Below are 576,716 nucleotides of genomic sequence, written 5' to 3' on the forward strand. Positions count from 1 at the left end.
CTTTGCGATGCTGCATCGATTTTAAAAAGTAGTTCCTCCGCTACTTTTGGCGATTTCAGGTGTAACTTGCATAGACATCTGTGCATGAAGCCACACAGATGTCTTCCAAGTTGCACTGACATGCAGCTTTAAAATCATGCGATTTCAGATGAAGTTGTTGGATTTCAAAGCCGCATTCAATGTAAACGAGGGGTTAGATCTGCCATCAGATAGGTCGTGTGGTGATTAGATATCATTTGTTGAGGTATGTCCTCATATTAGGCTCCATTCACACCTTGGCGTTTGCGATTGCAGGCAGGATTACATTGTATTTGGGGTGCCATTAGAGAATAACGGCGCCCAAAAGCACGTCATATGGCCTGCTGCGATTTGGAATCGCAATTCTGCCCATGATCTCAAATCACAAGATGTGAACAGGGCCTCAGAGCTATGCAAGGCTTCATTCTCACCTGGGTGTTTGAGGACAGAATCGCGGTGATTCCCAAAACGCTTTGCAAAAATTACAAATCGCACAACGCTTGTTTGGGTGGCATTCATTTTCAATGGCACCTAAACATGGGTGCGATTTTGCCACGATAAATAACGGCAAAATCGCAACGTGCAAAGCTTAGTCAAAAAGTAGTTGGAGCTTCTTTTGGGTGACAGCGTTGCAGTTTGCTGGGATTGCAGCGCGATTTATCGTGGCAAAATCGCACCTGTGTTTAGATGCCATTGATAATAATGGCACCTAAACAAGCGTGCGATTTGTCATTTTTGCACAGCATTTTGGGAATCGCAGTGATTCTGCGCTCAAGCGCCCGGGTGAGAATGAAGCCTTACATAGCTTTGAGGCCCTGTTCACATTTTGGGATTGTGGGCAGAATTGCGATTCTGCATGTGATCCCAAATTATGGCAGGACATATGACTTGCTTTTGGGCGCCGTTGTTCTTTAATGACACCCCATATGCGATTCTGCTGCAAACATTGTACAACAAAATGCGAGTTTTAAAATGCCCATCACCCAAAAGGGAGCATGGGCCTTTTTTAGGACAGCAAATGAAGTAAATGGGCTGACTTATGTGCAACGCTTGAAATAATGTGCACATCACACCAAATTAACACACCTGCTCCCTTGTAACACTAACGAATCACATGACACCGGGGGGGATGGAAAATGGCTAATTGGGCACAATTTGGACATTTTCACATAGGGGTGTACTCACTTTTGTTGCTAAAAAAGCTGAGGGTAAAGGTGATGGACTTGGCCAAGCATGTCTCCAGACCTAAACCCTATTGAACATCTGTGGGGCATCCTCAAATGGAAGGTGGAGGAGTGCAAGGTCTCTAAGGGCTCTTTCACACGCTCCGATTTTTTTATATGACACTTTTTTTTTTTTTTTTCACGGACACGGATGACACTTGTGTCATCCGGTCCGTATGTCCGCATATCACCCCATCTGTTTGCGGATGATATACGGACATAATGTATGTTTATGGGATTGCGGGTGTCAGCGGATGACACCGCTGACATCCGATTTTGCATCCGTTTCCGTTTTGTAAACGGAAGAAAAATAGGGTTCTGTTCCGTTCCAAAAAATGGAACAGAACTGAAAGGACGCAAATCGGATGTCAGCGGATGGTCATCTGCTGACATCCGCAATCCCATTGACATGCATTTTGTCCGCTTTTCATCCGCAAAAAAATGTGATGAAATACGGACATACGGAGCGGCCGTGTGAAAGAGCCCTAACATCCACCAGCTCTGTGATGTCGTCATGGAGGAGTGGAAGAGGACTCCAGTGGCAACCTGTGAAGCTCTGGTGAACTCCATGCCCAAGAGTGTTAAGGCAGTGCTGGAAAATAATGGTGGCCACACAAAATATTGACACTTTGGACATTTTTACTTAGGGGTGTACAAAAATATCACTATTATAAACAACCATTTTTACTAAATGAAATCGATTCATTCAGTGTTTACTATTGTGATTATCTGTGATTGGCCCTATCTGTACCTTGTGATCACTGTGACCAATCACAAAGATCAACACAATAGTAGATCGGACACCGACTGACATTTTTGACACTTATGGGGGGGACCAGTGACATTACTACAGTAATCAGTGCTAAAAATATGTACTGTTACTGTAATAATGACATTAGCAGGGAAGGCGTTAACACCAGGGGCGATCAAAGGATAAATGTGTCCCTAGGGGGTGCTTTCTAACTGTTGGGTGGATGGGCTTGCTGCATGAACACAGAGACCTGTGTTGCTAAATAAGAGGAACACAGGATCCCTGTGTTCATAACTGATAGAACAGCGGTCTGCCATGTTTACAACGGCAAACCACCATTCTGCCTCCACAGGAAGTGATCGTGGGTGCCCGGCGGCAATTGCGGCCGCTGGACCCGCTGATCAGCTTCCTGTTTGGCAAATGGGCGCACATGCGCCCCTGCTAGTGGTCCCGCAAAGCGACCTACAGCTACGTCGTTTCACGAGACAGAGCCGACCTGCCACCGTAAAACTATGGCGGCTGGTCGGCAAGTGGTTAAAATAGACAAATTAACATCAGAAATGTGAAATACGGTGCAATAAACATCCGGCACCCGCATAAGTGAAAAAAGGTGCCTCTGTGAATCATTTATGAAACAATGTGATAAATTATCAAAGCAAATTATGTAACCAAAAAACATTCACTAAGACCCCTTTCACACTGGGGCGATCCGACTTCCCGGGGCGACCTCACAGGTCGCGGCGCGCTGCTCGCACCGCGACCTCGGAGCGGCCGACACGGACTTCATAACATTGAAGTCAATGCAGGTCGCCCCAAAGAAGCTCCGGACCCTTTTTCTAAGTTGGAGCGACTTGTGTCGCTCCTATTAGAACGGGTCCACAGCTTCTCTATGCCAGGCGATCTGTCAGGCGACCAGGTCGCCTGACAGGTCGCCCCAGTGTGAACGGGGGCTTAGACCCCTTTCACACTGAGGCGCTTTTCAGGCATTTTTGTACTAAAAAAAATGTCTGTAAAATCTCCCGAAAACCAATTTCCATTAATATCAGTGAATGCTTTCACACTGGGGTGATGCGCTGGTGGGGCGGTGAAAAAACTCCTGCAAGCAGCATCTTTGGAGCGCTAAAGAGCCTCAAAAGGACCCCTCTCCATTGAAATGAATGGGAAGCGCCTGAAAAATGCACAAAAAGAGCTTCAAAAGCGCCTAAAAGTGGTTCTTCTGAGTCACGTGGCCTTCAAAAAAGCACATCGCTAAAGCCTCAAAAGCACTCGAAAAGTGCCTCAAAAGCGCCCAGCATTTTATTGGCAGTTTTCAAACGCCTCAGTGTGAAAGCAGCCTAATTGATTTTAATGGAAATTGGCTTTGGTGAGCTTTTCAGTTGCTTTTTTTAGCACGAAAATGCCTGAAAAGCGACTCAGTGTGAAACGGGTCTAAAAAATTCACCTCAAATTTATTACTATTGGACACTTTATAATAATTTTTAAGTGAATGTTTTTTGGTTACATGATTTGTTTTGATAATTTATCACATGGTTTCATATATGATTAACAGAGGCACCTTTTTCACTTATGTGGGTGCCGTGCGGATGTTTATTGCACCTGATTTCACATTTCTGATGGTAATGTATCTATTTTAAGTAACATTTTTTGGTTGAATTATTACTACAGTTTGAGTATATATTTTGTCACCCAATAGCGCACTTGAATATTTTAAAACATCTGGGGTGCCAAGGTTCGCCATCACTGCGCTATGCACACTAGCATTTTTCATAAGCTGAAAAGAACGCTGGATTAAAAATACATGTTTGTGCCAGATTCTAGTAGCATTTTAGTAGAGGCTTTAACCACATTACCACTGCTCACTGTGCTGCTATTGCAGCAAAGTGGCTCGTTAAGGTCTGGCGACGTAGACCTACGTCACCAGACTCTTCCTTCTCTCGGCGGCGCGCTCCCGCTGTATTCAGACACAGCGGGAGTCGGGCCAGGGGAGGAGCAGCGGTGATCACCGCCGTTCTTCCCCGATCGCCGGGGATCGAGTGAGGAAATCCACCCACTTGTGTAAACAAAGCGGGCGGATCTCCTAAGTGACAGACAGTGACAGATTACAGGATTCAGCATAGCTGAACCTGCGATCTGTACCTGTGTCACACAATCCCCTCCCCCCACACACGTCAGTAAGCATGAGGCATACATTTAACCCCTTGATCACCACTAAAGTTAACCCCTTCCCTGCCAGTGTCATTATTACAGTAACAGTGCATATTTATAGCACTGATTACTGTAGTAATGTCACTGGTACCCCCAAAAGTGTCAAAAATGTCAGTTAGGGGTCCGATCTGTCCGCCGCAATGTCGCAGTCCCGCAAAACAAATCGCAGATCGCCGCCATTACTAGTAAAAAAAAATAAACAATAAAAATAACAAATCTTTCCCTTAGTTAGTAAACACAATAACGTTTGCGCAAACCAATCAAGGACATAAATTTAATTTGGGTACAGCGTCGCATGACCGCACAATTGTCCGTTAAAGTAACACAGTGCCGAATCGCAAAATATAGCCTGGTCAGGAATGGGGTAAAATCTTCCCGTCTTAAAGCGTTTAAAAATAAGCTCATTGAGAATATTTTTGTCAAAGACATGTAGCTAAATACATTTTGGCCTAAATATATGACAAAAATTGAATATATTGGATATTTTTTAACTGTCAAAGTAGAAAATGTCAATTTTTTCGCAAAATTTTTGCTCTTTTTTTATTAATATCGCAAAAAATTAAAAGTGCAGAGGTGATCAAATACCAGCAAAAGAAAGCTCTGTTTATGGGGGAAAAAAAGGACGTAAATTTAGTTTTGGGTACAGGGTTGCATGACCGCGCAATTGTCAGTTAAAGTCGCGCAGTGCCAAGTTGCAAAAAGTGGTTAAGGAGCATTTCCGTTTGTGCAGTATATGAAGAAAGAAAAAGCTGTTAGGGAGCATTTTAGCAGCATTTTGAAGTACAGTGCCTTGCGAAAGTATTTGGCCCCCTTGAACTTTGCAACCTTTTGCCACATTTCAGGTTTCAAACATAAAGATATAAAACTGTAATTTTTTGTGAAGAATCAACAACAAGTGGGACACAATCATGAAATGTATTGAAATTTATTGGATATTTCAAACTTTGTTAACAACTAAAAAACTGAAAAATTGGGCGTGCAAAATTATTCAGCCCCTTTACTTTCAGTGCAGCAAACTCTCTCCAGAAGTTCAGTGAGGATCTCTGAATGATCCAATGTTGACCTAAATGACTAATGATGATAAATAGAATCCATCTGTGTTTAATCAAGTCTCAGTATAAATGCACCTACACTGTGATAGTCTCAGAGGTCCGTTTAAAGCGCAGAGAGCATCATGAAGAACAAGGAACACACCAGGCAGGTCCGAGATACTGTTGTGGAGAAGTTTAAAGCCGGATTTGGATACAAAAAGATTTCCCAAGCTTTAAACATCCCAAGGAGAACTGTGCAAGCGATAATATTGAAATGGAAGGAGTATCAGACCTCTGCAAATCTACGAAGACCTGGCCGTCCCTCTAAACTTTCAGCTCATACAAGGAGAAGACTGATCAGAGATGCAGCCAAGAGGCCCATGATCACTCTGGATGAACAGCAGAGATCTACAGCTGGGGTGGGAGACTCTGTCCATAGGACAACAATCAGTCGTATACTGCACAAATCTGGCCTTTATGGAAGAGTGGCAAGAAGAAAGCCATTTCTTAAAGATATCCATAAAAAGTGTCATTTAAAGTTTGCCACAAGCCACCTGGGAGGCACACCAAACATGTGGAAGAAGGTGCTCTGGTCAGATGAAACCAAAATTGAACTTTTTGGCAACAATGCAAAACGTTATGTTTGGCGTAAAAGCAACACAGCTCATCACCCTGAACACACCATCCCCACTGTCAAACATGGTGGTGGCAGCATCATGGTTTGGGCTGCTTTTCTTCAGCAGGGACAGGGAAGATGGTTAAAATTGATGGAAAGATGGATGGAGCCAAATACAGGACCATTCTGGAAGGAAACCTGATGGAGTCTGCAAAAGACCTGAGACTGGAAATGAGATTTGTCTTCCAACAAGACAATGATCAAAAACATAAAACAAAATCTACAATGGAATGGTTCACAAATAAACATATCCAGGTGTTAGAATAGCCAAGTCAAAGTCCAGACCTGAATCCAATCGAGAATCTGTGGAAAGAACTGAAAACTGCTGTTCACAAACGCTCTCCATCCAACCTCACTGAGCTCGAGCTGTTTTGCAAGGAGGAATGGGCAAAAATTTCAGTCTCTCGATGTGCAAAACTGATAGAGACCTACCCCAAGCGACTTACAGCCGTAATCGCAGCAAAAGGTGGCGCTACAAAGTATTAACTTAAGGGGGCTGAATAATTTTGCATGCCCAATTTTTCAGTTATTTATTTGTTTAAAAAGTTTGAAATATCCAATAAATTTCATTCCACTTTATGATTGTGTTCCACTTGTTGTTGATTCTTCACAAAAAATTACAGTTGTATATCTTTATGTTTGAAGCCTGAAATGTGGCAAAAGGTCGCAAAGTTCAAGGGGGCCGAATACTTTCGCAAGGCACTGTAGTTGGGCGCATTTAGTAGCATTTAGCTTTTTTTTTCTGCTACTCGACGTTGAAGCCCTAAAAATCCGAATAGCCTGAAGTAGTGTGGATGGACACATAGGATAACACTATTTCGCTTCTAGAAGTAGAAAAAAAATGCTAATAGCTTTTCGGAGCTTGAACAAAACGCTAGTGTGCAATGAGCCTTCTGCACATGGGCGTAAGAAAAAATGCTGCAAATATGCAGACAGGAGTTGGCAGAAGAAAATGCCTTTTAATGGTAATTTTTATTTGCATACATACACACGTATTGCGTTTAGATGCGTATGAAAGTAAACTCATTCTTTTGGCTAAATGTATCTGAATAGACATAGTATCGAGACATGTCAACGATTCCCCAAAAAATTATAACAAAATTAAAGAATTCATTCATTCGGATTTATTGTGAATAGCTGGTTTTTAAAGGGTAACTCCACTTTCGTGGGGGGAAAAAAAAGAAAAAAAAGAAAAAATAATATAGCGTATAAAATTGTGACACAAATCATATTGTAATTGAATGTTATTAAAAATGACCTTTCCAATCTGCAGCTGTTGCAATTTTCTGAAAATGCAATGCAATATGGCCACCTGGAGCTGTTCTGTACACAGAATGTATACTGGCCACACCCCAGAAACATAATTTCCTGCTTGTGTGATTGGCTCACCAATTTTCCCAGAAGTCTGCCTAAGATACAAGTCCGATTTCTGGCATCCCCTGCAACAAACATGTCATTTTTGGTGAGATACTCCCAATGGGAACACATCTAAAGGGATGCAGGCCCATTAGAGCTCTGCAACTGCACAGCTGATTGATAATTATGAAACCACTCCCAATAGACCCACTAAGCACAGAGGAACAAACAGTGATTTCTTCAGAATAATAAAAGGTAGGAAATTGCTACAAAGGTTGTTATAATCCTCGCAATGTACAGAGATCACCCAGAGGGGAATGTTTTTTCCTCAACAAAAGTGAAGTTACACATTAAGGAGCGGAGGCCGCCTTGTGGTGGCATGTTGTAATGATTGTATGTTCACCTCCTCCATGTACAATGAAGGATGAATAGCCCCGAATCATACCTGAGTATATGTGGGGGGACAAAGCATCAGGTAGAAGAGGACAGTGCTGAAGCCGGCCAGAGTGGGGAGTATAGTAAGTGATACCCCAAGAAGTAACAAGCGTTTAACCCTTGTAGGGAGGTCCCCTGCACCATTTTTACAATCCCAGCTTTAAAGTGCTTCTAAAAGCTCAACATGTTTCTACCCTAACCACTTCCCACCATCCTGCTGCATATATGCAGCCTCTTGTTGGGTTAGTTTTAAGGGCAAGTGGCTGCATATATGCGGCCCTAGGTGCCGGTTATGTGACCACTATGGCTGCCAATCACAGCGGTCACATGAACAGGAATGCCCACCTCCGCCTCCCGGCATTTGGACCAACATAAAGGTGATGGTGATGGGGGGGAAGGGGTTAAAGTGAATGTAAACCCTCTCATTTACTCAGGTGAAGTAACTGACTATAGGTGATACGCAGGTGATACAAATTCTACATAAGTTGTACCTGTTTACGTGCAGCAGGCCCGGGACAAGGGGTGGGCAGGAGGGACAGCTGCCCTGGGCACTGTGGCATCATGTGAGGTTTGGGGGCACCACATGGAAATAGGGGAGAGGGGATTTGTGTTGGAAGGGGGAATTTAAGGCCCGTACACACGTGCAGATTGTCGGCCGAAAAGATTCAGCCGACGACCGATCGGCCGATTTTCGGCTTGTTAGTATGATGCTTCCGACAGCCGACAGCGCACTTTCAGCCGAAAAGAATCTGTCGTGCAAGCATTAAAATTTTTGTATGCCGACACCAAAGCGGCCGATTGTTCGCCAGTCAATACAGAATTCGGCCGACAGACAGCAGATTTGCAAGACTGGGCATGCTCAGAAAAGAAAAAACACAGGGAAAGTTAACCATTACATGACATCACTTCTGCAGTCGGCTGTAGTCGGCGGACAAAATTCTTGTGCAGTCTTTTGCACTTTTCAACAGACACGACAGCCCGGGGACAAAAGACGGCCGATCGTTCGGCCGACGATCTGCACGTGTGTACGGGGCATTAGGGGTGAGGCAGGAGGTAAGAATTTTTCTAGGAGGGAAAATTTGGGGAGGTATGCTATGAGTGGTGATTTGGAGACATTTGTGTTGAGAGGGGAGATGGGGGAAGATTTGTGCTAGGAGGGGGGGTTTGTTTTTTTTTGCTAGAAAAGGTAATATGGTGGTGGTGGTGGGGAAGGGCTTTGTGCTAGGGGGGGGGGAATTATTTTTGGGAGGGGGATTTGTGCTAGTAGGAATGCTTGGGGGGCATTTGTGGTAGGAGGGGAAAATTGGGGGGTTTGTGCTAGAATGGGGGAGGGCAATTTGAGCTGGAAGGGGGGATTTTGAAATGTGGGAGGGTGAGGATTTGTGCTCGGAGGGAAAATTTGAGGAGCAGAGGATTTGTGTTTAGGAGGGGGAATTTATTTTTTTGAGGGGGGTGGGGGATTGTGCTTTTTTTTTGGGGGGGGGGATATAGGGATTTTTTTTGCTGACACATAGTACTCTCACATCTGGGGGGGAAAATTGGCATGTTCGCTCTGGGCTCTGGATAATCTTGTCCCAGCACTGACCTGCAGTTTCCTCTTCTCTTGAGCCATTCAAAGTGCAGAATGTATAAAGCTTGTCTGAGCTATCAGAAAAAAGGGGACAGAGAGCTGAAATTACACATTGCAGAGCTGATTGGAGGGAAGGGACACACCTCCCTTTACACAGCACACAGTAAAGCTGTCAATCAACTGGGGGTCCCTCCCCTGTCACCTTTTTTCTCTTGGTGTCAGGAAAACTTGTAAGAAAGGGACTCATGCTGATTGCAGAGGAACAAGGCAGCAGAGAGAAATTACACTTAACGCTCTTAATTGAGACAAGTACACACACACTATAGAGGGATATGCTTGGTTTATATTCCATGTCTGAGGTTTAGAACGACTTTAATGCATTCGCTCCCTGACACATTCAGTACGCATATACATGGCCCTGTGTAAACGACTTACTGTGCTGAGAGCACTCTCTGTGCACGGTAGCTGGCATGAAACCGTAAGCTCCCGATGTATACTAGCTTTGCTATCATGTGACAGCCAATCACAGCTGTCACATGACCCGACAGCCTGCCTCCCAGCAACTGAAACCTCTTAACCACTTAAGCCCCGGAAGATTTTACCCCCTTCCTGACCAGGGCCTATTTTGCGAATCGGCACTGTGCGACTTTAACGGACAATTGCGCGGTCGTGCGACGCTGTACCCAAATGAAATTGGCGTCCTTTTTTTCCCACACAGAGCTTTTTTTTTGGTGGTATTTGATCACCTGTGTGATTTTTTTGATCATGCGCTATAAACAAAAAAGAGCGTCAATTTTGCAAAAATAACAATATTTTTCACATTTTTTATATGAAATTCCCCCCAAAAAAATTTAAAAATCAAAATGTTTTCACATTTTTGGCCAATTTGTTTTCTGATACATATATTTGGTAAAAAAAATCACAATAAGCGTATTTTGATTACTTTGCGCAAAAGTTATTGCGTTTACTAACTAAGGGAAAGATTTCTGTAATTTTTGGTGTTTTTTTTTTTTTTTTAACGAGTAATGGCTGCGATCTGCGATATTTTTTTTTTTTTTGCGGGACTGCGACATTCAGGCAGACAGATCGGACCCTAGACTGACATTTTTGACACTTTTGGGGTTACCAGTGACATTACTGCAGTAATCTGTGCTATATATATATGCACTGTTACTGTAAAAATGACACTGGCAGGGAAGGGGTTAACTTTATTGGAAAGGCAGGGGTTAGATGTGTCCCTAGGGGCGTGTTTCTTACTGTAAAGGGGCGTGGCTTTTCATGTAACCACAGAGACATACGATCCTAAATAGCAGGATCATATGATCTCTGCAGTTACACCAGGGAGAATGACAGGCGGCTTTGTTTACATTAGCCGCCTGCCTTTCTCCCTCTGTAACGGATGATTGCGAGTGACCGGCGGACATCCGAGCCACCGGTCACTCGTGCTGAAGTGTCCGAGAACAAGGGGGGCGGGAGCGCGCCTCTGGCAGTGTGCGCTCGCCCCCTATTGGCTCGCGGGCGAGTGACGTATATATACGTCACTTTGCCCAGGAGGGGCTGACCGCCGACAGTCGGCAAGCGGTTAAAGAGCTGTGAGGCACCAGTGCTAAAGGGTTATGGTAAAAAAAAATGTCCCAGTAATTCTATCACTCCCTCACCCCCACGCTTATACGTACCTGAGCCTGATATCACCAAAGTGCTTGTTTACAATTATGATTGGGGGGAGGTAAAAATGTGCTGTTGACATTGCATATTGCATTCTCACCACCTGCTACTAGCTTGTGAAAAGCAATATGACCGAGGATCACTTTTCAGAGTTGTGGCAGTGACAGCCGCATGTGCAAATGCAAAAAGGGTCCCAGTCAAAAAACTGGTTGGTGGGGTAGTCCTTCACCGACTCACCCCAAAAGGGGGGTGTGGGGAACCTATGGGAGTAGAACCATCAAAAACAAAATGGAATGGGAGTAACCATTCACGAGATAAGGCGATACCCAGGCGGTGTGAAGGGTAAAAAGAAATACTTTATTCAAAAATTGAAAATGAATAACATATTGTCACACATATCTGCAAACAAAAATCACAAGACATAACATTAACATGATTAAAAGAACATCCCAATGACAGTGCAGGTGAATGAATACAGTGGATCTGTCACTCACAGCCGCATGTGCAAACCTAGCTTGATTGTTTCTGTGATTCATATGAAAATTGTGTTTTTCATTCCAGGCTCCTCTGAATTAAAGCACAAAACAGAAAGTCAATTATTATCAGGTTGTTTTTTTTATTGTTTGTTTTACATCAACTGAAGTCAACTACTAAGAACAATACAGGAAAACCATTTCAACTATAGTGGAGTATACAATATAGGAAAATTGGGCGAGCAATCGTCCAATTTTCCTCATTGTTTCACAGCCAATCGGAACTGATGAAAAAAATTTGTACGAAAATTCTCATACAATAAAGGCTTTTTTTTTTTGTTTATTTTTTCTGATCATGCGTAGTCTTTCGTTTCTGATTTTTCTCGTACGAAAATTGTACAAAAACAGGACACATTAAGCGAAAATAATTTGTTCTGTTCCCCTATGAGAACAATTGTGGAGATTGTGTCTTCAGAAATTTTCGTTCAGAAGATCGGAATTGCCTGTAGAAAGTTTTGTACACACTATCCGAAAATCGTATGAAAGTTCTTTGGATGAAAATTCTCGCCTGATTTTCTTATAGTGTGTACGAGCCTTTTGGTCACTTGCCCACAAAGCATCTAATCCCAGTGCGTCCAATCTCAGCACTTTAGTGTGCCCAGGAGGCATAGATGGATGCAGCGTTCAGCCCTGTTGCCTGCAGCCTGTCCAAGTCTATGGCAGGCTGAAATATACTGCGGCTGGACAGGGCTGACTGCTGTATGGAGTGTTAGTGCCGGTTCACACTGATGCGCTTGCGATTGTAATGCGAATTTGCGGTGCGAGTTTACCTTGCGTTTTTCCATAGTACAGCGCGATTGCAATGCGAATCGCATTGCGTATAATCATGTTAATTAGCTCAGGTGCGATTTTTGCTCCAGCCAATCCAAATGAAATGGGTGTTAACTTCCGGTGGACTTCCTGGTCTTTATGAGGAGAGTACACCGTGGAGTGTGAGCTGTGGTTTTGTTTGGAGATTACGTTGTGGAGAGTGTGCTGTATTTTGGTGTATTGCCACTATGTTTCATTTGCCTTTGGTCATGGCAGCAGTTGCCATATATATGGCCTGGAACGGACAAGCCTGATCAGCTCCTCATTGTCGATCCCAACACGTTTGGGTGCCATGTTTGTTGATGAAGATGTTTGTGGATGTCACATGCAGGCTCGGGACAGGAAATAGGGGGGTGTAGCTGTCGGGACAAACTATACACATATTCGCACATATCTGAACTGTACATGCGAGTTCAGAGCGATTTACATTGATGTCTATGGAGACTAAATTCGCAACGCAGCACTGTAAACTCGCACAAGACCCTTTTTTTCATCGCATCACATTCGCATCTAGATCGCAACGCATAGATGTGAACGACCGTCACGAATGCAATGTATTTTTAAGTGCATGCGATTGGAGACTTTTTAGAACGCAACGCATTCGCAGTACAAGCGCATCAGTGTGAACCGGCACTTACTCATGTTTAGGGCCCTATACCCTAATACCTCCATTCTAGGCAAAATCCCTGGACTTGAGTAACACTCTGTACAGCGCTCAGCCAGGTCCAGCCCCAATATTTTGGCCTATTTTGTTTTATTATTCTTTTTATTTACTTTAGAAACATTTGGAATGTAACACTGACATACTTGTTTTCCTGGAGAAAATGCTGATTCAGGTTCCCTTTAAGGCACTTTTCCACTGCAAGTACCGGCTCGGCTCTACTCGGCCCTGCTTGGCCCGGTTTGCTTTTCCACTGCTGGTATCGCATGGTACGGTGTTGGAACGGTACGGTACGGTATGGTTTGCTTTTCCACTAAAGTAGTACTAAAGTTAAGTGGGTGGGATAGCAACGGGATGGGTGGGATTCTCTGACCAATCAGTGGCTAGTATTGACTGCATGTAAAGGATTGTGGGATATGGTACCAGGTATGGTATCTCTTGGAATCACAATCGAGGTGGTACTGTTTTTGAGAGCCGTACCGTTCGGTTCCATGCAGTGGAAAAGCGCCGCCGTACCGTACCGAACCGTTCCTACACCATACCATGTGGTACCAGCAGTGGAAAAGCACAAAAGCGAGCCAAACTGTTCGGTTCCATGCAGTGGAAAAGCGCCATTAGAGTTGTCCACATGACTATATGCCTAGGCACTTGATTATCCATGTGATTTCAAGTTAAAAAAAAAAGAAAAAAAAAAATGTATATATCTCATTCTCTCCTCTTGTGACTAGATGCCTAATCTATCATAGAATGACTATCATCATAGCTTTATATTAATATTGAGCATTAGTTCACTTGCCAGCCAGTCCATACTTTTTTCTGCTATTGAACAGAGTGAGGAGGGATTAGAACCTCTGCCCGATTTTATTGTTGTTTGTGTCCTAGCTGGGGAGAATCACCCACACATTTCACCAAGGTGAGGAAATGTTTGTCGTCCTGGAAAAGGGGACATTTCACATAGAGCTGCACGATTCTGGATAAAATGAGAATCACTGTTTTTTTTTGCTTAGAATAAAGATCACGATTCATGGCGTAACATCATCTTTTACATTATACAAAAAAATTGGGCTAACTTTAAGGTTTAGTTTTTTTAAAATTCATTAAAGTGTATTTTTTCCCAAAAAACTGCGTTGGAAAGACTTTGGCGCAAATACAGTGTGACATAAAAGATTGCAACGATTGCCATTTTATTCTCTAGGGTCTCTGCTAAAAAAATATATATAATGTTTGGGGGTTCTACGTAAATTTCCAGCAAAAAATACTGATTTTAACTTGTAAGCAACAAGTGTCAGAAAAAGGCTTAAGCCCCGTACACACGCACCGATTGTTGGCCGTAAATTTTCGGCCAACGTCCGATCGGCCGATTGTCGGCTTGTTAGTATGATGCTTCCGACAACCGACTGCGACTTTTCGGCCGAACAAAATCTGGTGTGCATGCTATAAAATTTTTGTTGGCCGTCACCAGAACGGCCGATTGTTCGTCAGTCAGTACAGATTTCAGCCGACAAAAGTCAGATGAGCAAGACTGGGCATGCTCAGAGAAGAAAAAACACACGGAAAGTAAACCAGCACATGACATCACTTCTGCAGTTGGTTGTTGTTGGCCGACAAAATTTGTGTGCAGTCTAGAGCACATTTCAACCAACACAACAACACTGGACAAAAGACGGCCGATCGTTCGGCCGACAATCAGTGCGTGTATACGAGGCATTAGTCTTTAAGAAGTTAAACTGCCCTCATTTACAGACGGTGTTCTACCGAAAACTCCAACTTGCCGAATTCTCCAACAACATTTTTTCCGGTGAGTGTACACCAGAAATAATTGGAGATTTCGACCACTTGGTGTTTTCACACAACACCGGCAGCCTATACGCTCCGGTAGATGCTATAATTAGTGCAGAATGTTAGTATGCCCGCTAATAACCAAAAACATGGCCGCCTCTAACTAGACTAACATTCTGCACTAATTATAGCATTTACCGGAGCATAAAGGTTGCCGTTGTTGTGTGAAAACACCAAGTGGTTGAAATCTCCAATTATTCCTGGTGTACATTCATTCGGCAAGTTGGAGTTTTCGGCAGGACAACGGAAGTTCATCCCTTTGATCTAAGAGAAGGAAATGATACATTGAGCCCCCGTTCACACTAAGGCGACCTGTGAGGCGACTTGGTCACCTCACAGGTCGCCGTAGGTCGCCTCCCATAGGGAAGCTGCGGACCCGTTCTAATAGGAGCGACACAAGTCGCTCCGACTTAGAAAAAGGGTCCGGAGCTTCTTTGGGGCCACCAGGAGGCGACCGCCATAGACTTCAATGTTGTGAAGTCCATGGCGGCCTCTCCGAGGTCGCGGCGCGCTGCTCGCACCGCAACCTCGGAGGTCTCGGTGCGAAGTAGCGTTGCCCCTATGTGAACGGGGGCTTAAAAGCATTGTGTTTATAGTTATCTCCCAGCCTTAACAATGTTGATAAACATTTGCCGGAGGCCCTTTTTTTTTTCTTTTTCATTTTTGACCTATCTGTGAGTGAGCAGAGAACAGAGCTTTGTAAGAATCAAGGAATTGCCGTTTTAGGATTGGGGGGGGTTTAACGATTAATCATGAAGCTCTAATTTCACATTTGGGGCGTCTGCACCAGTGACAGTTCAGCACCAAGGACAGGAAGAGTGGTGAAAACACCCCAATGGTAGCACGGACAGTAATTCAAACCTGACAGAGGTTCTAAACTTTCTCCACTCTATATACATTTGGAATAAACCTTTTTGCTGGATTTCCAACTAATTGTGGTTCTTGTAGAATCTATTTTTTCTTCAAAGTGCATGTGCAAGCAAAGACTTTACTTTTCTAGTTTTGGATTGCTAGCTGGAGATCTGTTTTAAGATTTAACCTAACTTCCTATCTTGGTGACAACTGTTTAACCAGGCAGAAAGTTAGGGAAAATCTGCAGCTTTTCTGTTTACTTTCCCTACTCTACAAAAAAAGCCCTTTTATTTCTGCCATTGTTGCTTTCAGAGAGTTCCCCTCACTTAGGCTGACCATACATTATACAATTTTCTGTACAATTTTCTTGAAATATACCTTCAAGTATGAAGTACAGAGGCCTGCCTAAGTGCTATTTATCTCTGACCTCCATATTATGTGGTTTGTGGTAAATCTAACAGAAAATTGTACAAGAAAATTGAACATATATGGCCAGCCTTACTGTCTGGTAAATCGTTGCCAGCTGGGAAAATAGTAAAGAGAAATCTTTCTAACAGAACCTCAGATAGTAGAAAAAGACTAACGGGGGCTCTAATCCTGTCCCATTCTATCTAAAATGAAGAAAATAAGTTTTGGCTGGACACACACTTTAATAGGAAGATCAGCAATCGGTTAGTTGTGATCTACAGATCAATCACAGCTATATGATGGTTAAAATGCGACCCCCCCACTATGCCACCCGCTCCTGAGCCCATCATGCCACTAGCTCTTAACCCCAGCTGCCAAATCCTAAAGTGACAATGTGAATACAGAGCCAAGAGAAGTCCTAGACCAGGGATCCTCAAACTACGGCCCTCCAGCTGTTGGGGAACTACACGTCCCATGAGGCATTGTAAAACTCTGACATTCACAGACATGACTAGGCATGATGGGTATTGTAGTTCTTCAACAACTGGAGGGACATAGTTTGAAGAACCCTGTCCTAGACTCTTCCTCGTCTTCAATGTGTCATATGACACAGCTGAGGAAGGACCTGGAAGGACTTCCCTCGGTCTGCTGCATCTGAGTGAATTTTTACACAGGACGGGGGAATTTGTGTTGTGTTACTAACCCTTGCACTCTGTTTTACTAGCTACTGACCTCTCAACTCTGTTTTAATTACTGTTGACATCTGAACTCCATGCTACTTACTCCCGACCCCTGCACTCTGCATTACCTACTACAAATGCATTCCCTGTGCGTTACTCCTGACCCCTGCACTATTTGTTGCATACTACTGACCTCTACATTCTGTGTTACTTACTTCTGACACCTAAGCTCTGCTTTATATACTACTGATCTCTGAACTGTAAAGTGCTTATGCCTGACCCCTGTACTCAATGTTACTACTTGCCTCTGAACTCTGTTACTTACTACTGACCCCTGCATTCTACATTATTTACTACTGACCTCGGAACTTTATGTTACTTACTTCTGAACTCTGCTTTACTTAGGCTCCGTTCACATGTCAGCATATGGATCGCTGGCAGAACCGCCGCGGTTCCGCCCGCGACCCGGAGATTATTGCAAATCGCGGGACGCCTGTGCGTTGCCCGTTGATTTGCAATAGCCCCCCAAGCGCTGAGCGATGTTGCCGCGATTTCCGCCTGCCGAATCGCGGTAACATAGCGCAAAAAAATTGCTGGACGCAATACGCTCCAAAGAAGCTCTTGTACTTTTTTGGGCGTAATGCGTCCCGCGATTTTTTTTTTGCGCGATGTTACCGCGATTCGGCAGGCTGAAATCGCGGCAACATCGCTCAGCGTTTGGGGGGCTATTGCAAATCAACGGGCAACGCACAGGAGTCCCGCGGCGGTTCTGCCCGCGATCCATACGCTGACATGTGAACGGAGCCTTACTCCTGAACCTTGCCATACTTACTTCTGACCTCGGGAACTTTACGTTACTTACTTCTGAACTCTGCTTTACTTACTCCTGAACCTTGCCATACTTACTACTGGCCTTTGAACGCGGCTTTATTTACTACCAAACCCTGCACTCTGCTCAATTTACTACTGACCTCTGAGCTCTGCCTTACTTACTACTGGTCCCTGCACTCTGCTCTATTTACTGACTTTTGTATTGTGTTACTTACCTTACCAACCTCTGCACTCTGAATTATTTACTCCTGACCTCCACGCTTTGTATTACATACTTTTGACCTCTAGATTCTGTGTTACTTTCTCCTGAGTCATGCACTCTGTGTTACCAAATACTAGGGCTGTTGAAAATAATCGTTGCATCGATGCATCGCGATGCGGCCACCCGCGATTCTGCATCGATGCGGACCCCCCCGAATAATCGGTTTCTGTCTCCTCCTCCTCCCTCTCTCTTCTGTCTCCTCCCCCTCCCTCTTCTGTCATTGCTGGATAAGACACATGTAGGCGTCCACTTCCTGCCTAGCTCTCCTGCGCAACAGCTCTGCTTACTTCCGTTAATCGTGATGCATCGCGGAATCCAATCGTATCGAATAGTGACCCTAATAATCATATTCGAATCGAATCGTAAGGTAAGTGAAGATGCGCAGCCCTACCAAATACTGACCTCTGAACTCTGCCTTACTACTGACCCCTGCACTCTGCTTTACCTACTACTGACCTTTGTATTGTGTTACTTGTTACCAACCTCTGTACTCTACATTACCTACTCCTGACCTCCACACTTTGCATTACATGCCATTGACCTCTAAATTCTGTGTTACCTTCTCGTGCCTCATGCACTCTGTGGTACCCACTACTGACCTTTGAACTCTTCAAACCTGCCTTCTTTTTAACGGGGCCTTGGTTAAGTACAGTGCACCCTGGTGATCTTTGATTTCTTGGAGGTTGTTCAGGTAGATCTCCACCATTCCAGGACTGCCTACTCCAGTTTTTTTGTTCTAAGGTATGATAAGCGGTGTGGCAGGATATACTGTTAAAAAGGTTTTCCCATTTTAAAAAGAGATATTCTGAGATGCTTTAAAAAAAAAAAAAACACACACAAAACTAGCCATAGTTCAATGAAACTGCATAACAAATTTACTGGAGAAGATAAGCCCTTCGCTTTCTAAGTCAAGCTATTTCCTTCTGACATATGGCAGTGTTAAACATCACAACAAAGGCTTTGTTTGGTTCAAGAACAATAATTCAGACCAAAAGTAAAGTGCAATCTAGAAAGAAATGCTCACATAAGGTCACAGCATTTTTTGATGGACTTCCAAATATTTGCTTTAATGTGTTACATATAAACCTAGCTTTCTGGCTGTTTCGGATATACGTGGGTTTTTCTTCTGAGGGAAGGGATAGAAGAACAGTTTTTCTGTGGGGGAAGAGGGTTTCGAAGAAGGAAACTCGTGGTGACCCCAGGATATAGGGATTGGGTGTTGAAGGGAGGATTTCCTGTATGGACTATTGACAGGCGTGTTGTCCTTTGCCAGTCCACTAGTTTCCGTTTCTCCTGTAACATCTCCTGAGTCTTTGTTTGGATGATGCTCAGAGCTCAGAAATCTCTTAAACAAAAAACTTTTATCAATGTGTTTCTTGTGTGCAGCTGTCCTTTCACCAAGATTGTAATGACAATCAATCTGCACCATGCGGTGGATGTTCAGGTGAGCGTGCCACGTGCCATTCTTGTCCTTCACGTAGTTGTCATCCAACAGTTCTAGGGCCACCTCTTTCACATGGATCTGCTCTTTAAATGCCTTTGGATGCTGAACTCTCTTATTCACAGGAACTGTGTCCATAGTAGTATCTTTTGGAATGAATTCATTTTTACCTGGAAATAAAGAAAATCTGTTATTATAGAAATCTGATTATTAACAATTATTTCAAAATCCAAAGCAATGATAAAACCTAAAGTGTATGTAAAAGCAAAAACAATTTCTCTAGTTTTGGATAGGGTGGGGAAGGATTTGAACCCCTATCAGGTTTTTCCTGTTATCTGAGGCCCTGTTGGAGATATTCTGTCACACTTCCTGTCTTGCTGAAACCAAAACAGGAACTGAGGGCAAATCTGCAACAGAGGCATTGCTGTTGGAGGAGTTGGGACACTTCTACACTATATAAAACCAAGAAAAGAATTTTAACTGGACATACAATTTATTACAGTTAAACCTTGGATTGCGAGCATAATTCGTTCTGGAAGCATGCTTGTAATCCAAAGCACTCTTATACCAAAGCGAATTTCCCCATAAGAAATAATGGAAACTCAGATGATTCGTTCCACAAGTCCTTCAGTTTATAGTCTATATACAAATATTATAGCAATGTGATAGGTTGTGTAACCATAAAATGTCCATCCACAATATGCAGCCTTCCCAAGGGGATTAGAAGCAAAATCTAGCAGAGCTAAAGAATATAAGAGAGATGAGAGGCGCCTCTAAGTGTAGCAATATGGTTACATTTAATGAAGGTTCAACATTTAGCAACTCACATAGTTGATGATTAAAATAGGCACACCTAAGTATGCAGGCATCCGGGGTAAATCTGTCCACAGTCATAGACCATCTTCTGAACCACCGACTCTCACCACTGTCAGTCTGCAATCGTGACCGGGAAGAATAGCCTGCAGTAGAGTGATCTGAAAGTGAGGCTTTGAATCACTCGTGGAGTGCAGCGGGGAAGGGATGATGAAGATGGCAGTGCAGGGGATGATCTATGTGGACAGCTTTACCCCAGATGCCTGCATACTTAGATGTGCCTGTTTTAATCATCAACCATGTGAGTTGTTAAATATTGAACCTTCATTAAATGTAACCATATTGCTACACTTTAGAGGCTCCTCTCTTCTTTTTTATACATGACGCTACTTGTATATCAAGACATCGCTTGTATATCAAGTCAAAATTTATTTTAAAAATGTGCTTGTCTTGCAAAGCGCTCTCAAACCAAGTTACTCTCAAACCAAGGTTTTACTGTATAACCAATTAACAGCTTTACCTAAATTCCTAATGATATAAATATTTGCTTTTTAGAAGGTAACCTTTAAAAATCACTTCCAAGACTGCAATATGTATATAAACGTTGCGGTTTTGGAAGGCAGTTCACCGGGGCTATGGCTGCAGCTATCAGCCGTTACACTAGCCATTAATATTGTTTTTTGCAGCCGGTGATTCTTTTTCTGATAAAAGTGATCCAAGTGGCTGATTAGCCGCTGGATAGCTTTTAGAGGCAGCAGGAGGGGTCGTCCATTTGTGTTTCTCTGGCTTATCATTCTCACTGGCAAGCCCGGGAAGCAATTTGTCTCTCCTCACCTCTATGATCTAGGAGCCCGGAAGCAACTTCATGACGTCACTTCAGTTTAGTGCAGATGTAAACCATTTTTTTTTTTGCAAAGCATTAAATTAATGTCTTCTAGACCCCAGATGTCTTCCTAAAGAGGGCCTGTCATGCTTTATTGTTATCCCAAGAGATGTTTACATTTCTTGTGATAGCAATAAAAATGATCAAAAATAAAAAATGTATTGGGACAGTGTAAAAATAATTTTTTTAAAATAAATAATAAAAAAATATATAAAGCGCCCTTTCCCCCCATGCTCGCGCACAGAGATGAACCCATACCTAGGTCGTGCATGCATATGGTGTTGTACAGTGTTTGTACCAAACATGGGAGATATCGCTGTGAACGTAATAGAGATAGCAATAATTCTAGTGCTAGACCTCCTCTGTAAGTGATTTTCTGCTAGAAGCTTGTAGCTCTAAAACACACAACAAGCCAAATCCCATTCATTTCAATGGCTCCTTGTGACGGAACTGACCCACACTGTGCTTGCATGCTTCCATCAGTATACCGCTTACTCCAGTCTTGAACATAGATATCAGATATTAAAGCCAGACTACATACAAGACTAGACGACAAATAGCTTGTATGAGATCTGGAAATGTTTTTTGAACAAACTCACACAGAATATATACCACACAGGAGGACATCCCCCTCCTGCTCATAATATTTAAACAATACAAACTGCACACAGAAACATAATTAACCTGAGCTAATTAACTAGCAATATGAACAAAAACAATAGGTGAATGGGAATCCACACCTAGACAATGCTTTGAATAATCAGGATCTTTCTCCAGGTCAGACTGCCGGCATCAAGCTCATAAAGTGCAAAACACAATATTTCAAGTATAAACACATCCCCACTATAGACAATAGGTGAGTTAATTAGCCCAATTAACAATACAGTGATCTCCCCCCTCTAGCAACTACTAGCTGACAATGATATAATTAACATTCTAATTAACTCAGCACTTAAACCAGCCTGGGTGACCCGACTTCCGGCAACAAGGCTAAAACAAAGTACATTACACATTATCCTAAGTGTAAACACATCCCCTCCTCAGACTAGTAGGCAACAGACAATAGCAGGAGACCTACTTACAATAAACACATTATGGAGGGGGACCCCAGTGGTCTGAGCTGATTACATTAACATCTACAGTCATAGCTGGTTTGAGGCATACAGGCCCCCAATATGGATATGGAACCTCTTATTCCCAGAGTCTGTGTGTCTTTGGGAGCTATGGACTTGAATCCAAAGTAAAATTACCACTCCAAGGCTCCCTCCCAGCATACATCTCACAAAGAGTAGTGTTCCCTTAAAAGCCAGGGCCCTTTGTCAGTAGGCAAGAGGCTAGCCTGTAGTCCCCTCCAAAAGCCTCTGTCCCGGGTGAGTCTATCACACCCCTGTTCACATTTGAGCGTCTGTCCCCTGAAGCAAAACGCCTGTCACTCAAAAAACATGTGCTTCTTTTTAGACAGAAAATAACAAGCGTTTTTTCCCTATAGAGTTCAATAGAAAAACGCCTGAAAATGCGAGACTTTAGCATTTTATGACCATTTTGTCGTGTGTTTTCTGCTCAAACAGCAGCTCTACACTCCTAATTTCCACCCCCTCGTGCTTTCTATTGGCTAAACAAAAATGCCTAAAGCTGTAAAACGCTTCTAAGACACTTGTAATTACACTTCCAAAAACGTTTCAAAATCTCTAATACACACGCCTAAAAGTTTCTCTGCTCAGGTGTGACCGGAGCCTTATAGCCTGTACACATGGTCAGAAAATCTTACAAAATATACCACTTTGGAAGCGATCGTACGATAATCTGATCATTAGTACACAGCTTTCGAGAGCTGATCAAGAAAATTCATCCAATGTTATCCGATGGGACAAGCACAAAATCTTTTCTCGTACGATACCAGATCATATGATTTTAGTTTTATCAGTGCAGTTGTGCTTCGAAAATACAATACAATGCAATAGATCACGTCCGGATTTTTATTCTGTTGTACGAGAGTTTTTTGTCATTTTAGAAAACTCTTCATTTTCGATATAAGGCTAGCATGCAAAAAAAAATCTCATCATGTGTACCAGGCATAAGTGATCACATTCCATTTGTTCTCGGCTGCACACGAGCTGGGGGGGAGAGAAGCAGCAGCACACTGAGATTCTGGGGTGGGGGTGTCAGGACTAGTCTTATCTTTGGAGGAGAGCAGGCTGAGTTTCCAGCATAGCTAGACTATAGAACGGACCATAGTGTGCTCTCCTGCTTAGTGTGATCAGTGTAATAGGAAAGTAAAGGGACTGGCAAAAACATCAGGAATTTCACAGGGAGCAATACAACAGAGTACAGGATACTTTATCATACAAGTACATAGTATAGCAGACACATATCATGAATATGAAATGTTGGGGTAACTTACTCTTGAAAGAAGAACATGTAAGGATGGAGAGCTATAGAAAGTGTAATATCCTCAGGAACGTAATCCTTGTAATAACATTGGTATCAGTAACCTTTTGTACAAAGCATTGGGACTGCTTGTGCTAAAGAGCTGGCACTTTACCTATCATATATTTAGTGAATTATTATAAAACTCCAGGTCTAGGTTGTTTTGTTTCATAAACAATTACTCAATTAAGGTAGGCAAATGTCAAGAAACGAGAAGAACAATCTATTGTGTACACTGACAAAACAATGATAAAAAAGTAGAATGACATTTCGGAACAAGGACATAGTGAGGGTTAACAGTGTATTTACCAAGGCTCCTTGGCACCTTCAGATTTAGATGAAGTAACCTTGTACATGTGGCAGGAAGTTCTGCATTTTGGAAGGAATCCAGTATCTGGATTAAAGATAATTTATTTACCTTCTATCTCAGCTGTCCCACATATCTACACTATTTATCCTTCGGGAACAATGGACAGGCTGCCGGTGTTGTACAGGTCCACATCTTTTTAACAGGGAACTTTGTAAAACAATTAAGCATACCCTTCTCTGATAACAAGCAAGAAACTTGCTTCTGTAATTGCTAGTTGCCTGGCCAGTTTTCCGAATCAGTACTTAATTTGGGTCTACAATTATTGAGGTACTAAACCATAGACAACCAGAAAATGTACATTTTTTTAGGGAGGTTAAAATGGCAGCCCCCATATTTCTCTCAGTATATATAATAATTTGTCTGCAGCCTCACCTGCTGGTTGGGAACAATGCAGGCCATCCATAGGGGACATTTGGAACAAATAGAAAATCAGAAATTTTGTGCGTTTTGTGATCCAATGGTGCCACCGTTGATTTCGAAATTGGACCAACCAAGCCATCAATTTCACCTCATGTTAATACAGAAAATATTTTTATGGCCAGGAATTTTTTTCGATTATATTTTTTTGCACGACTCTCCCTTCCCAGAAATTTGTTGTTTTTTCCCCAAAAATTTCCAACGCGCCAGATTACTCAGATTCGAGGGTCGCACAAATATTGGCCATTGCTGAATCCCACTAATAGTGTGAAATTTGTAAGAAAATTCTTAGTTACGATTTTTGTAAGAAAATTATTTTGGAATTCGACCCATGTATGGCCAGCTTTAGTACTGCAGTCTGGTCATGCTGCAGTCGCACACCTGGCAAAATTCAGGAGAGCCTAAATGCACTGCAGAACATTCAGTCAGGGCCTGGTGGGTTTTTCTGTCTGTCTTGCAACTTCATGCCTTTACATTACTATTCTTTATTAACCTGGTGTTTCCCTGCTTTTGCCGGTCGCCTATTCCGAACTCCTATCTATGTTCCTATAGAAAGATATCGAAAAGAGTCAGCAACCCTGAAAGGTACAATCCAATCTCTTTTAGTCATAGGGCCTGCATAGGCTGGAACGCCTCAACACGCTTATTTCTGGAATTTTTACCCCTTCATCATACTTTGAATAAAGAAGATTGAATTTTACCTTTCCAGGTTGCAAGCTCGTTTTGATTACTTTATATGTAAGTGGCTTGCAGAGGCTTAGAGCGGGGCACTGGCATTGGACTTTACTTCATCTAACAAGTTATACAAGATGGTAGCGCTGTTGGTTTTGCTATTGTCTATATTCCTGCCTTATTATTTTGTACTGTTTTAATTATACCTGTTCTGTTAGCTGTCACTCTTCGGGTTCAATGTGGATCCATGGTATCCCATGATAGTATATGCTTCCTTTAAAATTATTTCCAAATGGACTTTGTGACAGACCCAACTGGGACAGGGGCTTTTAGAGGGGACTGCAGGATAGCCTCTTGCCTTGTGATTATGGGCCTTAGCTTTTGAGGGAGCTACAAGAATTCAGGAAGATGTCCTGTTATATAATGCGCAATGACATTACCACATTTAACAGTCAAGGAAGTCATAATGGTCTCTGCCAATTGAAACTCAGCGAGAAGATGTATGTGAAAAGAAAGCTTAAGGCTAATGAGGTTTGGACAGCCCTAGGGTTTCTTGAATAGTGTTGAACAGTCTGGGTGGACACTGGAACCTAGGTTTGTTTAGGTGACTAGTTTTTAATTAGATTACTGTTTAATTAGCTTACTGTTTGTTAGCTGTTCATTAAATGTACTGGCATTACTGTTTACAGTTTGCATTGTTTAGGATAATGTGATCAAGCTCTTACCTGATCTTGTGTGGTATAAATTCTGTGAGAATTTACAATAAAGTCAGTTCCAGTTTGCACCTAAGCTAGTGTTGTCTAGTTCTTGGGTGCAATGCTCTGCAACCTGGTTCTTGGTTCCAGCGTGGAGGAAGCTGTATCTTGGCCGAAGCACCCAAGCGGGGTGCTAGGTGATCCATCACAGATTTTATAAACAAATCAGCGAACCAAGCCAACAACTCATTCATATTACCAAATAGTACTACATTTATTTAAGTTCTCTGGAAGCAGGACCATTGTTATTATGATACCTCCCTGTACAGATGAAGTTTTCACTTCATGTTCTGACCCTTTTGTGCCTTTTAACATAAAGAAGAATTTTAACAATGAAGACACTGGGGTTGATTTACTAAAACTGAAGAGTGCAAAATCTGGTGCATTTCTGTATAGAAATCAATCGGCTTCCTGTTTTTTTTGGTCAAAGCTTAATTGAACAAGCTGAAGTTAGAAGTTAGAAGCTGATTGGCTACAATGCACAGCTGCCCCAGATTTTGCACTCTCCAGTTTTAGTAAATCAAACCCACTGTCTCAGTGTCCACAAAAACAATAGCAGCTGCACTTTTCAGGGATAGAGCTTTGTGCTGGGATGGGGGAACAGTTCAATGCTACTTAGGTGTTGGGAATTTTCTCTATGTTAGCTTATGAGTCCGTGCACACATAGACATTTACACGTGTATTAGAAGAGGAGCGTTTAAAAAATGAAAAAAAAGCACCAAAGGTGCATTCAGGAGAGGAGCTGAAAAAATTCTTTATGCACTGGAAAAGCATCTAAATGCACAGAAACACTAGACGCATCTAGTGTTTTAGGGTTAATGTATTTTATTGGGCAGAATAAATTATTAATTTGGCCAGCATAAACGCTGAACGAGCCTAAATGTTTGTGCACTATGCTGCTTTTACCATGTGTTTTAAGCAGCTTTTCCATGCCAGGAGTTCTGACGTTCAGATGGGCTTAGAGGCCCTGTGTGTATGAGACCTTAAAGCGGAGTTCCCCCCTGAAAAACATTTTTTAGCTAAAAATACCCCCGGGACAGTCAGGGCTAGTGCATTTCAGCAACAATAGCCTCTGAACTGTCCCCTGTTTCACTTACCTTTTTAGAAGAAATACTTACCTTAAAAATGTCTTGTCCAGCGCTGCCATCTCAGGTGTGGGCAGCTGAAGCCGGAGCGTCCTCTTCGGTGTCCTCTTCGGTGACATTGGAGTCCCAGAATGCCCTGCACTGGCCCTGCTCATCACTTCGGGGCAGGCGCGTCATCCCTGCACAGCTTCTGGGCATGCCCAGAAGCTGTTTAGCAGGGAATGATGCACCTGCACTGGAAGTGACGAGCAGGGCCGGTGCAGGCACATTGACTCCTGGGAGCGATGACGGTCATCTCCCAGGAGTCAATGCAAGCAGGAAGAGACGGCGCGGGCCGCGGCCACAGAGGGAGGAAGAGGAAGGAAGGTAGGTATATTTTCTTTAAAAACAAGGTAAGTAAATCAAAACAAAAATTTGAATTATCCAATTCTTTTTCAGGAAAAAAAAGAAAGCGGATGGTGCAAAGTTGTTTTCGAGGCCGGAACTCCGCTTTAAAATAGTGAGAAAGGAGCAATATACTCCTAGTTATAGATTATCTCGGTAGATAAGAACTCATGACTGAACTATTCTGAATTAAAACTGACCGTCACATAAATGGATTGTAAAGGCAGAAGGTTTTTTTTTTATCTTAATGCATTCTAATGCATTAAGATAAAAAAACCTTCTGTGTGCAGTAGCCCCCTCATACTTACCTGAGCCCATCTCTATCCAGTGATTTTGTAGGCGTGTCTAAGCTACCTGGGACTCCCCTCCTCACTGACTGAGACAGCAGCGCGGTGAGAATAGCTCCCACTGCTGTCAATCAAAATCAGTCAGACAATCAGGAAAGAGAGGGGGCGGGGGCCAGGTTTTGAGTTTTGACTTGGCTCTGGTACCCCCAATAGCAAGCATCTTGCTGTGGGGGCTCTCGACAAGAGGGAGGGGCCAGGAGCACAGAAGAGGGACCCGAGAAGAGGCTGTTCTGTGCAAAACCAACTGCACAGAGGAGGTAAGTATACATGAGACCCGAGAAGAGGCTGCTCTGTGCAAAACCAACTGCACAGAGGAGGGAAATATACATGTTTTAAAAAAAAAAAAATAAATAATTTATTTGGAGTCCAAAATTCTTATGATAAGGGAATTCTAGTTTTCCAGTCTAGTAACTGTGTTGTTTGCCAAAAGGGCTGGTGTGTGTGAGACAACTCAAACCTTGATGTAAATTCTTCTAAGGTGTACAAGTTCAACTACATTTGAATAAACCAACAAAGTCCATTGTAGACAATAGCAAGTCTCTGGTTTGCCACAGTTATTTCAAGTGGTACCAATATATAAATAAAAAAATAAAAAAAATGATTCTGGGCTTAGGTACAGACATACTGATTGATGTGCTTAACCACTTCAACGCTGTTTTTTTTTTTCATTCTTCATTTCTGTTATAAAATTTTGCAAATAAATAATCCACAAACTATGGTATAGATCTGAAAATGGATCAATCCTGATGTACTGATGGCCTCTTGGATAATGGATCCTGATGGATCTCATTTCTTGAGGCCCAAAAATGCCAGATCAGTACAAATATCCCCCAAAATGACCCCTTTTTGGAAAGCAGGCAAGTTTTTTGAAGTTGTAATTTTTGGTCACAATTGTTTGGAAAATGAAGAAATTAAAAAATATATATTTTTTAGAATTTTTTTACATACAGTCACCAGTGAATTACAGGGTCATCATATATCCGGTGTGGCAGTCATCAGGAACACTGGTGTTTTTTTTTCCTATTAATTTATTTCACAGTTTTTTTTTTTACATACAGTGACCAGTACAGTGTTATTATAGTTACAGTACTACTCTGGGGAGGTATTCACGTTTTTTTTTTTTTTTTGCACGCACACTGTGGTTGCTTATAACTTTGAATTTTACAGTTATAAGCAACCATTTTTTCTGAATAAAAATGACTCATTCAATGTTTACTATTACGATTAGTTGTGATTGGCCATGGTTAATCACATGATACAGATGGGCTGTGATTGGCCCTGTCTGTACCATATGATGACTGTGACCAATAACAGAGCTCATCACAATAGTACATAATGAAAGGCATAAATAAAAGCCTTTTATTGTGAACAACTGTCATGTGATCTGCAATGATTGGCTACAATGGTCACATGGTACCGGCAGTGGGTTGGTACAGTGGCCTGTCATCGGCCGTGCCTGTGTGGTGCATGCGAAGCGTGATCCTGGGATGTAGAATGACATTCTCCCAGTACCATCTTTAACAAGGTGTTAAAGAAACCCCATCACTAGCTTAATAAATGCAGGTAAAAGCACAAGAACATTTTAAATGCTTACTTGCAATGTTTTCCCTAGAAAGAGTAAATTCCCTAGCAAAACGATAGTTCTCCTTCCTTCTTGCACATCATAGTTCTCTCTTCTGGGAGTTTCTAATTACTGTTTGTGCTGGCCCAGCTCCTCTCACCCTCACCTCCCTGGATAATCTTTAGGAATTAGGAGTGAAGGGAAATTCTATAGCGTGTCAAAGCTCTGAGGATGTTCAGATTACATCCAAGATGGCAGTGCAACAGAAGCACCAGCAGCCGTCTCACGACTTTTGGATGAGGATCGAAATTGTTCTAGTTCAAGCTATGGTCAGGCTGGTTGTACTAGAGTTGATCCATTGATCGACTTCAGTACAATCAATCTGTAGCTTTTTGTTTTTTTTCATGCGATCACTGCCAGCGTCTGTAGCTTCTGGGAGTGATCATTGTATCCTGAAACCTACTGCTGTCAAAATAGACAGACTGACTGTGTTGACATGTTTCTATCTTACCAACAAGTCACTGTGCTAACTTCCCTTCCTAAATTTTTTAAAATTGTACTTGATGCATTTGATTAGTGGTACCACAAATCATATTTCTGAACACAGAGAACAGTAAGTATTCACACAAAGATCAGTTGTTAATTATTTCAGAGGTTTTTTTCATGCACTTATCCATAATACCTTCTCCTAGCCAGCAAATCAAGATAAGGAGGTATTTATCTTTGCATTCCTGAATCAATATTGATTCCATTAATGTCTGTAAAGTTTATCTCTGGAATCAAATGTGGGGGCAGCTTGAGAACTGACCATTGACAAAGTCTTTTAACAGCAATTCTATCAGGAGGGAAAAAATGTCACATCTCTAAATGATAAAAGAAGAACTGAAGCAAGCACTAAACTTGTCTGAGAATATAACTTCAAAGCAAATTCTGAGAAAATAAAATTCTATAAAAAAACACTGACCGCCATTCAATAAAGCATTTGCGACACTCTTCGGGCAGTATCGGCACATTAGAAAGTCCCGCACCTAATTCTTGAAAGCCTTGGGAAGTCCTGTTAACACAGACTTCATATGTGATACATTCAGGTAGTTCTTATTTGCACCACGTTCACCAATGTGTCGGTAGGGTTGCAACAATTTCAAAAAGAATTACCGCCAGTTCGTAGAGAGGAAAACTGGAGGTAGTTAAAACCAACTCTAAGCTACCGTACAGAGATAGGCCAGAGAGCTCAGAGTGAGGCTGAAGTGTAGTAAAGAGCAAGGCGTGTTTATATGCACCACTGCTCACACACACATATCACCACCACACTCACACCTGTTACTGGTTTCTAGGGTGCCGTCAGGAGTACAGCATGATTGGTTGCTAGTATCCAGTGATGCTATGCAGCTGACAGCATCCTAGAAACCAACATCGATATGTGGCTTATAGTGTCCCAGCAACCCTGTGTAGCTGACAGCGTGCTAACAACCAAGGCCATTGCGTGACCCAGGGGCTAGACATGACCTGACAATGGAGTACCAGGTATGGATACTGTGGCCTTAGTGCCAACCCTGACATGCCTTCCTATGGCAAATTGATGTACATGTTCTGTAAGGTACACAAATCTGTTGCTAGTTACCACATTTGTTGGACTAACTATTGAAAGTTTTGTTATGAATGTCTATAAGGTTCTTTAAGAATTCCAATGTTCCCATGACTCTGAGTCCGGCTATAGACGAACCGTTTATGGACAGGCTGAAGGTTCCAAGTTGATCGATCAATCATCTTGGGTATAACCAGCCTGCCTGGTCTTACATGTCATTATCGCTAGCGGCGAGTATAGCTATTAGCAATAATAACTGTCTTTTCCCAGTCCAAACGTCTACCCCTGCCGGGAGAATACAGTAACTTGGTGGGAGGGATTCCCCTGTCAACACTGTCTGCAGGAAAGAAATTTGCACCATGATGGCCTGCTTAAGTCTCCTGTATTTTTATGGCCCCCCAGACGGCTACCTCTTCAAAGGCAGTGGACGTGGTTTACACATGCTGCACCCACGAATCAAGTGAATGGTGCTGTGCCACAACCAACAATACACATGGTTACAGTATGATACTGTTGGTTTTTAGTGGTTAAAATAGGCAGTGAGATGTATTTGTGTAATTATTTCAAATGATTAGCATTTAAAAAGTCACCCATTGTTCTCTGTGTGCTTTGTGTTGTACTCTCTAAGAAGTAATCATGGGATTAGCTAATAAAAGGCCAAGTATAGACAAAACATTCACCAAAAATATGGAGAGAATGGGCTATTTCACACGGAGCGGACCGCATTGCAATCCGCTCCGGCACTTTTTTTTTTTTTTTTTCACGGAGCGGATGACATTTGTGTCATCCGCTCCGTATGTCCACATATCATCCCATCCGTTTGCGGATGATATACGGACATAATGTAAGTCTATGGGCATTGCGGATGTCAGCGGATGACACCGCTGACATACGATTTTCCTTCCTTTCCGTTTTTTGAAAGGAGGAAAAATAGGGTTCTGTTCCGTTCCAAAAAACGGAACAGAACTGAAAGGAAGAAAATCGGATGTCAGCGGATGGTATTCCGCTGACATCCGCAATGCCATTGACTTACATTATGTCCGTAAATCATCCGCAAAAAAATAGGATGATTTGCGGACATACGGAGCGCCCGTGTGAAAGGGCCCAATGCCACACACCATGTTCGGTTTAAAACGTAATTCTTCCATGTGGAAAAATCCAATGATCACCCCATATGGCATCCTCAATCTTTGATGCATTTCACCCTAAAAAGGTTTATTTGTTGGACTGCTGCTTTCTGTGAGGAATCAGTAGTCTCTCTGCACTGGTCCAACACCCCCCCAAGTGAGTAACAACTAGAGCTCTGCAATTAGCAGGAAACGTGTTTTGCTGATTCTAGAGCTATGATTCAATGAGGGTGTATTAGACCACTGCAGAGATATCACTGCTTCCTCACAGATAACTGCAATCTCTCTGCTGCATGCTGCTTGGGGAAAGATGTTGGGATTGGCACTGGGAAGCAGTTATACTACTTAGTACTTACAACCGTAGGATGTTTAAAGCAGAACAAAACCCTCCTATCGTTTTCAGCAAAGGAAGCTGCCATCTTAGCCTCTGTTCGATCTGAAAGCTGAGCTGCTCTTGTTTGCACCCTCCCCCCCTCTACTACTCTACTTTTTGGGGGGGAGCTGGTACCTGGTTTTGACAGGTACCCGCATTACACTTCTGGATAAGATCGCCAATCGGTGATCAATGTGCATTTCCCCCCCTCCCCCCCCCACTACCTTATGGGACACACACAGGTCCCAGAAGACAGTGGGACCATTTTGAAAGCGCAGCGTGACTCACGTATGAAGGCTTCACTGCCATTTTCCGTTACTGACAATGGCGGTGCCTGAACCCAAAGCCGACATCGCGGGATCCTTGAACAGGTAAGTGTCCTTATATAAAAAGTCAGCAGCTACATTTTTTTTCCCCCAGACTGGAGCTCCTGTCATGATCAGTAATGATATTTCATGGTTTGACAGTTTGGTTGAGAGCACAAACAAATGGGACAGTTACATTCCCGCATGTGCCAGAATGTAACTGTTTTTTTAAACTGTTAAATCGTGATGGGTTTAGTTGCACTTTAAGCTTTTTTTTTTTAATTCAATTAGGTTTTAAAACATAATAACACATCAACAAACATTTCAGTAGATTATATAGTCTTTACCTTTTGTGCTATACTGATGTAATGTGAAAATAAGTGTATAAACCGTGCTATATAATAAAGGGATCTAAAATTAATAAAGCCTTAGATTATAGGTTTTATAGTAATTCATTGTTAACCGGAAAAAATCAGCCTCACGCTGGGTGCACAGTTTATAATTCTGACTCCATTTGTTTATATAAGATAATACAAGCCACACCTGAGAGATTAGGATATATTTCAAATACACAGAAATTGTGACCTAGATTAGACTTTGAATTATACTTAAACACAAATGTGTGAGCTGGATTGCAAGTTGCATTTAATTCTTTGCCAAAACAAACCGGCAAACACCTCTAGTTCAGATAATTGAATTGAGTAAAAGCTAAAAAAAAAAAAATACTCTATTCTTACCTTTCCGATGGCCTGTATCTGGAAACCATGTTGCTTTACTGATCTTCGGATGCTGCAAGTGTTCCACCCTTCCAGGTGTAAACTGCTATACCACTATTTTGCAATAGAACCCGATCACTCCCCTGCATTGTCATTAAGAATGGGACCCATGTCAGAATATTATTGTATTGGTGAAATAGTAATTTCCTTTTGATTTAATGGCTCACTCGTAGAGTATCACTACATTTCAATGAGCAAACCGTTGCAATTGATTTCACGTATATTGTACTAGTTCATACAGCTCCAGGTAGGTGCACACTTGCCTGCATCAAAAGCATTAAAAGCTTGGTGCACATCCAAGTTGTTGCGGTTCAGTAGTATTATCTAAAAAGGATGTAGTTAATGGCACGTCCAGCATAAATTGCATGAATCCTCTGTTACAGTAATCATTGTACAAATAGGAATGCTAACAGACCTTTCGTGCCTCTCGCAAAACAGTCCCAAAACTGGCCTTAGATAGAATTTTGAAAATTAGTAAAAGGCTTAGGAAAATTTTTACGAAAATTAGAATTTTCAAAATTAGGTAAAGTCTTAGAAAAATTTGTATGAAAATTTAAATTTAGAAAAATAGGAAAAGTCTTAAGAAAATTTGTTCGAAAATTCTCTGAACATCCATTTGTGATTCAAAAGATTTCAATTGCTTTTAACAATGGACTTTATTGAACAAAAACCACATAGACTGTTAGAAATGAGTTTGCTTGAGAAAACTTTTCCATCCTGCTCCTTTGAATGTTCCCATCACTGTGGTCGAAAACGAGCGTCCATTTGACCCACTAATTTAAATTCTACCCAACTAAGACCAGCTTTAGTAATACAGTGATGGAGACTGAAGGCTAATTGCTACTCTATAACTAAATGCTCTTTAGTGTGAAATGTGCAAGCAGTACATCAGCATTTCAATTTGTACCATTTTTGATGCAATTTACGCAGGTTGTACTGCCATCCACATTCTTTTTAGATATTATGACATCATATTTCACTTCTAGATGACTCTAGGGGGTGCAATATCAGTCTTTGGTGCTGGAAAACTAAGGATTGTTTGGAAGGGCTGCTTTTCAAAAACTACAAAAATGTTTAGAAGTTGAAAATATTTTTTTAAAGCGGAGTTCCACCCAAAAGTGGAACTTCCTCTTTAAGTGTTCCTGACCCCCTGACATGCCATATTTGGCATGTCATTTTTTTTTTTTGCCTTTTTATTTTGACAGGTCCCTCTTCCACTTCCTCTCGGGCCTCCTAGGCGGCTCGAGCGGAAGTTATCCTATCTCCCTCCCTCCCTGCAACCTCCCCGTGGCGCCTACATTACAAGCGCGGGCACCCAGCTTTGCTGCTTGGATAATTAATGGGCTGCAACTAATGAGGTCATCTTTGTGCTCTCCTCACTTGTAAGCAAGTTCACGAGGGAGGATGACAGGGAGGTGATATTAGCCCCCCCCCCCCACACACTTTTGCCTACTAAGCAGCTGGGGTTGATTTTATATAGACAAACAGGCTGTTCACTTTGCAAGGGGATATTCCCTTAGTTTAGTGAATTACGTGAAGCTCTTCTGATCATGTGCAAATAAATAGACATCTTTGTTTCTTTTTCCTTGCACATGATTCTTTGCAAAGTGAGTTTTAACCACAATTACCAAGCTAAAGGGAAAATTCTCTTGCAAACATTCTCGGAAAATCTTGCAACTGTGGAAAATCAAGCTGCTGGTGATATTACATTATTAAGAAAGTCCCACTGTTCTATGTGCCAGGTCATCCGAATGATGACTCATTGGCTTAGTGCCAGCTGTAAAAGAAAGTGCAAACAGTAAAGAGCATGTACTGGTCCAAGGTATAATTGTTCTGATTATAAAATCCTAATGCCAGTTGAAGGTAGCACGCCTTGAGACATAAAGTATATAGAAACCCCAAAACAACAATTTTAGATATTGCAGCATACTAGACCTTAACCGCTTGCTGACCAACCCATAGCAGATTTACTGCTACATGGCGGCCGCGCTGTGCAGAATCACGTATATATGTGATTCTGCACTTTCAGGTTTTAGCCGCAAATGCGCGCCGCCGGTGGCTTGCTCCCACTGTGATCTTACATAGCGGGAGCTGATCAGTGGATCCTATGGACTCAATGTCAGCCGACACCCGCTGATCGTTCAGGACACTGACAGAATGCCAGTCTGCCTATGTACAGTAAACAAGGCAGATTGTTATCCTGTCAGTACAGACGACATGGATTCTGTGTTTCTGTAAAGCAGAAACCCCAATCCAAGCCTTCCACTAGTAAAAGCTCCTCCCCCACTACACTGAATCACTAACTAGGCACACAGTTAACCCTTTGATTGCCCCTGATGTTAACCCCTTCCCTGCCAGTGTCATTAGTACAGTGAGAGTGCATATTTTTAGCACTGGTCACTGTAATAATGTTACTCGCTAGTCCCCAAAAAAGTGTCAAAAGTGTCAAAAATGTCAGTTAAGTGTCCGATTGGTTCTTCGCAAGATCGCAGTCTCGCTATAAGTTGCTGATCGGTGCCATTACTAGTATGTATATATATATATATATATATATATATATATATATATATATATATATTCTATAGTTTGTAGGCACTAATGGTGAAAGAAGGTGCTGTATAAATTTGTGTATGTGCTGGGATTCACTACCAATGCTTTTTAAAAATTATACAATGTATCTATATATGGATATGTGCAGTAATGTGCCAAATAGGCAACCTACACATACCTATATGAGATGGTTTGATGTGTACTCAAAGCTGAGTGTCATTAGCAATCTGTGAAACGTGAATAATAAATATATATATCCAACAATAAATTATAAATAAAATCATCTAGTTAATAAAGTCCAAATAAAGTGAATACAATTCATGTGCATACTAAAACTATTCCCAATGGATAGAAAAAAGGGCTATGTGCATACAAGATCAGTCCAATTCAGAAAACATGACAGAAAAAATGTCTAAGGCTCGGTTCACACTGATGCGATGCGGGAAGGCTGCGAACTCGCAGCCTGTTCCCGCATCGCACACGCACCCCCGGCAGTTCACACTGCCATATGCGATCCGCTGGGGGTGTCAATGTAATCTTAACGACACCCCCAGTTTGATCGCATATCGCAGTGCGATCGTGCAGTTCGCACAGGATCGGATCGCACAAGTGTGAACCGCTGTGCGATCCGATCCTGATGCGGCAGCAAAAATGCCTCCTGTGCGTGTTTGCTGCGGGTGCGATGCGAATTTAGCCATACAAACTGTATGGCTAAACTCGCACCGCACAGCTGATCGCATGTAATGTCGGAGCAGTGTGCTCCGACATTACATGCGAACCCCGCACACGCAGTAGTGTGAACCGGGGCTAAAAGTCCAATAGTGTGGTGAAGGTGAGTGGCTGGCAGAACATCTGCATCTTTGTGAATGAGAAATGGAAACCTTTTCACCCCGTGGGTAAATGGATAATCTATATGCTCACCAAAAAGATTCAGGCCAACAGGACCTATATCGCTTATACAATGGATGGATGCTCCGTCCACACTTGCACCCTATTATCATGCCGCAGTTCAATTGCATATATATGAGGAACACAGAAATTGTATAATAGTGTAATTCCGTTTTTTATTTTCATATGAATCAATAAATAATTGTGCTTACATCTATGAATGCACTGATGAGAACCTCCACAATAGATATAGAAACCGCATCCCCCTCCTTCCTCAGCTGACTTGTCACCCTGCCAAAAAGTGTTGCTGTGGTTGCGTCTAGTGTGCGTTCCACAGGAACCAGATGTGACGTCGCTGGATAGACCCGAGAGTGTCAGCCTACAAACCACAATGCATTTCACAGATTTGCGTCTTTTGGCGCCTTTATTATATTTTACAGTAAAACCTTGGTTTACGAGTAACACGGTTTACAAGCCTTTTGAAAGATGAGCAACGTTTTTTTTTTTTTTAATGTTGCCTTGGTTTGTGAGCTCTGTCTTGATATACAAGCAATATCCGAGCAGTAGTTAATGTAAAAAAAAAATGACTTTCACAATGTTAAAGTGTTTGTTAACCCACACTGCTAAATTGCTATAATCCTCTTTGTTTCCCAATGCTAGCTGCTACTGTCGCTGTGTTTTATAAAAAAAAATTCTGGCTTTACCTGATTTCAGAGCGCCGATCAGCCATCAGGTGACCCGCTGCCTCTCTCCGCCTGACAGCTGCAGCGGGAGGGGCTGAGATTCCCCCCCTGACGTCAGTCAGGAGGGGAGGAGGAGAGAGCCAGCTGGTCACGTGACGGCCGAGCAGCGCTCTGAAATCTGGTAAAGCTAACATTTTTTTAATAAAACACAGCGACAGGAGCCGCTAGTATTGGGAAACAAAGAGGATTATATAAGATAATAAAAGGTTTTTCAGCAATAGAAGGGGAGGGGATGGGCAACTGACACAGGGGCAGAAAGCAGGGAGGGGAGGGGGGAGGAGGAAAGAGGGAGGACAGGAGGGCTGTGGATGAAGGAGACACGTACACTGACCACAGTGCCAGGGCTCAACAGCCATGATACACAGTGGTCAGTGTACAGAGGGGAGGGCAGAAACTGCCAGGATCAGCCAGGTATTTTAGACGATATGGTGGGGGGGACAAATTATACAGTACACTTTATACAGTATTTTGTATGGCCTTAATCATTTTTATATGAATAATTGGTTGTAGAACGAATCATCTAAGTTTCCATAATTTCGTATGAAGAAATTCGCTTAGATATAAGATTGCTTTGGATTATAAGCATGTTTCCGGAACTAATTCTGCTCGCAATCCAAGGTATAACTGTATGCTTATTGGGATTTTTTTTACCAAAAATATGTAGCAGAATACATATTGGCCTAAATTGATGAAGAAAATACATTTTTTTACATTTTTTATTTGATATGTTTTATAGCAGAATGTAAAAAATATTGTTTTATTTTTCAAAATTGTCGGTGGTTCTTTGTTTCTAGCAAAAAAAATAAAAAACCCACATGTGATCAAATACCACCAAAAGAAAGCTCTATTTGTGGAGAAAAAAAGGACATACATTTTATTTGGGTTCAGCGTTGCACAACGACACAATTGTCAGTTAAAGTAACACAGTGCTGTATTCCAAAAAATGGCATGGTCAGGAAGGGAGGTAAACTGGTTTAACCACGTCAGCTCCGTAAGGTTTACCCCCTTCATGACCAGGCCATTTTTGTGATACAGCACTGCGTTATTTTACTTGACAATTGCGCGGTCGTGCGACTCTGTACCCAAATAAAATTGATGTCCTTTTTTTCCATAAATAGAACTTTCTTTTGGTGGTATTTGATTACCTCTGCGGTATGTTTTTTTGTTTTTTTTTGCACTATAAACAAAAAACGACCAACAATTTAAAAAAAAAAACAACAACAATATTTCTTACTTTAATTACTACTATAAAGCATATCCAATAAAAAAAAAAAATGTAAAAAAAAAATCGAGTTTCTTCATCAGTTTAGGCCAATATGTATTCTGCTACTTATTTTTGGTAAAAAAAAAAATTCCCATTAAGTGTATATTCATTTGTATATTAATTGGTTTGCGCAAATGTTATAGCGTCTATAAACTATGGGAAAGATTTATGGAATTTAAATTTTTCAAATGTTTTACTAATAATGGCAGCGATCATCGCAATGTCGCAGCAGGACTGCTACATTGTGGCAGACAAATCGGACACTGACACTTTTTGGGGACCAGTGACACTATTACAGTGATCAGTGCTAAATATATGCACTGTCACTGTACTAATGACACTGGCAGGGAAGGGGTTAACAGCAGGGACGCTAAATGTGTGCCTAGGGAGTGCTTGCTAACTGTGTGGGGGTGCTTTTACTGTGGGAAGGCAGAGTTTCATGTTTCTGCTTTGTAGGAACACAAGATCAATGCCTTCCCTTGTCACAGAACGGCGACCTGCCTTGTTTACATAGGCCTGTGTCCCGAACAATCACCGGGTGCTACCGGGGACCCACTGATTGGCTCCCGCTGTGTCTAATCACAGTGGGAGCGGGTCGCTGGCAGCACGTGTGCGCGCCCCTTACCCGGAAAAGTAGAATCGTATACAGGTACGTGATTCTGTGCACAGGAGTATGTGCAATTGGGGCGGCAAAAAGTAAAACATGTGGCTTTATTTTCTTTATTTGCAGGCTTTTTCTTTCTGTATTTTACATGGTGATCCTGTCAGTAATAAATTTCATGTCCTAAAGTGACAATGCCCATCCACCGTACTGTATCTGTGGAGAAGCAGTGTTAAATCGGTGGTATCCCGCTTTTTGACACTTTTACCTAGAGGTAAGCCTATAATAAGGCTTACCTGTAGGTACAATTAATATCTCCTAAACCGGCACGGAAAACTGAAGGTCCCCCTGGAGCAGCTGCATGCACTGCAAATTTTGTTGTGCCCATTAGAGTGACCCATAAAATAAAATATGCCCATTAGAGTGCCCCCTAACATAAAATGTGCCCATCAGAGTGCCCTCTAACATAAAATATGCCCATCAGAGTGCCTCCTAACATAAAATGTACCCATCAGAGTGCCCCCTAACATAAAATGTTAAGGGTCACGCTGATGGGCAAATTTTATGTTAAGGGTCACGCTGATGGGCAAATTTTATGCTACGGGTCACCCCGATGGGCACATTTTATGTTAAGGGGCACTCTAATGGGCATATTTTATGTTAAGAGCAACGCGGATGGACACGTTTTGTTTTGCCCATCTTTCTGAGTCATAGCACAGACTTCAGATTCAGACCTCGGCCCAAAGAAAATTTTAGCGACCGGACCTCCTTGAATTTTAATTCATTACCCCTGCTATATGTTATTAATTATAATCACTCTGGGTCAGGACTACAAGCACCACCTCTACTCTTTTCCATAACCTATAGGGGAGAGATTATGTAGTACTCACAATGTAACTGATAACAGTCAGCACAGGTAGATCGCACAGGAAGTTTTTTTTTTTTTTTGCACTTACTAAACAGAAAGAATACAACATGTTCAATGGTATATTTAACAGACCAAAGGGGACCAAATAAAGAAGGTAAAGTGGTAGGAAAGACAAACACTATTCTTAAAATCATCCCACCAACCCTCCTCTTACCTCTCCTGCATACTCTGTATAAAAAGATCTGTGTGCTTACTTTTTTAATCTGGTCTGGTCATGTGATTCAGCAGCTGCAGTTCCCCTGTGTAAGGGAGCGATCAATAACGGCTATGAATTCCCAGAGATGTGACGTCTCCCATAGGCTCCTATGGCTCATCCATGATCAGCGCTCTCTCCTCTCCCCTGCAGCAGCTGCTCACTGAAACGGGAGTCAGAGCTGCTGGATCCTGTGACCAGATTAAAAAAAAAGGAAAGTACATACATCTTTTTTTGTACAGGGTATGCAGGACAGGTCGGAGGATGGGGAGAGGGAACATTTTACTGAATAGTTGTAGTTAGTATTATCTTCCACTTTAATTGGTACGGTTTATATACAATTTAGGCAGGATTTAGGTGAAGGGGGATTCAACTACATTAGCTGGAAAATATAGATTATGTTAATCAGATTTTTTTTTTACTTTTTGCTTGGTATAGGAAAAGTTCAATTAAGTTAAAGCTTTTAATGTTAGAATGTTGTTCTAACTTCTAAAGGCCCGTACACACGTACCGATCGTCGGCATACAAACGTCGGTGGACGAAGGATCTGCCGATTGTACGCGTGTTAGTATGGTGCCTCCGACAGATGTCTGCGCACAATCCGCGGACAAAAGTCTTTCTTGCAAACATGAAAATATTTGTATGCCGACACCAGAACGGACGATTGTTCGCCTGTCAGTACGCAATTCTGCCGACACACAGCTACAAATCCCAACACGCATGATCAAACCAAATGAGTTCCCGGAAGAATTTTCTCTAGTAAACTCAACATTTTATTCAGAAAGAACTTTCGGCTCGCGGAAGTCCAAGAAATAGGTGAAATGCGGAGCACATGCTCATCTTGATAAATGTGAGAAGAAGGAAGATGCTGCTCATAATGCCATACTTTTCTAATAAAAAGGCATGTGTTCTGTTATGATGAAGATAATGTTTGTATATTCTATCTGTAATATCAAATTTTATAATTAAATAATTTGAACTCTTCACCATTATTTTTGTATTTTCACACCAAAGATCTAACTATTGATATGACCCTTTATTCTTGTATGAATTAATGTCTAAAACATATTTTTCAGGTTATGTACAATATTAAACATGTTAACAAATTCAGATAGGCCATTTTTTATTTTCATTTTCTTTATTTTTTGGATCTCAGCAAAAAAAAAACAAAGAAAACATCAATACTTTCCGTATAATAAACTAAACATAAAAAAGGTCCATTTGGACAAAATTAAACTAGAAACTGGCAAGCAGGGGTAAAATAAATAATAGGGGGTTACACAAATTAAAGTTGGTGATAGCTATAATCAGGCTGCCATGAGGGCAGGTTTGGATCCTGCTGGCCATATTGCCACTGGCCATGTGGCATTTGGCGAGGTGGTGGGTGTTGTGGAGGTGGAGGTGGAGGTGGAGGTGGAGGGCACGGGTGCTCCTGGCATGCATGGCTGTGCTCATTAAGTATGCCGTTTTCAGCGTTTTGCAGCACATCCAGAATAATTTTTCTGGCATACTGACACTGCCTGGGGTCCACCTTATCCAGGATTTTGGCAGTCATATTCCCGAAGGACTCATTGGCCTCCGGTTTCCGACGTAGGGCTATGGTGGCCTCCTGGATAAACTCGTCGGTGATGTCATCCACGTGCTTCCTCTTTTGCCTCCGTTTGGCAGGAGGAGGTGGTGGTGGAAATAGTTCCGCAGGCTCCTCAGGCTCCACAGGCTCCCCAGGCTCCTGGCTGCAACCTGGCTCCTCCTCAGTGACACTTCCCTGTTGATGAAATGAACAATTGATTAGAATGTTATAGTGTATATAAAAAGTCATGTTTGTTATATTATTGTGAACAAATAGCAGACTTTACATACAGTGGCGTATCTAGGGTCTCCAGTGCCCTTGTTGAGGAGCTGTATTTGGCAACAACCCCCCCCCCCCAAGATCAATGGAAAACTGTAACCCACCCCCCCCAAAAAAAATTAAAGGGCATTAAAAGTTTCTAATTTGCCCCTTGTTTGCCCAGTGTAGAGCTCTCTAGTGGGCAATCATTGTCTCAGGTGTGAAAAAGAAAGAGAGGGTTGAGAGATAGAGAGAGGGAGAGAAAGAGGGGGTGTGAGAGAGAGAGGAGGGGGTTGCAGAGAGAGAGGGGCCTGAACTTGCAGAGGACTTGATGTAGGGCATTGAGGGTGAAGCAGTGCAGGGAAACATGAATAAGGGAGCCACCTGCCTTGCTGACCCAGAGTGAGAGACCAGAGACATGGAAGCAAGGATGGATGGATCATTTGCAGGAGCTGTTAGTTTTGTATTAAAAAAGGTTGAGCCAGAGGAATGCTGAGGCTACAGCAGTGTTTGTTAGGACCAGAGGTGTGCTGGGGATGCAGCAGTGTTTGTAAGACCGGAGGTGTGCTGGGGATGCAGTGAGAGGCAGTCTCAGTCTCCTGGTCTTTTGGCTCAGCTGCTCTCAATGTTTTACACCTGCATGAAGCAGCTCTCAATGTTTTACACCTGCATGAATCCGCCTGCAAACTGGGGGTTCTGGGGTGTGCAGGCTGAGTGGATTGTTCAAATAAACAATAAAACAATGCCAATGTTTTTGTGACCCACCCCCCTTGGCCTGCGCCCCTGGCGGTTGCCTGTCATGCCAACCCCTTGCTATGCCCGTTTACATAAAGGGTCAATTATGGTTTAGCTTATAATTTTGTTACATGATTACATTTTAGCAGACAATATATTGTGAAATGCCATACCTGAGTAAAACTCTCCTCCAGGAAATCCTCATCCTGGCTTGGATCAACCGACACTGAGCCCTCTGCCGATGTAGAAGGCAGTGTTGAAATTGACGGCCTGGATTCCATGGTGTCTGCCAGGAACCGCATGTTATCATAATACCACAGCCGTGGTACATATACATTCCGTGCCCCTGCTCCAGACTGGGTGGACTCCTCTATTTTTTTTAACTCCCGCCTGTAGGCAGTGCGAATACTGTTTATTTTTTTGCGGATATAATTAAAATTTGCCCCAGGACAGACGGGCTTGTAGAAGGCCACCAAATGTTCCATGGCCTGTTTTCTGAGTTTTCGATTTTTATAATCCGCCGACTTCACTTGCCACAAACAAGGCAGTTGCCTGAATTCATCAATGAAACTTATTAAAAAGTTGTGGGTGGTGAAATTGTCCACCATATTGCAGGACAGTATATGCCTGCAAGACACAAAACAACACAAAACATATTAAAAGAGCATGTATTTTGGCACATAATAAAGATATTCCTAATAAAAGCTGTATAGGGCCCAAAACACACACTTTCTATTAAAAGAGTCGTACCTTTGTTTGTGGGGAAAAGTCGTGATTCGCCGCTCGATCGTGCTCCAACTCTCGATATGTCCGCTAGCGAATCGTCGGCCGAACGATCTGGCGTCCTTTAAATACAGCGCAGGCGTCAACTCCTCCTCCAGTGGCGGGCTTGTGCAGGGGTGTGTACGTGCCGAAGATCAGGCCTACATGCGACACTCACACCTGAGGCAGTGGAATAATCATTGTTAAATTAGGAACCATGTCTCAACAATCTGGGAGCTCAATTAGTGGGGGCCGAAGTGATTGGGCCACCCGAAAATCAAGGGCTACACCCATGTCAAAGGCAGAAATGGTGGAGATGGTCTCCATTTTAGAAAAAACGGATTACGATGGAAAGTTGGCAAATTACGAGCGGCCCAATGCCAGGAAAGATGGCATCATGGACAAGGTGGTGGCCTGTTTGGTCAGAAAATTCGGTGTCGAGCGATCGAAAGATCAGATTAGGAAACGATGGTCTGACCTCAAACACCGTGAGCAGGATCAGCTTTCCCAAATCCATCGGATTTTGAAAAAAAGTAAGTTTTATTTTTTCTTTATTTTTTTAATCATGCAATATGTTTTTTATAATTTGGTGTATGTTGTATTAACATGTCTAGATTATAATGTCTATGTAAAAAGTTAGATTACTCATTTTAGTTGTCATGTCGTGATTTGATCGATCTATTGTTGATGTTTTAGTATATGACATTAAAAGTCAGGAAGCCATAGTGAAAAATATATGTATTGTGTTGCAACGAACGTTCTTTCCTGCACGAATCTTCTCAGCAAACATTCCTATTAATCACAGATTATTATTCAAACCTTTAAATAGGAGAAAAACGTAAACTCCGTGCCAAACAGTGGGAAAGGAGGAGGAGAGGTTTGGCAGCTCCATCTGCAGTGGAGGAAGAAGAGGAGGACATGGGCACAGAAGGTGGCACAGATTCCACTAAAGGTAATTGGTTCCTATGCACTGTCAAACATTAATGTACCATATTTTTCGTAGATAACCATGTACATGTCTTCATATTTGTTACTAAAAGAGCTATCAAGCAGGGCACCATGTCCTAACAAATGTACCTCTGGTGACTTTTATGATATGGCCAATGTTTTGTATTATGTAGATGAAGACATTATTCCAGAAATAATACTGGTGGAGCCAACAAGTGACCAGACATCAGAGCAACATGAAGGTTGGTAGGCACAGATTTTTGTGTAGTGGTATCATAGAAATATGTGTATTTGCAATGATTGTTTAACCTTATATTCTTGTATTCCCTTACAAATTTACATTGCAGATGTTGCATCATGCCAGGATGTGGCATCCCCAGCCAGGTCAGAAGCCCGATCTCCTGGCAACGTGCCAAGCAGCATGGAAGCCAGTTCAGAAACTGTGGAGGAACCAGGACCAAGTGTCCAAGAGCCAATTGTGTGCCCACGTAGGTTTTTTCAGAATGATTTTTATCAGTGTTATTTTTAGCCTCCAATTTACAACACTAGTTCCCTATGGGAGCCTCTTTATTTGAATGGAAGTGGCACCGTAAGTCGGATCAGGATGCTCTGACTTGCGGGGCCACTTGCGTTGTGAAGATTTTTGAGGGGGAACTACACCCAAAAATTTAACAACCCACCGTGGGTGTCCCCCCAAGTTCACAACCAGGCCTTTTGTGTGTGGTATTGAGTTTGAGGGTATGCCCACAACAAAAAGACAGCGTGGGTTACCCCCAAAACCCCTACCAGACCCTTATACAAGCATGCAGCTTGTCAGGCCAGGAAAGAGAACGAGCAAGCGGACCAAACACCCCCTGGACCACAGCAGGACACATGCCCTCAACATGGGGGGGTTTTGTTGCTTTGGGCCAGGGGGCCTCTGCACCGCACACCCAAAAGCACCTTACTCCCATGTAGAGGAGGACAAGAGCCTCATCCCCACAACCCTGTCTGGTGGTTTTGGGGGGTCATGCGGCCAGGGGGTTCCTAGGACTTTGGAAGCAACCTTTAACAAAGGGTGGCCCCCAGATCCCAGACCCCAATCACTATGTGAATGGGTATGGGGTACATAGTACCCCTACACATTAACCACATAAATGGAAGTGTATGTGAATAACGACAGGAGACGTTTATGAAATGTTCTTAAATATCTTCATCCGGTCTTCTCCACTCTGCTCTTTGGATCTTCTCCTCTCCACTCTTCTGCTGTCCAATCTTCTGCTCTTATGTTGTCTGCTCTTTTGCCCTAGGCTCTTCTTCTTCCTCCTGTCCTCCTCCAATGCTGTTGCCGTGCATTCTGCCCGTCTCTGGTCTCTGCATCTTAATATATATACATTACAACCATGCCCTCACAATGACGTCATCATGCGTTCACACCCCTAATGAATATATAGTAAGCTCAGGAGACCGGCAGAATCATCAGCAACAGCATCGGAGGAGGACAGGAGGAAGAAGAAGAGCCTAGGGCAAAAGAGCATAAGAACAGGGTAGGTATTAACTCGAGAGGAATTTAAGATTACCTGGACACCAAATGTTTCTCTATTATTATGACCTCATGTAGGTGATTCACATTGACTCATTTTTTTTTAATTTTTACAGACCATGTTTTACATAGTTGCACATTAGCCAAATTGACCCGTGAGGCTCTCCAATGCTGCGCAGACCTGGAACAAATAAAGGAGACTGCAACGGCATTACAAATCAAAATGCGCAATTTTGTGGACATGATTGGCAAATTTTAAGCCACAATTTTACTAGGTTTTTAATGTTTGTATTGGGATGTTCCTGATGTTACAATTTTTTTAGAATGTTTTAGGGCATTTTAATTACACTCAGATGTTAAAGAGTGTACCCAAGTTTGGGAAAAGCACTTTACAACACCCTAACCCTAACCCTAACCCTAACCCTAACCCTAACCCTAACCCTGTGAATGTTTGATACTAAAACGTTTTTACATTCAACAATGTGTGTTCAATTCTTTATTAGACTTTCGTTGGGGGGTCGAGGTCTAAAGCTGTGTAAAGAAGCACTAAATGTATGATGGCTGTCCTATTCCCATATTTACATGTTAATGAAAGCATTTTGGACACTGCCATATGCGAGTTGCTGGAGGTGTCAATGAAATGTTAAAGATACCCCCAGTTTTAACGCATATCACAGTGCGATCTGACATTTCACACAGGATCGGATCACACAAGTTTGAACGATTGTGCGATCCTATCCTGATGCGGCTGAATAAATGCATCATGTGCGACTTTTGTGCGAGTGCAGTGCGAATTGAGCCATACAAACTGTATAGCTGATTTTCGCATGAACATCTGATCGCATGTAATAAAGGAGCAGTGCGCTACGATATTACATGCCATCAGATGTGCAGTGTGAATTGAGACATACACTTTGTATGGCTACATTCGCACTGAACACGCATACAAGTCGCACATGACCCTTTATTTCTGATGTATCTGGATTGGATCGCACAGTGCTTAACACTTGTGGAATACAATCCTGTGGAAAAAGTAAGTGGCGGGTCACCCTTATGCAATGCTGGAAGGCTGCAAAGTCGCAGACTTCCCGCATCGCATAAGTGTGACTCAACACTCAAGGTACTAGCAGTCCTAGGATTCAATATGGCATTGATATTGCCAGTAGCAATCAGTGTAGGGAGATCAGTGTAATCTATAGTGTATTGCTTGTTCGTTGCTCTAGTTCACTTTCCATTACCTATATATATAACACTTTGAGATGAACAATGATCAAGTTTCACATAACACTGACATATCCTAACATTGGTGGGCAGTGAGAAGGATGTCATAAATGAACACAACATAACAGGTGTAGGTACTTTGTTAATACCCTAATGTATTATATGAAATATATAGTATGGGCAACTTCTGGACAATGAACACCAATGTAAGGTGACATTAGATGAACCTTGGGTGTGACCTAGTTCTCAATGTGACAGGGTTTGTGTACATTTTGTGGGGTGCAGAAGGCCCTTGTATTTACACCACTGGCTAAAAAATAACACATGGCCATCATCACTTTGGATCAGCTGGTGAGAGACTACAGTCAAGAAACACACTGATGAATGTATTAACCCTTCCAAAGTCACACATATATAACACATGATTAACCCAAATAATTGTGTTTGGCATATGTGCCCAAATGATTATAATCCACAATACAGAATCATTGCAATTTTTGTTTAATGTGTTGAAAAATAATATATCTCTGCCATTTATCTTGTGTGTCCAATCTTTAACAAGATTAATGGGTGTGTGACAGTGATTGCTGCCAGGACACAGCTCCTCTCCCCACGAAATAGTCCAGATATTCCTGGCGGATCTGACGGGCCCTGTGTGATGCCAATGCTGACCGTCCAACTTCCATTGACGTCATGGACTCCACTTGGTTAGAAGGTTGGGCCTCTCCACTTGTACCTGGCATAGCAGGGTCAGTATCCAGTTGCTGCAAGACATAATTTTGTGCATTCCTGCGTAGGAAGTTGTGCAAAATGCAGCAACACAAGACCACATTATCCACTTTGTACAGTGCCAGGTTTATGGACGTCAGGAATATCCGGAACCGGTTGGCCATTATCCCGAAGGCATTCTCCACAACTCTGCGAGCTCTGGACAACCGGTAGTTGTAAATCCTTTGGTCTGGGGTGAGGTTCCTCTGAGGGTAGGGCTTCATGAGATGCTCCCCAAGCGCAAAAGCCTCATCTGCGATAAACACAAAGCTCATACCCTCAACAGTTTGCTCCCTGGATGGCAGGTTCAGAGTGCCGTTCTTTAGACGACGAGCGAACTCCGTCTGATCAATAACTCCCCCATCCGAATTGCGGCCATTTTTGCCAATATCCAAAAAAATAAACTCATAGTTTGCATTAACTATGGCTAGCATGACTATACTAAAAAAACCTTTATAATTATAATAAAATGTGCCGGAATTCGGAGGGGGGACAATGCGGACGTGCTTCCCATCAATAGCACCCCCACAATTGGGAAAATTCCACTTCTCCAGAAATTGATCAGAAATCTCCAGCCATTGCTCTGCGTTTGAAGGAAACTGTGGGGAAAAAAAAAAAAAATAAAATTAGTGCTTGAGCACATCACATTATTAATTACACACACAGTTGTCTGTTAAATGCTTATGCAACTTGCTAAAAAAATATACAACAGGAAGGCAAAGGTTTGGATATGGGGATGTAACATCTACATACATTTATTTTCAACCTCCTATTGTTCTTATATTGTAAAGGGCCATACACACTAGAAGATTCTCTGAAGACTTTTTCGTGCAGATTTAACTTTTCTATGTAGTGCAAGGGCCTACCAGATTGCATAGGATTTGAAAGTGTTTGTTGGACCTCATATTATTTGGTTTTGGTAAATCGGAAGGATAAATTGTTCTGACAATCTTCTAGTGTGTATGGCCCATTATACTCACCAGCTAGAGCTGAGATTTACAAACTACGGCCCTCCAGCTGTTGCAGAACTACACATCCCATGAGGCCTTGTAATTCTCTCACATTCACAGACATGACTAGGCATGATGGAAATTGAAGTTCGTGAACAACTGGTGGGCCATAGTTTGAAGACCTCTGAACTTGAGCTTTGGTATATGCTGACTTTGAGATTTAGCATGTGGGTGGGGGGATGGGTAAGTAAAACTGGGCATTTATACATCAATTAGGGCTTGTGGTCAGTGAAGGTTTTAACATCATTACATAAACATACAGAATCATAGGTGGGAATGGATGGACTGATGTATTTTAGATAAATCATTAACTAGGTACTAAAACATTGGCCAAGGAATAATTGTTTGAGGGAAAGCAATAAAATGACCCAAATTCAAAAATACTGTTAACAGGCAATGCGTTTAGGGACACATAGGAGAGAATGGTGGGGTGGTTAGTGGGTAATTTTACAAATGGTTAAAGATAATCTACATCTTTACTACTATGTGCATGCGGACAGAGGGTAGTTTACAAATAATGGCCTGTGTCAATTGCTGTACATCCAAAAACATCATAATTCGGGTGAAACTAGTAATACATGTAATGTAATGTAAAAAATCAAACATACCTTGATATAGTCCTTCTGCAAGACCTTGATGATGGCAGAGCAGGTCTCAGGGATGATGATACCAAGAGCTTGGGGGGAGATGCCTGTGGTGAACTTCAGATCCTGCAGGCTTCTCCCTGTTGCAAGATACCTCAACGTCGCAATTAACCTTTGCTCAGGAGTAATTGCAAGCCGCATACAAGTATCCTGCTTCAGAATATAGGGGGACACCAGGGCAAGAAGACGGTAAAAGATGGGATCCGTCATCCTCAAATAATTCCTGAAGTCATCAGGATTATTTTCCTGGAGCTCCCTCAGCAAGGACATATGAGAAAATTGATCACGGTTAAGCAACCAATTTTTCGTCCAGGAGGTCCGCTTCTTCTTCCTATTGCTCGTACGTCGTCTCAGAGCCAAAACTCCAACACTAACGACAGCAACGGACGAATTCACGGTCGCCATAATAAATTCTCGAACGATGTCTCGGAAAATAGCGAAATGTCGTCAACCAAACAAATGCTACCGAAATCAGCGCGAGATGCCCAGAAGGGTCACGGCCAAACACTCACTTCCTCTTTTGTAGCGGCGAACGTGCGTGGAACGTAGTGACGTCATTTTCTGTCGGAAGACAAATGTCCTGGGCAAGTTTGGAGCACTTTTCAACAGACAAACAACAAACACACCAGCCGCGAACATTTGTAGGACGTTCCGTCGGCCGACGATCGGTACGTGTGTACGGGGCTTAAAGGCCCGTACACACGTACCGATCGTCGGCATACAAACGTCGGTGGACGAAGGATCTGCCGATTGTACGCGTGTTAGTATGGTGCCTCCGACAGATGTCTGCGCACAATCCGCGGACAAAAGTCTTTCTTGCAAACATGAAAATATTTGTATGCCGACACCAGAACGGACGATTGTTCGCCTGTCAGTACGCAATTCTGCCGACACACAGCTACAAATCCCAACACGCATGATCAAACCAAATGAGTTCCCGGAAGAATTTTCTCTAGTAAACTCAACATTTTATTCAGAAAGAACTTTCGGCTCGCGGAAGTCCAAGAAATAGGTGAAATGCGGAGCACATGCTCATCTTGATAAATGTGAGAAGAAGGAAGATGCTGCTCATAATGCCATACTTTTCTAATAAAAAGGCATGTGTTCTGTTATGATGAAGATAATGTTTGTATATTCTATCTGTAATATCAAATTTTATAATTAAATAATTTGAACTCTTCACCATTATTTTTGTATTTTCACACCAAAGATCTAACTATTGATATGACCCTTTATTCTTGTATGAATTAATGTCTAAAACATATTTTTCAGGTTATGTACAATATTAAACATGTTAACAAATTCAGATAGGCCATTTTTTATTTTCATTTTCTTTATTTTTTGGATCTCAGCAAAAAAAAAACAAAGAAAACATCAATACTTTCCGTATAATAAACTAAACATAAAAAAGGTCCATTTGGACAAAATTAAACTAGAAACTGGCAAGCAGGGGTAAAATAAATAATAGGGGGTTACACAAATTAAAGTTGGTGATAGCTATAATCAGGCTGCCATGAGGGCAGGTTTGGATCCTGCTGGCCATATTGCCACTGGCCATGTGGCATTTGGCGAGGTGGTGGGTGTTGTGGAGGTGGAGGTGGAGGTGGAGGTGGAGGGCACGGGTGCTCCTGGCATGCATGGCTGTGCTCATTAAGTATGCCGTTTTCAGCGTTTTGCAGCACATCCAGAATAATTTTTCTGGCATACTGACACTGCCTGGGGTCCACCTTATCCAGGATTTTGGCAGTCATATTCCCGAAGGACTCATTGGCCTCCGGTTTCCGACGTAGGGCTATGGTGGCCTCCTGGATAAACTCGTCGGTGATGTCATCCACGTGCTTCCTCTTTTGCCTCCGTTTGGCAGGAGGAGGTGGTGGTGGAAATAGTTCCGCAGGCTCCTCAGGCTCCACAGGCTCCCCAGGCTCCTGGCTGCAACCTGGCTCCTCCTCAGTGACACTTCCCTGTTGATGAAATGAACAATTGATTAGAATGTTATAGTGTATATAAAAAGTCATGTTTGTTATATTATTGTGAACAAATAGCAGACTTTACATACAGTGGCGTATCTAGGGTCTCCAGTGCCCTTGTTGAGGAGCTGTATTTGGCAACAACCCCCCCCCCCCAAGATCAATGGAAAACTGTAACCCACCCCCCCCAAAAAAAATTAAAGGGCATTAAAAGTTTCTAATTTGCCCCTTGTTTGCCCAGTGTAGAGCTCTCTAGTGGGCAATCATTGTCTCAGGTGTGAAAAAGAAAGAGAGGGTTGAGAGATAGAGAGAGGGAGAGAAAGAGGGGGTGTGAGAGAGAGAGGAGGGGGTTGCAGAGAGAGAGGGGCCTGAACTTGCAGAGGACTTGATGTAGGGCATTGAGGGTGAAGCAGTGCAGGGAAACATGAATAAGGGAGCCACCTGCCTTGCTGACCCAGAGTGAGAGACCAGAGACATGGAAGCAAGGATGGATGGATCATTTGCAGGAGCTGTTAGTTTTGTATTAAAAAAGGTTGAGCCAGAGGAATGCTGAGGCTACAGCAGTGTTTGTTAGGACCAGAGGTGTGCTGGGGATGCAGCAGTGTTTGTAAGACCGGAGGTGTGCTGGGGATGCAGTGAGAGGCAGTCTCAGTCTCCTGGTCTTTTGGCTCAGCTGCTCTCAATGTTTTACACCTGCATGAAGCAGCTCTCAATGTTTTACACCTGCATGAATCCGCCTGCAAACTGGGGGTTCTGGGGTGTGCAGGCTGAGTGGATTGTTCAAATAAACAATAAAACAATGCCAATGTTTTTGTGACCCACCCCCCTTGGCCTGCGCCCCTGGCGGTTGCCTGTCATGCCAACCCCTTGCTATGCCCGTTTACATAAAGGGTCAATTATGGTTTAGCTTATAATTTTGTTACATGATTACATTTTAGCAGACAATATATTGTGAAATGCCATACCTGAGTAAAACTCTCCTCCAGGAAATCCTCATCCTGGCTTGGATCAACCGACACTGAGCCCTCTGCCGATGTAGAAGGCAGTGTTGAAATTGACGGCCTGGATTCCATGGTGTCTGCCAGGAACCGCATGTTATCATAATACCACAGCCGTGGTACATATACATTCCGTGCCCCTGCTCCAGACTGGGTGGACTCCTCTATTTTTTTTAACTCCCGCCTGTAGGCAGTGCGAATACTGTTTATTTTTTTGCGGATATAATTAAAATTTGCCCCAGGACAGACGGGCTTGTAGAAGGCCACCAAATGTTCCATGGCCTGTTTTCTGAGTTTTCGATTTTTATAATCCGCCGACTTCACTTGCCACAAACAAGGCAGTTGCCTGAATTCATCAATGAAACTTATTAAAAAGTTGTGGGTGGTGAAATTGTCCACCATATTGCAGGACAGTATATGCCTGCAAGACACAAAACAACACAAAACATATTAAAAGAGCATGTATTTTGGCACATAATAAAGATATTCCTAATAAAAGCTGTATAGGGCCCAAAACACACACTTTCTATTAAAAGAGTCGTACCTTTGTTTGTGGGGAAAAGTCGTGATTCGCCGCTCGATCGTGCTCCAACTCTCGATATGTCCGCTAGCGAATCGTCGGCCGAACGATCTGGCGTCCTTTAAATACAGCGCAGGCGTCAACTCCTCCTCCAGTGGCGGGCTTGTGCAGGGGTGTGTACGTGCCGAAGATCAGGCCTACATGCGACACTCACACCTGAGGCAGTGGAATAATCATTGTTAAATTAGGAACCATGTCTCAACAATCTGGGAGCTCAATTAGTGGGGGCCGAAGTGATTGGGCCACCCGAAAATCAAGGGCTACACCCATGTCAAAGGCAGAAATGGTGGAGATGGTCTCCATTTTAGAAAAAACGGATTACGATGGAAAGTTGGCAAATTACGAGCGGCCCAATGCCAGGAAAGATGGCATCATGGACAAGGTGGTGGCCTGTTTGGTCAGAAAATTCGGTGTCGAGCGATCGAAAGATCAGATTAGGAAACGATGGTCTGACCTCAAACACCGTGAGCAGGATCAGCTTTCCCAAATCCATCGGATTTTGAAAAAAAGTAAGTTTTATTTTTTCTTTATTTTTTTAATCATGCAATATGTTTTTTATAATTTGGTGTATGTTGTATTAACATGTCTAGATTATAATGTCTATGTAAAAAGTTAGATTACTCATTTTAGTTGTCATGTCGTGATTTGATCGATCTATTGTTGATGTTTTAGTATATGACATTAAAAGTCAGGAAGCCATAGTGAAAAATATATGTATTGTGTTGCAACGAACGTTCTTTCCTGCACGAATCTTCTCAGCAAACATTCCTATTAATCACAGATTATTATTCAAACCTTTAAATAGGAGAAAAACGTAAACTCCGTGCCAAACAGTGGGAAAGGAGGAGGAGAGGTTTGGCAGCTCCATCTGCAGTGGAGGAAGAAGAGGAGGACATGGGCACAGAAGGTGGCACAGATTCCACTAAAGGTAATTGGTTCCTATGCACTGTCAAACATTAATGTACCATATTTTTCGTAGATAACCATGTACATGTCTTCATATTTGTTACTAAAAGAGCTATCAAGCAGGGCACCATGTCCTAACAAATGTACCTCTGGTGACTTTTATGATATGGCCAATGTTTTGTATTATGTAGATGAAGACATTATTCCAGAAATAATACTGGTGGAGCCAACAAGTGACCAGACATCAGAGCAACATGAAGGTTGGTAGGCACAGATTTTTGTGTAGTGGTATCATAGAAATATGTGTATTTGCAATGATTGTTTAACCTTATATTCTTGTATTCCCTTACAAATTTACATTGCAGATGTTGCATCATGCCAGGATGTGGCATCCCCAGCCAGGTCAGAAGCCCGATCTCCTGGCAACGTGCCAAGCAGCATGGAAGCCAGTTCAGAAACTGTGGAGGAACCAGGACCAAGTGTCCAAGAGCCAATTGTGTGCCCACGTAGGTTTTTTCAGAATGATTTTTATCAGTGTTATTTTTAGCCTCCAATTTACAACACTAGTTCCCTATGGGAGCCTCTTTATTTGAATGGAAGTGGCACCGTAAGTCGGATCAGGATGCTCTGACTTGCGGGGCCACTTGCGTTGTGAAGATTTTTGAGGGGGAACTACACCCAAAAATTTAACAACCCACCGTGGGTGTCCCCCCAAGTTCACAACCAGGCCTTTTGTGTGTGGTATTGAGTTTGAGGGTATGCCCACAACAAAAAGACAGCGTGGGTTACCCCCAAAACCCCTACCAGACCCTTATACAAGCATGCAGCTTGTCAGGCCAGGAAAGAGAACGAGCAAGCGGACCAAACACCCCCTGGACCACAGCAGGACACATGCCCTCAACATGGGGGGGTTTTGTTGCTTTGGGCCAGGGGGCCTCTGCACCGCACACCCAAAAGCACCTTACTCCCATGTAGAGGAGGACAAGAGCCTCATCCCCACAACCCTGTCTGGTGGTTTTGGGGGGTCATGCGGCCAGGGGGTTCCTAGGACTTTGGAAGCAACCTTTAACAAAGGGTGGCCCCCAGATCCCAGACCCCAATCACTATGTGAATGGGTATGGGGTACATAGTACCCCTACACATTAACCACATAAATGGAAGTGTATGTGAATAACGACAGGAGACGTTTATGAAATGTTCTTAAATATCTTCATCCGGTCTTCTCCACTCTGCTCTTTGGATCTTCTCCTCTCCACTCTTCTGCTGTCCAATCTTCTGCTCTTATGTTGTCTGCTCTTTTGCCCTAGGCTCTTCTTCTTCCTCCTGTCCTCCTCCAATGCTGTTGCCGTGCATTCTGCCCGTCTCTGGTCTCTGCATCTTAATATATATACATTACAACCATGCCCTCACAATGACGTCATCATGCGTTCACACCCCTAATGAATATATAGTAAGCTCAGGAGACCGGCAGAATCATCAGCAACAGCATCGGAGGAGGACAGGAGGAAGAAGAAGAGCCTAGGGCAAAAGAGCATAAGAACAGGGTAGGTATTAACTCGAGAGGAATTTAAGATTACCTGGACACCAAATGTTTCTCTATTATTATGACCTCATGTAGGTGATTCACATTGACTCATTTTTTTTTAATTTTTACAGACCATGTTTTACATAGTTGCACATTAGCCAAATTGACCCGTGAGGCTCTCCAATGCTGCGCAGACCTGGAACAAATAAAGGAGACTGCAACGGCATTACAAATCAAAATGCGCAATTTTGTGGACATGATTGGCAAATTTTAAGCCACAATTTTACTAGGTTTTTAATGTTTGTATTGGGATGTTCCTGATGTTACAATTTTTTTAGAATGTTTTAGGGCATTTTAATTACACTCAGATGTTAAAGAGTGTACCCAAGTTTGGGAAAAGCACTTTACAACACCCTAACCCTAACCCTAACCCTAACCCTAACCCTAACCCTAACCCTGTGAATGTTTGATACTAAAACGTTTTTACATTCAACAATGTGTGTTCAATTCTTTATTAGACTTTCGTTGGGGGGTCGAGGTCTAAAGCTGTGTAAAGAAGCACTAAATGTATGATGGCTGTCCTATTCCCATATTTACATGTTAATGAAAGCATTTTGGACACTGCCATATGCGAGTTGCTGGAGGTGTCAATGAAATGTTAAAGATACCCCCAGTTTTAACGCATATCACAGTGCGATCTGACATTTCACACAGGATCGGATCACACAAGTTTGAACGATTGTGCGATCCTATCCTGATGCGGCTGAATAAATGCATCATGTGCGACTTTTGTGCGAGTGCAGTGCGAATTGAGCCATACAAACTGTATAGCTGATTTTCGCATGAACATCTGATCGCATGTAATAAAGGAGCAGTGCGCTACGATATTACATGCCATCAGATGTGCAGTGTGAATTGAGACATACACTTTGTATGGCTACATTCGCACTGAACACGCATACAAGTCGCACATGACCCTTTATTTCTGATGTATCTGGATTGGATCGCACAGTGCTTAACACTTGTGGAATACAATCCTGTGGAAAAAGTAAGTGGCGGGTCACCCTTATGCAATGCTGGAAGGCTGCAAAGTCGCAGACTTCCCGCATCGCATAAGTGTGACTCAACACTCAAGGTACTAGCAGTCCTAGGATTCAATATGGCATTGATATTGCCAGTAGCAATCAGTGTAGGGAGATCAGTGTAATCTATAGTGTATTGCTTGTTCGTTGCTCTAGTTCACTTTCCATTACCTATATATATAACACTTTGAGATGAACAATGATCAAGTTTCACATAACACTGACATATCCTAACATTGGTGGGCAGTGAGAAGGATGTCATAAATGAACACAACATAACAGGTGTAGGTACTTTGTTAATACCCTAATGTATTATATGAAATATATAGTATGGGCAACTTCTGGACAATGAACACCAATGTAAGGTGACATTAGATGAACCTTGGGTGTGACCTAGTTCTCAATGTGACAGGGTTTGTGTACATTTTGTGGGGTGCAGAAGGCCCTTGTATTTACACCACTGGCTAAAAAATAACACATGGCCATCATCACTTTGGATCAGCTGGTGAGAGACTACAGTCAAGAAACACACTGATGAATGTATTAACCCTTCCAAAGTCACACATATATAACACATGATTAACCCAAATAATTGTGTTTGGCATATGTGCCCAAATGATTATAATCCACAATACAGAATCATTGCAATTTTTGTTTAATGTGTTGAAAAATAATATATCTCTGCCATTTATCTTGTGTGTCCAATCTTTAACAAGATTAATGGGTGTGTGACAGTGATTGCTGCCAGGACACAGCTCCTCTCCCCACGAAATAGTCCAGATATTCCTGGCGGATCTGACGGGCCCTGTGTGATGCCAATGCTGACCGTCCAACTTCCATTGACGTCATGGACTCCACTTGGTTAGAAGGTTGGGCCTCTCCACTTGTACCTGGCATAGCAGGGTCAGTATCCAGTTGCTGCAAGACATAATTTTGTGCATTCCTGCGTAGGAAGTTGTGCAAAATGCAGCAACACAAGACCACATTATCCACTTTGTACAGTGCCAGGTTTATGGACGTCAGGAATATCCGGAACCGGTTGGCCATTATCCCGAAGGCATTCTCCACAACTCTGCGAGCTCTGGACAACCGGTAGTTGTAAATCCTTTGGTCTGGGGTGAGGTTCCTCTGAGGGTAGGGCTTCATGAGATGCTCCCCAAGCGCAAAAGCCTCATCTGCGATAAACACAAAGCTCATACCCTCAACAGTTTGCTCCCTGGATGGCAGGTTCAGAGTGCCGTTCTTTAGACGACGAGCGAACTCCGTCTGATCAATAACTCCCCCATCCGAATTGCGGCCATTTTTGCCAATATCCAAAAAAATAAACTCATAGTTTGCATTAACTATGGCTAGCATGACTATACTAAAAAAACCTTTATAATTATAATAAAATGTGCCGGAATTCGGAGGGGGGACAATGCGGACGTGCTTCCCATCAATAGCACCCCCACAATTGGGAAAATTCCACTTCTCCAGAAATTGATCAGAAATCTCCAGCCATTGCTCTGCGTTTGAAGGAAACTGTGGGAAAAAAAAAAAAAAATAAAATTAGTGCTTGAGCACATCACATTATTAATTACACACACAGTTGTCTGTTAAATGCTTATGCAACTTGCTAAAAAAATATACAACAGGAAGGCAAAGGTTTGGATATGGGGATGTAACATCTACATACATTTATTTTCAACCTCCTATTGTTCTTATATTGTAAAGGGCCATACACACTAGAAGATTCTCTGAAGACTTTTTCGTGCAGATTTAACTTTTCTATGTAGTGCAAGGGCCTACCAGATTGCATAGGATTTGAAAGTGTTTGTTGGACCTCATATTATTTGGTTTTGGTAAATCGGAAGGATAAATTGTTCTGACAATCTTCTAGTGTGTATGGCCCATTATACTCACCAGCTAGAGCTGAGATTTACAAACTACGGCCCTCCAGCTGTTGCAGAACTACACATCCCATGAGGCCTTGTAATTCTCTCACATTCACAGACATGACTAGGCATGATGGAAATTGAAGTTCGTGAACAACTGGTGGGCCATAGTTTGAAGACCTCTGAACTTGAGCTTTGGTATATGCTGACTTTGAGATTTAGCATGTGGGTGGGGGGATGGGTAAGTAAAACTGGGCATTTATACATCAATTAGGGCTTGTGGTCAGTGAAGGTTTTAACATCATTACATAAACATACAGAATCATAGGTGGGAATGGATGGACTGATGTATTTTAGATAAATCATTAACTAGGTACTAAAACATTGGCCAAGGAATAATTGTTTGAGGGAAAGCAATAAAATGACCCAAATTCAAAAATACTGTTAACAGGCAATGCGTTTAGGGACACATAGGAGAGAATGGTGGGGTGGTTAGTGGGTAATTTTACAAATGGTTAAAGATAATCTACATCTTTACTACTATGTGCATGCGGACAGAGGGTAGTTTACAAATAATGGCCTGTGTCAATTGCTGTACATCCAAAAACATCATAATTCGGGTGAAACTAGTAATACATGTAATGTAATGTAAAAAATCAAACATACCTTGATATAGTCCTTCTGCAAGACCTTGATGATGGCAGAGCAGGTCTCAGGGATGATGATACCAAGAGCTTGGGGGGAGATGCCTGTGGTGAACTTCAGATCCTGCAGGCTTCTCCCTGTTGCAAGATACCTCAACGTCGCAATTAACCTTTGCTCAGGAGTAATTGCAAGCCGCATACAAGTATCCTGCTTCAGAATATAGGGGGACACCAGGGCAAGAAGACGGTAAAAGATGGGATCCGTCATCCTCAAATAATTCCTGAAGTCATCAGGATTATTTTCCTGGAGCTCCCTCAGCAAGGACATATGAGAAAATTGATCACGGTTAAGCAACCAATTTTTCGTCCAGGAGGTCCGCTTCTTCTTCCTATTGCTCGTACGTCGTCTCAGAGCCAAAACTCCAACACTAACGACAGCAACGGACGAATTCACGGTCGCCATAATAAATTCTCGAACGATGTCTCGGAAAATAGCGAAATGTCGTCAACCAAACAAATGCTACCGAAATCAGCGCGAGATGCCCAGAAGGGTCACGGCCAAACACTCACTTCCTCTTTTGTAGCGGCGAACGTGCGTGGAACGTAGTGACGTCATTTTCTGTCGGAAGACAAATGTCCTGGGCAAGTTTGGAGCACTTTTCAACAGACAAACAACAAACACACCAGCCGCGAACATTTGTAGGACGTTCCGTCGGCCGACGATCGGTACGTGTGTACGGGGCTTTAATGTGTCCTTATCAGATAGGAGGAGCTCCTAAACTTCTTTGATAAAAGCTGTAAGTAGATTGGGAGTCTGACAGCAATCTTGCAAGAAGAATTAGCAGACTATCCTGGTTGGACTATTGTTTGGTATATACATTCTGTCATCTATAGCCCTAACACTGATTTTCCATTTGTTCTTCTCCCATGTATGTGTAGCACTGTCCCCATAGGGCTTGCTGTATGGTAACTTGTTGGGCCTCCTCTGATTACCAGCACACAGTCACTTAAGCCTCGTACACACGCACAGATTGTTGGCCGACAGATCGGCCGTCTTTTGTCCAGTGTTGTTTGTTGGTTGAAATGTGCTCTAGACTTGCACTTGACTTTTGTTGGCCAACAAAAACCAACTTCAGAAGTGATGTCATGTGATGGTTGACTTTCCGTGTGTTTTTTCTTCTCTGAGCATGCCCAGTCTTGCTCATCTGATTTTTGTCTGCCAAAATCTGTACTGACTGAGGAACAATCGGCTGTTCTGTTGTTGGCCAACAAAAATTTTATAGCATGCACACCAGATTTTTTTCGGCTGAAAATTCGCAGTTGGTTGTCGGAAGCATCATACTAACAAGCCTACAATCGGCCGATCGGACGTTGGCCGACAATTTACAGCCAACAATCTGTGCGTGTGTACGGGGCTTTAGGGCAGTGGTCCTCAACACCGTTCCTCGGGGCCCTCTACCAGGCCAGATTTTAAGTATTACCTTGGGGATATGCAGACTAAAATACTGCAATCACTGAGCAGCAAATTATATCACCTGTGATGTAATTTAGTTATCTTGCAAACCTGGCCTGTTAGTGTGCCCCAAGGACCGGAGTTGAGGACCACTGACTAAAGCCCCGTACACACACGCAGATCGTCGTCATACAAACGTCGGCGGACGAAAGATCTGCCGATTGTATGCGTGTTAGTATGGTGCCTCCGACAGATGTCTGCACACAATCCGCGGACAAGAGTCTTTCTTGCAAACATGAAAATTTTTGTCTGCAGACACCAGAACGGACGATTGTTCGCCTGTCAGTACAGAAATCAGCCGACAGACCGCAGATTTGCAAGACTGGGCATGCTCAGAAAATAAAAAACACAGTGAAAGTTAACCATTACATGACATCACTTCTGCAGTCAGCTGAAGTCTGCGGACAAAATTCTTGTGCTGTCCTTGTGCTGTCTTTGCACTTTTCAACAGACACCGACATCCCGGGGAGAAAAGACGAACATTTGTATGACGACGATCTGCGTGTGTGTATGGGGCTTTAGGGAACAGTTCACGCATCCCTCCTTACTCCTAATGGCTCATCACACAATAAACAGTCCAGGGGTATTGGTTTTTAGTGTTTATTTTGGAACTTGGATGGGAGAAGGAAATAGTGGCATACTCCAACTGTAACTATTCACAATGGATAAGGACAACTCTCACTTGGCCTCACCAAGCCCATCCACCCCACATTTAACCCTTTGATCTCCCCTGGGTGATCCACTTCCCTACCAGTGTCAATATTACAGTAACAGTGCTTAGTTTTAGCACTGATTACTGTAGAAATGTCACTGGTCCCCCCAAAAGTGTCAGAAATGTCTGTCCACCGCAATGTCTCAGTCCTGCTAAAAATTGCTGATCGCTGCCATTACTAGTAAAAAAAAAATTAAATTAATAAAAATTACATAAATCTTTCCCCCAGTTTGTAGACGCGATAACTTTTGCACAAACCAATCAAAACACGCTTATTGGGATTTATTTGTACCAAAAATATGTAGCAGAATACAAATTGGCCTAAAATTATGAAAACATTTGACTTTTACATCTTTTTATTGGGAATGTTATATAGCAGAAAGTGAAAAACATTGGTTTTTTTTTTCAGAATAGTTTTTTTGTTTATAGCGCAAAAAATAAAAATCGCAGAGGTGATCAAATACCACCAAAGGAACATCTATTTGTGGGAAAAATAGAGGTAATTGTAGCCGTATTAGTGCACTTGCGACAGAGACAATTGAGTACTGTCCGTGATACTTTTTTTATTTGCACTAACAAACACTTGCACTAACATACAATTTATCAGGACAAGCTTTCGGGGTATGTCCCCTTCATCAAGATCCAAGCAGTAATCACTGCTTGGATGAGCACATGCTTACTTGAGTACTGCTTGGATCTTGATGAAGGGGACATACCCTGAAAGCTTGTCCTGAAAAATTGTATGTTAGTGCAAATAAAAAAAGTGTCTGGGAAAAATAGGATATCAATTTTATTTGGGTACAGCGTGGCACGACCGTGCAATTGTCCGTTAAAGTAACGCAGTGCCGAATTCGCAAAAAATGGCCTGGTCAGTAAGGGGGAAAATCTTCCGGTCCAGAAGTGGTTAATTGAACAAGCTGAAGGTAAAACCTGATTGGCTACTATGCACAGCTGCACCAGATTGTGCACTCTCCAGTTTTAGTAAATCAACCCCATAGACTTCATTTTTTGTGATGGAATTTTCACCAGAGCTTAGCGAATGAGGTGACTGACTTCTATTATCCAATCATGTGCAAGCAAACATGCTGTTTATTTTCCTTGCGTGTGATTGGGTAATCTTTGCAATGTGAAATTTTACTAAATTCACTAAGCTCTGGGACAAATTCCCTTGCAAAGTGAACAGCCTATTTGCATCTAATAAATCAACTATAGCTCCCAACTGTCCCTGATTTAAGGGACTGTCCCTGATTTGGAAAAAAAGTCCATCTGTCCCTCTTTCCTCTTTATTTGTCCCTCATTTCGGTCTGATCTATATAGCTGTATATAAAATAAACAATTTATTTTTTAAAAAGTGTTTCCCAGTGCTAAACCTTTCATCCAATTGCCAAATGGTTGCATTTGTAAATGCCAAAAGTCAGTATAAAGCAATAATATTGGAAAAAAAAATCACTTGTGGGTTTAACTACGGTAATCTTTTTTTTTTTTTTTTTTTTTTTAATAATGCTCCTTTAATGGGGCGTGGCAGGGGGTGTGTCCCATGCCTACATACTTTTGATAATAGGTGTCCCTCATTCCCATCTCAAAAAGTTGGGAGGTATGAATCAAACCTAATGTCTGTTCATTGTGAAATGACGGGGAAAAGTTCTGCAAGCACCAAGATGGCTGCCAGTAGCATGCCCAGCTGCATCTCTGATAACACCCATACTCATAAACTTGAATTAATTTTTTTGTCAATGAAGTTCATAAAATTGAATTGAAAGTTCTACTTCTCAAACAAAACATCTGCTAATGTCTCCTTGTTACTTCAGCAGGACAAAGCAATAACAATTTCATTATATTTACTACCAAAGTGATAGTAATTAGTAGGGAAGAGAACAAATGATGGCAGTAAAAATAAAATGTAAAGGTGGAGATGTTGCCCATAGCAACTAACCGCCTCCCAACTACTTTTTCTAGTGCAGTATATAGAATAAACGAAGCAATGGAAAGTTTAAAAAATGACAAACGAGTTACAATTATATAAAGCGATAAATGAAAAGCTATAAAACAACAGCTGGAAGTTTGACACTTTGTAATGCATTTAAAGTCACAAGCTTATCACACGGGTCTGACAGGATCTGCAGGTCCTTTTCAGCTGTACTTCTGTATTGTTGCCTATTATTTTGGAGCATACAGACATTCTGAAGTTCAGTAGTTGAAAACTCTTCTGATATTATTTTAAATCCTAGCTTATGGAGCAGTCTAATTATGCCGACATCTAGTAAGCCACATTGTAGCTGTACTGAATGGAAAATATCTACAATTCAGGCATTTTTAGTTGGGATGGTAAACCTTAGTTTGCATGTTAAAATTTAACCAACGGTGCTCATTCACTGTTTGCCAGCTCTTTGAAGGAGGACTCATTCTGGGTTAAATCCAAAAGTACCAATATCCCACTTCTATCAGTCCAAGGCTATCACACACACTCACCAGCTGTGCATACATAGGCATATTTCTAAAATTTAAAGGCTGTGAAATTAGCATTTTTAGACAGATGTGTTTTTTCCACAATAAATGTTCATTTTATGAAGGTATTTACAAAAGATAATTCCGTATGGATTTGTGATGTGAGATAGTTACCTGTAAATTGCATTTTTTCTTTTTTTATTATTTTGTATAATGGACAGACGTTGAATTGTTTTATAAATGCCATATTTAGACAGCAATACAAATGTGATCCATGTGGATAAAAAATTGTAGAACTCCTCAGTCTTTTGTGCGGCCTTCGGGGCCCCTGCAGATACTAATCTGTGATAGCAAAGATTTCAATGTAATACAAATCCAGTCTATAACTGTCTCCTGAATCATGTCCCAAGTCTTCAACAAGTCCTATAGATAGTGTGTTCTCAGTCTCTGAAAGTCTCCTGCAGCATTTCCAAAGTCTATGACCATCTCGAATACACCAATCAGCCATAACAATTATGACCACTGACCTAATATTGAGTATGGCCCCCTTTTGCTTAAACAGCCCTGACCCACTGAGGCATGGACACCAAAGTAACATCCACATGAATGGCAGGACCTGAGGTATCGCAGCAGAACATTGCCCAAAGCATCATACTGCCTCTGCCCACTTGCCTTCTTATACTGCATCCTGGTGCCATCTCTTCCACAGGTAAGTGACACACCTGGCCATCCACATGATGTAAAAGAAAACGTCATTCATCAGACCAGGCCACCTTCTTCTATTGCTCCGTAGTTCAGTTCATGTGACCATTGTAGAAGCTTTGGCTGTGGACACGGGTCACCATGGGCTTCACAGCCCCATACACAACAAACTGTGATGCCCATTTTTTTCACTTGCTGCCTAAATTATCCCAACAGTTTTCAGATGCCTTTGTGATGAGATATTCCCTTTACCTGTCAGTTGTCACAATGTTATGGCTGATCGGTGTATTATGTCAATGATCTCTAAAAACGGGCGGCACAGTGGTGTAGTGGTTAGCACCTTCGCCTAGCAGCAAGAGGGTCACTGGTTCGAGTCCCAACCACAACACTACCTGCCTGGAGTTTGCATGTTCTCCCTGTGTCTGCGTGGGTTTCCTCCGGGTACTCCGGTTTCCTACCACACTTCAAAGACATGCTGGTAGGTTAATTGGATCCTGTATAAAAATTGGCCCTACTATGTATGTATGGATGTGAGTTAGGGACCTTAGATTGTATCCTGCCTTGAGGGCAGGGACTGATGTGAATGTGTAAAGCGCTGCGTAAATTGACAGCGCTATATACGTACCTGAAATAATAATAATCACCTCTTGTTTTATAACCACAGTCTCTGAAAATCTCTTGTATCATACTCATAATCTTTGATCTTTATCCTGTTGTGCTTCTACTGTTTCTGACACTGAATTTTTTTGTGCAGCCCTTTTGGGGATGTCAGGGGCCACACTTGTGTCCCCTCATATCAAGATAGTCTACCACCACTGATCTAGATTAACTTATGATTGACACTTGCATACCATACAGAGTAAAAGATACAAGTGAAGGGGCAGGTGTGTAGATCCTTAACAGCTGCTGCTTTTCTGACATGCTTAAATCTAACATCATCAGCAAAATACACTTCTGTGAACTTCAAAATAAAAAGTTTGAAGGTGAAATTATACACCTTTTTTTGGCTAACTTAACTCATAAAAATGCAAGCTTTTGGGATCCCTTCTTCAGGCTTTCTAAACGACAAGCTTTCTGCATTAATTGTTGGCTAACACAATACAATACTCTGCTACTGAACTTCAGAAAGAGAGTGTTTCATTCTACGTACCTGCTTTGAACACAATTATGTGCGTCTGTAACTTTTGCTTTTGTGTTATGCCGTAGTATTGTTCCTCAAGACGACTGATATCCATTTTGCTCAGCTTCCTGGTGCCGTCAGCAGGATCCTTGTAAGTGTGAGTCACAGATAAAATCTCGCTCATATATTTATACGCCTTTAGCATTTGTTCCCACAGAGGGAACTGCTGCATGCAGCCGCAGCACCCAGACATCTCCATCTATGTCTTGTAACAAAGCACAGTTAAGTTCAAAATCAGCCACCAATTAAGTTTTGAAAGCTGAACTGCAGTCTATAGCTACTGCCAGAACACTGGGACACACCAGCTCTGTTATCCCGGTAACTAGTAATTTGCTGCAAATATTTCAGGTTGGCCTGGTTGTCTTAGTTCAAAGTAAATGATAAGTCCAGCGTACACAGATTATTGACTCAAGGTAGAACAGAAATTGTAGCCAAGGGAAAGTAATGGGATTTACAGCAGCCAATAGGGAGGAACCCTTCACTAAATCTACATAAAGGAGAATACCTTGGAACATATATATTCCTCCAAATAAAGTGTGTTTTCATAAAATGTCCTTGGGCCTGGTGGTTTTGCCATCTGTAAAATAAAAGGAAATTAAAAATAAATGTCACAATTACACAATGAGGGAATAGACATTTAACACAAGTGCACAAATCAGAATTTTTTTAACCACTTAAGCCCCGGAAGATTTTACCCCCTTCCTGACCAGGGCCTATTTTGCGACTCGGCACTGCGTGACTTTAACGGACAATTGCACGGTCGTGCGACGCTGTACCTAAACGAATTTGGCGTCCTTTTTTTCCCACAAACAGAGCTTTCTTTTGGTGGTATTTGATCACCTGTGTGATTTTTTGATCATGCGCTATAAACAAAAAAAGAGCGTCAATGTTGCAAAAATAACAATATTTTTCAAATTTTTTTATATGAAATTCCCCCCCAAAAAAATGTAAAAATCAAAATTTTTTTAACATTCTAGGCCAATTTTTTTTTTTTACCATATGTATGGTAAAAAAAATCGCAAAAAGCGTATTTTGATTGGTTTGCACAAAGGTTATTGCATTTACTAACAAAGGGAAAGATTTTTGTCATTTTTTTTTTTTTTTTTTTTAACGAGTAATGACGGCGATCTGCAATTTTTTTTTTTGCGGGACTTCGACATTGTAGCGGACAGATCGGACCCTTGATTGACATTTTTTACACTTTTGGGGTTACCAGTGACATTACTACAGTAATCAGTGCTATATATATGCACTGTTACTGTAAAAATGACACTGGCAGTGAAGGAGTTAACTGTATTGGAGAGGGAGGGGTTAAGCATGTCCTAGGGGTGTGCTTCTAACTGTGATTGGCTGTGGCTGTGTGTGTAAGAACAATGATCAACGGTCCTACATAGTAGAACCGTTTGCTCATCATTCTTACACAGGGAGAACTGACAGGCGGCTTTGTTTACACTAGCCGCCTGCCTTTCTCCCGCTGTCACGGACGATCGCGAGTACCCAGCGGACATCGGGTCCGCCGGGCACACGCGCGGGGGGGGGTCCGTGACCGAGCGGAAGTGCGCCTCCCGCGGCGCGCACTCACTCCCCACACCCTTACAGGCTAGCGACGTAGATCTACGTCGCTCTGCCTGTGAGGGGCTGACTGCCGACGTAAATAGTCACGCGGCAGTCGGCAAGTGGTTAAAGAAACACTCCACCCAGGACAAATTGTGCCTCTAATGGTACAGTCCCAATGATGGACATCCTTTCCATAGAAATGAAAAGGGAATCTATTGTACATACAAGAGCATTTTTGTGCAGTTGTGTGTGTGGAAGCAGAATGAAGATCTACAAGGCGTTGGGACAGGTAAGTGTAGGATTGGTACTAAAAAGGAATTTATACTTTGAAGTGACTGCTAAAAGTGCATGCTGTGGAACACTGCACTAGAGATGTGCATGACGGAAACATTTGTTTAGTTTCGGATTCATTAGTTATGATAATCATTTTGTTTAATCATATTTGTTATGTTATAATGATCCGTTTTTGGAATTTGTTTCGTATATTCGGAGTTCGTTTTGTACATTTTGTATTAGTTTCATATATTTGGATTTGTTTTCGTAAATTCAGATCCTTTTTTTTATTAATTGTTCCCAATCGGAAGTTATTTAAAAAGATTGGCTATGTTCATTTTAATGTGTTACGTCTAGAGGAAAACAGATTTCGTCTCCAAATACGGAAAGGTTTCTTCACCGTAAGAGCTGTGAAAATGTGGAATAAACTCCCTCCAGAGGTGGTTCTGGCTAGCTCACTAGATTGCTTTAAAAAAGGCCTGGATTCTTTCCTGGGTATACATAATATATATGGGTACTAATATTTATAGGTAAAGTTGATCCAGTGAATATCCGATTGCTTCTTGGGGGATCAGGAAGGAATTTTTTCCCCTGCTGTAGCAAATTGGATCATGCTTTGCTGGGGTTTTTTTCGCCTTCCTCTTGATCAACTGCGGGTATAGGATTGTGTATATGGGATTGTATAGTTGGGTTTTCTTTACTGTTTTTTTTTTTTGTTTTTTTATTGGTTGAGCCAGATGGACTTGTTTTTTCTTTCAACCTGACCAACTATGTAACTATGTGTTCATTCATTGTTTTGAGAAATTACTTATGCACGCTTTTTTTGGGTGGGATGGAGCTAGATCCATCAGAATCTCTGAATCCTAACATAGCAAATGGATCAAAATTAATTTCAGATTCATTTGTTATGTTATGATTCAGGGATTCTGATGGATCCACCTTCATCCAACCCAAACACAGTAGGTAAGAATCATCATCCTTTTTTTCTTTATACCTTACTGTATTTATTGCAATACATTTACATTTAATATGTAGTGCATTATTTATAATAATGAAAAATGTTAATGCAACATAAAAATGAAATAGATCCGAATCAATTTGGATCATTCATTATGTCTTTACATTTTTTGGATGCTTCAGACATTAACAAAAGTTTCAAATGTAACAAATGAATACAATTAAATGTCGTTGTTGCATTATAACTGATTTCGGATTTGTTGAAATTTGTTTTTATTGTAATTCAAGGATTTGGATACATCCGAAGAACAAAAAATGTGTTATTCATTATGCTATTACATTTTTCGGATGCTTCAAACATTACTAAAAGGTCCCAATGAAAGGAATGAATACAGTTAAATGTTGTTGTTTCAATATAACTTATTTTGAATTTGTTGAGATTTGTTATTATTGTAATTCAAAGAGTCGGATACCTCTGAATCTCCGAATAATGGAAATTTAGTCCAAGTTTTGATTTATAATGAAACAAATTGCACATTTGTTACCTTCACATGAAATGAAATATCCAACTGATGTCACATCAAAAATTAACATTTTCAGGAGCCTTGGACCGCTAATTCCTCTATGTGCCCATTGGTTCCCCCACTGGTTCTTACATTACTACTGTGTCCTGTATTGTCTTACAGGTTGGGGGGAGGAACAGCTAAGTGTGGCTAAGGACCAGCAATCTGACAATCCCAGAAGTGTCGGTTTCTGAAGAGTCATCAGTCGGAAACTTGTCATCATTAGAGCAGAAACTTTTGCCAAGGGAAATACAATGGCTGCTGATACTGACTTTTAAAAATGCTAAATGCCTGGAAGTGAGACCTAACAACTTTCTTTCTCGCTGAACTTGAAGATGCATGCAGCCCTTGAAGTCAGAGCAAATTCCAAAATCTTTATTTGTATATTTGCTTAAAAAATATTAGGTACTGGATCAGCATGACAGCCAGATAGCTAGAATTACAGAATAAGAACTCTGCAAAGGCAGCTTCTCTTAGTCTCTTTCCTTGTAATCAAGCCTCAGAAATCCCCAAACTGAACATAAGCCAACAATATCCAGTGATCATAACCAGCAGCACATATATATTACAACTGATGAAATCATATTTTCCATAAAGCCCAGTTGAGCCCATAATTCACATAGGTAAGCTACTGTACATTACACATAGGTAAGCTACTGTACATTAATGTTACAAATATGTTTCATACATTAAATGTCACAGAGAGATTAATTATAATGCAGCTGTAATTATGAAGAAATATATAATGTAACACAGGGGGCGGGGGGGGGGGTATTAGTCATCCTAAAGTTGGGCTCTGTGTTGAAGTGCAGGCACAGCTCCACTACATCCCACAAGTCAGTGGCATTGGTACTTTTCAGTGTGAAGGCCCATAGCCCACTGGCATATGCCTACTGTGGAAAAAGGTGTATGAGTGCGCTTGATAGTATATATAATCAAAATCATCAAAAATTTGATCGAAATTGAAAAGTGATGCTCAAAAAACCATCAAAGATTATAAATTATTTAAAAATAAAATAAAAGAATAAAATATAAAGATAAATACATAAAATTCACAACAAAAGTGCACTGTGTGTGTGAAAACATGCATACAATATTCAAGTCCCAAGAGTCCATAAACGTGTACATGAAACTTCTTGATGATAAAGTGCAAATGAGAAAGTGCAATAATGGTTCACAGACTCGTGTCCTCCACAACACCACTTGAAAAGTGGGAATGGTGATGGTACCCTTACCAGCTAACAAGATAGCATACACTTTATAACTTGCAAGGGCTAGTGTAGTGCAGCAAGAAGTCTTCCCACAACCGAATCTTTCACCTCGTAAGATAGTGAGGATGAAACTCTTACCAGATGTAAATGATTACAGGTCAGGTATGGGAAATATTGCCAGCAACCACCGGTATCTCTGATATCCAAGTTGTCTCCCTCTGAACAGTCCAACTGAAGCTCCGTATCAGTATGGATAAAAACTTCCTCTATGGGTCACTCCCGGTGTATCTCATTCACAGTGATAGTCCCCACATAAGAAAGTCAGGAGCAGGCAATAGTGCATTATCTCAATGATAAGTTTAATGCAAAAAAGGTAGAACACTTACATGAACAGACGATAAGATGGGCGAGTAAATGGTTACAGATGATCGCGGCCGCTCTGCAGCGCGGACCGCGAGAAGTGACAGCGCGGCTTCTCCACCCGACGCGTTTCCCCTAAGAAGGCGTCCACTGAGTGAGTTTCATGTACACATGTTTATGGACTCTTGGGACTTGAATATTGTATGCGTGTTTTCACACACACAGTGCACTTTTGTTGTGAATTTTATGTATTTATCTTTATATTTTATTCTTTTATTTTATTTTTAAATAATTTATAACCTTTGTTGGTTTTTTGAGCATCACTTTTCAAATTCGATCACATTTTTGATGATTTTGATTATATATACTATCAAGCGCACTCATACACCTTTTTCCCATACACTCACTCCACTCAGGTTGGAGTTTCAGTTGCTGCTGATAGGACACTCACCAGTTTGCGCACCTTCATTTTTTTCTAATTATATGCCTACTTTGCCCAATAGTAAAACAAGCCCTGTGTAGGCTGTTACTGTTAAAGGGCTGTTACTACAAAAGGACTCAAGGAAAAAGGCAGTACACTACTTACTCTTTTCAAAGGCAGCCACGTAGCTCATGACTCACCCTTGGCCACTTACTGCTCCCAATAAAACACCAGGCTTTCTATTTTATTAGCATGTGTTATTGTCCTTGGGTTAGGGCTCAATAAACAAAAGTCATAAGAAAGAAATACACAAAGAAGAAGAGGGAGAGGATTAGAATTGGGTTCCTCTGCATTAAACTTCTGGTTGTATGACCCTTAATGGTCTTGCATTGTAATTTTAACAATTTTTGTAGTAAAATCTGTATAATTTCTATATCATGTCAAGTGTCCTTCTAGATAGCAGTAAAGTTCGACAACATTTTTGGAAATATGGGTTTATGACTGGGCTTTCAGTCAATCAGTTGTAAATAAGTTGTATGAATTTTTGAGTAAGTTATATCTTTATGAGTACATTAACAACTTCAATATTCTCATGTTCTGTCACAGCGTGAGGAAAGGAGAGCCAGTAACCGGCAAGTTTGACAGGGCACATTTACACTGATGATCAGTGCAGCCCCATTAGTGCAGCTTATCAGTGCCCATCAGTGCCGCCTAATCAGTACCCATCAGTACCACCTCATCTGTCCTGATCAGTGCAGCCTCACCAGTGCCCATCAATTCAGCCTCACCAGTTCCAATTAGTGCAGCATCATCATTGCCCATAAGTGTAGCTTCATCAGTGCAGCCTAACCAGTGCCAAATAGTGCAGCCTCATCAGTGCCCATAAGTGTAGCTTCACCAGTGCACATCAGTGAAGAAAGAAAGAAACATTCTTTATTTGCAATTATTTCATAACAGAAACTAAGAAAAACGTTTGTTTTTTTTTTTTAATTTTTGAACTTTGGTCGTTTGTTTAGCAAAAAATAAAAATGGTAATTAAATACCAAAAAAAAAAAGCTCTATCTGTCTAAAAAATAAATAAATAACATGTCATATGGGTACAGTGTTGCATGCCCATAGTTGCATAGTTTGTGAGCTTGAAAAAAGACATCAGTCCATCCAGTTCAACCTATGAACTATGTACTCAAAACTTCATACAATTTATTTACAACTGATTGACTGAAAGTCCAGTCATGACCATGAAATTGCCAAAATGCAACAGCACTGAAAGCTGAAAATTGGCCAGGGCAAGAAGGGGGTAAAAGTGCCCGGTATTGAAGTGGTTAAACGTCCAGTCATCTCCCTCCTTTTTTTTTTTTTTTACACGTTATATACATTTTGGAAGTGGTACCTACCTGAATATCAGCCTCTATCCTAATTACTCTATCATTTGGAGCAAATTACACACTTACTTACTAGGGAATTCTTTTAATGAGCATACTCTCAATACAGTAACAGGCCTTGATCTTGTTTCCGTAGATCGTGTGCCCTTTCCCCTATTGTAAGATACTCTTATAGGACCCCTTGCAAGTACCAACGCTTTGTTTGTACAAGCGATTTGCCTGTTACACAACTGCAGGTAATATAACTGGAGTGTTCTAATAGAGTACTATACTTAATTCTGTTCAATTCCCAGTTCCAAAAACACTAGTGTGTAACCTAGTTATTAGGCTAAGGCACTTTAACTGTTCTTCAAGTTTAATTGCCACTTCTAGGATCACATGGAGCAAAGAGATATTGTGCAAACACATTAAAACTCAGATTTAAAAAACATTTAGCAAGTAATATCACCTTGAGATGCCTGCTATTACAATGTAGCTTTAGTTTATACTCTATTTAATAGCAATGGGTTCACCCAAAGGGCTAGTTCTCATAGGTAATAATTGCAGGTGTTTGGTAAGCAATTAAAAACTTCCCAAAGGCTCTGTTTAATGTTATATATGAAAGTGGATGTGTTAGATTGTGTTTGAGGCCCCTTTCACACAGGCTTTCTGATCAGGTCCGCATGTCAGTTTTTTAGACGGACCTGATCGGATGCTCCATGCACCCCTATGGAGCAGCGGATGTCAGCGGACACATCGCTGTCCGCGAAATTCAGACGGATGCAAACCCTATATTCCATCTATCTGGAGGATCGGATCCGATAGGATCAGATGAAAATGGAAAGGCGGTCCGTTTTCATCCAATCTCCCATACAGGAGAGCAGGGCTCTTACAGGTGTGCCCCTGCAAAGTAAGCGGAGGCAGAGCTGTCATCCGCCTGCTCAGCGGGGATCAATCCGAGCAAAACGGAGTCCCCTGAGCGGAAAGCCTGTGTGAAAGGACCCTGAGACAAGCGTTTGCTTCACGTGCTGTGATAGGATTTGGAGACTGCAGGTAATGTTGAGCAGGTGTTGATACCTGTGGCAACAAATACTCTAAAGCCCCGTACACATAAGAAAATCGGAAGTAAAATTTCGTCCTACGAACGATCTGACGATTTTTGGATTGTTAGTATGGTTCTTTCGACAGCCAATTAAGAATTTTCGGATGACAAAAACTGGATGTGCAGGCTATACATTTTTTATCGTACATACAGTAAACACAACGTCGGATTTTCGTTTAATTAGTACAGATTTAGTCTGAAAAAAATCGTAAGAGCAAGACTGGAAACTAAAGAACACGTACAAAACAATTCAACACATGACATCACTTCTGAAGTTGAATTCTGTCGTATGAGAATTTTCTTATGAAAGAAAAAAACAGCCGAAAATTTGTCCGATCATCTGATCGCGTGTACGAGGCTTAACCACTTGCCGACCGCCGCACGACTATCTACGTCGGCGGTCAGCCCCTCACAGGCAAAGTGACGTAGGGCTACGTCACTAGCTTGTGAGGGTCTAGGGAGCGAGCGCACGCCGCCGGAGGCGCGCTCCCGCTCCCTCGTGGTCACGGACCCCCCCGCGCGTGTGACCAGCGGACCCGATGTCCGCCGGCCACTCTGCGATAGGCGGGGGAGAGGGAGAAAGTCAGGCAGCTTGTGTAAACAAGCTGCCTGTCATTCTCCCCTCTGTATGAGAGATGATCATATGGATCTACTATGTAGATCCGTTGATCACTCTGCATACAGCTGAAGCCACAGCCAATCACAGTTAGAATCAAGCCCCTAGGGACACACACAGCCCCTCCCTCTCAAATAAAGTTAACCCCTTCACTACCAGTGTATTTTTACAGTAACAGTGCATATGTATAGCACTGATTACTGTAGAAATGTCACTGGTAACCCCAAAAGTGTCAAAAATGTCAGTCAAGGGTCCGATCTGTCCGCCGCAATGTCGCAGTACCGCAAAAAAAAATCGCAGATCGCCGCCATTACGCGTTAAAAAAAAAAAAAAAATGACAAAAATCTTTCCCTTAGTTAGTAAACGCAATAACTTTTGCGCAAACCAATCAAAATACGCTTTTTGCGATTTTTTTTTACCAAACATATGTAGCTTAAAACAAATTGGCCGAAAATGTTAAAAAATTTTGATTTTTACATTTTTTTTGGGGGGAATTTCATATAAAAAAAAAGGAAAAATATTGCTATTTTTGCAAAATTTACGCTCTTTTTTTGTTTATAGCGCGTGATCAAAAAATCGCACAGGTGATCAAATACCGCCAAAAGAAAGCTCTGTTTGTGGGAAAAAAAGGACGCCAAATTCGTTTAGGTACAGCGTCGAACGACCGCGCAATTGTCCATTAAAGCAGTGGTTCTCAAATCCGGTCCTCGGGACCCACCAACAGGCCAGGTTTGCAAGATAACTAAATTACATCACAGGTGATCTCATTTGCTTCTCAGTGATTGCAGTATTCTAGTCTGCATCCCCCAAGGTAATACTTAAAATCTGGCCTGTTAGTGGGTCCCGAGGACCGGATTTGAGAACCACTGCATTAAAGTCACGCAGTGCCGAATCGCAAAATACCCCCTGGTCGTTTAGCAGCCAAATCCTCCGGGGCTTAAGTGGTTAAAGAGGAAGTAAACCCTCCTCTACAACTTGTACCTATAGGCAAGCCTATGATAAGGCTTACCTATAGGTACTGTAAATATCTCCTAAACATGTACCGTTTAGGAGATATTTACCTTACATGTCGCCAGTGACGTCACTGGCGCATGCGCTCTGAAGGAACGGCCGATCGCGCCGTTCCTTCAGAGCCCCGTGCCGTGACTGCCGGCTCCCGCGCGCGTGCGCGGGAGTGACGTCACCGCGGCTCCGGCCAATCAGATGGCCGGATGCCGCGATCCCGGAAGACGGGCGACTAGACATGTCGCCCGTCATAGAGGTGTGTGAGCGGCACGGCGGGGGCTCGTTCTGAGGTAAGTATTGCATAATGAGCTAATATGCGATGCATACTAGCTCATTATGTCTTTCTTTTGCAGGGTGTAAAAAAAAAAAAAAAAATTTATACGAGTTTACAACCTCTGTCCATCAGAGATCTCCCGAAAGCTGAAAGGTCCCCCAAACTCGAGCAGCTTACCAACCACTGGAAATGGATAACAGAATATAAAGACAGGGGGTAGTGCTTCAAAGTATACCTGGGGACTATAGATGGAGGGGTATACTTTGAAGCGCTACCTCTTTTCGGTTTATGTTAATGCCTGTGGACATTTCTCGTCGCCTGTACCAGAAGTCAGTAAATCTTCCTAAATTCCATACAGGCATTTGGGAAAGCATCTGATGCTGTGTTGGTATGACTGAAGGAATGGTTTTAACACCTACCCCAAATCGGGCATTTGGTTAGTTCTGATAACTACCCTAATACTAGTTGTCCCTAGTAACTATTCTAATCAAGCCATAAAAAAACTCTGCACAATTAGTTTTGTACAATAACGATTGTATTTATTAATGAAGCACATTCATCACTAAGGCTGCATACAGAATAGCCTGCATACATTAAACTCAATCTGTATTCCAAATGTCATATAGTGACACTTCATTCGTGACAGGGCCACAAACATAAAGAAGTGGCCCCATGGGATTGCGGCCCCTGTCACTACTTATTAAAACTAATAAAAAAGCTTATCTAGCTGTTGCCAAGATCTTTTGGTCAGTTTCTTGGCTCTTTTTTGTCTGTGTTCAGGCAGATTCCAAGCTATGTAGCTGTCACTAGGTGGATCAGCTTGTTCCCCATCAATCTCGGATTTTCTAGGGATGTCTGGGGGGACAACTTGCACCAAGTTTGGACTCTCTCTCACCTACCTTTAAAGTGTTACTAAACCTACAACAGTAAAATCAGTCTGATAAAGAGATACCGTTCAAGGCGAGTTATCCCTGATGTACCTTGTCTTGCACAGAGAAGGGGTGCTGGCTCAGCATGCATAAGATGAGAAAATGAAGAAGTTTGGACAGCCGGACTCCAATGCAACTAACATTTATTGGAATTAATAAAATCCACACAGCATCATAGAGGTACAAGAACAAGAAAAACTAATGCGTTTCGCACCTTCACTAGATCTTAATCATAGCTACAGTACACATAACAGAACCCAAGGTGTATATATATATATATATATATATATATATATATATATACAGAACAAAATTATAAACACAACACTTTTGTTTTTGCCCCCATTTTTCATGAGCTGAACTCAAAGATCTAAGAGTTTTTCTATGTGCACAAAAGGCCTATTTCTCTCAAATATTGTTCACAAATCTGTCTAAATCTGTGTTAGGCCCCTTTCACACGGGCGATGCGCTTGGTGGATTCCGTTTTGCTCAGCGGGGATCGATCCGCCGACCCCCGCTGAGCAGGCGGATGACAGCTCCGTCTCCGCCTACTTTGCACAGATGAAGCTGTCCGATCCCCGCTCTCCTCTATGGGAGATTGGATGAAAATGGACCGCCTGTCCGTTTTCATCCGATCCGATCCTCCAGATGGATGGAAAATAGGGTTTCCATCCGTCTGGATTTCTCGGACAGGATCGGATCGGATAGCAGTGGGTGTCAGCTGAGATGTCTCCGCTGACATCCACTGCTCCATAGGGCTGCATGGAGCATCTGATCTGGTCCCCCGAAAAAACTGAAAGGCAGACCGGATCGGAAAGCCTGTGTGAAAGGGGCCTAAGTGAGCACTTCTCCTTTACTGAGATAATCCATCCAAATTCTTTGGTTATGCAAACTGATTGTTGCAGCAGCTGTCCGGGTGGCTGGTCTCAGACAATCTTGGAGGTGAAGATGCTGGATGTGGCGGTCCTGGGCTGGTGTGAGGGAAAGTTTGTTGGAGCGCTTCTGCTGGGAGATGGGTCCCCAATGCAGAGGTCTTGATGGGAGAAAAGCAACCAGACCAATGACCAGACTTCTGGGGTGCACGGATGCACCACGCCAACACCAAGGGCAGCTCTAACAGGCAGAAGCGAAGTCCTGCTGGCAGGCAAGAAAGAAAATAGTGAGTGTGGCAGATGTAACTTTATTGCAGTTATTAAAGTAACTTTAAGAGTCATTGACTCTTTACAGAGATCGGGGTCGCGCCGTGTCCCAGCAACACGGCGCGGTCACGATCGCCGCTCGGCGCATCCCCGGGGGCACACGAGAGAGGCTGTTCTGGTGCGCCATCATATGACGGTGTCCCAGAACAATAGCTACACCGCTCCTGTGTCATTTGACGGCGGGCGGGTAGTAAGTGGTTAAGCAAAACAAGCAGTTCTAGTAACTATACCTGTATTGGCCAAACCAAGCATTTTTCTATGGTTTTAAAATAATGTTTTTTTATGGATTTGTCATAAATGTATATTTTTTTTATCTACATTGTTGTCACTGTCCTTTTCTGGTACCAGTAAAGTCCGGTAGGTTTCTATTGATTTTTTGGCTATTTATATTTATAGTTTGTATTTACTAAAGTAATTACATTTTCCATATTCTGTGTACTGTTTGAGACCAGATATTGTGAATCCAAGGTCCTGGGTTTAGTAAAACCTTAAAGAGGTTGTAAACTCGTTTAAAACATTTTTTTTTTTTTTACAACCTGCAAGAGAAAGACATAATGAGCTAGTATGCATCGCATACTAGCTCATTATGAAATACTTACCTTAGAACGAGCCCCCGCCGTGCCGCTCTCTTACCTGTATGACGGGCGACATGACATGTCGCCCGTCTTCCGGGATCGCGGCATCCGGTCATCTGATTGGCCGGAGCCGACGGTCACGGCACGGGGCTCTGAAGGAACGGCACGATCAGCCGTTCCTTCAGAGCACATGCGCCAGTGACGTCACTGGCTGCATTAAAGGTAAATATCTCCTAAACGGTGCAAGTTTAGGAGATATTTACAGTACCTATAGGTAAGCCTTATCATAGGCTTACCTATAGGTACAACTTCCTGAGGAGGGTTTACTTCCTCTTTAAGTTCACCTTTCTGGACATGTTAGATGTTCCACTTGTGGAACATGTAACATGTTCCAGGTCTTGCAGCCCCCCCCCCCCCCTGCTCCCCACCCCAATGTGACAGCGGGTGGGATATCTTTTCCTGCTGTCACAATTAAAAAACAGCATGACTCCATCCACACGGCCATGTCTTTCATTCACAGATTCTTGGTAATAAATAGACTACAACTACTTTCAAACACGGCGGCTGACAGCTTATAGTTCTGAATGGACTGTGAGGGTACTGATGAGTGCTCTCTTAGTTCACTCAGCTTGTTAACCCTTATCGGAAGTATGGACTAAAAGCTGCAGGGCTTGTCTGCAGAAGCCGGACATTGCATCCCTGATCCACTGATCATGGGTGCAATGCTTTTCAGTCTCCTGCAGGAAAAAAAATAAATGCATGTTTTTTTTTTTTTGTAAAAATATGTGTATTTATTATTTTTTCTTAAAAGGTGAATTTATCCTTTTAATGTCTGTCTCCTGAGGTAACTTTTAGCAATTGGATCTCTTCAGAAAGGAAGTAAAAAAAAGCTTGCATTGAGAAACACAGCCCAATACTCGGTTGTCATCATCCTGTATGGACTCCCATCATTCAAGGATCACGAAAAGCATAAAAACAGAAACGTTCGTATGAGTGAACATTTGGTCCCGGAATTCAGACGGGCCACTTCTGGGTTTGGGAATGCATGGGGACATCACGAACGTCTGCTCCGCCCTACTTGTTTCGTCACAACTGACGTCTTCCGGAGCTTTTTTTATTTATCTACCCCCTTTTTTATATCAGTAAGTTTATTGTTACTTGTTTGAAGGGGGGCTTATGGAGTCTGCAATCCCATGTCACTGCACAGTATCATGGTGCGTTGAGCTGCTGTGTGGTGACAAAAGTACCATCCACTGCATTGCAGAAAGATGCAGACATGCTGCATTTTGCTTAACTGCAACACACCACACATTACACTAGTGTTGTGGGATGAATGAGGCATACAGAAAACAATTGTTTTCTACGTGCCCCTGCAGAAAAACACAGGTCATTGCACATAGTGTGAATAGGCCCTAAATGTGGTGTCATTATACACAATGCCCTTGCCATGACTGTAAACACTGAACTGGTAACGGCCAGTCAAGGGTTGCATGCTTACGCCTGCCACTGGCTGTGGCCACCAGAGGTAGGTGATTGTATGTACTATTTGACCTACAATAGGAGTAGCTATAGTATACTATTTAAATACCGTATATGATTATTAGTTATAAGCTCTCTATAACAACAAACACAGTAGTTGTGCTAACTGTTTCACATTCCTTTATTAGAGGTATTTATATAGCACTTTAAATGTATATAGCATTTCACATATTGTACATTCACATCAGTCCCTGCCCTTAGGGAGCTTACAATCGAAATGCCCTGCCTGCCATGTATACAAACACACACTAGAGCCAATTTAGACAGGAACCAATTAATCCACCAGCATGTCTTTGGAGTGTGGGAGTAAACTGAAGTACTCGGAGGAAACCCACAAGCAAAGAGAGAACATTCAAACTCCATCCAGGCGGTGTTGTGGTTGGGATTTGAGCTAATGACCCTACTGTTGCAAAGAAGAGTGCTAAGTTACTGTGCTGTCCATTAAAAAATAATCAGTTCAACGCGGTGCAGTGTGACTTTTGAAAAGGTACAGGTCAAAGGCATAACTAGAACTTTCAGGGTCCTGGTGGAAGAAACCATGAAGGGCCCCCCTGACCCTTTCTATCAATCCCCCGGGGTCCTTTCCTTTGGTATGGATTTGAGTGCCATAGACTGGAATTTTAAACCACCAGAATCGCAAGCAAGTTGCAAGATACTGAAGGAAATTGCAAGCAAGTCACACGACTTTGTGGTCACAGCAGTGTGTACCTAGCCTTATAGCCCCATAACCGTCTTCCCCCCCCCCCCCACAGTGGCGGAAGATCAGGGGTCAGCTGCAAATACGACCTTTGCGACCCTAGTAGTTCCACCACTGGTGCAGCTGCTTCTTTTGGTGCAGTATAATGTTTTTGGGTCCATAGACTTTATTGGGAGCGCATGAAAAACACATACATGCAGGTTTAACACATTGTTGGGGCATTTTGGCAGGGTTTTTTGCTCAGTCTCCTCAAAAAAAAGTGTGCAGCATAAAAACACATCAATACGCATGTAAAAACACGCTTCAAGAATGAACTGAAAAACACTAGATTATGCGGCAGCAATAAATATTCATTATATTGACAAATGAAAACAGCTTCTTGTATTAAATCAACATGCTGCTAGTTTAAAAGACTAGGATTCTGCCTGCAGGCTACTAGACCGGAGATACTGGCTTCTTTATTCTGTAATGTTGTATCCACCCTTGAATTACATGATTAAATTCTTGATTTCCTGAGAGGACTCGTTCAGTCCACCCATGCAATTCATTGTTAGCTAGAATTATGGTAAATAAAGAAAGTGACATTAAACTCTGGTTTTAGGCTCAGTTCACATGTGAACCGCCCTGTGCCACATTCCTGTTCAATTCACATGAGATTTAGTGCAGTGCGATTTGAGCCCAATCATTTTGAATGCGCTCAAATAGCTCCAAAGACATGCATGCAGCAATTTTGGAACCACACTGCAACCGTATCACATGGTCTTTTTGTTCTGCATACACATTTTTGCATGCACTTCGGTGCTTTTTGATGTGTTTCTGATGCGTTCCAGTGTGTTTTCTTTATTTCAATTGTGGACAATTGAGGACATGTGCATTCCGCTGTGTTTTTGATACATTAGGGCTTGTTTCCATCAGATGCAGTCCAGTGCCTTTTTATTCTGCATTAAAAACGCATGGACAATGGTTAACATGGATTCCAATGGCCCTAATTCACACCAGTGCAGTGTTTTCCAGGGCAGTCAACAAAAAGGAGAACATGTTGCTTATGTTTCTGTATGGAGCATGGCAAAACGCATCAACAATGCACTGGAACGCACAAACGGATCAAAAATGCACTGGAACACACATTTGGAACACAGAATTTGTGGCAGTAACTGGCCCTAAAAAAAAAAAAAGTATTCAAGCGTGTATTCCTGACTCTTGACTTTTTTTTGGGTGCTGTGACCCAACTTCCTATTATAGGATGGCTATGTTCATTCTCCATGGTCCCACTGTGTGTGGCAAAATAGTCACCTCTTCTTTGACTTGCCTATGAGATGGAATAACCAGTAAGAGGGGTTGTTTGGGACTTTAAATGAGGCGCCTGATGCTAGGCCAAGCGCCTCCATCCCTATTATGAATAAGAGAAGAGGGAATTTGAGACTTTAAATGAGGCGAGATGAAATAAAAACATATTTATTGTTACAATGACATAATGAGATGGAATAAGGACTATGGTCTATGGGATTTGTACTGGGCATAGAGTAGTGCACATGACTGCAACTAACGAGCACAAGAGGTTCAAGAGCTTGCAGAGGTAATTACAAGGAGGCAGAGTAACACAGTAAGAAATTAATTTGTGAAAAAGGGATTACAGGAATTACAGGATAGGTGGATGATTAATAGGTACCCCCCCCCCCCCGCACTCCACCCCTATTCATAGATCCTGTTTCATTCACAGAAGCTGTAGTACAATAGTCTGTGGTCTATGGCGGAGCTGGATGGAAAGAGCGGGCATAGTCTGGCTCTGTTGATGATAGCCTTAACAGCCCCTTAGTTGTAATAACCTCTGCTGCATCAGAAGTTTATGGCAGAGACTGGCGGTGGCTCCATTCACACTTGCCATTTTGATATCGCTGCAAAATCGCTGCAATTCTGCCTACGATCTGCCATGAATCTTTGAAAATTGCATCTCATGAAGCTTGTCTCCCAAAAGAAGCTCCTGCTCCTTATAGGGGGACAAACTTCATGTGATGCAATTTGGGGCAGTTAATGCACAATAAATCGCACAAAAATCACGGCAAAACAGCACCGCTTCGCCTTACTGCTGGCTAGAAGAAGGTTGCTGTCCAAGTAGTGGTGTATTCTTATCCCCCTCGTTATTGCAGACAGTAGGAGCTTTGTAAATGTCCTGGGGGAGGTGGAAAGACTGAAGGGGAGGCACCAAAACTGATAGTGGAAGGGTCCTTTAACACAGGCGGTCCACTACGCTGATCCCCGCTGAGCAGGCAGATGACAGGTCTGCACAGTGAGCAGAAACGGATAGAGTCCTGCTCTCCCCTATGGAGAAATTGGGTGAAAACGGACCGCCTCTATTTTCACCCAATTTCCCCATAGTGGAGAGCAGGACTCTGACTCTCCGCAGGACTGCAATATTGCGACAAACAGTCGGGGCACTAACTGACACTTTTGACACTTTTTGGGGACCAGTGACACTAAAACAGTCATCAGTGCTAAAAATATGCACTGTTACTGTACCAATGACACTGCCTGGGAAGGTGGTTAAACATCAGAGGTGATCAAAGGGTTAACTGTGTGACTAGCCACTGTTTTCTAACAGTGTGGGAGGTACTTTTACTAGGGGAAGGCATTAATCCATGTTCCTGTTTTGAAGGAAAACAGGATCAATACCTTCCGTACTAACAGAATGACAATCTGCCTTGTTTACATAGTTTTCTTCGACATGCCTGCACCACCAGAATGGGGCTCCAACCATATAGCTTATTTAGAGCCTGTACAGGAAGGACTTCCACCCAGGAGAGGCTGAACCTGGCTGGGGCGACAAGCGGTAAGGGATTTCACATGACTCCAGTCCTGATCAGGTTAGTACAAAAAGGGGAATGCTGTGAGGCGGGTCTGTCTTAGATTTAAAGTTAACCAGTCCTATCAAGTGTTGGGGGCAGAAACCATAACCCGTTGTATGCACCAGGAAATGAATATGCAGAAAACGATTGTTAAAATCTATAAGTGCTTTTTTTTTTTTACCAATTCTTTTTCATTTTTACTGGGTTTTCGAAATTCGACCTGCAAAAATTCAGAGGTTCAATTAATCTTTTCTTGTGGTAGCACACTTTAAGTAGTTAAATAATCAATATTTCTTGAGATCTATACATCAGATCAAAATGAGGGACAATTGAGAAAAGAGGGACAGTGGGATCTCATTTCAAAAGAGGGATGGTCCCTCTTTATAATGGACCAATTGGTAGCTATGCATTGTTTTTCCCCCTGAAAGGTGAGGCTGGGGCGATTTTCCTCCTGCTGACCACCAATCCGGGGCATTCTTCCTCATGCTGACCATTGATGATGGGGGGGATACCTCTTTCCACAGATAAGGTAATGGGGAATTTTGTACCCCCCCCCCCCCCGCCCCGACCTATGACATTGGGCATTGGCACAGTGGCCATCAAGTGACCACCAACTTTGGGACATTTTCTTGCACTGTATACACTATTGACCATTACATAGTCATGACTGCTGTAATGTAAAATATGCTGTAGATTACAATACTTCTGTTTTGTAGACGCAATAACTTTTGCCCAAACCAAACAATATACACTATTGGGATTTTTTTTTACCAAAGATATGTAGCAGAATACATATTGGCCTAAAATGATGAAAAAATCTGAGTTTTACATTTTTTTTATTGAGAATGTTTTATAGCATAAAGTAAAAACATTTTTTTTTTTTTCAAAAATGTCGCTCCTGTTCAGAGTTTTCACTGTCTCGATAGTTGTTGGTTGCTATATATTCAGCTGCTATAATTAAGCTGTTCTTTAAAGGTAGATAAAATGTTAGCTGTCTATACAATGTATAGAAAAGCATGTGTATTGTTCTGAGGTTTATGTGTGCCTGTAAGATTGCCTATTGTGGCACAGTAATTAGGGATTGTTTTGTGGCAGATATGTGCAGTGTATACTTTGAGTAAGTTTTAATTCTGTTTAACCAAGAATCATGCTGATATTTAAAGCAATGCCAACTTTTCACCCCCACGCTGTGCACACACCCTATTTTTTGTGCCAAAATGTCCTTCTTCCTTAAAGTCTAGTTGATAGGTATGTGATGGTAAATCTAAAGAAAGACAAAATGCTTTAAGATGGATCGGTACAGGGCTAAAAACTATAGTGGGCGATTTCACTGTGAGATATACCTGTATGTAAAATATTACTTTTGGTGAACTGACAATTTCTATATATAGGTTGTGTCTCTAATCAATCACTTAATAGAATATCTGGGGTTATTATGCTGATCCCAACTCATTACTAAGGGAACGTTTACACCATGTGTGTTAAACTACACTGATCTGCATAGAGTAACGCAGGCTCAAGCCAATGGCTCATAGTGAACAATTGTTTTCTAGGTCCCCTGTTCACACTACACGGCTGCATTGGGGTGGGTTGCAGTGCATTGCGTATGCTGCAATATGGCGCGAAATGACACTTCATTCAACTTTTTATACTGCAGCATGTTGCAGCAATGCATGGAGTTGAATAAAGGATAATTTTGCGACATTCAATAACAAAAGAAAAAAGTAAACTGTGTGATATGTTGTAGGAATCACACAGTCCCTCACTCTCCCTACACAACAAGCATTTTAGTGTGCAAGCTGGTATGAATGTAGGGCTAGTTTACTCTATTTTACCCTCTGAAGAGTGAGAGGTGGTGAGGAGGCAGTGTATAGCCTCCTCACTACCTGCTTTAACTCCTTAAACCCTGCACTAGCATGCTGCAACCATGCATTGCTTGTGGTTGCGGGGAGCTGCCATTCAGTTGAAAGGGTCATGTTCAGCAGGTGGTACTTCCCACTGAAAGCGATATCAGGGATCATTGTTTCCACAACATATGTACTCCCCCCTCCGCTGTCTTTGCAGTATGTTTGCAAGGCAGTAAAGACATTGCTCAGCCACACATTTTTACTGCCCCCCCCCCCCAAACATAAGTGTAAACGAGGCCTTAGCCACTTACCTGGCACAAGTTCACCTGGAACCTGGAACTCTCTTTTCCAAAGTTTCCCAGGTAATTGAGGTTGGATCTGTCCCCGGGGAAGGCTAGCAGTGTTCTACACAGCAATAAGTCGTGGTGACTTTACGATAAAGTTTGCCGAAAATCAGAATAAATGTACAAACCGGTATTAACAGTTTTCACGTGCATGCCAGATTGGCTAGACTTCAGTACACAAGGTACCTGTTCTAACAGCCAGAGAAAAGTTCCAGCAAGCATAACATGAAAAATAACTAGCTGTCTCCTGCAGGCCTGCTGGAACTAATTCTAAGTACACATGAAATGCTGAAGATGGGACAAGGTACAGCACAGGGCCTGCTACACCCTTCCAGAGTACAATGCGATCGTATCCAGCCTGCCAGCTCACTGAAAACCGATAAAAGCCCAAACTGCACAAAATAATCCCCTAAGATTAAATTTGAAATAGTCTATCAACAACCATAATATAAAACAAATGGAAGCTCATGGGCCAAAGCTGCTTTAATGTCTTGTGATTTTTTGGCAGCAATGCATTGTTGACGGGAAGTAACAACACACTGATTTTTTTTCTCTTTTATACTTTGATCTCATCATAATTAGAAGATAAAGATGTCAGGTGTGACAGGATTTGGGTTTTCATGCTATCACTTACTGTAAATGGGCACATTTATGGCTCATTCACACAGGTGCAGAAAACTGTACAGCATAGGTGTCCAACCTTTTGGCTTCTCTGGGCCACATTGAGTGTAGAGAAATTTTCTCGGGCCGCAATATAAAATATATACTATAGTTAAGGTAAATAAGTAATAAAACGCTGCTGTGCCCTTCTCGAGCTGCCGCGCCCCCCCCCCCCCCCCCCAGCACTAATTTAACACAACTAGTGGATGATTCCCTCCGAGGCTGCCTCTGCCTACAGTTAGTTGGAAGCCCCTGACTCAACTTCCTTCCTCCCCAGCAAAAACAAAATTTTCAGAGGGCAGTGGGCCGCATTGCCTGCGGTTCTAGGCCGCATGAGGCCCCCGGGCCGCAGGTTGGACATGCCTGCTGTACAGCTTAACCACTTGACCTCCGGAAGATTTACTCCCCTTCATGACCAGGCCATTTTTTGCGATACAGCACTGCCTTACTTTACCTGACAATTACGTCGTCATGCAACGTTGTACCTAAATAAAATTTATGTCATTTTTTACCACAAATATAGCTTTCTTTTGGTGGTATTTGATCATCATTTTTTTGCGCTTTAACCACATGCTGACTGCCAGCAGTACAAGTCAGCTCTGTCCCGCGAAACGGCGTAACTGTACGCCAATCAGGGGGAGCCAATCAGCGGTTCGGGCAGCCGCGATTGCCGAGGGGCACCAGCGATTGCTCCCCGTGGAGACAGAACGGCAGTCTTCCATTGAAAACACGGCAGACCTATTTAGGAACACAGGTCTCTGTGTTCATTCAGCAAGCCCATCTCCCACACAGTTAGAGAGCACCCTCTAGGGACACATTTAACCCTTTGATCGCCCCTGGTGTTAACCCCTTATTTTTAGTACTGATTACTGTAGTAATTGTCCCCCCAAAAGTGTCAAAAATGTCAGTTAGGTGTCCGATCTGTCTGCCGCAATGTCGCAGGCCCCTTAAAAATCGTTGATCACCGCCATTACTAGTAAAAAATAAATAAATTAAAAGTTTGTAGACGCAATAACTTTTGGCCAAACCAAACAATATACACTATTGGGATTTTTTTTTACCAAAGATATGTAGCAGAATACATATTGGCCTGAAATGAGCAAAAAATTTGAGTTTTATATTTTTATTTATTTATTATAGCACAAAAAATAAAAATCTCACAGGTGATCAAATACCACCAAAAGAAAGCTCTTCTACTAAAAATGACATCAATTTTCATTTGGGTACAGCCCTGCACGACCGCGCAATTGTCAGTTAAAATAACGCAGTGCCATATCACAAAAATGGCCTGGTCATTAAGGGGGAAAATCTTCTGGTCCAGAAGTGGTTAAACAAAAAAAGACAGACAATTTAAAAAAACAAACAATATTTTTTTCTTTCTGCTATAAAACATAGCCAATAAAAAAATTAAAAAAAATCTAATTTCTTATAGTTTCATAGTAGGTAAGGTTGAATGAAGACAATATTCCATCCAGTTCAACCTGTGTAGGTGTATGCATGTCAATAATCATTTTCTATATCCCTGTATGTTGTGTTCACTAAGATGCCCATCCAAGAGTCTTTTAAAAATATCAATACTCAAAACGTTGACACCACCAATCGTGGAAGAGAGTTCCACTCCCTTATCACCCTGACAGTGAAAAAACCCTACTCAGCTTAATGTTAAACTGCTTCTCCAGGCAGAATAAATGTAGTGCTTGTAGTCTTTCCTCGTAATTGAGGTCTTCATAAATTTACGCTAATATGTATTCTGCTAAGTTTTTGGTAAAAAAAAATCCCAATAAGCGTACAGGGCAGCCGAAAAGTATTCACAGTGCTTCACTTTTCCGCATTTTGTAATGTTACAGCCTTATTCCAAAATGGATTAAATTCATTATTTTCCTCAAAATTCTACAAACAATACCCCATAATGACAACATTAAGAAGTTTGTTTGAAATCTTTGGAAATGTATTAAAAATTAAAAAAGGAAAAAAATCATATGTTCATAAGTATTCACAGCCTTTTCTCAATACTTTGTTAAGGTGCTTTTTGCACCAACTGCAACCCTTAAGTCTTTGGGAGTATGCACACCTATTTTTGGGCAGTTTCTCCCATTCTTTTTTGCAGGACCTCTCAAACTCCATCAGATTGAATGGGGAACGTCGGTGCACAGCCATTTTCAGATCTCTCCAGAGATGTTAAATTGAGTTCAAGTCTGGGCTCTGGCTGGGCCACTCAAGGACATTCACATTCACAGAGTTGTCCCGTAGCCAAGCCTTTGTTATCTTGGCTGTGTGCTTAGGGTCATTGTCCTGGTGGAAGATGAACCTTCACCCCAGCCTGAGGCCCACAGCGGTCCGGAGCAGGTTTTTGTCAAAGATCTCTCTGTACATTGCTGCGTTCATCTGTCCCTTGATCCCGACTAGTCTCCCAGTTCCTGCCACTAAAAAACAGGTTTCACTGTAGGGATGGTATTGGCCAGGTGATGAGCGGTGCCTGGTTTCCTCCAGACATGACCCATACAATTCAGGTCAAATGCAATGTAATTGGTACTTGTTCATATTTTTATATGTATCTTTCTTCTAAATGAATGTAATATTAGTTTATTTTTCTACTTCTATTTTTACAATTGTAGAATAAAAATACTTTCTTACTATATTGGTCCATCTTTAACCACTCTACTACCGCTCACGGTAATAGTACTGCGGCAGAGTGGCTCGTTCCCGTCCAGTCACGTAGTATTAACGTGACTGGACTCCTCCCCTTCTGGGCGGCGCTTGCGCGCCGCCGGAGGCTCGCTCCCGCTGTTTTCATTCACAGCGGGAGTCGGGCCAGGGGAGGAGCAGCGGCGATCGCCGCTGCTCTTACCCGATCGTCGGGGATCGAGTCTGGAGATCCGCCCGCTGTGTGTAAACACAGCGGGCGGATCTCCATAGTGACAGGGAGTGACAGATCGGACTGTTCAGCATAGCTGGACATCCGATCTGTCCATGAATCACATAGTCACCTCCCCCCCTACACGTCAGTAAGCACCAGGCATACATTAACCCCTCCCTCTCCAATAAAATTAACCCCTTCCCTGCCAGTGTCATTTTTACAGTAACAGTGCATATATATAGCACTGATTACTGCAGTAATGTCACTGGTACCCCCAAAAGTGTCAAAAATGTCAGTCAGGGGTCCGGTCTGTCCGCCGCAATGTCGCAGTCCCGCAAAAAAAATCGCAGATCGCCGCCATTACGCGTTAAAAAAAAAACACCAAAAATGACAGAAATCTTTCCCTTTGTTAGTAAACGCAATAACTTTTGCGCAAACCAATCAAAATACGCTTATTGCGATTTTTTTTACCAAACATATGTAGCATAAAACAAATTGGCCAAAAACTTTTAAAAAAATTGGTTTTTACATCTTTTTTGGGGGGAATTTCATATAAAAAAATGTGAAAAATATTGTTATTTTTTCAAAATAAACGCTCTTTTTTTGTTTATAGCGCAAAAAGTAAAAATCGCACAGGTGATCAAATACCACCAAAAGAAAGCTCTGTTTGTGGGAGAAAAAGGACGTAAATTTCGTTTGGGTACGGCGTCGCACGACCGCGCAATTGTCAGTTGAAGTCGCACAGCGTCGAATCGCAAAAAGTGGCCTGGACGGAAGACAGCAAAATCCTCCGGTTGTAAAGTGGTTAAAGTCCATGAGGGATGTTTATGCAGTTTTCTGCTCACAATTGTGTTCTCTAATTATTTTTGGACTAGACTGACCTCTCTTGTCAACACACACCAATACCTCATATATAATAGTTTCCTTACTGATACTGTTCCTGGATTGTCAGCCCTTTTGCGGGTCTCTTAAAGCTAGTGTATGAAAAGCTAACTAATGGACACGTGCTATTAAGCATCTCCAGATCCATGTATTATGCACAACATAAACTGAGCCTTTGCTGCTCATACCTTGACTGGTAAAAAACTTTATGAATTTCCTACCTTGTTCAGGCATCAGGTTGCCAGGGATAGTGAAGACACTCTAACACAGTGTGTTACAACTCTCCCTTTGCAAGGATTCTCTACTGACATTGTCAAGCTTTTCCTTGCAGGACCAGTCAATTGGCCAATTTAAATCTCCTCAAACAATTGCTAAAAGGAATATGCAGCTGAGGAATATTTTTGGGCAGGTTTTTTGTACCTCCTTTCGTAGGCTGCTAGGATGCCTAAAATGGCAGAGGTACCTGCAATGCAAGTGTTTTAGCACTTCCGAAGGAGTGCATTGCCTTTTTTCCTATGATGTTTAAGCTAAAAGATCATTCTTTAAGAGGGGTGCAATTTGAACAGAAGGACAGAGCAGCAGAATGTCTTAGGGGTCAGCACCTTGCAGTCCTGGGTTGCTCAAGTTCAAACCCCAACCAGGACACTTCTAGCTGCACTGCAGAATTTCAGATTAAGGCACTTATGGGAAAGAGGTTTTCCAGCATAATGAGTCCCCTGTTTTGTTGATGTTGCCTTTATCAGCTTAGCCGTATACATGGAGTTGTCATTGGAGGATGCTGTGTCCTTTAGGGGCATACTCAGTCAGGATGATGGGGTGTGTCCTTGGAGGGGGGGGGGGGGGGGGTAGCATCTTCTGGTGATAGCCTTGTGTTGGGCTTGTCCCTAAGGGGTATATCTGTCTGCAGTTGCAGCCTGGGAGCCTGTCTTACACTTGCCTCTCTTCCAATGCAATGGAAATTGGGATGAGGAATAGTCTATCCTAAATAATAATTCTGACAAGTGGGATAATTTGGTCTGCATTGCAAGAGTTTGTTCTGCCCCCTTCAGGGGCTAGCTTTATCTTGATGGCAAATAGCTGGAGATGATTCTACATGTAGAACATTCTTGTCTGCATTGCAAGAGATTATACAATCCCCTTAAAGGGCTAGCTTCATTTGATAGCAAAAAGCTGGGAATAATTCTACAAGTGGGACAATCTTGTCTGCATTGCAAGATTCTAGCAGTCCCCTTAAAGGGCTAGCTTAATTTGATAGCAATTAGCTGGGAATAATTCTACAAGTGCGACAATCTTGTCTGCATTGTGGGAGTCTAAACAGCCCCATTCAAGGGCCAGCTTCATTTGACAGCTAAGATCTGTGTTTAGTCTGGCCTCCTTCCCTCAGACTACATGTCTGCTGAATGAAAGAGGACTGGAGTTCAAGAGTCAGTGTCTAACTCCAAAAAGGTTTGCTCCTGCAGTTCTGACCTGGAGTCCAGAAAGAATTGGAGCGAGCGTCCTCAACCAATTAGTCAGCAAAGAGCTCCACTTCTGGGGGAGAGGTTGCTTACTGGCTATTTTCATATTTGTGCCACCCATACATATCTTATGGGTACCTGGTTGCTCCTCTTCTGATGGGAAGATACAGCTTAGGTCTCGGACGCTTGGACCTTCAGGGCAAGCACTTCAGGCCATGTTAGTCAACCTTCAAGCCTCTGACTGCCAGGAGGAATCCTTTGCTCCAGCAGCAATAAATGAGTTCTGCTAGTCAACGTGGTTCTTAACGTCTCTAGGGACAGCAATTCCAATTCCAGCAGATGTGATTTTAAGAGGAGTACTATTGTTGTTCAGAGGGATGCCTATTTCCAACTCCCAGAGCTGTCTTCTTACATACCTCTGTTTCCACATGAATAAGGACATCATGCAGCATATATTTCTGCTGGTTGGATTCTCGATCCATTCCTCCTCTATACAGGAATTCCTGTCAAGTATACGAAGGGAGTGCTCAGAACCCTACAAGAGATTGGCTGGCTAGCCTTTCAAAAGGGTTTTGTAACTCCTATGCCCATCCTTGTGTATGTTGTGCTTGTGAGCGTAAACTTGTGAGAGCTTAATCCATTACGGTTCAGGATACATCGTTATTGCCACTAGAGCATACTGGTGGTAGGATGCTGGGTATTCTGGACTCTCCTCTCTTCACTTGTCAGCGTCTCAATACTTGATGATCAGGACCATGATCTCTCCCATCCCTATATTGAGGTGTGCTCAATGGAAAAGGCCTTCTGTCCTGAGAGGGTTTTTTTTTTTCCCTCCAATGTTGATCAAACACCCAGCAATTCATGTCTTGCAGATGAAGCTGTAGGTGCTGGCACAGTAAAAAATCTTCTGATAAGTTATTGCTAGTGGAACTCCCCTGTCAGGAAGTTATTTTGCCAGTAGAACTCCCCATTTTGGAAGCTAGTTTGAACGCTCTGGTTTTGTGGCCAGCTCTTTCATGCTACCTTTGCCTTTTTTTACCTGACAGCAGAGTTTTTAGTCTCCAGTGAGGCTGAACAACTTCACAGTTGTGTTCTACATCTGGGGGCAGGTCAGTCCACTGAGAAGAGGTAGAGATGACTGTGATCTGGGTGGAGTAGAATCTTCCTTATCTCTTTTAAATCTATATTGAATTTCTGGGAAGAATCCATATTTTGTGGCCCAATCAGACAATAAGTGGTTTCTACATATAGGTCCCTCCAAGTGGATTTTATCTCTGGACAAGATTTCAGAGTTAGATCTGGTACCATCTCCAATACTGTTACAAGCTAGAAAGCTTTTCCTTAGGGGCCTGGGCCATGCCTTGGGTGCAGATGCTTTATCAGATCAGGAAAAGTCTCACAAACCATATGTTTTCCAGTTCGATCCATATACAGTTTTATGGGGGGTCTGTTGCCTAGATCGTGGCAATTTTTGCAGTAATTCCCTATTGGTCAAACATGCCTTGGTTCCTGCCTTTGATACCGTGGTATTGGATTGAAGTCCTTTTTCTTGCATTAGATCTTCTCTCGTAAAGAGCAATATTCCACCTTTGTTCATCTCTTCCACTTTCTCATCCTGGCAGGAAGAGACTAATCAGGCTTGGCAGTTGTTTCTCTAAGCTAATATCTATGAATCCTACAAAAGGCTTTGAATAGAGCTTGTTCAGTTTGGACTGCTTTGTTTTCTTTGCTTCAGTCCTCTGGTCAAAAGAATTCCGGACTTTAACTGATCCTAAAGCTCTTAGTAGGTAGATCTCTGCAGTCCCAAGAAATGGGCAATTTTGGGACTTTAAGTGACACACTGGCGAGCACTGCTCAGTGTCTCCATCCTTGTATATAGTCAATTGAAAAGCAAGGGGGATAAATGAAGGTGTGTGGAAAACAGCCGGTCCCTAGTTTGAAATACTTATGTACCTTCATTTATCCCCCTTGCTTTTCAATCGATCTCTGCAGTCCCTGTCATATCCAATGTCTCCCGGGTAGACTATCGCTTACCCATCCAATACTTTGATGGGGGGCTGCATCTGAGACTCGAAAGAGAACCAAGATGCTCTAGGTAGGGTTTACTTCTTGCTCTGGACTTCCTTGCCAGCTCCAGATGAAAACTTTTTGCAGTCCAGGCTGTAAAGTTTGGACGAAGGAAGTTTGCCAAGATCACAGCTTTAGGCTAGGAAGAATCCTTTGGTGACTTACAGCTCCAGATGGGATCCCCTCCAGTCCAGTTGGAGTAAGGACTGCGACTACATCCTCAGCAGTAAGCTTGGCAAGAATCAGGGTTCTTAAGGCCCCATGGTAGCTTGCTGCTCCAGATGGAATCTTTCAGTTCAGTTTTGAGTAAAGTCTGTCGTGAAGGCAGCCTTTCTGTGGGTACCTTTTCTCAGTCAGGAGATTTGCCGGGATCTGGACCTTGTGCCGAGAGGGATCCTTGTGGCTTTCTGCCCAGTACGGGTAGTGTTTATATCCATACTGGGCGGCAATCTGAGGTGGCTTCTGCATTCTTTGAGAACAAAGGATTTGTTCCCCCCATATGCAGGACCACCAAGAATAACTGATTCTGAGCCAAGGATACTGGGATTTTTCGAGTATGCTCTCAAGCTACTGTTTTTCCTCAGAGTTTTAGGACATATTTGTCACTCTCTCTAGCAGAATCAGCAGGATGGAGATTTCATATAGAATTTTTGCTGGATGTGAAATTCCAGCTAGCCATTAGGCTTATAAAGCTTAGGGCTTGGTTCCTATGGAAGCAGTCACCACACACTCATCCAGGAATGTGTAGGCTTCATGAGCTCCCTGTGAAAGGGCGCCAGGAACAGTTGGAGGGTGACATATCTTCCATTAAAGTTGTTCTGGCTTTTTGTGGTGTGTAGCTAACTTCCTTATGCTGCCAATAGGTTTGTTGACTATGATTGAAACCCCACTTTTCCAACATTTCACCTTGTTTTTTGGGCTAGTTTGTTCCCAAACATATGCTGCCATAGAAGTCTGTCAGGAAACTGGAAAATTTACTATCAAATACTGACCTTAATTTTCCTTTCCTGATGGACTGCACGGCAGCAGTAGTTCCCTCCCAGAGTCATGAGTAGGCTAGTAATGACACGAGGCCGCTGGCTCAGCCTGAACATTTTTGTGAGTGGGATCCTATGAGGTAGGAGCGAGGGCTTTTTATTTATTTATTTATTTTTTATTGGGTGTACGTGATTGGGTATTCTTTGCAAAGTGAAGCTTTACCTCATTTACTAACCTGTGGAGCAACTGCGTGGTCTATGAGCCTTTAGTAAATCAACCCCTTAGTGCTTTTAATTGAGACAAGTACACACTATAGAGGGATATGCTTTGTTCATATTTTATGTCTGAGGTTTACAACCACTTTACGTTTTGTGGGTGGACAGTTCAATCAGCAAAGGATATTTCACTGCTTATTTTGCAGACAGCCTGGCGATAGAAATGTCAGTCTACCGATGATACACTCTTCCATTCACTAGCAAGCAATGCTAAAGAGGGAAGTCAACTTGAAGGCCACAGATAACAGTCATCATTTGGGCTCCTTTCAGCTTCACAAAAAAAACAAAAAGCAAAACTATAAAGTAGTTTAAGCACTTTCGTTTTACAAAAAAAATGGCATAAACAGGAATATCTATTTAAGGCAACCTATGCTGAGGCAGATACATGGGCTGCCATTGCTGCTTGTAATAATAGACACTTACTTTGCAGAGATTTCCTTAAATTACCTGTTGGGTTTTGGAACAGAAAATAAAGGAAAATCTCCCCAGTAGAACATAGACACATAGCCCCGGTTCCCACTGCCACCACGTGCCATGCGACTTGAGAGTTCAAAGTCGCATGACAAGTCGCGCCCCAATAACGGTAATGGAACCGTTCTAATCGGTGTGACCGTTCTGACTTAGAAAAACGGTTCCTGCACTACTTTTGGTGTGACTTTAACACGACTTGCATTGACTTCTGTTAAAGAAGTCGCATGCAAGCCACGATGAAGTCACGCAGGGATGTCGGATTCAAAGTTGTGTGACTTTGAAGCCGTGGCAGTGTGTACAAGGGCTTAGTGAGTTCAGGGCTTCATTCACACCTGAGCGTAAAAAATTAAAGTGGTTGTAAATCTTTTGATTTTTTTTTTTTTTTTTTTACGAACATGTCATACTTACATAGTCAGGTTGAAAAAAAACCCAAGTAAATCTAGTTTAACCAATATAATAAAAAAAATAAAAAAAACAAAAATCCCATACCCACCTACCAGATGAAGGCGAAAACCCCAGCAAAGCATGATTCAGTTTGCTACAGCAGGGGAAAGCATCCTTCCTGATCCCCCAAGAGGCAATCGGATATTCCGTGGATCAACCTATAAATGTTAGTACCCATTTATAATATGTACATTAACCACTTAAGGACCAGGCCTATTTCTGACACTTGTTGTTTACAAGTTAAAATCAGTATTTTTTGCTAGAAAATTACTTAGACCCCCCCAAACATTATATATATATATATATATATATATATATATATATATATATATATATATATATTTTTTTTTTTAGCAGAGACCCCAGTGAATAAAATGAACATTGTTGCAATATGTATTTGCGCAGCTGTCTTACAAACGCAATTATTTTGGAAAAAATACACTTTTTTGAATTAAAAATAAGAAAACAGTAAAGTTAGCCCAATTTTTTTTCTATAATGTGAAAGATAATGTTAATGTAAACAGATACCCAACATGTCAGGCTTCAAAATTGCACACGCATGTGGAATGGTGACAAACATTGGTACTTAAAAAATCTCCATAGGCGATGCTTTAAATTTTTTTACAGGTCACCAGTTTAGAGTTACAGAGGAGGTCTATGGCTATAATTATAATATATAGCTCTTGCTCTAACGATCGTGTGTGGTTTGAACACTGTTTACATATGTAGGCGCGACTTGTGTATGCGTTTGCTTATGCACGCAAGCACAATGGGACGAGGCGCTATAAATTTTTTATTTTACTTATTTATTTTACTTTTTATTTATTTTTTTACACTGTCCCCTTAAAAAAAAATTTTTTTTGATCACTTTTATTCCTATTACAATGAATGTAAACATCCCTTGTAATAGAAGTAAGCAGAACAGGTCCTCTTTAATTTGAGATCTGGGGTTAAAAAGATCTCAGATCTCACATCTACACTAAAAAGCAAAAAAATGTTTTTTTTCATCATGAAAAAAAATGGGCCCTTTAAGGCCGTTGGGAGGAAGTGACGTATGACGTCGCTCCGGTCCTCCAAGGCCATAGAGTCGAGTGGGGGCCAGCTTGCCCTCACTTGACTTCCTGCCTAGGAGGGGAAAGGACCGGTGTAACGTGAGAATTACCTACCCCGTGAGAAAAACCTACCCCTCGTCACTTCCGGCCAGGAACAGCTGAGCAGCGCAGCAGTGCGCATGCTCACAGCCCCGGATACCTAATGGAAGAGCTGAGGATCAGACTAGTGCGCATGCGCACTAGTCTGAAATGATCTCGGTGTCCGTTAAAAAAACCTACCGACGCGACGGTGACATAAAATAGCTGTGCTGCACTATGAGTAATCTCCGCTCCTGTCCCGGTCACTTCCCTGATCTTGGCTAGTAAATATAAAAGTGGCTGGCGGCTCCGTGATTTATCTTTTCATACAGCCGCCGCCGCTTTTATATTTAGTAGCCGAGAGCAGGGAAGTGACCGGGACAGGAGCGGAGATGACTCATAGTGCAGCACAGCTGTTTTAATGTAACTGCTCGCGTTACACACACTGCCGTGAACCGGAAGTGACGGGGGTAGGTTTTTCTCACGGGTAGGTAATTCTCACGGAACACCGGATCATTTTCCCCTGCTGCCAATGGCTCTGGTAAGCGCGGAAAATGACCGGGAAGCTGTGGGAGGAGTGTGTGTGTGGGGAGGGGGGGGGATGTTTGGGGTGTCCCAGCGGTGGATTCAAAAGAGTGAAAGAGGACCGCCGGCCCTGTAAAAAAAATAACAAGGTTATTGCAGCTATCTTTTGCATTTGCGCGCTATTCTTTTTTAATATACATGTCTTTTGGTTCATAGCTGCAGAAGCTTTGGAAATACATGGGTATGCTCCCCCAAATTTTTTGCCTGTTTATTATGTATTCGGTCTGACCAGACTATCGAGGTTGAGCAGCCTTCCCTACCCCCCACATACACCTGTACTCAATCAGTGTCCACCATCAAGTGGATATAGGAGGAGTCCCCTGTAGTGCATTTGCACATTTTTCCCAGCAAGGAGTGTTATCTCCAAGGGTTAGAAGGGCTGGATTCATCTCTTTTTCATGGATAGTGTAGGACCCACTGATAATGGGGTACTTTGACGCAGTAGTGGGCTTGAGCACGATATGGCCATATGGTGGGACCAAACCCCCATTTTTATTTATGGACTCTCTTCAGATTTGGTAGTAATTTCTTTTGCATTTGCGCGCTATTCTTTTTTAATATACATGTCTTTTGGTTCATAGCTGCAGCAGCTTTGGAAATACATGGGTATGCTCCCCCAAATTTTTTGCCTGTTTATTATGTATTCGGTCTGACCAGACTATCGAGGTTGAGCAGCCTTCCCCACCCCCCACATACACCTGTACTCAATCAGTGTCCACCATCAAGTGGATATAGGAGGAGTCCCCTGTAGTGCATTTGCACATTTTTCCCAGCAAGGAGTGTTATCTCCAAGGGTTAGAAGGGCTGGATTCATCTCTTTTTCATGGATAGTGTAGGACCCACTGATAATGGGGTACTTTGACGCAGTAGTGGGCTTGAGCACGATATGGCCATATGGTGGGACCAAACCCCCATTTTTATTTATGGACTCTCTTCAGATTTGGTAGTAATTTCTTTTGCATTTGCGCGCTATTCTTTTTTAATATACATGTCTTTTGGTTCATAGCTGCAGCAGCTTTGGAAATACATGGGTATGCTCCCCCAAATTTTTTGCCTGTTTATTATGTATTCGGTCTGACCAGACTATCGAGGTTGAGCAGCCTTCCCCACCCCCCACATACACCTGTACTCAATCAGTGTCCACCATCAAGTGGATATAGGAGGAGTCCCCTGTAGTGCATTTGCACATTTTTCCCAGCAAGGAGTGTTATCTCCAAGGGTTAGAAGGGCTGGATTCATCTCTTTTTCATGGATAGTGTAGGACCCACTGATAATGGGGTACTTTGACGCAGTAGTGGGCTTGAGCACGATATGGCCATATGGTGGGACCAAACCCCCATTTTTATTTATGGACTCTCTTCAGATTTGGTAGTAATTTCTTTTGCATTTGCGCGCTATTCTTTTTTAATATACATGTCTTTTGGTTCATAGCTGCAGCAGCTTTGGAAATACATGGGTATGCTCCCCCAAATTTTTTGCCTGTTTATTATGTATTCGGTCTGACCAGACTATCGAGGTTGAGCAGCCTTCCCCACCCCCCACATACACCTGTACTCAATCAGTGTCCCCCATCAAGTGGATATAGGAGGAGTCCCCTGTAGTGCATTTGCACATTTTTCCCAGCAAGGAGTGTTATCTCCAAGGGTTAGAAGGGCTGGATTCATCTCTTTTTCATGGATAGTGTAGGACCCACTGATAATGGGGTACTTTGACGCAGTAGTGGGCTTGAGCACGATATGGCCATATGGTGGGACCAAACCCCCATTTTTATTTATGGACTCTCTTCAGATTTGGTAGTAATTTCTTTTGCATTTGCGCGCTATTCTTTTTTAATCTGCTGCCATAACCCCGGTATTTAACATCAACTTAGCGAATGCCGTGGGTGGTCCGTAAGTGGTTAAGGCTCGGTTCGAATCGGTGCGATACAGGAAACCTGTGAACCCCCTGAATAGTTTTTATATCGCAGTGTGACCTGTCAATTCCAACAGGAATCAGATTGCATAGGTGTAACCACCCATGTGGTCCGTTTCTGGTAAGGACCAAAAAAAGGGTCCTTCGCAAGTTTGATCTGAATGCGATGCAAATTCAGCCATACAATCTGTATGCCTGAATTTGCATCGCACAGACATCACATGCAATGTTTGACATCGCTACAGTGTGAATCGTCCCTTAGGAAAGAATCCAGGCCTTTTTTAAAGCAATATACTGAGCTGGGCAGAACCACCTCTGGAGGGAGTCTATTCCACATTTTCACAGCTCTTACTGTGGAGAAACCTTTCCTGTATTTGGAGATGAAATCTCTTTTCCTCCAGACGTAAAGAACGTCCCCTTGTCCTCTGTGATGACCTGATGACCTTAAAATAAATAACTCAACACCATATTTGCACCCCTTATGTATTTTTACATGTTAATCATATGATCATATCCCCCCTTAATCTCCTCTTCTCAAGAGAGAATAAATTCAGCTCCTCTAATCTTTCCTCATAGCTGAGCTCCTCCATGCTCCTTATCAGTTTGGTTGCCCTTCTCTGCACTTTCTCCAGATCCCCGATATCCTTTTCTGAGAACTGGTGCCTAAAACTGAACTGCATATTCCAGATGAGGTCTTAGTAGTTTTATTATTAACACCCTATCAAAAATAAATAAATAAAAAATAAATAATAATAAGACTATATATGAAATATTAACCCAAACCCTAAACCCTAATCCTAACCCCTACCCCTAATTCTAACCATAAACTAACCTTAACTCTAACCCCTTACCCTAGCAAAAAATAATAATAAATAAAGAAATAAAAGCTGATGGAAAAGCTAAAAAAGCCGAAAACCCTAGCAACAAATGATGCAACAGATATTAGTTTTCTCTATTGGCTAATAAAAAAAAAAAAACGCCAAAGCTCAAAAACATTGTATAACATTGCGCAAAAACAGGCATAAAAATGTGCCAAAATCTTGTCAAAAAAACGCTTAAAGACGCTACGCTCAGGTGTGAATGAAGCCTAAAAGAAAATGACTCTCGCCCTGTGTGTGGGGCATACTGACACAATTGAGTTGTCTAATAGTTTTTTAAATTCTTGTTTAACTTTTTTTATTTGCACTAACATCCGAATTTTCAGGATAAGCTTTCGGGGTGTTCCCCCTTCCTCAGTACTCTTTAAGCACTGCTTGGACCCTGAAGGGGGTAAACCTATAAGCTCTGGATGTTAGTGTAAATAAATATAAAAAGGATCACAGACAGAACTCAATAGTTTTTGTTGCAAGTGCACTAATACGGCTGCAATCCCTAAGGGCATGCTGGAAATTCTAGTTCTACAAGTCCTGCAGAGCCCCTCCTGCTACAGCTTCAGATCTGGAACTCTGTCTCTAATCCGGGGAATCACATTACAGTGACAAGAGGATCAGGAAGGAAGCTGTCAGTGCACTACAGGAAGTAAGGAGAGAGACATGCAGTGTTTGCTGAGAATCAGAGTGCTGTATGAATAAAGCATGTCACAAATCGCCCTTTGCTTCCTGTAATCCTTTAACTAGAACCCACTGGAGCTGCTTCTGGTTACTGATTTATGTCAGGACCTCGGTGGACGCTCACAGACATAGGGCTGCAGCCAGCGTGATCCTCTCCCATGGCCTCTGCTGCATATTACCTGGGCTTTGACTTCAGCACTCAGCAGGTAATATGCATTCTTCATGTAATGATCATCTCTGATAATCTGCAGAGAAAATAAGACAAATATATTATAGAGTCTTCATCGGTTACAGTAACATTAAATGCAGGTTAAATTATCAGGAAAGTATAAATAAACGTTATGCTTTCCAAATCAAGTCCTCCTGCATTTAAATGTACATGCGTTTAGACATTGTAATAGTAATTAGTGCCGGTTCACACATATGTGATGCGTGAACCCTGCGAATCCACTGCGGGTTCCCGCATCGCACTCGAATCGCAGGCAGTTCACACTGCCATATGCGAATTGCTGGAGGTGTCAATACAAAGTTAACGACACATCCAGATAAGTTTGCATGTAACAGTGTGAACTGTCAGTCCAGACAGGAATCAGATCGCATAGGTGTGAACATGCGATCCGATTCTGGTGCGGACCAAAAAAAGGGTCATGTGCGACTTTGGTTTGAATGCAATGCAAATTCAGCCATGCAATCTGTAAGGCTGAATTTGCAACGCACAGACATCGCATGTGATTTGCAGAGCAGTGCGCTGCGAATCACATGCAATGCCTGACATCGCATATGTGTGAACCGGCACTTAATCTGTCCCTGGACACACAGAATTTTATTTTCTCTAAACGTAGCTGAACAAACCTAGATGCAGGTAAATGCACAGTGTGATTTATATCCTTTAAATCATTATACACATCCAGAAATGTCCTATAAATGCACATAAATCAATGTATGTCATAGCCAACAGAGGAGCACAGTGACTTAGTGGTTTGTACTTCTGCTTTGCAGTACTGCGGTCCTTGGTATGAACTTAAAGCTTTCATCAACAGTCCCTGTTCGTCCTTGGCGCCGGTGTCTTGTCAGATACCGCCAGCACAGCAGATCTGAGCAGTCAGCTGCAGTGATGTCAGTCCGTCGGATGCACTATCCGACGGGAGGTATTATCCGACACGACACCGGCATCTTCTTCTGGGTACCATTCTTCACCCTTCTTCATTAGCCAGCGTGGGACGAAGTCACTTCTGCGCATGCGCTGGAGTCACTTATAATGGCTCACAGGGACCGTGCCAGTGATATAAGCTGAGCTGCGTATGAGCAGCTCAGTGTACATGCTGGAAAGTCAGCAAGCAGAGAGGTAGGTGTATTTTTTTTATTGCAGAAGAGACATTGCTTGTCTTTTCTGCAATAAAGAACCTGCCTGGTCACAGTTTGTGACAGTGGAACTTTAGTGGCACTTTAGGCTCCAGACACTACCTGCATGCAGTTTGCATGTTCTTTATAAGTTTCCTCCCACACAAAAAAGACATGTTGGTAAGTAATTGCCTATATTGGCCCTAGTATGTGTATGCGGGTCTAAAAATCCCAACTGCAGCTTGCTCTGTTAGACCTTGTTATGCATTTGACTTTAGTTCACATTTCAGGCATTAAACCACAGAAAAGTAGGGTTAGAAGGGCACCAATGATGGCAACACAGTCATAATAGTAGTGATTAGATGGGGGTCTCCTTAGCTGGCCACAGATGGTTCTCTGCTGGTCCCTGATTTGAACCATCCATGGGCAGGCTGATTGTACCCAAGTCGATTCACTGATCAACTTGAGTACAACCAGCATGTTGGATTTCCAGCATACAATTATTGCCAGCAGCTATAGCCACTAGCAATAATCAATGTGTTCTCCCTGCACCCGTGGTTGCAGAAAAGATAATCCCATAATCTATGGCTTGCCTAAGTAACAATATTTTATAAGGTAGGAGGAGACCTTAAATCACAATATTTTGCAGAGCCTTAAGGCCTCCTTCATATGGGCATTCTTAAGGCTCCATTCACACCTGGGCGTTTTTGTTTCAGGCGTTTTTATGGGCGTTTTTGCAGGCGTTTTACAACGCTCAGATGTGAACAGGGGCCATTTAAATGAATGGGGTTTTACTTGTTGGGCGTTTTGGAAACGTTTCTTTTGAGCGTTTTTGGAGCTGAAAATGCCCAGGTGTGAATGGAGCCTAAAGTAGTTGTAAAGGCACAAGGTTTCTGTGTGCAGCAGCCTTCCCTAATACTTACCTAAGTCCCCTCTCAATCCAGTGATGTCCACCAAAGCCTTGTGCACTCCTGATTGGCTTTTGGCAGATTCACTGCTGTCAATCACAACCAGTGAGCCAATTGTTAGAGAAATTAAGAATGTTTTTATAATCATTTATGTAGAAGACTGAAAGGGTCACACCCTGTGACTCCATTTTTCTACCTATAGCTTAACCATTTGGCTCACAACCTAAATGGTTTTAACTGTTTCATACTATGAATAGTAATAATGTTAAGTTTCTATTGTTTAGCCTAAAGCCTGTAAGGCCCCGTTCACACTGGGGCGACGCTACTTGCCGGGGCGACCTCATAGGTCGCGGCGCGCTGCTCGCACCGCGACCTCGGAGCGGCTGGCACTGACTTCATAACATTGAAGTCTATGCAGGTCGCTCCGGGTCGCCCCAAAGAAGCTCCGGACCCTTTTTCTAAGTCGGAGCGACTTGTGTCGCTCCTATTAGAACGGGTCCGCAGCTTCTCTATGGAAGGCGACCTACGGCGACCTGTCAGGCGACCAGGTCGCCTGACAGGTCGCCCCAGTGTGAACGGGGGCTAAGACTATACCCACATCCCCTTTGAGGAAATGATACAATAAAGCATATTAAGGCCTACCAATCATCGTCCAAGGGGAAGGGTTAAGTCAGAATGTTCTAAATGTATATAAGATATAGAAAATCTTGGAAAGATAGACAAGTCTCAGATAGGAGCCTACTAGGCTAGCTACTGTGTATGGAGCCCTATTCCACAGGTCACAGAAAGCTAGAACCAGTGGGTGAATATCTGTCAATCTCCTGTACTTGTCTCCTTGTATGAGAATAAATCTTTTTAACTTGTAATAGAGTGTGGTCAAAGGTGAATTTCCCTCACACCAATCAGGAGAAGGAGGGGGTAGGACAGAGCCAAGGCTCAGTGTGTAAATGGACACACAAAGCCGCGGTTCAGGATTGTGCCTGTTTGGTTACTCCCACAGCAAGCAGCTTGCTGTGGGGACACCCAAGCAGGCACACTCCTGAGCCGCGGCTCTGTGTGTCCATTCACACACTGAGCTGCTTGCTGTTAGGGCAGGAGGGAGGAGCCAGGAGCGCCAGCATGGGACTCGAGAAAAGGCAGATCCAGGGTGCTCTGTGCAAACACACTGCACAGAGCAGATAAGTATAACACATTTGTTCAAAAAAGGAGTGAGAGAGAACCAAAGTTCCCGTCCAACCCACTCAGCGCTTAGGTGTCATGCAATGCTCAATAAAATAGACACTGAACACCTAACAACTCTGCAAGGTGTTAAATCACATAAAGCCAATATCAGCAGGAAGCAGCTGCTATATCTTACCAATATCTAAAACAAGGTGCGTACAAGAGCAAAACCCACATAAGCACTAGCAGCGCTAAGTAACCTATCTACAAAAAGGTCAGCGGATATATAGCTATATACATTAGCAAGTGGATCCTTATGGACCAATGTTGTTAAAGTCCATAAAAAGTTTTTTTGGGGTGGGAGTCCTGCAGAAAACAAGGTGTATGGAAGACTTAGTGTTCAGATGTAAATGGTAAGAACCAGTGCTGTATAACACAGAATCTTCCTTGCTGTTCCCACAGCAACCACCAAAATCCTTCACCACACCGCTGTGCTCCCCCCTATAGTGTGCACACGTACCCTTAGCACTTGGGTAAAGCGCTTTATCCAACCAGAGATCCTCCAGTTTAAAATGGCGATCCTCCTTGGGATTCAACTCCAACTGATAGAGCAATGGTCAGCACCTCCTCCTCTCCTCTCACATGCAAAGAGAACGACAGGGACCCATAGCGTAATATGCACACACTAAACTTTTATTTATAATTAAAATCACACTCACATGGGATGAAACATAATCAGGCAGAAGTACATGTCCAAGGCAATATCCCGGTCTACCCGCCGTCAACGTTGTCCCCACTGAGCCGCACGATATGGGTGATCCTGCCAGCGATATCCCAAATACGTCCGGACTCTGATGGCGTGACCCGGGGACTCCTAGGATATTCTAAATGTACCAAACTAGACCGCGTGCTCACGCCCTGACGCGTTTCATCTGCACGGACTTCTACTGAGGGCGCCCTCAGTAGAAGTCCGTGCAGATGAAACGCGTCAGGGCGTGAGCACGCGGTCTAGTTTGGTACATTTAGAATATCCTAGGAGTCCCCGGGTCACGCCATCAGAGTCCGGACGTATTTGGGATATCGCTGGCAGGATCACCCATATCGTGCGGCTCAGTGGGGACAACGTTGACGGCGGGTAGACCGGGATATTGCCTTGGACATGTACTTCTGCCTGATTATGTTTCATCCCATGTGAGTGTGATTTTAATTATAAATAAAAGTTTAGTGTGTGCATATTACGCTATGGGTCCCTGTCGTTCTCTTTGCATGTGAGAGGAGAGGAGGAGGTGCTGACCATTGCTCTATCAGTTGGAGTTGAATCCCAAGGAGGATCGCCATTTTAAACTGGAGGATCTCTGGTTGGATAAAGCGCTTTACCCAAGTGCTAAGGGTACGTGTGCACACTATAGGGGGGAGCACAGCGGTGTGGTGAAGGATTTTGGTGGTTGCTGTGGGAACAGCAAGGAAGATTCTGTGTTATACAGCACTGGTTCTTACCATTTACATCTGAACACTAAGTCTTCCATACACCTTGTTTTCTGCAGGACTCCCACCCCAAAAAAACTTTTTATGGACTTTAACAACATTGGTCCATAAGGATCCACTTGCTAATGTATATAGCTATATATCCGCTGACCTTTTTGTAGATAGGTTACTTAGCGCTGCTAGTGCTTATGTGGGTTTTGCTCTTGTACGCACCTTGTTTTAGATAACACATTTGTTATTTAAAAAAAAAAAAAAAACAAGCAAACAAGACTTTAATATCGCTTTAGGCATGCACCCATATAAGGGGCAGTGTTTGCCCACACAGGATACACAGGTGTTCCGTGTATCTGTGTGCGCGCAATCCCAATCATGACAATTGGCACACAGTGGCTGCACAGACACAGCCACTGCTCCCATTTGACATCCATGTGACATCCCAGAATGCAGACCATGTGAGCTTAGGGACACACACCTACATGGATGTCAAACTGGAAGCAGCAGCTGTGTCTGTGCAGCCGCTGAGTGCCAATTGCTTTGAATGGGGCTGCCTGTATGCCGATCCACAGAACACCTGTGCATTCTGTGTGGCAAACACTGCCCTTTCATTGGGTGTAAGCTTAAGTACACCCATGTGAATGAGGCGTTACGTGTAGGAACGCATGTTAGTTATAGTTTTAATTTACTACTACACAATACAGGACTTTAAAGGCATCATTGATAACATGAAATTATAATAATAAAAAAAGTTAGTCTATTTAATACAATAACATGTTATTATAACCACTTGACCTCCGGAAGATTTACCCCCTTCATAACCAGGCCATTGTTTGCAATACGGCACTGCGTTACTTTAACTGACAATGGCGCAAATATTTTTAACTCTGTGCTATAGAAATCTATCCAATAAAAAATATTTAAAAAAATATCTAAATTTCTTTATAAATTAGGGCCAATATGTACTCTGCTACATATTTTTGGGAAAAAAACCCAGTAGGTGTAAATTGATTGGTTTGCACAAAAGTTATAGCGTCTACAAACTATAGGATGTATACTGATTTTTTTTTTTTTTTTTTAATGCTAGTAATGGTGGGGAAGCACTGTGAATACTTTCCAGATGCACTGTAGATATTGGGATTTAATAAACTAAACAAAAGAGCTATAAGCCCCCGTTCACACTGGGGCGACCTGTCAGGCGACCTGGTTGCCTGACAGGTCGACGTAGGTCGCCTCCCATACAGAAGCTATGGACCCGTGCTAATAGGAGCGACACAAGTCGCTCCGACTTAGAAAAAGGGTCCGGAGCTTCTTTGGGGCGACCCGGAGCGACCTGCATAGACTTCAATGTTATGAAGTCGGTGCCGGCCGCTCCGGGGTCGCGGTGCGAGCAGCGCGCCGCGACCTCTGTGGTTGCCTGGGGAAGTCGGATCGCCCCAGTGTGAACGGGGGCTTATAGGCTCTTTACCAGCGCTTATTATCACTGTACCATATAGTTATGACTTACGGTATGACTAGTTTAAATATTTACATTTTCGTTGTGTATACTTAGATTATTTAAAGTGCCCCTATGCTTTGCCTATGCAAGGCTTTCCTTAGTTCTCCTAGTACTGTGTTCAGCTGCAGGAACAAAGAAAGTCGTCCTGTGTAAGCTCTACTCAGAGCTTACACAGAGCTGAGGACTGGTCACCAAGCACCAGCGATGTCACAAGGAATGAGTCACTTGATCTTCTAAGGCTCCGTTTCCACTGCCGCGGCTACGAAGTCGTGCTACTTCTAGCGCGACTTCGTAGCGAAAGTAAACTGTGGCTTTCAGTGCGACTTGTCCCTCATTATAGAGGGAAGTCGCACTGAAGCTTGCTGTGCGAATTGACATGTGTCAAGTCGCACAGCAAGTCGCACTAGTGGAAACCGGCACTAAACCTGGTATTTCTTTAACTAAAAGCAGTGGAAGGAGCAAAGGGAAGGGGAGTCTGTACTGCTGGCAAAGAATTTATTAATATATCTAAAGCCAAAACATTTTATTGTCTTTATATATCTATTTAGTGGTTGTTAAAAAAACTGTCTTTTTTTTCTGCCATTATTATGTACTGCTATATATTTCCATATTTCCAATTACTTTACGACTTGTACACACAACAGACAATATCCTCTGACACAGTTGTCACTGGAGGAAATGTCCATAGAGGAAGATATCTCCCCTATTCCTGTTCACAGAACAACTAATTTTGGATTATCCTTCATTTTTCAGTCTCGGGGACAATGGTTACAGAATGTGAATCTCCCTAACAGGGATACAGACAGCAATAAAACCCTGACAGATGTTTGAAGATAAGTAAACTTATTAGGCCCATTTATAAAACTAGGAGCTTTTAGAAATTGACTTGCATGAAACTATTTCTGAGTCATGCCCGCTGAGCTGTGAGTTGGCACTGCCGCTGAGATAAGAGGTGGAGGGGTCCACAATTATGTGCAGGTGCTGAACGTTTATAAAACTACATACACAGATCTAATATAGCAAAAAAAATTAAAATAAAAATTCATACACAGATAAAATGGGATTGATTGACTAAAACTGATGCAGCTGTGCATGATAGCCAGTCAGCTTCTAACGTCAGCTTGTTCAGATAAGCTTTGAAAAGAAAAATCTAGAAGCTGATTGGTTTCTATGCAGAGCTGCATCAGATTTTGCATTCTCCGGTTTTAGTAAATCAACCCCAGTGTGTGTGACATCATACTTGTGAGTCGCAAATGCTGGTGGAGAAGGGTGTTGTTTGGTAGCAGAACAGTCTGGCGGAGGATGAGGTTAGATGGAGGTCTCTTCCTGATTGGGGCAAGTGGGGTCACTGCCAGCAATAATGCAAGACCCCTGCAGACGAGGGAGGCCTGCTGAAGCCCACAGCGGGGTCATAGTGGGCAAATTGAGAATCTGAACTGGCCAGCAAGGACCCAGGGAAATGAGCCTGGTAGCAGCCAGATACACTAGACATTTTAACAAAATTGTGGGGGTTGGTAGGTGTCACCCTGGTGAATTGTGTCACTGGGATTGTCTACACAAAGTACTCTTGGCTCCCACTTATCAACCATTCCAGTGACCCTAGCCTTTCCCCTTGCTGCCACCACCTACAGGTAACACTGTTCGTATTAATGTATTGGTGGTTAGGTGGGAGAAAGTGGCACTGAAATGGTGTGCAGACTCTGCAGATTTATCATGTAAGCCCATCCTACTTTTAGCACAATTAGTGACATTAAGAATTCAGCACAACATGCTTTATGTGCCACAATTAGCTCTGTCCCTTACCCCATCCCCAATTTTAAAAATCCACTTTTCCCAAGTATGTTTATTTTGCACAGCAGTGCAGAACGCAACAGCCCATGGAAGCCAATCAGATTTTATGTTTCCTATTTCAGAACAATAAAAGATTACTTCTGATTGTTTGTTAAGGGGTTCTACTCTTTACACATTGCTCTTTGTCTTTAATAAACAACGTTGTGTGTAGTTAATCATGGACTATAGTGTTTCTGTTTTCTAATTCACAGTTAAAGGTTATTGCTGTTAATGAAGGATTCCAAGTTGTCTATGAGGACAATGTCCACTTTGATAAAGATCTACCTGAATTTGGGTAAGTGAAACTTAAGCCTATAGTACACATGATGAGATCAGACCAATGATTGTGTTTTTTTTTCTTTTTACATGCTAGTCCCTAGAAAAATGAAGAGGTTACTTAAGTACGACAGAATAAAAATTCGGAAATTATGTATTTTCAGATGAAATCTTACATAGTAGGTGAGGTTAAATAAAGACAATAGTCCATCCAGTTCAACCTGTGTAGGTGTGTGTGGCTGTAATCATCTCACATAGCCCTGAATGTTTTGATCCTTGAGATGTATGGCTAAGAGTCTTTTGAAAGCCACCATACTACCCGCAGAAACCACCTCTTGTGGTAGAGAATTCCACAATCTTGTAGCCCTAACAGTAAAGAACCCCCACGTTGCCTGAGGTTAAAACACTTCTCCTCTAATTGCATTGTATGCCCTCGAGTCCTCATGCAATCCCTTCGACTGAACAGCTTATTTTCTAAGCTGAGATCCCCATTGAGATATTTCAAAATTGCTATCATGTCCCCCCTCAGGCGTCTCTTCTCCAGGGAGAATAAATCAAGCGATTGCAGACGCTCTTCATAATTAAGGTCCTCCAATCCCCTAAATCTCTACTGATTAAACAAAAATCATGCGATCTGTTATCGTATGAGAAAAATCTTCGTGTTTGTCCCTTCGGAAAAATTTCAGACGAAAGTTGTGTACTAACGATCAGATTATCATACGATCACTTCGATTTTGTGTGTACAGGCCTTTATGGTGTTAGGAAAACCTTAGGAAAATATTTTTCTTTGAAGGATAAATCTCTTCCTTGGGAAATATACAGAAACAGATGTGGGATAAACTCTTGGAGATGTAGCCATGCTGGGCTCCTTGACAGGCCAGACTCAGTCACTCACCCATAAGCCATGAAAGATGGGCATAACCAAAGTAGAGTGGGAGGGAAACCACTTTATTTATTTTGTGGAAATGAAGACCTTGCCACCGAATATATAAACTGTAATAATAGAGTGAGAAGTGAGTATTCCAATCATAAAAGTTACTCTGGAGTCTACTGTTACTGCAATCTGATCACAACCCTTACCTGCTGTACTTGCTTTGGCTGTAGATCCATGGACACCTAGTCAAATCCCTGAGATCCAATCAGAGGGGCACAAAACACAGCCAGTCTTGCAGTAATTATCTATTTAATAATACAGCTCATCCCCCACAGTTACAACCTTTTGTACCACTTGCGTCACCCTATTAGATTGTAAATTCTTCTGAGCAGGGCCCTTTTAACGCTCTTGTATTTTATTGTATTGTAACTGTACTGTCTCCCTTTTATATTGTAAAGTGCTGTGTAAACTGCTGGCGCTATATAAATCCTGTATAATGATAATAATAATTGGGCTTATATCGATAAAGCTTCATGCACACTGGGCATTTAGCCCTGGGTGCACTTCAGCTGCAGCTAAGCTCATTGGCCCTAAACAGCCAGTGTGCTTGAGGCCTAAGCCTGAATGGACATTCTTTGCTTCCCAGGTCCATTGGCAACATGCAGGAATTATACTGAAAAAATGAAATAAGGTCTTGCATGTAATGATGCATCTACATTTCACAGAAATGAAACATTTATTAATAACTTCATACTAGCCAACTGTCCCAGTTTTGCTTAAATAGTCCCTCTTTATAAATCTGGTCCCTTGCGGTCTATGTCCCATGCTGTCTCCTGAAACTGTCACATTGGTTGTGCTCTCAACCAAACTGTCAAACCATCCAATGGCTGGTGTCATAATCACGTGCAGCATCATGACAGTTGTAGATTAAGATGGCCGCTTCCTTGGCTGAAAACGATAGGAGGGTTTACTTCCGCTTTAAGGTCACAAGTAGAACATGCAGTATTGGTAGGGCATGTTTGAAAAACACTGATTTAGTGGCAATAGTTCTGGCTGATTATATTTGGATTGGTGTGGTAGTCTAACCAGCTTAGGCTACCAGATTAGGCTACATAAAGACATATTAATATTATTACTATACAGGAGTGCCAACACTGTGCACAGTGCTTTACAAAATAAAGGGAAATGGTACAGTTACAAAACAACTCCATACAAGGTTAGGAGGGCCCTATTTGTGGCAGTCTTTTATATACATTTGAGCCTTGCCCAAGGCTAGGTCATGTAAGCACAAATGACCATTTACAGACCATTAGACTGAAGCTAATTAGTTATGTATGGGTGGTTGAAGGAAGTGGTGGGCCTGGGCCTCCCAGCAAAGCACACTTACCTTCCTTGTGCTCTTCAGCTGCTCTTTTCAGCCACTGGGTGTGAAGGAAAGTCCTATTTAAGCTATAAACCACTGGAGTAGTGGTTTACACAAGGCTATAGATTTCCTGAGTGGTGCGGCAGATGGGCCCAGCGATACACGCAAAGTGAATCCCATGCTCCTCCATACTTGGAATTACCAGATATTTTCCTAAGTCACCCTGCATTAGCCTCAGAGAAGCGAAGGAAAGTATATGCTGGAAAGGAGTGTGGGGTTAAAGCGGATCTCCAGGTTTCATTAAAGTTGAAACACGGTAGTGTAGGGGAGATTTACTAAAACTGGTGCAGCTCTGCGTAGAAACCAATCGGCTTCCAAGTTTATTTCCTTTTGTCAAAGCTTAAAGTGATTGTAAAGTCTCATTAAAAAAAATAAATCATGTTATACTTACCTGCTCTGTGCAGTTGGCTTTGCACAGAGTGGCCCGGATCCTTCGATCCTTTGCTTCCCAGGTCCCTCTTCCGTGCTCCTGGCCCCTCCCTCCTGTTGAGTGCCCCCACAGCAAGCAGCTTGCTATGGGGGCACCCAAGCGTAATCACAGTTCCCTGTGTCCATTCAGACATGGAGCCGCGACCTGGCACCTCCCCTCTCTCTCTCCTGATTGACCGACTGACTTTGATTGAGAGCAACAGCAGCCAATCGTGCCACGCTGTTGTCATAGCCAATGAGGAGTAAGTATTGGGGGGGGGGGGGGCTGAGAGGGGGTTGCTGCACACAGAAGGTTTTTTTTTAATCTTAATGCATAGAATGTATTAGGATTAAACAAACCTTCTGCCTTTACAATTCCTTTAATTGAACTAGCTGAAGTTAGGATCTGATTGGTTACTATACACAGCTGCACCAGATTCTGATTGCTCCAGTTTCAGTAAATTCCTCCTTTGTGTGCATCAGCTTTGTTCAGACAAACTATATAAAGTTACATTAAACCTGGAGGTCAGCTTTAAAGCAAACCTGTTTAAGATGATGCACTGGAAGGTTGAGAGAATGCTGAATCTTGCTGTGCGTTGTGTTATTCAGCTGATTAGTGCCAATAAAATAGTGACTTAGGTTGAGTATTTTTTCCATAACCCAGAGAACATTTCATCATATCTATTAGGCTTTAATACTTGATCTACTGATAGAGAAAAGATTTAGAGCAGATGGAGTTTAGCGTATCAAGTTTCCTGCAGAGATGAAAGTAATTGATGTGTCAGCTGTAGAAACAGTTACGTTAAAGCAATCCTAAACCACAGATGGGTGAGTTGCATTATATCTCATTGATCTATAGTAGAGTGCCAAATATTTTACTCCCTGCGAGAACTGCAAACCTAATGTACACCCTGCCCCAATGATAGCACCCATTAAGATAGTACAGACCGCCTGTCAGAATTCTCCACCTGACAGTTTAACGTTATGAGTCATCCTTGTTCTGATTATCAGGGAAACAGAGAGATAATTCTCCACACATTGCAAGAAGCTCACATTTTGTAAAACCTATATGTCTTATAAAAATGTGCTTACCATTAAAGTCATGACCTAAAGATCCAGTGAGGTGGGGATTCTTCAGGAATCTTTCCCTTCTGCTCTGCATGTTGCTGCTGTCTTTAGGCTAGAAGTTTCCCCACTCAGCTCAGGGAAACACCAAATTCTAACAGCAGGGAGAGGAGGATAACACCAGTGGACATCACACCCTGGTTATATATTCCATCTTTATACACATAATCTATCCTCGTTACCCTTCACCAAAAAAATAAAATGGAAGATTTAGGCAGAGGTCTGCACTAGTAGGTGGATACTTCAATATTATTTAAAGCCTCTCTTCCCTGTTTCTTTCCTGCTATAGTGATATCAGAAGTAGGGAGGCTGCATTAAAAAAAGATGTATGGTCAAAACTTTTTTTGGCCATACTTCTCTTGTGCTCTTGTGGATCACAGGAGAGCAATTACTTGTGCTTTCCTGTGACCCGGAATCAGCTTCTGTTGGCAGACAGCACAGAGCCACTTCCGGCACTAGAAGGATCCCGACCATATTGTCAGAATCAACCAGCTGCCTGATTGACACTGGATCTCAGTGCATGGCTGAGAGCCAAAGCTAGCTGCACCCACCCTTTCTCCAGTGCTTCAGTGAGTGCTGGAGGGGCAGAGCAGAGAGTGGTGACTGACAGTCACTGCTCTCAGGTCCAAGAAGGATGACAACGCTGAGTAATCAGTGGTCACATCACAGCAATGCTGCAACAGAGAGGTGAGTATGTATGTTCATTTTTTTTAGTAACCCCAAACTTCTCCTTTAAGCCCCTGGTTTCTGTATTAGACTCTAAAATGCTTTTAATGCACTTACTGACTTCTAAAAGCACTATACTTTATCTGAGGCAGCAGAAAATTGGACATATATCCCACTGTCATATGAACGTCTCTATTATTCTTTTAATGTGAATGGACAGTCTTACTGGCCAAAAGAAAAGGTTGATATTTGCATATAACTTCACCTGCCAAGAGGAAAAGTTGAGATTTGCATATAACTTTAGCTACCTATATACCTGGATCTACTTCTGTTTAAAATTAGTGGCTTTACGTACCTCCTTTTTTTTTTTTTTTGAAAAACCATTAAGTGAATAAAAAACATGCAAGTGAAACACGCACTAAAAAGTGCACTTAAGGGTGTGCTTTTTTGTCCGACCCCCAAAGGGGTAGAACCTCTACCCGTAAGCCGTGGGGTGCAAGGCTCCTGACAGGGACAAAGGGTTTACAATGGTCTACCTAGCCAGAAGGCCTGGCAGACCCCGTTCTTCTTTGCTGGCTATCCAATACTTGGTCAAGGGGCTCTCCCGAAGAGAGACCTCCCCAATGGCAGGGGAGGAAGGAACCTGAGGGCCACACATCCTCCCCCTAGACGTCAGGGCAAGCCCAAGGACTCATACCCTTCATTCAGTGAAAAACGAACACAAGAGTGACAAATGGTGGGAGAAAAATATAAAGGTGGCCATGCAATAGTACGCTGAGTACCTCTGATTATTCACAACATACTGGACATAGTTTAGCAGGCCATATACTGATTGAATTTCAGCTGGTTTTTCATGAACCAGTTGAAATTCACTTTGTGATTGGCCCTGTCAGAATCTTCCCACCCGACATCCTTTCACTGAATAATTGAAGGAGCAGGCGCAAAATTGTCGACAGAAGTGTGACTGCATCCAATCAGATACAGTTGCTGTTCAGGTATTCTGGCAGTTTCTGGTGCTGGCTGTTAGAATACAATAGCAGTATTTCAGATCTATCTGTCTGCTGTATGGTGTGGAGGAATATGTTAGAAAAATTTATTAGTGTATGACCATCTTTAGAAGTACCCATGATTGTGACCGAGTGTTATAATTCTCAGTGGGAAGCAGCCGAATCTGCAGCAGATTTGTCAAAGTAAGGTGATTATTAAATATGACCGATGTAGAATGTCTGTGGGGTTCCTAACTGCTTTTAAAAAATTGAGGACAATGGGATCAGTTGTATGAAAGGTGAATACTCACCAATACAGCCATCCTACAGCTGCACTGATCATTCTGCCTCAACGACGGATACCTAAATGGATAAGAAATGGGCTGGAGAAATGGAGAGGGGATACCAAAGTGTGCTTACTTTTGACAAAAAGTCTAAAACAAGCCTTTTCCGCAGTGTTTCTACTCTTAGTTACTGGGTAATAATGGAGATAATAGCACTGTGAAAAATCTATGTGTTTATGCATTATTTCAGGACGCGAGGTGGAGTGCACGTCCACTGTGACAAGCTGACCGTAACTTCACCCGTGTTAATGTGGGTTAAGGTAAAAAATTCTTACTGATTTAATTATTCATTGACCTCTGACTTCTGTACGTGTTTTTTTTTTTACAAGTATGAGCTAGCATATTGTACCTGCTTTTCATCAAAAAAAGACAAGGCTTTGGACTCTGTACAGTCAGTAGATGTATGAAATGTTCCCCAATCCTGGATACTTCATAACTACAAAATGATCAGTTGAGAAAGTTCACTGAGAAAAGTTAAGGCTAGTGGTCATACACTCATATTCAGATTTCCCATATTCAGCTAATGGACTGAAGGGGCAAAAATGAATAGATTCCTCCATCCACACTTATTTTATTCAGACAGACGCAATTTTTAAAGAAACGTTTGTTAAGCCAGGTGGTACCAACAGGGGCACCCACAAGTCTTGTATGGCTAAGGTAAAGCGAAACTAAACCCATCGATTTAACGGTTTAAAAAAGTTACATTCCCAGCAGAGGCGTAACTAGAACCTTCAGGGCCCTGATGCAAGAAACCATGAAGGGCCCCCCAGACCCCTGGCCGGGGCCCTTACCTTCAAGCCCAGGGCTATTCCAACTAATCCTGGGGCTCTTTACACTTGTTGCATGGCCTTTTATTACGGTCCCGCAGCAGGATTCTTTCACAAGTTCTGCAGTGGGCCCCCTTCCTGCAATCTTGGGGCCTCCCCACAGTGGTGCAATGCCAGGGTCCGGTTGCAAGTGTGACCTTTGCGATCCTGGAAGTTCACCCACTGGTTTGCTACCGGGCCCCCTGGAGCATGGGGCCCGGTAGCGATTGCAACCCCTGCAACCCCTGTAGTTACGCCCCTGATTCCCAGCATGCTGGATGGGAATGCTAACTGTAACATTTGCTTGTGCTCTCCAAACTGTCAATCTATCAAATGGCTGGTGTTAAATTAAAAGATTTATAATAATCCCTCTAAATTGAAAGGGAAAATACTCTGTAGCTCCAACAACCATAATAGCTACTGGTTTGAAAAAGTTTGTGCTAGAAGGATAGGAAAAACCTCAATACTTAAAGTACAAGTCCACATTTGCCGAGATCAGAACTATCCTTCCGGATTGCTATGTGGGAGGGGTCTGCCTGCTGTAATCACATTATCAATGTCATCACTCAGAGGCGTAACTAGAACCTTCAGGGCCCCGGTGCAAGAAACCATGAAGGGCCCCCCAGACCCCTGGTCGGGGCCCTTACCTTCAAGCCTGAGACTCTTCCCACTGATTCTGGGGCCCTTTACTCTTGTTGCAGGGCCCTTTATTACGGTCCCGCAGCGGGACCCTTTCACAAGTTCTGCAGTGGGCCCCCTTCCTGCCATCTTGGGGGCCTCCCCATAGTAGTGGAATGCCAGGGCCCGGTTGCAAGTGTGACCTTTGCGATCCTGGAAGTTCACCCACTGGTGTCAGTAGTTTTTATTTTTTTGGTATTTTAATTGTATTCTTTTTTTTACAATGTCACTGACTATGACTCTGTCCAGTCAGAAAAGGAAGGAGCTGGTAAATTACATATTTACCGACCCTTCCTGGTTCTCTATTGTGACAAATCCCCTGCAGCAGCCGGCAGGAGAGGGAAGGGAGCACAGTGGAGGTACCAGGGGAGCACACAGGGGCCCAGAGACAGCAGAACACAAATGAACTGGATAGGAGGAGTGGCGGGGGGCAGCATACAGAGGAAACAATCTCCTCCATTTTCCTCCTGCAGCTACAGGAGGAAAAAGGAGGAGAGTGATTTCTCTACATGCTGCCCCCGCCACCCCTCCTATCCAGGTGTACAGAGGAGCTGCACAGGCCCCCTGGAGCATAGGGCCCGGTTGCAATTGCAACCCCTGCAACCCCTGTAGTTACGCCCCTGTCATCACTGTATAGAATACTCCCAGCTAGCCATATTTTGCCAGTTTTTGAAAACCATAGCTGGCCGCAGATTACTTTATGACAGTCATTTTTTATTCAACACTAGGAGCTTAATTCACTAAGGAATATTGCATGTGATATTTGGATTAGGTGACTAATTTGATCCAAATTTCCCATGCGATTTTTAAAATCTCAATTCAATATCAGTTCATGTGGTATTTACTGCAAAAAATAAGAAATGTACAGTAAATACCAAATAAGTAGATCCAAAATTCAGTTCATTAAAAAAAAAAAAAAAAAAAAAATGAATACATTTGTAATTAAGTCATGGTCCAACCACATTCTATTTAATGAAAATAATAGCTGGTTTTCAAGGAGCCAGCACCTGGCATCCTAACAGCCAGTGATTCATCCCTACTGTCAGCTGTGGATTCCCAGCTGATGGCAGAATGTAAACAAAGCAGTCCAGACAATTAAATAAAGAACGAAAAAAACATGCGGGGGTTCCCCACAAGCCATACTAGACCAGACCAAGGTATGGTTTGAATTTTAAGGGGGCACAAAAAATTAAAAAAAATTGTTTGAGCCCCCCCCCAAATCCATACCAGACCCTTATCCGAACATGCAGCCCTGCTAGCACCCCCCCCCCCTAACCATACCAGGACGCATGCACGCAACATTTGAGGGGGTACTCCTAACCCCCCTGGCAAAGCACCTTGTCCCCATGTTGATGAGGACAGGGGCCCTTTTTCCCACAACCCTGGCTCTGTGGTTGTGGAGATCTGCAGGAGGGAGGGGCTTATCGAATCTGGAAGCCCCTTTAACAGTAACTTAACATAGTACCCCTACCCACTCATAAAACATTTTCAAGTAAAAAAAAGAAAAACAGTTTTTGATAAGTTCTTTATTTTAAAAATGTAACAAAATGTCCCCCTCATCTACGTCAATCATGATGTCTGCCAACCTGCGTGGGAAAAAAAAAAAAAAAAAAACCGCCTGCTGAGACCTGACCAATCCAATTGCTTGTTTCATGTTGAATATCTCCAGTGTACCCCGTCACTGCAGTAAACAAAGGGGTGGAGTCAACTGGTGAGGTCATTGACCAAATATGGACATTTTTGGTCAGTGCAAAGAAGATTGCATAGTTTAAAACTAAAAATCCTCACCATTTAATGAAATAGGCATTCAATAATTTAGGAATGTTTATAAAGAATTAACAATGTTTTAAGAAAATACCGCATGCACTATTTTCTCGCTGTTTTTGGTGTGGTATTTTAGTTTTAGTGAATTGTACCCTATATTACTGAAAAGCCACCAATTTATATGTTACATTACATTTGAGAAAAGTGGAATAACCCTCTAAAACAAATTGTTCTGTTATGTTTTTGGGGTTAGCCAATTTATGGAATTCTTATGGTTTTTTTTTATCAGGCTTTAGATTGTATCTTGGAGAGAATGAAATCTTCTGGGTTTGACTTCTCCAAAGTGAAAGCTTTGTCAGGAACAGGCCAGGTAAGTGCTGAAACCTGAAATGAACGTTCGGTGTTTGTGGCCACACAGTATACAAGACTGGAGTAGTTATGTTTTTGGACACTCGACAGGGATCCTTCAACTACGGCCCTCCAGCTGTTGCAGAACTACAGATCCCAATGAGGCATTGTAAAACTCTGACATTCACAGACATGACTAGGCATGATGGGAATTGTAGTTCCTGAACAACTGGAGGGCCATAGTTTGAAGACCCTTGCTCTAGAATGTATTGTTCTTTAAAACTAGGAAAGCAATTTATTCATGAAAATCATATTTACTGTTAGAAATTCATTCATTTGAGAAAACGTTTCCATCCTGCTCCTTCTAATTATCTCTTCACTGTGGTGAACACCAATTTGACTCCACTTTTAATTAGTAAATTGAACAGACATCCTTAATCTAATATTTTTTTAATGAAATTCCACTAGTGTATGGCATGCTTAAAAGAGAAGTATAGGAATATTTTTATTTTTTTTTAATCCTACTTACCTGCATCTGTTCCCCGCCAGTCAGTCCCCGGCTCTCTGTTGTGCCCCCTCTGCGCTCACTGGAGTACTGGGCTGTGGAGGGGGCAGGAGGCTGAGCCAGGTTCCGGTCAGTGGTGGGATTCAAAAATTTTAGTAACCAGTTCCTACTTTCCCAGCAGAATGACCAGCGTGCCCCCTTTAAATGCACAGAGACCAGCGTGCCCCCTTTCAATGCACAGTGACCAGCGTGCCCCCCTTTCAATGCAGAGAGACCAGCATGCCCCCTTTCAATGCACATTGCCCCCAATGATTGCAGAGTGCCAGCCACAGCATTGTCCTCAATGATTGCAGAGTGCCAGCCACAGCATTTCCCCTAATGATTGCAGAGTGCCAGCCACAGCATTGCCCCCAATGATTGCAGAGTGCCAGCCACAGCATTGCCCCCAATGATTGCAGAGTGCCAGCCACAGCATTGCCCCCAATGATTGCAGAGTGCCAGCCACAGCATTGCCCTCAATGATTGCAGAGTGCCAGCCACAGCATTGCCCTTAATGATTGCAGAGTGCCAGCCACAGCATTGCCCCCAATGATTGCAGAGTGCCAGAACACAGCATTGCCCCCAATGATTGCAGAGTGCCAGCCACAGCATTGCCCCTAATGATTGCAGAGTGCCAGCGACAGCATTGCCCCCAATGACTGCAGAGTGCCAGCCACAGCATTGCCCCCAATGATTGCAGAGTGCCAGCCACAGCATTGCCCCTAACGATTGCAGAGTGCCAGCCACAGCATTGCCCCCAACGATTGCAGAGTGCCAGCCACACATTGCCCCCAATGATTGCAGAGTACCAGCCACAGCATTGCCCCCAATGATTGCAGAGTGCCAGCCACAACATAGCCCTCAATGACTGCAGAGTGCCAGCCACAGCATTGCCCTCAATGACTGCAGAGTGCCAGCCACAGCATTGCCCTCAATGACTGCAGAGTGCCAGAAGACAGCATTGCCCCCAATGATTGCAGAGTGCCAGAACACAGCATTGCCCCCAATGATTGCAGAGTGCCAGAACACAGCATTGCCCTCAATGATTGCAGAGTGCCAGAACACAGCATTGCCCCCAATGATTGCAGAGCGCCAGCCACAGCATTGCCCCCAATGATTGCAGAGTGCCAGCCACACATTGCCCCCAATGATTGCAGAGTGCCCACCACAGCATTGCCCCCAATGATTGCAGAGTGCCCACCACAGCATTGCAGAGTGTCAGCCACAGCATTGCCCCCAATGATTGCAGAGTGCCAGCCACACATTGCCCCCAATGATTGCAGAGTGCCAGCCACACATTGCCCCCAATGATTGCAGAGTGCCAGCCACACATTGCCCCCAATGATTGCAGAGTGCCAGCCACACATTGCCCCCAATGATTGCAGAGTGCCAGCCACACATTGCCCTCAATGATTGCAGAGTGCCAGCGATCCCCCCGCACTTACCTCTCTCGCAGCTTCTCTTCAGTCCCCGGCTCCCCGCGTCTCCGAGTCTTCAGTCCTCCCGCGGCGCCTCCTCCTCGTCCAATGGCACGGTGTTTGGACCCACTCCCTGATTGGCCAGGAGGAGGATCCGTGTGACAATAGCGAATTCTCATTCGCTATTGTCACAGAATGGGCGGGTTGGGGCGCACTGCTCTGCTCCTTGGCTGCCACGTTTGCGTCTGCGCGGTCCGAGCGCGGGACATTCAATTGTACTGCGCTCGGACGCGCAGAATCCCACCACTGGTTCCGGTCCATCCATGTGGGACTGGCTCTGTGACGTCAGCCGGCTTCAGCCCGCTGTCTGCTGAAAACAGGTCACAGGAGTACAGAACGAACTTCATGTCTGTGATCCACAGGAGTAGTACAGCCAAATGAGGTTTGGCCATACTTCTCCTTTAAAGTGAAAGTTCACCTTTTCACAAAGGATTAGCTGTCACTGCCCACGTAGTATGTAAAAGACACAAATTAATGCAGCTCTGTAATCATTAAAACATCATTAAATGCATTAAAGTGTATGTAAATCCCATTAAAGAAATTTGACATCTGTAGTGTTTAATTTCTCTCTCTTCAAAGCCCTAAGTCCCTTGTCTTTCTCCTGCTCCGTTCTTCTGTTATCAGCATGATAACTTCTGACAAGGTCTCCATCAACTGAGATAAAACCAGGCTGAGTTTTGTGTTGTGGTGGGTGGTATAAATAGATTAGCAGAGAGCTGGTCTATTTGCAGCATAGCGCTTCATGTTTCTGCTTATGTGGAGAGGGGGTGTGTGCCTTTCCTCCAATCAGCTGTCTCACAGTAAATGGCAAGAATCCACACCCACAGGTGAATCAGGAAGAGAAACTTCTAAACAGTATAGAAAGCTGAAGACAGCACATATACAAGTAAAACTTATGTAGGGAGATTTGTTTCATCTCTGTGTATCATCTGTGGCTGTTCACTTCACCAGGTATAGGAGAGGGTTTACATCCACTTTAAATGTATTTCTTTTAAATACAAACAGCGTATGTAACTGAACTTACTTGGTATCCACCTCTTGCTGTCCCTGAGCAGCAAAGTTTAGAGTAGGAGAAACAGAATATGGAGCCAGTTATGTCTTGATATGAGTATGCTGATAGGAGAAAACAGAGTGCATACTTGCCAACTGTCCCTTTTTTCCTGGGACAGTCCCTGCAAATAGGAGCCTGTCCCAGGTAATTTATATTGTCCCTGGAAGCGCCTGTTAATAGGGCTGCCTGTAAATGTTACGCAGAAGTAGTGCAGCTAAATGGGAGACTTATTCCAATTCTGCTATTGTGGCCTTAAATTTGAAATTCCCTTTTTAATTTCCTGTAATTCTCTCTATATTGGAGTAGATTTTATAATCTGATAAGTAGGTGAGATTAATTATGCAGGGTGGGCGGAGCTTCATGGAAGTGGGTATGGTAATTGATAGCTGTGCTGCAAAGTGTCCCTGGAAATTTTTTTTAAATGTTGGCAACTATGAGAGTAACGGAGAGCTCATGAGCTGCTCCTCCTTTACTATCCAATTACAAGCTGGAAGTAAGTTCATTCAAAGGAAGTGGACTGAAAGTCTGGCAATTTATTACCTTGGAAGACTGAGAGCATCTTGTGGTGTAAAAGAAGTACTGCAGGACTACTACAGACTAAATAACGAAAATTTACTATCAAATACTTACCGTAATTTTCCTTTCCTGATGGACTCCATGGCAGCATTCGTTTTGGGTAGCCCTCACTCCTACCCCAAAGTTTCCCACTCCCAAAAATTTCTAGGCTAAGCCAGCAGCCTCATTCCGTTACTAGCCTACTCATGACTCTGGGAGGGAACTCCTGCTGCCACGGAGTCCATCAGGATAGGAAAATTACGGTAAGTATTTGATAATAAATTTTCCGTTTTCCTGACAGACTTCCATGGAAGCATAAATTTGGGATCTAACTAGCCCAAAAAACAAGGTGGGATGTCGGAAAAGTAAGGTTTCTATCAAACCAACAAACTCTATGGATAAATATTAACAGCATAAGGAAGTTAGCTACACCCCACAATGAGCTACAACAGCTTTAATGGAAGACATGTCACCCTCCAACAATTCCTGGTACCCTTTCACAGAGAGCCCACGAACCCTACCTTCTCCTGGATGAGTGTGTGGTGACTGCTTCCATAGGAACCAAGCCCTAAGCTTTATAAGCCTAATGGCTAGCTGGAATGACCCATCCAGCAAACATTCTGGATGACACCTTCGTCCTGCGGATTCTGTTAGAGAGAGTGACAAAAATGTCCTAAAACTCTGAGCAGTAGCTTAACCACTTGCCGACCGCCGCACGACTATTTACTGCGGCGGTCAGCCCCTCACAGGCAGAGCGACGTAGGGCTACGTTGCTAGCCTGTGAGGGTCTAGGGAGCGAGTGCGCGCCACCGGAGGCGCGCTCCCGCGTGGTCACGGACCCCCCCGCGCGTGTGATCACTCGCGATCGTCGGGTGGAGAGGGAGAAAGGCAGGCGGCTAGTGTAAACAAGCCGCCTGTCATTCTGCCCTGTGTAGGAATGGTGATCATATGGTTCTACTATGTAGGACCGTTGATCACTGTTCCTACACCTCAAGCCACAGCCAATCACAGTTAGAATCACGCCCCTAGGGACACACATAACCCCTCCCTCTCAAAAAAAGTTAACCCCTTCACTGCCAGTGTAATTTTACAGTAACAGTGCATATGTATAGCACTGATTACTGTAGAAATGTCACTGGTAACCCCAAAAGTGTCAAAAATGTCAGTCAAGGGTCCGATCTGTCCGCCGCAATGTCGCAGTCCCGCAAAAAAAAAAATCGCAGATCGCCGCCATTACGCGTTAAAAAAAAAAACAACAAAAATGACAAAAATCTTTCCCTTTCTTAGTAAACGCAATAACTTTTTTTTTTTTTTACCAAACATATGGTAAAAAAAAATTGGCCCAAAATGTTAAAAAATTTAGATTTTTAATTTTTTATTTTGGGGAATTTCATATAAAAGAATGTGAAAAATATTGTTATTTTTGCAAAATTGATGCTGTTTTTTTGTTTATAGCGCAAAAAGTAAAAATCGCACAGGTGATCAAATACCACCAAAAGAAAGCTCTGTTTGTGGGAAAAAAAGGACGTCAAATTCGTTTAGGTACAGCGCCGCTGGACCGCGCAATTGTCCGTTAAAGTCACGCAGTGCCGAATCGCAAAATTGGCCCTGGTCAGGAAGGGGGTAAAATCTTACGGGTCTTAAGTGGTTAAGAGCATGCTCGAAAAATCCCAATATCCATGGCATGGAACCAGTTATTCCTGGTGGTCCTGCATATGGGAGGAACAATCCTTTGTTCTCATAGAATGCCAAATCCTCAAATTGCCGCACAGTATGTATATAAACACTACTGGTACTGGGCAGAAAGCCACAGGGATACCTCTCAGCACAAGGCCCAGATCCCGGCAAGCCTCCTGCCTGAGAAAAAGAACCAGTGAAAAGGCTGCCTTCATGAATGAGACTTTACTCAAAACTGAACTGAAAGATTTCACTTGGAGCAGCAAGCTGTGAAGGGGACTTAGGAGCCCTGATTCTGGCCAAGCTTCCTGCTGAGTATGTAGCCCTAGAGAGGTGGACATCATGGTGCAATCCTTACTCCAACTGGACTGGAGGGGATCCCATCTGGAACCAAGGATCCTTCCTAGCTTTCAGTTCAGTTTTCAGATAGCAGTGTGAACTGTGAATTTGGACAGGAATTTGATCGCATGGGTGTAAACAGCCATGCGATTCGATTCTAGTGTGGACAAAAAAAAGGTCCTATACGAGTTTGCTCTGAAAGTGATGGAAATTCAGCCATGATGTTTGTATGGCTGAATTTGCATTGCACAGACATCGCATGTGATCTGTACAGCATTGTAGTGCGAATCACATGCAATGTCTGGCATCGCACCAGTGTGAACCGAGCCTTGATAAAAATTCTACAATGCACACCACAGCATCTTCATGTGTTTTCTTTTTTGTTGTTATCTGTTTCTTTTGTGACTTGTCATGCGGTTTGGGACTGCAAAATCGCATGACAAGTCGCTCTCCATTATTTCCAATGAGTACCATTCATATCTGTGCGACTTTAAGTCGCACCGACTTCAAAGTAGTCCCTGCATTACTTTGGCGTGATTTTAATGCATTTTGAGGTCCAAAGACATTCAAGCCCAGTCAAACTCGCATCAAAATTGTGTCAAAATCGCGGCAACAAAGTCGCTGCAAAATAGGGGTAAAATCGTGCGACTTTGAAGTCGCACAAGTGTGAAAGGGGCCTTACACAAGTGGAGTTACTCCCTAGCAGCCCGCATGGCATATGGTCCGTTTTGCTGACCTCAAGCCAAACATACTCACGTATCCTGGACCTCGTCCACAGAGCAATCGATGCATTCCCAGGGTGACCTGGATGCCAGGAACAGCAGAGCACACAATCATGCTGGGCACACTTTGGAGGTTAGTAGGGCATCCGCCCTGGTGCAATTGCTCACCATTGGCAGAGCTTCTGATATTACAGGTGTCAATCTGCGCATGTGTGCCTATCACCACCCTGCTGTTAGCTGGGCATTTGGTGACTACTGGAGTCATCCTGAAACTACTGGACACCACAGGACACTCTCAATAGTCCGAAAATCTGATCTCAAGGCTTCTTCTGAGTAGGTGACTCAAAAATTACTGAAGCCTTTGCATCATCATGACAGCCAGGTACCACCAATTTAAAATAAAAAGGTCTGCAATGGCCTAATTTTTCTGGGCAATGCAGGTTTTCTTTAAGTGCAATTTGAAAGAGAAGTGTGGGAAAAACTTTTTTTGGCTATACTTCTCTTGTGGGTCACAGGGTGCACCTGTGCTCTTCTGTGACCCAGAATCATCCGAAAGCTGGTCACTGATGGACTGTGCCAGCAGCTACCGCCCCCCCCCCCCTTCCCCACAGCCCGCCACTTCAGAGAGAGCTTTAGGGAGAGAACACAGATCAGTGACTGACAGTACCATCAGAGCTGACCGAAAACTGAGTGATCAGCGGTCATGTGATCGCTCAGTTCTTGGGGTTAGAGTGGATGTGGGACAGCATAAGGGCTCTTTCACACGGCCGTTCGTTTTTTTTTTTTCGCTCCGGTGCTTTTTTTTTTTTTTTTTTACACGGAGCGGATGACACTTGTTTTCATCGGCTCCGTATGTCCGCATATCATCCCATCCTTTTTCGGATGATATACGGACATAATGAATGTCTATGGGCATTGCGGATGTCAGCGGTAGGGATGATCGAACGGTTCGGGTCGACCATCGGTTCGACCCGAACATTGCATGTTCGATATTCGGCCGAATACCGAACTTTTTGCGGCAAAAGTTCGGTATTCGGCCACCAGAACCGCCCAAAATGCACTGGGACAGGAACTGGGCTTTAAAAGCCCGTGATTGGCCCAGAAACGTCTGCAAAAGCCAATGAGGGGGCAGGAGTCTCCTAGGAACGTGATTGGAGTGACTACGGGGACCAGAGGCCAATCAGGAGTGAATACGCCCCACACTATATAAGATGGCCCCGCCTAACCCCTAGCACAGTTATCCAGAGCCTGTTGAAGAGAGTTGAAGCAGTTCTGTCTGACTCCTGCTTGCTACACTACATTTCCTATATATCGAGTGGTTCTAAAGCTCCATATAGCAGAATTGTATTTAGCTTACAGCCAGTGTAGTTAGATACAGCGATTGTGCTGGTTCTTAGAGTTAAAAAAAAAAAAAAAAAAAAAAAAAAAACTTAAGGGACAGTGTCAGTCTTCTGCTGTATGGAGCTTTCTATTTAGTGGAAAGGGATATCTAGTGTAGTTAGGGAACTTTGTACTACATTAGTTAGATTTGAAAATTTAGTTTCTGTAGGGAAAGTGTGAGGGTTCTGTTTAGTGAGCACGTGGCACAGTGCTGCTGTATCACAGCAGGTATACGTGCTTGCTAGGCAGCAAAATACAGTGACAACTTAACGCCTGTTGTTCAAAGCGTTAGGTGCACTGTACAAAAGCCTTTGCAACTGTGCGTGACACGGAACTGCTGTGCTGTATCCAGCGACAACTGTGGGTCGCATAGCAGTGTGCGTTTTTCACCGCACACAGTTGCCAACGCATCAGTGACAACCTAACGCCTGTTGTTCAAAGCGTTAGGTCCACTGTGCAAAAGGCTTTGCTACTGTGCGTGAACCGCAACTGCTGTGCTGTATCCAGCGACAACTGTGGGTCGCATAGCAGTGTGCGTTTTTCACCGCACACAGTTGCCAACGCATCAGTGACAACCTAACGCCTGTTGTTCAAAGCGTTAGGTCCACTGTGCAAAAGGCTTTGCTACTGTGCGTGAACCGCAACTGCTGTGCTGTATCCAGCGACAACTGTGGGTCGCATAGCAGTGTGCGTTTTTCACCGCACACAGTTGCCAACGCATCAGTGACAACTTAACGCCTGTTGTTCAAAGCGTTAGGTGCACTGTACAAAAGCCTTTGCAACTGTGCGTGACACGCAACTGCTGTGCTGTATCCAGCGACAACTGTGGGTCGCATAGCAGTGTGCGTTTTTCACCGCACACAGTTGCCAACGCATCAGTGACAACCTAACGCCTGTTGTTCAAAGCGTTAGGTCCACTGTGCAAAAGGCTTTGCTACTGTGCGTGAACCGCAACTGCTGTGCTGTATCCAGCGACAACTGTGGGTCGCATAGCAGTGTGCGTTTTTCACCGCACACAGTTGCCAACGCATCAGTGACAAATATGCCTGGTAGACCAAGAAAAGGCATACGTGGCCCTGCTGCGGAAAGGGGCACAGCTTCTAGGGTGTCTAGAGGCAGGGGTGGACGTGGTGGTCAGTCCTCAGCCAGGCCACCATTTGGATTGTTCTCCGGCAGTGGCCAAGCTATACGTCCACAGTATGTACAGGAGGTGGTGGACTATATGAACAAACCCTCATCATCGGCATCATCTGCAACTACAGTGACCCAGGCAGAGAAAAGTGGTCAGTCTTCTGCAGTTGTCAGAACAAATACAGATGAGTCCATGTCCACCTCATGTCCTCCCTTAGACCCAATTTCAGACATGGCAGAGGAGTCAGCTGAGCTGTTTGACCACAGTGTCGGCCATCTACTCCAGCCTGATGCTCAGTCCTTTATGGAGTCTGATGTTGGGTCTGAGTTTGAGGAGGAGGCAGAGCAAACAAGAGGGGAGAGCAGACGGCCCGCTCCATCTAAGGCCGCACCTGTTGTCTCCCAGGCCAGGCCTGATGCTCAGTCTTTGATAGAATCAGATGTTGGGTCTGAGGTTGAGGAGGAGGCAGAGCAAACAAGAGGGGAGAGCAGACGGCCCGCTCCATCTAAGGCCGCACCTGTTGTCTCCCAGGCCAGGCCTGATGCTCAGTCTTTGATGGAGTCAGATGTTGGGTCTGAGGTTGAGGAGGAGGCAGAGCAAGCAAGAGGGGAGAGCAGACGGCCTACTCCATCTAAGGCCGCACCTGTTGTCTCCCGGGCCACTATACACACCTCATCTTGCTGGGCCTTTTTTGAGACATCCCATGCAGATAAAACAGTTGCGATCTGCAAGATTTGTAAGAAGGGTATAAAACGTGGCAAAAATGTCAACCACCTGGGTACAAGCTGCCTAAACAGGCATTTGACAACCCACCACTCGGCCCGTTGGCAGGAGCATTTAAAGAACCCACAAAAGGGCCAAAGATTGGTCAGTCGGCCTCCTAGTTCTCCTCGCGCTCCTCCTCATGCTCCATCTGCTCCACCTGCTCCACCTGCACATCAGTCTGTTCCTGGCCCTGCTATAGTCACTCGTCACCTGTTGGCAGCCTCCACTGGCAGGGATGATGATATAGCAGGCAGTGTCGCATCTACCTCCAGCACACCACCAGCTGTATCATCTAGATGCCAAATTTCGATTCCACACATGCTGGAACGAAAAAAAATGTATACTCCCCGCCACCCACATGCCCAGCGTCTAAACAGTAGTTTGGCTAAACTACTGGCTCTGCAACTATTACCATTTAACCTGGTAGAGTCTGCTCCCTTCCGTGACTTCGCAAAATGTGCAGTTCCACAGTGGCAGGTGCCAAGTCGGCATTACTTTTCCCGTAAGGCCCTGCCATCCCTATACCAACATGTGGAAGGCAATGTAGTGTCATCCCTGGCCAAGTCAGTCAGCCGTAAGATACACTTGACGGCTGACACTTGGTCAAGCAAACATGGGCAGGGACGGTACATTTCTGTCACTGCTCACTGGGTGACACTGCTTGCCAGTGGAAGGGATTGTAGCCAGGGCTCGGTGCTGCAGCCAGTGTTGCCCCCACGTCTGCAAACAGCTGGTGGTGTCGCTGATCCGGGTAGATCGATCACTTCTACCCCCTCCTGCTCCTCCTCCTCTACCTCCTCCATGCCCTCCTCTGCAGAATGGTCCTTTGAATATGATGAGATACCACGTAAACGTTCAAAGGGCTATTCTATGTCTCAGGCCAAAAGGTGTCACGCAGTGCTGCAGCTTGTGTGTCTAGGGGACAGGCAGCACACTGCCCCTCAGATTCTTGGGGCTCTGCAGGCACAGGCCCAGAGGTGGTTGACACCACGCCAGCTGCAGCCAGGGATGGTGGTTACTGATAATGGGTCAAACCTCCTGGCCGCCCTTCGTCAGGGAAAGTTAACCCATGTGCCATGCCTGGCGCATGTCCTGAATCTCGTGGTACAGCGGTTTTTGAACTCGTACCCGGGAATGCAGGATGTGCTAAGGATGGCAAGAAGGGTGTGCAGTCACTTCAGGCGGTCGTACAGTGCCACTGCACGTTTGGCCGAAGTGCAGCGCGAGTTTCACCTGCCGGTACACCGCCTCATCTGTGACATGCCCACCCGCTGGAACTCCACCTTGGCTATGCTGCAGCGCCTGTACACGCAGCAGAGGGCCCTCAATGAATACCTATGCGAGTACGGCACCAGCACTGGCTCTGCGCGCCTGGGCTTCTTTTCACCACGGCAGTGGCTTTTGATTAAGGATGCATGCGCTGTCCTCTCGCCATTTGAGGAGGCCACAAGGATGGTCAGCCGGGACAGCGCATGCATCAGTGACACCCTACCGGTACTGTTTTTGTTGGAGCACACTCTGCGTGGCATTATGGACAGGGCACTGGAGGCAGAGCAGCAGGAGGAAGAGGAGGACTTCCTTGCCTCTCAAGGCCCCCTTTATCCTGAGAATCCTGACCCCATTATGCCTAGCTCCCAGAGGCCCGAGCAGGATCCAGGGGTGGAAGAGGAGGAGGAGGAGGACGATTCTGCGGGAACTTTTGCAGGGTTTGAGGAGGAGGAGGAGGAAGACATGCGGCAATCTGCAAGGCCTAGTTTGACTCCCTCGGGACACTTTGGAGTAGTACGTGGCTGGGAGGAGGAGGAGCCCGTTGAAGATAATGTCGTTATGAGTGACCCCGAGGAGTCAGCTTCTCAGGCCTTCGCTAATTTGCGACGCATGGGAAACATCATGCTCCAGAGCCTGCGAAAGGACCCCAGAATCAAGGCCATTAAAGAGACTAACCACTATTGGTTGGCCACCCTACTTGACCCCCGGTACAAGTGTAAAGTCTCGGAGCTTTTCCCATCCACCCATAGAGTCCACAGGATCAAATCCCTTGAGGACAGTCTCAAGAGGAATCTGGTGAACATGTTCCCCGACTCCCGTAGGGTGCAGGGGCGGGGACAACCTACCATGGATTCTACTGGTGGTCACGAGAGGAGCGTTGGAGAAGGCGTGCGGTTGACGGATGCCTTTCGGTCTTTTTTTAGTCCTCACCGCCCAGGCCTCTCAGCTGCCACATCGCATCGACAGCGTCTGCATCACATGGTGGACGATTACGTGAGGGCACAAAGTGACACAGAGGGCTTTTCATGTGACGAATCCGATCCACTGGCATACTGGGTCTTAAGATTAGACCACTGGCCAGAACTGGCCCAGTATGCCATGGAGTTGTTGGCCTGCCCTGCTTCCAGTGTCCTATCGGAACGGACATTCAGCGCAGCAGGAGGATTCGTCACAGACCATCGAACTAGACTCTCCACCGACTCAGTCGACCGTTTGACATTCATTAAGATGAATCAGTCGTGGATATCAAGCTTTGATGCACCTGATGCAGACCTTGTAGACTAGGCTATCGTTGTGATGTGGCAGTTGAGCCTCAGTTTAAGCCTGGACCATGGTGCCACCCTCAAACCCTCCTCTCATTCTCTTTACGTTCACAGAACCTCATTTTGGTTATGACAAAAACGACAATGTTTGCGCACCTGTTCCACAGGTGCACACCTTTACAATTTTTGGGCCTCCTTCAACACCAGCTCTTTGGGGTTAAGGTGGGGAGGCTATGCTAAAACAAAAACGACAATGTTTGCGCACCTGTTCCACAGGTGCACACCTTTACAATTTTTGGGCCTCCTTCAACACCAGCTCTTTGGGGTTAAGGTGGGGAGGCTATGCTAAAACAAAAACGACAATGTTTGCGCACCTGTTCCACAGGTGCACACCTTTACAATTTTTGGGCCTCCTTCAACACCAGCTCTTTGGGGTTAAGGTGGGGAGGCTATGCTAAACAAAAACTACCATGTTTGAGAACCTGTTCCACAGGTGCACACCTTTACAATTTTTGGGCCTCCTTCAACACCAGCTCTTTGGGGTTAAGGTGGGGAGGCTATGCTAACACAAAAACGACAATGTTTGCGCACCTGTTCCACAGGTGCACACCTTTACAATTTTTGGGCCTCCTTCAACACCAGCTCTTTGGGGTTAAGGTGGGGAGGCTATGCTAAACAAAAACTACCATGTTTGCGAACCTGTTCCACAGGTGCACACCTTTACAATTTTTGGGCCTCCTTCAACACCAGCTCTTTGGGGTTAAGGTGGGGAGGCTATGCTAAAACAAAAACGACAATGTTTGCGCACCTGTTCCACAGGTGCACACCTTTACAATTTTTGGGCCTCCTTCAACACCAGCTCTTTGGGGTTAAGGTGGGGAGGCTATGCTAAACAAAAACTACCATGTTTGAGAACCTGTTCCACAGGTGCACACCTTTACAATTTTTGGGCCTCCTTCAACACCAGCTCTTTGGGGTTAAGGTGGGGAGGCTATGCTAAAACAAAAACGACAATGTTTGCGCACCTGTTCCACAGGTGCACACCTTTACAATTTTTGGGCCTCCTTCAACACCAGCTCTTTGGGGTTAAGGTGGGGAGGCTATGCTAAACAAAAACTACCATGTTTGCGAACCTGTTCCACAGGTGCACACCTTTACAATTTTTGGGCCTCCTTCAAAGCCAGCTCTTTGGGGTTATGGTGGGGAGGCTCCGCCAACACCAAAACTACCATGTTTGCGCACCTGTTCCACAGGTGCACACCTTCATAATTTTTACGCCTTCTTCAACACCAGCTCTTTGGGCTTACAGTGGTATGGCTCCGCCAACACCCAAACAACAATTTTTGCGCACCTGTCACACAGATGCATATCATTGTAATTTTTTTCCTTACAAAGGCAATTATTGCTTTCATTACCAGCACTTTCATAGGGATATGGTGTCAAGGCATCGTCCGCACCACCAAATGCCCAATTTTTAAGCATCCTTTACTTCTATTCAAAGTCAAGAGACAACACTATTCATCCAAAACATCTCTAATCTTGTTCACTCTGCACTACCTTGTGGCCCCTACCCCTAACCCTCAATGTATCCGTGCATATATGTCTGTTTCTTGTGAGATTTCAAGTTAAAGTGCACCAAACACCATTTTACATGAAATAAAGTGCAATTACATACATCTTTGGACTTCTTGAAACATTTGGTAATAAAAGCCCCATTGTGGAAATACACCCGTTAATTATATGCACATTTAAAGAGACAGCACCTTTTTCCAAAAAAACCTCTAATCTTGTTCCCAGTGCACTGCATTATGTCCCCATCATACACATTGGCTGAGCCGTTGATTAGGAGCAAAAGAAAGGTGCGGTTAAGCAAAAAAGTCATTTTTGAAGGTTTGGTATGCTGTAATTCTGGTTCTGGACATGCTACAGAGCTGAAACTTCACAGGTACAACTTTTAGACCCCCCAGACACTAAATCCAAAGAAATCTCTTTTTTTTTTTTTTTTTTAATTTTTTCAATAATTGGCTATCTATCAAAAACGACAATTTTTAAGAACTTTTTTTTGTGTGATTAATAGTCCCTGGGGCATGACCCAGAACCCTAGGCACTTTTTAGGGGCATTTATTGGGTTTTAGGGCTTAAAAATGGTGTTTTTTGATTACAGAAGTTCGGGTCCCATTGATTTCAATGGGGTTCTGAAATCCGAACCGAACTTTCGTGAAGTTCGGGTGTTCTGGTCGAACCGAACTTTTCAAAAGTTCGATCATCCCTAGTCAGCGGATGACAGCGCTGACATCCGATTTTGCTTCCTTTCCGTTTTTTAAATGGAACAAAAATAGGGTTCTGTTCTGAACTGAAAGGACGAAAATCGGATGTCAGCGGATGGTCATCCGCTGACATCCGCAATCCCATAGACATTCAACATGTCCGTAAATCACCTGCAAACGGATGGGGTGATATACGGACATACGGAACGTCCATGTGAAAGAGCCCTAAGTTTAGGTTCACATATGTACGGCTGCGGAGATCGCATGTAATTCGTAGCACACTGCTCCTTCATTACATGCGATCTCCTGTGCGGATGCAAATTCAGCCATACACTTTGTATGGCTGAAATTCGCACTGCACCCGCACCAAAGACGCACAGGAGGCATTTTTTCAGCCGCATCAGGATCGGATCACACAGTGGTTCACACTAGTGCGATCCGATCCTGTGCGAACTGTCAGATCGCACTGCGATATGCGATCAAACTGGGGGTGTCGTTAACATTTAATTGACACCCCCTGCGTATCTCATATGGCAGTGTGAACTGCCTCTTGTGCGGATTCGATGCGGGAACAGGCTGCGAATTCGCAGCCTTCCCGCATCGCACAAGTGTGAACCGGCAGGTGAGTATGTTTGTTTGTTTTTTTTATTCCTAAACTTCTACTTTAAACAAAATCTGTCTCTAAATTTGATCTGAGCTCAGCCAAGTTATTTACAAGCACAATAGTCACAGCAATTGTTTATAATGTTACCCAGTAGATGTATTTTATTGTTTACCAGTAAGTAATTGAATGCCAGATCTCTAATACATATTTCATCATTTGCAAAGCCCTGTAGATAATGCATCAATGTCATTACAATATGACAGACTATACATCAATTCTCAACAGTTTATGTATTTATTCACTTCTCGGAATGCTATGGTCAATGATTGCTCTTGTTTTCTATTCATGTTACAGCAACATGGCAGCGTGTATTGGAAGGAAGGCTCCAGAGCCATTTTAAACAGCTTACTACCTGAACGTCCTTTGCACACTTCACTGCAGGTCAGTATACAAGATCTATAGCTGCAGGTAAGGAAGGTGTACTGGAAACTTTTGTACCTGCAATATAAACTGCTTATACATGGGGTGAGTTTTGGCAGGTTCCTGATAAACAGTGGGTGGCCCTGTGCAGCCACCTCCAACCTGACATCCCTTGATTTGGAAATCGAAGGAACTGGGTGGAAAATTGTCGGCTGAACAGCGCCTGCATCCATTCAAGGTATTTTGTTAGCGGTCGGGACTGGCTGTCAAAAAAGAATAGCTACAATGAGAGATTCATCCATCTGTGCTATGTAGCAAAAATAAAGGAATATGTAAATAATCAGTAAATAAAGGAATTAATACATAATAAAGGAATCAGTTTAATTTTTTCCCTCTATTGAGCCTGCTGGTTGAATAGAAAAACCTATGTGTATGGCCAGCTTAACCAATTGCTAGAAGCAACACAAACCTTTTCCTTTCCTTTCTTTAAATGTAAGCAGTGCACTCAGTCCGTCCGTCCGTTAAATGTAAGCAGTGCACTCAGTCCGTCCGTCCGTTAAATATAAGCAGTGCACTCAGTCCGTCCGTTAAATATAAGCAGTGCACTCAGTCCGTCTGTTAAATTTAAGCAGTGCAGAGCTTTCCTGCAGGTTTGCTCCACTTCTATCATATCCTGCGGGTTTGAAGAACTTTCTGAAAGTGCACCAAAACTCCTCAATGCAGGAAAACCGCAGCACATCAGTGTGAAAGCAGCCTTATAGGGGGATCAGAACACTAAATGTTCATTTACACTTGCAGTTTTGGCGTTGGTAAAACCCTATAGCTGTGTTTTTATCACCCTTGCACCAACTATACCTCTTTTAATGCAGTGGCCAGGGTTACCACCTCATCCCTTTGAACCAGGACACATATTAATTACACAGGTTCTGTGGCTGATTAAGGTGGTAAATAAACTCACTTAGTGCTTTAAATGCATTATACTAGGTTCAGAACCTGTGTAATTAATATGTGTCCTGGATTAAAGGGATGAGGTGGCAACCCTAGTGTACACATGACAAGAGGGGAGAGGTCAGGTTACGTGGCCACGCCCGCTAAAGAAGAGGGAATTACGAAACGCGTCCGGGGCATGACCATGTGACCTCAGCAAGGAGACGCCGGATTGTTTGGTATCACCCTGAAATCACCGCCTGACAGCTGGTGAGAGATACCGGATGACCGGTGATCTGGATACGGTTTATGTCATGCAATATCATTTCTTTTACTATGTGAGTGTGCATTTGAAGTGTGCAGTGTATTAATAAATGTATATACAGGATCACGCTATGTGTGGCTTTATATGTTATACATATGAGCACTGATCTATAGACTGGAGGAGGAGACACGTCATCTGAGGTTTCAATCCGAGTCTCAGGCTTATCAATAGTCAGATCACTCTGTGGGTGGCTGCTCATTATCATATAGGAAAGTTAACCCTATGTTGGAGGTGGAGAAGTGGCATCCGAAGTTTCTTTCCAAAGCCCTTATATATCACCTTCTGGTGAGTCTGTTTGCTGAAGGGGAGAGGAAATCACGAGGTGTGGTGGAAGTATTATTAGAAATAATAAGAAAATCTCCAACTAATATAACGGAGTCACATACATTCACGTGGTGGACTATTTTATTGCCTTATTTTTCATCTGACACAGGGTGATTAGCGCTACTAGTGTTGTTGTAGATTGTGGACATTTTTAATGGACTACATTATTTCACTACATGTTGGAAGATATTAAAGCCTTGTTTTAAAAAAACAAAAACCAAACAAACATGCTATACCTACCTGCTCTGTGCTATGGTTTTGCACAGAGCAGCCTGGATCCTCCTCTTCTTGGGTCCCACCCCAGCGCTCCTGGCTCCTCCTCCCTGCTGGGTGCAGTTTGCTGTGGGGGCACCCAAGTAGGCACACTCCTTAGCCACAGCTCCTTGTCCATTCACACACTGAGCTGCGGCTTGGCCCCACCCCCTCCATATCCTGATTGGATCACTGGCTGTGATTGACAACAGAAGGAGCCAATGACTTCCACTGCTGCCAAAAGCCAATCAGGAATGCAAGTCCCTGGAGAGGCAAGGCACTCAGGGAGATCGCTGGTTCAAGAGGGGGCTCAGCTAAGTATTGGGGGGGGGGGGGGCTGCTGCACACAGAAGGTTTTTACCTTCATGCATAGAATGCATGAAGATAAATAAACCTTGTGCCTTTACAACCACTTTCAAAGAAAGCATTGGTCACAGCATACACTTTTATTTCAAAGAATCAGAATATCGTTTCATGTAGCGAGCACTGCCTGTCTGCTGGCCATATCTATCCACATCTTACAGCAACATGGCAGTGTGTATTGGAAAGAATGCTCCAGAGCCTCCTTGCAGCTTCTCCTCTGCAGTTTACTTCAATTCTTAAGGACTACGTGTCCAATGGTACCTTGCTGCCTGCAAGCAGTGATTCCTGTAGTGACTCCACCTCCTGAAACTCCTCCTCTCAGCACCTCTGTAGATCAGAAGGCAGGCTCTGTGAAATGAGTGACAGGGCATAGTGTATACGTATCACAGAATTTGTGTACGTAAATATGTGAGGATCTTCACAAAGTACGTTTGTACACTCCAAGATCATTCAGATTTTATAAGAGTAGGCTAGAAATAGTTAAAATACAATGTGGAAATGAATATATAATTTTACATTTTTCACCATAGATATGCTTTTGGAGTTCTTCAGCTGGGGCTGGTACAGCTGGTATTGGGTGAGTGGGACAGTCCCTCCAGCTGTTGTGTGCTAGATGTGTCAGATCTTTGGGCAAAAGTAGGAGCTGTGATTGTAAGGAAAGGCTAGGCATGGTAGTATTTAAATCACATTCTAATGCTGCTATGAAAAGTAATGAAATAAAATGTGGGTTTTGGAGGTTTTTGATAAAAAGCAGCCTTATTTTTACCCTATACCCCGTGTTTATATTAGACTGAAGTTCTTATAGCGATTAAAAGGCTTCCTAAAAATATAAAAAATACATCTAAGTGAAATGCCATCCACTTATCCAGTTACAAATTACTGCAAATAATCAGCTTATTGGCATGTGTTCATTGACAGTTGTATCTTTCTTCGCAGTCTTGTTTCTCTATCTGTGACAGCCCTGTCTGGATGGACTCCAGTACAAGTGCAGAGTGTCACCAGCTTGAAAAGTCTCTTGGCGGGCCCCAGGAACTGGCTAACATTACTGGCTCGAGAGCATATGAGGTAAGTGAGGTGTAGTAATCCATACTTTCTGGAAGTACCCCAACTGATATTTGGAGGGAGTGAATGTCTTGCTTCTCTGTTCCCAATTCATATTATTGCAGAAAGCACTGAGGAGGGGCAAGGACAGCTGTTCAGCTTGTTTTATACAAAGGGCAAGGGAACAGATTGCATAAGGGGAGTAGATAAATAAAAGGCAGTTGCATAAGCGTATATTTAGCTAATGTTATTGCAGCTTAAAGTAGCAGACACCTACAGCCATTAGGATGCCAAACTCCCTTGTTATGGTAAAGTGTATTTCCCCTTTTTTAGTCTGTTGGAATACAGAATTGAATTTTGTGCAAAAACTACAGTACATCAGTGTTTAGTAGAGATATATTCGTCAGCCAGTAGGTGGCAGTCTTTAAAAGTTTGTAGCTTCATCTATGGTTGCACTCTGTCTTTTTCTCTGTAATAATGTTCCTATTTCCTGTCTGCAGTTAAGCAGTAGATAAACCACATGTGGACTGTGCACTGTCTGTTCTGTAGGGCTATATATAGAATTTCTAATGAAGTCAAATTGTCCTCATTCACATACCATTACACAAAAAAATTAACAATTGCAGTTTACCTTTTTTAAATCCTTTATTCTGAACCATCTAGCAAGGGAAAATCGGAGGTAGCTGAGGTAGCTTCATTTGTTTGAGAGGGCTGGACAGCTATGTTAACCATAATTAATCCTATACTGTGCCAGCAGAATTGTAACTAGATTTGAACAATGTCTGTTCTAATAAAGGGTTCAAGGTGTAGCGGCTGAGCTTCTTGCATTGCATGTTAATGAGGACAGACCTGAAACAGGCTCACTAACATTATTCAAAAAACCTTGCAGTCAGCCATGACACCCCAACCCCCCCCCCCTCCCCCCGGAAAACATCTAACCGGTAAGAAATATTTACAATTCTTTTAGGCATGCTGTGTGAATGGGAACACATAACATATATGTAGTGGGGGGGTTTAGGTTTGACTGCAAAAGTGGAAATACACTTTAGGCCTTGTTCAAATGGGTGTACTTAAGCTTATGCCTATGTGTGAGGGCTGTGTTATCTGCATGGGGATACATAGGTGTCCTATATATCCCTATTTGACCGCCATGTAGGTGCGAATTTGTGCAGATGTCAAATTGGGAGCAGCAGATGTGTCTTTGCAGCCACTGAGCCCCAATTGACCTAAATCAGGCTGCCTGCATGTGGTTGTACAGAACACCTGTGCATCCCTGTGTGGGCAAACACGACTCTCACACGGGATAAACCTAAAGTGTTACTAAACCCACAACAGTAAAATCACAATGCATATGCAGCAAAGCATGCTTGTTATACTCAATGTGGAATCTAAGGGGTTAATCCTCTGCATTGTGTAAGAAGGTGGTGTGATCCTGTCTCCTCTGATCCTCCTCTTCTTTATCCGACTCCATCCCATCTACTGATAGAACAGAGCATTAGGGGTCATGCTGCACATGCTCAGTTTGGTGTGTATTGCTAGAGAGGGTGCATGTGATCAACACAGAGCCAATAAGCACTGTCCAGTCAGAGGTTCAGGGGAAAATGAAAACTCCTCCTACAAGCTCTAACCAGACACTGATAAAAGTCACAAGACTGCTCTAACTGCTGATGAGAAAAGGTATTTAACAGTTTATATTTACTAAAATAATTGCATTTCCATGTTCTGTGTACTGTGGGAGACCAGATATAGTGAATGCAGGATTTGGGTTTAGTAACCCTTTAAGTATGCCCATGTAATCGAGGCCTTAAAGTAGATGTAAACCTAATTATTAAAAGTTTTGCATAAGCTTCAACATGCTTAACATCCTAATGGAATTACAAAAACCATCTCCATTTTCTTTAATCTGTCAGCTTTCATTAAAATAATATCTGGCGATTCTGCCATGAGATTCTTGCTCAGACACTTCTTGTTATGGGGTTATATTGCCCTTTCTATGCCTCCCACTTGTGTTCCTGCATTGTCACCTTGCCACCCAGACTTCTAATGGAGACTGCAAGTGTCTATTACAAGACACAGACATGGCCCGCTGTTATCACTATCAAAAAAACTGTCCCTGAAAAATTCCGTGCAGCCATCATTGGAGTACAAGAATGTAGACAGGAAGTGATTGCAAAGCGTGCCAAACGATTGTAGAAGATTAGCAGCACTGAGATACAACAAATGATGAAAAAAAGGGGTTAAGCTTTATAGTAGACAAAATGACAATAGCTTATAAAATAAGCTATGCTTTAACAAACTAAGTGTCATCATCATCCACTTTAAAGAACAAAATATTAACTGCCACGTGTATAAACTGGTTTTGATAAGTTTTTTAGTGTAAAATAATGAAAAACGCATCCCTTTAAATCCTATGGAACTCTAAACACTGGTCAGTTGCTTTTCAGTTTCATTTTTAAAAGTCCTGCTTGCTGCATTTTTGGTGTGCTTTTCAAAACTGCACTAAAATAAATCAAAATGTGTCAAGAATGCATCAAAAACGCTCCGTGGTTGTGTTTTTGGCACGTTCTTTAAATCGCATGTCCATGTTTCACAGGTGCATGCTGGGAGTCAGGCAGCCAGAAAAAGCACTGGAAACGCATCAAAAACGCATATCCGTTTTTGACGCGTTCTTTCAACAGAGCAATGCAAAAGCAGCCTTACCAGGAATAACATACATATATATATATATATATATATATATATATATATATATATATATATATATATATATTCATTCAAAGAAAGAGGAAAATGACTGATCCTGTGCTAAAGTTGTAGTGTGAGTTATGAACACAACTCAAAATAGCAGTAGTCTAAAATTAAGCAGAACATCTAAAATTTGCAGAACAATACATTGAAGTTGGTTCAGTTTAGTTTTATGACTGTAAAACAAATCAAAGTCTGCCACCTAGTGGATAGACAAGAAACGAGAAAGTTATCTAGGAATTTCACAGATTTTCTGGACAAATGCACAGCGACTCTGCCCACTATGATAAAATAAATAAGCTTCTTGTTTTATGATTGGGATGGAAGCAAGACATGTTGACACCTTCTTTTCTAAAAATACTGTATTGGACTTTGCCGCTGTATATATGTCTTATTAACTGGCTTGTATTTTTTTTTTGCTATGTTCCAGCGTTTTACAGGAAATCAGATTGCCAAGATTTACAAACAGAAACCAGAAGCTTACTATAAAACTGAGGTTAGCCAACTTTTATTTGTATCCTGTAGTATAAACTTAAAGCTGAGCTTCAGTCAGAGAAATGTCCATCGAAATAAATTCCTCAATAGTCACAAAAGATATAAATCGACTTTGTGCGCACCAAATGCCTTAGTGAACCCAGATTCTACTTTTTATTACAAGAAGCAGTGACATCATCACTGTGCTGCGCATAGTCTGTGTAAAAGAGCAGGGATGTGGGAGGGACCCAGCAGGCTCCACCCACAACAGGCTCCCTGCATGAAACTACAGGAGGGGTGGCTAGAAGACCAGTCACCCTGCACAAGGAGAGAGAGGAGTAATGAGTAGTCTTTACTATGGCAAACCCTTGCACAGAAGCAAAGCAAGGTTTCCTGCAGGATTACTGCACAGCTCAAGAGAAGAAATACACAAAAAACAGTTAGGTAAGAATTCACATGTCTCTTGTTGAGTTGACCAATCATAAAGAAAAGTTATAACAGGTGAGAAAACGGAAACAAGATTTGTTTAGTCTGGAGTTCACTTCAACCCCTGCCCCCCCCCCCCACCAGCATACCAACACCCGGGGAACGGGAAGTATCAGCGATCATGTGAATACTGTTATTGGCTACCACATTGGTCACATGATTGGAAGCTGGTCCTACCAACTACCAATTGTTAGTGACAACCAAAAAGCTGCCTTTGACAGCTCAGCTCAGATCTTTGTACTGGGAGCCCACCCCTTTGCTACTGCACATATGCATTACATGAGCGGCAACAGTCAAACAATGTAACACATTTGTTCAGAAACACATTATACCCTAAACCTATAAGACTCCATTCACATTTGCATGCTTGTAGTGCAGTTACCCACTTCAGCTCCCAAAGGTTTACCCCCCTTATCTTTATAACCAGGCCATTTTTTGCGATATGGCACTGCGTTAATTTAACTGACAATTGCGCGGCCATGCAACGCTGTACCCAAATTAAATGTTCTTCCTTTTTTTCCCCACAAATAGAGTTTTTTTCTTTTGGTGGTATTTGATCACCTCTGTGCTTTTCTTTTTAATTTACTGCGCTATAAACCATAAAGACCGACAATTAAAAAAAAAAAAAAAAAAACAATATTTTTTTTACTTTTTACTATAAAACTATCCAATAAAAAAATGTAAAAATCTGATTTCTTCATAAATTTAGGCCAATATGTATTCTGCTACATATTTCTGGTAAAAAAATAAAATTCCCAATGAGTGTATATTGATTGGTTTGCGCAAAAGTTATAGCGTCTACAAACTATGGAAAATATTTTTGGAATTTTTATTTATTTATTTTTTACTAGTAATGGCGGCGATCTGCGACTTATAGCGGGATTGCAACATTGCTGCGGACAAATCGGACACGAAGTGACACTTTTTTGGGGAACCAGTGACACCAATACAGTGATCAGTGCTAAAAATATGCACTGTCACTGTACTAATGACACTGGCAGGGAAGGGGTTAAGTTCAGGGGGCGATTAAAGGGTTAAATGTGTGATGTGCTTTTACTGTGAGAAGGCATCACTACTTTCCCTTCTCACAGAACAGCAATCTACCTTGTTTACATAGGCAGACTGTCGTTCTTCTTCTCTCGGGAACGATCGGTGGGGCCCGCTGATTGGTTCCCGCTGTGTCCAGAACAGTGCAGATACAGGTACGTGATTCTGCACAGGAGAGCCTCGTTGCCACTGTATTTAGGCAGTATATGGTCGGCAAAGACACCTGCATTAAAGAACACCAGCATTAATTATTATTATTATTACTATTATACAGAATTTATATAGCGCCAACAGTTTACGCAGCACTTTACAATATAAAAGGGAGACACTACAGTTTCAATACAATAAAATACAAGAGGGTTAAGAGGGCCCCACTCAGAAGATCACATAATCTAATAGGGTGGGGCAAGTGGTACAAAAAGGATGTATTTGTGGGGGATGAGATGATCGAAGTGATAAAAGATTAGATGGAGGCGTGATAGGCTTCACTGAAGAAATTTGTTTTCAGGGATTGCCTGAAGGCAGCCTGAGTAGGAGATAGGTGGACAGCTTGAGGTAGAGAGTTATGGAGGATGGGAGAAGCTCTGGGAAGTCCTAGAGATGAGTATGGGAGAGATAAGGGAGCAGGAGGTCCTTGGAGGAGCGGAGAGCACGGTTTGGGTGATATTTGGAGACAAGATTGATGTAGCTTGGGGCAGAGTTGTAAATGACTTTGTGTGTTATTGTTAGTGTTATGAATTTAATTTGCTGGGTGATTGGAAACGAGTAGGGATTGGCGGAGAGGGGTGGCTAACACTGAGCGGTTGGTAAGGTGGATGAGTCTGGCAGCAGCATCTATGATAGACTGAAGAGGGGATAGCTATGGAGATGTAGGCCTATGAGGAGGGAGTTGCAATAGTCAAGGTGAGAGATAACAAGGGAGTGAATGCATTTATGGAGGCTGTAATTTCTGTATTTCGGAAAATTCTTCTTGTCTTAAAGCAGAACTTCACCCAAAAGGGAAAGTTCCGCTTGTTTGTTTCATCCCCCACCACTCTTCTAACACATTTGACACTTATTTTTTTCTTGGGGGAGATGCAGATACCTAGTTTTGATGGGTACCTGCTCCCACATCTGCATGGATTGCCTAGGCGATCCGTGCTGAATTACATCCCCTTCCTTTTGCCCACAGCCTTCTGAGGCACATTGCAAGGTCCAAGAAGACTGCAGGGCCATTCATAAAGCGTAGCATGGCTCATGCATGCACAGTGGGAAGCTTCACAGCTGGGTTCACCCAATTAAGATGCCAGCACCAGGACCCAAACCCCAGGAAAGAACCAGCTCGGGTGAAGACAGTGCTAGACCCCTGGACAGGGAAGTGTCCTCATATTAAAAGTCAGCAGCTACAGTATTTGTAGCTGCTGACTTTTAATTTTTCGGGGAGAGACTGGAGCTCCTCTTTAAGCTGGGCATACAGTGCCTTGAAAAAGTATTTATAACCAGTTAGTGTTGCAAATTTTGTCATGTTATAACCAAAAATGTAAATGTATTTTATTGGGGTTTTACCTGAATAAGCCAATACATTGTGTAAAATAATTGTGAAACGTAAGGAAAATTATGTATGGTTTTCACATTTGTTTTACAAATAAATATCGGAAAAGTGTGGCGTGCATTTGTATTCAGCTCCCTTTACTCTGATACCCTAAATTAAAATCTAAAAGTCCACCTGTGTGTAATTTATTCTCAGCAGTGGCGGGTGGTGCTCAAAAATTTTTTTTTGGGGGGGGGGGGGGGGGGGGCGCAAACAGAAAAATGTAATAGGCATTGCTTTGCGGCAAAAAACGCTGTAAAAAATTGCGTGACTTTGAGGTTGCAAAAGTGTGAAAGGGGCCTTCAGTAAATAAGGTATAGTGTGCCCCCTTTCAATGCAGAGTGACCAGCGTGCCCCCTTTCAATGCAGAGAGACCAGCGTGCCCCCTTTCAATGCAGAGAGACCAGTGTTCCCTCTTTCAATGCAGAGAGACCAGCGGGCCCCCTTTCAATGCACAGTGATCAGCGTTCCCCCTTTCAATGCACAGTGATCAGCGTGCCCCCTTTCAATGCACAGTAACCAGCGTGCCCCTTTTCAATGCACAGTGACCAGTGTGCCCCCTTCAATGCAGTGACCAGCATGCCCCCTTTCAATGCAGTGACCAGCGTACATGCCCCCTTCAATGCAGTGACCAGCATACATGCCCCCTTTCAATGCAGTGACCAGCATACATGCCCCCTTTCAATGCAGTGACCAGCATACATGCCCCCTTTCAATGCAGTGACCAGCATACATGCCCCCTTTCAATGCAGTGACCAGCGTACATGCCCCCTTCAATGCAGTGACCAGCATACATTCCCCCTTTCAATGCAGTGACCAGCATACATTCCCCCTTTCAATGCAGTGACCAGCATACATGCCCCCTTTCAATGCAGTGAACAGCGTACCTGCCCCCTTCAATGCAGTGACCAGCATACATTCCCCCAATGCAGAGATCAGCGTGCGTGCCCCCTTCAATGCAGTGACCAGCGTACATTCCCCCAATGCAGAGATCAGCGTGCGTGCCCCCTTACTTACCTGGAGCAGCAGCGGCGGTGGGCGGCTTCTCATCAGTGTCCCAGCGTCAGCTTCTCCTCAGTCCCGGCGGCGCGTCTCTGAGTCCTCCCGCTCCCGACTTCTCCTTGGCCAATGGCATGGGGTTTGCCTTGCGGCCAATCAGGAAGCGTGTATCGGACTGATTGGCCAGGAGGAGGATCGGTGTGACAATAGCGAATTTTCATTCGCTATTGTCACACAATGGGTGGGCTTGGGGCGCACTGCTCTGCGCCCCGGCTCCACCCTTTGCATCACCCTATTAAAAGGTGATTGAAAAAAAAAAACATTAAGCTCCATGCATCCGGCGCCCCTGCATGCAGATTAGGGGGTTGGACGCATGGATGGGGGGGGGGGAGCGGCGCCCCTGCGCCCTCATTACACTGGCCGCCACTGATTCTAAGTATAAATACAGCTTTTCTGTGAAGCCCTCAGAGGTTTGTTGGAGAACCTTAGTGAACAAACAGTGTCATGAAGGCCAAGGAGCACACTAGACACATCAGGGATAAAGTTGTGGAGAAATTATAAGCAGAGTTAGGTTTTAAAAAATATCCCAAGCTTTGAACATCTCACGGAGCACTGTTCAATCCATCTTCCAAAAATGGAAAGAGTATGGCAGAACTGTAAACCTACCAAGACATGGCGGTCTACCTAAACTGACAGGTCGGGCCAGGAGAGCATTAATCAGAGAAGCAGCCAAGAGGCCCATGGTAACTCTGGAGGAGATGTAGAGATCCACAGCTCAGGTGAGAGAATTTGTGCTCAGGACAACTATTAGTCGTACACTCCACAAATCTGGCTTTTATGGAACAGTGGCAAGAAGAAAGCCATTGTTGAAATAAAGCCATAAGAAGTCTCGTTTGCGGGACGCCATATGGGGGACAACGCACACGTGGAAGAAGGTGCTCTGGTGAGATGAGACCAAAATTGAACTTTTTGGCCTGAAAGCAAAATACTGTGTGGTACTGTGAAACATGGTGGTGGCAGCATCATGCTCCCAAAATCAACACTGACTGTGGAAACTTCACATTGGACTTCATGCAACTTGCATTCTGTGCCTCGCCACTCTTCCTCTAGACTCTGGGACCTTGATTTCCAAATGAAATGCACAATTTTCCACTGTCCATGATGATTTGGGAAGCCATGTCACCTCAGCAGTGCCACAGGCTGATCGCCTCCATGCTACACCGCATTGATGCAGTGTAAAGCCCCAACCAAGTATTGAGTGCATTCTATACATGGAAATACTTTTTAGTAAGCCAACCTTTCTGTATTAAAAATTCTTTTTTTTTCTATTGCTCTTATGTAATATTCCAATTTTCTGAGACACCGAATTTTGGGTTTTCACTAGGTGTAAGCCATAATCATTAAAATTAAAAGAAAGAAATGCTTGAAATATTTTTCTGTGTGTAACGCATCTATATACAATAGGAGTTCCACTTTTTAAATAAATTAAATTACTAAAATAAATTAACTTTTTGATGATATTCTCATTTTATGAGATGCACCTGTACATATTACTGTTCAATAGGTGTATAAGAGGGGCCTGTTCATAAGTATGCTGTGAATGGCACTGGTGGCAGGTAGCAATAGGGGAACACAGGTCATTTTTCAAGCATCTCTAGCATTGCAGGACCGGTCTATAGAGGTCTATAAGATCTTCTGAACAGGGTCACAAGCGGTAAACATTTAATAGGCAGCAACGATCATCTACAAGTAAGTATATATCGAAGTGGGGGTGGATATGAACCTTTTGATTGGGGAAGGGGGGACTAGGTAGGCAGGGTAAGTGTACAATATAAAAAAAAAAAAAAAACAACTTACCCTTTGAAATACCAGTTTGAATCTAGTTTGCTGCTTCAAGAAACCCCCTTCCCCTTCTTTTCTTCTATTTTTTCCTCTAACATAGTACATGATTCTTACTTCATTGGTTATTAATTTTATATTATGATAATAAATAAAACCTTTCTTTTTTTGCAGAGAATATCTCTGGTCAGCAGTTTTGCAGCATCGCTATTTATTGGGGATTACGCTCCTATCGATTACAGTGACGGTAAATGACTTTTCTTTCTAATATGGCCAGAAGTATTTTTTAAATTGGGTTTGGTAAGATTTATGAATGCAGGAGATGATATATGTTTAGGACAAACAAAGAAAATTTTTTAAGGCTGGGCTAAACTCAAGAAAAATTAGCTGTGAGTGTGTGTGTGTGTGTGTGTGTGTGTGTGTGTGGGGGGGGGGGGGGGGTGGTGTTTCGCTGTGCACGGCTTCATTTCTTCTCCTCTCTCTTCCTCTTCACAAAGGGACTTCGGCAGCTGCAGAAGCCATTGGCTCCTGCTCCTGTCAATCAAATACAGTGAGGAGGAAGTGGGGAGGGTCCAAACACAAACGGCTCAGGAGCCAGCACGTGCTGTGTGCCCCCATAGCAAGTGGCTTGCTATGGGGGCACACAAAGAAGAGGAGTCAAGATTGCTGGCGGAGGGTGAGATTAGAGGGGGATCGGGGCCTCTCTATGCAAAACCATTACACAGAGCAGGTGAAAATACTTTGTTTATTATTTTAATTAAAAAAAACGTACCTTTAGTATAGTATATGTAAAAATAAACCTATGCGCTACCAAAAGAGAAAAGGGGAACGGAAAAAAAGGAGGAGATGAAGATATATAAATGGAGCACCAGAGGTCCGCAGCCAATTTTTTTGTGTTGTCACCACATACAGTACAATGTAAATATAGGAATAAAATCAGCGCAAAACCACTCTAAAAATGGTGAACCATAAACAAGATAATAAATATCAAACTTCACAGATGTGCTGAATGTGCATCAATATATAAATATAAAACAAAAGAGATTCGTAATCTCACGAAAATGACTGAAAAAGATGAATAATAATACATGAATAAAAAAAAAATCTTATAAAAAATATGCCCTATGAAGGGTAAACCACCAACCAAAACAGTGGTTTACCCTTCATAGGGCATATTTTTTTATAAGATTTTTTCTTTCTTCTTTTTTACAATAATTGTTTCAGTTGGAGCCTTTGATCAGTTCTCCATCCATAGAACTTGTGCAATTGCTCATTTCTGCACATTTTTATATTTTTTTCTAATCATTTTAGATCTGCTTCAGCACGGGTTACTCACTTTATTGTATACTCAGCTAATTCTGATCACCTTATAGATCACTTGAACATTTTATTACGTTCCTGCTTAATCCACATTTCTGCACATGTCACTTTACTTTCACCATTTGAAGAAGATTTTTATATATTGATTATCCAGTCAGTTTTACTATTTATTTGTATTATTATTCATCTTTTTCAGTCATTTTTGTGAGATTACGAATCTCTTGTGTTTTATATTTATATATTGATGCACATTCAGCACATCTGTGAAGTTTGATATGTATTATCTCGTTTATGGTTCACCATTTTTAGAGTGGTTTTGCGCTGATTTTATTCCTATATTTAGTATAGTATAGACATATGTATTGTTACAAGCTGATTACAAGTTTTCTTATGTTGGAGCGTTTTATGATGTCAAGAGACCACCGAGACTCCTCCACTGGAAAAATGTGACACTAAATGATATCCTTATTCTCCAAAAAAATCCATACACATCCACTACATAAAACCCCTAGATGGCTACTAAATGGCCCTGTAAATGATTTTTCAATAAATGATTTTTTAACTATGTTTTCTTGCCTCCTTGTAACATCTTCTATGGGCTCCTCAACCACACATGCTGCTCCAAATATTTACCATATTGTCAGGATCCACCCAGCTGCCTAATTGACTGGCTCTACCTCTCACTGCTCAGATGATAGCTAGAGCCAACTGCCCTTACCCCCCCCCCCCCCCAGGCCCCTCCAATAAGGCCCCTTTCACACAGGCTTTCCGATCAGGTCCACCTGTCAGTTTTTCAGGTGGACCTGATCAGACGCTTCATGCACCTCTATAGAGCAGTGGATGTCAGTGTTGACATGTCCGCTGACACCCGCTGCTATCCAATCTGATCCTCTCCATGAAATACAGATGGATAGTAACTCTATTTTCCATCCGTCTGGAGGATCCGATGGAAAACGGACAGGCGGCCCGTTTTTCATCCGATCTCCCATTGAGAGCGAGGCTCTTACAGGTCAGTCTCTGCACAGTGAGCGGAGATGGACCTGTCATCTGCCTGTTCAGCTGGGATCGGCGGATCGATTCCCCTGCTTAGCAAAACGATGGAAAGCCCATGTGAAAGGTTCCTTAGGGCTCTTTCACACGGGCGTTCCGTATGTCCGTTTTTCATCCCATCCGTTTGCGGATGAAAAACGGACATAATGTATCTCTATGTAAATACGGATGTCATCGGATGATCATCCTCTGACATCCGTTTTTTGTCAGTTCAGTTCAGTTCAGTTCAGTTTTTTTGAACGGAGGAGAACCCTATTTTTTCTTCCTTTGAAAAAACGGAACGGAAGCAAAAACGGATGTCAGTGGTGTCATCCACAGACATCCGTATTTACATAGACATGCATTATGTCAGTTTTTCATCCGCAAACGGATGGGATGAAAAACGGACATACGGACCGGATGACACAAGTGTCATCCGTGCCCGTTACAAAAAAAAAAAAAGGACCTGATCGGGCAAAAAAAAAAAGGAACGCCCGTGTGAAAGAGCCTTAAGGGCTCTTTCACACGGGCGGTCCGATCAGATCCGCCTGTCAGTTTTTTAGCGGATCTGATCGGATCCTCCATGCAGCTCTATGGGGCAGCGGGTGTCAGCGGAGGTCACCTCCGCTGACACCCGCTGCCATCCGCATCCGATCCTGTGCTGAAATCTGGACGGATGGAAACCCTATTTTTCCATCCGTTCAGTAATCGGAGCGGAGCGGATCTGATGAGAGCGGACAAGCGGTCCGCTCTCCTCCGATCCCCCATAGAGGGCAGCGGGTGCTGAGACACCTCCCTCTCCGCTCTGCAAGCGGAGACGGAGCTGTCATCCGCCCGGCTCAGCGGGGATCGCGGATCGATCCCCGCTGGGCAACACGGATCCGCCTGCGGAGGCGGACCGTGTGAAAGAAGCCTAAGAGTGGTGACTGACAGTTGGACAGTTCTCGGGCTCGATGTGGGACAGCTGCAGCACAGTGGTGAAAATACACTATATTGCAAAAAATATTGGGATACCCCTCCAAATCATTAGATTCAGGTGTTCCAATCACTTCCATGGCAACGGGTGTATAAAATCAAGCACATAGGCATGCAGACTGCTTCTACAACCATTTGTGAAATAATAGGTTGCTCTCAGGACCTCTGTGAATTTAAGTGTGGTATTGTGATAGGTTGCCTACCTGTACAATATTATTATACTATACAAATATTCCACAGTCAACTGTTAGTGGTATTACAACAAAGTGGAAGCAACTGGGAACAACAGCAGCTCAGCCATGAAGTGGTAGGCCACGTAAAATGATAGAGCGGGGCTCAGCACATACAGGGCGTGCAGAAGTCGCCGATTGTCTGCAGAGTCAATAGCTACAGATCTCCAAACTTCATGTGGCCTTCAGATTAGCACAACAACAAAGCATAGAGAGCTTCATGGAATCGGTTTCCTTGGCTTAGCAGCTGCATCCAAGCCTTACATCACCAAGTGCAATGCAAAGCGCCAGATGCAGTGGTGTAAAGAACGCCACCACTGGTCTATAGAGCAGTGGAGGCATGTTCTTTGGAGTGACGATGCACGCTTTCCTGTCTGGCAATCCGATAGACGTGTCTGGGTTTGGCGGTTTCCAGGAGAATGGTACTTGCCTGAATGCATTGTGCCAAGTGTAAGGTTTGGTGAAGGGGGATTATGTTGTGGGGTTGTTTTTCAGGGATTGGGCTTGGTCCCTTAGTTTCAGTAAAGGGGATGAATTAGAGCCGAGACTGCAAGCCAGGCCTTCTCATCCAACATCAGTGCCTGACCTCACAAATGCGCTACAATCCTAAACCTTGTGGACAGCCTTCCCAGAAGAGTTGAAGCTGTTATAGCTGCAAAGGGTGGACCAACTCAATATTGAACCCTACGGACGAAGACTGGGATGCCATTATTGTTCATTTGCGTGCAAAGGCGGGTGTCCCAATACTCTTGGCAATATAGTGTATGTGTTTCTTCCTTTGGTAAATCCAAACTTCTCCTTTAAGAATACATAGTTGAATATAATTTTTATTTTTTTTAAACCAGAGTTTATTATCACTGTAAGTTATATTTACCCTCTAATTCTACTACTCTCTTAATACGGTAAATTTGCCTCTGTTTTTTTTTTTTAGGCTCTGGAATGAATTTATTAGACATTTATGACAAGACGTGGCATGAGAAGTGTCTTGAAGCCTGTGCGCCCGGCCTCAGAGAGAAGCTAGGACCAGTTGTTCCATCAAGCACTGTACTGGTGGGTTTTCACCTTCTTCCCTAGGCCCAGATTAAAGTATATGTGTATACTGTATATATTTTAAAACAACCCTTTCCGTTTACAGTAGAAATGAAAGGCAAAATGTTTGTGTGTGTATTTATACTGTGTGTGCTTATGTATGTATATATACACACACACACACACACACACTATATTACCAAAAGCATTGGGATGCCTGCCTTAACACGCACATGAACTTTAATGGCATCCCAGTCTTAGTCCATAGGGTTCAATATTGAGTTGGCCCACCAACTCCAGTTATAACAGCTTCAACTTTTCTGGGAAAGCTGTCCACAAGGTTTAGGGATGTGTCTTTAGGAATGTTTGACCATTCTTCCAGAAGCGCATTTGTGAGGTTAGGCATTGATGTAGGCAAGAAGGCCTGGCTTGCAGTCTCTGCTCTAATTTATCCCAAAGGTGTTCTATCAGGTTGATGTCAGGGCTCTGTGCAGAGCAGTCAAGTTCCTTCACCCCAAACTCTCTCATTCATGTCTTTATGGACTTTGCTTTGTGCACTGGTCCAAATCCTTTGGTGGAGGGGGGATTATGGCGCAGTGTTTTTCAGGGGTTGGGCTTGGCCCCTTAGTTCCAGTGAAGGGAACTCCTAAAGTGTCAGTATACCAAAACATTTTGGACAATTTCATGCTCCCAACTTTGTGGGAACAGTATGGGGATGACCCCTTCCTGTTCCAGCATGACTGTGCACCAGTGCACAAAGCAAGGTCCATAAAGCCAATTTGATTCAGTGTGCGGCGTATGGTCTAAACACTGACAGGCTGACCCTTCCCTCCTTCCTGTTCCAACATGACTGCGCACCAGTGTACATACAAGGTCTATAAAGGATGGATGAGCGAGTTTGGGGTGGAGGAACTTGACCGGCCTACAGAGAGTGCTGACGTCAACCTGATAGAACACCTATGAGATGAATTAGAGCTGAGACTGCGAGCCAGGCCTTCTTGTCCACATCAGTGCCTGACCTCATAAATGCGCTTCTGGAAGAATTGCCAAATATTCCTACAGACACACTCCTAAACCTTGTGGACAGCCTTCCCAGAAGAGTTGAAGCTGTTATAGCTGCAAAGGGTGGGCCAACTCAATATTGAACCTACGGACTAAGACTGGGATGCAATTAAAGTTGATGTGTATGTGTAAAGGCAGCTGTCCCAATACGTTTGGTAATATAGTGTGTGTGTGTATATATATATATATATATATATATATATATATATATATATATATACCTTCACATTTTTTGTAAGTATTTTATTATATCTATTCATGTGACAACACTGAAGAAATGACACTTTGCTACAATGTAATGTAGTGAGTGTACAGCTTGTATATCAGTGTAAACATGCTGTGCCCTCAAAATGACTCAACACACAGCCATTAATGTCTAAACCGCTGGCAGCAAAAGTGAGTACACCCCTAAGTGAAAATGTCCAAATTGGGCTCAGTTAGCCATTTTCCCTCCCCGGTGTCATGTGACTCACTTGTGTTACAAGATCTCAGGTGTGAATGAGGAGCAGGTGTGTTACATTTGGTTTTATCGCTCTCACTCACTCATACTGGTCACTGGAAGTTCAACATGGCACCTCATGGCAAGGAACTCTCTGAGGATCTGAAGGATCTGAAAAAAAGAATTGTTGCTCTACATAAAGATGGCCTAGGCTAAAAGAAGATTGCCAAGACCCTGAAACTGAGCTTCAGCATGGTGGCTAAGACCATACAGCGGTTTAACAGGACAGATTCCACTCAGAACAGGCCTCGCCATGGTCGACCAAAGAAGTTAAGTGCACGTGCTCAGCGTCATATCCAGAGGTTGTCTTTGGGAAAAAGAGGTATGAGTGCTGCCAGCATTGCTGCAGAGGTTGAAGGGGGGGGGGTCAGCCTGTCAGTGCTCAGACCATACGCTGCACACTGCATCAGATTGGTCTGCATGGCTGTCATCCAAAAAGGAAGCCTCTTCCAAACATGATGCACAAGAAAGCCCACATACAGTTTGCTGATGACAAGCAGACTAAGAACATGAATTACTGGAACAATGTCCTGTGGTCTGATGAGACCAAGACAAACTTATTTGGTTCAGATGGTGTCAAGCGTAAGGGGTGGCAACCAGGCAAGGAGTACAAAGACAAGTGTGTGTTGCATACAGTCAAGCATTGTGGTGGGGGTGTCATGGTCTGGGGCTGCATGAGAGCTACAGTTCATTGAGGGAACCATGAATGCCAACATGTACTGTGACATACTGAAGCAGAGCATGATCTCCTCCTTTCAGAGTCTGGGCCACAGAGCAGTATTCCAACATGATAACGACCCAAAACACACCTCCAAGATGACCACTGTCTTGCTAAAGAAGCTGAGGTTAAAGCTTGTCAAGATATGAAAATATATGAAGAGCATATCGTATGTCTCCAGACCTAAACCCTATTGAGCATCTGAGGGGCATCCTCAAATGGAAGGTGGAGGAGCGCAAGGTCTCTTACATCCACCAGCTCTGTGATGTCGTCATGGAGGAGTGAAGAGGACTCCAGTGGCTACCTGTGAAGCTCTGGTGAACTCCATGCCCAAGAGGATTAAGGCAGGGCTGGAGAAAAATGGTGGCCACACAAAATATTGAAACTTTGGGCCCAATTAGGACATTGTCATATAGTGGTGTACTCACTTTTGTTGCCAGCGGTTTAGACATTAATGGCTGTGTGTTGAGTTATTTTGAGGGGGACAGCAAATTTACACTATTGTACAAGCTGTACACTCGCTACTTTACTTTGTAGCAAACTGTCATTTCTTCAGTGTTGTCACATGAAAAAATATAATAAAATATTTACAAAAATGTGAGGGGTGGGGTTAAGATATATATATATATATATATATATATATTTGGCATTATAAATACCTTTTTTTATTTCTTTTTTTTTAGTATGTGACCACATTACTTCTGTTCTCAGCTGCGTAAGGGGTTTGGAGAGGTGGAGGTGGAGAAACAACATTACACTAATCTTCCCAGTGAAAGGGTGTGTATCAGCACAAGTCTGATCATTGGAGGACAGGCAGGCTGGGACATAAATAAACCATTATGTGTATTTAAAGTGCAGCCAAATACAATCTAAGCTTAAACTTGCTCCCACCCAGCTGGAATCCCTATGCTAACTACCCTGTAAAGGAAAGATGTGTATACTAAAGGCACTCTGGTCCGGTCACATGATCTCCCCAGTGGCCAGCTTCAGTGTAGAGGAGAGATCACAGACAACAGCTGCAAAGCATGGCCGATAATGTCACCTAGATGCTTACTATGGTGCATACATTGTTTGCAGCCCCTCCTCTACACTGAAGCCACTGATGGAAGCCAATCTTGTGACAAGACCAGAATGTGTCCTCAGAATAGGTAAGTACACATCTTTCCTTAACAGGGTAGTTAATATAGGGCTTAGAATAGGGATGGGAGCAAGTTTAAAGGGTAACTCCACTTTCGTGGGGGGGGAAAAAAAGCAAATAAAAAATAATTAGCATATACAATTGCGACACAAGTCATTTTGTAATTGAATGTTATTAAAAATGACCTTTCCTTTTCAATCTGCAGTCGCTGTAATTTTCTGAAAATTCAATGCGATATGGCTACCTGGAGCTGTTCTGTACACGGAATGTGTACTGACCACACCCTAGAAACATAATTTCCTGCTTGTGTGATTGGCTCACTGATTTTTCCAGAAGTCTGCACTAAAATACTAAAAAAGTCAGATTTCAGGCATCCCCTGCAACAAAAATGTCATTTTTGGTGAGCTAGTCCTAATAGGAACACTTCTAAAGGGATGCAGACCCAGCAGTTTTTCTCATTAGTGCCCTGCAGCTGCACAGCTGATTGATAATTATGAGACCACTCCCATTAGACCCATTTAGCACAAACGCACAGAGGAACAAACAGTAATTTCTTCAAAATAACAAAATGTAGGAATCTACAACAAAGTTTGTTAAATACCCTGCAATGTACAGAGATCACCCAGAGGGAAGTGTTTTTTCCTCAACAAAAGAGGAGTTACGCTTTAAGCTTAGATAGTATTTGACTGGACTTCTACTTTAATAATAAAACAGGCAAACCGCAATTGTCTTTATTATTTTTATTAAAGCGGAGTTCCAGCCTTTTCACTCACCTGTCCCACGGTCCAGCTATGCGAAGCCTCGATCCTCTTCCCTCTGGTCTCGGCGGCAACGGCATCACTGGTGTTGGCACCCGGCTGTGACAGTTCGCGGCTTCACAGCCGGGTACCCACTGGGCATGCGCGAGTTGCGCTGCGCATCTTGATTGGCCGGCAATCTTCTGGGACCTCTGACATGTCCCAGAAGATTGCAGGGAGGGAGGGGGAGAGGAGAACTTCCGTTCAGGGCGCCGTGGCGCTCCGAGCGGAAGTGGGAGCGGGTACCTTTCAATACTAGGTACCTGCCCCCCCCCCAAGAAAAAATGACATGTCACATGTGGCATGTCAGGGGGTTATTACTACCTAAAACGGAAGTTCCACTTTTGGGTGGAACTCCGCTTTAACCACTTTACCACCGGAGGATTTTGCTGTCTTACGTCCAGGCCACTTTTTGCGAATTCGGCAGTGTGCGAATTTAACTGACAATTGCGCGGTCATGCAACGCCCTACTCAAACGAAATTTACGTCATTTTTTTCCCACAAACAGAGCTTTCTTTTGGTGGTATTTGATCACCTGTGCGATTTTTACTTTTTGCGCTATAAACAAAAAAAGAGCGAAAATTTGAAAAAAATAACAATATTTTTCACATTTTTTTATATGAAATTCCCCCCCCAAAAATGTAAAAATCAAATTTTTTTATCATTTTTGGCCAATTTGTTTTCTGCTACATATTTTTTGTAAAAAAATCGCAATAAGCGTATTTTGATTGGTTTGCGCAAAAGTTATTGCGTTTACTAACTAAGGGAAAGATTTCTGTCATTTTTGGTGTTTTTTTTTTAACGAGTAATGGCGGCGATCTGCGATTTTTTTTCTTGCGGGACTGTGACATTGCGGCAGACAGATCGGACCCTTGACTGACATTTTTGACACTTTTGAGGGTTCCAGTGACATTACTACAGTAATCAGTGCTATAAATATGCACTGTTACTGTAAAAATGACACTGGCAGGGAAGGGGTTAATTTTATCGGAGAGGGAGGGGTTAATGTATGCCTGGTGCTTACTGACATGTGTGGGGGGAGGTGACTGAGTGACACAAGGACAGATCCCAGGTTCAGCTATGCTGAGCCCTGCAATATGACCCTGCCTGTCACTTAGGAGATCCGCCCGCTTTGTTTACACAAGCTGGTGGATCTCCAGACTCGATTCCCCGACGATCGGGGAAGAGCAGTGGCGATCGCCGCTGCTCCTCCCCTGGCCTGACTACCGCTGTGACTGAATACAGCGGGAGCGAGCCTCCGGCGGCGCGCACGCGCCGCCCACAAGGGGAGGAGTCCAGCGATGTAGGTCTACGTCGCTGGACGATAATGAGCCACATTGCTGCAGTAGCAGCAATGTGAGTGGTCGTTATGTGGTTAAGTTATGGAGAGTGGACAGTCATTTTTCTGGATGATCCATCTTCTGTTTGAATCCTAAAGTGGAAAAAAAGCCTAACACTGACTATTCTTAAAAAATATTCCCTCCCCCATCCTCCCACCTGTCCTGACTACCTTGTGTAAAAAAAGATCTGTATACCTACCTTTTTCTAACATGGCCTGGTCACGTAATCCTGCAGCTCCAGCTCACCTGAGTGGTGACAGTGTCACTTCAAAGGCTTTAAACAAATAAAATATAAAAAGGAGCCATGATGTCCTTTTTGTTCTTGTTTTAAAAATAAACAAAATATATCTACTGTATGTACAGTGCATCTGGAAAGTATTTACAGCGCTTCACTTTTTCTACATTTTGTTATTTTACAGCCTTATTCCGAATTGGATTAAACTCATTATTTTCCTCAAAATTCTACAAACAATACCCCATAATGACAGCGTGAAAAAAGTTTGTTTGAAATCTTTGTAAATGTATTAAAAATAAAAACCAAAAAAATCCCATGTACATACAGTAAGTATTCACAGCCTTTGCTCAATACTTTGGTAAAGCACCTTTGGCACCAATTACAGCCTCAAGTCTTTTTGAGTATGATGCTACAAGCTTGGCACACCTATTTTTGGGCAGTTTCTCCCATTCTTCTATGCAGGACCTCTCAATCTCCATCAGCTGAAAATGGCAGTTCGCAGCCATTTTCAGATCTCTCCAGAGATGTTCAATTGGGTTCAAGTCTTGGCTCTGGCTGGGCCACTCAAGGACATACATCACAGAGTTGTCCCATAGCCACCCCTTCCTTATCTTGGCTGTGCTTAGGGTCGTTGTCCTGTTGGAAGACAAACTTTTTTTTCTATCAAGGATGTCTCTGTACATTGCTGCATTCATCTTTCCCTGAATGCTGACTAGTCTCCCAGTTCCTGCTGCTGAATAACATCCCCACAGCATGATGCTGCCACCACCATGCTTCACTGCAGCGATGGTATTGGCCAGGTGATGAGCGGTGCCTGGTTTCCTCCAGACATGACACTTGCCATTCAGGCCAAAGAGTTCAATCTTGGTTTCATCAGACCAGAGAATTTTGTTTCTCATGGTTTGAGAGTCCTTCAGATGCCTTTTGGCAAACTCCAGTCAGTCTGTCATGTGCCTTTTACTGAGGAGTGGCTTCCGTCTGGCGAATCTACCATACAGGGCTGATAGGTGGAGTATTGCAGAGACAGTTTTTCTTCTGTAAGGTTCTTCTCTCTCCACCAAGAAACACTGGAGCTCTGTCAGAGTGACCATTGGGCTCTTGGGCACCTCCCTGACTAAGGCCCTTCTTCCCCGATTGCTTGGTTTTGCCTGGGCAAGAGTCCTGGTGGTTTTAAACTTCTTCCACTTACAGGTGATGGAGGCCACTGTGCCTATTGGGATCTTCAATGCTGCAGAAATGTTTCTGCACCCTTCCCCAGATATATTCCTCGATACAATCCTGTCTCAGAGGTCTACAGACAATTCCTTGGACTTCATGGCTTGGTTTGTGCTCTGACATGCACTGGTAACTGTGGGACCTTATATAGACAGGTGTGTGCCTTTCCATATCATGTCCAATTAACTGAATTTACCACAGGTGGTCCAATGAAGTTGTAGAAACATCTCAAGGATGATCAGTGGAAACAGGATGCACCTGAGCTCAATTCTGAGTGTCATGGCAAAGGCTGTGAATACTTATGTACATTTTTTTCATTTTTTATTTTTAATAAATTTGCAGATTTCAAATAAACTTTACGTTTGTTTTTATGGGATATTGTTTGTAGAGTTTTGAGGTAAATAATGAACTTACCGTAATCCATTTTGGAATAAGGCTGTAACATAACGAAATGTGCAAAAAAGTGAAGCGCTGTTAATGCTTTCTGGATGCACTGTAGGTATATGTATATCTATATACTGTATGTACATATATGTATTTTTTTCCTTCCCATAGTAAATTAAAATATGCATACTGTACATACATTTTACAGAAATAAGCTGTAAGTGGAGATACAGCTGTGAGATACTTTTCTAAACTGTATCGGCATGGCTGACCCATAAAAATGTAAAAATAAACCTATTCCCGATTTTGCATTTTCTGTTCTCTAACACAGTGGTTCTCAAATCCGGTCCTCGGGACCCACTAACAGGCCAGATTTTTAAGTATTACCTTGGGGGATGCAGACTAGAATACTGCAATCACTGAGAAGCAAATGAGATCACCTGTGATGTAATTTAGTTATCTTGCAAACCTGGCCTGTTGGTGGGTCCCGAGGACCGGATTTGAGAACCACTGCTCTAACAGGGGTTTTTGAACGTTTGCACTCAAGCACCAAGTGCTCTCCGCCCTAACAAAGCTAACTAAGTTAACTAAGCTTCCTGTGTCATTATAATGGTATGGGAAACAGTCAGAAGTGCCGTGTGCAACATTAACAGGGCCAATAGACCTGTTTCAGATCTATCTGCCCCACTTGCGCCAAATTCTATTTTAGAGTGAAATAGAATTTAGCACAGGTCTGCCCCTGACTAAGACGGAATGCAGCAGAAAAACTACAGCAGATTTTTGCTACCTGGGATCTTGTCATATAGGATGCAAGCTGTAGCAGACAGCTCACATCCCTACCTCTGCTCATGCAGTGATTACTCTGCACAAGTAGCAATATTCCTCCCCACCCTCCCACCCTGAGCCTAGCAGGGGGTCAGGGGTGGCAGAGAGATCGGAGCATGCAGCTCCAGCTCTCATGTTCTCTATACTGTATCTGTCAGAACCTCAGAACAGAGAACTTATTGTGCCCCAGCAGCATCTGTTGCATTTTTATTTTGTACAAGCAGTGCTTTAAGTGGGCCGGTATGCACCAGTACACTGGCACGGGGCCCTCAATTGCCCCCCCCAGAATATTTCCCACTCCAGAGCCAGATCAGTCACCACCAGTGAGTCCCCCTGCTCTGGAGTCCCAGCCCAGGCCAGGGGGGAGTGCTCTGTGGGGACCCTGATGTGGGGTGGGGGGCGACAAAATTTATAGGCTATAATAGAGTACCGCCACCTCTTTTGGGCCACTTAAAGCACTGTGTACAAGAGTGGTGGAGCTTGTGCTGGCACATCTCAATGTTTTTTCCCCCACGTTATCAGAGGAAAAGCATGCCTAATGATAACCTGTGGACATGTGGAACTGAATAAAATTTTGTTGACAATGGGTAAAAAAAGAACTTCTCAAAACAATTGTAATTGGAGTATGAGCATCTCTCCTGCCAGCCCCCAGCACCACGGCCTTAAAATAATTTAATTTGTAAGAGTAGCCCTTAAATGACTAACCAACAGACTTAGTAGACAGGTGCCTCCACCAAGCCCCTACATTTATACTGGTTCCCAGCCTCACCCCACCCCACAGGTCTACAGAGAGCATAGCCATGGTCCCCTGAGTCTTATCTTGGCCTGTCCTTCCTCTGTAGAGCCAATATGCACATTCTCTGACATTCTCCCTCTGTCAAGCATACGGATGTGCCTGATGCCATATCAACAGTGGGAGGTTCACCAGGTTCCTACCCCCTGAGAACTGCCTTTAGATCTTGCTGCTATACCCAGTATGCCTGAGGGTGTGTTTCTAATGTCACTAATCCTAATCTGCCAATAGGAGAACTCAGGGCCATGTCGGAGGGACATGCAGGGTTTTGGCCACTCCCCTTAGCAAAGATGGCTGCCATGGAAAGTGATGGCACTGTGTCCTGTGTAACACAGTGGCCAAGGAGGGAGTTTAATGAAGCTAAGCCTGTGATTTATCAAGCTCAGCACTTCATAGGTACATAAATCAATACATGAAATCTATCTCTTTATTACAAAAATCCAAAAACTTTTGAATACACAAAAATATACAAAAAAATATTATACCCTCAATGATCAATAACCAAAACCTGCACCATAGTCATATAAAACAGACAATGATGTATCACAATTTAAAAACCATTTGTTTTACAGAGGTGCACTGATGGACACTCTGGACTCAGTGCTGCCCTCACCATGCTTCCATAATTATTGCCTCACTTGGCCTCATTGGCAAAATACCTCTGGGTGGGATGGAATTTAGAGACTAAAGCCCCGTACACACGAGTAGAAATTCGGCCGTGAATTTTCGTCCGACGACCGATCTGCCGATTTGCGGCTTGTTAGTTTGGTGCTTCCGACAACTGACTCCGACTTTTCGGCCCAAAAAATCCTGGTGTGCAGGCTATATAATTTTTGTCGACCGTCAAAACACGTCCGATTTTCGTCTCATTAGTACAGATTTCGATGGGGAAAAATCTTATGAGCAAGACTAGGCTTGCTCAGAGATGAAAGAACACAAAGAAAGCAATCCAACACATGACATCACTTCTGAAGTAGAATTCTGTCGTGCGGGAAAATTCGTGTGCAGTCTAGAGCACATTCCAACCAACAGACACCATTCTGGACAAAAGACGGACGACCGGTCGGCGGAAGCTTAAAGGCTTAAAGCTGGCAAACTCCTAGCCTTTCATTCTTGTGTACCTGACCAGAGTAAACAATTCGCCTTCATGAAAACAGCTGTTTTACCTAAATTGTTATCAAAATTAAAAATATACTGTATGTCAAAATATGTCACAATAATGTTTGGTGCATTTTTCTTTACCCCCAGGGGACGGTTTCTACATATTTCATCCAGCGATTCGGATTTAATTGTGATTGTTGTGTAGTTGCATTCACTGGGGATAATCCAGGTGAGGATATGTTTAAAATGTGCCAGCTCATAATACTTAATCATTGGCAGATCTCCAGGGATACAGTTCCTTTGTAGTAATAAGGGAGAGTGTAAAATTACCATACCTTACCATCTTTGGAGATATGTAGTTATAAATTATTGTGCCCTTGAATATATTAGCTGACAGTATCTGATAATTTTACACAGGTGGAGAAAATCCATCACCCAGAAGAGACTTGAATATTTAGGTCAAAATTTAGGCCTGATAGCTCCTAAAAAATTTCAAACATACTTGTATTCAGTTTTTAGAGCTATTGGCCTGTAAAAAATGTAATTTAGGTACCAGTTAAAGTTAAACTCCAAGAAACAGTAAAATACACAGTTAAAACTCATATAAGGCAATATTTGTATTTCTGTCCATCCAGTCCTGAGAGTTATGCCTCGTACACACGCAACGATTGCTGGCCGTGAATTTTCGGCTAACGTCCGATCGGCCGATTTTCGGCTTGTTAGTATGATGCTTTCGACAACCGACTGCGACTTTTCGGCCGAATAAAATCTGGTGTGCATGCTATAAAATTTTTGTTGGCCGTCACCACAACGGCCGATTTTTCGTCAGTCAGTACAGATTTCGGCAGACAAAAATCTGATGAGCAAGACTGGGCATGCTTAGAGAAGAAAAAACACAGGGAAAGTAAACCAGCACATGACATCACTTCTGAAGTTGGTTTTTGTTGGCCAACAAAAGTCCAGTGCAAGTCTAGAGCACATTTCAACCAACACAACAACACTGGACAAAAGACGGCCGATTGGTCGGCCGATAATTGTTGCGTGTGTACGAGGCATAACACAGTTTTGCCACAGTATGCAGTCAGTTTGGTGACCAGACTTTTCTTGATTTAAAAGGAGCTGTCAAGGTGACCAGACCATTAAACTTGTGAAAGAAACATTTTTTTTTTTTTAGTTTTAATGTTCAGATAGCATTAGGCTGTGCCAAAGGAGAGTGATATAGATTGATGGAAAGACAGACCGAGTATCTGGAAAATGAAGAGAAGATACTTATTGTACGTAATAAGGTCACCCATATGTCCCACCTCAATAAAACAACAAATTCATTACTTTGTTGATTTTACTGGCCTCTTTTTATTAGATTGTTGTTAGATGTGTTTTTAGAGATGTGACCTTTATCTGTAATCAATACAGTTATAGATCGTATTACTTGTCCAAAAAGTGTTGTCTAATCCAACAGAAATATCAGAAAAGGGACCAATTATACAAGTTGGTACAAAAACAAAAAATAAACAAAAAAAAACTCTACTATTGAGTGTTACGGGGATCAAGAATAATATTATGATGTGTTTGTATTCCGCTATGGATTTAGGCTCGGTTCACATTGGTGCGATGCGGGAAACCCTGCGAATCCACTGCGGGTTCCCGCATTGCACCCGAATCGCAGGCAGTTCACACTGCCTTATGCGAACCGCTGGTAGTGTCACTACAAAGTTAATGACACCCCCAGATCGGTTCGCATGTCGCAGTGCAAACTGTCAATTCGGACAGGAATCGGATTGCATAAATGTGAACACCTATGCGATCCGATTCTGGTACAGACCGAAAAAAGGGTCCTGCACAAGTTTGGTCCGAATGCGATGCAAATTCAGCCATACAATTTGTATGGCTGAATTTGCATCGCACAGACATTGTATGTAATTTGCACAGCAGTGCGCTCCGAATCACATGCTATGTCTTCTAACGCACCAATGTGAACCGAGCCTTAAACCAGCAAATCATTTTTTTTTCTTCGTACTAAAGTAAGTTCGTTACTACAACAATAACAGAATCGGCCCGGGCCACTAAAAATAAAAATCAGCCCCCCACTCCAGAACACTCTGGTCAGTGCTCTCAGCCATGGGCTGAGAGCGCTGATCCAGAGCCAGTTTGCAGACCTTTTTCGGTCATGCCCCTTCGGCATAAGTCGGTCGAATGGCTGGCTTCCGTCGGACTGACTGCAGTTCACATGGGCCAAATGTCGTCCAGTTTCTATTAAACTGGCCGATGCCACCTGACATTCAGCCCATGTGTACTAGGCTTTATGCTGCTTCCTGTGACTGCAGAATGACACTGCTGCACTGCTCCTGAATTCAGAGCGAAGTTGCCCCTCACATAGGCCATGTACACTACAGTGGGAGAAAAACACATAGCAGGGGCATTGCTATCAGCCTTGGCCCTACTGATTCTTAATCCTATATAGTGCCAGTCAGCAGCTGACCACACCTTGTCCTGTCTACTGCTTCCTGGATTGGCAGAGATGACTCTGATGCTAAATATTTCCCACTGTGACCTGCAGTGTCTGGGAGGGGAAGTATGTAAGGCACAAATAAAGGAGGGTTTGGCTGACTCAAGAGGTGTAAAGGATTTTTCTTTTTAACGTAGAAGGCACTTCATATTACATAGTAACTGCATTTGAGAGCTATGTAGACCAGTGTTTCTCAACCTTTTTTCAGTCAAGGCACCCATTAAAATTATAAACAATCTCAAGGCACCCTTTAAAATTATTGACTGTCTTGAGGCACCCCATTCAAAAATGTAAAAAACAATTCTAATAGTTTTACATAATGCAGCAACATTTACAGCTAGGATGGCCACGTTAGCGGTGATTTATTCTTTCGAAGCTAATAACTTTTGCACACTGGTACTGACTTTTATTCATATGTTTCTCTTTTCCTTTAATTATCTCAGCTAATGCGATCCCAGTGCTGAGGGAGAGGAGCATTGGAATGGTCAAATCAGAATGCTGTGGAGGCGACAGGCATCATCCTTATCAACTGATGATGTCATTGGTTGTTAGGATGCCAGTGTCTAGAAAGTTGTAATGGTGCATAATGAAAACCCGTGGCTTTGTGTAATTAAGAGGCAGGCTTCATCCACCTGCTGGCTTGTGTACAATTTTTTTTTTCAAATTTTAGGCATTTTGCCAAGGCATCCCTGAAAAAACCTCAAGGTACCCGGGGGTGCCTGGGCACACTGGTTGAAAAAAGCTGATGTAGACTATCACACGGGAGCCTTTAGATATGCTTTGTTAGGTAAATTGTAGAGATGGTGTGAGAGAGGATTCTAGGAAAATATCCCCCCGGACAATATCCCCCGGACAACATCCCCCCTGGACAACATCCCCCCCGGACAATATCCCCCGGGACAATATCCCCCCAGACAATATCCTCCCTGGACAATATCCCCCCTCTAACCCTAACCCTACGTCCCGGGGGATAGAGAGAGTTACATAACAAGAAAGAGGGCCAGTTATTTTAAGATTTTGAAGTTTTATTGCTCCGTCTCACAGGGAGAGAGGGTTAGGGTTAGGTCTCCAGTAGCAACCAGACTTTCAGACTTCATTGCTTTAAATCTGTGCCAGGATTCTCAGAGAGTAGCACTCAGTTCCCATCCAGCAGACATCCATTGAGCAAAAGAAGGGCCATGACTCTTTGAGGGCAGCAACTGCTTCCCCTCTGGCAGACATCCATCAGGCTTTTCTACAACAAAGTGCACTCTCCTTGTCCAGGCAGAGCTGCTTAGCAAAACCTGTGTTAGGCCCATAGGGCTCAGGCCTATATGACACAAACTGTGAACACGTCCCCCCAGGTCGATGCCTGGGGAAGAGAGAGCTCACCAGGCCACTCTCTGAGCTTTTATAACCTCTCCCAGCATGCCCCACTGTAGAAAGACTAGGAGCCAGAAGGGACATAAAGGCTCAATAGCAATATATTGCTGATCCCCATAACTATAGCCCTAGGCATCAGTGACACCTATTGATGATAGTAGGGTACTGCAACAACACTGAAACATAGGAGAGAGACTGAATGAACAGCTAACATTTGTCCCAGGCTAGATATTATCCAGGAGAAATAAATTTTGACACCTACATAATCTAAAATCAACAGTGATTTAGTGAAGATCTAGCTAAGATGTTGGAGAAATACAGCTGAATTTAAGGGTTAGTTCACCTTTTGAAAAAAAAAAAAAACCCAGAAAGGTAAATTAACTCACAATACCCTCCCCAGCCCCCCACTGCAGTTGGCTCCTTGGATGAATATCTTTCACTGCCCATGCTAGCTTATGTAGCAGTCCAGGCATTTGAAAAAACACACTCTTCTGCATCCTTTTTTCTTCCAGAACACTATCCTGGAACAAAGAGTGCTGAGAGAGGCCTCTTTACCATTGCAAGCATTATCATGCTACACAGCCTCTGGATTGCGTACTGCATTTTTTAAGTGTTGGAACCAATACACCCATGCTTGGCACGGGTGGCAGAAAATAATTATGGAAGGAGCTAAGTGCAGAGGGGACCTGGGGTGTGGGGAGGTTGTTGTAAGTTAGTTCTCCTAAATAAATGTGTTTTTGTTGCTGTTTTTCCCCATTAGATAGATATCCCATAGTAGCATTAAAGTAGCATGTTTTGGTCCAACACATTGAGTACAAAAAAAAAAAGAATTCCCCAGTAATCTATTTGTTATAGTTCTCACCCCAGCGGTAGTATACTCCGCTTTTTGATTTTTACCTATAGGTAAGCCTATAATAAGGCTTACCTGTAGGTAAAATTAATATCTCCTAAACCTGCACGGTTTAGGAGATATTCGCCCTGCATGCAGCTGCTGACACCAGCGGCGCCTGCGCTCTGAAGGTCCGGCGTATTTTGGCAGACCTTCAGAGCTCCTTGCCAGAAAGTGAACTCCCGCACGCATGCATGGGAGTGACGTCATTGCGGCCCTGGCCACTCACAGCACTGGAGACTGGAGCCGCCAAACTTGGAAGAGACGTTGAGGGAACATGTCAGATCCCTCAGCGATGTCCAGGCAACTGTGTGGGGGCTTTGTTCTAAACACATTATGCCATTGTCCTGCAGGGTTTTTTTTTTTTTTTTACACAGGGGATACAACCGCTTTAAAAGTATAGTAGTTGTGAACATACAATGGTAAAAGACCTTTTTTTTTTTTATATATTTGTAACTAAGCAGATACCGTAACTGCTTTTGTTTAGTTTCAGAAATTATCTTTCTTACCTTTTTACAAGGTTGTAAAGTTTTGTCATGTGACCATGCATCTCTTCTTCCTGATAGTGGGAACGGGGTTACAGGACACTGTGCAGACTCACAGATTGCCTGTTTTCCATAGTCTATTCAGCCTGAGGCAAGATGCAGGCTGTGCTTGAGCAGGGGCGTGTTCAAGAGGCAAACTGGGATTAGGAGGCGGTATGTAGCAGAAGCAGGCTGTGATTGGTCAGGGGGTAGGGGTTGTGGTGGCTGAACAAACTACCCAATGCAGGCATGCTGTGTGTGCACAGTGTCCTGTACCTCTGAATGGCCATCCAAAGATGAAAATCGACTATGCAAGCAGAAGCAGATCAGCTTCTGTGCTTTGTGTGGTCAGAAGGTTTAGAAGAAGAAAGAAAGGTGACTGCCAGGATCAACCAGGTGCTTGGGAGAAGCACATGAAAATGAAGCAGACTAGGATTTATAAAACACACATATGTGAACACACATAGAAAAAAATATAGTTAAGGTAACATACACTTTACCAGTTGGAAGTGCTGTTTTCAGCCGGTCTGTGAGCTTGGAGAGGAGGAGAGGAGGGAGGAGAAGGGGAGTTCCTCGCCATCCTAGGCTATGGGGCTGTGTGTTTCTATTGATGCAGGGGAGTAGGGAGACACAAATCTAGTCCCTGCATACAAAGGTGACTCTAGAGGATGATGCAAGAGAATGGAGCCAGCCTGAAACAGAAAACCTGGAACAATGGTCATGGTACCACCTTAAAGCGGTTGTATACTCTAATGAAAAAAAAAAAACCCTGCAAGACAAAGGCATAATGAGCTAGTATGAATCGCATACTAGCTCATTATGAATTACTTACGTTAGAACGAAGCCCCGACACGGACCCCCGGACACCACTGTGGGAGCGGACATGATCCCACGCCATCTCTTCCGGGTTCCGTGGCTCCAGGGCTGTGATTGGCCGGAGCCACGATGACGTCACAATTTCTGGAAATTCTCGGCAAGGAACTCTGAAGGTCGGCCGGACCTTCAGAGCGCATGCGCCGCACCTGTCAGCGGCTGCATGCAGTGGTAATATCTCCTAATCCGTGCAGGTTTAGGAGATATTAATTGTACCTACAGGTAAGCCTCATTATAGGCTTACCTCTAGTTAAAAGTCAAAAAAAGCGGTATACTACCGCTTTAAACTGGAGCATAGGCAAGGATTAAAAGATAAATAATCTGTTTACTCAGTAAGTGATTAAATCAGCTGCTGAAAGTACAACTGTAACCATGTACAGTACCTTGCACTTAATTGGATCTCATGTGTTTGTTACAAATTTTGGGAAGGAAAGGTTGCCTTAAAAACTTATAGAATCTTTTGAATGTTTACATTGTAACATTGTAACAGTTTTATGTCATCAAATCTGATAAAATGTGTCTGGATAAATTTAACAAAGTTATTATTATTATTATTTTGTTTTTTTACCCAGCATCTCTGGCTGGAATGAGACTAGAAGAAGGTGACATAGCAGTAAGTATTTTTGCAGGTAATAAAAGATGTGTAGAGTCTGCCTGTTACACTTCATAAATTCACTTATAAATTCCATACACCTAGCAGTAAGCTGCGCTAAGCAGGTCCTGGAGCATAAGCTAGATAGGAATTGTAGATCAATATGTTTTTTTCTTCCTATTGTTTATTCTCGTAATATCTTTTATTTTGATTTTATATGTATTTTTTTTCATCTCCAGAGACATTAGCAATCCTTAAAAACAAAGTTGCTGTATTGGAACTAAGATTTTATGGCTTAGCATTGTTATGATTTATACCTTATTATTTTTTTTTATAGGTGAAGTGTTGTTGGTTCCACACTATATTTTGCTTAATTCGAAGCATGTCTACTTTAAAGAACAAGTTCATGTTTGATATAAAGTGTTTCATTCTACCCACTGGGCCCCTAAACTAAATCAAGCCTCGACTGCCCTCTCAGGTGCTTACTTACCTCTTCCCAGTTGTGTGAGCCTTCTCTGGTGGAAAAAGCCTTTTACCCAAAATCAAGGGTCTTCAAACTATGGCGCTCCAGTTGTTCAGGAACTACATTTCCCATCATGCCTTGTCATGTCTGTGATTGTCAGAGTTTTACAATGCCTCATGGGATGTGTAGTTCTGCAACATCTGGAGGGCTGTAGTTTGAAGATCCCTGCCCAAAATCTTGTCTGCTACGGTACTTACCTGCACAGTAACCCCCCATTAGATTCTAATAGGGTCATACTCCAGCAGTACAAAAAACAAGAAAAAGAGCAAGCGCGCTGGCATAGGTTAGATGGGATGGTGGCTGTACCTATAAAAGATACAAAAGATACATGGCATCAGAGGTAATGAGGGGGGAAAAAATATTGGACTGATAGCTGGCAGTGATAATAAATAAAAGTACATAAAAGTCCAAGTCCAATAAATAAATTAATATGTCAATATATGATGATGATGGTTGCTGCTTTTAGGGCTAGCTCCGAAAACACAGTGAAGCCGGTGCTGTGGATACATATAAAAAAGAGAAAAACAGAGCGCCTCTAAGTGCAGCATTTATTATAAGCATAAATTACAAGTAAGTAGAAACTCACTAGATAGATGTATATGAAGGCTTGTAAGCTCCGGTGGTGTCTCAAGAGATGGTAGTAGTCACAGGGGTCCTGGAGAGTGGAATACCTATCCTGGTCGGATGGACGGGTGGACGCTGTGCTGGGGATCCTCCGTCTTCCGGGTTCCGGGTAGGAATGAACACCAAGGACCACGCTGGAACGCAGCGCATGCTGCGTGACGTCACCGGAGACTGTAGATGACACGCCACGTTTCAGAGCTCGCGCACGGCTCTCAATGGGCATGCGCGCTCTTTTTTCAAGTGTAGGATCGTAGATCTGTTTTTCTCTTTTTTATACTCCAGCAGTACAGGAGTGGCCCCATTTTTTCCCCATCGGGAACAAGTAAGTAAGCTCCTAGCAAGTAGGTGTGTCTGAGGTTTAATATCAACTATATCACCCAAGCACGCACTCCGATAGGGATGACAGGCGTGCCGCTCTCCTCAGGCTGGGAGCTCCAAACATAAGTACATGAAAAAGAAAGGAGGCACAAACACCTAGTGCATTACCCTTGGACACCTTTAAAAAGTTTATTAAAATGTCAAAAAACATACTCACAAACATGAAGAGTAATAATCGCATATAGAGAATCCACCACATGTGGAATTGGGCATGTCTCTGTGTTTGGACCTCTGACGCATTTCGGGAGTCACACTACCTTCTTCAGAGCCTTACATTAGGTTGGGGGTTAAGGAGAAGAGGGGATGGAGGGTTTTTGTTTAAAAAAAATCATAATTTTTGGTCACAACATAGACAACATAGCATTGACAGAGGATCCAGTTTGCTGCTGAGAAACTTCAGATTAAAAATAACTTAGACTTAAAGCAGTAGTAAAGTCCCACAATGAAAAAATAAATTTTGGCCCCTGGGGCAGTTTAAAGAGTGACTCCACTGTTGTTGAGAAAAAAAACATTCCCCTCTGGGTGATTGATGTACATTGCAATGATGTTAACAAGCTTTGTGGAAGATTCCTACCTTTTGTTGTTCTGAAGAAATAGCTGGTTGTTTATCTGTGTCCATATGCTGTTTGTTTTGCTGAATCTGTTTGGGAGTGTTTTTTTTTATAATCAGTTGGCTGCTGCACCTGCAGGGTTCTAATGAGGAAAGTGGTAGGGTCTGTATCCCTTTAGACATGATTTCCCTTTCAGAGTATCTCACCAAAAATGACATGTTGCATAGGATACTGTCATGGTCTTACCTTCTTGCTGTTCTCCTTCGTTTGACATGTGCTGGCGGCCATCTTGGTTTCTGGGTTTCTTGTAGCCTCCCACCCTGCGGCTCCTCCTTCCCACTGGGAGGAGCTGGATGCCCAGCTCATATATATAGGAGGTCTGTGGCTTCAGTTCCCTGCTTGGTCCTCCTGTGTTCACATGCTACTAAGACTGCTGCTACTTCTGGTTCCTGTTCCTGGCTTCGTCTGACTACCCTGTTGGTTCCTGATCCTGGCTTCGTCTGACTACCCTGTTGGTTCCTGATCCTGGCTTCGTCTGACTACCCTGCTGGTTCCTGACCCCTGGCTTCGCAAAGACTCTGCATCGGTTTCGCCATCAGTTTGGACTTTTGCTTTATAGCTTGTTTTTCAATAAAGCTGTCTTATTTTCACTTATCTGTTGTTGTACGTCTGGTTCATGGTTCCGTGACATTAGGACCAAGCCATGAATTCTGACGGTACAGGGCCATCCTCGCTACCCACGCTGGTTGCCAGACTTGATCAGCAGGATCACCTGTTGGGTCGGTTCGCCGTGGCGTTGCAAACCCTGCTTGAACGCACGGTACCACAGGCCACGAATTCTGACGGTACAGGGCCATCCTCACTACCCACGCTGGTTGCCAGACTTGATCAGCAGGATCACCTGTTGGGTCAGTTCGCCGTGGCGTTGCAAACCCTGCTTGAACGCACGGTTCATTTCGCTCCCGTTGCCGATGGGTCGGTTGTCGCTCCTGGGTCCGCTCCTACTGCCGCTCCGGTTGTTGCGCCAGAGTCTACCCCGACACCTGTTGTTGCGCCCGCGGTGTTTCGGGGTATGTCCGGTTCTGCCCCCCTTCCACAGCGCTTTGGGGGAGAGCCAACTCAGTGCCGAGGTTTCCTTAACCAGGTGGGCATTTATTTCGAGTTGCTGCCACTTGCCTTTCCTACTGAGAGATCAAAGGTGGGCTTCTTAATCTCGCTGCTCTCGGACAAGGCCTTGGCCTGGGCCAGCCCTTTATGGGAGAACAACAATCCGGTGGTTGCCGAGTTTTCCGGTTTTGTTGCTTCTCTTCGGAAGGTATTCGATGTGCCGGCTCGTGCTGCCTCTGCTGCGAAGCTCCTTATGTCCATCAGACAGGGTTCACGATCCGTAGCTGAATACGCCATTGAGTTTCGTACCCTGGCAGCAGAGGTGGGCTGGAATAATGAGGCTCTGGTCGCTGCTTTCTCTCATGGTCTCTCGGATGCCTTGAAGGATGAGGTTGCAGCTAAGGACCTACCAGTGGAGCTCGAGTCTCTTATTTCTTTCCTGATTTTGATTGACACCAGACTCAGGGAGAGACCTTCCTTTAAGGAGAGTCTGCGGAGGCCTCCTAACAGATTGGCGCCTACCTTTGTTGTCCCACCCGTGCCTCCCTCTCCTCCCACGCCTCCTGGGGATGACTTGTCTGGGGGTGAACCCATGCAGCTGGGGTTTGCTCGCCTGTCCGAGGGGGAGAGGGTACTCCGGAGACGCGAGGGCCGATGCATGTACTGTGGTCTCGGTGGGCATTTTCGGTTGGCATGTCCGAACCGTCCAGGGGAACGCTCGCACCTGAGATCCTGTCGGGGGCAGATCTTGGGTGGAGTCTCCTCGTCCCCGGTTTCCCGTGTTGACAAACCACTGATCACTGTTGTCCTTTCCTGGGTCGGGGGCTCGGTGACGACCCAGGCGTTGGTGGACTCTGGTGCTGGTGGTTTGTTCATTGATAGTGTGTTCGCTGCCGCCAATTCCATTCCTCTGCAGGCTCGAGGTTCTCCTCTGGCTCTTGAGGCGATAGACGGCAGACCCCTTCTGCCGCCACACGTGACTCATGAGACCCTTCCAGTGGGGTTAGCCATTGGTGCCGTCCACAGAGAGTCGGTCTGCTTCCAGGTTATTTCGTCTCCACACTACTCGGTGGTCTTGGGGTACCCCTGGCTCCAGAAGCATAATCCGATTTTCGATTGGAGATCGGCCGAGATCCTCTCGTGGTCACCGCAGTGTGGGACTAGTTGCATCCATGGGCCTGTCAAGTTGCTGTGTACTTCCTCGGACTCTCTGTTGCCCCCTGAATACGAGGAGTACCGGGATGTATTCGATAAGGTGCGCGCGGTTGCCCTACCTCCGCACCGCCCATACGATTGTGCCATCGAGTTACAATCTGGTGCCATTCCTCCTCGTGGCAAAGTCTATCCACTGTCGGTAGCGGAGAATGAGGCCATGGAGGAGTATGTGAGGGAGGCGCTTTCACGTGGACACATTCGCAAATCCTCGTCCCCGGCAGGGGCTGGATTTTTCTTTGTGAAAAAGAAGGGCGGTGAGTTGAGGCCTTGCATCGATTACAGGGGTCTCAATCGCATCACGATCAAGAACGCTTACCCGATACCCTTGATTTCCGAGCTGTTCGATCGCCTTAAAGGGGCCACGGTCTTTACCAAACTCGACCTGAGGGCGGCATATAACCTCGTAAGGATCAAGGCGGGCGATGAGTGGAAGACCGCGTTTAACACCAGGACCGGTCATTATGAATCCTTGGTTATGCCTTTGGGCTGTGCAATGCGCCCGCAGTCTTTCAGGAATTCATCAACGATGTTTTCCGTGACCTGTTGCAGCAGTGTGTGGTGGTCTACCTGGATGACATCTTGGTATATTCTGAGTCCATGGAGACCCACATTCTGGATGTCAAACGAGTGTTGCAACGGTTACGAGAGAACAAGCTGTTCGGTAAGCTTGAGAAATGCGAATTTCACCGATCCCAGGTAACCTTCTTAGGTTACATCATTTCCGCTGAGGGGTTCTCCATGGATCCTGAGAAGGTTTCGGCTGTCTTACAGTGGCCCCAGCCCAGTGGTCTTCGCTCCCTGCAGCGCTTTTTGGGCTTCGCCAATTATTATCGGAAGTTCATCAGGGACTTTTCCATGCTAGCCAAGCCTCTCACGGATCTGACCAGGAAGGGCAGTAATTCCCAGGTCTGGCCGCCCGAGGCCATCCGAGCTTTTGAGGCTCTAAAGTCCGCCTTTGTGTCGGCTCCGATTCTGTCGCATCCCAACCCTGGGTTGCCCTTTGTCCTCGAGGTGGACGCGTCTGAGACGGGAGTAGGCGCCCTTCTGTCTCAGCGTAGAACACCAGAGGGTCCTCTGCTTCCTTGTGGGTTTTACTCCCGGAAACTGTCTTCCGCGGAGTGCAACTACCAGATTGGTGACAGGGAGTTATTGGCCATCGTGCAGGCTCTTAAAGAATGGAGGCACTTGCTCGAGGGTTCGGTGGTTCCGGTCCTCATCCTGACGGACCACAAGAATCTGACCTACCTCTCTGAGGCCAAGAGATTGACACCACGTCAGGCCAGATGGGCTCTGTTCTTGTCACGTTTTAATTACGTGGTCTCCTACCTACCCGGTTCCAAGAACATCAGGGCTGATGCCTTATCACGGCAGTACTCCGACCTGTCCAGGGAGGAGTCGATTCCGACTTCGGTCATACCTCCGAATCAGATCCTGGCTGCCATTCGCACCAGCCTGACCTCTCCCCTGGGTGAGCAGATTTTGGCGGCTCAATCTGGTGCTCCCTCTGGGAGACCCAACGGCAGATGTTTTGTGCCTGAGGAGTTGCGCACTCGGTTGTTGCGAACCTACCATAACTCCAAGACCGCGGGGCATCCTGGAAAGAATCAGCTGTCCTGGGCTGTTTCACGTCTGTTCTGGTGGCCTTCCCTACGTTCCGACATCGCCGCATATGTAGCGGCATGCTCCGTTTGTGCCCAGAGTAAGTCCCCTCGGCACCTTCCGTTGGGCCTTCTGCAACCCTTAGCCACCGGGGAGCGCCCATGGTCTCACCTGGGGATGGATTTCATTGTGGACCTCCCTGCATCCCGAGGCCATACGGTCATTCTCATGATTGTGGATCGGTTTTCCAAAATGTGTCACTGTGTTCCTCTCAAGAAGTTACCCTCTGCACAGGAGTTGGCCACGATTTTTGCCAGGGAGGTCTTCCGGTTGCACGGTTTGCCCAAGGAGATTGTGTCGGATCGGGGGAGTCAGTTTGTGTCCAGGTTCTGGCGCGCCTTTTGCTCCCAGTTGGGGATTCATCTCTCCTTCTCCTCGGCCTACCACCCTCAGTCCAATGGGGCCGCAGAACGATCCAATCAGGCCTTGGAGCAATTCCTTCGTTGCTATGTCTCCGATCACCAAGACAATTGGGTTGACCTTCTGCCTTGGGCTGAGTTTGCCAGGAACACGGCGGTGAACTCTTCCTCTGGGACGTCTCCCTTCATGGCCAACTATGGGTTCCAACCTGCCGTGTTACCGGAGGTATTCTCTCCACAGGATATTCCGGCTGTGGAGGAACACCTTTCCGTCCTACGTGCTTCTTGGGTACAGATCCAGAAGTCCCTTGAGGTCTCTGCGCAGCGCCAGAGACTCCAGGCTGATCGCAGACGAGCGCCTGCTCCTTCCTACCAGGCCGGAGACCGTGTATGGTTGTCCACCCGCAACCTCAACCTTCGAGTGCCCACTCCCAAGCTGGCGCCTCGCTTTGTTGGTCCCTTCCGAGTGCTTCGCAGGGTAAACCCGGTAGCCTATGCCCTTGCGCTTCCTCCTGGCATGCGGATCTCCAACGTGTTTCATGTCTCCCTGTTGAAGCCTCTGGTGTGTAATCGTTTCACTTCCTCGGTTCCTCGGCCTCGTCCGGTCCGAGTGGGCAATCGTGAGGAGTATGAGGTGAGCAATATCCTGGACTCACGCCTGGTCCGCGGTCGGGTGCAGTTTTTGGTTCATTGGCGTGGTTATGGTCCAGAGGAGCGTTCCTGGGTTCCCTCCGCAGATGTCCATGCTCCTGCCTTGCTCCGAGCCTTCCACGCACGCTTCCCTCAGAAACCGTTCTTTACTCCGCGGAGGAGGGGCCCTTGAGGGGGAGGTACTGTCATGGTCTTACCTTCTTGCTGTTCTCCTTCGTTTGACATGTGCTGGCGGCCATCTTGGTTTCTGGGTTTCTTGTAGCCTCCCACCCTGCGGCTCCTCCTTCCCACTGGGAGGAGCTGGATGCCCAGCTCATATATATAGGAGGTCTGTGGCTTCAGTTCCCTGCTTGGTCCTCCTGTGTTCACATGCTACTAAGACTGCTGCTACTTCTGGTTCCTGTTCCTGGCTTCGTCTGACTACCCTGTTGGTTCCTGATCCTGGCTTCGTCTGACTACCCTGCTGGTTCCTGACCCCTGGCTTCGCAAAGACTCTGCATCGGTTTCGCCATCAGTTTGGACTTTTGCTTTATAGCTTGTTTTTCAATAAAGCTGTCTTATTTTCACTTATCTGTTGTTGTACGTCTGGTTCATGGTTCCGTGACAGATACCAAAAATCTTCCTTGTATATTAATCTGTAAGCCAATCACACAAGCAGGAAATTACATGTTAAGGGGGTGTTCTGTGTACAGAACACCTCCAGGTTGCCATAGTATTGCATTTTACAGAAAATGACAGCACTGTGGACTGAAAAGGAAAGGTAATTTTTATTAACATTCAATTACAATATGACTTGAGTTGCAAATGCATTCACTATATAATTTTTTTTTTTTAATATTGGTTGATTTTTTTTTCCATGAAAGTGGAATTACCCTTTAAATCATAATGTATACTGCATGCTAGCACATTATTGTAGGGGGTCAGCCCCTTGAATGACTGAACTCCATTACACTGTACTTCTATTGAGAAATTCCCACAGACTGTCATGCATCTTTCAGCCACAAGATGTCACTGTTGTTGCTTTAAGTGAAAAGGATCTTTCTGGAAAGGAGGAGGGAGCAGGAAGTTCCTGGGACGGTGTGGTGTTCGTCTCTCTATGGCTGTGCTGAGCTGAGAAAAGGGACTGCATGCTGTGGCCTTGAGAGGGCATATAGACTGTATAATCCAGGGACAGAGCAATAGGATCTTGCCAGAGGAGACAGAGCTGAACTGTGGTACTACGGACTGCAGCTGAGAACCAGAGAAAGAGAGGAGAGAACATCCCAGAGCACCTCAAGCAAGTTACAGAGCAAGGGGCCAGACTGCAGTGACCTCCAAGTGACAGAACAAGATAAACAACCTGCAAAGAAACCCAGACCAGTGCATAAGAGACTGCAGCTACAGACAGCAAGGGACAGATCCAGAGACCTTACTGCATCCACCATCACGGAGACTGAGATAAAGCAGCTGTACCTACAGAACTGTGAGTGTGCACCGGTGCTAACCTGTGGCAGGGCATAGAGCAGGTTTCTGTAGACAGAGCGTTGCAGCAATGTGTCCCGGTTAGCGGGAATCAGATAGGATCATATAACAGAGTAGCCTGTATTTCTGTGTGTGCGTTGGCGGGAGCGCCATTTTATGTATCACATTGCAGTTAACTTTGCCGTAAACCTATGTAATCTGTTATTACTGTTAACATCATTCTCCGGCCATTATACTCTGTTGGTTAATAAAGCCGGTTTCTGCTTCAGCCTCATTGTCTGCTGTACCGTACTTGAATTCTGCATTGCGGTCCCCTACTCCTCTGACCGCTACAAGTGGCGCTGCGAGCAGGGTACGGTTACAGAGATGGAGGCGGCTGAAGGAAATGTGCATGATGCTAATGTGAGTACCTCAGGCAATGGTGGAACCCCTGCAAGGGCCCTCCCTATGGGCATGCTGTTTAACTTGCTGCCAAAATTTGATGGCAAGAACATGTCACTGTCAGACTGGGTGACAAGATTACAGAGCGCTGCAAGAATTTACAATGTCAGCCCAGAGTTACAGGTAGAAATTGCTTTGGCTGCCCTGGAGGGTGAGGCCCGAAAGAATGTGTTTCTACAATCAGAAGCCACACGCAGCACCTTGCAAGAGATTGTGCGATTTCTGGAAGAAATATACGGTGAAACAGCTAGTGCGGGCCACCTCCGGGCGAAATTCTTCTACCGGGTTCAGCAAGAAAATGAAGGGGTCTCACAATATGCGATGGCTCTACAAGAAGTATTGGCTGAGGTACAGAAAAAGGAGGCAGACGGAGTATCTGGCATGGGATCTGCCGACCGAATATTGTGGGAACAGTTTATTCTGGGACTCTTCAGCTCTCCCCTGAGACAGGTTCTGCGGGAGCGAGTCAGGGTGGACCCTACTCTGAACTTTCGGCAAATATTGGCAGAGGCTGTGGCACGCAGTAAAGAAGAAAGTTATGCCTCCAGAGTGATACGGACCCAGACCGCCACACCCTTTGGGGTTGTGGGGAAGGAAGAGGTCCTAGTTAAAGTGGTACAAGACCTGCAAAGCTCCCTGAGTGCTATGCATGAAAAATTGACACAAATGGAAAAGCGAATGGAGTCGAGCTATTCCCCTGGGCCTGCCTATCCGGCCCAACAACCGCCCTATCAGATTGCCCCACTGGTTCCTACACCACAGCATCCTTACCCGAGTTCACCGTCACACCAAGTTCCCCAATATCTTCCAACAAGGCCAGCCAGAGCGCCTCCCGCACGCAGGCGGAGAGACTATCGTCCAGGGACACAGTGCTGGCGGTGCGGAGAAGAAGGACACTTCGCCAGAGAGTGTCAGAGTGATCTATCTAGACGCTCAGAGCCGGCGTTAAACTACCGGCCCCCGCAGTAGTGGGGAGTACTGCGGGGGAGGTGGAGAGTCGAGACACCCAGCACAGCTCTGAACACCTGGTCGCAGGGTGCCCCGTCATACAAGCTGAATTTGAAGGAATCCTAGTCAACTGCTTAGTAGATACCGGATCACAGGTGACGACCATGCCTGAGTCATACTTCAATCGTTACTTCCAAGCACTGGCTAAGCCAGAACGAGAGACATTGGTCCGAGTTACAGCTGCGAACCATCAGCAAATTCCGGTCACGGGAGTCGTGTGGATGAACGTACGGCTGTGTGGACAGGAAGTGGGAAGAAAAGGCATTCTGCTGGTCCCCGAGACGTTCAAGGAGGATGTACCGGTGATAATGGGCATGAATATTCTACGAGAGTTGGATCAGATCATGTTCACTAAACGGGGACATGGCTATTGGAAGCAAGCCACCCCACACAAACCCACGCAAAAAGCTTTCCAACGGTTGATCCTGTTCTGTGGGACACAGAAGAGTGTCCCAGTACACCAGTCCGTGGGAACTACCCGAGTGCTACCCAAGGCATTAGGAAGAACCAATGAAGAATGGGGCCGAATACAGGATGAAGATGTCGGACTGCGGCAGATGAAAGGTTGGGTGTCCCAGCGAAGAAAACCTGACAGAGAAGAAAGGACTGAGCTTGATGCCGAGATCAAGTCCATTCTACACCAATGGGATAGACTGGAAGTTCATGGAGCTGTTTTGTACCGCAAGTGGCAGCAGCCCACTGATATAGAGGCAAGGTGGCAGGTAGTAATACCCAGGAGCATGACACGAGAGGTAGCCAAGGAGGCTCATGAATTTGGAGCTCACTTTGGGCCAGTTAAGACCTTTCAGTGGCTGCAACGCTATGTATATTGTCCACGACTGGAGGCCACGGTTGAGGAAGTCTGCCGGCAATGTCGAATGTGTGAATCACCAAAAGCACCGAACAGAGGGCACCCATGCAGCCCATACAGACCAAAGAACCTCTGGAAGTATTGATGATAGATTATCTTCTCGTGGGACAATCCGCCAGAGGTCCACAATACTGTCTGGTCATGATTGACCACTTCTCTAAATTTGCAGTGGTCACCCCAACTCGAGACCAGACGGCTGAGTCTGCAGCTCAGGCCATCTGTCAAGATTTCATCCGAGTCTACGGATGTCCGAAGCGGATCCATTCAGATCAAGGAGCGTGCTTTCAAGGGAAAGTGATGGAGGAGCTACATCGACTGTATGGCATTGAAAAATCCAGGACAACTCCATATCACCCCCAAGGGAATGGGGCCTGCGAGCGCTTCAACCGGACCCTGCTTCAGATGTTGAGGACATTAGAGGAAGACAAAAGGATGCACTGGCCAGACTACCTCCATGAATTTAGTCTGGGCTTACAATAATCAGGTTCACAACACAACCGGGTATACTCCGTACATGCTATTGTTCGGCAGAGCTGGCCGGGAAATTGTTGAACTGAATTTAGAACAACCACAGGACTTAATAGAACGATCGACCACCTCATGGGTGAAAGAACACCGTCAGCGGCTCCAGACCATCCGCCGGTTAGCAGGCCAGTGTTTGCAAGAGAGAACTCATACTGACCGTCCTCCCCTCCAGGAGGTTCCGCTGCAACCAGGAGACCGGGTACTGGTGCTGGAGAAACGTCCCAGAGGCAAGTTGAGTGAGCGTTGGGAGGTACAACCTTACAAAGTGATCAGGAGAGTGTACCCCAATGGCCCGGTCTACGAAGTACAGGTGGAAAATGAGGAGTTTGCCTCAAGGATCCTACATAGGAATATGCTACGGCCATGTCGGTCTGAAGATCCCAAACCTGCTGAAGAGACAACACTTCCTGTCCCGTCCTCAGAACTCATTATCTCCAATGAAAACAATGATGAAGACTGGTGGATTGTTCCTGACACTTCTGAAGGTCCCCAGGCCACAGGGGATGAAGCTTATGCTACAGAACCACCACCGGCTCGCAATGAGGAGGAACCCAGGTTGGCAGCTCCCAATGAGAAAAGTCAGTCCCTTACAGATAGTCAAGACCTTCGGAGATCCAATAGGTCTACTGCAGGGGTTCCACCAAACAGGTACAATGCTGATCAGTTCGTTTGGTCCACCTGTATGTGTTGTGGACAATGTTGTGCTGCTGTTAGAGATTGTAATAATCACTTTCTTCCCCATGGACTATATAGGATGGCCGAGGACAACCATCGTTAAGTGGGGAGGCATGTAGGGGGTCAGCCCCTTGAATGACTGAACTCCATTACACTGTACTTCTATTGAGAAATTCCCACAGACTGTCATGCATCTTTCAGCCACAAGATTTCACTGTTGTTGCTTTAAGTGAAAAGGATCTTTCTGGAAAGGAGGAGGGAGCAGGAAGTTCCTGGGACGGTGTGGTGTTCGTCTCTCTATGGCTGTGCTGAGCTGAGAAAAGGGACTGCATGCTGTGGCCTTGAGAGGGCATATAGACTGTATAATCCAGGGACAGAGCAATAGGATCTTGCCAGAGGAGACAGAGCTGAACTGTGGTACTACGGACTGCAGCTGAGAACCAGAGAAAGAGAGGAGAGAACATCCCAGAGCACCTCAAGCAAGTTACAGAGCAAGGGGCCAGACTACAGTGACCTCCAAGTGACAGAACAAGATAAACAACCTGCAAAGAAACCCAGACCAGTGCATAAGAGACTTCAGCTACAGACAGCAAGGGACAGATCCAGAGACCTTACTGCATCCACCATCACGGAGACTGAGATAAAGCAGCTGTACCTACAGAACTGTGAGTGTGCACCGGTGCTAACCTGTGACAGGGCATAGAGCAGGTTTCTGTAGACAGAGCGTTGCAGCAACGTGTCCCGGTTAGTGGGAATCAGATAGGATCATATAACAGAGTAGCCTGTATTTCTGTGTGTGCGTTGGCGGGAGCGCCATTTTATGTATCACATTGCAGTTAACTTTGCCGTAAACCTATGTAATCTGTTATTACTGTTAACATCATTCTCCGGCCATTATACTCTGTTGGTTAATAAAGCCGGTTTCTGCTTCAGCCTCATTGTCTGCTGTACCGTACTTGAATTCTGCATTGCGGTCCCCTACTCCTCTGACCGCTACATTATGACAGAGTTATAATAACCCCTTCCCACTGCCGCCTCCCTGTCCCTTAGGAGGTTCTAAATCCTGGGAGGCAGAGGCAGGCATTTAGATCTTGTGCTGTGATTGGCTGTCACAGCGGTCACATGCTCAGTAAGCTCCCGATCGCAAGTATGCATTGGGGGCATTCCGCTACCTGCAGGTTTCTGTGCTTTCAGTGCGTTATTGTGTTTACATAGGGCTGCATATACAGTATCTCACAAAAGTGAGTACACCCCTCACATTTTTGTAAATATTTTATTATATCTTTTCATGTGACAACACTGAAGAAATTACACTTTGCTACAATGTAAAGTAGTGTACAGCTTTTATAACAGTGTAAATTTGCTGTCCCCTCCAAATAACTCAACACACTGCCTTTAATGTCCAAACCACTGGCAACAAAAGTGAGTGCACCCCTAAGTGAAAATGTTTAAATTGGGCCCAAAGTGTCAATATTTTGTGTGGCCACCATTATGTTTCAGCACTGCCTTAACCCTCTTGGCCATGGAATTCACCAGAGTTTCACAGGTTGCCATTGGAGTCTTCTTCCACTCCTCCATGATTACATCACGGAGCTGGTGGATGTTAGAGAACTTGCGCTCCTCCACTTTTGTTTGAGGAATCCCCGCAGATGCTCAATAGGGTTTAGGTCTGGAGACATGCTTGGCCAGTCCATCACCTTTACCCTCAGCTTCTATAGCTAGGCAGTGGTCATCTTGGAGGGGTGTTTGGGGTCGTTATCCTGTTGGAATACTGCCCTGCAGCCCAGTCTCTGAAGGGAGGGGATCATGCTCTTCTTCAGTATGTCACAGTACATTTTGGCATTCATGATTCCCTCAATGAACTGTAGCTCCCCAGTGCCGGCAGCACTCATGCAGCCCCAGGCCATGACACTCCCACCACAATGCTTGACTGTAGGCAAGACACACTTGTCTTTGTACTCCTCACCTGGTCGTTGCAACACATGCTTGACACCATCTGAACCAAATAATTTACCTTGGTCTCATCAGACAACAGGACATGGTTCCAGTAGTCCATGTTCTTAGTCTGCTTGTCTTCAACAAACTGTTTGCAGACTTCCTTGTGCATCATTATTAGAAGAGGCTTCCTTCTGGGACGACAGCCATGTAGACCAATCTGATGCAGTATGCAGCTTATGGGCTGAGCATGACAGGCTGACCCCCCACCCTTTCAACCTCTGCAGCAATGCTGGCAGCACTCATACATCTATTTCCTAAAGACAACCTCTGGATATGATGCTGAGCATGTGCACTCAACTTCTTTGGTTTACCTTGGTGAGGCCTGTTTTGAGTGGAACCTGTCCTGTTAGTTTCAGGGTCTTGGCAATCTTCTTATAGCCTAGGCTATATTTTTTTAGAGCAACAATTCTTTTTTTTAGATCCTCAGAAAGTTCTTTGCCATGAGGTGCCATGTTGAGCGTCCAGGGACCAGTATAAGGGAGTGAGAGCGATAACACGAGATTTAAGACACCTGTTCACTATTCACACCTGAGACCTTGTAACACTAACGAGTCACATGACACCAGGGTGGGAAAATTGCTAATTGTGCCCAATTTGGACATTTCCACTGAGAGGTATACTCACTTTTGTTGCCAGCAGTTTAGAAATGAATGGCTGTGTGTTGAGTTATTTTGAGGGGACAGCAAATTTACACTGTTATACAAGCTGTACACTCACTACTTTGCATTGTAGCAAAGTGTCATTTCTTCAGTGTTGTCACATGAAAAGATATAATACAATATTTACAAAAATGTGAGGGTCTACTCGCTTTTGTGAGATACTGTATGCGGCCGCTCGGTGTTAAAGCCCACCCACCCAGTAGCCACATATATAGGAACGGCCAGCAAGAAGTGTTCCCTACTGTCAGCACTTCCATCTTTACCTGGTCTTCCTTCTGGGTATATTTACAACTTTTCCCTACAGGTGTTTTTTTTTATTTTTTTAATTACTTCTAAAGCTGCAATATGTAACAGGAAAGGGCGGCTGATGTATTAAGCGGACTTTGCAGTCTGCAGTTCTGCTTATTAAAGGATCCATAGTTTTTGCATAATAGCAGAAAAAATAAAGGTCACATCTCTAATAATACGCCTAATCATAATCTAATAAAAGGAGGCCTGTAAAATAATAGGCCTTTTACACAGTAATGAATTTGTTGTCTTGTTGAAGCGGGACATAGGGATGACCTCGTTGTTGGAACTGGCACAGCACTTATCTCCTTCAGCCTCCGCACAACTTTGTTTATTGTTGTTTGCAAAGCGCTTCCAGTAACAGTTTATTATAGAAGTAATAGGTTTATGGGCAAAGGTTATGTCTGTTAGTTTTAATGACCTTTATTAAGACTTTATTACATTCAAATGGGGTTATTGAAGGGAAAGAATAAATAATGCATTCCATTATAATCCATTAGTGTAAGTACTGTGTATTACATAACTAAAGCTCGCTATACAGTATGTGAATTTCATCCATTTCATTGGTCCCAATGAACCAGCTGAAACTTTTTTTTAGTAGGTGAACCTATCAGGTGGCTCCTGCCCTATATATAATAATTATTAAAAAAGAATAGCGCACACATGCAAAAGAAATTACCAAATTTGAAGACAATCCATAAATAAAAATGGGGATTTGGTCCCACCATATGGCCATATAGTGCTCAAGCCCACCACTACGTCAAAGTACCCCATTATCAGTGGGTCCTACACTATCCATGAAAAAGAGAGGAATCCAGCCTTTTTAACCCTTGGAGACAACATTCCTTGCTGGGAAAGCAACCCACCCCACACACACCTGTACTCAATCAGTGTCCACTATCAAGTGGATATAGGAGGTGTCCCCTGTAGTGCATTTGCACATCTTTCCCAGCAAGGAGTGTTGTCTCCAAGGGTTAGAAAGGCTGGATTCATCTCTATATGGCCATATGGTGGGACCAAATCCCCATTTTTATTTATGGATTGTCTTCAAATTTGGTAATTTCTTTTGCATGTGTGCGCTATTCTTTTTTAATATACATGTCTTTTGGTTCACAGCTGCACCAGCTTTAGAAATACATGGGTATGCTCCCCCAAATTTTTTGCTTGTTTACTATATATAATAATTGATAGGACAGAAGATTTTTGGCCTAACAATGGCTACATCCGGTCAGTTGCAGTCACTGTTTAGGCATTTTGACAGCCAGGGGGGCCAGCTGCCAAAATTCAGCAGCTGCTTTAAGAGATTTTGTCCATCCTTGCTGTAAAGCATGGATGGAGGACTCTATTACATTTTCTTTTCAGGGCTGAATGACAAAAATCTTCAGTGTATGGTCAGTTTATGTTCCTGGTAGTTCTCTCATAAATAAAGGGTCTCCAAAGAAAAAAGTACCCCCCCCCCCTTGGAAACCTCCATAGAGTGACAAACAGTAGAAAATTGTGTTCAGTTGTCAAACTCAACATAGTTGTTTCCAGTCTAGATACATTTATACCACTCTTTAGGCTCCTTCATCCTCATTTTAATCAATTTGAAAACTTATTTTTGCCATCCTGATGGGTATATGTGTATAAGAGCATACAATCTATCTTTTCTGATGTGAGCACTGTATGGTCAGGTATGGATACATGACATTCTACATGGAGGCTTTATTACAGTTCTTCCTTTCTATGTCCCTCATACTTCAATATCTCTCATTATATTAGTATATTTCTCTTGGTCTAAGCTATTTGCTGTGGATGTGTAAAAAGTACAGGTGGATTATATAATAGGAAGACAATAAGGCCTGCATCACACTGGCAATTCTTAATAGTCCATACTTCCATCGCACGCGTCATCTCATCACATGCCTGACGAAGGGGTCCTGCTCGACTCTGAATTGTTGCACTCTGTTGCTTGTGATTTGATCATACTTTAATAAAAAAAAATTTTGACTGAAGATCAGTGGCTTAACCTTAAACTGCGTAAATGGTTCTATATTGTCAGAGCGTTAAGGATGTGGAATTCTTTTCCACAAGCAGTTGTATCAGCAGGGAGCATTGAGATGAAGCACCCTACAAGGTAGGTGCTAGGGAAAGTATAGTGGGCCTTGGCTGCCTAACAGCAGGGCCATGATTTTCAACTGGGCTGTCATGTCTCCCAGGTGTTGCTATTGAGACTGGGGAGTCTCCCCACTGGCTCCACGAAAAGGGTTCTCATTGGGCAGTGGAGGAAACCCAATCAGTGGCACATCCAGGCCTGTATCTACCCCAGAAAGGAAGATTCTGCCACACAGGATTCTGGGAGTGGGTATAAGTTTGAGGGGAGCACATGACACAGCGTCTTTGGCGGGAAGCAGAGTCCCAGGAGGGAGAGTACGGCTGTCTCTCCTCTTGTCAGAAGGATCGGGTGTCTCGGGTGGCTTGCCTGAGGATACACAGAGAGAGAGCTGAGCTTAGCTGCAGAGAGGATCTGGTGTGCCGAGGACCAGCGGAGTTGAGGGGGGCCCAGTTTTAGGAAAGCATTCCAAGTTCGTGAGTACTGTAACTACCCCTGGGGGTTTGCCTAGCTGACAGAGGGGACCACTCCGGTGAAGGTCCAAGGGATCCAGGAGCTAGCTAGCTGTAAAGTGGGTGCCTAGTGAGAGGACCCTGAAGTGTCAGAGGGGGGTGCCTAGTAAGAGGACCCTGAGGTATAGAGGTTGTGCCTAGTGAGAGAACCCTGAAAGTGTAAAGGTGGCGCCAGCAGTTGGGCCCTGAAGAGTTGAGCGTGCAGTGTGCAGTGAGTTGCAGCAGCACAAGCAGTTACAAGGAGCTACCTCAGTCAGTGAAGGGTTGGAGGGAGCTGTTCACAGGACTTTTGAGCTAAACATAGTGTCAAGAGTCAAGTCTCATTACAGTCCAGGATCTTGTGAGTTAACCAGAGTGTTAAAGCAAAGTTCTAGCACAGTCCAGCAAAACAGCATTTTTCAAGTGCCAATAAGCTTTGGTCGGCATTCAGCTGGCGTCAAGACAGCGCTGAAAGGCATTTTTCTACAGAGTGTCCCAGTTTACTTAGTTGAGCCAGAGGAGTATCCCACTCATTCCCTTCTCCCATCCCCATTATAAAATTAACAAAACAAACCAAAGATGCTGGACTGGCCCATTCCTCCTTGCAAAACAGCTTGAGCTCAGTGAGGTTGGATGGAGAGCGTTTGTGAACAGCAGTTTTCAGTTATTTCCACAGATTCTCGATTGGATTCAGGTCTGGACTTATTTGTGAACCATTCCATTGTAGATTTTGCTTTATGTTTTGGATCATTGTCTTGTTGGAAGACAAATCTCCGTCCCAGTCTCAGGTCTTTTGCAGACTCCATCAGGTTTTCTTCCAGAATGGTCCTGTATTTGGCTCCATCCATCTTCCCATCAATTTTAACCATCTTCCCTGTCCCTGCTGAAGAAAAGCAGGCCCAAACCATGATGCTGCCACCACCATGTTTGACAGTGGGGATGGTGTGTTCAGGGTGATGAGCTGCGTTGCTTTTACGCCAAACATAACGTTTTGCATTGTTGCCAAAAAGTTCGATTTTGATTTCATCTGACCAGAGCACCTTCTTCCACATGTTTGGTGTGTCTCCCAGGTGGCTTGTGGCAAACATTAAACTACACTTTTTATGGATATCTTTAAGAAATGGCTTTCTTCTTGCCACTCTTCCATAAAGGCCAGATTTGTGCAGTATACGACTGATTGTTGTCCTATGGACAGAGTCTCCCACCTCAGCTGTAGATCTCTGCAGTTCATCCAGAGTGATCATAAGCCTCTTGGCTGCATCTCTGATCAGTCTTCTCCTTGTATGGGCTGAAAGTTTAGACGACCAGGTCTTCGGAGATTTGCCGTGGTCTGATACTTCTTCCATTTCAATATTATGGCTTGCACAGTGCTCCTTGGGATGTTTAAAGCTTGGGAAATCTTTTTGTATCCAAATCCCCTCTTCTCCACAACAGTATCTCAGACCTGCCTGGTGTGTTCCTTGTTCTTCATGATGCTCTCTGCGCTTTAAACGGACCTCTGAGACTATCACAGTGCAGGTGCATTTATACGGAGACTTGATTACACACAGGTGGATTCTATTTATCATCATTAGTCATTTAGGTCAACATTGGATCATTCAGAGATCCTCACTGAACTTCTGGAGAGAGTTTGCTGTACTGAAAGTAAAGGGGCTGAATAATTTTTTATTTGTTAACAAAGTTTGAAATATCCAATAAATTTCTTTCCACTTCATGATTGTGTCCCACTTGTTGTTGATTCTTCACAAAAAATTACAGTTTTACATCTTTATGTTTGAAGCCTGAAATGTGGCAAAAGATCGCAAAGTTCAAGGGGGCCGAATACTTTCGCAAGGCACTGTATATGTATATGTGTGTGTATATATATATATATATATATATATATATATATATATATATATATATATATATATATATCCCTCTCTCTCCATCTCTCTCCTTCTCCCTCCCTCTCTCTCTCTCCCTCTCTCTCTCCCCCTCTCTCTCTCCCCCTCCCTCTCTCCCTCCCTCCCTTCCTCCCTCCCTCCCTTCCTTAGTAAATGTGGCAAAAATTCACTTTGTAAAGAATACCCAATCCGGTGCAAGGAGAATAAAAATTATATATTTTCACTTGCACATGACTTGGATGATAGAAATCAGCAGAGCTTTACCACATTTACTAAGCTCTGGGGAAAATGAATGCAGCACTTGTAAAGTGCACAGTCTATTTGCCTCATTTGTATTTCTATCTCAACAAACCAGATTCTTATCCTAATACAGGTCAGCCTTGGCACAAGTGACACTCTGTTTCTTTGGATTCAAGAGCCCACCCCTGCCCTGGAGGGACACATATTCTGCAACCCAGTACAGCGTGAGGATTATATGGCTTTACTATGGTAAGTACACACCGCCTATGCTGGTTAATTTGCCATGTCCCAGTAATGTCATAGTGTCATGATTTCTGCACTAAAGAGCTTGTAAAGGGCCATACACACTATAAAATTTTCTGAAGACTTTTTCCTTCAGATTTACCTTTTCTATGTAGTGCAAGGGACTGCCAGATTGCATACAAATTGAAAGTGTTTAGGTTTGACCTCATATTATCTGGTTTTGGTAAATCTAAAGGAAAAAGTCTTCAGAAAATCTAATAGTGTGTATGGCCCATTAGTCTGAAATTGGTTCATGTCTTTTTCACTGATTCTATAAAGCTTCCACCAACTCTAAAAAAGATTTTACCATAAAGAATTATGTTTATTTTATGTTAATCAGAAAGTATGCCATACAAGATGAGTACCAGTATACAGGTCACAAGAAAGCAGCAGTTTGTGATATTTATTGGAATTTATGAGGTCTGCTTGCTTATTCTTTTTACTGTGTGGTACAAAAAGTTCTTACAACCATTACAAATTTAAATTTGACACTACCTTAGATCTACTTTAACCACTTGCCTACTGTGCACTTAAACCCCCTTCCCATCCAGGCCAATTTTCAGCTTTCAGCGCTGTCACACTTAGAATGACAATTGCGCGGTCATGCTACACTGTACCCATATGAAATTTTTGTCATTTTTTTCACACAAATAGAGCTTTCTTTTGGTGGTATGTAATCATCTCTGGGTTTTTATTTTTTACAAAAAAAAAGAATAAAGACAGAAAATTTTGAAAAAAAAAAAAAGTTTTTCCTTTTTTCTGCGAGTAAATTTTGAAAATAAATTTTTCTCCTTCACTGATGTGCGCTGATGAGGCGGCACTGATGGGCACTGATAGGCTGCACTGATGGGCACTGATGAGGTGGCACTTATGGGCACTGATGAGGTGGCACTTATGGGCACTGATGAGGAGGTACTAATATGCCGCACTGATGAGCACTGATAGGCGGCACTGATAAGCGGCACTGATGAGCACTGATAGGCGGCACTGATGAGCACTGATAGGCGGCACTGCTGGGCACTGAGAGGTGGCACTGCTGGGCACTGAGAGGCGGCACTGACGGGCGGCACTGATGGGCACTGATTGGCGGCACTGATGGGCACTGGCGGATGACACTGATGGACACTGACGGGTGGCACTGATGAGCACTGATGGGCGGCACTGATGGGCAGCACCATCAGTGCCCACACTCAGTGCCCATAGTGCTGCCAGTCAGTGCTCATCAGTGCCTAGATGAGCAGGCACTGATGGGCACTGACTGGCAGCACTATGGGCACTGATTGTGGGCACTGATGGCGGGCACTGTGGGCACTGATGGGGGGCAATTTGTGTATGTTTTTTACCTTTAGTAATCAGGGCACTGGTGATCGGTGCCCTGATTACATTCCTGTGTGTCCCCGGCGGCTGACGGCTCTCCTCCTTCCTCACACTGCAGGCTCTGTGTGAGGAAGGAGCGCTGGCGATGAGAGATGATCTCATATGTTTACATATGAGATCATCTCTCATTGGACGGTCCGATCACGTGGTGAATGGCCGCTGTGATTGGCCATTCACCACGATCTGTGATTTTCCCCGATGCGCGCTCGCGGGAGCGCGCAGGGAGCGTGTTACTGGGAGGCCGTATAAAGACGGCCTCCCGAAAATGTGAGTCCGCGCTGCAGCCGTATATAGGCTGTAGCGCGGATGGGAACAAGTTAACCACTTGACCTCCGGAAGATTTTACCCCCATGACCAGAGCATTTCTTTGCTGTTCGTCACTGCGCTACCTAAACTGGCAATTGTGCAGTCATGCAACACTGTACACAAATTAAATGTATGTAATTTTTTTTTCACACAACACAAATAGAGCTTTCTTTTGGTGGTATTTGATCACCACTGGATTTTTTTATTTTTTGTGATATAAATGAAAAAAAAAGGAAAATTTTGAAAAAAAAAAAAACAATATTTTTTATTTTCTGCTATAAAACATGTCACGTAAAAAAAATTAATTTATTCATGAATTTAGGCCAAAATGTATTCTGTTACTTGCCTTTGGTAAAAAAAAAAAAAAAAAAATCTCAATAAATGTGTATTGTTTGCTTTGTGTGACAGTTATAGCTTTTGGTCGAGATCCTGGAAGTTTTTTTTTTACTTATTTATTTATTTGTATTAGTAATGGCAGTGATCAGCGACATATAGTGGGACTGTGATAGTACGGCGGGCAATCTGACACTAGCTGATGCTGGCTGGGGGGTACACTAACTTACTAACTGACATCAATTGTGACACTAATAAAGTGATCAGCGCTAATACTATACACTGTCACTGTACTAATAACACTGGCTGGGAAGGGATTAACATCTAGGGGCAATCAAGGGGTTAAATATGTTCCTAACTATGTATAATGTGTGTGTTATATACTGCTTTTACTAAGCAATCTTGCTGTTGTTTTTTTCTCTGCTTTACAGGGAATAAAAAACAGCAAGTTCAAATGTCACTGTTCAGGGCTTTGTGTTGTTTACAACACAGAGCTCCCTTTCCCTGAATGACGAAACAATCAGCGGGTGCCGGTGGTCAATCATTGGGCAGTACCCGCCTATCAGTTTGTGCTGTAACTAATCACAGCATAGGAAGGGCGGCAGGCACGTAAGCGTACACGTATCAGATACGTGATCCAGCGCAGCAAGCCTGATTTGCCTGCCGTACTTCTAAATGAGGCGGTCGGCAAACGGTTAAACACATATTGATATGTCCAGTTATGTATATTAAAGAGGAACTGAACTCTGGAAGCTTAAAAAAGGCATGAAACGCAAGGCACTAGTGACGAGTATTGCCTGTGGTCTTCCTGCGGCAGAGCTTTCCACGTTACTGACCTACCATGTCTTGTTTCGCACCGTGTCTATACCATCTTGGTAGAGGCAGGATTTTGCTTCTTCATGTCAGACCCTCCAGCAGGAAGAACAGTGAGCAGCACAGTAATAACATCACAACATCTCACTTCTGTTGGGATTAGCAGAGGTAGCAGTGCCTTAGTTCTCAAACTGCAGAAATCTTGCTATGAGGTTCAGGCACAGGAGTGCCTAGGCACACTTGCATACCAAAAAGTGCTCTATGATTTTTTTGAGAAGGAATTCCATACAAAAGGTAAATCTTTCAGGATACTGCTTTTGGTGGGTGCAATGAATATTTCTAAATTCCTATATACAATAACACATTTTTACTTTTTAAATTCAGGTTCATTTTTTTATAAATTACAATTAGATTTTATTATTAAAATGGGAAACTAGTTTGCGTTTTTTGTTATTTAACATAACTCAATGAGAGTCATCTAACCCTTGTGTCGCTTTCTCTTCATATACCATGAGAGAAAGGCTATTAATGTATTTTGGATAACACCGCTTTGTTTTTAAAGTGGCTGTAAAGCTTTGTTTTTTTTTTTGTTTTTTTAATACACATAACAAACATGCCTATACTTTCCTGCTCTGTGCAATGGTTTTGCACAGAGCAGCCCCAATCCTTTTCTTCTGGGGTCCCCTGCCAGCGCTCCATGCCCCTCCTCTTCATCGGATGCTCCCAGGGAAAGCTGCTCCCGAGTTCCACTGTGGCGTCCGTTGACACAGAGAGCGCCCCCTGCTCGCATGTCACCGGACTTGATTGACAGCAGCAGCAGCCAATCGCTCCTGCTGCTATAAATCTGTCCAATGAGAAGAGAGACAGCAGGGGGAGCCGCTGCGCTCCTGCACATTGCTGGATCAGATCAGGCTCAGCTAAGGAAAAGGGGGGGTCTGGGGGGGCAGCTGCAGCAGAGAACGTTTTTCACCTTAATGCATTAAGGTGAAAAACCTGAAGGCTTTAGGACCACTTTAATCCTTTCGTATTTGTATGCCATATACACATCTATATTTTTGTAGCCCGTTTCATCTATCTATCTATCTATCTATCTATCTATCTATCTATCTATCTATCTATCTATCTATCTATCTATCTATCTATCTATCTATCTATCTATCTATCTATCTATCTATCTATCCCTTGTTCTTCTTCTATGTCCTAAACTTTAATAAACATAATAAAAAAACATGGAGATAAAGTATTAATATTGATGCTGACCAAGCCATGCACCTGTGTTGTATACAAACTGCTCAAAAAATTAAAGGGACACTTTGAAAACACATCAGACCTCAATGGGGAAAAATCTCATGCTGGATATCTATACTGATATGGACTGAGTAATGTGTTAGGAATGAAAGGATGCCACATTGTTTGATGGAAATGAAAATGATCAACCTACAGAGGGCTGAATTCAAAGACACCCCAAAAAGTAAAGTGGAAAAATGATGCAGCAGGATATTAAGTTTTGCTAAAATTTCATTGCACCAACTCAAAATGGTACTCAGTAGTTTGTATGGCCCCCACGTGCTTGTATGCATGCCTGGCAGTGTGGGGGCATACTCCTAATGAGATGACGGATGGTGTCCTGGGGTATTTCCTCCCAAATCTGGACGAGAGCATCACTGAGCTCCTGAACAGACTGAGGTGCAACCTGGGGGGTGTGGGATGGACCGAAACATAATGTCCCAGAGGTGTTCTATTGGATTTAGGTCAGGCAAGCGTGGGGGCCATTCAGTGGTATCAATCCCTTCATCCTCCATAAACTGGCTGCCTAGCCTCGCCACAAGAGACTGGGTATTGTCATGCCCCAGGAGGAACCCAGGACCCACTGCACCAGCGTAGGGTCTGACAATGGGTCCAAGGATTTCATCCCGATACCTAATGGCAGTCAGGGTGCCATTGTCTAGCCTGTAGAGGTCTGCACATCCCTCCATGGATATGCCTCTCCAGACCAATACTGACCCACCACCAAACTGGTCATGCTGAAAGATGTTACAGGCAGCATAATATACTCTATATTAAAAAAGAATAGCGCGCAAATGCAAAAGAAATTACTACCAAATCTGAAGAGAGTCCATAAATAAAAATGGGGGTTTGGTCCCACCATATGGCCATATCGTGCTCAAGCCCACTACTGCGTCAAAGTACCCCATTATCAGTGGGTCCTACACTATCCATGAAAAAGAGATGAATCCAGCCTTTCTAACCCTTGGAGATAATACTCCTTGCTGGGAGAGATGTGCAAATGCACTACAGGGGACTCCTCCTATATCCACTTGATGGTGGACACTGATTGAGTACAGGTGTGTGTGGGGGGTGGGGAGGGCTGCTCAACCTCGATAGTCTGGTCAGACCGAATACATATTAAACAGGCAAAAAATTTGGGGGCGCATACCCATGTATTTCCAAAGCTGCTGCAGCTATGAACCAAAAGACATGTATATTAAAAAAGAATAGCGCGCAAATCCAAAAGAAATTACTACCAAATCTGAAGAGAGTCCATAAATAAAAATGGGGGTTTGGTCCCACCATATGGCCATATAGTGCTCAAGCCCACTACTGCGTCAAAGTACCCCATTATCAGTGGGTCCTACACTATCCATGAAAAAGAGATGAATCCAGCCTTTCTAACCCTTAATATAATATACTCCATGGCTTCTCCAGACCCTTTCATGTCTGTTACATGTGCTCAGGGTGGACCTGCTCTCATCTGTGAAAAGCACAGGGCGTCAGTGGTGGACCTGCCAATTCTTGTGTTCAATGGCAAATGCTAATTGAGCTCCACAGTGCGGGGCAGTAAGCACGAAGCACACTAGAGGGTGTTGGGCCCTCAGACCACCCTCATGAAGTCTGTTTCTAAATGTTTGGTCAGAGACATTCACACCAGTGGCCTGCTGGAGGTCATTTTGTAGGGCTCTGGCAGTGCTCATCCTTTTTTCTCCTTGCACAAAGGAGCAACTATTGGTCCTGCTGATGGGATAAGGACCTTCTACGACCCTGTCCAGCTCTTTAGAGTAACTGTCTGTCTCCTGGAATCTCCTCCATGATCTTGAGACTGGGAGACACAGCAAATCTTCTGGCAATGGAAGGTATTGATGTGCCATCCTGGAGGAGTTGGACTGCCTTTGTAACCACTATAGGGTCCAGGTATCGCTTAATGCTACCAGTAGTAACACTGACCTTAGCTAAATGCAAAACTAATGACAACCAGTTAGAAAAGATTAGTAGGGAAAAAAAATGTCAGTGGCCTCCACCTGTAAAACCTATTCATCCAATTATAATCCGATCGGACAAGCACATAAATTATTCTGGTACGATACCAAATTGTACGAATTTTCATTTAATCAGTACAGTTGTCGTCCAATTTTCGGATTGTATGTACAGGCCGTTAGACATAACAGATCACAAATGAGTATATGGCACTGTAGCCTGAGTACTAAGGGCCACGGTTCAAAAATCAAGTACTGGTAAGAGCTGCATTTAATGTACAGCAAGCAGAAGATTCTGCCTGCCACATACCCCAGGTTTTCTCAGATTTTTCAGACAACCTCTGTGGTCATAGATTAGTTTCTTATACGGGAACATTTTAATAATGTATGCTTTCCATTGTTGTAAGTTAGGCACGGCAGCGTGGATCCACACCTCAGCTATCAGCTTCTTGGCAGTAAACTACCTAATGCAAAAAGGTATTACTCTAAAGGTTTATTCTAAAGGCTCAGGAGCACTCAACAGGCATAGCCAAAAGTCTAGTTGTACTGGGGAACCCATGACGTCATGCAAAAAGGTTATTTGCTTCCAGTAAGCCTGTAAGCCTGACCGGAGCAGGAAGAAAAAGAAGCCAGGGGCGCCTTAACACTTAGGGCATAATAGGTTATAGTAGAGCTGCACAATTCTAGATAAAACGAGAATCACAATGTTTTTGCTTAGAATAAAGATCACAATTCTCTCGAGATTCTCAGCGTAACAAATCTTTCATTTTTTCTTTTAAATTCATTAAAGTGTATTTTTTCTCAAAAAATTGAATTTGAAAGACCCCTGCACTAATAGTGTGATATAAAATATTGCAACAACTGACATTTTATTCTAAAGAGTCTCTGCTAAAAAAAAAAAAAAAAAATATATATATATATATATATATATATATATATATATATATATATATATATACATACATACAGGGAATACTGCCCTGCGGCCCAGTCTCTGAAGGGAGGGGATCATGCTCTGCTTCAGTATGTCACAGTACATGTTGGCATTCATGGTTCCCTCAATGAACTGTAGCTCCCCAGTGCCGGCAGCACTGCACTCATGCAGTCCCCGACCATGACACTCCCACCACCATGCTTGACTGTAGGCAAGACACACTTGTCTTTGTACTCCTCACCTGGTTGACGCCACACACGCTTGACACTATCTGAACCAAAAACATTTATCTTGGTCTCATCAGACCACGGGACATGGTTCCAGTAATCCTTGTCCTTAGTCTGCTTGTCTTCAGTAAACTGTTTGCGGGCTTTCTTGTGCATTATCTTTAGAAGAGGCTTCCTTCTGGGACAACAGCAATGCAGACCAATTTGATGCAGTGTGCGGCATATGGTCTGAGCACTGACAGGCTGACCCCCCCACCCCTTCAACCTCTGCAGCAATGCTGGCAGCGCTCATATGTCTATTTCCCAAAGACAACCTCTGGATATGACACTGAGCACGTGCACTCAACTTCTTTGGTCGACCATGGCAAGGCCTGTTCTGAGTGGAACCTGTCCTGTTAAACCTCTGTATGGTCTTGGCCACTGTGCTGCAGCTCAGTTTCAGGGTCTTGGCAATCTTCTTATAGCCTAAGCCGTTGTTATGTAGAGCAACAATTATTTTTTTCATATCCTCAGAGAGTTCTTTGCCATGAGGTGCCATGTTCAACTTCCAGTAACCAGTATGGGGGAGTGAGAGCGATAAAACCAAATTTAACACACCTGCTCCCCATTCACACCTGAGACCTTGTAACACTAAGGAGTCACATTACACCGGGGAGGGAAAATGGCTAATTGGGCCCAATTTGGAAATTTTCATTTAGGGGTGTACTCACTTCTGTTGCCAGGGGTTTAGACATTAATGGCTGTGTGTTCCTTTTTTTGAGGGGACAGCAAATTTACACTGTTATAGAAGTTGTATACTCACTACTTTACATTGTAGCAAAGTGCAATTTCTTCAGTGTTGTCACATGAAAAGATATAATAAAATATTTACAGTGAGGGGTGTACTCACTTATGTGAGATACTGTATATAATGTTTGGGGGTTCTAAGATCTGGGTAGGATCACCTCAATGTAGAAGAAAACAAGCAGCAGGGCGCTGAGGTCAGTATCAAATAAAAATCACTTTATTAAAATAAACAGCACACTTACATTTAACCACTTCTGGACTGGAAGGTTTTGCTAAAAATGTCAGTTAGGGGTCCGATCTGTCCGCCACAATGACGCAGTCCCACTAAAAAATCACTAATTGCTGCCATTACTAGTAAAAAAAAATAAAAAATGACATACAGTAAGTCTTTCCCCTAGTTTGTAGACACAATAACTTTTGACAAACCAATCAAAATACGCTTATTGGGATTTTTTTCTACCAAAAATATGTAGCGGAATACAAATTGGCCTAAGAGGATGAAAAAATTTAATTTTTAGTTTGGGGGGGGGGGGGGGGGCGAGTGTTATATAGCAGAATGTGAAAAATATTGTTTTTTTTTTCTGAATTGTTGCTCTTTTTTTTGTTTATAGCGCAAAAAATAAAAATCGCACAGGTGATCAAATACCGCCAAAAGAAAGCTCTATTTGTGGGGTAAAAAAAGGACATCAATTTTATTAGGGTACAGCGTCGCACGGCGCATTTATCATTTAAAGTAACGCAGTGCCAAATCACAAAAATGGGCTGGTCATTAAGGGGGCAAAACCTTCCGGGGCTTAGGTGGTAAAATGTAAAGTCAGAAGGTTTTTTATATTATTGCATTCTATGCATTAAGATAAAAAGCCTTCTGTGTGCAGCAGCTTCCCCAGCACCCCCTAATACATACCTGAACCTCATCTCAATCCATCGATGTCCACGAGTCCCCCAGCCATCTGGGACTCTCCCTCCTGATTGGCAGAGACACAGCCACGGCGCCATTGGCCCCCCGTGGCTGTCAATCAAAGTTAGTCAGTCAATCAGGAGAAAGAGGACAGGCCGAACTGCAGCTCTGTGTCTGAATGGATACATAGAGTGGCAGCTCGGCTCGGGTACCCCCATAGTAAGCTGCTTGCTGTGGGGGCACTCAACAGGAAGGAGGGGCCAGGAGCAGCGAAGAGGGATCCGAGAAGAGGAGGATCCAGGCTGCCCTGTGCAAAACCAACTGCATAGAGGAGGTAAGTATGGCATGTACGTGATTTTTTTTTTTTTTAAAACGAGACTTTACAATTACTTTAAGACATTTCATTAGCATATTAATAAGGGGAAAAAGAACCAGGGAAGGCAAAATATAAGGTGATTAAACATTAACTTTAATGTATGAGCATAGCTTTAAAATAAACTTTACAACAATAACTCAAAATGCGTACTCAATAAAAATAGACTATAATTTCCTTTTAAAGCAGTGACAGTTTAATACCATGTCTTGACGGTGTGTATTATGTGCTGTATATTGGATAACGGGCAGATGCATATCACCATGTGGCTGCTATTATTCTAATTAATAAACTATTGATTACTATGCAGAAGCATCAATATAGTTAGTTATCTGGCGATTAACCCACTTGAAAAGCAGCGTGTCCTTTTCTCATTTTAATTCAAATTAAATGATGGGGATAATGCTTATGATACATTTTACAGCAGTTGTATATCCTTGTACTTATTTTTCTTGTCTTTTTTCTTTAGACTTTATTCTTATTTAATAGGATAAGGCAATCTGTAACGTGCAATAATCTTGCCTTGTTTACTATCAATATTAATAATATTACCGTTGATGGGTAAAATCGTATTAATTTATTTGAGTGTCCTCACTTTATAGGTCATCATTGACCATTACATTTGCTGCATTTAAAGCGGACCTCCAGGCATTCACAGTTGTCATATATATATTGAAACTGTTTAACCTGCTAAAAGTTTTATAATCTCTTCATTCAGTCTTGTAATATGACACCACTGTCATTTTTATTTACTATTTTTTTAACGCGTTACTAAACCCAAAAGCAAACATTTACTATGCTGCAGCTTACAAATTTATGTAAAACTGTCATCCCAAAAGGAAAAAAGAAATGTAGCTATAACTGCTTGTGTAACTGCAGTGTGAGCTGGAGCATGGCTTCAATCTGTTAGTGTATCTAAATCTGCTAGTACATCAAACACTCCCTTCCCCCCAGACTGACAATGCTGCTGTCCAAAGGTGCCCATATGCTCCTTCATCCAGAGTGGGGGTACTCTAATACAGGAGGTGTGTTACTGGCCAAATCACCAGCTGAAAACAGAGAAAAAAAGGCTTTAAAAACCAAAACAAATGCAGCCACCACATCTAATGATTGGTAAGCTGCAATATTTTACATTTTTGGCTTTGGGTTTAATACCGCTTTAAGTTCATAGGTTTTAAACTCATGTAAATGTATAACCCCAATACATAACTAAGGATTCTCTGAGTGCCATTGGGTTAGCTAAAGAGACAGCGTAACAGTTATCTACTTTCAGGCATCTTTTTTACCTTAAATATCAGATGGAGTCACTTTTTTAGGTACACCTTGCTAGTACCGGGTTGGGACCCCTTTCGCTATCAGAACTGCCTTAATTCTTCGTGGCATAGATTCAACAAAGTGTTGGAAACATTCCTCAGATATTTTGGTCCATATTGGTATGATAGCATCACGCAGTTGCTGCAGATTTAATGATGAGAATGCCTTGTTCCACCACATCCCAAAAGTGCTCTATTGGATGAGATCTGGTGAATGTGGAGGCCATTGGAGTACAGTGACCTCATTGTCATGTTCAAGAAAGCAGTGGTGAGATGATTTGAGCTTTGTGACATGGCGCATTATCCTGCTGGAAGGAGCCATCAGAAGATGGGTACACTGTAGTCATAAAGGGATGGACATGGTCAGCAACAATTCAGAGGTAGGCTGTAGCATTTAAACAATGCTCAATTGGTACTAAGGGACCCAAAGTGTGCCGAGAAAATATCCCCACACCATTACACCACCAGCCTAAACCGTTGATACAAGGCAGGATAGATCCATGTTTTTATGTTGTTTACACCACATTCTGACCCTACCATCTGAATATTGCAGCTGAAATCGAGACTCATCAAACCAGGAAAAGTTTTTCCAATCTTTTATTGTCCAGTTTTAGTGAGCTTGTGCGAATTGTAGCTCCACTTTCCTTTTCATAGCTGAAAGGAGTGGCATCTGGTGTAGTCTATGTTTAACCGGTTGCCGACCGCCGCACGACTATATACTGCGGCGGTCAGCCCCGGCCAGGCAGAGTGACGTATCGGTACGTCACTCGCCTGTCACTGACTTGCGAGCCTATAGCGAGCGGGCGCGCGCCCGCCGAGGCGCGCGCCCGCCGCGGCTCGTTCACAGGCAAGTCAGTGCGTGTGACCGGCGGACTCGATGTCCGCCGGCCACACTACGATCGCTCCTGTGAAGGGAGAAAGACAGAGCAGCTTGTGTAAACAAGCTGCCTGTCAGTTCTCCCTGTGTAAAAGTAAAGATCTGACCGTTCTACTATGTAGAACGGTTGATCTTTGCTTTTACACCAATAGCAATGTCCCTACACAGTAGAAAGCACGCCCCTAGGACACACTTAACCCCTCCCTTCCCAATAAAGTTAACCCCTTCCCTGCCAGTGTCATTTTTGCAGTAACAGTGCATATGTATAGCACTGATTACTGCAGTAATGTCACTGGTAACCCCAAAAGTGTCAAAAATGTCAGTCAAGGGTCCGATCTGTCCGCCGCAATGTCGCAGTACCGAAAAAAAAATCGCAGATCGCCGCCATTACGCGTTAAAAAAAAAACACCAAAAATGACAAAAATCTTTCTCTTTGTTAGTAAACGCGATAACTTTTGCGCAAACCAATCAAAATACGCTTTTTGCGATTTTTTTTACCAAACATAGGTAGCATAAAACAAATTGGCCGAAAAATGTTAAAAAATTTTGATTTTTACTTTTTTTTTTGGGGAATTTCATATAAAAAAATGTGAAAAATATTGTTATTTTTGCAAAATTTACGCTCTTTTTTTGTTTATAGCGCGTGATCAAAAAATCGCACAGGTGATCAAATACCACCAAAAGAAAGCTCTGTTTGTGGGAAAAAAAGGACGTCAAATTCGTTTAGGTACAGCGTCGCACGACCGCGCAATTGTCCGTTAAAGTCACGCAGTAAAAAATCGCAAAAAAACCCCTGGTCCTTTAGCAGCCAAATCCTCCGGGGCTTAAGTGGTTAAAGGTGATGGTGCGCTTTTCTTAAATGTGAAAAATCATATATTGAACAATATATAACAAAAATGGGAAAAAAAAAAAACCCAATCGAAATCACAGTGATGGGTGAGTAGGTGTAAAATGAACAAACAAAATTATCAAATAACACTCAATGTGACTATACAAATAAACATTAAAATAAAAGTCCATTGAATAATGTGATCCAAAATGTGAAAAATGGTGAAGAGAATCCAATTAAAAATCAAGGTGATGATGTAGTGTTCCCTCCACCGGGTGAAATGCCTCCTTACCTGGCGGAAAGAAGGTAAGTGCCTGATAATGATATTCTAATATGGAAAAACCAGTGTTCTAATTCCACCTGCACACGTGCAAGGTCACCCAGGTGATAAATAAATACAAGCCTCTTACCAGATGTAAGAGACAATCAAGCCTCTAAATATTCTGATCATGAGGATGCTTCCTTAACACCATGGATGGATGAAATCATTCACACTTTCTTCCCTCTGTATAAGCCAGCGTGTGTCTCCTATTCTTTTGGGGTGATAGACTCCCGCGATGTTCCAAAGTACATGAAAGAATGGATGGGACTAATAGTGCATTACCTTTTATATGCAATTTATTGATATACAGATTTGCACTTACAGTTGGGTTGAATGTTCAGGCAGAAAATCATATAATGACAGGCTGAGGATCTCTAGGTGCATCGGGTCCGGCTGCAGCACGGACCGCCGATGACGCAATGACGGCACGCCTCCCTCCTGACGCGTTTCCTCCAATAGGGCTTCAACTTGAGCGGCGCTCGGGACATTCTCTGCAGACACCGGAAGAGGAGGACAACACCAACCTGTATAAATTGGCGGAAATGACGGCGCGCGCCTATCTCCCATCTCAAGTTGAAGCCCTATTGGAGGAAACGCGTCAGGAGGGAGGCGTGCCGTCATTGCGTCATCGGCGGTCCGTGCTGCAGCCGGACCCGATGCACCTAGAGATCCTCAGCCTGTCATTATATGATTTTCTGCCTGAACATTCAACCCAACTGTAAGTGCAAATCTGTATATCAATAAATTGCATATAAAAGGTAATGCACTATTAGTCCCATCCATTCTTTCATGTACTTTGGAACATCGCGGGGAGTCTATCACCCCAAAAGAATAGGAGACACACGCTGGCTTATACAGAGGGAAGAAAGTGTGAATGATTTCATCCATCCATGGTGTTAAGGAAGCATCCTCATGATCAGAATATTTAGAGGCTTGATTGTCTCTTACATCTGGTAAGAGGCTTGTATTTATTTATCACCTGGGTGACCTTGCACGTGTGCAGGTGGAATTAGAACACTGGTTTTTCCATATTAGAATATCATTATCAGGCACTTACCTTCTTTCCGCCAGGTAAGGAGGCATTTCACCCGGTGGAGGGAACACTACATCATCACCTTGATTTTTAATTGGATTCTCTTCACCATTTTTCACATTTTGGATCACATTATTCAATGGACTTTTATTTTAATGTTTATTTGTATAGTCACATTGAGTGTTATTTGATAATTTTGTTTGTTCATTTTACACCTACTCACCCATCACTGTGATTTCGATTGGGTTTTTTTTTTTTCCCATTTTTGTTATATATTGTTCAATATATGATTTTTCACATTTAAGAAAAGCGCACCATCACCTTTAAACATATACACGTCCTATCATCTGGTTGCAGCCTTTCACCTAATCAGCGCACCCCTTTCTTTTCAATATCTGGTGTAGTCTGCTGCTGCTGTAGCCCATCTGCTTTATGGTTTGATGTGCTATGCATTCAGATATGGTATTCTGCATACCTTGGTTGTAGCGAGTCGTTATTTGAGTTACTGTTGCCTTTCTATCATCTTGAACCAGTCTGCCCATTCTCCTCTGACATCAACAAGGCATTTTCGTCCACACAACTGGATATCTTCTCTTTTTCAGACCATTCTCTGTAAACCCTAGAAATGGTTGTGTGTGAAAATCCCAGTAGATTAGCATTTTTTGAAATACTCAGCCATGCGACGTTCAAAGTCACCTAAATCCCCTTTCATGTGGTTGGCTGATTACCAATTTGTGTTACCAAGCAATTGAACAGGTTTACCTAATAAAGAGGCTGGTGTGTGTATATGTATGTGTGTATATACTGTGTATGTGTGTGTATACCTATGTGTGTATATACTGTGTATGTGTGTGTGTATACCTATGTGTGTATATACTGTGTATGTGTGTGTGTATACCTATGTCTGTATATACTGTGTATGTGTGTGTATACCTATGTGTGTATATACTGTGTATGTGTGTGTATACCTATGTGTGTATATACTGTGTATGTGTGTGTATATATATATATATATATATATATATATATATACAGGGCTTTTTTTCTGCCGGAACACACCGGAACGGCGTTCCGGAACCTTTGGCAGCAAGCCCTGTTCTCTTCCACTTGTCATGAAACACTGAAGCTGGTAGAGGACTCACTTCCTCCACCAGCTTCTGTATGGTAGTGACAGTGCTGCATCCAGGGCACATGAATAGGGATGTGACTGTCCCGGGTCTGGGCGCTGCAAATGTAACATTTTTTTTTTGTCTTTGGGGCTTGGGGAGGCAGCGGCTTCTTACTCCGCCCGCCGCCTGTCCCCACTGTGTAGCACGGAGTCAGGGTTCACTGAAGTGCTGTGAAACTCCTCCTCCAGCTCTCTGCTACATTCCTTATAGGTGGAGAGGAGCAGAGCTGCAGGAAACGTCACTAGCTTTTAAAAAAAAGCCCAGGCAGAGCTAACAGAGCGGTCAGCGGTGCCGGCTGCATTCTGAGAGAGGTGAGAGAGCTGTGGGGGAGGACGAGAATATGTCAAAAGGTGAGAGAGCTCTTTGTGTGGGTGTGGGTGTGAGGGAGGGGATTATTGTAACCAGGTGAAAAATCCTTTTGTGTGTGTGGGGGGGGGGGGGATGATATGTGAACAGGTGAGAGCTGGGGGGGGATTTGTTAACAGGTGAGAGCTGGAGGGGGGGGGATTTGTGAACAGGTGAGAGCTGGGGGGAGGGGATGATTTGTGAACAGGTGAGAGCTGGGGGGAGGGGAGGATTTGTGAACAGGTGAGAGAGCTGGGGGGAGGGGAGGATTTGTGAACAGGTGAGAGAGCTGAGGGGGAGGGGAGGATTTGTGAACAGGTAAGAGAGCTGGGGGGAGGGGAGGATTTGTGAACAGGTGAGAGAGCTGAGGGGGAGGGGAGGATTTGTGAACAGGTGAGAGAGCTGGGGGGAGGGGGGGATTTGTGAACAGGTGAGAAAGCTGAGGGGGAGGGGAGGATTTGTGAACAGGTGAGAGAGCTGGGGGGAGGGGGGGATTTGTGAACAGGTGAGAGAGCTGAGGGGGAGGGGAGGATTTGTGAACAGGTGAGAGAGCTGAGGGGGAGGGGAGGATTTGTGAACAGGTTAGAGAGCTGCGGGGAGGGGATGATTTGTGAACAGGTGAGAGAGCTGAGGGGGAGGGGAGGATTTGTGAACAGGTGAGAGAGCTGAGGGGGAGGGGAGGATTTGTGAACAGGTTAGAGAGCTGAGGGGGAGGGGATGATTTGTGAACAGGTGAGAGCTGGGGGGGGGGATGATTTGTGAACAGGTGAGAGAGCTGGGGGGAGGGGAGGATTTGTGAACAGGTGAGAGCTGGGGTCATGATTATAGAATGTATAGCACAGTATACAGGGGTAGTGGTTAGGAGTGTGTATCATACAGTGTACCTTACATGCGCCTGATCATAGCCTTGATGATGTGCTGTTTGGTACATACTGTACCTTTTAATGTTCTGTACTGTACATGTTTATGGCTGCTGCACCCTGTATGATATGCACTCCTCAGCACTGCACAATACATACTCCTGAGCCCTGTACTCTGTGTGCTTCTCTTTTCTGAACCTTGCGCCTTCTGTGATACGCAGTTCTAAGCCTCGATCACACCCACTTTTGGCAACTATATAATTTTTACCTCTGAGGAAGGCGTGACTGGGGGTGGGGCTGTGGGCGGAGTTGGGGTGGAGTTGTGGGCGGGGAAGGTGAGTTACAGCACCTATTCTCTGAGAAAAAAAGCCCTGTGTATATATATATATATATATATATATATATGTTCATAAAATGTATATACAGCATAACCTTTAAACGTACGTGAGCCAATGTAAGAAATGAGTCCACATGCAGCGTTGTATATATAATCTTTGTTTTATCAATAAACACAATGCAGGGTGCACCCATGACACAGAGCAGGAGCTTATTTACCTTCAGATTCTCTCTCACATTGTGGGGAATAGTACCCAAATTATGATGCTGACAATAGTTTACTGTCTACTTGGTTTGGTCCATCCATTCATGACTTTTTTTATTTTTTTTATTGCAAATGTCTTTCTTACCCAAATATTTCCTACCCAAATTCCAATAAAACCATTGTGAAATAAATTTTGTAGGGAACAGTTTGTACACAGCAGGAAGGAGGGGATATGTCTCTGCTCTACTCTGAAGACCCTGTACACACTGGCATTAAGAGCAGGAGTTTGGGCACATTTTTATCTCTCCTCAAACTCCTAGTAAAGCAGTCTGAAAATAATACAATGGACACCACACAGTGCTGTTCACATTATCAAAACATGAAGCTTTTGCATCATGCAGCATTGAAGCTTCATGTGGAGTTTGGAAGGGGTTGAAGCATCTCAACTCCTTCTATTCAAGTTTATGGTAACACACCATAAACGCACCGGCATGAGTTTGCAGTGAGCTGGTGCATTTGCAGCGCCTTGTGCACAGCAACCAAGAAAAAACCCTAGGCGTCTGGGTTGCATTTTTAACTCACCTTTAACGCACGTTAACTACTTGCCTACTGGGCACCTAAACCCCCTTTCTGCCCAGGCCTATTTGCAGCTTTCAGTGCTGTCGGACTTTGAATGACAATTGCGTGGTCATGCAATGCTGTACCCAAATTACATTTTTATCATTTTTTTTTCACACAAATAGAGCTTTCTTTTGATGGTATTTAATCACTACTGGGGTTTTTATTTTTTGCTGAACAAACAAAAAAATAAACGAAAATTTTGAAATAAAATAAAATAGTTTGTATAGTTTGTTATACAATTTTGCAAACTGGTAATTTTTCACCTTTGATGTGCACTGATGAGGCGGCACTGATGGGCACTGATAGGCTGCACTGATAAGGTGGCACTGGTGGGTGGCACTGATGGGTGGCACCGATGGGAACTGATAGGTGGCAACGATGGGAACTGATAGGTGGCACTCATGGGCACTGATAGGTGGCACTCATGGGCACTGGCAGGTCACACTAATTGGCAGCACTGATAGGCACTGATAGATGGCACTGGTGGGCATTGATAGGTGGCACTGGTGGGCTCTAATGAGCACTGGTAGGTGGCACTGACCTGCACTGGTAGGTGGCACTGGTGGCCACAGATGAGGCGGCAGTTGCTCTCCCTCTTCGGGACAGATGTCTCTCTGACAGCAGCCAGTGATCGACTTTTTTTTTCTCCTCACGCTTTCAGCGTGAGGAGAAAAAAAAACATTACCAGCTCTGTTTATATCAGGTGATCAGCTATCATTCTCTGACAGCTGATCATGTTGTAAGGGGCCGGGACTTACTCCAATCTGTGATCAGCTGAGTCTTTTTGACATGCTGATCACAGAGTGAGCCGCGCGCACCCCGCAGGGAGCGTGTAGGCCACTCATGCACGGGAGGACATAAATGGACACCCTCCCAGCAATTGTAGCTCACGCTGTAGCCGTCTTTTGGCTATAGCATGGGCATGGAGAGGTTAACCACGATGTAAACTAGATGAACCACTTGCATTACCGCCATAGGTGTGTTTGTTAAAGGTATTGTAAAGTTAGAAGGTTTCATTCTATGCATTAAGATAAAAAAAGCCTTCTGTGTGCAGCAGCCTCTCTCAGCCCCCCCTAATACTTACATGAGCCCCGTCTTAATTCAGCGATGTTGCAGGAGTGCCTTAGCTTCCCAGGACTTCCCTCCTCGTTGACACAGCAGCACAGTGCAACTGGCTCTCGTTGCTGTCAATCAGCCAATCAGTAGAAAGAGGGGGCGGGGCCGGGTAGCAGCTCTGTGTCTGAATGGACACAGGGAGCTGTGACTTGGCTCGGTGGGGGCACACAAGCAGCTTGCTGTGGGAGCACTCAACAGGTGGGAGGGGCCATGAGCACAGAATTGGGACCCGAGAAGAGGAGGATCTGGACCACTTTGAACAAAAAGTTATGTATAACATGTTTATTATTTAAAAAAAACGAGACTTAACAATCACTATAAGCGTCAGTATTTTGAGCAGGTATGAACAAGGCTACATTCAGTTATGGTTTTGAGCCATTGTTCTCTGTAAAGAGCTCTACCTTCTGGGTTTAAAAACAACAGCTGACCGTTCTCTCTCAGCGGGGAATGATTGGGGATGGCTGGCAGCAATTGGAGCTGCCAGCCCTGTACATTGGAATCCCCGCTGCTGAGTGGGGGCGGGAGCGCACCGCGGGCAGTGTGCGTTCGCCCCCTAGCAGCAGGGGCCCGACCGATGTACAGTATTTCATATTTTAGTTATAGTTGAGTTAAAAAACTTTTTTAGATTTTTACTTTTTTTACCATAATAATGTGAAAGCACTATGTATATATATAACTTTTAAAGCTTGCTGTAGTCTTGTGTTCCTTATAACGGATTGTCTGGTACAGTGGTTATTCTAGCAATTTAGCATGGCCATTGGCCAAGAAAACCTGTCTTGTCCAAGGAAACACGCAGAAAACCTTGAGTTTGTGCACTTTTTGTGGTCCTCTATAAGCCTCAGCGGATGATTTCAACCAAGAAACAAATGATGCAGTGTATACTCTGGCAGGCTTTGAATGATTTTCACTGTGTAAGCTGTATTTTCCAAAAGCTTGATGTAGTGGACAATGTGGACAAATGAACAAAATTTTCAAGAGGGCAAAAATGCGAGGAAAGGGGTTAATTAGTTGTCTTTTTTCAGCTCTACATTTTAAAATAATGTAATTGTTTAAATTAGATCTGAATTCTTCTTTACAAAATGCACATAATGTCTCAGGATAACATGAGTATTGCAGTATTCAGCAAAGCTTTATTTGGACTAGTAGTGCACCTGCTACTTTAGAAAGGGAGGAGATGCCCGGAAAATGCAGATAGTCCAAACAACTAAAGAGCCGATGAGCACTGTAATACTCAACTTGTCTTTAAACCAGAGTATATTTTATCTTCACTAAGTACAATAAATGCGTGTTAATATTACATATTTTTCTCCACCTAATTTTTATGTGCCTTTCAGATTTATGCTTGCTTGCTTTGCCCTTTTTCATGACTATATTTCATACACAGTTTTTAGATTTCTAGTGGCTCTCTCTATGTTATACTGTGCAATTAGCATCCTTGATAATTGATTGCTGCACTAACATAAATTAAATAAAAGCAAGCAAAAGAAAAAACATATTCAGCACATCTCTGCTATATACTGTATGTACATTTCCCTGTGTTTTATCTCATTAAAAATACTGCAAGCACAGAAAATAACCTGTTGATCATGTCAGAAATTCAATGTGCTTCTAATTTTCTGTAGTTAGCTGACAATATTGACTGGGCTGCGCTGAAATATCAAGCCAATGTTATCAGCCCTATCCGAGTTCCCCCTTGCTGGAGTACAGGACACCTCCCTTTTATGTAATAAATATTAGTAAATGGGGAGGTGTAAGGGTAAGCCACATAAAAATAGTATTGTGTATCCAATATAGTGTATATTGCAGAAATCATTTTGGGTTTAAGCAGAAACAGACATGCTTTGGGAAAAGAGGAACACAATAGAACTATGTGCAGCACGTCCAACAACTACTTCGGGGCGACCTGGAGCGACTTGCATAGACATTCATTTTATGAAGTCCGTGCAAGTCGCGCCGAAGTCGCGCTGCACGCGACTTCACAGGTCGCCCCGAAGTCGGATCCGCTGTAGTGTGAACGGTGTGTTACAGTAAGCACAGCATGCATATTTGATAAGCATTTAGGTCTCCTCGTGTAAAAAACTGCAACTTGAAGTAATTGTAAATGCTTTTTTTTTTTTTTTTTTTTAAAAACAAACAGGTTTATACTTACCTGTTTCCATTCCATTGCACCAAGCTGCCCCAAACCTCCTCTTCTTGGGTCCCTGCCACTGCTCCTGGCTCCTCCCCTTCACCGAGTATCCCATATAGAAAGCTGCTTTCTATGGGGGCACTCTTGTGGGCTCACTCCCAAGCCTCGCTGTCTGCGCCTATTGACACAGACAGCGGAACTCTGCCCACTCCCCTCTTTCTCTTTACTGGTTTTAATTGACAGTGACAGGAGCCTCACTGCCGCAGCAAATCCAGTGAGATCCAGTGAGACCAGCAAGTGAGGGGAGAGAGGAGTTACAGAAGGGCACAATGCTGGCTCAAATGAGAGCTCAGGTAAGTAAAAGGGGGGTGAAGGGGGGATACTGATGCCTAAACATTTTTTACCTTAAAGTAAAACTATGGGCAAAACTTTTTTGAAAATTCTGGGTAGAATAAGGGAGGGTCGTAACACCTGTAAGGTTTATTTTTAACATCTGTGTCCCATTGAGGAGATGACAGGAAGTGAGAGGAAATCCCTTCAAATTAAAGAAACCTCTTGGGGACCCCCAAGTCACCAGCACTAGTGTCCCCACTGGAAGATTTTCCATCTATTACTTTTCTGGGGCCAACCCGAAATTTGGGATTTTCTTTTACTTTCACTTTCAATAATAATGGTAAACAGGAAAAAAGAGAGGGGGTGAATCTCCCTAATGGGGACACAGACAGCAATAAAAACTGACAGGTGTTCTAATCATTCTCCCCTCCATCCTATCCTATGCAAAACTTTAGTTATACTTTAAGGCAAGAAATGCGTTAAGTTTAAAAATGTTCAGACTTTATACCCACTTAACCAGGAATTCCCAGAGTGCTATGGGTATGCTAAAGCGACAGCACAGCAGTTGTTAAAATGTCAGGTTTTTAAAATATTACTAAGCATTGATGAGATTATTAAATTATTGACAAACTCAACTACTGCTTGCCACCTAGATCAATTCTGACATTTCTTTCCTACATGTAAAACAATCATCTTTTTTTGCCGGAATTTTTTTTAGAATCCCCAATTATGTATGTGTGTGTGTGTGTATGTATATGTATATATATATATATATATATATATATATATATATATATATATATATATATACACACAATTTTATAAATATAAAAATAAAAGGTCTATAATTTTCATCATAGGTGAATTTTAAATTAGAGACAGAATATCAACCAAAAATCCAGAAAAACACATGATGCTAATGTTACAAATTGATTTCCAGTTCAGTGAGTAAAAAGTATTTAATCCCCAAGCAAAACATGACTTAGTACTTGGTGAAGAAACCCTTGTTGGCAAGCACAGAGGTAAGAAGTTTCTGGTAGTTGGTTACCAGGTTTGAACATATCTCAGGAGGGATTTTGGCCCACTCTTCTTTACATATCTTCTCTAAATATAAATTAAGGTCTGGAGACAGGCTAGGCTACTCTGACCTTAGTGTGCTTCTTCTTAAACCACTCCTTTGTTGCCTTTGCGATATGCAGGGCTTTTTTTCAGCTGGAACTTGGCGGAACTCGGTTCCACCACCTCTGGCTCTGCCCTCTGTTCCCTGCTCATCACTATCACTTGTAAACACAGAAGTCCAGCTTCTGTGTTTACAAGTGACAGCTTGTCTTCCATTGGCGTCCACATATCTGATCTTCTGAGTGGCTGCTACTAAGTGCATGATAGAGACAAGGGAGATGCAGGTGCCCGGGGTGCAGTGCAGATGTGGACACCCCAACTTGATGATCTCCCAGGAAGTTAGAGAGGCAGAGTCATCTACAGTGTGTGTGTGTGTGGGGGGGGGGGGGGTACTAGAGCCGACTGGGTGCTTCAGCCTAATGCAGCAACAAAAGTAAGACACGTAGAAGATGGTGGAGCTTTTAAGGAGATGAGGAGAAGATGGGGCAGGAGGGGGGTTGCATGCAGAGGTCAGAGCTGAAGAGGGGTGAAAATGAGATGTGGATGGGGGATACAGAGGTAAGCAGCTGTGGAAGAAGGCTAAACTCTGCATGCAGTGGACCCCTGAATTCTGCGCTATGTACCTAGTGCACCCCCAAACTCTGCACTCTGTGTGTAAACCCCCCCCCCCCCCCCCCAAACTCTACACTCTGTACATAATGCACTCCTAGTATTTTTTGCCCCTTTAAAACCCTCCCACTCTCAGTGAATTTTGACCGCACCCACTATTTGATGCAGTTTGGAGGGTTTGTGTGTGTGGGGGCAGAGGGGTTTTAGGGGGCTGTGGTTGAGTTCCTACACCTATTTTCTGAGAAAAAAAGCCCTGGCGATATGATTTGGATCATTGTTATGCTGGAAGACCCATTCACAACCCATCTTTAGTTGGCTGAGGGAAGACCCGAGATTTTACAATACATGGCTCTGTCCATTGGCCCCTCAATGTGGCAAAGTCGGCCTGTACCTTTAGCAGAGCAAAAGCTCCATAGCACCTCCGTGCTTGACTGTAGGGATGGTGTTCTTAGGGTCAAAGTCAGCATTTTTCTTCCTCCAAGTTTGTTTGGTGACTGTGGTCAGAACTGCCTTGAAATCATTCACAAGTTCCTCCTGTGTAGTTCTGGGCTGATCCCCCACTTTTCTCATGATTATCCTTTTCTCATAAGGCGAAATCTTGCATGGAGCTCCAGACGAGCATGAATGATGGTTATTTTTTATTTCTTTCATTTGCGAATAATTACTCTAACAGTTGTCTCCTTCTCACCAAGCTTCTTGATGATGGTCTTGTAGCCCATTCCAACCTTGTGCAGGTCTACATTGTTTTCCCGGACGTCCTTTGACAGCTGGTTGGTCTTGCCCGTGGACAGGTGTCTTTTATACACTTAACGAGTTGTCATTAGGAGCACCTTCTTAAATTGACAGGACTAATCTGTGTACCACATGAACACATACTGTAGCCAGTCTGTGGAAACCAGAACTATTGTTGGTTGGTAGGGGACCAAATACTTGTTTTACTCACTGGACTGCAACTTAATTTATAAAAATTGTGTCATGTGTTTTGGTTGATATTCTGTCCCTATCATTTAAAATGCACCTATGATAAAAAAGATAGACCCTTCATTTCTTTGTAAGTGGGCAAATTACAAAATCTGCAGGGGATCAAATAATTATTTTCCCCACTGTATATGTATATATACATTTTATGGAAAAAGTACAATTAATGTATTTTAGTGCACACGACCACAATACAATACCCTTTTTGGTAAAATATAAAAGATGTTACATTGAGAAAATAGACACCTAAAATTTCACGCTTTAAAATTGCGTACGCTTGTGGAACAGCGGCAAACTACGGTATCTAAGAATCTCCATAAGCAATGTTTTAAAGCTTGTAGAGGTTATGAATTTAGAGTTACACAGGAGGTCTGGTGCTCAAATTATTCCTCTCACTCACATGTGATGTGAACACTATTTACATAAGTGTGCACATTTGCCTTTGTATGCAAGCATGGGGGGGGGGGGGGGCGGTTACATTTGTATTTTATTTTATTATTTCTTTTAGGTACAATTTTTTTTTAGCACTGTTATTGCTATCACAAGGGATGGGCAACATCCTTTGTGATAGCATGGGCAGTGACAGGTACTCTTTGCTATGACATCTGGGGTTTATTAGACCCAGAAGTGACAAAATCCCCATCGTTTCTGGTTTCTTAGACCGTAGAGATGATCAGGGAACCTCTGGTCTGCAGTCATCTCTATGGTAAGCCAGAAGAACCGCTCGCTGGCTTCAACTCCTCAGTGGGACTGCATGCAGGCTGCAGGCATCATCCCAGTATAACCATCAAAACTCTACGATGTCCTATGGGTGGGAAGTGGTTAAAACTTAAATCCAAGCAAACAGCTAAATTATCTTCACTGGGGGTAAAGGATAATGAGGGCAGACTGAAACATTATACACAGAAAATGAAAGCATTGCATTCTTATTATAATATAGCATGTTATATATTTTTCCACCAACTATGTAAAGATTCAATAGCTCTAGCAATTTACTCTTACTGCTTGCTCAAATACAATGTAGAAATGAACATTTGTGAACTATTTAGCTTACCAAAACATTTTGTAATTGCGTTTAGTCTGTTTTCTGTCTGTTTTTTTTTTGTATTCTTTGTCCCATATACCCTATATCAAATTCAGGAACCTGTACTAACTGTATTAAAAATGTTTATTTTTTAGGGGGTACATAGCTTGGTTAAATGGTGGTCTTTTTTTGTGTTTGCAGTGCAGTTTCTTCTTTATGTTATGCCACTGAAATAGGAAGGCAGAAATCTAGAACTGATATAGGTTCCAATCATTCTTATTTTTTTCAAAAGTAAGAAAAAAGTTTGTGCTGCAGTCCCAATTTACATGTATTTTTAAATGCAACTAGGGTATTTATCTCCTGTGATAGCATTTAGAGAGACAGAGGGAGGGCCTGCAGTGGGAGCCAATCAGGCTTTGCTGAGTGCACATGTGCTGACAGTGAACTGTTGATAGGCAAGCAGAGCCATGACTCATCTGTGTGTACTGTTCCTTCATTGCCCAATCAGTATAGTGTGGGCGTGTTCGTGACCTATCAGTGCATTGGCAGTGGGCAGTGGGAGTCTAGGGTCTAGCTATGTGGTGTAGCAGGGGGGTTGGATTGACAATGAGCTGCACATATTCATTGGCAGATTAAACACAATTTAAAAAAAAATATATATATTTTTTTGATTGTGCTTAGTTTGCATGACATGAGCATACAAAATACAATATAACAAAGTAAAATAGTAAAGTATAAAAAGGTATAGTATATAAGTTGAATTAGATATATACTAGGTGGGCATGGATAATCAGTCAGAAGTACATACAGACAAAACAATTTTAGTATATTCTGTTCAACTGTGCATTTAATTCCTGGATTTCAGCTTTAGGAGACAGCATAGAGACCTAAAAATCATTTGTTCAGCACAAACATACCTCACTATGATATGGACTGCTTCTGTTTTTGCTAAGTATTTCCATTTTGCTTTTAGTTTGTGAAGAACTCTAAATTTGACATAGCCAATAAATGTGATTTACAATGAGCATTAATAAGACCATAAATCCAGGTAGGGATGAATTTAATCCTGAGACGATCGTCCTGTTTTCAGTGGATCATCTGGCACGATCGAATCATTTGTGCATTACTATCACCATATCTCAGTTACAGCTCCTGTGTTTATCGGTCTCCAGGGACAGGTGCAGTTTTAGAAACGGGTTTGTTTTGGAGGCACAGAGAGGTCAACATTTTATTTCAAGCGATGAGACTCACGTGATAGAACAGTTTTATACCACCTTAATGGTCTATCTTTGCTTCCTAGTTTTAAAAACGGCTCCCTCACGAGAGAGAAAATCAGAGACAAGTGTTCATCCGGCTCCTGGGAAGAGTTTGCTAAAGTGCTGAGATTGACCCCCCCTGGAAACCATGGCTGTTTAGGTAGGTAGTGAAATAAATACCGGTGTATCTTGCTCTGGTCCAGCTAGATTGGTAAAAAATTGAAACAATGTACAATTGGAATAGCATTAAAAAGTAAGAGGAGCTATATGGAGAAAATCTAATAAAATATAGAAATATACAGTGCCTTGAAAAAGTATTCATATCCCTGGAAATTTTACACATTTTCTCATGTTACAACCAAAAACATAAATGTATTTTATTGGGTTTTATGTGATAGACCAACACAAAGTGGCTCATAATTGTGAAGTGGAAGGAAACGGATAAATCGTTTTCAAAATGTTTTTACAAATTAGTATCAGCAAAGTGTGTCGTGCATTTGTATTTAGCACCCCCGAGTCAATATTCTGTAGAACAACCTTTCGCTGCAATTACAGCGTTACATTTAAGTTTTTGGTTGTAAGATGACCTAATGTGGAAAATTTCAAGGGGTATGAATACTTTTTCAATGCACTGTAGATGACTATCTATCTATCTATCTATCTATCTATCTATCTATCTATCTATCTATCTATCTATCTATCTATCTATCTATCTATCTATCTATCTATCTATCTATCTATCTATCTATCTATCTATCTATCACACCCTCCTAGTCAGGTGCTAGGTAAAAGCATCTTATGCTCCTTCTGCTTATCAGGGGAGCCTGATCTATTAGGTTGCCTGTTGCATGTTTCCAGATGTGATTCACTGAGTCTGAGGGAGTGTCCCCACTGCATCCAGTAGGGGAGCCTGTTGGACAGTGGGGGAAACCCAGCCAGTGACACATAGGCTTTTGTGAGAGTCCCAGTGTGAGGGCACTCCTGCAGTGCATCCTGGGATTGCTCATAAAAGCCAAGGGGATAGCCAGGTGATAGCCAGACCATTATTCTTGATCTTTAAGGATACAGCAGTGTTTCTCAACTCCGGTCCTCAGGGCACACTAACAGGCCAGATTTTAGGTATTACCTTGGGGAGATGCAGACTAGAATACTGCAATCACTGAGCAGCAAATTATATCACCTGTGATGTATTTCAGTTTTCTTGCAAACCTGGCCTGTTAGTGTGCCCTGAGGACCGGAGTTGAGAAACACTGGTCTACAGACAGGTATGGTGCCAGCTGATTGGAAAAAAGCCAATGTGGTACCAATATTTAAAAAAGGACTGAGATATATCTCGGGTAACTATAGGCCGGTCAGTCTAACATCAGTAGTCTGCAAAATTTTGGAGGGGATGTTAAGAGACCACATACAAGACTTTAGTAATGAGAACGGTATTATTAGTAGTAATCAGCATGGATTCATGAAAAATCGTTCTTGACAGACCAATCTATTAACCTTCTACGATGAAATGAGTTGCCATCTAGATAAAGGAAAGCCTGTGGATGTGGTGTATCTGGACTTTGCAAAGGCATTTGACACAGTTCTCCACAAACGCTTACTGTACAAACTAAGGTACATAGGTATGGACCATAAGGTGAGTACCTGGATAGAGAACTGGCTCCAGGGGCGAGTCCAGAGGGTGGTGATAAATGGGGAGTATTTTGATTGGGCGGGTGTGGAAAATGGGGTCCCCCAGGGTTCTGTCCTGGGACCAATCCTGTTTAATTTATTAATCAACGACCTAGAGGCTGGGATATCTAGCACAATCTCGGTATTTGCGGAAGATACTAAACTAATCATGCTGATATCTTCAATGCAGGATGTGGAAACCTTACAAGCGGATCTGAACAAAATAATGGGGTGGGCAACTACATGGCAGATGAGGTTTAATGTTGAAAAATGTAAAGTAATGCACTTGGGCATCAGAAACACGAAAGCAAGCTACTCACTAGTGGGGGAACCTCTGGGTGAATCTAAGATGCAAAAGGACCTGGGGGTACTGGTAGACCACAGGCTTGGCAGTAGCATGCAATGCCAAGCCGCTGCAAGCAAAGCCAACAAAATAATGGCATGTATAAAAAAGGGGATTCACTGCAGAAATAAAGAGATTATTCTCCCACTCTACAAGACTCTAGTCCGGCCACATCTGGAGTATTCCATCCAGTTCTGGGCACCGGTCCTCAGAAAGGATGTGCTGGACCTGGAGAGAGTCCAGAGAAGGGCAACAAAAATAATTAGGGGTATGGAGGATCTCAGCTATGAGGAAAGACTACAAGCATTGAACTTATTCTCTCTGGAGAAGAGACGCTTGAGGGGGGATATGATATCAATGTACAAATACTGTACTGGGGATGACCCTAGCATAGGGAACAAACTTTTCAGAGAAAGGGAATACAATAAGACATGTGGCCACTCACTAAAATTAGAGGAAAAACGGTTTAACCCTAAATTACGTAAGGGGTTCTTTACTGTCAGAGCAGTAAGGATGTGGAATTCTCTTCCACAAGCAGTGCTATCAGCAGGGAGCATTGATAATTTCAAAAAACTATTAGACCAGTCTCCTTAAAGAGCACAACATACAGGGGTATACAATGTATGGGTAACAGCAAACACACACACACACACATCATAGGTTGAACTGGATGGACTGATGTCTTTTTTCAGCCTCACAAACTGTGTAACTATGTGACAGGACGTCTTTGACGGGAAGCAGAGTCCCAGGAGGAGGCTGACGGCTATCTCTCCTCCTGCTGTATGAGGAAAGTGGTCTTAGGCAGTGGGCCTAGTGAACCAGGTGTGGAGCTGAGCTGCAGAGGATCCAGTAAAGCTGACAGTGGAGCTGGTGGCAGAGTCTCCTGGGAAAAACAGTGTCCGTGAGTACCAGGGGGCATGCCAAAGGGTCTGCCCAGGAATGGCGACCACTCCAGTGAAGTCAGAGGATCAAGGGGTCAGTTCACACAGAGTGTCAGAGTAAAGGGGGTGCCGTGTAAAACCCTGAAGAGTAGGGGCAAAGGGGGTGCCAAGTAGGACCCTGAATAGTGATTCACAGTGCATCACAGTTCATTTAATTCTTCTTCACTATAGTGGCAGGGTGAAGCCGCGGCCTTGCCGCATCCATTGTTAACCAGAAGTCCCAGCAATTGTGCATAGTTATTCAGTTGGAGTATCCCACTCATCCCTTCTCCCATCCCAGTTCTCAAATAAAACAACAAAAACCAAAACCCCTGGACTGTTTTCTGACTGAGCCAAGCACTTATGCTATATTGTCAAGTTGTTGCTATGGGTAACCCTGGGGAACCGGTAACCAGCAGCTCCCAAGGGAGTAGTGCTATCTATCTATCTATCTATCTATCTATCTATCTATCTATCTATCTATCTATCTATCTATCTATCTATGGCGTTATGCTTTTTTTATTCTGCATGAGGAACAAACCACAGAAACTTGGGAAAGTGTGTAAGGAGGTATGTATGTTGTTAGTTTCACTACAGATTGTATTCATGTAGTTAGATTGATTATGAGGGGAAGAGAGAAGTCCACTTTAAGATGTCTGCTGCTACTCCTTCATTGTAAGGAGTTCTGTAGTGATGCAGGAGTGTGCAGATATAATTATAGCACACAACAAGGAGCATGGGAATATGACATTTCTAGAAATGTTGGATGCTGGGGGGGGTCTGACAGAGACTACAATGAAGCAATGGAAGAAGACACATGCCGCCACAGATCTAAGTATTTTAAGGTTGGTTTACTAAAAGAGTTGAGAAACTTCACACATTGAATTGTGTGAAAATTACCTTCAGTCATCCAGTCATGTAAAAAGTACATTTTTGTATACTTATTTCATTTGCACATGGTTCATTATTCAATGACGTCATCGGCTGCATATACAGTAATTATCTCCTAAACGGTGCATGTTTAGAAAATACTTACAGTACCTATAGGTAATCCTAATTATAGGCTTGCCTATAGGAACACACAATAGATGGAAGTTTAATTCCACTTTAAGCTTTGACATAAAAACTTGGAAGCTGTAAAACTTTATATGACTGCACCAAAGTTCATAAAACATCCATGAAATACCCCTGCTAAACCAACAAAAGTACGTGTGTGACACAACTTATTATAAACTGCGGATGCTAGGTATCCACTAATTGCTATTTAAATAAATACTTTTTCCTCTAGTATTAAAATACAGAAAATATACATATTTTCCTTCCAGTGCAAAGAAAATTACCAAACCTAATATGTTCTAATATAAAAAAAAAAAAAAAAACAGTGTCCATAAATCATATATCCAATAGGAAAAGTCCACTATGGTGCTCAGTGATGTAAATCCTTTTCTCAACTGTGCTCCAGTCATGCATTGAAAAGTGCGTTTATACCATATGTCTTCATGATCCTTTCCACCTCTTATCACACTGACACTCACCAGACCTTAAGACCCAATGTGTGTGGGTCAGCTCACACTCAGATAAACACTGTGTATAGGCAGACTCCCGAGTCACCTCTCCTCTCCTGCTTTCCTGGTTCCAGTGCTATATTTCGAAAAAGATCAAACACACTCCTCATATTGTAACCTCGTTTTAATGATAAAATACCTAAAATACAAAAGTAAGAGTAAAACTCACACTTTCTTGTGCCCGAGCCGACACCCAGCGATTTCAGCAATGTTTGGTATGGCCACCAGCTGCTTTCTCCTGCATGGGGTATTGGCGTGTGTTCCAACCAGCGAAAGCTCTGTCACCCAGGTGTGACGTAATGAACCACGTAACCCCTCCTCTACATGTTTCGCTCTTTTAGCTTCATCAGGAAGCCATGATTAGATGATAATTTATTTTGTGAAGACTCTCTAAGCTACTTTAGTGAATCAGCCTGATTATCTTTTATTTTGCAGGATTGTGCTTTTGGGCAATTGTATGGGGTGATGAAAGAATTGCTTTAAGATAGATATTTACTAAAACTGTATCACTCATAATCTGGTGCAGCTGTGCATGGTAGCCAATCTGCTTCTAACTTTAGCTTGTTCAGTTAGGCTTTGACATCAAAACTTGGAAGCTGATTGGTTTCTAAGCAGAGCTGCACACTCCAGCTTTAGTAAATGCCCCATTGATAGATAGATATGCATATCTAACCATTCTTTCAATTAAAAAATGTTAATACTTTTAACTATATTGACATTTTCTTCCTAGGCTTTTATTTTGACGTCATGGAAATCACTCCACATGCAGTTGGTGTTCACAGGTTCAATGGGGAAAACCAAAAGGTAGGTCGCATTGTAAAATAAAAGAACATTAAAGGGAATCTGTGACCAAATAAAAATGTCCAATAGGCTTACATACTGTAGCTGGCACCTCCTGGTTCCTGCATGCATTTTTTGACTTTTCATTATTAAGCATTTTTGGATACCAGAAAAGTGATGGGATAATAGTTCGAAAGGCTTAGGTCAGGGACCACAGTTACTGATTGCTGTTTATTCATCACAGTGGTCCACCTTTCTGGGGTCTGGGGTGTTCTACAAGATTTAGGAAGGCATGTTCAAGCACCTGGAAGTAAAGATCACATTGTGTTAGTCACTGATATATATTTTCATTTTATTTATTTTATTTTTTATTTATTTCAGGTACTTATATAGCGCTGTCAATTTACTCAGCGCTTTACATATACATTGTACATTCACATCAGTCCCTGCCCTCAAGGAGCTTACAATCTAAGGTCCCTAACTCACATACATACACAGTAGGGACAATTTTTTTATACAGGATCCAATTAACCTACCAGCATGTCTTTGGAGTGTGCAAGGAAACCCACGCAGGCACAGGGAGAACATGCAAACTCCAGGCAGGTAGTGTCGTGGTTGGGATTCGAACCAGTGACCCTCTTGCTGCTACTACTCTTACTACACAGTGGTGTAGTGGTTTGGCTGCAAATCAACTTTGACTTTCTGTTGGTACCACCATTCCTGAAGCAGCCATAGTAATGATGCTCCTGGAAACTAAATTTACTGTTTTGATATCACCTTTTCCTTCTGTTGAAGAACAGCTATTTTTCTTGTACTACAGTCCTGTTTGAGGCTTGACATTCTGCTTTTTGTGCATTTCCCTCCTCTGAATTTAGTCCAGTTTCATTTTGGACAAAATGTTGTCCAGGAAAAAATAAATATCTGATTTGTGACTTCTTTGAGCAATAGCATAAAGATAACCCACCCACCATTCCTAGGTGTTCCCATAGCTGAAGTTACCATTTCCACCTGCAATATCACCTGTTGATATCTCTATTGCTGTGGAACATTGGAAAGATCATACATAAGTCTATTAATCTCGTCAACTAATGGATGCAGCAGGTCTTGGTATGGTTTACAAGAGTGCTTTAAAACTGAAGTAGTAGTAAGGATAGACATAAATAAACACAAGAATAAAGACGAGTTACAGAAAGGAAAGACCTGGGCTGTGTTGATAATTTATGCATTTACAGTTACAGCAATATATATGTGTACATATATCCAAGAAGAATAATACAGTTGCAAAATAAACGTGACGATACATAGCAGCATTGGTAGTTAAAAGGAATATCAAAACATATTCCAATACATGTGCACCATTAAGTAAAACATTCAGAATTATTGTGATCTGTATGAAAGAAAGTCATGAGGTAGAAGAAATCGCATAAATATACAAGATGGACACATAAGTAAAAATCTGCTTGGTCTATGGGGTTCAAGTTGCTGATAAGTTGGTAGACCACAGTACAGTAACCAATGGGTGGTGCATAGTCATGTTTCATAAGACATTATACTTTTTCAGGAAGGCATCTCCAAGGAAATAAAAACAGTAATACCCTAAAGAGCCACCAACAGTAGGGAAGTAGCCATCCTGTAGTTGATGGTTATGCAAATTTAGTTTGTCAATTTCCAGTGAGTAATATATCCAGCCAGACTAGATATTGTGAAATTGTTCTTGTTTATTTTTAGAGGTGAAAACCCACCTTTCAACCTTTTCATTACCCTTTCTACCTCTCACTGCCAATCTTGCAGTATAGGGAATTGGGTCTGTTTCCAAAATTTGGGTACAAGACTGCTAGCAACATTTAAAAGGTGCGGTGTGACACTATTTTTATACAACTTGAGGGAGGAAGGGGTGGCATGAAATAGATAGTGAAGAGTGGAGAATTGGATGGACTTAAGGGTAGTTTTCTGAATCAAGGGAGAAATTCCTTCCAAATTTTTTGAATTTTGGGACAGTGCTACCATAGGTGCAGGTATGTGCCTTCCTGGGTGTGTCCCTGCCAACATCTAGGATCCGCTCCAAGGAAGATTTTGGATAGCTGTGAATGTGTTTTTTTTTTTACCAGCAGGAGAAAAATTTGTAGCAAGACACCTAATCAGCTCAAAGACACTAAAGTCTTTGAGCTGATTAAGGATACCTGAGATAATCCTATAATTTTTTGCAATTGGCTTGGTGTAAATTCCCATTCACATAGAAACTAAGGGATCATCTGGGAATGGTTGGTTGGAAGGAATTTTTACGTTTGCATGTAGACTGTTTCAAAAGCTTGTCCTGCTCTTGGAAAATTCCTGTAACCATTTTCAGTTTAGCAGTCGAATATTGGGGATGTTAAAGATTGGAAAGATTACTTGTTACTAATTTTTTTTTTAGTTATTAGAATTCCCAAATGATGTGGAAATTCGAGCTCTTATCGAGGGACAGTTCATGGCTAAGAGGATCTATGCAGAAAGACTTGGGTATAAAATAAGTAAGTCAATTTCTTTTAAATACTTGCTATTTAGCCAACTGCCACGTATAAAGACACACCAGCAGCTGTTATGTGGAGGCAACAAATATTTAAAGCCAGCCAGACATTAACTGAGACAACTGTAAAGGTTCTATTCCAAAAAGATGCAAATTATCAAGTGCAGTAACCCAGAGCAGCCAATTAAAATTCACATTGCTAGTCACACCAGGACTCCTCGCTATGAATTATTGTTTTTAGAATTAAGCGCTCATTGCTAAATTAGCTCATTTTGTTTATCATTTGCATTGTTTAATTTGTTTTCTGATAGGGAAAATAATCCTTTGTGTGGCCAGTCTAAAAGAATGTAGCCTCATAATTCACTGAAATCTAGGAACATCAGTGGTACATAAGTCACCTAATGTACCAAACCTCACTTCCATTCAAATCTTGGCATTAATTATTCCACCAATTTGTGTTGCATTAAGGCAGCCCATTCAATTTTATATGGGCTCTAAATGAGTCTAAAGACACTAAAAAATGCACTTGCAAAATTTTGACCAACTCGCTGAACTACAACACACATTTATGTATTGTGGTTTTCTATAAAGGCCTGTGCGTTCAGGTCTATTTGCATTTACACTGAACTTCACATTTATGTGTTATGGTATGGATTTTATTGCACAACAGCAATGTAAAGGTGTGAAGAGTCCCTAAATTCATGAAAACTTGTAGACTAGCATAAATTCTAAATAGGAAGTTCAGCCAGCATTTATAATGAGTATGTATGGCTAACCCAAGGTACTGTATATAGTTACATACTAGAAACAATTTTTTTTAACTTTAAAATATATATATGGTACATATACAGTATAAACATAAATTGATTCTAACACAGTCAGGGATACAGTGCTTGAGGTTATCAGACTGCCTCTTTCACTAATAGGAAGACTTGTTTAATCTGCTGTTGTTGCTTCTCTCATGTTCCTCTTATGTTCCAGTGCCACAACAGTTTTTTCCATTATGGTCGATTTTCCTCAGCAACTTTCTCTGTTATCATGTTCTTCAACCACTGCATTGTATGTTATAAATGACCTAGTTATTGATCGTTGCTTTAAAAAAATGAAAATAATGGAACACTAGCCTGAAAAACAAGATATTGTCCTGCTCCTATGACTATTGTCCTGTGACTAGACAGCAGAGGAGACGCAGCAAATTGATAAGCTTACCTCTCTGTCACTCTGCTGTCTCCTCCAACCTGCACATTTCCTGTTAACATATAAGCACTGTAGAACAGATGATTTGCTCATTTTGCTGCTTCTTCTTCTCCCTATCTGAACTCTGTTTTGGGATTTTGGGGGCACTTAATGGGAGGGAGGGGCAAGGAGCAGCAACGAGGGACCCGAGAAGAGGAGGATCTGGGCTGCTCTGTGCACATAAGCTCTGTAGCACAGCTGATTTGCTCATTTTGCTGCTTCTTCCTCTCTCTGTCTGAACTCTGCTGTACAGGGACTGCAAAGTAAGGTCTTTTGGTGTTAAGTTCAAAAGTCAAAGGGTGACCTCTACCCTCATGCCACATCCCAAAACCTATAATGTATACAAAAGATGCAGAAACTAGTTCTGCAGTTGATGGACTTTACTGGCAGCAACATAGGATTGATGCAACTCTTTGTATAAAAATATCAAATGTTTTATTTATATACAACTTAAAAAGGAACGCTTTCACGTGACGTCAGAAGGGGGTGGTGCCACCGGGTGATGTAACTGGGTGTCCCTGCCCCTTTCCTTTAAAAGAGCTGTCATGGCTCAGGCGGCTCATTAGGTGGGAGGCGTGTGAAGAAGCGGGAGCGTGTTTTTTTTTTCTATTTTTCATGTGTGGCGGGCGACGTGATTGACAATGGATTTACATTGGGGGACACTATTTTTTTATTTTTTTTTTTATTTTTTTTTTTATTTTTTATTTTTTTGTTATTTAAAATTTTCAAATTTAACAAAACATAGGATATGGACATGCATGTACATAACATATATCGAAACAGCAATATGCGGTGGGGGTAGGGGGCAACACGTCCATTGCCGATAACTAGGGTAAGGGGGCAAGGAGTAGGGGGCGGGACCAATCTCCAAAACATAGAGTCCAACAATGGGGAATCAAGTGGGGGTTGCAATAGAGAGATCATGACGGTTCGGAAATATGAAGGAGTCAGGGGGAGAGTCCAAAACGTTATTGGCATATTTCGAAAAGACACTCCACTTGGCGTTGAAGGCCGCAATCGCACGTGGGGCCTTCGAGTCCATATTGAGGCAATCAATGGACTGGAGCGTGGTTAGCTCTGACCGAAGCATGGCTACATGGGGGGGGGAGGTGGCAATCCAATGTTTTAGTATCAAACGCCTTGCAATGAGTAGTGCGGTCAGGATCCAGAGGCGAGGTGGATTCGCTGCGGTGTCGGACCATTTCTGTAGACGCTTGTCCCAGTAGCCAAAGAGCAATAACATAGGATCCTTTGGTACGGTGACTGCGGCCACTGTGGTTATAAAGTTCAAGATTTGGTCCCAGAATGCAGAGATCGGGGCGCAGTCCCAAAATTTGTGGAAGAGTGAGGGGCGCTCCTTGCGACACATAGTGCATTTGTGGGCATCTTGGACAGTTTTGTCTGATAAGAAAGGAATGTGTGCTCTGTGGAATATTTTGAGCTGGGTTTCTTGCCACACCGAATTGGGAGTAAGAGCCAGGGTGGTCCGAAGACCGCTGATAATCTTGGGCAAAGTGTCATCAGCCGGGAAGACCTTGAGCCAGTTTGCTGCTGAAGAAGTGAAGGAAGCAGGTGGGCAGAGTCGGATAAGTGGTTTGTATATGTCAGAAATAGTATACTTGCCAGAGTCCAATAAAGTGTCAATGAGAGATAGCTTAATCCTGCCATCAGGTTTGGTGTGCGTGTCCCGGATGTAGTGACGGCATTGCGCCAGGTAAAAGGATTCTGAGGGGGGCAGAGTGAACAAGTCCATCATGTCAGCGTCAATTTTTTTATTTTTTAATAAAGGAGATCTGGGGGCCCCCTTGTTAAAGGGGGCTTTCAGATTCTGATAAGCCCCCCCACCCGCAGACCCCGACAACCACAGCCCAGGGTTGTCCGGAAGAGGCATCCCAAAGCACCCTTCCCATGGTGAGGGCAAGCGGCCTGGTATGGTTCAGGAGGGGGGCCTTTAGGCATTATTAAAATCACTGAAAAACTGTAAAAACGATTATTTAAAAAAAAATAAAAAATTGCATTGATACATAACCCCCAGGACAGTACCCAGGCCCCCATACACTTTTTATGGCAATAACTTGCATATAAGCCTTTAAAATTAGGACTTTTGGTTTTTCATGTTCGTGTCCCATAGACTTTAATAGAGTTTGTATGTTTGCTAGAACTTTTTCCCTGTTCGAGATGTTCTGGTGCGAACCAAACAGGGTTCCCAACATGTCATGCTTCAAAATTGCACACGCTTGTGGAATAGCGACAAACATTGGTACTTAAAATCTCCATAGGCGACACTTTAAAAATTTCTACAGGTTACAAGTTTAGAGTTAAAGAGAAGGTCTTGCTGCTTGCTGTGGGGGTACTCGTTGGAAGGGAGGGGCCAGTAGCAGGAACGAGGGACCCAAGAAGAGGATCCGGGCTGCTCTGTGCAAAACCAACTGTGCAGTGGAGGTAAGTACAACATGTTTGTTATTTTAAAAAAAACGAGACTTTACAATCACTTTAAATGTACACTGCAGAAATGTAGCTGTGCAGCTCAATGCACAAGAAGTACATTGCTGTTTTTAAGGAGGAACTCATTACCGATTTTTCAGAAAACTGCTAAGGCACAATTAACGTTTCTTTATATTCCATATAACAGAGCAAATTTTTACATTTTGGGTTTATGGCCACTCTAAGTGTTGTGATCTGTTGTGGAAGATTTCCTTCCTTCTAATATACATATCTAACACCACTACTGTATTCTGACTATTTTTGTACTGTTAAAGTAACTTCTTTCCTGACAGTAGAGGGCAATCTACCATTAGCAATATTTAGCAATGCGTTACAGCTATGCTGGGCAGGAAAGCTAGACATATGTAATACAATGCACAATCTCATTACATAATTTGTAGCTCTGTGCTTTGAAAATCTCTTACATTTGTAGTATGCTACTTGTGTTTGAATAAAAGTGATGTTATTACAGGCACTTCAGGTTTTATTGATTGCAAGGTGTAAAGCAGAATTTCTCAACCTGTGATACATGTATCCCAAGGAGAATTTATTACAGGTTTAAAGGGTACTCCTGCCTGTCAAACTAAATTAAATATAACGCTGTGAAAGTTTAATAAATTGCGTAGTCTTACATAAACGAACTGCATTAGCTAATTTAGTTATTTTTAAAGTATGAGGGATTGCTTCTAAAGCATACATACACTTCTTTGATGACTTTGGGCACACATTTACAGCATACTTAACATAAACCACACACACATAAAGGGTATTTGGTAAAAAATATTTTCTATAGAAGGGTACATACAAAGAATAATTGGTGACTCCCACTTTGCCTATTCCTCTGTTTATTCAAATTTGGCTCTGATGTATTCCATGACATTATATATATACATTTCCTTGGTAAGTGCCTAGGTCAGGGGTCTCCAAACTTTGGCCCTCCAGTTGTTCAGGAACTACAATTCCCATCATGTCTAGTCATGTCTGTGAATGTCAAAGTTTTACAATGCCTCATGGGATGTGTAGTTCCGCAACATCTGGAGGGCCGTAGTTTGAGGATCCCTGGCCTAGGTCATCTGCTGGCCTAAAGAGATTAATCCATCCTGTAAGAGTACCTGTGACTACATCAGGCCTCAAAATATAAGAATTCTCAGTGATCACCCGGTCAGTGCTTAAGCAAGGTTTTTAGGTCTCTAGAACCCACCTGCCAGGTGTCAACTCTAGTCAGTAAGCGGATGAGTGGACCCTGACCTGAGTATCCTTATCTGGTTGTCCAGACTTGTGATGATGCCTTGTTAATTTTTGCTATTTTGGTCAGGGGCTAAACCAAGACATTTGCAGTACATTGCCATTGAGTTGATTGGTTACATTTCTTAACCACTTGTCGACAGCCAGCAGTACATATACTGCAGCAGGTCGGTTCTGTCCCACGAAACTGCTTACCTCTACGTCATTTCGCGGGACCGCTAGCAGGGGCGCGCGCCCATTCACCACAGGGGTAGCGAATTCATAGGTCCGGCGGCTGAATTGCCGCCAGGCACCGGCGATCATTCCCCATGGAGACAGAACGGCGGTCTTTGTAAACATGGCAGACCGCTGTTCTGTCTGTAATGAACATGGATTCTGTGTTCCTCAAATTTAGAAACACAGGTCTCTGTGTTCATGCAGCAAGCCCATCCCCCTACAGTTAGAAAGCACCCCTAGGGACACATTTAACCCTTTGACCACCCCTGGTGTTAACCACTTCCTTGCCAGTGTTATTAGTACAGTAACAGTGCATATTTTTAGGTTCTACAATATGGAACCTAAACAGTGCATAGGTTCTACAATATGGAAGTGGGTTCCTTGCACACACACAGAGGAAATTATTACTGCAGACCCCGCAAGCAGTGTTTGATATTCTTTTCTCCTCGCTCTGTGTGGAATCAGTTACTTTGTTAGTATATGCAGCTTGCCTTTGTATCTTACTGTAATAACAGGGCATCTATTGCACCCCTCTTTATTGCTACATTTTATTGTACCCTCTCATTGTGCTACTGTATGCTTTATATAACCTTAAAAACTAATAAATTCTTTGTGAAACAACAAAAAAGTGGGAGGTGTTAGGGCTTGGTAATGAAGAAGAGGGAGTGCGGAAAGGGACAGGAGCAGAATGTATAAAGGAAGGTGGTTAGAGTGGTGAAGGAGGGGAGGAAAGGCGAGAAGAAAAGGGAGGGAGGGGGATAAAAATAAGAGGGGCAGGAATAAAGCTTGTGGGCATATTCCTCAGGTGGGCTTTGTACTTTATACTAATTATATTATTGATACATTTGTTAAACTAATTAAGCTTATTAACAGACATGTTCGTTGTGAATGCAAATTTGGAGAATATTGTTGTTATTCAGAGGTTTAGATGTATCTGAATCTCTAAACCACAATAGTAATGAATTTCAATGAATCCAAAATAAATTATAATGAAATTAACAAATTTGCAAACGCATGCATGCGTAAGCTGCAGGGCCACTTCACAGAATGTTTCTGGTTTTGTTATATATATATATATATATATATATATATATATATATATATATATATATATATATATATATGTAGCAGGATTCCCAGCCGTTTTGCTGGATATCGGTCCCCCTGGGCCACCGGGTGCAACAAAAGTATCCTTGTGCATGTTCATCCGAGTGTGAGCGCTGAGACAATGATCAGTCCAGTATCTTTGGGTTTTTAGGTTTATTTGAGAACTTGGATGGGAGAAGGGAATAAGTGGGATACTCCTTTGGCTCAACTATGCACAATGCTAAGGACAACTGAAAATGCTTCTTGGCGCTGACTTGAAGCTGGCTAAATGATGGTTAACGCTGGCTTGCTGCCTGTTAGCTCCAAACTGACCTTGGACTGCTTTCTCACTTAAAGAAGTCCTTTCTTTAACTCCCTAAGCACTGCTTGCTGAGGTAGCTACGTGTGCTGCCGCTGCGCTACTAAATACTTCAGGGCCCACACCGGCACACTCTTTCTCTCATTTATCTTCAGGGCTTCAACACTGGCACCCCCTTTCTCTAAACCTTCTCCTCAGTTTAGCGGGCTCCTCGATCCCCTTGACCTTCTGGATTGGTCCCCTCTCCTAGGCAGACCCCTGGGCAGTCTCAATTACTCACGATGCTGTTTTTCCCCAAAACTTCTGCCCAGCAGCTCCAGTTGGTCCACAGCACTCTGGATCCCTCTCTGCAGCCCAGCTCAACCTTCCTCTTCTAGGCCGACTGCTCAGGACACTCACACTTGCGCTGATAGGAAGAGAGACAGCCGTCACCCTCCGCCAAAGACACTGTGTCATGTGCTCCCCTCAGACTTATACCCTATCCCAGGATGCTTTGCAGCAAATTCTGCCTTCTGAGATGGATACAAACCCTGGTGTGCTATTGGTCAGGTTTCCTCCACTGTCCAATAAGAACCCTCATTGGATACAGTGGGGAGACTCCCCAGACTCAACAGACACCCTGGAAAGCACATGACAGCCTAACAAAACGATCAGGCCCTCCTGATATGCAGACAGGGCCACCCATATGCTTCTTCCTAGCACCTACTTAGGAGGGTGCTACATATATATATATATATATATATATATATATATATATATATATATATAGTGCCTTGCGAAAGTATTCGGCCCCCTTGAACTTTGCGATCTTTTGCCACATTTCAGGCTTCAAACATAAAGATATAAAACTGTAATTTTTTGTGAAGAATTTTTGTGAAGAATTAACAAGTGGGACATAATCATGAAGTGGAACGAACTTTATTGGATATTTCAAACTTTTTTAACAAATAAAAAACTGAAAAATTGGGCGTGCAAAATTATTCAGCCCCTTTACTTTCAGTGCAGCAAACTCTCTCCAGAAGTTCAGTGAGGATCTCTGAATGACCCAATGTTGACCTAAATGACTAATGATGATAAATAGTATCCACCTGTGTGTAATCAAGTCTCCGTATAAATGCACCTGCACTGTGATAGTCTCAGAGGTCCGTTTAAAGCGCAGAGAGCATCATGAAGAACAAGGAATACACCAGGCAGGTCCGAGATACTGTTGTGGAGAAGTTTAAAGCTGGATTTGGATACAAAAAGATTTCCCAAGCTTTAAACATCCCAAGGAGAACTGTGCAAGCGATAATATTGAAATGGAAGGAGTATCATACCACTTCAAATCTACGAAGACCTGGCCGTCCCTCTAAACTTTCAGCTCATACAAGGAGAAGACTGATCAGAGATGCAGCCAAGAGGCCCATGATCACTCTGGATGAACTGCAGAGATCTACAGCTGAGGTGGGAGACTTTGTCCATAGGACAACAATCAGTCGTATACTGCACAAATCTGGCCTTTATGGAAGAGTGGCAAGATGAAAGACATTTCTTAAAGATATCCATAAAAAGTGTCGTTTAAAGTTTGCCACAAACCACCTGGGAGACACCAAACATGTGGAAGAAGGTGCTCTGGTCAGATGAAACCAAAATCAAACTTTTTGGCAACAATGCAAAACGTTATGTTTGGCGTAAAAGCAACACAGCTCATCACCCTGAACACACCATCCCCACTGTCAAACATGGTGGTGGCAGCATCATGGTTTGGGCCTGCTTTTCTTCAGCAGGGACAGGGAAGATGGTTAAAATTGATGGGAAGATGGATGGAGCCAAATACAGGACCATTCTGGAAGAAAACCTGATGGAGTCTGCAAAAGACCTGAGACTGGGATGGAGATTTGTCTTCCAACAAGACAGTGATCCAAAACATAAAGCAAAATCTACAATGGAATGGTTCACAAATAAACATATCCCGGTGTTAGAATGGCCAAGTCAAAGTCCAGACCTGAATCCAATCTAGAATCTGTGGAAAGAACTGAAAACTGCTGTTCACAAACGCTCTCCATCCAACCTCACTGTGCTTGAGCTGTTTTGCAAGGAGGAATGGGCAAAAATTTCAGTCTCTCGATGTGCAAAACTGATAGAGACATACCCCAAGCGACTTACAGCTGTAATCGCAGCAAAAGGTGGCGCTACAAAGTATTAACTTAAGGGGGCTAAATAATTTTGCACGCCCAATTTTTCAGTTTATTATTTGTTAAAAAAGTTTGAAATATCCAATAAATTTCGTTCCACTTCATGATTGTGTCCCACTTGTTGTTGATTCTTCACAAAAAATTACAGTTTTATGTTTGAAGCCTGAAATGTGGCAAAAGGTCGCAAAGTTCAAGGGGGCCGAATACTTTCGCAAGGCACTGTATACACACATATCTATTTGCAGGTCTCTTTATATTGTGAAATTGCTGGCACCTCTGCAAAAACACCCTTGGAGACGGAGGCACTCCTTTTTTACAGGTGCAGGGCAAAGAGATCTGGCAGCAGTAGCAGCATTATTCAACATTTTTTCTGCACTGCTGGCTGCAGCCTCACACGGTCGGGGGCATAATGAGATCTGATCTCGTTCTTATGCTGGCCATACACTAGCCCAAAAATCGTTCAAAAGGCTGTCATTTGGTCCGTTTATTGTTTTTTTGTCCAGTTAAAGGGCACAAATAGAAAATCTGTTTTAACTTTTCAGAGCTGGAAAAATCGAAGAAACAGTTTGGAAAATTCTGCCGAACGAACGGTTAACGAAGGTTAATGTTTTTCTCGCCCGAACTGTGTGCACTAGGCATATGTGACAAACTGATTCATTTATGTCCATTGAACGATTTATCGTTCGAAATTCGGTCATTACATGATGGCACGATCGTCTGCTCTCACGGCCGATTTTTTGTTTTTCGAAAAAGAGTTTGAACGATTTTTTGGCTAGTGTACGGCCAGCTTTAGTCTCCAATTTTAGTGCCTTGGAACCCCCCCCCCCCCCTGCTTTGATGATCTGCATGCAAGAGAGATGTTCTGTGCTGTAAATTTCATGACTCTTCACATGGGAGGATAGCAGTCATTGGCTACCATGCACAACTGGACCAGGTTTTGCACTCTCTGGTTTTAGTAAATCCACCCCTGTGTGCCATGAACTTACACATACAACACTTACACCTGACGATTGTGTTTGTCTGTCAGCTGATGCCACTAAGACATATCCTGGGATGGTGCCGTTGGAATGTCCCGCAGCATAGCCCAGGCATTCATCCACGTGAAGAGTTCTATAGACACTGTGACGTTAGCCTATTTCTTGTAATAATGACAGCGATTTTACCACTATCTGAGATAGAAGGAAGATAATGCATAACATAATGCAAAAAGTGACATTCAGAATATACTACAGAAGTATAATGCTGCTAGGATTTGCTGCAGCAGAATTTTGACAAGTCATTGATTGTACTGGCACCTTTCTATATCCTGGTTCTTTAATTTATAGAACATTTTTCAGAAACAGGTTCTTCATAAAGGTAAACTTAGACTTTCTGCTTTCTACTTATTACATTGCCAGTTCACTGAGGGATTGTAATTGTTTGGAATTGGCTTGAAGAAAACCCCTTGGACAAATAACAAACAGCTGTGTTTATGAAAATTCTCTAAAAAGTATCTGGTTTGCCCATGGCATCCAATCAGATTCCTGCTGTCAATATTGTTAAATATGTTAGAGTATGGAGAGGAAGCTGTTTGGTTGCTATGGTTACCCAGGTACATCTATTTTATGAAATTTCACAGAGTGCCCAACGGCATGTTCCGTTTTTTTTTTTTATTATTTGTCTATTAATATTTTCTTTTAACTCATATATCTTACTAGTTTTTATATCCTTTTTGTTGTGCCAAAATAAAGATATATACTGTATATACCTGTAGAAGGCCTATAAAAAAATTGATTGATGTATGTCTATATTGTGCTGTATTCATTTACTATGAAAATGGCAAATGTTTAGAAGTGATGGCACCAGTCAATTTTACATGAGTATGATAAATACAGTGTATGATACCTAGATCTTCTTTTGAAACATGACAAATCCACTTGTTGGGTGGAGAGTGGCACATGTGACGTATTCTGGCCAGCACAAGGGTAGATCTGTCCTTGGAACACACATTATACAATTGCTGTACCTGCATCACCACATCATGGAAACAAAAACAACCACCCGCAGTACAGGTTTGGTTTTCCAAGATAAATAATTCCAAAACAATAAAGGAACGAACGTCAGCTGTAGGGGCCTGTTCACACCAGCAGGTGCGAGTCATTGTCCGGCTGATGTTGCGTAACGGTGATCTTATGTGTTGTTACAAGACATCACTGTGCTTTTTTTTTTCCTTTTTTTTTTAAAACTGCGTTGAAATGTTACAAAATGACAATTCAACTCTATGAAAAATAGTGTTAGGGCTCTTTCACACGGTCCCCCTCCGTAGGCGGATCCGTGCTGCTCAGCGGGGATCGATCCACGATCCCCGCTGAGCCGGCGGATGACAGCTCCGTCTCCGCTTGCAGTGCGGAGAGGGAGGTGTCAGAGCCCCCGCTGCTCTTTATGGGGAATCGGATGAGAGCGGACCGCCTCTCCGCTCTCATCCGATCCCATCCGATCTGATCCCCAGGACGGATGGAAAATAGGGTTTCCATCCGTCCGGATTTCACGGACAGGATCGGATGCGGATGGCAGCGGGTGTCAGCGGACATGTCTCCGCTGACATCTGCTGCTCCATAGGGCTGAATGGGGCATCCGATCAGATCCGCCTAAAAAACTGACAGGCGGATCTGATCGGACCGCCCGTGTGAATGAGCCCTTAGGCTTCTTTCATATAGGCGGTGTGCCCAACAGAGTCCGTTCTGCTCAGTGGGTGATCAATCCCCGCTGTGCAGGCGGATGACAGCTCCATCTCCGCTTTGTGTGCAGAGACAGAGCTGTCAGAGCCTCGCTCTCCTCTATGGGGAGATCGGATGAGAATGGACCACCTGTCCGTTCTCATCCGATCCTATCCGATCCGATCCTCCAGATGGATGGAAAATAGGGTTTCCATCCTTACGGATTTCACAGACAGGATTGGATCGGATTGCAGCGGGTGTCAGCGGAGACACCACTGACATCCACCGCTCCATAGGGCTGCATGGAGCATCCGATCCAGTCTGACTTCACTTTGCAAAGTGAAGCTAAGCTCTGGAGGGAGTGCCCTTGCAGTGCACAGTATATTTGCCTTTAGTGAATCAACCTCATACTGTAGCATTACTACTAGATCTATTTTGTAGGCTCTTCAAAATGTATGATTCACAGTAAGAATCTAGGCTGGTGCCCCTTGGATATTCTACCTTGTGATCTCTCACCTGGTCGTCTACAACCTTTCACAGTTTTCCAACTGTAATAGTATAGTCATTAGTTACATGTATTCTCTCCCTGTTAGATCGGAAGGGTGACATTAAGGAGACTATTTATAAAAAGAAATAGACTGTATAAATGTGACAAACATTTGCACAGCCGTAAAGAAGAATAACCTTCAAGTGGACATAATGTGGTAGATTCCTGAGATTCTTCAGTTAGGAAAAATACAGCATTATTGCCACTAGAAGGCACTGACAATCATAGGAAATAATTTTATTTGACAAAATACATACATTTTTCATTGTGGTTATGCAATGTTTGTCACATTCATAAAGCATTTTTTTTTTTAATAAATAGACCTGTCTGAGCTAAACCACTGAAAAAAAAATATCACATAACAAAGGTTTTGCCAGCAAAACATGAAAGAAAACGAAAGGCTTTGTAAATTGACAGTACCTAATTATTAGCCCTGAGCTTAGATGGGAGACATATCAGGCAGCAAGAGGACCTAACAGCGTGGCTGACATTTCTGCGTTGACAGTTAGAGAATATAACTTAATTCATATTTTTAAACTTTCCTTTTCATGAATGCTTCCATAAAAGAAACCCAGCGGCAGTTTTAAAGAGAACCTGTCATGTTCCTTTAACCACTTTACCACTAGAGCATTTTGCTGTCTTACGTCTGGGCCACTTTTTGCGATTCTGCACTGTGCGACTTTAACTGACAATTGCGCGGTCGTGCGACGCCATACCCAAACGAAACTTACGTCCTTTTTTTCCCACAAACAGAGCTTTCTTTTGGTGGTATTTGATCACCTATGCGATTTTTACTTTTTGCGTTATAAACAAAAAAAGAGCGTAAATTTGGAAAAAAATAACAATATTTTTCAAATTTTTTTATATGAAATTCCCCCCCCCCCCCAAAAAAAATGTAAAAATCAAAATTTTTTTAAATTTTTGGCCAATTTGTTTTCTGCTACCTGTGTTTGGTAAAAGAAAGTCACAATAAGAGGATTTTGATTGGTTTGCGCAAAAGTTATTGCGTTTACCAACTAAGAGAAAGATTTCTGTCATTTTTGGTGTTTTTTTTTTTTAACGAGTAATGGCGGCGATCTGCGATTTTTTTGCGGGACTGCGACATTGTGGCGGACAGATCGGACCCTTGACTGACATTTTTGACACTTTTGGGGGTACCAGTGACATTACTGCAGTAATCAGTGCTATATATATGCACTGTTACTGTAAAAAGTACACTGGCAGGGAAGGGGTTAATTTTATTGGAGAGGGAGGGGTTAATGTATGCCTGGTGCTTACTGACGTGTGTGGGGGGAGGTGACTGAGTGAGTCTGGGACAGATCGCATGTTCAGCTATGCTGAACCCTGCAATCTGACCCTGCCTGTCACTTAGGAGGTCCGCCCGCTTGTGTTTACACAAGCAGGCGGATCTCCACACTAGATTCCCCGACGATCGGGGAAGAGCAGCGGTGATCGCCGCTACTCCTCCCCTGGCTCGACTCCCGCTGTGATTGAATACAGCGGGAGCGAGCCTCCGGCGGCGCGCGCGCCACCGAGAAAGGCCAGAAAGGCCAGACGATAACGAACCACTTTGCCGCAATAGTGCTCAAGTGAGCAGGCGGCAAGTGGTTAAAAAATAAAGTTTCTGGTCCTAGGAGTAGAGGCTAAAACAGGTACAAAATTGTTCTGATGTCTTGAACAACAACCAACTAGCTGTCAAAAATATCTGCTCTCATGTTTGAGGATCGTCTCAGAGAGCTGGTCCTATACAAAAAATATTTGCATGGGGCTGATTTACTAAAACTTGAGAGTGCAAAATCTGGTGCAGCAGAGTTGCATGATAGTCAATCTTAAAAGTTGATAGCCAACTTCTAACTTCAGCTTGTTCAATTAAGCTTTACCAAAAAAACTGGAAGCTGATTGGTTTCTATGCAGAACTGTACCAGATTTTTGCACTTTTAGTAAACCATCCCCTTTGTATTCTTCAGTTTCTTAAAGATAGTCACAATTTGGCTTAAACAAGAATCTATGTATGTACTTGTACGTGCTTATTTGTGAACGGTTGTGAGATTTGCCCCTTATTTATCTTAAATTACTCTTTCTGTGCTTTACCTTTGAGTTGATTTGTTGACAGGAGAGTGCCAACCATATTTAGAGTTACAGTTCAAAGTCGGTTTGGCAGCCAAATAAAATGAGCAAGCTTCTTTCAGGGGTTGCAGAGAATTCCCCCTTTATCAGGGCTATGCGTTGTTAAGTGAGATAAATCTGGACTGGATAAGGGCTGTGAATATATATAAAAAAATCATTGTGTAACTATACAGTTGTTGTTCTGGCAGATGCATTGACAGCAAACAGTACTGTATGTGAGATCAGACAGTTGACAAAAGCAGCAAATGTGAGGCTTCAGGTGACCTTTCACCTTATGGCCATGTTTTGTAACCTTTATTTTGGGGAACTACAAGGGGCAGTGGCTGGAACCTGGAAACACTGGCCATTTATCATGTATACTGAATAGACTGATTATTTAAGCAGGTCTCTCTTGCACCTCCTCTCCATAACTCCTGAAGTTGGAAATAGAGTGTGAGGGCACAGGGTGGCATGAGCGTCATGTGTTGTAGGCTGTACTGGATCCATGCAGAAGCAAGATGAGAAGAGCTGGACACAGCAGAACTCTGGACAATGCTTGGAAACAAGGACAAGTTGACACCGGGACAGGTGACAATATCAGAATCCAAGGAATAAAATAGGGTCAGCAACACTTGGGCAGCATGGCAGCAGAAATTGCAGGCAATACAAAGCCCAGGAAGCAACCCGGGGCCAGGATCAGCCAGGAAGAAATGTATATATAGGCTGCTGGGTGCAAAACCCAATGCTGGGCGTTCACACTAATTCCTGTGCACTGTCCAGCTGTGGTACGTCCAGTGTTTCCCATGTGCTTGGAAGTGTGGGCAGCGTAGTGCACATGTGAATAGGTTTGTACCGTGTTCTTCCTTCTGCAAGGAAGTTGGCCTTCCTTACGCCATTCTTATGTTGTAACCTTTGGGTAACCTTTACTATTAACATTACTTTAAGGTGATGTATTAGAAATGGATAAATGACCAAATGATTAACTTATAATTATAATTATAACTTGCTGTTTACTAAATAGGTGCAGTTAGAAGTAATAAAGGAAAGCAGATTCAGGATGGCAAAAAGCACACACTGCAGAATAATGAAAGACGGCCAAACATTGACTTTTCATAGCAGTGTCTTTGTGGCTTAATTGCGATCATCCTATTTGACGGTGTTCCCCTCCAGGGTACCTCTGATAACACAGGTGGACTGCTGGAGGGATCCAAGGCCCACGGATAAAGTGCCACCTCACCCCACAGTAGCTGTGTCTTTTGGAGAAGCCGCATGCTATTATGCTCTGGCCTGGCTGTGGAGGTCTGATCAACAGGCTTCATATCACTTGCCCAGCTAGTGAAACAAATTACATGTGGCTTCCCTGAGCTGCTTAGGGAGGGAGACAGAGAAAAGTGTCTTCCCTGGGCTTGCCCAGGAACCTATTGAGTTGAGGGAAAAAGAGTTAAAGGGGCCTGCACCTGCATCTCAACATGGTGAGTAAATGGGCACTCTATTGGATAAATATAACTAATGCTTCTTGTACTAGCAATGGGAGGGAAACACAGTTCAGGATCTGACCTTACGATTTTGTGTTCTCTTTCTATGTCTCTCTACCACTCCAAAATAATAGTGCAATTTATAATTACATAATAGGCAAAATAGTGGCTGCTGTTGAACATTTTATTCCTAGTTCAAATCTGTCCCTCTGCCCCATTATGTCATGCTGAAGAGGAAGAATGATCCGACACAGGTCCTGATGAAGAAGATACATACTCTTACACACGTCTGAATGTTAGAAACATGAGGAACTCAGAAACTGAATTTTCACAGAATTTATTTTATTTTTTTTTAGTTTCACTGGCTTTATGTGATATGACCACTTTAGATATAAAAAGGACCTAGCGCTATTCCTTCTTTAAAGTCCTTTTTCAATCAACACATGGAACTTATGTAGCACTGCCCCCTTGAGGACTGCTGGATATTACACTTTTGGGTCCCCCTGGGTTACCGTTAGCAACACTGGCATTCACAATTTAACACTTTACTTCTTGGCTCAGTCAATGATCAGTCCAGGGGTTTGTAGTTTTTGGTGTTTATTTTAAATAGGGATGGGAGAAGGGAATAGTGGGATACTCCAAATTAACTATGCACAAAGTTGGCAGGACATCTATCTGTGGATACAGCCAGGCTGTTGATCCACCTTGCCACTTAGGTGGATTTAGGGTTAAGTCTCTATCCAGATATCTCCCCCTCAGTCAGTTTTTCTGGACCTCTGGGTTCAGCTCCTTTCCTCTGGCCCTCAGGACAACCTCCTGATGCCATGTGCCACTGCCACAGATGAGGAGGCAGCTGCCACCCTCCCTCCGGGTCTCTGCTCACCAGCCAAAGACCCCACAGCACATGTGCTCCTGGCTTTTATACAGTATCCCAGAATGCACCAAGACAGCCTGTCTCTACCAGTCACCAGGACTGTATCAAAGCCTATGTATCCATTGGTCAGGTTTCCTCCCACTGTCCAACATGCCTCCCTATTGGACCAGTGTGAAACACTCCTCTAGACTCAATGAATCACAAACTGAGCACACTGAGCAGACCTCACTCACAGATCCTGCTCTCTACTAGACAGAAAGCAATATACAAGCCTGATTGCAAAAAAGTTGGGACACTGTACAAATGGTGAATAAGGTGAATAAAAACAGAATGCAATGATGTGGAAGTTTAAAATTTCAAAATTGTATTCAGAGTACAACATAGATGACATATCAAATGTTTAAACTGAGAATGTATCATTTTAAGGGAAAAATAAGTTGATTTTAAATTTCATGGCATCAACACATCTCAAAAAATTGGAAAAAAAGGCCATGTTTACCACTGTGTGGCATCCCCTCTTCTTTTTATAACAATCTGCAAACATCTGGGGACTGAGGAGACAAGTTGCTCAAGTTTATGAATAGGAATGTTGTCCCATTCTTGTCTAATACAGGCTTCTAGTTGCTTAACTGTCTTATGTCCAAATGTTTTCTGTGGGTGAAAGATCTGGACTGCAGGCTGGCCATTTCAGTACCCGGATCCTTCTTCTACGCAGCCATGATGTTGTAATTGAGGCAGTATGTGGTCTGGCATTGTCATGTTGGAAAATGCAAGGTCTTCCCTGAAAGAGACGACATCTGGATGGGAGCATGTGTTGTTATAGAATTTGGATATACCTTTCAGCATTGATGGTGCCTTTCCAGATGTGTAAGCTGCCCATGCCACACACACTCATGCAACCCCATACCATCAGAGATGCAGGCTTCTGAACTGAGCGCTGATAACAACTTGGGTTGTCCTTGTCCTTTTTAGTCCGGATGACATGGCGTCCCAGTTTTGCAATAAGAACTTCAAATTTTGATTTGTCTGACCACAGAACAGTTTTCCACTTTGCCACAGTCCATTTTAAATGAGCCTTGGCAGAAAACGCCTGCACTTCTGGATCATGTTTAGATATGGCTTCTTTTTTGGCCTATAGAGTTTTGGCTGGCAACGCTGAATGGCACAGTGGATTGTGTTCACCGACAATGTTTTCTGGAAGTATTCCTGAGCCCATGATTTCCATTAAAGTAGCATTCCTGTATGTGATGCAGTGCCGTCTAAGTGCCCGAAGATCACGGGCATCCAGAATGGTTTTCCGGCCTTGATCCTTAGGCACAGAGATTGTTCCAGATTCTCTGAATCTTTGGATGACGTTATGCACTGTAGATGATGATAACTTCAAACTCTTTACAATTCTTCTCTGAAAAACTCCTTTCTGATATTGCTCCACTATTTTTCGCCGCAGCATTGGGGGAATTGGTGATCCTCTGCCTATCTTGACTTCTGGGAGACACTGCCACTCTGAGAGACTCTTTTTATACCCAATCATGTTGCCAATTGACTTAAAAAGTTGCAAATTGGTCCTCCAGCTGTTCCTTATATGTACATTTAACTTTTCCGACCTCTTGATGCTACCTGTCCTAACTTTTTTGGAATGTGTAGCTCTCATGATATCCAAAATGAGCCAATATTTGGCATGATATTCCAAAATGTCTCACTTTCAACATTTGATATAATATCTATATTATATTGTGAATAAAATATAGGTTTATGAGATTTGTAAATTAGTCTATTCCTTTTTTACTCACAATTTGTAGAGTGTCCCAACTTTTTTGCAATTGGGTTGTAGATTTGCCTGCTGCTCCTCTGATAGGCAGACAGAGCCAAAAACGATTCTCTCTCACTAGCACATACTTAGGAGGGTGCTACACTTAGAAAAGAAAATAATGGAGGTTAGAAGTGTTGTCGGGTTTTATTTTTAGTTTGTGACCTCATTGGGGAGATTTTCTCTCACATTCTACCTGGGTGCCACCAAGGCAAGGCTATTAAATCCATGTGTAAGCAATATGCTGACCAAGGTGGTCATACTGCTGTAGTGGCAGTCCCTCATTTTAGTGAGTTTGCATTTTGTACATTGGTGATGGGAGATCACTGAAGCACTTTTGAGAATATATACATTACTTTTGGTATAATCAGTTTGCACATCTTGATTGGACCTTTTCTTTTATTGCTTTAGTAAGACAGTAAATCTTAACACTCACATCTAAAAAGCTGCTGTTGACCGGAATCGAGCAGCAGCGTGACGTCAGCACCAAAATCTTTGCCTGACGGGTTTAATCTATAAGGACGGTATTAAGCCCCTTTCAGATGTGAGTGTTAAGCGTTAACTGTCTGTTACACTGTTTATTTACACTTTTACATTAAAAATACTACACTATTGGAATCTTCTTCTGGTTCTCTGCTGAGCTTTATTTATTCAGTGGTGGAAGTCCCTGAGGAGTCATCCTGGGAATTCCTATGCTCCATAAATCCATGTGTAAGCAATATGCTGACCAAGGTGATCATACTGCTGTAGTGGCAGTCCCTCATTTTAGTGAGTTTGCATTTTGTACATTGGTGATGGAAGATCACTGAAGCACTTTTGAGAATATATACATTACTTTTGGTATCATCAGTTTGCACATCTTGTTTGGACCTTTTTCTTTTATTGCTTTAATTTTGGACTTTAATAGCACACATATGTGATTTGTTTTAAGGTGCTGCATTTTACACTTTTTTATATAGTTGAATACATACAATTTTTTTATTTTTCCTTTCCGCATAGTACAAGAAAACCTCCAATCATATACAGTGTTTTGTAGCAGCCCAGTTACATGTGTCAGCAAGCTTCTGCAATCCTTGACAGCTTAGACATCACAATATACTCACTTATTTTTCTTGCCTGACATGTTGAAAAAGTATCTTTACTGCCAATTGCCTTCCGTATTTAGTCAGCAAACAAATATTTAAACAGCATTAATTCTCATCAAGATGTTGAGAAACATTTCATTACTTGACAACCGCAGCCTGCAGCTGCCCAGAAACATCATGGCTTCCAGTCACAACTGTCTTATGTAAGATAGACACCAAGCAGGCAGCATGGGACTTACAAGCTCCGGTGAGCAGCAGAAAATGAGAAAGAGAGAGCATGAATGCCTTGTTATAGTTAAAGAGCAAGGTTGTGTTTCATGTTCTTATGTCTGAAGGTGTATTCTAATCTAACATGAGCATTTTGCATTTAACTGACTCAGGAGACACAGACTACCTGCTAAAGGCCTGTCATTTTTATTTTAGCATCGATCTTCTGGGTCTCATTGCTCTGCTATCTAAATCCCTAGGGTTGCTGGTATCCAGCCCACCGTTTTGTTATGCTGGTCAGTTCACTGCCTGGGTGCACACATTGTATTAAGGACCACACTTGGCAGAGGTCCCTTGGTGCCACAGAGTGACTACACATTTATTTTAAAATGTATGCAACAAAAACGTCTGCTTTTAATGTTATTGTTAGAAACAGTATATATATATATATAAAGGTTGTGTTTGGTGGCTAGCTGAATTATATATTGGATTGCATTTGAAAGGTTTTTGCCCCACTCAGTCATCTTTCTACTCAGGGCTGGGACAAGGGGTGGGCGGGTTGCCCTGGGTTCAATGGCTTACTGGGTGTAGGATCCTCTAAGCTTGCACATCATAAATGGGGGAGGGGGTTGCAGATTGGCATCTTTGCCCTGGGCGCTGGATGACCTTGTCCTGACACTGTTCCCACTACTGGTTATAAATTTGAATGGCTGGCGCTTCCTGATGTTGTGTTTGGGATAATCATATACTGTAGTTGTTGCAGTACATCTTTAGAGGATGGGGCTACTATAACTGCTTTCCATTTGCAGATTGATAATTACATGTCTAAATTTTGGTGGTCACATTGATAAGAGTAGTACCAGACTTTGTAGAGGTGTCTTGGTGCCGCAGAGTCCCTCTATACTTATTTGAAAATAGATAAGACAAAAACCTCTGTTTTGATTTGTATTATTTAAAAGTTCAAATGTGGTTTTCTGTGCTGGTTAGCTGGAATTTTTGGAACTGTTTCAACTGGTTCCATCGCCAGCACCTTTTTCTCTTAACCTACTGCAGCTTCACTCACTGACATTAACCGCTTCCGGACCGCCCGCTGCCGATTTGCTGCGGCAGGCCGGCCTTCCTGCCCGAAACGACGTGGGTGTACGTTGGCTGCGTGCCTGCAGCTAGGGGGCAAAAGCGAGTCACTTAGGCAGCGGGGATTCCGATGCACGGGGCAGGCGGCTCTGACTGCCACTTGACACCCACGATCGTTTCCCGCTGTGAGAGAAGAACGGTCAGCTGTTGTAAACACAGCTGAACGTTCTTCTCTCTGAAATGATCACAGAGCTCCTGTGATCCTTCTATATAGGATTACAGGTCTCTGTGATCATTTCACAAGCCCCGTCCCCCATACAGTTAGAAACCCGCCCCTAGGTACACATTTAACCCTTTGATTGCCCACAGTGTTAACTCCTTCCCTGCCAGTGTCATTATTACAGTAACAGTGCATATTTTTAGCACTAATTACTGTAGTAAAGTCACTGGTCCCCCCGAAAGTGTCAAAAATGTCAGTTAGGGGTCCAATCTGTCCGCCGCAATGTCACGCTAAAAATCGCGGATCGCCGCCATTACTAGCAAAAAAAAAAAAAACAATAAAATGACATAAATCTTTCCCGTAGTTAGTAGACGCGATAACTTTTGTGCAAACCAATCAAAATACGCCTTTTGCGATTTTTTTTTTACCAAAAATATGTAGCAGAAAACAAATTGGCCTAAAATGTTAAAAATTTTAGATTTTTAAATTTTTTTTTGGGAATGTTATATAGCAGAAAGTGAAAAATATTTTTTTTTTCAGAATTGTCACTCTTTTTTTGTTTATAGCGCAAAAAATAAAAATCGCAGAGGCTATCAAATATCACCAAAAGAAATCTCTATTTGTGGGAAAAAAAGGACATCAATTTTATTGGGGTACAGCATCGCACGACTGCGCAATTGTCCATTAAATTAATGCAGTGCCGAATCGCAAAATATGGCCTGGTCATTAAGGGGGCAAATCTTCTGGTCCAGAAGTGGTTAAAGCATTTGATTGAGGTCTCAGAATCTGTGACAAGAGGCTGCAGTGCTAGTCAGAAACCCTGTGTGGAGATTGCTAAAACTGGCTGCACTAGATTTTGCAAACCTGAAATTAAAGGCCAGATGCCTAGACATTTGCTCTATTTTACTAATAGGAGTAGTAATTCACTTACTCATTTTACTAGTTCCTTTTCTTCTCCTTGAGTTACTAAAAGTATATGTGAATCCTCTCCTTTTAAAACAACCCATTCAGTTTAAAACAGAAATGCAAAGCAAAATGTTTGTGTGTGTATATATATATACAGTATCTCACAAAAGTGAGTACACCCCTCACATTTTTGGTAAATATTATATTATATCTTTTCATGTGACAACTCTGAAGAAATGACACTTTGCTACAATGTAAAGTAGTGAGTGTACAGCTTATATAACAGTGTAAATTTGCTGTCCCCTCAAAATAACTCAACATACAGCAATGAATGCCTAAACTGCTGATAAAGATGATGCACTGGCCAAGCATGTCTCCAGACCTAAACCCTATTGAGCATCTGTGGGTCATCCTCAAACGGAAGGTGGAGGAGCGCAAGGTCTCTAACATCCACCAGCTCCTTGATGTCGTAATGGAGGAGTGGAATAGGACTCCAGTGGTAACCTGTGAAGCTCTGGTAAACTCCATGCCCAAGAGGGTGATGGGGAAAAGGGAACAGCCATTTTATTTACCAAACCTTTATTTATGATTATCAAATATGTATTTATGATTAAGCAGATCTATTGGATGTATATGTTGTGAGAAGTCATATTGTATAACAGCTGTTGTGTTCAAAAGCCATTTACACCTCTAGCTGTTAGATTGCTATCTTGACCTTTGAAGACCTGTTTAGCCTACAAGCCTTGGAAGTGACATGTTAATGAATATCCGCATATCAAAGAATGTCACCAAAGACTTAATTGGGACTTGAAAAGAATTTAGTTAGCTAGGTGCCCCCCATTTCAGAATGTATAAATTGTAATACAAGTCCTTAGGAAGTTAGAGCAATGTTTATCAAACCAACAGAATGTAATGTAACTGAATTGCTCTCCAAACATGTCTGTACCTACATGTTTGTTTAAATAATTTCATTTTCAATTTGGCTTCAACAGTCAAAATGTTACTGAAACCCATCAGTTTTGATGTTTCCCCTACAAGGGTTAAGGCAGTGCTGGAAAATAATGGTGGCCACACAAAATATTGATACCTTGGGCCCAATTTGGACATTTTAACTTAGGGGTGTACTCACTTTTGTTGCCAGGGGTTTAGACATTAATGGCTTTTAAAGCATTAAATGAAAAAATATATATTTAAAGCATTAAATGAAAATATATATATTTAACAAATCCAAGCTTTAGGTGAGGATACCTGTCCAATTATTACTAACGTACTGCAAGTATGGAACGCACTTTAAATGGCCATTTAACTCCCCTCTAATGTCCCGAAAACAAAATATCTCATAAATCTGCCAGGTATTATTTTGTAAGACAACTCCCAGGGCATGGTGGGCAAAAAGCTGATGTTGGCAAACTTGCAAAAAAATGGGACACATGGCAGCTATGCTTTATTTTAGATGCAGAGAAGAACAGCTAAATTAATAAGGGGCATAGAGGACCTCAGTTATAAGAAAAAACTTTTTAACTGAGCTGGAATTTTTTTTCAGATGAGAAGAGGCAATAAAAGAGAGAGAGGTGGTCAGCATATATGAATGATCTGTATGGAAAATTCAGTGGCAAGCTGTTTAGCTAAAAGGTTGCTGCAAAAGATATGAGGGCACATACTGAGACTGGAAGGAAAAGATTTTATCACCAGCTGAGAAAATAGTTCTTTGCTGTACGATTTATGACACTGTTGAATTGTTCTCCACAAGAACTGACTCTAGTGTGCATAGCTATGAAATGAGTTAGAAACTTTCTAAAGAACAAAATATAAAGTGTTTACCTTTATATAAATCAATATTCATAACCAGGGATCTACCTTTTTTCTGATCTTTACAGTTCTAGGCAATTGTAAGGGCCCATTCAGATCTGTTTGGTCCTCTGTGCTACATTAAAGCTTTACTTAATCCAGGACCTTGCATTCACTATATCTGGTCTCCCACCATACACAGAAAACGGAAATGCAATTAATTTAGTAAACATGAACTGCTAAATACCTTTTCTCATCAGCAAAATATAGCAGTCTTGTGACTTCTATCAGTGTCTAGTTAATGCTTGTAGGAGGAGCTTTCATTCTACTTTGACTGCCCTATGAGGCTGCATGACTCCTGTCCTGACCCTCTCTCTGGGCAGTGCATCCTCCTAAGAAAAAAAAAAACCTCTCTAGCAATACACACCAAACTGAGCATGTGCAGAGCACCCCTAAGGCTCTATACTATTAGGAGATGGATTGAGGACTGTGGAAGAAGGGGAGGATGAAAGAAGACAGTATCAAACAGCCTTTTTACACAATTCAGAGGATTAACCCCTTAACTTCCACAGTGAGTTTAACAAACATACATTACTGCATATACAAACTAATTTTATTGCTGTGGGTTTAGTAACACTTTAACGCATGCGTGTAGCATTTTGGCATGCCAATACACCATAACAGACCAAAAATCAGACCTACAGCTTTTGTTTCAATGTAGTACACAATGCATGGTAGTGCATTAATCCATGTTGCAGTGCACTGAAAACTCAGGTGCTTTCCCTTTTCTAGTCCAGGGGTCTCCAGACTTTCAAAACAAAAGGCCAATTAACTGCCCTTAAGACTTGGGGGGGGGGGGGTTGGACTGTGGCCAGTGGGAGTAGAAAAAGTCACAGGCTTAGTGGTCAGTGGGAGTAAAAAAATTACATCAGTAGTATCAGCGCCCCATCATTAGTGTCTGTGGGAGAAATAGTTCCCCATCTCTGGTGTTAGTGGGAAGAATATTACCCCACTGTTGGTATGAGTAGGAGGAATAGTGCTCTGTCGTTGGTGTCAATGGAAGGAATAGTGCCTTGTATCAGTGGAAGGAATAGTGTCCAAAGGGCCAGATAAAGCAAGCAAAGGTATTTTAGTGTGTTGGGATGGCATTGAAAATGCAGAGCAACACAATTCATTAGTTCTTGCATGGCGCATTGGTATGCACATTTTTCAACAAATTGGTGTAAATGGACCCTAAATAATATTTTATGCATTTACAAGTGTTGTGGTTGTGTGCCAAGAATATGTCTTTAGTCTTGATTTTAAAGGAAGTCCCGCTTTTTCATTTTAGAGAGTTGAGAAATACATTACACATTTACTGACACCAAAAGCTTGCATTGTACGCTTTACCAATACCAGCGAGTGGATTTATTTTTCTTATTATTTACTTGTGTTAACATTTTACAATCCACATTTACCCATGTATTGTTCAGTTAACATTTTTTTGGACTGCTAATGATTTAGACTCCATTCACACATGGGCAATCCAGATCGCAAGCGGAATCACCGCGATTATGCCCGCGATTCCAAATCACGGGACGCTTGTGCAATGCCATTACTTCCTAATGGCACCCAAATTACGCCATGATTGTGATAAATCGCAAAAATTGGTAAAATTACGGTGTGATTGGGGTGCCATTAAGAAGTATAAGCATCCCGCGATTTGGAATCGCAGGCAGAATCACGGCAATTCAGCCCATGATCTGGATCTCTCAGGTATGAATGAAGTATAAAAGGGGGAGAAAGGTAACCAAGGAAGGGATGTTGCAAAAGGTGGGCAACTGGGTATTGAATCAACCTGCAACCCTACAATAAAAGCTAAAAGATTTACTTACTGTTTAAGTTGTACTGTCAAGGTTAGTGGGAATGGCATTTTTATACTAAGGTGACTTCTTCCTTTTGGAGCTTGTGTGTCAATTAGAGTTGAACTCGACTCTCTTAACCAACAATACCTAATTTTAATTCTTATGCTACTAGCATTATTAAATAGATAGGATATTTACTTGTTTTAACTTTTTTTTTTAATTTTTATTTTAATTTTCAAAAAACATTTACTGTACAAAGAGTAGAGAAAAGCGCCCAAAAGGGCAACATAGCATAAATCAAGATCATATGAGAATGAAACCAAGGGCTCATTGGTACATTCAGTTGTGTACATCATGTGATTACTCCATTTTATGCCCCAAATGACACTGGGGATTATATTTGTGAGATGGCTTATTGGACATGAGCTGGATGCCTATGTGCAAGGCCATGTAAAGAAGGTAATGTGAGGTGGGAATGGAAGTAAATCAACAATAACAACAATCAGATAAAACAAAAACAGTCAGCATTTTAAATGAAATCAGAAATAATGATATTCAAAGTGTTCCGTAGATCTTTAGCAAGCCCACCCAAATCTGTGACAGCGCTATACTAAATCAATTCAGTTCAACTCAATTCAATTCCCTGCTAATGGAGACAAAGAGGGCCTAGAGGTTGTAGGCTGGGATGCCTGTGAGGCACTAGAAGTATAATGTATCCAAGTGGCCCAAATACTATAAAACTTCTCATGTCTGTCCTAACACATTGCCACCCACTCCTCTGCTGTCATAATACTATTGACCAGGTGGATCCAATCAGCTCATCCAGGAGCTGTTTTTCAATGGATGGGGAGCTGATGCCCGGCTGCAATAACCTTTTTTTTTTATCTTACTTCAGTTGCTTCCTTGTTTCTGGCCTAGTCTAAAAGATGACATATATCCCAGGAGTCTTCTTGGGATTTCTTTCTTTTTTTTTATCTGGAGGAGGAAATGAGGGGCTTTCTTAGCTAAGCACACCCTCATGCCTGCATGCCTGACCTAAGGATAGACGGATTCCAGAAAGTAAATTTTACATGAATCATCTGCCCTTACTCAAGATGGCTGCAGGTAGAACTGGGGGTGCTTTTCAAAGTGATTCTTCAACAAAATAAAGCATGGAGATATGTATGGATGGGTGAGTTTGTTTTGAATGATAAAAATGAAATAAAAAGCATTTTTAGTTTATGTTGCTCAGATACAGTGAAGTTCAGCTTAAAAGGACAGAGCATCCTTTTTCTGGCCATTTCTGTACTTTTGCCACTGTTCATTATCTGGAAGTCTGATAATAAACTCATAATTAGGTACACTAAAGCCAGCCATAGTTCAGTAGGGATCGAATCATCCATGGGCAGGCTCATTGTAACCAAAATCATCCATTAATGGACTTGGGTACAACCAGCATGTCTGATATTTTCATGCGATTATTGCCAGTGGCTTTAGCCGCAAGCAATATTCACTGTGTTCTCCCAGCAGGAACGACTCCTCGCACCCCCTGCCAGGAGAACTCAATGGTTCTGCGGGAGGGATTCCCCCATCAATACTGACTGTGTTGATGAGGGAATCGAGCAACATTCTTTCATACTGTACAACCTGTGGTTGCAGGAAAGAAGATCACATCACCTATGGCTGGCTTTATGAATAGCTTTTAAAAGAAAAGATAAACAAAGGAACATTTTTATATACAGGTATGTATCTGGATTTGTTCTTTAAAGCGGAGTTCCACCCTGGAATACTTTTTTTTAATAAAAATACTCCCGGGACAGTCAGGGCTAGTACATTCCACAATGGCTAGCCTCTGATCTGTCCCGGGTTGCACTTACCTTTTAGGACAAATACTTACCATGAAAAAGTATTGTCTAGCGCTGCCATCTCAGGTGTGGGCAGCTTGAAGCCAGCGCGATCCTCTTCTGCGTCCTTCTTCGGTCCCACGATGCACTGCACTGGCCCCGCCGTCACTTCCGGTGCGCGCGCGTCATCCCTCCACAGCTTCTGGGCATGCCCAGAAGCTGTTTAGAAGGGAATGACGTGCGGGCCCCGGAACTGACGTCGGGGCCGGTGCAGGCGCAATGATTCCTGGGAGCGATGACGTTCAGCTCCCAGGAATCATTGCAAAGGCAGGAAGTGACGACGGGCCGTGGCCGCCGAGGGGAGGAAGAAGGAAGTAAGGTAAGTATATTTTCTTCTCTACGAGGTAAGTAAAAAAAAAAAAAAATGCGATTATCCATTTGTTTTTCAGGTGACCCGGAGCGAGAAGATGGAGGTAAGTATCATTTTAGGGTGGAACTCCACTTTAAAATGGTTGCCTATGTATTGTATGTGCAGCATTTGGAATGCTGCATATTTCTTGCAGAGTGGCCGGAAGTTATACAAAGACTTGCTCCTGCCTAGAAAATCATATAGTGTAATCTCTTATCTGTATACTTGGACTTCTGGTGGAATTATCTCAGTCAGAAAATACAGGTTGTAAGTAGCTCTTAATGACAAAAGATTACTGATTTTAAAAAGCAGCAGTTGATTAGGGAAATGCAGTATTTTCCATAATAGACATGTCAAGTATTCTGTGCATTAAATGGATTTTTTTATATCTCTGGGGCAAAAAACTAATACTATAGACTAGACGTTCGGCTTACTTATGAAAAAGAAATACTTTTGGAATCAATTAAAGTTTTTTTTCAGTGATAATGAAAAGAGAAAATGTAATGGGCTGTTGATATTTAATCTTACAGTGCCCTTAAGCCTTTCCAGGAACTGCACAAAGAGACATAAGAGACTTACATCTCTTACATGCATTTCAACCTGTATGATGGAAAAATGTATATTTCTCTTTCGTTCATTGACGGACACAGCTCCTGATCTTCTTAACCATTGGGTTATACTGCCCCCTACAGGAGTAGGACACAAGGCAGAAAAAAAAGTCTTGCTACACCTATGGGCAGTTCCAGGGGGTATACTCCCTCTCTCTGCTATAGGTTTTTTTCTTCCTAGTCAGGAGTAAGGACCTAGTTCCTTGCTGGGATCTCTGGTCCTGCCATTTTTTTTCTTTTTAGATAGATTTTTTTCTCCTGTTTTTTTCCTGTGAGATCTATAATCAACTGCCGGACTAGGCGGCGGGCTGGATAATCTAGATCCAGTGGTCACCCGAGTCTGGCCAGCGAGCGTGTTGTCAAAGTACCCACTAATTTTTTTTTTTCAAAGAAATACACAGTACAGTGGACTTGAATTCAGTGATTCCACCAATCATACATAATACATCTATGGATGACCCTGATTCAACAAGCCACACATAGGTGTGCGCAAAGGGTGTGCCAAATGTGCCTGGGCATCCTCTAATCACCCCATTATCCATCCTGGATGAATTCCAGGTGTGGATATATTTAACATAGGTACAATGGTCCAGCTTGGTCCAATGTAACTATTGACTGTACACTGTATTCCATACCTGGCTGATGGCCACTGGCAGCTAAAAATTATTAAAGTAGGCACTGCTACTCCGTGATCTCCACTTGCATAAAGATCCCTTGCTGATCGGCTGGCTTGCTGCAATCTGTCCACAAGTGGTCAGCTGCTTGTCAAAGGCACCATTCAGATAATGCTTTGCATCTTCTGAATGAATGCAAAGCATTCTGAGATTGGACAAGGTGAAGAGTGTGACATCATCGCCCTGCTTCTCCATTATATACAATATAATTGTTTTGCAGCTCCTCAAATATGATTTTATCTAATATGAAAAAAAGAAAACAAAGTGAAAAGATATTTATATATATATATATATATATATATATATATATATATATATACAGTGGGTACGGAAAGTATTCAGACCCCCTTAAAATTTTCACTCTTTTTTATATTGCAGCCATTTGCTAAAATCATTTAAGTTCATTCTTCTTCCTCATGAATGTACACATAGCACCCCATACTGACAGAAAAACACAGAATTGTTGACATTGTTGCAGATTTATAAAAAAAGAAAAACTGAAATATCACATGGTCCTAAGTATTCAGACCCTTTGCTCAGTATTTAGTAGAAGCCCCCTTTTGATCTAATACAGCCAGGAGTCTTTTTGGGAAAGATGCAACAAGTCTTTCACACCTGGATTTGGGGATCCTCTGCCATTCCTCCTTGCAGATCCTCTCCAGTTCTGTCAGGTTGGATGGTAAACGTTGGTGGACAGCCATTTTTAGGTCTCTCCAGAGATGCTCAATTGGGGTTAAGTCAGGGCTCTGGCTGGGCCATTCAAGAACAGTCACGGAGTTGTTGTGAAGCCACTCCTTCGTTATTTTAGCTGTGTGCTTAGGGTCATTGTCTTGTTGGAAGGTAAACCTTCGGCCCAGTCTGAGGTCCAGAGCACTCTGGAGAAGGTTTTTGTCCAAGGATATCCCTGTACTTGGCCGCATTCATCTTTCCCTTGATTGCAACCAGTCGTCCTGTCCCTGCAGCTGAAAAACACCCCCACAGCATGATGCTGCCACCACCATTCTTCACTGTTGGGACTGTATTGGACAGGTGATGAGCAGTGCCTGGTTTTCTCCACACATACCGCTTAGAATTAAGGCCAAAAAGTTCTATTTTGGTCTCATCAGACCAGAGAATCTTATTTCTTACCATCTTGGAGTCCTTCAGGTGTTTTTTAGCAAACTCCATGCGGGCTTTCATGTGTCTTACACTGAGGAGAGGCTTCCGCCGGGCCACTCTGCCATAAAGCCCCGACTGGTGGAGGGCTGCAGTGATGGTTGACTTTCTACAACTTTCTCCCATCTCCTTACTGCATCTCTGGAGCTCAGCCACAGTGATCTTTGGGTTCTTCTTTACCTCTCTCACCAAGGCTCTTCACCCCCGATAGCTCAGTTTGGCCGGACGGCCAGCTCTAGGAAGGGTTCTGGTCGTCCCCAAACGTCTTCCATTTGAGGATTATGGAGGCCACTGTGCTCTTAGGAACCTTAAGTGCAGCAGAAATCTTTTTGTAACCTTGGCCAGATCTGTGCCTTGCCACAATTCTGTCTCTGAGCTCTTCAGGCAGTTCCTTTGACCTCATGATTCTCATTTGCTCTGACATGCATTGTGATCTGGAAGGTCTTATATAGACAGGTGTGTGGCTTTCCTAATCAAGTCCAATCAGTATAATCAAACACAGCTGGACTCAAATGAAGGTGTAGAACCATCTCAAGGATGATCAGAAGAAATGGAAAGCACCTGAGTTAAATATATGAGTGTCACAGCAAAGGGTCTGAATACTTAGGACCATGTGATATTTCAGTTTTTCTTTTTTAATAAATCTGCAACAATGTCAACAACTCTGTGTTTTTCTGTCAGTATGGGGTGCTATGTGTACATTCATGAGGAAGAAGAATGAACTTAAATGATTTTAGCAAATGGCTGCAATATAACAAAGAGTGAAAAATTTAAGGGGGTCTGAATACTTTCCGTACCCACTGTATATACAATTTATAAATACATAGAATTAAATAGAAGTCCCAAACATGTGATATAAATAGTTCATCCTAGTAAAATACATTGTTTGACTTTCGCAACCACCTCCAGACGTGAGTTGAATCTTCCTGTCTGTGGAGACAACCAACTGCCGTGTAAATAACTCACTCACCAGAAAATATGGCTGCAAATATATAGCAGCAGAAACAGCCAGATTGAACAAAGAGAATTATATTTTTTATTACACCAGATTCCACTTGCAACAGATGGCCCCTGAAGATGTGCTGTTGCATGAAACATGTTGGGCGGAGTCTACATGCTAACGTCATGCCGCCACAAATAATGATATTGGTGGGTTGTGATTCAGAATTTTAGCAGTTCTTAAGCTGTTTAATTCATGTTGTATCTGTAATTTTTCCTTTTTTTTATAAAATGACTACGCTATGGCCCCCCTTGTTTGCTCTGGTTTGTGAGCTTTGGTTTTAATGCCCTCTGATGGAAGGGCGAAAGTGAGGAGGAGAGACCAATTGTAAGTCCACAGATTCAACTCACGACTGGATGTGATGGCCGAAGTCAAAGGCTTTATTTCACTAGGAATAACTACTTATAACATGTTTGGGACTTCTATTTCATTATATTTATATATTGTTTATTTTACAATGGTACTTATGTGCACTTTGTTTTCTTTTTTTCACATGAGATATAATCACATTTGAGGTGCTGTAGAAATATTTTGTTGACATTTGTTATGGGGTGTGTACATCTCCCCTATTTTTGCTGGCAGCTTTCATTTCTCTAGCGCTGACTTGTTATATGTAATCTTCTCCCTTTTTTGCTAATGAGAGGAAACTCAGTCCTTAAAGGAGAAGTACAGCCAAAGCTTGTTTGGCTGTACTTCTCCTGTGGAAAACAAGAGTGCAGTTCTTTCTGCACTCCTGTGACCTGTCATCAGCAGACAGCGGGCTGAAATCTGCTGTTGGCTGACATCACAGAGCCGGTCCAGGCTCAGGAAAGATTGCGACCATATGGTTGGGATCTGCCCACATGCCTGGACCGCCACCCAGCTCAACTTTTCAGCGAGCCACTGAGAGCCTTAGCCGGCCGCTCCCACCTCCTCCATAGCACATTGCTCCAGTGAGCTCTGGAGTGGCAGAGCAGACAGCAGTGACTGACAGTCACCAGCTCTCTATCCACAGAACTCTGAGAACCGAGCAATTGGCGTTTGATAGCTTGGTTTTCACCCTTAGAGCTGGCAGGAGACAAATGCAACATCGGACTGGTGCTGAATCCACCTAGGTAAGTATGATTCTAAAATATAAAAAAATCCCATACTTCTCTTTTAAGCCTGCCATAGATAAATCAAATCTCAGCCGGTTCAGCAGGGACCGGCCAAGATTCCATCTATCTATGGGCAGGCTGGTTGTACTGAAATCGATCATCGATCAACTTCAGTACAACCAACCTGTCAGATATTTTTAATGCGATCACTGTCTGCAGCTATAGCTGCTAGCATTGATCATTGTGTTCTGCCTTACAGGGAAGGTTCCCTGCAAGCAGAACACAAAAGCACTGCAAGAGGGATTCCTTGAGGGGTAACTGATCAATTTTCTTTCCTTCCACCGAAAAAAAATTATATAAACTGTGGCCTCCTTTAGGACATACTCATTCTGACATTGTTCAGAAATGTTTTTTTTTTTTTAATATTTTTTTTTAGATATGCTGTTTGAATTGGGACACATAACAAACATATAGTGGAGTTTTCCTAATTCTGACTTCAAAAAGAGCACTTAAAGCAGAACTCGAGCAATTGCCCACACATATCTTCCACACCATATAGCCAGACAAATGACGCCAGGCTCCTAATTAACCACCTCAATACTGGGCACTTAAACCCCCTTCCTTCCCAGACCAATTTTCAGCTTTTAGCGCTGTTGCATTTTGAATGACAATTGCGCGGTCATGCAACATTGTACCTAAACCAAATTTATGTCATTTTTTCCCCACAAATAGAGCTTTCTTTTGGTGGTATTTGATCACCGCCAGGTTTTTTCTTTTTTGGTGCACAAATAAAAAAAGAAGGAAAAGTTTGAAAAAAAAAAAAAAGTTTTTTTGTTTAGGTTATAAAATTTTGTAAACAGATACGTTTTTTCCTGCACTGATGAGCACTGATGACGCCGCACTGACAGGCACTGATGAGGAGACACTGATGGGGTGGCACTGATGGGGTGGCACTGATGGGGTGGCACTGATATGCAGCACTGATGGGCACTGATAGGTAGCACTGATATGCAGCACTGATGGGCACTGATATGTGGCACTGATAGATAGCACTGATATGCAGCACTGGTGGGCACTGATAGGCAGCACTGATGGGCACTGATAGGCAGCACTGATGGGCACTGATCGGCGGCACTGATGGGCACTGATGGGCACTGATAGGCGGCACTGATGGGTGGCACTGATGGGCGGCACTGATCGGCACCGATGGGGGGCACTGATGGGCACTGATAGGCAGCACTGGTGGGCAATAATGGGCACTGGTGGGCGGCACTGATAGATGGCAATAACGGGCACTGGTGGGCAGCACTGATAGATGGCATTGGTGGGCAGCACTGATAGGGGGGCACCACTGGCAGGCTCTCTGAGCCCTGTTTCCCATCCCTGGTGGCCATGGTGGGCATCCCTGGTGGTCATGGGTGGGCATCCCTGGTGGCTCTAGTGGCATCCCCTCCCCCCAGGGCTGCACTGGTAATCAATCATCTGATTACCAGCACAGACCCCCCCTGTGATCAGTGAGTAATTAGAAATACTCACTGATCACCCCGGCTGCAGAAACGATCCTCTGATCTTCTCCTCACTGACAGGATCTGTCAGGAGGAGAAGAGATCGAAGCCGTTACAACGGCTGTATTGACATTACATGACGGCTGTGATTGGTCACAGCCGTCATGTGATCAGGAGGGCCAATCACAGGGCCCTCCTGCCGAGTCTCGTTGCTCTGTGTCCTAGGGACACAGGCACATCGAGATCGCGCCGCTGCGCGTGCCCGCGGCGGCGCGATCTCTCTCCTTCTGAAGGACGTTCCGGAACGTCCATTCAGAAGGAGGAAGCTCCCACCCGGCCGTATATGTACTATGGCCCGGGTGGGAGGTAGTTAAGCAATTCATTTTCCAGTTTCAGCTTTGTGGCTTCTTATGTTAGACCCCTTTCACGTCGGCTTTCCGATCATGCCCGCCTGTTAGTTTTTCTGATAGGACGCTCTATGCACCTCTATGGAGTTGTGACATGTCTGCTGACACCCTACTCTCCGATCTGATCCTGTCTGTGAGATCCAGATGGATGGTATCCCTATTTACCATCCGTCTGGAGGATCGGATCTCTCATAGAGGAGAGCGGGACTCTGACAGGTCTGTCTCAGCACAGTGAGCGGAAACAGACCTGTCATCCACCTGCTCAGCGGAGATCGGCGGATCGACCCCCCGCTAAGCAAAATGGAGTCCGCCGGGCGGAAATCCCGTGTGAAAGAACCCTTACCATTCTGTCTCCAGCTTTGTCAATGGACAGTATATTAGCATTGCCGCTGCTGTCCAGGGATAGATATAAAATAATGACTCTGCCTGGAAATCTGCTTTAAACAATTATTTCAAGGTAGACTTTACAATAATATTTTAAGATATGTAATTGTTTCCCATTAAATCTGAACTCTGGGCACAACATGTCAATATATTTCCAAATAGGCACAAAGGATATACATCTATTTTGTGTGCACCAAATGTCTTTGCTAACCCAGTTATTAACATATAAATGTAGCAGTGACATAATCACTGTGTTGAATGTAAAATTGACCCCACGCTAGAGGCTTATCTGAGAACCCAAAACTGGATATGCTGCTGATCATCACACTGTGACTAAATGAATGAATAATACCCCTTCAGCGCAACACCCAAAACCAACAATAAAAAAATGGTGCTATAATGAAAAACTGTGAAGTTATAAAAAATAAAATGTATATAGGATCACTTATCAAAACTGACTCTGGTGTGTCACCATGCAGTGTAAAGTGATATTACCACACAGGTGACCAATACTGCCAACTCAATTTAATTGTGGGCCGCATTAACATAATGGTTGCCCTCAAAGGGCCGGTTATATCTGTAGGATTAGATGTTCAGAGCACCCCACGCCCCCTTACACCCTTACATGAGATGTCAAGAACCCCCTCCCCCCTCCCATCAGAAGTAAAGAGTCACCCACCCTTCCTCACATCACAATGCACCCCTTACCTTGTGCTGCTGCCAGGAAGAAGATGTGGGTGGATCTGCGAAGAAGTGCAGGGTCTGAAAAAGAACCAGAGGAGGGCTGGAGTCAGCTTTCAGAGTCTGCTGAATGCTGAGACCAGGGGAGGCAAAGGCAAGATGGTGTTGCAGCTGCACAGAGAGGTGCAGGATCTGTAGGATGAGTTCTGCCCTCCTCTCTGCTGCGGACTGCTGAGAAGGGGAGAAGGCAAAGACGAGCCTTTTTGCAGCTGCACATAGGAGTGCATGATCTGGCAAAGGAGTTCTGTCTTCTCTCCTGCTGACTACAGATACAAGCTGGGGACAGAAAAAAGGGGGTTGCCGCAGCTGCAGGAGAGGTGTGAGGGCCACATGAAATAGCCTAGGGGGCCGCATTCGACCCACAGCCTTGTGTTTGACACCTGTGATTTAGACAATGTGTGCTAATCCAGGTGTTTAACTTTAAGGCCGATCTCTAGGCAAAAAGGCAAACAAACACAGTTCTATATTTATTAAAACTTTATTAAATGTATTTCGTTAATTACAGGCGGTGCAAATACCTGATCTTGACTTAGTTACTGCCTCTTGCAATATCAACAGAGCTCAGAATAAGAGAGCAATAAACCACACAAGCCAATCAGCTGTATTATATATACTAGCAAGGAACATGTTGATAGAATCAAAGGGGGGAAGAGAGAAAGAGAGAGAAGGTCCAGTTACAGGCTATGTAACAAAAAATATTGAACATGCCTATACTTACCTGCTCTGTGCAATAGTTTTACACAGAGCAGCCCCGTTGCTCTTATTATGGGGTCCCCCACTGGCACTCCAGGCCCCTCCTCTCCACCGGGTGCCCCCCATTGACACAGACAGCAGGACTCCCCCCCCCGCTCCCGTGTCACAGCTTTTGATTGACAGCAGTGGGACCCAATGGCTCCTGCTGCTATCAATTTGTTCAGTGAGGAAAGTGACAGAGGCTGGAGCTGCTGCGCTCGTGCATATCGCTGAAACGGATTGGGCTCATGTGTTAAGGTGAAAAACCTTAAGGCTTTACAACCTCTGTAAGAGGTCCAGATACAAATTTATACCAATAAAAGTCAGTGGGACAATCCAAAAAGTAGCCAATGTGTTTCAAAGGTTGCTGTTAAACCAGCTGCTGACAAGGCCTGTGCATGTAATCACATAGGAAGAACTAACATTAAAGGTCTAGTTCACTTCTACTCTAGTCACATTATTTTGAAGCCCTTATGAAGAGGGTACCTTTGAAACACTGAACCGTGTCAGATACTTTTGGGATTTCTCCTCTGACTTTTATTGGAATAAAGTTGTATCTGGACCTCTTAGTAGTGATGTGGTGCCTCATTTTCTACTTTTGTTACATTACACTACAAGCCAAGGAGACTGTGAAGATCCGCTGGGGTGTGAAAGCCTCCTGCCTGGGAACCAGATTATTTACATCAACATCAACACTTTAGAATAGCAATACTAAAACGATAACCTTACAGGCCCAGTGCTATTTTTCCACTCCTTCAATTACAGGCTATGGGAAGGACAACATCTGTAGGTGTTAAACTGTATCAAATTGAAATCCAGGACTCTGCCATTTAACCACTTAAGCCCCGGAAGATTTTACCCCCTTCCTGACCAGGGGGTATTTTGCGATTCGGCACTGCGTGACTTTTAACGGACAATTGCGCGGTCGTGCGACGCTGTACCTAAACAAATTTGGCGTCCTTTTTTTCCCACAAACAGAGCTTTCTTTTGGTGGTATTTGATCACCTGTGCGATTTTTTGATCACGCGCTATAAACAAAGAGCGTCAATTTTGCAAAAATAGCAATATTTTTCAAATTTTTTTATATGAAATTTCCCCCCCAAAAAATGTAAAAATCAAAATTTTTTAACATTTTCGGCCAATTTGTTTTATGCTACCTATGTTTGGTAAAAAAAATTGCAAAAAGCGTATTTTGATTGGTTTGCGCAAAAGTTATCGCGTTTACTAACAAAGGGAAAGATTTTTGTTGTTTTTTTTTAACGCGTAATGGCGGCGATCTGCGATTTTTTTTGCGGTACTGCGACATTGGGGCGGACAGATCGGACCCTTGACTGACATTTGTGACACTTTTGGGGTTACCAGTGACATTTCTACAGTAATCAGTGCTATATATATGCACTGTTACTGTAAAAATACACTGGTAGTGAAGGGGTTAACTTTATTTGGGAGGGAGGGGCTGTGTGTATCCCTAGGGGCGTGCTTTCTACTGTGATTGGCTGTGGCTTGAGCTGTAAGGACACTGATCAACGGATCTACATGCTAGATCCGTGTGATAAGTGTCTTTACAGCGAGGAGAATGACAGGTGGCTTGTTTACACAAGCTGCCTGACATTCTCCCTCTCCCCCGCCGATCGCCGAGTGACCGACGGACATCGGGTCCGCTAGTCACACGCGCGGGGGGGTCCGTGACCACGCGGGAGCGGAAGCGCGCCTCCGGCGGCGCGCGCTCGCTCCCTAGACCCTCACAAGCTAGTGACGTAGCCCTACGTCACTTTGCCTGTGAGGGGCTGACTGCCGACGTAGATCGGCGTTAGGCAGTCGGCAAGTGGTTAAGACATGGCTGTGTGGTGTAACAAAGCTATGGAAATCTCAGGGCTGGATAAACAGAAACCAAAATCCCTTGGCTGGTAAAAACAGCTCCTATATATGTATTTTATCTGTGTATTTAGCTGTTTGGCTGGAGATCAGCTTTAAGCATACAAAAACACAGAAACTTGTGTCCTTTGTTGTTTTGACAGTTCCTTGTGCTGTCAGCAGAATATTTAGTCAAAATGACATTATTTATGATAATTATAATATCTGAGATGAGGCATAATGGTAGCTATAACCACCAAAACAACTCATTATGTTACAGTTTCGATATTTATTAGCATGCTTTCTACCATCGTTGTAGTTAAATTAGCTGTCTACACAAAAGGATGTAAATGGTGTGAACTGAAGCATTGACTTGGACTTTTTTTTTCTGTATTTCCCCTGACTGGTGAGGCAGAACAAATTACAATTATACGTCATCTGCTTTGATTCTTGATTTAACTTAAGAAACAAAGCATTGCATTAGATGTGTCTAAGCACCACAGCTTGGGTGACAAACACAACATCCTTGTCTATCTATTTCTAATTGGCGCTTTGTGAACGGTGCTTCAAATGGCTCTTTGGAGGTCTGATTAAAGCAGGACACAAAGGACAACGTGAAGGACATAGGAATATTGGGCAACTAGCAACTTCAAGAGAAACACTATGTGTATACTATACGTCTGTTAAAGAGAATTCATTCCTAAGAAATGTTGAAATGAAGTGTCATGAATAATTTATCATACCAATTATATCCAACTAATGTTAGGTGTGATCACAATTCTGATGAGGAGTTTCCTTGTGTTCTGTTACTTAACCTGTAAAGCAATAATTGCATCTACATATAAAAATATATATTATTACTGCGAGCTACCTACTCCAATATGCAGACCAGCTGAGCTGCTGATACTGATCACAATCCCATTTATGTTCTAAATTAACTCAACATACACTGTAATACCGCACTAATAGTGCTCAATATGATAAACAGTGTCAAAACCTCGTCATTCAAAAATATACATATAGTTGGTGCTAATTACACATGATTGCAAGTGCCAAATGCCATTATAAGCCAAACCATATATCACAAATATATCCAATATAATCAAACTAAACCAGGACCTAGTGCAATCTAACAAAATATAGTACAATCCAAAAATATATATATTGTTTGTGCAATCCCCAAAAATGTATATATTATAAATGTCCATGCACACATAAAAATATATGCAAAGTGACCTAGTCAGTCTCTGGACCTTAATCCAGAGAATTTAAGAAAATTTATGGAGGGAGCTGAAACTTCGAGTTGCTAAGAGACGGCCAAGAAACCTTAGGGATTTAGAGAAGATCTGTAAAGAAGAGTGGACCAAAATCCCTCCTGAGATGTGTGCAAACTTGGTCACCAAGTACAAGAAACATCTTACCACTGTGCTTACCAACAAGGGTTTCTCTACCAAGTACTAAGTCATGTTTTGTTTGGGGAACAAATAATTATTTTACTCACTGAACTGCAACTTAATCTATAGCATTTGTTTTAGTTTATTTTCTGGAGTTTTGGTTGCTATTCTGTTTCTATCATTTAAAATACACCTATGATAGAAATGATAGACCCTTAATTTAATTGTAAGTGGGCAAACTTACAAAATCTGCAGTTGAACAAATAATTATTTTTCCGCTGTATTTATACTGCAACTGTAGTTTTTTTGCATGCACCTGGTACTTTTTTTTATTCGTTGGAATAATACACCAACAACTCTACTAAGTTGTGAAATTAATATAATAAGATAGTTATTTTTTTTTTTTAAACTTCAAGATTATTACATTTTTACAGATTGTCTACAGCACATTTTGCATAAAGCATTGATTACATGTTATACAGTGTAAGAAAAGTTAAAATAGCATCACAGGATTCAAGTCTGGAGCAAGCAATTAGCAAATAACATGTGCTGTGATATAGTTAAGGAAGGATATAATAACCGGTTACACATAATGCACAAAGGTAAAGGTCAAGTAAACTTCATCAAATTCAAGATATTAGTAAGGCGGTTTAGGCGGTGAAGCGCTGACCTTCGCGGCATGCAGGTCTAGGCACAGGTCATGAGTACCCACACACTCCTCCACATTCCCAGTCATGTAGAAATAATACTTCTGGATATTTTACTGAGCATAAAGTTACCACATTATACACCATTATAAAAACATGCAAGTGGTCCTGTTTCAAGGGTACCAACCATATCTGCCCACCCTCCCCATACCTTGTTAATTTTTTCTGGGCACCCTCTTGCTTTATAAGTTAGTTTGTATCATGGTAATACCTGATTAATCAGGTTCTTCCAGAAATTGATAGGAACCCTCTCGAAATGAATCCACTGCATCACCACCGTCTTTCTGGCATGGAATAGAAGGAGTCTAAGGAAATGTTTTTGACTAGATCGAAGATCTATATCCTCTAGGATCCCCAATATGCACCACTTAGGATTGCACACATTGGGGAGATCAAAGTGTGAGGAAATAAATTGCGTTACTTGAGACCAAGAGGGCCTTATTTTATCACAACTCCCAAACATGTGCAGGAGATTCCCTTGCGTGCTATGACATTGATGACACTCCGCACTGTGCCTCCTCTTCATTAGAAATAATCTATGTGGGGTATAATATGTTTTATGAAAGATGCGAATTTGGATCAACCTTTCCCTGGCTGAAATTGCTGTCATGAAGTAGGTGTTAAGTAGTTCTTCCCAATTATCCTGAGATAAATTCGGAATGTCTCTCGTTTACCCGGTCCGTATGGAGTCCAATAATGACGGTACACCCCGGATTAAAATACTATAGTATGAGCTGATTCGTTTGGAGTGAATGTCTCAATAGTTCCTTCTCCAGTAATGAATTGGCAAGGCACACCGCTCCCGGCGCAAATTGCGCCGAGGCCGCATGCCTTAATTGAAGGTATAGGTAATACCATGGGTTGGGGATCAGAAAGTCTTGTTTAAATTGGATAAATGTTTTAAAGACTCCATTATCTAACGAGCAGGGCCCTCTAGTTCCTCCTGTTTTGAATTGTTTTGTAACTGTATTGTCTTCCCTCACATTGTAAAGCGCTGCGGAAACTGTTGGCGCTATATAAACCCTGTATTATAATAATAATAATTATCGTATAGTTGGTGGGTGTATTTTAGGCCCTTCTTAGCCCAGAGTATAGCATCCTGGGAATCATGAAAGTGTGCAAGAGTGGAATTGTACCATAAGTGTTGGTTAGGTGAAAAAGATTCTGATGAACTGTGTAGTATAGATTCACACCTAACATAAACCCTGAGGGAGGTCTCTAACAACTCCGTTCCCTCAAAGGGAGACCCAAGATACTTTTTTTAATATATTTTTCTGCAGTTCATATTAACAGAATATGAAATATCATTTGATACAGTTCTAGAGCTAGGAAGGCTACATCAAAAAGTATTTATAAAGGGTAGTACTTTGATATAAATTAAAATAACACTAAACTTCGATTTAAATAAAAAAAAAAAAATGTAATTCAAGTATGTATTCTTAACTCAGAAATTGCCTTCTATTGCTCTCAGTCTTCTCCAGATCTCCATATTTATTTTTTGCTGGATATCACTGCCTGTTAGAGGGTGGCTATGTTCGTTCTCCTTGGTCCCACTGTATGTAGGAGTGTAGTTAAGATGGACTAGGGACTATGGACTATGTAATTGGTAGTTTAAATAGAACAGTGAATTTGACTGAAGGAGGCATAAAAATAAGGTAAGAAACAATTTAATGAAAAATAGATCACATGGCCATGAAGTAGTGGATGTGTATGGACTTTTACTGGAGAAGAAGAATATAATTTAGTGTCCAACTGTACCACCTCACCCTCCTTATGTTATGTATGCCCCAATGCTTTATACATTATATAATTGCAAACATGGTACTTTTGATGTAGGGCCTTTACTGTTTAGACCCTAATTGAGAAGCCATCTCATTGATGAGATCTGAAAAAAGTTGTGTTTATTTAATATAGCAACTGTGGAAAATTTTCATTTATATTTGTGCAGTTTTCTTTGCTGCACGTAATTTTACAATAGCATTTGTTTTTTTTTTTTTACTGTGCTTCTTCTCCCCTTTTACAAGTTTCAGTAGTTCATTGAGAAAAAAGATTGAACTATGCCCATAGTTTAAATAAATATATCCACTGTCTATGTTCAAAGTTCAACTACGGTCGGTTACTGTATCAAAACTGGTATAGTTATAAAGCACTAGTGTAATTCACCCAGTTGTCAGGCTGACATTTCAGAATATGTCAGTATTGACAACTTGCTTTAATTGAATGACACTTTGCTCTGTGTTCTGCTAAGACTTTCAAATTGTCTTAGGATGGGAAAGAAAGTGAGGAAAGAACTTCAGTCAATAGAGATGTCTCATTGTTATAAGGTACGTCAATTAGAAGATACTGGAAGAAATTCACCAGAAAGGCTTAGACTTAGAATGGATGAACACTGTGGCTTGTTACTAAAATGGGGCAATTATCGGAGTTGCTTTTATTGAGTGATTCCATTAAAATTTGCAAGGTGTTAATGGGGGCTTAGATAGTCACTAGCGCTCTGAGAATCCTGAAAAAAAAAATGAAAGATGGATTTTCCTGTTTGTAGCCATAGTTTTATCCATAGTTCTGAAATGCATTATCAAAAAACTTATTTTCACCCAACTAACAAAAGTTTTTCTACCACTGGCTGCCTCTGCTTGACTAGCCAATAAGTGCCACTACCTCACACAATTCCCACCCCTATCTATGGCTTTAAGCACAAAAAAGCCACTTGTTTTTCAAAAAAGGGACTCAGTCCTCAATATAGGTAATTTATTTTAGTACATTTTTTATCAGGTTATCAGGTTTATTTTGCCAGTACCAACAGTAATAAAGGGGACACTATGTTCCAACCCTTCCCCAAAATTTTCAAACCAAAAAAAAAAAAAGATTCCCTTTCTCCTTTCTGCTGGTGAATTGCTCTATTGACACTACCATAATTGCAATAGAGACTTGGCTTACTACTCCCTTTCTAAGTTGTTGGACCCCTACCCTGGCAGCTGATGAATGGGTCGATACCCTTCACTGTCTCTTCTTGGTTTATTGTGCTACACTGTGCTATGTTCTATGGCCTTTTAGGCTTCTCTTTACTGCATTGACTCTTAATAAAATGTTTATGAGACAAAAAAAAAAAAAGAAAAGCAGGAGGTCAGCTGCTACAAAATTCATCAGAACATTAGTTCTGGGGCTCTGTGGATGGAGGCTTCAAATTACCTTTACTCAAACCATGGTTAATTCTTGTCTTCTAAAAGCACTGTAACATGTACAGATGTGCCTTACAAATGGCAGCACAGTGATATCATTGAACTATGCCATTCAAAAACTCCAGAACCCAGGGCCTATTAACAAAATGTAATGCCCCAGGCAAATACTAGTTATGGGGTTTATAAGCCCATTTTTTTTTTAACCCCCCATTTTAAAAATGTCAATCCGTGCTTATCCTCTCCAATACAAGCACTGTTCCACACATCTTCATCCATTGATCAGCACTGGTTCTCTTCCTGGTTGACTAATACCCAGCATCATTCAATCATTTTCTCATAAGCTATGGATGTGAAGGAATGCATCATCGAGCCACACTGGTCTTGCACATTTTAGTGTTAGTATATGTACTGTATAACTTCAACCTTTCTGCTAGACAATTTTTAATTTCAGCTTCTAACACAGGACTCTGCAGTAACATGTCTACATGTCCCATGAAGTAGAACTGCTTTTTGGCAGTGGGTGAGCTTGGGAGTTCTGAGTTCCACAACACCTTCCAATTGCAGAGGCAGCATCATGATGTAACTCTCTAGACTGGAAATAATGTGTTCATGACAGGCATCCCAAAAAGGGAAGGGCTGACTAAAAGTCAGGAATTTCAGAGACTTGGTTTGCCAGCTCTCATATTGGCTGTCGACCATTCAGGGGTATTCTCTATATCGCAGAGGTAGAGAAGGTAAAAAAAGGGGAGGCGTAAGTCTGTATATTAAGAACAATTTGCAGGTAAATATAAGGGACGACGTCACAAATGGAGCTAAGGAGGAGGTAGAATCCCTATGAGTAGAACTTCAAGGGGAAGGCACTATGGGGAAAGTAATATTGGGCGTATGCTATAGGCCCCCAACTAGAGGAAGGAGGGGGAGGCGGACCTCCTATCACAGCTTGGAATGGCAGCAAGGATGGGAAATGTCATTATAATGGGGGATTTTAATTATCCAGATATAGACTGGGCAGAAGGAACCGCGCATTCATCTAAGGCTCGGCAGTTCCTAAATGTTTTGCGGGACAATTTCATGGGTCAGATGGTGAACGCACCAACAAGAAACACTAGACCTACCTTTTACTAACAATACAGAACTGATCACAGATATAGAAATACAGGGCAACTTAGGAAACAGTGACCATAGGTCAATTCGTTTCAGTATAAATGATAGAAATAGGAAATACAAGGGTAATATAAGGACACTGAATTTCAAAAGAACGAACTTCCCTAAACTGCACTCTTTGCTAGACAAAATCAAATGGGATAGAACCCTAGTGAAAAAGAAGGAAAGGAAAAATAGGAGTGCTTTAAGAACATACTAAATAAAGGGATTGGCAAGTGCATTTCAAAGGGGAATAGGTTTAAAAGAGCTAAAATAAACCCTGGGTGGCTAAACTCCTACATAAAATGGCATATTAAAACTTAAGAAAAGGCCTTCAAAAAATACAAGGTCATTGGCAGTATTCCAACATTTTGTACACCTCCCTGGTGGAGGGGCTTGGTTGACCATCTTTCTATGCACTTTATGGACCCTCTGGGATTTTCTGGACTATTACCTTATTAGTTTATTTCGCTGCAATTTACAGTCAGGTCCATAAATATTGGGACATCTACACAATTCTAATCTTTTTGGCTCTATACACCACCACAATGGATTTGAAATTAAACAAACAAGATGTGCTTTAACTGCAGACTTTCAGCTTTAATCTGAGGGTATTTACATCCAAATCAGGTGAACAGTGTAGGAATTACAACAGTTTGTGTATGTGCCTCCCACTTTTTAAGGGACCAAAAGTAATGGGACAATTGGCTGCTCAGCTGTTCCATGACCAGGTGTGTGTTATTCCCTCATTATCCCATTTACAAGGAGCAGATAAAAGGTCCAGAGTTCATTTCAAGTGTGCTATTTGCATTTGGAATCTGTTGCTGTCAACTCTCAATATGAGATCCAAAGAGCTGTCACTATCAGTGAAGCAAGCCATCATTAGGCTGAAAAAACAAAACAAACCCATCAGAGAGATAGCAAAAACATTAGGTGTGGCCAAATCAACTGTTTGGAACATCCTTAAAAAGAAAGAACGCACCGGTGAGCTCAGCAACACCAAAAGACCCGGAAGATCACGGAAAACAACTGTGGTGGATGACCCAATAATTTTTTCCCTAGTGAAGAAAACACCCTTCACAACAGTTGACCAGATCAAGAACACTCTCCAGGAGGTAGGTGTATGTGTGTCAAAGTCAACAATCAAGAGAAGACTTCACCAGAGTGAATACAGAGAGTTCACCACAAGATGTAAATCATTGGTGAGTCTCAAAAACAGGAAGGTCAGATTAGAGTTTGCCAAACAAGATCTAAAAAAGCCTTCACAGTTCTGGAACAACATCCTATGGACAGATGAGACCAAGATCAACTTGTACCAGAGTAATGTGAAGAGAAGAGTATGGAGAAGGAAAGGAACTGCTCATGATCCAAAGCATACCACTTCATCAGTGAAGCATTGTGGTGGTAGTGTCATGGCGTGGGCATGTATGGCTGCCAATAGAACTGGTTCTCTTGTATTTATTGATGATGTGACTGCTGACAAAAGCAGCAGGATGAATTCTGAAGTGTTTCGGGCAATATTATCTGCTCCACTAACTACACTAACCCAGCTTGTAATGGTAAAATAAATACTACACCTCAGGAAGCACCTTCGTAGTTAACAGAAGATAGACTTAGAACTAAACTTAAAAAAACTTAACATAAATAAATCACCGGGACCGGGTGGCTTGCACCCGAGGGTCCTTAAAGAAAAAAGCCAACATGGTACCAATATTTAAAAAAGGGCCGAGATGTATCCCGGGAAACTATTGGCCGGTTAGCCTAACATCAGTAGTCTGCAAGATTTTGGAGGGGATGTTAAGGGACTATATACAAGACTTTAGTAATGAAAACGGTATTATTAGTAGTAATCAGCATGGATTCATGAAAAATCATTCTTTCCAGACCAATCTATTATTCTATGAAGAAGTGAGTTGCCATCAAGATAAGGGAAGGCCTGTGGATGTTGTGTATCTGGACTTTGCAAAGGCATTTGGCACAGTTCCTCACAAACGCTTACTGTACAAACTAAGGTACGTAGGCATGGACCATAGGGTGAGTACCTGCATTAAAAATTGGCTCCAGGGGCAAGCCCAGAGGGTGTTGATAAATGGGGAGTACTTGGATTGGGCAGGTGTGGGAAGTGGGGTCCCCCAGGGATCAGGTCCTGGGACCAATCCTGTTGAATTTATTCATAAACAACCTAGAGGATGGGATATCCAGCACAATCTCGGTATTTGTGGGCGATACTAAGCTAAGCAGGCCAATATCTTCTTTGCAGGACGTGGTAACCTTACAAGCAGACCTGAACAAAATAATGGGGTGGGCAAATACATGGCAGATGAGGTTTAATGTTGAAAAATGTAAGGTAATGCACTTGGGTATCAGAAACATGAATGCAAGTTACTCGCTAGGGGGTGAACCTCTGGGTGAATCTAAGATGAAAAAGGACCTGGGGGTCCTAGTGGACAACAAGCTTGGCAATGGCATGCAATACCAAGCTGCTGCAAGCAAAGCCAACAGAATCCTGACATGTATACAAAAAGGGATTCACTCGAGAGATAAAGAGATTATTCTCCCACTTTACAAGACTCTGGTCTGGCCACATTTTGCATATGCTGTCAAGTTCTGGGCACCAGTCCTCAGAAAGGATGTGCTGGAACTGGAGAGAGTCCAGAGAAGGGCAACAAAGATAATTAGGGGAATGGAGGACATCAGCTATGAGCAAAGACTGCAAACATTGAACTTGTTCTCTCTGGAGAAGAGACGATTGAGAGGGGATATGATATCAATGCACAAATACAGTACTGGTGACCATAGCATAGGGAACAAACTTTTTAGAGAAAGGGAATGCAATAAGACACGGGGCCACTTACTAAAATTAGAAGAAAAGCGGTTTAACCGTAAACTATGTGTAGCACCCTACAGGTAGGTGCTAGGTAAAGGTATAGTGGGCCTTGTCTGCCTAACAGCAGGGCTGTGATTTATTTAGTCAGGCTCTCATGGTTTCCAGGTGTGCCTGCTGAAGGGGGAGTCTCCCCACTGGCTCCTTTGAGAGGTTTCTCATAGGGCGGTGGAGGAAACTCAACCAGGGGACACATCCAGGCTTGTAACTACCCCAGAAGACAGATTGTGCTGCAAAGGATTCTGAGAGTGCGTATAAGTTTGGGTGTGGCACATGACACAATGTCTTTGGTGGGATCAGAGTCCCAGGATGGAGAGTGCGGCTGTCTCTACTCCTGTCTGAGGAAAGCGGATGTCTCGAGGTGTCGCCTGAGAATCCATAGAGTGCTGAGTTGAGCTGAGGGGACCCGGTGTGCTGAGAGCCTGCGGAGTGAGAGGGGTCCAGTCCCAGGAAAGCCTACACAGGTCGTGAGTACTGAGGATTGCCCCTGGGGGTCTGCCAGAGTTAAAGTGGACCACTCCGGAAGAGGTTCTGGGATCCAGTGCCAGCTAGCGGAAAGGGGGTACCTAGGCTGAGGACCCTGAAGTTACAGAGGGGGATGCATAGACAGTGAACGCTGAAGAATTAAAGGTTAAAGGGGGCACCTACTATTGGGCCCTGAATTGTACAGAGTGTGCCAGTTGGGATTTACAGTTCTACAACATACTACCTCAAGACAGAGCAAGGCGGGAGGGAAGTATTCAGTGACTTGTTGCAGTGTAACAGTATCAGTGGTTCTACAATTTCACAGTCCTGGATCTTTTGGACTTTAAGTCAAGGATTCAGTACTTCTGTTAAGCTACGGAGTATCCTCAGAGCTAGTGAGCGTTGGCTGGTGCCGGCTGGCATTGAAGAAGCGCCAACAGGCACTTTTCAGGAACCAAGTCCCAAGTGTATATAGTTATCCCACTATAGGAATATCCCACTCATTCCTTCTCCCATCCCCTTTATCTACAATAAAACAACAAAACCAAGATGCCGGAGTTGTCCATGTCTCTACATCCAGTGCCGCAGCTCCCATGGGTTGGAAAGGTAACCAGTAACAATGGCAGACCCACATCAGGCTACAGGCCTGGAAAATCTGCTACATATGTAAGGGGTTCTTTACTGTCAGAGCGGTAAGGATGTGGAATTCTCTTCTCAGCAGGGAGCATCAATAGTTTAAAAAAAACTATTAGATGGGCACCTTAAAGACCACAACATACAGGGGTATACAATGTATGGTCAACAGCAAACACACACACACATCATAGGTTGAACTGGATGGACTGGTGTCTTTTTTTCAACCTCACTAACTATGCAACTAAGTAAAGAAAAATAAAAGCTTTATGTGCCGATGTGTGTGCTCTGTGTTCTTCCCCCTGCCTGGATCATTCAATCTCATTCCACCACCTCCAGCTGCCTGAGACCCTCAACAGTTGCTTGTGTTTGAGGGTACAAGAGGCCTCACAATGGGCCTAGTTGTTTTTTCATCTTCGGGGTGCATCATGTCTTCTCAAAGACTCACAGAATACATTTCTTCTGCAGAAGTGACCTTAGCTCACTCCCTTCCACTGGTTCTGGGTTTTGCAGAACCTTAGCCTCCAGAAAGTCTGGTAACTCTCCTTGAGACAGGGTAAATGATTTGCTCTCTGTGCTCTAAATTGCTGAGTGGTTTGTGACTGCACGGTCTTTCCTAGACCCAAAGTATGGCCTTTAGGATCTCCCCAACTAGTGATCTCTACATTGAAGGGTGAGTGTTCAATAATTGTCCCTCTTTTCCTGCTTGGAGGGAAGTATCCATCGTTGGAGGGTCCTGTGTTTCCCTTTATGGTCAGCAGACAAGATTTACTGGGACTCTACTGCAATTCTCCCCTATGTGGGATAGTTTAGGCCTGGAGAAGCCTCCGTGGGACCTGACTACCAGGATATAGGTTCTCTTTTTGCAAACAAGTTGCATATTTCTGAGGGTGTCCTCATAGATTCTTTTCCTTTTAACCTCAGTCAGGTGAAATTTTCTAATAGTAGAACCAGGATTTTTACCCCTCGCTCCATAGCTGAAAATGCTACTCGCCTTAGAGGTGGCCCCCTTGATTCTTAGATTTATACTGTTGGTAACTTGTAAAGCAGGGGTACAGTGTGGTCTATTACACCCCAAGAACATCTCTTGGTGTTTGGTTGGAAGGACCCCTTCTCTTCCTTCTGATCCTGATGTTCATGTACCATACTGGGGTTTGGTATACCGTCATTACTGCCTTTCCTTTGCGAAGATGTTGATACTATCTCCTTTAGGAATTCAGGTTTTTTACCTTTCAGTTTTTACCAGCCTTTTGAGCATTTCCTTTAAGCATTGGCAAAGAATGTCACATCCATATCTGCCTTATTGTGAAATTGGTTGTGTGATCAAGTGACTCTGGTTATTCCCAGAAGTCAAAGTTCAGGAATGCAAAGCCCAAGCCTTCTGTGGTGATTTTGGATTTTGATTCTGTATTTTTTTTGCCAACAACAATGTTGTAGGGCTCACCTGCTAGTGGCACTGTGGTTCACAGATCCATAGGCTGCAGTTCCAGAATCCACCAGTAGGTGTATCCCAGAAGCCAGAAGCTCTTATCATTAGTCATCACCTGATGCTTGTTGTAGAAAGTATATTTAAGACCTGTCTGTCCTGCTCTGGTTGCCTTGGTGTTTTGGTCTCCATGTGCCCCTGAGCTGCAATCCTGCGATAATGTATTCTGTTTCCTGTTCCTGGACCAGGACCCCTTCCCACCTGCAGTCTCCATCTCCTGTTACCCTTTCCCTTTACTGTCTTGCTCCCAGCTTCCTCTGTTTGATCTCTTGTGCTCTGCTATGATTAGGATTTAGAATTCCCTACTTGCTGTATGTACTTCGTTTAGGCAGTTGTTCATCGTGTGTCACTATTTATTGTGTTTGGCTATCCGGTGTTTTTAACACAGTTTGGTATGTTGGAGGTACATTCGCATCTATGTTATTCACTTATCTTTTGAATAAATTATATTATTTCACACTGTACTTGTGCCTGGTATTCTCTGTGGCATATCAACACATTTCTGGTCACACCTGATCTTGACATAACACCAAGGCCAGTCCTGACCAGAAGTGGCTGCACATGGAAGCTATCTTGGCTCTGCTGTTGTTTGTGGCAAGATGCATCCTGAGGAGGTTGCATACTTTTCTTTGCTAGTGTCAGAGAAAAAAGGATACTGCTACCAGATATTGAAGGAGTGGGCCAGAGATCAACTGTTAGAATGTATTTGTCTTGCTCATTCCCTAGTTGATGTTGTTTTGTGATGTTCAGCCATTGATTCAGGTTTGTGCGCAACTGGCCTAATCCAGTATTCCTAAAGGCATTGATGACTTTTCTCCCCCCTTCAGTATGGCTCAGGTAGAATCACTGGTATGGTTATTGGAGGATGACTCGGCTTATTTATTTGAACACTATTCAGCATTTTACCAACAGGTGCTAGTAGAGTGTTATAACATTATATATAGAGTGCTGTCTCTTGTCAAACAGGCAGCGTGTACACAGAATTTTGTTCAACTTTTACTACAAGCTTCAGTACCCTGTTTTCACTTGCTGCACCTACCCTGCCTTTAACCCATTGAAGATTATTTCTTCTCCACTGCCTGTGGCAATCCAACAGAAATCCTCCTTAGCAACTGCTCCCTCTTTTTCACCATCCCTCAGCTCTTCTCTTCCATCAGCTGCACCTCCTGCTCACAGCCTTGCGTTCACATGCAGAATCTCAGTGGCTAAACCCAAAAAGAAACAGAAGTTTTTCCCAACTTGCATAATCTTGCCACTATCCAAGTCTGCCTCCACACAAGAAAATCGACTTCAGTCTGCCTCCACTCCAGCCGAACTGCTCTAGTCTGCTTCCACGCCAGGCAATCTGCTCCAGTTTGTTCCACGCCAGCCGATATGCTCCAGTCTGCTTCCACTCCAGCCGATCTGCTCCAGTCTGCCTCCAAACCAGCCGATCTGTTTCAGTGTGCCTCCACCCTGGTTGATCTTATCCAGTCTGCCTCCACGCCGGCCGATCTGCTCCAGTCTGCCTGCACGCCGGCCCATCTGCTCCAGTCTGCCTCACGCCGGCCGATCTGCTCCAGTCTGCCTCCATGCAGGCCGATCTACTTCCTTCTGCCTCCACGTCCACCGATCTGCTCCAGTCTGCCTCCATGCTGGCCGATCTGCTCCAGTCTGCCTCAATGCCAGCCGATCTGCTCCAGTCTGCCTCCATGCCAGCCGATCTGCTCCAGTTTGCCTCCACCCCAGCTGATTTGCTAGAGCCTGCCTCTATAATTGCCAATGGGGTTAGGCCAGCCTCTGATGGTCCTAAACCCGAGGACCCGCCTGACCTTGCCGATCCTCTGCCTGCTGCCCAGCCTGATGTGCCTTTGCCTGCTGCCCAGCCTGGCGAGCCTTCGTCTGCTGCCCAGCCTAATTGTCCTCTGCCTGCTGCCCAGCCTAATTGTCCTCTGCCTGCTACCCAACCTGATGGTTCTCTGCCTGCTGCCCAGCCTAATGGTCCTCTGCCTGCTGCTCAGCCTAATGGTCCTCTGCCTGCTGCCCAGCCTGATGATCCAGTGCCTGCTGCCCAGCCTGATGATCCGGTGCCTGCATCCCAGCCTGATGAGCCGGTGCCTTCTGCCCATCCTGATGATCCAGTGCCTGCTGTCTAGCCTGATGATCCAGTGGCCGCTGCCTAGCCTGATGTGCCTCTGCCTGCTGCCCAGCCTCATGTGCCTCTACCCAGCCTGATGTGCCTCTGTCAGCTGCCCAGCCTGATGTGTCTCTGCCCTCGGCCTAGCCTGATGATCTGTTGCCCGCTGCCCAGCCTGATGATCTGGTGCCTGCTGCAAGGCCGGGTGATCTGGTGCTTGCTGCCCAGCCTGATGATCTGGTGCTTGCTGCACAGCCTGATGATCTGGTGCCTACTGTTGAGCCTGATGATCCAGTGCCTGCTGCCCAGCCTGCCTTTGGGCGTCATGTGCCTAACAACCTGCCTGCCTCTGATGGTCTGCTACCCAATGACAAGTCTACCTTTGGCGATCTATATTATCTTCTCCCTACCACACATCCGGGTTCTACTGACTCTACTACTGTGCTAGCTGCTCAGTTGCTCAGTTGGATTGTCGTGCAAAGGCTAAGTGTCCACCTGCTAATGGGTCTGAAAGCTCTGCAACCTCATGTGCCTTATATGGGTTACCTGCTTGGCCTGAGATTCATTTGACGATTGCCTCAATCGAGTCCCCCCGGGCAGTGTGTTGCTCCTATGGCGCATAAGCCTGGTGGTCCGGACATACCCTTGGTAACTGGTAGCTGCATTTGCTTTCATGGCCCTGGTCATGGTAAGCTCCTGGGGAATGGCAGAGTATGATCTGTACGTTGCCATGATCCAGATGGGATTACCACAGCCCTGGGTGTACTAGGGGACCCGGGTCGGGTAACCAGTGCCTCGGAGAGACCTAGGTGGCTTGTGATGTGTGGAGCAAGTCCTGGAAACCAGGCAAGCTACATGGTTATGATGAGCCACTTCGATGTCTGGGTTTCATTATTGTCACATGACCCCAGGACTAAGTTTGCAGATAACCTATGGGACCCCAGCATTGGGGTGTCTGCTGTTTTGAGGGACTTGGAGTGTCAAATGCTGTACATTTCAGGGAATATGACCAGCAGGACACCCAGCCAGTTGCTTGACCCCAACAGCGCTGCCCACCCCTCAGGTGGACCTCTTTGGGCATACTGACTGTATTAGAATTTCTAACTTCCTGTCACTCTACAGACGATCAAGAAAAAACAGGTTGGAAAGCCAGTCCCAAACTACTGTTGTGCCACTGTTAAGTCAAAGTCACCTCCTTGCTTTGCCCCTACCCTCTCTGTTTAATTTACAAGGCCATGTAGTTTTGTATTTCCATCTTCAGCAAGTGCCATCCTTTTTCCTAAAGTTTATTCATACTTACACATTTGATTGTCCTATTAAATCTATAGGCAGTTTTACCTTTCAGATGACTCTCAATGGTGTAAGTGCAATCTCCTGTTTGCTGGATAAGGATAAGTTATAAGGATAAAACTGCAGTAACATCTGTCCTGTATAAGTACTATATAACTGAGTGACCTGTAAGTGGTCAGTTTGTCATTTTTCAATTTCAGATCACCTTTTTTTTTTTTATATATATATTACAACTCCCATGAAAGTGCTGCCGGCATTTTCCTATTTAATTTGAAGTGCATACATGCATTGAGTTAATCATATCAGAGGACTTGTGTGCAATTTAACAAATTTATTTACATCACCTTGAACATTTAGTGTAGAACTAGAAAGAAAGCAAAAGAGAAAATGTTCTGACCTTGTCATTCCAATAAATGTATCATAGACCTGCTCTTTTCCCTGCTGCATTTCAACTGGAGCTGACATGTTCCATTACTTTTGACAAATGAAGAATGCTTTTATCTGCTAGTTTAACTGTACTCTGCCATTTTCTGCTGGCACACAGAACACAAAACTAGTGCTAGGCAGCAAGTAACCTACCCAAAGTATTTAGTCTTTTTGGGCCTTGTGCAAACAATGTCACGTTGGAATAGAACATGATGACCTCATCACAGCAATTCTGCAATAGTGTATTTTTTTCCTGTGAACTGAGATTGTTTGGATGTGCCCCTGTGCTTCTTTAGGCACAGTGTCTTTGCCTGTCTTTGCCGGGCAGCTCAGATCAGGCAAGGCTTTGGCATTTCCTAGTAGTACCAAGCTTGCCCACCCATTCCCACCTACCACAAATTTAACCACTTGCCGACCGCCGCACGACTATATACGTCGGCGGTCAGCCCCTCACAGGCAAAGCGACGTAGGTCTACGTCGCTAGCCTGTGAGGGTCTAGGGAGTGAGCGCGCGCCGCCGGAGGCGCGCTCCCGCATGGTCACGGACCCCCCCGCGCGTGTGACCGGCGGACCTGATGTCCGCCGGTCACTCTGCGATCGTCGGGGGAGAGGGAGAAAGTCAGGCGGCTTGTGTAAACAAGCTGCCTGTCATTCTCCCCTGTGTATGAAGGATGATCATACGGTTCTACTATGTAGAACCGTTGGGTCAGTGATTGCAGCGCTGCTATATAAAATAATTAAATGATTGAATACTAAAATAATTGAATAAATAAGTGTTCATGAAAAACAATTATCCTGGACTGCAAATGGTAATTGATCAACCATCAATAAAGTGCCGTTAAGTGCATATTTCTGTGCAAAATGCCAACTCATATAAAGTGCAGATATTACAATGTAAAACTCATAAATTGCAGTCTGTGTGCAAACAGTCCATAAAACAGTCCTTTGAGGTAGCAGAAACTGGATGCTTAATCTTGTGGCTTCGGGGTGACCCCCTTAGGGTATCTACTTACCACTATGTGGTGAAATTGAAGCAGGTTAATGCAGAGTGAGCTGTTGTTTCTCATATGTCTTCTGCACGGCTGTATGGACTGTGTTTTGGAAGCGATCCTTATTCACAAGGCGGTATTCCCAGGTGTCCTCATAAAAATAAAATTGCTGGACATAGTGAGGACCGTTTAAAATACATTTATTGAGTTAAAATACAATGGGATACTCACAAACATAAAACATGAAAGAGCCTGTATGTGCCTAAGCTTGGTACGGTGGTGTACCGCTCCTCAGCGTTCTCCTCACCGACCTGAAGTCACGTGGCTGCCTCTCGGCCAATGGCTAGACGCGTTTCGCTGTGAGCACAGCGTCATCTGTAGCTGGCTAATTAGAGGTGCCACCAGTGTTATAAAGCCGTGCTGTGCTATCCTTCCGGTGTATTGAATATTGTACTATACTTGTTACATTTGATCATTTCTAACTTTGCTGGTATGATAGATCTGTAACACTGTATCTTTAGTTTAGTCTGCTCAAGTTATGTGTTCTATTTGATACACCTTATTACTGACTGACTTTCTAAATACTTTTTACTTGCCCCCTAGTGGATCTATGTAGTATATAACTTATAACGGATATCTTTCTCTGCTGTCGGTATTTATTTTATTTGTTTTAACCTTAATTCTACGTTCTCTATGTTTAATATTGATTCCTCATATGGTAATTTAAGTATTTATAATAAATGTCATGCAATCATCACTAAGTATAACCTCTATTACGATACCAATATACTAAATCAATAAATGATTATGTCGACCCCTAGTGATTTTAGTGGGTAACTGCTACCACAATTTATCTTATGTTGTGGCCATACAAACGCCAATTTGTAACCGATTTGTAACCGATAAAGTGCTACAATCTTTCAATATATAAATTAAATCAGGAACAACTGTGTATTCATGGAATGTATAAATATAAAAATGAATTAAAAAATTGAAATTATCTGAATAAATTAGTTAAAACGTTGAAAATTTAAAAATCATTTATGAAACAATTAATGTCTATTTCTACGTTCAAACCCTTTGGTACCATACTTCCTAATTTGTGTATCCACCATGTTTCATTCTGTGAGATAGCTCTTGTCATATTTGTGCCCCTCCAGTGTTTTACAATGGTGTCTATCCCGCAGAATTTCAACTTGCTCGGATCTTTGTTGTGGCAGATACGGAAATGGTTGGACAAACTATGCTTTTGGAACCCATTTTTTATATTTTTGATATGTTCCCTCAATCTGATTCGGAGTTCTCTTGTTGTGCGTCCCACATATTGGAGACCGCACTCACATTCTAATAAATACGTAACATGTGTGGTTCTGCATGTGATAAATTTATCAATTTTAAATTGTTGCCCAGTGACTGTAGATTGGAATTGTGTTTCCTTTCTTCGTTTGTTGTTTTTTCTGCATGTGCGACATATAACACAATCACCACATCTATAGTATCCTTTTTGATCTAAAAATGTATTTAATTTTCTTGGAGGGTCTGGTATATTTTTTGCCAATTTGTCCTTTAAAATAGGGGGTCTCCTATAAATAAAATGTGGTTTTTTGGGTAAAATTTTGCTGAAAGTTGGGTCTCTCAATAAAATAGGCCAGTGTGTTTTAAAAATATGTTCTAATTGTTTATATTGTTTGTTGAACTCTGTGCAAAAAGCCGTTTGGTAAGATTTGTGCGTTTTTTTACTTGGTTTTAAGAGTTCCTTTCTATCAATTTTCAAAACTTTACGTTGAATCTGCTGTAAAATTGTTGGTTTATACCCTTTATCCTTAAATCTTTTTATCAATACCTCGGACTGTGTGTGATAGTCTTGCTCTGACTTACAGTTTCGTTTAATCCTAAGCAGTTGTCCTTTCGGTACTGCTGATAGCCATTTGGGATGATGGTTGCTGTTTGTTGGAATATAGCTATTCCTGTCAGTGCTTTTAAAGAATGTTTTTGTAGCCATTTGGTTCCCAGTTTTGAAGATAGTTAAATCTAAATAATTTATTTCTGTCTGATTTATGGTGGCCGTGAAAGAGATTTGGTATTTGTTGTCATTCATATATTCTATGTACTCTGCAAGAGATTCTTTTGATCCCTCCCATATAATTAAAATGTCATCTATGTAGCGCTTGAAACCACGTAGCTGTGGATGGGGGTTCATAAAAATATGTTCCATTTCCCACTTACTCATGAAAATGTTGGCTACTGTGGGTGCGTACTTAGCCCCCATCGCTACGCCTTTGATTTGTTTGAAAAAGTGCTTATTGTGCCAGAAATAATTATTGCACATTGCCAATTCTAAAATATCTAAGATAAAATCAATTTGTACTGAGGGTAGGGATTTATCTTCTTGCAGAGCCCACTTAACTGCTGTCAGAGCATCTTTTTGCTTAATATTAGTATAAAGTGAATTTACATCCACACTTGCTAAAATCGTATTGTCAGTTGTACTCAGGCTTTCAATATAGTTAATTGCATCTTTGCTGTCCTTGAGGTAAGATGTAGTTTTTTGTGCAAGGGGCTGTAAATAGTAATCTATGTATTCTCCAACTCTTGCGAATATGGATTCAATTCCGTTTATAATCGGGCGTCCTGGCGGTTTGATAAGTCTTTTGTGAATCTTTGGTACCTGATATATGATAGGCATTTTAGGTGCCTCAGGTACCAAGTATTTCAATTCTTTTTTATTGAGTATGTCATCTTTATAGGCTTTTTTTGTTTTTTTAATTAATTTAGCTTTTAATTTATTCAGTGGATTACTCTTTAATTTGATATAAGTCTCACTATCATGGACAATGCGATCCAACTCTTCCATATATTCTTGTTTATCTAAAATCACAATTCCTCCCCCTTTGTCCGCTGGTCTTATTACAATGCTTTTCTTTTTTTCTAATGCCTCTATGCTTTGTTGCAACTTCTTGCTGCCAGGGACGGGGTGAGTCGAGATTTTTTCAATGTCCTGTTGTACTAACAGTTTAAAAACATCTAAACATTGGTTATTGCTGGGTTTCGGGTTGAACGTAGATTTATTTTTTAAATTGCTATGTGTGACTCCCGTTGATGATGATGTGGTTATTTCTTTAGTGTCATTTTTATTGGCAAAAAACTTTTTTATATTCAAAGTTCTTACAAATTTTTGCACATCTATGTATGCTTGAAATTTATTTATATTTTTGGGAGGGGCAAATTTTAGTCCTAAATCAAGTATACGGAGTTCCTCATCATTAAAAGTTTCTTTGCTCAAGTTATATATTCCTGCTCCTAGTTGTCCCTTTTTCTTTTGCTTTTTCCCCCCTCTACATCCTCTTTTCTTTCTGTGTTTTGTGGGTAGGGGGGTGGGTTGTAATGTGGCGGTGGACCCTGTTGGTATCCCCTGGGTCTCCAATAGTATGGATTGCCTCTTGGAGGACCCCAATAAGACCCTCTGCCTCTGTTGCCTCTCCATGGTGGTCTCCCTTGTCCTCTGTTCCAAAAATCCCCTCGGTATGGGGGTTGATGTTGATACCCCTGATGGTACTGAGGTGGGGGTCTCCTCCCTCTAGGTGATGGGGTATATTGATATAAAGATTCATATCTATTGTGTGTATCTACATTATACTGTGGTGAATCCGTATGGTGTTGGGGCGTTTGGTTAGCATATGATGTACTGGCTACTGGAGTATGTGTTGGAAAAGGAGAAAAATTGTTATCTCTTTCTGGTGAGGAGTCTCTAGAGGGAATCTGCTCATCCTCTAGTGATTCCTGCCATTTATAAATATTCCCCGCTTTATAATCATTAAGGTCTCTCTGAAATTTTTTTATTTTTTTCCTTTGTGTATCTTTATCTAATTTGGAAATAAATTCTTGTGTACTTTTCATTTTATCTTTGTAATCGTTTGTATTAGCATGCGGCTGTAATGCTTCTTTCAAGTTTAGGATCTTGCTTTCCAACATTTTGAGTTTGCTTTTGCGTCTGATTAATATTAAATCTAACAATTTTTGCTCACATGTATTAAAGAAGGTGTACCAGTTGTCATTCAAATCTTTATTATCAAGACCATCATTGGGACCCAAGTCCCAACGTAGTCTTCTGGGTGTCATTCCTTCTTTTATGTACTGTTCAAGTGTGGTGATATCCCACCACACTCTTACCTGCTTGTCTAAAGTATGTTTTAACGTTTTGAAGCTTTGCCCCATATCAAAAGATGTGGGGTTGCTGGAGAAAATTTCTTCCGTATTAATTTTCCTTTTACTTATAAAGTCAAAAAGTTCCATAGCTGCTGAGGTTAAAGTTTTACAATGAAGTGAAAAACTGAAAATATCAGGACTGTGGACCTCGCGCTTATGGGGTGTGGGGTGATAATCAATTAAGTGCTTGTAAATTAGCTGCCTGCTGCAAGGAAAGTGCTAGTGCTTTAGTGAGTGAGGGTCAGTGATTGCAGCGCTGCTATATAAAATAATTAAATGATTGAATACTAAAATAATTGAATAAATAAGTGTTCATGAAAAACAATTATCCTGGACTGCAAATGGTAATTGATCAACCATCAATAAAGTGCCGTTAAGTGCATATTTCTGTGCAAAATGCCAACTCATATAAAGTGCAGATATTACAATGTAAAACTCATAAATTGCAGTCTGTGTGCAAACAGTCCATAAAACAGTCCTTTGAGGTAGCAGAAACTGGATGCTTAATCTTGTGGCTTCGGGGTGACCCCCTTAGGGTATCTACTTACCACTATGTGGTGAAATTGAAGCAGGTTAATGCAGAGTGAGCTGTTGTTTCTCATATGTCTTCTGCACGGCTGTATGGACTGTGTTTTGGAAGCGATCCTTATTCACAAGGCGGTATTCCCAGGTGTCCTCATAAAAATAAAATTGCTGGACATAGTGAGGACCGTTTAAAATACATTTATTGAGTTAAAATACAATGGGATACTCACAAACATAAAACATGAAAGAGCCTGTATGTGCCTAAGCTTGGTACGGTGGTGTACCGCTCCTCAGCGTTCTCCTCACCGACCTGAAGTCACGTGGCTGCCTCTCGGCCAATGGCTAGACGCGTTTCGCTGTGAGCACAGCGTCATCTGTAGCTGGCTAATTAGAGGTGCCACCAGTGTTATAAAGCCGTGCTGTGCTATCCTTCCGGTGTATTGAATATTGTACTATACTTGTTACATTTGATCATTTCTAACTTTGCTGGTATGATAGATCTGTAACACTGTATCTTTAGTTTAGTCTGCTCAAGTTATGTGTTCTATTTGATACACCTTATTACTGACTGACTTTCTAAATACTTTTTACTTGCCCCCTAGTGGATCTATGTAGTATATAACTTATAACGGATATCTTTCTCTGCTGTCGATATTTATTTTATTTGTTTTAACCTTAATTCTACGTTCTCTATGTTTAATATTGATTCCTCATATGGTAATTTAAGTATTTATAATAAATGTCATGCAATCATCACTAAGTATAACCTCTATTACGATACCAATATACTAAATCAATAAATGATTATGTCGACCCCTAGTGATTTTAGTGGGTAACTGCTACCACAATTTATCTTATGTTGTGGCCATACAAACGCCAATTTGTAACCGATTTGTAACCGATAAAGTGCTACAATCTTTCAATATATAAATTAAATCAGGAACAACTGTGTATTCATGGAATGTATAAATATAAAAATGAATTAAAAAATTGAAATTATCTGAATAAATTAGTTAAAACGTTGAAAATTTAAAAATCATTTATGAAACAATTAATGTCTATTTCTACGTTCAAACCCTTTGGTACCATACTTCCTAATTTGTGTATCCACCATGTTTCATTCTGTGAGATAGCTCTTGTCATATTTGTGCCCCTCCAGTGTTTTACAATGGTGTCTATCCCGCAGAATTTCAACTTGCTCGGATCTTTGTTGTGGCAGATACGGAAATGGTTGGACAAACTATGCTTTTGGAACCCATTTTTTATATTTTTGATATGTTCCCTCAATCTGATTCGGAGTTCTCTTGTTGTGCGTCCCACATATTGGAGACCGCACTCACATTCTAATAAATACGTAACATGTGTGGTTCTGCATGTGATAAATTTATCAATTTTAAATTGTTGCCCAGTGACTGTAGATTGGAATTGTGTTTCCTTTCTTCGTTTGTTGTTTTTTCTGCATGTGCGACATATAACACAATCACCACATCTATAGTATCCTTTTTGATCTAAAAATGTATTTAATTTTCTTGGAGGGTCTGGTATATTTTTTGCCAATTTGTCCTTTAAAATAGGGGGTCTCCTATAAATAAAATGTGGTTTTTTGGGTAAAATTTTGCTGAAAGTTGGGTCTCTCAATAAAATAGGCCAGTGTGTTTTAAAAATATGTTCTAATTGTTTATATTGTTTGTTGAACTCTGTGCAAAAAGCCGTTTGGTAAGATTTGTGCGTTTTTTTACTTGGTTTTAAGAGTTCCTTTCTATCAATTTTCAAAACTTTACGTTGAATCTGCTGTAAAATTGTTGGTTTATACCCTTTATCCTTAAATCTTTTTATCAATACCTCGGACTGTGTGTGATAGTCTTGCTCTGACTTACAGTTTCGTTTAATCCTAAGCAGTTGTCCTTTCGGTACTGCTGATAGCCATTTGGGATGATGGTTGCTGTTTGTTGGAATATAGCTATTCCTGTCAGTGCTTTTAAAGAATGTTTTTGTAGCCATTTGGTTCCCAGTTTTGAAGATAGTTAAATCTAAATAATTTATTTCTGTCTGATTTATGGTGGCCGTGAAAGAGATTTGGTATTTGTTGTCATTCATATATTCTATGTACTCTGCAAGAGATTCTTTTGATCCCTCCCATATAATTAAAATGTCATCTATGTAGCGCTTGAAACCACGTAGCTGTGGATGGGGGTTCATAAAAATATGTTCCATTTCCCACTTACTCATGAAAATGTTGGCCAGCATACATAGATGTGCAAAAATTTGTAAGAACTTTGAATATAAAAAAGTTTTTTGCCAATAAAAATGACACTAAAGAAATAACCACATCATCATCAACGGGAGTCACACATAGCAATTTAAAAAATAAATCTACGTTCAACCCGAAACCCAGCAATAACCAATGTTTAGATGTTTTTAAACTGTTAGTACAACAGGACATTGAAAAAATCTCGACTCACCCCGTCCCTGGCAGCAAGAAGTTGCAACAAAGCATAGAGGCATTAGAAAAAAAGAAAAGCATTGTAATAAGACCAGCGGACAAAGGGGGAGGAATTGTGATTTTAGATAAACAAGAATATATGGAAGAGTTGGATCGCATTGTCCATGATAGTGAGACTTATATCAAATTAAAGAGTAATCCACTGAATAAATTAAAAGCTAAATTAATTAAAAAAACAAAAAAAGCCTATAAAGATGACATACTCAATAAAAAAGAATTGAAATACTTGGTACCTGAGGCACCTAAAATGCCTATCATATATCAGGTACCAAAGATTCACAAAAGACTTATCAAACCGCCAGGACGCCCGATTATAAACGGAATTGAATCCATATTCGCAAGAGTTGGAGAATACATAGATTACTATTTACAGCCCCTTGCACAAAAAACTACATCTTACCTCAAGGACAGCAAAGATGCAATTAACTATATTGAAAGCCTGAGTACAACTGACAATACGATTTTAGCAAGTGTGGATGTAAATTCACTTTATACTAATATTAAGCAAAAAGATGCTCTGACAGCAGTTAAGTGGGCTCTGCAAGAAGATAAATCCCTACCCTCAGTACAAATTGATTTTATCTTAGATATTTTAGAATTGGCAATGTGCAATAATTATTTCTGGCACAATAAGCACTTTTTCAAACAAATCAAAGGCGTAGCGATGGGGGCTAAGTACGCACCCACAGTAGCCAACATTTTCATGAGTAAGTGGGAAATGGAACATATTTTTATGAACCCCCATCCACAGCTACGTGGTTTCAAGCGCTACATAGATGACATTTTAATTATATGGGAGGGATCAAAAGAATCTCTTGCAGAGTACATAGAATATATGAATGACAACAAATACCAAATCTCTTTCACGGCCACCATAAATCAGACAGAAATAAATTATTTAGATTTAACTATCTTCAAAACTGGGAACCAAATGGCTACAAAAACATTCTTTAAAAGCACTGACAGGAATAGCTATATTCCAACAAACAGCAACCATCATCCCAAATGGCTATCAGCAGTACCGAAAGGACAACTGCTTAGGATTAAACGAAACTGTAAGTCAGAGCAAGACTATCACACACAGTCCGAGGTATTGATAAAAAGATTTAAGGATAAAGGGTATAAACCAACAATTTTACAGCAGATTCAACGTAAAGTTTTGAAAATTGATAGAAAGGAACTCTTAAAACCAAGTAAAAAAACGCACAAATCTTACCAAACGGCTTTTTGCACAGAGTTCAACAAACAATATAAACAATTAGAACATATTTTTAAAACACACTGGCCTATTTTATTGAGAGACCCAACTTTCAGCAAAATTTTACCCAAAAAACCACATTTTATTTATAGGAGACCCCCTATTTTAAAGGACAAATTGGCAAAAAATATACCAGACCCTCCAAGAAAATTAAATACATTTTTAGATCAAAAAGGATACTATAGATGTGGTGATTGTGTTATATGTCGCACATGCAGAAAAAACAACAAACGAAGAAAGGAAACACAATTCCAATCTACAGTCACTGGGCAACAATTTAAAATTGATAAATTTATCACATGCAGAACCACACATGTTACGTATTTATTAGAATGTGAGTGCGGTCTCCAATATGTGGGACGCACAACAAGAGAACTCCGAATCAGATTGAGGGAACATATCAAAAATATAAAAAATGGGTTCCAAAAGCATAGTTTGTCCAACCATTTCCGTATCTGCCACAACAAAGATCCGAGCAAGTTGAAATTCTGCGGGATAGACACCATTGTAAAACACTGGAGGGGCACAAATATGACAAGAGCTATCTCACAGAATGAAACATGGTGGATACACAAATTAGGAAGTATGGTACCAAAGGGTTTGAACGTAGAAATAGACATTAATTGTTTCATAAATGATTTTTAAATTTTCAACGTTTTAACTAATTTATTCAGATAATTTCAATTTTTTAATTCATTTTTATATTTATACATTCCATGAATACACAGTTGTTCCTGATTTAATTTATATATTGAAAGATTGTAGCACTTTATCGGTTACAAATCGGTTACAAATTGGCGTTTGTATGGCCACAACATAAGATAAATTGTGGTAGCAGTTACCCACTAAAATCACTAGGGGTCGACATAATCATTTATTGATTTAGTATATTGGTATCGCAATAGAGGTTATACTTAGTGATGATTGCATGACATTTATTATAAATACTTAAATTACCATATGAGGAATCAATATTAAACATAGAGAACGTAGAATTAAGGTTAAAACAAATAAAATAAATATCGACAGCAGAGAAAGATATCCGTTATAAGTTATATACTACATAGATCCACTAGGGGGCAAGTAAAAAGTATTTAGAAAGTCAGTCAGTAATAAGGTGTATCAAATAGAACACATAACTTGAGCAGACTAAACTAAAGATACAGTGTTACAGATCTATCATACCAGCAAAGTTAGAAATGATCAAATGTAACAAGTATAGTACAATATTCAATACACCGGAAGGATAGCACAGCACGGCTTTATAACACTGGTGGCACCTCTAATTAGCCAGCTACAGATGACGCTGTGCTCACAGCGAAACGCGTCTAGCCATTGGCCGAGAGGCAGCCACGTGACTTCAGGTCGGTGAGGAGAACGCTGAGGAGCGGTACACCACCGTACCAAGCTTAGGCACATACAGGCTCTTTCATGTTTTATGTTTGTGAGTATCCCATTGTATTTTAACTCAATAAATGTATTTTAAACGGTCCTCACTATGTCCAGCAATTTTATTTTTATGAGGACACCTGGGAATACCGCCTTGTGAATAAGGATCGCTTCCAAAACACAGTCCATACAGCCGTGCAGAAGACATATGAGAAACAACAGCTCACTCTGCATTAACCTGCTTCAATTTCACCACATAGTGGTAAGTAGATACCCTAAGGGGGTCACCCCGAAGCCACAAGATTAAGCATCCAGTTTCTGCTACCTCAAAGGACTGTTTTATGGACTGTTTGCACACAGACTGCAATTTATGAGTTTTACATTGTAATATCTGCACTTTATATGAGTTGGCATTTTGCACAGAAATATGCACTTAACGGCACTTTATTGATGGTTGATCAATTACCATTTGCAGTCCAGGATAATTGTTTTTCATGAACACTTATTTATTCAATTATTTTAGTATTCAATCATTTAATTATTTTATATAGCAGCGCTGCAATCACTGACCCTCACTCACTAAAGCACTAGCACTTTCCTTGCAGCAGGCAGCTAATTTACAAGCACTTAATTGATTATCACCCCACACCCCATAAGCGCGAGGTCCACAGTCCTGATATGTAGAACCGTTGATCATTGTTCATACATCTGAAGCCACAGCCAATCACAGTAGAAAGCACGCCCCTAGGGACACACATAGCCCCTCCCTTTCAAAAAAGTTAACCCCTTCACTGCCAGTGTATTTTTACAGTAACAGTGCATATGTATAGCACTGATTACTGTAGAAATGTCACTGGTAACCCCAAAAGTGTCAAAAATGTCAGTCAAGGGTCCGATCTGTCCGCCGCAATGTCGCAGTACCGCAAAAAAAATCGCAGATCGCCGCCATTACGCGTTAAAAAAACCCACCAAAAATGACAAAAATCTTTCCCTTTGTTAGTAAACGCGATAACTTTTGCGCAAACCAATCAAAATACGCTTTTTGCGATATTTTTTACCAAACATAGGTAGCATAAAACAAATTGGCTGAAAATGTTAAAAAATTTTGATTTTTAAATTTTTTTGGGGGGGAATTTCATATAAAAAAATATGAAAAATATTGCTATTTTTGCAAAATTTACGCTCTTTTTTTGTTTATAGCGCATGATAAAAAAATCGCACAGGTGATCAAATACCACCAAAAGAAAGCTCTGTTTGTGGGAAAAAAAGGACGCCAAATTCGTTTAGATACAGCGTCGCATGAATTGTCCGTTAAAGTCACGCAGTGCCGAATCGCAAAATACCCCCTGGTCAGGAAGGGGGTAAAATCTTCCGGGGCTTAAGTGGTTAAAATGGTCACTGAGACAGTTCTTTATAGTGATGGGCCAATTAGAATGTATAGGGTCGAAGGAAAAGGATATGTTCTTTGACCCTATCAGGAACTTCTTTATCTTTCTAGATCCACCCCACATTTGGGCAGCTTAAAGACCTCACTTCTGGTTACTTAAGCCATAAAGGCGCCAGATTTGAAAAAAATAAAATAAATTACAGCATTCAAAACAGCCAAACTTGGCGTTTTTGAATGCTTTTAAGTGTAGAGGAGGGTTTTGGGGTCTTTTAGACCCCAAATCCCTCCGCAAAGAGTACCTGTCACTGCCTGTTACTGTCACAAGGGATGTTTACATTCCTTGTGGCAGCAATAAAATTGATCAGAAAAAAAAATGTTTAAATTGAGAGTGTAAAAAAATTAAAAAATTGCATTTTTTTTTATCAGAGCTGGCCACCGAGTCCCGTCTATCCGGAAGTCTCCGTCCCCTATACGCGTTGTGTAATTTGTATAGCGCGATCGACTTCTTCAGACCCCTACTGAAGAAGTCGATTTGCTATACGAATAGGGGCGGAGACTTCCGGATAGACGGGACTCGGCGGGCAGCTCTGAGAGACTCTGCACAGATGTGATGACAAGCCCACACAGCTGATGTGCTTATGCCGTGAGTATTATATTATTGTCTTGCTCTATGAATAAAACGTTTTAGCAGAGAGCACTAACTAGATCTCCCTCCCTTTTTCAAGCATATATGGATATGACGTTAGCCAAACATTGAAGGAGACCAAACCGGCAGTTCATATTACCCAAAGGTCGGGCCCTGGATATTGTGGAGTGGCCCTTATTTATATCCCCTCAGGGGAATAGCGCATGAGACCTTGTGGTGAAACACAGGTCTAACCTTGAGGTGAGAGGCCACCTTTGCGCGGTAGAGGGATAACGAGCACCTGCGCACCATTGGGATGTGAAGACGCTATTATGAACTTTTGATTGTTTTCATGGACATTTTTTGAATGTGCTTTTACTAGTGATGTGTATTCTACCCACTACACTTTTGATATGTCAGAAAAAGGCTTAGGCTCCAAGGGGTTAAAGAAGAGTGGGCAGAGAAAACTAGTGAACTTGGTGTTGAGTTATTCACTTTAAGGTCATCACAGAGGACAAGGGGGTACTCTTTACGTCTAGTGGAAAAGAGATTTTGTCTCCAAATGCGGAAAGGTTTCTTCACAGTAAGAGCTGAGAAAGTGGGGAATAGACTCCCTCCAGAGGTGGTTCTGGCTAGCTCAATAGATTGCTTTAAAAAAGCCTGGATTCTTTCCTGGGTGTATATAATATAAATGGGTACTAATATTTATAGGTAAAGTTGATCCAGGGAATATCTGATTGCCTTTTTCCCCTGCTGTAGCAAATTGGATCATGTTTTTTGCTGGATGTTTTTCGCCTTCCTCTGGATCAACTGCAGGTTAAGGATTGTGTATATGGAATTGTATGGTTGTAATTTTTTTTACTGTTTTTTGTTTTTTATTGGTTAAGCCAGATGGGCTTGTGTCTTTTTTCAACCTGACTAACTATGTAACTCATTTTTCTCAGCATCTGGTTTAGGATAGGTAAGCTGATGTGCATTTTAGCAGCTCCTGGAATTTGTAGACCCTGACTTTTGTGAACTTATGTCTAGATGTGCACATACAAAGAAATACAGTTACAATTGTCACATTGTAAACCAAGCCATGTGAATACTATGCCATGAATGACATAGTAAACAATGTGTATTTGGAAGAAAGAAAAATAAGTAGCAACCATGGGCATAAGATTCACATTTAAATAAATTTTTCCTAAAGTATTTATATAAAACTAAACTCCAAATAAGCAACCAATTAACATTTGAAATAAATATATAGGACCTGTTTTAGGGCACCCCCTGATATAACACAGGCAGGTTCTGCACTGCAGTAGCAGCAAAGCTTAATCAAGAACACATATTCGGGAGGGGTGTTCAGAATTATCCAGGAAGCACATGAGGAAAGAGCACATCCCTTTAATTTTGCTCTCTACTCATGTCAATATGTCCACTACTAGTGGATTTGCTCATATTGCTGGTAGGAAATTAGTAGACTAAATTAAGTATGTATGTTAGCTAAATGCACAAATGTGATGCGTTAAAAAAAAATCCCATCAGGATTAGGATTAGCTAAAATAAATATTGTTTCAAAAATGCTTTTCCACTAATCATGGTTCTCCTGATTTATGATCCGAATTATGATAAAAATGTGTACAATGTCACTTTTAGCATACTACTTGGTACATCAGACCCAATGTACAGGCAAGTTAGAACATTATTTTTGATTTATGTATTTTAGGCTAATGTGTGCACTTTATTGTTGCTTATTTTTATTTTATTTCACATCATTTTTATATTATTCTTTTTAACTTATTAGTAAAGAATAAAGCTCTATTATCAAATGAGATAACAATGCATGAGATATCCCTTTTAGCATGTGGCTTATGATAGCATAGCATGGTGCATCAGGCTCAATGTGCTGGCAAGCTAATACGTTATTTTTGTCCTTAATAAATTGAACTCTTTATTTTAATAGCCTCTTTTATTGCTCAATCACTTTAAGCTGCCAAGAAAATAAGCATGTTAAAGGCATTTCCCCCACAGAATAGCCTGTGGTTTACTCCAAACCACTTTTTTTCAAAAGGGAAAATGTGAAGTGTTTGAAAAAAATGAAGATTTGTTTATGTGATAGCCTCACAACTTTTTACTCTAACAGTTAAGAAAATTAATTCATTCAATATTCAGGGCTTACATTTCACAGATCAGTTTGCTATTGTACCATAATCTCTGCACTCTGGTTTCATTGTGGAGCCTGCTAGTTTTCAATGCAGAGTGGCTCCTCGTACAAGCGTGTTTATACCATGGGGTGGACATATCATTTGTGCAGTCCATGCAGTTGTACAGAAGCCCTCTGGGACTTAGGGGTCCATTTTTACTACATCTGGATCAGATGGATGTTGGGATCTTCCCTGATGTCACATAGCTTTGTACATTAGGTTTTTTTTTTTTTCACTTCATCAAACCGTTCAATGGGGGGCTCAAAATTTGGTCTTGCATAGGGACTTCTTCTTTGCCACTGTCTATAGCAGACGAGGGTATTGTCAGGGGGAGTGCTGTGATCTTTGTGATATATGTGTGATGCTTGGCCTACTTTAGAATCAAAAGGATAATGCATGGAAACGTTTTGGGCTTTTGTATTTTCATGGCCATTTACCTGCATAGCTACACAACTTCCTGATTAGCACTATGGCCAAGGTTATCTGTTCTCTATTGTCCCCATTGGCTGGAATCGTTTTTTTTTTTTAACATTAGCTGCCCTTGCAAAGAAAAATACATAAGTAAAGCTCCAGCCAATAGGAACAGGGGCATAATGTCATTTTATATGAAAAAATTAATATTGCACAATTCAACTTTACCTTTCAGTAGTATGATTTTCAGTCTAAAGCTAGCCACATACTGCTGATGTTTTTTTTTTTTTTCTTCAGCCAGGGGATTCCTCTATCTGTATAAATGAGGTAGATGGAGGAATCTCCCCCCCGCTGGAACACTCTATTGTCTATTCTAATAACAGCACCCTCCACCATCGGGATACACTGATTTGCGACTGAAGATGATTTTGCTTACCTTTAAACCATGAAAATGTTTCAGTAAGTGTTTTGCCCCATCACCTGCCTTTATACTTAGTCCTAAATTGATCCAGCACTCTCCCAATCTGCAGGCAGCGCTGCTCTCATGCCCTATTCACGCAGGCATAGCAGGATCTGCTCTGTGGAGAGGGCGGGGCTAGGCTGTGCTTTGTGTGTCTATAGACACACACAGCCTGGCTCAGGAGCGAGCTTGCAGGTGTTCCACCATAGCACAAAGAACGGGTGGAGCCATGAGCACCAGTGATGGAAGCCAGAAGAGGAGGATTGGAGCCGCTCTGTGTCATACCATTGCACAGAGCAGGTAAGTATAACATGTTTATTATTTAAAAAAAGAAACCTTTACAAGCACTTTAAGTTTTCACAGCTGCTATCTGGGGATTGCTAGAGAGCTGTGACAAACTCACTCAGGACAGAGGCTTTTGGAGGGGACTGCAGGCTAGCCTCTTGTCTACTAACTATAGGCCCGTGGAACTCAGCTTGCCTTAGAGGGGTTGAGAGATCCCTGTCTTGGCTCCCATGGTCCCTCTTATGTGCAAGTCACCCTGTGTCTATTAGGGGCACAGGGGGACTGAGAAAATGATGGACAACTACTTAATGGACACTGAGAATATGGTTTGGATTACTTCAAATGAGACAGTAATATTTGTCAAAAATATATCTCAAGAAATATATGAAGACTGTGCCTGTGTCATGGTCTTACCTTCTTGCTGTTCTCCTTCGTTTGACATGTGCTGGCGGCCATCTTGGTTTCTGGGTTTCTTGTAGCCTCCCACCCTGCGGCTCCTCCTTCCCACTGGGAGGAGCTGGATGCCTAGCTCATATATATAGGAGGTCTGTGGCTTCAGTTCCTTGCTTGGTCCTCCTGTGTTCACATGCTTCTAAGACTGCTGCTGCTTCTGGTCCCTGATCCTGGCTTCGTCTGACTACCCTGCTGGTTCCTGATCCTGGCTTCGTCTGACTACCCTGCTGGTTCCTGATCCTGGCTTCGTCTGACTACCCTGCTGGTTCCTGATCCCGGCTTCGTCTGACTACCTTCCTGGTTCCTGACCTCTGGCTTCGCAAGGACTCTGCCTCGGTTTCGCCTTCCGTTTGGACTTTTGCTTTACAGCTTGATTTTCAATAAAGCCTTCTTATTTTCACGTATCTGTTGTTGTACGTCTGGTTCATGGTTCCGTGACATTAGGACCAAGCCATGAATTCTGACGGTACAGGGCCATCCTCGCTACCCACGCTGGTTGCCAGACTTGATCAGCAGGATCACCTGTTGGGTCGGTTCGCCGTGGCGTTGCAAACCCTGCTTGAACGCACGGCTCATTTCGCTCCCGTTGCCGATGGGTCGGTTGTCGCTCCTGGGCCCGCTCCTACTGCCGCTCCGGTTGTTGCGCCAGAGTCTACCCCGACAACTGTTGTTGCGCCTGCGGTGTTTCGGGGTATGACCGGTTCTGCCCCCCTTCCACAGCGCTTTGGGGGAGAGCCAACTCAGTGCCGAGGTTTCCTTAACCAGGTGGGCATTTATTTTGAGTTGCTGCCACATGCCTTTCCTACTGAGAGATCAAAGGTGGGCTTCTTAATTTCGCTGCTCTCGGACAAGGCCTTGGCCTGGGCCAGCCCTTTATGGGAGAACAACAATCCGGTGGTTGCCGAGTTTTCCGGTTTTGTTGCTTCTCTTCGGAGGGTATTCGATGTGCCGGCTCGTGCTGCCTCTGCTGCGAAGCTCCTTATGTCCATCAGACAGGGTTCACGATCCGTAGCTGAATACGCCATTGAGTTTCGTACCCTGGCAGCAGAGGTGGGCTGGAATAATGAGGCTCTGGTCGCTGCTTTCTCTCATGGTCTCTCTGATGCCTTGAAGGATGAGGTTGCAGCTAAGGACCTACCAGTGGAGCTCGAGTCTCTTATTTCTTTCTTGATTTTGATTGACACCAGACTCAGGGAGAGACCTTCCTTTAAGGAGAGTTTGCGGAGACCTCCTAACAGATTGGCACCTACCTTTGCTGTCCCACCCGTGCCTCCCTCTCCTCCCACGCCTCCTGGGGATGACTTGGCTGGGGGTGAACCCATGCAGCTGGGCTTTGCTCGCCTGTCCGAGGGGGAGAGGGTACTCCGAAGACGCGAGGGTCGATGCATGTACTGTGGTCTCGGTCGGCATTTTCGGTTGGCATGTCCGAACCGTCCGGGAAACGCTCGCACCTGAGATCCTGTCGGGGGCAGATCTTGGGTGGAGTCTCCTCGTCCCCGGTTTCCCATGTTGACAAACCACTGATCACTGTTGTCCTCTCCTGGGTCGGGGGCTCAGTGACGACCCAGGCGTTGGTGGACTCTGGTGCTGGTGGTTTGTTCATTGATAGTGTGTTCGCTGCCGCCAATTACATTCCTCTGCAGGCCCGAGGTTCTCCACTGGCTCTTGAGGCGATAGACGGCAGACCCCTTCTGCCGCCACACGTGACTCATGAGACCCTTCCAGTGGGGATAGTCATTGGTGCCGTTCACAGAGAGTCGGTCTGCTTCCAGGTTATTTCGTCTCCACACTACTCGGTGGTCTTGGGGTACCCCTGGCTCCAGAAGCATAATCCGACTTTCGATTGGAGATCGGCCGAGATCCTCTCGTGGTCACCGCAGTGTGGGGCTAGTTGCATCCATGGGCCTGTCAAGTTGCTGTGTACTTCCTCGGACTCTCTGTTGCCTCCTGAATACGAGGAGTACCGGGATGTATTCGATAAGGTGTGCGCGGTTGCCCTACCTCCGCACCGCTCCTACCATTGTGCCATCGAGTTACAACCTGGTGCCGTTCCTCCTCGTGGCAAGGTCTATCCACTGTCGGTAGCGGAGAATGAGGCCATGGAGGAGTACGTGAAGGAGGCGCTTTCACGCGGACACATTCGCAAATCCTCGTCCCCGGCAGGGGCTGGATTTTTCTTTGTGAAAAAGAAGGGCGGTGAGTTGAGGCCTTGCATCGATTACAGGGGTCTCAATCGCATCACGATCAAGAACGCTTACCCGATACCCTTGATTTCCGAGCTGTTTGATCGCCTTAAAGGGGCCACGGTCTTTACCAAACTCGACCTGAGGGCGGCATATAACCTCGTAAGGATCAAGGCGGGCGATGAGTGGAAGACCGCGTTTAACACCAGGACCGGTCATTATGAATCCTTGGTTATGCCCTTTGGGTTGTGCAATGTGCCCGCAGTCTTTCAGGAATTCATTAACGATGTTTTCCGTGACCTGTTGCAGCAGTGTGTGGTGGTCTATTTGGATGACATCTTGGTATATTCTGAATCCATGGAGACCCACATTCTGGATGTCAGACGAGTGTTGCAACGGTTACGAGAGAACAAGCTGTTCGGTAAGCTTGAGAAATGCGAATTTCACCGATCCCAGGTAACCTTCTTAGGTTACATCATTTCCGCTGAGGGGTTCTCCATGGATCCTGAGAAGGTTTCGGCTGTCTTACAGTGGCCCCAGCCCAGTGGTCTTCGCTCCCTGCAGCGCTTTTTGGGCTTCGCCAATTATTATCGGAAGTTCATCAGGGACTTTTCCATGCTAGCCAAGCCTCTCACGGATCTGACCAGGAAGGGCAGTAATTCCCAGGTCTGGCCGCTCGAGGCCATCCGAGCTTTTGAGGCTCTAAAGTCCGCCTTTGTGTCGGCTCCGATTCTGTCGCATCCCAACCCTGGGTTGCCCTTTGTCCTCGAGGTGGACGCGTCTGAGACGGGAGTAGGCGCCCTTCTGTCTCAGCGTAGAACACCAGAGGGTCCTCTGCTTCCTTGTGGGTTTTACTCCCGGAAACTGTCTTCCGCGGAGTGCAACTATCAGATTAGTGACAGGGAGTTATTGGCCATCGTGCAGGCCCTTAAAGAATGGAGGCACTTGCTCGAGGTTTCGGTGGTTCCGGTCCTCATCCTGACGGACCACAAGAATCTGACCTACCTTTCTGAGGCCAAGAGATTGACACCACGTCAGGCCAGATGGGCTCTGTTCTTGTCACGTTTTAATTACGTGGTCTCCTACCTACCCGGTTCCAAGAACATCAGGGCGGATGCCTTATCACGGCAGTACTCCGACCTGTCCAGGGAGGAGTCGATTCCGACTTCGGTCATACCTCCGAATCAGATCCTGGCCGCCATTCGCACCAGCCTGACCTCTCCCCTGGGTGAGCAGATTTTGGCGGCTCAATCTGGTGCTCCCTCTGAGAGACCCAACGGCAGATGTTTTGTGCCTGAGGAGTTGCGCACTTGGTTGTTGCGAACCTACCATAACTTCAAGACCGCGGGGCATCCTGGAAAGAATCAGCTGTCCTGGGCTGTTTCACGTCTGTTCTGGTGGCCTTCCCTACGTTCCGACATCGCCGCATATGTAGCGGCATGCTCCGTTTGTGCCCAGAGTAAGTCCCCTCGGCACCTTCCGTTGGGCCTTCTGCAACCCATAGCCACCGGGGAGCGCCCATGGTCACACCTGGGGATGGATTTCATTGTGGACCTCCCTGCATCCCGAGGTCATTCTCATGATTGTGGATCGATTTTCCAAAATGTGCCACTGTGTTCCTCTCAAGAAGTTACCCTCTGCACAGGAGTTGGCCACGATTTTTGCCAGGGAGGTCTTCCGGTTGCACGGTTTGCCCAAGGAGATTGTGTCGGATCGGGGGAGTCAGTTTGTGTCCAGGTTCTGGCGCGCCTTTTGCTCCCAGTTGGGGATTCATCTCTCCTTCTCCTCGGCCTACCACCCTCAGTCCAATGGGGCCGCAGAACGATCCAATCAGGCCTTGGAACAATTCCTTCGTTGCTATGTCTCCGATCACCAAGACAATTGGGTTGACCTCCTGCCTTGGGCTGAGTTTGCCAGGAACACGGCGGTGAACTCTTCCTCTGGGACGTCTCCCTTCATGGCCAATTATGGGTTCCAACCTGCCGTGTTACCGGAGGTATTCTCTCCCCAGGATATTCCGGCTGTGGAGGATCACCTTTCCGTCCTACGTGCTTCTTGGGTACAGATCCAGAAGTCCCTTGAGGTTTCTGCGCAGCGCCAGAGACTCCAGGCTGATCGCAGACGAGCGCCTGCTCCTTCCTACCAGGCCGGAGACCGTGTATGGTTGTCCACCCGCAACCTCAACCTTCGAGTGCCCACTCCCAAGCTGGCGCCTCGCTTTGTTGGTCCCTTGTGAGTGCTTCGCAGGGTAAACCCGGTAGCCTATGCCCTTGCGCTTCCTCCTGGCATGCGGATCTCCAACGTGTTTCATGTCTCCCTGTTGAAACCACTGGTGTGTAATCGTTTCACTTCCTCGGTTCCTCGGCCCCGTCCGGTCCAAGTGGGCAATCGTGAGGAGTATGAGGTGAGCAATATCCTGGACTCACGCCTGGTCCGCGGTCGGGTGCAGTTTTTGGTTCATTGGCGTGGTTATGGTCCAGAGGAGCGTTCCTGGGTTCCCTCCGCAGATGTCCATGCTCCTGCCTTGCTCCGAGCCTTCCACGCACGCTTCCCTCAGAAACCGTTCTTTACTCCGCGGAGGAGGGGCCCTTGAGGGGGAGGTACTGTCATGGTCTTACCTTCTTGCTGTTCTCCTTCGTTTGACATGTGCTGGCGGCCATCTTGGTTTCTGGGTTTCTTGTAGCCTCCCACCCTGCGGCTCCTCCTTCCCACTGGGAGGAGCTGGATGCCTAGCTCATATATATAGGAGGTCTGTGGCTTCAGTTCCTTGCTTGGTCCTCCTGTGTTCACATGCTTCTAAGACTGCTGCTGCTTCTGGTCCCTGATCCTGGCTTCGTCTGACTACCCTGCTGGTTCCTGATCCTGGCTTCGTCTGACTACCCTGCTGGTTCCTGATCCTGGCTTCGTCTGACTACCCTGCTGGTTCCTGATCCCGGCTTCGTCTGACTACCTTCCTGGTTCCTGACCTCTGGCTTCGCAAGGACTCTGCCTCGGTTTCGCCTTCCGTTTGGACTTTTGCTTTACAGCTTGATTTTCAATAAAGCCTTCTTATTTTCACGTATCTGTTGTTGTACGTCTGGTTCATGGTTCCGTGACAGCCTGGTTTCTGATTCTGAACATGTCAGTGAAAGAACTGGTCACATTGGCCTCTGTTCCATGTTCTTCAATGTAGGAGATGGACAGTCTGTTACTGGTGGTCTCCTGCTATTGTCTGTGTATTAAGGTGTTAGGTGTTTTCTGCTAAGCATGCCTGCCCCATTGTTAATTGTCAATTAACCCACCTATTGTCTACTGTGGGGGTGTCTTTACACTTATAATAATGTGTATTTTAGTGTGGGAGCATGAGGCCGAGAAGTCTGACCTGGAGTGAGATCCCGATTAGTCAAAGCATTGTCTAGATGTGAATTCCCATTCATTCATATTGTTTCTGTCTGGTGGCTAATTTGAATAACTTTTGGAGGATCCTCTATGATGGGATTAGCCTTGTGTCAGCTGTACCTAAAACCATTGTGATTTTTTGGGTAAATATTTGGGTGGTCACTGACATACTTCTCAAGTGTATAAAAACCCTGTATTCTTGTTCAATAAACAGATTAGTTTTACCCTTCATCAAGTCTAGGCTGATGTTTGGGGAACTGGGGGCTATACTCACTACATCACTTGGGATTTGGTAGACTTTACAACAGATGTACTCAGCCAGAGTATTGGGGATCCATTACAAGAGCTGTGACAGGAGAGTGGGAACAATAAAAGGCTTTCAACAGCTTCCTCGCACAGGAATTGTTAGATTTAGATTTCAAGAAAAATGGCATAGTTTACTTAATATTAAAAAGTAATAAGTCTGTAATTGTTATCCTGCATTTGAAAATTGCATAGTACTCTCACAGTATTCTTACATACACTATATTACCAAAAGTATTGGGACGCCTGCCTTTACAAGTACAAGAACTTTAATGGTATCCCAGTCTTAGTCCGTAGGGTTCAATATTGAGGTAGTCCACCCTTTGCACCTATAACAGCTTCAAATCTTCTGGAAAGGTTGTCCACAATGTTTTGGAGTGTGTCTATGGGTGTTTGACCATTCTTCCAGAAGCACATTTGTGAGGTAAGGCACTTTTATGGGATGAGAAGGCTTGGCATGCAGTCTCTGCTATAATTCACCCCAAAGTTGTTTCTTCAGGTTACATAGTTACATAGTTTGTGAGGTTGAAAAAAGACATCAGTCCATCCAGTTCAACCTATGATGTGTTTGTGTGTGTTTGCTGTTAACCGTACATTGTATACCCCTTTATGTTGTGGTCTTTAAGGTGCCCATCTAATAGTTTTTTTAAACTATTGATGCTCCCTGCTGATACTACTGCTTGTGGAAGAGAATTCCACATCCTTACTGCTCTGATAGTAAAGAACCCCTTACATATTTTAAGGTTAAACCATTTTTCCTCTAGTTTTAGTGAGTGGCCACGTGTCTTATTGTATTCCCTTTCTCTGAAAAGTTTGTTCCTTATGCTAGGGTCATCACCTGTACAGTATTTGTACATTGATATGATATTCCCCCCTCAAGCGTCTCTTCTCCAAAGAGAATAAGTTCAATGCTTGTAGTCTTTCCTCATAGCTAATGTCCTCCATTCCCCTAATTATTTTTGTTGCCTTTCTCTGGACTCTCTCCAGGTTGAGGTCAGGACTCGTCCGTGTCTTTATGGACCTTGCTTTGTGCATTGATCCAAATCATTTGGTGGAGGGGGGATTATGGTGTGGGGTTGTTTTTCAGGGGTTGGGCTTGGCCCCTTAGTTCCAGTGAAGGGATCGCTTAAGGCGTCAGCATACCAAGACATTTTGGACAATTTCATTTTCCCAACTTTTTGGGAACAGTTTGGGGATGGCCCCTTCCAGTTCCCACAGGACTGTGCACCAGTGCACAAAGTAAGGTCCATTAAGACATGAATGAGCGAGTTTGGGGTGGAGGAACATGCTTGACCTTCACAGAGAATTCTGACCTCAATCCGATAGAATACCTTTAGGTTGAATTAGTGCAGAAATTTCGAGCCAGGGCTTCTCATCTACATCAGTGCCTGACCTCACAAATGCGCTTCTGGAAGAATGATCAAAGTTTTCCATAGACACACTCCTAAACCTTGTGGACCGCCTTCCCAGAAGAGTTGAATCTGTTATAGCTGCAAAGGGTGGGTCCACACAATATTGAACCCTACGGACTAAGACTAGGATGCCATTAAAGTTCATGTGCGTGTAAAGGCAGGCGTCCCAATACTTTTGGTAATATAGTGTAAGTATTCTAAAACTAAGCTGATGAGGTATTTTTTTTCAACAAGCAACAAAAGGGAAAGCTTAGAGCCACTTGTGGTTCCTAAGCAAAGGGGCAGTTAGGGTTCGGTGGACATGGACATTCTTGGACTGCGTATAAGGAACCAAGAAAGTATTTACATCTAATGCAACACAGAACCATTTTCCACACAGAGGTAGTGAAAATAAATCCATGCAAGGGGGTCTAGTGAAAGTATACAGAAGACTGTTTGTAAGGTTAGCATACAGTACAGTATACCTTGGTTTATCTCAGATATAAATCTTTAGTTAACAATAAACACATTTTTGTAGCTAAGCTGTCATCAAACACCATTATTCTAACTGATTTACCTTTCACATCTTATTACTCTGCGTAAGGGAAAGGCTTCTAGATATATAGAACTATAGATTAACCTTACAGCTATTTCAAACACTTAGCCATATAAAAACAATATTTACAGTTGCTGAGCTCTTAGGTGTAAGTCATGAATTACAGGGAACATTTATGACATTGTCTAAAGACTAACAATCCTAGCAGCATTTTAAAGAGAGTTTTACATGCTTAAAACGCCAATATCCTCACTTTTATTGCATATAAAGTGAGGATTTATAATTCCGTAAAGCTGATGAACATCCTGTATTTGTCAGAATTGTTTTGTCTGTTGTAAGACACGGTACTATGGCAAACTCAGAGATATCCTTTAGAGTTGGGATTACTTATAATATTTTCCCAGCCATTTTATAAAAGCTACAGTTTATATCTTTTTTTTTTTAATTGAAAAGTTTATCGTTACATACAAAACCAACAGACATTTTCCAAACCCTTTTCCCACCCATTCCCAACTTTCACCTCGTTCTCAATATAACAATACACATACAAACTTTCAAAGGTTGTCCTGTGTTCTTGTCCAAGTTCTTCAATTGAGGCAGCTCAATGATTTTGCAGTTTATCTATTACATATACAATAAAGTGTATCCAGGGAATTATGATAACAGTACTAAAGCAGTAGCTTGGGACCAATGTAACCAACCAAGTATACATGATTTGAAATCAAGGATAAAACTAGTATGCAAAACCTTATTTAGTATCTAACACTTTCCTCCCAAAAACATTCAATCATTACCATTGCATATAATAGAAATCCCCAGGAGTTTGGTCGCATTTTTTAGACAGTAAGCTAATATTACCTGCGCAACAGTCTGTAGGTCTTGCCTGTGGGTAGCTGGGTCTTCTCGATGTATACTCATCGAAAAATGATCTGTGGAGATGAGAATGATCTAATGTACATTGTTCGCATCTTTTAAGGCTTACACACACATGGCACTTCCTTTTTCTCCTCTGAATGCTAGAAACTCCTGGCAAGAGAAAAACTACTTAAAAAACATGCCTGAAGTATTTTACACACGCATTTAGGTATGTTTAGGTTTGTCAGGTGTTTGAGCGTTAATGGATTCCAGAATATTAATTTACTCTGACCATTGAAATTCATTATTGCTCAAATGCTAGGCCTGTGTACAAGCTTTTAGGCGCATCTAGCATTTTTTCTGTGTTTCAGCTCCTCTCCTGAACATGGTCCTCCTTTTACGCTCTTACACTCCTGTGAATGCATATGTAAGATTAACACATATACTAACATAGAGGTATATATAACAGAGGTGCTGTGCTATTCTTGAAAGATTACATAACGTCAAGATAATAAGTAAAAGCAAAAGTGATTTCAAGGATAATAAGATACTATGTAATCATCAGAATAAATAACATCCTTAATAAATAGGACCCATAAATAGTGGGTAAGAGTAAGATAAAAATAAAAGTGAAAATAAAAATATAAAAAGCACACAAGTGATAGTGTGATATGCAAACGCAGCAATGCAAATTTGCATATAGGGATAATAAACAATCTTCACATAAATAGCTGACAATTAGGAAAAAAATGAATGCAAATACAAAGAGTCCCTGTCCAGTGACTGGCCTATTAAGGCAAATATCAAAAGCACAGGAAATGCAATCCGTGATGTCTCTGGCTGTGCTACATTCTTACCTTACAGCTATAAGGTAACAGCATAAATATCCCAGGGATTAGTCTCATCCGTGGATCAAATGGGGGTGCTCTTATCTTGCATCCCTCAGATGTCCACTCAGTGTTCACAGGGCTTTTAGTGGTCTATCTTGGCAGTAAATATTCACAGCCTCCTTAGCCCTGAAGTGAATAGGTGGTCCACTTAAAATAGGTTTATTGCAAATAAAAAACCCTTAAATTTAAAAACAAGCAATCCTGTTGTGGCAAATGCGCAGCTGGCTTGTCCTCCGGCAACACTTCCGGTACCTGTCTGCCTGATGCGTGTCGTCACCGTCACGTGACTTCATCAGGGGAGTGAACGTGACGGTGACGACACACATCATTATTATCTTGACATTATATAATCTTTCAAGAATAGTGCAACACCTCTGTTTTATATATATATATATATATATATATATATATATATATATACCATTGATCCAATTGGGCAAAGGAATTAGCTCTCTGGTGTGTGCAGCAATTCATTATCATCACTTTTAGTTTTTGATAGCGCGTGGGCTCTTTCCCTTTATTACTAATATAGAGGTGCTTTTACAGGCTGAAAAAAAAAAAAAAAGCCAAAAGCCTATAAAAGCAGCATTTTTAAGCCTGTAAGTTTGTATAAATAGTTGAAGTAAGGCTTCTTGTATTAGATGCTCAGATCATCAGCTTAAATGGAGGGGAATGGTGGGGCCTTAAAGGGAATGTCTTAGATTGAGCTGAAAACGCATGTCTGTATTGGAGGTATTGAAAGAAACTGGTTTTAAATTCCCACTGTCTGGAATGATTTAAGAGTAGTATTTGAATACTAGAAAACGTACAATTTCCAAGTGGTGTGTGTGTGTGTGTGTGTGTGTGTGTGTGTGGGGTGTGTGTGTGTGCTTAAGTGTGTAGTGTTTGTGTGTGTGTGTATGGTGTGTGTGGGTGTGATGTGTGTGTGTTGTGGGGTGTGTGGTGTGTGTGTGTGTGGTGTGTGTGATGTGTGTGTGTGTGTGTGGGAGTGGCAGCAGTTAAGAAATTTTGGCAGTTAGAAACAAACGGTCTAGTTTTAAACATTCCGGAACATTCCGCCATTCATTCTTATGGGGCAATTTACCAAAGTTGGAGGTGCCCTTTTTCATATGGCTCTAATGTAAAAGCTCTAAATATCACAGCTTAGAGACTTATACCTTAGGAATCACAAGACCACGGTGGACATTTTGCTGTATAGTATGCCTATGAAACATTAAAACTGAAGGCACAGTCACAGCTTAGAAAACGACCTTGAAACTTGAGATGGTTTGAGTGCAGTTTTAATGAATGTCAATGGACGGCGTTGGAAACAAACGGTCAAAGTGTAAAAATGGCTATGGCTTAGATGTGAACATGTTAAGTGGCAGCAGGGATAGGCAAACGTTTTGATGTAACATTTGTGTAGGTGGCTTTAAAAATGAGGGAGTGGCAGCAGTTTAGAAATTGTGGCAAGATTTCTTCGCTCACCCTCTAACTATTTTCATGCCCCACTCTAGTTTTGAACATTCCGCCATTCAATCCTATGGGGCCAATTTTGCCAAATTTCATCACAAAAACGACGATATTTCGCAAACCATTCGGAAAAACCTTCCAAAAAATAATAGCAACACGATTGGGAACGATCCCCTCGTTTCAGGATATTAGTTGTCTATGTAGTGTAAAAACTGTAGGAGGAGTTAGGGTGCCAAATTTTCCCATAGGCTTTTACTATAATAAGAACATTTTAGTGACATCTAAGCACTGTCTAAGGGGGAATAATACAATCTTAAATGGAGTTAGCCCATCCCTTCAGCACAATAGTGCACTCTCTTAGTGTACCTTCTGAAGCTCCCTCCTTACAAAGTATATTTCTTCCTTAAAGTGATTGTATAGTTATTTTTTCCCCATTAAATAAAACAGGTTATACTTACCTGTTTTGTGTAATTGTATTGCACCGAGCAACCTCAAACTTCCCATTCTAGGGTCCCACAGGAGCAGTCCAAGCTCCTCCTCTTCTCTGTGGGCTACCATAGGAAGCCCCTTTCTATGGTGGCACACATGCAGGCTCACTCCTGAGCCAGGCTGTGTGCGTCCATTGATGCACACAGCGTGGCTTGGCCCCGTCCTTTGCTCCCTCCTTACTGGATTTGGCAGACAGCTGCAGGAGCTAATCGCTCCCGCTGCTCACTCCCAAGCCTGTGACAGAGTGGAGAGGGGAGAGTGCCACTGCAGATGGCCACAGCGCTGGGTTGATACAGAACTCTGGTAAGTAATTAGGGCAGGAAGGGGAAACCAGGCTGCTAAAATTATTTTTACCTTAATGCACTGAATGCATTAAGGTAAAAAAAAACCTTATGACTTTAGAACCATTTTATTCATATTTTCCAAGAAAGGTGCTGAGCGAAATCTCCACTCCACCGCTGCTTTAGCATATTCTAGTGAGTAATAAAACAGGCCAAAGAACCATATGCAGTAAGTGTATTTCAAGTGATTGTTAGTGCTATAAAACATGTTATACTTATATGCTCTGTGCAAAGGTTTTGCACAGAGCAACTCTGATCCTCCTCTTTTGGGGTCTACCGCCAGGTCTCTGGACTCCCAGTGCCTCGTCACTGGATTTGATTGGCAGCAGCAGGAGTCCAGTGAGGAGGGTGAGAGAGAGCAATGCTGCTGCATTCAGGCACATTGCTTGATCAATTTCGGCTTAGGTAAATATTTAGGGGGGGGGGGGGGGAGCTGTACGTAAAAGGTTTTTTTACCTTAATGCAGAGAATGCATTTAAATAAAAAAAAAAAAATCCTTTAGCCTTTACAACCACTTTAAGAATATCATGTGAGCTAATGGGTGCTGGAGGGGGGATAGATACAAGTATTCAGGCATTTTCAAGGATATGCTAAATACTGTAAATAATGGAAACTAGTGTTGCACTGATACAGGCATTGGTATAGGTGCAGATATTGAGAATTTGTACAAGTACTCTTACTCGTGCCAATGATCTGATACTTAAAACTGATACCTTTGCGGTGCGACTTGACAAACAACAAAATTAATAGGCTCAAATTGCACTGGAAAGAATGGCATGCAATTTGACCAGGAAAGCGGTGTGATTCCTGTCCAAATCGCATGTGGTTTCCTCCCCCGCTTCTGTGTAAACCCAGGCTTTTCATAGTGACATCATAGTGACTCAAACCCCCTTGCAAAGGTATTGGTACTCGGTATCGCCTAGTACTTGACCGAAAGTTTCGGTACTCATACTCGCCGGCAAAAAAATTGGTATCAATGCAGCCCTAATAGAAACTTCTTTTAATACTGTAGCTCTACCCCTGTAGAAGCTGCTTGAATATGTTTGGTTCTCTACTCTGCCTCTCAACCCCAAGAACAGTCTCAGCCCCTCTGGCACACCTAGCAATAATGTTAGTACAACAACGCCAATGACAATTGCGTGTTTGTGCGACGCCGTAACCGAATAAACTTCATGTGTTTATTTCCCACAAATAGAGTTTTTTTTTCTGCGGTTTTCTTTTTTTGCGCTATCAACAAAAAAAAAACACAATTTTGAAAAAAAACAATATTTTTTACTTTCTGCTATAAAACATACCCAATAAAAAAATGTAAAAAATCTAATTTTTTAAAGAATTTAGGCCACTATATATTCTGCTACATGTTTTTGGTAAAATAAATCCCAATAAGTGTATATTGATTGGTTTGATTGGTTTGCGCAAAAGTTATAAAGTCTACAAACTATGGGATAGATTCATGTACTTTTTATTTTTTTTATTGTTTTACTAGAAATGGCAGTGATCAGTGGTTTTTAGCAGGACAGCGACATTGCGGCAGACAGTTCTAACACTAAGTGACGCTTCTTGGGGACCAGTGACACCAATACAGTAATCATTGCTAAAATAAACTGTATAAATGACACTGGCACCAGGGGTGATCAAGGGGTTAAGTGTGCTCTTAAGGAGTGCTTTCTAACTGTAGGGGGAGGGGATGCACTTGAGGAAAAAAGAGATATGTGTTTCAGCTTAGCTGAAACACAAGATCTCTCTCTTCCTCTGTGACAGAATGGCCGTCTGACTTGTTTACATAGGTAGACCGCCATTCTGTCATTCCGACGAACGAACGACCTGCTGATTGGCTCCCACTGTGTCCAATCACAGCGGGGGCGGCGCGCACGCGCCCCCGAATCTCCTGCACAAAATCATGTACATGTACGTGATTAAGCGCAGCCGGGCTGACCTACCTCAGTATATATGCGGCAGGCGGTCCAGAAGTGGTTAATTGCCTTCCTGTTTTGTTTGATCAGAGAATTGATGTTAACTTTATGGCCTTGACTTGATTTGTGTGAAAAGTTTGCTTTTGCACTAATCTGTTCTTTATTCTAACCTTTATCAAGTCCTAATTGAATAATTTGCAAACACACCCATCCCACATTCCTATAGTGTATATTTGGAGTTGCTTTTAAAAAGGCAATGTCAACGTTAAACTCAACAACTTACTAAGGAAGAAACAGGCAAACATCTACAAACACTGATCCTGATGGATTGCAGGTGAACATATATTTCCCCGACTTTTCATCTAGCTTATTCCTTCCCAGTCTGAATACTTCTAATTTCACTCTGTAGTATGCTGCCTCTACCTCTCTTTCTCACAATAATGTCTTCTCTCCTAAAACTCTCTTTCCTACACCTTCCTTTTTATTTCTTCTTTTTACTTTAAATTATTTATTTAATTTATTTATTTAAAAATGTATTATTATACAATAGGGGAGAAAACAAAGCAGTACAAGAAAAATCAACACATTATTCCCAGAGGGCCAGCATATGCCACATATGTAAACATGAGTAAATAAGCAAAAAGAACAAAAAAAAACTAAAAATTGACAAAATAAAGAATGACACCTTTCTTTTTTACTCTGCAGCTTATCCAGTACATATCATTCTCACTCCTGCCCTTTCCCTATTACTGTACTCATCACCTCCTTCTCGTTCAAAACTCACATGCTGACATAACTACTAGAACACTGGGGCATGTGCAAGTGAGATCTCCCCTCCATCTCACTTTACTCACCCTTTTACTTCTCCGGGCTTCTGGGGATATGTCACCCAAATCTGTTTTTCTGCTTTCCAACGTTCACCCTCACACCAGGAACCTTTCAAGAACCAGCACCCCTTACCATGTGCCCCCTAGAATGCTCGCTATGTAAGAAGCTCACCTCTGTCCTTGATCTTTTTTTTTTTTTTTATCTCCAACTCCCTTAACCCATTTGCTGTTACTGAAACCTGACTTTAGGAATCTGACTCTGCCTCTCCAACTGCCATTTCCCATGGCTGGATGAGGCAAAGAGTTTGAGTGCTTCTTCTCAGCCAATCAGAGGAAGCTTTGTATTTGTTCATAGAATACAAAAGTCCTTGTGAATGGGTGAGCTGTGCTGAGCCCAACTCAAATTTATCCTGGGAGCAGACTGTCAGTACACTTCATTGTATACTGTACATAGCCATGGCTACATACAGTTTACACAGCGCAGACAGCCGCTGCACCTGTTAAAGAAGGTGATAGTTTGTTTGGACCAGTTTAGTCCAAACAGGTTTTTTAAACTTCACTAAAAGCTGGAAATCTACTTTAATTCTGCAGCATAAGCCAAAGACTGAAAGACTGCTTTTGGGTGGACTTGCACTTTACGAGTCCATAGTAGGGATGATCGAACTTTTGAAAAGTTCGGTTCGACCAGAACACCCGAACTTCCCGAAAGTTCGGTTCGGATTTCAGAACCCCATTGAAATCAATGGGACCCGAACTTCTGGAATCAAAAAACACAATTTTTAAGCCCTAAAACCCAATAAATGCCCCTAAAAAGTGCCTAGGGTTCTGGGTCATGCCCCAGGGACTATTAATCACACAAAAAAAAGTTCTTAAAATTGTCGTTTTTGATAGAGAGCCAATTATTGAAAAAATTAAAAAAAAAAAAAGAGATTTCTTTGGATTTAGTGTCTGGGGGGTCTAAAAGGTGTATCTGTGAAGTTTCAGCTCTGTAGCATGTCCAGAACCAGAATTACAGCATACCAAACCTTCAAAAATGACTTTTTTGCTTAACCGCACCTTTCTTTTGCTCCTAATCAACGGCTCAGCCAATGTGTATGATGGGGACATAATGCAGTGCACTGGGAACAAGATTAGATTTTTTTTTGGAAAAAGGTGCTGTCTCTTTAAATGTGCATATAATTAACGGGTGTATTTCCACAATGGGGCTTTTATTACCAAATGTTTCAAGAAGTCCAAAGATGTATGTAATTGCACTTTATTTCATGTAAAATGGTGTTTGGTGCACTTTAACTTGAATTCTCACAAGAAACAGACATATATGCACGGATACATTGAGGGTTAGGGTTAGGGGTAGGGGCCACAATGTAGTGCACAGTGAACAAGATTAGAGATGTTTTGGATGAATACTGTTGTCTCTTGACTTTGAATAGAAGTAAAGGATGCTTAAAAATTGGGCATTTGGTGGTGCGGACGATGCCTTGACACCATATCCCTATGAAAGTGCTGGTAATGAAGGCAATAATTGCCTTTGTAAGGAAAAAAATTACAATGATATGCATCTGTGTGACAGGTGCGCAAAAATTGTTGTTTGGGTGTTGGCGGAGCCATACCACTGTAAGCCCAAAGAGCTGGTGTTGAAGAAGGCGTAAAAATTATGAAGGTGTGCACATGTGGAACAGGTGCGCAAACATGGTAGTTTTGGTGTTGGCGGAGCCTCCCCACCATAACCCCAAAGAGCTGGCTTTGAAGGAGGCCCAAAAATTGTAAAGGTGTGCACCTGTGGAACAGGTTCGCAAACATGATAGTTTTTGTTTAGCATAGCCTCCCCACCTTAACCCCAAAGAGCTGGTGTTGAAGGAGGCCCAAAAATTGTAAAGGTGTGCACCTGTGGAACAGGTGCGCAAACATTGTAGTTTTTGTTTTAGCATAGCCTCCCCACCTTAACCCCAAAGGGCTGGTGTTGAAGGAGGCCCAAAAATTGTAAAGGCGTGCACCTGTGGAACAGGTGCGCAAACATTGTAGTTTTTGTTTTAGCATAGCCTCCCCACCTTAACCCCAAAGAGCTGGTGTTGAAGGAGGCCCAAAAATTGTAAAGGCGTGCACCTGTGGAACAGGTGCGCAAACATTGTAGTTTTTGTTTTAGCATAGCCTCCCCACCTTAACCCCAAAGAGCTGGTGTTGAAGGAGGCCCAAAAATTGTAAAGGCGTGCCCCTGTGGAACAGGTGCGCAAACATTGTAGTTTTTGTTTTAGCATAGCCTCCCCACCTTAACCCCAAAGAGCTGGTGTTGAAGGAGGCCCAAAAATTGTAAAGGCGTGCACCTGTGGAACAGGTGCGCAAACATTGTAGTTTTTGTTTTAGCATAGCCTCCCCACCTTAACCCCAAAGAGCTGGTGTTGAAGGAGGCCCAAAAATTGTAAAGGTGTGCACCTGTGGAACAGGTGCGCAAACATTGTAGTTTTTGTTTTAGCATAGCCTCCCCACCTTAACCCCAAAGAGCTGGTGTTGAAGGAGGCCCAAAAATTGTAAAGGCGTGCACCTGTGGAACAGGTGCGCAAACATTGTAGTTTTTGTTTTAGCATAGCCTCCCCACCTTAACCCCAAAGAGCTGGTGTTGAAGGAGGCCCAAAAATTGTAAAGGCGTGCCCCTGTGGAACAGGTGCGCAAACATTGTAGTTTTTGTTTTAGCATAGCCTCCCCACCTTAACCCCAAAGAGCTGGTGTTGAAGGAGGCCCAAAAATTGTAAAGGTGTGCACCTGTGGAACAGGTGCGCAAACATTGTAGTTTTTGTTTTAGCATAGCCTCCCCACCTTAACCCCAAAGAGCTGGTGTTGAAGGAGGCCCAAAAATTGTAAAGGCGTGCCCCTGTGGAACAGGTGCGCAAACATTGTAGTTTTTGTTTTAGCATAGCCTCCCCACCTTAACCCCAAAGAGCTGGTGTTGAAGGAGGCCCAAAAATTGTAAAGGTGTGCACCTGTGGAACAGGTGCGCAAACATTGTAGTTTTTGTTTTAGCATAGCCTCCCCACCTTAACCCCAAAGAGCTGGTGTAGAAGGAGGCCCAAAAATTGTAAAGGTGTGCACCTGTGGAACAGGTGCGCAAACATTGTAGTTTTTGTTTTAGCATAGCCTCCCCACCTTAACCCCAAAGAGCTGGTGTTGAAGGAGGCCCAAAAATTGTAAAGGCGTGCCCCTGTGGAACAGGTGCGCAAACATTGTAGTTTTTGTTTTAGCATAGCCTCCCCACCTTAACCCCAAAGAGCTGGTGTTGAAGGAGGCCCAAAAATTGTAAAGGTGTGCACCTGTGGAACAGGCCAAAGAGCTGGTGTTGAAGGAGGCCCAAAAATTGTAAAGGTGTGCACCTGTGGAACAGGTGCGCAAACATTGTAGTTTTTGTTATAACCAAAATGAGGTTCTGTGAACGTAAAGAGAATGAGAGAAGGGTTTGAGGGTGGCACTATGGTCCAGGCTTAAACTGAGGCTCAACTGCCACATCACAATGATAGCCTAGTCTACAAGGTCTGCATCAGGTGCCTCAAAGCTTGATATCCACGACTGATTCATCTTAATGAATGTCAAACGGTCGACTGAGTCGGTGGAGAGTCTCGTTCGATGGTCTGTGACGAATCCTCCTGCTGCGCTGAATGCCGTTCCGATAGGACACTGGAAGCAGGGCAGGCCAACAACTCCATGGCATACTGGGCCAGTTCTGGCCAGTGGTCTAATCTTAAGACCCAGTATGCCAGTGGATCGGATTCGTCACATGAAAAGCCCTCTGTGTCACTTTGTGCCCTCACGTAATCGTCCACCATGTGATGCAGACGCTGTCGATGCGATGTGGCAGCTGAGAGGCCTGGGCGGTGAGGACTAAAAAAAGACCGAAAGGCATCCGTCAACCGCACGCCTTCTCCAACGCTCCTCTCGTGACCACCAGTAGAATCCGTGGTAGGTTGTCCCCGCCCCTGCACCCTACGGGAGTCGGGGAACATGTTCACCAGATTCCTCTTGAGACTGTCCTCAAGGGATTTGATCCTGTGAACTCTCTGGGTGGATGGGAAAAGCTCAGAGACTTTACACTTGTACCGGTGGTCAAGTAGGGTGGCCAACCAATAGTGGTTAGTCTCTTTAATGGCCTTGATTCTGGGGTCCTTTCGCAGGCTCTGAAGCATGATGTTTCCCATGCGTCGCAAATTAGCGAAGGCCTGAGAAGCTGAATCCTCGGGGTCACTCATAACAACATTATCTTCAACGGGCTCCTCCTCCTCCCAGCCACGTACTACTCCAAAGTGTCCCGAGGGAGTCAAACTAGGCCTTGCAGATTGCCGCATGTCTTCCTCCTCCTCCTCCTCAAACCCTGCAAAAGTTCCCGCAGAATCGTCCTCCTCCTCCTCTTCCACCCCTGGATCCTGCTCGGGCCTCTGGGAGCTAGGCATAATGGGGTCAGGATTCTCAGGATAAAGGGGGCCTTGAGAGGCAAGGAAGTCCTCCTCTTCCTCCTGCTGCTCTGCCTCCAGTGCCCTGTCCATAATGCCACGCAGAGTGTGCTCCAACAAAAACAGTACCGGTAGGGTGTCACTGATACATGCGCTGTCCCGGCTGACCATCCTTGTGGCCTCCTCAAATGGAGAGAGGACAGCGCATGCATCCTTAATCAAAAGCCACTGCCGCGGTGAAAAGAAGCCCAGGCGCGCAGAGCCAGTGCTGGTGCCGTACTCGCATAGGTATTCATTGAGGGCCCTCTGCTGCGTGTACAGGCGCTGCAGCATAGCCAAGGTGGAGTTCCAGCGGGTGGGCATGTCACAGATGAGGCGGTGTACCGGCAGGTGAAACTCGCGCTGCACTTCGGCCAAATGTGCAGTGGCACTGTACGACCGCCTGAAGTGACTGCACACCCTTCTTGCCATCCTTAGCACATCCTGCATTCCCGGGTACGAGTTCAAAAACCGCTGTACCACGAGATTCATGACATGCGCCAGGCATGGCACATGGGTTAACTTTCCCTGACGAAGGGCGGCCAGGAGGTTTGACCCATTATCAGTAACCACCATCCCTGGCTGCAGCTGGCGTGGTGTCAACCACCTCTGGGCCTGTGCCTGCAGAGCCCCAAGAATCTGAGGGGCAGTGTGCTGCCTGTCCCCTAGACACACAAGCTGCAGCACTGCGTGACACCTTTTGGCCTGAGACATAGAATAGCCCTTTGAACGTTTATGTGGTACCTCATCATATTCAAAGGACCATTCTGCAGAGGAGGGCATGGAGGAGGTAGAGGAGGAGGAGCAGGAGGGGGTAGAAGTGATCGATCTACCCGGATCAGCGACACCACCAGCTGTTTGCAGACGTGGGGGCAACACTGGCTGCAGCACCGAGCCCTGGCTACCATCCCTTCCGCTGGCAAGCAGTGTCACCCAGTGAGCAGTGACAGAAATGTACCGTCCCTGCCTATGTTTGCTTGACCAAGTGTCAGCCGTCAAGTGTATCTTACGGCTGACTGACTTGGCCAGGGACGACACTACATTGCCTTCCACATGTTGGTATAGGGATGGCAGGGCCTTACGGGAAAAGTAATGCCGACTTGGCACCTGCCACTGTGGAACTGCACATTTTGCGAAGTCACGGAAGGGAGCAGACTCTACCAGGTTAAATGGTAATAGTTGCAGAGCCAGTAGTTTAGCCAAACTACTGTTTAGACGCTGGGCATGTGGGTGGCGGGGAGTATACATTTTTTTTCGTTCCAGCATGTGTGGAATCGAAATTTGGCGTCGAGATGTTACAGCTGGTGGTGTGCTGGAGGTAGATGCGACACTGCCTGCTATATCATCATCCCTGCCAGTGGAGGCTGCCAACAGGTGACGAGTGATTATAGCAGGGCCAGGAACAGACTGATGTGCAGGTGGAGCAGATGGAGCATGAGGAGGAGCGCGAGGAGAACTAGGAGGCCGACTGACCGATCTTTGGCCCTTTTGTGGGTTCTTTAAATGCTCCTGCCAACGGGCCGAGTGGTGGGTTGTCAAATGCCTGTTTAGGCAGCTTGTACCCAGGTGGTTGACATTTTTGCCACGTTTTATACCCTTCTTACAAATCTTGCAGATCGCAACTGTTTTATCTGCATGGGATGTCTCAAAAAAGGCCCAGCAAGATGAGGTGTGTATAGTGGCCCGGGAGACAACAGGTGCGGCCTTAGATGGAGTAGGCCGTCTGCTCTCCCCTCTTGTTTGCTCTGCCTCCTCCTCAACCTCAGACCCAACATCTGATTCCATCAAAGACTGAGCATCAGGCCTGGCCTGGGAGACAACAGGTGCGGCCTTAGATGGAGCGGGCCGTCTGCTCTCCCCTCTTGCTTGCTCTGCCTCCTCCTCAACCTCAGACCCAACATCTGACTCCATCAAAGACTGAGCATCAGGCCTGGCCCGGGAGACAACAGGTGCGGCCTTAGATGGAGCGGGCCGTCTGCTCTCCCCTCTTGTTTGCTCTGCCTCCTCCTCAAACTCAGACCCAACATCTGACTCCATCAAAGACTGAGCATCAGGCCTGGCCCGGGAGACAACAGGTGCGGCCTTAGATGGAGCGGCCCGTCTGCTCTCCCCTCTTGTTTGCTCTGCCTCCTCCTCAAACTCAGACCCAACATCAGACTCCATAAAGGACTGAGCATCAGGCTGGAGTAGATGGCCGACACTGTGGTCAAACAGCTTAGCTGACTCCTCTGCCATGTCTGAAGTTGGGTCTAAGGGAGGACATGAGGTGGACATGGACTCATCTGTATTTGTTCTGACAACTGCAGAAGACTGACCACTTTTCTCTGCCTGGGTCACTGTAGTTGCAGATGATGCCGATGATGAGGGTTTGGTCATATAGTCCACCACCTCCTGTACATACTGTGGACGTATAGCTTGGCCACTGCCGGAGAACAATCCAAATGGTGGCCTGGCTGAGGACTGACCACCACGTCCACCCCGGCCTCTAGACACCCTAGAAGCTGTGCCCCTTTCCGCAGCAGGGCCACGTATGCCTTTTCTTGGTCTACCAGGCATATTTCTCACTGATGCGTTGGCAACTGTGTGCGGTGAAAAACGCACACTGCTATGCGACCCACAGTTGTCGCTGGATACAGCACAGCAGATGTGTCACGCACAGTAGCAAAGCCTTTTGCACAGTGGACCTAACGCTTTGAACAACAGGCGTTAGGTTGTCACTGATGCGTTGGCAACTGTGTGCGGTGAAAAACGCACACTGCTATGCGACCCACAGTTGTCGCTGGATACAGCACAGCAGATGTGTCACGCACAGTTGCAAAGGCTTTTGCACAGTGGACCTAACGCTTTGAACAACAGGCGTTAGGTTGTCACTGATGCGTTGGCAACTGTGTGCGGTGAAAAACACACACTGCTATGCGACCCACAGTTGTCGCTGGATACAGCACAGCAGATGTGTCACGCACAGTTGCAAAGGCTTTTGCACAGTGGACCTAACGCTTTGAACAACAGGCGTTAGGTTGTCACTGATGCGTTGGCAACTGTGTGCGGTGAAAAACGCACACTGCTATGCGACCCACAGTTGTCGCTGGATACAGCACAGCAGATGTGTCACGCACAGTTGCAAAGGCTTTTGCACAGTGGACCTAACGCTTTGAACAACAGGCGTTAGGTTGTCACTGATGCGTTGGCAACTGTGTGCAGTGAAAAACGCACACTGCTATGCGACCCACAGTTGTAGCTGGATACAGCACAGCAGTTGCGTGTCACGCACAGTTGCAAAGGCTTTTGTACAGTGCACCTAACGCTTTGAACAACAGGCGTTAAGTTGTCACTGTATTTTGCTGCCTAGCAAGCACGTATACCTGCTGTGATAGAGCAGCACTGTGCCACGTGCTCACTAAACAGAACCCTCACACTTTCCCTACAGAAACTCAATTTTCAAATCTAACTAATGTAGTACAAAGTTCCCTAACTACACTAGATATCCCTTTCCACTAAATAGAAAGCTCCATACAGCAGAAGACTGACACTGTCCCTTAAGTTTTTTTTTTTTTTGTAACTCTAAGAACCAGCACAATCGCTGTATCTATCTACACTGGCTGTAAGCTAAATACAATTCTGCTATATGGAGCTTTAGAACCACTCGATATATAGGAAATGTAGTGTAGCAAGCAGGAGTCAGACAGAACTGCTTCAACTCTCTTCAACAGGATCTGGATAACTGTGCTAGGGGTTAGGCGGGGCCATCTTATATAGTGTGGGGCGTATTCACTCCTGATTGGCCTCTGGTCCCCGTAGTCACTCCAATCACGTTCCTAGGAGACTCCTGCCCCCTCATTGGCTTTTGCAGACGTTTCTGGGCCAATCACGGGCTTTTAAAGCCCAGTTCCTGTCCCAGTGCATTTTGGGCGGTTCTGGTGGCCGAATACCGAACTTTTGCCGCAAAAAGTTCGGTATTGGGCCGAATATCGAACATCCAATGTTCGGGTCGAACCGATGGTCGACCCGAACCGTTCGATCATCCTTAGTCCATAGCTGAGAGATAACAGGGCTCTTTATTATTCCATTCACCTGTGCATCCCAAAACTTTTACATGTTGGCAGATATTAACCACTTACCGCCCGCCCGCCGTCATATGACGGCGGGACGATGCGGCTATTATCCTGGGCGGACGTCATATGACGTGACCCAGTAAATGCACGGCAGGCGCGCGATCGCGGGCGCGCCGCCGTGCACTGCCGGTGTCGGCGTGTCCCCGGGACACAGCCGGTCACCGGCAGGGGGGAAACAGCCAATAGGCATGGCTGTTTCCCACGTGATCGGCTGTGTTCCAATGACACAGCCGATCACAATGGAGGCGGCCGGGAGATGACCGCGCATGCGCGATCGGGAGCGCGCAGCGCGGTCATGTCGGTGGCACTGTGTTCCGTAGGAACACAGCTGTCACCGGCGGTAGTAAGCAGTCACTGACAGTGACTGTTTACTATGTGATCGGCTGTGAATCTATTCACAGCCGATCACAAAATGTAAACAAAGAGCAGTAACTCACTGTTACCAGCTCTTCTCTCCTCATACAGCTTCCAGTGTGAGGGGAGAAGAGCTAGAAACATTGAGTTACTGCTCTGTACCCCTGTAAAAAGTAAAAAGCACACAAATAAAGGTCCCCCACACACAGTCCTCAGCCCCCCCCCAATGTCACCTGTCACCCAACAGTCACCTCATCAGTGCCCAGAATTTGACACCCATAAGGCTACGTTCACATGTGAGAGTAGCGATCGCAGGCAGAATCACCGCGATTCTGCCCGCGATCCGGAAATCATTGCAAATTGCGGGACGCCTGTGCGTTGCCCGTGATTTGCAATAGCACCCCAAACGCTGTGCGATGTTGCCGCCATTTCCGCCTGCCGAATCGCGGTAACATCGCGCAAACATCGCATGACGCCCAAAAAAGGTACAAGAGTTTCTTTGGGGCGTCATGCGTTGTTTGCGTGATGTTACCTCGATTCGGCAGGCGGAAATCGCAGCAACATCGCACAGCGTTTGGGGTGCTATTGCAAATCACGGGCAACGCACAGGCGTCCCGCCATTTGCAATGATTTCTGAATCGCGGGCGGAATCACAGTGATTCTGCCCGCGATCGCTACGCTCACATGTGGACATAGCCTAAAGTTCACCAGTCACCAGAGACTGCCATCAGTACCGCCGTGCACCATTGCCCGTCACCTGTCACCCATCAGTGACCATCGCCCATCACCCGTCACCCCATCAATCACCGTCACCTGTCACCCCATCAAACATCGTCACCTATCACCCCATCAGTCACCGTCATCTGTCACCCTATCAATCATCGTCACTTGACACCCCATCAGTGATCGTCACTTGTCACCCCATCAATCATCGTCACATGTCACCCCGTCAGTGATTGTCATCTGTCACCCCATCAATCATCGTCACTTGTCACCTCATCAATCATCGTCGCCTGTCACCTCATCAATCATCATCACCTGTCACCCCATCAGTCATCGTCACCTGTCACCCCATCAGTCATCGTCACCTGTCACCCCATCAGTCATCGTCACCTGTCACCCCATCAGTCATCGTCACCTGTCACCCCATCAGTCATTGTCACCTGTCACCCCATCAGTCATCGTCACCTGTTTGTCATATACATGCAATCACTTACTGACCGCCTAACGACTATATGCGTCGGCCATTAAAAGCTAAATACTGGAGTTATGGCAGCAGATAGCCCCCATAACCCCGGTATTTTTTGAAACGGCGGGCGGTCGGCTTTCAGATAAGGGTGGTCCCAGTGGCGCATTCGCCGCGGAATTACCCTTACGGTGCAGGGGAAGAGGTGCCCCCCCCCCCTCCTGCCGCGTCCCAGACGTTTTCCCAGCTTACCTGACCCGCCGGCAGCGGGGAAAACTATCCGGTCCAGGATCCTCAGAGACAGGAAGTCGAGTGAGGGCAAGATGGCCCTCACTCAACTCTATGGTCTTGGAGGACCGGAGCTACGTCAAAAGACGTTGCCTAGCAACCGGTTTAAAGGGCCGCTTTTTTTTTTGCTTTTTTTTTTTTCCTCTTTCAACAATTTTTTTTTTTTTTCTTTTTTAGTGTAGTTGTGAGGTGTGAGGTCTTTTTGACTCCAGATCTCACAATAAAGAGGACCTGTCATGCCTATTTCTATTACAAGGGACGTTTACATTCCTTGTAATAGGAATAAAAATGATCAAAACATTTTTTTTTTTTTAAACTGTGTAAAAATAAAAAAATAATAAATAAAATAAATAGGAAAAAAAAAAAAAAAAAATTAAAGTGCCCTGCCTCCGTTAGCTCGCGCGCAGAAGCAAACGCATACGCAAGTCCCGCCCACATATGTAAACGGTGTTCAAACCATACATGTGAGGTATCGTCGCGATCGTTAGAGCGAGAGCAATAATTTGAGCCATAGACCTCCTCTGTAACTCTAAGCTAGTAACCTGCAGAAATTTTTAAAATGTTGCCTATGGGGATTTTTAAGTACCAATGTTTGGCGCCATTCTGTGAGCATGCACAATTTTGAAGCATGACATGTTGGGTATCTAATTACTCGGCGTAACATTATCTTTCATATTATGGAAAAAAATTGTGCTAAATTTACTGTTTTCTTATGTTTTAGTTCAAAAAAGTGAATTTTTTTTCAAAAAAATCGCATTTGGAAGACTGCTGCGCAAATATGGTGTGATAAAAAATATTGCAACGATCTCCATTTTATTCTCTAGGGTCTCTGCTAAAAAAAAATATATAATGTTTGGGGGTTCTAAGTAGTTTTCTAGCAAAAAAAAATGATTTTAGCTTGTAAACACCAAGTGTCAAAAATAGGCCCAGTCTTAAAGTGGATAAATGGACAACTTTGTGTAAAGCGCTACTTGGATGTTAGGCCTATGTATGTGGCCAGGCTGGGAAAAAGTGTTACACATGTGGTATCGCCATACTCAGGAGGAATAGCAGAATGTATTTTGGGGTGCAATTTTTGCTATGTACATGCTATGTGTTAGAAATATTGCATAAATGGACAGCTTTGTGTAAAAAAAATGTGTTTTCATTTTCTTTCCACATTTTCCAAAAACTTGTGGAAAAAAATGACATATTCAAAAGACTCATTATGCCTCAAAAATTATACGTTGGGCTGTTTGCTTTCCAAAATGGGGTAATTTTATGGGGGTTTCCATTGTCCTGGTGCTCCAGGGCCTTCAAAAGTGCGATAGGTTGTCAGGAAATTATATGTGTAATTTGTGCTCCTAGAATGCCGGACGGGGCTACTTGGATGTTAGGCCTCTGTATGTGGCCAGGCTGTGAAAAAGTCTCACACATGTGGTATCTCCATACTCAGGAGGAGTAGTAGAATGTGTTTTGGGGTGTAGTTGCAAGTATACATGTGCTGTGTGAGAGAAATAACCTGTTAATACGGCAATTTGTAAAAAAAAAAAAAAAAAAAAAATCTTCATTTTGCAAAGCATTGTGGGAAAAAATTACAACTTCAAAAAACTCACCATGCCCCTTATTAAATACCTTGGAATGTCTACTTTCCAAAAAGGGGTCATTTGGGGGGTATTTGTACTTTCCTGACTTTTTAGTGTCTCAAGAAATGAGATAGGCCTTCAGTACATCAGGTGTGATCAAGTGTGATCAATTTTCAATGATTCGCACCATAGCTTGTGGACTCTATAACTTTCACAAAGACCAAATAATATACACTTACTTGGGTTATTTTTACCAAAGATAAGTAGCAGTATAAATTTTGGCCAAAATTTGTGAAGAAAAATTACTAATTTGCAAAATTTTATGACAGAAACAAAGAAAAATGCGTTTTTTCACAATATTTTCAGTCTTTTTTTATTTATAGCACAAAAAATAAAAAACCCAGTATTGATCAAATACCATCAAAAGAAAGCTCTATTTGTGTGAAAAAAAGGACACAATTTTTGTATGGGTACAGTGTTGCATGACTGAGTAATTCTCAGTCAAAATGTGAGAGCGCTGAAAGCTGAAAATCGGTCTGGGCAGGAAGGGGGTGAAAGTGCACTGTAGGCAAGTGGTTAAACATATAGCTTTAAATGGACTTCAGTTTGACAGCAACACTCCATCTTACAAACAGTGAAAACCTTTTTGAAAAAGAAAAATCGTACACATAAGGGATTTTACAAATTGGTTTTCTATGGCAAAAAATGAATTTCATTTAGATGTATTCTTTACAAGTACATAGCTATGTGACCTCTTATGGCATCTTAGATGGGAGTCAGGGAGTGTGTTTGAATAAAGGTTTTGTAACTTCAGGAAGGTCTGCAGCAAGCAATTAATGGAAATGTATAAAGACACTATGGGTAGCTAACGCCTCTGACAGAGAAAAGAGCATAATGCTGGTGTTCTATGTAATCTGTGCTAAAAATTAACATGCTGTGTAAAACCGACGCCCATTGCATTTCTGAACCTGTTTATTATATACGTGAATTTCAATTTACACTTCACATAAAAGAACATTATGTTCTTAAGTGGGCAGACATACTGCTTGGAATTAATTCTAAAGGTTAGGATCCTGATGAAATACTAGAACTGGGTCAGGGGACTAATAATCTGGGAGATATTGAATAGAAATTATGACCGGTAAAGTACAGAAGTTGTGCTGGAATGATCTTTCTTGCTATTTATAACACAATAAAACCTCTCACTTTTAAACCTGTACCATTTATGTTTAAAACAGCTGCCATACATTTTCATAGGTACCAAAGGGCCTACATAGTCTCAAAGTGTTCAACAAGATGCATAATATAACCATCTGCCTACAATTTGTGACGAGCCACATAAAAATTAGATGACCGATATGGTGTGAAATTTGACAGTTTGAAAAAGTTTTAATGCCAAAAAAGGCTAAAAAGATTTTCTAGTTCAAGTGCTAAATTAAGCCCTTCCCTGTACAACACCTGGGCATTGTCTGCTGCCTGGCAGCGTTTGGAATTATTCCAGGAGATTTCTAGCCTATATGTTTCATACAATCACACATCTAGCACTACGTAATGTGTGGTTTGTTAAAGCCGAAGTTTGGGCAGATTTTACAAAAAAATAATGAAACATCATTTTATGCAATTGTGCATTCATATAGTAATAATTATTTGTATTTTTATGAACCCTTTAGCATACATTTTTAAATATTTCTTTTATCCGCCTCAGGCTATTTCCTGCACAACTGTCCTCAGTTGTGGACTAAAGTATAAATGCAAGTTACCTGCTAGGGGGAGAACCTCTGGGAGAATCAATGATGGGAAAGGATCTAGGGGGTCTTAGTAGATCACAGACTCAGAAATAGCATGCAATGCCAAGCAGCAGCAAGCAAAGCCAGCAGACTATTATCATGCTTTAAAAAGGGTATCTACTCAAGAGATAAGACTATAATTCTACCACTTTTTATAACGCTGGTTAGGCTATTTCTTGAATATGCCATCCAGTTTTGGTCACCAATCCTCAAGAAGGATGTTCTTGAACTAGAGAGAGTCCAGGAAAAAAGACAACAATGCTAATAATGGGAATGGAGGACTTCAGTTATGAGGAACAACTACAAAAATGTTACTTTTTCTCTCTATAGAGAAGAGATATTTAAGAGGGGGCATGTTAACAATATACAAATCTTTAAATGGTGACTGTATTACTGGGAGAAAATCATTTATTCTAAAGTCTCTAAAGAAGTCAGACGATCACATAATGAAGTATGTCGAGAATCAGCTTAATCCTAAATTGTGAGCTATAAGGATGTAGAACTCCCTCCCACAGTTGGTGGTGTCGGCAGCGAGTGTCGATAAGTTCCAAAAGCTTTAAGATTTGCATCTTAGCAGACACAATGTACATGGATGTACCAACTATTTAGCTATGAAGTTAGGTATTTAACACTGTTATTATTATTATTATTACTATTATTATTGGCATTTATATGTCTGAATGAGTTTGTACTGTATATTTACCTGTTTCAGTCAAATCTAACTCTAACTAGTTAGAAAAATACACTTGGGTAGATTTGTTGAAACTAGTGCACTCAGAATCTGGTGCAGCTGTGCATTGTAGCCAATCAGCTTCTAACCTCAGCTTGTTCAATTAGGCTTTGCAAATAAAACCTGTAAGCTGATTGGTTTCTATGCAGAAATTAGCCTGATTTTTCACTCTCCAGCTTTAGTAAATAAACTCTAGAGTTCAGCAGTGTTTCATGTTAGAGAGCTATAATATATATATATATATATATATATATATATATATATATATATATATGTGTGTGTATATATAAATATATGTGTGTATATATATATATATATATATATATGTGTGTGTGTATATATATATATATATATATTTATAGCAGGTTTTCCAGGCATTGAGCCTGATGTGGGTCTGCTATTGTTACCGGTGATACCTTCAGTCCATTTAAGCTGAATACCCAAGTGTGAGATTGGAGACAATGACCATTCTGGCATCTTTGGTTTGTTTTGTTTATTTGACAATGGGGATGGGATAAGGGAATGAATGGGATACTACTCTGGCTCAACTGGGTAAAACTGGGACACTCTGTAGAAAAATGCCTGTTAGCGCTGTCTTGACTCCAGCTGAATGCTGACCAATGCTTACTGGCGCTTGAAGACTGCTGTCTTGCTGAACTGTGCAAGAACTTGACTTTTAACACCACTGGTTAACTCAAAAGATCCTGGTCTGTAGTAAGACTTGACTCTTGACACTCTGTTTAGCTCAAAAGTCCTGTGAAAAACTCCCTCCAGCCCTTCACTGACTGAGGTAGCTCCTTGTAACTGCTGGTGCTGCTGCAACTCTCAACCCTGTACACTGCACACTGCACGTTGTACACATTAACTCTTCAGGGCCCAACCGCTGGCACCCCCTTTGAAACTTTGGGGTCCTCTCACTAGGCACCCCCTCTGACACTTCAGGGTCCTCTCACTAGGCACCCCCTCTGACACTTCAGGGTCCTCTCACTAGGTACCCCCTCTTTACCGCTAGCTAGCTCCTGGATCCCTTGGACCTTCACCGGAGCGGTCCCCTCTTGCTAGGCAGACCCCCAGAGGCAGTTTACAGTACTCACGAATGCTTTCCCGAAACTGGACCCCCTCTACTCCGCTGGTTCTCGGCACACTGGATCCTCTCTGCAGCTTAGCCCAGCTCTCTGTCCCCTCAGGCAAGCCGCCTGGGACACCCAATCCTTCTGACAGTAGGAGAGACAGCCGTACTCTCCCTCCAGGGACTCTGCTTTCCGCCAAAGACCCTGCATCATGTTCTCCCTTCAAACTTATACCCACTCCCAGAATCTTGTGCTGCAGAATCTGCCTTTCTGGGGTAGTTACAAGCCTAAATGTGCCACTGATTGGGTTTCATCCACTGCCCAATGAGAACCCTCTCATGGAGCAAGTGGGGAGACTCCCCATTCTCAATAGCAACACCTGGGAGACATGACAGCCAGCTGAAAATCATGGCCCTGCTGTTAGGCAGCCAAGGCCCACTATACTTTTGCCTACATATATATTTATATATTGCCTCCGTTATGTCCACTTACCCACCTGTAAAATGGAAATGGTTTGTCTGCAGACATTTAGACATAGACCTAAAAGCTCACAATATGGTAAAAACAAGGCTGTCTGGTTCAAAAACAGGTATTTTTACCAGACCCCACTCATAAGCAAAACCACCAAAGTAAAGTCCTTACGTAATAAAGATGTGCTAAAGGTAAATTTTATTATTGCTCAAAATAACCAATTATTTTGAAACCTGGGCAGTAAAAATGACATTTAGGAGAAAAATGTTAACTTTATCAATATAAATGTTGCAGCAGCTTTTATTTCTCATCTACTAATCATTCTGATATTCCATTTTCACTCAAGGTAACCTCTGCTTAGGATTTTTTTCAATCATATACCCAAAAAGTAACCATATTTGAGACAGGTTATCTTTGAGACCCAACACCAAGTCTACAAAGAAAGACATATGCTTTCATTTTAGAATCAATTCACAGCTTATTTACTGCGCAAAGTAAGGATTAGGAAGAAACCACACAGCTATAAAAACTAATTTAGATGCCTGTTTTCATAGACAATATAACTTCCTCGAGCAAATAAACCTTTCTTTAATTATAGCAAGGACAGCTTACTTAGACTATGCATCGACCTATAACCATTTCCATTTACATGTTCTTGAAAGCCCAACTTGGATCTCTCGACACAGACGTCAATATTTTGGCTGATGCTTTACAGAAACAATGCAAAGACTTACCACTATGTAAATGGTGTGTGGGGAAGCACAGATAAGAGCTGATTGTGGCTGCTCTGTAACATTGTGCGGAAATGAAAAGAGCTTTCCTTACTGTAGTTTAATTAAGTGTATTAGAGTGGAACATACTGGAAAAAGGGCAGAAGGATTAGAAGGCGGTTACAGAAGACTGCATAGCATAGTGTAAAGTATTGCTGTAATGGTTGAGATTCAATAGCTACCAGTAGATTAGTAGGTTTTATCACTGTTATAAACCATTGATTTTGCAAAAGAGCAAACGCAAAGCACAGGAAGAGATATTTACTACATTTTACTGCATGTGAGCACATTCAGGTCTGTTTTTTTAATAAGGTAATGTCACAAAAAACTGACATCAAAAATACTTGATTAAAAGCTGTAAAAAAAATAAAAAGAATAAGAACAAATAATAAGAATCATTTTTAGAAGAAAAATACCCTGGTCTAAAGTATATGTGAATCCTCACTGTGTAGAACAACCCATACAGATTAAAATAGAAAAACAAGGCAAAACGTGTGTGTGTGTGTGTGTGTGAGTGTGTATTTTTGCTAGAAACCACCACTCTCCATAGCCGATCCCAATATGGATGTATACATGTAAAAGCCTCAGTCAATGCTACTCCTTGGGCCATGTCCCTTGACCTTGACATGTTTTGCCCCACCCACCAGGGCTTGAACATAGGGGGAGAAACATGTCAGGGGGCATGGCCTCTGAGGTTTTCCCATGTATACATGTACTGTATGTATTCATACTAGAATTTGCTATGGCGAACAGGATTTCTAGCTAAAACTTTCATTGCTCACTGGATGATTTTTTTTTTTCTTTTTTTTTCTATGCCTGCATCCCTACTATCCTGAGTGCCAATAGGTCTCTATACCTCAGCCTGGAGTGGCACCACCAAGTGCCTATGGCCTTAATGTGTGTGTATAAATAAATATATACAGTATTTCACAAAAGTGAGTACACCCCTCCCATTTTTGTAAATATTTTATTATATCTTTTCATGTGACAACACTGAAGAAATTACACTTTGCTACAATGTAAAGTAGTGTGTGTACAGCTTGTATAACAGTGCAAATTTGCTGTCCCCTTAAAATAACTCAACACACAGCCATTAACGTCTAAACTGCTGGCAACAAAAGTTAGTACACCCCTAAGTCACACTGTCCAAATTGGGCCCAAAGTGTCAATATTTTGTGTGGCCACCATTTTTTTCCAGCACTGCCTTAACACTCTTGGGCATAGAGTTCACCGGAGCTTCACAGGTTGCCACCGGAGTCCTCTTCCACTCCTCCATGATGACATCATGAAGCTGGTGGATGTTAGAGACCTTGGGCTCCTCCACCTTCCGTTTTGAGGATGCCCCACAGATGCTCAAGAGGTTTTAGGTCGGGAGACATGCATGGCTAGTCTATCACCTTTACCCTCAACTTCTTTAGAAACGCAGTGATCGTCTTGGAGGTTTGTTTGGGGTTGTTATCATGTAAGAATACTGCCCTGCGGCCCAGTCTCTGAAGGGAGGGAATCATGCTCTGCTTCAGTATGTCACAGTACATGTTGGCATTCATGGTTCCCTCAATGAACTGTAGCTCCTCAGTGCCAGCAGCATTCATGCAGCCCCAGACCATGACACTCCCACCACCATGCTTGACTGTAGGCAAGACACACTTGTCTTTGTACTCCTCACCTGGTTGCCGCCACACATGCTTGACACCATCTGAGCCAAATAAGATTATCTTGGTCTCATCAGACCACAGGACATGGTTCTAGTAATCCATGTCCTTAGTCTGCTTGTCTTCAGCAAACTGTTTGCGGTCTTTCTTGTGCATCATCTTTAGAAGAGGCTTCCTTCTGGGACAACAACCATGCAGACCAATTTAATGCAGTGTGCGGCGTATGGTCTCAGCACTGACAGGTTGACCCCCCACCCCATTCAACCTCTGCAGCAATGCTGGCAGCACTCATATGTCTATTTCCCAAAGACAACCTCTGGATATGATGCTGAGCACATGCACTCAACTTCTTTGGTCGACCCATGGCGAGGCCTGTTCTGAGTGGAACCTGTCCTGTTAAACTGCTGTTTGGTCTTGGCCACCATGCTGCAGCTCAATTTTAGAATCTTTGCAATCTTCTTATAGTCTAGGCCATCTTTATGTAGAGCAACAATTCTTTTTTTCAGTTCCTCAGAGAGTTCTTTGCCATGAGGTGCCATGTTGAACTTCCAGTGACCAGTATGAGAGAGTGAGAGCAATAACACCAAATTTAACACACCTGCTCCCTTATTCACATCTGAGACCTTGTAACACTAAGAAAAATGGCTAATTGGGCCTAGTTTGGACATTTTAATGTAGGGGTGTTGCCAGCGGTTTAGACATTAATGGCTGTGTGTTCAGTTATTTTGAGGGGACAGCCAATGTTCACTGTTATTCAAGCTGTACACTCACTACTTTACATTGTAGCAAAGTGTAATTTCTTCAGTGTTGTCACATGAAAAGAATAAAATATTTGCAAAAATGTGAGGGGTGTACTTACACACACATTACAAATAGCCTTTTTTCTAATTTTTATAAGTGATCACATAACATCTGTTTTAGCTGCAAAAGAGGTCGGTGTGTTAGCAAGAGGCAGAGGGGTGAGGGATGTCAGCACAAGACATGGCCATTGGAGGACATGTAGGCTGTGCTCCTAGCCCAGCCAGAAAACTGACCAATGCTGGGATGAATGTGCTTACTTGCATAGCATGGTCAGTTTGAAGAAAGAAAGCAGGGGCACTAGCAGGATCACCAGGTATTTCACAAAAAAAAATAAAGAGAGAACATGATCATTTTTAACACAAGTACATGGTACAGCAAATGCGTATCAGGAATATGAAATGTTGAGATAACATACATATTTTAAATCTACTTCTCGGAAGTGCAGTCGCTATGCATTACTGTTGCCTTTAGGGAAAAGTGGGTGCTCCTGTGCTGTGTTGGAGTGCATTCCCATAGGACTTTCAGTACCCAGTTTTCATATGGTAACAGTGACGTATAGTGATGTCACCAACACCTGAGTCTGAGGTAGGTATTTTTTTGTTTTTTCCAAACATGCTTTAGTTTTCATTAAGTGCTTTTTATTTGGAGGGTGGAGGATATTAGTGATGTCAACACCGAGTCCAAAGTAAACAAAGCCCATGCTGTTAAAGCAGATACTCTAGAGTTATTTCTGGTGTACTGTCACAATGTATGCACCAGTTGGAGGAACTGCAGTGTGTGAAGGCAGGAGTAGGTATTTGACACACCTGGAAGTGCAAATACCTGCAGGGGCTGTGGAATCGGGGATCAGCCACGCAGCAGCATTTAAAGACATGGGCTGCTGCCAAGGTGAGCATACATGTCCTTCTTTTTTAAAGTGGGTTTTTTTTTGGACTCTGTAGTGACAGGGTGACTTTATTGGTGTTGCTATTTGAGAGGGTCTAGACTACCTGAGGTTTGGGAGGTGCAACTATAACTGGGTTCATTAGGATCAGAAGACCAAAGAATATCTGCCCCTCTTCCGTACTTACCAGTTCAGAGCTTGCATCATTTTTTGCATACCAAAGCTTTTATTTTATCTTCTGTTAACTTTATTAAAACTAAACTATATCTTGTTACTAAAAATTGGGAGTCCACATCCTGGTTGACTGGCAAAAACTTTTGTTTTTAGGCAGATCAATGCTTGAACATGGTCCTGTGGCTTTCAGCTATGCCTCTAGGTATTTGAGGTTATTTTTAGTTTCATTTTCAGAACTTTTTCAAACTCGCGACTATGGAGAAAATTTACTAGACTCCAGTGTGACTCATCAGTACAGGGTAAAACATTTGCTCAATTTCATGGTCATTAATTCTGGTATGGCCTTGTATGTCTTCATTTCATTCCTGTTATAATTTACTTACCAAACGTAATGTTGAATTTTTATGGTTAATTCTCATCCCTATCATTTTTTATCATCTCATAAATTACAGAGAACATATTCATTTCATTTTATTAGTATATAATATATAATATTTGCGTTCATTTTTGGTATTGTATTTTTCGGGAAAACATCCATGAATATGATCAAATAAAGAGATGTGATTTTGAAAATGCATTTTGGAAATGTTGCATAGCTTAAGTCAACTATGAAAAAAAAAAAACAATTTATAAGAAAACAAATGAAAAACCATGTTAATTAGGAAGATGCCAAAATATGACTAGAAATAAAGGGACGCTTTTCAGCAGAGTAAAATGATAAGATAGTTTAACTATTCATGTACATACAGTAAGTACTGTAGTTTAGTATGAGCAAAGCAGTTTTTTTTGTACAGATTCAAGTCTAATCAGTCGGTATATTATATTTTAATGTGTCAGTCAGGTCAAAAAGAAGTATCTAGACATTTTATTTTTAATTTTTTAACTATTTGGGGAGAAAAAAAACCCTTAAAACAGGCAAGCCTTGTTTTTTAATTAATTTTATTTATTGATGCTCCCTCTTTTTTAACCTTTTCGTGATCAGAGGTTATTGATGCCTACAATCCCAGGCCAAATTGCACTTAGCAATATTTCTGTATTTAATTTTTTTATTTTTCTTTTATGTATTTTTAAGGTCTATATGTCAGACAATTGTTAATTAAAGAGAATAAAAAAAAAAAGCTGCTCTGCACTGATATTTTGAAAGTTGAAGTTCACAAATCATGTTGAAAAATACTCCATACTACAGAAAAAATGCAGGAGCATCTTTTTTTTACGAGATTTGGCTTCATCAACTTTCCCAGGAACTCGCCAGAAAGCTTGTGTCGTTATCCTGTCTAGGTGCTATAGGTGGAAGCTGGAATGTACAGTAGGCATATTTTTTCTTTTTGATTTGCTGTTTAGGCTTTTTACATGGGCTGGGGGACCAAAAGATAAGCAGACCTTGCTTTTTAATGCTATTAATATGTTACCATATGTGCTGGAAATATTTTCTAGGGTAAGCAATTAAGACATTAGCCAAAAAAGCAAACATACTGTAAATCATAATTGCTGTACAGTATGTGCTGATAATACATAGTGTATGTAAAGAAAACTGAACATGAATTACTGTGTGCTAAGCGTTAGCATTTCCTGGGAGCAGAGAACTCACCCACAATGTTAACATTGGTGTTGTAGCATACATTTTGTTAAATATAAATCATTTATGTTATACCATATATTTAGGGCCATTTGTGTTTTAGCAGCCTGCAATTATTTGACAGCAAAATAAAAAATCGAATTTTATTACTGACCGCTGTGTTTAATAGAATATTCGCTATTGAAATATGTACTGCTTCTCTGACATTAAAGCATTATTAAACCCTCCATGTGAAACAATATATGTAGCTGTTTTGCAGCAACACATGGCTGCACATCCCCCACAAACACATAGCTCATTAAATATGCAGCAGCCATTTTAAAACCACCTGTGGGTGAGAGAAATTATTACACATGTAATGGGAACATTTGTAAAAAAATCCACAACTGATACAATCCACCTCTTGATCCCATACATTGGCAATAATTACCAACATTACAAACATTTCTACTTCTTTACAAAAAAAATATGCCTACAACATGCACAAGCTAATTATCTTAAGCATGTACAATGTGTATGCAATACAAACTTCAACATCTCTTAAAGCCTTTGCCAGGACAGGGCAAAAATAAACCCCCCGTTCAATGGGAGGAAAAAATTCCCTTTCGACCCCCGTATCATCTGAGCGGTCAGACTAAGTCCCTGGCAGCTACAACATTACTTTAAACAGGGTTAGCAATGTCCTTGGCAGTCTGTCGAAAGAAAATCCTAAATGATGAAAGTTCTTTGTCCTCCTCCTGGTAAATGCTCAGATGTAAGTCCACTCCAATTAAGCCACCATCAGGAAATCAGGAAATCAGGAAATCATCTGCATCTTCCTCAGGCTCTCATCTTCTGGTCTGTCCCATCCCATCCGGTTTAGTCATTTGCTCTGCCTGGTCAACCTCTGAGTGCTCTGTACCTTAAAAATTAGAGACAAAGCGGATTATATGTTCCTTCCACCTGTGCCAAAAAACATAGCTCACTGCTTACATTTAACTGCAAAACTGTTATAGGGTGCCCACTGTTGCCTGGTTACATTTTCACTGAAAGGCTTTGACTTCCAACGAAAGGAATAAACTTGCATGTCTCTCCGTGCTGTCCTGCGAATACTAGCCTGCTGTTGTCCAATCATCACAGCATGGCAGTATCTAGCAAAATGCCCCATTCTATGACAGCAGAAACACTTAATGTGGCTGAATAAACCATTCCCATTTACTTGTTCCCATTTCTTAAACAAAGCTGGTGTCAGAAGCCCATCTATTTCCTCTCTAGGAACCCTCACCATAAGTAAATCAGTCCACATATTTCTTCTGGAGACCATAGGCCTTGTCTTCCTTGTAGGCTTAGGGCCTTTGTCCTTTGTGACATCATTAGAAATGCTTATGAGGGCTGCACACCGCTCATTCAAATCTTCAGCTCTGCCTACAGGAGTTTGAACACACTTCAAAGCCACTGCAGGTTTAACTTTACCTAAAGACTTTACCTCGCTTGCAGTTTCTTCAGTCACCACTGCAAGCTGCTCCTTGGGCTCAATTTGGGTAGGCCCCTTTTCCACTTCATTCAGTTCATCACAAGCACTATTCCGCATTATTGGACTTGCATGAAACTCATTCAGATCATCACTATCATCAGAATAAGACACATAGTCATTATCTGACACATCAAACTCTATTTCCTCATCCTCATTGGAGGAGACATCCTCACAATCCCAGTTTTGGAATGTGACAATGGCACGTACCCTGGCTTTACTAACAGGTTTTCGGCCCTTCCTTTCCCTTAAGGCATCAATTGATTTGGTCATGAGGGCTGCACACCGCTCTTGCAAATCATCAGCCCGACTAGCAGTTGAACGCACACACTCTGAAGCAACTGCTAGTTGGCCTTTTAATACCTTAAGTTCATCCTCTGCCTTCTCCCTTCTCTGTGATTCTATATAGCAGGGGTGGGGAAGCTTTTTTCTACCAAGGGCCATTTGGATTTTTGTAACATCATTCGGGGGCCGCACAAAATGTAAGCATAAATGTAATAGGCATTGCTTTGCGGCAAAAAACGCTGTAAAAAATTTGAGGTCACAAAAGTGTGAACGGGGCCTTCAGTAATCAAGGTATAGTGTGCCCTCTTTCAATGCAGACTGACCACAGCATGCCCCCTTTCAATGCAGAGTGACCACAGCGTGCCCCCCTTTCAATGCAGACTGACCACAGCGTGCCCCCTTTAAATGCGGAGTGACCACAGCGTGCCCCCTTTCAATGCAGAGTGACCACAGCGTGCCCCCTTTCAATGCAGAGTGACCACAGCGTGCCCCCTTTCAATGCAGACTGACCACAGCATGCCCCCTTTCAATGCAGACTAACCACAGCGTGCCCCCCTTTCAATGCGGAGTGACCACAGTGTGCCCCCCTTTCAATGCAGACTAACCACAGCGTGCCCCCCTTTCAATGCGGAGTGACCACAGCGTGCCCCCTTTCAATGCGGAGTGACCACAGCGTGCCCCCTTTCAATGCGGAGTGACCACAGCATGCCCCCTTTCAATGCGGAGTGACCACAGCGTGCCCCCTTTCAATGCAGAGTGCCACTTTCAATGTGGAGTGCCCAGAGCGTGCCCCCTTTCAATGTGGAGTGACCACAGCGTGCCCCCTTTCAATGCGGAGTGACCACAGTGTGCCCCCTTTCAATGCAGACTGACCACAGCGTACCCCCTTTCAATGCGGAGTGACCACAGCGTGCCCCCTTTCAATGCGGAGTGACCACAGCGTGCCCCCTTTCAATGCGGAGTGACCAGAGCGTGCCCCCTTTCAATGCAGAGTGCCACTTTCAATGCGGAGTGCCCAATGCGTGCCCCCTTTCAATGCGGAGTGCCCAGAGCGTGCCCCCTTTCAATGCGGAGTGCCCAGAGCGTGCCCCCTTTCAATGCGGAGTGCCCCCTTTCAATGCAGAGTGCCCAGAGCGTGCCCCCTTTTAATGCGTAGTGCCCCCTTTCAATGCGGAGTGCCCAGAGCGTGCCCCCTTTCAATGCGGAGTGCCCCCTTTCAATGCGAGTGCCCAGAGTGTGCCCCCTTTCAATGCGGAGTGCCCCCTTTCAATGCGAGTGCCCAGAGCGTGCCCCCTTTCAATGCGGAGTGCCCCCTTTCAATGCAAGTGCCCAGAGCGTGCCCCCTTTCAATGCGTAGTGCCCCCTTTCAATGCGAGTGCCCAGAGCGTGCCCCCTTTCAATGCGTAGTGCCCAGAGCGTGCCCCCTTTCAATGCGGAGTGCCCCCTTTCAATGCGGAGTGCCCCCTTTCAATGCGGAGTGCCCAGAGCATGCCCCCTTTCAATGCGGAGTGCCCAGAGCGTGCCCCCTTTCAATGCGAGTGCCCAGAGCGTGCCCCCTTTCAATGCGGAGTGACCACAACGTGCCCCCTTTCAATGACCACAATGCAGAGTGAACAGCGTGCCAAGCCCCAGTGCACTTAACTTACCTGTTGTAGCGGCGGGCGGCTTCCTCTCTTCGTCTCTTCGAGTCCTCCCGCGTCCCGCCTCCCTCCTCCTCCTCGGCCAATGACATTGGCCGAGGAGGAGGCGGATCTGTGAGACAGTAGCGAATTTTCATTCACTATTGTCACACAAATGGGCGGGCTCGAGGTGCACTGCTCTGCTGCGCCTCGGGTCCACCCACAGTGTCAGAACGGAGCCATCGGCTCCTTCCGACACAGCTGCAGGGGGGGCGGATCGCAACGATTGTGTGGGCCGGACAGAAGAATCATGCGGGCCGCATGCGGCCCGCGGGCCGGAGGTTCCCCACCCCTGCTATATAGAGAGCATGTAGAAAATACCAACCCACTGTGGACACTGTCCTCTTCTCTGCTTTACTTAAACCAAACCCCTTAAGGCTAAAATCTACAAAATGATCTGAGACTTTATCACCCCAAGTCTTATTCAAGGGAGAAGCATACTTTGCAAATACTTTAGCAAGAGGCTCCCACTCATTGTTTCTGGCCCAGATAGGTAAGCTGCACACTCCCTTCTGGACACCAGACCTCTCTGCAGCCTTGCTTTTCCTAAACAGCTTACACAGCATTTTTACCCAGCACAAGCTACACAATACATCACAGAAAACAGGTCTGCTTCAGTTGAATTAATAGCGCAATCCTGGCACGAGCCCCCAACTGTTTTGCTTGCGCACGCAATTGTTATGGACAAGCCCCCAATTATCTCGGACGAGCCCCCAAATTGTTTTGCTTGCGTATATCTAGCAAGGTTACTTTGCGGTATGAACAAGGAAGCTCAGACCTCTGCACGGTATAAATGTACTTTTACTAAACAAAAGCATTAAACAAAAGCATGCTGTACATACAAACTATTACAATATTAGGAACATATCACAAGACTGGCAGATATAACAATGCCTAACACATGAACAGCCTATGGTCTGTAAACAGCAGAAATACGCTTCTTAAACATATAACACTTGTCCCAAGAATATCAAATAAATACTTAGCTCTGGTCAGCTTCCAATGGATTTCTGGAACAAACAAACAAGGCATTGCGAAATCCTGGCTCCATCATGGCTGTCCCCACAGCTGAATCCAAAGAGGGAAAGAGAAGGGCCTTTTCTCATGCAAATTCTCCTTTTATAGCCCTGTATACAAAAACACCACCCACAGGATGTGGTCATATCTTTTGACAACTCCTAGGTCATTTTGCAGCAACACATGGCTGCACATCCCCCACAAACACATAGCTCATTAAATATGCAGCAGCCATTTTAAAACCACCTGTGGGTGAGAGAAATTATTACACATGTAATGGGAACATTTGTAAAAAATCCACAACTGATACAGTAGCAGAATACCTTAGATCTCACATACACTATATTTTCAAAAGTATTGGGTCGCCTGCCTTTTCACACACATGAATTATAATGGCATCCCAGTCTTTGTCCAGGGATGCCCACCCTTTGCTGCTATAGCAGCTTAAACTCTTCTGGGAAGGCTGTACACAAGGTTTAGGAGTGTATCTATTGGAATGTTTGACCATTCTTCCAGAAATGCATTTGTGAGGTCAGGCACTGATGTGGACAAGAAGGCCTGGCTTGCAATCTGCTCTCTAATTTACCCCAAAGGTATACTGTCGGGTTGCGGTCAGGACTCTGTGAAGGCCAGTCAAGTTCTTCCACCCTATACTTGCTCATACATGTGTTTATAGACCTTGCTTTGTGCACTGGTGTGCAGTCATGTGGGAACAATCCCACACCTTAATCCCCTTCCACCAAATGATTTGGACCATTGCACAAAGCAAGGTCCATAAAGACATGGATTAGCGGGTTTGGGGTGGAGGAACTTGACTGGCCTCAACCCGATATTACACCTTTGGAATGAATTTGAGTGGCGACTGCCAGCCAGGACTTCTCATCCAGCATCAGTACCTGACCTCACAAATGCGTTTCTGGTAGAATGGTCAAACATTCCCAAAGACACACTCCTAAACTTTGTGGACAGCCTTCCCAGAAGAGTTGAAACTGCTATAGCTGCAAAGGGTGGGCAAACTCAATATTGAACTCTACAAGCTAAGACTGGGATGACATTAATGTTCACGTGCGTGTAGAGGCAGGCATCCCAATACCTTTGACAATATAGTGTATTTTTCTGTAACCGGAAGTTCAGGGACACAGTGTAGAAGGATATGGAGTGAGGCACTTTTACAACCCTAAAATGTAATTTATAAGGAATGTTATGATAAGAATTTCAAAGTAGTTAATGGAAATATCCAATAAAATATGTCTGTCCTCTATATCATTACAGTGCTCTAAAGACTTACAGGTAGTGGTGGACGAACATCGGCTGGGGCGGTTCGCGAACGTTATCTGCAAACTTTCTCAAATGTTTGCGAACCGCAAGTTTGCGGCGGGCCCCATTAACTTTAATGGCAGGCGAACTTTAAAAACGTTCAGGTCATATTTGCAGTCACACAATACTTACTAGCTGTGCACAAATAGTCCCACAACATGGACACTGTCATAACAGAAGTATTGCTATTGGAAAAGTTGCCATATTTTATTTTTTTTTTCTTTCAGCGAAAACATTTTTTAATTTTTTTTCTAAATCAGCCAGAACTGACAGCAGCCGGTAAATATATGTCAAATACGTATAGGGTCCATTCACACGTCTGTAAAATGGGTCCGCATCCATTCCACAATTTGGCAGAACGTTTACAGACCCATTGATTTTCAATTCCAGTCTGAAAAATTAGGCATTCACAGGATAAAGAAGTAAGTGTCGGCCAGTACAGACCCCAAAAATTAGCCAACAGGCGTTCACCTGACAGCAAAGAACATTGTATTCTGTGGCTGGAGGTACATTAGGCATTCACTGGATACATAAGTAAGTGTCGCCCATTCCAGGCCCCAAAAATTAGCCCACATGCGTTTACCTGACAGCACAGAATGTTGTATTCTGTGGCCGAAGGTACATTAGGCATTCACAGGATACAGAAGTAAGTGTCGCCCATTCCAGGCCCCAAAAATTTGCCCACATGCATTTACCTGACAGCAAAGAACATTGTATTCTGTGGCTGGAGGTACATTAGGCATTCACAGGATAAATAAGTAAGTGTCGCCCATTCCAGGCCCCAAAAATTAGCCCACATGCGTTTACCTGACAGTTAAGAACGTTGTATTCTGTGGCTGAAGTTACATTAGGCATTCACAAGATACAGAAGTAAGTGTCGCCCGGCCATTACAGGCCCCAAAAATTAGCCCACAAGCGTTCACCTGAAAGCTAAGAACGTTGTATTCTGTGGCTGGAAGTACATTAGGCATTGACAGGATAAATAATTGTCGGCCGTGAAAGGCCCCAAAAATTAGGCATTGAATGGACATAAAATGCCTTTTATGCCGCTTTATTTAGTGAAGACAAGGACCATGAATTGTTATAGGTGGATGGCGGTCTGGCGGATATTTGTGGCCTGTCATGAGGAATTTTAATCAAACATGGTCTACTGGTCACATGTGTTGAATACCTCTGAGATCCATGCCTCATTAATTTTTATAAATGTGAGGTAGTCAACACTGTCATGAGCTAGGCGAGTGCGCTTATCGGTCACGATCCCACCTGCTGCGCTGAACGTTCTTTCGGACAGGACACTGGACGGTGGGCAAGCCAACAGTTCCATTGCAAATTGTGCAATCTCTGGCCAGAGGTCAAGCCTGCCCACCCAGTAGTCCAGGGTTTCATCACTCCTCAGAGCGTCCACATCGGCCGTTAACCCGATGTAGTCGGACACCTGTCGGTCTAGGCGTTCCCTGATGCTGGATCCAGGGTACAGCTGTCGATGGGTCGGGTGAAAGAATGATCTCATATCAGAAGTGACCAACACATCTTCAAAACGCCCTCTTCTTGCAGGCGCTGTTGGATTGGTACCCGCAACTGTTTCTCTGTGAGTGGAAATTCCTCTGCCAGTACATGCAAAAGCAGAATGCAGCATTTCTCGAAGCAAGGCCTGGAAGTGCTGCATTCTGACCGCCCTCTGTGATGGTGGTAACATTCCCGCCATTTTTTGTTTGTACCGGGGGTCTAAGTACGTTGCCACTCAGTACTCGTCCTTGCCCTTTATGCTTTTTATACGGGGGCCCCCCTTAAAAACTGGAGCATGAAGGCCCCCATTTGCACTAAACTGGAAGCGGTGTAGTGGCCTGGCTCCTGCTCATCATCCCCCCATCCACGGACAACACCAGGGATCCCAGAAAGGTTTAAAGCATGCTCTTCTAGCTCCTCCTCATCTGCCCCGGCACCATCCTCCTCTGACTCCTCTTCAGACTCCTGTTGTTGACTTGTCTCAGATGGACTAGCACCCCCTGGGAATTCATCCAACATTGCGACTTCCTCCTCTTCCTGCTCCTTGACGGCTTGATCAATGACACGACGCAATGCACGCTCCAGAAAGAAAAGGTAAGGTACAATGTCACTGATGGCGCCCTGGCCGTAAATGACCAGTTTGGTGATCTCATCAAATGGTCGCAGAAGTCTGCATGCATCGCGCATGAGCAGCCACTGGTGCGGTGAAAAAAACCAAGCTCCCCAGAACCTGTCCTTCGTACAGGTAGTCATTAACCACTTACCGCATATCGACGTATATTTACGTCGGCAGACTTTGTGGGGGTATATATATCTCTAGCTAGAGGCACCATCCCAGTACCGTGGTTAACAGCCAACGGTCGGCTTTCCGTCGGTAATGACCGATGCGGCTCGGGAGCCGCTCGATCGTTACCCGGGTGAGCGGGAGGGGACGTCCCCCCCTCCCGTCGCCTTCCGTGACTTTGCTCAGGGCTCCCATCCCACCGGGAGCCCCGAGCACCCAGCCGGCACGTCCGCTGGCTGGATGGAGTCCCGATCAATGCCGGAAACGGCTTTGATCGGGTCTCCGATGACGTAACACGGAGGTGGGAGGCGGAAGCGGCAAATTTAAAAAACGGCTGTATGCAAAAACGCAGTTTTCGGCGTTTACATACATGGAAGTGTAGTGGAGGGGTCTAGGGTCTTTTAGACCCTCGATCCCTCCATAAAGAGTACCTGTCACTACATATTGGTGTCACAAGGGATGTTTACATTGCTTGTGACAGCAATAAAAGTGATTCAGATTTTTTTTTTAAAAACCTGTAATAAAGTTAAAAAAAAATAAAATAAATAGGAATAAAAAAAAAAATAAATTTAGCCGCCCCCGTCACCGTTAGCTCGCGCACAAAAAAAAAAACGTATACAGAATTCGAGGCACGAATGAAATCGCTGTTCAAACCACACATGTGAGGTATCGCTGCGATCGCCAGAGCGTGGGCAATAATTAAAAAAATAGAGCTACACTCTAACTCTAAACTGGTAACCGTTAAATAAATTGAAATTGTCGCCTATTGAGATCTCTATTGACCGTAGTTTGTCGCCATCCCACGGGGGGGGGGGGGGGGTTGATGCAATTTTAAACCGTAGCATGTTGAGTATCTATTTACTTGGCGTGACATCATCTTTCACAATATACAAAAAAATGGGCTAACTTTACTGTTTAGTATTTTTTAAATGCAGTGAAATGTGATTTTTCTAAATTTTTCCAAAAAAATGGCGTTTTAAAGACCGCTGTGCAAATACTGCGTGACAAAAAATATTGCAATGACCGACATTTTATTCTCCAGAGTCTTTGCTAAAAAAATATATATAATGTTTGGGGGTTCTAAGTAGTTTTCTAGGAAAAAATACTGGTTTTAAAAGTGTCTGAAATAGGGCTGGGGCTTAAGTGGTTAACTGCACGTTTCTGCTGGAGCAGCCTATCAATAATATACAAGGTTGAGTTCCATCGCATCAGGCAGTCACAAATAGGATGCCTGACAGGCAGGTTGTGTCGCCGCTGAATGTCAGCAAGGCGAGCCATGGCTGTGTAAGATCTTCTGAAATGGCCTGAGATTTTCCTGGCCTGCCGCAAGACATCCTGGACCCCAGGGTATTTGCCAACGAATTGCTGCACTACTAAGTTCTGGATGTCTGCAATGCATGGCATGTGTGTAATTTTGCCCTGTTTCAGCGCGCCCAGCAGATTGGCACCGTTGTCGCACACCACTTTACCAACTGTCAAATTGAGCCACTGATCTGCTCGTGAACGCAAAGCTGAAAGGAGTGCAGGACCAGTGTGGCTCTTGGCTTCCAGGCACAACAGACACAGCATGGCAATGTCTCACCTGGGGATCTTTGGCGGCGCAACGGAAGAGACGGTAACAGCAGAAAAGGAGGATTCAGCCGAGGAGAGGGAGGATGGAGTAGCAGGAGGAGAAGAAGAGGCAGGCCTGCATGCAATCCGTGACGGTAAAACCAAATCTACACGGGTGCCACGGGTTTCATGCTTGACAGCCATCAGAAGGTTCACCCAGTGGGCAGTAAAAGTTATATACCTTCCCTGCCCATGTTTGCTAGACCACGTGTCTGTGGTCAGATGTATCTTGGCACCGACACTGTGTGCCAGAGATACATTCACTTGCCGCTGAACATGGCAATATAGCTCTGGAATGCCCTTCTGCGAGAAATATTTCCTTTCTGGGACCTTCCATCGTGGTGTTCCAATGGCCACAAATTTCCGAAAGGCCTCCGAGTCCACCAGTTGATATGGCAGTAGTTGGCTGGCTATCAGTTCCGACAAGCCAGCAGTCAACCGTTGGGCAAGAGGGTTATCCGGTGTCATCATTCTTTTACGCTCCAACATTTGGGCAACGGAAGCCTGCCTTTTTCCAGAACAATGTGAGGATGGCATGATGGAAGGTGGAGTGGAGGACAATTGTGAGGAGAGAGGAGAAGGAGAAGAGGCAGGACAGTGAGAGCCTGGAGTGTGGCTTTGTGGGTTCTGACGGTGTTGCTCCCACTGGGCTCGGTGATGGGAGTCCAGGTGCCTTCTTAAGGCGGCCGTCCCTAGGTGAGTGTTGGGCTTACTGCGACTTATGCGTTGACTGCAAAGGCTGCAGATGGCAACATCATTGTCAGCAGAGGACACATTAAAAAAAGCCCACACTGTGTAGCCATGTGTCGGCATCCTGGGAGCGCCAGATGTGACTGTACATGGTTGATGGCTCTCTCCTGATACATTAACAGTCTGCTGCTTTGTCCCTCCTGTGCAATGTAAATTATGCCTGCATCTCCTCCTTATCTGCTGGTCCATCTCTCCCTCTGAACTCCCCTCCTCTTCCTCTCTTGTGGGCGCCCACGTGACGTCCATAGACACGTCATCATCGAGGTCACCTTCCCCACCACTAACATTCCAGATCTCGGAGTAGGCAGCAACAGCGGGGACCAACCTCCTTTGGCTGATCTGGGTACTGTCGCTAGACTGCTGAGTGGTGGCTGTTGCTACCTCTTCTTTCTGATCTGATGCCAGGAATGGCTGTGAATTGCAAATGTATTGTGATGGATCGGAAAATAATTCCAGTGACTCAAGCGGAGGGTATATGGTGGTGGTGGTGTTGGTGGTGGTGTCTTTGGGGGTGCACACAGCAGAGAGTGAAGAGGGTGCAGATAGAGAGGATGAGGAGGGCGCAGAAGAGGAAGGCTGAGTGAGCCACTCAACCAAGTCTGGTGCGTCCTTTAACGTAATCAAATGCACCTTCTGAAACTTCACACTTTGGCTCCGGCCTACTGCTTCTGCCCTACCCCTACCACCCCTACGTCAGGGCCTGCCTCTTCCTCTGCCTGTCATTTTTTTAATTACCCTGTGACAAAAGTCTCTAGAGAAGTGCAGTATATGTGGAAGAAGGTATATAACACCTTCTTCCACATATACTGTACTGGTTTTGGGGGCCACTGGTTTATCACACTAGTTATACAAAAAATTGGCCAGTAAGTTTGCCACTGTGTGTAGCAGAGTTAACGCAGCAAAAGAGGCAATATTTTTGCAGGACACAAATACACTTATAAAAGTATACTGTTAGATAACACCCCGCTTCAATCTGTGGTATTGGGGGGCCACTGGTCTATCACACCAGTTATACAAAAAATTGGCCAGTAAGTTTCACACTGTGTGAAGCAGAGTTAACGCAGCAAAAGAGGCAATATTTTTGCAGGACACAAATACATTTATAAAAGTATACTGTTAGAAAACACCCCGCTTCAATCTGTGGTATTTGGGGGCCACTGGTCTATCACACCAGTTATACAAAAAATTGGCCAGTAAGTTTAGCACTGTGTGTAGAAGAGTTAATGCAGCAAAAGAGGCAATATTTTTGCAGGACACAAATACACTTATAAAAGTATATTGTTAGATAACACCACGCTTCAATCTGTGGTATTGGGTGCCACTGGTCTATCACACTAGTTATACAAAAAATTGGCCAGTAAGTTTGGCACTGTGTGTAGCAGAGTTAACGCAGCAAAAGAGGCAACATTTTGGCAGTACCCAAATAAACTGTTATAAAAGTATATTGTTAGATAACACCACGCTTCAATCTGTCGTTTAGGGGGGACACTGGTCTATCACACCAGTTATAATACTTTTTTAAAAGTGCTTTTGTCACTCTTTGTAGTTGTAGTATCGCTGCAGAAACGCTCACCACACCAGTCACAATGCTGCACAGTGCACAATACAAATCCACTATAATATGCTTTCTATATTAGAAAGTATATTATAAGTGTATTACACCCCTATATAGTGCACACCAAAGAATAGTACACCTATACCAAATACCAGTCCTTGAAAGGACTTTTGTGGACCTATAACTGAGCGATCTGTGTCACTGACAATCTGTCCCTGCTGCACACAGCAAACCTCTCCCTACACTGACAAAAAGCAGAATGTAAAATGGCAGCCAGCTCAGGTCTATTTATAAGGTAGGGGGTATGTCCATGTGCTGAAATGTCTCAAGTGGCTGTCCTGTTCCACCTGATGCATGTGTCATGGGTCAAAGTTCTCCCCAATGTAAACTAATATGGCTGCCGCGAACAACGCCATATGTTCGCAAGATGGACGAACTGCGAACGAGCAAAGTTCGCCTCGAACCGACCGCTGGGTGAACCGCAAGGCCTTCTCTACTTACAGGATGCTGTAGAATTGTAATCAGAAAACATCTGTTTAGCCCTAACAATATTTTCCGCATATAATATTGCATGCTTCCAGATGGCTTCATTTGTTTACATTTCTCTGTTGAATACTTGGGGTTATATTCCCTATTTATTTGTAACAGCATCCATTCATCATTAAAAAAATTATTTTGTACATTATCACAATCCTTGTTTTATTGCACTTGAAATGGAAATTGGCAGTCTTTGGGCATTCTACTATGTTTTGTTATACTATGCTTAATTACACTTAAGGTAGAATTACTGTATAGGCAAAACAGTTTTTTTCATTTTGGATAGAATAAGTGAGGGGTGCAACGTTTGCCATTTTTTTTTTTGTTGTCACCTGTTTCCCATTAGTGGGGCTCTATTCACTTCCTGTTCTATAGCCTAAACAGGAAGTGAGGTGAAATCCCTGCAAATTAAGGGAATCCTTTGGGGCACCCCAGATTACCAGAACTAGTGTCCCCATTGGAAGATTTTTCCTTTATTACTTTTCTAAGGACAACCCAACATTTGGTTTTTTTCTTTTACTTTTACGTTTACTTTCAATGATAATGGTACACATGACAAATAGACGGGGTGAATCTTCATAACAGGGGAACAGACAGCAATAACAAACAAACAGGTGTTCTAATCCTTCTCTACTCTGTCCAAAACTGAGTTTTGCCTTAAATTAGAGAAAGATTTAAGTGCAAAAAAGACAGTAAAGAGTCTGCCGGGGGTCAGTCCTACCATTGCATAACCTACAATATTAGGGCTTGTAGCCATAACAAGTGTTCCATCTGTTTAAAAACTGTTGGAAAATCTTGCCAGTCATTACCTCTCTAACAGGTTAAGAGCATGAGTATGACGATCTGTGTGTAGTATACCTGCAAGCCGACTTGAGCTACTGTAACAATCCTACAGGCTCACCTGAGTCAGAGGACTGCTGGCCGGAGGTAGGAGTGGAGCCCAGTGGCAAAGACCGCAGGCAGTTAGTAGGTGCTGGATACCGGATGGACACTGCGTAATACTCTGATGAGGACACGGGTTCACCTGAGGTGCGGAAACTAAGTGCTAGCTGGTTTTCACTAGAGCCCCAGATGGTGGGGATAGACTGCGCTGCAAGCTAACACCAGGACGCGGTCCTCAGGATCACCCAGCCAGGCAGAGTGTAGGTTCGGTCCGAAGGCAGAGGAGCAGACAAGGGATAACCAGAGAGAAGTCAGATGAGCCAAAGGTCGGGGCGGGCAGCAGTAAGCGTGGTCAGACAATCCGGATCGGCAACAGAGGTAACAATTCAGTAGGTAGGGACAAAGCAGAAGAGTAGTCGGTAGTCAATTCCTGGTCAGCGTTGGATCTGTGGTAGTAGATAAGAGCAGCAGGTGAGGAGTAGCTTGATCAAGGCTCAGGAGCTCAATAATCAGCAAACTGGAGTGCAAGGGGCTGGACTTATATAGGGAAGTACCAGGTGTGGGGAATCAAGGGTGATGAGCAAGGCTTGGCAAGACTAAGGTTGAAATAATAGGCTTCAGGGAAGAATGTTCAGGGAGGAAAGTTCAGAGCGGACGGTAGCCTAGTAAGCAGGGCTACCGCCTGGGATGTGGCTGGTCACAGGTTCGAATCCCAACAGTACTCCCCCCCCTTCCAAGGTGACCTCCGGGCACCGCAGGGGCAGGCTTATCGGGGTGCTGTCGGTGGAACTCTTTTACCAGTCTGGGGGCGTGGACATTTTCTTCTGGTTCCCACGAGTTATCCTCGGGAGGGTAGCCCTCCCACCCAATTAGGTATTGTAGTCTTCCCCGGTGGATCCTGGAGTCGAGGATCTTTGCGACAGCGTATTCTTCTTCACCCTGTACCCTCACGGGTGGTGGAGGGGGCGAGTGGCGGCCTGTGAAGGTGTTCTCCACGTATGGCTTGAGGAGGGAGCAATGGAAAACAGGGTGCACCCTAATGGAGTCCGGAAGATCGAGCCGGAACGTGACCTCGTTAATTTGCGCAGAGATCCGGAATGGACCCATGTATTTTTGGGCCAACTTTTTGGAGGGGACCTTCAATCTGAGGTTCCTGGTGGACAGCCACACCTTGTCTCCCACATGGAAGCCCGGGGTGGGTCTGCGGCGTCTGTCTGCTCCCTGTTTAAAGCGGCTCTGGGCGAGCTGGAGGTTGTTTATAATGTTCTTTTGTGCCTCCTGTAGGGTTGTTAGGCGTTCGGCCACTGCTGGGAGGGTGGAGGCAATGGGTAGGTGGGGAATGAATACTGGGTGCGAGCCTGTGTTAGCAAAGAAGGGGCTGTGCTTGGTTGAGCTGTGCTCCGCATTGTTGTAAGCGAACTCGGCCGTGGAGAGATGGTCAAGCCAGTCATCCTGCAGGTGGGAGCTAAAACAGCGTAGGTACTGTTCTAGGGTCTGATTAGTTCTCTCCGTCTGCCCGTTTGACTGAGGGTGGAAGGCGGAGGACAGGTTCACTTTAACCCCGAGTGCCAGGCAAAAGTTCTTCCAGAACTTAGAGGCAAATTGTACGCCTCGGTCGGAGACCACGTCGTCCGGGATCCCATGCAGCCTGAAGACCTCTCTGAGAATAAGATCGGCCGTCTGTTTGGCGGTGGGTAGGCCTTTGTAGGGGATGAAATGGGCCATCTTGGTGAGGCGGTCGACTACGACCAGGATGGTGTTCATCCCTTTTGAAGGAGGAAGGTCTACCACAAAGTCCATGGAGATCGAGCCCCAGGGGCGGGAGGGGATCGGGAGAGGTTGTAACAAACCCACGGGAGAGGAACGAGGAGTCTTATTGCGGGCACAGACCGTGCACGAGGAGATGTACCTCTTGATGTCCTCCTTGTATGTTGGCCACCAGAAGGAGCGGGAGAGAAGCTCCTGGGTCTTTCTTGTGCCTAGATGGCCGGCCAGCTTGGAGTCATGGTTGAGTCTGAGTACTTCAAGCCGTGCGATTTCTGGTACATATAACTGTAGGTCCTGATGAAACCAATGACCGTTCTTAAACGTAAGGCTGACATTCCTTGTGGGATGGGCAAGGAAGGGGTCATTTTCGTATCCTTCTTTGATTGTGCCCAGGAGTTCTTTAGAGTAGGTGACCCCTACGACCCTTCTCTCGGGTAGGATGTTGTTTTGGCCCTTGTTACTCTGCGAGGGCTCGGAAAACATTCTGGAGAGGGCGTCAGCCTTACCATTCTTTGATCCGGGGCGATAGGTGATGAGAAAGTTAAAGCGGGAAAAGAATAGGCTCCATCTGGCCTGTCTGGCTGAGAGTCTCTTAGCACTGCGGATGAACTCGAGGTTCTTGTGGTCAGTTAGTACGATTATGGGGTTGGTGGCTCCCTCCAGCAGGTGTCTCCACTCAGAGAAGGCATCCTTGATCGCCAGTAGTTCCTTGTTCCCGATGTCATAATTCTTCTCGGAGGGGGACATCTGGCGGGAGAAATATGCGCACGGGTGTAGTAGCATCTTCTCCCCTGTCCGTTGTGACAGAACAGCCCCCACCGCAGAGTCAGATGCATCCACTTCGACTGTAAATGGCAGCTCGGGGTTTGGGTGGATTAGGATTGGAGCAGAAGTGAAGAGGAGTTTCAACTTGGTGAAGGCCTCCTGTGCCTCTGGTGTCCAGGAGAAGGGGACTGATTTCTTGGTGAGTTGGGTAATTGGTGCTATGATCTTGGAGAAGTTCCAGATAAACTTCCGATAGAAGTTGGCGAAGCCAATGAATCTTTGTATCTCCTTCTCGTTTCTCGGAATGGGCCAGTTCATCACGGCTTGGACCTTCCCCGGGTCCATACTTAGGCCCTCTGGGGAGATGATGTATCCGAGGAACTGAGTGGTGGTTCGCTCAAACTCACATTTCTCTAGCTTGATATAGAGAGAGTTCTGTCGGAGTCTCTGCAGTACCCTGCGGACGTGTTCGCGGTGCTGCTCGAGGTCTTCGGAGAAGATCAAGATGTCGTCCAGGTAAACGACTACAAACAGATCGAGCATGTCCCTGAGGACGTCATTAATGAAGTGCTGGAAGGTGGCAGGAGCATTGCAGAGTCCGAAAGGCATGACTAGGTACTCGAAGTGACCATAACGTGTCCGAAAGGCGGTCTTCCATTCATCCCCAGGGCGGATTCGGACGAGGTTGTAGGCCCCTCGAAGGTCAAGTTTGGTGAAAATCTTTGCTGCCCGGAGTCTCTCGAGGAGTTCTGAAATCAGTGGAAGTGGATACCGGTTCTTTACGGTAATGTCGTTAAGCTTCCTGTAGTCAATGCAGGGACGCAGGGAGGAGTCTTTTTTCTCTACAAAGAAAAAGGGGGCTCCCGCAGGGGAGGTAGAGGGCCGGATGAACCCCTTCCTTTGGTCCTCGTCCAGGTACTCTTTCAAGGCCTTGAGTTCAGGCTCCGAGAGGGGGTAGATACTGCCAAAGGGTATTTCAGCCCCGGGCAACAGTTCTATAGGGCAGTCGTAGGGTCTGTGTGGTGGCAGCTTGTCTGCGTTTTTCTTGTCGCAGACATCCTGGAACTCGCGGTATTGAGGGGGTAGCAGATCCTTGACGGAAAGTTCAGAGATGGTGGTGTCTTCGGGTGGAAGGACGGGTTTGTGGGAGCAATTTAGCGAGCAGAACTCGGACGGGAACCGTATGCAGTGGGTTTCCCAGTCCACCGAGGGGTTGTGGGTGGCCAACCATGGGATGCCCAAGATCACCGGGAACTTCGGAGAGGCGATCAGTGAGAAGTGGATCTTCTCGTGGTGATCGGGTTCTATAAGGAGTTGTAGTTCGATGGTCTCGTGAGTCGCCGGCCCCGAGGAGAGTGGGGATCCGTCGACGGTTTCCAGGTCAACAGGGGCTGCCTTGATTGTCAGTGGAATGTTCTTTTCGCGGGCGAAGGTTAGGTCCATAAAGTTGCCTCCCGCCCCGGAGTCTAACATCGCAGAACAGGGGAGTTGTCGCCCCTCGATGTCGATGAGGATGGGGATGATGAAGTGGGATCCATGAGCCGTCGTGTTGTTATTTTCAGGGGCTGCTGGCGGGGTTGGAGTCTGTGATTGCTCCTTTAGCTCCGTGACGGCAATAGTTCTTCGAATCTTATTGGGACATTTGATGGCAAAATGACCCGGCTCTCCACAGTAGAGGCAGAGGTTTTCGGCCAGCCGTCTCTCCTTCTCAGATGTGGATAGAGACCTCCGTAGTGAGTCGACCTGCATAGGTTCAGGTGCTGACTGTGGGTCGTGCTGGGTGGTAGAGGAGAAGGAGTAAGTGGGTCTGTGGTCCAAGGACCAGAATCTTTCCCTCTTCCTCTCGGAGAGTCTTTGATCTATCCGGATGCATACTTGAATAAAGTCATCCAGATCGTCCGGGGCTTCAACTCTGGCGAGTTCGTCTTTTATTGCTTCGGACAGGCCTCGCCGGAATTGGCTCCTCTGTGCTGCTGGGTTCCAGGTGGTGTCCGTGACCCAACGGCGAAATTCGGCGGTATATTCGGCGACGGAGCGTCTCCCTTGTCGCAGACTATGTAGTCGCGCCTCGGCCGTCGCACAGCGGTTGGGGTCATCGAAGACTAGGCTCATGGCAGTGATGAAGTTGGTTAGGTTGTCCAGGAGCAGATTGCTAGACTCCACGTATGGCGATGCCCATGCTAATGCTTCATCCATCAAGAGATTGATCATGAATAGCACCTTCTTTTTATCGGTGGTGAACGGGGCCGGGTTCATCTGAAAATAGATGCGGCATTGGTTCAGAAATCCCCGATACTGGCGTCTGTCACCGCCGAATTTTGATGGGAGTGGCATGCGGGTGTCTGCGGCCGCGCCGCGGACGTCTAGGAGTTGCCTCTGTAGTTCAATAATCTCCTTCTGTTGGCTTTTGACTACTTCTTGGAGCTGGGCAAATTTCTCCTGATACGTAGTACCAAATTCTTGAAGTTCAGTGACCTGTCTACACAGAGTGGTCATTGCGGACTCCATAGTTGGGCTGATTATTCTGTAACAATCCTACAGGCTCACCTGAGTCAGAGGACTGCTGGCCGGAGGTAGGAGTGGAGCCCAGTGGCAAAGACCGCAGGCAGTTAGTAGGTGCTGGATACCGTATGGACACTGCGTAATACTCTGATGAGGACACGGGTTCACCTGAGGTGCGGAAACTAAGTGCTAGCTGGTTTTCACTAGAGCCCCAGATGGTGGGGATAGACTGCGCTGCAAGCTAACACCAGGACGCGGTCCTCAGGATCACCCAGCCAGGCAGAGTGTAGGTTCGGTCCGAAGGCAGAGGAGCAGACAAGGGATAACCAGAGAGAAGTCAGACGAGCCAAAGGTCGGGGCGGGCAGCAGTAAGCGTGGTCAGACAATCCGGATCGGCAACAGAGGTAACAGTTCAGTAGGTAGGGACAAAGCAGAAGAGTAGTCGGTAGTCAATTCCTGGTCAGCGTTGGATCTGTGGTAGTAGATAAGAGCAGCAGGTGAGGAGTAGCTTGATCAAGGCTCAGGAGCTCAATAATCAGCAAACTGGAGTGCAAGGGGCTGGACTTATATAGGGAAGTACCAGGTGTGGGGAATCAAGGGTGATGAGCAAGGCTTGGCAAGACTAAGGTTGAAATAATAGGCTTCAGGGAAGAATGTTCAGGGAGGAAAGTTCAGAGCGGACGGTAGCCTAGTAAGCAGGGCTACCGCCTGGGATGTGGCTGGTCACAGGTTCGAATCCCAACAGCTACAGAGAAGACTCAGTAAAGGAAAATCCTGATTGTACATTGATACAATTAAGAATTGACAGATGTCTCATTGTCTGTCCTTCTTTGTGAGACATCTGCTTATCTTTGGCCAGCTTTCAAGCTGTAGAGTGTTACCAAGGAGCTTGAGTGGTGTAGTCCTTCACAATTATGATGTTCTAAAGGGAGGCTCTGCATATGTTCACCTTTTGATTTATCCCCATATGGATGCCTGTTAGAGCCAGGCTATCTAGAATATAAAGCTTTTTTGATTTTATCAAAATGTTTTAAAATCTGGAATCACGTTGGCCAGTTTTGATTTAAATTGAGTTTATCAGAGTTCTTTAAATTGAACCTCAAGCACAAACTGTCTCTGGCATAGACTGCCTGCAGAAAAGTACAGAAGGGGCAAATGCAGTTACTCTGCACAATGATAGAAAGAAACAGTAACGAGTCTTTATTACAGGACGCTCCTGTACAGAGGTAGAGTTTCACTCTGGATCACTGCATAGATCTGGTAGAAATACACAAAACAAACCAAGATTCAAGTAGGAACTTAAATAAAGGCCTCTTGTATATAGTCAATATTTCATTTTTTCAGACTTCTGTTACAAGTCCAAAATACGTTGGTAATAGATGATATATCAAGACCCTCTCTCGTTCTCAAGCTGTTGCAGAAAAGTGATTCATAGAGGGGTTGTATACACTTCCATTTTTATCAAAAGTGCAGTAAAGCACTCAAAATCTATGATTCATGGGATTTGCCCTGTGTCTTTCTGTAACATCTGGACCCTCGGGTTTGTTATATCTCCTGGTGGCTCTGGAAATATAGTTAGAAGTTCTGGTTCTACCCTTCTTGGTGTTTAGGGCATTTCTGCACACCTTTGGGTATTACCAATATGACTTCTGCATTCTCAATAATATATAATTAAATAGAAATCCAACAGGAAAGGTTGAACTCCCTCCTAATAAATGCAGGCAGTGTGTATATCTTAGAATCAAACAGAGCGATTTCCCCATTGAAGTCCCCCAGGTGCTTTAAACAAAAAAACAGTTGGCTACTAAATGTTGGGATATTGCATTCCAAGCTTTTAAAACACAAATGCACATAAAAACAACTTTGATACATCTTTAGATGGGTTTATTTTGTTTACTAAAATTAGGGATTTACAGAGAAAAATAAAAACCCCTTATCTCCAGTGGTGGCTGGTGCATTGGGGGCGCAGGGGTACCGCCCCCCCTATCCATGCGTCCAGCTCCCTAATCTACATGCAGAGCGCCAGGCGCATGGATTCCAATAGGGTTTATTTTTTTTTTTGAAGCACATGATTAGAGCCAGAGGCTCTTATAGGCTTCAAAAAAGGGTGGGCTCGGGGCGCAGAGCACTGCGCCCCGAGCCCACCCAGTTGTGTGACAATAGCGAATGAATATTTGCTATTATCACATGAATCCTCCTCCTAGCCAATCAGGAAGAGGGTCCTGAGACCCGTTTCCTGATTGGCTGAAAGGAGAGGCCATGCTATTGGCCAAGGAGGAGGAGGAGGAGGGAGGAGACGCAGGGGAAGCCGCCGCCGCCTGCTCTCCACTTAAGTCCAGAGTGAGTGAGCCGGGGTCGGGGGGGATGGTATGCTGTGCGGGCGAGCTGGTGTGGTCGGGGGGGGGGTTATGGTGTGGTCCGTCTGCGCCCCCGGCCCATGGAGCACCAGCCGCCACTGCTTATCTCTATTTATGTTTGGTGTCCCACTGACAATTAAAAAAAAGTTTAGCTGTCCTTGCTATATTTTGTTAAATATTTGTGTACATACTGTATATAGAAAAGGCGAGAGAAGGGCAAAAAAGCTGAGGCATGAAGGAGCTCATCTATGAGTTAGGCTAAGTTCACATGTACGCGTTTTGGGGCCTTTTTGGGGCCTTTTTCTGCTCTAGGATCAGTTAAAAAAACGCCCAACAAGACAAATCCTATTCATTTCAATGAACCCTGTTCACATCTGAGCGTTTTGATGTTTTAAGCAGAACGCCCAACGCTCAAAAAAGTACATGAGCTTATTTTTGGGCAGATTACAGGCGTTTTTATTTTTTTCCATTGGTCACTTGTAAACCTAAAAATGCCTGCACAAAAAAAGCCTGTAAAAACGCCTGGAAAAAACGCCTAAAAAACGCCTGTAAATAGCAACGCCAAGATGTGAACTTAGCCTAAAGCTGAACTGTATTCTTTCTGGAGAACAGGTGATTAAGGGGGATATGATCAACATATGCAAAAACATAGCTAGTCCATATAGTGAACTTGGTGTAGACCTATTCACTAGTCTCCACATACGGAAAGGCAGAAGGAAATCTAATAAAAAAGTGTAGTGCTCAACTTAATATAGTGATGAGAGAAAAATATGAATATACTGTATGCACCAACAAAAATACTAATAAATCTCTCAACTAAAAACATTTAAATCAAATAAATCACTATAACATTTATGATCCAAAACTGGTAAAAACTCGCACTTTAAATGTCTCTCAACCAAAAAGCGTCACAAACGTATGTGCTGCAATAATATATAATTATTATAAACTCCTAAAAATGTATTAAAGTGTGCACAGAAATCAAAACGTTTAAATATATTCATCAAAAGTAAATTTAATTCACTGTCGCCCTGTGATCGCCACACATGTGCAAAGAACGCACTCACCATCAAGATTTGACCCCTATATACAGTGGGTATAGAAAATAATCACCCCCCCCCCTTAAAATAATCACATTTTGTTGCTTTGCAGCCTGAAATAAAGACAGACACAGTTTTTGTTTTATCCAGCTGTTTTTACTAGTACAACTTGTAACATCCAAGTTAAGAATTTAACACCAACATGTCAGAAAAAAAAAAAAATCATAAAAAGAATCACCGAGTTGGAAAAAGGATCACCCACCTTATGTCAGTATTTTGTTGAACCATATTTTGCTTTAATTACAGCCTTTAGTATGTTGGGATAGGTCTCTCTACTAACTTTGCACATCTAAACTTTGAAATATTTGCCCACTCTTCTTTGCAGAACTTCTCAAGTTCACTTAAGGTGACCATTTATGGACTGCAGTCTTCAAGTCATTCCACAGATTTTAATGGGGTTTAGGTCTGGGCTCTGACTAAGCCTAAGCCATGCAAGGACATTCACCCTTTTCTCCTTCAGCCACTGTGTGGTCATTTTGCTGTGTGCTTTGGGTCATTGTCATGTTGGAAGGTAAACCCTTTTCCCATTGACATCTTTCTGACAGAGAGCATCAGATTTTCCTCAAGAATTTCATGGTATTTTGCCCCATACATTTTTCCTTCTATCTTGACAAGTACTCCAGTCCCTGCTGGAGAGAAACGCCTCATAACAGGATATTACCACCTCCATGCTTTACTGTAGGAATGGTTTTATTCGGATGGTGAGCTGTATTGGAGCTTAATTTTAGTCTCATCTGACCACCTTAAACAGACCTTGAAGATTCTAAAGCCACATGGAAAAGGTGTTATGGTCAGATGAGACTAAAATTGGTCCCCTCACTTTTTATGTATTTGCTCCAGCAGAGGGCAGTACTTCCCCAAGCGATCCTCTCTGCAGGCATAACATATCATGTGGATGCCCCTGACAACGTCATATGATGACGAAACACGTAGGGAAGAGTCAATGACGTATGACGCTGGTACATGCTGGGACATGGTGGGCATCTTGTTGACTTGAAACAGGATTGATATAGTCAGATACGCTGGAGTTTTACAACTAATATGTGAGTGGATCTTTTATTTATAATAAATTGGATTATTACTTCTACACTATGAGGAGTGTTTCATTTATCTCCACATGATATGTTATGCCTGCGGAGAGGATCGCTAGAGGAATATTGGAGGATTCCACTATCACCTTTGCCTGATGTATATAGGACAGCTTTTATAGACCTTTGTATTGAGGGTCTGTGATATATGGTAAAAGTCTATGTGATTTGGGTGTCGGTGGTGTTCCTTACATAAGGATTGAAGACATGCTCTATTCTTTCCACTGGGACTCTCTCTCTGGATGTGGACTTGTTTGTTATTTGAATAGTGCTGCACCGCTTTTTACTGTTTATGCCAATTTATTGCTTATTTCACAATATTGTGTCAGCCGCTTTTTTGCAACATTTTAAATATTGTATTTTATCACCAGGCGCAGCAGATATAATTTATAATACAGAAGTATTATAGTAGGGAAACAATATAACATTTTAACAATATGAGCTTGTATGAGCGTAAAAGCCAAATACTCCCAGCCGAAAGCAGGGAGGTCTCCCTTTGGGAGTATCCAATATATACACTGTATATAGTATTGATATGCAGGATAAGGAGCCAGGGGCTGACTAAGTCTCCCTTTATAATAAAATATAACCTTTGGATGCTCTGATCCACTGATAGTTGCATTAAGCTTTACAATGTCACAAGAACAATTGGGCAATAATTCATTATGAGACAACTTTAGTGAAACCTGTTTTGTGTAAGTTTGTATCAGATCATTTCTTTTTTTTTTTTTTTAGCAGCTCTTTAATTCTGCATAATGCTGCATTATTTGCTGTGGTGCTCTGGGAATCTTGAGTATATCCTAGAAAAAAACAACCCTTGGATTCAGATGAGACTTTAGGGCTTTACACCGGCTTCAACGGCAGCTTGGGGCTGCTTAAATGTCTGATTTTATAGATTAACTAATGAGCAGATGCTTAATTTCATCCCTATAGGATTTTCCTTAACCCTTCTATAACACTACTGAGCATTCCTGATTCAGCACTGCGGAAAAGCGCTCTTCTACACCTCATCAAAATTGTCCTTAACTTCTGAATAACTTTATGAACAGAGAATATGCAATATCACTAAGAGATAAAATGGATATATTTATTATATGCATGTAACTATCACCAACCAATACATAAATAAAAGTATCAGAAAGCAGAAAGCTTTTAAACATATATACATTATCTCAATTGATATCATACATAGAAGACCCAGTACATTCTCAGGCTTACATGTCATCCATTACACATTCTCTTGTATTGGGTGATTTTCATTTAATGCATATGTAGAGAGAAAAATATATCAAATATTATATATACAGTATATATGGGAAACAATCGTGCACTGGCTGTTATTAAACAGGCACATATAGACCTCATGTGTGGGTCATTGATGGATCAATAAAAAGACACTAAACTCTTTAAAAAAAAATAGAAATTTTATTCAGGTATGCATTCTTCTTCCTTTTATTCATTTTAAATAATTTACAAATAGGTACAGCACAACAAAAATAACAAAGCAACAAATATGACAACCATAATTATTCCCCAAAGAGGAGGAAAGTGACAACGTGGAGAGGTGGAGGCTCCTGACATCTGATCTTCACCAAAATATGACATCCTCCCAGAACCAGAGTGCTCCCGCCCGTCCGTCATTTCACTATGCGTCGGGTGGGAAGCAGGTAAAGTAATGCATCTCTGACCTTGCAGCAAAATACCAACACTACCATAACTTAACCACTTTACCACCGGAGGATTTTGCTGTCTTACGTCCAGGCCACTTTTTGCGATTCAGCACTGTGCGACTTTAACTGACAATTGCGCGGTCGTGCAACGCCGTACCCAAACAAAATTTACGTCCTTTTTTCTCCCACAAACAGAGCTTTCTTTTGGTGGTATTTGATCACCTGTGCGATTTTTACTTTTTGCGCTATAAACAAAAAAAGAGCGTACATTTTGAAAAAATAACAATATTTTTCAAATTTTTTTATATGAAATTCCCCCCCAAAAAAATGTAAAAATCAACATTTTTTAAAATTTTTGGCCAATTTGTTTTCTGCTACCTATGTTTGGTAAAAAAAATCAAACGTATTTTGATTGGTTTTCGCAAAAGTTATTGCGTTTACTAACTAAGGGAAAGATTTCTGTCATTTTTGGTGTTTTTTTTTTAACGAGTAATGGCGGCGATCTGCGATTTTTTTTGCGGGACTGCGACATTGCGGCGGACAGATCGGACCCTTGACTGACATTTTTGGGGGTATCAGTGACATTACTAAAAAATGACACTGGCAGGGAAGGGGTTAATTTTATTGGAGAGGGAGGGGTTAATGTATGCCTGGTGCTTACTGTCGTGTCTGGGGGGAGGTGACTGAGTGACACAGGGACAGATCGCATGTTCAGCTATGCTGAACCCTGCAATCTGTCACTGTTTGTCACTTAGGAGATCTGCCCGCTCTGTTTACACAAGCGGGCGGATCTCCAGACTATTTCCCCGACGATCGGGGAAGAGTGGCGGCGATTGCCACTGCTCCTCCCCTGGCCTGACTCCCGCTGTGACTGAAAACAGCGGGAGCGAGCCTCCGGCAGCGCGCGAGCGCCGCCCACAAGGGGAGGAGTCCAGCTACATAGATCTACGTCGCTGAACAGAATCGAGCCACTTTGCCGCAGTACAGTCCCAGTGACTGGTCGGCAAGTGGTTAAAGCAGTATAAAAAACCAAACAAAAAATGTAATATATTAAAACTTACCAGTCACTGAATGTGTTGGCTACATTAGTTTTCTATTTTCAGGCTTTTCCCCTCTGTTTTCACCTAATGTACTAGCCAATAATACACCTGCTATATTAGATTGCCCCTACTCTGGATGAAGGAGCAACTGAGACAACTGACACCCTTGGACAGCAGCATTGTCAGCTTGGGGGAGGGGAGTATTGAATTTACTAGCAGATTTAGATACATCAACAAATTGAAGCCAAACTCCAGCTAGCACTTTATAAGTATCTAAAGCAAGCTGTTTTTCGTTTTTTGTTTTACTTTGGGGATAAAAGTTTTACTTAAATTGGAATTAAAAAAAAAGCTGATCATTTTAAGCACCCCTGTCAGTAGGTAATGATTTATCTCAACCTTCGTACCGCTACATCTGCAGGACAGCTTGTTCTGTTGAAAAACAACAGACTTACCAGCTAGATCCCCAGGTGAACAAAAATAGAAGGCATAGAAAAGAAGATCTAATCTAATAATTAGTAAGCTGCAATATTATATATGTTTTCTTTTGTGTTTTAGATTGCTTTAAGAGGCAGTGGGAATGGGAGACCTCTAAAAGACAGAGTAATACAAAATCCCCTAATTGGTAGAAGGGTGACTGGTTTCCCATAAAAATAAGCGTGCTGCAGCAATTCTATAAGTCTCACTTATGTGCCCCATGTATGGGAAATAATTTTGTGGGTGAGATAGCTCTGTAAACAGCAGGCTTTTTGGAACCGGAATAGGGAAAGATGAAAAGAAAGTCTCCACCTACTGCCTTAAAAGGCCTAAGTAAAAGCTAATTACATTACTATGCAATATTTTATATGTACTTTACTTAAAATGGACCGTTCATCAAATATACAGTGCCTTGAAAAAGTATTCATACCCCTTGAAAATTTCCACATTTTATCATGTTACAACCAAAAAGGTAAATGTATTTTATTGGTATTTTATGTGATAGACCAACACAAAGTGGCACATATTTGTAAAGTGAAAGGAAAATGATAAATGGTTTTCAACATTTTTTACAAATAAATATCTGAAAAGCGTGGCGCGCATTTGTATTCAGCTTCCCCGAGTCAATACTTTGTAGAACCACCTTTCGCTGCAATTACAGCTGCAAGTCTTTTTGGGTACGTCTCTACCATCTTTGCACATCTAGAGAGTGAAATTTTTGCTAATTCTTCTTTGCAAAAAAGCTCAAGTTCTGTCAGATTGGATGGCGAGCGTCTGTGAGCAGCAATTTTCAAGTCTTGCCACAGATTCTCAATTGGATTTTGGTCTGGACTTTGACATTCTAACACATGAATATGCTTTGATCTAAACCATTCCATTGTAGCCCTAGCTGTATGTTTAGGGTCGTTGTCCTACGCTCCAGTATAAAGTCTTTTGCAGACTCTAACAGGTTTTCTTCTAAGATTGTCCTGTATTTGTCTCCATCTATCTTCCCATCAACTCTAACCAGCTTCCCTGTCCCTGCTGAAGAAAAGAATCCCCCCAACATGATGCTGCCACCATGTTTCATGGTGGGGATGGTATGTTCAGGGTGATGTGCAGCATTAGTTTTCCGCCACACATAGTGTTTTGCTTTTGGGCCAAAACGTTCAATTATGGTTTCCCCTGACCAGAGCACCTTCTTCCACATGTTTGCTGTGTCCCCCACATGACTTCTCGCAAGATGCAAACAGGACTCCTTATGGCTTTCTTTCAAATATGGCTTTCTTCTTGCCACTCTTCCATAAAAGCCAGATTTGTGGAGTACACGCCTAATAGTTGTCCTGTGGATTGATTCTCCCACCTGAGCTGTGGATCTCTGCAGCTCCTCTAGAGTTACCATAGGCCTCTTGGCTGCTTCTTCGATTAATGCTCTCCTGGCCCGGCCTGTCAGTTTAGGTGGACGGCCAAGTCTTGGTAGGTTTGCAGTTGTGCCATTTTTGGATGATGAATTGAACAGTGAGATGTTCTAAGCTTGGGATATTTTTTTACAACCTAACCCTGCTTTAAACCTCTCCACAACTGACCTGTCTGGTGTGTTCCTTGGCCTTTATGATGCTATTTATTCACTAAGGTTCCCTAACAAACCTCTTGAGTGCTTCACAGAACAGCTGTATTTATACTGAGATTAAATTACACACTCTATTAAATAATAAGATGACTTTTAAAGGCAATTGGTTCCACTAGATTTTAGTTGGGGGTATCAGAGTAAAGGGGGATAAATACAAATGCACGCCACGCTTTTCAGATATTTATTTGTAAAAAAATTTGAAAACCATTTATCATTTTCCTTACACTTCACAATTGTGTGCCACTTTGTGTTGGTCTATCACATAAAATCCCAATAAAATACATTTACGATGTGGATAATTTCATTGGGAATGAATACTTTTTGAAGGCACTGTATTTTTTCATGTTAGATGCATGAGTGTAACACCTCCAGGTATGTATTACCTCTCACGTAGATCACAGTGCAGTTGTAAGCTGTGGTAACAGATTTTTGACATACAAGATATGTCTAAAACATTCGGTGAATAGTATCAGAAAACAAACAAAACAGAAGATACAAACAAATTGCCTTTATTGGCCTTCAAAATAATTGTCTTCCTTCACAAAACACTTTCATAAAGTTTCTGGAAACTGTCAGCACAGGCCTCTTCTGGAATCGATCGCTGTCACACATTCTTGGATTGCCGCCACGTCCAGAAAACATGCGCCTTTCATGACTCTCTTCAGGCAGGGAAACCGAAAGTAGTCCCCAGGTGCCAGATCAGGGGAGTATGGTAGATGGCAGGGCAGCCATCAGAAATTTTGGGGCCCCTTACACAGCTTTAGGACTGGGCCCCCCCGGCTTACCACAAACATACCCCAGGGTCCACCCACTGGCCTTCCCACCGAATCCGCTGTGAATGGAGAAGAATACAAGTTACAGCTTACCAATACTTAGATGTGGTGGCTGCATTTGGCTTTTTATTTTCTGTTTCCCCTGGTGATCTGGTCAGTAGCAAACCTCCAGTATTAGAGTGCCTCCACTCTGGATGAAGGAGCAACAGAGACACCTTAGGACAGCATTCTCCAAGACAGCTCCTTCTTTTGAAAAACAACAGACATACTAGCAGGATCACCAGGTGGAAATAAAATAAAGAAAACCTAAAAAAGAAAACGAATGCAGCCACCACATCTAAGAATTAGTAAGCTGCTATATAATAAATATTTGCTTTGGGCTTTGGCAGGGGGAGAGAGGGGGTCAAGGAGAGAGAGGGGGGAGGGGCAGGGAGAGAGAGAGAGAGGGGTGAGCAAGAGAGACGGGGGTGAGGGACACAGAGAAAGGGGAGCTGGGGGAAAATGAGAGAGAGAGAGACAGAGAGAGGGGACAGGGAGAGAGAGGGTAGGCAGGATAAGAGAGAGGGGGGAGCAGGGAGAGAGAGAGGGAGCAGGGAGAGAGGGGGGGCACAAGGAGAGAGAGGAGGCGCAGGGAGAGAGAGGGGGAGCAGGGAGAGAGAGGGGGAGCAGTGAGAGAGAGAGGGGGGACAGTGAGAGAGAGAGGGGGGCAGAGAGAGGGGGGTGAGGGACACAGGGAAAGGGGAGGGGGCAGAAAGAGAGAGAGGGGACAGGGAGAGAGAGAGAGGGTTGGCAGGAGAAGAGAGAGGGGGAGCAGGGATAGAGAGGGGGTGCAGGGAGAGAGAGGGGGTGGGAAGAGAGAGGGGGGAGCAAGGAGAGAGAGGGGGAGCAGAGAGAGAGAGGGGGGGCAGAGAGAGAGGGGGCAGGAAGAGAGGGGGAGAGAGGGAGAGCAGGGTCTGGTCACAGTGCTCGAATGGTCCGCTAGGGGCTCTCAGTTAGTGGCTTTTCTCAATGTGGCTGTCAGCTCCTTCGTCTTCTCGACCCACATCCCCTTCACAGACGCAGCAGCACACATGTGTAGCACGACCCCCACAGGGGTTGCTGAGTGTGTTCAAATCCTCCTCACTTCCTGGACCCTGAGTCCCTTCCAACTCGACTGACACTATGGGTCCTGACATAGTGATTAAATAGACAACAACAAAGTTTCAATAATAAAAGATCAGTTTTACTGTCTTATTCAAGAAATTGAACAATTGTGAGTTCAACACAACAGAAAATATAGTAGATAAAGAGAACCAAGAATCCTACATTTTCAAAAAGATAAACAAATGTAAATGTATTACAGCTTTGGATGAGGAATAATATATTGATTGCTACTTCAATAGATCATTCCTCCTTTAATGGTGTGAGAGGGACCAAACCGGTATGAACAAATATCCTAAAGCTATTGAAGAATAAAATGTAATCAGTTTAAATTAGCTGAGCTGCTCTAATAATATATTGCAATACAATCTTATAGAGTGCACTCTGTCACCTATAGGGGGCCCCCTTTCTATGGATTATATGAGTCTCCTTCTGGGCAAGGCCTTGCTAATCTTCACTGGCAGTGAAGCTCTCAATCATTCCATGAATGATATTTGTAATCCAGAATGAGAAAGAGAAATATTTGTAATCCAACAGAAAAGAAATATTGATACCCCGGCTCTGTCTAAGATGTATACAGCCTAGGGGGTTTGTGTGTATACAGTCGAGGCCTTTTTGGTTTACCACGCACCAATACAAAACTGCAGTGTCCTATGGCAACCGTTCTATCACAGTGAAACTCCCTTTGTATCTGTACCACATCACAGGCCTTTCCTTGCTCTGTATCTGTGAGTTACAGTGTCTGCTGTAATCAGATATCTCTCACCCAATCCGTTGGTGTCCTTGCTCAGCAGTCCTCCACACTAGGCCGGTCAATCCGCAGTAACACACGCCACCTCTCTCCGGTGTCTCTGCTCTCAGTCCGTCACCTTCCTCTGTGACAGCCGCCACCTCTCCAAGGCGTCTTCCGCTAGGCCCGCGGCCTCTCTCTCTCTCTCTCTCTCCTGCACACCGCAGCATCTCTTCCTCCTCCTCCCGCACAGCACGCTGTCTCTGAGGCAAAAGAGCGAACCATTGGTCCCGCCCCTAACTTATAAACTCTCCCATCAGTCCCCGTGGAACCCACAGCTCCCTGGCAGTAGAGTCCAATCCAGTGTGCCGTCCACAATCTTCACCCTCTTCAGGACTATATTTCCCACAATCCAACACACCAGTCTCTTAACAGAAGCCCAGATATTAAAGGGATAGTACATAAGCCTTAATCACGCCGGTATTGATTTCTTCACCTGGCTACACATGTATGGAGAGAGGGAATGTGTGTAAGAAGCTCAGGCATGCTGGAGAGGATGGAGCAGTGTGGGGATCCCCTCCTTCCAGGACAGCCACATCTCCTGAGCCGCCTGTCACTGTACACTGAGCACAGGGATGGTCAGGAGGACAGAGTGGCTCAGCCACCATCAAAAGAGGGGGGAGAGGAGCAGGTGGATTAAATCACGGATGTTCTGGGGGGCAGGCACTGATATCTGCGCCCCTCGAGCGCACCGGCTGACACCCCCCCCATACGGTACACCACTCCACTGGCTGGGAGTCCAGAGCCAATGCAGCGGGGCGGGTGGCACCATCGGGAGTCGGGACTAGTGACTAGAGGAAAAAGAACCCTGAGGAACTGGGCCCCTCGGGACGCCCGGGCCCCTTACACTTGTATGGGCTGTACTCCCCTGATGGCAGCCCTGGTAGATGGTCAAGAGCAGGTACACCACACTGAGCCAAGAATTGGCACACAGGTCTCATCCCCTGTGGTAATGGTTCCCAGAAAGGATGGATCCTGGTCACACATGTTAATGAAATCTCAAGAGGTTTCCATCCGTTTTGTTTTCTGTTCATCTGTCAGCTTGTGCGGCACAAACAGATCTTCCACTTACCCAAATCTTCGCGAACTATGGTGCGCACCGTGTCCTTGCTAATGCCCAATTCCCCTGCCATCAATCGTCAGTACAGCAATAGAGTCAGTTGCCAATCTCATGCCAGTGTTTGTCGCACTTGCTTGGTCATATCTGGAGTTCTGCTTGTCGAAGGTCGACCTGAACGTGGCTCCGTGGCGTGTTTCCTTTCCATCACTAAAGCGTTTGAACCAGTTGTAAATACATTTTCTGCTCACAAGTTCCATCCTGTACATTTGCACTAACATTTCATGCATCTACGTCACTGTTGTCCCCAATTTGTAGCATAACTTGATGTTCACTTGTTGCTCTCTACCTCTCACACTGATTACGTTTGACTGCTTGCAGTGAGTTTATCCTGATATCACATATACTCGACACCAGGTGGTGCTTCTCAACATGTCTCTGGACAGCCATGTGCATGACCCATGTTGCCGTTGAAATATCGGACCATTCACCAAACATTTTAGACACACCTCATACACCATATCCCTGCTGCAGCCTCTTGCTTTAGAATTACTTTGTTGAAGTCTGATCACTGGTGAAGAGGAGACTGAATAAATTCTTCCTTTTTCCTGCAGCACGCTGATAACATAATCTCAGAATATTGTAAAAAACATTGACGGGCCACACCACTGCTAAGAGGTCCAACTTTATTCTGATAAAAGTCAGGGGTACAATCCAAAAAACTTCTGTTTGTTCAAGATTGTTCGTTTGTTCACGATTGAGCCCTGATGAATAGGGTGCTCTTTTGGATTGTACTCCTGACTTTTATCGGAATAAAGTTGTATCTCGACCTCTAGCAGTGGTATAGTGCTTCAGTTTCAATTTTTGTTACATTACACGCCAAGGAGACTGTGGAGATCCTCAAGGGTATATAATCCACCCTCCCAGGGACCAGAATTTTTACATCAGCATCAGTACTTTACCACTTGACCTTTACCACTTGACCTTCAGAAAGGTTCCCCTTCATCACCAGGCCATTTTTTGCTATTTAGCACTGTGCTACTTTAACTGGCAAATGCGCGGTCATGCAATGCTGTATACAAATGAGATTTATATAATTTTTGTTGGTGGTATTTAATTACCACTGTGTTTTTTTGTTATATAAACAAAAAAAGACCAATGATTTTGAAAAAAAAACCCTCAATAAAAAAAATCTAATTTCTTCAAAAATTTAGGGCCAAAATGTATTCTGCTACATGTCTTTGGTAAAAAAAAAAAAAAAATCCCAGTAAGTATATAGTAATTGGTTTGTGTAAAAGTTATAGTGTCTTTCAACTATAGTATATATCCTGGAATTTATGCAGCAATGATGCTATATTGGTAATGACAGTGATCAGCGACTTATAGTGGGACTGTGAAAGGGTGGCGGGCAATCTGGCACTAACAGACTCTATCTGGGAGGGTCACTAACTGACACTGATGTCGCTAGTGACACAGTGATCACTGAAAATTCTGTATACTGACACTATACTAATGACACTGGCTGGGAAGGGGTTAACATCTAGGAGCAATCAAGGGGTTACGTGTATTCCTAACAATGTGTAATGTGTGCTTCTTTTACTTTACTATCTGGCTTTTTTTTCTCTATCTTCCACTTTTCCGGGAGAAGAAACAACCAGATCGCTGTTCACAGTACACTGAGTTCTGTGTTTTTGTAAACTCTGTGTTGATTGGATACAGCCGATCAACTTATTTCAGCCAAATTCATTTTCTGAAATCAGCTGCCAAACTTGTGCTGTGTCCAGTCACAGCACAGGTTGGTGGGGGGGGGGCGTGCACGCCCCAAACCCAGAAGAAGGCCAATCATATACATGCCATCGTGCCTGTACCTGACACCAGCTCACAGTATATTTACAGGTAGTAAGTTAATAATACCAGTTTGATAACTCTATGGGCCCAGCGATATCTTGCCACTTCCCTCGAATAATCTCAGCCTTTCTCAATAAGTGTTCCATGGAAGCCCAGGTTCCTCAAGAAGTTTCCAGGGGTCCCTTGAGCTATGTGCATTGGCAGATGTGTCTCCCACTTAATGGTACCAGAATAATTTTGGCACCATTGTCATGTGGCAGATGCAGCAGCATGGGATTAGGGGAGCCTCTATTTTCTTATCTCAGGTTAGTAGCCACTGGAACAAATGATCAGTTTAGCTATCTGTAAGTGGGCTTTCTTATCACTGACCATTTATTTAAGAGGCACTAAACTGATACCCAATGTAAGGAACCACTTCTTCATTAACCCCCAGTGTAAGGGACACCAACTCCCACTGACTATCAATCTGAAGGGGTTCTTCTTCTACTGACTACCAATGTAAAGATGTTCTCTTCCCAATCTATGGGCAATAGAGTGTTATACATGTTTTGCCCTGGGTATCAAATAGGCCAAGTATGCCACAATTTTTATAATGTTATTATTTAACACCATTTTTATATCTATAACTTACCGATCGTGCTAATGCCATAAGCTGAAGATGTAATTATTTTTTGCAGGGGTTCCAGGAGACCTGACATTTTTTCAAAGGTTCCTCAGTGGTAGAAAGGTTCAGGAAAAGCTAGCTTAGGAGCAGTCACTTACTGGAAATTAAGGACAACTTGTAATGATAAATGGCTGTCTATTGTGACCTGTCAGGAGTTTATAAATGCAGACTTGTATAGTTACTGACATGCCTTCTTGTTTAGTTTTAACTTCTAATCAATAATAAAGAAAACATGTACAAAACCTTTATAAATTACCATTAGGTGAAAAATAAAAAGGATATAGTTGCCCTTGAAATGGGCATCACTTATTTTAATGATTTTAACTTGTAATCAATAATAAGAAAAACAAGTACAAAACCTTTATAAATTACCATTAAGTGAAAAATAAAAAATATATATTTCCCTGGAAATGGGAGTCACTTATTTTAATGTCACTGATATGTAATTTAGTTTATTTATTTATTTATTTATTTATTTTTTTAGTGCCGCAGACAAGGATACTGGCCACGGGCGGTGCTTCACGAAATCAGGATATTTTACAGGTATGTTTATGCTATTTGATAAATCATTAGTAGTAAATCTCCTCTATTGCTGCAAACAAAGAAATCTGACTGCTAGCAGCAGCAGAGGCCTAATTCTCACTGGATGTTTTTTGTAATAAAAGTCATAACACACAACTATCTGCCAAGAGAAGCAATGACGTTATGTCACTTGTGGAATTGTCTTCACTGGCTGAATATTGCCTTGAGGGTGCAGACATTTTATCTTGGCATTATAACTTTCCCACCTCTGACAAGTACACTGTAAAAACTGTTTTCACAAAAATAAGATGTGATGTGGTCCATGTAAACTTGTGATTTATAGCTTTTTTCAGTAAAAAAACATGTGTCCTTTGAGCTGTAAATAAAGAGAATGAAACCTACAATGTAAAAATAATTTCTGGTTCTCAGGAAGAAGGCCCAATTCTTCTATATACCTTATCCTTGATTACATCTGTCACAAATGTAGACAATCAAGTAGAATAATAAAAGAACGTTTAAAGTTGAACATGGTTAAGCTAAAAGTCCTGCTGGAGCTGCACTGCAAGGATTAATTTGCTTGGGGGACCAGGCACATTTATTTTGCTTACCTGACCCTCCATTCCACGGGCTTTGCCACACAGCAAGACCAGTCCTTGTAGCCTCAGGGGAATATTGAATTGGGTAAGTAAATGTCCTTTTTTTTTAACCCTTAGACCAGAGGTCCCCACCCCTAAACTGGGGACCGGTACTGTTCCATGGCCTGTTAGGAACTGGGTTGCATAGCAGGAACTCCCATGGGAACGGAGAGCTGCAGGTTTGCTTTACTGCTGCACCAGCTGTCCATTCCTGTCTGTGGTAGAGGGTGATTTAGTGCATCACATGTCCCCCCCCCCCTTTTTTTGTATTGTACAAACTTACACTCCATTCATGGCAGAGTACAGCAGCGCTCTACATCTGTTAAGGTTGAGCTTGCTCCAAAAAACAATAAGGTGTGACCACCTTTCTCCTGCGCTTGGAATCCAAGCCCCCTGACCACACTCCTCACGGGACTCACACCTGGCTTCTCAGATGGCTAAGGTCTTGCTGCCCATAACGGACTGGGGTAGTCCACCGGTACTAAAGGCAAAGAAAACAAAGAAAGGGCGCACCGACCTAGCGCATTATCCTCAATAACAGGCTTTATTCGTGTAACATTTAAGAATGGCTACTCACAGACATAGATGAAAAGATATCATATCGAGCTAGATTGCTCAAATGTCCGGGTTAGTCCATATAATCGTCCATAACCGATGAGATGACGGCCTTGAAACGCGTCAGCCGTCATCTCATCGGTTATGGACTATTATATGGACTAACCCGGACATTTGAGCAATCTAGCTCGATATGATATATTTTCATCTATGTCTGCGAGTAGCCATTTTTAAATGTTACACGAATAAAGCCTGTTATTGAGGATAATGCGCTAGGTCGGTGCGCCCTTTCTTTGTTTTCTTTGCCTAAGGTTGAGCTTGGCCTGACTCTTCCAATCGCCAGGGCCTATTGGTGAATGAGAATTTCTGTTATGTTAAAGCATCAATAGAGGGGCTCAGGAGGTGGAACAAGGTTAAAATTATATTTACAGAAAACAATAATGAAAAAGAAAAATCTCTGACTCCTATGCAGCTAACTGTATAACAAATAAATTTTATTACATAGAAAGTACAAAGACACAGACACAAGTTCAAAACAAAATTATGCCTACTAAAAACCAGGATACTCCGAAAATGATCTTCAAAACATATATAAATGCAACATACATCTTACGATATAAATAAATGAATCAAAAAATGTATATCAAATATAGAAATAAGGATGTAATAATCATGAAACAATAATGGGTGGTACTCTCTCAAAATAGCAGCAGTTCCTAAAAAGGCTCGGTAAGTGAAATGGTTAATCCTTTAATCACTGGGACCCTTGGTGTAGCAAATCAAAATTATGCTGAATCATCTGCTTCTTCCATGGACAAATTTGATGGTTTGTTATCCAGACTGTATTCCAAAAGGGCTCAGTAAAAGCGTTCTGTGTTTCAGAGGATGAAGCAAATCAAAAGGTTTAAACCAGCACATAGAGGTGATATGCCAATCTATGAATTTTGTAATGTTGTTATCCAAATAATTTGAATGCTCCAGGTATGAAAAAGGGCACAAGGTGGATTTAACCTACAATTTAAAAAAGAAAAAAATGTCTCTATCTGTGCTTTACCAGGGACCACCAAGAAAATATACAGTATATGGTAGTAGGTGCAACATCATCCAGTCTCCAGGTGGGTTTAACCTGTCTTTAGTAGTACACAAATATCCATGTGCATATTTCTGTAGGGACCATGAGACCTTGTATGCATGACATATATGTGTAAGTTATATGCATGGCTTGTATAGCTGGTGCATCATCCTCCAGTCTTTAGGTGGATTTAATCTCTCATTAGTGATACAGGTGGATTTAGCCTGCCATTCGTAGTGTATTAATGTCTACATGCAGACCTCTACAGACCTTAAGACCTTATATGCATGGCTTAGATGTGTAACTTATATACATGGTTTGTACAGCTGGTACATCATCATCCAGTCTCCAGGTCAATTTAACCTGCCAGGTAGCCTCTTAGGAAGTTGGGTCATTGACCAAACTCGTCAGATGTTAGTCTTTCTCCCATTTGATCCAGTGGTGACGCTCTCCATGTACTTTTTATGAGGGATAGACTCTTAAGCTGGATACACACTATACAACTTTTGTGGTTAGATTTCCTTCAGATTTACCTTTTCTATGTAGTGCAAGGGCCTGCCAGATTGCATACAAATTTAAAGTGTTTAGGTTTGACCTCATATTCTATGGTTTTGGTAAATCTAAAGGAAAAAGTCTTCAGAAAATCTTATAGTGTGTATGGCCCATTAGGCTACATTCACACCAGCAATCAGAACCTTCAGATTTCTGCTGCGGCTATGAGCGGCTAGTGCAGCTGCCAGTCCCATCCACTATAATGAGAGGTTGCCAGAGGCTGCAGCTTATCGCAGCTATCCAAACAGCTATTGACTACCTGCGGTAATCGCTGGTGGAGGCACACAAAACGTGCAAACTGCAATCTACCAAAATGCCCTATGAGATACTTTGTCACATTTTTTCTGTGTAGGGCAGCCCATTGAAATCAATAGGTTTCCCTATGCATGTTGTAGAAGAAACGTACAAAAAAACATGCGCTCGCACTACACTAGATGTGAATAGGGCATGAAAGTGAAATTGATGTGTTTACACAAGAACTATGACTGCTTAGTGTCTCCATTCACTCCCCCCCCCCCCTTGAACTTGTATAAAGCTTGCTATACAATCTGACTGTACAATCTCTGTACAATTTCCTTTAGATTTACCAAAACTAAAAAAGGACCCACCTGAACAATCTATTCAATTTGTATTAAATCAGGCAGGCCCTTGCACTACATAACTGATGGTAGTGTGACGAACACGTGTATGAGATCCCTGCCCTCCTCAATAACTCATGACAAAGGACCAGCCAATCTCACACCACGCTGCCACACTTAGCTGCACCCTGCACAAAGATTTTCCAGCTCGCGAGACCACAATCTAGGTGCCAGCAGGCTGAGAGTGGTTGTCATTGGGCTAATTAAGCAATTAACCCTTTAAATGCCACCACCCCCTTTTTGTCTGAGCAGGAGGAAGCTTGTTATTCTAGCAATACTAATTATGATTTTAGAATTATCTTCTGTAACACACACTGTCACCACAGACAGGAATGTTCATAGAATTTATTCTATGTAGTAGCACTCTTCAAGAGACAGGTTTTTTTTAACTTGCATTAAGAGCTTAGGGACAAGGTTAACACTTTTCAAAATATTTTTAATAATGAAAGGTCAAAGTTGGGGAAAATAAAATATTTACAGAAAAAAGGTGTTTCAAAGAAATAGAGACATTATTCAGCAATAAGGTAGAATTGAGGAGGAAGAATACTTGCAGTCAATGTCCTGGGTGTTATCAGAGTTCAGTCGATGAGCCTGGTGTTATTGGTTCTCAAACTTGGCAGATTTTCCTGCTTTGATGGTACCATGAGAACTCTCTCAACTGGTTAGGCATCTCCCTTTTCTCTGGGATCAAAGGGGTGTTGACAGATGCCCCTGACCAATAAAATGGAGTGTCCATGGGCTGTCCCGGTTTTATGACAATTTTATACCACTATTCATATCTTCCAATATGTACCAGTTGCATTCTTGAAACTGATAGATTATTGTTCAGTATTGAAATTCCCAACCAGGGATACTAAACACTGGGTAGCTCAGATAAATTTGTCACCCAGGGAATATCTGACAGCTATCTTTCCTTCTATATGTGCCACTGTGGTCATGTGGTCACCTTATTTCGTTCAGTACAACATTTCTCATTCAAATATATACTTATTATTAATGTGTCATGTTCCTGTCTGAGTTTATGAATCATGTGTGGATTTGTTAAATTTTGAATTGGGCAGAGCACTATGATTGTCTTTTTACGATCCCCATTAGTTCTGGGTATCCTTAATGGATTTGGTCATAGTTTTACGATAGGCCTGGACAGCAGAAACAGACATCCTGCCAGGACTCAATTAGCTGTTTACAGCTCTGCACAGGCCTAAGCACTGGTTTCTGATGTCTCTGAGTTGAGATAACGGCTCTTTTGAAGTGTAAAACCTATGCATTCCATGAATTAAAGGAGGAGGGAGGGGGTAATATCACTGCGACAATGTGTAACTGTCATGGCTGATCTATGATAACTGAACAACATGGCCGCTTGCTACAACTTTTAGTGTGTCCAGTATGTGATATCTATACAGGTAGATCTAAATGAGATTGTACAATCAGATCCTGCAGTGTATGGCCACCTTAAAGAAAGAAGTAGGAAAGTGGGTGGAATAAAAAGAGGTGCTATATTAGTAAGGGAGCTGTGGTCTAGAGTGGTAAAACCTGCCATATTCTGTGATGCAGTAAGGCAGTGCATGATGGGATATGAAGTTTCCCAGATGGTAATGCAGGAAGTGATGGGCCTAGAAAGCTTTTTTGTAAATTTTGAACAGATTTGCAGATTTAAATCTGCCTTGGCATAGGTAAGTGAGAGATAAGCACACTAGGATGGCTTCAGCAGAAAAGACATTGAAAAAAACTTCTGTTTATTATGAAAAGTGAAATTCTGTTTGAAAAGGTGAACTTAGCCTTTAACTGAAAGCTGTGGAAGTGTCAAAAATCAGGTGTTAACTGGTTATAATTAGTGCTTTCAAGAGCTCATCAAGTTTAAATAATACCTAGATTTTCCATTGGAGTGGAGTACTTCTTTAATTTCCCTCATCCATTGCACCTTGACTTCTAAATGTTTTTTGATTAGTGCACAAACAACACAGAGACTGAAACAGGATATATTCTTCTCGAAACTTGACATATCAATAACTCTTGATTGTCTAAAGGGGCATTTAAGCCAAGTGAGATGTCTCGTACTTTTGAAGGGCATAAAGTAGAGGCAAGACACAAGAGATTTAATGGTAAATGGTACAAGGTTTTATTACAAAAGCAAATCTCTGACTCGAGGGGAGAGAGATGCCATTTGGAAAGTTGGTTTCTCACCTGTCAAGCAATACATAAAGGCTCCACTAAAATGTTAAAGATTTATACTTTTCCACTGCCATGTGGTTGCAGAGCTGAGAGAAGGATACATTCTGTATTTACTAACAGCAATTAGATTGACAATATTTTATATGATATATGCACTATCAACTATTTGTCACCCTTAATTGAACCAAAAATAATATTTCGAAAATATCAAAGTCAAGCAATGTCACAATTTGCACACAACATGGTATAATGGTTCAAGCTTTTATCTTTCTATTTAAATTATATTGAAAAAAAACTAAATGTACATACCTACTGTAAATTTACAATGGGGAAAATGGCTCTTGAGCAGAATCTGTGGCTTTCTCTCCCGCTTCCAGTGGACTTCCCCTCCCCTAGAGGACCCCAAGTATGTTTTTTTTTTTTTGCTTTAATGTATCTGGATTTACTTTTCTCAGACATTTTCAGGCCAGTTGCCTTAACCACAAGGTCCTTTTCCAATTATCTCATTGTAAGAGGACTGTATGAATCATTAAACTATACAGTACAAGGCACTATGGTGATCTGCCACCTCCAAGTGGCAGGTCCATGACGCCCTCATTCACAGTATATCCTCAGTCTTACAGGTTGAATGACACTGGTTTCCAATTAACATGGAAGACTGAGGACTTGTGACAGAAAAAGGTTATTGCGGGGACAGCCTCAGAGAGTAGGTGAGTATTGCAGTTTGAGCTGTTTTTTTTTAAAGTGCATGTTTATTTTCTATCCCAATAATTTTTATTGAACAAGTTTAGAGAAATAATAAGGTACAAATTTGTACAAGTGAATATCAAGCAACGGTGTTACATTGAGAAATAACTAAACTATCTTATTCTAATCATAATACAACAAAGCGATAAATAAAGTGGCAGTCCTCAACCAACTATGCCCTGAGGGGTGGAATGGAGGTGTACAGAAAGCACAGTGAGCAGTGGTTGGGGTTGTCCATATGCGATAGGTATTGTAGAGGTTATAATTGCACATGAGGAAAGAAAAGAAGAGTTGAATGAAGGAAAAAGAAGGAAAAAAAGAGAAGACATGTACAGCCAATCACAATGTCCCAGACTGCTGACCCCTGTGCCATCCCACCCAGTAAGGAGATTGGAGGTATCCTATCCAGGGGTTCCAAACTGTAACACTGAGCGCTCCGGTCCCTGCTTCTGGACCAGAGCGCTCGCAGCGTTCATTCCAGATCCACTCACCTGTGCCCGCTCCGGCTCCCTCCTCCGCTCCCCGCTCACATGGTTCCCGGAGCGCGCGCCCCTGCACCATAGGGCGCGCGCGCGCAGGTCGTTTGAAATTTAAGGGGCCTGTGCACCAGTAATTGGTGCCTGGTCCAAACCTCCCTTCCTGTTTCCTGTGACCTGTTTCCTGTTTCCTGTTTCCTGTGACCTGTTTCCTGTGACCGGTTTCCTGTGACCTGTTTCCTGTTTCCTATATAAGTGACCAGCCCCTTCCAGCCATTGCCGGATCTTTGTTGCCTTGTTGCCTTAGTGAAAGCGTTATTTGTGTAATCCTTTGCCTGTTGCCGAACCCTTTGCTAACGACTATCGCCTCTGAACCTGTGCTGCCTGCCCTGACCTTTGCTACGTCTGACTACGCCTCTGCCTGTCCCTTTTGTACTACGCCTATATCAGCAGTCGGTGAGGTTGAGCCGCTACCAGAGGACACGACCTGGTAGTTACCGCCACAGCAAGCCCATCCCGCCTTGCGGCGGGCTCTGGTGAAAACCAGTAACTACTTAGAACCGATCCTCCGGTACGGTCCACGCCAATCCCTCACTGACACAGCGGATCCACTCCCTGCACCGCTCCTGCTACCAGTCCGGACCCTGACACAAACTTTATCAAAACAAAGTTGTTTCTTCCAGAGGATACTCACCAATTTTTAATTAGTCATGATCCAAGAAATTTTGTGTTTGACTAACACGAGGGTAATCGAAGGGGATTTTCATGCTAGGTAATTTTAGCTGCTAGAAAAAAAAAAAAGAAAGCGAGGGTTCTGAGATGTTTGCGTAACTTACTCAATAGGTCAGAAAATAATGCCATTTGAACATATTCAGCCTGGTCACCTGAGTATACCAAATTAAATACTTTGTATTACGATCCAGAACTGTTGAACCTTCTGGCAGGTCCACCAAATATGGAACATATTGCCCTCTTGCCTGCATCCTCTGAAACAAAGGAGCAAGGCATTGGGGTAAATTTAAGCTAACCGTGCCGGAAAGAGATAGGACTATTTTATTTTTAAAATTGTTACCTTTAAAGGACTGGTAACTTTGTGCCTCCTACTACCACTCTGATGCCAGTGGGCTAATTCACAAGCAAAAAGGAAACCATTCACTTGTTCAGTGAACAAATGGTGCACCAGTCAGCAGGAGATGGTGGGCAAAATATCATGAAAAAGTCGACTGATATTCTGTATTTAAGCTAGGAATAAAAACAAGAAGTATCTTGCTCCTTATCTCAGTAGTATAATTTGTGATGCAAACTGATTTCATTTTTGTATTTTTCTTTCATTTGCAGGTCTTATCAGACATATTCAATGCTCCAGTCCACACCATTGCTACTGCTAACTCTGCCTGCCTAGGGTGTGCATATCGAGCAGCTCATGGTAAGAAGGCTCATTAAAAATTACTGGCTGTTTTATTGCTTCTTAATCCTCTTGCAATACACAGAGCTCTTGTTAAGCTTGTCACACTAGCAGATTTCAAGTCAATCTTTTGGCAATACCATATTTGTTTTCTTAGAGTAAATATTACTGCAAATGACAATAGTGCAATATGAGAAGCATTGTTCGGTGTATGAAAAGAGCAGTAAGCGTGCAAGGAGAATGATAATTATTGGTGTTTAATGAGAGCTGAATTTAGTATTGCTCAAAGAGTGTTAAAATAAATGAACAATTACAAATCTAGATTTCAAGAAAAACAAGGCCCTTTTAACTGAAAAGCCATTGATGCAAAACGTGAAATAGAAGTTCACTTTGAGCTGAGAGTTAGAATATTTTCTTTTTCCAGTTTTAACCCGGTGATCAGAGTCATAGGTGAAAGACATTGTGTCCCACTGGAAAAATCTTTGATTTGGGTGAAATTTATTTTTTTCAAACCTTCCAAGCTTTCAGAGGACTGGAGCTCCTCTTTAAATTGGTTTTGGCTTTTTACCTTCAAGCGTAACTCCACTTTTGTTGAGGAAAAAAAAACAATCCCCTCTGGGTGATCTATGTACATTGCAAGGATTTTAACAAACTTTGTTGCAGGTTCCTACCTTTTGTTATTCTGAAGAAATCACGGTTTGTTCCTCTGTGCCCCTGTGCTGAGTAAATCTAATGGGAGTGGTTTCAAAATGATTAATCAGCTGTGCACCTGCACAAGTGGGAGGCACATATACAATCGGTTGTAATTCCTACACTGTTCACCTGATTTGGATGTAAATACCCTCAAATTAAAGCTCAAAGTCTGCAGTTAAAGCACATCTTGTTTGTTTCATTTCAAATCCATTGTGGTAGTGGATAGAGCCAAAAATATTAGAATTGTGTCGATGTCCCAATATTTATGGACCTGACTGTACATGGACTTTACGGTGCTCAAAAAAGGAAGGGAAGTAAACACAAACTTAAAAGCTTAAAAGTCAAGATTTTATTACATCTTAATTTTAAAAGGTTATAAAACAATATGCAAACACATGAACAACACAATAAATTCCCTAATAGAGCACTAGTCCTGTCTGGCCCACAGTTTCATGTACATATGTATCATAGTCAGTGGTGCAGGAAGAGGTGCAGCAGTCTTGATGCGTTTCTCAACTTGATTGCTTCATCAGGAGGCCCTAATGTGCCAGGGGGTGAATCACAGATTATTGTATTACAGATATAAAAAGCCATATGTAAATTAGCCCATCAGTATATAGGCACTACATACTCACATATGGAAACAACGATAAGCCATGTATTAACATCTCTGTATCGAATGAGAGAATACCCCGAACAGTCCAGGCAAGAAAAGGAGAACAGACCATAAAGTAGTGGTGGAACAGTTGAGGCTTCTTTTTGATGGCCCTTTAAATTTAACGGTTTGTAGATTTTCCAATCCTAACATCCATACATGGCTTATAGGCGTTTCCATATGTGAGTGCCTATATACTGTTGGGCTAATTTGTATATGGATGTAAAGTATAATTGTGATTCACCCCCTGGCAAATTAGGGTCTCCTGATGAAGCAATCACGTTGCAAAATGCAACCGCTTTACCTCTTTTTGCACTACTGACCCTGTCTGTTGTATCATAATATTCACAGTTCTATGATATATACGTACATTGGGCCAGACGGGACTAGTGCTCTATCAGGGAATTAATTTTGTTTTTCATGTGTTTGCACATTATGTTTTATAACCTTTTAATAACATGTTGTAATTTAAGCTTGAGAACCAACAATAACTGGCAGAAAAACGTGGACTTTGTAGGCACCAATATATAAAAATAACACATTTTATTGTATTTAAACCTAAAACATTATTACAGATCATACAATAAAAAGTCAATGAATCAAACCATCAGGCTGAGTAGTAGTGAGTAAGTGTGGCTCACACAAGCCCCAATGCAAGTCCACACTAAAGAGATTATGATGTTTTAGTTGCTGGTATTCTGCTCTCATGTTTCACGAATAGTTGTTTCTTCAGGAGTTTGAAAACACTTCCCACATACAACTATAAACCACAGATGGTGTGTAATGGCACCGAACACGGATGCTGGGGTAAATGTGGGGATGTGTATAGTGCTGAAGACAATAATATAATAAATTAAGTACTTTAGGAACTACCGGTGTACTGGATGTAGATGTAGTGTAGAGTGAAAATAAATTGTTCAAAATATACTTGTTCCTGATATTTGTAAATGGTGGTTCCCAAAATAGCAGACCTTGGTTGAAATTGTAGGCTTAATTGTGTGGTGATACATGTGATCAGCCATCCATGTGATATATGGTATTAATAAATCAGCTTTTATTAGTTAGGTCTATGCAAAATCCATCCAACCAAAGGTATCAGAGCCCCCAAAGGGTTTGAATTGTCAGGCCGTCTTCTGCAGGATTGCCCGCAGCCACTGGTGGCTGACGCCTTAGTTGCATTTACTACCAAAGTATTGGCAGCAGTCTGATTAGTACTTTTCAGCATTCCTGAAGATAAAGTGAACCTGTCAGCTGGATGCAATAATAATAAAAACTAGACTTTGGTGGAAGGACAGGCATCTCTAGGTGCTTGCACATACCATCTTTTCTGAGATCCATGTGAGTTCCAAACCCAGACACAAAATATACTATATGTACAGTAGATAATGAATCAAGGATTACACTTTTTTTGTGCTATGTGATGGGTCATAACAGAACAGTTGATTTGTAGCAGTAGCTATTTTTGCACTTTATATGTTAACCTTTAGAGTTCCTAGGGCATACAAGAAAATATTGTGTATCTTGACAGGTTCACTTTAAAGCAAGCATCATTTTAGTGTAACAGGAGATTTTGCAGTAGATAATAATCTTGCAGTCTTGTAAACAATAGGTAAACCAATCCTCCGTGCTCAATATGCAAAGTATGTGCACCTTCACTGCACCTCTGTGGTCCCCCTAGGTAGTACTCTCGTACCCGTAGGTAATATACACTGCCCCTTGTAGGTTAGTATACCGGCATATCTCCCAGACATCAATCCCTTTAGCAGCAACAGATCATGGACCACTTGTCACTTGATGCTAAAGGGATTGGTGTCTGGGAGATATGCCGGTATACTAACCTACAAGGGATCAGTACGTGAGTACTACCTAGGGGGACCACAGAGGTGCGGTGAAGGTGCACATACTTTGCAGATTGAGCACGGAGGATTGGTTCACCTATTGTTTACAAGACTGCAAGATTATTATCTACTGCAAGATCTCCTGTTTCATTGATTGGATATTGGGACTTAAGAGACTAAGTCATTAGTGCTGCTATTGTCAATTATTCTTTCAGGGGATACCTGTTTTTCAGAATATTTACACAATTATTATTTTTTAGACATTTATGCTATAAATAGCAGCTGCTGTACATATATTTTATTATTATTTTTAATACATTGTTGTGGTTACACAATATTACATTTCCATAGCGCTGAGTGAGTGAGTTATAGCAGTCTATCGGCTTTTTATTCTTACTACTTCTATCACATAATTTTACATTAAACTTGACATATCCGTTAACATCTCATTATACTGTATATGAATCTATAGGATATATTTCAACATTACCAAATCACATGTTAATTAATTTAAGACCACTATATGCATTCATTTGGCAGCAGTGCAGGTGAACCTTAAAGGTCAGCCCAGAGGCGTAACTAGAACCTTCAGTGCCCCAGTGGAAAAAAACCCTTCCCTTCAAGCCCAGGGCCCTTCCCACTGATCCCGAGGCCCTTTACTCCCATTGTGGGGCCCTTTATTGTGGTCCTGAAACAGGACCCTTTCACATGTTCTGAAGTAGGCCCCTTTCCTGTGACATTTATGAACCTGGTAGTTCCGCCACTGGTGTCAGTAGGACTAGGAATGATGTCAGAATGAATGGACAAGAATAGCTCTATACAGAGCTTCCCATTAATTCACAACTCTGGATTTCAGTAGCTGCAGGAGAAAAATAGAGGCCATCGGCCGCCCCTTCTTTCTAGGTGTAAACCCACATATGACAGGGGAGCCACTCCGGCCCCCTTAAGCATGGGGCTGGGTCACAATTGCGACTATAGTTACGCCTTTGGCCCAGCCACTGCATATTTTCTCTACTGTATAGTTGGTGTGCTCCATTGATTCCTATAGAACTGTGACCAAGCTGTTGTCGACAGCTCACAGTCATATTGACCATCAGGAACCAGTAGGATGAGCTTCTGATGATGTCAGTACTGTGTGGCCAATCAGTGCAGAAAGACCAGAAGCTACTCCTGCAGACCGCAGGCATTATCAGCACCTGGCATTGCTCAGCGTAGGCAGGCTAGGTTGCTTGATCTCTTGAAACCAATCAATATTGCACAGAATGTGTTGTTTTCAATCATTAGTGAGATAAGACAGAGATAAATACAAATTACATTACAACACATTGACAAGACAGTTTATAATTTGTTAACCCAATTTCATTTGTATATCAAAAAACATGAAAAGGGTATAGTTTCCCTTTAATTTTTAAGTAAAAACGATACTGTACTCATTGTACAGTATATGTTAGTAGTGTAAGCTAGCTACTAAACTTATAAACACAGTATTTCAGAAACTGAACTCCTAATATTTTTTTCCCCTGTGCCCCCTCCCTTGAATTTTCACTGAGATCAAAAACACAACTATCAGTCCCTCCCTTTGTGCCAAGGTACTGGCTGTAACCCTTTTCAGCTACCACACTCAATCACTTTCCAAATCTTGCCGCCTTTACATCTGTAACATTTCCAAAATAGACCCCTTCTTAAAACAATGACCCCACTAAGATATTTATTCACTCCCTTGTTATCTATCACCTTGACTTTTGCAACTCCTTTCTTGTTGCCGTACCTCTACACAGACAACCCCCCTTCAGTCGATCATGAATGCTGTTGCCAGATGCATCTGCCTTACCAACTGCTCAGTGTCTCATTTGGTCAGTCCCTCCATAGGCTCTGATCACCCAAGAAATACAATTCAAATTATTAACAACATACAAAACCATCTACAGCTCATCACCAACATCATCTCAAAATATCACAGTAACCTTCCACTTAGCTCCTCCCAGGACCCATTCTCTAGCCCTCTAGTCTCCTCCTCCAATGCTATTCTCCGGAATTTCCCAAGGGGCTCACCCTTCACCTTGAACTTCCTACCCCAATATGTCTGGCCTTCTCCTACTCTGATTTTAAACAATCCATGAAAACCCATCTTTTCAAGGACGTCTGTTTTGCCCCAACCTAACAACTGAACTTTTACTTTCTCCAATCACTTGCTTCTCCCTTTTGGATTGTAAGCTTTCACAAGCACAACCTTTCTAATCCTTTCTTTTTGTTTTCTATAGTGATTGTACAGTCTCCCTTTATATTGTAAAGTGCTGCACAAATTGAGGGTGTTATATGTATAATATTAGTCATAAAGGCTCTTAGGAAGGTAGAATCCATCTCCTACCATTGTATGCCATTCAAACATCATATATGGCATGTTTCTTATACCTTCTATATTGCATTGAAATATGCTGAAATCACTCCTACCTTAGGTCTGCCTGTTATTTGCTTCAGGAGTCAGCATTTTTAGTGTATTCATACCCTGCAGCTTCCACGTTTTGTTTGCCTAGTCTTGTGAAGTCTCGATGTAATAATGTGCTTTGTGCAAGACTAATAAAATGATACTATGAATACAAGATCAGGTTGTAGAGAATAATGTAAGCATTAAATCCCCTTCTAAAGAACATTGTGATTTATTGTCCTTGAAGGAATAAGGTGACCTTGGCTTTCTTCTGTCAATATTTGAGTCTCCTTGTTAATCAATCTTCAGTTCAACAATATTTAAAAACTGATCAAGCAAGATTAGCTGTTTCAGAGCGTTCTGCGGTTTTGAAACAAGGTTAAACCAAATCCAATTAATGTGAAAATATTTTGGTTAGAGTTAGATGATTATAAGTGTTATGGGAGTTATTCATCAAAGCAGCTCATACAAGCCCAGACAAGAATCGAGGCAGTATGAAATTGTTCCTTATCGGTTGTAGATATCCTGATTTGGCTGTCCATTGTGATGTTAGAAAAGTTGTTTAAGATTATACTGTTCACTCTTCCACCCTGTCAATATCAGTCTTTTCTATGGTTATTCTGCATGTGTGTGGGAACCTTTAAAATGCCTATATAGCCAACCTTTTTTTTTTTTTTTGGGTGCCAAAAATAAAATGGTATGGCACAACTGTTTAACAGGCTGACAGTTTAGGGTGCACAAATGACCCCAATGGTAACATTTTGATGAATAGCAGCATATTAAAAATATCCAGTAGCCAGGTTATTTTTTATGGTATTCTGTGGACTATTTTATGTATTTTGGAGTGACGGTTCTAAAAAGTACTTAAAGTGAAGTTTTTCATGATTTAAATGAAGCAGCTGAGGCAAGTTTCCTTCCTCGTTCCATGAATAATGCAATAATTATAGCTCTTCCAAAACCAGGTCAAAATGGCCTGGCATCCTACAGCCTAATTCCTTTACTAATCTCTGATGTTAAACAACTGGCCCAAGTGTTAGCAAGCCCCAAGTGTTAGCAAATAGGCTACCTAGTGCCCTCTGATCAGTCAGGTTTTTTTTCCACCAGGTCCAGGTTGATCTGGAAACACAGGATCCCTCGCATCAAACTCTCTGTACTTCAGAGGCAGTTGCCAACTGTCTAAAGCTAGGAGAGGATTGGCAGTAACTAATGCGAAAACCTATTGTTAGCTTCCTAACTACAGCACGTGGGGTGGCATTAGGTATGTACAGATGACCCTGACCAGCAACTTTTGTTAATTGGGTTCAAGAAATGCTCTCTTATACTGTATTAGAATTGGAGGAAGGAATAGTAGCCAGAAAAATACAGAGTCTGATGCTTGGTCTGTTGCAAAAAACATGAAAAATTTCTGCACTATATGTAATATAGTCATTATATCTCACTAGGGTACGATTCTCATTTGGTAAAGTTAGACGGTTTTTACTTATGGTACCATTCGGAGGTTAAATATCTGTTTCAATTGTATTTTGATGAAACACTCAAAAATGTTCAGTTGTTGCAAGCAGCATTTCAGTTACCTAAGCAAAACATTTTCCAGTATCTGCAATTGAGGCATGCTCTGATGGTACAAACTAAAAACCAACCAATTACTTGGTCCCCTGCCCCTCTGCTAGACAAACTGGCCAATACAAAAGATAAAAAAGGGTTTCTCTCTCACGTCTATGGGCAGTCCCAGGGGGTATACTCCCTCTCTCTGCTATAGGTACTCAGTTTTTTTTCTACCTAGTCAGGAGTAAGGACTTAGTTCCTTGCTGGGATCTCTGGTCCTGGCAATTATTTATTTTTAAATAGATTTTTTTCTCCTGTTTTTTTTCCGGTGAGATCTACAATCAACTGCTGGACTTTGCGACGGGCTGGAGTAAGAGTGCTCCTTCATCTGGACAAACTCCAGAAACTGCAGGCTGCAATTTATCTCCTGCTGTCCAGCAGATGGTCATCCCTCCGGACTTGCATGCGGATGCTGGGCCTGATGATGTCCTTTCAGGTAGTCCCATTTGCACAGTTCCATACGAGGTCCCTGCAAAGGGAGATTCTGGCCAAATGGGACAAGAATGCACAGTCTCTGGTCAATTAGATCCGGCTGAGCCGGGGGACAAAAGATTCCCTGATATGGTGGCTTCCTTCTCCAGCGCTTCGGCTGGGCAAATACTTCCTCCCCTTTTATTGGACAGTAGTCAACATGGATGCCAGCCTGTCTGGGTGGGGAGGCATCCTTGGCAAAAATTCTGCTCAGGTGATCTGGACACTGGAAGAGTCCAGACTACCGATCAATGTCCTGGAACTCCGAGCGATCAGACTGTGCCTGGAACATTGGACGGATCGTCTTCAGGGTTGTCCAGTGCACATTCAATTGGACAATACCACGGCCGTGGATTATGTCAATCAAAAGGGGCCAAGAGAAGTGTCCTGGCAGCTATGGAGGTAGCCAGCATTCCGAGGTGGGCAGAACGTTTTGCTCCAGTCCTCTCTGCCGTACACTTTTCTGGGGTGGAAAACTGGCAGGCGGCTTCCCTCTGCCAGGGAGTGGTCTCTTCATCCAGAGGTGTTGGGGGGTTGAGTAGAAACTGGCCTTGATTACTATCAAGGGCCAGGTGTCGGCCTTGGCTGTCTTCTTTCAATGGCCCTTGGCCACACTCTCCCTGGTGCGTACTTTTCTTCAGGGAATTCAGCACTTCCGTTACCACCTTGGAACCTCAATTCGGTGCTCTCAGTCCTCCAGAAGCCTCCTTTTGAGACTCTTTGAGAGATTCCCCTGCCTACGCTGTCCCAGAAGGTGGCATTTTTGGTGGCTATCACATCTGAGCACAGAGTGTCAAAATTGGCGGGGTTATCCTGTTGTTCACCATACTTGGTGGTTCACAGAGGTAAGGTGGTTCTTCACCCCTGTCCGTCGTTCCTTCCAAAGGTTGTCTCTGACTTTCATTTGAATGAAGACATTGTGTTGCCTTCCCTGTGTCCCAGGCCAAAACATCTGAAGGAAACTGCTTGCATGCCTTAGATGTGGTCTGGGAAAGGTGTACCTGCCAGCTACGGAGTCTTTTAGGAAATCAGACTCACTATTTGTGCTTATGGCTGGGCCTCGGAAAGGGATGTCCGCTTCCTCTGCGACCATTTCTAGATGGATCAGACAGACGTTGGTTCAGGCTTATTCCATGAAGGGTCAGGTTCCTACTTTCCCTGGCAAGGCGCACTCTACTCGGCTGCTCAGTGCCTCCTGGGCCTTCCGTCATCAGGCGTCAGTGATTCAGGTTTGCAGGGCGGCCACCTGGTCATCGGTGCACACTTTAGAACATCCGTTCTATAAAGTGGATGTGTTTGCATCAGCGGATGCTTCCTTTGTCCGCAAGGTTTTGCAGACTTCTGTTTAGAGGACCTGGTCCTCTTTGAGGGTGTATTGTTTTTTTGCTGTTCCCACCCGTCATGTTTAACACTGCTTTGGGACATCCCAATGGTTAAGAAGATCAGGAGATGTGTCCGTCAATGAACGAAAAAAGAGAAAATGGGATTTTTGACTTACCGTAAAACTTCTCTGATCTTCATTGACAGACACACACAGCACCCACCCCTGTGGAGTTGTAATTCTTCTGAAACTGCTTGTAACAAAACTGAGAGAGGGAATATACCCCCTGGAACTGCCCATAGGCGAAGCCAGACTTTTTTTATGCCTAGTGTCCTACTCCTGTAGGGGGTAGTATAAACCAATGGTTAAGAAGATCAGGAGCTGTGTCCGTCAATAACCATCAGAGAAATGGATTTTACGGTAAGTCAAAAATCCCATTTTTCAGATGAGCATTACTCTTGATACAGTGTTTTGTCTATTGGGGGCGTTAGGTGAAGAGGCTTGCTTTCCAGATATGTTAGCTTTGATCATTACAATGCTCTTTCTTGCATGAAAGCATCGAAATGGCTCTCCCCATATCACCCATCCAAGAGAAGTGGATACAACAAGCCAATAATACACTACCCAGAGAAAGGTTTATCTTCCAAAACAGAGACTGTCCTAATAAATGTTGTAAGCTCTGGGACCCGTGGCTGTCAATGCTGGGCCTGGCCCCATTGTCCCTAATTCTTCAGCTTCCGTTTTAGGATGGTATAGGGAACATTCTATTGTAACTGAACTCTTTACTAGCTATATATAACTTTAATATAGATTGTAGCATGTAATATGTACTTACCTACCTAAACTCATGCTGTATCTGGTTTGGATGAGAGCACAGAAATTACCTAGTTTATGCAGGGTAAGGGTACATGACGTAATTTTGACGTATAAGACAGCCTCAATACCAGAGTGTATTGAGTAAATGAATACTGTCTCGACACTGTACTAGGATTTTTTATATTACCGTAATAAATGGTACTTATGCCAACTACGAGTATATTGTACACACTAATGCTCTTTACCCAGTTATAGAGAGAGACCAAGGTATTGTTCTTCATTAACAGCATCCAAAGTTCTTAGTAACCTCACTTGCTTTTCCCTCATTATTGGTATCCTAACAACAGATCCTTTCATCATTCCAATTTCTGGCATTATTCTTGACAATCAACAGCAGAGTGGGTCAAAATGGTCAGAGAATTATCATTTGTCAGCAGAAGCCCAATAACAAGGAGATAAGGAGCAGCGACATTCGTCTGCATAAATATTAATTTTGTAATCTAGAGTAAAGTGTTTTGGTATTGTTACATTGCACTGTTCATCTACAGTCACATATCAGTTTTCATGCAGTTCATGTAGCAGCAGCAAATAAATATAACATGTAAATCTGTAGCTTTCTAAATCTGTAGCTTTTTCCTGCCATGAAGATCTTTGTTCAAGTACTTTATTAGGGTGACAACTCTCTGTCCTTGTCTATTAATTGTTCTCCTGTAATTTATAGTAATTTGTGTCCCCAATGTGGATATTTGCCTGCACTTCCTCCTTCACTGTACTGTTAAAGTGTTACTAAACCCACAACAGTAAAATCAATCTGTACATATATGCAGTAATACATGCTTGATAAATATATATATTCAAACAAATATATTCCTCGCACCTAGGAGTACCTAATATAACGGGTGGGTACACTAATAAATATGTATTATTAATAACAGTAAAATGAGTGTAAAAGCAGCTGCTATAAAATACAAAGTGATTGAATAAAAAAACCCAAACTAGATGGGATAATATAGCGCTTGCTAGTAGGAACAGGAGCAAATAGGGATATAAAACCAATTTGAAAAGCTAATATCATAAATATCTAAAATCTATACCCTTAAAAAATGCGCAGTGGGAAAGTATATATTTATAAATAGCAATATAAATAATAAAAGTGTATAAATGTGCCAAGTGAAGTCCAAAATAGTTCATAGGTGACTCTGTGATAAATAGTCCAAAAAGGTGCCAGAAAAAGTGCAAGTGCTTGGTGCTGGATTCTCCAATGTTCCAGGAAATCCAATCATAAAGGTGACTTCAGAAAAAAAGATAAGGTGTAAACTCACCAGATATGGTGGGTCTCAAATGCCTTACGACAAAGAGACCAGTAGTGCTTTATGACCCTCCTGGTCAGGGAAATGGTGACTGCTGGGCTCTGATCCCCCTAGACCGGAATCCCCCACGCTGAACGGATAGGGTCCTTGAGGTCCCTTTCCAGTATCAGCAGCAGCAGCAGCATACACCTCCCTCTGTTGGAGCGGACAGGTCCAGGAGGTGTATGCCCTGTTGTGGGCTGACAAGACACAGCGTTTTTTTTTGATTGATTGGTGACAGTTCTCCCAGTGTCCTTTGCTAAACTACTCCAGCACTCCCACTCTCAGATCTCTTTTGTATTTCCTAATGAGAACTAAAAAGTCCAAAAAAGCATCTTTAACCACTTCAATACAGTGCACTTTTACCCCCTTCCTGCCCAGGCCAATTTTCAGCTTTCAGCACTCTTACACTTTGAATGACAATTGCGCAGTCATGTTACACTGTACCCATATGAAATTTTTATCATTTTTTTCACACAAATAGAGCTTTCCTTTGGTGGTATTTAATCACTGCTGAGTTTTTTATTTCTTACACAAAAAAAGAAAAAAATACAGAAAAATACAGAGTAAATTTCGAAAATAAATAATTTTTCTTCTTCACTGATGTGCACTGATGAGGCAGCACTGTTGGGCACTGATAGGCTGCACTGATGAGGTGGCACTTATGGGCACTGATGAGGAGGCACTTATGGGCACTGATGAGGTGGCACTGATGAGGATGTACTAATATGCTGCACTGCTAGGTGGCACTGATAGGCGGCACTGATAAGCACTGTTAGGTGGCACTGATGAGCACTGATAGGTGGCACTGAAATGTGGCACTGAAATGTGGCACTGATGGTCACTGAGAGGCGGCACTGATGGGCGGCACTAATAGGCACTCACGGGCGGCACTGATAGGCACTGACAATTGGCACTGATGAGCACTGGCGGGCGGCATTGATGGACACTGATCAGCAGCACCATCAGTGCCCATAATCAGTGCCCATAGTGCTGCCAGTCAGTGCCAATCAGTTTCTAGATGAGCAGGCACTGATGGGCACTGACTGGCAGCACTATGGACACTGATTTTGGGCACTGATGGTGGCACTGTGGGCACTGATGGCATTGATTGGCACTTTATTTCACTTTTGTGTAATCAGGGAACTGATGATCAGTGCCCTGATTACCTGTCTTTGTCTCCCCTGTAAGGAGGAGCCGCTGATCGGCTCTCCTCGCCTCACACTCTGACAGTGTGAGGTGAGGAAAGCCTAATAACGGCACTTTCTCATTTACATGTGACCGGCTGCGATTGGACACAGCTGATTACATGGGTAAAGAGTCATGTCATTGACTCTTTACCGTGATCGGGGTCACGCCGTGTCCTAGCAACATGGCGCAGCCACGATCGCCGCTCTGCGCGCTCCCGCGGGTGCACGAGAGAGGCAGTTCTGGTGCGCCGTCATATGACTGCATCCCAGAACAATGGATGCACCGCTCCGTCGTCATTTGACGGTGAGCGGGTAAGAAGTGGTTAAGATAACACAGGAAGTGTGCACAAGACACATGACAACTTTTTTCTTTTTTTTTTTTTACAATATCAACAGTTTTTTTGCACTTGTCAAACAGACAAAAAAAACGTGCCTCAAAAGACCTATTTAAATTGACCTTGACCCTCATCCACTTTCCCATACTTCACACCTACGCCCTACCCCTACTCCCCTGTTTCCCAATCTGTAAATTATTTCCCTAAATACCTTTTTTTGGGGACCTGAGCACTTCCTAGATTTTCACCTAGGTGAGAATGATATCCCAGTTGGTCGCATCTTTCTGGGTTACTGACCTCATGCATCCCAAGATGCCTCGGGGTACTCTACAGAGGATGCACTGCTGCAGATCATGTTCCTGGTAATAGTTCTAAAACTTTATTTTACCCCATTTTTTGTAATGGTGTCAGTGGTCACCAGGGCTAGATGGTGAATTTTCATAGCGGGGACACAAGCAGCACTAAAATCTTCAAGTTTATCTCTCTTGATGGAAACTTCAGAACCTCCCAAAAGAACTTTGGAAAAATTAACAATAAAAAAAAGCTGGTGTGCCAACATGTCCACACTCTTTCCAAAACTAAAAAAAAAAAAAAAAAGGCTTTTAATGCACTCTACCATTGTATATAAAAAATACATTCCCCTTGGCTTTCTCCTTTTGTTATATACTCTGGAACATTTTGTTATATACTCTGAAACAAGGAACATTATTTAGAATAAAAAACTGTGAGTTCAGAGCATCTACTGGGAAACACAGCTCATAGCACCAACCGCCGTTTTATTTTTGATGTGATCCAAGGCAGTACCCACCATGCCAATATGGACAGGTTGACATTGTTTGCCATGTTAAGAAACAGGTTTGAGTCATATGGTTTGCTATGTTGAGCTAGAGGTTTGAGTCATACACTTAAAAAAAAGGCATTTAGCACTTTTAATAGCTGTTCTCCTGTGAGTGAGTTTCACTTTTTCTTTCTACTACATTGACAGCCAGTGTTTGTGTGCTCCTACACTGGTTGTCAGGGTGCCCCTTTTTGGTCAATAAGTGCTTTATTTTCCCCTCACTGTTCAATGGTAGTCCGTGTGCCCCTTCTTGGGGCTCAGTGTTGTTGGTAGTTAGAGGTAGCAGTGTTACTCACAGGATTGGCAAAAGTGGAAGTAAGAGTATCAGAGAATCAGCAACAGAGTTGAAAGGGGAGGGCTCTCAAATATAAACCTAAGTTGTGTTTACCTTTTTGATCACTGAGACTGGCCATTTTAGCAATTACATGGAATAGAGTCACTCTAACTGGCTCTGTGTCTCTTGCTTTACCCGGTCTGTAGCTTTTAATCACGTATTATGGTTATGTTTAAATTTAAAAAATATGTTTTTTGTTTAAGCAAGATTTAGCCCCCTATTTAACTCTTAAGTTTACCCTAAGAGGGCTAACTTTGGTGTCCTTGCCATTGGTGCTAGAGAAAGAACTAATTATACTTTGTATTTGCATTCCAGGTTATGCTCTGAAGTCATCACCTACTTCCTTTGCAGACATTTTCAAACCAGCTGAGCGCAAGTTAGTTGTTACCCCGAAGCCTAACGCAAAAAAGGTAACATGTTCATGGATGTCACATATTCTGCTTAGCGTTGAACAGTACAGATTGGCTGTTGATGTTTTTTTGTGCATACTACACAATAAAATGAAATGCAAAACATAAAAACTGTGAAAAGAGAATAAGTAATGGACATTTCCATTACAAGCCCGCATTCACACTAGTGCAGCATGTGAATGCACACAAAATTGTGCAATTTTGTGAGCGTTCGTTCATTGGTAATGGCACCCCAAACACACTAAGCGAGAACGGTGGTTTTGTGCACACAAGAACATGTGGAGAATGCCTAAAGCTTAGAAAGATATACCGTATATATCTCACAAAAGTGAGTACACCCCTCACATTTTCATAAGTATTTTATTATATCTTTCATGTGACAACACTGAAGAAATTACACTGCTACAATGTAAAGTAGTGAGTGTACAGCTTGTATAACAGTGTACATTTGCTGTCCCCTCAAAATAACTCATCACACAGCCATTAATGTCTAACCGCTGGCAACAAAAGTGAGTACACCCCTAAGTGAAAATTTACAAATTGGGCCCAATTAGCTATTTTCCCTCCCCGGTGTCATGTGACTCATTAGTGTTACAAGGTCTCAGGTGTGAATGGGGTGCAGATGTGTTAAATTTGGTGTTATCGCTCTCACTCTCTCATACTGGTCACAGGAAGTTCAACATGGCACCTCATGGAAAATAACTCTCTGAGGATCTGAAAGAAAGGATTGTTGCCATACATAAAGATGGCCTAGACTATAATAAGATTGCGAAGACCCTGAAACTGAGCTGCAGCACGGTGGCCAAAACTATACAGCAGTTTAACAGAACAGGTTCCACTCAGAACAGGCCTCGCCATGGTCGACAAAAGAAGTTGAGTGCACATGCTCAGCGTAATATCCAGCGGTTGTCTTTGGGAAATAGACATATGAGTGCTGAGAGCATTGCTGCAGAGGTTGAAGGGGTCGGGGGTTGGGGGTCACCCTGTCAGTGCTCAGACCATACAACCCAGACTGAATCAAATTGGTCTGCATGGCTGTCGTCCCAGAAGGAAGCTTCTTCTAATGATGATGCACAAGAAAGCCCACAAACAGTTTGCTGAAGTCAAGCAGACTAAGGATATGGATTACTGGAACCATGTCTTGTAGTTTGATGAGACCAAGATAAACTTATTTGGTTCAGATGGTGTCAAGCGTGTGTGGTGGCAACCAGGTAAGGAGTACAAAGACAAGTATGTCTTGTCTACAGTTAAGCATGGTGGTGGGAGTGTCATGGACTGGGGCTGCATGAGTGCTGCTGGCACTGGGGAGCTACAGTTCATTGAAGGAACCATGAATGCCAACATGTACTGTGACATTCTGAAGCAGAGCATGATCCCCTCTATTTGGAGACTGGACTGCAGGCCAGTATTCCAACATGGTAAGGACTCCAAACACACCTCAAAGATGACCACTGCCTTGCTAAAGAAGCTGAGGGTAAAGGTGATGAACTGGCCAAGCATGTCTCTTTATTTTTTCTTTGATAACTTACAATACATCATCATACATTTAAAATAATATTTTTTTTTTTTTTACTTCATTACCTCTATTTATTTTATCTTCCACTTCCACCCCCTACCCATTTCCCAGCCCCTACCCATTTCGTACCCCCTTCCCTGAGCTTTGTTCGCCACTGTCTTTTTTTCATCTTCCAATATCTCCTAAACCAAGTCTCTTCTCATCTTACTCCTTCTATTCTTTTATTTCAGCATATTCATTCGTTTTTTTGAGCTTTATCCATTTTTCCCAGGTATAGTTGAATCTCTCTAATCTACCCTCTTCACAGCTACTCAAGTATTCCATTTCATACATGTACTCAATTCTTTTAAACCACTCTTTTATCATTGGGCTTTCTATCTCTTGCCGTTTTCCTGGTATTGTGCCTTTTGCAGTGTATATCGTTTTCTTATACTGACTTATTGAGTTATTTGTCTTATGAAATAAGCATAGCCATGGATCATCGATAATCTCTATATCTCTGATCTCTTTTATATATTGCCGGACTCTCTGCCAATACTCCTTTATCGTTGGGCACACCCATCATATATGCCCCATTGTGCCCCTTTGTTCGCACCTTCTCCAACATAGTGGGGATTCTTCTGGTTGATATTTATGCGCTCTTACAGAAGTTATATACCATCTAGTCAAGCTTTTGTAATTCATCTCTATCGTATTTATATCTACTGCAGCCTCATTAACAGCTATCAATATTTTACTTAGATGTTGTTCTTCTAATTGTGTGCCCACCTCTTTTTCTCACTTTTCAATAAATGGTGGCATTCTTGGCTCTGCTAACTCAGTAAGTATTTTATATATCTGAGACATGCAATGTTTTAAATTTGACTGCGAGTTACATAGTCGCTCAAATGTGAAAAGTTCCTTTTCTGCCCTAATAAGCTGAGGTAAGGTTATTACAAAGTGCTTTAGCTGTGAATACCACCATTTATTCAAGTTTATTAAATCTCTTTAGTGTTTTAAATCATAATATGATATTAGCTTCCCCTTTTCCATTATATCCTTTAGTTGTACATTTTATCTACTATCCATTCACCAAATTGTGTCTCATTACCTGGTTAAAAAAAAATTGTCCCCGTAAGTGAAATTAACGGTGAGTTATAATCCCATCCCTTTTTTCTATACACTAAATCCCAAATCCTAAACATGTTTATGGTCAAATCATGAGAGTTTACATCCATTTTTCTATATTTATACAGAATCCAAATATTGTCTCTTAACCGTGTTTTACTCATTACATTTTCAATTTCCACCCATGCTTTATTTGTGCTAATTCGGTGGCATTATAATACCTTTTGAAATCCGGTGCCGCTACCCCCTTGTGCTTTATTTTTAGTTAATATTGAGAGCTGTATTCTCTGTTTCTTATTTTGCCCTATTACCTTAGTTATTATTGTGTTTAATGTTTTAAAATACATCTGTGGAATAGCTATTGGTAGCATCTGAAACTTACTGTATATAAGATTTTTGGCAATATCACCATTTTTTCCTAATTAATTCGCCTCAACCATGAAAGGGGTTTCATTGCTATCTTTTTTATATCCTCTATAATTGTATTCAATAATGGTATGTAGTTTACTTGATATATATTATTTAAGGGTAATGATCAGCCAATTGGCTGATCACATAGTGCCTCAATTCAATTAATTATTTTTGGGCCTATCCCCACTTTTTTATTGTATTCAACATAAATCCCCAGTCTACCCTGTCAAATGCTTTTTCAGCATCTATTGACAAGAGCAATACTAGGGATCCATCTCTTTCCACTGTGCATTATAAGCAGGGGTCTTACTCCATTATCTTTCCCTTCTCTGCCCGGTATGAATCCTGTCTGATCTACATGGATCTATTCCAGCATTAACACTTTTAGTCTACTGGCCAGAATTCCTGCATATAGTTTTATATCTACATTTAATAAAGCAAATGGCCTGTAGCTAGAACACACAGTTGCATCTTTCCCTTCTTCAGGTATTACTGTGATATGAGCCCTTTTCCTTCTCTCAAATTATTTATATAAGAGCAAAATTTGAGTGTTTATTGTTCTTTAGAGTTTTTATAATAGTGAGCTGTAAACCCATCTGGGCCTGGGCTCTTCCCTGTAGCCATATTTCTAATCGCTATTTCATTTTCTTCTTTCGTTATTGGATCTTCTAATGGTTGCAAATTTTCCAGTAATATTTTATGTAGGTTTGCCTCTCTAATATATTCTTGTATTTTTTTAGTTCTTATTATCTCGTTTTCTTGGAAGCCTCTTGATCTTACCAAGTATAGGAACTATATTAATTTTGGAAAACGTCTGCAATTTTTGTCGATGAATGGACAACCTCCTTATTTTTGTTTTTCCCTTTCCCTATAAAATTAATTGATTTCTTATTTTTTAAATTCCTGCAAACTCTTATAACTGTGGCAATCCCTGTTCCCACCTCCCCCCTCCCCCCTCCAAACCCCTTCTCCTACCCCATCCCCCCTCCCTTGCCTCCCCAACTTCCATTCTGCTACCATCTAGTAAGCCTAAGGGTTTTGACCTTCCCTTGGTCATTAGGTAGATAGATCTTCTCTACCCCTCTTCTCCTCAGCTAGGGTGGACCCTCTACCTTTGGCAGAAAACAACCAAAAAAGTCCTGGCGCTGGACCTCCGGACAAACTGCTATAGGAGTACTGGAGCCATACCTTCAATAGTAAATTGATAGAGGTAATGAAATAAATTGTAGTTAATGGTTGCCACACACAGTGCTGCCAAATCCTCTAGCACAGGATGGATTGCATAGGGTAAAGGAACTGGAAGGAGGGATGGCGCATAGCAGTGATGTGGGACTAATATTTCTGGATGGAGCACAATCAGTACATAATGATGATTAAAAAGTTTATTGAAAAAAACAATAAAATCCACAAACCAGGCACCGATCCGATGGTCCTTGGCATCACATGAGGGTGCTGTGAAGGTCCTGCATGGTCTGGGGGGATAACACTTGGCCAAATCCTGGGAGGGATAGGGAGTGGAATCCAGATGGATACATAGACAGGGAAGGAGGTCCGCCCGGCGTGTGTCGGCCGGTATACACAAACGCAGGACCTCGCGTCACCTCCGGGATCCTCGTGCAGCGCTTGTCACAGGACACGGTGAGCCAAAGGCGGAGCGGAGGGCGGGCCGGTGTGGAACTCACGCTTCTGGTTGCCATGACTACATGTTTTGCGCGTATGCGCTTTGTCAAGTCCTTTTTTCAATAAACTTTTTAATCATCATTATGTACTGGTTGTGCTCCATCCAGAAATATTAGTCCCACATCACTGCTATGCGCCATCCCTTTAACTTTGGCTCCTGTCAGCTGTTCTCCCCCAGTGAGTTAAGACAGTTCCAAGTCAGCCAGGAACTCGAGGGACCCCACCTTATTCTTTTGCCATATTCCTTTCCCCGCCTTCCAAAAAAATATTTTTCCTGATGTTGAAGTTCTTTATCTCTTCTTTAATTTCGTGTTATGTTCTTATTTGGGACGAATTGCCATTGTTCCTGCTCTGATGGTAGGCCTGCTTTCTTTTTCTTTGACCATCTATGTATTTCTTTTATCGGAAGCTCCAATTCCTTACAGAAATATTGTCCATTTTTCTGTCCTGCTAAGCATGCTGGAAATACCCAGTTATACTGAATATTATGTTCACGCATTTGATTCAAGACTGGTTTCAAGATTCTCCTTCTATCCAGTATTCCAACGGGAAAGATCAGTAAAGATCTGTAGATTTTCTTCTTTATATTTTAATGGTGTTACTTTTCTCAATTTTCCCCATATTTGCGCCTTTTTATTCATAATTATCGAATCCTATTATTACGTCTCTTGGAATATCCTTTGCTATATTTGGGGGTCTTCTGACCCTATGTGCTCATTCTATTTTAAAGACTTCAGTTAATGGCCTAAGAGTGGATTAAATATTTTCTTCATCTCTGCTAGATCCTTTTCTTGTTCTGTCTCTGGTAAGCCTCTGATTCCCAGGTTTTTCTTCTATCTCGATTTTCCTGATCTTCTATTTTATACTCCATGTTCCTTTGTACAATTTGTAAACTATTTACTTCTTCTCTTAATTCGTTCATTTCCTGCATGTGAGTATCCAGTCTCTTTTCTGTATCCTCTACTCTTGTTAATAGTTGATTTAAATCGCTGTGTAGCACTACCATGTCTGTTTTTATAGATAATTATAATTTGGCAAACATACTCGCCATTTCAGATTTCATAGGCAGGTGGGCTTTGGAATCACTTTCTATATCTAAATCTGTTTTGGACTGATTGGGGGTATTTTTCTCTACTTGAATCAGTTTCTGTACGATCTTGTTGTTTCCTATTGTTTCTTTCCCTCTAGCCCCCAATTGGCTTTCTGGTACCGTTCTTTCTACTTTCTCCTCCTGTGTCATCTATTTCTTTATACTCCCTGGGCTGGTACTGATTCTAGGTGATTTTGCTATTCCTCCCCCTCTTCCAGATTTGCCCCTCATCTTGTAGCCTTCTCCACTATCTTTTTTCTTCCACCAATATACGGCTAGTGACCCCAGTTGATGTTCTGATCATCTCACTTGTATTTACTGTATCGGATAGAGGCGAAGGTAATACGACAGTTCCTTAATTCCACAATTCATTAGTTCAAGTTCTCAAAGAGATAAAGCAGATATCTTCAGACAAAGGCCGAAAAAAAAAAAAAGCAAAAAGGAGCAAAAAAAGAGAAAAAACTGAAAATTCAAAAAGTTCCAGAATGAGGTGTAACTCACCGCTCTTGGTACGACTGTGGATAGGCTGGGGGTAGTCTTTTCTTCTCTTTTTTCTTTTCCCTTCTCTTCTCCTTTTCTTCTGCTTTTAGCCCCTTGGTTTTTAATACTCTTTTATGTTCATATGTCCAACATTATTTCTTAAGGTTTTAGGAGCTCACCCAGGCCGCTTTTGCACCCGCTTTAGTAATGCTGGAGCTGGTCCTTTTCCCCTGCTACCACTTTCAGACAGCTCCACGGTTCCTCCGGTCCTGTTGGGTACTGCTGGGTTCCCCCTGTCCTTTACAATGTGCAAATGAGCCACTCAGACACCTCTGGGATCCTCTGAATACCGCCGCTCCACACCTTGTGCGGCTTCTTGCCGGGCCTTGCCAAGTCTGGCCGAACACTGCTGAATGCGGTCAATATCTGCCGAATCTCCCACCTCCGTCGGAGACACCATGGTGACGCTGTAAGTCCACTCGGCTCTGCCTCTACTCCAGTCATCTGTTCTGTGGCTCTGTCTCTCTCCATCCCTTCCAGCTCAGGTGCTTCCATCCCCTTGCCGAACACCGTCTGGGCCCGCCCAGCTCACGCAGCCACCTACGGATCAGTAAACTCTCTAAAGCCACGGGAAGACAGGGAAGCATTTACATGCTTCCCTGAGGTGAGGAGAGGCTTCCCTAATGTGCCTAGCCCTGACCCAGGCACCATTGCCAGGCTCCTCCCTGGCCAAGCATGTCTCTTGGCCTTAAACCCTATTGAGAATCTGTGGGGCATCCTCAAACGGAAGGTGGAGGAGCGCAAGGTCTCAAACATCCACCAGCTCTGTGATGTCATAATGAAGGAGTGGAAGAGGACTCCAATGGCAACCTGTGAAGCTCTGGTGAACTCCAAGGCAGTGCTGGAAAATAATGGTGACCACACAAAATATTGACACTTTGGGCCCAATTTGAACTTTTTGACTTAGGGGTGTATTCACTTTTGTTGCCAGCGGTTTAGACATTAATGGCTATGTGTTGGGTTATTTTGAGGGGACAGAAAATTTACACTGTTCTATAAGCTGTACACTCCCTTTTTTACATTGTAGCAAAGTGTTATTTCTTTAGTGTTGTCACATGAAAAGATATAATAAAATATTTACAAAAATGTGATGGGTGTACTCTCTTTTGTGAGATCCTGTATAAACTTCTTTGCCCCATTTGTTATGTGCAAGGCAGCCCACTAAAATATATGGGCTTCCCTATGTACGAAAAATGTGCATATGACTCACAATGCGCTACAGTAAGGTATGCTTATAATTTCATCTTGTTTCCAGTTTATCTTGCATAGGATTGTGCTACATTCCGACTAATGTGAAGTTAAATCTCTTTCTCTGTTTGAAGGATTAAGGTATACTGCTGTTTATATTCTCCCAAGGAACAGATCTGTAATGTATGCTATTTCCATTATGCAGAAGACTCTGTGGAAAGTCCTCATTGATGTCTCTATCTCCTGCTGGCCACAGGCACTGTCTGCTACTGTACCTCTGCTACTCTGTCCTTTTTTTTCTCTAAAAAATATCCAATTTATCTCATCGTAAGAATTTAAATACAGCACCATGCAAATATTGTGGCCTTTTTGCACTGTTATTGGTATATAGTGTCATCCCTAATATGATGCTTTGTAACCTTGTATTGTCAAATACACGTGTAAGCAGATTTTTCAAAAAAGGTTGTAGTGTTTTCTATTATGTAGGGACTATTGCAACGTTTGGTTAATGTTGCCCTGCTAAGCTGGTGCCTCCTGAGAGTTAAGGGTTACCACTGCTGGCCTGGATTTCCTGGGCTTTTTGGTGATACCACCCTCTGCTGTGGCAAATGTAAAAAAAGCAGAAACTGCCTCTAGTTGAGGTTGGTCCGAGGTTGCTCCATGTATGGGAAGAGAGCAGAAGCTATGCTGAACATGTGCATACTACATTGCTGCTAGATCTCACCTTGGTGGGAACCCAGTTGGGGTTCTAGGACCTATGGACTTGTGCAAGTGTTCAAAGGACTTGAAGGACATTTTCTACATTTGATGAGATATGACTAACCCAATGGGCAAGGGGCACTAGGAGGCACAGAAATGCACTTTGTGAAAGGAAAGGATGTTTGTGAAGAAGTATCTGTACAAGTCTGTTATATTTAAACCACCTTTAGTAAAAGAACTTATGCTGCATGGTCTGAAGTTACTTCTGGACATAAAAAAAAGGTGCATGCAGGGCAAATCACACATATGATTAACACCAGGGGACAAGACAATACAAGAGGCCTGTTTCTTATTGGTAACAGCAGTTTGGTAACACTGCTCAACAGATAGGGGATGTAGGAGGAGCCTGACAATGGTACCTGCACAGAGCTCATGCTAGAAACTTCAGGAGACCCTATCCGCACACCATGGTGAAGGATTTAGCCTGAAATACCAAGGTATTAAGCCTCCTAGAGATGGAAAGAGGCTAGGAATGGACTAACTCTCTTGCTGGTGACGGTGTCGGGCTGCCAGTGCTCAGGTGGATGGCAAAAAAGAGGAGAGCTTAGCTGACAGACGCCGGGTGGCTGATTAGTGAGGAGGAGAGGGTGGACAGACCACCGATGTAAGCTGCCAAGATCGGAGGAGTGCGGGAAGGCTCGGCAATCTCCGGCAGGACCCGTCCATACTCAGCAGCACTCGCTAAAAACGCAGCAGAAGCCGACAGCCAATCGAGGCTGAACTGCTTGGAAAAATTCAGGGGGTACAGAACAAGCAGCTGCTTACCTCAACGGAGGTTCCACCACCTTTGCTATGCAAGTATTCATCTGCTCCACAGACCTGGCTTAGTCAAAAGTGGACTTAGAGACTGAGAGTGATACAGAGACTGGACATACGGAAGAACAAGTCCTAAAAGCCCAGTTGCCCACAAAAGTAGAAATGACAGACATGTTTGCAAAGTTAGAAATATTTTTGAAAACTGATATGGCAACACTCCATGGAGATCTACGTCAGATATTGACATGAGTGGAAGGTACAGAAAAAGACTGGAAGTTCATACTCAAGGGATAAAGGAATTGAGAGAAGAAGTGAAAGCTTTACAAATTGAACAAAGTAATATGGCTTACATATTAGAAAACCAAAACAGAAGAAAAAAATTAAGAATAAGAGGCCTAACAGAATCTCCACAAGGAGAGCATATTAGACATAATGAGAAAGATATTTAACCCAGTGTTAGGCAGATAAGCATCAAATGTATTGAAAATGGAAAGAGTCCATGAGATTAGAAGGTCACAAAGTATAGCAGCTGATACCCCAAGAGACATAATAGTGAGGTTTTACTATCATGAAGATAAGGCACACATATGGAAAAATGTAAGGGGTGCACCACCACTAAAATATGAAGACACAAGCTTACAGATTTTTGCTGACGTATCGCCTAAAACACTAGAAAGAAGGAATTTAAAACCTCTCCTGGAACAGATGCGTTTACATGATATACAATACAATTGGGGATTTCCAGCATGTCTGGTAGGTCGAAAGAATGGACCCTGAGCCAAATTGAGATTTCCATGGGAGTTGCAGGACTGTAGAAAGCTGGATCTCCCTATAATAGAAATCCCTGGTTGGTCGCACAATAGGAAAGAAGAACTAGTACCTAAGAAGAGCTAGAAATTAAAGAGACAATAGAAAGGGGTTATTAAGAGAGTAAAATGAAGTAGATGGACACCAAACCAGATTTAGAAAAGTGTGGTGTCCATCTGGGGCCTCTCTCCATGTGGAGAGCAGGGATAGAAAAGTAACTTTGTAAACCATAGGGATGGGTCATCTGGGTTCTTGGGGGAGCTCTGGGCATTACCTTCCCAAAAGAGAGGGGGACCCAGTAGGGGCATTGGGCAGAGCACCACCCCAGTAATAAAAGTAGACAGATAGGGAAGATCTAAAATGAAGAGCGAAACCATCTACTTTATAGGTCCAAAATCAAATACTTTAAAATACCAGTATTGGAAGGGGGAGGGAGGAGGGGAAAAGAGAATGGTGGGAGGGAAGATGGGGATGGGGGAGGGCAAGGAAAAAGAGTTTATTTTGCCAAAAGTGATGGAATCTCCTTGTACCTAACTTTTTCTATGTCTCTCCGGACTGACCCCCTTCTCCCTAAATTTAAGGCGGTACCACAGTGTCTGGGCCCATCAGCAGGTGATAAGAGATGGAGGGAGATGGGGAGAGAAGGGTGAGAAACGAGAGAGAAGGAAAATATGACATTACATTTTTTAACTTATAATGTACGGGGAATACCCCAGTTAAAAGACACAAGATTTTAAAAGAAATCAAGCATTGCTCCATAAATGTAGTTTTGTTACAAGAGACACATATTTCACATGATGTAAATGTTAGATTATACTCAAAATATGATCCAATTTGGTACTATGGAGACTCCACAATGAAAAGAGCAAAAGGGGTAACAATAGGTTTTGCAAACGATGTAACATTTTCTTTGGAAGAAAGGATGATAGACTCAGAAGGACGATATTTGTTTCTGAGGGGAAAATTTCAAGAGGTGGAATGCACCCTGGCAAATATATATTGTCCGAATAAACACCCGACAGGGTATCTGAGGGAGTTATTGGGATGACTGGTGAACTTTAAAAAAGGTGAATTGATTATGGCAGGTGATTTTAATTTGTGCATGGACCCAAGGGCAGACAGCACATCACATGAACTGGGGAAGGAAAACCGCCAATTTAGGTATTTAGGTTGGTGTAGAATAAATTATATCAATCTCAGATGATACTCAGATGATAACATACTTCCTGTTTAATGAAACCCCAGAGACTTCAGAGGCTACCATATGGGAGGCACATAAAGCCTATATTAGGGGTATTTTGATCTCTATGGGAGCTAAAAATGAAAGGGTAATGATAAGTTGTATGAACGTATTAATAACAGAAATGCATGAGATAGAACAACTGCATAAAAAAGACAGCAGACTCAAAAGTACAAGATAGTCTAAATTAAAAAGGGAAGAACTAAAACAGTTAATGGAACAGGAAACAAGTAAGGAATTTAAAAGAGTGGCCAAAGATGGGGAATCCAATGGGAACCAATGGGGAAATAACAATACAGAGTGAGGCTGCGCTGATCTGAAGTGGAAAAAGTAGGTCTAATAAAGTGCCAGCGTGCTGATAATTAGATACAGAATATTCAATTAGTAATGTGCTAGTAAATATGCCAAATGCAGTAGATGAGCAAATATTCAACAAAAAAAAAAAGAAACTAATAATTCCACAGACTCTGTGCAAATAAATCTGCCTTTTAAAATAATGCTAGTAAATGAAAAATGCAATTGACCAAATAAACAATATTCAAGAGTGATGTGTATAAAAAGTGCGCTGGAAATTTAAATAGAAAAGCTGCGACCTTAGAAAAAATTGCAGAAGAAAAAAGTGTATATCAGGTGCGCTAAACTATTAAATGGTAAATATCAAATATATGATAATATAGTGATAAATCAACGAAAATTGATGAGTGATATATGAAAAGTGGGAGGACAAACCTCCTTCACAATGGGTGATTCAAAAAACACAACAAAATGGATGACATATAATAACAATATGTGAAAGGAAGTGAAATCCAAAATGATACAGAATCATAAAAATGTATGTCCAAAAGGTGAGTCCATAAATAGGATGTGAATGTCCAAAATCATAAACATCCAACATGCATGTGAAATGATTCCAAAGGTGCAAAATCCAGCACAATAGATGTGTGCAGTGAAGACCTCCACCGTGAATGAATAAGCCCCTTACCAGATGGGATAATACAAGGGCGTGTGTATTATCAGATCCAATGCTACTATGTAACCCAGGAAAGGTGAGAAAAAAACTCAAATCCTTCTCTCCAATCAGGAGAGAGCAGGTCAGCCTCTTACCAGATGGGTCTTAATTCTAGGCAAAAGTATTAGATTCCGCCTGTAATGAGTGCCTTTTCTGTTCCTTGGGATGCTTGGATCTGTGATACCTAAAGAAGGAAAGGATATTACTTTATGCTCCAGTTACAGACCAATAGCACTGTTAAATATAGATACAAAGCTATATGCAAAAGTCTTGGCTACTACTACCAGATTAAAAGAGCTGATGCCTGATTGGATCCATGCAGATCAAACTGGATTTGTCCCTGGGAGAGAAGGCAAAGACAATGGGCTAAAAACCTTGCTTCTAATGCAAAAGATGAGTGGAAAGTCCCCAGCGCTACTGTTAATTGATGTCGAAAAAGCATTTGACAGGGTAGACTGGGGATTTACGATGAGTACAGTAGAGGCAGTGGGAATAGGCCCAAAGATGGTCAAATGGATTAAAACATTACATGGTTACCCTACAGCTTCAGTAAGGGTGAATAGGATGCTATACACATCATTTGGAATGAAAAACAGAACAAGACAAGGGTGCCCGCTCTCTCCCCTTCTGTTTGTGCTGTCATTGTCTTTATCGAAGATCGGGGACGAAGAACATAAGTTAGTGGCATATGTGGACGATATTCTGTTTTATATATCTATTCCAAGAATAACATTACCAAATTTAATAAAAGAAATAAAAAGTTACGGAGAACTCTCAAATTTAAAGATCATATCTATAAAATCTGAAGTTTTAAATATACAGTAAATATGAGTAAGAAAGAAAAACTAGCTCTACAAAATAATTCCCATTTTCCTGGGGGGGGGGGGGGGGAATAGATTTTAAATATCTTGGGACAATTTTAACACCGTCCCCAAAGAACTTATACTATGCAAACTATGTCCCATTACTGAATGGGACAGCCACTTTATTTGATTATTACATGTGCACTTGTCACTTTATTGGCTAAACCTTTTCCAGCTGACATATCCTCACTTTATTGGACATCTCCATGGGCGCAGTGTCACTTTAGTATAGTGTTAATAATTTTTCCATTTAATATTTGCACTACTATGTCACAGCACATGACACTTTAATACTTTTTATTTTGTGCATTTATTTACAAACCCGATTCCGAAAAAGTTGGGACACTGTCCAAATTGCAAATAAAAACAGAATGCAAAAATGTGGAAGTTTCAAATTTCAATATTTTATTCAGAATACAACATAGATGACACATCAAATATTTAAACTGAGAAAACAGAATTTTAAGGGAAAAATAAGTTGATTTTAAATTTTATGGCATCAACACATCTCAAAAAAGTTGGGACAAGGCCATGTTTACCACTGTGTGGCATCCCCTCTTCTTTTTATAACAGTCTGCAAACGTCTGGGGACTGAGGAGACAAGTTGTTTAAGTTTAGGAATAGGAATGTTGTCCCATTCTTGTCTAATACAGGCTTCTAGTTGCTCAACTGTCTTAGGTCTTCTTTATCGCATCTTCCTCTTTATGATGCGCCAAATGTTTTCTATGGGTGAAAGATCTGGACTGCAGGCTGGCCATTTCAGTACCCGGATCCTTCTTCTACGCAGCCATGATGTTGTAATTGTGAACAGAAAAGGAAATAGTAGCGCTCAACAGAATATAAATAAATCAATCAATAAATCAAAAAACGTGCAAGTGAATCGTGCAATTAAAGTCTCTGGTGTCCAAAGCAATTGGATAATGATCGACCAAAATAGAAGACACAGACTTGCTGGGGTGGTTTCTTTAACAAAGCCTTCACCTCCACACGATCACCCAGTGAGATAAATGTATATACCGCTTACTAGATTCACTGGACCCCTTAATTACAGGGGGTCAAACACGCTGTGTATTCCAAATAGGATCTAGTGCCTCTCGTTTCCATGGATGTACATCACCACAGCCAAAGACAATGCCATAGATGGGATACCAAGCCATAAATGGGGATAAAAGAATACTCTCATGGTGCAGTATCTCTTAACAATCAACCATTTATGGTCCATACACTTCCGGGTCTGAGGTCTGAGGAGCGCAGCGTGGAGCGGCGTCTCCCATCCCCAGCGAATGATTTTAACTAAAGGCTTTTTATCTACTAATGTCTAGTAAGTGCAATTCATCTTAATAAATGGTTGATTGTTAAGAGATATTGCACCATGAGAGTATTGATTTATTGATTGATTTATTTATATTCTGTTGAGCGCTACTATTTCCTTTTCTGTTCACTATTATCACGTTTTCACGTTTGTGTAGCAGCTGACAGTGTGGGAGAGATCCCACTTTATCCCCTTACATATATTTACATATTCACACCATTTGCGCAGTTTTGGTAATTTTACCCCCCCTTTTTTCACATGATGTTGTAATTGATGCAGTATGTGGTCTGGCATTGTCATGTTGGAAAATGCTTCCCTAAAAGAGACGACGTCTGGATGGGAGCATATGTTGTTTTAGAACTTGGATATACCTTTCAGCATTGATGGTGCCTTTCCAGATGTGTAAACTGCCCATGCCACACACACTCATGCAACCCCATACCATCAGAGATGCAGGCTTCTGAACTGAGCACTGATAACAACTTGGGTTGTCCTTGTCCTCTTTAGTCCGGATGACATGGCGTCCCAGTTTTCCAAAAAGAACTTCAAATTTTGATTAGTCTGACCACAGAACAGTTTTCCACTTTGCCACAGTCCATTTTAAATGAGCCTTGGCCCAGAGAAAATGCCTGCACTTCTGGATCATGTTTAGATATGGCTTCTTTTTTGACCTATATATTTTTAGCCGGCAACAGCGAATGGCACGGTGGATTGTGTTCAACGATAATGTTTTCTGGAAGTATTCGGATGCCCAAGATATATTTGTATTATCACCACCTATTTCGGAGTATATACCTTTCAACAAGACCACTAGTTAGTTTAATGGAAAATTGCAGTCGTGCAACACTGTTTTTTTTTTTTACCACAAATAGTGCTTTCTTTTGGTGGCATTTGATCACCTTTGCAATTTTTATTTTTTGCACTATAAACAAAAAAAGAGTGACAATTCTGAAAAAAAAAAAACAATATTTTTCACATTCTGCTATATAACATCCACCCAAAAGACTTTAAAATCAAATATTTTCATCCTTTTAGGCCGATTTGTATTCTGCTACATATTTTTGGTAAAAAAAATTGCAATAAGCGTATTTTGATTGGTTTGCGCTAAAGGTATCGTGTCTAAAAACTAGGGGAAAGATTTATGTAATTTTTTAAATTAATTTATTTTTTTACTAGTAATAGCGGTGATCTGCAATTTTTAGCAGAACTGCGACATTGCAGTGGACAGATTGGAACCCTAACTGACATTTTTGACACTTTTGGAGGGACCAGTGACATTACTACAGAAATCAGTGCTACAAAAATGCACTGTTACTGTAATAATGACATTGGCAGGGAAGGGGTTAATCTAGTGGGTGATCAAAGGGTTAAATGTGAGCCTAGGGGAGTGTTTACTAACTGTGAGGGAGGGGCTTGTGAAATGACCATAGAGACCTGTGATCCTATATAGAAGGATCACAAGTGCTGACCAGCTGACCGTCTTTCTCTCTCAGCGGGGAGTGATCGCGGGGGCCCGGCGGCAATCGTGGCTGCCGACCCCATTTATCGGCATCCCTGCTGCCTAGTGGGGGCGGGAGCGCACCCCCCAGCACCAAGCCCACGACCGGCGTAGGGCTACATCGGTTCGTGCAGGAGGGCCAGCCTGCCACAGTAAATGTGCGGCGGAGCGGTCCGGAAGCTGTTAAAGGAGAAAAATTACCTGTTTGCAGAATTTTATAACAAATTTAAAAAAAAGTTTTTTTTTTTTTTTTTTTTAGCTTTCAGTCTTTCTTGTTTGTTCAGCAAAAGAAAAAAAAATCCAGTGGTGATTAAATACCACCAAAATACCATGATTTTATTTATTAAGTTATTATTATTTAAAAAAAAAAAAATCTCTATTTGTGAGAAAAAAAGGATAAGAGTTTCATATGGGTACAGTGTTGCATGGTCACGCAATTGTCATTTAAAGTGTGATAACTGATCATATTCAAGTACAATAAAATCTTATTGGCAGGTACAGTATTTTTTACTGCACTTTGAACATCATCATCTCTCATTGCATTGGTTTAGTCAGTCACAGTTTGGCTTCTCTGCAAAATTTGGAAAAACGTGTCTATGTTGTCTATAGCAACTAGTTACAAATTGTTGAAATTTTATTCACTCCTCTGACTCAATCAACTGCGTGAGTTATATTAAGCTTGCCCTTTTGATTTTTGTGAAAACATTTTTTTTTTTCAGAGCAGTTAAAGCAGTACAAATATGTGTTGCAGTAGTTAATTATAAGTTCTTCTGCACTTGGTTTTCTCTTAGTTCACTTCCAAAGTTCCACAAATACCTGTTCGTCCTGACAGTGAAGTCCACCTAACGCAGCTTCCTGTAATGGTATGACAATGATGCTGCACTGCTCCTGGATTCAGAGCAGAGTTGCTACTCTCATGTAGCCTGTGCCTGCCTGTGCTACAATGGGATGAGAAGATGTCTATCTGCATTGCCACTGTAGAATCACAAGCCTGTAGCTTGTCACTTAGCACCTGGCACACGCAGTCCTGCCCAATACATTGTGGATTGCCAGCAATGCTTCTGTTGCCTCCCACCAGTGTCACATAGTACCTGGATTTTGGGACTTATTTAGTTTGTCCTACAGGAACTTTTATTTGTACTTTAACAATAGCCCTATAATTCATAAAAGTAGCCTAGAAACTACAGCTCCGGCTATAGACTGAAAAATAAAATATGATGAGAGGACTTCACAACACACATGCAGCTCACGACAATCTCGAGGAATACATGCCAGTGATCCGCCTTGGAAGCCGCAACTGAGAGGCAGGAGCGGACCGTTCGAGGCACCAAGGAGGAGAGTAGGATACTCTCTATGAAAGTGGACTTACCCCTTAATGAGGTATCCTCATTAATGCAAACTGACCAGTGTCATTTGACTTATTCATCATGTCCCATGGGCCCCAACGCACAGGTCACCAAGTATATACTTTATCCTGAGTGTTCTTCATCCCACTTCCATGATTTGTGATGGTGCACCAACAGTTTTGCTTAATTTAAGACTCCTGGGAGGAATTGTCCACACAGCAATTTGCCACTGTACCTATAGCTTTAGCATTTAGGAATTCATCCTGCTAGCCTATTGACATCTGGTTCTAAATACTGGTATGCCACGGCACTTGGCCTCCTATGTAGGTTGAAGTGATAATAAGTCCAATTGGTGACGGATCACTCCCTATTTGTGGAAGCCGTGCCACACGGGACTACTTGGTGGGTGGAGTGCAGGCGTGGGTAGTGCTGTCCAACAGCATTCTGATACCCACACAGGTCTCCAGGGTCACCCCATTACCACACATGTTCAACACACTTTTAGTGTAGTTGTTTTAGATATTTTTTGTATTTTTTCAAGCTATCATCACCATAATAAAGTCTTTATGCACCATTAACCTTGTGAGCCCACTGCTTTGCAACCCTTCTGAGATGGTCTCTTCCATCTCTCAACCTGTTTTCTGTCTGAGTCTATAGGTTGCGTGAGGTTCCCGGTTCTATTTAACCATTAAGGTATTGTTGATATCGTTCACACCTACTGGTACAGTAAGGTTTGACCATTTTTCTCATATTCCAGGTTTTATCTCTTTTTCTACTGAAAAATAAAATAAGTTGTATTCTTGACTTGTGAAATATTTCATATTTGACGGACAAAAGAAATGTACGTTTTATTTTCTAATCCTGATAAGAAAATATATCAAAATACTTTCTTTTAGTTTATACTGTTTAAAAAAATAATGTTTTTGTTTGATTTTGTTAAAAGTTAACACCCTACCTGTGCCATGTTTTTCTCCAGATATATCAGCCACTTCTGAAGCGATATGCTGAATGTGAGAGTAAAGTGATCGAAGAGACCAGAAACAAATGAAGATTAAAGCTAGAAATGGTTCTGTTAAAAATATCAAAGTATTTGTATTCAGTCAGTATTGGACACATTTAGATGCAATAAGTAATAGCTCTTGAACAGTATTTGAACACAACTTTCCTGAACTAAATGCCCAGAACACACCTTTGACTTGTCTAGCAGCTGTTGGGTGAAGGTCGGTGACGAGCCTTGGTCGGGGTTCAGGAATCAATTCTGAACAAAACCTTTCCTCCAAATGATTGGAGGAAAGCCTTTCATTTAGTATATTGCTTGTTTTATCAAGAAAATAATAGAATTCTTGCTAGGTGATACACAGTAGATTACATCTTCACTGGATATTTCCCGATATTTCTGACAAATATATATCTTGTTACATTACTTGAATTAGTGTTTGACAGAATTTTCTCAACCTTAAACATTTTCTCCATTCCATGCATTACATAACCATATACTAATTTCCTTACAATTAGGGATGAGGTTTTCTGGCTGGATATATTCATGACATTTGTGATTAGCAATTTTTGGCCCGCAAAAGTCTACTGGTTCTTCATCACAAAAAAAAAAAAAGGAAATAACCCATGATGCAGTGCATTGTCATTTTTCTGCTTAGCTGAGGCACAATAGCCAATAATTTGAAAGAAGTGATAACTCAACTTCTTTCTATAAAATGATGGGCTCACAGCCGCCATATTGTCAATGTGTTAGAGCTGTTGGGGAGCTGACAGTTCTGTGTAGGGAGAGATACTGTTTATCTAGATCAAATCTTCAAATATATTGCTCTTCTGTGCAACTAAAACAACTCTGAATATCTTTGTAGCACTGTATATATTCCCACAGGCCAAATATACACGTAAAACAGAAAGGAAATCTGAGCACACTTTAATAAGTAAAAAAACACTTTAGTAATAAAACAACTATAAAAAAATTAAAATTGCACTTACATAGAAGCAACGTGATCGGTGCATATCACCAACAATATATTATCCCAATGAAGGTCAAGACCCCCCAGCAAATGTAGAAGGCCCTCTCACTGGAAGCAGGTAGTAGGAGAGGTCATGGGAGAGGAACTAAAAAAGTGTCCTAAGCTGGTACTAGAGGGGGACTTAATCTGTGTGTGGAATACTGTTACTGAGCTGACATGTTTTGAGGCCCCCTGTCCCTTCATCAGAAACTGTTTATCTAGCAATACAGACACCGCTGCCCTCTGTGTAGTCTGCTGCCTATTTCTTGGCTCAATGGTAGGGAGCAATACTTGTGAATAGTAATAAGTGCCCATGGCAAAACTTCAGTTGGGCTTTAAATATATATTTATAAAACAAAGTAAATAAAAGCATCAGTTGAAATATAGACTTTGAGAAATAAAATTACCCCCAAACCATTATAGTTTCTCTTTAGGAATGTTTTAAACTTTTTAAGTGTGCATTTAAGATTGATTTATGATGCATTGCACAGCAACCACAACAGGGGCTTTTGCTCAGGTCAGTTTTTTCAAAGCATCTGCTCGCAGGAATACCGGGACTTCACAGACACATCCTCTTAGACATTTCTCTGCTCTCCGAGAGTCCCTTAGTGGCAGCTGATACCTTATTTTTAGTCATGCTGCTCCAGGAAATTACTGTGCACCCTAGTATCACACCATCTGACTCCAGCAGTTTCTGAAGCTAACACCAGCTGTATGAATCAATGCTCTACACACACACACCTAACAGAAAATATACATATTCTTGCCGGAGATTGAAAAACATTTTCCTTTATTGCCCCTAGGGAGTAACTGTTCACCTCTAAGAGAATGCCATTTAGAACACAAACTTTAAATGAACACATATCTCTCCTGCGTTTCATTCTTCTTCACCCTGGGGTGTCCTTTGCCCCCAGCAGACTGCATAAATCAGACATGACAAAACCAAGGCAGCCTCAGCAGGCAGACAACATACTAACAACACAAAGCTTTTGAATGAAGGGCATACAAAAAAAAAGAAATCTCATATGAAATTGCCAATTTTTGAAACTGACATTAAGATAGGAAAATTCCTGAAAACTTCCCCAGAAGAAACTGCTTGGGGACATGGAGGAGCTAATAACATCTGATTTCCAATAAGTTTGTGCTAGCCTTAGGGTGCAGATTCCTTATGATGTTATCGCCTTAGCGATCAATCAGACAAAAGGCCAGGTCACAGAGAATGGCACAGCACAGGGGCCCGTTTTTATGAGCAGTTTATCCTGCTAATAACAGGCAGGCAGCAAAAAAATCTACAGAAAAGTAAAGAACTGTGTAAAGTTTATTGATCCGGGAGAAAACTGCATTTTTTTGCCAAGTTGTTTGCTCAGTGTTGGTTTGGCTGATGTGAAATGAGCATTGCTTTTAGAGATTTTGGACAATTGTATTTGTCTTAAAGGCCACTATACCTAAATTACATATAACATACTGTAAGTTGGATGCTACTAAAAACATTAACAAATATATATATGCTGTAGGTATTAACAAATATATATATTCTGTAGGTGATGCTTACTGGAGATAAACCTGATATACCAGATTTGTGATTTTTATTTATTTTTTGTGTGCTTGAAGTTTTTTAACTTTGCAGCAAACCCTATTGAAGTCTATGAAAGGTAAATTTTGTTATTCAATTCTGTAGGGCTAATATAAGCAAGTTATTGTCAAACAAAGGACATGGGAAGCTAGGCACTGCCATTTCAGACATGTAGCATTCCAAAATTAAAAGCACAATATAGCACAATATCTTTCTCTATACAGCAGGGGTCTTCATACATTCTAAACAAAGAGACAGTTTACTGTGTCTAGTGGGAGAAAAAAAAAATGCCCCAGCATCAGTGGGAGTAGACAATGTCACAGGTTTGGTGGTCAGTAGGAGTTAAAAGATTGGGGGATGTGGCTTAGCAGCGGATGAAGACAGACGCACAGAAAGCCCTTAGCTAACCCGAGCCCTTAGCTATCTGTAGCTAGTACCCGGAAGAATGTTGGCCATGTCTAAGAGGGGCTGCTCTACCCGATCAACCATGGACCATGTGGCCCAAGATGGTGGACTCCCGTATTGGCAGGGGAAGGACACATACCCTGAAGCAGCACAGAAGTTCTTCTGTAAATCAGCTCCTCCCAAGGCTCCCGATTCCACTATCCTCCTCTCCAGGAGACCACAGTGGAGAACACTCGGAGGCTGACGATACAGTGCCCCTGGATACCTCTGCTATACCCCTGCAGGACTGGGACACAGTGAGTATACAGGCAGATAACTATGCCATGCAAACTGCACAGACCCTACACTCTGAGGAAGCAGTGCCAGAGCCCATGCTCATGGAGATACTATTTGCGGTCACAGCCTGTAATACCACTATTGTTTCCCTGGCTACTGATATCAAGGGTGTTAGAGCTGAAGTGTCCTTTATACCCCAGGACATGCAGAAACTAATAGACCGCACTGCGGCCTTAGAAGGCATATTGAATACTTTAGAAGATGAATGGGCCCCTTTGCAACGCAAGGTCTCCCATTCTTCTACAACAGTAACCCAACACGCAGCAAAACTAGAGGATCTTGAGAACAGGCTACGAAGAAGTAATGTACGGGCTATAGGAGTTCCTGAGATAATTGAAGGGAAAAACCCAGTAACTTTTTATTGAACAATGGTTAATTAATACCTTTGGGAAGGACTCCTTCACTCCTATGTTCTCTGTGGAGCGAGCACATAGGGTCCCAGCACGCCCACTGCCACCGGGCACTCCTCCTGTCCATTTCTCTTTAAAATGTTAAATTACAAGGACAGAGACATAATTCTTTCCAAAGCCGGAACCATGGGTCCTAACATGGTAATGGATAATTCCAAAATCTTGTTTACCGACTTTTCGGCGGATGTACAAAAGAGAAGGGCCCTGTTTACTGACTTTAAGAAAAGGTTGAGGAGCCTAGACCTTCAATATGCAAATAAAAAGGTATAAGCCCCTGCGCTATCTGGAAAAAAGGACCACTATATATAGATAGCAGCAACCGCCAGTCAGCCTTACCAAAACTGAAAAGAGAAATAACAATGCAGAGTCATTCTGCGCTGATCTAAAGTGGAAAAAATAGATCTAATAAAGTGCCAGCGTGCTGATAATTAGATGTAGAATATTAAAATAATAAAATGATGTGCTAGTATCAAATGCAGTAAATGAGCAAAAAAATCTGAAGTGAAAAGAAATATGCTATGTTATACCAGGCTAGGCTGCGTGTGATAGCAAAAGGTGAAGTCAACTTCTTTGAGAAACCATCCCTGGCCCAGCAATGGCAAGATTGGGACTATGCTGCAAACAAATGACCGCCTACTTGAACCTGGTTAAGTATGCTATCCCTCCTCGGAGGAGAGGTTTTCTTTCAAGTTTGTGCCCCAGGCTCCTTGACTGTAGCAGAGTTAAGGTGGAACCTGATGACCCTCTACAGAATTCCTTACTTACTTACTTACTTACTCAGTATTGCTGAGACTCTCTGTTTGGAAATGGCTAGCTAAGATGTTAGCCCCCGAAAGAACCCCAAAAGGATGTGGCCTTGTGGCATATTTGTTGACTTGGGCTGTTTAGTTCCCTTGATGCTGGTTCTACCTACCTGTGATCTACATTATTTTTGCCCACTGCTCTATTCACTGCAGACCTGGTCTGACTATGTACTTACCTTAAAACAGTTTTTCATTTTTGCAAGGTCTATTTTGATATTGACCTATTCCCCGATTCCACACTATGGAGTCAAATGGCCCTTGCACTGGGGCTTATTGAATGGTTTATAGTCAATCCTACTATCTCATTCTCCTAGTGAATTATATTGCTAATGATTATAATATTTTTTTTATGTAATGTGAGGGGTCTGGGTTCTCAGGTGAAGCGCCTGGCTGTGCAGCGCTGTGCAAAACTTTATAAATCATCTGTGATATGTCTTCAGGAGACACACTTCTCGATTGGAGAAAGCTCCCCATTTTCGGAGACTGTACAGCCACCAGTTCCACTCTGGCTACTTTGTGTATGCTAAAGCAGTCAGCATCTTGATTCCTCAGGGTATTCAGTGTTCATGTCTACACCACAATATTGATTCTCTGGGTCACTATATATTTATACGATGTGTACTAGAAGGCTTGCAGTGTATCCTCATTAATCTGTACATTCCCACTCCTCTGCGGAGGTCTTGCGACTGATGACTTTTTTCTTAGCGAGCCTCCCCGGGGTGCCTGTTGTGACTTTAACAATGTGCTAGATGTCTCTCTGGACAGGTTCTCACCTGCCGCCTTGTCGGGAACACTTTAGAGCTCTTCGTCGTTTACAGGACTCCTGACTGGAATTGGACTCAGTGATGTATGGAGAATTTTGAACCCTAAGGGGGGAAAATTTTCATGTTATTCTGCAACACATGGCGGGCTTTCTAGGATTGACCTAGGCCTGGTTAATGAGGAGATGCTCCGAGCGGTATCCTCTGCCAATTATGAGCCAAGAACCATCTCTGAATATTCCCCTCTGTGGATTAAGCTAGCTGTCGGGGGGTATCAAAAAGAATGTATTGGAAGAATAATCCCTTCTGGTTTAAATTATTCCCTAAGCAAGATCCGGTAGTTGAAGCGATAACTAATTTTTTTGCTGGAAATGGGGAAGGCTGTCTCCTCAGGCATGTAGTGGGACGCTATGAAAGCTTTTCTCAGGGGACAATATATTTATGTTATTTCCACTATTAAAACAGGAACTAGGGATATGGGAGTACTGTACTACGAGAGGTTGCTAGAGCAGAATCCAATTATATTGCACAACCAAATGATACTACTAAACGGACAAGGTTAGAGGCGCAGAATATGGCGCAACAGGTTTCCTAGACAAAAGCTGAAAATAAGTGATTTTTTCAACAACAGACGTTTTTCGAGCAAAGGGGAGGGTACAGGCCATATCCTGGCGAGGGCAAACAGAGGTCCTTCCTTTATTCCCGCTCTTACTAAAAGCATGGGCGAGCTTACCACTTCCTATGCAGATATTTTACTTAGCTTTAGAGATTTTTATATTCATACTTACTCCTCTAAAACCTACCCTACGCTAGAGGAAATCAACCAATTTCTTTCTAAAAGCCCCCTCCCCTGCCTGTGTCCATCTGACAGGGCTATATTAAATGCCCCCCTTACCATAGATGAGTTGAGTGACGCACGCTTTTTGCCCCTGCTAAGTCTCTGGGTGTAGATGGGTTGCCAGTAGAGGTATACAAGCGATATGCTGGAATCCTCTTACCCAGACTATGCAGGGTTTTCCTAGAGGCTTTAGAATTAGGACACCTCCCCTCCTCGATGAGTGAGGCAATTATAGTACTTATACTGAAACCTGAAAAGGACAGCCTGTCCCCTGATTCTTATAGACCCATCCCCTTGCTAACAACTTATGTTAAATTATTAGCAGGAGTTCTTGCAACTCAGTTAGCTAAAGTGATAACCAAACTAGTTAATGGAGACCAATGCGGATTTATACCCACCAGATCTATGGCATTAAACATATGCCATATATTTCTTAATCTCCAGATACCTGTTGAGGGCACTGGTAGGCGTGTGATCATGTCGCTCGATGCAGCTAAGGTTTTCGATAGTGTTGAATGGCCCTATCTTTGGGAGACAACGGATCCGTTTCCACTTTACAGGGGCACAAGGCAGGGGTGTCCGCTGTCACCCCTGCTTTTTGCACTAGCAATAGAGCCACTTGCTGCTGCCATTAGAGCTTCTCCTCATGTAACAGGGTTTAAATAATAGCCTTTGTTAGGATAAGGTGTCCATGTATGCCGATGACACTCTATTATATTTGAGGGATATGGATGCCTCTTTTCACAACTACATGAATTTGAAAAAAGGGTTCAGCATGCTTTCTGGATTTTCTATTAATTGGAACAAATTTGTCCTGCTTCCTTTAGATGGCCCCCTCCTACCTGCTCAAGAGGCTTTTTAAGATCTTAAGATAGTTACCTTGTAACGAGACCCTTGCTCGCTCGCTTCCGCTCTCCCGACACTCCTCTGCTACTAGTTAGTCAGCTTGCAGATCGCAACGTCTGATGGTCTCATCCAAGGCTCCGGAATCCGAACTACAGCTATGTGCCATTCGGAATCCATTAGAACAAACACCAGGCAGGCTGTATGTAAGTTCAAACAGGTAAACCTTTATTGGAAGTACACAACACACTTTTATACAGAATTTGGAACATCCCGCCCCCAACAACCGCTTTCCTATTGGTCAATTGTAAAGTACACGTAGTCCTCCTTCAGGTCCTCCTTAGCCATGCAAATGAGGACTTGAAAATGAGTCAGCAGGGATTGGTCCGATAGCTTGATTAGAAGGACTGTTATGTGTAATGAGACAGAAGCCCCAGGGGGCAATCAATGTACACAATAGCCAGACACAGAACAATGGAGCCGTCTGGAGCCTTAAGACAGGGCAGAAGACCCCCCCACTGTGTAACAGATTTCAAGGAGGAACACTTCCGCATTCCAAGGTCCATGACATACCTCATTTAAAAACCTGGGGGTACAGGTTACTGCAGATCCAATGGAATATTTACAGCTGAATCTACTTCCTCTCCTTAGACAATTTAAGCTTAAAAGCAAAATTTGGTGCAAGCTCCCCCTCACTGTAATTGGCAGGGTGAACTTAATAAAAAGTATTTGGTGCTCCCCAATTGCTGTACATACTATATAACGCTCTTCAGTGGATACACCGACGTTGGTTTGTGCATATAGATACCCTGTTTTGTGACCTTATTTGGTGGAAAAAAACAACCGGACTTAGACTAACTACCTTGCAATATAGCAAAGATCAGGGAGGCTTGGCAGTACCTATCCCTAAAATGTATTTTCTTGCCTCTTAGATAAAACATATGGCTGGTTTGAGACTTCCAGACCCTACAGATCCTATAGGCAGACTTTTATTGGGAGACTCCTCTGATTTATTACTTTTATCCCTGTTAGAAGGGAAATTTGCTAATATCCCACAGGGAGGTCCCACTTTTACACTAATGCAACAAGTATGGAGTAGTTTTAAAAAATATCTAGGAATCACAGGGTTTCTTAAAGAAATTCCCCTATGGCATAATCCATTTTATAAAGAGCTCTTCACTCTTGAGGGATTTCAGTCTTGGAGGGTTTCTGGAATAAAGTATTTTTCTCAAATTTACAGTGAGAATGTTCTTAGATCTTTTGCGGAGCTACAGGTGGAATTCGATTTACCCAGAACTAGATTCTATCAGTACCTCCAGTTGCGACATTCTTTACAGACCCAAGCTCATTCTACCTCTTTGGTGCTAGTGAAGCATGCCCTGATTGAGGATGTGATGGGGTCCAGTAACAAAAAGGGTATGATATCCAGAGTATATTCAACCCTCACTGCTAATATCCATGACCCCGCTAGACTGCCCTGCAGGAACAGATGGGAGAAGGACCTGGGTGGTATTGATGGGGATACTTGAGATTTGTGTCTACATTCCTTGCCCTTAAGTTCGGTATCCCCCTCGCATAAGCTATCACAATTGTTCATATTGCAAAGGTCTTATCGTACGCCAGTACAGCTGGGGCCGACAAGACTCTGTGGAGATGCCCGAAGCTCCACAGGTATTGGAAAGGGGTTATAAACACCATTTCTAATGTCTTATCTCTTAAAATACGTTAGACTTACTGATCTGTATTTTGGGGCATTTGATGAAGGACTTCATCCTGCTCCACTTTATATTACAATCATAAGGCTATTATATATAGCCCACAAACAGATTGCTAAAATGTGGCTATCTCCTCGTGCTCCCACGGTCAAACAGTGGATTGATCAGGTCAACTCTTTATTAATATGAGAAAAACTGACATGTTAACATAGGCATGCAAACCAAAAACTTTACTCCATATGGCAGGCCTGGCTAGATCCGCCAGGACTTGCTCCTGCTCAGCTGGTATTGGATAGATTACTGCAGAGGTAAAGTTAGATATCTTGCCCCAAACATTTATAAAAGGTAATCAATACACATTTTTCTCTTATTGACCCATTCTGGTGGCGAAAAACATACCAAACCAGTTGGTGAGAAGATGCAGTTGAAGGATCTAGGTTGGGTATAGGACCGATATCTATATTCTTAATATTTTCATTTGATTGCTTTGTTATTTTTTTCTATTCAGGTTATTGAATGTTCTTTTTGAAATTCTGAGTGAAATGAGAAAAATGCAACTAAACTGGTCATTTCTCGATTTTATTTCCTTAATTTTGGTAATGCTATACTCATTGTTGACCATTCATTTACTTTATTGTATACTCCCTACTATGTTCATATGCTGTACTATTGCAATGAAAAGAGATTACTGCAAATTAATATATTTTTCTTACTGTATTGTGGCTTAATAAACTCCTTTTTGATTTAAAAAAAAAAAAGAAAGATTAAAAAGATTACATAGCGACTGTGGTCATTAGTAGGAGAAATAGTGTGTCAGGAAAGGGTTCACCTGCTGGTGGCACTGTGGCTCCCAGATCTATAGGCTGCAGTTACGGTGTCCACCAGTGGGTGTCCCTTAGCAGCCAGAAGCTGACTGACTCTTGCAATCAGTCATCACCTGATACTGGTTGCAGGCAGTGTATTTAAACCCTGTGCATGCTCTTCCTCACTACCTTGGTGTGGTCTCGATGTGCCCCTCACCTGCGTTCCAGTGTTCCTGTATCCTGTTTCCCATTTCCTGTTCCTGGACCCTAATCCTGACCCTGCAGCCTGATCCCTACCCACCTGCTCTCTCCGTCTCCTATTACCCTCTCCCTGTCCTGTCTTGCTCCCAACTCCCTTTGCTTGATCTCCTGTGTATGACTCAGGCTCTGTTACGATTACGCTTTGCATTCCCTATATGCTGTAAATATTTGGTTTTGGCAGTTGTTCATTGTGTGTCACTATCTGTTTGGTTCTCTGGTTTGTTTTACTCAGTTTGGTATTTTGGAGGTGCGTTTACGTTTATGTTGTTCACTCATCTTTTAAATAAATTATTCTTTTACACTGTATCTGTGCCTGATATTCTCTGTGGCAGTCCACACATTTCTGGTCACACTTGTTACTGACATATTGCCTCATTGGTCAGTGGAAGGAGTAGTGGTGCCACAGCATTTGCATCAGTGGAAGAAATAGTGTCCCATCATTGGTGTCAGTGGAAGATAAAGTGCAAAGTGAAAGGAATTGTGCCTCATTGTTGGTGTTAGTGGGAGGAAAAGTGCCTCCTATCAGTGGGAGGTATAGTGCCCTAAAGGCAGAAAAGCAAAGCAAAGGGCTGCATTCAGCCTACGTACTGAAGTTTGGAGAGCACAACCCCCACAAGGGCCGCTAGAAGTAGAAGTTGATGGTCCCCATTGGTTGCCCTGACCTTGCAAGCTCCCCTACTTCTCTAACACTCTGAATTCTGACATATTTATCCACTTCAGCGCTGGAAGGTTTTACCCCTCAATGACAAGGCCATTTTTTGCGATCCAGCACTGCATTGCTTTAACCAAAAATTGCGCAGTCGTGCGACATTGTACCCAAATAAAATTGATGTCTTTTTTTCCCCACACATAGAGATTTCTTTTGGTGGTATTTGATCACCTCTACGGTTTTTATTTTTTGCGCTATAAACAAAAAAAGAACTATCATTTTGAAAAAAAACTATATTTTTTACTTTCTGCTATAAATTAACCCAACAAAAATTTTTTAAAAATCAAACTTTTTTTATCAATTTAGGCCAATATGTATTCTGCTACATATTTTTGGTAAAAAATCCTAATAAGTGTATATTGATTGGTTTGCGCAAAAGTTATCACATCTACAAGAATATGCATGCATCATACATACTACTGTAGGTGGAGTAGAACTGGGGGAAGCCATAGCTGATAAGGATCTGGGTGTTCTGGTAGATCATAAGCTTACAGTGTTGATCAAAAGTTTGGGCACCCCAGGTAAAAATTTGAATTGATGTGCATAAAGAAGCCAAGGAAAGATGGAAAAATCTCCAAAAGGCGTCAAATTACAGATTAGACATTCTTATAATATGTCAAAAAAGTTAGATTTTATTTTCATCATTTACACTTTCAAAATAACAGAAAACAAAAAATGGCGTCTGCAAAAGTTTGGGCACACTTCAGAGTTAATATCTTATACTGCTCCCTTTGGCAAGTATCACAGCTTGTAAACGCTTTTTGTAGCCAGCCAAGAGTCTTTCAATTATTGTTTGAGGTATCTTTGCCCATTCTTCCTTACAAAAGTCTTCCAGTTCTTTGAGATTTCTGGGCTGTCTGTCACGCACTGCTCTTTTAAGGTCTATCCGTAGATTTTCAATCTAGGAGATAGACCTTAGGAGATTGTGAAGGCCATGGCAAAACCTTCAGTTTACGCCTCTTGATGTAATCCCCCGTGGATTTCGAGGTGTGTTTAGGATCATTATCCATTTGTAGAAGCCATCCTCTCTTTAACTTCAGCTTTTTCACAGATGACATCAAGTTACCATCCAAAATTTGCTGAAATTTTATTGAATCCATTTTTCCTTCTACTCGTGAGATGTTCCCTGTGCCACTGGCTGCAATACAACCCCAAAGCATGATTGATCCACCCCCATGCTTAACAGTTGGACAAAGGTTATTTTCATTTAATTCTGTGCCCCTTCTTCTCCAAATGTACCTTTGCTCATTCCGGCCAAAAAGTTCAATTTTAACCTCATCGGTCCACAGAACTTGTTTCCAAAATGCATCAGGCTTGTCTATATGTTCATTTGCAAAGTTCAAACACTGATTTTTGTGGTGAGGACGTAGAAGAGGTTTTCTTCTGATGACTCTTCCATGAAGACCATATTTGTAAAAGTATCTCATCTCTTTATAGTGGAATAGTGTACCACAACTCCAGTGTCTGCCAGATCTTTCTGGAGGGATCATGCAGTCAAACGTGGGTTTTGAATTGTTTTTCTAACAATCCAGCGAGCTGTTCTGTCGGATATTTTTCTTGGTCTTCCAGATCTTGCTTTAACTTCCACTGTTCCTGATGACTGCCATTTCCTAATTACATTCCGAACAGAGGATATTGACATCTGAAAATGCTTTGCTATCTTCTTATAGCCTTCTCCAGCTTTGTGAGCGTCAACTATTTTCAGTTTCAGTTTTCTAGACAACTGCTTAGAAGATCCCATGGTGCTGATTGTTGGGGCAAGGTCAAATGAGTCTGGGCATTTAAAACCTTTGAGATTGACATCACCTGGTCTTCCCAGATGATGATCGAGAATAATCCATGACACTGGCAGGTCTCAGCCTTGCAAAGGGGGCAGTGCATGCTATAAATTCTGCAGGGTGCCCAAACTTTTGCAGACACTATTTTTTTGTTTTCTGTAATTTTGAAAGTGTCAATGATGGAAATAAAATCTAACTTTTGTTGACATATTATAAGAATGTCTATTCTGTAATTTGATGCCTTTTGGAGATTTTTCCATCTTTTCTTGGCTTCTTTATGCACAAATATAAAATTTTTACCTGGGGTGCCCAAACTTTCGATCACCACTGTAATAATAGCATGCAATGCCAAGCTGCTGTTTCCAAAGCAAGAAAAGTATTTTCTTGTATTAACAGAGGCATGGACTCCAGAGAGAGAGATATAATTTTGCCCCCGTACAAATCATTAGTAAGACCTCATCTGGAATATGCAGTTCAGTTTTGGGCACCAGTTCTTAAAAAGGATATCGGGGAACTGGAGAAAGTGCAGAGAAGGGCAACCAAACTGATAAGAGGCATGGAGGACCTTAGCTATGAGAAAAGATAAGAGGAACTGGATTTATTCTCTCTTGAGAAGAGGAGATTAAGGGGGGATATGATCAACATGTATCTTTACATAAGGGGTCCATATAGTGAACTTGGTGTTGAGTTGTTCACTTTAAGGTCAACACAGAGGACAAGGGGGCACTCTTTATGTCTAGAGGAAAACAGATTTCGTCTACAAATACGGAAAGGTTTCTTCACCGTAAGAGCTGTGAAAATTTGAAATAAACTCCCTCCAGAGGTGGTTCTGGCTAGCTCACTAGATTGCTTTAAAAAAGGCCTGGATTCTTTCCTAGGTGTATATAATATAAATTGGTACTAAAATTATTTTTAGGTAAAGTTGATCCAGGAAATTTCCGATTGCCTCTAGGGGGATCAGGAAGGAATTTTTTTCCCCTGTTGTAGCAAATTGGATCATGCTTTGCTGGGGTTTTTTTTTCACCTTCCTCTGGATCAACTGCGGGTATAGGATTGTGTATATGGGATTGTATGGTTGGGTTTTCAATACTGTTTTTTTTTTTTGGTTGAACCAGATGGACTTTCAACCTGACTAACTATGTAACTATGTACAAACTATGGGATACATTTATAGACTTTTTATTTTCTTATTGTTTTTTTACTAGTAATGGTGGCGATCAGCAATTTTTAGAGGGACTGCGACATTGCGGTGGACAAATCTGTCACGTAAGTGACACTTTTTGGGGACCAGTAACACAGATACAGTAATCAGTGCTAAAAAAATGCACTGCTACTGTATAAATGACACTGGCAGGGAAGGGGTTAACACCAGGGGTGATCAAGGCGTTAGGTGTGCTCCTCGGGAGTGCTTTCTAACTGTGGGGGGAATGGATGCACTAGATGAAAAAATAGATCTGTGTATCAGTTTAGCTGAAACACAAGATCTCTCTATTCCTCCCTGACAGAACAGCGGTCTGCCTTGTTTACACGGTCTGCCTTTTTTCGTTCTGTCCTTCCACCAAACGATCAGCAGGTTCGAACATCCTGTGGACAAAATCACGTACATGTACGTGAGTATGCGCAGCCGGGCCATCCTGCCGCAGTATATATGCAGCAGGTGGTCCAGAAGTGGTTAAAGCAGACATGAAATGCAAAGACACCAATAATTAGTACGGTTTGCAAGTTAACACTTTTCTGGGAACAAAAGTCAGACAATACCAGACACAGGTATTACCCAAGTTGAGTGATAATGCAGCAAAATGACCGTAACAGTAAGACAAATTGTTATCATGAAATGGTTAAGAAGGGATTTATGACCCCAAGAAGAAGAGGGAGAAGAGGAGACTTTTAGGTTTTAGTCAGTCCACTCCCTCAAGGCCCTGAGTTATGTTCTCCCACAGGCTCTAAAAGCAGAGTCTCTCTTGAAGGAAGCAGGTCCTTGAAATGTGGATATCCTTGATCTTCAGCTAGAGATTTCACAGGGCAGAGACAGCCTAAAGAAAGAGGCTGGATGCAAAAGGTTATTTCAATTAAGCACACTATTATGAGAAGTGGAGTGTAAGTGGAGAATAACTGATTGATTTAGAGCTTCAGGGTCGCTCGCAGGACTTATTCCTTATACTGGATGCAAAAGGTGTTATATTTCCCTAGCAAAGACCCTCCAATAGGTCTGGTGTAACGGTGTCTGTATGTAGTGTTCTTGAGAGCAGTGTCAGAGATAAGATGGGCTTCTGCCCGCTCACCAATTCAGCAGATACCCGGGTTCTGTGAGGCAAGAAGTCCCTGCGCAGGCTCTTGAATGACAGCAGGGAGATGTGAGACGCCCAACTGACCACCTGAAGAACTCAGTGATAACCATGTGGGTGTGCAGGGAATATGGACCCAAACAGTAGTGCAGCGGATGCGTTGGCAGTGACAGCCACCCTGTGTCCAGCGATGCAGTCCCCAGAGCAGGAGGTTCCAGCCCTGCCTAGGCCACGGTGCCCACCTGCAGCACCTGGAGCGACAGCCTCCAGCTCTTGCAGCTTTGAAGCCCATGTCCCGAGAGAACAAGCCCCCCCCAGGACAGTACTTTTTATGTGCTTTCCCAGAATTCCTTTAGTCATTTAGCACTCTGGAGCTCATAGCTTTAAACAGTATATAACTTCAGGTGACTGAACTACATGTCCCATGTACATGTGATGTGATCGTCCTGGTTGGTTGAGCACTAGAGGAAAGGTACTCCATGTACTCCATGTATAGCATTAGAAGAAGTGTCTCTGAATTAGAATAGTAACACAGCCAATGCCTGGCTAATTCACTATACAGAATTGGCAACTTACCTTATTAATACATACCACATCGACAATATGGTTGCTGGGAGATATCACGATAGTCTCTATTATATTAATAATTAGTAAAAGCTTCCTCACCTAATTTTCTACAGTCTCTAATATGTTAAAAAAAAATAAAAGGACTATACATACCCCTTGTAGTATACCTGTCATGAGAGAATTGTGTACACTGCCATTATCTACCTCTCATTCTGAAAATATGAGTTGTCTGACTGTCAAGCTAATACTTTGCTTTAGTGCTTTTTGAGTAACTCACCTGGAACAAGTACAGTATCTCACAGAAGTGGGTACACCCTTCACATTTTAGTAAATATTTTATTATATCAGTTCATGTGATAACACTGAAGAAATGACACTTTTCTACAATGTAAAGCAGTGAGTATACAGCTTGTATAACAGTGTAAATCTACTGTCCCCTCAAAATAACTCAACACACAGCCATTAATGTTTAAACCACTGGCAACAAAAGTAAGTACACCCTAAGTGAAAATTCCAAATTGGGCCCAAAGTGTCAATATTTTGTGTGGCCACCATTATTTTCCAGCACTTAACCCTCTTGGGCATGGAGTTCACCAGAGCTTCACAGGTTGCCACTGAAGTCCTCTTCCACTCCTCCATGACTACATTACGGAGCTGGTGGATGTTAGAGACCTTGCGCTCCTCCACCTTCCATTTGAGGATGCCCCACAGATGCGCAATAGGGTTTAGGTCTGGAGACATGCTTGGCCAGTCCATCACCTTTACCCTCAGCTTCTTTAGCAAGGCAGTGGTTGTCTTGGAGGTGTGTTTGGGGTCTTTATCATGTTGGAATACTGCCCAAAGGGAGGGGATCATGCTCTGCTTCAGTATGTCACAGTACAAGTTGGTATTCATGGTTCCCTCAATGAACTGTAGCTCCCCAGTGGTGGCAGCACTCATGCAGCCCCAGACCATGACACTCCCACTACCATGCCTGACTGTAGGCAAGACACACTTGACCAATTTGATGCAGTGTGCGAATATGGTCTTGAGCACTGACAGGCTGACCCCCCCACCCCTTCAATCTCTACAGCAATGCTGGCAGCACTCATGCGTCTATTTCCCAAAGACAACCTCTGGATATGATGCGGAGCACATGCACTCAACTTCTTTGAGTCGACCATGGCGAGGCCTGTTCTGAGTGGAACCTGTCCTGTTAAACCGCTGTTTGGTCTTGGCCACCATGTTGCAGCTCAGTTTCAGGGTCTTGGCAATCTTCTTATAGCCTAGGCCTTCTTAATGTAGAGCAACAATTCTTTTTTTTTCAGATCCTCAGAGTGTTTTTTGCTATGAGGTGTCATGTTGAACTTCCAGTGGCCAGTATGGGAAAGTTAGAGCGATATCACCAAATTTAACACCCCCATTTAGCTCCCCATTCACACTTGAGACCTTTTAACACTAACGAGTCACACAACATCAGGAAAGGGAAAATGGCTAATTGGGCCCCAAATGGACATTTCACTTCACTTTTGTTGCCAGTGGTTTAGCCATTAATGGCTGTGTGTTGAGTTTTTTTGAGGGGACAGCAAATTTACACTGTTATACAAGCTGTACACTCACTACTTTACATTGTAGAAAAGTGTCTTTTCTTCAGCGTTGTCACATGAAAAGCTATAATAAAATATTTACAAAAATGTGAGGGGTGTACTCACTTTTGTGAGATACTGTATATGGAGGAGACTCAGAAATATTGAAACCAGACACAGCCAAGCAACACGCACTGGAATTGAGCAATGGCAGTTTCCATTTTTCTCTTATGATAAGTGCACTTTAATGCTCGAATTAATACATTGCATAACTTTCTTTCACATAAATTAGCTCTTTTTACTTTACCTCCTTATGTTATCTTCACTTTCTTCATTATTTGCATTGCTGGCCATCTGTTTAGTATATCAATGTGTTATTGTAAAGTATTCATGTACATCCCCCTGTTAAACTCACCCTATGTACAGTTCTGTTATATTAGAATTCTGCATGATTGACATTTAATAAAGTTTTTCTGTCTTCAAATGGTGACCACTTTCCTTTTTTTACGCCAGATTAATTATTGATTGTGGCAGCTAAATTCCGCTTGTACTATCATCTTTGTGAACCTTTATGGATTCTTAACATTTTGTCTAACTGCTAAAAGTGAAGGATTCTTCAGGGATCGTTATAAATTATCAGTGTCTTCTATACGGCTCTGACATATCATATTGGGTATATCTTTGTTCTATTTCCAGAGCCGTGCTTTAAGGAGCATACTAGTAATAATTCAGAGAAAGGCGCTAATTATAAAGAGCGAGGAACAATTTGGGTGAACTTCTCAGTTATGCTGTCATGACAACTTACAGAAAAACTTAAACATCTTCTTTCAAAGTGCACTCAAAATCAAAATCGACTTGACATCTTGCAATTCCCTTTGAAATTCCAAAATGAATTCAGATTTGTCAGGACCGATAAATGGAATTAGAGAAAAAAAAGACATCTGCCGTGGAAGTGAAAGAAGGCTGAATGAGATTTGGGTCGAGATAGAGAATATAACATCTTTTTGTATAAAGCGAGTTAGTACTACAAACTGATTTATTGCAGTCTGAAGAAGCAGTTTAGCCCTTTTGTACCTCTGCAACTTCAGTGTAGGCATAGTTACAGTATATTAAAAGCCATTATTAGGTGTGTATGTAACACTGGGGTTGACTTGAAAAAAAAAAAAAAAAAAAACTGGAGCAGGTAATCTAAGTAATCTAATGGGGCAGTAGGCAGGATTTCCTTAACTTAACTTATAAAAATATTAAACTCATCCAACTTTAATATCAAACACAAAATGTCCCCCTTTGCAATGAGCAAAGGTGACCCTAAAATAACAAACTGACCACGACAAACAAGGGGGGGGGATGGGAGGGTAACCGCTGGGCTATCTTCTCTCTTCTTTCTTGACAGGGGAAGTGACGTCTCGTCCGTGAGGGGACCCCTTAAATGGGTCCTCTGAAGACCTTTGAGCCAATCATCAACCTGCATCTCTGGCGGGAAGGAACCGGCTTAAACAGGTGAGGGGCTTATTCTCCCTAGATACTCGGACGACTAGTTATGAATTCAATAACCAATCAGCTTAAAGTGTTAGCTGACAGGCTCAAAATCTGCCTAACAACTAAGCTCTGCCTATTGCTAGCCTACACTAACCTTACCTGCCACTACCCCATAAATAAAAGGGGCCATTCGGCCCCTTTTCTCTTTATGGGGCAGTAGGCAGGATTTCCTTAACTTAACTTATAAAAATATTAAATAAGACACCATCAGACTCCATTAAAATTGGAATAAAAGAGGCCTCGGCCGTTTTTTATTTAACACTTTAAAGATCGATAAATCTTTTAAACTTTAATAAACATCAGGATAAAACAACCCGGTCCCAACGACCCAGGTTGCCATTAACAAAAATAAATACATCAAACTCATCCAACAGGCAGGCGGCTCACTCCCGCCTGGCACAACCCCAACACGCGGCCTCTTCAATGCAAGTTCCCAAATTAGCATTAAAAGTATTCAAGACCTATGTCTGATAAATGGATGTCATCGAACCTGTATAAACCTCTAGTACCGCCCTCTAATTCCCTATGCCGGAAAGACAAAACGCCCGCTTTTCTAAAGCTCTGTTGACCCGTTTACGAATTTTTTCAAGTGGTCTCAAATAACAATGTTTGAACCATGCGAGTCTAGGGATGACTTCCGAAAAAATTATGGTCATAAAAGGGTACAACAATTTCAATAATTGTAAGTCATCCCGAATCGCAAAAATCAGGTCCAGAGTTCTAGCCCTACCTACATCATTCCCCCCCGAGATGCACCACCAGCATATCCGGGGGGGAAAGAAACTGCAAAAGCCTAAAAATCTCGGGACGAAATTCTGACCACGGCATCCCTCTCTTACTAAACCACTGAACACTATAGTGATTGGGATTAAGGCCAAGATTTTCCCCATATGATCGTCTTCTGGCTCGTGCACGAGCCCAGTGCACAAAAGAGTGTCCGATGATCCATATGTTCAGGCAGCGTCCTAAAAATTAACAAACAGTGTCAGGGCGGATATACGACTGAAAAACATCAGACTTCCATCTACCCAACTTTTTAACCAACTGATCATCAAGACCCAACCTCGCAGCTTCAGTAGCGGCACCGATGCGAAAAGAATGGGAAGTCAACCTTTCTTTGTCCTGCCCCAACTGTACAAGACATTTCTTAAAAACTGCGGTAAACTGATAGCCAGTCAATGGCCTACCATCCTGGTGGGTGAACAGAAATACGGAGCCGGCCGATCGTATAGACAAAAAATGATTCAATAAACGCACCGGACATACCGCCGAGTCCCGAAACATATGCAAATGAACACGCTTCCCCACACCCAGCTGATCCGTCTTGGAGAAACGTATTAAAATGCTACAATTTCTGTCAGAAAAAAACACGTCCGAAAGAAAAAGACCAGAATTAAGCGTTCTTCCCGCTGGCACCAGCTCAGAAATTCTCAGTGCCGCGAAAAACGTTAACGAAAAAGCCGCCTTAAAAAGGACCGACTCGTAAGAAGAATAGCAAACAGAAAACATAATCGTACATAAACTAGTCAAAATTGGGATAGTTATCGGCTTTCTAGAATCCTGTAAAAAAGTGGCTTTCCGATAGCCTTTTGACGTACCGTAAAAAAGGAAGAGCAGGAAGGAAAATTCCTTAACTTAACAAAAAATGACACGCCGGCTAAAATTTTGTTAACGTGAGACCATGCATATTTTTTATGGAATAAAGAATTCAAAAAGGAAAGTACCAAGTTCTCCGAAAACTGATCAGGGGATATACCCAACAACTGAAGGTGTGACACCCATAGCGACCACGCTGATTGATATCCCGCCATGGTCGACGGAGCTAAAGAACGCAAGACATTTCTCGCGACCAAGTCTAAACTATGTACCACAGATGGCTCGGGTAATGACAGCTCAGCTCGTCCGCTTCCGGGAACAGCGTAAAAAAGCGCTCCATCTGCAAGCGAGACAAAGCATCCGCCAATACATTATCTTTGCCCGGGACGAAAGTCGCCTTTATCCAAACATTCAGCGATAAGCATTTAGATACCAAATAACGTAATAAAGCTATAACAGGGGGGATTTAGAAGATAAACAATTAATTGCAAACATCACCCCCCTGTTATCAGTTCTAACCATCAGTCTCCTATTCCGAAAGTGCTGGCCCCAAATCTCAAGGGCCACCACGATAGGAAAGAGCTCAAGCAAAACACTGTTGCGTGTGTAACCCAATTGAGTCCATCTCTGACACCAGCGATCGGCGCACCAATGCGTGCGCCAAATGGCAGCAAAGCCAACCGAACCCACTGAATCAGTAAAGAGGCAAAAGTCTTTGTCCAGGACAAATTCCTCCTGCCAAACACTTTTGCCGTTAAAATCCGTCAAAAATTGAAACCACACCAACATATCCTCCCTAATCTCCTGAGTTAACCTAACATGAGAATTAGGGGATTTTAGACCTGCAATCGCCGCATACAGTTTCCTGGAAAATAGCTTACCCAAGGGGATAACCCTGGAAGCAAATGCCAGCAAACCAAGCAAGGACTGCATTTCTTTCAAACGTACCTTTCGTCTCCGGATCAAATTTAATAAACAAACTTTGAGCTTTGACACTTTTTCTTGAAGGAAGCCTAAATTCCATGTTCTCGGAATCAATTGTAATGCCTAAAAATTGAATGCAGGTAGACGGCCAAGCCGTCTTCTCATGAGCCAAAGGGATCCCAAACTGCTCGCACAACTGGACAAAACCATTCAGTAAGCGCAAACAGTCTGTAGACCCAGCTCCTCCCAAGAACAAAAATCGTCCAAATAGTGGCCGACATTGGTCGAATCACAAGATACAGAGACGACCCATTCCAAAAAAGTGGCAAAACATTCAAAATAAAAACACGACAGTGAGCATCCCATAGGGAGGCACCTGTCAAAATAAAACTTACCCGAAAAGAAAAAACCCAGGGAATTGAATGCGTCCGGGTGTACCGGTAGCAAACGAAAAGCCGATTTGATGTCTGTCTTGGCCATCAAAACCCCCTTCCCAAGACCCCGCAATTTAACTAAGGCATCGTCAAAGGAGGAATACTGAACCGTAGCTAAATCCTCACTTATCTCATCATTCAGATAATCCCCGAAAGGAAACGACAAATGATGGATAAGCCAATAAGTATTAGGCTCCTTCTTTTGGACAATGCCCAACGGAGAGACCCTAAAATCGCGAAAGGGGGGGGGGGGAAAGGGCCGGCAAATCTACCCAGCTCAATTTCTTTACTCACCTTTTCAGCCACAACCGATTCCAGGCTATGAACAGACTTAAGATTCTCAACCATCCTACAACCCCGCCCAGAAAACCTGGGCAGAGGAAAACCATCCCTAAAACCCTCAGTTAGGAGGGTGGCTTTCGCCCTGTCTGGGTACCGCTGAAGCCACGGAAGCATGGCGGTGAGCCTCACCGGGGTTATTGCCTTTCTGCACAACACCCGTAGGCTGGCCCCCCTGTCTCTTGAAGCATTTTTCAATGGGGTGGGACCCAGAGCAAAAGGCGCATTCATGTCTGTACTTGCACGAACCCGGCCACTTACAAACGGATTCGTTAAAGTTGAAGCACACTCCCTTTCGAAATTGAAAACCTGTGGCAATTGGCTGGGGTTGCTGACTGGGAAAAGGCTGCCTGGGAAAAATAGACCTTTGCGGGAGAAAAAGGTCCAGCCAAAGGCTGACATCCTTAACCCCCCACTTCATGGACGGCTGCACCGCCAGCTTCTGGCGAAAAGCGACATCATACTGGAACCATGAGGTGCCACCAAAATTTTTGTATGCCTCCAGGACAATGTCTGCATGCTGAAAGAGCCATATGCTCTTAGCAGGGAATCTCTCACACATAACAGAAGAAAATTTAAAAAAGCCCTGTAGCCAATTGTTAAAGGACTTGGAAATAGGGCGCCTTCTCTCATCCTTGTCCTTCCTATCCCCTTTAGAGACAAAATCCCTGGCTGAAGGTAAAAGAGACAACATGTCTATAAAATGTCCCTGCCAGATCCTTTCCTTAACCGTCTCAGATAAGTGGAAACCTAACAGGGACATTTCACATGTGAGAGCTTCTCTCAGGGCAGTCTCAGGTAAATTCTGGGACTTTGCCAAAAGGTAAGAGGCAGACAACTCGGAGTGTAAGCTCTGGGGCCTATGAGGGTCAACCTCCAAGCTGCCAGTGGGAGGCACCCACACATCACGTGGAGAAGGGGCGGGCTGATTAGCCACCGCATCGCCAGACATGGCAGGGCTAGCCTCAATGATGGACTTAAAATCCCTTAAAAAATTTTGCAATAGACCAGCGATAGCTGGCTGAGAAGCGCTGTCCTGAATGACAGCGCTTCCCTGTGTGTGTTCCGTCCCCAGTGCTGGCATTCCGGGGGGCTGTGTAGCAAATTTGGGGGCAGACAGAAATTCCAAGAAGTTCTCCTCACCTGTCCCCGCCGGTGCGATCAGCTCCGGACTCCTCGCCAGGCTGGACACCCTCGCTCCCGATGGTTGGGCCCTCGCTCCGGTCCCTGGAGCAGGTCTTCTTCCTGTTCTTCTCCTCGGTGAGTCTCCGCCTCCCCTCCCGGCGCGGCTGGCATCCGCCGGAGGGGAGAACCGATGGCGCGGAGTGCGCCGCCTCTTCGCCGGTCCGACCTCTGAACCGGCTCTTCCGGGTGTAACGCGCCTGCGCACACCCCTCTCCGTGACGTCACCTTCCTCCGGTGTCGCCGGCGATGACGTTCTTCCGCCCGAGACCGCCGCGTCACTCGGTCCGCATCTCTCTTCTCTTCCGGCAGCCGCCTGGGATGACGTTCCTGCCCGTTCTTCTTCCGCCGCTCCTCCGGGTTCCGCGACGAGCGGCAACTCCAGACACCTCCGCAGCCAATCTTCACCGCCATCTTCACCGGCGCGCTCGATCAGCCGACCAAGGAGGCTCATCTTCTCCAAGGTAAGAGGAACCGCCGTGCTTCTTGCTTCTATCTTCTGACAGGAACCGCCGTGCCGATGACCGGGAACCGCTGGGCTATCTTCCGCCTCCTAGACCGGGAACTGCTGGGCTATCTTCTCTCTTCTTTCTTGACAGGCGAAGTGTCGTCTCGTCCGTTAGGGGACCCCTTAAATGGGTCCTCTGAAGACCTTTGAGCCAATCATCAACCTGCATCTCTGGCGGGAAGGAACCGGCTTAAACAGGTGAGGGGCTTATTCTCCCTAGATACTCGGACGACTAGTTATGAATTCAATAACCAATCAGCTTAAAGTGTTAGCTGACAGGCTCAAAATCTGCCTAACAACTAAGCTCTGCCTATTGCTAGCCTACACTAACCTTACCTGCCACTACCGCATAAATAAAAGGGGCCATTCAGCCCCTTTTCTCTTTATTCTAGATTGCATTTAAAAGTTGAAGCCTGGCTGGTTGTTAGGGGGCAACTGCTCCTGTTTTCTTTGCATCTATTTTTGTAAACCATGTTTCAGTTGTCATTTTCTATTCTGGTTTAAGCCTGTGTATGGTTTCAGGGGCCCATTTAGACTTGCTTGTTACCACAATGCATGTTAGATGTATTGCTACGTTGCAGTGCCATTTACCACATTCAACAAAGTACCATAGTGCGTGTTGGTGCGTTGTGTTTTAAATGTTAGTTACACATCTGATTTGAGGGATATTTTGGTATGTTGACTGCCTATTATTTTTAATGGGTTACCTTAATGCAATGCACATCAAAACACTACATAATTCATGTTAACGCAATGGCATTATTTTATTGCAACCATGTAAAGAGGCTCTAATAGTTTATAATAACTTCTTTGAATGACATCGCTCTGTGGTAAAGCAATTTAAATGCATGGGGGATTGTGTTGATAGGAAAAAAACAGCTTAGTTTCAGGTGCATTCATGTTGTATTTAGGTTTTATCTGTTTCCTTTGAGCTTAGGCTTCCGAGTTCCTTCACAGGTACTGTTGACCTGCATTTGATGTTCTTCCAAGTTGTATTACGTTTCTTTTGCAATCCTACTGACATGTATGGAGAGAAAAGCAGTTCTAATACAAACACAATCCATGTAGATAAGCCCTAAATCCGGTCAATTATTCAGCATTAGCAACTGCTAGGCCCAGCCCTCTGCCCTAAATTTAAAATGTAGCTATAGGCAAAACCAGAAATGGCATATATGATACAGTCTACCAATAGACTCAAAGTGGCAGTGTTTGCTTTCTGGAAATATTTTTTTTACCTGTTGATTCTTCCATATTTTTTTTCAAATCCTTTAACAAGGTTCCACGTCCTTTAAAGTGGTAGTAAACTCTATTACTACCACTTGCACCTACAGGCAAGCCTATAATAAGGCTTATCTGTATGTACTTTGAATATCTCCTAAACTTGCACAATGTAGGAGATATTCAGAGTGCATGCAGCAAATGACATCACCGGTGCATGCGCTCTGAAGGTCCGGCCCCTGCGTGCATGCGCTCTGAAGGTCCGGCTCCTGCGCGCATGCGCAGAAGTGTCATCATCACGCCCTGGCCACTCATGTAGCTAGAGGCTGCGAACCCAGAAGGAAGACCAGGGGAAGATGTCAGCCGTCTCAGCTGTGACATTGCAGCACTGGGGGGCTTTGTTCTAAGGTAAGTCTATCATAAGGTGCTAGTATGCAATGAATACTAGCACATTATGATAATGCCTTGCAGGGATTTTTTTTTTACTACCACTTTAACCACAGGATAGAGTAGACTTAGACAGACAGGCAGTTTAAATGGACTTAAACTGATATAAAACACACACTGTTTAACCACTTCAGCCCCGGAAGGTTTTATCCCCTTAATGACCAGGCCATTTTTTGTGATTCGGCACTGCATTGTTTTAACTGAAAATTGCATGGTCGTGCAAAGCCGTACCCAAATACAATTGATGTCCTTTTTTCCCACAAATAGAGCTTTCTTTTGGTGGTATTTTTTCGTTTTTCGTTTTTGCGCTATTAACAAAAAAAGAGCGACAATTTTGAAAAAAAAAAAAAAGTTATAGCGTTTTACAAACTACAGGATAGATTTATGGACTTTTTATTTATTTATTTATTTATTTTATTAGTAATGGCGGCGATCAGCGATTTTTTATCGGGATTGCGACATTGCGACAGACAAATCTGACACTAAGTGACACTTTTTGGAGAATGAAATCATCCATTTTGGATGATTTCATTCTCCGAACTTTGTGGGAACAGTTTGGGGATGGCCCCTTCCTGTTCCAGCATGACTGCGAACTAGTGCACAAATCAAGGTCCATAAAGACATGGATGAGTGCGTTTGGGGTGGAGGAACTTGACTGGCCTGCACAGAGTCCTGACCTGAACCCGATAAAACACCTTTAGGATAAATTATAGCGGAGACTTCGAGCCAGGCCTTCTCATCCAACATCAGTGCCTGACCCCACAAATGCTTCTGGAAGAATGGTCAAACATTCCCATAGACACACTCCTAAACCCTGTGGACAGCCTTCCCAGAAGTATTGAAGTTGGTATAGCTGCAAAGGGTGGGTCAACTTAACCACTTAAGCCCCGGAAGATTTTACCCCCTTCCTGACCAGGGGGTTTTTTTGCGATTTTTTACTGCGTGATTTTAAAGGACAATTGCGCGGTCGTGTGACGCTGTACCTAAACGAATTTCACGTCCTTTTTTTTCCCACAAACAGAGCTTTCTTTTGGTGGTATTTGATCACCTGTGCAATTTTTTGATCATGCGCTATAAACAAAAAAAGAGCGTAATTTTTGCAAAAAATAACAATATTTTTCACATTTTTTTATATGAAATTCCCCCCCAAAAAAATGTAAAAATCAAAATTTTTTAACATTTTCAGCCAAATTGTTTTATGCTACATATGTTTGGTAAAAAAAATTTTGATTGGTTTGCGCAAAAGTTATCGTGTTTACTAACAAAGGGAAAGATTTTTGTCATTTTTGGTGTTTTTTTTTTAACGAGTAATGGCGGCGATCTGCGATTTTTTTTGCAGTACTGCGACATTGCGGCGGACAGATCGGACCCTTGACTGACATTTTTGACACTTTTGGGGGTACCAGTGACATTACTGCAGTAATCAGTGCTATATATATGCACTGTTACTGCAAAAATGACACTGGCAGGGAAGGGGTTAACTGTATTGGACAGGGAGGGGTTAAGTGTGTCCTAGGGGCGTGATTCTAACTGTAGTGGGACAATGCTATTGGTGTAAAAACAAAGATCAACGGTTCTACATAGTAGAACCGTCTGATCTTCATTTTTACACAGGGGAGAATGACAGGCGGCTTGCTTACATAAGCCGCTCTGCCTTTCTCCCACTGTACCGACGATCGGCGAGTGACCGGCGGACATCGGGTCCGCTGGTCACACGTCCGCACTCCTCCCTGAACGAGCCTCAGCGGGCGCGCGCCTCAGCGGGCGCGCGATCGCCCGCTATTGGCTCTAATAGCAGTGACAGGCGAGTGACGTAGATCTACGTCACTCTGCCTGGCCGGGGCTGACTGCCGCAGTAAATATACTGTGCGCAGTCGGCAACCGGTTAATATTGAACCCTACGGACTAAGACCGGGATGCCATTAAAGTTCATGTGTGTGTAAAGACAGGCGTCCCAATACTTTTAATAATATAAGTGTATATCAAGGATGGCATGGATGATAGGATATCCTTTGCCTATTTCATAGATAAATTGATGTATTCTCTGTGTAAAAATCCAAGCATAACATGTATTTTCTTCTGAAAAATATGTTTTATGTGCTTATTTATTTTGTGATCAGTGTTAATAACTGCAGGCAACATTTTTTGTGGCTATATGTAAATCTTTGCACAAAGCAACCCATAAGGTAAAACCTCAAAATACAAATTCATTACTGTGGGTTCATCTTTCAAGTTCTGTGAGTGCCGCCCTATATTTTGTAATATATACAGACGCATCTCATCGCAGAATATCATCAAAAAGGTAAATAATTTCAGTAATTCAATTCAAAAAGTGAAACTCCTATATTTTATATTGATGCGTTACACACAGAGAGATATATTTCAAACATTAGTTTCTTTTAATTTTGATGATTTTGGCTTACAGCTAGTGAAAACCCAAAATTCAGTATCTCAGAAACGTAGAATATTACATATGATCAATTTAAAAAAAATCATTTTTAATATAGAAATGTTGACCTACTGAAAAGTATGTCCATGTACAGTATAGTATGCACTCAATACGTGGTTGGGGCTCCTTTTGCATGAATTACTGCATCATGGCTGTGTGGCATGGAGGGGATCAGCCTGTGGCACTTCTGAGGTGTCATGGAAGCCCAGGCTTTTTTGATCGTGACTTTCAGCTCCTCTGCATTGTTGGGTTTGGTGTCTCTCATCTTCCTCTTGACCAAGCCCCACAGATTCTGTATGGAGTTTAGGTCAGACGAGTTTGTTGGCCAATCAAGCACAGTGATACCATGATCATTAAACCAGGTATTGGTACTTGGGCAGGTGCCATGTCCTGCTGGAAAATGAAATCAGCATCTCCATAAAGCTGGTCAGCAGAGGGAAGCATGAAGTGCTCTAGAATTTCCTGTTTGAGGGCTGCGCTAAGTTTGGACTTGATAAAACACAGTGGACCAACACCAGCAGATGACATGGCTCCTCGAATCATCACGAACTGTAGAAACTTCACACTGGACCTCATGCAACTTGGATTCTGTGCCTCTCCACTCTTCCTCCAGACTCTGGGACCTTGATTTCCAAATAAAATGCAACATTTTCTTCAGTCATTGATGATTTGGGGAGCCATGTCATCTGTTACATAGTTACGTAGTTTTTGAGGTTGAAAAAAATACATCAGTCTATCCAGTTCAACCTATGATGTGTGTGTGTGTTTGCTGTTAACTGTACATTGTATACCCCTGTATGTTGTGGTCTTTAAGGTGCCCATCTAATAGTTTTTTAAACTATCGATGCTCCCTGCTGATACGACTGCTTGTGGAAGCAAATTCCACATCCTTACTGCTCTGACAGTAAAGAACCCCTTACGTATTTTAAGGTTAAACTGTTTTTCCTCTAGTTTTAGTGAGTGGCCACGTGTCGTATTGTATTCCCTTTCTCTGAAAAGTTTGTTCCTTATGCTAGGGTCGCCAGTACAGTATTTTTACATATATCATATCCCCTCTCAAGCGTCTCTTCTCCAGAGGAAATAAGTTCAGTGCTTGTAGTCTTTCCTCATAGCTGCTGTCCTCCATTCCCCTAATTATTTTTGTTGCCCTTCTCTGGACTCTCTCCAGAACCAGCACATCCTTTCTGAGGACCGGTGCCCAGAACTGGACAGCATACTCCAGATGTGGCCGGACCAGAGTCTTGTAGAGTGGGAGAATAATCTCTTTATTTCTGGAGTGAATCCCCTTTTTTATACATGCCAGTATTCTGTTGGCTTTGCTTGCAGCGGCTTGGCATTGCATGCCACTGTCAAGCCTGTTGTCCACTAGTACCCCCAGGTCCTATTCCATCTTAGATTCACCCAGAGGTTTCCCCCCTAGTGAGCAGCTTGCTTTTGTGTTTCTGACGCCCAAGTGCATTACTTTACATTTTTTAACATTAAACCTCATCTGCCATGTAGTTGCCCACCCCATTATTTTGTTCAGGTCTGTTTGTAAGGTTTCCACATCCTGCATAGAAGATATGGGCATGCTTAGTTTAGTATCATCCGCAAATACCGAGATTGTGCTAGATATCCCCTCCTCCAGATCATTTATGAATAAATTAAACAGGATTGGTCCCAGGACAGAACCTTGGGGGACCCCACCTTCCACACCCGCCCAATCCGAGTACTCCCCATTAATCACCACCCTCTGGACTCTCCCCTGGAGCCAGTTCCCTATCCAGATACTCACCCTATGGTCCATACCAACGTACCTTAGTTTGTACAGTAAGTGTTTGTGGGGAACGGTGTCAAATGCCTTTGCAAAGTCCAGATACACCACATCCACAGGCTTTCCTTTATCTAGGTGGCAGCTCACTTCATCGTAGAAGGTTAATAGATTGGTCTGGCAAGAACGATTTTTCATGAATCCATGATCATTACTACTAATAATACAGTTTTCATTAAGTCTTGTATGTAGTCCCTTAACATCCCCTCCAAAATCTTGCAGACTACTGATGTTAGGTTGACCGGCCTATAGTTACCCGAGATATATCTCGGCCCTTTTTTAAATATTGGTGCCACGTTGGCTTTTTTCCAATCAGCTGGCACCATACCCGTCTGTAGACTATCATTAAAGATCAAAGAATAATGGTCTGGCAATCACCTGGCTGAGCTCTTTAAGAACCCTCGGGTGCAAGCCATCCGGTCCCGGTGGTCTGTTGGTGTTGGTCAACTGTGTTTTATCAAGTCCAAAGTCAGCGCAGCTCCCTACCAGGAAATTCTAGAGCATTTCCTGCTTCTTCTGCTGACCAACTTTATGAAGATGCTGATTTAATTTTACAGCAGGACACACTGCCAAAAGTACCAATACCTGGTTTAACTGCTTGCCCACCAGCCGCCGTAGTTTTCCTGCAGCAGGTCGACTCTGCTTGCGAAACGACGTACCTGTACATTGCTTCACGAGAAAGCTAGCAGAGGTACTTACGCCCACTGGTCAAAGGGGAGACAATCAGCGGGTCCGGTAGCCACCATTGCTGTATGGCACTCGCGATCGCTCCCTGTGGAGACAGAACGGTGGCCTGCCATTGTAAGACCGCTGTTCTGTCAGTTATGGACACAGGGATCCTGTGTTCCTCTTATTTAGGAACACAGGTCTCTGTGTTTATGCAGCAAGCCCATCCCCCCAGTTATCAAGTACCCTCTAGGGACACATTTAACCCTTTGATCACCCCTAATGTTATTCCCTTCCCTGCCAGTGTCGATAGTACAGTAACAGTGCATATTTTTAGCACTGATTACTGTAGCAATGTCACCGGTCCCCCCAAAAGTGTCAAAAATGTAAATTAGGTGTACCATCTGTCCGCCGCAATGTCGCAGTCCCGCTAAAAATCTCTGATTGCCGGCCTTTACTAGTAAAAAATAAATGCTGTCAGCACTCATACATCTATTTCCCAAAGACAACCTCTGGATATGACACTGAGCACGTGCACTCAACTTCTTTTTTTGTCGACCATGGCGAGGCCTGTTCTGAGTTACATAGTTACATAGTTAGTCAGGTTGAAAAAAGACACAAGTCGACCAGTGACCAGTATGAGAGAGTGATAACACCAAATTTAACACACCTGCTCCCCATTCACACCTGAGAACTTGTAACACTAACAAGTCACATGACACCGGGGAGGGAAAAAATGTCAGTTAGTTGTCCGATCTGTCCGCCGCAATGTCACAGTCCCGCTAAAAATCACCGCCATTACTAGTAAAAAAAAATAAATAAAATTGACATAAATCTTTTCCTAGTTTGTAGACACAATAACATTTGCACTAACCAATCAATATACAGAAGTGTTTATGATTATGATATCACTGTGCTTGATTGGCCAGCAAACTCGCCTGACCTAACCCCCATTCACATAGAGAATCTGTGGGGTATTGTCAGGAGGAAGATGAGAGACACCAGACCCAACAATACAGGTGAGCTGAAGGCTGCTATCAAAACAACCTGGGCTTCCATAACACCTCAGCAGCACAGGCTGATCACCTCCATGCCACGCCGCATTGATGCAGTAATTCATGCAAAAGGAGCCCCGACCAAGTATTGAGTGCATACTATACTGTACATGAATATACTTTTCAGTAAGCCAACATTTCTGTATTTAAAATCCTTTTTTTATTTTTTATTGGTCTTATGTAATATTCTACTTTTCTAAGATACAGAATTTTGGGTTTTCACTATCTGTAAGCCATAATCATCAAAATTAAAATCAAAGAAAGAAATGCTTGAAATATATCACGGTGTGTAGCAGATCTATATAAAATATATGAGTTTCACTTTTTGAACGGAATTACTGATATAAATTAACTTGTAGAGGATATTCAAATTTTATGAGATGCACCTGTATATATATTTACAGTATCCCACAAGTGAGTACACCCCTCACATTTTTGTAAATATTTTCTTATATCTTTTCATGTGACAACACTGAGGAAATGACACTTCTACAATGTAAAGTAGTGAGTGTACAGCTTGTATAACAGTGTAAATGTGGTGTCCCCTCAAAATAACTCAACACACAGCCATTAATGTCTAACCCGCTGGCAACAAAAGTGAGTACACCCCTAAGTAAAAATGTCCAAATTGGGCCCAATTAGCCATTTTCCCTCCCCGGTGTCATGTGACCCGTTAGTGTTACAAGGTCTCAGGTGGGAAGGGGGGAGCATGTGTGTTAAATTTGTTGTTATCGCTCTCACTTTCTCATACTGGTCACTGGAAGTTCAACATGGCAACTCATGGCAAAGAACTCTCTGAGGATCTGAAAAAAAGAATTTTTCTCTACATAAAGATGACCTAGGCTATAGGAAGATTGCTAAGACCCTGAAACAGCTGCAGCACGGTGGCCAAGACCATACAGCAGTTTAACAGGACAGGTTGCATTCAGAACAGGCCTCGCCACGGTCGACCAAAGAGGTTGAGTACACATGCTCAGCGTCATATACAGAGGTTGTCTTTTGGAAATAGATGTATGAGTGCTGCCAGCATTGCTGCAGAGGTTGGATGGGGTGGGAGTTTAGCCTGTCAGTGCTCAGACCAAACGCAGCACACTGCATCAAATTGGTCTGCATGGCTGCCATCCCAGAAGGAAGCCTCTTCTAAAGATGATGCACAAGAAAGCCCGCAAACAGTTTGCCTAAGACAAGCAGACCAAAGACATGGAATCCTGGAACCATGTCCTGTGGTCTGATGAGACCAAGATAAACTTATTTGGTTCAGATGATGTCAAGTGTGAGAGGCGGCAACCAGGTGAGGAGTACAAAGACAAGTGTGTCTTGCCTACAGTCAAACATGGTGGTGGGAGTGTCATAGTCTGGGGCTGCATGAGTGCTGCCGGCACTGGGGAGCTATAGTTCATTGAGGGAACCATGAATGCCAACTAGGGATGATCGAACGGTTCGGGTCGATCATCGGTTCGACCCGAGCATTGGCTGTTCGAAATTCGGCCGTATTCCGAACTTTTTGCGGTAAAAGTTTGGAATTCGGCAACCAGAACCGCCCAAAATGCAATGGGGCAGGAACTGGGCTTTAAAAGCCCGTGATTGGACCAGAAACGTCAGGAAAAGCCAATTGAGGGGGCAGGAGTATGCTAGGAATGTGATTGGAGTGACTAGGGGGTCCAGAGGCCAATCAGTAGTGAATACACCCCCCAGTATATAACATAGCCCCGCCAAATCTCTAGCACTGTAATACAGGGGCTGTGGAAGAGAGTGGAAACAGTTCTGTTACTCCTGCTGCAAAAGTGTCATTTAGCAATTATTAGTGGGAGGAAAGGGATATCTAGTGTAGTTAGGGTACTATATACCACTATAGTTAGATTCAAAAATCTAGTTTCTGTAGGGAAAGTGTTAAGTGTCAGGGTGACCGTACTGTAGTTTAGGGTGAACGGACTCTGACTGCTATGCCAGGGTGACCGAACTCATCCATGTCAGGGTGACCGCCAGAAGAAAAAGATCATTTGTCTTAGAATTATTAATAGAGCAGGGTTGTGGCTCGGCTCCTTTTACACCTGGGCGTTTTTGTTTCAGGTGTTTATTGGGCTTTTTTGTGGACGTCTTTGAAGGCAGGCATGACATCGGAACTTCTGTGTAGGGGTATATATACACACACACATATATGTATATATACACATACACACATATAGGTGTAAAAGGAGCAGAACCCTATCCATGCGCTAATTAAATAATTTGCAGGGATAGGGTTCCGCTCCTTTCACACCTATATGTGTGTATGTGTATATATACATATATGTGTGTGTGTATATATACCACTACACAGAAGTTCAGATGTCATGCCTGCCTCCAAAGACGCCCAAAAAATGCCCAATAAACGCCTGAAAAAACACACCTGGGCGTTTTTGTTGCAGGTGTTTATTGGGCATTTTTTGGGCGTCTTTGGAGGCAGGCATGACATCTGAACTTCTGAATAGGGGTATATATACACACACACACATATATATATATATATATATATATATATATATATATATATACACATACACACATATAGGTGTGAAAGGAGCGGAACCATATCCCTGCAAATTATTTAATTAGCGCATGGATAGGGTTCCGCTCCTTTTAAAACCTATATGTGTGTATGTGTATATATACATATATGTGTGTGTGTATATATATACCCCTACACAGAAGTTCAGATGTCATGCCTGCCTCTAAAGACACCCAAAAAATGCCCAATAAACGCCTGCAACAAAAACGCCCAGGTGTGAAAGGAGCGGAGCCACATACCTGCTCTACTAAAAATTCTAAGAAAAATGATCTTTTTTTCTGGTTCTGGACATGCTACAGAGCTGAAACTTCACAGGTACACTTTTTAGACCCCCCAGACACTAAATCCAAAGAAATCTCATTTTTTTAAAAATAATTTTTTCATCAATTGGCTCTCTATCAAAAACAACAATTTTTAAGAACTTTTTTTTGTATGATTAATAGTCCCTGGGGCATGACCCAGAACCCTAGGCATTTTTTAGGGGCATTTATTGGGTTTTAGGGCTTCAAAATGGTGTTTTTTGATTACTGAAGTTCGGGTCCCATTGATTTCAATGGGGTTCTGGAATTCGGACCCAAACTTTCGGGAAGTTCGGGTGTTCTGGCCGAACCAAACTTTTCAAAATTTTCGATCATCCCTAATGCCAACATGTACTGTGACATACTGAAGCAGAGCATGATCCCCTCCCTTTGGAGACTAGGCCGCAGAGCAGTATTCCAACATGATAACGACCTCCAATTTCTTCAGTGTTGTCACATGAAAAGATATAATAAAATATTTACAAAAATGTGAGGGGTGTACCCACTTTTGTAAGATACTGTGTGAGTATATATATATATATATATATATATATATATATATATATATATATATATATATATTCTATATATCATACCAAAATTCTAAAGGGTACATTGAAATATGAAACGCAAATAGGAAAACATTATAGTGTGGTATAGCAGAAATATGCTACTATGGTAAATTAGACAAAATACCCCTCTTTGAAATTGGACTAAACAATGAATATCACAAAAGCAAGTAATCCCTTAATTGAAACTGAATGCTGTGTAACAAAAACCAACAAAAGGAAATTAATAGATATACCACATAAATAACTCTTGACTTAAAGTATACATGAACTGAACAATGACATTGTAAAGTGTCAAAACAATGTTACCATGGGTACCCCATGGTTCCACTACATACCTTAGTCTTCTAGAGTGCTCTGAGAACCAAAAAAACCCAAAGCACACTTTTAAGCACATATTGACTTTGGCTTGCCTGGAGTGTCTCGCAATTGCCTCTTAATGTAATAGAAAGCCTTACCGACTAATGGGAAATGGTACTGACAAATAATGCCAGTATTTAGTCAGGGTTTGAATAATAGAGTGCTCCAGGTTTCAGAGAAGTTGGCAGGCTGTTAAAGTAGAACTCCAGTTCTTTAAAAAACGAGAGGTCTTTAAAAAGTTTCCGCACTTTTTTATGTTTCATAAGATTTTAAAAAAGTGTGGAAAATTTTTGAAGAACCCTTGTAATTAAAACGATTAGCTCCACATGTTTGGAAAAAGCGTCTTTCACTGCTCTGCTATCCAGCGCTGTCCTCTACAGAAGCTTTGCTCCACTGTTGGCCCTAATTCACTTCTGGGTTAAACGATGGGCAGCATCATTTCACCTAATTCCTTTAAAGTGACTGTAAAGTGTATTCTTTTTTCTAGTTTTAAAATAACATGTTAAACATGTCTGTGTTGCACAGAGCAGCTCCAAACCTCCTCTTCTGGGGTCCTCCATCGGCATTACAGGCTACTCCTCTCCTCTGTGTTATTAAAAGTCTGTTGTCTACAGAGTTTAAAAGCTCAGCAGTAGAGGTTTGAATTTAACAGATGGTAAGAAGAAACTAAAAAAAAAACACGTGGAAAGGATCCTAAAGATAAAATTAAAAATACAAAATATTAACATACAATATTACATTTTTAAAGCATGTAACTTTTTATTGTAAGTCTTGGCCATAGCAAGTAAAGAAGGAATATGTATATACTAAACTAATGTAGATTTCCCCAAACTTAGTTTTCACTAAATTACTCAAGCGCTTTAATTTCAGTAAACATTATATGTAGCAATTAGCTCTGAAAGATGTCTTCCTTTGTTTAAAGCTAATAAATTATAACTGCCTTGAAGTAAATATTTTTCCAAATAGATAATTCTTTTTAACCTTATTTGCACTTCAAATGTGTTTTGGAGGCCATCTGTTCAATGCACAATGTTTTCTCTTGTTAGACTTTGTATCTATGCATATTAAGCATATAGAATATTTGCAAAGACCTTCCAAGAGAATAATTATATGATTTGGAAAATAACATGGTCTCTGAGCACTTTAGGTTTGAATAGAAAATGTATGCAAATATTACTTATTTAATTGGACTTACAAAATGAAAATATGAAGCTCTGAGGTAGTTTGGATTGCTGAAGAAACAAACGGGAACTGTAGATCATTATAACATCTAGCCAAGTGGGGAAATATCCAATGGGGACATAGACAGCAATAAAAGCCAAGAGAGGTTCTAGCTCTCCCCTGCTTTAATATTAACATTAGGGATGAGCTCAGGCTTGTTTGGATCGTAGTCCCAACTCACTTGAGCAATTCCGTCAGGCTGCCTATGATTGCAGTGTGCAGTGATGGCCTTCCTGGCGGTATTGTTCAGGTGGGTTGGGACTACGATCCTGAGCCCATCCCTAATTACCATGTTTTAATACTTGTTAATTACCTGTTAGGGTGATTTCCCCCAACTTCCTGTTCTGGTGACAATATTGTCATCAGCAGAGGATATATCTGAAAATAATGACTGGGGTTCTAGCTATTCCCAAATGACTCCAAAAGTGCAATAACTGTTTTGGCTAAACATGCACATTAACCACATAAGGACCGCCCACCGCAGTTTTACTGCAGCAGGCTGGCCCTCCTGCGCGAACCGTCGTAGCCCTACGTCGGTCATGCACCTACTGCTAGGGGGCACTCCACAGTGGGGACTCCGATGCACGAGGTCGGCGGCTCCGATTGTCGCCAGCCACCTGCGATCGATCCCAGCTGAGAGAGAAGGACGGCCAGCTATTGTAAACACAGCTGACCGTTCTTCTCTCTGGAATGATCACAGAGCGCCTGTGATTCTTCTATATAGTATCACAGGTCTCTGTGATCATTTCAAAAGCCAAGCCCCTCCCCACGGTTAGAAACACTCCTCTAGGCTTACATTTAACCCCAGTGTCATTATTACAATAACAGTGCATATTTTTAGCACTGATTACTGTAGTAAAGTATAAAAAGTGTAAAAAATGTCAGTCAGGGGTCTGATCTGTCCGCTACAATGTTGCAGTCCCTCTAAAAATCGCAGATCACCGCCATTACTAGTAAAAAAAAATAAAATAAAAATGACATAAATATTTCCGGTAGTTAGTATAACTTTTGCGCAAACCATTTAAAATACGCTTATTGAGATTTTTTTTTACCAAAAATATGTAGCAGAAAACAAATTGGCCTAAAATGTTTAAAAAAAATGATTTTTACATTTTTTTAAATTTGGGAATGTTATATAGCAGAATCTGGAAAATATTGTTTTTTGTTTTCAGAATTGTCGCTCTTTTTTTGTTTATAGGGCAAAAAAAAAGAAAAAAATTGCAGAGGTGATCAAATACCACCAAAAGAAAACTCTATTTGTGAGAAAAAAAGGACATCAGTTTTTTTTTTTTTTTTTTTTTTTTTTTTTTTTTAGGTACAGCGTCCCAGAACCGCGCAATTGTCCATTAAAGTAACTCAGTGCCGAATCGCAAAAAATGGCCTGGTCATTAAGGGGGCAAATCCTCCTGGTCCAGAAGTGGTTAAACAAGTTCAGGAGTAGAGCAAATTTTTCCATTTTTTTGCACACGCTTTTTTTTTCATTTTTGGCAATAAAGTTACTTAAAGTCATACTAAAGTCTTGTTTTTTTTTTTTCTTAAAGAATAATAAACATGTCCATACTTACCTGCTCTGTGAAATGATTTTTCACAGAGCAACCCAGATCCTTTTCTTCTCATGTCCCTTTTCGGTGCTCCTGGCCCCTCCCTCCTGTCAAGTGCCCCACAGCAAGTAACTTGCTAAGGGGGCACCTGAGCTGAGCTTCAGCTTTGTGCGTCCATTCAAACACAGACCCGTGGTTCAGCCCTGTCCCCTCTCCCTCTCTCTCTCCTAACTGGCTAAATTACTTTGACAGCAGCAGGGGCCAAAGACATCATTGCTGTGTCTCAGCCAATCAGAAGGGAGAGTCCCAGACAGCCAAGGCACTCTTTTACACAGCTGGATAGAGATGGGGCTCATGTAAGTATTTGGGGGGCTGAGGGGGGGCTACTGCACACAGAAGGTTTTGTATCTTTATGCATATAATGCATAAAGATAAAAAAAAACTTCTGCCTTCACAGCCACTTTAAACTTACTTTATTATAGAAAAAATGGTGGTGCCGAAAAATCCTTTACAACTCATCAGTTTAGAGTTAACCAGGAGCTCTTGTGCTAGAATTCATGTTCTTACTCTGATGTTCGGGGTAATATGTCATACGTATGGTGCAACCACGGTTTACAAATTTATTCGCACCTACTAAAGATACTATTCTTACAAATTAATGGATATGACCCCTTATCATCCCCTTCAATAGTTTACAAACTATTGATGTTAGGGTGACTGGCCTGTAGTTTCCAGGTATGTACCTTAGTCCATTCTTGAATATTGGTACCACCTTAGCATTTTACCAATCCACTGGTACCATTCCAGTCAGTAAGTTTTCTTTAAATATTAGGAATAATGGTCTAGCATTTATTTGAGGATTTATTTGAGCAGTTATTTGAGGATTCTCAGGTGCAAGCCATCTGGTCCTGGTGAATTGTTCAGATTACATTTTTGAAGTCTTTTTAGAACACTGGCTTTTGTTAGCCACAAGGCTACACTCTTTGCTGTGTTGAGATTATACCCCTCCTTTTCCATAGTTAAAAACTGAGGAGAAGTTGCCTTCTCCTTGTCACTTGTAACCAACATCCCTTGACCATCCTTCATAGGGACAATATGCTCTGACTTTGATTTTTTTTTTTACTATTGATATATTTAAAACATTTTTTGAGAATAATTTTACTCTCCTCCACAATGTGATTCTTGTACAGTAGTCTATTTTTGCTGCCCTGATTGCACACTTACAGTTTTCCTCTTTAATGTGCCTTTTTATGCGCAAATTTAGCCACCCAGATTTAACCTTAGTTCTTTTGTATTTGTTGCCCATTATATACACTGGCTATTGCCATTACCTAATGGGTGCCTAAGGCATTCCCACTTTTCCTTCTTGTTTTTTGTTTCTAGAATATCTTCCCATTTAAAGTTTTTTCCACAAAATACTTTATTTGAAAAAAAAGAGAGATATTATATATTTTATATACATGGGCCCAAAGAGGGAGAGAGAGGGGGGAAAGAGGGAGGAAGAGGGAGGTAAGGGAGCAGGAGGGGGTTCAAAGGGAGGGGGAAAGGAATTACTCCTTACCCCTCCCCCTGCCCCCCCCCCCACCATAGTCCCCCACGGTTAAGGCCTCAAACCAGTAGAGGTGGCATGTGAAGAAAGGATCTATTATCATACATAAACTACCTGGGGTTGGTACTTATTATGTGGGCGTATTCTGTCAAAGATTGGAAACATGTTTAGCAGGACCAGCATATGATAAATTCGGAAAAAGTGTTCTGTAAGATAGCACTTAGTTCCTCCATCTCAGCAACTGCATTCATTCTCTAGAACCATTCGTGAACAGACAGGGCTGGGGTAGTGCCCCAAAGGATGAGAATGCAAAGCTTTGCTGCATTTAGCATGTACATGGCCAAAGATTTGAGATGAGACTACCCAGAAAGAGTAGTGTGGTGTAGGAGGAATTGAGAAGGAGTGAAGTCTAGAAAGTACAGTGTAGAGACTCGAGTGATCAGGTGATGGACCTCAATCCAGAATTTTTGGAGAATGGGACACATCCACCATATGTACAAAAGCGAGCTGCATTCAAATCCACATCTCAGCATAGGTTAGCACATATGGGGAGAATTTATGAATAATTGTAGGGACCATAGGTGTTTGTATCCATTCTCTTGGACTGCCACGTTCACTGAGCCTTTATGAATGCAAGTATAAATGCATTTCCATTGTAGATCCATGAGGTCCAAGGAGAGTTCTACTTCCCAAGATTTGCAGATCGTATGTGCCTTCACAGAGTGCATTCGATTCACAAAAGAAGTGTTGTATTTGAAGGCACGTACAAGAGAGAAATGATTGGTCTGTCATCTGAGAGGTTAGCTATTTGCAGCTCATAAATGTACCTCTGTGAAAGAAGTGGTTGGCTAGGACATGCTGATATGGCCAGGTCCTAGCAAGAAACCACTTGAACATCCCTGGAGGGAAGTCAGAGTTAGGTTGGAGGGGTGTCATAGGGCCCAGTGTAGAGGAGAGCAGGTTCTTAATTCATGCATCCTGTAACCAAGTATGATAGGACCTATGAAGGTATGGACCTGAATAATGAAGGGAAGATGCTTAGGGGTCAGGCGAGGGGTGTAGGAGTCCTCCAGACTGACCTATTGTTTTATTAGTGTATGGACATTCCAGTCTACTATTCTGGTAAGAAGGCAGGCTTTTTGGTAAATGTGGATGTCAGGAAAGCCCATTCCCCCCTTGAGTTTAGGAAGAACTGAGTGGGCATATTAAGTATGTGGGTACTGTATGTGTTACGCCAGACGTATTTTGTGCACAAGGCTTTCTAAGAAGAAAGGAACACCAATGGTAAGCGAATGGGTATAGCCTGCATTACGTATAAGTGAAAAGCAAAAAATATTGCGCTAACCATAAAAAAGCTGCTACACCAAACAACTGACAAGAAAATTGTGAATAGCAAAATGTGGAAAAAAGTGCAGCGCTAATAAATACTAGCAATATAAACGTGTATATATATAAACCAAGAAAGGTAAATACAAATAAAGTACAGTACAGATAGTAAACTATCTTTTGAAAAAAGCATTTATGCTGAAACGCGTCAAGGCCACGCTGCTGACAGCCTACCTTTGCATCTGTATACGCTCTTTACCACGAGATGTTTGTAAGTGCAATTTGGTGTATTTTTATTTAATTAAAATTTTAGCAGTGTTACACTATTTTGTGCTCCCTTGTTTTTTGGTTCCTTTCTGGCCATCTGACGGAGTGAGAGCCTCTCTGGTGTGACGGTTCATATCTGCTATTACCTCTTCACCTCAACATCAGTGACCTCAGTCATCCCTTTCGGATTATCCATCCATTGTACAACAAGCTGATTTGACTCATATGCTATATGGCATTTTGAGTCCTATCGTTCTGGTGAGCACATTATATCTCTATATCTTGTTGGTGTTGGGATCCAGTGAGCACTTCAATTATCACCGTTGTGGACTGTTTTTTTCACTTCACATATGGGACTGTTGATTTGATGTTCACTTTTATTCATTTTGCTATTTATTTGTATTTACCTTTCTTGGTTTATATATATACACGTTTATATTGCTAGTATTTATTAGCGCTGCACTTTTTTCCACATTTTGCATTACGTATAACACTCTAGGTAGGATGCCCATTTTCAGTATGACAGCTCTTACAAACCATCAGAAAGAGGGATATCCCATTTCTGAAGGTTCGCTTGTATATTATTCAATATCAGGGTAATGTTTCTGGAACAGAGAATGGAAAGTTTGGTGGGGAGGCGCATGCCTAAATAAGTTATGGAATCAGTTTTCCATACAAAGAGAAAACTATTTTGACTAAGGGCCACAGTTTTCATCTGTAGGTTAATATTTAAGGCATAGGATTTTTTTAAGATTAACTTTAAGATTGTAAGTAGTTTGAAAGCGAGCAAAATCCTTCAGTAGGTTTGGAAGGGTATTGTGGGGGTCTGTGAGGAAAAGCAGAATATCGTCTGCAGAGGCTGTTAGTTTGAATTCCTATCCAGAAGTTGTAACGCCCTTGTTATCAATGTCACTTCAAATTCAACAGAGAAAGGGCTCCAAAGTTAGAACACATATGAGCGGAGAAAGTGGGCAGCATTGATATGTGCCCCCATTTAATGTCACAAAGTATGGAGAATAGTTTGGCAAAGTTGTCTCTCTTAAAATTTATTGTACTTGTCCTACCCTTGTGACTACTTTTCCTGTGCTTTACAGTGAACGTAATTGCCCTGTTATTTCTGTTTCCTAAGTTATCCCTTAGGCTTCATGTACACGGGACATTTGAAAACCTCTCCTAAATGCTGGAACTTGACAGCTAGTGACCAACAGTTAAAAACGTCCGTTGTGCTGCATTTGAATGTCGTGTTTATCGGCGTTTGCGTTTAGAAGCATTTTTACATTGTAAAATGCTCAGAAATATATCCCCATTGCAAACACCTATAAATGAAACGCTTTTAAATTTGAGTTACCGTGTTTGAGCACAATTACACGCTGTTACAAGCATTTGGCGTTTCAAATGCCAATAAACTTACGTCTGAATGCATTTTTTTGCTTTAAAAAAAATACCACTAAACCCAACTGCCTCTAAACAACTTTAAACGTCTCAGTGTACATGGACAGATAAGATAAAAAAGAGGAGAGTTCAGGGGCTGCTGAAAAAAGCTCTCTGCTCTATCCAAAACTAAAAAGAAAATGTTTGACTTTACATAGATATAGTATATAACTGCTGCAGAGAAAAGTCAGGTTACAGTGCTGGCTGTATTGTGTGAAAGGGCTTTGTAAATCTTAGTGGAACAAACATTTTAACCTGTAGTGTTATTAAAATAAATAAATTACCCACAAAAGTAATAGAAACATGTTTAGTGTATAAGCAAGCAGAGTCGTTTTTAACTTAACACTGAATGCAAGTCTGCTCTCTCCTTCTGCCAGCATGATAACTGTTAGTACATTCGGGTGGCAGCAAACCTAATTGGCTCTGTTGTGTCGCTGTACAGGTTATTACAGGAAACTGTAGGAGTCAGCAACTTTCACTAGTTGCATTTAAATGCTTACATTATTGCATTAAGTGGAATTTATTTTAATACCCGACTGGAGTTCAGATTTAAATTGAACTGAAGGAATTGAACAGTGTGGGAGTGAAGGAAAGCCGTAGTGTGTTGCTTGGAATGGGGGGGGGGGGGTTAAAAAAAAAAATATTGTATTCCCCACATAGGCAAAGCACAGGTTTAATTTGGGTCACATTGTCCAGTGCTTGACCAATGTACACATTGGCATGTAGTATAAGCAGGAGGAGGACTTACTTATTAGACAGCTCAACATTCTTTGCAAACTGTGTGTTACGAAGGTAATAAATACTTGTCTGTAAAATAAAGATTTGTATCAATATTTAAAGCGGAGTTCCACCTTAAAAAAAAAACTTTTCACCGTCCGCTAGCTTACACAAAGCTGAAAAAAATTGGATAATTAAAACATTTTTTTTGTTTCACTTACCTTCCTTCCTCTTCCTCTCTCTGCGGCCGCGGCCCGCGCCGTCACTTCCTCCTTGCATTGACTCCTGGGAGATTAGCGTCATTGCTCCCAGGAGTCAATGCGCCTGCACCGGCCCTGCTCGTCACTTCCGGGGCAGGCGTGTCATTCCCTGCTTAACAGCTTCTGGGCATGCCCAGAAGCTGTGCAGGGATGACGCGCCTGCCCCGGAAGTGACAAGCAGGGCATTCTCGGACTTAGAAGTCACCGAAGAGAACACCGAAGAGGGCGCTCCAGCTTCAGCTGCCCACACCTGAGATGGCAGCGCTGGACAAGACATTTTCAAGGTAAGTATTTCTTCTAAAAGGTAAGTGAAACAGGGGACAGTTCAGAAGCTATTGTTGCTGAAATGCACTAGCCCTGACTGTTCCGGGGGTATTTTAAGGTAAAAAAAATGTTTTTAGCCTGGAACTCCGCCTTAAAAATAAATAAATAAATGAATACAAATTGTCCAGTGTCTGACCAATGTACACATGGGCATATAGTCTAAGCAGGAGGAGGACTTACTCTTTGGACAGTCCAACATTCTTTGCAAACTGTGTGTTACGAAGGTAATAAATACTTGTCTGTAAAATAAAGATTTGTATTAATATTTAAAAAAAATACATAAATACGTAAAACAAAAGAAGATATCATTGACCAAATCTTTTATACTTTGACTTGAATAAATCATTATCCATTATGAAACATCCTAAACATGATGATAAATCTCTAAGAGCAATAACAAGTTCTTTCAAAGCTCATTATTGATCATAAAGATGCCCTCCCATTGGCCAATCATCTCATGTACATTTCAAATTGATTTTGTCTTCATCATTATCAGTTGCATTACTGGGTGTTGGCACCTTAGACAGATGTTTTCTGTTCATTATTGAAAATACCCATATTTGAAAAAAATGTCCTTTGTCTAAAACTGACTAAATAGCAGCAATCAATTTAGCTATTGAAAGGACCAGCCTTGAAGTAAACAATGTTCAGTGGAGATTATTATTTTAACCTTGTTTGCACTTGAGATTTGTATATGCAGGCCATCTGTTCAGCACTATGTATGTACAATGAGCTGAACTCAGAGGGATTTTACTGGGAGGAATCGCAGTATCCAGGCAATAGCATGAAAAATTGTTCAGTGCTTTCCAGTCAAACGTGTCAGTTGTTCTCTTTGCGGGACAGATGGCTCTTTTATTACATTACTCCACAATTCATTGAAGGACTCTGGGAATCGATACATAGTGCTGGCCAGTATAGTTTCATATTTTTCAGTCAGACATGGGCAGTTAAGTGGAGTAGCACTTCTAAGCAGTCTAGTTAAATACAGTGAAATAACAAATGGGTCATGGCACATTTGAACAAACAACATTGCAGCCAAGAAGGACGATGGCATTTTCTGCTGTTACTGAGAGCAGAGGTCATCGTTTATTTTAGTAAAACAACGATATTGCTTAACGTCCAGCCAAGGTTCATGAACCATTTTCAAAGGGGACCTGTCAGTATAAATAGATTTAAACTGTGCAAACTGTGCAACCACCTTTTGTAAAGAAATAAAGTGTATCTGAAGTCAAAACCTTTTTTTTTTTTCTTCTTTAGTTTTGGATACAGTAAGGAATAGTTAAAACCAAATTCCATGAAACTTAGCAATGACCCCTTTGCAGTAGGGCTGTGTCTTCACTCCAAGGGGTAACTGCTCATTAGTCTAGGGGAGAGTTTTCACACTTCAATTTATCTGATTCTCCACTTCCCCAGCAGCTCGCGCTCCCCCATGCTTCAACGGTGGATTGTCCCATGCTGTCATCAGTCCAGGGCCTGGAAGGCTGGGGACACTGCGTTGGTCACGATGATGTCAGCATCTTAGGGCACTGGAGGATGGGGGAGAAGATGCTTTAACCACTTGCCAACTACTCACTGAGCTGGTTCTGCGGCAAAGTGGCTCGTTATCGTCTGGCGACGTAGACCTACGTCACCAGACTCTCCCCTCTCTTGGCCCGCCGGAGGCTCGTTCCCGCTGTATTCAGACACAGCAATGACCCCTTTGCAGTAGGGCTGTGTCTTCACTCCAAGGGGTAACTGCTCATTAGTCTAGGGGAGAGTTTTCACACTTCAATTTATCTGATTCTCACTGAGCTGGTTCTGCGGCAAAGTGGCTCGTTATCGTCTGGCGACGTAGACCTACGTCACCAGACTCTCCCCTCTCTTGGCCCACCTGAGGCTCGTTCCCGCTGTATTCAGACACAGCAATGACCCCTTTGCAGTAGGGCTGTGTCTTCACTCCAAGGGGTAACTGCTCATTAGTCTAGGGGAGAGTTTTCACACTTCAATTTATCTGATTCTCCAGGGTCTGGAAGGCTGGGGACACTGCATTGGTCATGATGGTGTCAGCATCTTAGGGCACTGGAGGATGGGGGAGAAGATGCTTTAACCACTTGCCGACCACTCACTGAGCTGGTTCTGCGGCAAAGTGGCTCGTTATCGTCTGGCGACGTAGACCTACGTCACCAGACTCTCCCCTCTCTTGGCCCGCCGGAGGCTCGTTCCCGCTGTATTCAGACTCAGCGGGAGACGGGCCAGGGGAGGAGAGGCGGTGATCACCGCCGCTCTTCCCCGATCGTCGGGGATCCAGTGAGGAAATCCGCCCGCTTGTGTAAACAAAGCGGGCGGATCTCCTATGTGACAGACAGTGACAGATTACAGGATTCAGCATAGCTGAACCTGCGATCTGTGTCTGTGTCACACAATCCCCTCCCCCCACACACGTCAGTAAGCATGAGGTATACATTTAACCCCTTGATCACCAATAAAGTTAACCCCTTCCCTGCCAGTGTCATTATTACAGTAACAGTGCATATTTATAGCACTGATTACTGTAGTAATGTCACTGGTACCCCCAAAAGTGTAAAAAATGTCAGTTAGGGGTCTGATCTGTCCGCCGCAATGTCGCAGTCCCGCAAAAAAAATTGCAGATCGCCGCCATTACTAGTAAAAAAAAAATAAACAATAAAAATGACAATTATTTCTCGTAGTTAGTAAACGCAATAACTTTTGCACTTTTGCGCAAACCAATCAAAATACGCTTATTGTGATTTTTTTTTACCAAAAGTATGTAGCAGAAAACAAATTGGCCTAAAATGTTAAAAAATTTTGATTTTTAACATTTTTTTTGGGAATGTTATATATCAGAATGTAAAAAATATTGTTTTTTTTTTTCAAAATTGTCGCTCTTTTTTTCAAAAAGTAAAAATCGCACAGGTGATCAAATACCCCCAAAAGAAAGCTCTATTTGTGGGGAAAAAAGGACATAAATTTAATTTGGGTACAGCATCGCATGACCGCGCAATTGTCCATTAAATTAACGCAGTGCAGAATCGCAAAATATAGCCTGGTCAGGAATGGGGTAAAATCTTCCGGTCTTAAAGCGGTTAAAAATACGCTCATTGAGAATTTTTTTGTCAAAGACATGTAGCTTAATACATTTTGGGCTAAATATATGACAAAAATTGAATATATTGTATATTTTTTAACTGTCAAAGTAGAAAATGTCAATTTTTTCGCAAAATGTTCGCTCTTTTTTTATTAATATCGCAAAAAAAATGAAAAGCGCAGAGGTGATCAAATACCACCAAAAGAAATCTCTGTTTGTGGGAAAAAAAGGACGTAAATTTTGTTTGGGTACGGCGTTGCATAACCGCGCAATTGTCAGTTAAAGTCGCGCAGTGCCAAGTTGCAAAAAGTGGCCTGGACGTAAAGCAGGAAAACCCTCCAGTGGTAAAGTGGTTAAGGACTGGCCTAGCAGTGTGGAGTAGCAGAGGATCTAGTAATAGATCTTATTTTCTATTTCCCTTAGACCTAACAAGCGATTAGCCCTTTAAGTGCCCCACTGAATTCAATTCTGAATAATAATAATAATAATAATTATAATAAAAAAGTGTATGTCGACCAAAACAATAAACTTCAATAATTTAGCCTGTTAAATAAACTATTAAAAGCATTTGTTTATATCTGTTTAATAAGTGCAAAATAATACCTTTTTTATGCTGCCAGAAATCCAGTACTGTCCTTTTTGCTGTAGAGCGTTATCGCAAAAATGTTATTAGGGAGTGTTAGCAGCAGTGTTGTGACCCTAGGACAGGAAGATGGAATGTTGGGACTACAGAACTCCTTTCCCCTATGTTATGAAAATGAGGAAAGAGGGAGGTGTTCTGTAGCCCTTTCTTTTCAAGTGGCAGGGCCGGCCATGGGTCCCACTGGGTCCTTTGGACCCAGGCAGCACTTTGAGAGGGGCAGCAAATTGATGCCCAAGATTTATTTTTCCAGCAGTTGTGCGTGTGATTAGTTTGCGGGTCATTATCCATACCTAACCCAAAGAATCTGGCAAAGAGTTTGGGGGAGATCCCACACATTTTTTTTAGGGGTCCCCTATTAATATCTAGTACAAGGATTGGGTATTCATGAAGGGAGTCCCCGGCTGCTTTGTTCACAAATGGAAGTAAAACAGCTGATGCAGTCATTTAGGGGTTTCTTTACTAAAGCTAGAGAGGGCAAAATTAGTCACAATTCTGCAGAGAAACCAATCAGCTTCAAGGTTTTTTTTACTAAAGCTTAGTCAAACAAGCTGAGGTTAGAAGCTGATTGATTTCTCTACAGAATTGTGACTCATTTTGCCATCTCTAGCTTTAGTAAATAAACCCCTTACTGACAATTGAAACTGCATTTTTTTCTTTGTAAAAGCCAGTATTGCTGTAGTAAGGTTGTATACATCATACAGATGCATCACTTCACGGGCAGATTAAGGGCACCTCTAGGCACGGTATTTAAAGTAAATTTGCGCTTTTAGATTTTTACTTAAACATCATTAAAATTGCTGCTCTCTGATTTTTATTTTTTTATGCTTTGTTACATGTTCTCCAGGGCAGTGCCCAGTCTTCCATGATTTATGTTTGACAATCCCTTGCCTATTAGCCTAGAAAATGGCCATACTGGTTTTTAACCTTCAGCTCCTATTGACTTTAATGAGGGCTCGGATCGGTCACCGAAAGTCAGTAAAGTTCACTGTACCTGCCTTGAATTGAACCCAGGTAATGCCTTCTGGTAAGCTGCAATATATTTATGTTTTTGTATTTAGATACACTTTAAAGATCAATGTCTTCTCTTTTACCTGATCTCAGACTCTAGTATGTGTAACATGCTGATAATGCTGCTATTACTATTACTATGTTGGCGGTATCCCCATCCGGGGGGGCACACATACGGTCGCTGTAGCGGTAGCATACACAGCCTGAACACACCTGGGTCTTAGGCACATGAGGTTATTCACCTCACCTACCCGTGTTTTGGGTTTGTAGGCCGGGGCTTTCTTTCCATTCGGCCGCCACATACTACCTCCTTCTGGGACCAAACTTCTATGATAACAAGCCCCTACCTTGTTCCGTACCCATGTTATTCGAAGTTCCTTGTCTCATGTGAGGTCTGGTAATCCTACCAGGCTTTTTGCTCCAACTACAGCGCACCGATCCCCCTCGTTATTTCTTCTAGCCTTTAAGGCTTGATTTATCATAAGGTTCTCTCACCTGAAATATCTCTCTCAGATGTTTGCTCTCATCATATGCTCCAAAAGAAGCTTACTAGGTTAAGCGAAACATGTAGGGCAGCTGGGATTCAACCTAAACATCTGTATCTACTATGTACAGACGACCCTTTGGAGACGGCCATCCCTTCTCCAGGGCCGCCTCATGAACACAGGTCATCCTTGTATCGCTTGTGATTGTTGTACCAATAATCAATACTTGATAGGCTATGTGATTTGCACAACTGTTTTGAGGCTTTGTCGCCTTATTGTATAATTGTTGTATATGACATGTTGTCCTTTTCATATGTCTCTTCTTTTGCGTTTTGTTATCAATGTGCTTTTGTGAATTTTCTAATCAAGAATATACAATTTTAATATTGGTGCCTATAAAGTCCAATCTCTTCCCTTCACTTTCATTACTATAAGAATGTCTGGATTTACAGCAGAAAGCGAGAAAATACACACAACCTATATTACAAAATGGCAGTTAATCTTTTAGCTGAATCAACTAGCGTGTTCTTTGAGAAGAGATATCTTTTAAATTTCAACATATGAGATGATTGCTTGCATTTAATACCTGCACTCATAGATGGATTAAGGGCAAATGATGCTGTAAGCACAGCTCAGCAATGGTCTTGCTTAAAAATGTCTTTCTCAGTTGACAAGATGTTAAGACTCAATCAGTGAAGTGAATCATGGGGTGCATCTTGTTGAATTCTGTCTATTTTTAGGGTTAATAAGCAAACCAATGTACACAAAAAGGCACAGGGGACAAGTACCAATGCAAAAATGAAAAGATGAAAAAAATAGTGGAGTGGAGAAAACGGAAAATTGTATACTCACCTTTCCGTAATTTTCCTTTCCTGGCGCATCTTCATGGCAGCACACACTGGGTTGTGACTCCACCCCCTCACAACTCATAGGACTGGATAGCTATAAAATCTAAAGAGGGACACCTCCCAGCATTCTCCTTTACAAAGAAGAAAAAGGGAGGGTGTTTCTGTGCTGCCATGAAGATGCGCCAGGAAAGGAAAATTACGGAAAGGTGAGTATACAATTTTCAGTTTTCCTGTCGCATCATGGCAGCACACACGGGAAATAACTCGCTTACGGGTGGGTGCTTGCAATATATTTATTTTATTCACAAGAAATGGTTGAGTTAGCTTGAATAACAGCTTTTCCAAACTCGGCCATAGTTAATTGTACAAGTCTACTCTGTAATGTGTCATGAATGTGGATCGGGATGACCAGGTTGCTGCCTTGCATATGGTCTCTGGAGACACTCTACAATATGCTGCCCATGAGGTAGAGATTGCCCTGGTAGAATGAGCCTGCAGCCCTTCCGGTATTGGCAGGTGTTGGGTTAGGTATGCTTTCTTGATAGTCTTAATTATCCATGATGCTATCGTGCGTGACGATGCCGCCTGGCCTTTCTTAATGCCACGAGGAATAATAAATAGGCTTTCTGTCTTTCGGAATGGATCAGTAGCCGCTACGTATGAAGTGATGGTTGTTTTAATGTCCATAGGGTGTGGTTCCCCTTGGCTAGTAAGAAGCTTAAGTAGACTTATTTCTAGGTTGAAGTGGAATGTAGATGCTACTTTGGGAATATATTTTTCAGAAGGTCTTAGTACCACTCTGTCTGGATAAATGATCAGATGCGGTTCTTTCGCCATGAGCGCTTGTAATTCGGACACTCTCTTTGCCGAAGTTATGGCAACTAGGAATGAGGTGCCCTGGATTGGTCTATCCGTTTCAGTGGCTGAGTCCTGCAAGATGGATTCTTTCACAAACTCCTTGATCATATTAGATACTTCTCTAGCATCTGCTTCTTTCTCCCTGGTAGCTTCCTCGAAGCACGTTCAACACACTAGTTTGTCTGGAAGTGCTGTGGCTCCGCACACCCAGCAAGCATTGGCTGGTGGATGGTGGCTAGAGGTATGTGATCGGTGGGCTGAAGATGTCTTCCTATGTGAGTGATGATGGGAGGAAGATCTTGACGGACTTCTCCCTTGAGCATCTGTGTCCTGAAGATGAGCGCTCCCTCCTTCTGGAGTTAGACAATCTAATAGATCTGACGGGGCTGCATAGAATGATATGGTATCTTAGTGGCAGAGCTCTCTTTTAATATTCTTCACTACTTACCTAACATAGCGCCCCTTACCTTTCAGGCTGAGGATGGTCTGCTAGGGCAGCGGCCTCCATGAGGAAGATAAAGTAATACCTGGGAAGGTTGAAACAATAGTAACCCCTATAGCATGTAATAGCAGAGCATAATAGAAATACAGCAAAGTACACCAAGGAAAGGCAAGTGTAAGGATAAGAGGTTCCTACCAGTGGTATGGTGTGGTTGGAGGAGGCTTGCAGGGTGCAGAGTAGTTGTAATGCTGTCCAGGGGAGTCCTGTCATTTTTTGCAGGTTGTTCCCTGGTTTAAATAAAGCGCCACCCACGGAGGAAGTGATATCACTTCCACACATGCCCAGAAGCAAGATGCAGCAGCCGGCGCCATCTTGGGTACTGGCAAAATGAGGATGTTTGCCGCATCACTTCCGGTTGCACACGCTCAGTATGGAAGCGGTGGCCATCTTGGATACCTTAGAACTACTAAGCCCAGCCAGACTGCTGGGGAAAAAAAGGAAAAGGTAAAGGAGACCAAGTGAATAGGTACATAGGAAGAAAATAAGAGTGAGTGAGGAAATAAGGGAATGAATGGAGGTCGCTGCACTATCTCTAAGCCTATTTAAGGCTTGAATGGCACCAAGCATCAAAGGCCCCTGAGACCATCAGAGTGGGGCTCCCTCCATGAAGCTCTTGTTAGAGACTGTACAGGCAGGGACTTCAACCCAGGAGAGGCCAACCAGGCTGGGGTGAAGGCGGTAAGGGGGACCGGTCCAGTCCTTCGTTAATGAGGAAAAAAAGGAGAATGCTGGGAGGTGTCCCTCTTTAGATTTTATAGCTATCCAGTCCTATCAGTTGTGAGGGGGCAGAGTCACAACCCAGTGTGTGCTGCCATGATGCAACAGGAAAAGATGTGTCTTCAGGGACAACTTGAAAAAAAAGAAGTCCAATCTTTTTGCTGCCAGAACCTTTTATTTTCATTTTTTGCACATTTGCTAAAATGTACATTTTAGGCCTGAATAATACTTAAAACCCCAATACAATATTTGATTAATCACAGTAAAACATGGTACATAGCTGTTGGTATCAGCTCTGTTGGATGGAGGCTCAGTTCACAGCCATCAATGGGTGTACTGGCTGGCCACCATTTTCTTTTTTTTTTTTTTTTACAATACTGCAGTAGGTAGATAGTTAAAACCCCTGTAGCAAAAATATAAAGGTTATATTAACATAAAAAAAAAACACTAAAATAAATAAAACCCCCAAATACTGCCCGAGAAACAAAAAGCCCTTTTTTTTTTGTAAGAGAATCCTTGCACCAAAAAAAAAAGGTTTGCTATGAACAGCAGCTTAAAATGACCTCAAATCAACCTCAAAATAAAATCAAAGCATAAAAAAAAAATCACTCCATAACGAGAGCAAAAAAGGCAGCCAAAGTGTTGATTGCCTGAAGAGCTAGCAATCAGAATTAAAGTGCAAATTTCCAAATGGCCTAATCTCTCCTTATGCAATCTGTCAGCTTTCCATACAACAGCTTCCAATACAATGACACTATGGCTGCTTCGAACCATTATAAAAGTTTTCAAAGGTCATACAGTTCATGGTTTTAAAAAAAAATGATCCTGTGTGAAACTTGCTGGCATATCTTGAACCTGCAGGATTCACCTTGAAGTTATGGCAGTGGCATACCCAAAACTTATCCCTACCTGCCAGCAATTTGTTATTACACAGCCTTTAGTTCCACTTTGATGTACATGTTTTTTTTACAAAGCCTTTAGTTCCACTTTAATATACGAACTGTAACCCACACCAAGGGGCTTATTGATTTCAACTAGAGAAAAAACGTGAACAGAAGGGATGTTTTGCCAGTGGCAGCAATCATTTTGCCTCTATTTGATGGAAATCTCCATGCATTGTGAACAATTTTTCCATTTTCAGCTAAAGCGACATTAAAGGTTTGTTTAAAAAACAAAAACAAAAAACAAACATCACACTTGCCTGCTCTGTGCTATGGTTTTGCACAGAGCAGCCCCAATCCTCCTCTTTTCGGTTCCCCACCAGCACGCCTTCTCTTCAGCCAGTGCCCCCCAATAGCAAGGCACTTGCTCTGGGGGTAAGTGGCGCTGTCTAAAATAGGAAATAGGGAATATAAATATAATAAGATAGGAGGTCGGGATTAAGTGGATACTTAGCCAGCCTTCGGAGGGACCCCTGAGAGTCACCCCAAACGCTGTTTACCCCCGTACGGGTACCACCATCTGGTGAGTGCGGGATCAATAGGAGGGGAGCACTTATTTCCATATTGAGCACCCCCACCATTTCTGAATCTCTGGAATCCACTTCCTCCTGACATTTTTTTCCCTCCTCTCTATTTGGGACTTATCTACACCTGATTGTGTATTTGTGGCACTATTTATTTATTTATATATATATATTTTTTTTTACTTTTTACGCAAGTTGCTGGGACATTGCATATGATCTGATTTGTTATAATTTGATTCACCTAATTTAAATATTGCTATATAACCTTTGATCACCAGCACATGTATGCACTTGAATAGGAGCACTGTAATTTAATAATATTTAATTTATTTATTTATGCAACAATGTATCACTTTATTTATTGATTTTATAAGTGTGTTTTATAAGTGGCTCAGGTTTACACATTTGATTGCTACACTTACACACAGAATTTATTTATTTTTGTGACACTTATATTGGAATAATTTTACACACTTTTACTTCCACCTCCCACTATTCACTCACTAAAATATTTAACAATTTTTAACATTCTTTATATTTTTAATTATTCACTGTATATCACTTTTTACTTTGTGTATTTAATATTTCAACACATTTTATTCCATTTTTAACACAATATAAAGTGACCCACCAATATATTTATATTCCCTATTTCCTATTTTAGACAGCGCCACTTACCTCCACTCCCCCCATATTTGTTAAATATAGCTTGCTATATTTTGAAGTAGGCTGCAGTCATATATTTTATTTTTTCCGTTAGCGCGGAAATCCTTTACCACCTACTTGCTCTGGGGGCACTGGTGCGTGGTCACTCTCGAGCCCCACTCTATGCATCCATAAGACACACAGAGCAGTGGCTCAGCCCCGCCCCAGCTCTCTCCTCATTGGTTCACTGGCTGTGATTGACAGTAGCAGGCCAATGGCTCCTGCTGCAGTCTCAGCCAATGAGGAATGAGAGACCAGAAAGAAGCTCAGCTCTCGTGTACATTGCTGGATAGAGAGGGAGCTCAGATGAGAATGGGGGGGGGGGGCTGCTGCACACAGAATGTTTTTTACACTCATGTATAGAATGGATGAAGGTAAAAAACCTTGAGCCTTTAAAACCACTTTAATTAAAGAAACAATAAACTCATACCCAAAAATGTCATATATCACAACCTACCAATCCTTAGATATGGTGGCTGCTTTAGTTTTCTTTTTTAAGCTCTTTTCTTCCCTGTTTTTAGCTGGTAATTTGGTCAGTAAAACACCTGTATTAGATTGCTCCATTCTGGATCAAGCAGCACAGGAACACCTTTGGACAGCTGCCTTGGCATTCTGGGGGGAGGGAGTGTTAGATGTACTAGCAAAATTAGATACACTAACAAATTGAAGCCAAACTCCAGATAATGTTGCAGTTACACAAGCAGTTACAGCAACAGCTTTTTTTTTTCTTTTGGAATAACATTTTCATGGATAAATAAAAACTGATCATTATAAGCACCCCTGTCAGTGTTATATGGTTTCTCTCAACCCTCTAACTACTACATCTCCAGGACAGCTTGTTCTGCTGAAAAACAACAAACTTACGGGCTGGATCACCAGATGAAAAAAAAATGCCTAAAAAAGAAAACTTGTGCAGCCATCACATCTATGAATTTGTAAACTGCAATACAATAAATGTTTTCATTTGAGTTTAACACCACTGTAATCCTCTATTGCAGGGGTCGGGAACCTTTTTGGCTGAGAGAGCCATGAACACCACATATTTTAAATGTAATTCTGTGTGAACCATACACTATATTTCAGGGGTCAGGAACCGTTATTTAATATTCATATTCATGGGCCGCAGCTATACAGTGAGTAGATGGAGCTGTGTGAAAGTGCCTGGAGTCCGGTCGGGAAGAGAGCAGAGCCGGCAGGTATGCAATGAGACCTGGGAGTGATGGAGGTGAGTATAGGCCCTGAGAAAATGGCGGCCGGCTGCTGAAGGCCTCAGAAGTGGATGTGAGAGGCAGCTCCCACGGATCCCTGTGTGTCAGAGGGGAAGGAGATTGTGTCTGTAAGGTCTCCTTACCGGCGGTGATTGCCAAGGCCCTCAGATGCACAGCACATGAGCCGGCGGCGGTACCGCGAGTAGGCCGCGGGGTTTGTAGCGCAGCAATCTGGTCACTCAGAGAGGAACTGAGGGTAGCGGTGAGTAGCTCACAAAGTGTACCGACGATGGGTGCAGAAATCTCCTTGGCACTGGGCACAGCTATGCGGATGGCACTGGATTGAGTGGTAGACGCGGCAGAGCTCTGGGACTACGCATCCAGCGCGGCTCACGCCCCCTTTATTAAAGATTTGTCTGCGAGCCAGATGCAGCCATCAAAAGAGCCACATCTGTCTCGCGAGCCATAGGTTCCCTACCCCTGCTCTATTGTATGAAATGCAGAGGTGTATAGTAACTAAGTAGAACTACTTCACTACTGTACTTAAGTTCCCGAAAGGCGGTATCTGTACTTTCCTAGAGTAGAATTTTTTTCTCCTACTTCCACTTTTACTTCACTTCATTTTTTCGATGATTTCAATACTTCTACTCTGATATTTTTTTTTTGTGCTGCATAGTTACTCGTTACTATTATAAAAATTACCACTGCCAGAACAGTAGATGGCAGGTTTCATGAAGCTCAAAACATGTGTATTATCAGCGCATACGAAAATAAATGCTACTGTATGTATAAATAAAAGCTGCATTTGAAATAATAAAAAACAATATGATGTTCAAACTTTTGACTTCTTTCTTTAATAACTACATAACACAGTACTTGTACTTTTACTTTCAGTACTTGAGTAGCAATTTGTTTTTCAAAACTACTGGTACTTTTACTTTCAGTACTTGAGTAGCAAAATTTTTTAAAAAACTACTTGCAATACTTAAGTACAAAAAATGTTGAATACTTTAGTACTTCTACTCAAGTCACTTTTTGATTGAGCACTTCCACTTCTACTCAAGTCACTTTTTGATCGAGCGCTTGTGCTTTTACTCAAGTATGGGTTTCGAGTACTTTATACAACTCTGATGAAATGTATTAATGAAGGGCAATTTGCAAATGCTGTATAAAAAACATTACTAATGATAGTAAATTGCTTCCATTAAATTTTACATGAAAATGGACTGATATATCTTGCAGCAAAAAACAAAGACAATGTTGTGAAAATGAGGTACATAGTGCACGTTTCTTACATCTGTTGAAGGGACCCCAATGCTTGGATAAGTGAGCAGCAACATCTGGATTCTTTAGATGCTGCAGACGTGTCCAGCTGTGGTCTAAGACAAGAAGATGAAAGTCAGGCTGTGGTATCCATTGGATTCTATACTTTTATACTTTTGATAACTATACAAGTTCTAATGTATTTCTACAGTTGTCAGCATGTAGTGCATTGTTAGACTAGAATAATCCTCAAATAGCCTCTGATATTTTGCAAGGTTTTTTTTTTTTATGTAGGAACAAGTGGCATGTTGAGGATGCTATATAGTGAAAACCTAAACACAGTTTGAAATCTTGAAGTTTCATCCTTAAATTCAACAATTTTAATCCACACCCTGTTTGATCAATAACACCCCCTTCCTTAAACGCTGCCTATTATCTAATGACGTCTTAGGCATTTTGTTAAGGAGTTGTTCCTTTGTACTAAAGTTGGAAGTTTATCTCCAAATCCATATTACTTAGTTTCTTACTGAGAAACAGAAAAGACTGCAAAGCAATGCAGAACGTTAATGGTTTGCACAGCAGCAAAGGAATTAAATTTCAAAAGCCTCCTTATGGATCTAATAACATCTATTATTGTTCTATATTTTATGCCAGTTCTGAGATTTATGGCTACTGAATAGAGGAAGTACACATTGTAGAAATGCTTTTGAAAATAATATTTGACAGTATAAGAATTTGTTCCAAGCTACCAAACCTTTGCATGGGCCCTTACAGTAATTAATCGCTCTAGCAATAAAGCTCTGTCCAAGTCCTCATAAAAATATTGATTGCCTGGTATTATTGAACAGGAAAATATGTCTGCCACTGTATTTTGTGCTATATGTATGTTAAAAGGGAACGTAGCACTGGTTACTTCCCTATGACAAAAAGATCGAATCTGTATTAAAATACATTTTCTATGAGAATGGTATGATTAAAAGCTTAAAGTGACTCTAGAGGCACAAGGTTTTTTACCTTCATGCATTTTATGCATGAAAGTATAACATTTTCTGTGTGCAGCAGCCTCCCCTCCCCCTACTTACCTGAGCCCCCTCTCGATCCAGCAATGTCCACGAGATCCTTGCCTCTCTGGGGACTCCTGATTGGATTTGGGCAGAAGTGGGAGCCAATGTCAATCACATCCAGTGAGCTAATCAGGAGGGGCGAGGCCGAGCCGCAGATACGTGTGTGAATGGACACACACAGCCATGGGTCAGAAGCACGCCTACTTGGGTGCCCCCAGGGCAAGCTGCTTGCTGTGGGGGCACCCGGCAGGAGGAAAAAGTCAGGAGCGCCAGTGTGGGACCCGAGAAGAGGAGGATCAGGGCTGCTCTGTGCAAAACCATTGCACAGAGCAGGTAAGTATAACATGTTTGTTATTTAAAAAAAAAAAAAAACACAAGGCTTTATTATTACTTAAACCACTTAAGCCCCGGAAAATTTTACCCCCTTCCTGACCAGGGGGTATTTTGCGATTCGGCACTGCGTGAATTTAACTGACAATTGTGCGGTCGTGCGACGCTGTACCTAAATGGATTTGACGTCCTTTTTTTCCCACAAACAGAGCTTTCTTTTGGTGGTATTTGATCACCTGTGCGATTTTTTAATCATGCGCTATAAACAAAAAAAGAGCAACAATTTTGCAAAAATTACAATATTTTTCAAATTTTTTTTATATGAAATTCCCCCCAAAAAATGTAAAAATAAAAATGTTTTAACATTTTAGGCCAATTTGTTTTATGCTACATATTTTTGGCAAAAAAAATCGCAAAAAGCGTATTTTGATTGGTTTGCGCAAAAGTTATTGCGTTTACTAACTAAGGGAAAGATTTTTGTAATTTTTGTTGTTTTTTTTTAACGCGTAATGGCGGCGATCTGCGATTTTTTTGCGGGACTGCGACATTGCGGCGGACAGATCGGACCCTTGACTGACATTTTTGACATTTTTGGGGTTACCAGTGACATTACTACAGTAATCAGTGCTATACATATGCACTGTTACTTTAAAATGACACTGGCAGTGAAGGGGTTAACTTTATTTGAGAGGGAGGGGTTGTGTGTGTCCCTAGGGGCGTGATTCTAACTGTGATTGGCTGTGGCTTGAGGTGTAGGAACAGTGATCAACGCTCCTACATAGAAGAACCGTATGGTCACTATTCTTACACAGGGGAGAATGACAGGCGGCTGTGTTTACATTAGCCGTCTGCCTTTCTCCCGCTCTAACGGACGATCATGAGTGCCCGGCGGACATCGGGTCCGCCGAGCACACGCTCGGGGGGGTCCGTGAGCGAGCGGGAGCGCGCCTCCGGCAGCACGCGCTCGCTCCCCAGAGCCTCACAGGCTAGTGACGTACCCATACGTCACTTTGCCTGTGAGGGGCTGACCGCCGCAGTATATGTACTTGCTGCGGTCGGCAAGTGGTTAAAGAGTGATAATAGCCAAAACATTCTTTTTTTGTATTTTATTTGGAGTAAGGAATAGCTAAAGCCCCTCTTGGAAAATAAATTCACTTATACAGCTGTCACCACAACAGGTATAAGATGATTTCCCCTCACCCTCTGTTCCAGTGTCACTGGCAGTATTTTGGATTTTCTATCACTTTCCTTAACCCCTTCTGGACCGGAAGGATTTGCCCCCTTAATGACCATGCCATATTTTGTGATTCGGCACTGCGTTACTTTAACGGACAATTGTGCGGTAATGCGACACTGTACCCAAATAAAATTGATGTCCTTTTTTTCCCACAAATAGAGCTTTCTTTTGGTGGTATTTGATCACCTGTATGATTTTTATATTTTGTGCTATAAAAAAAAGAGCGACAATTCTGAAAAAAAAAAAAAAAAAACAATATTTTTCACATTTTGCTTTATAACATTCCACCCCCCCCCCCCCAAAAAAATTAAAAATCTACATTTTTAACATTTTAGGCCAATTTGTAATCTGCTACATATTTTTGGTAAAAAAAAAATCGCAATAAGCGTATTTTGATTGGTTTGTGCAAAAGTTATCACGTCTACTATCTACGGGAAAGATTTATGTCATTTTTATTGTTTTCTTTTTTTTTTTTATTACTAGTAATGGCGGTGATCTGCAACTTTTTGCAGGACTGCGACATTACTGCGGACAGATCGGACCCCTGACTGACATTTTTTACACTTTTGGGGGGACCAGTGACATTACTACAGTAATCAGTGCTAAAAATATGCACTGTTACAATAATAATGACACAGGCAGGGAAGGGGTTAACAGTGTGGGTGATCAAGGGGTTAAATGTGAGCCTAGGGGAGTAATTCTAACTGTGTGTGGGGGGGGGGGTGGGTTGTGAAATGACCATAGAGACCTGTGTTCCTATATAGAAGGATCACAGGGGCTCTATGATCATTCCAGGGAGAAGAACGGTCAGCTGTGTTTACAACAGCTGACCGTTCTTCTCTCTCAAAGTGGAATGATCGCGGGTGTCAGGCGGCAATCGGAGCCACCTGACACGCGCATCGGCTTCCTCGCTGACAAGCGGGGTGGGAGTGCGCTGCTGGCAGCGCGAATTCACCACCTAGCCTCCTGCGCACGACTAACATGTATCTACGTCGGTTTGCCCAGGAGCGGCTGCCTGCTGCAGTGTAACTGCGGCGGGCGGTCGTAAAGCGGTTAAGATGACAATGGTCACTTGGATAACTAGAGAGGATGAATTTCCTAACAGGGACATAGACAGCAATAAAAATCTGACAGGGGTTCCTACCTATTACCATTCGATACTAAACTAAAACGTTTTGGCTTAAGATACGCTTTAATTGTAGCTTTATGGCTTTGATACTAGAAGTGCCCCCCTTCAGTACAAATATCCTTATCCATTTAATATCAATGGTTACTACTAAACAATAAGTAGGGATGAGCTTAAAAGTTGAGAACAGAAGTTTTTACTGAACCTTGGCTGTTGGTGACAGTTCCCTGCTGTCAATGGTTGTTATGGATGCCGACGGGCTTAGGCACCACTGAGTCCTTAACAACTAGTGATGTTACCAGTCCCATTTGCTTACACAGCCAGGGGTAAGCAGCCCAATGCAAAAATTAAGAGAAAATACTCATGGGGTCCCTCCAAAAATCAATACCAAACCCTTTTCCAAGCATGTAGCCTGGCAGGCCAGGAAAGATAGGGGGACAAGCGCTGTTTCACTCCTGCCGAATGACAAGTCTTGCAGATGACAGCTGATATATACAAAGGGAGGGGAATCCCAGATGATGCCATTATATAACTAACTTTATATGTTTACTGACGTCACCTGGGAGACCCTGGCCTTTTGTTCTTAACAGTTGTTATCTACCGGACTTGTCATTCGGTGGGAATTAAACAATGAGACTGAACATGTGTGGGACACTCAGTCTACATCAATGGAGGGCATGATTGACAGTGGATGTACATTGTGGGGCTTTTTGTTGCTGTTTTTTTTTTTGTTAATTAAAAGAATTGTCAAAAAACTGTTGGTATTTTTTTTTTTTTTACTGTTTACATTTATTGTGCTATGCTATATTTCCAAAAGTATTGGGAAGCCTGCCTTTACATGCACATGAATTTTAACCACTTCAGCTCCGGAAGGTTTTACCCCCTTAATGAGCAGGCCATTTTTTGCAATTCAGCATTGCGTTGCTTTAACTGACAATTGCGCGATCATGCGACAATGTACCCAAATATAATTGATATCCTTTTTTCCACACAAATAGAGCTTTCTTTTGGTGGTATTTGATCCTGTCTGCAGTTTTAAGATTTTGCGCTATAAACAAAAAAAAAGCAATTTTGGAAAACAAAAAACACAATATTTTTTTACTTTCTGCTGTAAAACATTTCCAATAAAAAAAAATTAAAAAATCAAAATTTTTTATCAGTTTAGGCCAATTTCTATTCTGTTACATATTTTTGGTAAAAAAAAAAAGCCCAAAAAGTGTATATTAATTGGTTTTCGCAAAAGTTATAGCGTTTACAAACTAGGGGATAGATTTATGAACTTTTTATTTATTTTTTTTTTTATTTATTTATTTATTATTTTAATAGTTATGGCGGTGATCAGCGATTTTTATCGGGACTGTGACATTGCGGCGGACAGATCAAACCCTTAACTGACATTTGACATTTTTTGGGGACCAGTGACATTAATACAGTAATCAGTGCTAAATAATATGCATTGTTACTGTATAAATGACACTGGCAGGGAAGGGGTTTACACTGGGGGTGATTTAGTGGTTAAATGTGTTCCCTTTTGTGCTTACTAACTGTGTGGGGGGATGGGTTGGACAGAGGCAGAGAGAGATTGGTGATTCAGCTTACCTGAGGGGTGAGGGGTGTTTAACTGGGACAGTTGGTCCTGGGTGATCGATGGGAGGTGGACTGAGGAGAGCCAGTTCTCGGCTACCTCCTCATTCATGGGTTCGTGGCTGTATAGTGCTCTATAGAATTGTTCAAAGACCTGATTAACTTCCTTGGGGGTGTCTGCTATCTTGCCATTTGCGTCTTTAAGGGTAGGTACATGGGTAGGGGAGAAAGGTCCTCTACATAAAGATGCCAATAGCTTACCCGGCTTATTACCAAAGGAATAGAATTTCCATTCTTGGTGCGATTTGTACATGGGTTCCTGTGTCTCAGCCCACCCGTCAAAGTCCGCCTTGGCAGCTCGCCAAAGGTCTCTATGCTTGGTAGAGTTTTTCTGATTAATTTTGTGTTGAGCCTCTCGTAAGGAGGAGCTGGCAGCCAGAAAGGCTTTGGCCACATTTTTCTTGTATGCTGAAGCTGGGGTCCCAAATACCTGGCCTACCCATAGTTTCTGGATGCGGTGGAAGTCCTTTGTCTCCAAGTGGGTTTCCTGCAGAACTGCGATGTCAGCCCTCAGACGCTTTAGGTGTCTGAGAACCGCCATTCGCTTGTTTGGAGACCTTAGCCTTTTAACATTCCATGAGAACACTTTCATGCAGGGTCATAAATGCGGGACGGGTAATGCAGCCGGATTACAGTAAACGTGGGTGTCTGTATAGAGTCATGTAGGATCAGCGGGAGAGAAAAGGAGCTGTGAAAGCCTGACATGTAGCCACCAACTACTGGTGAAGTGGTTGGAAGGGATAAGGGAAACATTAGCCCAACAGGGGCACAAGGAAGAGACGGAAAAATACAACACTTGTGAAGTCTGGACTTCTCTTTTTTCCGCATGTAGAATCACATACGTAGCGGACAGCGTTACCAGATCCTGTAGGCTGACGTTCCACTTCACGGTGAGAGTAAGATGCATTTGTCTGAAGTAACGGTAAAACGAATCGGGAGGCCAAATAATAAGCACTGTGCCGTCAGACTCCAGGGAATTGGCAAGGCAGTACATTCGGGGTATGTGATATATACCTTATAGCCGTGAACATAAACATGTCACAACCTAGAACATCTTCAATATATTAAAGATTGAAAACACATTCTGCAGCAATAGGGTCTACCCCCCCAATACCGTCAGCATGTGGGTCAAACAATACACGTTATGCAAACCTGACTTAGCTTAAAGAGCGGCGTCTCTTTCGTCGCATCAATGGTCGATTCCAGAGAAGGAGCATAGTAGGGCAAACACGGGACTATCAGTCCACATAGAGAGAGAGATGGATGTCCTGGTTGACACTGAGGGAGCGTTGTTAAACGTGATCTTTGGCGGGTAGAGGGGCCATGTACACGTTGTATCTTGGCTGGATCCTTCCTGGGGCTCCTCTGTTCCCTTGTGCCTTGGGGGCGTTGAGGTGAGAGGGTGGAGGGTGAATCCAGGATAATATTAAAGTGACGGTGCAAAAATTGGCTGGCTTCTTCTGGATATGTAAAACGATTCTGCTCCCCGGATAAATCCGTAAGTCGTAAGGTGGCTAGATACGCCAGGGTGAACTTGATGGTCTTGTGATACAGGGCTTGACAAATGGGTTGGAAGGCCTTTCTACGCCTGGAGACTTCCTGGGGGTAGTCGGCAAATACCAGGAGTTTATGGGCATCAATTTGAAGAGATTTAGAGTTAGGAATGTTTTGTCTGTCCATATAATTGAGATACCGCACTATAACTGGTCGGGGAGTGCATCTCTTATTTGAGGGGGCCCCCAGGCGATGTGCACGTTCCATTGTGCATACGGTCTGGATCCCTAGGGCCGCAAGAAGGCGAGTCGTCGCCACCTCAAAAAGAGAATATGCGCCAAAAGATTCTGGGAGCTCAATGATCCGGAGGTTGTTTCTCCTAGATCTGTTCTCCAAATCATCCAGCTTGTCTAATAGATATCTCTGAGTCTGCCTGGCTTGCTGATCCATAGAGAAAGACCCTTGTAGTTCATCCTCCAGGTCAGACATCCTGTGTTCCAATTCAGTTAGCCTATGGGTGTGCTCTCCCATCTCCTTTTTTATTTGGGCAATACCCAAGGATATAGCCTTGTCAGCTGCATTGGTAATAGTGGGGGATAGTAATGTAGCCACCGCTTGAGCTAGGGAGGCGATTTGTGCGTCAGGGAGCGGTCTTTGTACCTGACCAGGTGCTGCAGCGTGGGGCTGGGGAGCGGCGTCTGTCATGTCTGATTCGGCGGAGGCCGCAGATGAAGCCGCGGACTTGAGTTGCGGATGCGGCGGGGCACCTCTGTGGTGGAGAAAACGATCCATGACCGCTGGAACCCCGAAGATGTTAGTGGGTGAGTCACAGCGTCGGTGGGCTCTGCAGGACTGTGAAAGCTGATTATTTAGCCGATGTGGTCTGGAGCCGCCGTCCCGTGCTGCTACCTACATGGGCGCCGGAACCGGAAGTATCCTGCAAGTACTTTTGATAGTCCTTTGTTCACTTCCTGCCCAACTTGCAGTAGATGAGTCCTGGTACAGCCAAGCTCTCTGGATGAACAGAAACAGAATAAATATTTAACACAGTCAAATACTCAACAGGTTTGCTCTAAAAGATTCACTAGTTACTTAGCCTTCATATAGTGGCTCAGCATGTACAGCGGTTTTATATGTCCTTGATGTACTAAATTCAGCTTTCAGGCACCTTTAAACAAACTGTAGGTGTGAAGAACAAGATGTACCTTATGTCAATCAGTCATAGATGTGCCTATTGTCACAGTCATAAATGTGCCTATTGTCGTAGAGTTGTTATAAATGTGCCTGTTGTCATAGAGTCTTAGATTTGCCTATTCTCATAGAGTCCTTGATGTCATAAAGTCAATGGCCTATTGAAATGGACTTATGGAATTTATTTTCAATGGATAGTGAATGGATTATTGCCATTGCTTATCCCTGATTATTGCTATGAATGTTCACATATGCGGAAGGCTGTGGTAGACTACAGATACTCAGAGCACTTCCACCACTAGAAAAAATAAAGCCCAAGTAAATGTAAAAGAAAAGAAAGTGCTTTTGTTTTACACTGGCTTTAGTACCTATTTGCAGATTGTCTGCTCCTTTCTAAGGTTCATATGGAAGAGGTTCCACAAATGTAAAGGTTATTTCTTAATAGATTCAAAGAATCTCAGCCAGTGAGAGCTACAAGGTTTATAGAAATATAATTTGTATTCTATTCAGGATTCCCGCTATAGACTAAAACACTCTTTCAGAATATCCTTCATAGGGAGGGGGATTTATTTAATTATAAGTAAAGACAAAATGTTTGGATGGAGCAGAATTCACTACTTGTGAGTCACTTACCTGAATCATGCAGGACAGGGGTTCACAACGTTTAGACTTCACTGGCTGCATGCTTTGTCCACATCAGTGGCTCAGTAAACAGTGAAGTCAGGGTCTGTATAAAAACATTGGGGCCTGCAACATTAAAGGAAACCTGTTATTATAGAAGAACTGGGTTACCATTGCTTATCTCCTTTTTAAAGACTAGTGGCTAGGCAGTTATGCTGAACCACCGTTTTCAAAGTCACTGACCAGGGCAAGTATATGCATCAGGAAAGTCAAAGGAAAGTCAGAGATCCTTATTTGCATACTGGGAAAGTAATTTAGACAGTTCTGAAGCAAAAATGACAACCTGGCAACCAGTATTCTTAGAAGGAGACATCAGCAATGGCAACCTTTACATTTCGATTGTTAGTAAAAAATTCAGCCTGGCTCCTCTTTGATGACATTGTACCTGCTATACACTGAATAGTGTCCTATGGTTTATGGTTGGGATGTGTATTTTAACTATATGCACAACTCTCTTTTGTCTCTCTTTGCCTATCTGTATTGAAAATATTTGAAATGTTAAAAAAAAAAAAGATTCAGCCAAATGTTGATGACCATCGTAATAAAAGTGCAATGATTTCAATGTAGTAACTCCCAAAAAATGGTTAGATCTCCCACTAGCAAGAGTTAATTTTTATTTCTAGGCTTTAAAGTGGAACTGTAGGAAAATCAGTTAGATGCTCTCCATTCAAGTGAAGCCAGCGCCATTGGGATGATGCCCGTTTATTAGCCTCAACGCATGCTCAGACACTTTAGCTGCAGGCCCATTCATTTCACCGAGGACACAGAAATCCTGCAGGATTATGAATGCTGGGTAAGTGGCATAGTCATTAATTCAGAGCTTTCCCAAGGATACCATGAATGAAAGATCAGATCAGGGTGCATGCATAGTACAAAGATCACCAGCATCAGGCTCAGTCTACAAGACATAATCAATGTTTTTTGGGGATTAAAAATGACAAATAGGTAAATAACATATTTACATTTTCATTCAGCCTAAACATGCATTGTGTACTATAATTCGGTTTTAAAGTGTATGTAACACTGGATGATGATGGGATTTCTGTTCTGCTGCAACTTCTAAAGCTGCTCAGTCCCCTCTGACACACCTGGTTGTAGGTTGGAAGATGCTAACACCTGTGTGATTTAAGAATTAGTATACTACCACTCTATAATGATACACAGAAAATAGGCCATAGGGCTCTTTCACGCGGCCGCTCCGATTTTTTTTATTCCTCTGCGGCACTTTTTTTTTTTTTTTACGGACACGGATGACACTTGTGTCATCCGCTCCGTATGTCCGCATATCATCCCATCCGTTTGCGGATGATATACGGACATAATGTATGTCTATGGGGATTGCGGATGTCAGTGGATGACACCGCTGACATCCGATTTTGCATCCGTTCCGTTTTTTAAACGGAAGAAAAATAGGGTTCTGTTCCTGTCCAAAAAACAGAACAGAACTGAAAGGACGAAAATTGGATGTCAGCGGATGGTCATCCGCTGACATCCACAATCCCATTGACATGCATTATGTCCGTTTTTCATCCGCAAAAAAATGGGATGAAACACGGACATACGGAGAGCCCGTATAGGCAGCTTTTGGTAGATTAAATGACTATATTATCACAATGCAGGTAATCAATGTGTAAATCATTAAACATGCAAATGAACAGATTCAAAGACACTGCCCTAGGTAAAGTGAACACTACACATACAGTCCCAATAGTGGCTGGGCATTTGCATTCCCAAATAAAGGGTAGCCCTGGAGGCCAAAGTGCCTGGCAAAGTACCTAACTTTCAGTGTTGGCCTGCTTTCGTTTGGGACCTTCCGTAGGTGATGCACAAGAAGCTGTTCCTTTAAGAGAGTTGGTGATGAGTGGCAGATGAGTTGCTAGGTAAGAGCAGTCTCTATTGCATTAACATTTGTAGCAAGAGTTTAAGATGTGTAGTTGAGCTTATCACTCCTGGCAGGCAGCAGGTCCAGTCCCAGGCAGTTGGCAGTTAGCTGTCTTAGAAGTCTCAGTCTGCATGTGCAAGTCTTCCCGACAGGTCCACATTGATGGTAGGCACACATACTGTAAGCAGTCCCTCGGCTTCGGGGTCCCAGCATGGCAAGACTACCCTCAGTGTTTCAGTCTCTGGTACCTCAGGTGTATGGCACAGACCCCGACAATAGGTCTACACCTCTCGCTCTCCTCTCAGCATTACCATGAGATCCCGTGGATTGCCCAGTAAAAACTTTGTCCTCTTCTCCATTAATATGCAGGGGATCTTGGCTCCTGTAGTTCTTGCAACCATTCATTTTTTTTTTTCATTATGCTGCCTGGGTACTACATGCCCCATGATACCCTGATGCACAGAAAGTCTCCTTCTCTGATGTTCCCATTGGCTTGTCAAGCAGACTTGTCAAAATGAAAGTGGAGCTGTATCTGAGCATCATAAACCAAAATGCTATTCAATACAGTTATAATATTCTAAACAAACTCACCCATCCAACCATGTCTCCATGCTTTATTTTTCCGAGAAATCATTTTGAACGCCCCCCTCCCCTCAGCATTTCTGACCATGGCTACCTTGAGTAAGAGCTGATGATTCTTTTAGCATTTACTTCCTGGAATCCATCTGCCCTTAGCTCAGGCAGGCATGCAGGATGGTGTGCTTAGCTGAGCCATTGGCTCATGCTGCTGTCAATCAAATCCAGTGACACAGGAGCAGGGGGGGGGGCAATGGACCCAGCAGCTGGACATTGTGGTGGCACCCAATGAGTAAAGGAGCCAGGAGCGCCGGCGGGGCACCCCAGAAGAGGAGGATTGGGGCTGCTCTGGGCAAAACCCTTGCACAGAGCAGGTAAGTATAACATGTATAACACAACCCTTTAAAAAAAATAAAGTAAATATGATATACGTTCATATCCAAAGCTACAATGTTACTAATGCTAGCAGCATAAGGATAAAAAAAAAATAATGTTAATTGAGAGAATGAATTTGCGCTTTAGGGCCTCATGCACACCTGAGCTGAAAAATGCCTGTTTAATAGGCATTTAACTTTTTTTTATTTCTGCCTCTAAACTCCCCTCCATGTTAACCTGTATGTCCATGCACACATAAGCATCTACAGGAGTTTAAAGGCAGAAAAAAAAACATCATTTGTGCATTCAAGAAAGGAATGTTTTAGCCGAAAAAGCACCAAAATGTGCCTAAACACGTTTAAATGCACCTAAGCGCTAGGCGTATTTTAGAACTTGAGTGTTTTTTTCATTTCAATGGCCAGAATAAATTAATTTTTGGAAAAAAAGAATAAATGAATATTCTGGCCAATGAAATAATTGCGCCCAAGCGCTTGACTCGCCTAAATGCTTTTTCAAAAACACGGCTTAGGCACATTTATGAAGCTGCTTTTCTCCAGGAGTAAAGTGTTTACCAAGGCCCCGGCGTGCGCGAGGCCTAATCAATTTCAAATGCAGTCTGTAACCTAAACAAAATACACATTTCTTTTCACCAGTAGAGGGCACAAGATTTCTCTTTCAAAACTGAAGGGGAATACAAATCACAGCAGCCTTCACATCTAGCCTGAAATTGAAATTCCATCTTCATTGAAGGTGGAAATGTAGTTTTAGGAGACAATTCACAACAGGTTTGATCTGCAGCCTGAGCCTTTTTACTTACACAATCTATAGTTTTAATGCCACTTTAGCCAAACACTAAAGGGTAGTCAGATGTGAGACTGTGAAAGAATCATTGGTATGCTAGTCACAAGGTGCTGTAAATTAAGACTTTGTATTAATTCTACTAAATGCATCTGAGAAGCTCCCCCTTGGAAGCTAGCTACCTTTTTTCTCTCTTTTTATTCCTTTGTCCTTTTGTAATTTACCAATTAAGAAGCACAAAGGATTATGCTCCCCATAATGAGCCCAATAACAGCTTCTTGTGGTCTGAGAGATGTTCATTAAGGCACTTGAACTTCACTCACACGTAAATGATTTTACTGCAAACCACCAGACAGAGTTACTGCCTTGTTTTAGACGGAACACAATTATTTGTTCCCATTTAACTATAAGCTAAATCTATTCACTTATTGGTGGCTGGAGGCACAACGCTCGCACCTAAAGTAATATTCTACACTATACATGTCGTTATGTTATATCCCTTTCCCATCATAAAGAATTAAGCATGTCCCATATATGTATTTATTTACTCTGGCTTTAAGTTTAAAGCGGAGTTCCACCTAAAAAACAAAAAAATACATAAAAATACCCCCGGGACAGTCAGGGCTAGTACATTTCACAATGGATAGCCTCTGAACTGTCCCGGGTTGCACTTACCTGTAAGAAGAAATACTTACCTTGAAAATGTCTTCTCCAGCGCTGCCATCTCAGGTGTGGGCAGCTTGAAGCCAGCGCGATCCTCTTCTTCCTTCCTCTTCGGTCCCACGATGCACTGCGCCGGCCCCGCCGTCACTTCCGGGTCTGCAGCGTCATCCCTGCACAGCTTCTGGGCATGCCCAGAAGCTGTTTAGCAAGGTATGACGGCGCCTGCACCGGAACTGACGTTGGGATCGGTGCAGGCGCATTGATTCCTGGGAGCGATGACGTTCAGCTCCCAGGAATCATTGCAAGCCAGGAAGTGACGACTCGCCGTGGCCGCCGAGGGGAGGAAGAGGAAGTAAGGTAAGTATATTATCTTCTAAACAAGGTAAGTAAAAAAAAAAAAAATTGCGATTATCCATTTGTTTTTCAGGTGACCCAGACCAAGAAGATGGAACGAACTTTAATTTTTGGGTGGAACCCTGCTTTAAATGGACCTGTCAATGGGGTTGGGTTTACTAAAACTGGAGTGCAAAATCTGGTGCAGCTCTACATGGTAGCCAATCAGCTTCTAACTTCAGCTTGTTCAAGGTTTGACGAAATAAAGCCTGGAAGCTGATTAGTTTCTATGTAGAGCTACACCAGATTTTGCACTCTCTAGTTTTAGTAAATCAACCCTAATGTACTTTAACCACTTAACTGCGGCAGGCACCCGCTCCTGGGCAAACTTCGCTCGCTCAGGAGACTCTAGTGGGGCGAGCGCGCGCTGCCGCCCCCGCTCGTAAGCCGGGGGGCCAGTGTGTGTGACAGACGGCTCCGATGGCCGCCGGCCACTCGCGATCTCCCGCAGCTGAGAGAGAAGGACAGACGATTGATGTAAACACAACCGTCCGTCATTTTCCCTGAAGTGATCACAGAGGCTATGTGATCCTGCTATATAGGATCGCATATCCCTGTGATGACTTCACAAGCCATGCCCCCTGACAGTTAGATCACGCCCCTAGGGACCCATTTAACCCCTTGATCACCCATACTGTTAACCCCTTCCCTGCCCGTGTCATTTTTACAGTAACAGTGCATATTTTTAGCACTGATCACTGTAGTAATGTCACTGGTATCCCCAAAAGTGTCATAAATGTCAGTTAGGAGTCCGATCTGTCTGCCGCAATGTCGCAGTCCAGCAAAAAATCGCAGATCGCCGGCATTACTAGTAAAAAAAAAAAAAACAATAAAAATTACATAAATCTTTCACCTAGTTAGTAATCGCATTAACTTTTGTGCAAACCAATCAAAATACGCTTATTGCGATTTTTTTTTTTACCATAAATATGTAGCAGAAAACAAATTGGCCTAAAATGTTAAAACATTTTGATTTTTACATTTTTTTTGAGAATTTCATATAAAAGAATGTGAAAATATTGTTATTTTTTCAAAATTGTCGCTCTTTTTTTGTTTAAAAAAATAAAAATCGCACAGGTGATCAAATACCACCAAAAGAAAGCTCTATTTGTGGGAAAAAGGGACGTCAATTTTGTTTGGGTACAGCGTCGCACGACCACGCAATTGTCCGTTAAAGTCACCCAGTGCCGAATCACAAAATAGGGCCTGATCATTGAGCAGCCAAATCCTCCGGGGCTAAAGTGCACTAACCTAGGTAACTAGGAGGTTGATTTACTAAAGGCAAATACGCTGGGCACTTTGTAAATGGCAGTTGCACTCCACAAAAGCAGTTTCTCCAGAACTCAGTAAATGAGCAAAAGCTCTGCTGACTTTTATCATCCAATCATGTGCAAGCAAAAATGCCATTTGTTTTCCTTGCATATGATTGGGTACTTTTGCAAAGTGAAGCTTTACCTCATTTACTAAGCTCTGGGCAACTGCGCTTGCAGAGTGCAACTGCCATTTGCAAAGTGCACAGTCTATGTGCCTTTAGTAAACAATTCCCTATATGTTATATCATGCCTCCCAACTTTCTGAGATAGGAATGAGGGACACCTAATAGCAAAAGTATGTAGGCATAAGACACACCCCCTGCCATGCCCCCCTTGAAGGAGAATTGTACTAAAAAAAAAAATTGGGTAAACCCACAAGTGTTTTTTTTTAACGACTATTATTCCTTTATACTGCCTTTTGGAATTTACAAATGCAGCAATTTAGAAATTGGATGAAATGTTAAGCGCTGGGAAACACTTTTTAAAAGATAAGTAGTGCATTTTATATACAACTCTATAGATCAGACCAACATGTTCAGAGTGCGGGACAGTCCCTTGAAATCAATGAGACATTTTCCCTCCCCGGTATCATGTGACTTGTTAGTGTTACAGGGTCTCATATCCAGAGGTTGTCTTTGGGAAATAGACCTATGAGTGCTGCCAGCATTGCTGCAGAGGTTGAAGGAGTGGGGAGTCAGCCTGTCAGTGCTCAGACCATACGCTGCAGCTGCACACTGCATCAAATTGGTCTGCATGGCTGTCGTTCCAGAGGAAAACAGCTTCTAAAGATGATGCACAGCCATTAATGTCTAAAATGCTGGCAACAAAAGTGAGTACACCCCTAAGTAAAAATGTCCAAATTGAGCCCAAAGTGTCAATATTTTGTGTGGCCACCATTATATGTCAGCACTGCCTTAACCCTCTTGGGCATGGAGTTCACAAGAGCTTCACAGGTTGCCTCTGGAGTCCTCTTCCACTCCTTCATGACAACATAATGGAGCTGGTGGATGTTAGAGACCTTGTTCTCCTCCACCTTCCATTTGAGGATGCCCCACAGATGTTCAATAGGATTTAGGTCTGGAGACATGCTTGGCCAGTCCAGCACCTTTACTGTCAACTTCTTTAGCAAGGCAGTGGTCATCTTGGAGGTGTGTTTGAATTCGTTATTATGTTGGAATACTGCCCTGTGGCCCAGTCTTCAAAGGGAGGTGTTTATGTTCTGCTTAAGTATATCACAGTACATGATGGAATTCATGGTACCCTCAATGAATTGTATCTCCCCAGTGCCGGCAGCACTCATGCAACCCCAGACCATGACACTCCCACCATCATGCTTGACTGTAGGCAAGACACACTTGTCTTTGTACTCCTCAGTCCTCACCTGGTTGCCGCCACACACGCTTGACACCATCTGAACCAAAAACATTTATCTTGGTCTCATCAGACCACAGGACATGGTTCCAGTAATCCATGTCCTTAGTCTGTTTGTCTTCAGCAAACTGTTTGTGGGCTTTCTTGTGCATCATCTTTAGAAGAGGCTTCCTTCTGGGACAACAGCAATGCAGACCAATTTGATGCAGTGTGCAGCGTATGGTCTGAGCACTAACAGGCTGACCCCCCCACCCCTTCAATCTCTGCAGCAATGCTGGCAGCACGCATATGTCTATTTCCCAAAGAAAACCTCTGGATATGACGCTGAGCACGTGCACTCAACTTTTTTGGTCGACCATAACGAGACCTGTTCTGAGGGGAACCTGTCCTGTTAAACTGCTGTATGGTCTTGGCCACTGTGCTGCAGCTCAGTTTCAGAGTCTTGGCAATCTTCTTATAGCCTAGGCCAGTGATGGCGAACCTTGGCACCCCAGATGTTTTGGAACTACATTTCCCATGATGCTCAACTGCACTGCAGAGTGCATGAGCATCATGGGAAATGTAGTTCCAAAACATCTGGGGTGCCAAGGTTCGCCATCACTGGCCTAGGCCATCTTTATGTAGAGCAATAATTCTTTTTTTCAGATCCTCAGAGAGTTCTTTGCCATGAGGTGCCATGTTGAACTTCCAGTGACCAGTATGAGAGAGTGAGAGCGATAACACCAAACTTAGCACACCTACTCCCCATTCCCACCTAAAACCGTGTAACACTAATGAGTCACATGACACCGGGGAGGGAAAATGGCTAATTGGGCCCAATTTGCACATTTTGACTTAGGGGTGTACTCACTTTTGTTGCCAGTGGTTTAGACATTAATGGCTGTGTGTTGAATTATTTTGAGGGGATAGCAAATTTACACTGTTATACAAGCTGTACACTCACTACTTTACATTGTAGCAAAGTGTCATTTCTTCAGTGTTGTCACATGAAAAGATATAATAAAATATTTACAAAAATGTGAGGGGTGTACTCACTTTTGTGAGATACTGTACGTAATTCTGTGCAGAGCAGCCGTCCTTTAGCAGTAAAGCTAGAATGGGCTGGTTGCCAAGTGGTTAATGCAGCAACCCCTGACATCCCAAAGGCAGGATGGCACCTTCAGAGGCAGAAGGTGGGCTAGCATTTCACCCCAGGGCTGAGTCTATGGCTAAAATGAGGAACTTTTGTCTTTTTAAAGTTTTATTGCAGAATGGTTATAGAGGTGAGGTTTATGGGTCCCAGATACCCTAACAGATCACTTACAGACTCTCCAGTTCCAGATCAATGTCCATATTTGCAGTATCAGAACATTAAAGCTATCCCGGTAACACTGTAAGCACCTTTCCATATTTCAGTGTGTCCTCCAACTGAGTCACCGGGCCCTTCTGAGAGACCAGTCTTCTTCCTGGTTCTCTCAAGCAAGGGGTGCCCCCTGGGTTTCTTCCTTGGCACAGCTTTCTCCAAACACCAAGCAGGACATCTTCAGGACCAATTTAGCATACATTAGGCCTCATAATAGGCTATTGGGCCTAACAACAGAAATCCATCCAGCATACCTCCTCTGAACCTCAGCCTGAGGGGCTACACTAATATGCTTCATGAGTTTTTACTTATTCACCTGAGCGGCCGGGGGGGGGGGGGGGGGTCGCTAAAAAAAACAGGTGGTTGAACCTGGATCGCACCAACAGTAGTGCATGCACTACTTTTAAAAACATACTGCAACTGGGTCACATTGTACCATGTGATCTGGTGTAGGCAAATGGCTGTGTTTGCAATCTGTGCTTGGGGTGATGTTAGAAATCTACTCACACCTGCAGCAGATTGCACACCCAGTAAATTGGAAACGCAGTGCTGGATAGGTACACGGAATACAGGTTTCCAACACCACATTCCAGTGTGAATGAGCCCTATTTATTTTTAATGACTACAAAACTGCATTAACTGGTGATCTGTCTTTAAGTGTGGTTGGGAATGGATTTACTTTAAATCTTCTCTTCTTTAGTATTCTGCAAAGAATAATAATGTTCTGTAACCAATAACAACCAGTTATTAATCAGGCATCAGCTGATTAGTCTTTAGTCATACTAATGATAGCTGATTTCTAATTGGTTGTGATGAGTCAGTGCAAAGGCAGTTATCTTAGCAAGCATACTATTATTAAAGCAAGTCTATTGTGCTGAATGGAACTGTATAAATCCCATGTTGGATTTAGAGGCGGAAGATGTTGTGTGTTCTCATCATAAACTTGGGTGATCTAAGGATAAATTCTGGGCACCAGGTGGCTTAATGATAGTTTAATGCGACACTGAATGAAGTCTTTTGCAGAGGTTGATGCCTCTAGCAGAGAATAGAATGATCTTACAATACCTGACATATTTTTGTTCTATAGTTCTAGCTGCTTGTTCTGAACATACAGTTTTTATCTTTCCTTGAAAAGGAGCTTTAGTGTTATTTACAGCTATTATAACAAATCTGATATTTGTATGCCCATGACATTTTATAGTTGGATCACAAATGCACAGCTTTTAAAGGGTTGGCACTTAGCATGTTCCTAATCTATGCACAGCAACCCTTTGTCATGGGGCTGGAAGGTTGTACTGAGCCAAAGGCCTAATACACAAAAGCACTTAGCAATGACTTCACTTTGCTTTGTGCTGTATTCCTATGAATGTTGCCTGCAGAGTCTAAGCCGGACAGGTCCATGTCCTTTTTCTTTCTATTTGCTGCTTTTTCCAGAAGAGGGTTTCAGAGCCAACTGGAATGCTGCCTGTGAGCATCCAGAAGCTGGATCCTCCTCTCTGTCCAATATGTGTGTGTGTGAGAGACCATTCCTATTATCAACTGTAAATAGGTCCGTGCCTCAAGTATTATCCAAAAAGGTGTATTTTTTTTAAACATAATTTGAATTCATTTTTACAGTAAACCCTGCTGACCAAAGCTTGCTTAACACAAACTGGCCTATATCCTAATATTTTAAAACCTTGTTGTACTTAGAATCACCAAGCATAGTCCAAAAGCTTTACCACTGCCCTGTGTAGGAACCTTAGTGCCTAACGAGAAACCACTAAACAATACAAAAAGGTGCGCTCAGCTGCAAATGTGTGAAATCAAAAAGATGCTGCAATCAAACACTCCTTGAATAGTGAGAAGAAAAAAAAAATTGTAAAATAAATAAGATGTGCTTTTTTTGACTGAGATATTATCCTAAGGATCCTTTCACACTATGCGCTGTCCGACCAGGTCCGTTCTCTGCTCAGCGGGGGATCCGTCTGCCGATCCCCGCTGAGCAGGCAGGTGACAGCTCCGTCTCCGCTGTGTGTGCGGAGACGGAGCTGTCAGATCCTTGCTGTCCTCTATGGGGGAATCGGATGAGAACAGACTGCCTGTCCATTCTCATCTGATCCCATCCGATCCGCTGGACGGATGTAAAATCGAGTTTCCATCTGTCCGGATTTCACGGATAGGATTGGAAGCGGATAGCAGCGGTCAGCGGAGATGTCTCCCCTGACATCCGCTGCCCCATAGGGGTGCCTGGAGCATCCGATCAGATCCGCCTGAAAAACTGACAGGCAGATCGGATCACCCGTGTGAAAGGACCCTAAAAGTGATTAGGTAACAAATGCAATAAATGTCCAAATGGCAAAGTGTCACTAGATTAGTGAAACTCTTGTTGCCTAGAACAGTGTAACAAGTGAATTACATCAAAAATTATTTTTTTGTGAATAAGTAGCTGCAATCTGTTCACAAAAAATGACAAACAATAAATGGTGCAAAAAGTTCATAAATAGTCCAGTGCTCCACGATTCAATGTGTTTAGTGAAACGATGATGCTCCAACTTTCCCACATGCAAATACAACAAACTGTTTGTAGTGCAGCTGAAATAATCCACAATGGAAAGTGTGTCACCCCTGTGATCTATATGTGAAAATTAGCCACTTACCAAATCAAATGATCCCACCAAGAGATCATATGCATGTGAGTAGAAGCGCCTCTGAAGACAAGTGGTCACCCAGCTCCAGGGAATGTATCCAGGCCTATGGTGCTCCTTAATCTCGTTAATCACATCATGTGGTCAAAAAAGATAACGGAAGATGCTCATAGTGCAATAATGCGTATAAAGCTTGTTTAATAAATAAAAATTGCACTTACATAAAGACAATGAATTTGAGTGATATGGGATAAAATCTTGCACAGCTGCCTGCAGTGCAATCCGCACTAATTGACATCACTTTGCTAGCTCCAATCCAATGCGTTTCGTCTCAGAAGGCATCGATTGGGATGAAGGGGTATGAGGAACAATGGCTGATGGGACAATTACATTGGTGGGAGTTGGGTTGGTTAAACATTTGCTTTTTGTTGCAGATTAGCATGGTTAAAATAATACTAAACAATATCTTTACTCCCCAAAAACAGACCATACACATCTACTACTTAATCTCCCTGCAACCTACTTAACATGAAATTGTTTCTTACTGTGTTTTATTGGGAGCATGGAGAACAAATCTAGCCACCCTCTAACAGAAAGTCTGATCATATCAGCAAAAATAGGGGTTTGGAGATTTGGAGGAGGCTGAGAGCAATTGAAGGTACTTTTTGAGTTAAAGCGTAACTCCACTTTTGTTGAGAAAAAACATTCACCTCTGGGTGATCTATGTACATTGTAATTGTATACACTATATTGTTTTTTATTTATTTGCAATTTTGTTCCCCAGGAAAGTGGAGTTACCCTTTGGGAATCAGTGCTAGAATAGTATTTGTTGTCTTTTAAACCAGAGTTTAGTGGCACTTTAAAGCTGAGCTCCACCCAAAAGGGGAAGCTCCGCTTGTTCGCACTCACCCCCTCTACTGCCACATTTATAACTTTTTTTTCAGGGGGGCGGATATCTGTCAAAACCAGGTACCCGCTCCCACTTCCAGGTAAGATCACTGCATGACGATTGCAGCGATATACAAAATTTACAGCCCCCCTCCTTCCCCTCCGTGGCCTTTTGGGAGACACACAGGTTCCAGAAGATGGCAGGACCATTCAGAAAGTGCAGCGCGACTTGCGCATGCGCAGTAGGAAACAGGCTGTGAAGCCTCAAAGCTTCACTTCCTGTTCCCCTTAGTGAAGATTGACAAATCGGCTAGGGGTGCGGACATCGCGGGATTCCTGGACAGGTAAGTGCCCTTATATTAAAAGTCAGCAGCTACAGTATTTGTAGCTGCTGACTTTTATTTATTTATTTTTTTTAAAGGCTGGAACTCCGCTTTAAAAACCTGCTAGCAATAGTGTTATGATTGGTTGGACGGCTGCTTATATAGGTACCTGATTATAGTTTCTTACACCTGAGAAATGTGGTCTATGCACCAGCTCTCTGAATCATTTGTATTAGGGTTGCCACCTGTCTGGGATTTACCTGGACAGTCTGGGTTTTAAATCATTTGTGTATTTGGATAATTTCAGTCCGCCTGAAACTCAGACATATGCAGACTGGAAAGTGGCTCCCTAAGATAGCCGGAGAAAGGATTAGGCGCTCTTCTCCCTCCAGCCTTCAGGGTGGAGATAGAGCTGGCACTGAAAATGAGAACTCATCTCAGTCTCAGAGCCGCACTGCTAATGAATGAAGGCAGACTGCCCTTCTTCCTCTCTCTCCAGTCATGTGACTTATCACATGAGTGGAGGGAAGAAGGAGGAACTGCCTTTTTTCCCAAGTTTGTGATTGGTGAGTACAGGGGGGGCAACTCTGATGATGAGGGACACGTGATGTAAGGGGACACTCTACTGGGGACACTAGATGCAAGGAAGCACTCTACTGGGGGCACCTGATGTGGGGGGACACTCTGATGGAGACCCCTGATGTAAGGGGGCACTCTCATGAGGGCAACTGATCTAAGGATGCACTCTGATGTGAACACCCGATGTAAGGGGGCACTTTACTGGGGGCACTTGATGTAAGGGGGAACTCTACTGAGGACACCAGATGTAAGGAGCCACTCGGATGGGGAGACCTGATGTAAGGGGGGACTCTGATGGGGACATCAGATGTAAGGGGGCCCTCTCATGGGGACACCCAATGTAAGGGAGCACTCTGATGGGGACAAATGATCTAAGGGGTACACTGATGGGGACTCCTGACATAAGGGACACTCTGATGGGGGTCAATGGTCTAAGGGGGTACTCTGATGGGGGCACCTGATGTAAAGAGGCACTCTGATGTGGACACCAGAATAAAGGGGGTACTTTCATGGGGCAACTGATCTAAGGGGGTACTCTGATGGGGATACCTAATGTAAGGAGGCACTCTGATGTGGACACCAAAAGTAAGGGGGTACTCTGATGGGGCAACATCTTATCTAAGGTAGTTTTATTTTCTCTATCTTGAAATATGGATCTGATTGCCATGTTTACAGAAATACAACCAATGCTCATGTTTTAACATGATTAGACATTTACCCATTAACAAGGCAACTGATAAGGCAGTACAGCCAGTCCTCCTGTACTGGGCCCATCAGTTGAAAAGGGGGGCCCGGCACCTGCTGAGCAGGAGGTACGTTTGTATTGTCTTATTGTAGATACTGATCCTCTTCTGCCTTCCTCTGCAGCACTGCCAGCTTCTCCTCTCCTTTCCCCCTTCGGCTGCACTGCAGGATTGGTTCTAGCACATGCGCCCCTTCCATCTGCAGTATAGCCGCCCTGTGTGCCCCTTTACCCCCGCAGTGCTGCCAGCTTCCCTCCTTTCCTCTCCCACCAGAAGCTGCTGCAGGCACACAGGGGGATGCTTTAAGATTAAGAGCAGGGGAAGGGGCCCATAAATATGAAATTTTCTGGCCCCTTCCTTTCCTGAACGAACAAACACAGTGAGCGATCGGTACCAATCACTCCTGTGTCCATTCATCACTGAAGCATAGAAAGCTGTGTTTACTATGCTTCAGTTTGTGAATGAGCAGGAAGCCTCTGAGCGCTTCCTATTCATTCATATGTGAAGCTGAGGCTACAGAGAATGGCACTGATAAATCTATGACCTCAGTCACTTTCAGCTGGGTTAAGGGGGCTCTGTCAGGTAGGCTGTATGGGGACCCGTGATTTCTAACAGCAGCCCTGCTCATTTAAAAAGAAGCACATTAAGGTTGCGTAAATTACCCAAGTCAGGGTCCATTAGACCTCTATATCATACTGCTGCCTGACTAATTGTGGCCACTATCTTTAATGGATTTGAATTTGATATGCTGTATTGTGTATACCATATCTTACATTGTAACATTTACTGTATGTCCAGTATCAATTGTAATCTATTTCTAAGCTTTGAATTTTGTACAAACTCTTTGTTGCATTTTATCTATTGTGGGTGTGATGCCTTCATTTGTATCATATTCACTACCTAAGGCATATTGAATATAGCTATTGTTTATTTCTGTAGCTTGACCTGTGCTTCAGTAGTTTGCCCTGGTATATTGGAATTATGAATGTTATTGCTTTGTTGTACAATGAGATAACCACTTAATAAACACAATAGTCTTTTCATCCACATGCTCTAACGTGGAAAGGAAGAAACAACAGTTTTTGTGGGAGAGGAGATAAAAAAATAGGATTATTTAAGGTTGAAAAAAAGATTAATGCAAAAGGGAAGGAGGAAGGGGTTGGGATTTGCAAATAATTTTTTTCCTACCATTAAATGTAGTAGCTCCTGCCATCCTCAGTGATATTGTAAGGTAGGGACACAGATGTTCCGCTGTAGTACCTTAAACTAGTCAGTGGATGCCCCTATAGCTAGGGTCAGGGACCCTCATAGTGAGAGTAGTGAATGTAGTTGCCTAAGTAGCCTCTAGGGTCCCCCAGAAAAGTGAGCTGGTGTGACCATAGATATTGAAGTAATGCAAGCCTTGTCTCTGCCAATGTGGGACATCTTGGGAAAAAGAACTTAGTATAAATAGTCCGAAGGGAGTTCACCTGGGTTGTTGGTCATGATGGGAAGTATTGCAAGGACCAAACCATAGTAAAGTTGTAATCCTTGAGACTCTAGCTTCTGGGAATTTCCCCATTAGGGAAAGGTGTAGGACTATTTGGGCTACTGGAATCCTGTTTGCAGGGGATAAAGGCCTCTGGCAAAATACCAACTTGGCTCTCATGTTTCCAACTACCAGAATGCGCTGTAACCACCGGGATGACTGAAAGAATGTTAGTACAAAAAAACCTTCATTTTAGTAAACTGCTAAAAGATTGATTGTGTGGACTCATGCTTATGCTATCCTCAAAATGAGTTGTCTTCTAGAAGTTGCTGGTTCTGGCTGTTATTGAGGTATGGAATGGGCCACTGTGGTACCAGTTGGACCTGACCGGGTGCTTCCAGTGGGTCCTTACCTTTTGGAGTGGGTAAAAGAATCTGGCTGTTGTCCCACCAATTGGTTGTATGTGGAGAACATGCAGCCCAGCACACAGCCAGGCCACTACACAACACGATCACATCAAATGCAGGGTCTAATATGGTAGTGTAAAGGTCAATGAGTGTATGCAGAGTGGAGCAGTATAATATACACAATATAATAAATAAATTATGTATAGTTTTAAAGTGAATGTAAACCTCCTACATGAAATATGAACAAAGCGTGAATTTTTCTCAATTAGCAGCACTAAGTGTCATTTCTGTCTGCTGCTTTATTCCTCTGCTATAAGCATGAATACATTCTGACAAGTTTTCCTGACACCAAAAGAAAAATGGTGACGGGGGAGGGAGCTCCAGCTGATCGACAACCTCCGCTTTGTTCCTATGAGCTGTGTGAAGGGAGTTGTATTCCTTCCCTCCAATCAGCTCTCAGAACTCTCCTCACTGAGCTCTGCAGAGTGTAACTTCAGCTCTCCACCCTGTTTTTTCTGACAGCTCAAGCAAAATTGTAATGAAGTTTAGTAGAGAAAGCGCTTAATGGCATGTTTCTGAAGATATGTTACTGCTTTCTATATTGTTTATTAATAGGGATGATTGAACTTTTCAAAAGTTCGGTTTAACCAGAACACCCGAACTTCCCGAAAGTTCGGCCCGGATTTCAGAACCCCATTGAAATCAATGGGACCCGAACTTCGGTAATCAAAAAACACAATTTTAAAGCCCTAAAACCCAATAAATGCCCCTAAAAAGTGCCTAGGGTTCTGGGTCATGCCCCAGGGACTATTAATCACACAAAAAAAAGTTCTTAAAAATTGTCATTTTTGATAGAGAGCCAATTATTGAAAAGATTATTGAAAAAAATTAGATTTCTTTGGATTTAGTGTCTGGGGGGTCTAAAAAGTGTACCTGTGAAGTTTCAGCTCTGTAGCATGTACAGAACCAGAAAAAAAGTTTGTTTGTATTAGAATTGCAATAGAACAGGATAGTGGCTCCGCTATTTTCACACCTTGCCGGTTTAGTAGCAGGCGTTTTTTTGGGCATTTTTTTGGGGGTCTTTGGAGGCAGGCATAACATCAGAACTTCTGTGTAGGGGTATATATATACACACACACATGTATGTATATATACACATACACATATATAGGTGTGAAAGTAGCAGAACACTATGCTTGCGCTAATTAAATAATTAACACCCATATGGCTTCTCTGCTATAACACCTATATATGTATATGTGTATAAATACATATAAGTGTGTGTGTATATATACCCCTATACAGAATTTCAGATGTTTTGCCTGCCTCCAAAGACCCCCAAAAAATGCCCAAAAAAAACGCCTGCTGCAAAAACACACCTGAGCGTTTTTGTAGCTGGCGTTTTTTTGGGCATTTTTTGGGCGTCTTTGGAGGCAGGCATAACATCTGTACTTCTGTGTAGGGGTATATATACACACACACATGTATGTATATATACACATATATAGGTGTGAAAGTAGCAGAAACCTATGCTTGCGTTAATAAAATAATTAACAGGCATATGTCTGCGCTCCTATAACACCTATATGTGTGTATGTGTATAAATACATATAAGTGTGTGTGTATATATACCCTTATACAGAATTTCAGATGTTTTGCCTGCCTCCAAAGGCCCCCAAAAAATGCCCAAAAAACGCCTGCGCCAAAAAAAACGCCCAGGTGTGTTGTTGCAGGCATTTTTTTTGGCCATTTTTTGGGGGTCTTTGGAGGCAGGCATAACTTCTGAACTTCTGTATAGGGGTATATATACACATACACTTATATGTATTTATACACATACACATATATAGGTGTTATAGCAGAGAAGCCATATGGGTGTTAATTATTTCATTAGCGCAAGCACAGGTTTCTGCTACTTTCACACCTATATATGTGTATATATACATACATGTGTGTGTGTATATATACCCCTATACAGAAGTACAGATGTTATGCCTGCCTCCAAAGACGCCCAAAAAATGCCCAAAAAAACGCCAGCTGCAAAAACGCCCAGGTGTGTTTTTGCAGCAGGTGTTTTTTTTTGGGCATTTTTTGGGGGTCTTTGGAGGCAGGCAAAACATCTGAAATTCTGTATAGGGGTATATATACACACACACTTATATGTATTTATACACATATATAGGTGTTATAGCAGAGAAGCCATATGGGTGTTAGTTATTTCATTAGCGCAAGCACAGGTTTCTGCTACTTTCACACCTATATATGTGTATGTGTATATATACACACATGTGTGTGTGTGTATATATACCCCTACACAGAAGTTCAGATGTCATGCCTGACTCCAAACATGTCCTCAAAAAAGCCCTATAAACGCCTTCAACAAAAAGCAGGGTGACAGGGGCGAAGCCACTATCCGGTTCTATAAGTGTTCTAAGAGAAACAATCTTTTCTCTATAGCGGTTACCCTGACATGGAAGGGTTTTGTCACCCTGCCATAGCAGTCAGAGTCAGTTAACCCTACACTACACTACGGTCCCCTTACACTTAACACTTTCGATACAGAAACTAGATTATTAAATCTAACTATAGTGGAAAATAGTACCCTAACTACACTAGATATCCCTTTCCTCACACTAATAATTGCTAAATGACACTTTGAGAGCAGAAGTAACAGAACTGCTTCCACTCTCTTCCACAGCCCTGTATTAAAATGGTAGAGATTTGGCGGGGCTATCTTATATACTGGGGGGCGTATTAACTAATGATTGCCCTCTGGACCCCCTAGTCACTCCAATCACATTCCTAGCCTTCTCATGCCCCCTCAATTGGCTTTTACTGATGGTTCTGGTCCAATCACGGGCTTTTAAAGCCCAGTTCCTGTCCCATTGCATTTTGGTTGGCTCTGGTTGCCGAATTCGGCCGAACCTCGAACAGTCAATGTTCGGGTCGAACCGATGGTCGACCCGAACCGTTCGATCATCCCAATTTATTAAGTTACAAATCAATGATGTGAGGAAGCACTGGAAGGGAGGAAGGAAAATATAGTAAAGCCCACTTCCCTTATTTATGTATTTATTGGGTTAAGATGGAAAGGGCTAGAACCACTGATAGATTTTTATTTTTTTTCTGTGGCTCTATTGCGCTTTCTTGAACTTGAACTGTAACAAAACATGTGTTTCAGTAAAATAGGGAAAGGGTTTAGGACCTCAGTTAGGTTAATATTACTGTCTAATTCCTCATTTGTCCAGGTGACAACTGTTCTCATTTCTCGTCCAAATGCCACAGGGAAAGGTCTCCTCCAGGGGCACATACCACAGCAAAAGCTTGACATATTTATTAACTCTTCCTAAGGCTCTGCTAAACCAAAAACATATTCATAAATATTTCTCATTACCTACACTTGATTTTCTCACCAAATGGTATGTTAAAGTGGAGCTCCATCCAAAAGGGGAAGCTCCACTTGTTTGCTTCCTCTCCCACTCCCCTTCCTTTACTTAGCAACATTCAGGGGGAGGGGAGAACGGGTACCTGTTTTTGCAGCGATGTCCCCCGGACGTTCGGCCCCCCTCACCCTTCTCTTGCCATCGGGGCATTCACAAATCACAGCACACTTCGCGCATGCACACTAGGGAACCGGTTTTGAAGCCACAAGGCTTCACTGCTGGTTTCCCTTACAAGGAATGGCGGCAGCAGTAGTCGAGAACCGATTGAAAAATTGAATGGGTGGCGACATCGAGGGATCCCTGGACAGGTAATTGTCTTAATATTGAAAGTCAGCAGCTAATGTATTTGTAATTTTTTGGTGGGGGGCGGGGCTGGAGCTCCACTTTAACCTCAAAGGTGATTTTGGGGGGTTCCTTGTGCACTTCTGCACTTGAAAATAGATAGTACTGCAGTAGTATTTGTTTTACTAAATAATCTTCTGCAATTAAAGTAAATCTGAAAAATTTAAATTTTAAAAAACCAGAAGGGATTTGTTTGTCTGCACTGAAACTGGAAATAAATGTACACAAATCAACATTGTCAAGTGATACTGGTGATTAGTTGATCCTCTTCACAGGTTTTATCAATTGATACCTATGTAGATTATGTTAACCTTACTAAACCGTTTTGCTGATGACAAAACTAACAGTAGAAAAAAACATATATCCAGCAGTAATACAAAGTGATTGTAGTAGTTCAAGCTTAGGTTAGGTTAAATGTGTTCATCTGTGTTGTTAGGATTCAACCTTACGTTCATAATAAATCTCACCCATCAAAGTGGGTGAGTTTCAGTGGTATGGCAAAGTATAATTCAAGCAATTGTTCACTGAAGTTTATTGCTTTTAATAAAAAATCTTATTATATACATTTATTGGTGGTTCTTGGCTCCCTTCCTATAACAACAAAATATAATGGGAGACATTACCGGGAATCCACACAACCATCAGCAGCTACATCAACTGAGCAGAATAATGTGATCGTGGCTAAGATCACTTAATACAGGCTTGTCAAACTGAAAGCAGAATGTAATTATATCTGAGCACCACAAACCAAAAATACTATTTAATTCATTTTTAATATTCTAAGCAAACTCCCCCATCCATCCATGTCTCCATGCTTTATATTGTTGAGAAATCACTTTGAAAAACATCTCTTAGCATTTCTAGCCGTATCCGTCCGGGGTAAGGGCAGATGATTCATTAGTCTTTATCTAGTATGATCTACCTGTTCTTAGCTCAGACAGGGGGCATGCTTAGCTTAGAAAACCCCTCCAGATGAAAGAAAAAAAAAATGTCCATGAAGACTTCTGGCATGTATGATATCAATTTGGATTAGTCCAGAAACAAGAAAGCAACTGAAGAAATGTAAAAAAAAAAACAAAAAAACTTTAAAACAAGCAAATATAATATTCCTTCCTATCCTTTTACTAATGTAGGCAACATAAGGATTAAATTGGTAATGTTTACTGAGAGAGTGTAGTTCCACTTAAGGTAAAACATGGGGCTGAACTAAATAACTCTACAAAGTGCCACAGTAGATCTAGTGAAAGCTATACCTACCTAATTCCAAAAAAGCATTAGGGCACTATATTAGTAATTAGGGATGATCGAACTTTTGAAAAGTTCGGTTCGACCAGAACACCCGAACTTCACGAAAGTTCGGTTCGGATTTCAGAACCCCATTGAAATCAATGGGACCCGAACTTCTGTAATCAAAAAACACAATTTTTAAGCCCTAAAACCCAATAAATGCCCCTAAAAAGTGCCTAGGGTTCTGGGTCATGCCCCAGGGACTATTAATCACACAAAAAAAAGTTCTTAAAAATTGTCATTTTTGATAAAAAAGCCAATTATTGAAAAATTAAAAAAAAAAAAAAAAGAGATTTTTTTGATTTTTACTTTGGATTTAGTATCTGGTGGGTCTAAAAGGTGTGCATGTGAAGTTTCAGCTCTGTAGCATGTCCAGAACCATGAAAAAAAAAAAGATAATTTTTCAGTAGAACAGGGATGTGGTTCGGGAGCCTCCTTTAACTTTAACACCTATATGATCTTTTTTTCTGGTTCTGGACATGCTACAGAGCTGAAACTTCACAGGTACACCTTTTAGACCCCCCAGACACAAAATCACACAAAAAAAGTTCTTAAAAATTGTCATTTTTGATAAAAAAGCCAATTATTGAAAAATTAAAAAAAAAAAAAAAAAAAGAGATTTTTTGATTTTTACTTTGGATTTAGTATCTGGGGGGTCTAAAAGGTGTGCATGTGAAGTTTCAGGTCTGTAGCATGTCCAGAACCCCCCAAAAATTAGCATTTTCTTATAATTTTTATTAGAACAGGAATACGGCTTCTCTACGGCGCTTTTTCTTGCATTTATCGGGCATTTTTGGAGGCAGGCATGACTTTTTTTGGATTTAGTGTCTGGGGGGTCTAAAAAGTGTACCTGTGAAGTTTCAGCTCTGTAGCATGTCCAGAACCAGAAAAAAAGATAATTTTTCAGTAGAGCAGGGATGGTGGGACCCCTCTTTTACACTTATATGATCTTTTTTTGGGGTTCTGGACATGCTACAGAGCTGAAACTTCACAGGTACACCTTTTAGACCCCCCAGACACAAAATCACACAAAAAAAGTTCTTAAAAATTGTCATTTTTGATAAAAAAGCCAATTATTGAAAAATTAAAAAAAAAAAAAAAAAAAAAAAAAAAGAGATTTTTTGATTTTTACTTTGGATTTAGTATCTGGGGGGTCTAAAAGGTGTGCATGTGAAGTTTCAGCTCTGTAGCATGTCCAGAACCAGAAAAAAAAGATCGTTTGTATTAGAAAACTTTAAGCACAGGAATATGGCTTCTCTGCTGTAACACCTTGCCGGTTTAATAGCAGGCATTTTTTTGGGTTCTTTGCAGTCAGGAAAAACATCTGAACTTGTGTATAGTAGTACTGTGCACAAGTTCTGATGTTTTGCCTGCCTCCAAAATTCCCCAAAAAATGCCAGCAAAAACACACCTGGGCATTTTTTTTTTTGACGCTAGCGGTTTTTTTTGGCATTTTTTGGGGTTCTTTTGAGGCAGGCAAAACATCTGAACATGTGTATAGGGGGGATATATAGACATATATGTCTGAATATATACCCCTAGACATATATAGGTGTGATAGTAGCAGAAATAAATGCTTGCGCTAATGAAATCATTTACAGTAATATATTTCTGCTACTATCACACCTATATATGTCTCGGGGTATATATTCAGACATATATGCCTATATATACACCCTATACACATGTTCAGATGTTTTGCCTGCCTCAAAAGAACCCCAAAAAATGCCAAAAAAAACGCTAGCGTCAAAAAAAAAATGCCCAGGTGTGTTTTTGCTGGCATTTTTTGGGGGGTTTTGGAGGCAGGCAAAACATCAGAACTTGTGCACAGTACCACTATACACAAGTTCAGATGTTTTTCCTGACTGCAAAGAACCCAAAAAAATGCCTGCTATTAAACCGGCAAGGTGTTACAGCAGAGAAGCCATATTCCTGTGCTTAAAGTTTTCTAATACAAACGATCTTTTTTTTTCTGGTTCTGGACATGCTACAGACCTGAAACTTCACATGCACACCTTTTAGACCCCCCAGATACTAAATCCAAAGTAAAAATCAAAAAATGTCTTTTTTTTTTTTTTTTTTTTAATTTTTCAATAATTGGCTTTTTTATCAAAAATGACAATTTTTAAGAACTTTTTTTGTGTGATTTTGTGTCTGGGGGGTCTAAAAGGTGTACCTGTGAAGTTTCAGCTCTGTAGCATGTCCAGAACCCCAAAAAAAGATCATAAAAGTGTAAAAGAGGGGTCCCACCATCCCTGCTCTACTGAAAAATTATCTTTTTTTCTGGTTCTGGACATGCTACAGAGCTGAAACTTCACAGGTACACTTTTTAGACCCCCCAGACACTAAATCCAAAAAAAGTCATGCCTGCCTCCAAAAATGCTCGATAAATGCAAGAAAAAGCGCCGTAGAGAAGCCGTATTCCTGTTCTAATAAAAATTATAAGAAAATGCTAATTTTTGGGGGGTTCTGGACATGCTACAGAGCTGAAACTTCACATGTACACTTTTTAGACCCCCCAGATACTAAATCCAAAGTAAAAATCAAAAAATCTCTTTTTTTTTTTTTTTTTTTTTTAATTTTTCAATAATTGGCTTTTTTATCAAAAATGACAATTTTTAAGAACTTTTTTTTGTGTGATTTTGTGTCTGGGGGTCTAAAAGGTGTACCTGTGAAGTTTCAGCTCTGTAGCATGTCCAGAACCATAAAAAAAAAGATCGTTTGTATTAGAAAACTTTAAGCACAGGAATATGGCTTCTCTGCTGTAACACCTTGCCGGTTTAATAGCAGGCATTTTTTTGGGTTCTTTGCAGTCAGGAAAAACATCTGAACTTGTGTATAGTGGTACTGTGCACAAGTTCTGATGTTTTGCCTGCCTCCAAAACCCCCCAAAAAATGCCAGCAAAAACACACCTGGGCATTTTTTTTTTGACGCTAGCGTTTTTTTTGGCATTTTTTGGGGTTCTTTTGAGGCAGGCAAAACATCTGAACTTGTGTATAGTGGTACTGTGCACAAGTTCTGATGTTTTGCCTGCCTCCAAAACCCCCCAAAAAATGCCAGCAAAAACACACCTGGGCATTTTTTTTTTAACGCTAGCGTTTTTTTTGGCATTTTTTGGGGTTCTTTTGAGGCAGGCAAAACATCTGAACTTGTGTATAGTGGTACTGTGCACAAGTTCTGATGTTTTGCCTGCCTCCAAAACCCCCCAAAAAATGCCAGCAAAAACACACCTGGGCATTTTTTTTTTGACACTAGCGTTTTTTTGGCATTTTTTGGGGTTCTTTTGAGGCAGGCAAAACATCTGAACATGTGTATAGGGGGTATATATAGGCATATATGTCTGAATATATACCCCTAGACATATATAGGTGTGATAGTAGCAGAAATATATTACTGTAAATGATTTCATTAGCGCAAGCATTTATTTCTGCTACTATCACACCTATATATGTCTAGGGGTATATATTCAGACATATATGTCTATATATACCCCCTATACACATATTCAGATGTCATGTCTGACATCAAACATGTCCTCAAAAAAGCACTGGCAGTGGCAGCCCCTGCAGCATTAAAAAATGCTTGCTGGTGAGAAGCCACATTCCTGTCCCAAAGCAGAGAAATGATCATTTCTCTATAGCGGTCACCCTGCTATGGAAGGGTTTTGTCACCCTGCCATAGCAGTCACTGTCAGTTAACCCTACACTACACTACGGTCCCCTGACACTTAACACTTTCCCTACAGAAACTAAATTTTTGAAGCTAACTTAAGTGTAAAGGAGCACTCTAACTACACTAGATATCCCTTTCCTCACACTAAAAATAGCTAAATGACACTTTTAAAGTAAAATTAACAGAACTGCTTCCACTCTCTTCCATGTCCATTATAACAATGCTGGGAATATGGCGGGGGCGATCTTATATACTGGGGGGCGTATTCACTAATGATTGGTCTAGGGACCCCCTAGTCACTCCAATCACATTCCTAGCATTCTTCTGCCCCCTCAATTGGCTTTTGCTAATGGTTCTGGTCCAATCACGGGCTTTTAAAGCCCATTTCCTGAAGCATTGCATTTTGGGCGGTTCTGGTTGCCGAATTCCGAACTTTTTGGGCAAAAAGTTCTAAATTCGGCCGAACCTCGAACACCCAATGTTCGGGCCGAACCGATGGTGGACCCGAACCGTTCGATCATCCCTATTAGTAATAACATAACAAGATAAAACTGCAGCCTATAATATTTTATCCATGATAAAGGCAAATAAGATATCCTTATTTCTCAACCAGGGTGCTGTCTGGATTTTCCCAGGGTGCCACAAGCAAGAACCCAATTAGCCCTGGATCAGCATTATGAGTTGCCATGGTGCCGGAATATGCTCTAGGGCCAGAATTCATGTTGTCATTCCTTGCTATGGTGAAGGCAATGCATGACTCTGATCCAGTGAAGGTGATATTCAGGGCCACCCCCAATATTCAAGAGAAGACAGATGTTCACCTCCTCCAGACTTCCTTTACCTCCTGCCCTCTGTTGTACTGCTGGAGCCAAAAGGTTGGGCTCAGATGTGAAGAGGGGCTGTGTGATTGAGAGGCTTTGTGATGGGGGGGCTGAGTGATTGGGGGGCTCTGGAATTGGGGGTTGTGGGGCCTCTGTAATTGGGAACTTTGTTATTCGGGAGCTCTATGATGGGGAGGCTGTGTGGATGGGAAGCTCTATGATGAGGGACTGTGTGGTTTGGGGGTTATGTGATGGTGGCTGTGTGAAGGGAAACATTGTGTTTGGGGGGCTCTGTGATGGAGGGACTTCCGATGTCAAGGGTAGGCTCATATGATTGAGAAACTCTGATGTGATGAGGGACCCATGTATAGGGGTCCACTCTGATGTGATGCTGTACTCTCATGTATAGAGGGTCTTCTGATGTTTAGTGGGGCATTAATGTATAGGGGGCCTCTGACATGCAAAGTTGACTGTAAAGAGGGGACTTTGACGTGAGGGGGGAACTTGGACATGCCTAATACTTGTGCGGTTCCAACATTTGCAGTTAATTTTTCGGGAGGGAAAAGTTAAAGACACGATGTTCAGTTCACAAAGCTAACACATCAGGTTAAGGATACTTATTTTCAAAAAGTCACAGTTATTTTCAGCCGAAAAGAATTGAAAATTGTAGTTACATTGCTAAAATAAAGATCTTTTTTTATGTCTTAAAGCTTTGTGATTGGAGCCTTTTATGCAGCTGAATTAAAGTGTACACATTTAGTCAAAACTTCTATATTTGTAGTTTTCTGAGAAAATAGTGAATGCTTAAACCTCTGTCAGATTTTTTTGCGTTATGTGTCCTGTTAGATTTTGTTTCACTTCCTGTCCCCGAGACATGACTGGAAGTGAGTGGGGAAACCTCTACAAAGTAAGGGGGAACCCTTTATTACACAGTTGTCACTGTAACAACTGTAAAATTATGGATTTTCCCTCTTTTTTGGGACAATGGCCAACAAGACAAATAAAAAATGGGAAATCCCTAGATAACTATATCAACCTGATAATGGTTTTAGCTGTTCATCACTCAATCTTAAACTTGGAAAAATGGCTAGAGAAACACTTTAAATAGAGGAAGACAATGTCAAAACAGAGATTATGTGGAATTGCTGATCCTCTGTAATATTTACATACAGGTCTGTCAGATTTGCAGAGATTCATGCAGTTCAGAAATCTTTACAATTGTAACTCATGAGCTATTTTATTTCCTGCTTAACTGGCAAAATGGGGCATGTGTATATTCAGAATTATTTGGGTTAATGTCTGATTAGTGAATTGATTCACTTATCTTTTACAAGTTTTCAAGTTATAGTCTGATCAAATGTTACACAGTTATGAGTAAGGATATTTTTTCTATCTCTAAAGGCAATGACTTTCAAATTCTGGTAATGCCGCTTAGTAGTACAAGTACCCCCTTCACCCTCTAGTTCAACTCCTCCTGCTGGGTTTGAAGGAAATGTAGGGCTACCCCCGAAGGAGCCGCTGGAAATTTTCCCAGGTTCTCCGTAGATTGCCCTGCAGCCAGCCAGACAATCACAGTCACACTTTTCGTTAAACAAAAACAGGGGGTGTTCTTTTTTTTTTTTTTCTAGTAACTGGGATAGAGTTGGAGGAATTGAGTGGGGTACTCAAAAAAAAAAATCCTTTCTGAAAAGCTGAAGCAAAAGTCCTTGCTTAAAGCGAACTGTGTGCTTGGCTTTGTAGTGGAAACAGTTAGGCTCCGTTCACATGTAGGCGTTTTGGGGCGTTTTTCTGCTCTAGGATCAGCTCTCAAAACGCCCAACAAGACAAATCCTATTCATTTCAATGGCCCCTGTTCACATCTGAGCGTTTTGACGCTGTGAGCAAAACGCCCAACGCTCCAAAAAGTACATGAGCTTCTTTTTGGGCAGATTACAGGCGTTTTCCATTGGTCTCTATTCAATCTAAAAACGCCTGCACAAACGCCTGTAAAAACGCCTGTAAATCGCGGTAAAAATCGCTGTAAAATTGCGGTTAAAAAAATGCGCAAAAACGCTACGCTCAGGTGTGAATGTAGCCTAAAATGCATGCTTCCTTCTTTAGAGCAATAAGAGCAATGTCCCTTCACATAGAATGAGATAAACTGAGCTCTTCAGGACACTAGCTGTTGTCCTTTAAATAAACACACAGATGACTCTCTAGCACAAGTAGGGTGGCAGCAACCTAAAAGTCTCTAAGATCTCTCAGCAGTCTGTACTCACAAAATGTCCAGGGAATGTTGGTTGCCTCCTTCCAGCTTCCAATCAACACCTTTCTTCTGTGATCCCAGACTAGTTCTTAAGCAGACAGCTCCTCGCTTAGTTCTCTGTAGCTTCAGAATCCAGGCCCTCAGGTAGCCCACCTGAAGCCTCAGGAACAACCACATTGCAGTGCCCTGGAGGGCAGTAGCCATCCAGACTGGACTGATCCTCTGCAGGAAAAGACTCAGCAGCTTTGTGTCTCAGAGTATTTATATAGGCTCCCAGCAGCCTTTAGGGCCAACCTCCCTGGGATAGGTCAGGGCTGTATAATTATTCATGCATCATTTTTTTTTTACATTGCATCACACCTTTGTTCTCCAATTTCTCCAATTCTCTGCAAAGGCAGGGTAAATTGTCAAAACTAGCAGCAGCAACTAAAACACTGAGCAAACTAATCACATGTAGCTGCACTGATTACAGTGAGCACAAATAGATTTACCTAGCAGAACAATTGCAGGTACACTGCATTACACTGAGACAAGCTAAATTTACCTAACGAAACACACAACTATCTAGCAGGGTGCTACAGAAAGCATCTTAATGTGGACAAAGAAAGCAAGTACAAAGGCTTAGCTTGGTGTGAATCCATCTTAGTTCTGGTTCACACTGAATGTGGCTTTGAAATTGTGCAACTTCACTTTAAATCGCACAATTTCAAACCTGCACGTTAGTACGACTTCAGGTGCAACTTGGCTGACATCTGTGCGACTTCATACACAGATGTCTATGCCAGTCGCACCTGAAATTGGCAAAAATAGTACAGGAACTACTTTTTCTAATTGGTCTGGCACCGCAAAGTCGGCGTCGCACTGATTCAAACAATCTCATTGCCGGCAATAGGGCACTACTTGCCATGCGCTTTGGACCTATCAAATCATATGACAAAATTCACCGGTGTCAAGGGGGGCTTACTCTGCTGTCCAAAGCACTGACCATGAAGTGATCATGGGTACTAAGCACTAGCTAGTCTTCACTAGAGCTCCTGATGGAGGAGATGGGTTTAATGGTACTAATGCTAGGTTGAGTCCCTCTGGATGGCCCCAGCAGGAAGAGAGCAAGTGGGGGTCAGGTAACAGATGACGCAGATAGGGAACAAGCAGCCAGTAACAAATAGTAGCTGGATGGCATCACGTGGAAGTTAGTTGATAAACGAGCCAAGGGTCGATAATTAGTGGTGGCAAAGATAAGGACAGCAGTAGGTATGCAATACAACAATTTGGAATTCTTTTATATTATACTCTCTTTCAACTAGCACAGCCTCACAAGAGTGGCGCATGGCAGATGCTGTACAATCATTTGAGAAGGTCTAGGTAGCTATAGACCAATAAGCCTGACCTTTGTTGTGTGTAGATTAATTGACTAAAAGTATTTTTAGAGCAAACCAACAACGCCAGCAGTAAAAATGGCAAATTAAAATTTAAACTTAATTAAAAAAAAAAAATTGGTTACTATGCATAGAAGATGTCCTTGCCTACCTGAAAAGCAGGATCTCAATGCTTATGCTTATGTAGAAGTCAAAATTTCAGCCCTGGAAGCCACTTTCCAGCTTTCTGCAGGTAACGCTGACAACAGTATATTGATGCTGTCTAGTGCTGTGGTTTCATTCAGAAATGCACAGTTGTGTAGCCCTGCCCTCATCCCACCCATAGCTGCCACATTCTTAAAGGCTTTAGGACATACAGTATCTCACATAAGTGAGTACACTCCTCACATTTTTGTAAATATTTTATTATATCTTTTCATGTGACAACCCTGAAGAAATTACACTTTGCTACCATCTTCAAATTTGGTAGTAATTTCTTTTTCATGTGTGCGCTATTCTTTTTTAATACCATGTAAAGTAGTAAATGTACAGCTTGTATAACAGTGTAAATTTGCTGTTCATAACTCAACACACAGCCATTAATGTCTAAACCGCTGGCAACAAAAGTGAGTACACCCCTAAGTGAAAATGTCCATATTGGGCCCAATTAGCCATTTTCCCTCCCCAGTGTCATGGGACTCGTTAGTGTTACAAGGTCTCAGGTGTGAATGGGGAGCAGATAGTGGTAATATTTGTGTTATCACTCTCTCATACTGGTCACAGGAAGTTCAACATGGTGCCTTATGACAAAGAACTCTCTGAGGATCTGAAAAAAAGAATTGTTGCTCTACATAAAGATAGCCTAGGCTATAAGAAGATTGCCAAGACCCTGACACTGAGCTGCAGCATGGTGGCCAAGACCATACAGCAGTTTAACAGGACAAGTTCCACTCAGAACAGGCCTCACCATGGTCGAACAAAGAAATTGAGTGCACGTGCTTAGCGTCCTATCCAGAGGTTGTCCTTGGGAACGTATGAGTGCTGTCAGCATTCCTGCAGAGGTTAAAGGGGTGGGGGGGTCAGTCTGTCAGTGCTCAGACCATACGCCGCACACTGCATCAAATTGGTCTGCATGGGTGTCGTCCCAGAAAGAAGCCTCTTTTAAAGATGATGCCCAAGAAAGCCTGCAAACATTTTGCTGAAGACAAGCAGACTAAGGACATGGATTACTGGAACCATGTCTCGTGGCCTGATGAGACCAAGGTAAACTTATTTGGTTCAGATGGTGTCAATCGTGTGTGGCAGCAACCAGATGAGGAGTACAAAGTCAAGCATTGCGGTGGGAGTGTCATGGTCTGGGGCTGCATGAGTGCTGCCAGCACTGGAGAGCTACAGTTCATTGAGGGAACCATGAATGCCAACATGTACTGTGACATACTGAAGCAGAGCATGTTCCCCCTCCCTTTGGAGACTGGGCCGCAGGGCAATATTTCAACATGATAACGATTCCAAACACACCTCCAAGAAGCTGAGGGTAAAGGTGATGGACTGGCCAAGCATGTTTACAGACCTAAACCCTATTGAGGATCTGTGGGGCATTCTCAAACAGAAAGTGGGGGAGCGCAAGATATTTAACATCAAGGCAGGGAGAGTTTCAAAAAAGCAGGTTTATTTTTTCTTACAGAAAAGTTTGCTGTTCTATTTTTGCAGCTTCATCTAAAAGCTTTTCAACAGTAAAGAGCTATAAAGGTAGATACATTTCCAGGGGAAGAATGAAGTGGAAGAAGAAGGAGTCTCTAGACTTGAAAGAACCTGCTCTGTTTATTAATGCAAGAATATGTTAAATGTGTTTTAGAAGTTCCATATAAATTATTGGGACATTTTCCTGTAATTTTTTATAACATGCAGATATGTCAGTAGAAAGTATTTGTGAGCTTTCCAAGAACTCTTTATGACTCGCTCAAGCTTTCTTTAATCTTCAGGTATCATTTACATAAAGCATTTTCACCGAATAAGTACAGCTTACTTCCAGTTTTTGGTGGCAAACCCAGGCTGTTGTTAAATATTACAATCTGCTGAACTTATTCTCTTGAGCTCATCAAGAAATGTGTAGGCATTCTTTATATTTGTGTTGTCTCCGTGCAACAAATGTTGGTGTGTGCAACAAATTAATTTACTTGTCAAAATCAAATAAATTAATTTATTGAATAGAGGCATAATGGGGGCTGTCACTGAGGCCAGAATGTCTATACTGAACACATCCTAAGTGCATGTTCAGCCCTTGGTTACTATGACGCTGTTGGCAGCACAAAGTCGATAGTTGCTAAGACGCTATTGGCTACACAGCTGACAGTGAGTATCAAATAACAATCAATGATGCATTCCCAGCTACATTCAGCCGCAGTCCGGGAAATTCCTACCATTGCCTAAAAATGGCCATTGCCATATTTATGTAATGTTTCTAGTCAGCATCCCCTTTGTTTCCTTGCAATCTTAAGAGGGAAAACATCCCCCCGGCAGCTGAATGGGGCTGGGTATGCGCCATTGTTTGCTAGGACACCAGCAGCCTCCAACATCCTAGCAATCTATGGCTACTGAGGCAAAAGCTGTCATATTCATGATAGCTTCTAAGCACATACTGTATATGCCTCACTCTGAGCACTCCCTGTGTGTAAGAAGGTTGAAATGCTGGTTAGTGAGGCAGCTCTGCCCCAGCCAGAAAAACAGTTTTTTTTCTGTGCTCTGCCTCTCTTCCCATCCGGGTATATAAAAGGGGGGAGGGCTCTGTCCAGTTAGACAGTCTGCATGGGAGAAAAGACACAGACATAGCATAGCATGTAATCTCCAGCCACATCACAGAGCTGCTGCAGTTGCAGCTACCAGGGAAAGCATCATCTTCATCTAGGAACCTTCCACATGTAGGGGGGTTTCTGGGACCTTCAGTCCTCACTGAAGAACACCAGCTCTGGAAAGTTGCCACTGTGGGCTCTATTGTGTATAGAATCTTGCCTGTGCAGGTATGCTGGGGCAGCCACAAGCTTGAGTTAGGGATTAGGGATGTTAGGAATGGACTGTGCACTTTGATTTGGAACTTTAAAGGGGAGAGTTCCCAGTAAAGCTTCTGAAACATTGTCCTTGCCTGGTTTGAAGCTACTTAAAGGGGCTTTTGGTGGTAATGGCATATTGGTGACATTCTGTTGCATGGGGGAACAAGTACAAGAGAAGGATGATATGACAGCCAGACAGCAGCAGAGCGGTACTGGTAGGGGTGATGGGTCTCATGTGTAGTGAGGGGAACAGTTCATAGCCTACTTCCCGAGTGGTCGGTGCCCAAGCAACCGGGACTGGACCTAGCTATATGGTAGTTAAATATGCACGTGCATGGGGTCTGCACTGGTGCCGGTTAGTCCCTGTTCTGTCACTGGGAAAGAGGTGGCAGAGTCAAGCTGGACTGGTGGAACAGGACAATGCTCTGCTCTTCAAAATGTCGCATCCTGAGCAGGTGTATGTATTGTGGAGTTAGGAGGCACCTGTATGACAGATTCAGGTTATGATACAGAGACTCTGGGGTGTACAGCTCACTTCTAAGTTGAGGTACTGCTATAATGTTGACGCCACATGAACAAAGCCCTGCCTGTTCCCGGGCATTAACGAGCGCATACACCAGAGAGTGTGAAAGAAGGAGAAGAGTGAGAGAGAGCAAAAATCCCCTTGTGCACTAGGTGAGTTGTCCCTGCCCACATGTGTACGACCTTAGGCGCTGTTCACACCTGAGTGTTTTTCAGCTTGTGAAGTCTCAAAATGCCCAACAAGCAAAATCCCATTCATTTCAATAGCCCCTGTTCACATATAAGTGTTTTGTCGCCTGAAGCAAAATGCCTGAAGCTCAAAAAAGTACATGAGCTTCTTTTTTTGGCAGATTACAAGTGTTTTTGTTAGATGTCAATGCCTGCCTCCAAACACCTGCAAAAAACTCCTGTAAACGCCTACAAAAACGCCTGAAAAATGCCCAAAAAACACCAGAAAATGATACGCTCAGGTGTGAATGGAGCCTTAGTGTCTATACCTACTGGGCAAAAAAAATGCTGCTTCTACACGAGTTTTGTGTTTTGCCTGTCGATCAGCACTGCTGGATAAAGCTGACAGCGCTGATCATTGTATTCTGACAGCGGGGAAGCTTCCCTGCTGTCAGAATACAACAGCTCAGAGGGGGAGGATTCCCCCATCCACATAGAGTGTGTGGATGGGGAATCGAGTCATTATTTGACTCATATACAGTATAGTCTGCCTTAGTGGCAGATTCTTAACCGCTTGCGGACCGCCCACCACAGATATACTGTGGCAGGGCGGCTCGGCTGCGCAAAATCATGTAGACCTACGTGATTTTCTGCACGCGGCCTCAGCGACGCGCGCGCGACACCGGAGCCGCGCTCCCACTGTGTTTAGACACAGCGGGAGGCAGGGCGCGGGAGGAGTGGCGGCGATTGCCGCCAGCCTCCCGCAATTGTCAGAGAAACTGACAGAAGACCGACATGCTTATGTAAACAAAGCAGGCAGGTCTTCTGTCAGACAGGCAGGGGGAGATCAGGAGCTAAGTAAGCTGAAACCCCAATCTCTCTGTGCCTGTCACAGAACCCCCCCCCCCCACAGTTAGTAAGCACCAACAGGCATACATTAACCCCTTTGATCACCCCCAGTGTTAACCCCTTCCCTGTGTCATTTATACAGTAACAGTGCATATTATTTAGCACTGATTACTGTATTAATGTCACTGGTCCCCAAAAGGTGTCAGTTAGGGGTCCGATCTGTCCGTCGAAATATCACAGTCCCGCTAAAAGTTGCTGATTGCTGTCATTATTAATAAAAAAAAATTAAAAATAAAAAGTCCAAAAATCTATCCCGTGGATTCCCGTCCTGTAAACTCTATAATTTTTCTGCAAACCAATTAAAATATACGCTTTTTGGGATTTTTTTTACCAAAACTATGTAGCAGAATACAAAATAGCCTAAACTGATAAAAAAAAATTGATTTGTTTAATTTTGTTTATTGGGAATGTTTTATAGCAAAAAATAAAAACATGTTTTTTTTTTTTCAAAATTGTCGCTCTTTTTTTGTTTACAGTGCAAAATCTAAAAACCGCAGAGGTGATCAAATACTACCAAAAGAAAGCTCTATTTGTGGAAAAAAGGGACATCAATTGTATTTGGGTACAGCGTTGCACGACCGCGTAATTATTTGTTAAAATAGCGCAGTGCCGAATTGCAAAAAATGGCCTGGTCATTAAGGGAGTAAAATCTTCCCGGAGCTGCAATGGTTAAAGTGGTGCAAGTAAGAACTACCTGAATCTATTTTAAAATGATGCACCAGAAAAGTGTTTTCAGAAATAAAATTGTCTTCAGATTTGAACTACTCTGAGCTTTTACAGGTGCTTTTTCAGCTAAGTGTGACATGGCAAAGGAAAAGAATATTTGCACATTACGTTTTTAAATAAAGTATATGTAAACTTAGTCACTAAAATCTCAAAACAACTTTAACATGTTAATTTAATTTAAAAGACTTTTCATTATTTTTAATTCTTCACCTTTCCCTAAAATGGTACTCGTGGATATTGCAATGAATTTACTTGTGTAGGCTGTTTCTGTCTCAAACTGGACACACACCTCATAGGTTGAACTGGATGGACTGATGTCTTTTTTCCACCTCACAATCTATGTAACTATGTAATCTTTCCCTGTCTCGAAAATTGTTTTCAACTTTTCAATGGACATTGAAAGTGTCTGTTTTAGTACACACATTACGCAGGCATGGTTCACTTGCTTTTTGGAATGCATGCAGCCATTTCTGGACTGCATCTGTCTTAAGAAAGTGGCTGCAAACATTGATTGCACATATCTTACTGTGTTCTTCCTAAGCGAAAATGAAGCAGACAGATCACAATGGAAGAACATGTTGCTTGCCCTTATAGAGGTAGATTTCCCTTATGGGTTTCAGGTTTTATAAAGGTGCACATTAACATAACATGATAGTCTCCTAATTAGCCGGATTGGGAGGCAAACTAATGTCTGGCCGCTTGCTTAGAGGAGAAGTAAACAGGTCTGATATGCTTAACCAATCACTTATTTTTCCCATGAGTCGTTGACACAGAAAGTGTACGCCTCCCCCACCATGCTCTTTTGGCTAAACATGCAGCCATACATGTTTAGGGAGCACCTGGATGATGAAGATGCCTGAACATGTTGATAATGTCTTCATGAACTCTTCTGCTATTCCAGTGTGTACCGAAACAAGTAAATGGACTTTACTGTATCAAAGGAGGCATGCTCTGTGTCTAGAAAACCAACTAAACCATTAGCGGACAGGCGAGCAGAGGCCCCGCCTCCCACCCCAGACACCCCAACTAGGTTCAAACTGTGTCCGTTGTGGGGCGCGCCCCCCCCAGCACCGACCACCCTACACACCCCTCCCGCAAAGAGAACCAGCATGAAAACATTTCCAAGAAATATGGCCAGCATGGCAACGAGGTAATAGACATGTGGCCACCGTACAAGTGGCTGGTAAGGCACAGACCTGTACTCCGGGATCCAAAGACAAAGCCCCACATCCCAGAGCTTACACCACCTCGCCTAATTCCAGACCCCCGAAAGAAGAAGGGAAAAAGGGGGAAACAATAGGAGCGCAGAGAAGAAAGTAAAAGAACAGAGAATAGAAGGGTAAGAAGTATAAGAACGAGGACATAAATAAGAATGAATAAAGGAATAAAGAAGGAAAAAGAGCGAAGGAGTGAAAAAACGTCCTCCCGTACCGGACCCCCCCCCCCCGGCCGCAGCTATGGGGCCTGTAAATACGCGATCCAGGGATTCCACACCTTTTCGAATTTACGCTGTTTGTCCAGACGGATTCTAGCCAACTTTTCATTAAGCATAATGCACAACATTTTATGTTTCACTAGCAAGACATCGAGCCCAGGCGTCTTCCATGCACGCGCTATAGTTATTTTCGCCGCCAGGAGAATAAAAAATATAAGGGTGCGTGTTTCGGTATCTCAACTGGCAAGTCTAAAAATAGCACCATCTTGGCATCCCTACTGATTCTCTGACCCATCGCCGAGTGGATCAAGTTAATCACTCTGATCCAGTAGCGCCGGACTTTTGGGCAGCTCCACCACACGTGATACACATCCCCATTCTGCCCACATTTTCTGAAACACAGGGAAGAAGTTCCTGGAAACAATTTGGCTAGTCTTGTCGGCACCAGGTACCACCGCGACAGCACCTTATAGTTTGCTTTCACCAAAGTGGTGTTAAGTATACCCCTGTGCACCATGGCCGACCACCTGTCCCGCTCCTCCTCCTCCTCCTCCTCAATGGATTCCCCCAAGTCAGTCTCCCATGCCAGTTGATATGAAGGCTTAGTGGCTGGATTAGTGAATAAGCTATACAATTCCGTGATTCCTCCCCGTAACCCAGAACCCCCCATACATCTGTTTTCGTACAGTGTCCTAGTCGTGATGTCTGTCTGATCATTCTTAAGGGTCCGAAGGAAGTGGGTTATTTGGAGGAGGCGATAGGATTCCCCAGGGGGCATCTTCCTTGTTTCCCTAAAGTAGGTGAGAGGTCGCACCCCTCTATGATCTAGAAAATTACCTATTCTATAGAGGCCTTTGTCAATCCACCATCTGAATTGGGAAATTTGGAGCCCTGGTGCAAAGTGGGGATTATTGAAGAGGGGGGCTACCGGTGTGTGGGGGGACCTAAGAGGGTATACTCTACATGCTATATCCCACAGCCGCAAGGAATGGGACAATGTAGGACACAGCACTGCCCTCTGTTCCTCAGCAGGGAGCCACATCAGAAGGTCCAAAGGCACAGGCTGACAAACCTGCGCCTCCAGGTCAACCCAGTGCGGCCTATTACAGTATGTGTTTAAAAAATATGATACAGCTGCACCAACTGGGCCACCCTATAGTATCGCAAAAAGTGGGGGACTCCCAGCCCCCCCTTCCACTTGGATCTGTACATAGTGGATCGGGCCAGCCGGCATCCACCCCTATGCCAGATAAACTTATAGATAAGAGATTGGAGCTGCCATAGAAAAACGATCGGTATTGGAATCGGGAAAGTCCTAAAGAAATAAAGCACCCGTGGAAGAACCGTCATCTTGACAGCTGCTATTCTGCCCATCCAGGAAAGATCAGAATATATTTTTTTTTAATAGAGAATCCTTACTGCAAATTATCTGTCATCCTTGTTTTAAGTGTAGCGCTGCCCCCACAGCAACAGTTTTGCAATCTAGGTTTTCTGTTCTGCCCATCAACTCCAAGAACAACCTTAGCCACTCTGATACACCTGTTTGCATGAAAGGTACTGCAAGCATTTATAAGAACATTAGTATAAATACCTTTAACTCAGCTGTGCATTATCTCCAAGAAATAGACACAAGACCGTGTTTAGTAGTAAATTAACTCAATGTATTGGTATGGGTAAGATTGAATGATGGTTTGAGCATAAAATAACCACACAGAAGGTAGTTTTAGACACAGTTCACTAGACAATACTGTATAATCACTATGCCAAGGTAACTTAGAGCTATAACTAGTGCACTCTAGGAGAATAGCTAGGATATGATGCAATGTCCCCTGAGAGGCACCTCTTAGCATACGCAATAGGTTAAAGTGGTTGTAAACCTGCACATATATCCAGTGAAGTGAATAGCCTCAGATGATTCACAGAGATTAATCAATCCCCCCTACATACGTTTTTCTAGTATACTGTATCTGCAGTCTTCCCCTGTCTGTGCTCTTTAAAACGTGCAGATCATGCTAGAAATCTTTCTTCATCTTTTAGCAGCACATAGGGGTTGGTGGGGAGACTGGACTTACACTGCGTGAGAGTGTAACGCTCCTTCGTTTTATGTATGATGTGGATTTACAGCTGCAGAAATATTCCACTTCAGTAGTCATGTAGAGAAACGCTGAGATACCAATCCCAACTCCCAAAGACTCATCATGTGTGGATGATCTCAATTCAGCAAGTAAATACAAACACTCAATAAGATGTTCCTAGAGTGACTTATGTATATAGTAACACATTGATGATAGGCTGAAGAGACAGGTTGGGTAGAGATGGTAGATGACAGACACTTGAAAGGAAATGTTCTTGAAAGTAAGATAGTAGCAGATGGAAAGCAGATAGGTTAGCAATCATGTATGGTAGCAGATGATAGAGTAGCAGGTGAACATACAGGAGAGACCAACCCAGTGCAAGAGCAGATGGTAGTAGGCTCAAGAGCTAGCAATCTTAGATAATGCAGATGTAATAATAGTCCTTATGTCATGGTCTTACCTTCTTGCTGTTCTCCTTCGTTTGACATGTGCTGGCGGCCATCTTGGTTTCTGGGTTTCTTGTAGCCTCCCACCCTGCGGCTCTATCTTCCCACTGGGAGGAGCTGGATGCCTAGCTCATATATATAGGAGGTCTGTGGCTTCAGTTCCTTGCTTGGTCCTCCTGTGTTCACATGCTTCTAGACTGCTGCTGCTTCTGGTTCCTGATCCTGGCTTCGTCTGACTACCCTGCTGGTTCCTGATCCTGGCTTCGTCTGACTACCCTGCTGGTTCCTGATCCTGGCTTCGTCTGACTACCCTGCTGGTTCCTGATCCTGGCTTCGTCTGACTACCCTCCTGGTTCCTGTCCTCCGGCTTCACAAGGACTCTGCTTCGGTTTCGCCATCCGTTTGGACTTTTGCTTTACAGCTTGATTTTCTATAAAGCCTTCTTTTTCACTTATCTGTTGTTGTACGTCTGGTTCATGGTTCCGTGACATTAGGACCAAGCCATGAATTCTGACGGTACAGGGCCATCCTCGCTACCCACGCTGGTTGCCAGACTTGATCAGCAGGATCACCTGTTGGGTCGGTTCGCCGTGGCGTTGCAAACCCTGCTTGAACGCACGGCTCATTTCGCTCCCGTTGCCGATGGGTCGGTTGTCGCTCCTGGTCCCGCTCCTACTGCCGCTCCGGTTGTTGCGCCAGAGTCTACCCCGACACCTGTTGTTGCGCCTGCGGTGTTTCGGGGTATGACCGGTTCTGCCCCCCTTCCACAGCGCTTTGGGGGAGAGCCAACTCAGTGCCGAGGTTTCCTTAACCAGGTGGGCATTTATTTCGAGTTGCTGCCACATGCCTTTCCCACTGAGAGATCAAAGGTGGGCTTCTTAATTTCGCTGCTCTCGGACAAGGCCTTGGCCTGGGCCAGCCCTTTATGGGAGAACAACAATCCGGTGGTTGCCAAGTTTTCCGGTTTTGTTGCTTCTCTTCGGAGGGTATTCGATGTGCCGGCTCGTGCTGCCTCTGCTGCGAAGCTCCTTATGTCCATCAGACAGGGTTCACGATCCGTAGCTGAATACGCCATTGAGTTTCGTACCCTGGCAGCAGAGGTGGGCTGGAATAATGAGGCTCTGGTCGCTGCTTTCTCTCATGGTCTCTCGGATGCCTTGAAGGATGAGGTTGCAGCTAAGGACCTACCAGTGGAGCTCGAGTCTCTTATTTCTTTCTTGATTTTGATTGACACCAGACTCAGGGAGAGACCTTCCTTTAAGGAGAGTCTGCGGAGGCCTACTAACAGATTGGCGCCTACCTTTGCTGTCCCACCCGTGCCTCCCTCTCCTCCCACGCCTCCTGGGGATGACTTGGCTGGGGGTGAACCCATGCAGCTGGGCTTTGCTCGCCTGTCCGAGGGGGAGAGGGTACTCCGAAGACGCGAGGGTCGATGCATGTACTGTGGTCTCGGTGGGCATTTTCGGTTGGCATGTCCGAACCGTCCGGGAGACGCTCGCACCTGAGATCCTGTCGGGGGCAGATCTTGGGTGGAGTCTCCTCGTCCCCGGTTTCCCGTGTTGACAAACCACTGATCACTGTTGTCCTCTCCTGGGTCGGGGGCTCAGTGACGACCCAGGCGTTGGTGGACTCTGGTGCTGGTGGTTTGTTCATTGATAGTGTGTTCGCTGCCGCCAATTCCATTCCTCTGCAGGCCCGAGGTTCTCCACTGGCTCTTGAGGCGATAGACGGCAGACCCCTTCTGCCGCCACACGTGACTCATGAGACCCTTCCAGTGGGGATAGCCATTGGTGCCGTTCCCAGAGAGTCGGTCTGCTTCCAGGTTATTTCGTCTCCACACTACTCGGTGGTCTTGGGGTACCCCTGGCTCCAGAAGCATAATCCGACTTTCGATTGGAGATCGGCCGAGATCCTCTCGTGGTCACCGCAGTGTGGGGCTAGTTGCATCCATGGGCCTGTCAAGTTGCTGTGTACTTCCTCGGACTCTCTGTTGCCTCCTGAATACGTGGAGTACCGGGATGTATTCGATAAGGTGCGCGCGGTTGCCCTACCTCCGCACCGTCCATACGATTGTGCCATCGAGTTACAACCTGGTGCCGTTCCTCCTCGTGGCAAGGTCTATCCACTGTCGGTAGTGGAGAATGAGGCCATGGAGGAGTACGTGAAGGAGGCGCTTTCACGCGGACACATCCGCAAATCCTCGTCCCCGGCAGGGGCTGGATTTTTCTTTGTGAAAAAGAAGGGCGGTGAGTTGAGGCCTTGCATCGATTACAGGGGTCTCAATCGCATCACGATCAAGAACGCTTACCCGATACCCTTGATTTCCGAGCTGTTCGATCGCCTTAAAGGGGCCACGGTCTTTACCAAACTCGACCTGAGGGCGGCATATAACCTCGTAAGGATCAAGGCGGGCGATGAGTGGAAGACCGCGTTTAACACCAGGACCGGTCATTATGAATCCTTGGTTATGCCCTTTGGGCTGTGCAATGCGCCCGCAGTCTTTCAGGAATTCATTAACGATGTTTTCCGTGACCTGTTGCAGCAGTGTGTGGTGGTCTATTTGGATGACATCTTGGTATACTCTGAATCCATGGAGACCCACATTCTGGATGTCAGACGAGTGTTGCAATGGTTACGAGAGAACAAGCTGTTCGGTAAGCTTGAGAAATGCGAGTTTCACCGATCCCAGGTAACCTTCTTAGGTTACATCATTTCCGCTGAGGGGTTCTCCATGGATCCTGAGAAGGTTTCGGCTGTCTTACAGTGGCCCCAGCCCAGTGGTCTTCGCTCCCTGCAGCGCTTTTTGGGCTTCGCCAATTATTATCGGAAGTTCATCAGGGACTTTTCCATGCTAGCCAAGCCTCTCACGGATCTGACCAGGAAGGGCAGTAATTCCCAGGTCTGGCCGCTCAAGGCCATCCGAGCTTTTGAGGCTCTAAAGTCCGCCTTTGTGTCGGCTCCGATTCTGTCGCATCCCAACCCTGGATTGCCCTTTGTCCTCGAGGTGGACGCGTCTGAGACGGGAGTAGGCGCCCTTCTGTCTCAGCGTAGAACACCAGAGGGTCCTCTGCTTCCTTGTGGGTTTTACTCCCGGAAACTGTCTTCCGCGGAGTGCAACTATCAGATTGGTGACAGGGAGTTATTGGCCATCGTGCAGGCCCTTAAAGAATGGAGGCACTTGCTCGAGGGTTCAGTGGTTCCGGTCCTCATCCTGACGGACCACAAGAATCTGACCTACCTTTCTGAGGCCAAGAGATTGACACCACGTCAGGCCAGATGGGCTCTGTTCTTGTCACGTTTTAATTACGTGGTCTCCTACCTACCCGGTTCCAAGAACATCAGGGCGGATGCCTTATCACGGCAGTACTCCGACCTGTCCAGGGAGGAGTCGATTCCGACTTTGGTCATACCTCCGAATCAGATCCTGGCCGCCATTCGCACCAGCCTGACCTCTCCCCTGGGTGAGCAGATTTTGGCGGCTCAATCTGGTGCTCCCTCTGGGAGACCCAATGGCAGATGTTTTGTGCCTGAGGAGTTGCGCACTCGGTTGTTGCGAACCTACCATAACTCCAAGACCGCGGGGCATCCTGGAAAGATTCAGCTGTCCTGGGCTGTTTCACGTCTGTTCTTGTGGCCTTCCCTACATTCCGACATCGCCGCATATGTAGCGGCATGCTCCGTTTGTGCCCAGAGTAAGTCCCCTCGGCACCTTCCGTTGGGTCTTCTGCAACCCTTAGCCACCGGGGAGCGCCCATGGTCACACCTGGGGATGGATTTCATTGTGGACCTCCCTGCATCCCGAGGCCATACGGTCATTCTCATGATTGTGGATCGATTTTCCAAAATGTGCCACTGTGTTCCTCTCAAGAAGTTACCCTCTGCACAGGAGTTGGCCACGATTTTTGCCAGGGAGGTCTTCCGGTTGCACGGGTTGCCCAAGGAGATTGTGTCGGATCGGGGGAGTCAGTTTGTGTCCAGGTTCTGGCGCGCCTTTTGCTCCCAGTTGGGGATTCATCTCTCCTTCTCCTCGGCCTACCACCCTCAGTCCAATGGGGCCGCAGAACGATCCAATCAGGCCTTGGAGCAATTCCTTCGTTGCTATGTCTCCGATCACCAAGACAATTGGGTTGACCTCCTGCCTTGGGCTGAGTTTGCCAGGAACACGGCGGTGAACTCTTCCTCTGGGACGTCTCCCTTCATGGCCAATTATGGGTTCCAACCTGCCGTGTTACCGGAGGTATTCTCTCCCCAGGATATTCTAGCTGTGGAGGATCACCTTTCCGTCCTACGTGCTTCTTGGGTACAGATCCAGAAGTCCCTTGAGGTCTCTGCGCAGCGCCAGAGACTCCAGGCTGATCGCAGACGAGCGCCTGCTCCTTCCTACCAGGCCGGAGACCGTGTATGGTTGTCCACCCGCAACCTCAACCTTCGAGTGCCCACTCCCAAGCTGGCGCCTCGCTTTGTTGGTCCCTTCCGAGTGCTTCGCAGGGTAAACCCGGTAGCCTATGCCCTTGCGCTTCCTCCTGGCATGCGGATCTCCAATGTGTTTCATGTCTCCCTGTTGAAGCCACTGGTGTGTAATCGTTTCACTTCCTCGGTTCCTCGGCCTCGTCCGGTCCAAGTGGGCAATCGTGAGGAGTATGAGGTGAGCAATATCCTGGACTCACGTCTGGTCCGCGGTCGGGTGCAGTTTTTGGTTCATTGGCGTGGTTATGGTCCAGAGGAGCGTTCCTGGGTTCCCTCCGCAGATGTCCATGCTCCTGCCTTGCTCCGAGCTTTCCACGCACGCTTCCCTCAGGAACCGTTCTTTACTCCGCGGAGGAGGGGCCCTTGAGGGGGAGGTACTGTCATGGTCTTACCTTCTTGCTGTTCTCCTTCGTTTGACATGTGCTGGCGGCCATCTTGGTTTCTGGGTTTCTTGTAGCCTCCCACCCTGCGGCTCCTCCTTCCCACTGGGAGGAGCTGGATGCCTAGCTCATATATATAGGAGGTCTGTGGCTTCAGTTCCTTGCTTGGTCCTCCTGTGTTCACATGCTTCTAGACTGCTGCTGCTTCTGGTTCCTGATCCTGGCTTCGTCTGACTACCCTGCTGGTTCCTGATCCTGGCTTCGTCTGACTACCCTGCTGGTTCCTGATCCTGGCTTCATCTGACTACCCTGCTGGTTCCTGATCCTGGCTTCGTCTGACTACCCTCCTGGTTCCTGTCCTCCGGCTTCGCAAGGACTCTGCTTCGGTTTCGCCATCCGTTTGGACTTTTGCTTTACAGCTTGATTTTCTATAAAGCCTTCTTTTTCACTTATCTGTTGTTGTACGTCTGGTTCATGGTTCCGTGACACCTTAGTATGCAGAGCTAGATAGTGTAAGCCTTAGTATGAAGGTTATAGAGGTTTCCCCTGTGGGGTACTTATCACTAGTAGCAATGTAGCAGAGGAGAGGTTCGGCAAGAGCGGATGATCCGGTAGCGGGATACAGGGATCAGCGCAGCGTGGTTCCGACAGCGAGGTATGCTTGCAAGCATGAGAGCTTCAAGACAGGTTAGCATCAAGGCACAAAGCAGGTTGAACGAACACATGTGAGTGAGAGCTGGTGATTTAAATAGCTGTTCAGTCCGGCACTCAGTGATGACAGCATCAGTCTTAAAGGTGTATGCGCACCTTACCAAAAGAGAATGGTGGGGCGCATACACTTAGGAAAAGAGTAATTAGGGTACCCAAAGGTACCAGAACATTACAGTACCCCCCCCTTAAGGCCGGCTCCTGAAGGCCTCTGGAGCTGGTTTGTCTGGGTACTTCGCATGAAAATTGCGGATTAATCTAGGGGCATGTATGTCAGAGGTGTTTAGCCAGGTGTCGTCTTGGGGCCCATAGTTCTTCCATCGAACTAAGTACTGAAGTCTTCTTCTGTGGATACGAGAATCCAGAATCTCTTTTATCTCATATTCTTCTCCACCTTCAACTTGTACAGGAGGAGGAGGTGGGATAGTAGGCCTTATTCCTTGGTCAGGAACATGGGGCTTCAGTAGCGACACATGGAAAATGGGATGTATTTTGAGGTCTATTGGCAATGTAAGCTGTACTGCAGCTTTTCCAATAAGTTTCTTAATTGGGAAAGGTCCCAAGAACAGAGGTCCAAGCTTTTTGCTAGGGATTTTCAGTCTTAAATTTTTTGTTGAGAGCCAAACGAGGTCCCCGATAGCATACTGAGGAGAAGGTCTACTGCGAAGATCATAGTACTTCTTTTGTTGACTATGAGCTTGTGCAATGGTAGTATTAAGCAAACCCAGAGAGTCCTTTATTTGGGTAAGATAGTCTGAGGCTACTGGGTTATTTGAAGGAAGGATGCGTGGTGGAAGAATAGAGGGATGAAACCCATAGTTCAAGTAGAACGGACTCTGCTTGGTCGAACTGTGGGTTGCGTTGTTGTAGGCAAATTCTGGCAGAGGGAGAAGATCCACCCAATCATCCTGTTGGTAAGAAGTGTAACAACGTAAATATTGCTCGATGCATTGGTTGACTCTTTCAGTCTGTCCGTTGGTCTGCGGATGGTAAGGAGAAGTGAGCTTCCGCTCAATCCGTAGTATGTGACATAGTTCTTGCCAGAACTTGGAAATAAATTGTGATTCACGGTCAGACAGAAGAGTTTTTGGGATACCATGTAACTTAAAGACATGTTTCATCAGGAGTTCTGCCGTTTGTTTGGACGAAGGTAGTCTGCGAATAGCAATGAAATGTGCCATTTTTGTCAGATGGTCCACTGACACTAAGATGGTATTAAATCCTTTGGAAGGAGGTAGTTCTACTATAAAGTCCAAGGACACAACTTCCCATGGAGTTTGGGGTATTGGTAGACTGCATAGTAGACCGGATGGTCTCGTAGTGTCAATTTTGGACCTGGCACAGACATTGCATGAAGAGACGAATTTTTGTATAGATGTTTTCATGTCAGGCCACCAGAATTGCCTGGTAATCAGATAAGGAGTCTTTGTCATACCCATATGTCCTGCCATAGGCACATCATGCGATAATTCCAAGATCTTGGTGCGCATGGTAGGTGGTATGTAAAGTTTGTCGTTGTAGTAGAGGAAGCCTTCTGCATCAGTATTTAGTTGTGGTGGGGGTGAATCCAAACTTATACCATGCAAAACCTCTTCCTTCAAGGAACGGACAACTCCAATAATGCGTTTGTGAGGTATTATAGGAACGGAAGGGATTTCGAAGTAGTTTTCTTCAGTTAGTCGTGATAGTGCATCCGCCTTTTTGTTCTTATCTGCAGGTGTGTAGGTCACTAGGAAGTTAAACCTTAGAAAGAATAGTGACCATCGTACCTGTCGGTGAGAGAGAGTTTTGTTGGTCTGAAGATATTGAAGATTTTTATGGTCCGTGTATATAAGTATTGGTAATCGGGTGCCTTCGAGTAGATGTCGCCAATTCTCCAGAGCCAATTTTATAGCAAGCAGTTCCTTTTCACCCACGGGGTAATTTACCTCTGGACTGCTTAAGGATTTAGAAAAAAAGGCGACTGGATGAAGTGGTGAAGTGTGAGTTGGTCGTTGGGAGAGTATTGCTCCTACTGCCATGTTTGACGCATCTACTTCCAGAATGTATTGGAGGGATGGGTCTGGATGGCGTAGTATGGGAGCAGAAGTAAACCTTGTCTTTAACAGGTGAAAAGCTTTATTTGCTTCATCTGACCATTTGAATGGTCTTTTAATGCTAGTGAGCTGTGTGAGGGGTCTCACAATGGCAGAGAAGTTTCTGATGAACTTCCTGTAGAAATTCGAAAATCCAAGGAATCGCTGTAGCGCCTTGCGTGTGGTTGGTGTAGGCCAATCCTGAATGCAGGATATCTTACTCATGTCCATCTTGATTCCTGTTTTCGATATGATGTAGCCTAGAAACAGTACTTCTTCTTTATGAAACAAGCATTTTTTCAGTTTCACATAAAGGTTGTGTGCAAGCAATCTCGATAATACTAGTCTTACATGTCTTATGTGTTCAGACAGGGATCGTGAATATATAAGTATATCGTCCAGATATACCACAACACAGACATCTAGTAAGTCACTGAAAATATCATTTATAAATCGTTGAAAGGCTGCAGGGGCGTTGCATAGCCCAAAATGGCATTACAAGATATTCGAACAATCCGTATCTGGTTCTGAATGCAGTCTTCCACTCGTGTCCATCAGGGATTCGAATGAGATTGTATGTTCCTTTCAGGTCCAATTTTGAAAAATAGGTAGCTCCACGCACCTGCTCAATGAGCTCAGGGATAAGCGATAGAGGATAGCGATCTTTTATTGTAATAGCATTCAATTGCCTATAGTCGATGATAGGCCTGAGACTTGAGTCCTTATTGCGGACAAAAAAGAGTCCTGCTGTTGTGGAAGAAGTGGAAGGTCTAATAAAACCTTTTTTCAAATTCTCATCCAAATAGTCTTTGAGATGGGAAAGTTCATCCTGCGAAAGAGGATAAACATGACCGAACGGCAATTTGCTATTTGGGAGTAGATCAATACTACAATCATAGTCTCGATGGGGAGGTAGTGCTTGAGCATTTTTCTCAAGAAAAACCTCAGAGAGATCCTGATAACATAGTGGTGCAATCTCATCTGTCACCACAGACAGGATCTTCCCGAAAGACGGGAGGTTACACGTACCCTCGCAATAGCAAGAGAGGAAGGCCAGGGTCCGTTCCTTCCAATCTATGGTTGGTTGATGTGTGTGTAACCAGGGAAGTCCCAAAACAATGGGAAAGTGGGGTGAAGGTATTAGATCGAAGGTAGTGGTCTCCATATGAGACCCGTTAGTAGTGACTAGGAGTGCCTGTGTCTGATCAGTGATCGGACCAGAGGATAAAGGAACACCGTTAATAAGACTCACTGAGACAGGTTTAGGTTTAGAAATAATAGGAACTTTATTTAAAACAGCAAAACGTATGTCAATATAATTTCCACAAGATCCTGTGTCAATCATGGCCTTAGTAGTAATCCTGTTCTGGTCCCACTGTAATGTTAAGCAAACAAAAAGGTAAGGGTTAGTAAATTAAGTTGTCAATCCCCCTAGGAGGACATGTGAACACTCACCCTTCTTTTTGTAGACTAGGGGACAGACGTTTATCTTGTGATCCGGGGATGCACAGTACAGGCAGAGATTACCAGATCGTCTTCTGGCTCTTTCCATAGTTGATAGAGGTGGGCGTATGGTTCCTACCTCCATAGGAATGGGGTCAACGGCCGAAATCCGAGAAGAACTGGATAATGGCATTCCCATTTTCTCAGCCTTTCTTTCTCGTAGTCTTCTATCTATGGTGATACTGAGTTGTATCAATGCATCCAGGGTTTTTGGCAGATCCGCTCGGGCGAGCTCGTCTTTAACGGCCTCTGATAGGCCAAGCCTAAATTGGGTTTTCAGAGATGCATCATTCCATTCTGAATCAAGGGTCCATCTCTTGAATTCTGCGACAAAGTCTTCCACAGGTCTCCTACCTTGTTTCAAGGATCTTAATTGAAGATCGGCAGTACTCTGCCTATTGGGATCATCATATAGGCTAGTAAGTTCTGCTAGGAACAAGGCATAGGAGTTGAGAAGCTGATCGCTTTTCTCAAAAAGAGAGTCTGCCCAGGCCCGAGGATCGCCTGTTAGGTAAGAAATAATAGTACAAACCTTAATGTGATCAGTAAGGTAGGTACGGGGTTTTAGCAAGAAAAGTAACTCACATGCGTTTTTAAATTCGCGAAATTTTTTGCGATCGCCTGTAAATACCAAAGGAGGATTTATTTTGGGTTCAGGGGACTGAGCAGTGGTAAGTTGTGTCAGTCTAATTACCTGCTGCGACAGAGCCTGATTGTCTTCTTTTAATTCAGCAAGTGTGTGTATTAACGCAGTTACTTGCTGTTTTAATTGTGTCACCTGAGTGGTTATTTCTGCTGAATCCATTTGAGGTTCGTTCAATCTGTAACGCTCCTGCGTTTTATGTATGATGTGGATTTACAGCTGCAGAAATATTCCACTTCAGTAGTCATGTAGAGAAATGCTGAGATACCAATCCCAACTCCCAAAGACTCATCATGTGTGGATGATCTCAATTCAGCAAGTAAATACACACACTCAATAAGATGTTCCTAGAGTGACTTATGTATATAGTAACACAGTGATGATAGGCTGAAGAGACAGGTTGGGTGGAGATGGTAGATGACAGACACTTGAAAGGAAATGTTCTTGAAAGTAAGATAGTAGCAGATGGAATGCAGATAGGTTAGCAATCATGTATGGTAGCAGATGATAGAGTAGCAGGTGAACATACAGGAGAGACCAACCCAGTGCAAGAGCAGATGGTAGTAGGCTCAAGAGCTAGCAATCGTAGATAATGCAGATGTAATAATAGTCCTTAGTATGCAGAGCTAGATAGTGTAAGCTTTAGTATGAAGGTTATAGAGGTTTCCCCTGTGGGGTACTTATCACTAGTAGCAATGTAGCAGAGGAGAGGTTCGGCAAGAGCGGATGATCCGGTAGCGGGATACAGGGATCAGCACAGCGTGGTTCCGACAGCGAGGTATGCTTGCAAGCATGAGAGCTTCAAGACAGGTTAGCATCAAGGCACAAAGCAGGTTGAACGAACACATGTGAGTGAGAGCTGGTGATTTAAATAGCTGTTCAGTCCGGCGCTCAGTGATGACAGCATCAGTCTTAAAGGTGTATGCGCACCTTACTAAAAGAGAATGGTGAGGCGCATACACTTAGGAAAAGAGTAATTAGGGTACCCAAAGGTACCAGAACATTACAGAGAGCTGATTGGAGGAAAAGGAGACACCCTCAGGCAGAGGAGCAAAAGGACATGAAGAGCTGTATTCTGAATAGAAAAGCTCCCTGCTTATCTCTCTCTAAGCTCCCTCCCCAACACAAATTTTGAGCTCATGTTATCTCATGTGTCGGAAAACTGGTTAGAAGTGAATCATGCTGATAACAGAGCAACCAGAGAGAAATCACACTTAGGGCTTCGGAGAGAGACAAGTAAACACTACAGATATATGTGCTTAGTTCAAATTTCATGAATGGGGTTACAACCAATTTAGGGTTTCTCTGTAGCAGCTGTAAAGGTATAGACTTTAGTCTTAAATATTTAGCCGGCTAGCGTTGGGGCGCAGTTGTACCATTGATGCATAAGAGAATTGTCCCAGTCAAGTCTTCAGGGAGCAATAAGGCTATTAGATGGCTGTTTGGTCACTTCCTAAAGGGCTTAAGCTCTCCAGTTGCAGATATTAAATCTCCACAGCAGTAACTCAATAGTCCCAGTGATATTTCAGTTCACCATCTGGTTACACACGGTGATTAGTCCACTGTCTGCTCTGCACTCAGGTGGCTCTGGCTTATGGCACCCCTGGAATCAGCAGACCAGGTCCTGCTCAGATCACAGGTATGCAGCAGTGGTGGTGCACACTGGACAGCGATGTGCACTCTATAGGCTCTCTCATAGCAAGAGGAAGCTGTGTTCTGTACAGTTTGAGAAAATGCAGCTCTTTCCCCTCCTCCTGGTGATATTCCTCTGAGAAAGGCAGTTCAAAAGCTCTTGAAGCATGGCCTCTCTCCTCTGGACTATAATTCCCATAGTGCAGTGCTGCCTGACTCTGTCTATTGAACTTTTGCTGCTCAGCAGCTCCCTCCTCTTGCTGATATAGCTATTAACCAGTTCAGCGCCCTAAGGCAGCAGCTATAGAGAGCAGCTACAGCCAATGTTTCTATCACAGCTGGCTACAATAGTAAAGTCCAATTCTTTCCTAATATAATCTGACATTTAAAATTAGGCTTACAGTGATAATCTCGGTAATGTCTGTTAAATTAGGAAAGAAAAAAATGCAAAGAAGAAATATAGCTATTATCTCACAGTTGTATAAGTTATAGCTTTGGCAATCATGTTTTAGGCACTAGGGAAGGTGGGAAGGACTTCAGGCATGTTGAGAAGTTGAGAATTTGATGCACAGAGTAAAAATTATAGGGTTGGAAATTGCTGTTACAGTTAGTAAAATTACTAAATTCAATGTCAGTGGCCATTTTAACCGGTTTCTTTCACTTTAGACAGAGTTACTATTCAGTCGATTGAATAAATATGCAAAGTGCAATATAAAAAAAAAAGTTAACCCACCTGACATCCTGACATATATAAAAGGAATAATAAAGAATATTCTTTTGTTTGCTGTGCCTGTTGATGACACCTCTGAGACAAAAGCCATCCTTTTCACATAGATCTGTAAGACTTGCTGCTTCAAATCAACAAAAGAAAGGTATATCCTAAATTATTCATTTAAAGCCTCACATATTCTTTACATAAACTATAATATATGTACATCAATTTCTTTCTGTCTGCCCTCATTTGATAAGTACAGCACAGTACAGAACATGTATTTTAAGATTCTTTTAAGAACTACATAGCAACATTTAAAGCTGTGAGGGAAATTACATGAGTCACACAAAGAGCAATTGAGGTAACACATAGATTCTATTTATTATTGCAATTAAAGTAATTATTGGGTACAATGGATGTTTACAGCATCACTTGAAAGTTGCCTTGCCTGACAGATGCGATGTTTTCTGTGGATATATGAGAGTGGATGAATAATACCACTTTCACAACTATCAATATGTGCCAAAAATTATGAAAAATAGGAAATGATGATGGGAAAATTGCCTAGGTGTCATGCTGAAGAAGGAAAGAACACAAGTCACCAATACATCTGAATAAAGATGTACTTAAAGGAGATTTAGGTTTATATGCCACAACGAGACTCTGAAACATGGACTGCCCGTATTTTCTCAAGAAATCAGATTCTCACAACCCATTAGTATTGGTTATATGCAAAAAAAAAACAATTCTAATACTAAACACTTGCTAAAAAAAGGTCTTGTCTCTTCCAAATATTATATTGTAAGCTTAGAATTAAGAGACGGTGCCTCAAGGAACCTAATTAGACAAAGCGGAAAAACAAGTGTGCAGAGTGTGGTAAGCTATTTCCACCAGAAGGCATCTCTCTTCTGCTGTACAGTATATTAAAATCTGAGTTCCACAGGTTGTTGGGTTTTGCACATTGTTATTCTTCTATTTACTGTCTAAAATAGGGACTCCCCAAAGTATTTTTAATGAGCCACATTATATGTTTTTGAAGCCATTTGACCTGTGTCAATGGAATTTTGCTCACATTAAGCTGCATTTCCCCATTGACCAAAGCCCAAAGTTTGTCAACGCGGGCCTGTTGTTTGTTAGGACATAGGTTTTGGACCAGTTTATGAAAAACAAGCAGAAGCTTCTTATCATTTATACCAGGGGCATTGAATTCAAATTCACATAGGCCCGATAAGTAGGATTTTCTTCCAGCAGAGGTTCGAATTTCATTTTTGTGGATGACTCAGATAATTCCCATTACAGCCCTCTCCTCTTATATCGCAATTCCTGTTCTCACATCAGTGTCCCCAGTCCCCTGCACATAACACTCCCCCACTTCACATCACAGTTTCCCCTTTACAGTAGTGTTCTCAGGCCCCCTTCACATCACACACCACCCCCTTCACATTATTGTTCTGAACCCTCTTCACATCACACACTCCCTTTCTTCACAGCAGTGTCCTCAACCCCCATTTAAATCACCACCCCTCCCACTACAGTATTGTACTTTGCCCCTTCACATCACCCTCCCACAATACTGTCCTCTGCCCCTTCACATCAGACACCCCCACCCCCCACAGCCCTGCCTCCTTCACAATATCCCCCATCACAGCACTGCCCCTTCACATCACCCCACAGCACTACCCCTTAACAAAATCCCCACATAGTAGTGTACACTGCCCTATTGACACCACCTCCCACAGCACTGCCCCTTTCACATCAATCCCCCCACAGCACTGCCCCCTTTACATTACAGCCCCAAAGCACTTTCCCCTTCACATCTATCCCCCTCATTTCATATCACCCCCACACAGTACTGTTCTCTCTCCCTTTACATCACTCCCCCACAGCACTGCCCCCCCTTTACATCTCTCCCCTCACAGCACTGCCCCCATTCACATCACCTCCCCCCTCCACAGCACTGCCCACTTTACATCATCCTCCCACAATAGTGTGCTCTTTTTACTTCATATCACCTTTCCCATAGCATTGCTCCTCTTCACATCACCCACTCCACATCACTGCCCCCTTTCATATCACCCACCCCCCCCACCCCCCACACACAGCACTGCCCCTCGTTCACATTTCCCCCTCACAACATCGCCTCGCCTTCATATCAGCCCCCCCCCCACACACACAGAGCTGCCCCCACTTCACCCCCTTTCCTCCATCCTCTGCCCCTTCACATCCACCCTCCACCGCCCATCCTTGTCATCTGCCCCCCTTCACTCTCCTACCTTGCACAGATAGGACAGCAAGATGCAGAACAATTCTGGACTGCGGGTGGGAGGCAGAACAACACTGGATGGAGGGCGTGAGCTGCTCAGGTTACCTTTTCATACTAACAAGCTAGTGATTGGTTGCTAGGACCACCCTGCATGCTAGCAAACAATCACCTGCTGGTTAACTTGAAAGTTAACTCCCACCCTACATCTGGTGCTGTTGTGCAGCAGCTCCTAGATGGCGTGACCGAGGCAGTCCGGAAAGGACAGGGGCTCAGTCCTCATCTGGACTTTAGTCTGTCACTTAGGGATGCCTGATTTATACAGACTATTCTGTTTCAAATGACACTTTATGCATTTACATACCTCGTTTGACACAGTCTGCACAGAAAGTATGGTCACCTGATGACTTGGCATCACCCACAGGCAGCTTAAGAATAAGACACATAAGTTGAATCCAATGCAATTTTATTTCAGATAATTGCAGTACTGAGGATGTTTTCCATTCTTTTGAAGTATAATAAGACAAAAGCTTTCTTTAGTCCTGTCTTTGTGAAGAAGGAATACTGACTGAGGGAACATAAAAGAAACAGAGAAGATTTAGCTAGGACTGAACTAACTAGCGGAGGACATAGGGAGATACCAAATCACATAACTAAACAAGTTTTAGTGGTCTTTAAGTGGTATTAAACCCAACTACTGTTGTCATCAGTAGTTGTTTGAGATGTTGTTTCACTAGCTCTGCTGTAAGATGTTTCCATAATGTAGTGTAACGCTATCCCCACATTCCCTCTAACACACTAGGTTGAGGAAACAAACATACAATATCACAGAAAATCACTGAAGGTAATACTCAGCACCCAGTAGTAGCACAATATCAAAGAAAACAGACATCAAACCAGGTAGTAAAGGCAAGCTTAATATATTGTCTCACAATATGGTTGGTAACTAGGCAAAAAATAAAACTGATTAAGAATGGTAATAACACAATTTAGCACACAAAGCGATTAACCGTAAGGACTAGGTATAGCATGACATATGGCATCCAGATCAGCATAAACAGTAGCAAGGCCACCTCAAGTGCAGCAGTGAACAGTAGTAAAGTTTTATCTACTGAGCAACACTGGAACTATGCTGCCAGAGCGCTTTATGGTGGCGATGTTAGTCCAAAAGAAAAGTTAGATGGTAGCGTAGGGGGCGGTGGAACAAAGGAGGCTTGCAGAATAATTATCATTGGAGGGGAAGTCCATTGAGATGTCTGACAGCTATTGTTGGGGCCCTTTGGGACTAATCGACAGTCCCAGTTAACCTGCATACAGTATGGGCATGGTATAGTTTTGGCACAGGTGCAAGGTAGATGTGGTTCAAATGCAGTAAAGTTTCGGTATAATGCGGTATAGGGTATGTAATGGATTGGGTACAATTGGAGTGGCTCAACCCCTGCTAGCAGTATCAGCAATGGGCAAATAGCCCTCTCACCACTCTCTGGGATGCTGCGGTGACCTTTTGCTGTAGAAAGGGGGGCCCCCTTTGTCTCTCCCTGAAAGCCTCTGGAGATCAGCAGTGGGAAATAGAGAGTAAGCAGACACTCCAGTCTCCTTGTGGCAGCGGTGCAAGTGCTGTGTTGTGTGCAGTGCTGCCCCTGGGTGTCCTCACTCCCAGTGTCAGACTCTCCACTCCTATGGTCTCTAGCTGGCAGGCAAATATATATATAGACAGAGGTGCTCTCTGTCTAACTCCCTTGGTGCACTTTCCCAAGCAGATTAAAAAAACCACCCCCCCCCCAACTGCACAGTGTCTATTGGGATCAGATGAGTAACTGTTATAATGTGGCCATTATTTGGCTGCCTGTCTGAAACTACACCAACTATTACCCAGGATTCCCAGCGCTTTGCATAGAAGTCTATAGGCTTGCTTCGTGTTTGCTCCCCCGTGCTGGCCAGAGGAGGATGGTGCAGCATATCATCAGTATCTCAGTAGAGGGAGAGAATAATAAAGGGCAATGTCTCCATCTCCATATTGCTGTACCCTAGCATCTGGCTACAGTAGACTTGAAGTTCTTTGTAATATAGGAACAAGAGGCTTGTCTCAATACTATTCTCTCAATACCTGGTGACGTTTTGTGGTAAAGTTCAGACCCTGACATTGTTGGATAGAACATTCAGAGTAGCCATTGTGATAGCGGGGGAGGACAGGGAGGGAGAAAATGGGGGAAGAAAAAATGAAAAAACATACACGAACAAGCAATAGATAACAAATGTGACTCATGAGGGGAGCAAAAGGAGTTCACACATTAAACTGATGTAGTCCCTGTGAGGACAGAGAGGATGAGAGGCAATAGAGGACTCTATAAAAGGTTTGGCTAGTGTGGATACAACCCCAAAAGGATGGGGGCATGTAAGCAAAGGGTAAAACACATGCACTGGGTCTGTTGGCCCTATCTAGTACACAGCCAATGTACAAAATTTGTATAAGCATGCAAAAATAGCCTCTAGCAACAAAACATGTGAAACTGTCAAAACTAGATGAAAAAGTAACGGAGCTTGGATATGGGTCCCCAAGAAGAGACTCTCAAGTAGTATAAGCTCCTGATAAGGTAAGATGAATGCCCCAGGGTTTTACTGACAAGTGGGATGCCATCAGGAACAAAACAAAAACAGAACTGTGGTTACCCTTTTTGTGGGCATACAGAGGTTAAAGAAGAAAGAGTTACCTCACCCTTTTTTTTTTTTTTCACAAAAAGGTGCTTTATTGAAAAATTTAACACACGTTACAGTTAACTGTACATTTGTACAAAAGTAGAAATAGCATATATATTACTTATATACATACCAAGTAACATTGAAATTGACCGATACATTGTTTAAAGAATTAGCATATAGTCAAGTCATGCAAAGTATGTATCTCAATTAAAGGCTCCAAAACTAATGGATATCAGGCAACACAAACACGAAAAATTGAAAAGATTCAGGAAATCCAAGTTTCGACTGTATGGTTTAGTTCAGAGTGTAACCATGTATTAAGAGATATGAATGGGCAGGTATTAGAGTGGATTGTATTAAAAGTATCTCCAGCCCTGGCCGAGATAAGAGAAAGATGAGGTTTAGACAGAGACCTGGAGGAGAATGGATAAGAAAGAAGAGAAAGAGACAGAAATCAAACAGGGAGACGGGGGGGGGGGGGGGCAATGGGGAAGGGTGAGGGAGGGAGGGAAAGGGGTGTCAGGATTGTACATTCCTGGAGGGACCTTCTCCCAGGGCTATTCGATGAGCACTGTTCAAGATAGTGGTCGTGGGTGAACTCTTTCAGGATATTAGCGTAAGATAATCAGGGGAAACTGTAAAAAGTGTCCATAGTGACCACATTTTACGGAACTTTTCGGTCTTGTCAGTTTTCATTACTAGTGTCCTTTCCATTTCGTATATTTGGTTTATTTTAGATAACCAATCACGAATTCTTGGTGTATTGACGGAGTTCCAATTTAGTGGGATGAGGCATTTTGCCGCATTCAACATGTGTCTGACTACTGAGCGTTTGTATGTAGAGTAAGGCAAAGGATTGATATGTAGAAGGTAGGTTGGGATGTCAAAATCTAGGTCGTGTCCAGAGATGTGCCTCGTCCAGGAAGCAACTTCTCTCCAGAATCGCTCTATCTTAGGACATGTCCACCAAATGTGGGTAAAATTACCCTGAGGTGCTCCACATCTCCAGCATTTATCGGTGCTGTTCGGGAACCATTTTTTCAGTTTGTCTGGTGTATTGTACCACTGCGTCCTGATTTTAAAGGCGTTTTCTTGTAATTTAGTACTGAGAGAACATTTGTACGCAAAGACACATGATTTCCTCCATTGTGCAGCTGAGATCGATACACCCAGACTGTCTTCCCACTTTTTTTTTTTTTTTAAATGATCCAGGTGTCATTGTACATTTCTTTTTGTAAGGAGTTTTGCGCCATTGAGAGTCTGGTGTCACAGGGAACACTGAGATGTGGTCATGCCAACCAGGGAGCTCTAAAGGTGACATGTTGATGTTGTAGAAGAAGGCAGGAAGGTCCTCAGGAAACCTTAGGGTCGATAAGCGGCCGTTCTTAGTGGCGATAAGGCATGAGAGAAATCCCCATCTATAGGTGGCTCCATCAGATGGTATCTGGTCCAGGTGTGATTTGAGGGCCTAGCGTAATTCCAGGGTCTCCCTGGACAGGTCTGGAAATATATTAATGGTCACACCATAAAAATCAATGACTGGTGTGCCGCGAAGTTTCAACATGACAGCATTCTTTTCCTAAAGTAATGTACGCGGCAGATCACATCCCTGGTTTGGTCTGCTGATGGATTGCGTGGACAGAGGGCATGATGAACACGATCAAAACTCAGTGGTTTAGTGGCCGTTATTTTCCAAAACCAGGTTTAGAATACCCTGGATTGTGTCTTCCAGGTCACTATCTTTGGTTGCCTCTGGAAACACCCGAATGCGTAGATTGTTTGTGCGATTTCAGTTTTCCAAATCCTCTAGTTTATAGAGAGCGGCACGATGGGCTAATGTCAATTGGGTGACTTTGTACTGTGTTTCCTTAATGGCTTCCTCATGCATATCCTGGCATTTCTCTGTGTCCATAACCTGGACCAGCAGGTGGCACATGTCTGATCTCACAGCTGTGAGCTCTTTTTTAATAGATTTCTCAAGGCTGTGGAACATGCCTGCTAGTTCCTTCTTTAGACCCCTCATCAGGGTGGACATGTCAGAGCCTGCAGGGGGACTGGGGTCCTACATGAGATCAGAAGCGAAGGAGGAAGCCAGGGAGCTTCTGGGGAAGAAGCCATGTGGGTGGATCAAGAAGACCTGCTGGCTCTCGAGGCTTGGGCCTCCTCACTCAGTGTTCTGAGGCTTCCTCTGTTAGCAGCGAGAAAGAGTTTAATGGAGCCTAAGGAGGGCAGTTTTGCAGTTGAGCCTCTCCCTGACCTTTTTCAGAGCATGGTGCGGGTGGCTTTAGAAGGCATTAAAAGAGGGAGAATGGCCGTGACTTGGACAGAGCTCTGATCAAAAGCAACCAGTCGAACCCATGCGGAAACCACACCCCCCAAGCTGACTATACATAAATCTATTTTTTGTTTAATCAGTGACTTGAGTGGGAAAAAAAATGACCAGATTCCCCCATCTACACACTCGGTATGAATGAGAAAGAATCACTTCTGCTGTGCTATTGTGTTCTGATGTTGGGGAAACTTACCCCAATCAGAATACACTGATCAGTGCCGCCGGCTATAGTCGGTGGCACTGATTGCTCAGGAAAAACCAAACAGGCTAGTTGTACAGTCCCTGCTGAACCAGCTGCATTTCAATCCATGTATGCCCCCCCCTAAGGCCTTTGTCTGGTTTGTGGATGTGAGCATTTTAAAGTTCCTGAAGTCCTAACTATCTGATTAACAAATCAAGTTCTTTCCTAGGTGGGATGCCGAGGTCCTGGACTTCAATGTAGGCAGAGCGGTGTCTGGCGCTCTAAACAGAAAACAATCGAAATCTGTATAAAGGCTTTAGACACATGAAGGATGTCTGTGGGAGCCCAGATATGCCTAAATGCTTGACTCAGTGGCTGCCACTGCTGGAAGCTACAAGGGGCTCTGTGTTTTGATAAATAAAAAGAAAGAGCAGTGCCTTCTAAGTATAGCATAAAAGCACTATATTTAATAGGCAACAAAATGGTAAGTTACAAAAGTAGGAAGTAAAAGAGTTAATCTAGCTAAAAAAAGTGCTCTAGTCTGGTCTTGCTGATCCCACTGTGGTGGATTCCCAGTATTACCCTTGGCTATGCTGGTGGCTCTCACAGCACTTCCTGGTTGGTCCAGGTCCCCTGGGGAGGCAGAAGTGATGTCAGCACCAGATGCGAAAAAGGTGGGCGTGGTACACATTTGGAGCATACATGCTCCTATATCAGGCCACGAGGGAGGACATCTTGGAGGTGGTATTTAAAGGCAAGAGCTGAATGTTGATTGACAGACTACAATGCCCAGCATGCCATTTGTAGGACACAAAAACAACAACAAATGCCAATACACAGTACAACTGACTTCAGAAAGCAAGAAAACCTCACCTCTTTATAAAAAAGACTTACATTTGCCTTTTTAAACACTACAATAAAAAAAACAATTGAGAGACCTTGTACAATAACAATAAGGTAACATTACTAGATACATCTATACTAGAGGTACGTACAGACTGATGTATGATTTCAAGACTTAAATAATATAGGGAAGACCATAAGGGTCCTGCACAAATAAATATATACATATCGTTGTTATTCTAAATATAAAAGTTAATAACTAAATAATACATCGTACACATATAAGAAAATATATTAAAAACATATTTAAAAAAAAAAAAGCCTATTCTCTATAATGTATGGTGAGAAGAATGAAGGAGAGATAGGAATAAAGTGATGAGAAGGAAGGTGACAGGTGGAATAATAAGGAACAGATCACCATTTTCCTTATGTGACCTGGGACAATATTTATTTATTTGTGCAGGACCTTTATGGTCTCCCCTATATTACTTGAATCTTGAAATCATACATTTTGCATGGGGAGGGTGCGATCAAGATAGATACCACCACCACTGCTACAATGCTGGTTATCAGGTGGTGGAAACTAGGAGAGGCCCATGTATGAGGGAAATGCACAGAAGACCATTAAAAAATACTTAGGCCAGTTATGCAAATCAGTACTTCGTTTTTTTAAATCAAGTTTTTTTTAATGTAACTCTACTCCTTTTGGACAGTTTTTTTTGCACAACGTCAGCTCAAGAACAAGATGTTATCATAGTCTGCCAAGTGCCTTCAAGCTGAATGAACATAGGTTGGTGCACTAGGCTGCCACCCTCATTCGTGCTTCATCACTTAGGGGACAAGCATTCAGTTAATGAAGATGGAGATACCAACCTACCTACTTTACCTTGTCTACTGACCCATAAAGTAATGAGGCAAAGATTGATAAACTAAATTACATTCTTTTCAGATAATTCTAGATTTTTGTTTTTCAGAAGCTTTGTGGAAGAAATCTTTAATGCAGCTGTGCATTGTGATCTCTTTTGTAAAGTAGAAGCTAGTCTTGATGCCTGATTACACCTAGTTCACCTTGATTTATGGGGAATGCAGCAGGAGAAGAAAGATTCTGAGGCTTAAGATGCAGTGCTAGGAACTCAGATTTAGCAATCTCATTGGTAAACATTTTTAAGAGATACAGAAAGCCAATAAGAGATGCAACCTGCTGGCAGTTGCCCAATACTAATATAGCAGTTTGAGTAGACTGACTTTTTAATGCAAATCCCCTCTCAGGAAAGGAGGTTTTAATGGCACCTTCTATTATTCCAGAGTTGATATCCAAATTCCATGAGTATATATATGAGAAGGAAAAACAAGGCTCATCATCCACAAAGCAGGATCAACAAAGTGCAGGAGTGAGCAGTGGAACGAAAACCAATTTAGGCAAGCTCTGAAACATTGATAGAGGAACAACTGAAGGATTCATTAACAGAGTCAGGAAACCTGAAAATAGTATATGACAGGCTTACAGAAGCACACAAGCTATTTAATGATAAATAAAGAGAGAAATGTAGCTTGTCAGCTAACTTTCTAATGAGCTCAATGGACTCACTTCCTTGCCACACAGAGACCAGGTAAAGGGCAAAAAAACTCAGGATGAGAATTTGGAAAATCCATATAATAAAACACATTCCAATTAGCAGAAGCACATATGTAGTATACAATGGTTTAAAAAGAATGATGGTTCAGTATACAATGATTTAAAAAAAATGATGATGATAAAAACAGGAGGAGGAAGGTATACCTAATTATTTTCTACACAGGGCCAGCAACAATTTGAGCCCAGAGCTATGTAAAATAATTCTGCATGAATCCAGCTGTCACTAAGCCAGTTTCTGTGTAGACATATTAATAAAGGGCACTCATGAGCAGATGTTGGTGGAAAAGATAATTTATACAGAAGATTACATTTCAAGACTGGACATACACAAGTCTGTGTTATGCAACTATGATGATGTTTAAATATACTGTATATATGTATAAAAGGTAAAGGGTCTAAGGACATGGATATACTGTAATTTACTAACATATATGCAAGTGCATTCATGCAATTTGTGCCACATAGATGTTAATTCTTGTATGTGTAGAGAGGAGTGCCTGGTACAAAAGTTAATTTCACCTAAAGTGTTACTAACCCCAGGACCCCCCTGAATTCACTATATCTGGTCTCCCACAGTACACACAACATGGAAATATAATTATTGTAGTAAATATAAACTAAATGGGAAGTATTCCAACATGATAACGACCACAAACACACCTCCAAGATGACCACTGCCTTGCTAATACACATTGATTTTACTGTTGTGGGTTTAGTAACACTTTAACGTTCTTTTTGAAAGGTTTACATTCATGGTTGACATTCATGGTTCCCTCAATGAACTGTAGCTTCCCAGTGCACTTATGCAGCCCCAGACCATGACACTCCCACCACCATGCTTGACTGGAGGCAAGACACACTTGTCTTTGTACTCCTCATCTGGTTGCCGTGACACACGCTTGACACCATCTAAACCAAATAGGTTTATCTTGGTCTCATCAAACCACAGGACATGGTTCCAGTAATCCATGTCCTTAGTCTGCTTGTCTTCAGCAAACTGTTTGTGGGCTTTCTTGTGCATCATTTTTAGAAGAGGCTTCCTTCTGGGACGACAGCCATGCAGACCAATTTGATGCAGTGTGCGGCGTATGGTCTGAGCACTGACAGGCTGACCCCCCACCCCTTCAACCTCTGCAGCAATGCTGGCAGCACTCATACATCTATTTCCCAAAGACAAACTCTGGATAGGACGCTGAGCACGTGCACTCAACTTCTTTGGTCAACCATGGCGAGGCCTGTTCTGAGTGGAACCTGTCCTGTTAAACCGCTGTATGGTCTTGGCCACTGTGCTGCAGCTTAGTCTCAGGGTCTTGGCAATCTTCTTATAGCCTAGGCCATCTTTATGTAGAGCAACAATTCTTTTTTCAGATCTTAAGAGAGTTCTTTGCCATGAGGTGCCATGTTGAACCTCCAGTGACCAGTATGATAGAGTGAGAGCGATAACACCAAATTTAACACACCTGCTCCCCATTCACACCCATTCACACTATATATATATATATATATATATATATATATATATATATATACATACACACAATAAGTCTTTTTTATTCAGCCCATTCAGATTGCTATGCAGTTTAACTTCAAGTGCAGTCTCTTGTGCTGGGTTTAATCACTCCTGTGCAAATGTGAACACATTCCATGCTCCCTTCTTGTGTCCCCACTCGCCAAATAGATGAGGAATGAATGCACTATAATTTCCAAATGGCAGGTGTCTGTGTCTTTCCTTTGATGGTCTCTCTTCCACTCCTTTTGCTCTGTGCTTCCAATGGCCTTCAATCTCTATATAGTCTCGATATGACTCATAGGTGGAAAGATAAGCGGGGAATGCTCCCATAGTGTAAAACTGTTTTATTAAATGCGAATAAAAATAAACAGATTGCAATCACTTGTTTGTAAAGTTATACAAGCATGGATCAGTATGTCTCATGGACACTAAGTTGGCATGCGCCCCTTGGGTCGCATGTGATGTCACCAGTAAACCCAGCTTACTCTTTTCGCCCCCCACTCTACGCATCTTCAGAACACAATTGCACATAGACATTATTGCACAGGAGAATAGGGGGGAGCACTGTGAACCTATAGAAACTAGTTTATAAACTGCTAAATACCTTTTCTCGTCAGCAGTATATAGCAGTCTTGTGACTTCTATCAGTGTCCAGCCGAGCACTGGTTAAAGCTTGTAGGAGGAGTTTTCATTCTCCCCTGATTATCCTATGAGGCTGCAGGACCTCTGACCCTCTGTCTGGACAGTGCGTATTTGCCCTGTGCTGATCACATGCACTCTGATCTCAAAAGAAAAAAAAAACTCTCTAGCAATACACACCAAACTGAGCATGTGCAGCTTGCCCCCAAAGCTCTGTTCTATCAGGAAATGATTTTGGGACTGTGGAAGAAAGGGATGATTAGAGAAGAAAGGATCAAACCACCTTTTTTTTTACACAATGCAGATGATTAACCTCTTAGGTTCTACAGTGAGTATAACAATCATGCTTTACTGCATATACACACTGATTTTACTGTTGTGGGTTTAGTAACACTTTAACGTTCTTTTTGAAAGGTTTACTGGTTAATAAACATTAACTACAGCCAACACATTTCAGGGAAAAAGGGCTTCCCCTTCTTCAGGGTTTGAACATTTGATACAATCATGAAGGAATGCAACAGGGGACCTGTGTTTAGATTTGATAAAGACTAGCATCTCCTAATAGTACTAAAAGCAGCCTGCTGAGTGTCCACATACATTATGGTTTATCAATCAGAACAAATGTTCAGATCTATCAGTCCACTCCACTCCAAACATCAGACAAAGATGTTTATTGAAGTTAGTCAACTATCCACGATGTAGGTGACTATTCACACACAGGGGAACATAGACAGAATTTACTAACAAGGGTACCTTTCAATAGAATTTATTGAAAATATGGCAGCTAAGCAGAGGTGTACCTAAGATGAAAAAATCATATTTTGTATATTTTAATTGAAAAAGATTTTTGCAGTTTACAAAACAACTAAGACAGACGATTCCCACTAAACTCCAAAAAAAGTAGACAATGAATTCAAGCAGATTATGCAATCACTTTTGCTAAAGACCTTTTGACATGATAATCGATTTTTTTTTTTTTTATTTCAAAAATTTTTTATTGGAGTTTTTTAAAAATTAAGTGAAGGTAACAAATACATAACAAAAGGACAATAACAGGATGTACATAACAGGTAAGAACAAACGACTGTTGTAGAGAATGCAATAAACAAATAGTCTATAAACAACCAGATATAAGAAAACTTGTCCCTGAGATCTTTAATGTCTGCAGGCAGGAAAAGGTTCACAGCACCAGTATCGTATATATATATATATATATATATATATATATATATATATATATATATATATATATGAGGGAGGGTGTCACCTCTTGCTGCTGGTCAGGGGAGGGGCGGCCCCCAGGAGTCCCAACGGGAATACACTATGCCTAAGGGATAGGAGATCACACTAGTGATTCAATAATAGATTATTAATTACATTCTTAATATTTGAAATTGGCAGCAATCAAGACAATACAATATACTCAATTTAAAGACTACATCACAAAGGCATAAACAAATTATCCAAAATCAGAGACCTATCCCACTGCTAACTTTCCACAACCTCCTCTGTAGATACAACATAGTGTGTAGATAAGTTGGGGTCCAGCCATTAACACAAAATTTTCTTTAATGTTTGGGGCATTTCCTATGTTTGTATATCAGTTCCTCCCTCCTTAAGTTGAGATCGACCAGACCATTGGCAGGTATTGGCAGGGAGTTTGATATCCATTTCTGCAATATGAGTTTACGGGCTATATACATAGACCGAAGTCACATCACATGCATTTCAGAAGAGTAGCTTCTGATATAATCCCTAGAAAAGTTATTTTTGGGTTAGAATAGACCGATGTAGAGCACAGATTATTTAAGATATGAAATATATACTCCTAATATAGATGCAATTTAGGACAATTCCACAATATGTGTATACTGTAAGTGTACCCGTAACAGTAGTGCATCTTGGACAATTTGGTGTAGCTGCTTTACCCCAGGAATATAATTTTAGAGGAGTGTAATGAGACGCTTGAATTATAGATAACTGTCAGACACTGTGAGGAAGATAATGACTCTGGTCAAATTTTTCAGAGCTTGCTCCCATTCTTCATTATCACTAAAGCCTCATACACATGATCAGGATGAATATTCGCCTGTTTTTTGTTGAATGTTAGCCTGATATCGAAAGTGAAGAGGTAACTCAACATACGAAAATTTTCGCATGACAGAATACTTCAGAAGTGATGTCATGTGTTGAATTGTTTTGTATGTATTCTTTCGTTTCAGAGCAAGCATAGTCTTGCTCTTATGATTTTTTCGGATGAAAGCTGTACTAATTAAATGAAAATAAGACATTATGTTCACATACGATAAAAATGTTATAGTCTGCACCCTCCGTTTATGTTGTCCGAAAAGTCGGGAACGGCTGTTGAAAGCACTATACTAACGATCAGAAAATCGGCAGATCCTTCATACTAAATTTTACTTCTGATTTTCTTATCGTATGTACGGGCCTAAGGGTGTCTTCAGGTCCCTACACCACTGCCCAAGACTACCTGCCTGAGTACTAGTGCTAGTTGTTGTTTGTAGGGATATATGTCACCACTGAGCCCCTGTTTGGAGCAACTTGTGGATACTGCCTTATTTGAAATTGGGGAAGGATTATATATTAACAGAAAAGTCTCTGCCTGACTCTGCAAAGCATGCCACAACTGAAAACATTGAAAAAATTGTTTAATAGACAGATGGTATTTCTCTGCCAGTTTGTTAAATGGATATAGAACCTCATTATCAAAAAGCTGATAAAGAAACACAATGTCGGCCTTTTTCCATTAATCAAAGTTTTCAAGCTTCGCTACCTCAGATAATTGTGGGTTATTCCATATGGGCATATATTGGGTATATCCCTCATGAGAGGTACGTTTTTGAACAGTAGTCCAATCTTTGCGAATTAAATCAAACGTGGGGAAATAACGTTTACTATAAAAATTATGAGCTACTATTAATTGCACCGGTGGCAACACCGAAAACTGTGAAAGTAAAATTTGATGTATAAGTTCCTCTGGGTCTATGACATTTCCTCCATGTACAGTAGATGCTGAAGTTGTGATACTATATAATACAATTTAGCATTGTATTGTTTAAGGCTAAGTGCTGTTAGCACTTGCCGACTGCAATATGTATATACAGTATCTCACAAAAGTGAGTACACCCCTCACATTTTTTTAAATATTTTATTATATCTTTTCATGTGACAACACTGAAGAAATGACACTTTGTTACATATGTCGCGGCTTTTAAGTGGTTTGAAACCATAACCCCGGTATTTTTGTTCAGAGGGTAACTGGCTTTCCCATGAAAGCAGTCCAAGTGGCTAATTAGCCACTGGATTGCTTTCAGAAGCAGCAGGAAGGGTCAGCCCCTCGTTGGTGTTTTTGGGGCTTACCCGAGAAACCAGTAAATTTGGCCAGATTTTCGTGATATTATTTTGGTTTATGCACTATTGGAGTCTTATCTTATTGTATATTTGGCCATATCTCAGTGTGATAAAATCACAGCCACATAAGTAACTTTTTTTTATCAAATAAGTTAAATATATTAGACACACAATACACCTCATCTGTCACGAACACTGCACAGGTGTTGCAGTTTATAAGATAATAACACAATTAACTATGTTCCATAGTTTTGCGCAGCACAACAATATTACATATTAATTTCAACCACACACTCACACAAGGGGAGTGAACAGTGCTAGCAGCATTACCAGTTAGTATATCCATAGATTGCAGATTAACACAATATGTAAGTGTCGCATGCATATATATAAACGCTGTTCACACCACACTTGTGAAGTATTGCCACAAATGTTAGAGTGAGAGAAATAATTCTAGTTACTCTAAACAGGTAACCTGTAAAAACTTTTAAAATGACGCCTATGGAGATTTTTAAATATCATAGTTTATCGCCATTCCACAAGTGCACACTTTTACAGAATGCCATGTTAGGTATCTATTTACTCGGTGTAGCATCATCTTTTATATTTTACCAAAAAATTTAGTTATATATTGTTTTTTTTTTTTTTTTGCATTAAAATGTATTAAAATGTATTTTTTCCAAAAACTTGTGTTTGAAAAGCTACTGTGCAAATATCGTGTGACCAGGGCCGGATTAAGAGCATCATGGGCTTGGTGCTGAGGATTTTGAAGGGCCTTAAGGGCCGTGCCTTGGCATGCACCCAGAGGAGGAAGGGTGCAGCCATGCATGCCTAATTCAACATGGGATGCTGTCTCTGAAGCCCATAAACACATCCATGCATCGGCAACTGTCCCTCCTTGTCCGGCCTTCGTGCTGTGTGGGGAGGTTCTGAGGAAGCTGCCTGGGGAAGCGAGCATAGAAGCCAGACTTCTGTGTTTACAAGTGACAGAAGAGCGGTAACAGTGAATATGGCCAACCCGGGGCCTATATAAAGGTAGGGGCCTGGAGCTGCAGCTCCAATAGCCCCTACGTTAATCTGGCCTGTGCGTGTGACAGAAAAAATTGCAATGATTGCCATTTTATTCTCTAGGGCCTCTGCTAAACAAATATTTATATAATGTTTGGGGGTTCTAAGCAATTTTCTAGCAAAAATGAATGAAAAACAAAAAACAAAACTGCACATATCCTACAAGAATAAAACCACATCAAGTGTTCATGGTTATCATTAAAGGAGACTGTAAGAAACTACATAGGTGAACCACACACTAGGGGGGTATGGTGTTGTTCATGTATGAATTCTTCTGCACATGTTCAGAAGTTTAATCACTAAGACGTGTATGAGATACCATATTCTGGGGCTTGGAATACAGAGTGCAGTGATACATATTCATACATACTAACTTTGTGATACACCATCATAGTGTACAAGTCTTTTTTCAAATGCCTTTTAACTTGGCGTATGCATGTTTCATTATTAAATGAGCCAGTATCTTTGTTTTAAACTTCATGTTATATTAAACAAAAAAAAAAAGCTTGATGTGTATTCTGTAATGCAACTAGGGGGCAAAAATACAAAATTTTTTTGGATGTTCAAACCAGGACCATGATCATCGGGTGATCCAATTGTATGCTAGTGTTTTATCCCTGCTTATGTTCATTTTATTTAGTAGATCAGCTTGCATGTCTTGTTTGCACCCCCCCCCCCCCCAAAAAAAATGTACAGAACAGTTGCAGTTGAGTGTGCCCCTTTCTGAATGTAATATTACTAAACTGACCCCAGGACTACAATGCAGGTACCACATCTCTAGTATTCTTTTTTTCTTTCTATTATTCAGGGAGTCCCTAATCTAATGCCACTCTAATATGTACATTTTGACAATTAAATGGCAATTAAATTGAAGAATGCTTGCATTAAAATGGATTGGTAAACATGCTATTTAATTGCTCTATATAATGATCATTTTATTGGTGAAGAAGTTAACAGTTTTTGCTAACAATGCTTTGAAGGGGAAAATAATCTAACACTGTGAAGATGATTTTCCAAAGTAGTATAGTTTGTTCACTAACAAGATGATTATTTATTCAAAGAGAACACAGGTTCAGCTTATCCACTACTATTATTTGCGATCATCTTTTTAGTTCAAGATAGTTTTATTGAAGCAAGTATTCAGTTCCTTACCCAAGTAAATGTTGTCTTGGCAAAATGAATACTCCTTAAAAAAAATCCCAGTGTTTTTTTATGGGCAGTATTTTTTCCTGTAGCTAGGCTTCTTTTCCAGCTGGAAAGGAGGGGGCACAGTGGAAAAACAATAGAAAACAATGGGAATTCAATGTCCAAATGCTGCAGACAGTATTTGAAACACCATTTGTGAAAGTTTAGAACTCCAGTCCCAAAAACCTAAATTGGGCCACTGTGTGAACAAGATTTAGGATTAAAAAACAAATTGCAAATTGGGTAACTGCCAGGAACTTGTGTATGATATAAATAAATAAATTACATATTATTTATTAGCATTTTACTTTTAATATACAGTATGGCTGGCTAACACATTTTTAAAGATATTTTTGTAAAAGTAAACCTCATATTTTCATTACACGAAGAAGCTAAATGTGGAAATGGTAAACCTCGTCTCCTGTGCCGTTACTGAGAGTGGTGACAGCTGTTACAGCACCCCCCGCCAGCAGTGTTTACTTCTTCCTCAGGAGACCAAAGACACACATCAAGCAGCAGCACTACAATTGACAGGCTCTGGGCCATGTGAGGACACAGCTTGTTTTATGCCATCCGCCTCTGATACTAGTGCGCTTATGGATCTGAAAACCGCTATCACCCCAAAAAGTTTAATAGGCACTCCTATAGTGTCTCCTACTTGGGACTGAAATTAGGAGAGAGATACCTACGCACCTTTTACTGAGCCTTTATATACAAGAGATACAAGAATACCATGTGTATCTAATGGTGAAATAGTACATAAAAGGTCTTGACGTAGATACAGATATACAAAGTTGTACATCATGATAGTATCCTAGTATCTTTCTTCTAAACTAGTACAAGAAGCACTGTTAAGCAATTTAAAAACGGAAAGAAAAGCCACCATTGCTTTTTGGTTATTTATGATATTTTAGATGTTTTTAAATAATGGGGACTTTAAAAAATGATATGTGTGTAGCGCTTTTGTTTGGGGTGGTATCGAGGAATGGCACTCCCAAACAGGATATTGCGCTAAACCTCTAGGTCAGCCTTCTTCAACCAGGGTGCCCAGGCACCCTGGGGTGCCATGAAGTTTCTTCAGGAGTGCCTTTGAAAAATGCCTAAAAAATTCCCCAAAAAATTATTACAGCATGGCGGGTGGACGAAGCCTGCCGTTTAGTTACACAAAGCCACAGGTTTTTTCATTGTGCACCACAACGGCCTTCTAGCTGCCAACCTCCTAACAACAAAAACCATCATCAGTTGATAAGGAAGATGTCAGTCGCCTGTATAGCATCCTTGTTTGACCCTCCCCTGCCCCTCTCCATTAGCTTTGGGGTCACATTAGCTAAATGATGGAGAAAAACTGGAGTAGGAAGAGAAAGATTGGAATGCTAGTCAGTACCAGTTGCATCTCTAATGTTGGGTCTCCTACATATGTGTATATTGCTGCATTAAGTAAAACTATTAGAAAAGTGTTTACATTTTAGGATGGGGTGCCTCAAGACTGTCCATAATTTAAAGAGTGCCTCGAGACTGTCCATAATTTTGGAGGGTGCCTTGAGACTGTCCATAATTTGAAAGGATGCCCTGACTAACAAAAGGTTGAGAAACACTGCTCTAGGTAAATAGGAGAACCGGAATCTTTGCTAAGTGGAAGAGTGGGAAAACATTAGTGTATAGCTATATAGTGTATAGCTATGGTTAATGAAGAATATATTGAGCAAAAGACTTTGGGGGTGTGGCTGGCAACCATTTTGCATTACTATACAGTACATATAACATATATACATTATATACTGTATATGTATACAGTTGATATATGCTGGAAGACTGACTGTTTGTCATCTATGCATTTTACAAATTAATCCACTTTATCGTCGGAATAGACAATTTCCAATTCCACATTGAATGAGCAACTCCTACATTGTGAATGCCCTAAGCACTCTTACGTTCACATCTATTTGAGCTGCGCTTGACGCATTTTTCTGGCTCATTTTGCGGTGCGTTTTGCGTTTATGAACCCTCGTTTTTGATGCGTTTTTGCGTGCAGTTTTCATGCAAATTGCATTTTGTGTTTGTTTTTTTCCCCTTTAAAAACACTATATATAGCTAGTTGCTAAGGAGCGGGGCGGGAAGCTGGCCGCCGCATCCATAACAACCAGTCATCGGCTGTCAGCGGGGTTCCCCGCTGGCAGTTGAATGTAAAATAAAGGATTGCCGGCAGAAAAATAAACAAATAAAAATTGCATGAAATCCTCTCCAATCCATATCAGGCCCTTCGAGCCTGGTAAAGGTTTGGGGGGAACCCCACGCGAACGTTTTTTTTTTAAAATTGCGTGGGGTCCCCCCCCAAATCCAAATCAGTCACTTATCCGAGCAATAACAGGCCCCATGCCCTCAACATCGGGGAGTATTTTTAGGCTGGGATTGGAATCTGAAAGCCCCCTTTAACAAGGGGGCCTCCAGATCCCAGCCCTCCTAATGTGAATGAGTATGGGGAACATAGTTCTCCTAACCATTCACCAAAAAAGTGTAAAAGTGAATAAAGACAGGAGCCAGTTTTTGACAATTTCTTTATTAAAAAATAAAAAAAACAATGTCTCCCAAAGTAGATCCAACATCAATCATGACACCGCCACTACTGGCGGACCTAAAAAAAAGAAAAAAAAAGCTCCGCTTGCCAGGAATGCTCCTGCAGTCTGCCTTCTCCGCTGTGTGACATTCCTTAAATAGCTATGGGATGAGGCCACCCAGTGACGTCACCTGGTGGCATTGCCCCCTGTGATGTCATTGACCGGTGCATGCTGGGCCCCTGACGTCACAGTGGGGTGGTGCCACCAGGGGACATTGCCCCATAGCTATTTAAGAAGTGTCACATGGCAGGGAGCGTTTGTGGCCAACACAGTTTTTTTATTCTTTTATTTTTTGGGTCCAGCAGTGGCATTGGCCTCGTGACTGATTTATTTATTTATTTATTTATTTTTTAATAAAGGAAATGTTAAAAACTGGCTTCTGTCTTTATTGACATTTACACTTTTTTGGTGACTGGGTAGCGGTACCATACTCATTTACATGGGGGAGGGGGCGGAATCTGGGGGCCCCATGCCCCAAAGCATCCCTCCATGTTGAGAGCCTGTGACCTGGTATGGTTCAGGAAGAGGGGGGGGGGCGCTTGCTTGTCCCCTCCCTTTCCTGACCTGCCTCGGATAAGGGTCTGGTATGGATTTGGAGGGGGGACCCCACGCCATCTTTTTTTCAATTTTGGCATGGTAGTTTCCCTCCAAATCCATACCAAACCCAAAGTAACCAAAGAAAACGAATCTGCTGTGGGAAAAATAGTCCTCAACCCTTTCCAAAAATGCACCAGCTGAAAAATACATAGATGTAAACGTGTACCATAGGAAGCCATGTTAAATGGACTGTAGTGTGTTTCTGAAAAATGGAAAATGCATAAAAAAGCGCATAGGTGTGAACATAGGGTTATGTGGCAATAATATCCCAGGTGCATAAAGTCTCAAGTGTGCTTCTCTTCTCAGGGCGTAAAAAGGATAGGTGCCATGTGCCAGAGACTTTAGTAAACTTAAAACAGGAATCAGTTTATTACACATAGCAATATGGGAAGGAGGGTGATGGGTGATTCCAAATATCCCCAAAGCATAAATGGTTTCAAACACAAGACTAGGCTCTGATCCCTTCTTAAGTCTCTCTACTCTGAAAACTTCTCTATGTACATACTAAACACAGGCTATGCTGGCTGGATATCCACAAGATTTGGGCTCCTTGAAGATTTAAACATTTAACATCTCATGCCATTAATCACTAGGCTGCTCAAGCCTGCTAATTAACAAGGCCATCAAACATTCATAACACAGTGAGCAACCTCTCTAGCACAACCTGCAGGAAAATGCTCAAACAGCAAATGGCAGAGAAAATACTGTACCTAGAAATCACCCCTGATGAGGTAAATATAGGCTGACTGCAGCCTCCTGCTTCATAAATAATCACGAAACATACAAAAATGGGATTTTAGCAAAAATATCACATGCCTACAATGACAAAAGGCAAGCCGGACCTGGAAAAAGACTCCCCCTGATTAAATGACCCTTCATTCGAATGTTGTAAAGCAGAGGACAGGGAATAGAGGTTTTAGAGGCAGCAGAAGAGGAGATCATTTAAAGCAGCATATTGAGGGAAACCACAGAACAAATTTATTTTTCTTACAGAACGCCTCTGGCTATTTAGACCTGAGGACGGTATATAAGATAAATGAGTTTATATGTAGGTATCTCTGGACATCAACATTAACAATCTGCTGACAGTTCACATTAATGGTGCGAACAAATTGCTTTAAAGGAAACCTGACATACAAAAAAAAGGAGAAAACCATTACTAACCATCTATTAGTTATTTGTTCGTGTGTTCAGTGAACACACAAATAGCTGGTGTTCAAGTCGACTCGAAAACAGAGCCCATCCCTACCTACCAGCAGCATTCACATAGGCACAGAGTGGCAGATCAGTGTAAGTATTGCCCATCAGTGGCATCAGCACAGACCCAGCATGAATTGTCCAAACCTCAGACCTTAGTATGTACAGAAATAGCAATAGTCACAAAACACAACATTTCCTGCTTGCTGCCCTCTAAAGACTGGGGAATGCTGATCCAATAGGCTCTTTACCTCCTGTCTTACAATTCGTTGGACTATGGACCGAACGATAGAGTACCATTCGATGAACCTTGATTCTGTACCTTGTGATGAGCGTTTACTTAATTGTAAATATGTGAGTATAATACCTACCATTTTTTAATAATAAAATATGGTTTTAGGATAATGCACTAGGTCAGTGAACCCTTTCTTTCTTTTTTTTGTTGTTCCTTAGTATTTACAGAACCAGCGTCTGTAAACATGCGACCATACCTCCCAAGGTTCTTAATTGAGAAAGAGGGATCCTTGTTAGCAAAAAATATGAAGCCTTTAGTCGCTACAGCTCCAGAGATCTAATGTTGATTTTCTTTGGTTATAATTACTGTAAAAAAATGGAGTATGTAGCATTTGCTTATTATGTGTCCTGTGTGATTTCTATGTTGAAAAAATCAATAAATATATCTTAAAAAATAAATGATGTAGGCAAAGGACTTGCCCTCCAGTTCCATGAATCATAATATATTAATGTACAAACAATTATTGAATGACAAAGCTCAATTCCAAAAATTCAACAATTTTGTAGAAAGCGAATGCTCGCTATGAGTTGACCATCTGCCGACCAGGCCATAGCCGAATGATGGCTACAGCGCTGTCAGCTAGTTCTGAGAGGGCGTACTATGACGTCCTCCCAAACTCACGCTTCCCACATGCCCCATGGGGCACGCATCCGGGAATGTTCATGCTCGTCGGGTCCTCTGGCCAATGACAATGAACCTTTACCACGTGATCACTCCGTCCAATGATGGAGCGATCACTTGTCTGGTTCAGCTCTCTCCTCGCACGCTGTACACACTGATCGGTACAACGTGGGAGGAGAGGAGGGAGACTGCAGCAGTGCACTGATGTGGCATAAATGTGGTACGGATGTAGCATGGATGAGTGCTGATGTAGCATGTATGAGGCATGGATGAGCACTGATGTGCCCATTTGGGCCTCATCCATTCCTCATTCGTGCCCATCTGTACCTCATTAATGCTCATCGGTGCCTCCTCAATGCCTTATTCATGCCCATCTGTGCCTCATTCATGCCCATCTGTGCCTCATCCATGCCTCACCCAGGCCTCATGCATGCCCATATGTGCATCATTCATGCCCATCTGTGCCTCATCCATGCCTCATGCCTGCCACATCAGTGCTCATCCATGCCTCATACATGCTACATCAGCGCTCATCCGTGCTACATCTGTACCACATTTATGCCACACCCGTGCCACATCCATGTCTCATTCATGCCACATCAGTGCTCATCCGTGTCTCATCCATGCCTCATCTGTGCTCATCCTTGCCTCATCCATGCTCATGCATGTCTCATCCAGCCTCACCCATGCCACATCAGTGCCACATCCATGCCTTATCCGAGCCACATTAGTGCCACATCTATGCCTCATCCGTGCCACATCAGTGCTCATCCAGGCCACATCTATGCATCATCCGTGCCACATCAGTGCTCATCCAGGCCACATCCATGCCTCATCCATGCCTCATCAGTGCTCATCTCTGCCTCATCCATGCCTAATCCATGCTCATCCATGCGTCATCTGTGCCCATCCATGCCTCATCCGGCCTCATCCATGCTAATTCATGCCACATCCATGCCTCATCTGTGCCTATCCATGCCACATCCATGCATCATATGTGCTACATCAGTGCTCATTTGTGCCACATTAGTGCTCATCCACGCCCCATCAGTGCTCATCCATGCCACATCCAGGCCTCATCCATGCCCCATCCATGCCTCATCTGTGCCCATCCATGCCACATCCTTGCCCCATCAGTGCCACATTAATGCCTCATGCGTGCCACATCAGTGCTCATCCATGCCACATCCGTGCTCATCCGTACCACATCCATGTCTCATTTGTGTCACATCAGTGCTCATCCATGCCTCATCCATGCCTAACCCGTGCTTGTCCATGCCTAATCTGTGCCCATCTGTGTCCATCTATGCCTCATCAGGCCTCATCCATGCTCATTCATGCCACATCCATGCCTCATCCATGCCCATCCATGCCACACCCATGCCTCATCCATGCTACATCAGTGCTCATCTGAGCCACATCAGTGCTCTTCCATGCCACATCAGTGCCCATCCGTGCCTCACCCATGCCAACCCATGCCTCATTTGTGCCCATCTGTGCCACATCCATGCCACATCAGTGCTCATCCGGTGCCACTTCCATGCCACATCAGTGTTTATCCATGCCTTATCCATGCCACATCAGTGCTCATTCATGCCACATCCATGCCACATTAGTGGTCATCCGTGCCTCATCCATGCCACATTTGTGCTCAGCCGTGCCACATCCATGCCACATCAGTGCTCATCTATGCCCCATCAGTGCTCATCCAAGCCACAAAAGTGTAATAGGCAGTCAGTATATTAGATTTGTAATTGTAATTGTCCCTAGAGCACCTGACATTGCTCCCCTCTGTATGTGGCCAGGCTGTGTAAAAGTCTCACATGTGTGGTATCGCCATACTCAGGAGGAGTAGCAGAATGTATTTTGGGGTATAATTTGTGGTATGCACATGCTGTGTCATAAAAATATCTTAGAAATATATCTTAGAAATAGGCAACTTTGTGTAAAAAAAACAAACAAAAAAAAACCGCATTTTAATTTTCTTTCCACATTTTCCAAAAACTGGTGGTTAAAAATGACAAGTTCAAATATAGAATATATGTTAGGGTGTTTGCTTTCCAAAATAGAGTCATTTTGTGGGCATTTTCATTGTCCAGGTGCTCCAGGTCCTTCAAAAGTGTGATAGGTTGTCAGGAAATTATATGTGTAATTTATGCTCCTAGAATGCCTAGAAAGTGCTACTTGGATGTTGGGCCTCTGTATGTGGCCAGACTATGTAAAAGTCTCACACATGTGGTATTGCCATAAGTATGCCTATATAGTGTGTGAGAAATAACTTGGTAATATGACAGTTTGTTATTAAAAAACCAAAAAATCTTAATTTTGCAAAAACTCACCATGCCTCTTACTACAGTAAATACCTTGAAATGTCCACTTTCCAAAAGGGGTCATTTGGGGATATTTGTACTTTCCTGGCTTGTTAGTGTCTCAAGAAATTAAATAGGCAGTTAGTACATCAGGTGTGATCAATTTTCAATGATTGGCACCATAGCTTGTAGACTCTATAACCTTCACAAAGACCAAATATTATGTACTTATTTGGGTTATTTTTACCAAAAATATGTGGCAGTATAACTTTTGGCCAAAATGTATGAAGAAAAATTACTAATTTGCAAAATGCTATAACCGAAATGAAGAAAAATGCATTTCCTTTTTACAAAATTTTCTGTCTTTTTTCATTTATAGCACAAAAAATAAAAACCCATTGGTGATTAAATACCACCAAGAAAAAGCTCTATGTTTGTAAAAAAAAAAAAGAACAAAATGTTATATGGTACAGTGATGCATGACTAATTGTCTAAATGACTAATTGCATGAGTAATTGTCATTCAAAATGTGAGAGCACTGAAAGCTGAAAATTAGCCTGGTTAGGAAGGGGGTATAAGTGCCCAGTAGGCAGGTTACGTCTAAGGAGCTGCATGACATCTGCTGGGCTTATTTATTTTATTCACGATTGACAGGTTACATGCTCTGCCATAGAGAAATGCATAGAGCAGCTATGCCTGCCCCTACCCTCTGCTGTCCATTCGCAGAAGCCTTTGTATTTTATGAACATGTTCAAATAATACCAAGGCTTCTGTGATTGGGCAGGAGAAGGGGAGGGGCTGGCATTACAGCTGCAGTGACTCTCCTGTTCAAGATGCAGAGTTTAGAAGAATCAGCGTTGCTGTCCAAGAACTGCAGCATTAGCTGTCTTCCAGGAGTAGTATAAAAATGACAGATATAAATAATAGAGCTAAGCCCAGGGGGCACCTCGCTGGACTTAACACATAGTGTGAAATAATTTATTAAAAGGAGCCACTAATGCTTTTTTTTTTTTCATACTACAACTTTTTCTTTGTATTGGAATTTCAAAATACCAAATGCAAGAATTTTGATTTGAGGAATTGAAGTTAGATGGACGTTTTAGTGCAGTATAGGAAATTTGGTAGCTAGAAAGGACATCTGCAGCCATCTGTACATTACTGAGGAGGAAAAGGGCACATAGGGATTTTGTATCAAAAGAGGGACAGTCCCTCGAAATAGCGAAATAAAGGTAATTTTTTAGCCCATCTAATTGTCTAATTTGCCATTATTGGGGGGTCAGGTTACTAGGGAAACTTTAATGTGAGCCTAGAGTTTAGCTTATGGGACATCTGACATTTTTATCCTGATAAATGGGTGCTTTCATATTTTGTAGTCAGTGAAAGACTTAGAATAAAGATGTATGTAGGTTTCCTTGCACTTGTTTTAGCTCTGCACCCATCATTTGACAAGTACTAATCTTTGGTGACATTCCTTGTGCAAGCTCTAGTTCTATAGTTAGCCTGTGTGCTGTTTACAGAGATGCCTTTCCCAACAGTTTGAATAATGTGCTCAGAATTTGCATTGGCTTTTGACCTTTTGGAGATCTTTTTAGAATTCTATCCTAACACAGTGGTAATTGCAAAACGTTTTACATTCACGGTGCAGACTTCACCTTCCTAGAACATTCTGCCGAATACCAACATCCATCTATTTACCACTCTTTCTATTTTTTAAACGAAAAAAAAAAAGAAAAAGCAAATTTACTTCTACTACCTGGATGCATGTTTTTTTTACCCATCAAATTGAAGGGCATTATGGACTTCTTAAAGTGGAACTAAACATTAATCTTAGAAAACTGTGAGCAGGCAGCTGTTTATTGCAGAAGGGGTACAGTATGCAAAGTCTCTTCTGCAATAAGATAAATCTAACTGCCTGCTCACATGTGGGAGTGATGTCATGATCATCCTGTGCCTGCCAATCAGGATGGTCAAAGACCAGCATCCAGAAAAAGCCAGGGAGAAAATGCTGGTGCCGAAAAGCTATCGGACAGTTGAAGCAAAGGTAAGTCTTGCCGATTTTAGTTCTGCTTTTAGCAGACTTCTTCTCACACAAAAGTTTTTTTTAATTATTTTTACCTTGGATATGAGCTATAAAATTATACCCATGACCTATATAATTAGTTTTCCTTCAACTATGCTGTTTCCTAGTAGCCTGTATAACTGCTATGCCTGGTAAAAATAAGCAAACACACAACAATATAAATATAGTGAATATGGATGTCCACAGAGAAACTGAGGACCTCACCACCAATTGAGCAGCCTCTTTCCACAATCTGACTTTTCCTTACTCAATGACATCATAGGATGCAGGGAAAGAAAATGAATCAATCGTCAGTGAAGAACAATGATGTTGTTAGACAACAAAATAGAATGGAAGTCAGCAGACTCATGCATGCTCTAGTGCTTTGCCTTTGCTTCGGTAAGACCTAATTAACATGTACTGTTGAAGAGTTCTTACCTTTAAGTTACACTATCTTTTATGGTTCCTAAAAAAGGGCCACCCTTCTTCAACTAAAAAAGATACAAAATTAGCTTTTTTACACAGAAGACAATATTCACAAAATGCACTTTGGAGATACAATGAAAGTCGACCACTGAGTGTTCTCTGTACACTTTTATGAATCGTGCTCCCTGCCCTGACTTAGAGCGGCTATAAATGTCTCATACAAAACACGTCAACCCACAATAAAACTACAGTAGTCACACTGCTTCTTAAAATGCAAATTAAATTGTTTCACAGCACCACTGTAAAGATTTCATGGCACATAAACTGCGAACGTGATGATAAATCTCCTGGTGCTATTAAAGTCACTCCTCTTGTTCGCAGGATAAATTCTTGACCTACCTGTATAATTAGTGTTGAACACAGTTTGGTGCAATAAATATATTTACTACATTCTCTCAAGATTCAACTATAGTAGGGAAAAACTGCACACTTCCACACTGCCTAGTCTCCTTGATGTATAGTATATTATTCATTATTAGTTATTTATGATTTGTATGTCTAAACTGAAAAAAAGGACTGCCTTTTAAATTAACACATGATATTTCAATTCTATTTTCAGTAATCTTCATCTGAATGATAAACATTTCCAAAGAGAAGTATGGGGGCTTCCATTGCTAACCCCTCCACTGAACTGGAACAAGCATGGAAATCAGGAAAGTAAAGCGTAAAGCCAGAAATCCATATCCACACATGAGTTCCATCTCTGTGACTCAAGGGTATTAAAGCAAGAGGATCACTATAATGGCCAGACACCAAGCACTTTCAGAAAGAGAAGTGAGAAGTAGAAGCCTTGTTCTGCATGTATGCTTTCAGAAAAAGCACCAAAACTGCAGGACATATTAGAAATTCATGGCAAAGTGCAGCTAACCCACACCAAACTGTAGGTACAGTGTTCTGCACTCACATCACTGCCAAAGCTCAGTGGGACAGCGTGAAGTTACATATACAGTGATTATGTCACTTACAAAAATCTGAAAGCTGCTAGTATGTAAAATATAATGTCCACACATCTAGGGGGTAGCTGTTCTGCACAGGCAAACCCTTGGGTTGAGGTCAGGACTCTGTGCAGGCTAGTCAAGTTCCTCCACCTCAAACTCGCTCATCCCTGTTGTTTTTTGGACCTTGCTTTGTGCACTGGTCCAAATCATTTGGTGGAGGGGGGGTTATGGTGTGGGGTTGTTTTTCAGGAGTTGGGCTTGGCCCCTTAGTTCCAGTGAAGGGAACGCTTAAGGCATCAGCTTTCCAAGACATTTTGGACAATTTCACACTCGTAACTTTGCAGTTTGGAGATGGCCCCGTCCTGTCCCAACATGACTGCACACCAGTGCACAAACAAGGTCCATAAAGACATGGATGAGTGAGTTTTGGGTGGAAGAATATGGCTGGCCTGCACCACAACCCGATAGAACACCTTTGGGATGAATTAGAGCACAGACTACGAGCCAGGCCTTCTTGTCCACCTGACCTCACAAATGCGCTTCTGAAATAATGGTCAAACATTTCCATAGACATTCCTAAACCTTTTGGACAGCCTTCCCAGAAAAATTGAAGCTGTTATAACTGCAACTTAATACTGAACCCTATGGACTAAGACTGGGATGTTATTAACTACCTCAATACTGGGCACTTAAACCCCCTTCCTTCCCAGACCAATTTTCAGCTTTTAGCGCTGTTGCATTTTGAATGACAATTTTGCGGTCATGCAACACTGTACCTAAACCAAATTTATGTCATTTTCCCCCACAAATAGAGCTTTCTTTTGGTGGTATTTGATCACCGCCAGGTTTTTTCTTTTTTGGTGCACAAATAAAAAAAGACCGAAAAGTTTGAAAAAAAAAAAGTTTTTTGTTTAGGTTATAAAATTTTGTAAATAGATAATTTTTTTCCTGCACTGATGAGCACTGATGAGGCCGCACTGACAGGCACTGATGAGGAGACACTGATGGGGTGGCACTGATGGGGTGGCACTGATATGCAGCACTGATGGGCACTGATAGGTAGCACTGATATGCAGCACTGATGGGCACTGATATGTGGCACTGATAGATAGCACTGATATGCAGCATTGGTGGGCACTGATAGGCAGCGCTGATGGGCACTGATAGGCAGCGCTGATGGCCACTGATAGGCAGCACTGATGGGCACTGATCGGCGGCACTGATGGGCACTGATGGGCACTGATGGGTGGCACTGATGGGCGGCACTGATCGGCACTGATGGGGGGCACTGATGGGCACTGATAGGCAGCACTGGTGGGCAATAATGGGCACTGGTGGGCGGCACTGATAGATGGCAATAACGGGCACTGATGGGCAGCACTGATAGATGGCATTGGTGGGCAGCACTGATAGGGGGGCACCACTGGCAGGCTCTCTGAGCCCTGTTTGCCATCCCTGGTGGCCATGGTGGGCATCCCTGGTGGTCATGGGTGGGCATCCCTGGTGGCTCTAGTGGCATCCCCTCCCCCCAGGGCTGCACTGTTAATCAATCATCTGATTACCAGCACAGACCCCCCTGTGATCAGTGAGTAATTAGAAATACTCACTGATCACCCCGGCTGCAGAATCGAGTACAAATGCTTTAAATACACCTATAGAGGTGTACAGAGCCGCGCTCATCTAAAGTGCACTAAGTGTAGTGTTTTAATATAGTGAACCATTAACGGGTAATAGTATATATATTAAAAATTTATCACTATTAACAATTGATATGAATATAAATATAAATATAAAGTGTATTAACAGTGGTGAATATAAAGTGCAACAACAATAAGTGAAATAAATCACATATAAAGTCCCATGCACAGTAAAATAAATATAAAGTGCAGCAGCAATAAGTGAAAAAATCGCAATAAGTGAAAAAATCGCATATAGAGTCCCATGCACCAACAGACTTCAGTGCAGTCTCCAAAGGATTCTTCCACACACAACCAGATGTTCAATCCCTTCACCACATGGACACTCAATGTGTGAAAAGGCTTACCAGAAATCACCGACCCCTTAGTTATAGGGGGTCAGTGTAAGCAGAATGATATTCATCAAAAGCCAATATTCCAGAGTAGATTAGAGCCCTCCTGGAGGATCCACCTTGCAATCGCCAGTATAATATATAACTTCAGAATCCTTAGCCAGCCCCACGTTCCTCAGCAGGGTAAAGTAAAGGAATGGCCAATATAGTGAAGTACGTACAGGCAATATTTATTGAAATAAGGTAGATACACTTACATTTAGCAGGAAAAAAAACAGGCATTGGATCAAACAAATGCTGGGGATATCGCAATAAGTGGCGCTTCCACATCTCAATGCGTCTCATCCGGTCCCAGAAATAACATGGCAGTGTGATTGCACTCCTAGGTCCCGACCGGTTTCGATAGCACACAGGCCGTCGTTGTCAAGGGTCATAGGGTCTAGTACAAAACATCCTGTTACAACTTATCCACCCCGACCAGGTGGGCTTTGTCCCAGGCCGCCAAGTCCCCGACAGCACTAGATGCCTCATTAACTTGATTTCCCAAGCAGGATCCTTGCGAGTGCCTTCTCTGCTCCTCTCCCTAGATGCGGAGAAGGCATTCAATAGGGTCTACTGAGATTACCTCCAGTTAGTACTTAACAAATTAGGAAATGTTGGGTGGTTACTGACTGGTATTTTACCCCTTTACTCCACCCCGTCAGCCCGGGTACTTACCTCGAGAATCACCTCTAAAACCATAACAATATCTAACGGCACTAGACAAGGCTGCCCCCTATCACCACTAATTTTCAATCCCCTTATGGAACCTCTTGCTGAAAGCATTAGGACCAACCCTAATATTACAGGCCTGCCTATAGCTGGTATAGAACATAAAATAAGTTTTTTTGCAGACAATGTTATGCCTATGCTCTCCAATCCCTTGACATCCCTACAAAAGACACAGAAAGTGTTGAAGGAATTTATTAACGTGTCCTATTATAAATTGAATGCCACAAAGTCCCAAATCTTAGGCATTATTGTCCCATCACCCATGCAAGCTTCCCTAACCGAAAAATACCCGTACGGTTGGTGCCAGCAGTCCCTACCATTCCTAGCTATTCACTTAAACCCGAACACATCTCATCTTTATAGATACAACTTCAAGCCTTTCTTGGATATGTTACTCCCAACTGTCCTCTTAAAAAGCCAAAAATGATCCACGGCTGGGAGAATAGCGACTTTGAAAATGCTGCTCCTTCCTAAACTCCTTTACCTGTTTCGGCACGTTGATAATCCCCTTACCGCACAAATTTTTTACCTCTATCCAAAAACATTTTACCAAGTATGATTGGAACCATAGGCCTTCTAGATGTTCTCTCAAAATTATGATGAGACATAACAAACATTTAAGAATAAGGACCCCCTATATTACGGCCTACTATAAATCCTGTGTTTTGGATCAAATCAAGCATTGGTGGAACCCCTCCAAACACAAGACATGGTCTGTTATGGAGGTCCCTAATGTACCTCAAATAGACCTTAAATCGTCTCTTATGGCCACTAAAATGGGAGCTCCACCTCCGTCCTCTGCCACCCCGACTATTCAAGCCTCCTTTAAGATATGGTCACAAATACAGAAACACAGTACAAACTCTCTACCCCACTATTGGTACTCCAATACTTCATACCCTGCATTGACCTAAATGTATGGCTAAACAATGGCCTCACCCTTCTGAAAGACCTGTTTCAAGATACCTCATTTCATACTTTTGAGGAATTATTCTCTCTTCATAACCTTCCCCAATAGCATATTTTACCTACCTACAAATTCGATCCTTCCTTCATAAATACCCTCTACCTCTACATTTAGAATTACCAGCCTCAACATATGCATTCCTTCAAGAAACTACAATCCCCTAAAGAGGAAGTAAACCCGTTTAAAAAAATTTAAAAAAAAAAGAAAACCTGTAAAGTCAAAGGCATAATGAGCTAGTATGCATCGCATACTAGCTCATTATAAAGTACTTACCTAAAAACGAAGCCCCCTCAATGCCGACAGGACGGCCGACATGTCCGGCCATCCTGCTTCCTGGATCTTGTCCTCCGGCCATCTGATTGGCCAGGGGCGCGATTACATCACTTCCGCGCATGCGCGCGGGAGCCGCCATCATGGCACTGGGATCTGAAGGAACGGCACGGGTTGCCGTTCCTTCAGAGCGCATGTGCCGATGACGTCATCGGCTGCATGCACTGTAAATATCTCTTAAACGGTGCAAGTTTAGGAGATATTTATAGCACCTATAGGTAAGCCTTAATGTAGGCTTACCTATAGGTAAATGTAAACAAAAGGGGTTTACAACCTCTTTAAGAGGAATATCACTATTCTATGGTATACTCAATGCCCATGATTCCTTCCCCAAAACAACTACTATTCACAAATGGGAAGAAATATTGGGTAAGACTTTCCCCAGATATCTACTGGAAAAAAAGCCTTTTACATTACACCTCATCTAAATTAACCATTGGTAACTTTCTAGAAAGTAATCCACTCCTGGTACCTCACCCCATTTAAAATTTCCAAGTTCTATCCTTCCCAATCAGCCCTGTGTTGGTGGAAATGCAGAGAGACAGGTACACTGTATCACATAATGTGGTCTTGTGTATCACTAAGGTAGTTTTGGAATAAAATCTGTTCCATACTGTCTGAGATAAAAGGCCATTATGTCACCCCTAACCCTGAGCTAGTCCTCGTACACCTGACTATTCATGATCTACCAACCAAAATGAGAGTTGTGATTATACAACTTCAACTGGCAGCGAAACTTACCATCGCGAGACTGTGGAACTCTCCGAACCCACCCTCCCCTAACGACACTATTATCACTCTCATCACCAATGTAAGATGGAAAAACTACTAGCATTTATGAACCTTAATGTCAGGTCATTTGAAGACAAATGGAATTACTGGCTGACCAACCCCAAATGTATGGTTAAAATCTGAAATCTGGAAACTATGATTTAAGTCTTGTTCATCCCTTGATTGTTGTATAAGTTGATCCTTGCAGCGTTAGTATAGGATTATATTCACACTATTGACTGGGTTCTGGGTTGCCACCCCCCCTTCCCCTCTCCTGCCCTCCAGCCTTCCCTCCTTTGTTTATTTCCCTTACCAACCTACGTGATCAATGACAGGTGGTATTGCTATCTATTGTTTAAACATACGGTTATTGCAATTTATGATTCATTTCAAGTTATCTTTCAACTTAACACTTACAAGTGTAAAGAGCTACCTGATGTGTTTTTACTACTTTGGTTCTGTATCACCTTCTTTATTCCAATAAAGATATATTGAAAATAAAGGAATGCCAGTTTCAATCTGACCTCCAAACATTAATGTTTTAATGATTTTAAATTGAATTTGGAGGTTCCTATAAAACTGCCAATCTGTAGACTAACAGCAATTGTCTGAAAACCCACAACACAGCTGATTGCTAGGTCCCTTGGGTACGATTGTCTGGGAGTGTCTGCTGCTATCCACCGACATAATTGTCCCCACCCAGCGTGGATTCGCAATCGCTGGATTTCTTGACAAACACAACGCAAACATTTATGTACTCTCATTCAAATGATAACAGATGGTCTTTACTGTTTGAAATCATATTTAGAATGCTGTAGGAATCCTGTAGAAAAATGTAATCGTATAAATGTAAATATATCTGCTTATCATTCCTACAATGTAGGTCTTCTCCTGTTATTATAAATTGATTTTCTGCTTTAATTTTTTACACACTAGGAGCCAAAATCCATATTCATTTGTCCTTATGATGAAATGGCACATAAATAAAATCTGTATACGATTTGACCATTAGGGAAGCAACAAATGAGGTAATACATAATAAAAGGCTCATTTATTTTACTGCCTAATTAGGTTACACCATGCGCTGAATCTGTAGAGCAGGTAATGCGTACTTCTATTACAATGACTTTGTCCAAATCATCATGATGTGTAATGTGCTGTTATATAGTTACATGCCCAAAATGACCATGCCATTCTGTAACACTAATGTAAGGGCCAATAATTTGTTTCCTCTTTGATCAGTCAGGCAATTTATGTCAAAGCAGGTTGCAGGGTCTCCCTTTGAAAAAGAAGAGGGAAAGGGGAGGGAAGCGCCAGGCAGACTTTTGATGTAGTACAGGTTAATATACAATGATTAAAAGTATTGGGATGCGTTTTGGAGGCAAGCCACACCTCCTTTCTCAGCCAATATATTGCTTGCATCCGAAATGCATCCCAATTGGATATTCCCCTCCAGGTTGACAGACTGATTTTCAGGCTTTGACAGCTCGCTCCCCAGAGTCCTCCGACATCCTCCTTCACTGGAGCCGACACTACGGCAGCTACAGCATGGACTGATGCCCACCCCCCCGTGGGCAGGACGCTCTTGCTCTGAGCCTATTTGGGTCTAACACTTGCTCTGTTCATACCTTTGTGAGTGGCACTTTTTATACTTTTAATCATTGTTTATGAAACTGTACTACACCAAGAGTCTAGGCACTTCTCTCCCCTCTCCCTCTTCTTTTGTAGCCCCTTTGGATGAAAGCAGCCTTGCATCTCCCTTATAGTCAGTCACTAGTTTTTAACCCTTCCAGGCTATTTTCAATCATCCTATTTCCTGGGCTTTTTATGGACAATACACCTTATTAGTTTATGCTCTATACTTTTTGGACTATTGGCATTCCTCAATAGTCTATGATCAATACCTTTGGACTATTGGCATTCCCAAAAAGATGGGTAGCGTTGAGCATTTTGTTTGTTGTTTGTCTCCATTGGAAAATGGCAGTTGCTTGGTTGTCACGGTGGTCTAATGTCCAAAGAAGTGTACAAATTTGGAGTTGTGTGTGCTTGCATGCTCATTCTAGGCCTGTCAAATTACTGAGAAGTTCCATTTGAACAACAAACACTTTTCAGACTGCAGCTATAACCCCGGTATTTAACATCAAAACATGACGTATTTTCCCACTTTATGTATAATTGTTTAAAACTAGAGTTGAGCGGAAACCTGGATGTCCGTGTTCAGCGGGTTCGGCCGAACTTTAAAAAAAAGTCCGGGTCCATGTCCCGGACTTTTGCCGAACTTTTCCCGGACACCGAACCCCATTGAAGTCAATGGGGACCCGAACTTTCAGGCACTAAAATGGCTCTAAAACACCAAAGGAAAGGGCTAGAGTGCTGCAAATGGCAGCAAAACGTAGTTAAGAGCATGGCAAGTGCTCTGCAAACAAATGTGGATAGGGAAATAACTTAAAACAACAAAAAAAAACAGAAAATTAAAACAATGTTCTTCATCTCTGAAGGACGAGGCCCATATGGAGTAGGAGGGAGGTTGAGGTGGTGGTGGATGTGGCGGTGTCATAGGCGTGTGCACAGGGTGTGCTGGGTGTACCTGGGCACACCCTAATCACCTAGGGCACATAGCATTATCGCTCTGTTTGGCAGTGAGGAGATGGGAAAGATCTCCCTCGGACCTGCTCTGCTCCATTTCTCTTTGCCAGCAGGGAGAGTAATGTATCGGGGCCATGTACATGTAGGCAAACACATGCATGTGTATTTAAACTTTGGGGTGCACACCCTAATGCAATAGGCTGCGCACACCTATGGGCGGTGTAGGTGGAAAAAGCGGTGGAGGAGGACCAGGGCCGGATTAAGAGCATCATGGGCTTGGTGCTGAGGATTTTGAAGGGCCTTAAGGGCCGTGCCTTGGCATGCACCCAGAGGAGGAAGGGTGCAGCCATGCATGCCTAATTCAACATGGGATGCTGTCTCTGAAGCCCATAAACACATCCATGCATCGGCAACTGTCCCTCCTTGTCCGGCCTTCGTGCTGTGTGGGGAGGTTCTGAGGGAGCTGCCTGGGGAAGCGAGCATAGAAGCCAGACTTCTGTGTTTACAAGTGACAGAAGAGCGGTAACAGTGAATATGGCCAACCCGGGGCCTATATAAAGGTAGGGGCCTGGAGCTGCAGCTCCAATAGCCCCTACGTTAATCTGGCCCTGAGGAGGACGAGGTAGCCAACACTGCTTCTTTTCACAAATTTTAAATGAGGGTACACCCCAAAAGAGTGAGAAAAAGCAAACATAGAACAATGGCTGGGTAAGGTCGGTATCCATCGCTATTCTGCACAAGGTACGGAAAAGTCCCGTGGGATCCATGCCTGGTTCATTTTAATGAACGTGAGCTTGTCCACATTGTCTCTGGACAGGCGGCTGTGCTTGTCTGTGATAACGCCCCCAGCAGTGCTAAATACCCGTTCAGATAATACACTGGCTGCAGGGCACGCCAGCACCTCCAAGGCGTAAAGGGCAAGCTCAGGCCATGTGCCCAACTTGGAGACCCAGAAGTTGAAGGGGGCAGACCCCTCATTCAGTACGTCTAGGCGTGTGCACACATACTGCTCCACCATGTTGGTAAAATGCTGCCTCCTGCAAAGACGTTCCATCTGAGCTGCTGGTGCTGCTGTTTGTTGTGGCGTGCTGACAAAGCTTTTCCACATTTCGGCCATGCTAACCCTGCCTTCTGAGGTGCTGGCGGTGCCCTGGTTGCGTTGGCGACCTCTTCCTCCTCCTCCTCCTCCTCTGCCTTGTGCTTACACTGTGGCCCCGCTGTCAGGTGGGAATGCCAGCAGCATGGCGTCTACCAGCGTGCGCTTGTACTCGCGCATCTTGTGATCGCGCTCCAGTGAGTGAATTAAGGACGGTACGTTGTCCTTGTAACGGGGATCCAGCAGCGTGGCCACCCAGTAATCAGCACAAGTTAGAATGTGGGCAACTCGGCGGTCGTTGTGGAGACACTGCAGCATGTAATCGCTTATGTGTGCCAGGCTGCCCAGAGGCAACAAAAGGCTGTCCTCTGTGGGAGGTGTATCGTCCGTGTCCTCTGTATCCCCCCAGCCACGCACCAGTGATGGCCATGAGCTGGCCTGGGTGCCACCCTTCTGTGAACATGGTTCCATCTCCTCCTCCAGCTCCTCCTCCTCATCCTCCTCATCCTCCAGAACTGTGCCCCTGCTGGACAATTGTGTCCCTGGCGTTTGTGTGTGCAGGAACCCACCCTCGGAGCCCCTTGCGAATGACTGCCCTGAAAGCCTTGGAAATGTTACCTCCTCATCCTCCTCCTCCTCCTCCTCATCCTGTGCCACATCCTCTTCCATCATCGCCCGAATTGTTTTTTCAAGGAGGCATAGAAGTGGAATAGTTAAGCTGAGAACGGCGTCATCGGCACTGGCCATGTTGGTGGAGTACTCAAAACAGCGCAACAAGGCACACAGGTCTCGCGTGGTGGCCCAGTTATTGGTGGTAAAGTGGTGCTGTTCCGCAGAGCGACTCACGCGTGCGTGCTGCAGCTGAAACTCCACTATGGCCTGCTGCTGCTCGCACAGTCTTTGCAGCATGTGCAAGGTGGAGTTCCACCTTGTGGGCAGGTCACATATGAGGCGGTGACCGGGAAGGCCGAAGTTACGCTGCAGCGCTGACAGGCGAGCAGCAGCAGGGTGAGAACGCCGAAAGTGCGCACAGACGGCCCGCACTTTCTGCAGCAGCTCTGACATATCGGGGTAGTTTTTAAGGAACCTCTGCACCACCAAATTCAGCACATGCGCCAGGCAAGGGATGTGCGTCAAACCGGCTAGGCCCAGAGCTGCTATGAGATTTCGCCCGTTATCGCACACCACCAGGCCGGGCTTGAGGCTCGCTGGCAGCAACCACTCATTTGTCTGCTGTTCCATGCTCCTCCACAACTCCTGCGCGGTGTGTGGTTTGTCCCCCAAACAGGCAAGTTGTAAAACTGCCTGCTGTCGTTTACCCCTGGCCGTGCTGAAGTTGGTGGTGAAGGTGTTACGCTGTCCGGATGAGGAGGCGGTAGAGGATGAGGAAGCGGAGTAGGAGGAGTTAGGAGCAGGAGGCAAACTGAAGCGCCCTGCAATCCTCGGTGGTGGAAGGACATGCGCCAAATTGCAATCCGCCTCAGGCCCATCCGCCACTGCATTTACCCAGTGTGCCGTTAGGGAGATATAACGCCCCTGACCGTGCTTACTGGTCCACGTATCGGTAGTTAGGTGGACCTTGCCAGAGATGGCGTTGCGCAGTGCACACCTGATTTTTTCCCCCACTTGGTTGTGCAGGGAAGGGATGGCTTGCCTGGAAAAGTAGTGGCGGCTGGGCACGACGTACTGTGGAACAGCCACCGACATAAGGTTTTTAAAACTGTGCGTCTCCACCAGACGGAATGACAGCATTTCAAAGGCCAAGAATTTTGAAATGCTGGCATTCAGGGCCAGGGATCGCGGGTGGGTAGGGGGGTACTTCCTCTTCCTCTCAAGTGTTTGGGAGATGGAAAGCTGAACGCTTCCACGGGACATTGTGGAGATGGTTGGTGACCCAGGTGGTGGTGTTGCTGACAGATCCTCTGTTTGCGGGGTGGCAGGTGCCGGTATCACTACAGATGTGGCTGGAGCGACCGAGACTGCAGCAGAAGAGGAAGCAGGATGAGCCAGAGACGTTTCTTGGTTTTGAAGGTGTCTACTCCACTGCAGCTCGTGCTTTGCACTTAGATGCCTGATCATGCAGGTTGTGCTCAGGTTGAGAAGATTTATGCCTCGCTTCAGGCTCTGATTGCACGGGGTGCAAACCACTCGTGTCCTGTCATCAGCACATTTTCTAAAGAACTTCCACGCTAGAGAACTCCTTTGAGCTGACTTTGGTGCACTCGTTCGCTTGCTGCGTTGGGCAGTAGTGGGCGTAGTGTCTAGGGCACGGCCGCTCCGCTTCTGCACCCTGCTCCCTCTTCTGCTGTGCTGGTGGCTCTGTGCGACCACCGCCTCTTCCTCCAAACTACTCAGGTCACCTGCATGACGTTCATTCCATGTGGGGTCGAGGACCTCATCGTCCTCCACATCATCTTCCACCCAGTCTTCACCCCTGCCCTCCTTGTCGGTCTCCACAATGCTGAATGCCACAGCAGTTGGCACCTGCGTTTCATCATCATCGGAGACGTGCTGCGATGGTCCTTGCATGTACTCATCTTGAGAAATAAGTGGTTGGGCATCGCTGCACTCAATCTCTTCAACTTCTGGGGCAGGGCTAGGTGGATGGACCTGGGAAACCCTGCTGACAGAGTGTAACGCTCCGGCGTTTGTTTAGTGAAATGGATATGCAGCTGCAGAATTTCCACTCAGTAGTCGTGCAGAGATGTGTTGAATCACCATATCCAACTCTCCAGACTCATCATTGTGGCCCAGCCTGCCTCAGCATGCAAATATACAGGCACTCAGTTAAGATGTTCCTGGAGTGATAGGTTGTATACGATAGTACAGAGGTGATGTGCTGAAAGGACAGGCGTGAGTAGTGATAGCAATGATAGGCACTCAATAGTAATGTTCAGGAGTGTTAGCAGATGGTGATAGATAGTATGCAGATAGGTTAGCAATCATGTACAATTAACAGGTGGTAGGGGACAGCAGATGAAGTGTACAGGAATTGCTAACTCAGTGCAAGGATATAGATGGTAGTAGACTCAAGAGCTAGCAATCTATGTAACAGTGCAGATGATAGAAATAGTAATGCATAGATAGCAACAGTCTTTAGTATACAAGAGTAGATAGTGTAAGTTGATAGAAAGGAATCCCCTGCGGGGTACTTATCACTAGTTGGTTTTAGAGAGATGAGGGGTCCGGTAATGAGAAGAAGGATCGGTAGCGAGATACAGGATCCGTAGCGAGATACAGGAAATAGCTGGAGGCTTCGGCAGCGTCAGACAAGGCTGTGTAACAAGTGGTTTGTACGAACACCTTGTGAGTGAAAACCGGCGATTGAAATAGCCGCTCAGAGCGGCGCCTAGTGATGACGTCACGAGATTTAAAGGGACAGGTAGCTATATGCGGAAGAATTGGGCTGGAAGGGTACCGAAGGTACCAGAATCTTACAGTACCCCCCCTTTAAGGCCGGCTCCGGAAGGCCTATAGCACTGGTCTCTCCGGGTATTTGGAGTGGAACCTTCGTATAAGCCTGGGAGCCTGAACGTCAGAAGTATTCAACCAGGTGTCGTCTTGGGGTCCATAGTTTTTCCATCTTATGAGATATTGGAGTTTCCTTCTGTGGATACGAGAATCCAAAATCTCCTTAATCTCAAATTCTTCTCCGCCTTCAACTTGTACTGGAGGTGGAGGCGAGATGGTAGGTCTTATTCCTTGGTTGGGAACATGTGGTTTCAGTAGCGACACGTGAAAGATGGGGTGTATTTTAAGATCTGAAGGTGAGTTGAACTGCAGCTCTCCCAATGAGCTTCTCAATTGGGAAAGGTCCTAGAAACAAAGGCCCAAGCTTTTTACTGGGGATCTTTAACCTTAAGTTTTTTGTAGATAGCCAAACGAGATCCCCAATAGCATATTGAGGAGAAGGTCTTCTACGGAGGTCGTAGTACCTTTTTTGTTGGCTATGGGCATGTGAGATGGTGGTGTTAAGTAAACCCAGAGAGTCTTTTATTTGGGTAAGATAGTCAGAGGCTACTGGGTTACTTGATGGCAGGATGCGTGGTGGAAGAAGTGTGGGATGAAACCCATAGTTTAGGTAGAATGGACTTTGCTTAGTAGTACTGTGGGTTGCGTTATTGTAAGCAAATTCTGCCAGAGGGAGGAGGTCCACCCAATCATCCTGTAGGTATGAGGTGTAGCAACGCAAATATTGTTCAATGCACTGGTTGACTCTTTCAGTTTGTCCATTGGTCTGAGGGTGGTAGGGAGAAGTAAGTTTTCGCTCAATTCGTAGTATATGACATAGAGCTTGCCAAAACTTGGAGATGAACTGTGAACCTCGGTCAGATAAAAGAGTCTTTGGAATTCCATGTAGCTTGAACACATGTTTCACTAGTAATTCCGCTGTTTCCTTAGATGAAGGTAGTCTGCGAATAGAGATGAAATGTGCCATCTTTGTCAGATGGTCCACTGACACTAGAATGGTAGTAAATCCTTTGGAAGGTGGTAATTCTACTATAAAGTCTAAGGACACAACTTCCCATGGAACCTTGGGTATTGGTAGACTGCAAAGTAGACCAGATGGTTTTGTAGTGTCAATTTTGGACCTTGCACAGATGTCACATGAGGAAACAAATTTTTGTACAGACGTCTTCATATCAGGCCACCAAAATTGCCTGGTGAGCAAATTGAATGTCTTAGTCATACCCATATGTCCTGCCATAGGTACGTCATGTGATAATTCCAAGATCTTGGTACTCATACCAGGAGGTATGTAGAGTTTGTCGTTAAAGTAGAGGAAGCCTTCTGCATCAGCACTTAGTTGTGGTGGTGGTGAATCCAGTCCTATACTGTGCAGAATCTCTTCCTTCAAGGAACGAACAACACCAATAATACGGTCATGGGGTATTATAGGAAGTGAAGGGATTTCGGCGCAGTTATCTTCGGTTAGCCGTGATAGCGCATCCGCTTTTTTGTTTTTGTCTGCAGGCGTGTAGGTCACTAGGAAGTTGAATCTTAGGAAGAATAATGACCAACGTACCTGCCGGTGGGAAAGAGTCTTGTTGGTCTGAAGGTATTGGAGATTCTTATGATCTGTATATATGAGTATTGGCAATCGAGTACCTTCAAGTAAATGTCGCCAATTTTCTAGTGCCAATTTTATGGCAAGCAACTCTTTTTCACCCACTGGGTAATTCACCTCTGGGCTACTTAGTGATTTAGAGAAAAAAGCAACTGGGTGGAGTGGTGAAGTATTCGTTGGTCGTTGGGAAAGAACTGCTCCTACAGCCATATTTGACGCATCTACCTCCAGGATGTATTGAAGGGATGGGTCTGGATGGCATAGTATGGGAGCAGAAGTGAAGCTTGATTTTAACAAGCGGAAAGCTTTATTTGCTTCTTCAGACCATTTGAATGGTTTCTTTACACTTGTAAGTTGTGCGAGTGGTCTCACAATAGAAGAGAAGTTCTTGATGAACTTCCTATAGAAGTTTGAAAATCCAAGGAATCGTTGTAATGCCTTACGAGTTGTTGGTACAGGCCAATCCAGTATACATGATATCTTGCTCATATCCATCTTGATACCGTTCTTAGATATGATGTATCCTAGGAATAGTACTTCTTCCTTGTGAAATAGGCATTTTTTTTAATTTTACGTATAAGTTGTGTGCGAGTAATCTGGATAGCACAAGTCTTACATGTCTTACATGTTCGGACAAGGACTGAGAATAAATGAGTATATCATCCAGATATACCACAACACAAACATCAAGTAAGTCTCTGAAGATGTCATTTATGAATCGTTGAAATGCTGCGGGAGCATTACACAACCCAAAAGGCATCACTAGATATTCGTATAATCCGTATCTGGTTCTGAATGCCGTCTTCCACTCATCCCCATTACAGATTCGAATAAGGTTGTATGCCCCTTTTAGGTCCAATTTTGAAAAGTAGGTAGCTCCGCGCACTTGTTCAATAAGTTCGGGAATGAGAGGTAAAGGATAGCGATCCTTTATCGTAATGGTATTTAATTGCCTATAGTCAATAATAGGCCTGAGACTTAAATCCTTATTGCGGACAAAGAAAAGTCCTGCAGCTGTGGAAGAAGTAGAGGGTCTAATAAACCCTTTCGCTAAATTTTCATCCAAGTATTCCTTGAGATGAGAAAGTTCATCCTGAGAAAGAGGATAAACATGACCGAAAGGTAGTTTACTATTAGGGAGTAGATCAATAGAACAATCGTAGTCCCTAAGGGGAGGCAATACATGAGCATTTTTCTCAAGGAAGACTTCTGATAGATCCTGATAACATGGTGGTGGTGAAATTTCATCTGACACCATGGACAGGATTTTTTTATATGATTGAAGGTTACACGTGGTCTCGCAGTAGTGAGAGGGGAAGGTTAAAGTCCGTGTTTTCCAATCAATGATTGGTTGATGTATGTGTAACCAGGGAAGTCCCAAAATAATGGGAAAATGGGGTGAAGGTAATACATCAAAAGTGGTGGTCTCAGCATGAGACTCGTTAGCAGTAGCAAGGAGTGCTTGTGTCTGATTGGTAATTGGACCAGAAAATAACGGAATACCATTAATAAAACTAACAGAGACAGGTTTAGATTTTGAAATAATAGGTATTTTATTTAAAGCAACAAAACTAGTGTCAATGTAGTTCCCACAAGATCCTGTGGAGATCATAGCCTTGGTGGTGATCCTATTATGGTCCCACTGTAAGGTCAAATGAATAAAAAGATAGGGATTAGAAAAAGAAGTTGTTAATCCCCCCAGCAAGACATGTGAACACTCACCCTCTTTTTTGCGGACAAGGGGACAGACGCTTATCAAATGATCCGAGGAGGCGCAGTACATGCAGAGATTTTCAGATCTTCTCCTGGCTCGTTCAGTAGACGATAATGGTGGGCGTATGGTTCCTACCTCCATAGGAGTAGGGTCAACGGGCGAAACCCGAGAAGGATTGGATAATGGTATTCCCATTTTCTCAGACTTTCTTTCTCGCAGTCGCCTGTCAATATTGATGCTGAGTTGTATTAAGGCATCCAAAGTGCCAGGTAAATCCGCTCGGGCGAGCTCGTCTTTAACGGCTTCTGATAACCCGAGTCTGAACTGGGTTCGCAAAGATGCATCATTCCACCCTGAATCAAGGGTCCATCTTTTGAACTCTGCTACGAAGTCTTCAACAGGTCTCCTTCCTTGTTTTAAAGCCCTCAATTGGCTGTCAGCAGTACTCTGCCTATTTGGGTCTTCATATAGGCTAGCGAGTTCTGCTAAAAATAAAGGATAGGAGTTAAGAAGAGGGTCATTTTTCTCAAAGAGAGAGTCTGCCCAAGCCCGTGGATCACCCGACAAATATGAGATAGTGGTGCAGACTTTAATTTGGTCTGTAGTGTAAGTACGAGGTTTTAGATTAAAAAGCAATTGACATGCGCTTTTAAATTCACAAATTTTTTTTCGATCACCTGTAAACACTAGAGGAGGGTTTATTTTGGGCTCACGAGGTTGAGCAGCAGTAAGCTGTGAAATACGAGCTACCTGCTGTCTCAAAGTCTGATTTTCATTTTTCACTTCGGTAAGGGAAAGAATTAGTGCATCTACCTTTTGTGTTAGTTGTAACACATGAGTGGCTAATTCTGCTGAATCCATTTTTTTTTTTTTCTGGTTCGTACAATCTGTAACGCTTCAGCGTTTGTTTAGTGAAATGGATATGCAGCTGCAGAATTTCCACTCAGTAGTCGTGCAGAGATGTGTTGAATCACCATATCCAACTCTCCAGACTCATCATTGTGGCCCAGCCTGCCTCAGCATGCAAATATACAGGCACTCAGTTAAGATGTTCCTGGAGTGATAGGTTGTATACGATAGTATAGAGGTGATGTGCTGAAAGGACAGGCGTGAGTAGTGATAGCAATGATAGGCACTCAATAGTAATGTTCAGGAGTGTTAGCAGATGGTGATAGATAGTATGCAGATAGGTTAGCAATCATGTACAATTAACAGGTGGTAGGGGAAAGCAGATGAAGTGTACAGGAATTGCTAACTCAGTGCAAGGATATAGATGGTAGTAGACTCAAGAGCTAGCAATCTATGTAACAGTGCAGATGATAGAAATAGTAATGCATAGATAGCAACAGTCTTTAGTATACAAGAGTAGATAGTGCAAGTTGATAGGAAGGAATCCCCTGCGGGGTACTTAACACTAGTTGGTTTTAGAGAGATGAGGGGTCCGGTAATGAGAAGAAGGATCGGTAGCGAGATACAGGATCCGTAGCGAGATACAGGAAATAGCTGGAGGCTTCGGCAGCGTCAGACAAGGCTGTGTAACAAGCGGTTTGTACGAACACCTTGTGAGTGAAAACCGGCGATTGAAATAGCCGCTCAGAGCGGCGCCTAGTGATGACGTCACGAGATTTAAAGGGACAGGTAGCTATATGCAGAAGAATTGGGCTGGAAGGGTACCGAAGGTACCAGAATCTTACACAGAGTCCTCAAAAAGAAGAAGAGACTGCTGTATGGATTGGGGCTCAGACTGCTTGCCTGATTTCCAAGGGGGTGTGGTGAAAGACGGTTGGACATTGGCTGCAGGTGCCAACTCTGACTTTTCTGCAGTAGACTGGGTGGGAGACAATGTGAAGGAACCGGAGGCACTGTCAGCAACCCAATCTACTATCGCCTGTACTTCTTCAGGCCTCATCACGTCTAGAGGCGCATGATGCCCTACCAAATACTGATGCAGGTTCTGTCGCCTACTCACACTTGTGGAAGGTGTTTCACTTGTGCGTGTAGCTGGCACAGATCGACCACGTCCTCTCCTTGCAACATGAGCTCTACCAGCAGCACCACGACCCAGGCCACGGCCCCTATTTGACGGTCTCCTCATATTTCTGTAATTTATGATCTTGCCCTAGAAAGGTGTTTATTGAATATCGGAACAAAACAACAACAACAGTATCGCACGGGTGTATCTCACAGTCAAATATGCAAACTATGCCGCAATTTAATGTTTTTTACCCCAAAAGGGTGTATATTGAATAGCGGAATAGGAAAAAGGATAAAAAAACGGTGTATCTCACACGTACAAACACAGACTAGGCCCTGATTCAAATTTTTTGTACCCTAAAGGGAGGATGAGGAAGAGGAGTAGGAGGAGTTGGGAACAGGAGGCAAACTGAAGCGCCCTGCAATCCTTGGCGGTGGAAGGAGATGCGCCAAACAAATTTAAAAGGTGTATCTCACACGTACCGATACAGACTATGCCGTAATTTAATTTTCTTACACTCCAAAAGGGTGTATATTGAATAGCGGAATAGGACAAATTTTACAAAACGGTGTATCTCACACGTACAAACACCAACTAGACCCCGATTACAATTTTTTGTACCCTAAAGGCAGGATGAGGAAGAGGAGTAGGAGGAGTTGGGAACAGGAGGCAAACTGAAGCGCCCTGCAATCCTCGGCGGTAGAAGGAGATGCGCCAAACCAATTTAAAAAGGTGTATCTCACATGTATCGGTACAGACTATCCCGCAATTTAATTTTTTACACTCAAACAGGGTGTATATTGAATAGCATAAAATAGAGATTATTGCGCTAACTTAAAAAATGTAAGCAGCTGACATCAATCACTGAACTAAGGAGGGTGATAAATCAATAAATACAAAAATATGTGCAGCGCTAGAAGAAAAAAATTCCCAACAAAATAAATTGTCCAATCGCAGGAAACATTCCACAAGTAACGTAAACAATTGATGGTGAGAAAGAGTCCAATATATAATGGTGCAAATCATATATAAGTGCAGCAAATCCCGTCACCAGTGAAGGTAGAAATATATTGCGCTCACCAGATGGATGGGACCCCAAAACACCATATAGTGTAGGAGTCAAACAGGCTTAAAAATGATGGAGTGTCCCCACAGATTTTTCACCGATTCCAACGGCAACCATGCAAATCTCCGGTAGATGGAATAGTTCAGAGATTCCCCTTCCACATGGTGGGTGGTAAAACCGAAAAAAATGGAGGGACATATAGCGTAATATTGCTAAAATCAATTTAATAACAATAAAGCTGATACACTTACAGACATCCGTGAAAGACAGGCATATAAGATGTAAAACAGCTGGGCTGACCAAGTCCTCTTTACATGTTTCGGCATAAATGCCTTTTTCAAAAGATAAAGTCAGCAGGTAGCCAGTGTTCATATATATATAGAGGTAGAATTAATTGGGTACACCTGTAGGAAGTAGGCGGTGGACTGCATGGAAACCGGAAGTAAAACCGGCGTGTGTTCCAAGCCTCACTATGGTATAGCGCCAAAAATGAAGTCTATTAAATCATAAGGGGAAACAGGAAGTGATGAAATGCCTGGAGGGGATGGCATTAGCCATCGTACATCCCAAGCCTCTTTATGAATTGTAAGACAGGAAGTGCTGACATCACATCCGGGAATAGGCGGAAGTGATGTCAGCGTCAAAACATCGAGGGGGGACGGCCTTTAACCATCATCAACCCCAAGCCTCCATCTGAAGAAACACCACATGAAAGAGGCCCTGTTAAGAATAACTGGTATCCTCCTCATCCAGTGAATTCCCCTAGGGGACAGTGGTCTCATAATGAGAATTATCAAAGACATTTCTCTCCCCCTCCATTTAGACCTTACCCTCAACAAACATATGCTAAACCATATAATGTGAACACACATAATAGGTTTTCTCCTTTGAGGCAACAACCTAGACATGATGATCAGTCTCGTTCATACGATGAGGAGTATGACCATCAAAATAGTTCACCTTTTAATTACAACCAGCCACGCCCAGGACCCAGTCATGAATGGGATTTTCCCCGGCAACACAACAAGGGAAAAAGGGGTGCGGATCCAAGCGAGGTACCAGAGGGGGGTGGCGGATCCAAAGAAAAAAGAATAAAAACTTGATTGGATCCGGTATCTTCAACCTTAGCAAGGTGGAACTCAGTCCTGATGAGCTATACACCTTGGATAGAGGTTTGAAGTTCGCTCCACCCAAACCCATTAACAAATTTAGTACATTTATCGATGTCCACAAATATGTACGCAAAATAAATGTACAAAGGTACATTCTGTCAAAACCCAGAACAGAAGTACCACATGAATATACCTCTTCTATTAAACATTCCGGATTATCAAATCCATCTTTATTTAACCCCCCTGGTCCGGTTGCTCCATCAGTGGCGGTGTTTAAAGATTTGGTGTTTAAAGATCTGGCTGAGTTAGCTGTTAAGAAACCCTATATACAGCCTCAACTGAAAAAGGGTCTAAAATCTCTGTGTGAACAGAAAGACCTCATAGTGCGCCCTGCAGACAAGGGCGGCGGCATCGTCGTCCTTGACAAACAGGACTACTATGATGAAATGGGTAGAATCCTAGGAGATCAGGACACCTATATTAAAATACAAAATAACCCTACTACTTCTTTTAGGAAGGAATTGGTGAGACTGGTGGAGAAAGGCTATGAAAGGAACTTAATAAACAAGAAAGAAAGGTCTTTTTTGGTTCCCACAGCCCCTCGCATCCCAGTCATGTACTATTTACCGAAAGTACATAAAAACCCGGTAAATCCTCCTGGTCGCCCTATTATTAGCGGCATCAATTCTATTACATCACGTATTGGCAAATACATCGATTTCTATCTACAACCGCTGGTTAGTGAAACTCCTTCCTTTATTAAGGATACCTGTGATGTTATCAACAGGCTGAAAAATATCAAGTTAGAAGGTGAACATCTGATGGTGACAGCAGATGTCACCTCTCTCTATACTTGTATCCCTCATGATCAAGGTTTAAATGCTGTTGACCATTTCTTAAAGACAGATAAATCTATCTCTCCTTCACATCGAGATTTCATTCTAGATCTGTTGATATTTGCCACCGGGAGGAATTACTTTTGGTTCAATCACCAATACTTTTTACAACAAAGGGGTGTGGCCATGGGGGCGAAGTTCGCCCCTAGTTTGGCCAACCTCTTTATGGCCAAATGGGAGGAGGATGTCGTCTTTCCTTATGACGCACCCGAGCTGGTTCTCTGGGTGCGTTATATAGACGACATCCTCCTCCTGTGGAAAGGGGACACCTCATCTCTCGAGACATTCATGTCATTCTTGAATGATAACACGAGAGGTATTCATTTGTCTTTTGAATATAGTTCCACCAATATCCATTTCCTAGACCTCAATATTTCCATAGTGGACAATCAGTTTGTCACCAGTACTTTTTTCAAGGACACAGACCGTAACTCGTACCTGCCTGTTGACAGCTGTCATCACAAGGCTTGGTTGGGTGGAATACCCAAGAGTCAATTCATCAGACTTAGGAGGAATTGTACTCATGAACATGAATTCCTCCAACAAGCCCAGCTGCTAAAGGATAGGTTCTTAGTTAAGGGTTATAATTCTGATGCTCTTGAGTCCACTATAAGGGAAGTAACCCAGATTGATAGAGCACAATTACTTTCTGGGTCTAAAAATAGAAATAAAACAAAAAACCAGTCTGATTTTGCTAAATGGTCCTTTTTTTACCAATTTTTCTATTCAGCATAATTCCATCAAGAGAATTATATCCAAACATTGGGATGTACTTAGAAATGACCCCATTTTGGGTACCGTTTTACCTGTACGACCCTCGGTCACTTTCAGAGGTGCACCTGCATTAAGAGGACAATTAGCTCCCAATGTACCGGATGAACCAATTAAACCAAAAAAATTTTTTGCTGATCTTATTGGTTTTTATCCCTGCCGGAAGTGCAGAGTGTGCGAATATAATTGTGATAAAAGAAGGAAATTTACATCCTTTCAATCTTCTGTCACAGGGAGTCTTCACCATATCAAATTTTTCGCCACTTGCATAACTACTCATATTGTTTATTTGTTAACGTGCCCCTGTAAAAAGCAGTACGTGGGACGCACTATAAGGTCCTTTAATGTGCGTGTTAATGAACATATTACGAGCATTCTCACAGGCAAGGATAAGCATACTGTAGGTAAACATTACCTTCTTTATCACCATAAAGATCCCACTGGCACTTTATTTCAGGTCATAGACCAGTATGTACCTCCCTGGAGGGGTGGCTCAAAAATTCGTGGTGTCTCTAGGAGAGAGACATACTGGATCTATACTTTGAAGTCCTACCATCCTTTTGGGTTGAATATAGAGTGGGATATAAACGCCTTTATAAACACAGCTTAGCGTACTAAATATCCCATTCCCATCTGCCTTTCTGGCTATTTTTAGCCCTATATGTTCCCTTTATCCTCATTCGTTCCTTTATGTGATTTTATTATTTTTATTCACGATATTTTTTAAAATATTTTTATTATATTTGTCTTTTGGCTGTATACATCATGTAGTTATGTAATAAAAATATTTTTTGTTATAGATATCCTGTATTAAGGGTCACCTAATATGGAGATAGACTATGGACTGTATATAGACAAAATTTGTTATTATGTCCCTTCAACTGTGGACAATTGACATTTTTGTTTTTTTCAATATACTGGTTTCTCAATAAATGAGCCCACTATGTTGATATATTATGGTTTAGATAACTAAACCGATTTTTTCCTCTCCCCTTTTTTGTTGGCGCTGTTTAACTATAACGTCATCTTTTTATTCTCCCCCGTTTTTTGTTCTCTTATTGGCGATATTCACTACTCGCTGAATCAGCCAATCTGAGCTGTCTCCATTTCTGTTTTGTTGACCTGGTGCATTGATATGCTCCAACTTCCGGTAAAGCGGTCCGCCTTGCCGTGCTGACATCACTTCCGCCCAATCCCGGATGTGATGTCGGCATATCCGGTCTTACACTTCAGATGGAGGCTTGGGGTTGATGATGGTTAAAGGCCGTCCCCCCTCGATGTTTTGACGCTGACATCACTTCCGCCTATTCCCGGATGTGATGTCAGCACTTCCTGTCTTACAATTCATAAAGAGGCTTGGGATGTACGATGGCTAATGCCATCCCCTCCAGGCATTTCATCACTTCCTGTTTCCCCTTATGATTTAATAGACTTCATTTTTGGCGCTATACCATAGTGAGGCTTGGAACACACGCCGGTTTTACTTCCGGTTTCCATGCAGTCCACCGCCTACTTCCTACAGGTGTACCCAATTAATTCTACCTCTATATATATATGAACACTGGCTACCTGCTGACTTTATCTTTTGAAAAAGGCATTTATGCCGAAACATGTAAAGAGGACTTGGTCAGCCCAGCTGTTTTACATCTTATATGCCTGTCTTTCACGGATGTCTGTAAGTGTATCAGCTTTATTGTTATTAAATTGATTTTAGCAATATTACGCTATATGTCCCTCCATTTTTTTCGGTTTTACCACCCACCATGTGGAAGGGGAATCTCTGAACTATTCCATCTACCGGAGATTTGCATGGTTGCCGTTGGAATCGGTGAAAAATCTGTGGGGACACTCCATCATTTTTAAGCCTGTTTGACTCCTACACTATATGGTGTTTTGGGGTCCCATCCATCTGGTGAGCGCAATATATTTCTACCTTCACTGGTGACGGGATTTGCTGCACTTATATATGATTTGCACCATTATATATTGGACTCTTTCTCACCATCAATTGTTTACGTTACTTGTGGAATGTTTCCTGCGATTGGACAATTTATTTTGTTGGGAATTTTTTCTTCTAGCGCTGCACATATTTTTGTATTTATGTATATTGAATAGCGGAATAGGACAAATTTTACAAAACGGTGTATCTCACACGTACAAACACCAACTAGGCCCCGATTACAATTTTTTGTACCCTAAAGGCAGGATGAGGAAGAGGAGTAGGAGGAGTTGGGAACAGGAGGCAAACTGAAGCGCCCTGCAATCCTCGGCGGTAGAAGGAGATGCGCCAAACCAATTTAAAAAGGTGTATCTCACATGTACCGGTACAGACTATCCCGCAATCTAATTTTTTACACTCAAACAGGGTGTATATTGAATAGCGGAATAGGACAAATTTTACAAAACGGTGTATCTCACACGTACAAACACCAACTAGGCCCCGATTACAATTTTTTGTACCCTAAAGGCAGGATGAGGAAGAGGAGTAGGAGGAGTTGGGAACAGGAGGCAAACTGAAGCGCCCTGCAATCCTCGGCGGTAGAAGGAGATGCGCCAAACACATTTAAAAAGGTGTATCTCACATGTACCGGTACAGACTATCCCGCAATTAAATTTTTTACACTCAAACAGGGTGTATATTGAATAGCGGAATAGGACAAATTTTACAAAACGGTGTATCTCACACGTACAAACACAAACTAGGCCCCGATTACAATTTTTTCTACCCTAAAGGCAGGATGAGGAGTAGGAGGAGTTCAGAACAGGCAGGAGGCAGACTGAAGCCCCCTTAAATCCTCGGCAGTATGAGATGCGCCCCAAAAATTGGAAAGGTGTATCTCACACGTACCGACACAGACTATCACGCAATTTAATTGTTTATACCCAAAGGTTTTGATTAAATAGCGGAATAGAAAATATGATCCAAAAAAAAGTGTATGTATATCACACGTACACAACCACACTAGGCCCCAATTACTATTGTTTGTACCCCTAAAGGCAGGATGAGGAGTAGGAGGAGTATGGAACAGGCAGCACCCTCAAATCTTCAGAAGTATGAGATGAACCCCAAAAACTTGGAAAGGTGGATCTCTCCCACACGTACCAACACAGACTATCCCCCAATTTAACTGATCCCGAAAGGTTTTTGATTAAATAGCGGAATAGAAAATGTGATCAAAAAAAGTGTATGTATATCACACGTACACAACCACACTAGGCCCCAATTACTATTGTTTGTACCCCTAAAAGGCTGGATGAGGAGTAGGGGGGAGTATGGAACAGGCAGCACCCTCAAATCTTCAGAAGTATGAGATGAACCCCAAAAACTTGGAAAGGTGGATCTCTCCCACACGTACCAACACAGACTATCCCTCAATTTAACTGATCCCCAAAGGTTTTTGATTAAATAGCGGAATAGAAAATATGGTCAAAAAAAGTGTATGTATCTCACACGTACACAACCACACTAGGCCCCAATTACTATTGTTTGTACCCCTAAAGGCAGGATGAGGAGTAGGAGGAGTATGGAACAGGCAGCACCCTCAAATCTTCAGAAGTATGAGATGAACCCCAAAAACTTGGAAAGGTGGATCTCACACGTACCAAAACAGACTATCCCGCAATTTAATTGATCCCCAAAGGTTTTTATTGAATAGCGGAATAGGAAATATGATCAAAAAAAGTGTATGTATCTCACACGTACACAACCACACTAGGCCCCAATTACTATTGTTTGTACCCCTAAAGGCAGGATGAGGAGTAGGAGGAGTATGGAACAGGCAGCACCCTCAAATCTTCAGAAGTATGAGATGAACCCCAAAAACTTGGAAAGGTGGATCTCACACGTACCAACACAGACTATCCCGCAATTTAATTGATCCCGAAAGGTTTTTGATTAAATAGCGGAATAGAAAATGTGATCAAAAAAAGTGTATGTATATCACACGTACACAACCACACTAGGCCCCAATTACTATTGTTTGTACCCCTAAAAGGCTGGATGAGGAGTAGGGGGGAGTATGGAACAGGCAGCACCCTCAAATCTTCAGAAGTATGAGATGAACCCCAAAAACTTGGAAAGGTGGATCTCTCCCACACGTACCAACACAGACTATCCCTCAATTTAACTGATCCCCAAAGGTTTTTGATTAAATAGCGGAATAGAAAATATGGTCAAAAAAAGTGTATGTATCTCACACGTACACAACCACACTAGGCCCCAATTACTATTGTTTGTACCCCTAAAGGCAGGATGAGGAGTAGGAGGAGTATGGAACAGGCAGCACCCTCAAATCTTCAGAAGTATGAGATGAACCCCAAAAACTTGGAAAGGTGGATCTCACACGTACCAAAACAGACTATCCCGCAATTTAATTGATCCCCAAAGGTTTTTATTGAATAGCGGAATAGGAAATATGATCAAAAAAAGTGTATGTATCTCACACGTACACAACCACACTAGGCCCCAATTACTATTGTTTGTACCCCTAAAGGCAGGATGAGGAGTAGGAGGAGTATGGAACAGGCAGCACCCTCAAATCTTCAGAAGTATGAGATGAACCCCAAAAACTTGGAAAGGTGGATCTCACACGTACCAACACAGACTATCCCGCAATTTAATTGATCCCCAAAGGTTTTTATTGAATAGCGGAATAGGAAATATGATCAAAAAAAGTGTATGTATCTCACACGTACACAACCACACTAGGCCCCAATTACTTTTGTTCGTACCCCTAAAAGGCTGGATGAGGAGTAGGGGGGAGTATGGAACAGGCAGCACCCTCAAATCTTCAGAAGTATGAGATGAACCCCAAAAACTTGGAAAGGTGGATCTCTCCCACACGTACCAACACAGACTATCCCCCAATTTAACTGATCCCCAAAGGTTTTTGATTAAAAAGCGGAATAGAAAATATGATCAAAAAAAGTGTATGTATATCACACGTACACAACCACACTAGGCCCCAATTACTATTGTTTGTACCCCTAAAAGGCTGGATGAGGAGTAGGGGGGAGTATGGAACAGGCAGCACCCTCAAATCTTCAGAAGTATGAGATGAACCCCAAAAACTTAGAAAGGTGGATCTCTCCCACACGTACCAACACAGACTATCCCCCAATTTAACTGATCCCCAAAGGTTTTTGATTAAATAGCGGAATAGAAAATATGATCAAAAAAAGTGTATGTATATCACACGTACACAACCACACTAGGCCCCAATTACTATTGTTTGTACCCCTAAAAGGCTGGATGAGGAGTAGGGGGGAGTATGGAACAGGCAGCACCCTCAAATCTTCAGAAGTATGAGATGAACCCCAAAAACTTGGAAAGGTGGATCTCTCCCACACGTACCAACACAGACTATCCCGCAATTTAATTGATCCCCAAAGGTTTTTATTGAATAGCGGAATAGGAAATATGATCAAAAAAAGTGTATGTATCTCACACGTACACAACCACACTAGGCCCCAATTACTATTGTTTGTACCCCTAAAGGCAGGATGAGGAGTAGGAGGAGTATGGAACAGGCAGCACCCTCAAATCTTCAGAAGTATGAGATGAACCCCAAAAACTTAGAAAGGTGGATCTCTCCCACACGTACCAACACAGACTATCCCCCAATTTAACTGATCCCCAAAGGTTTTTGATTAAATAGCGGAATAGAAAATATGATCAAAAAAAGTGTATGTATCTCACACGTACACAACCACACTAGGCCCCAATTACTATTGTTTGTACCCCTAAAAGGCTGGATGAGGAGTAGGGGGGAGTATGGAACAGGCAGCACCCTCAAATCTTCAGAAGTATGAGATGAACCCCAAAAACTTGGAAAGGTGGATCTCTCCCACACGTACCAACACAGACTATCCCGCAATTTAATTGATCCCCCAAAGGTTTTTATTGAATAGCGGAATAGGAAATATGATCAAAAAAAGTGTATGTATCTCACACGTACACAACCACACTAGGCCCCAATTACTATTGTTTGTACCCCTAAAGGCAGGATGAGGAGTAGGAGGAGTATGGAACAGGCAGCACCCTCAAATCTTCAGAAGTATGAGATGAACCCCAAAAACTTGGAAAGGTGGATCTCACACGTACCAACACAGACTATCCCGCAATTTAATTGATCCCCAAAGGTTTTTATTGAATAGCGGAATAGGAAATATGATCAAAAAAAGTGTATGTATCTCACACGTACACAACCACACTAGGCCCCAATTACTATTGTTTGTACCCCTAAAGGCAGGATAAGGAGTAGGAGGAGTATGGAACAGGCAGCACCCTCAAATCTTCAGAAGTATGAGATGAACCCCAAAAACTTGGAAAGGTGGATCTCACACGTACCAACACAGACTATCCCGCAATTTAATTGATCCCCAAAGGTTTTTTTTGAATAGCGGAATAGGAAATATGATCAAAAAAAGTGTATGTATCTCACACGTACACAACCACACTAGGCCCCAATTACTATTGTTTGTACCCCTAAAAGGCTGGATGAGGAGTAGGGGGGAGTATGGAACAGGCAGCACCCTCAAATCTTCAGAAGTATGAGATGAACCTCAAAAACTTGGAAAGGTGTATCTCTCCCACACGTACCAACAGAGACTATCCCCCAATTTAACTGATCCCCAAAGGTTTTTGATTAAATAGCGGAATAGAAAATATGATCAAAAAAAGTGTATGTATATCACACGTACACAACCAAACTAGGCCCCAATTACTATTGTTTGTACCCCTAAAAGGCTGGATGAGGAGTAGGGGGGAGTATGGAACAGGCAGCACCCTCAAATCTTCAGAAGTATGAGATGAACCCCAAAAACTTGGAAAGGTGGATCTCTCCCACACGTACCAACACAGACTATCCCCCAATTTAACTGATCCCCAAAAGTTTTTGATTAAATAGCGGAATAGAAAATATGATCAAAAAAAGTGTATGTATATCACACGTACACAACCACACTAGGCCCCAATTACTATTGTTTGTACCCCTAAAAGGCTGGATGAGGAGTAGGGGGGAGTATGGAACAGGCAGCACCCTCAAATCTTCAGAAGTATGAGATGAACCCCAAAAACTTGGAAAGGTGGATCTCTCCCACACGTACCAACACAGACTATCCCGCAATTTAATTGATCCCCAAAGGTTTTTATTGAATAGCAGAATAGGAAATATGATCAAAAAAAGTGTATGTATCTCACACGTACACAGCCACACTAGGCCCCAATTACTATTGTTTGTACCCCTAAAGGCAGGATGAGGAGTAGGAGGAGTATGGAACAGGCAGCATCCTCAAATCTTCAGAAGTATGAGATGAACCCCAAAAACTTGGAAAGGTGGATCTCACACGTACCAACACAGACTATCCCGCAATTTAATTGATCCCCAAAGGTTTTTATTGAATAGCGGAATAGGAAATATGATCAAAAAAAGTGTATGTATCTCACACGTACACAACCACACTAGGCCCCAATTACTATTGTTTGTACCCCTAAAGGCAGGATGAGGAGTAGGAGGAGTATGGAACAGGCAGCACCCTCAAATCTTCAGAAGTATGAGATGAACCCCAAAAACTTGGAAAGGTGGATCTCTCCCACACGTACCAACACAGACTATCCCCCAATTTAACTGATCCCCAAAAGTTTTTGATTAAATAGCGGAATAGAAAATATGATCAAAAAAAGTGTATGTATATCACACGTACACAACCACACTAGGCCCCAATTACTATTGTTTGTACCCCTAAAAGGCTGGATGAGGAGTAGGGGGGAGTATGGAACAGGCAGCACCCTCAAATCTTCAGAAGTATGAGATGAACCCCAAAAACTTGGAAAGGTGGATCTCTCCCACACGTACCAACACAGACTATCCCGCAATTTAATTGATCCCCAAAGGTTTTTATTGAATAGCAGAATAGGAAATATGATCAAAAAAAGTGTATGTATCTCACACGTACACAACCACACTAGGCCCCAATTACTATTGTTTGTACCCCTAAAGGCAGGATGAGGAGTAGGAGGAGTATGGAACAGGCAGCACCCTCAAATCTTCAGAAGTATGAGATGAACCCCAAAAACTTGGAAAGGTGGATCTCACACGTACCAACACAGACTATCCCGCAATTTAATTGATCCCCAAAGGT

The 576,716-nt window shown here is 42.9% G+C and overlaps 2 protein-coding genes across 5 annotated transcripts; one reads left to right on the plus strand and one right to left on the minus strand.

The window, feature by feature from the left end:
* Nucleotides 1-18,687: 18,687 nt before the first annotated feature.
* LOC309555410 (uncharacterized protein C9orf152) lies at nucleotides 18,688-66,381 on the minus strand. The gene is made up of 2 exons (XM_082257426.1): nucleotides 65,831-66,381; nucleotides 18,688-19,417 (listed from the first exon to the last, which is right to left on the minus strand). The coding sequence occupies exons 1-2, from the start codon at nucleotides 66,057-66,059 to the stop codon at nucleotides 18,873-18,875; spliced, it is 774 nt and encodes a 257-aa protein (XP_082113552.1). The 5' UTR covers nucleotides 66,060-66,381; the 3' UTR covers nucleotides 18,688-18,872.
* Nucleotides 66,382-100,780: 34,399 nt separating this feature from the next.
* On the plus strand, nucleotides 100,781-403,818 carry XYLB (xylulokinase). Of its 4 annotated transcripts, none has more exons than XM_082258814.1 (19): nucleotides 100,781-101,006; nucleotides 109,207-109,312; nucleotides 115,310-115,379; nucleotides 118,657-118,737; nucleotides 134,115-134,201; nucleotides 137,308-137,436; nucleotides 140,588-140,653; nucleotides 146,747-146,819; nucleotides 151,058-151,176; nucleotides 161,410-161,491; nucleotides 167,989-168,029; nucleotides 187,844-187,959; nucleotides 213,808-213,923; nucleotides 218,990-219,063; nucleotides 221,453-221,549; nucleotides 362,735-362,793; nucleotides 370,958-371,045; nucleotides 385,210-385,304; nucleotides 403,403-403,818. In XM_082258814.1, exons 3-19 carry the CDS (start codon nucleotides 115,368-115,370, stop codon nucleotides 403,472-403,474), a joined length of 1,407 nt encoding a protein of 468 aa, XP_082114940.1. In that variant the 5' UTR covers nucleotides 100,781-101,006; nucleotides 109,207-109,312; nucleotides 115,310-115,367; the 3' UTR covers nucleotides 403,475-403,818. The 4 variants fall into 4 exon arrangements, with proteins under 4 accessions (XP_082114940.1, XP_082114939.1, XP_082114941.1 ...); XM_082258813.1 differs by having other exon boundaries at nucleotides 109,230-109,312; XM_082258815.1 differs by lacking the exon at nucleotides 109,207-109,312.
* Nucleotides 403,819-576,716: the final 172,898 nt, after the last annotated feature.

This window comes from Pelophylax lessonae (genome assembly GCF_965119305.1).
Source record: "Pelophylax lessonae genome assembly, chromosome: 5".
NCBI classification, from domain to species: Eukaryota; Metazoa; Chordata; class Amphibia; order Anura; family Ranidae; genus Pelophylax; species Pelophylax lessonae.

Excerpts from the sequence above, each read along its gene's own strand:
- LOC309555410 (XM_082257426.1), bottom strand. The coding sequence starts at position 66,059 with ATGGAGATGTCTGGGTGCTGCGGCTGCATGCAGCAGTTCCCTCTGTGG. Across the intron at positions 19,418-65,830 it reads CATAATTGTGTTCAAAGCAG|GTAAAAATGAATTCATTCCA; the intron begins GTACGTAGAATG and ends CTTTATTTCCAG.
- XYLB (XM_082258813.1), top strand. The coding sequence starts at position 100,959 with ATGGCCTCTGCTGCATATTACCTGGGCTTTGACTTCAGCACTCAGCAG. Across the intron at positions 161,492-167,988 it reads ATTCACTGGGGATAATCCAG|CATCTCTGGCTGGAATGAGA; the intron begins GTGAGGATATGT and ends TTTTTTACCCAG. Across the intron at positions 219,064-221,452 it reads TCAATGGGGAAAACCAAAAG|TTATTAGAATTCCCAAATGA; the intron begins GTAGGTCGCATT and ends TTTTTTTTTTAG.